We start from the raw sequence: 576,716 nt of genomic DNA, 5'->3' as shown, positions 1-576,716 counted from the left end.
TGACAGACAGACAAACAACAGGACGTGAACGAACCGAGTCAATACCAGGAAAGCTACAAAGTACAAAGGATTAAGCAAAGAATGGTCAGGAGAAGCCGGGGTCAAATACCAGGAGAGCAGAGAAGTACAAGAGGAGTCCTAAGAGAGTAGTCAGGTGGGAGCCGAGGTCACAATACCAGGACGGATGCGCAGTACAGGAGGATCAGGCAAAAGGATGGTCAAGGAACAGGATCAGGTAAGTATTCAGCAGTCCAACAAATAGCCAGGAACCTATAAATTAACAGGCAACCTGTAGCCAGCAGGCTGCCTGTATTTATAGTGGGGAGTGAGGGTCATGTGACGTGGCCAGCGTCACATGACCGACAGACCAACCAGTCGAGCACCGAGTGATCAGCTCGGCGCTCAAGGCAGACTTAGGAGCAGGGAGCCACCCAGCTAGTAAAGCCGCCCTGGGAATGAGGTCAAACACAGATCCTCATTCCCAAAGCTAAGCAACAGGTCTGCAGGCGATGGGGGACCGAGTGTACCTTCGGAACCCCGTGACAGTTACACTATTTTCAGGGGCACAGTGTATGTTGCTATTATATTCAGCGCACCGTGTTTGTCACTAAGGCCCCTTTCACACGGGCGAGAATTCTGCACGGGTGCAATGCGTGAGGTGAACGCATTGCACCCGCACTTTATCCGGACCCATTCACTTCAATGGGGCTGTGCAGATGAGCGGTGATTTTCACGCATCACTTGTGCTTTGCGTGAAAATCACAGCATGTTCTATATTCTGCATTTTGCATGCAACGCAGGCCCCATAGAAATGAATGGGGCTGCTTGTAAATCGCAAGCATCCGCAAGCAAGTGCGGATGCAATGCTATTTTAACGCATGGTTGCTAGGAGATGATTAAATTCAATTTACTGTATTATTTTCCATTATAACATGGTTATAAAGGAAAATAATAGTATTCTTAATACAGAATGCTTAGTAAAATGTTGCTTGAGGGGTTAAAAAATAAATAATGAACTCACCTCATCCACTTGATCGCGCAGCTGGCATCGTCTTCTCTTTTCTTCTTTGAGGACCTGCAAAAGGACCTTTGATGACGTAATTGTGCTCACCACGTGGTGAGCGCGGTGACATCAGCACAGGTCCTGCTGAATGTAGATAGAAGGATCTGCAGCAGTTTGTTTTTACTTATTTGACCAGCTCACTGAGAAGGCGCCACATGCTCAGTTTTATCCTTCAACTGCCTCCTGAGCTGTGATAGGGAGAACATGGACACACCTACTTAGCTGCAGCAGAAAAGACACTCCCCTTGAGCTGTCAGCTTGGTATAAATCTAGCAGAGCAATGAATGTGGAGATCTCTGGATCCATGTGAGGTACAGGGCTTTAGCTTTGTTAGAAAGGGATTGTCATGTACTATATGATGTCCGATTTTCATTTTTTATATTAGTCATGGGATAACCCCCTTAAGTCTCTTTCTTGCAATCTGCACATTCTTCCCAAATTGACCAACGGATGCAACATGTCTCTCTCCCACTCTTACTGTATGGTATCTTTGCATTATCACCATTGGAATACTGTCTCTCTTTTTTATATGATGGGGAACCTGAAGCTTATTACTCCCACCAATATGCAGAGAAGTCAGTAGCCACAATGTAGATACGTTACCTTTCTCTGACAAATGCTTGGCACTTCTCCTTATGTGACCACTATATCTTCTACTGAATTCAGCAGCTTTTTCTCTCAAGGGCTGGCACATCTGCTATCACTTTGCTGCTTGTAATACACAGGGTAAGAGGTTTCCCTGTTAAAGTCTGCTCTTTGCTGGACATGACAACAGCTCACACTAGACTCTACTACTTCGTCCTAGAGAGGAATAGGTGGTTATCTGCCCATCCTAGCAGCAGTAACTAGGAAAACTCCCACTCTCTCTATATACAGCCTATGGGACATACAATACATGAAGCACAGTGACATTAACACTTGCAGTGGGACGCTGCAGTTATGCTGAACCCCAATATTCACATGAAGGATCCTCACAGACCATATCTAATAATAATATTGATGATTATAATCACAGCCATTGCTGGTATTTTACATTATAAAGAAATGAAAAGGAAGGAAAATAAATCACAGGAAATAAATGTCTTTTTTAAACCTAACAAATTTATACTGCGGAATCCAGGAAAACTTCACATTAATCTTTAGGACAGTGACGCGATCAACCAGGAAGAAAACAACAGAGAAATTTCTGAAAATGAATGGGAAATTTGATTTATTTGCCTGGCTCCTCCATAGAGTTATACATTTCCAGACACACCACAGCCCAGCAGGCATTTCAAGTGTCAAGACAAATCCAGAAGTAGCTTTATTCACAAAGTCTTCACTTGATGCATGGACATCCATCAAGCATAATAGACGGGTAGTATGAGATCGTTAATCATCTTAACCAGTTAATTGCCAAAATACGCTTATAGCTACGGTTAAAGGGGGCACTTCAAAGTTTTTGTATAATACTACTAATGACAATATTATAATCTATATGTCAAGATGAATGCACGTCATCTATTTAGATATGTAGAAGTGCTGGGTCTGTGATTTAACTCTTTGGGGACAGCATTAAGGCAATGAATTAAAGAGAACATATCATTAGAAAATTGACTACTGTATATAAACTTTTACGTTAAATATGTTGTTTTCCATGTCAACTAATTTATCTATATTAGAAAAAATATTAAATCTTGCAGTTTTCCCTCTGACCACTAGGCTTCATAATAGTCTGATACTTCCTGTCCTGTAGAGATCACTTCTCAGCAGCAATCTCATGATCATCACAGGCAGGATTACAATGAAACACAATGATTTATTATTGCAACCTTTGGCACTCCAGCTGCTGTGAAACTGCAACTCCCAGCATGCCCACTTACTCGCCTGTTCTTGTAACTCTCATAGACGTCAAAGGAGGATTCTGGGAATTGTAGTTTCAGAACAACTGGAGTGACGGAGGTTGCTGATCCTTGATCTATTATAAAACTGGAGGTGGATAACACAAAAGATCCACCCTTGACAATAAATGATAGGAAAAAGTTCACCTCCTTCTTCTCTGCACAGTGACCTCCACATGTCAGTATTTTTCTGACAGACCTATCTCATGTCCATGTGGCTGCTATAAAGGCAAATCTTTGCAGCTGCTATTCACAGCTTAGCTAAGATGGCTGCTGCCCCAATCTTGTTCCAAAACTGTGTAGAATAAAAAAAAACTGCACCAGAATATTAAAACATTAGAAAAAATATGTTGTATAGATTTTACAGTGGTTAAAAGAAAGATAATACACTTTAACCACCTCAGCCCCCATAGCTTAAACACCCTTAATGACCAGGCCACTTTTTACACTTCGGCACTACACTACTTTCACCGTTTATTGCTCGGTCATGCAACTTACCACCCAAATGAATTTTACCTCCTTTTATTCTCACTAATAGAGCTTTCATTTGGTGGTATTTCATTGCTGCTGACATTTTTACTTTTTTTGTTATTAATCGAAATTTAACGATTTTTTTGCAAAATAATGACATTTTGCACCTTCAATTGTAAAATTTTGCAAAAAAAACGACATTGATATATAAATTTTTCTCTAAATTTATTGTTCAACATGTCTTTGATAAAAAAAATGTTTGGGTAAAAAAAAAAATGGTTTGGGTAAAAGTTATAGCGTTTACAAACTATGGTACAAAAATGTGAATGTCCGCTTTTTGAAGCAGCTCTGACTTTCTGAGCACCTGTCATGTTTCCTGAGGTTCTACAATGACCAGAAAGTACAAACACCCCACAAATGACCCCATTTCGGAAAGTAGACACCCTAAGATATTCGCTGATGGGTATAGTGAGTTCATAGAACTTTTTATTTTTAGTCACAAGTTAGCGGAAAATTATGATTTTTTTTTCTTTTTTTTCTTACAAAGTCTCATATTCCACTAACTTGTGACAAAAAATAAAAACTTCCATGAACTCACTATGCCCATAACGAAATACCTGGGGGTGTCTTCTTTCCAAAATGGGGTCACTTGTGGGGTAGTTATACTGCCCTGGCATTTTAGGGGCCCGAATGCGTGAGAAGTAGTTTGAAATCAAAATCTGTAAAAAAAATGGCCGGTGAAATCCGAAAGGTGCTCTTTGGAATGTGGGCCCCTTTGCCCACCTAGGTTGCAAAAAAGTGTCACACATCTGGTATTTCCGTACTCAGGAGAAGTTGGGCAATGTGTTTTGGGGTGTCATTTTACATATACTCATGCTGGGTGAGATAAATATATCAGTCAAATGCCAACTTTGTATAAAAAAATGGGAAAAGTTGTCTTTTGCCAAGATATTTCTCTCACCCAGCATGGGTATATGTAAAAAGACACCCCAAAACATATTGCCCAACTTCTCCTGAGTACAGTGATACCAGATGTGTGACACTTTTTTGCAGCCTAGGTGGGCAAAGGGGCCCACATTCCAAAGAGCACCTTTCGGATTTCACCGGCCATTTTTTACAGATTTTGATTTCAAACCACTTCTCACGCATTTGGGCCCCTAAAATGCCAGGACAGTATAACTATCCCACAAGTGACCCCATTTTGGAAAGAAGACACCCCAAGGTATTTCGTGATGGGCATAGTGAGTTCATGGACGTTTTTAATTTTTGTCACAAGTTAGTGGAATATGAGACTTTGTAAGAAAAAATAAATAAAAAATAAATCATCATTTTCCACTAACTTGTGACAAAAAATAAAAGATTCTAGGAACTCGCCATGCCCCTCACGGAATACCTTGGGGTGTCTTCTTTCCAAAATGGGGTCACTTGTGGTGTAGTTATATTGCCCTGGCATTCTAGGGGCCCTAATGTGTGGTAAGTAGTTTGAAATCAAAATGTGTAAAAAATGCCCTGTGAAATCCTAAAGGTGCTCTTTGGAATGTGGGCCCCTTTGCCCACCTAGGCTGCAAAAAAGTGTCACACATGTGGTATCGCCGTACTCAGGAAAAGTTGGGCAATGTGTTTTGGGGTGTCTTTTTACATATACTCATGCTGCGTGAGAGAAATATCTCGGCAAAAGACAACTTTTCCCATTTTTTATACAAAGTTGGCATTTGACCAAGATATTTATCTCACCCAGCATGGGTATATGTAAAATGACACCCCAAAACACATTGCCCAACTTCTCCTGAGTACGGCGATACCAGATGTGTGATGCTTTTTTGCAGCCTAGATGCGCAAAGGGGCCCACATTCCTTTTATGAGGGCATTTTTTGACATTTGGATCCCAGACTTCTTCTCACGCTTTAGGGCCCCTAAAATTCCAGGGCAGTATAAATACCCCACATGTGACCCCATTTTGGAAAGAAGACACCCCAAGGTATTCAATGAGGGGCATGGCGAGTTCATAGAAATTATTATTTTTTTGGCACAAGTTAGCGGAAATAGATTTATTTATTTTTTTCTCACAAAGTCTCCCTTTCCGCTAACTTGGGACAAAAATTTCAATCTTTCATGGACTCAATATGCCCCTCACGGAATACCTTGGGGTGTCTTCTTTCCGAAATGGGGTCACATGTGGGGTATTTATACTGCCCTGGCATTTTAGGGGCCCTAAAGCGTGAGAAGAAGTCTGGAATATAAATGTCTAAAAATTTTTACACATTTGGATTCCGTGAGGGGTATGGTGAGTTCATGTGAGATTTTATTTTTTGACACAAGTTAGTGGAATATGAGACTTTGCAAGAAAAAATAAATAAATTCCGCTAACTTGGGCCAAAAAAATGTCTGAATGGAGCCTTACAGGGGGGTGATCAATGACAGGGGGGTGATCAGGGAGTCTATATGGGGTGATCACCCCCCTGTCATTGATCACCCCCCTGTAAGGCTGCATTCAGACGTCCGTATGTGTTTTGTGGATCCGATCCATGTATCCGTGGATCCGTAAAAAAACATACGGACGTCTGAATGGAGCCTTACAGGGGGGTGATCAATGACAGGGGGGTGATCAATGACAGGGGGGTGATCAGGGAGTCTATATGGGGTGATCACCCCCCTGTCATTGATCACCCCCCTGTAAGGCTCCATTCAGACGTCCGTATGTTTTTTACGGATCCACGGATACATGGATCGGATCCGCAAAACACATGCGGACGTCTGAATGGAGCCTTACAGGGGGGTGATCAATGACAGGGGGGTGATCAATGACAGGGGGGTGATCAGTGAGTCTATATGGGGTGATCACCCCCCTGTCATTGATCACCCCCCTGTAAGGCTCCATTCAGACGTCCGTATGTTTTTTACAGATCCACGGATACATGGATCGGATCCGCAAAACACATACGGACATCTGAATGGAGCCTTACAGGGGGGTGATCAATGACAGGGGGGTGATCAATGACAGGGGGGTGATCAATGACAGAGGGGTGATCAGGGAGTCTATATGGGGTGATCACCCCCCTGTCATTGATCACCCCCCTGTAAGGCTGCATTCAGACGTCCGTATGTGTTTTGTGGATCCGATCCATGTATCCGTGGATCCGTAAAAAAACATACGGACGTCTGAATGGAGCCTTACAAGGGGGTGATCAATGACAGGGGGGTGATCAATGACAGGGGGGTGATCAGGGAGTCTATATGGGGTGATCACCCCCCTGTCATTGATCACCCCCCTGTAAGGCTCCATTCAGACGTCCGTATGTTTTTTACAGATCCACGGATACATGGATCGGATCCGCAAAACACATGCGGACGTCTGAATGGAGCCTTACAGGGGGGTGATCAATGACAGGGGGGTGATCAATGACAGGGGGGTGATCAGTGAGTCTATATGGGGTGATCACCCCCCTGTCATTGATCACCCCCCTGTAAGGCTCCATTCAGACGTCCGTATGTTTTTTACAGATCCACGGATACATGGATCGGATCCGCAAAACACATACGGACATCTGAATGGAGCCTTACAGGGGGGTGATCAATGACAGGGGGGTGATCAATGACAGGGGGGTGATCAATGACAGAGGGGTGATCAGGGAGTCTATATGGGGTGATCACCCCCCTGTCATTGATCACCCCCCTATAAGGCTCCATTCAGATGTCCGTATGTGTTTTGCGGATCCGATCCATGTATCCGTGGATCCGTAAAAAACATACGGACGTCTGAATGGAGCCTTACAGGGCGGTGATCAATGACAGGGGGGTGATCAGGGAGTCTATATGGGGTAATCACCCCCCTGTAAGGCTCCATTCAGACGTCTGTATGTGCTTTGCGGATCCGATCCATGTATCTGTGGATCCGTAAAAAACATACGGACGTCTGAATGGAGCCTTACAGGGGGGTGATCAATGACAGGGGGGTGATCAGGGAGTCTATATGGGGTGATCACCCCCCTGTCATTGATCACCCCCCTGTAAGGCTCCATTCAGACGTCCGTATGTTTTTTACAGATCCACGGATACATGGATCGGATCCGCAAAACACATACGGACGTCTGAATGGAGCCTTACAGGGGGGTGATCAATGACAGGGGGGTGATCAATGACAGGGGGTGATCAGGGAGTCTATATGGGGTGATCACCCCCCTGTGTGCGCGCGTTCACTGGAAATCTCGCGTCTCGCGAGATGACGCATATATGCGTGACTGTGCGCTGAGCTGCCGCCTTCGGAACGCGATCCTGCGTTAGGCGGTCCGGTGTCGGTTAAAGGGGTTATCCCATGACTAATGTAAAAAAATAAAAATATGACATCATATAGTACACGACAACCTCTTTCTAACAAAGCTAGAACCAGCCCTGTACCTCACATGGATCCAGAGATCTCCCATTCATTGCTCTGCTAGATTTATATCAAGATGACAGCTCAAGGGGAGTGTCTTTTCTGCTGCAGCTAAGGCGCGTGTCTCAGCTCTCCCTATCACAGCTCAGGAGGCAGTTGAAGGATGAAACTGAGCATGTGCGGCCATCTCACTGAGCAGGTCAAAGAAATAAGAAAAAACAAACAGCAGGTGGCGCTATACAGATACATTTTATTGAATAACTGCAATGCTAAATTTTTAATAACATGCAATTACAAAAGTATTGAGATCCAGGTGCTGGTTTGAAAACTGTAGAATATTTTTTGTGGGACAACCCCTTTAAGTTTTCTTGCAGCCCTATGTAAAATCACACACAAAGCATTTTGGCTGCTGTGGTGGATTTCATCAATTGAGTAGCTAAGCTCAACTACATCTGTACATTTATCTTCAAATAGCATTTGTCTCAGAGGAGATTACAGTGTAATTTCCCACCACACATGGACAGATAATGATTTTGGGCTGCTGGAAGGAAATCGCAGCCCCAAAGGAACAAACACTAACCAATGTCCCGATTTAGTATTCCCAGTCATTACTCAACATACGGTTAAAGCAAAATTTTTAATCAAGTAGGAACGTCTTTAGATTGATAAGCACTTCAAGAAAATCAACCTACATAGCTATTCGGGAGCTTACAATCGGTGAATATTGGTCTGATCCACATGGAAATGCCAGGTGGTTATAATGATCCATCAGGAGGACATTATAGATGCATGGATTGCATTTATAATGTCTGTAAAGTCTTACCAATAGGGTATACAGACCAAGAGTAGAAAACCATACAGAACATGAAGTGCTATAGGAAAGAAGTGAAAACAATGCTATGGCTTAGAAGAAGATCATGTCAAGAAGATGAATCATTATCATCTCTGGTCATGGGGTGGCCTAGAGAATGGCTTATGGCTCCCTACTTTGCCGTCAGTGTTGACTGTATTTGCATCTTGAAGCTGTGGATGCAGTTGAAAGTGACACTACTCCAGGGATAAAAATGATATATATATATATATATATATATATCTGCTGGGCTGTTGTTTGTTCCACCCCTTGCCCGAGCAATCCCTAACATTCCTATTGTTTTCACTCATTTGCTAGGCTCTACAAAAGAGCTATAATCCATTTGTATGTCTGTGTATAGACTTCAGCCTGATTCCTGGATCCTTACCCTCTGACACCTGACCTGACCCATGCCTGTTCACCGTTCTGACCTGAGCCCACTCTGCCCTGGCCTCCTCGTGTTTCCTGACTATGTGTATTGCCTGAATCCCTGGTGTCTCTGACCCCATTGGGAAACCAGCTAACCACACTGAGACTATTCCAAGAGGTAGCAGTCTGGTGGCTCCTCTACAGTGAAAGCTAGATCCATTTATAGGGATTAAAGGGTGGAAAGCCAGGGGACCACCAGGATAACTCCCTCAGGACTAGCCCAAAGTCAAATTGGTTGGTTGCCACCACCTAATCTTCTGCTTATCTCACAGCATAATAACCTGAATGTACAACTGCACAGCTTTCCCACAAGTACATACATAAAACTCAGTATACTGTGGACACTTTTACCCTGCGTTTCCCAGCAGGCAAACAGTGGCATCCATCACCCATGGGCTCCCATTTAAAAAAAAAAAGGAAACAGCACATTATATGTATTTTACTAGACGACTCTGTATTGAATAGCGCAGCAGACAGCACTATTCTATCCTGCACTAGACAAGTTTAACTGATGTATACCAGCCTAACAGAGGCCAAGGGGACCCTCTTTTGGACTCTTTCAGGTAAATGAAGACTTTTGGGGGGGGGGGGGTCTTATGATTACATTTTTATGTGTGCTCCATGTCTACATGCTATAGGTACAAAGATATTGGTGTCAGCACCCAAGTCTGTCTGACTGTGCAGGTGCAACCCCCATGCGTTGTGTGTTATGCAGTGTATATATAAGAGCAAAATAACAAAATAACGTGGTCATAAAAGGTAGAAAGATGCTCAAAACCCCATATGCTGTTGCACATATATAATCGGGGGAGCAAATCCTGCACATGTAATCCATTGCTAACAGCAATCCCCAGCAATAATGCATACAATGGAAGATGCCGGCAGTGGACCACATGTACCACAAAGACATCCTACACAGGATAGCCAAATGTGTGGATGTAATTGGCTATATAAAGCAAACATTTACATGTGCAGGGTTTGCTCCCCGATTATATATGCGCAACAGCATATGGGGTCTTTCTGCCTTTTATGACCACGTTATTTTGTTATTTTGTCTGTACATGCATGCCTGGAGGTGTGGCAACTCCAGGTTTGAAAGTGCCTTGATTTTGATTTAATGGTAACATTCAGGTGCACCAGTGCACCTGCGTCACATGAGTCAGTAATAGGTGGGACTCACAGACTCTTTCCTCCTCCCATTGTATGTGTTGGGTTAGCGTTAGGTCCCGTGCCACTTTGAGATACCATGACGGGGTGCGCAGGCTCCGATGTTCTTGATAAAAGAATACACTGCGTGCAGAATTATTAGGCAAATGAGTATTTTGACCACATCATCCTCTTTATGCATGTTGTCTTACTCCAAGCTGTATAGCCTCGAAAGCCTACTACCAATTAAGAATATTAGGTGATGTGCATCTCTGTAATGAGAAGGGGTGTGGTCTAATGACATCAACACCCTATATTAGGTGTGCATAATTATTAGGCAACTTCCTTTCCTTTGGCAAAATGGGTCAAAAGAAGGACTTGACAGGCTCAGAAAAGTCAAAAATAGTGAGATATCTTGCAGAGGGATGCAGCACTCTTAAAATGGCAAAGCTTCTGAAGCGTGATCATCGAACAATCAAGCGTTTCATTCAAAATAGTCAACAGGGTCCCAAGAAGCGTGTGGAAAAACCAAGGCGCAAAATAACTGCCCATGAACTGAGAAAAGTCAAGCGTGCAGCTGCCAAGATGCCACTTGCCACCAGTTTGGCCATATTTTAGAGCTGCAACATCACAGGACTGCCCAAAAGCACAAGGTGTGCAATACTCAGAGACATGGCCAAGGTAAGAAAGGCTGAAAGACGACCACCACTGAACAAGACACACAAGCTGAAACGTCAAGACTGGGCCAAGAAATATCTCAAGACTGATTTTTCTAAGGTTTTATGGACTGATGAAATGAGAGTGAGTCTTGATGGGCCAGATGGATGGGCCCGTGGCTGGATTGGTAAAGGGCAGAGAGCTCCAGTCCGACTCAGACGCCAGCAAGGTGGAGGTGGAGTACTGGTTTGGGCTGGGGCCTTTTCGGGTTGAGGATGGAGTGAAGCTCAACTCCCAGTCCTACTGCCAGTTTCTGGAAGACACCTTCTTCCAGCAGTGGTACAGGAAGAAGTCTGCATCCTTCAAGAAAAACATGATTTTCATGCAGGACAATGCTCCATCACACGCGTCCAAGTACTCCAGAGCGTGGCTGGCAAGAAAGGGTATAAAAGAAGAAAATCTAATGACATGGCCTCCTTGTTCACCTGATCTGAACCCCATTGAGAACCTGTGGTCCATCATCAAATGTGAGATTTACAAGGAGGGAAAACAGTACACCTCTCTGAACAGTGTCTGGGAGGCTGTGGTTGCTGCTGCACGCAATGTTGATGGTGAACAGATCAAAACACTGACAGAATCCATGGATGGCAGGCTTTTGAGTGTCCTTGCAAAGAAAGGTGGCTATATTGGTCACAGATTTGTTTTTGTTTTGTTTTTGAATGTCAGAAATGTATATTTGTGAATGTTGAGATGTTATATTGGTTTCACTGGTAAAAAGAAATAATTGAAATGGGTATATATTTGTTTTTTGTTAAGTTGCCTAATAATTATGCACAGTAATAGTCACCTGCACACACAGATATCCCCCTAAAATAGCTAAAACTAAAAACAAACTAAAAACTACTTCCAAAAATATTCAGCTTTGATATTAATGAGTTTTTTGGGTTCATTGAGAACATGGTTGTTGTTCAATAATAAAATTAATCCTCAAAAATACAACTTGCCTAATAATTCTGCACTCCCTGTATATTGGCGAAAGTCTCATTTTAATATCAGTGTGAGGATTTAGCCATATATTGTCAATTGCATTTTCCATTGTAGTGCACCATTTTTTTCTTAGTAAATATATATATAAGAGCACCAAAAAAGTGCAAATAACAGCGCCAGACCTGCAGTGGCAGATATACTGTACACACAGAGATAATACAGCTATAAACTGTACATTACTATCTCCATGCCAAACATATCCACAAAGCTACATTCACCTGGCGGAGGCCAAGAAGTGAGTTTTTGGCCTCCATCGAGCCTGTATACATCAGAATACCTTTTTGTTGTGGCATGAAAAAGTGTAGATTATGCTATTCCATACAAAAGTATATATAAAAGACGTAATGACCACATACCTATCCAGGGAGTATCTCACAGCCTTTGGTCAGAGGTGTATGGTATGTGGGGGATTCTCCTGATCAGAGGCGTACATAGAGAAGTAAGGGCCCCATAGCAAGGATCAAACCAGTCCCCCACATAGGACAGAAGGGTGTCTGCCTAAACCCCTTTCAATGGCCTTTGGGCCATTTTTCCACTGCTTCATTTGCTAAAAGTTGTTCCTTTAGAGGGTAGAGTCCTGACCAAGTTTTCACCTCAAGTGCCTGCCTGCCGGACCCAGCAAACCACATGCAAACAGAAATATGTTTTTTCCGGATCAATTAGACGGATCCAGAGATATACCCGACCCGTCTCATCCGGTATCATCTGGAATAACGGATCCGGTATTTAAAGATCAAAAGAAAAAATAGCTCCTCCTATGTCCAGCGATGCGGCAATTTTCTGGAACACTTGGTACCGGATCCGGCATTAATACATCTCTATGGAAATTAATGCGGGTATACCAGTGCAATATTGTTCTGGGATTCTGGCCATACAAATGCCATACAAGGGACAGAACGGAAGACATCCTGATGCATACTGAACTGATTGCTTTCCATTCAGAATGCATTAGGACAAAACTGATGTGTTTTTTTCCGGTATTGAGACCCCTTACCGGATTTCAATACCGGAAAAGAATAACGCTAGTGTGAAAGTACCCTAAGCTTGGGCCCCCTCTTGCCCTGGGCCCCATAGCAGTCGCATGATCTGCTGCTATGGTAGTTATGCTTCTGCTCCTTACTCTTATGTAAACTTCAATGCAATTAAAATGCTTTTTTAAACTTGTACAATACACACCTCAGCAGCTGCAGAACCTCATAACACACACCTCAGCTGGTAAGAACCTTAAAATACACACCTCAGCTGCTGCAGAACATCATAATACACACCTCAGCTGCTGCAGAACTTCATGATACACAACTCAGCTGCGGTCGAACCTCATGATGCACACCTCAGCTGCTGCAGAACCTCATGATACACAACTCAGCTGCTGCAGAACCTCATGATACACAACTCAGCTGCGGTCACACCTCATGATGCACACCTCAGTTTCTGCAGAACCTTTATGATACACAACTCAGTTGCTGCAGAACTTCATGATACACAACTCAGCTGCTTTCGCACCTCATGATGGACACCTCAGCTTCTGCACAACCTCATGATACAAAACTCAGCTGTTGCAGAACCTTATAATACACACCTCAGCTGCCGCAGAACCTTATAATACACAACTCAGCTGCCGCAGAACCTTATAATACACACCTCAGCTGCCGCAGAACCTTATAATACACAACTCAGCTGCTGTTGCACCTCATGATGCACACCTCAGCTTCTGCAGAACCTCATGATACACAACTCTGCTGCTGCAGAACCTCATGATACACAACTCAGCTGCTACAGAACCTCATAATACACACCTCAGCTGCTGCAGAACTTCATGATACACAACTCAGCTGCTGCAGAACCTCATAATACACACTTCAGCTGCTGCAGAACCTTTTTGGACCGCTTGTGAGAGCCCTGAACGGATCTCACAAACGGAAAGCCAAAACGCGAGTGTGAAAGTAGACTTAGGCTACATGCACACAACCGAATGTGTTTTGCAGTCCGCAAATTGCGGATCTGAAAAAAAAAAACGGATGCCATCCGTTTGTTTTTTTTGCGGATCCATTGTAACAATGCCTAAAACAGACAAGAATAGGACATGTTCTTTTTTTTTTTGCGGGGCTACGAAATGGACATACTGATGCGGACAGCACACGGTGTGCTGTCTGCATTTTTTGCTGACCCATTGAAATGAATGGCTCCGCATCCTATCCGCAAAAAAAAAAAAAACAGACACGGAAACAAACAATGTTCATGTGAATGTAGCCTTAGGCTGTGTTTACATTGGATTTTTGCCTCCGGTTTAACGTATATACACAACATATATATTAACCACCTCCGGACCGCCTAACGCAGGATCGCGTTCCGGAGGTGGCAGCCCTGCGCAGAGTCACGCATATACGCGTCATCTCGCGATGGCCGAGATTTCCTGTGAACGCGCGCACACAGGCGCGCGCGCTCACAGGAACGGACGGTAAGAGAGTTGATCTCCAGCCTGCCAGCGGCGATCGTTCGCTGGCAGGCTGGAGATGTGTTTTTTTTAACCCCTAACAGGTATATTAGACGCTGTTTTGATAACAGCGTCTAATATACCTGCTACCTGGTCCTCTGGTGGTCCCCTTTGTTTGGATCGACCACCAGAGGACACAGGTAGCTCAGTAAAGTAGCACCAAGCACCACTACACTACACTACACCCCCCCCCCCGTCACTTATTAACCCCTTATTAGCCCCTGATCACCCCTGATCACCCCATATAGACTCCCTGATCACCCCCCTGTCATTGATTACCCCCCTGTCATTGATCACCCCCCTGTAAAGCTCCATTCAGATGTCCGCATGATTTTTACGGATCCACTGATAGATAGATCGGATCCGCAAAACGCATCCGGACGTCTGAATGAAGCCTTACAGGGGCGTGATCAATGACTGTGGTGATCACCCCATATAGACTCCCTGATCACCCCCCTGTCATTGATTACCCCCCTGTCATTGATTACCCCCCTGTAAAGCTCCATTCAGACGTCCGCATGATTTTTACGGATCCACTGATAGATGGATCGGATCCGCAAAACGCATCCGGACGTCTGAATGAAGCCTTACAGGGGCATGATCAATGACTGTGGTGATCACCCCATATAGACTCCCTGATCACCCCCCTGTAAAGCTCCATTCAGATGTCCGCATGATTTTTACGGATGCACTGATAGATGGATCCGATCCGCAAAACGCATCCGGACGTCTGAATGAAGCCTTACAGGGGTATGATCAATGACTGTGGTGATCACCCCATATAGACTCCCTGATCACCCCCCTGTAAAGCTCCATTCAGATGTCCGCATGATTTTTACGGATGCACTGATAGATGGATCCGATCCGCAAAACGCATCCGGACGTCTGAATAAAGCCTTACAGGGGCATGATCAATGACTGTGGTGATCACCCCCCTGTCATTGATCAACCCCCTGTAAAGCTCCATTCAGATGTCCGCATGATTTTTACGGATGCACTGATAGATGGATCCGATCCGCAAAACGCATCCGGACGTCTGAATGAAGCCTTACAGGGGCATGATCAATGACTGTGGTGATCACCCCCCTGTCATTGATCAACCCCCTGTAAAGCTCCATTCAGATGTCCGCATGATTTTTACGGATGCACTGATAGATGGATCGGATCCGCAAAACGCATCCGGACGTCTGAATGAAGCCTTACAGGGGCGTGATCAATGACTGTGGTGACACCCCATATAGACTCCCTGATCACCCTCCTGTCATTGATTACCCCCCTGTCATTGATTACCCCCCTGTAAAGCTCCATTCAGACGTCCGCATGATTTTTACGGATCCACTGATAGATGGATCGGATCCGCAAAACGCATCCGGACGTCTGAATGAAGCCTTACAGGGGCGTGATCAATGACTGTGGTGATCACCCCATATAGACTCCCTGATCACCCCCCTGTCATTGATTACCCCCCTGTAAAGCTCCATTCAGATGTCCGCATGATTTTTACGGATGCACTGATAGATGGATCGGATCCGCAAAACGCATCCGGACGTCTGAATGAAGCCTTACAGGGGCGTAATCAATGACTGTGGTGATCACCCCATATAGACTCCCTGATCACCCCCCTGTCATTGATTACCCCCCTGTCATGGATTACCCCCCTGTAAAGCTCCATTCAGACGTCCGCATGATTTTTACGGATCCACTGATAGATGGATCGGATCCGCAAAACGCATACGGACGTCTGAATGAAGCCTTACACGGGCGTGATCAATGACTGTGGTTATCACCCCATATAGACTCCCTGATCACCCCCCTGTCATTGATCACCCCCCTGTCATTGATCACCCCCCTGTCATTGATCACCCCTCTGTAAGGCTCCATTCAGACATTTTTTTGGCCCAAGTTAGCGGAATTTATTTATTTTTTCTTACAAAGTCTCATATTCCACTAACTTGTGTCAAAAAATAAAATCTCACATGAACTCCCCATACCCCTCACGGAAACCAAATGCGTAAAATTTTTTAGACATTTATATTCCAGACTTCTTCTCACGCTTTAGGGCCCCTAGAATGCCAGGGCAGTATAAATACCCCACATGTGACCCCATTTCGGAAAGAAGACACCCCCAGGTATTCCGTGAGGGGCATATTGAGTCAATGAAAGATTGAAATTTTTGTCCCAAGTTAGCGGAACGGGAGACTTTGTGAGAAAAAAATTAAAAATATCAATTTCCGCTAACTTGTGCCAAAAAAAAAAAATTTCTATGAACTCGCCATGCCCCTCATTAAATACCTTGGGGTGTCTTCTTTCCAAAATGGGGTCACATGTGGGGTATTTATACTGCCCTGGCATTCTAGGGGCCCCAAAGCGTGAGAAGAAGTCTGGTATCCAAATGTCTAAAAATGCCCTCCTAAAAGGAATTTGGGCCCCTTTGCGCATCTAGGCTGCAAAAAAGTGTCACACATCTGGTATCGCCGTACTCAGGAGAAGGTGGGGAATGTGTTTTGGGGTGTCATTTTACATATACCCATGCTGGGTGAGAGAAATATCTTGGTCAAATGCCAACTTTGTATAAAAAAATGGGAAAAGTTGTCTTTTGCCAAGATATTTCTCTCACCCAGCAAGGGTATATGTAAAATGACACCCCAAAACACATTCCCCAACTTCTCCTGAATACGGCGATACCACATGTGTGACACTTTTTTGCAGCCTAGGTGGGCAAAGGGGCCCACATTCCAAAGAGCACCTTTAGGATTTCACAGGTCATTTACCTACTTACCACACATTAGGGCCCCTGGAAAATGCCAGGGCAGTATAACTACCCCACAAGTGACCCCATTTTGGAAAGAAGACACCCCAAGGTATTCCGTGAGGGGCATGGCGAGTTCCTAGAATTTTTTATTTTTTGTCACAAGTTAGTGGAAAATGCTGATTTTTTTTTTTTCATACAAAGTCTCATATTCCACTAACTTGTGACAAAAAATAAAAACTTCCATGAACTCACTATGCCCATCAGCGAATACCTTGGGGTCTCTTCTTTCCAAAATGGGGTCACTTGTGGGGTAGTTATACTGCCCTGGCATTCTAGGGGCCCAAATGTGTGGTAAGGAGTTTGAAATCAAATTCTGTAAAAAATGACCTGTGAAATCCGAAAGGTGCTCTTTGGAATATGGGCCCCTTTGCCCACCTAGGCTGCAAAAAAGTGTCACACATCTGGTATCTCCGTACTCAGGAGAAGGTGGGGAATGTGTTTTGTGGTGTCATTTTACATATACCCATGCTGGGTGAGAGAAATATCTTGGCAAAAGACAACTTTTCCCATTTTTTTATACAAAGTTGGCATTTGACCAAGATATTTATCTCACCCAGCATGGGTATATGTAAAATGACACCCCAAAACACATTCCCCACCTTCTCCTGAGTACGGAGATACCAGATGTGTGACACTTTTTTGCAGCCTAGGTGGGCAAAGGGGCCCATATTCCAAAGAGCACCTTTCGGATTTCACAGGTCATTTTTTACAGAATTTGATTTCAAACTCCTTACCACACATTTGGGCCCCTAGAATGCCAGGGCAGTATAACTACCCCACAAGTGACCCCATTTTGGAAAGAAGAGACCCCAAGGTATTCGCTGATGGGCATAGTGAGTTCATGGAAGTTTTTATTTTTTGTCACAAGTTAGTGGAATATGAGACTTTGTATGAAAAAAAAAATAAAAAAAAAATCATCATTTTCCACTAACTTGTGACAAAAAATAAAAAATTCTAGGAACTTGCCATGCCCCTCACGGAATACCTTGGGGTGTCTTCTTTCCAAAATGGGGTCACTTGTGGGGTAGTTATACTGCCCTGGCATTCTAGGGGCCCAAATGTGTGGTAAGGAGTTTGAAATCAAATTCTGTAAAAAATGACCTGTGAAATCCGAAAGGTGCTCTTTGGAATATGGGCCCCTTTGCCCACCTAGGCTGCAAAAAAGTGTCACACATCTGGTATCTCCATACTCAGGAGAAGGTGGGGAATGTGTTTTGGGGTGTCATTTTACATATACCCATGCTGGGTGAGATAAATATCTTGGTCAAATGCCAACTTTGTATAAAAAAATGGGAAAAGTTGTCTTTTGCCAAGATATTTCTCTCACCCAGCATGGTATATGTAAAATGACACCCCAAAACACATTCCCCACCTTCTTCTGAGTACGGAGATACCAGATGTGTGACACTTTTTTGCAGCCTAGGTGGGCAAAGGGGCCCATATTCCAAAGAGCACCTTTCGGATTTCACAGGTCATTTTTTACAGAATTTGATTTCAAACTCCTTACCACACATTTGGGCCCCTAAAATGCCAGGGCAGTATAACTACCCCACAAGTGACCCCCATTTTGGAAAGAAGAGACCCCAAGGTATTTCGTGATGGGCATAGTGAGTTCATAGAAGTTTTTATTTTTTGTCACAAGTTAGTGGAATATGAGACTTTGTAAGAAAAAAAAAAAAATCATCATTTTCCGCTAACTTGTGACAAAAAATAAAAAGTTCTATGAACTCACTATGCCCATCAGCGAATACCTTAGGGTGTGTACTTTCCGAAATGGGGTCATTTGTGGGGTGTTTGTACTGTCTGGCCATTGTAGAACCTCAGGAAACATGACAGGTGCTCAGAAAGTCAGAGCTGCTTCAAAAAGCGGAAATTCACATTTTTGTACCATAGTTTGTAAACGCTATAACTTTTACCCAAACCATTTTTTTTTTACCCAAACATTTTTTTTTATCAAAGACATGTAGAAATATAAATTTAGAGCAAAATTTCTATATGAATCTCGTTTTTTTTGCAAAATTTTACAACTGAAAGTGAAAAATGTCATTTTTTTGCAAAAAAATCGTTAAATTTCGATTAATAACAAAAAAAGTAAAAATGTCAGCAGCAATGAAATACCACCAAATGAAAGCTCTATTAGTGAGAAGAAAAGGAGGTAAAATTCATTTGGGTGGTAAGTTGCATGACCGAGCAATAAACGGTGAAAGTAGTGTAGGTCAGAAGTGTAAAAAGTGGCCTGGTCTTTCAGGGTGTTTAAGCACTGGGGGCTGAGGTGGTTAAACAGGTTCCTCAGACCGATGTCATACAGTGGCATCAGTCACCCTAAAGGGCCCAGGGGACTGAGGACATCAGATGGGGATGGTGGTCTAGAGGACTGGGTCATCAGATAGGGAGGGAACCCAGAGGACTAAGGACATCAGATGAGGATGGTGGCATAGAGGACTAGGGTATCAGATGGGGAGGGGAGCCAGAGGACTGGGACATCAGATGGGTAGGGGGCCCAGAGGACTGAGGACATCAGATGGAAGGGGGCCCAGAGAACTGTGACATTAGATGGTGGAAAAGAGCCCAGAGGACTAGAGCATCAGATTGGGAGGACAGCTCAGACAACTGGGGCAACAGATGGGGAGGGATGCCTAGAGGACAGCAGATGAATGTCAGCTGGGGAAATTAAGGACATGAGATGCGTACTGCCAATATAGGCAGACTACGCAGCTGCTATGGGGCCCGTGGCACGGGGGGGCCCGGAGCGCATGGAAGGCCCCGCCCCCTACATCTACTCTGCACACTCAGCCAGTTTATATACATAATTAACTTAACTAGATTTTATGGGGCATTGAGGCAACCCACGGCCCGCTCACTTGTTTTCCTATACTATGCTCAGTCAGAGCCCCCCCCCCCCACACACACACACTTATGTGAACAGGTAGCACGCGGCACGCCGCCAATGTCCCTGACCCCTTCCTGTTTGACCTGTCCATGATCCAGGCTCCCAGGCACTTCGTCTGTTGCACTGCACACTGGCCAATCAGCATTTAGCAGTGCAAAGATCCTGCTGCTGATTGGCCAGTGTATCACTGGCAGGAGCAGCGCAGCAGGCTCAAGCAGACACAGAACTTTGAGGGAGTGCCCGTCATAGCAGTCGTACACTGCGCTCATGCGCTGCCTGCCGCTTGCCTCATCAGCCACCACCTGGACTGAAGAACCGCTTCGGCTCCGGACACTGAACACAGAGCCGGCCCAGAATAAACACTACTTGCCTGCAGCTGCAGGCCGCCCCTGCCCTGTAGTGTGCCACAGCCAAGCTGGCCACCCGCCCACAGTAACAGCACAGTGTTAAAAATGTTCTTATATGGGTATTCTTAATGGGGGAAGGGCAGCTGCAAGCAGAGTTCCTGTGGGGTTTGGGGGGGGAAAGGGGGCACTGTAGACTTATAGAGGACTCAGGACAGTGTGCCTCCCATGAACTCTGCTCGCTGATAGAGGACAGTATACCCAGCAGCATATCCCCACTCAGTTACCTTGCAGTGGGGGAGGGCTATGCACACTAAGCATCATCAACAAGGAGTTAAAGGATAACTCCTATAATGCCCCCAAGAGATAAGCAAATTTTGAAAAAATTCGATTTGCCAGTTCGCCAAATTTTTCAGGAAAAATTTGGTTTGATCCGAATATATTTGCGGGGAATTACGTTAAAAAAATGCTATTTCCTGGCTGCTGAGAGCCTTTATAGTGGTGTAGAACACTGTGCCTTGCAGTAGCACGCATAGGGATTCTGCTTTAGTAGTGAAATAATACTGTGAGTTAATATGACATGCAGATGACAGGTGTCGCTCTTAGGCCCCTTTCACACGGGCACTGAATCTGGCCCCATTCATTTCTATGGGGCTGTGCACATGAGCAGTGATTTTCACGCATCACTTGTGCGTTGTGTGAAAATCGCAGCATGCTCTATATTGTGCGTTTTTCACGCAACGCAGGCCCCATAGAAATAAATGGGGCTGCATGAAAATCGCAAGCAAGTGATGGACCATGTGACGGATCATGTGATGAGCGCAGTGACGTCACCAAATGTCCTTTTCCTCCCAGGTCATCAAAGAAGAAGAAAGAAGAGAAGCCGGGCTGCGCGAACAAGTGGATGAGGTGAGTTTAATGTTTTATTTTTTAACCCCTCCATCCCTATTTTACTAAGCATTCTGTATTAAGAATGCTATTATTTTCCCTTATAACCATGTTATAAGGGAAAATAATAAAATCTACACAACACCGATCCCCAAACCCGAACTTCTGTGAAGAAGTCGGGTTTGGGTCTGGGTACCAAACATGCCGATTTTCTCACGCGCGTGCAAAACGCATTAAACGCTTTGCACTCACGCAGAAAAATCGCGCATTTGGCCCGCGACGCACCCGCATCCTATCGGCCCTCACACACGACGCCCGTGTGAAAGAGGCCTTAGAATCACTGCACACTTCACTTATTAGGGAACTCACGGGGCCAAAACTGACCAAATAATTCAAGTATAAACTCAGCCTTACAGGTTGATGTTAGCGCCAAGAAGAAGCGCACTCCTTTTACACCGTCGCCAGCTGATTCCACATAGATGTCTACAGAACCTGTTCTATTAACCGTGCATACAAGTAGAGCCCTCTCAGACAGAGTGGAGAGGGTGTTAGCAGTAAGTTTGTGTTGACGTCACTGATTAATTTGCCCTTCCTCTGATCCGTCAGAACAATAACTCACAAAAACGGATCCTGTCTGTGGAGCGTACGCCTTCATACGGTCAGCATTTGCTCAATAATCTATCAGTATTGCTAATGACCAAAAAAAACAGGAGTGGATCTAAAACAGAGATGACACGTGAATGGAATATTTGCATGTCTTCTGTGTTTTGTACCCACTCCTGCTTTGGCTACCAAATTCTGATAGGACCATATAGGCCTTACAGCTGCTACACAGACAGGATCCGTTGTGCTTCTCATTTTTCCTTCCTTCTGACAGGTAAGAAGAAAGGTCAAATAAATGATGATGTCAGCCAGGCCGAACGACAAAATAGTGGCCAGTCATGAAGTGGGGAGGGTGGGAACAGCATGAGAAGACCATAGACTTATGACATAGTGGCGAGATGGATGCAGCATGAGGAGACCATAGAGTGGCCTATTGGACAGAGTCTGGAGGTAGCGGCAGCATCAGGAGGCCACAGAGGGGCACGACGACAAAAGATTGTTGAGGTGGCAGCAGCATGGGGAGGCCACAGAGTAGCACGACAACAAGAGATTGTGCAGTGGCAGGAGCATGACGAGGCCACAGAGTGGCACAAAGACAAAGTGGGGAGGTGTCAGCAGCATGAGGAGGCCAGAGTAGCCATGAGACGAGAGAATATGGAGGTTGGCAGCAGCATGAGGAGGCCACAGAGTGGCACAATGACAGAGTCTAAAGGTGGACGGCAGCATCAGGAAGCCACAGAATAGCACACTGACAGAGTCTGGAGTTGGCAGCAGTATGAGGAGGACACAGAGTGGCACAATGACCGAGTCAGAAGGTGGCAGCAGTATAAGGAGGCCACCGAGTGGCACAATGACTGAGTCTGGAGGTGGCGGCAGCATCAAGAGGCCACAGAGTAGCACGACGACAAGAGATTGTGGAGGTGGCAGCAGCATGAGGAGGCCACAGAGTGGCGTGACGACGAGAGATTGTGGAGGTGTCAACAGCATGAGGAGGCCAGAGTAGCATGACGACAAGAGATTGTGGAGTGGCAGCAGCAAGAGGAGGCCCACAGAGTGGCACCATGACAAAGTTGTGGAGGTGTCAGCAGTATGAGGAGGCCACCAAGTGGTACACTTACAGAGTCTGGAGTTGGCAGAAGTATGAGGAGGCCACTGAGTGGCACAATAACTGAATCTGGAGTTGGCAGCAGTATGAGGAGACCATCGAGTGGCACAATGACAGAGTCTGGAGTTGGCGGAAGCATGAGGAAACACAGAGTGGCTCAATGACAGAGTGTGGAGGTGGCAGTAGCAGCAGCATCAGGAGGAGGCCACCGAGTGGCAAGGTAACATAATGTGGAGATGGCAGTAGCAGCAGCAGCATCAGGATATCACAGAGTTGCAAAGTTACATAGTGTGGAGATGGCAGTAGCAGCAGCATCAGGATACCACAGAGTGGCAAGGTGACATAGTGTGGGGATGGCAGTAGCAGCAGCAGCATCAGGAGGATACCACAGAGTGGCAAGGTGACATAGTGTGGAGATGGCAGCAGCATTATATGTTGACGCCGGGCTGTGGTGCCAACATTGGTCACCCTGGCCACACTTCACCATCTGCCCACATATTCTACATATGGCCATGTTAACCCTCCTCTGGCGGCTTAAAACTGCCACACAGCCGATTAGGTGATTTCCCCCCCCCCCCCCAACAGTCCGCACTGACTGACTGCTACCGCCGCTGCTTCCGTGGACCCGTGCACTAATACTTCCCGGGCAGGTAGGCTACTTGTGAAGCAGGTGGTCTACCCCGGGCACGTTTGGCTCCCGACCTCCCACCGCTGCCACCCTGCTGACTCTCAGCCATGCTTTCAACACATATAACCACCAATGTGAACTGAGAATGCATTTTTCTTTTTGTACTGAAATAAGCCACTAAACACTTTTCAACAGAAATAAACCGCCGAAGTGAACTGAGAATACATTTTTCTTTTTGTGCAGAAATACAAATAACACACATCACTGCCGCACTGAATGACTGCTACCGCCGCTGCTTCCGTGAACCCCTGCACCACCACTTCCCGGGCAGGTAGGCTGCTGCGAAGCAGATGGTCTATCCCGGGAACGTATGGCTCCCAACCTCCCACTGCTGCCACCCTGCTGATTCCCAGCCATGCTTTCAACACATATAACCGCCGACGTCAACTGAGAATATATTTTTCTTTTTGTACTGAATAGGCCACTAAAATGTTTTCAACACATATAACCGCCGACGTGAACTGTGAATATATTTTCTTTTTGTACTGAAATACAAAATAACACATATAACCGCCGACGTGAACTGAGAATATATGTTTCTTTTTGTGCTTAAATAGGCCACTAACAACTTATTGAGGCCTGCAATATACAGTACAGACCAAAAGTTTGGACACCACCTTCTCATTCAAAGAGTTTTCTTTATTTTCATGACTATGAAGGCATCAAAACTATGAATTAACACATGTGGAATTATATTCATAACAACACAAGTGTGAAACAACTGAAAATATGTCATATTCCTAGGTTCTTCAAAGTAGCCACCTTTTGCTTGGATTACTGCTTTTCACACTCTTGGCATTCTCTTGATGAGCTTCAAGAGGTAGTCCCCTGAAATGGTCTTCCAACAGTCTTGAAGGAGTTCCCAGAGATGCTTAGCACTTGTTAGCCCTTTTGCCTTCACTCTGCGGTCCAGCTCACCCCAAACCATCTCGATTGGGTTCAGGTCCGGTGACTGTGGAGGCCAGGTCATCTGCGGCAGCACCCCATCACTCTCCTTCATGGTCAAATAGCCCTTACTTTCAAAGTTTTCCCAATTTTTTTGGCTGACTGACTGACCTTCATTTCTTAAAGTAATGATGGCCACTCGTTTTTCTTTACTTAGCTGCTTTTTTCTTGCCATAATACAAATTCTAACAGTCTATTCAGTAGGACTATCAGCTGTGTATCCACCTGACTTCTCCTCAACGCAACTGATGGTCCCAACCCCATTTATAAGGGCAAGAAATCCCACTTATTAAACCTGACAGGGCACACCTGTGAAGTGAAAACATTTCAGGGGACTACCTCTTGAAGCTCATCAAGAGAATGCCAAGAGTGTGCAAAGCAGTAATCAAAGCAAAAGGTGGCTACTTTGAAGAACTAGAATATGACTTATTTTCAGTTGTTTCACACTTGTTTGTTATGTATATAATTCCACTGTTTTAATTCATAGTTTTGATGGCTTCAGTGTGAATCTAACAATTTTCATAGTCATGAAAATAAAGAAAACTCTTTGAATGAGAAGGTGTGTCCAAACTTTTGGTCTGTACTGTATCGGCTTCCACAAATAGTAAGAGGTTTTCCATATTACCTGCGGCCACAAAATTACTGCTTTAGGGTGATATACCTGCTTCAACTAATAACTGATTGAGGCCTGCCATATATCAGCTTCCAAAACTACTGCTTTTCTCTAGAGACTTTGGCACAGGGTAATTTAGAAAATGACAGGCAGAGAAAGAGGCAGGCCATTCCGCATGGGTGGTAGGGGTAGGGCAGATGCACAGGCGGAGCCTAAGTGGGAAGTTGGAGAAGGTGCGTGCGATTATGACAAAGGACGCACAGAGTTGGTTGAGTGGCTCACTCAGCCTTCTGCTTCTGCACCCTCTTCTCCTCTGTATCTGCATCCTCCTCACTCTCTGCTGTGTGCACCCTAAAGACACCACACCACTCGAGTCAGAGGAATTTTCCATCCATTCCCAGACCTACCGATGCGCAGCCATTCTTGGCATCGGATGAGGACGAGGAGTAACAACGACGCCACCCAGCGGTCTGACGACATGTACCCAGATTAGCCAAGGAGGGTGGTTCCCGCCTGTGCTGCCTACTCTGAGATCTCGAAAGTTAGTGGTGGTGAAGGTGACGGTGATGACGTGTCGATGGACGTCACATGGGTGCCCACAAGAGAGGAAAAGGAGAGGCGTTCAGAGGGAGAGACGGAGCAGCAGATAGGGAGGAGAAGGAGGAGAAGCAGGCAGAACTCGCAGTACACAGGAGGCAAAAAGCAGACTGCAAATGTATCTGGAGCGAGCCATCCACCATGGACGGTCACATCTTGCGCTCCCAGGACGCCAGCACATGGCTCTGCAGTGTGGGCTTTTTTTAACGTGTCAGCTGCTGATAATAGTGTTGCCATCTGCAGCCTGTGCTGTCAACGCATAAGTCACGGTAAGCCCAACACTCACCTAGGGACGACCGCCTTAAGAAGGCACCTGGCCTCCCATCACCGAGCCTAGTGGGAGCAACACCGTCAGTACCCACAAAGCCACACTCCCGGTTCCTACCTCTTCTCCTTCTCCCTCTCCTTTCTCCTCCCATTTGTCCTCCACTCCACCTTCCACCGTGCCGTCGTCGCGTTCATCTGGCACAAGACAGGCTTCTGTGGCCCAAATGTTCGAGAGTAAAAAAATTATGACGCCGGATAATCCTCTTTCCCAACATAATTTTTTTCCATCTGAAGTCAGGATTCCTCCCTGCTATATATTCTATATATATTCTATAGTGCTATATATTTGTTTTTTAGAATATTCGTCATTGACAACTATTAAAAAAAAGATTATATAGCACTATATTCGATTATAGTGCTATATATTTGTTTTTTAGAATATTCGTAATTTTTTTCCATCTGAAGTCATGATTCCTCCCTGCTTAAGTTGCTTGACAAGCAACTTAAAGCAGGGAGGAATTATAACTTCAGATGGAAAAAAATGACGCTATATTCTAAAAAAACAATATATAGCACTATCTTCAATATAGTGCTTATATTAGTTTTTGACCCACGCCTGTATTGATCGTGTAATATTCGCGTATTATGCGATCCTTACCTTGCGATTTTTTCGAGTAAAACAAATTTACAACAATAACAAATATATTAAAATTCGCGAATATCGACTAATATTCTACAAAATATTCGTGAAATATTGCAAATTCGAATATGACCCCTGCCGCTCATTACCTAATGATTATTGCAGTGCGAACCGGTGTATGAAAATTACCCCCGGAGAGCCGGGGTCTCCTCCCAACTGGTGAAAGGGAACGGGCCCCTCAGCGCTTGCCAGGATTCCGGAGGCTGTGGATTCACTCCTCGGACAGCAAGACAGCCACCACTCCCTGAGACCAAAATGGCCACCGCACTAAGCCCTCTGCTGCGGAAGCCGCCGTCGGCCAAGCCATCCAGGTCCCGAAGGCGCTACATCCACAGATGGCATCGACCCCCGTGACAGACATCTCAGCTAGAAGCAAGCCGCGACCCCGCAGAGTCGACTGCAGCTTCAGAGATCGACCGGGATTATGTCGCCCATTGCAGAGGTCCCCCGCGCTATGGGCAGGAGGCACGGAAACCGGCCATCCGGCCCGCAATAACAGGTAGTAAGCCATCCCACTCCCCGAGGCCCCGGTCAACCCATAGCTGCCCCTGCACCGCGCCCGTGGTACCAGATAACTATGCTAGGTCAAGGAGGCCCGCCTCCGCCACTCCCGCTGCCCAGAAAGAGCAAACCCAGGCCAAGTTACCTCAACCCTGAGGTCCCCTCGAGATTACCTGCCATGCCCAGAGTCAGTGGGAATACAAAACGGCAGTGGAAGAGTGGGTGAAGCAGGTCCTGGATGACCCCCGGCCAGGGGACCCCAAACTTGTAAGACGCTTGGGTAACTGTATTGTGGTTCTCCGTGGGGAGAGGTGTTGAATTCCTCAGGACAATCACAGTAGGGAGGAACTATTTGTGGGCTTTTCGTTCCGTTAAATGGAACTACCTGCGCAGGCCCGCTACAACCTATATGTTGGGGACCAGGTGGAATACACCCCGATGCGCTCGGTACAGGGCCAATTTGCAACAGGAATTACCCTCCTGGCCAAGCCACTATCCCCGGCTATAACCCCAGAGGCCTGGCAGAAAGAACTAGGTTCTGCTGGTAGGATCAGATGCCTGCAGGAATCCCCGGATGGCCAGACGAGATTCAGGGAACAAGCCCAACCTGAACGAGAGCCCCTTATCCCTGACCTGGCTGCACCCCCCAACACTACGGGGTGGGTCAGATTAACAACTCCGTGTTGACTTTCAATCCCAGGGTACAACCCTATGTCTACCCTGGAATTTCCACAGGAACCCCTGGATTGCCTACCAGAACCCTTCAGCCAGAGGTTTTGCCTGGTCTCTGCACCGGCAATGGATTCCGGCTTGCAGCATTGTTTTATCCCCTTTCTCAGGTTATTTGAGAGCCTCATGGAACTATGGTTCTCACTTTTGCTGCTATTTCATATGTGTTTTAAAATAACATTCTATACCGTTCCTTGGATTACAAATATACCTCCTATTGGATTACAAGTGACTTTTGTTTGTTTCCAGAGGATTCCAATTTGAAAGCACTCCAAGAAAAAGGACTCAAGTCATATTTGAGAGTATTATGATAATATTGATTGCTGCTGATATTTGCATGTTTTTGCACTAATTTTACTTCAATGTTTACAGGTTATGCAACGTTCAAGCACTTATTCCCATTGTGTGTATTCTTCTCCAGGTGCTGCAATGTGAACCTATGCACTTTTTGTGAAATTGCACTTAATTTTGCACTTAGCCAGATCAGTAGCACCTTTCTTTTGTGGCACTTTGCTTTACAGCTCTGTTCTCTTTATACGGACGCTTAATACTAATGGCCTACTCCTGGAGTCATGTATCCTAGGTACCCAAGTAGGACAAGTGGTAGGTCCCAGGCAGGTCTAGCAACTACCAGGGTAACCACGCTGCTTCAGGAATGGCTAGGGGAGTGATATACCCCTCCTTACTGTTTGTTATATGTGCCAGAATTGGTAATGGGACTACTAAACCCCCATCCTGTGATGTCTTCCAGGAGTTCCATGATTATTATCATAACCTCCTCCTGTGATATTGCCAGAAGCGTTTGGAAGAAGCAGATACCTACCCCCTTCTGTGTCTTTGCCTAAGGTATATGTGTATAGGCGTACAGTGGCTAGAAAAGCATAAAGAAAGCGCACGATAGGGTAGTATGTTCCAGTTAAGTATGACTAGTTGATAAAACTTAAACATGGAGGCTCATCTTGCAGAGTTGTGCTATCAATAGGCACAACTCTACTGTGGGTTTAGTAAATTCGTGCAAACACGTGCGTCCACTTGTTGGTTAGTGCTGCCGTGGTATCAAAGGTTCCGGACGAGGATGCCCAATCTTCTCCAAGGACAATATAGTAGGAATAAATCAGGATACACTTAAGGCGCAAATACACCGGCCAGGACACTCGCATGAAGAGTAAAAATCTTCTTCTTTATTGAGTTTTCTTCTTTATTATCACAATAAATAACAAAACAACGCGTTTCGGGGGTACTAAAGCCCCCTTCATCAGGTTAAAAAGACTAAATGCTTATGTTGCACTCATTGCACATATTTATAGACAAACACAAATGAGCATAATAGGGCTGCCCAGGGGGAGGAGCGTTTTCCATCTGTACTCCCAAATTTGCATAAACTTTAGTTTAATAACAAAATAGTGATCAGACCAGAGTCCATAGTTTAGACCCCTGTAGAGATGCTCCCTTTGTAAATTATAGTTAAAAACGAGCATCTCTAAAGTCCCTAATCTAATGCAGTTATCACCCTCTATGTAGGTGGGGGAAAAAAAAGGTGGATCATGTGACCGCTGGGCTGCGGTCACATGATTCATTGCCATAGCGACCAGACACACTGCTGGTAGATTGCGATCCAGCTGGTGTCTAGGTGCGTCTCATGAGATCGCATATACAGGGGTCACATGGTGCGCATCCCCGGGGTTGGAATCGCTGATCAGCACTCCATCTGTGGCTGGCCTCAGCTGACATATTGCTGGAGATCCATGTGACTAGCTCCTCATAGGTAACAGAGAGGTGACATGGAGGTATTAGTATAAGCTAACAAAAACAAGGATATAATATCTATGTTGGGTCTCCATGCAAATTAATATTACTATTATCCAGTACTGATGCAAATGTAAAAAATTATATATTTTCAATAGGAATATACAGGGTGGGCCATTTATATGGATACCACCTTAATTGAATGGAATGGTTGGTGATATTAACTTCCTGTTTGTGGCACATTAGTATAAGTGAGGGGGGAAACTTTTCAAGATGGGTGGTGACCATGGCGGCCATTTTGAATCCAACTTTTGTTTTTTCTATAGGAAGAGGGTCATGTGACACATCAAACTTATTGGGAATTTCACAAGAAAAACAATGATGTGCTTGGCTTTAACGTAACTTTATCTTTCATGAGTTATTTACAAGTTTCTGACCACTTATAAATGTGTTCAATGTGCTGCCCATTGTGTTGGATTGTCAAATGCACCCTCTTCTCCCACTCTTCACACACTGATAGCAACACTGCAGGAGAAAATGCTAGCACAGGCTTCCAGTATCCGTAGTTTCAGGTGCTGCACATCTCGTATCTTCACAGCATAGACCAATTGCCTTCAGATGACCCCAAAGATAAAAGTCTAAGGGGATCAGATCGGGAGACCTTGGGGGCCATTCAACTGGCCCACGACGACCAATCCACTTTCCAGGAAACTGTTCATCTAGGAATGCTCGGACCTGACACCCATAATGATGTGGTATATCATCTTGCTGGAAAAACTCAGGGAAGGTGCCAGCTTCAGTGCATAAAGAGGAAACACATCATCATGTAGCAATTTCGCATATACAGTGGCCTTGAGGTTTCATTGATGAAGAATGGCCCCCCACTATCGTTGTACCCCATATACCACACCATACCATCAATTTTTTTGTTACAACAGTCTTGGAGGGATCTATCCAATGTGGGTTAGTGTCAGACCAATAGCGGTGGTTTTGTTTGTTAACTTCACCATTCACATAAAAGTTTGCCTCATCACTGAACAAAATCTTCTGCGTAAACTGGGGTCCTGTTCCAATTTTTGTTTTGCCCATTCTGCAAATTCAGTGCGCCTATCTGTGTCATCCTCGTTGAGATGCTGCAGTAGCTGGAGTTTGTAAGGTGCCATTTGTGAGTTAGCTAATATCCGCCGATGGGATGTTCGACAAATGCCACTCTCCAGTGACATGCGGCGAGAGTGCTACGCTGTGGGCTCTTGCTGAATGAAGCTAGGACAGCCACTGATGTTTCTTCATTAGAGACAGATTTCATGCGTCCACATTTTGGCAAATCTAACACTGAACCAGTTTCACGAAACTTAGCAAGCAGTTTGCTAACTGTAGCATGGGAGATGGGTGGTCTTGTAGGGTGTCTTGCATTGAATCTGCTGCAATGACCCAGTTACTGCGTTCACCAGACATCAACACAATTTCTATCCGCTCCTCACGTGTTAACCTCAGCAACTTGTCAAAGGCTGTAAACAAAGAGAAACTTGTAAATAACTCATGAAAGAATAAAGTTACGTTAAAACCAAGCACACCATTGTTTTTCGTGTGAAATTCCCAATAAGTTTGATGTGTCACATGACCCTCTTCCTATTGAAAAAACAAAAGTTGGATTCAAAATGTCCGACTTCAATATGGCCACCATGGTCACCACCATCTTGAAAAGTTTCCCCCCTCACATATACTAATTTGCCACAAACAGGAAGTTAATATCACCAACCATTCCCATTTTATTAAGGTGTATCCATATAAATGGCCACCCCTGTATATTAAGATGGGACATTTATATATAAATATATGTATGTATAAAAATAATATATAATATAATAATATATCCAATTATGGACGGTCCAAGTACGAGAACTATCACAAACTACTTCCAACCACTAGGACGGAAACCGGTTTTTTAAAAGAATAAATACAGAAAAGGGTGTAGAAGCAGTCGAAACAAAATCAAAAACGCAAAGAAAAACAGTCAAATCAAATGAGATGGAGTCTGATAAAACTTACAGTTCAGTCATTTACAATCTGTCTTCCCATCAACTAACTAAGAATGAAATCTCTCTTCTCAAAAAAGGCCTTTCGTTCTGTCCCACAGCAAAAATCTGCGAGTTTGACCTTTTTCTGGATCAAACTCAATAGACATTTTAAGATCAAAGAACAGTCTAAAAAGATAATAATAAAAAAAAGTGCAGACGGAGGACAAGGACCAGCACCCGAAAATGAGCCTCCCTTCAGGCCTCAAACCATCTTCAAATTTTTACCCCATACATCACAAAGGGAATTTCATTGACACGTTTTATGCTGTCGTAGCTGTTGAATTCCAAAAAATTAAACTGAGCCTACCAAAAAAACATAATTTAAAATCTTATGAAAAGACAGCCCTAAAAAATCTCCAAGAAATAAAATTATAGTCATCCGGAATGCAGATAAGGGAGGCGGTATAGTTATACAAAACAGAACAGACTATATTAGAGAGGCATTGAGAATTCTATCGGACACAGACTACTAAGTCCCTCTCAAAGACGATCCCTCTAAACAAGATCTAGAGGAATTTCATCTATTGATGAAATAGCATATTCCTTTTTAGACAAAAAAGAAATGGAATATATAAAGGTCGTAGACTCCACTTTGGCCACTTTTACTATCTCCCGAAGATACACAAGGACCTGGAGAATCCGAGGGAAGGCCTATTATATCAGGAGTATGTTCTTTGACTCACAACTTATCACACTACATAGATTTGCTTTTACAGAAACATGTAGTGAATTTGAAATCATACATCAAAGATTCCATATCCCTGATAAAAGAACTAAAAAGTATAGAGTGGACGATTCATATAATTGGCTTACTCTGTAACATTTAACACGAACTGGGAGTGAAATGTGTAACAGATTACTGGACCAAGATCAGTCTATGCCCACACAACAAAAAAAGTTTATTTTTGAGAGCATTATTTTTTATTTTGACACATAAGCCTTCTACTTCCAGGATCGGGTATACAAATAGATACCGGGTACGCGCTTTGCGCCAAGCTTCGCCAATCTGTTTATGGGTGCTTTTGAAGAGACCCATATCTATCAAACGGACTATTGGTCCGATACATAATTTTTTTCAAACGATATATAGAAACATAGAAACATAGAATGTGTCGGCAGATAAGAACCATTTGGCCCATCTAGTCTGCCCAATATACTGAATACTATGGATAGCCCCCGGCCCTATCTTATATGAAGGATGGCCCTTATGCCTATCCCATGCATGCTTAAACCCCTTCACTGTATTTGCAGCTACCACTTCTGCAGGAAGGCTATTCCATGCATCCACTACTCTCTCAGTAAAGTAATACTTCCTTATATTACTTTTAAACCTTTGCCCCTCTAATTTAAAACTGTGTCCCTCTTGTGGTAGTTTTTCCTTCTTTTAAATATGCTCTCTTCCTTTACCGAGTTGATTCCCTTTATGTATTTAAAAGTTTCTATTATATCCCCTCTGTCTCTTCTTTCTTCCAGCTATACATATTAAGGTCCTTTAACCTTTCCTGGTAAGTTTTATCCTGCAATCCATGTACTAGTTTAGTAGCTCTTCTCTGAACTCTCTCTAGAGTATCTATATCCTTCTGGAGATATGGCCTCCCAGTACTGCGCACAATACTCCAAGTGAGGTCTCACCAGTGTTCTGTACAGCGGCATAAGCACTTCACTCTTTCTACTGCTTATACCTCTCCCTATACATCCAAGCATTCTGCTGGCATTTCGTGCTGCTCTATTACATTGTCTTCCCACCTTTAAGTCTTCTGAAATAATTACATCCTAAATCCCTTCCTCTGATACTGAGGTCAGGACTGTGTCAAATATTCTATATTCTGCCCTTGGGGTTTTATCGCCCCAGGTGCATTATCTTGCACTTATCCACATTAAATTTCAGTTTCCAGAGTTCTGACCATTCTTCTAGTTTTCCTAAATCCTTTTCCATTTGGCGTTTCCCTCCAGGAACATCAACCCTGTTACATATCTTTGTGTCATCAGCAAAAAGACAAACCTTACCAGCGAGGCCTTTTGCAATATCACTTATGAAGATATTAAACAAAATCGGTCCCAGTACAGATCCCTGTGGAACCCCACTGGTAACATTACCTTGTTTTGAATGTTCTCCATGACTACAACCCTCTGTTGTCTGTCACTCAGCCACTGCCTAATCCACTCAACAATATGGGAGTCCATGCTCAATGACTGCAGTTTATTGATAAGTCTTCTATGTGGGACAGTGTCAAAAGCCTTACTAAAATCTAGATATGCGATGTCTACTGCACCTCCACCGTCTATTATTTTATTCACCCAGTCAAAAAAATCTATAAGATTTGTTTGACATGATCTCCCTGAAGTAAACCCATGTTGTTTTTCATCTTGCAATCCATGGGATTTTAGATGTTGCACAATCCTATCCTTTAATAGGGTTCCATTAATTTGGCCTACTATTGATGTCAGGACTCACTGGTCTATAGTTGCTCGATTCCTCCCTACTACCTTTCTTGTGAATGGGCACGACATTTGCCAATTTCCAATCTTCCGGGACGACTCTGTTACTAATGATTGGTTAAATAAATCTGTTACGGTTTTGCCAGCTCACCCACTAAGCTCTTTTAATAATTTTTGGGTGTATCTCATCAGGCCCCTGTGACTTATCTGTCTTCACCTTAGACAGCAAACTTTAGAACATCTTCCTCTGTAAAGATTACATGCATCAAACGATTTAATAGTCTTTCTTTCTAGTGGAGGTCCCTTCTCCTTTTTCTTTTGTAAAAACTGAACAGAAGTATTCTTTAAGGCAGTCGGCTAGCCCTTTATTCTCTTCTACATACCTTCCGTCCTTTGTTTTTAATTTAGTTATTCCTTGTTTTAATTTCCCTTTTTCATTTATATATCTGAAGAATGTCTTATCCCCTTTTTTCATAGACTGAGCTAGTTTTTCTTCTGCCTGCGCTTTAGAAGTTCTTATAACTTGCTTGGCCTCTCTCTGCCTAATCTTGTAGATTTCCTTATCTTCATTGCTCTGGTTTTTTTTATAATTACAAAATGCTAGCTTTTTATTTTTAATGATTTGGGCCACTTCTGCTGAGTACACATTGGTCTCCTCCTTTTTTTGCTTTTACTGACGAGTCTAATGCACTTTTCTGTTGCCTTCAATAATGCACCTTTTAAGTAGTCCCATTTCTCCTGGACTCCATGTAATCGTTCCAGTCTGATAAGGACTCATTTATGGCTAATTTCATTTTTGAAAAGTCTGTTTTTCTAAAATCTAAAACTTTTTTTTTTGTGTGGTGGGACTCTTTCACAGTTCTTATATTAAACACACTGATGGTGATCACTAGATCCAAGGTTTCGCCAACAAAGACATCATATACCGAATCCCCGTTTGTGAATTCCAAATCCAAAAATGGCCTCCCTCCGGGTAGGCTCCTCAACCAACTTGTTGTAGAGATAACCCCAGTAGGGAATTTAGAATATCTGTACTCCTGGTAGAACTTGCTATTTTGGTTTTCCAGTTTATATCTGGAAGATTGAAATCTCCCATAGATTACCTTATTTTTCATCTTGAAAGGGGACAGTACCAGTATGGAACATTTTATTAAACATTTGAACAATAACCAATGGGGAATGAACTTCACATGGAATCACCAAAACACTAAAACTGAATATTTAGATCTGGAGATCTTTGCACAAGACAAAGAAATAATGACTCAGACTTTTTTTTTTAACCCCTAAGGACTCAGCCCTATTTCACTTAAGGACTTGGCCATTTTTTGCAAATCTGACTGTGTCACTTTAAGTGTGATAACTTCAAAACACTTTGACTTATCCAGGCCATTCTGAGATAGTTTTTTCATCACATATTGTACTCCATGACACTGGTAAAATGAAGTAAAAAAAATATTTTTTTTGCATTAAAAAAAATACCTAATTTACCAAAAATTTGAAAAAATTTACAAAATTTCAAAGTTTCAGTTTCTCTTACTTCTGTAATACATAGTAATACCTCCAAAAATTGTGATGACTTTACATTCCCCATATGTCTACTTCATGTTTGAATTATTTTGGGAATGATATCTTATTTTTTGGGGATGTTACAAGGCTTAGAAGTTTAGAAGCAAATCTTGAAATTTTTCAGAAATTTACAAAACCCAATTTTTAGGAACCACTACAGGTCTGAAGTCACTTTGCGAGGCTTACATAATAGAAACCGCCCAAAAATGACCACATTCTATAAACTACACCCCTCAAGGTATTCAAAACTGATTTTACAAACTTCGTTAACCCTTTAGGTGTTGCACAAGAGTTATTGGCAAATGGGGATGAAATTTGAGAATTTCATTTTTTTGCCTAATGTTCCATTTTAACCCATTTTTTCCACTAACAAAGCAAGGGTTAACAGGCCAAACAAGACTGTATCTTTATTGCCCTGACTCTGCCCGTTTACAGAAACACCCCATATGTGGCCGTAAACTGCTGTACGGGCACACAGTAGGGCACACCGTATGGTTTTTGGAAGCAGATTTTGCTGGACTGGTTTTTTGACACCATGTCCCATTTGAAGCCTCCCTGATGCACCCCTAGAGTAGAAACTCCATAAAGTGACCCCATCTAAGAAACTACACCCCTCAAGGTATTCAAAATGATTTTACAACTTTGTTAACCCTTTAGGTGTTGCACAAGGATTAAATGGAAAATAGAGATACAATTCAAAATTTCACTTTTTTGGCAGATTTTCCATTTTAATATATTTTTTTCCAGTTACAAAGCAAGGGTTAATTGCCAAACAAAACTCAATATTTATGGCCCTGATTCTGTAGTTTACAGAAACACCCCATATGTGGTCGTAAACTACTGTACGGGCACAGCACGGCCAGGGCGCAGAAGGAAAGGAATGCCATACAGTTTTTGGAAGGCAGAATTTTGCCTGGACTGTTTTTTTTGACACCATGTCCATTTGAAGCCCCCCTGATGCACCCCTAGAGTAGAAACTCCAAAAAAGTTACCCCATTTAGAAAATACGGAATAGGGTGGCAGTTTTGTTGGTACTAGTTTAGGGTACATATGATTTTTGGTTGCTCTATATTACACTTTTTTGTGCGGCAAGATAACAAGAAATAGCTTTTTTGACACGTTTTTTTTTTTTTTGTTATTTACAACATTCATCTGACAGGTTAGATCATGTGGTAATTTTATAGAGCAGGTTGTCACAGATGCGGCGATTCTTAATATGTATACAATTATTTTTATTTCTGTAAGTTTTACATAATGATTTCATTTTTAAAACAAAAAAAATTAAGATTATCTTAAGTAGGGTCTCATTTTTTGCAGGATGATGATGACGATTTGATTTGCCACTATTTTGGGGTGCATAAGACTTTTTGATCGCTTGCTATTACACTTTTTGTGACGTAAGATAAAAACACCGTTTTTATTTTTATTTTTTTACGGTTGGTCACCTGAGGGGTTAGGTCATGTGATATTTTATAGAGACAGTCGATACGGATTCGGCGATACCTAATATGTATACTTTTTTTTATTTATTTAAGTTTTACACAATGATTTCATTTTTGAAACAAAAAAAAAATCATGTTTTAGTGTTCCCATAGTCTAAGAGCCATAGTTTTTTCTGTTTTTGGGCGATTATCTTGGGTAGGGTATGATTTTTGCAGGATGAGATGACGGTTTGATTGGTACTATAGTATTTTGGCGTACATGCAACTTTTTTGATCACTTTTATTACCTTTTTTGGGAAGTAAGGTGGGCAAAATTTCAATTTCCTCATAGTTTTTATTTTTTTATTTTTATGGCGTTCACCGTGTGGGGAAAGTAACATGACCATTTTATAGATCAGGTCGTTATGGATGCGGCGATACCAAACATGTGTAGGGAATTTTATTTTTTTCATTTTTAATCAGTGATAAATGTGTTTTTTGATTTTTACTTTTTTTTCACTTTTTTTAACTTTTTTTTTTTACCCAGACCCCACTTGGTTTTGAAGATCCAGTGGGTCTGATGTCTGTATAATTACAGTACAGTACACTATATAGTGTTTTGTACTGTATTTCACTTACACTTTGTCTGAACAGATCTATGCCTTTAGCACAGATCTGTTCAGCACCATGGACAGCAGGATGCTTGAGAAGGTGTCCTGTTGCCATGGGAACCTTCCCCGTCTGCTCAGTTGTGGCCACAACTTCGCAGACTGGGAAGGGTAAGGAGGGGGCTGCCTGGGGGCTCTCTCCTTCTCCATCGGGGGGCTGAAAAGGCACAGCAGCCCCCCGATGAGAGAGGGAGGGAGCTTCCTCTTACTGTTAACTTTTTCCATACAACGGTCTGCACAGATGTCAGCCGTTTATACCAGAGTGTCAGCAATGTGCTGATACCCTGGTATAAGCACTGTACACCAACGAATTTTCAAGAGGAGGTGGGCGGGGGATCGCGATCCCGCCTGCCGCACCGCCCGCCTCCCGCACCGCCCCACAAACCCCCCCCCCCCCCTCCGCACCACCCGCTGGCCAAAAAATCATGCAGGGGTGCAGGGGGGGTGAAATCGATATTTTAGGCACACTAAAGTTTCAGAAACTGCAGAAAGCGCAAGCAAACCGCAGGTCTGAATTGACCTGCGGTTTGCGGTGAACGCCGATACGGGGGGGTCACATGACCCCCCTGGCGTTGTGACAAGATGCCGGCTGAATGATTTCAGCCGGCATCCTGTTCGGATTAACCCCCGCAGCTCTGCAATCTCGATTTAAACTTAGGACGTACTGGTACGCCCTGAGGCCTTAAGGATTCGGGAAATAGGGCGTACCTGTACGCCCTAAGTACTTAAGGGGTTAAAGTCGATAGTAATAGTTACCTGGACTTCAAAAGCACCCATTATAAGAAATGGAAGAGTAATATCTCATTTAACCAATTCAAAGGATCAGACGCAATTGTACCTTACAAAAAGATTTTGAACACCAGAGCGAAGTCCTTTTGGCAAGATTTAAGGATAAGGGATATCTCAATCAGATGTGACTAAGGCAAAGAAACGTGCATCAGAACTGACACAACCAGATTGCTTAGTACCCAAACCCAAGTCAGCGGATGAAAGTACCACCTATCATATGAATTTTATCACTAATTATAACCAAAATCCCAATCGAATAAAATCCATTTCTAACGAAAAACTGGTATCTTCTGAAGAAAGATCCATTTTGAACCATATCATTCCAAGTGCTCCTCGTCTAACATACAGACGAGCCCGCACTCTAAAGAATATCTTAGCCCCCAGCAAGTTAAAAAATGTCGCCACAGCAAGGGGGCATTCCATCACTACACAAAAAGTTGGAAATAGTAAATGCGGGCAAAACAGATGCCTCTGCTGCAATACCATCTGCCAGGAAACAACCTTCAAGAACAAGAGAGATGGCGAATGTTTTCAAATACAAGGTGCCCTGGAATGCAATTCTTCACATGTAATATATATTCTAGAGTGCCCTTGCGGGCTACAATATGTGGGACGCACAATACAAACTTTGAGGAATAGACTAAATAAACATAGGTCAAACGTAAAAAAAACTATTTCAGAAAACATAGTGTTTCCAGACATGTGGCTAATTTCGACGAAGGATCTTTCTCTGGTTTCAAAATTACTCCAATAGAACAGATCCTGATTTATCAATGTAAGAACCCCGCAGTGCATAAAAAGACGTGAGATGTACTTGATATATATAACTCAATATGTTAAATCCATTCGGCCTAAATGAGGCCTTTTAAATTAATCTCTGATTTCTTGAATGACAGTTTTTTATATGGAGGGGGGGAAAAAAGGGGTAGCCGTTATATGTTTGTCTTTGTGTGTATTTATATGTATCTCATGCAGCACTTTGTATTTATTTGGGTACCCCAGAGCTTATCCTGAGCACAAGCCGAGGAAGGCTTGACTCAAAGTAAGGGGGAATGTAACACCCCAGAGTTGTGTTACTACACGCCTCTACCCCGCTACTATCTCCTAGGAGCCTTTATACTGTCATCAGATATGATTTTCCTCATGTCTTCCACAAATGTCCATATAAATCTATTTTAAATGCAATTGTTCATGTAATTTGCCTGGTTACCAGTAGGTGGCAGTACCCCATTGGTAGGTACAAGCTACAGTTTAGTGTATCTGAGCTGGAATGGATTATTCCAGTTTAGCTCCCCCTCTGTGGAGAGGTGGGCTGGACCCACATCCTGCAGTTTGGGTGGAAAAAGAAGTTAGGAGTAGTGTAGCCGACCCCCTCCTAGGGGTAGGGTGTGTGTGTGTGTGTGTGGAGTTCCCCTGCATAGGGAAGGCAGCAAGGACCTAGTCTCGGCTGAGACTTGGCCATATACCGAGTCTAAGCACCTTCAGCTCTGCTGGAGGAAGAGAGCAGCTAAACTCCAGAGTTCCAGGAAGAAACCATCCCCTGAGAATCCATCTGTGAGATAAGTCCAGTACCTAGGAGAAGCCAATTCCTCCTCAGCTAGTCTGTCCCCACACAGCAGAAGGTTTCAGATAAGTGCAGAAGCTAATCCTGCCACAGTTACCGAGCTACCAAGCAGATGTTTATCCTGCCAGCTCCATATTTAAAGCAGAAGTACTCATTCCTGCCAATGATTGCTAAAACCTGCTGGGACCAAGAGACCAAAGCTGTATACTGCTTGGATGCAAGTTATTTCAAGTAAAGCAACGTTTGAACTTCATCTAAAGGTCTGGACATCATTTATTCTGCCAAGTTCCTCTATTACTCCTACTATCACTACACTCAAATTTATTGCAAGTGAGCCAGGAAGCCAGGAGTCCGGCCGTACCCAGGTAGGGGACACCGTGACACAACTAACATCAAGCTATAGAGACATTATAGGCCATTACACCACTCTGGCATTCCTAATCTGGGACATGCATTATAACATCTTGGAAGGGCCCTGGGATAGTACCCTGCGCACGCTACAATTGGCGTCACGACAAATACAGAATATTATCCACTGGATGTCCATAACTGTATCCCTTTCCCTGCCCACGCCATCCTTTTTTAGACCTGGCATGAGCGTGAAAAAAATGCAGATTGCGGTGCTAAGGACCTTTGCGCCACAATCTGTGTCAGAAATACGCCTAACATAGACGTATTTATATATAATAAATGACCACCTAATTGTATTATCATTCAGGGGTAGGGCTAATATCTTTATATTATATAGATTCTAGTGTATTATACTGTGCCCTGTATGATCCTTGGGAAACACAGTCCTCATCCCTCCCTGACCACCAGGACCAAGTAGCCCTCTGTCAGTACATGGCGGCCTTCCCCTCTCCACCACGCTGCTCCGCTGTGTACTAGTGCTTATTCTGACACTAGGGCTGGGTTCACATCCTATTTTTGCCATCCATTTAATGCATACCAAAAATGTATGCGTTAACAGATGCCTCTGACTGATGCCGTACAGTGACGTCTATTCACCATACAGTTCCATACTAGAAAAAAATGTTACGTTAACGTATGCATTTTTTTGAATAGACTCTGCAGGATACAAAAACGTGGAGTGCTGTACATTTGTATACATCAAACCGATAGGAAATACAATTTTTCTAGGCTCCAGCATGGCACATTTTTGAGAGTTTCCCTTTAAAACGCATAAAAATGGCGCCTGATTAAAATACATATTTTTTGTGGGAATTTTTGCCAGTGATCCCCCTCTGGTATGTCCCTGTCCATGTTGTGGGACTATTTGTGTACTTCTAGTAAGTGTTTGCTGGATGCAAATATGACCTGAAGGTTTTTCAGGTTCGCCTGCCATTAAAGTGAATGGGGCCCGCTGCGAACACGCGGTTCGCGAACATTTGATTGCAAACGCGCGTTCGCGAATCGTCCGAGCCGATGTTCGTTCACCACTAGTTACCACTGTTTTCAATGCTCACATCACTTAAAGGGGTCGGTACCGATTCTGCAGGAGTTTCATCACTAGCTGCAGAAGGGTTTCTATTTCCCCACAGTCTCCATGCCAAAAGGACACCGCAGCCCCACTTCACCTCATGTATGCGCACTTTAACATCACCAAGATCATTAGTCCCAGTTCCCACTGGAGTCTCCCACTCAGTGAGAGCCACCAGACAGTTGATGCTATCTCTATGAAAGTCCCGCAAATAGTTCTCAGCCACCGGGCTGGTCTGAACCAGGATCACCTGACCCTCTGAAACACACGGAATAATTGAAACGCTTTTACCCATTGTTGTCACGGGTTCGGCAATCCCGGGAGAGGAGGACGCTCCAGGATCATCCATCCCATGATCACCTGCAGACTCCTCACTGCAGTGGTTACCACGAGAAACGCCTTGACTCTGGCCTCCTTCCAGACGGGGAATCACACTCTCTGGAGACCTTTCCTTGGGATCTCCAGCCGCAGAATATGAAACACTTTCACCGCTCCATAACTGCTTCAGTGTTGAAGACTCTCTCTCCAGCGCCATTTGCAATTTCCATGGGGCATATCCCATCTCCTTGGCTAGGGTTTCTCTCTGTTTTATATGCGACCACCGTCTGGCATATTCTTCCACGAGACCCATGGCAACAGACTTTCAGCGTGCAAGTCCATTTAATCAGAGATCATACATTTTTTCCCCAGGTCAGTCTCTTTCACTTTTCCATTGCCCCTAGCAACACTTCTCTTTTTCGTTGTATTTTTGCACGGACACGGCCCTTGCTGGTGCCCGCAGGGGCCCTGGTGCCCGCATCCTCCACCAATTGTGAGGGGTAGCTTTCGTTCACGGGATCCTCCTCACAGATACGGCTTCAGGACACCAGGCTTAAGGTCCAAACAGTGGATTTATTGTGGCACACCAGCAAAAGCAGAACAACAAAACAATAAACACTCGCCCATCCAGACTCTAACTAATACATTAACGTCCCTGACTCCCCTATTAGGTACAGTTCAAACCCTGTGAACCGATGCGGCTTTCTCAGCCAATGTCCAGCAGCCTCCTGGCTGTACAGAGCACAGTACACCCACTGCCTCAAGTACAATGTCTCTTCTGGGGGATTAAGGCTCAGTAGTCCGCCTGACTATGGCCCTGCGACCCTCCCAGGCGTCGCTGCTTCCCCCAACTCCAGGCTACCACCCAGCCTCGTGGCCCTACAGCCTTGCCCAGTTGACACCACACTCCCAGAGCCTCCAGGCCTCTGTCCACGGGTAACACACTGCCACCTTAATAACACCCTGGGAGGTGCTTTATGCCAGACTGAGCACCTCCAGCTGGTCTCATCTGTGGTGTAATAGGGGTGTTGACCGCACTATCCTCCTCTTCCTTGCCTCTAACCTGTGTGAGAACTGTCACTGTCTCACAGGTGGAATTGGCAAATGGGAGTGTGGAATGGTAGGGGCCAGGGCAAAAGGGTGGGATGGGCCAGGGGTGGGTAGTGGGCGGAATTAGAGGGCCCAATTCATATTCCTGCTATAGGGCAAAATTATTTCTATGTACGCCCCTGGATGGAGGACAGCAAGTGCTGGCAGGGTGAAGTTTAGAATGTATGGGCTCCTGAGAGTGACAGACACAGGCTCTTTATCCTGCAGCACTTCTTGTGTCATTGATCGGTCTCCCCTCCTGTTTTTGCAGACTACAGAGTCTCTGTAGCAGAAAGTTGGACTGTACTAATAGTTCAGGAGAGGGAGGGGAGACATGATCTTCCTGAAGCACACAGCAGGCTGCTCTATTAATGGTCCTTGCTGGTGGGTGGGGTGTATCTCACTGCTCTGCTCCACTGGCATTCTAGAGCTATGCAGTGAGTGTCGAGGGGAGTGGGGCCTACCAGAGTATCCTCCAGTCCTCCACTGGGTCAGTACCATACTAGCCCCAAGGGTTTGGGAAAGGGCATATGGCTCAGTCTTTTTTATGTAAGCCATTACTATAACATGCTTTTCTTAGTTATACCAAGGAACCTGCAATACTATATTACAAAGTAAGTTTGTCCCTGATATAATTGCCAACATGCCAGAAACCACAGAAATTGATGGTATTGCAACAGAAAATTACAAGCAACTGAAGAATTTGTTGGCCAAAATTGGTAATAGAAACATCAACAATTCTTTCAATATGCCAATGCCAAAAATTAGTAATGCACTTTTCTCACAAGGACTCAAAGCACAGGGATAGATGTGTGGCTGAGGTGACTCCCTGGGAAGTCAGTGACTACCATATAGGAGCTCAATCCCAATCCTCAATGCACACTAGGGTCAATTTTGTATGAAGTCAATTTGCCTATTTGTATGCTTTTGGAGTGTAGGAGGAAATCAGAGTACCCGAAGGAAACCTACACAAACACGGCTTGACTATGACAAACCAATCCCTACCTGAAAATAAACCCCCTTTAAAAAAAATAAAAAAAATTAAATTTAAACTGAAGCTGAAAAGACATGACATATGAGCCATGACAACAGGAAAGACAAATGCAATAGCGTTAATGGTGAAAACATTGTAGTAGTAGAAAGCCATGGCCTGGAAAAATAGATCAAGTAGTCAACAAAGACAACAAAGACTTGAAGAATGGATGGAGAAAGAGGAAGAGGATGACCAGCAAAAAGATGGATGGTTCAATCAAATAAATAGTCAATGTGTCATTGAGAAGCCTGAAGGGCCAACAGAAGACGAGACATTGTAGAGAAACATTATTCATATGGTCACCAGGAGTGAAAACCAACGTGATGGCACTTAATGATGATGATGACTTATGGTTTATATGTAGTACAGAATTCTTTATCATCAAACTACTGGACTATTCTTCTGGAGTTTCTTGTAGAGGCAAATAGAAATATGTTTGTAGTATACACAGCATCTGAATATAAAAAGACAGCAATATAACATATGTAACACAACCAAAGGACACTTATTGTGGCAAAAAGTTTGTTGTTAGCGTTGTGTATAGCAAAACTTGACATCAGTTATAAAGAAGCTAAAATATCTTGCTTCTTGTGCTATAGAATATCCTATTTTCTACGGGATCATTATCATTCCCTTAACCCTCTCAGGCACATCCTTCATCTCTGTGCCCTCTCACCACTGCCTTAATGTATTGCGGTAGTGAGTGATATCCGTACATGTCCCATTGTACATTACTACAAGCACTGGCACTGAGCAAGCCTTGCAAGTCATCCAGTCGTGATTTAAAACCTGCATTGGCGGTGGAAGCATAAGAATATATGTCCAAAGCTTAGATTCGGCCTCCAAGGGATCAATAAGGGTCTGATATATTCTCCCGCATCCTCTAGAAGCATTGCTTTACTATTTGCATGTAACTCAAGCATCCCAGCTGGTTTCACCTTCCCCAAGGCTTAGCAAATAATGTTTCTGTTCGCATCTATAAAATTGCTTCAGCTGTACTGGGAAAGGCAAGAAATATTGGCTTAGTCATATCTTTTATCATTACAGCTATGACAAGCAGCCTTCTATGTGATGCATTAGCATCAACAAACCCAGTCAATGTCTCCTCAGCTGTGATTAACGCTTACAAAGCCAGTTGTACTGCTTAAGGCTTTGTCTGTATAATGTTTGACCATCATACTACCTTCTGCCTGTTTACCAGTCAAAGGTATTGTATTGGCTGTGCGTTGCACATAACTTATATACCTTATCTTTACCTTTAAATTGCACACAAAATTTTCCTATAAGATACCACCAAGAAAAAATACAGATCATTAAATGTAGATGTAAAGGTGGTCTAGACATTACCCAGGATATTTATGGCCAATAAGTGGTGTAATTCGGCTCCACACTCAAGTTCTAACTTGGTACAGCATTTTTGCCGAACTCACAACTTTTAAGTGTCTCACAAGACAACAGGCTTGATAGTTAAACAAAAAAAAGACTCTTTTGGGGCAACAGGCTTGATGGTTTCAACACTATTGGTGGATACCAGCTTGCTTCTCCTGTAGAGATGAGCTCTGGTTCTAGCCTTAAACTCAACCCAATGGATGACAACAACTCTGCACAGCAGGCTCCTGCTGAGTGGCAGTGATGAAGAGGGCTACTTTCTGCTTCATATAGATCATGGTTACTCTTCACTGTCAATTGCTCTCTGCATTGAGCTTCTTCACAGCCCTTCCCAACCGTTTTGAGTGACAGCTATACCACCTAACTAGGAGACCTCTACAGCTGTCACTCAGAGCAGAGGGGAGGAAGCTTTAAAGGCAGGTAAATACAGAGAGCTCTTCATGGTGAAGCTCCATCTCCTGGGTCATTTATGGGTGGTGTAATATCTGTAGAGCAGGGACAGACAAGGACAATGAGTCCCTGAACAAAACCCACCCAACTGTCCCTACCTACTTGCAGTATAAGCCTTAAATGGCAGAACTGCAACTGGATGATGGTCCCTACTCTATATAAGTGCAGAGATGAACAAAAAAACACACAGACAGGCAAAAAAAGGCCAAGTTGACAGAAAGGGGTTAGAACCAAACGAACTGCACAGTACCAAAACCGAGACACAAAGAATAGTCAAAAGAAATGCTAGGATCAGAAGCACAGAGTATAAATCAGCGAACCAGTAACAACACTAGTGAGCCAAAGGACCATCACTTGCATTGGTTCCATAACAATACAGGATTTACATAGAGAACCAGGTCCCCAGACTTGACTCTCCATAGGACAACCACAAAACCATAAGGTAATAGGACAGATGGGCTATCATTCAGCCCACTGCTTATCTCCCCCAGTGCACATGTGCTGCAAGGAAAGCAGATCATTGTGATCTGTAGCAAAGGAAGAATCTGTCAGAATAAAAGTTCATATTCATCCTACTCCACAAAGGCTACATCTGTATGGCTCTCTCCAGCCCCTACCTTGTGCTATTAGAAGTTTAGCATGTCAAAACTGGTGACAGATTCTTTTCAAGCAGAAGAATGACTATCTTCATGAATTTAAACCTATGCAACGTGTCCTGTTACTGTAAAATATTCAATATACAGTAAAATATCCTACAGGACATTTGCTCTCTTCCTTTAAGGCCTCTCTCTCTTTCTTGTCTGACATTCCTCTGCTCATCCAGTTGGCGTGAATTTAACATTGCCATTACAACTCCAGCATATATCCTTGCATTATGAAAATGAAATTCACTGTTCACACCTACTGTATTAAGACATCAGAGGTTGCTATGGTTATAGGAAACAGAAATAAAATTATGAATTGTTCAAGACTGAACAAAAGAGCAGCAAAAAAACCTAATGTAACTATATCTAGATATAATCTGGATATATGTTTCTGTACAGTGGGCATGGGAAAGAGTGGACGGCCTGCACACCTAGACAACCTCATGAAAGCTACTCCTAAGAAACACATTGGGGTTTTCAACCTGTCTTTCTATACACTGAGCTAAATGTACACAAGCTTGCTATTCAATTTGGTGAAGAAAGCACATATGCTGGTACAAATATTGGAAATCATTGTAAATTAGTCCATGTTCCAAAGAGTTTTTTTTAAATGACTACTCCACTTCGACAACCAATTTTCAGAATGAGGATGCCCCATCAATCTGTAGCATTACATGGCATTAGTTCTTTTGTCGAGGCCTACAGAAGAATGTCTTAAGCAGGAAACTCCCTCCTGATTTAGCATATGGAAAACAAATATCCAGATATACTTTTTCCAAATTCAAAAACATACATAAAGATAGAAGAGGATTCTTTACGGTAAGAGCAGTGAGACTATGGAACTCTCTGCCTGAGGAGGTGGTGATGGTGAACTCACTAAAAGAGGGGCCTGGATGTGTTTCTGGAGTGTAATAATATTACAGGCTATAGCTACTAGAGAGGGGTCGTTGATCCAGGGAGTTATTCTGATTGCCTGATTGGAGTCGGGAAGGAATTTTTTTCCCCTAAAGTGCAGAATGTTAGTTTCTACCTCACAGGGTTTTTTTGCATTTCTCTGGATCAACTGGCAGGATAACAGGCCGAACCGGATGGACAAATGTCTTTTTTTCAGCCTTATAAACGATGTTACTATGTAAAACCAAAAAATTAAAAATAATTATTTGATTGTCTCCTGGTTTATTGTGAATATTCTGTCATGGTCTAAAGCTAGGGTCTATTAGCAACCACAAGATTTCAGGACCTGGCCCTGTTAGGGTTCATTCACACATCCGCGGATCCGCAAAACACGGACAGCGGCAACGTGCGTTCCGCATTTTGCGGACCGAACATTGCCGGCACTAATAGAATATGCCTATTCTTGTCCACTATTGCGGAACAGAACATCTGGGTGCAAAGAAGTGCAATGCCATCTTTACACCAAGGGACTCATTAGCATTAGAAAAATTAGTTTTTCTTAAAATTGGGACCACTAATCAAGTAGAAAGTCCATTGGATTCAGGGAGAACGCACACGTCTACAAAGTCGGTTGGCTTCATTTACAGGTACTCTATGTGCTGACAGATTCCCTTTAAGCTTAAAGGGGTATCCCATGATTAATGTAAGAAAATAAAATCATACATAACCTAGTACATAACAGACACTTTCTAACAAAGCTAGAACCAGGCTTGCACTTCACATGGATCCAGAGATCTCAGCATACATTGCTCCAATTGTTCTGCTAGATTTATTTCAAGCCGGGCAGCTTAGGGGGCATGTCTTTTCTCAGAGGGCATGTCCTGTCTGCTGCAGCTAGTGGCAGTTGAAGGATGGAACTGGGCGTGTGCATCCATCTCAGTGAGCAGGACAGAGAAATTACAAAAAGAGTAAACAGCAGGTGGCGCTATACAGATAAATTTCATTGATTAAGGCCGAATTCACACGGCCGTGGAACACGGACGTGAGCGGTCCGTGGTATCCCGGCCTGGCATCCTGCTGTCAGCAGGATGCCAGGCCGGGATACCACGGACCGCTCACGTCCGTGATCCACGGCCGTGTGCATTCAGCCTTACTGAGTAGCTATAATGCATTTTTAATTACCTGTAATTACCAAAGTATTCAGATCCAGGTGCTGGTATGAAAACTGTAGAATATTGTTTGTGGCACAACCCCTTTAATCAGAGTAAACTTAACAAATTTAGCAAGGAATGCTTTCTGGTTGTGGAATACTTGCATATGTGCTTGCACTGTAGCAGCTCGGCTTCTGTTCCTTTGTTTTATTGACAAAAGATCTTTTTATCATATTCTGTGTTGCGAGTATTTATTTAGACATTTCTCGTAAGACGAGAACCACATAGTGAATTTTCAGTTTTATCAGGTGTACAAGAAATCAGTGGAGCTAAACCTTCAACATATTACTCATTGGGCCAGTGCTGTGAAAATCTGTCCTTGGCAGACGAGATAAGGAAGAATTCACCTTTGTGGATTAAAGTATTACTTCTACTAGACAATGGCAACGTCTTCCACGCAATATGTAGTGAGCCAAGGAGGGAAAGGCATGTGAGAGGAATTTATTATTTCTCACAGTTTTATATACCGTGGTGCTTGAAAGTTTATGAACCCTTCAGAATTTTCTACATTTGTGAATCTGACCTAAAATTACATCCCATTTTTACACCGGTCCTAAAAGAAGATAAAGATAACCAAATCAAAGACATTAGTCAAAAAGATAAGAATTGGTTATTTATTCCAATATCAGATGCCTCTGGGTGTCAAAAGCATATGGACCTTTAAGATTAGCAGATAATGTGAAGTTGAAATTAGAATCAGGCTTTTTCAATCAATGGGATAAGAGGTGAGCGATTTTTTCAAAAGTTCGATTCGCCAGTTCGCCAAATCTTTTTGAAAAAATTCAGTTCGGTCTGAATATATGCGTGGCGAATTTCGTAACAAAAAGGCTACTTCCTGGCTGCAGAGAGCCTTTATAGTGGTGTAGAACACTGGGCCTTGCAGTAACACGCATAGGGAGTAGTGATGGATGAGCATCAAATGTTCGCGTACCGCGCGTTCGCGGCTGGCCCTATTCACTTTAATAGCAGGCGAACCTGAAAAAACTTCAGGTCATATTTGCAGCCAGCAAACACTTACTGGAAGTACACAAATAGTCCCACAACATGTGCAGTGATATACCAGAGGGGGATTATCGGCAAAAATTCCCACAAAAAAAAATGTATTTTAATCAGGGGCCATTTGTATGCGTCTTAAAGGAAAACTCTCAAAAATGTGCCCTGCTGGAGCCTAGAAAATGTTATTTCCTATCGGTTTGATGTATACAAATGTGCAGCACTCCACGTTTTTGTATCCTGCAAAGTCCATTAAAAAATGCATACGTTAACGTAATTTTTTTTTCTACCATGGAACTGTATGGTGAACGGACGCCACTGTACAGCATCAGTCTGAGGCATCTGTTAACAAATACATTTTTGGTATGCATTAAATGGATGGCAAAAATGTGATGTGAACCCAGCCTTAGTGTCAGAATAAGCACCAGTACACAGCGGAGCAGCGTGGCGGAGAGGGGAGGCCGCCATGTACTGACAGAGCGCTACCTGGTCCTGGTGGTCAGGGATGAGGACTGTATTTCCCAAGGATCATACAGGGCACAGTATAATACACTAGAATCTATATAATATAAAGATATTAGCCCTACCCCCGAATAATAATGCAATTAGGTGGTCATTTATTATATAGAAATGTGTCTATGTTAGGCGTATTTCTGACACAGATTGTGGCGCAAAGGTCCTTAGCACTGCAATCTGCATATTTTTCCCGCTCATGCCAGGTCTAAAAAAGTATGGTGTGGGCAGGGAAAGGGATACAGTTATAGCCATCCAGTTATTGGATACCACCACCATACATTGACCGGATAACATCTCTGTACAGTGACCGGATAACACCGCCATAACGTGACCGGATAATAGGGTATAAGAGAGCACAGTACAGGGAATGGCTAGGGGCACTGCACAGGGTGTGGTAAGAGGGCACAATGCAGGGTATAAGGGGGCACAGTACGGGGTGAGAGGCACAGTATGGGGTGGGGGGCACAGTCACATGACCCTGTGACATTAGAAGGTCCTTATGGTGAATGCGGTTCATACGCCACCATAATGAGAGGCAGAGGAGTGAGACAGGGGTGTGATTATGTGGCTAGAGATTAAAAAAAAAAAAGTGAGGTAGTCCACACTGTCGTGAGCTAGGCAAGTACGCTTATCAGTCACGATCCCCCCTGCTGCACTGAACATCCTTTCGTACAGGACACTTGACGAGGGGCAAGCCAAGAGTTCTATGGCAAATTGTGCCAGCTCTGGCCACAGGTCAAGCCTGCACATCCAGTAGTCCAGGGGTTCCTCGCTTCTCAGAGGGTCCACATCGGCCGTTAACCCGATGTACTTGGTCACCTGTCGGTCTAGGAGTTCCCTGAGGCTGGATCCGGATGGTGGCTGTAGATAGGTTAGCTGCAAGAATGATCTCATATCCGAAGTGACCAGCACATCTTCAAACCGCCCTCTTTTTGCAGGCACGGTAGGATTGGTACCTGCAACTGTTTCGCTGTGGGTGGAAATTCCTCTGCCAGTACCCGCAACAGCAGAATGCAGCATCTCTCGCAGCAAGGCCTGGAAATGCTGCATTCTGACAGCCCTCTGTGATGCTGGTAACATGTCCGCCATTTTGTGTTTGTACCGGGGTCTAAGTAAGTTGCCACCCAGTACAGGTCCTTGACCTTTATGCTTTTTATAAGGGGCTCCTGCTCATCGCCCAGGGGAATGTCGTCCTCGATCTCCTAGCCCCAGCCACGGACAACACCAGGAATCCCCGAAAATTTTAAAGCCTGCTCTTCTTGCTCCTCCTCCCCCCAGCCACCATCCTCCTCTGACTCCTCTTCAGACTCCTGCTGACTTGTCTCAGATGGAGTAGCCCCACCTGGGAATTCATTCAGCATTGCGACTTCCTCATCTTCCAGCTCCTGCTCCTCGACGGCTTGATCAATGACACGACGCAATGCACGCTCAAGAAAGAAAGAGTAATGTACGATGTCACTGATGGCGCCTTGGCTGCGACTGACCAGTTTGGTGATCTCATCAAATGGCCGCAGAAGTCTACATGTGTTGCAACACGGTGAAAAAAAACCAAGCTCCCAGAACCTGTCCTGCCGCAGATTTCGTACAGTTAGTCGTTAACGGCACATTTCTGCTAGAGAAGTCTATCAAGCATATAAAAGGTGGAGTTCCAGCGCGTCGGGCAGTCACAAATCAGACGTCTGACGGGAAAGTGGTGTCGCCACTGAACGTCAGCAAGGCAAGCCATGGCCGTGTAAGATCTTCTAAAATGGCCAGAGATTTTCCTGGCCTGCCGCAAGACGTCCTGGACCCCGGGGTATTTGGCGACGAATCTTTGCACGACTACGGCTACTTTCACACTGGCGTTTTGAATTCCGTTTGTGAGATCCGTTTCAGGGCTCTCACAAACGGTTCAAAAACGGATCAGTTCAACCCCAATGCATTCTCTATGGATAAGGATCCGTTCAGAATGCATCAGTTTGCCTCCGTTCAGTCTCCATTCCGCTCTGGAGGCGGACACCAAAACGCTGCTTGCAGCGTTTTGATGTCCGCCTGACGATGCGGAACCAAACGGATCCGTCCTGACTTACAATGCAAGTCAATGGGGACGGATCCGTTTTCACTGACACATTATGGTGCAATTGAAAACAAATCCGCCTCCCATTGACTTTCAGTGTAAGTCAAAACGGATCCGTTTGCATTATCATGAAAAAAAATAAAAAAAAATTTATTTTTTGTTCATGGTAATGCAAACGGATCCGTTCTGAACGGATACAAGCGTTTGCATTATAAGTGCGGATCCGTCTGTGCAGATACCAGACGGATCCGCACCTAACGCAGGTGTGAAAGTAGCCTAAGTTCAGGACGTGTGCCATTTTGCTCTGTTTCAGTGGGCTCAGCAGATTGGCACCATTGTCGCACCCCACTTTACCAACTTTCAAATTGAGCGGGGTTAGCCACTGATCGGCTTGTGACCGCAGAGCTGAAAGGAGTGCAGGACCGGTGTGGCTCTTGGCTTCCAGGCACAACAACCGCAGCACAGCATGGCAACGTCTCACCTGGCATGTCGAATAGGTTCTGGGGAGCTTGGGGGTGCAGCGGAAGAGGAGGTAGCAGTGGAATAGGAGGAGTCAGCTGAGGGGGAGACGGAGGATGGAGTAGGAGGAGGAGAAGAAGAGGCAGGCCTGCATGCAATCCGTGGCGGTAACACCAAATCCACACGGGTGCCATGGGTTACATGCTTGATGGCCTTCAGAAGGTTCACCCAGTGGGCAGTAAAAGTTATGTACCTTCCCTGCCCATGTTTTCTAGACCATGTGTCTGTGGTCAGATGTATCTTGGCACCGACACTGTGTGCCAGAGATATATTAACTTGCCGCTTAACGTGGCTATATAGTTCAGGGATGCCCTTCTGGGAGAAATATTTCCTTCTGAGAACCTTCCATTGTGGTATGCCAATGGCCACAAATTTTCTAAATGCCTCCGAGTCCACCAATTTATATGTCAGTAGTTGGCAGGCTAGCAGTATCGACAAGCCAGCGGTCAGCCGTTGGGCAAGAGGATTATCCAGCGCCATAACTTTTTTACGCTCGAACATTTGGGCCACGGAAGTCTGCCTTGTGCCAGATTAAAGCGACGACGGCACGGTGGAAGGTGGAGTGGATGACAAATGGGAGGAATGAGGAGAAGAAGAAGGAGAAGACGCAGGACGTGGAGCACCGGGAGTGCGGCTTTGTAGGTTCTGACGGCGTTGCTCCCACTGGGCTCGGTGAAGGGAGGCAAAGGCTGCAGATGACACGTTAAAAAAATCCCACACTGCGGAGCCATGTGCCGGCGTCCTTGGAGCGCAAAATGTGACCGTGCATGGTGGATGGCTCGCTCCAGATACATTTGTAGTCTGCTTTTTGCCTCCTGTGCACTGCGGGTTCTTCCTGCTTCTCCTCCTTCTCCTCCCTATCTGCTGCTCCGTCTCTCCCTCTGAACTCCCCTCCTCTTCCTCTCTTGTGGGCACCCACGTGACATCCATCGACACGTCATCATCGTCACCTTCACCACCACTGACATTCGAGATCTCGGAGTAGGCAGCAACAGCGGGGACCACCCTCCTTGGGCAGATCTGGGTACTGTCATCAGACTGCTGGGGGGCGGCCATTGCTACCTCCTCTTCCTCATCTGATGCCAAGAATGTCTCTTCATCAGTAATGTCTGGGAAAATAATTCCTCTGACTTAAGTGGAGGGCTAAGGTGGTGGTGTTTGGGAGTAGAGGAGGGTGCATAAGCAGAAGGATGATTGAGCCACTCAACCAACACTGGTGCGCCCTTTGAAGTTATCGCACGCGCCTTCTCCAACTTCCCACTTAGGCTCCAGCCTGGTGCACCTGCCCGACCCCTACCATCCCTGCGGAACGCTCTGCCTCTTCCTCTGCTTGTCATTTTCTAAATGACCCTCTGCCTAAGTCCGTAGAGGAGAGCAGTATTTGTGGAAGAAGGTATATAGCAATAGCACCCCTCAATCATTATTTTGTGGAAGAAGGTATATTGTGGAAGAAGGTATATATATATTTGTCGGAAACAGGTATATAGCACCCCTCAATCAGTATTTTGTGGAAATAGGTATATGGCACCCCTCAATCAGTATTTGGTGTAAGCAGGTGTATAGCTGCCCTCAATCAGTATTTGGTGGAAGAAGGTATATAGCAATAGCACCCCTCAATCAGTATTTGGCGAAAACTGGTATATATAACCCCTCAATCAGTATTTGGCAGAAACAGGTATATAGCACCCCTCAATCAGGATTTTGTGGAAGAAGGTATATCGCAGCCTTCAAGCAGTTTTTTGAAGGGCAACAGGTATATCACACCCATTGCAATTAGTTACTCCAATAGCGTTTGCCCCTCTATCTAGCTGCGGTATCGTAGCAGAACCGTACACAACTGCTGCACAATACAAATACACTATAATATAATTTCTATGTTTGAATGTATATTATAAGTATATCACACCCCTCTATATCACACCTATCAATAGCACACCTATACCAGTCCTTAAAAGGACTTTTTTGGCCCTATTAGCTAGCGTTTGGTGTCCCTAACTGTCCCTGCTCCAAAATGCAACCTCTCCCTACACTGGCAAAACACAATGTAAAATGGCTGCCAGATCGGGTTCTGTTATAGGGTTGGGGGTGTGTCTATGCGCTGAAACGTCTCAATTGACTGGCCTGTCCAACCTGATGGATGCGTCATGGGTCAAAGTTCGGTGCTATGCAAAAAAAATATGGCACGTGCGAATATTACCATATGTTCGCATGTTCAGCGAATCGCGAACGAACAAAGTTTGCCGCAAAATGACCGACGGACGAACCGCAAGGTCATCTCTAATAGGGAGTCTGCTTTGGTAGTGAAATAATACTGTGATTTCGTATGACATGCAGATGAGAGGCGTCGATCTAGAATCACTGCACACTTCACTTATTTGGGGAGTCTTGAGTCCAAAACTGACCAAATAACTCAAGTATGAACTCAGCCTTACAGGTCGATGTTAGCGCCAAGAAGAAGCGCACTCCTTCGTCAGCTGATTCCACATAGATGTTTACAGAACCTGTTTTAATAAAAGCTTATACAAGTAGAGCCCCCCCGACAGAGTGGAGAGGGTGTCGGCAGTAAGTATGTGTTGACATCACTGATTATTTTGCCCATCAGAACAAAAACCCACAAAAAACGCATCCTGTCTGTGGAGCATCAGCATTTGGTCAGTAATCCATCAGTAATGCTAATGCCACAAAAAACAGGAGTTGTTCCAAAACAGAGATGACACATGAATGAAATATTTGCAAGTCTTCTGTGTTTTGTACCCACTCCTGCTTTTGGCTACCAAATCATAAGCCAATTCTCATGGGACCATACAGGCCTTACAGCTGCTACACAGAGAGGATTCATTGTGAGTCTAATTTTTCCTTCCTTCTGACAGATCAGAACAAGGGTCAAATAAATGATGATGTCAGCCAAGCCAAAAAGGCTAAATAGTGGCCCAGTCATGAAGTGGGGAGGGTGGGAACAGCATGAGAAGTACCCAGAGTGGCCCTATGACATAGTGGAGAGGTGTAAACAGCATGAGGAGACCACAGAGTGGCGCAATGACAGAGAATGGAGGTGGCAGAAGCATCAGAAGACCACAGAGTGGCAAGGTGACATAGTGTGGAGGTGGCAGCAGCATGAGGAGACCACATACTGGCAAGGTGACATAGTGTGGAGGTGGCAGCAGCATGAGGAGGCCACAGAGTGGAAAGGTGACATAGTGTGGATGTGGCAGCAGCATGAGGAGACCACAGAGGGGAGAGGTGACATAGTGTAGAAGTGGCAGCAGCATCAGGAGGCCACAGAGTGACAATGTGACATAGTGTGAAGGTGGCAGAAGCATCAGGAGGCCACAGAGTGACAATGTGATATAGTGTGGAGGTGGCAGAAGCATCAGAAGACCACAGAGTGACAATGTGACATAGTGTGGGGGTGGCAGCAGCATCAGGAGGCCACAGAGTGGAAAAGTGACATAGTGTGGAGGTGGGTGGCAATACCAGTACCTGCTGAAGATGGTAGGTGAAAGAAGGAGCATCAAAATAGTAGCTGAGGCAGGTAGCCAGAAGAAACCAATCTCTTTTGTCAAAATGTTGGTGTTGCACCATGGATGATCTAGTCTGATGCATCAGGAATTGGTGGATGGAAATCCTGGCTGATACATTCCTGATTCATCTTGACAAAGGTCAGTCTCTCCACAGGTGGACAGGTGAGTTCTTCTTGGGGTAACTATGGCCGCCGCCACACTAAAAACCCACTCTGATGCCACACTACAGGCCAGGCAGGACAGCTTTTTCAGGGCAAACTCGGCCTGTTGCGACCAAAAATCCAGTAGTCCAGCGGATCTTCAATGACGGCTGGCTGGGTGCACTCCAAGTATGCCACCACCTGCTGGTTCAGGTTCTGCTCTACGTCTAGCTGCTGGTGAGTAGTTTCTTCAATATGGTGGTGAAAAAAGCTGCTCATCAGAGACTCTAGACTCAGGCTGCTGCTGATGGAGATGGTACTGCTCCTGCCACCCCACTCCTCCCCTGCAGCCATGGCAGTGGAACATGAGCGCAGAGGGCCACCCCTGTCAGACCTGAGAGAGGATGCACGATGGCACAGATAGACAGCGGCCAACTGACTACATAGGATGTCTCTATAGTAGTTCAGTTTGTCCTCCCTCTCAGCGGGTGCAAAAAAAGTCCCCCATTTTGGGCCGGTAGCGAGGGTCCAACAAGGTGGAGAGCCAGAAGTCATCACTCTGCCAAATGGTGACAATTCGGCTGTCACTACGCAAGTAAGTGAGCATGCATTGGACTTTTGTGCAAGTGAGTCGGAGGGACTCCCTGCCTCCATCTACACTGCATACTGCCACTGTCTGTCTGAGTCCTCTGCCTCTTCTTCCTCATCGCCATGTAGCTCCTTTGGCTGCTCCTGCTCCTCCTCTCCTGTCACCTGTGTAGAAAAAACATCAATTTTTCTACACATTGCTTGTGCTCCAATGTCCTCCTCCTCCTCCTCCAGTTCAGCCCCCACAGGGCTCATGTGGCCATGAGATGTAGGTGCTACGTCTCCAGTCCCCTCCCCAGCCAGATTTTCCAGCATCTGTTCCAATACATGAAGCAGTGGAATGACATCGTTCATTCCGTAGTTCTCGCGACTGACAAATAGCGTGGTATCCTCGAAGGGCCTGAGCAAACGGCAGGTGTCACGCATGAGCTGCCACTGGCTGACATCGAAGTTACACAGGGGAGTACTTCTGTCCACTTGGATCATAAGGAAATCGTTTATGGCCATTCTCTGTTCGTACAGTCAGTCCAACATATGAAGGGTGGAGTTCCAATGGGTGGAAACATCGCATCTCAGCCTATGTTAGGGGATGCCGATCTGCCACTGCAGCTCAAGGAGGGTGTGCTTTGCAGTGTACGAGTGGCTGAAGTGCATGCAAAGTTTCCTGGCCATTTTTAGGATGTCTTGCAGATGAGTGGAAGACTTCAGGAAACGCTTGACAACCAGATTGAACATGTGTGCCATGCGGGGTGAATGGATCAGCCCTCCTTGACACAGCGCCGACACAATGTTCTTCCCGTTGTCAGTCACCATGGTTCCTATTGTCAGTTGTCACGGAGAAAGCCAGGATTCGATTACTTGCTCAAGGACTGGCCCACCTTCTGTTCTACATGTGTGTGCAGGGCTGGTACTGCCATTTTGGCAAAGAAATGACAGCTTTGAACTCCCCACCTCGGCTCAGAACAAGCCATCAGTTCTCTGAAAAGTGCAGAGTCCACCACTTGGAAAGGGAGGGACTTCAGCACCAGTAACTTGGACAGGAGCACGTTCAGCTTCTGCACAGTTGGATGAGTGCACGCATACTGTTGTCTCTTGGCAATCGCTTCGGGGATCGTTTACTGATGGAATGACTGACGAGGAGTAGGAGGAGCAGGAGTACCAGGACCAGCAGATGATGGGAAGGAAAGACTGCTCCCTTCAGCTGAGGTGGTGGAGCCTTGACTGCCTGAAATCAGCTGTGTGCCACTGGGTGATGTAGTAGTTACTGCGGCAGGCTGGACCACCACATCAAAGCCACGGTTCTCCCAGGCCACTTTATGGCGACGCTGCATATCTTGACGCAGGGCCGTAGTGCCAACATTTGCACCCTAGCCACGCTTCACCTTCTGCACACAGATTCTACATCTGGCCACGTTCACCTCCTCCGGCGGCTTAACAAAAAGCTTCCACACCGCCGAGTAGGTGATTTTACCCCCAACTGATTGACTGCTACCGCCGCTGCCTCCGTGAACCCCTGCACGGCTACTTCCCGGGCAAGTAGGCTTCCGCGAAGCAGGTGGTCTACCCCGGGCACGTTTGGCTATCGACCTCCCACTGCTGCCACCCTGCTGACTCCCGGCCATGCTAGCGACTTGCTGGCTCTGCTGATGCTGCCTCACAGGCCATCTGCCACCCTCTTCTTCCAATGATGATGAAGCCCCTTCGTCACCCGGCTCCCAAGTGCGATCAGCTACATCATCAACATCGACTTCTGTCTGCACGTCACTAATGTCCTCCTCAACCGTCTCTGGGTCAGGAGCCTGACCGCTCGCAACACCAGCTCCCTCTCCTCATCACTATTTGCCCGTCTAGCAGAGGAAGTGGTGGATGTCTCCTCCAGATCTTGACTGGGCAGTAGCTGCTGACTGCCCTCTAGTAGCTAGTTCTCGCTGAAAAGTGGAACCGAGCCTACGGCATATAATACTTCTCGCGGTGAGAGATCTGAAAATGACAGAGGAAGTTTCAGGAAAGGTGGGGTTACAGGGCCATGCCAACTAAGCGTCGTGTCAGAGGAACCCACCGACTTTTGGCTGGGGGTGTCTGATGTCACTTGGAACGAAGTGGATGACCGAGTCAACCATTCAGGAACCGCTGGGTTGCTGGTCAAGACACGACACAGATTACACAGGGAGCTCAGGCCTCTCGCTGCAACTCCTGCTGCCACGCCCCCTTACTCTGTTGTGACCTGCCAGAAACATTTAGGCTTCTGCCACTCCCCTCTCCAAAAAGGGCTGTAGTTTTCTCACTTTACCACACAACAGGAAATACTTTTTTGTGCCACAAATACACGGCAAAAAGGGCTTTAGAACATATAACTGCACCGCTGAACGGCAAATAGGCCCTTATTTTTTTCCACTTATACACGCTACAAAAGGCTTCAGAACAGATAACTGCACCGCTGAGCGGCAAATATATTTTTTCTTGTAATAAACCCTGTTAATGCCTGTATCAATCATCACTTGCACCCTAATAAGAACAGTTTACTGGAATTACCGAGCTGTATAATGGCAATTTGAATCCCCAGTCAGTGCAGCAAGGTGTAATAGGAATGTTTCTGTTACCCAGGCTGTAACCTCCCCTACTGAACCCTGTGCAGGGCCTGCCACTTCTCTGTCTGACATACTGTTAGACTAAATAGATAAATAAAAAGGAAATTCAAACACCTCAAAAAAACTCTGTAATTTTTTCACTTCAGCACACAACGCCTAATAAGCCCTTTTTTTTTACCACTAATACATGCCAAAAAGGGCTGTAATTTTCTCACTTCACCACACAATGGCAAATATTTTTTGTGCCACTAATACACGCCAAAAAGGGCTTTGGAACATATAACTGCACCGCTGAATGGCAAATAGGCCCTTATTTTTTTCCACTTATACACGCCACAAAAGGCTTTACAACATATAACTGCACCGCTAAGGGGCAAATATATTTTTTCTTTTTCCACTAATACATGCTACAAAAGGCTTTAAAACAGATAACTGCACCGCTGAGCGGCAAATATATTTTTGTTTTTTCCACTAATACAAGCCACAAAAGGCTTTAAAACAGATAACTGCATTGCTGAGCGGTAAATATATTCTTTAAAATACATGCCCCAAAAGGCTTTAAAACAGATAACTGCACCGCTGAGCTGCAAATATATTTAACTTTTTCCATTAATACATGACAAAAAGGGCTGTCATTTTAGCACTTCACAACACAACGGCTAATAAGCCCTTTTTTCCCACTAATAGAAGCCAAAACCACTTGCACCCTAATAAGAACGGTTTGCTGGAATTACAAAGCTGTGTAATGGATCCCCAGTCAGTGTAGCAAGGTGTAATAGGAATGTTCCTGTTACCCAGGCTGTAACCTCCCCTACTGAACCCTGTTCAACATAAAAGCTGTGGAACGATTCCTCCCTATCCTTTCCCTACACCTTGAATAATCTTTCCCTGCACTTGTAAATCGTTTTTTTAGCACAAAGAAGTTTTTTCTAACACTGTCCCTAGCGCCTGTAGACGTATCTCCCTGCACTAAGTACACTGTTAAATGGCAGAATTTAACATGGCTGCCAATATTTATAGGACTGTGACATTACAGTGCTGGCTGGCTGCATGCACGGCATTATGGGTGATCCCGCCTTCTAAGAGTTCCTTTCTCCATCTCCTCACACGTGCAGCAGCCATTTTAGGAAACAATGTGATTTGTTACCACGAAGCGCAAGGTAATTTGGCTTCGGTGCGAATCTAATTTTTCCTGGAATTCAGATCGAATTCGACTTCGTTTCGCTCATCTCTAAATAGGATGACAATCAGGTGTGAGTGGGCAACTTGTGTCTATCAAAGTCGGATCTTCACAACACATGTTTGTAGTTACAGTACATCATGACATGAACAAATTAGATTTCTGAGGATGTCAGAAGAACAGTTGTTGATGCTTATCAGGCTGGAAAGTTTGGATTCCACCAATCCACAGTCAGACAGATTGTGTGCAAATGGATGAAATTCAAGACCATAATTACCCTCCCCAGATATGGTTGCCCAACCAAGATCACAACAAGAGCAGGGTGTGTAATAGTCTGACTATGTATGTCATGATTAAGGACTAAAATTTTTAATGTCCGAAACGCGTAGACTATTGGTGTCTTGAATATGTTTTTACCGCTGAAGAAATAAAGAAATCGTTTTGTATGGGAAGCTGGATTTCTCCTCTTTTATTTCACATTGTTAAGGCCAGGTCCGGGCCCTGATCCCATTAAACGAACACAGGTGAGCGCTGCAGTTTCCTACCTTTGCATATGAATAGTCTGCAAGGTCACCAAGGAACCCAAGGTAATCTTGAAGCAACTAAAGGCCTTTATCACATTAGTTCAAGTGCAACTATCATATAATTTTTTTTTGCTAGTTTATTAGAGCTACGTATGTATACCTGAGCTAGTCTGTCAATCATTGTCAAAAGATCTCTAATTACCTTATAATAACACCTTTTATTAATGTCCCTTTCCACTGGTCCCTTAAAATACTGTTGTAATGGTTTGTCTGTCTTGCCTTTAGTGTAAACAGATTATAGATGGGCATTGTATTCCTGCATTAGGCTCCAGAGTGAGGAGGCGTGTCTCTCAGTAACCCAATCTGATTGGCTGGCAGAAAGCTGGTGGTTGCAGCAAGTGTGTATGTAATTTATTTTTTTGATGAAAACATGACAGTTACACTTTAATGTTAATAAGTCCATCATCAGGAGGATCAGGAACAACAATGGTGTGCATGGTAAGACTGCAAGGAGAATACTCTCCAAAGAGAACATTGCTGCATACACTCACCTAAAGAATTATTAGGAACACCATACTAATACGGTGTTGGACCCCCTTTTGCCTTCAGAACTGCCTTAATTCTACGTAGCATTGATTCAACAAGTTGCTGATAGCATTATTTAGAAATGTTGGCCCATATTGATAGGATAGCATCTTGCAGTTGATGGAGATTTGAGAGATGCACATCCAGGGCACGAAGCTCCCGTTCCACCACATCCCAAAAATGCTCTATTGGGTTGAGATCTGGTGACTGTGGGGGCCATTTTAGTACAGTGAACTCATTATCATGTTCAAGAAACCAATTTGAAATGATTCGAGCTTTGTGACATGGTGCATTATCCTGCTGGACGTAGCCATCAGAGGATGGGTACATGGTGGTCATGAAGGGATGGACATGGTCAGAAACAATGCTCAGGTAGCCCGTGGCATTTAAAATATGCCCAATTGGCACTAAGGGGCCTAAAGTGTGCCCAGAAAACATCCCCCACACCATTACACCACCACCACCAGCCTGCACAGTGGTAACAAGGCATGATGGATACATGTTCTCATTCTGTTTACGCCAAATTCGGACTCTACCATTTGAATGTCTCAACTGAAATCGAGACTCATCAGACCAGGCAACATTTTTCCAGTCTTCAACAGTCCAATTTTGGTGAGCTCGTGCAAATTGTAGCCTCTTTTTCCTATTTGTAGTGGAGATGAGTGGTACCCGGTGGGGTCTTCTGCTGTTGTAGCCCATCCGCCTCAAGGTTGTGCGTGTTGTGGCTTCACAAATGCTTTGCTGCATACCTCGGTTGTAACGAGTGGTTATTTCAGTCAACGTTGCTCTTCTATCAGCTTGAATCAGTCGGCCCATTTTCCTCTGACCTCTAGCATCCACAAGGCATTTTTGCCCACAGGACTGCCGCATACTGGATGTTTTTCCCTTTTCACACCATTCTTTGTAAACCCTAGAAATGGTTGTGCGTGAAAATCCCAGTAACTGAGCAGATTGTGAAATACTCAGACTGGCCCGTCTGGCACCAACAACCATGCCATGCTCAAAATTGCTTAAATAACCTTTCTTTCCCATTCTGACATTCAGTTTGGAGTTCAGGAGATTGTCTTGACCAGGACCACCCCCCTAAATGCATTGAAGCAACTGCCATGTGATTGGTTGACTAGATAATTGCATTAATGAGAAATAGAACAGGTGTTCCTAATAGTTCTTTAGGTGAGTGTATCTGAAGTTTGCTAAAGAGCACCTGGACAAGCCAGAAGGCTATTGGTACAATGTGTCGGGGGGTAATAATTCAATTAAGAATGATTAATTATGGTCATAAAAATAATTAACCATAAAAAAATAAAATTTATAAAATTTGTCATAAATTCTTAAAATCATGACCTGGTGAATTGTAGACAACCTAATTGATACAATTCACATCTGAGTCCAACTAATTCCTCAGATAAATAAGTTCTTTTTGACGTGAGATGACGTTAATGATAAAATGTAGTTCTGCATTATACAATAATACACAGGTATTATAAAAATATGCAGATTTATTGGTTACAAGGTTATAAACATATATAAGTAAATAAACACAATGATACATGCAAATGAATATATATATAGCGTTAATATAAAGCATTACAAGCTTAACAATACATGTGAGTGGAAATAACTTGTCAAATTATAACCAAGCTATTATTAGGTTAGGATATCAAAGTAGGAACATAAGTTATATACATTACTTCTGTTCAGAGAAAACCTCATGATATCAAGATGGGCATGTCTATTCCTAGACATCAATATAGAATGCTAAATACATTCCACCCCCCTCTAACCAACTACACATCACATGACTTCAAGATGGGCAAATCAATCCAAGGATATAACTTAGAAGAGATAACTGTATCCTTCCACCCCATCCTGGACTATTTTCACATATATAACTTTGGTAAGGCTATTAAGACAAATAACAGGGATCTTGCTAGACCATATCTTAAATGGGAAGGACTTGAAATAAGTCTTTCCTGTGGGAATCCATCACTTAGCTTGGCGAAGAATGTTCTATCAATATATATATATATATTGTGGGAGGTTAGCTCTTCACCGGGGGTCATTCTCACAGATACGCCTTTAGGACACCAGGTTTCAGGTCCAAACAGTGCATTTATTGTTCAACACCAGCAACAATAAAATGACAAAATAATAAACACTCGCCCGTCCAGGCTCTAACTAAACATAAAGTTTCCTGACTCACCTAGGTCTCAGTTCACACCCTGTGAACTCATGCGGCTTTGTCAGCCAATGTCCCACAGCCTCCTGGCTGTACAGAGCACAGTACGCCCACTGTCTCCAGTTCAGTATTTCTTGTGGGGGATTGGGGCTCAGTAGTCTGCCTGACTATGGCCCTGCGACCCTCCCAGGCGTCGCTGCGTCCCCCAACTCCAGGCTATCTCCCAGCCTTGTGGTCCCTCAGCCTTGCCCAGCTGATAGCACACTGACAGAGCCTCCAGGCCTCTGTCCACAGGTAACACACTTTCCCCTTCTGACACCCTGGGAGGTGCTTTATGCCAGGCTGATTACATCCAGCTTGTCTCACCTGTGGTGGAACAGGGGTGTGGACCGCACTATCCACCCCTTCCTTGCCTCTAACCTGCGTGAGACCTGTCACTGTCTCACAATATATATAAGCAATCATTTAATGCTTTGCTAGATTATGAGTGTGATGAATACCACCCCTCGTGCCCGCTGACGTCAACCACGCCGAGCTCACGAGACCTGGTATGATCACAGGGTTTACCAAAAACGTGAAGTTACACCCTCCAGGGGAGCACGTAAGGTCAGGTTGGTATAGCTTACACACACCTTCTGTCCACGCGGGCACAGAGAGGCAACAAGCTGAGAGAGCCTTTTCACTGCCGCAGTGAAACAGCGACTCCTCAGCCTGGGTATCTGCCACCAGTTCTAGTTTGATATAAGCCCGGTCCGCTAACAGGATTATATAGGGCCAGAAACCAACCCGCGGTAGCTTATAACTAGGCCAAAACACGGACGTGGGGATTCGTGATCGAGATACAAGATAGCGCAAGATTAAATTATAGATTTAATCGCCGTATGGGCACACTAGATATAACGCAATATACACTAAGAATATATACAGTGGTCTGAGGTTACAGATTACAGGTTATATGGTTACAACAGGGTTAAGCAGAGCGAAAGGCAGTTACCGAGTATGATGAAAGTTCCTTTGAGATGTTCTTTGCTGCAGTCCACATGAAGGGCCATGAACTCAGCTATTTCCTGGGTCCCTCTAAACACATGTGTAGGATGTGACCCCTCTTCAGAGAAAGACGCGCCTACTTGCTGGCACCAGACTTTTAACCTGTAGCCAGCCCCTCCCCTCCCGGCCTCAGGGAGGGGTCCACTCCCCCTCCTCTGGGCTGGCAGCAAATGACCCACAAAACCCTTTAGGGTTCATAGCTCCAGACCAGAGGGTCATAGGGAGATGGTTCTGCGACCAATGGACCTGCCTGGGTTCCGGCTACAAGTAGAGCCCAAACCTGGTACCGTTATGTGGTTTCTATGGGGAGATATGGATATCTCTCTACCCTGACCTAGTCTCATTAAACAAAGACCATGGGAACGTACCTCGTGGCCACCGGGACACAAATATGTATCCGGTTTGCGCCTGCGATGGCCAGGCGGTTCATAATTCCTTATGAAAGGTAGGTGCCAACATGTCTGGGAGGTCTCATTGATCCTGGGCAAAGGCAGATACCCCCTGCTGGGGGTTTTCCTGCAATATTCCGTTGGCTCCAAACTGGTGGAGGTGAGGTGTGACCTTCTCCTTGAAGCCTGGACCCCCCTGGGGGGGGGGGGTGGAAACTAATTTTGCATGTACACTGAGTATGCCAAGAGGCCTGGGGCTTTGAAGCAGGGAAGCAGGGCCCTCCTGTGGAGTTCACTACCTCTGCTATCTGTCAGCACATGGGGGTGTGAGGACATGGCTGACAGTAAATATTAATCCATATTCCTCACAATGAGTCTAGATTCTTCTGCAGGTAGAATGAAGCCTCACAATATCCTAAGACTACATCTCAATATGGAGATGATCAATTAATTTAATTATTTATTTATTCGCCAATCTAGATGGTATAATTTCACCCACATTATCAAATTAGTCTTAATAAAATGAAATATTATTTTCTGTATCTCTTACCAAGTCCTAGTAGGAATCTCACTTCTGCTCCTAGGAAAGCTGGGTGGTCCATCATAGCGCATCTCACCATGGCTTTCATCTTGATAGACCCCTCTAGAGAGCTTTACTTGTCTCCTTCCTCTCTTCTCCTTTTTTTTCTCCCCCTCTTCTACCTTCTGTGTATGGTTTATGATCACAAACTTATCAGTTAGACACACCTTCCTAGTTTGGAACTTTCCAATCATTGTCGGATGTGCGTGACCATTGATAAAAAGTGTGACATCATAACCTTACCCAGAATGCACTTTTGCTACTGTTGTAATGTCACTTACTCATACCTAGGTGGCACTGCTGTGTAAGCTATTTGCATCATAGTATAAAGGGTTAACTTATGTAAGTCTGAATAAAATGTATTTTATACATTTGACCTTAGAAGCTTTAATTCAAAGCTATAGGGATTAATTCTGACACTTGTAGCAATTAGAGACAGTCCTCTAGGCGTCTCTCTGAATGTTTCTCACACTGTTGATATATGGACCATGATGACATGAATGGCCCTGTTCTTTCACAGAGATATCAGTAGCCCCTGTCACACCAAAGATGTGATTAATTGTTACAAAACACACATCTTTACAGACACTCTTTTAGAGACGAATATTCTCCTAATGAGAAATATATATAATATACTGGATACATGTTGTCTTTGTAACATATAACAATATAATATAAGCAAATATACAGTACAGACCAAAAGTTTGGACACACCTTATCATTCAAAGAGTTTTCTTTATTTTCATGACTATGAAAATTGTAGATTCACACTGAAGGCATCAAAACTATGAATTAACACATGTGGAATTATATACATAACAAACAAGTGTGAAACAACTGAAAATATGTCACATTCTAGGTTCTTCAAAGTAGACACCTTTTGCTTTGATTACTGCTTTGCACACTCTTGGCATTCTCTTGATGAGCTTCAAGAGGAAGTCCCTGAAATGGTTTTCACTTCACAGGTGTGCCCTGTCAGGTTTAATAAGTGGGATTTCTTGCCTTATAAATGGGGTTGGGACCATCAGTGGCGTTGAGAAGTCAGGTGGATACACAGCTGATAGTCCTACTGAATAGACTGTTAGAATTTGTATTATGGCAAGAAAAAAGCAGCTAAGTAAAGAAAAACGAGTGGCCATCATTACTTTAAGAAATGAAGGTCAGTCAGTCAGCCGAAAAATTGGGAAAACTTTGAAAGTAAGGGCTATTTGACCATGAAGGAGAGTGATGGGGTGCTGCGCCAGATGACCTGGCCTCCACAGTCACCGGACCTGAACCCAATCGAGATGGTTTGGGGTGAGCTGGACCGCAGAGTGAAGGCAAAAGGGCCAACAAGTGCTAAGCATCTCTGGGAACTCCTTCAAGACTGTTGGAAGACCATTTCAGAGAATGCCAAAAGTGTGCAAAGCAGTAATCAAAGCAAAAGGTGGCTACTTTGAAGAACCTAGAATATGACATATTTTCAGTTGTTTCACACTTGTTTGTTATGTATATAATTCCACATGTGTTAATTCATAGTTTTGATGCCTTCATAGTCATGAAAATAAAGAAAACTCTTTGAATGAGAAGGTGTGTCCAAACTTTTGGTCTGTACTGTATATATATATATATGTCCTACTGATTGTCTTATGCTAAGGACTAACTAAGGTTCATTACATGAATACATGAATATTATATATTTTGTTTCATTAATAAATATCTAATTATCACCAGCTGCATAGAGCTTATCTTTATCTCCCATCATAAATTTATAAGTATACAAGGAAGATTCTTCTCAGACTAGTACATTCATGAGAAGAATAACACTAAAGGTTATAAATAGGGATGAGCGAACCCGAACTGTATAGTTCGGGTTCGTACCGAATTTTGGGGTGTCCGTGACACGGACCCGAACCCGAACATTTTAGTAAAAGTCCGGGTTCGGGTTCGGTGTTCGTCGTTTTCTTGGCGCTTTTTGAAAGGCTGCAAAGCGGCCAATCAACAAGCGTCATACTAATTGCCCCACGAGGCCATCACAGCCATGCCTACTATTGGCATGGCTGTGATTGGCCAGTGCAGCATGTGACCCAGCCTCTATTTAAGCTGGAGTCACGTAGCGCCGCACGTCACTCTGCTGTGCTTAGTGTAGGGAGAGGTTGCAGCTGCGATGTTAGGGCGAGATTAGGCAGTGATTAACTCCTCCAAAACACTTAAGTCAGTGATCAATATACAGCTGTGGATCATTGAACTGCTGCTATTCAATTGCTCACTGTTTTTAGGCTGCCCAGAGCGTTTTTCAGTCACTTTTTTCTGGGGTGATCGGCGGCCATTTTGTGGCTTGTGGTGCGCCAGCACAAGCTGCCACCAAGTCCATTTAACCATCAATAGTGTGGTTATTTTTTGGCTATATCCTACATCAGGGGCAAGCTGCCACCAAGTCCATTTAACCATCAATAGTGTGGTTATTTTTTTGCTATATCCTACATCAGGGGCAAGCTGCCACCAAGTCCATTTAACCATCAATAGTGTGGTTATTTTATTGCTATATCCTACATCAGGGGAAAGCTGTCACCAAGTCCATTTAACCATCAATAGTGTGGTAATTTTTTGGCTATATCCTACATCAGGGGCAAGCTGCCACCAAGTCCATTTAACCATCAATAGTGTGGTTATTTTTTTGCTATATCCTACATCAGGGGCTTGGCTGTGCTTGCTATTTTATTGAGGGGTGAAATACAATTGCCAAAATAGCAGTACCCTAAATCTGGTGTTTCAGCTGTGGCCAGCCAATTATAATACTGTCTGCTGTCTGGCAAAGGACATATTTTTGTTCTGGGTTGAAATACAATTGCCAACTTAGCAATTTCCTAAATTAGTGGTTTCTGCTGTATCAGGGCTACTTTAAATCTATTCATTAAAAGGGTATATTAGATTCAAGGTGCTGATAGGGTCATTCTCAATAACTTCACACACACGCTACTGTGCATTTCCAAGTCTAATTCTGTCTGTAAACGTATACCTGTCACCCAGCGCCTAAATAATAGGCCTCAAATTTATATTCAGCTAAATCTGTGGTTATTGCTGTAGCTGGTCAAGTTATATTGTGTCCGTCAAAGCACAGTTTTTATTCTGGGTTGAAATACAATTCCCAACCTAGCAATTTCCTAAATTAGTGGTTTCTGCTGTATCAGGCCTACTTTAAATCTATCCATAAAAGGGTATATTAGATTCAAGGTGCTGATAGGGTCATTCTCAATAACTTCACACACACGCTACTGTGCATATCCAAGTCTAATTCTGTCCGTAAACGTATACCTGTCACCCAGAGCCTAAATAATAGGCCTCAAATTTATATTCAGCTAAATCTGTGGTTATTGCTGTAGCTGGTCAAGTTATTTTGTGTCCGTCAAAGCACAGTTTTTGTTCTGGGTTGAAATACAATTCCCAACCTAGCAATTTCCTAAATTAGTCGTTTCTGCTGTATCAGGCCTACTTTAAATCTATCCCTAAAAGGGTATATTAGATTCAAGGTGCTGATAGGGTCATCCCTTGTGCAGATTAGACATTAACTACCTCCCCTTAACCATATATTATTGTACTCCAGGGCACTTCCTCATTCAATCCTATTTTTATTTTCATTTTACCATTATATTGCGGGGGGGTTGAATGAACCTCTCCTCTGTCTGGGTGCCGGGGCCTAAAAATATCTGACAGTGGCCTGTTCCAGTGGTGGGTGACATGAAGCCTGATTCTCTGCTATGACATGAAGACTGATTCTCTGCTGAGTTGCTGACATGAAGCCTGAATCTCTGTTATGGGACCTCTCTCCTCTGTCTGGGTGCCGGGGCCTAAATTATATGACAATGGACTCTTCCAATGTTGGGTGACGTGAAGCATGATTCTCTGCTATGACATGAAGACTGATTCTCTGCTGACATGAAGCCTGAATCTCTGTTATGGGACCTCTCTCCTCTGCCTGGGTGCCGGGGCCTAAATATCTGACAATGGACTGTTCCAGTGTTGGGTGACGTGAAGCCTGATTCTCTGCTATGACATGAAGACTGATTCTCTGCTGACATGAAGCCAGATTCTCTGCTATGGGACCTCTCTCCTCTGCCTGGGTGCCGGGGCCTAAATATATGACAATGGACTGTTACAGTGGTGGGTGACGTAAAGCCTGATTCTCTGCTATGACATGAAGACTGATTCTCTGCTGACATGAAGCCAGATTCTCTGCTATGGGACCTCTCTCCAATTGATATTGGTTAATTTTTATTTATTTTATTTTTATTTTTATTCATTTCCCTATCCACATTTGTTTGCAGGGGATTTAACTACATTTTTCTGCCTTTTGCAGCCCTCTAGCCCTTTCCTGGGCTGTTTTACAGCCTTTTTAGTGCCGAAAAGTTCGGGTCCCCATTGACTTCAATGGGGTTCGGGCCGAACTTCTCGAACCCGAACATCCAGGTGTTCGCTCAACTCTAGTTATAAACCTTTGTACGACCTTACTTTGGCCTACTCAAGCCATACAAAATTGTAAATATAGTCGAGCATGGCTCTTAAAGGAAATGAACATCCATCTTGACTAGAATGAATTGGATATCAATGCATTTACCTATGAAAAGGCACAACAAATCCCCCCTTTTCAGCATATTCAATTTCGTTATTAGAAGGTTGAATAGGCTGAAATGCAATAAAGGGCTAAATGCTCCAAATCATTATGGATTGGGGAAAACGGGTTTTACCTTGGAATAAATGTATCACAATTTTGTGTGTACTTTTACGACACAAATCTAACGCACAAACTTTATGATTAGTTTAACTACAAGTATGTTACGTTCCTTGTATTAGTGATAAACGCGTTGGTTCATTAGCTGCACGAATTGACTGTAGATCTCATCAATAAAAGAACTGGCGTTTATATGTCCGCCAATTAAAATTTTAATTTTTCAATTTTCATAAAAATATGAAATCATAATTTTTATGATTTCATATCTTATATGAAATAAATACTTGACAAATGGTTTGTGGACGGATGAGAACAAAATATAACTTTTTGGTTTAAATTAGAAGCGTTATGTTTGGAGAAAGGAAAACACTGCATTCCAGCAAAAAAAAACTGAGTGAAAGTGTCATGGTTTGGCCAGTTTTGCTGTATCTGGGCCAGGGCATCTTGCTATCATTGATGGAACAATGAATTCTGAATTAAAACAGCAAATTCGAAAGAAAAATATCAGGATATCTGTCCATAAGCTGAAACTCAAGAGAACGTAGGTCATTCAGCAAGACAACAAACCTAAGCACACAAGTCATTCTACCAAAGAATAGTTAGAAAAGAATAAAGTTAAAGGGTATCTAAATCTTTGGGAGGAAGCACGATTGTGCAGCAGCGCTTCTTAAGCACTTGGCACTGTAAACTTTCATCAGCTCTGTTTGGCATTTCCAGCCTATGGAGTACGGATCCCGTATACTTTATGTGGTTCTATACTCAAACGTATGGCAAACAGAAGCAATGAAAGCTGAGAGCTTTGAGAAGTGCTGCTGCATGATCATGATTTCTCCCAAAGGATTAGGCACTTTTTAAAATTTTGAAATGCCCAAGTCAAACTTCTGAAACTTAATCTAATAGAAATATTGTGGAAGGACCTGAAGCAAGTAGTTCATGGGAGGAAACCCACCAACATAACAGAGTTGAAGATGTTTTGTATGGAAGAATGGACTAAAATTTCTCCAAGTTAATATGCAGAACTAATCCAACAATTACCAGAAATGTTTAGTTGCAGTTATTGCTGCGCAAGGGGGTCACATCAGATACTGAAAGCAAAGGTTCACATACTTTTGCCACTCACAGACATGTGATATTGAATCACTTTACTCAATAAATAAATGAACAGATCTATTATTTTGACTCATTTGGTTGATTTGGTTATCTTTATCTACTTTTAAAACTTAATAATCGTAATAATCTGATGTAAATTTCCAAAAGGAAAAGAGAAAACAAGGATTGCACATCCACATGCTATGTATGAATCTGTTGCTTCTCAGAACAATTAATTGGATGTAACGCCATAATTTATAAACTGTATAGGGCCCTATTTGCATACGTTTTTATCAAAATGTATAAGCCCACTCACCACGTCAAGGTTGCCTCATTCGAATGGGTCCCTATACTGTGCAATAGATCAATTCATAACATGTGGTGTGCAATCCATGTTCTCTCCTTTTCTTTTGAAAATGTGATGTAGGGCATATCTATTCAGAAATATAGAAAATTCTGAAGTGCCCACATTTCAAGCACCACTGTATTTACACATACATTTGTGAGGAACCTAGAAGTCTAGAAAGCTATGGTCTTACTAACATTGAATAGAATAAAATCACATATTTTTTCCATAGATCAAGCTTTCACAGTGAGTGCTACTATAATGTATAAGGTATTTGCTAATGAGCTTGATCGTGTCTAGCCAGGAGTTTTGCAGAATTCTTGAATTTCTGAGGCCTAATCCAAAGGCTCCATATAAAGTTTCCATGACGTTTGCTCCAAATTCTCTGTCTTTACCAGAGATTCAGGTCCTTTCCAATGTCAACACTTCTGAGCAGAATTTCTGTTGGTTACCAGTAGAGATGGCCTTGCGGTTTGCCCGGCGGTCGTTTCACGGTGAACTTTGCTCGTTCGCTGAACAGGCGAACATATGGCTACGTACGCCGGTGCCATATTCTTTGCATTGTGCAGAACTTTGACCCATGACACATCCATCAGGTAGGACAGGAAAGCCAAATGAGACATTTCAGCACATGGACACACCCCCTACCCTATAAATAAACCCGATCTGGCCGCCATTTTATATTCAGTCTTTTGCCAGTGTAGGGAGAGGTTGCTGTGTGGCGCAGGGACAGACTGTTAGGGACACCAAACTCTAGCTAATAGGGCCACAAAAGTCCTTTTAACCCCTTACGGACACATGACGTACCGGTACGGCATGGTTCCCGAGTCCTTAAGGACACATGACGTACTGGTACGTCATGTGTTGTTCCGATCACCGCCGCCCGGCGGGCGGTGATCGGAACAAGGTGCCTCCTCAAATCATTGAGCAGGCACCTCGGCTAAATGCGCGGGGGGGTCAATTCAGACCTGCGGTTTTTCGGCTTTTACCTGGTGCGGCGGTGGTGCCATCGGGTCCCCATGGGGCTGTGGGGGGGACCCGATGGCATGGAAGGCAGCGCACTGCCTTCCGGTGAAGAGCCTGTGAGATCCAGCCCCCTGGATTTCACAGGCCCCGGAAGCTGTATGAGTAATACACACAGTATTACTCATACAGCCAATGCATTCTAATACAGAAGTATTGGAATGCATTGTAAAGGAATATACCCCCAAAAGTTCAATTCCCAAAGTGGGACAAAAAATAAAGTGAAAAAAAAGTTGAAAAAATAAAGTTTTCCCCCCAAAAAATTAAAAGTTTCAAGTAAAAATAAACAAAAACGTCATTTTCCCCAAATAAAGTTTAAAAAAATTGGCAAAAAGTAGGGTGGGGGGGGGGGAGTATACATACTAGGTATCGCCGCATCCGTATCGACCGGCTCTATAAACATATCACATGACCTAACCCCCCTCAGATGAACACCGTAAAATATAAAAAATAAGAACTGTGCTAAATAAAAAAAAAATTGTCACCTTACATCACAAAAAGTACAACAGAAAGCGATCAAAAAGGCGTTTGCCCACCAAAATAGTACCAATCTAACCGTCACCTCATCCCGCAAAAAATGAGACCCTACCTAAGATAATCGCCCAAAAACGGAAAAAACTACGGCTCTCAGAATATGGAGACACTAAAACATGATTTTTTTTTGGTTTCAAAAATTATATTATTGTGTAAAACTTACATAAATAAAAAAAAAAGTATACATATTAGGTATCTCCGCGTCCGTATCGACCGGCTCTATAAAAATATCACATGACCTAACCCCTCAGATGAACACCGTAAAAAATTTAAAATAAAAACAGTGCTAAATAAACCATTTTTTGTCACCTTACATCACAAAAAGTGTAATAGCAAGCGATCAAAAAGACACACGCACCCCAAAATAGTGCCAATGAAACCGTCATCTCATCCCGCAAAAATCTAACCCTACCCAAGGTAATCGCCAAAAACTGAAAAAATTATGGCTCTCAGACTATGGAAACACTAAAACATGATTTTCTTTGCTTCAAAAATTATATCATTGTGTAAAACTTACATAAATAAAAAAAAAAGTATACATATTAGGTATCGCCGCATCCGTGACAACCTGGTCTATAAAAATATCACATGATCTAACCCCTCAGATGAATGTTGTAAAAAACAAAAAATAAAAACAGTGTCAAAACAGCTATTTCTTGTTATCTTGCCTCACAAAAAGTGTAATATAGAGCAACCAAAAATCATATGTACTCTAAACTAGTACCAACAATACTGCCACCCTATCCAGTAGTTTCTAAAATGGGGCCACTTTTTTGGAGTTTCTACTCTAGGGGTGCATCAGGGGGGCTTCAAATGGGACATGGTGTCAAAAAAAAACAGTCCAGCAAAATCTGCCTTCCAAAAACCGTTTGGCATTCCTTTCATTCTGCGCCCTGCCGTGTGCCCGTACAGCTGTTTACGACCACATATGGGGTGTTTCTGTAAACTAAAGAATCAGGGCCATAAAAATTGAGTTTTGTTTGGCTGTTAACCCTTGCTTTGTTACTGGGAAAAATTGATTAAAATGGAAAATATGCCAAAAAAGTGAAATTTTGAAATTGTATATCTATTTTCTATTAATTCTTGTGGAACACCTAAAGGGTTAACAATGTTTGTAAAATCAGTTTTGAATACCTTGAGGGGTGTAGTTTCTTAGATGGGGTCACTTTTATGGAGTTTCTACTCTAGGGGTGCATCAGGGGTGCATCAGGGGGGCTTCAAATGGGACATGGTGTCAAAAAAACCAGTCCAGCAAAGCCTGCCTTCCAAAAACCGTATGGCATTCCTTTCCTTCTGCGCCCTGCCGTGTGCCCGTACAGCCGTTTACGGCCACATATGAGGTGTTTCTGTAAACTACAGAATCAGGGCCATAAATATTGAGTTTGGTTTGGCTGTTAACCCTTGCTTTGTAACCGGAAAAAAAAATATTAAAATGGAAAATCTGCCAAAAAAGTGAAATTTTGAAATTGTATGTCTATTTTCCATTAATTCTTGTGGAACACCTAAAGGGTAAACAGCGTTTGTAAAATCAGTTTTGAATACCTTGAGGGGTGTGGTTTCCTAAATGGGGTCACTTTTATGGAGTTTCTACTCTAGGGGTGCATCAGGGGGCTTCAAATGGGACATGGTGTAAAAAAAAACAGTCCAGCAAAACCTGCCTTCCAAAAACCGTATGGCATTCCTTTCCTTCTGCGCCCTGCCGTGTGCCCGTACAGCGGTTTATGACCACATATGGGGTGTTTCTGTAAACTACAGAATCAGGGCCATAAATATTGAGTTTGGTTTGGCTGTTAACCCTAGCTTTGTTACTGGGAAAAATGGATTAAAATGGAAAATTTGCCAAAAAATTGAAATTCTGAATTTTCATCTCCATTTGCCTATAACTCTTGTGGAACACCTAAAGGGTTAACGTCGTTTGTAAAATCTGTTTTGAATACCTTGAGGGGTGTAGTTTCTTAGATGGGGTCACTTTTATGGAGTTTCTACTCTAGGCTTGCATCAGGGGGGCTTCAAATGGGACATGGTGTAAAAAAAGAACAGTCCAGCAAAACCTGCCTTCCAAAAACGGTATGCATTCCTTACCTTCTGCGCCCTGCCGTGTGCCCGTACAGCGGTTTACGACCACATATGGTGTGTTTCTGTAAACTACGGAATCAGGGCCATAAATATTGAGTTTGGTTTGGCTGTTAACCCTTGCTTTGTAACTGGAAAAAAATTATTAAAATGGAAAATCTGCCAAAAAAGTGAAATTTTTAAATTGTATCTCTATTTTCCATTAATTCTTGTGGAACACCTAAAGCAGGGTGGCTAACCTGCGGCTCTCCAGCTGTTGTAAAACTACATTTCCCACCATGCCCTTCTGTTGGCTGATAGCTGTAGGCTGTCTGGGCATGCTGGGAGTTGTAGTTTTGCAACAGCAGGAGAGCCACAGGTTGGCCATCCTTGACCTAAAGGGTTAACAAAGTTTTGAATACCTTGAGGGGTGTAGTTTATAGAATGGGGTCATTTTGGGTGGTTTCTATTATGTAAGCCTCGCAAAGTGATTTCAGACCTGAACTGGTCCCTAAAAATTGGGTTTTTGAAAATTTCAAGATTTGCTTCTAAACTTCTAAGCCTTGTAACATCCCCAAAAAATTTAATATCATTCCCAAAATGATCCAAACATGAACTAGACATATGGGGAATGTAAAGTAATAACTATTATTGGAGGTATTACTATGTATTATAGAAGTAGAGAAATTGAAACTTGGAAATTTGCAATTTTTAAAAATAAATTGGTAAATTTGGTATTTTTTATAAATAAAAATGATTTTTTTTTTGCTTCATTTTAACAGTGTCATGAAGTACAATATGTGACGAAAAAACTATCTCAGAATGGCCTGGATAAGTCAAAGCGTTTTTAAAGTTATCAGCACTTAAAGTGACACTGGTCAGATTTGCAAAAAATGGCCTGGTCCTTAAGGTGAAATAGGACTGAGTCCTTAAGGGGTTAAGAACTAGTATAGGTGTGCTATCGATAGCTGTGACATACTGAGGGGTGTGATATACTTATTATATACTTTCTAACATAGAAAGTATATTATAGTGCATTTGTATTGTGCAGCAGTTGTGTGTGGTTCTGCTGCGATACTGCAGCTATACAGAGGGACAAAAGCAATTGGAATAACTAATTGCAACTGGTGCGATATACCAGTTGCCCCCTAAAAAAACTGATTGAGGCAGGGGTGTTTTATACCTATAATATACTTTCTATATAGTGCATTTGTATTGTGCAGCAGTTGTGTGCGGTTCGACTGCGATACCGCAGCTATACAGAAGGACAAACGCTATTGGAACTGTGGGGATTTGCTTTGGTAGATAGATTAGCGAACGCAATAGAGAGACAAGGAACCAGGATGTAAATCAAACTTCAGTGTTTTATTCACACTCAACAAAAACATAACAGTCTTGGTGCTTGTTCACACACAGCAAAATAACACAGTGTTTACCTGGAATCCTAGATGTTAGTTCACACCCGGCTGGATGCTCAGCCACAGAAAAGTTCACTGGCCTCTTCCAGGCGGCCTGCTCGCCTGTTTGCAGTCTTCAGCCTCCAGCACAGAGGCTCCACAGCTTCACTGCCAGATGGAGGTAAAATCCCCACAGCTGAGAATGCTGGCTGGGTTTTTATATCCCAGCCAAAACCCGGCCTGGTGCGTGGGGAGAAGCCACCCACCCTGCACTTTGGCTGCTCCCAGTAAGAGCCGGCCTGGAACCGCTTTACAGCCATACTAAATAACAAATAGTGTCAGTCAGCACTAACTGCCACTGACACTTAAAATGACCGGCTCTTACCTCACAGAGGCCAGGAATCTCGGTGACACATACCTTCCGTCAATGACGGACTCTTGCGCCTTCCTACATACCTCCCCCCTTTGTTCAACCCTGAGGGGGTGAACACTTGCCAGACAGTCTATGAGGGAAAGGGCATCTGCGTTTCCCTGTAACCTGCCTGCCCTATGTTCCACAGAAAACTTAAAGTTTTGTAAAGACAAGAACCACCTGGTGACCCAAGCATTCCTTTCTTTGGCTTGGCTCATCCACTTGAGAGGGGAGTGGTCGGTGACCAGACGGAACTTTCTCCCCAACAGATAATAGAGGAGATACTCGAGTGCCCACTTGATGGCCAGCCACTCTCTCTCCACTATACTGTACCTAGTCTCGGCTGGGGTAAGCTTTCGTCTCAGAGAGTACATTCCTCCCCATTGATGTCCTGAGAGAGTACAGCTCCGAGGCCTACTTCAGAGGCATCGGTCTGTACCACAAACTCCCTCTTGAAGTCGGGCGTCACCAATACCGGGGACCCACACAGGGCCGACTTCAAAGCGGAGAAAGCCTTTTTCACCTGCTCATTCCACTGGACTGCGTCCCTTCAAATGGCCTGTCAATGGTGTGGCGACTGTAGAAAAATTGGGGACAAACCTCATATAGTACCCCACTATACCCAGGAACGACTTTACTTGCCGAGTAGTGACAGGTCGGGGCCACTTCCTAATTGCTTAAACTTTGTTCACCTGAGGTTTGATCATTCTGCGCCCAATTACATACCCCAGGTACTTGATCTCTTCTAACCCTATTGCGCACTTTTTTGGGTTAGAGGTTAAGCCAGCCTTCCTAAGGAAGTCAACTACAGCCTGTACTTTAGGTAGGTGACTTTCCCAGTCGGTGCTATGGACAACGATATCGTCCAGGTACGCCGTAGCGACGATGTGGATGGAGTACAATGTCCATTAGCCTTTGAAACGTGGCTGGAGCCATAGGGTAATACCTTGTACTGATACAGCCCCTCTGGCGTGATGAAAGTCGTTTTTTCCTTGGCAGCCTCTGTCAAGGGTACCTGCCATCATCCTTTGGTGAGGTGCAACACCGAAAAATACCGGGCTTGGCCTAATTTCTCAATAAGCTCATCTACTCGGGGCATGGGATATGTCTCAAACTTGGACACCTCACTCAGTTTGCGGAAATCGTTACAGAACCGCAATGTCCCTTCCGGCTTGGGTATTAAGACTATCAGACTGGCCCATTCAGTTTTTGATTCCTCGATGATACCTAGCTGGAGCATTAGCTGCACTTCCTCCGCGATGGCTTGTCGCCGAGCCTCGGGTACCCTGTATGGTTATAACCGGACTTTTGCCTGAGGCTCAGTGACAATGTCATGCCGGATTATGGACGTGCATTCAGGGAGGTCTGAGAACATATCCGTGTTCCGACTAATGAACTCCCTGGCTTCCTGATCCTGTTTAGAGGAGAGGCTTTCATCAATTTTCACTGTGGCAGCCGCTTCCCTTGCTTCAGACAGAGGGGCCGAAACCGCTTCCCCTAGAAACCCTGGTCGTGGGCTGTCTTCCGTACAGGTTTCCCTATCTTCCAGGGTTTGAGCAGATTCACATGGTACACCTGCGCCGGCTTCCGCCTCCCTGGCTGGTGTACCTTGTAATCTACCTCTCCAATTTTTTCAAGCACCTCGTAGGGCCCCTGCCCCCTAGCTAGGGACTTACTGTCTATGGTCGGTACCAGAACCAACACCCGATCACCCAGGTTAAATTTCTGGACCCGAGCCTGCCTATTATAGACCCTAATCTGGGCTCACTGTGTGGCCTCCATATGCTCCCTAACCAGAGGCAACACTGTTTCCATCCGTCCCTGCATCTGGGTGACATACTCAACAACACTTTTGTGCAGTATGGGCTGTTGTTCCCATGCCTCTGGTGTCTGCCGTATAGCAGTTCGAAGGGTGAGAACCCAGTAGAGGCCTGGGGCACTTCTCGCACAGCGAACATGAGATAAGGCAGAAGAAGGTCCCAGTCCCTCCCATCCTTAGACACTGCTCTTTTTAACATATTTTTTAGTGTTTGATTAAACCTCTCTACCAGGCCAACCGTTTGCGGATGATACACGGATGTCCGTAGCTGTTTTTTGTGGAGCAACTTATGACCTTGGACATAAACGCGGTCCCTTGGTCAGTCAAAACCTCCTTAGGCAGACCCACTCGAGAAAACATCTCTATTAACTCCTTAGCTATGAGTTTGGCTGATGTATGACGCAGCGGCACCGCCTCCGGGTACCAAGTGACGTAGTCGAGGACAACTAAGATGTGTCGGTGCCCTCTAGCGGACTTCAGTACTGGGCCTATGAGATCCATAGCGATCTGCTCGAATGGAACCTCAATAATCGGGAGAGGGACCAGGGGACTACGGAAATGCGGCTAGGGGCTGGTTATCTGGAAAGTTGGGCAAGACTTGCAATACTCTTCAGAACACACTGGGCAAGTAGAACCGATGTAGAATCCGGTCCTGCGTTTTCTGCTAACTCCAACACGAGCTTGCGATACGCCTTGGGCACCACCAGCTGTTCAATATGCTCACCCCGAAGTTGATTTATCCGGTACAGCATCTCCTGTTGAACCACAAAACGGGGAAACATAGACTCGGCCCCCGGTTGTTGCAGCTCACCCTCAACTTCTACCACATTTTCTCAGGCTCAAGATAGAGTCGGGTCCTGGTGCTGTGCTGTACCAAAGTTATCTCCAGAGACGTTGAGGTCTGCCAACTCCATACCCGGCGGCAAGTCCTCCACGTCTCCCACCATCACCCTTAGTGGGGTTGTCTCCCCCTCTTCCACCAAAATGGCGGTCACCCCTACCACTGGCCCTTCAGGCAGGTTCCCAGGGTTCTGGTCTCCCCCCTTAACCAGGCCACTCTGCTAGGGTCACATCTGTCTCCCGGGTATCGGTAACTTTCGTATCCGGCCATAGTGCCGGGAAAGCGGGGAAGTCTCTCCCAATTATTAGTTCATAGTGCAACTTTGTGGCGACGGCCACCTCATGAGTCCACGTGCCGGCCACTGTGAATAGAGACACCAGGGCGGTGTGATAGTCCTTTAAGTCTCTATGGATGCACACTACGCCTACTTTTCGGCCAGTATACTCGGCGGCCGCACCAGGGCAGCTCTTACCAGGGACACCAGGCTCCCTGAGTCCAGCAGCGCGACTGCCAGGGTATCTCCCACTTGCACCTGGCACAGGTGACTATTGTCTATTGTCTTGAGGTTACCGGATGCACAATGCCTCCTGGCATGCATTGAGGGGTGGCAACCAAAATTAGTGTCCATGGGTTCACCCCGATGGGGACAGTCGGCCCTTATGTGTCCATGCTCGTGACACACCAGAAGACCACCAGGTCAGGGTCTGCAGGGGGTACGTCCCAGGCGGGTTTGGCTGGCACCAGTCGCCGGGCCTGGGGTGGAGATTTCCGGGGTTTAACTGGCCCCCTCCCAAAAGAACCCCCCTGCATATTTCTGGTTGCCTCTTAGCACTCCACCAGGTTGACGATCTCTAGGGCATTTCCAGAAGACACCTGGCCGATCCAGTGCTAGAGAGGGTACGGCAAAGCCCTCTAGAACACATCCGCCGACAGGTGGTCCAGCATAGCAGTGGGACTTAGTACGTCAGACTGCAGCCATTTTTGCAGCCGGTGTAGCAGATCATAATACTGCGGTCTGGCGGGTTCAGCCAGGTTAAATTCCCACTGACGCACTCGCTGGGCCTGGACCAATACATTAACCCCCAGTCTTGCCAGAATCTCACCTTTTACGGTCAGGTAGTCGCCGCTTGGTCAGCTAGTAGGTCGAAAAACACCTGCTGGGGTCCAGATGCCAGGAACAGAGCGATGACCTCAGCCCATTGGTCTCGGGGTAACTTCTCGCGCATGGCCACCTTTTCGAACACTGCCAGATACGTCTCAATGTCGTCCGATTGGGTCATCTTAGGGATCGCCGCACGAACAGCTTTCCGGGCATCGTGGATGTTCTGGGAAGCTCCTGCCGCTTGTAATGCCATCACATGCTGTAATAGCAGCTGGTTGGTTTCCTACAGCTAGTTGTTAGCCTCCACGAGGGCTTTCGCGACCGCCTCCATTTTGTCAGGGGGGACGGGTCGTAAGTTTGCTCGCTTGATAAAAGACATACACCAGTCACGTGGTTGCCCACAAGAGAGGAAGAGGAGGGGAGTTCAGAAGGAGAGGCAGAGCAGCAGATAGGGGGTAGAAGAAGGAGAAGCAGGCAGAACTTGCAGTGCACAGGAGGCAAAAAACAGACTGCAAATGTATCTGGAGCGAGCCATCCACCATGCACGGTCACATCTGGTGCTCCCAGGACGCCGGCACATGGCCCCACAGTGTGGGCTTTTTTTAACGTGTCAGCTGCTGACAATAGTGTTGCCATCTGCAGCCTGTGCTGTCAATGCATAAGTCGTGGTAAGCCCAACACTCACCTAGGGACGACCACCTTAAGAAGGCACCTGGCCTCCCATCACCGAGCCCAATGGGAGCAACACCGTCAGAACCCACAAAGCCACACTCCCGGCGCTTCACATCCTGCCTCTTCTCCTCTCTCCTCCCATTTGTCCTCCACTCCACCTTCCACCGTGCCGTCATCGCGTTCATCTGGCAAAAGGCAGGCTTCCATGGCCCAAATATTCGAACGTAAAAAGTTGATAACACCGGATAACCCTCTTGCCCAATGGCTGACCGCCGGCTTGTCGGAACTGCTAGCCCGCAAACTACTGCCATATAAACTGGTGGACTTGGAGGCCTTTAGAAAATTTGTTGCCATTGGCACACCGCAATGGAAGGAAATATTTATCCTAGAAGGGCATCCCAGAGCTATATGGCCATGTTCAGCGACAAGTGAATGTATCTCTGGCACACAGTGTCGGTACCAAGATACATCTGACCACAGACGCATGGTCTAGTAAACATGGGCAGGGAAGGTACATAACTATTACTGCCCACTGGGTGAACCTTCTGACAGCTGTCAAGCATGCAACCCGTGGCACCCGTGTGGATTTAGTGTTACCGCCATGGATTGAATGCAGGTCTTCTTCTCCTTCTCCTACTCCATCCTCTGTCTTCTCCTCAGCTGACTCCTCCTATTCCACTGCTACCTCCTCTTCCGATGCACCCCCCAAGCTCCCCAGAACCTATTTGACGTGCCAGGTGAGACGTTGCCATGCTGTACTGCGGCTGTTGTGCCTGGAAGCCAAGAGCCACACTGGTCCTGCACTCCTTTCAGCTCCGCGGTCACAGGCCGATCAGTGGCTAACCGCGCTCAATTTGACAGTTGGTAAAATGGTGCGCGACAACGGTGACAATCTCCTGAGCAAGCTGAAACAGGGCAAAATGACACACATCCTGAACTTAGTCGTACAGCCATTCGTTACTAAATACCCCAGGGTGCAGGACGTCTTGCGGCAGCAAGGAAAATCTCTGGCCATTTTAGAAGATCTTACACGGCCATGGCTCACTTTGCTGACGTTCAGCAGGGACATCACTTGCCCGTCAGATGTCTGATTTATGACTGCCTGATGCACTAGTACTCCACCGTGTATATGCTTGATAGGCTGCTCCAGCAGAAACATGCCGTTAACGACTACCTGTACAAACTTTGCAGCAGGATAGGTTCTGGAGAGCATGTTTTTTTTTCACCGCGCCAGTGGCTGCTCATGCACAACGCATGCAGACTTCTGCGGCCATTTGATGAGATCACCAAACTGGTTAGTCACAGCCAGGGCGCCATCAGTGACATCGTACCTTACGCCTTCTTTCTGGAGCATGCATTGCGTTGTGTCATTGATCAAGCCGTCGAGGAGCAGGAGCTGGAAGATGAGGAAGTCGCAATGCTGAATGAATTCCCAGGGGGTACTACTCCATCTGAGACAAGTCAGCAGGAGTCTGAAGAGGAGTCAGAGGAGGATGGTGGCTGGGGGGAGGAGGAGGTGCAAGAAGAACAGGCTTTAAACTTTTCTGGGATCCCTGGTGTTGTCCGTGGATGGGGGGAAGAGACCGAGGATGACATTCTCCTGGGTGATGAGCTGGAACCAGGTCGCTCCACTGCTTCCAATTTAGTGCAAATGGGGACCTTTATGCTCCAGTGTTTGAAGAGGGACCCCCGTATGAAAAGCATAAAGGGCAAGGACCAGTACTGGGTGGCAACGTACTTAGACCCCCGGTACAAACACAAAACGGAGGACATGTTACCAGCATCACAGAGGGCTGTCAGAATGCAATATTTCTAGGCCTTACTTCAAGAGATGCTGCATTCTGCTGTTGCGGGCGCTAGCAGAGGAATTTCCACCCACAGAGAAACAGTTGTGGGTACCAATCCTACTGCGCATGCAAGAAGAGGGCGGTTTGAAGATATGTTGGTCACTTCATATATGAGATCAGTCTTGCAGCCAACCCATCGACAGCCGCCCTCCGGATCCAGCCTCAGGGAACGCCTAGACCGACAGGTGTCCGACTACATCGGGTTAATGGACGATGTGGACGCTCTGAGAAGCGACGAACCCCTTGACTACTGGGTGTGCAGGCTTGACCTGTGGCCAGAGCTGGCACAATTTGCCATTGAACTCTTAGCTTGCCCCTCGTCAAGTGTCCTGTCCAAAAGGACATTCAGCACAGCAGGGGAATCGTGACCGATAAGCGTACTCGCCTAGCTCACAACAGTGTGGACTACCTCACATTTCTAAAAATGAATGAGGCATGGATCTCGGAGGAATTCAACACCTGTGACAACCACGATTATTTGAATTTCACCTATTACCATTGTTTTTTTTTAAATATTTTAGATTTTTAGTTCTTTTAAGCATATGTATTTGAAATATATTTGTACTGGCCTGCAGTAAAATTCATATACAATGACCGTCTAATATACCTCCAGCCACATAATCACTTGATCTTTTCTGTACAGTGAATGCATAATTTTTGGGGCCTGTAATCTAACTGGCCAACAGTAAAATTGTTATACGGTGACCGCCTAATGTACCTACAGCCACATAATGACTTGATCTTTCTGTACGTTGAATGCATAATTTTTGGGGCATGTAATGTAATTAGCCAACACTAAAATTGTTAAACGGCAACCACCTAATGTACCTCCAGCCACATAATCACTCGATCTTTTCTGTATGGTGAATGCATATTTTTGGGGGCCTGTAGTCCATTGGCCTGCAGTAAAATTGATATCCAATGACCGTCTAATATAACACCAGCCACATAATCACTTTATGTTTTCTGTCCGGTGACTTAATAATTTTTGGGGCCTGTAGTCCACTGGCCTGCATTAAAATTGATATCCATTGATATCACTTGTTCTTTTCTGTACGGTGAATGAATACTTTTTGGGGCCTGTACTCCACTGGCCTGAAGTAAAATTGTTATCCAATGACCGTCTAATATACCTCCAGCCACATAATCACTTGATGTTTTCTGTACGGTGAATGCCTAATGTTTGGGGCTTGTAATCCAATGGCCTGCAGTAAAATTGATATTCAATGACCGTCTAATATACCTCCAGCCACATAATCACTTGTTCTTTTCTGTACAGTGAATGAATAATTTTGGGGGCCTGTACTCTACTGGCCTGCATTAAAATTTATATCCAATGGCAGTCTAATATACACTGAGCAAAAATATAAACGCAACACTTTCGGTTTTGCTCCCATTTTGCATGAGCTGAACTCAAAGATCTGAAATACTTTCCACATACACAAAAGACCCATTACACTCAAATATTGTTCACAAATCTGTCAAAGGGCTCATGCACACGACCGTATGACTTTTTCAGTGTTTTACGGTCCGTTTTTTACAGATCCGTTTTTCCGTTTTTTGTTTCCGTTTCTCCGTTCCATTTTTCTGTATGCCATATACATTATACAGTAATTACATAGAAAAAATTGGGCTGGGCATAACATTTTCAATAGATGGTTCAGCAAAAACGGAACAGATACAGAAGACATACGGATGCATTTCCGTATGTGTTCCGGTTTTTTTTGGCGGACCCATTGACTTGAATTTAGCCAAGCACCGTGATTTGCGGACAAGAATAGGACTTGTTCTATCTTTTCACGGTACGGAAATACGGAAATACTGAAACAGAATGCACATGGAGACACTTCAGTTTTTTTTGCTGAACCATTGGAATGAACGGTACATATACTGAACCACATACTGAACTCAAAAAACGGCCAGTATACTGAACGCAAAATACTGTTGTGTGCATGATCCCTAAATCTGTGTTAGTGAGCACTTCTCCTTTGCCGAGATAATCCATCCCACCTCACAGGTGCGGCATATCAAGGTGCTGATTAGACAGCATGAATATTGCACAGGTGTGCCTTAGACTGCCCACAATAAAAGCCACTCTGAAATGTGCAGTTTAATCACAGAGCACAATGCCACAGATGTCGCAACATTTAAAGGAGCGTGCAATTGGCATGCTGACTGCAGGAATGTCTACAAGAGCTGTTGCCCGTGCAATGAATGTTCATTTCTCTACCATAACCCGTTTCCAAAAGCATTTCTGAGAATTTGGCAGTACATCCAACCGGCCTCACAACCGCAGACCATGTATAACCACACCAGCCCAGGCCCTCCACATCCAGCATGTTCACCTCCATGATCGTCTGAGGCCAGCCACCCGGACAGCTGCAGCAACAATCGGTTTGCATAACCAAAGAATTTCTGCACAGACTGTCAGAAACAGTCTCAGGGAAGCTCATCTGCAGCTCGTCATCCTCATTGGGGTCTGGACCTGACTGCAGTTCGTCGGCGTCTGACTCACATTCGATGGCGTCTGGCACGTTGGAAAGGCGTTCTGTTCACGGGTGAGTCCCGGTTTTCACTGTTCAGGGCAAATGGCAGACAGCATGTGTGGCATTGTGTAGGTGAGCAGTTTGCTGACGTCAGACATCCCAACCTGCAAAAACTCATTTCAGGGAGGTGCACTTCTCATTTTACTTTTTTTTTTTTTTTTTTTTTTTTTTTCACGAACTTTTTATTACATTTTCCAAACATATGCAGTATCTGCACACTTTGCTCCATGGTGTGGAGGACTGGGCTCATTACCCTGCCCCAAATTATCATATTTATGTATATGATTAAAGGGATTCTGTCACCACCTATAAGCCCTATGAGCTAAACATATGCTCATGTCCAGGGTAGCATTCTGATTTCTAAGGTGGCCTTATAAAAGCTATTTGTGGCTTTATTCTGCGGAAAAACAGGTTTTACTAACCTGTCAATCACTGAATTAAGGTGCCCAAGCAGGGGAGGTCTGTGGATGCATGGTGCCCGGCCGCACGCATCGCCGTTCGCGCCCAGCGCCGCCTTCTACTCCTCAGTGCCGCCTCTCCCTCTCTCCCCCTCCTCCCGCTTTGAGATCCCGTGCGTGCGCACAGGCTCAGCCTGATGCGCCGTTGCGGACTGCTGGCATCGGCTTCTTCTTGCACTGTGCGCACGCGCCGAGAAGGGGACACTGCTACAGGTTGCCGGAAAGGTTTACTGCGAGTAAACTAGAGATAGGAAGTTCGGATCTTTCACATGAATCAGTTCATTTGAATCAGTTCATTCAAATGATCCGATTCATGAATCGAATCTTCGGTTCATTCGCTGAGCTGACAAGAAGCAAGTGAACCGAAGCTTAGGTTGCGCAATGCGCATGCGCGGATGCTTCCATTCATTTGCTGACTCGCTGAGTCGGCTCTTGGTCTGAGTGAGGAAGTTTATTCTTTAAAACCTTGTGTGTAATTATCTACCCCACTGTAGGAAAAAAACAAGCATCCAGGCGGGGTGAATTTAACACTGGGGTAAATAATATAATTAAAATGGAGGGTTAAATGTGTAAATGTATTTTAAAAAAAATACATCTCTCTCAATAGTTATATAGCTACTGAATGAGACAGAAGAAGGGATGCCTTTAACATATATATCTCCTTGAGAAGCCAATTTGACCCTAAAGGGTTAATTCAACCTGTAATCTAAACTCTGTGTCCTGTCACTTCTCTTATCTCTCTGCTCTGCTATCAGTAAACCTTTCCGGGATATATTGTTTCACATGTGGGTGTCAGGGAGCCGCTATCTAATAGCGGGAGACTCCCTGAACCTCCGGGAGACTTGAGATCCCTGTGACGTCAACGTTGTGGATCGAGTGGCCTATGGTGGCGGTGGGGTTATGGTATGGGCAGGCGTATGTTATGGACAACGAACACAGGTGCGTTTTATTGATGGCATTTTGAATGCACAGATACTGTGACGAGATCCTGAGGCCCATTGTTGTGCCATTCATCCACAACCATCACCTCATGTTGCAGCATGATAATGCATGGCCCCATATTGAAAGGATCTGTACACAATTCCTGGAAGCTGAAAACATCCCAGTTCTTGCATGACCAGCATACTCACTAGACATGTCGCCCACTGAGCATGTTTGGGATGTTCTGGATTGGCGTATACGACAGCGTGTTCCAGTTCCTGACAATATTCTGCAACTTCGCACAGCTATTGAAGAGGAGTGGACCAACATTCCACAGGCCACAATCAACAACCTGATCAACTCTATGCGACGAAGATGTGTTGCACTGCGTGAGGCAAATGGTGGTGGTTCACACCAGATACTAAGGCACACCTGTGCAATATTCATGCTGTCTAATCAGCACCTTGATATGCCACACCTGTGAGGTGAGATGGATTATCTCGGCACAGATGCCCTGACATGGGATCGCACAGTAAAACAGAGGGCACCGCACATGCGTGAGACTTCGGAAAGCAAAGCCGAATTGCGGGCTGTCACTCAAAGGCAAGAGGGGGCGTGGTTACCTTGACTTGAAGCAAGGAGGCCGCTGCCCCCTTGACTTCAAGCGGACATGCAAATTAGTGCGGACGGAGGATAAAAGATCGTTTTCTGACCTTATGCAGCATCGGACTGCAGGATGAAAAGTATGATTAGTATCACACTGCGGGCTACCCTGAGGTACTGCTGGCGGGTTTACATGCATTTAGGAGGTGACAGGTTCCCTATAAGATCTTAATGACAATGAAAGGATCATTGTCAGGAATCAAGCAAAGTGTTAAGGAAAAGGGACCAGAAATGAAATACTAAGGAAACATGAAGCAATGTACAGGATTTTCTATTGATTTGACATAAATATGTACAATGTCACCTGGATCATAGAGGAGCTATGTTGGTTGACTGCTGTACATGAGGTTTGAAGCACAGGGACCATTTGCCCAGCTGAGGGTGAACAAGTAACCATAGGGCCCCATAGCATAACTTGTATTGGGGCTCCAAACCACCATGACCACTTTCAGCAGCCAGTTCATGAAAAGCTGTTTTTATTTGGCTTCCCTTATGCACAGGGATAATGCACAGGAATAATAAAGCACTGTGATGTCAAAGTACAGGGATACAAAACACAGTGATGTCACAGTGCATGGATAATAAAACAGTGATGTCACAGTGCATGGATAATAAAACACAGTGATGTCACAGAATAGGGATAATAAAAACTGTGATCTCACAGTACAGGAATAAAAAAAGCACTGTGATGTCACAGTACAGGAATAAAAAAAAGCACTGTGATGTCACAGTACAGGAATAAAAAAAGCACTGTGATGTCACAGTACAGGAATAAAAAAAGCACTGTGATGTCACAGTACATGGATAATAAACACAGTGATGTCACAGTACAGCGATAGTGAAAACAGTGATATCACAAAACAGAGATAATAAATACAGTGATATCACAATACAGGCATATTAAACACAGTGATGTCACAGTACAGGGATAATAAACACAGTGATGTTATAGTACAGGGATAACAAACCAAGTGATGTCACAGTGCATGGATAATAAAACACTGTGATGTCACAGTACTGGGATAATAAACACAGTGATGTCACAGTACAAGGATAATAAGCCTGAGGAAGGCGGTGGAAATGCATGGCTATTTTATCTCATATTTGTTATGGTTTTTACCAATAAATACCATTTCATAAGACACCAATGCAACGCCCGAAGTTTTACACTTACTACATTTTTTACACTTACCTCTTCTAATAAACACAGTGATGTCAAAGTACAGAGATAAAAAATAGAGAAGAGCGAATCAAAGTTGATGAAGTGGAATTCGATCCGAATTTCAGGAAAAATTCGATTTGCACCGAATCTGAATTTTCTCACGTTTCGTGGTAATTAACGAATCCCATTTTTTCCTAAAATAACTGCTGCACGTGTGAGGATCTGGAGCAAGGAACTCTGGGTAGGCGGGATCACCCATAATGCCATGCATGCAGCCAATCAGCAGCCAGCCCTGTGATGTCACAGCCCTATAAATAGCCTCAGCCATCTTGGATTCTGCCATTTTCCAGTGTACTTAGTGCAGTGAGAGACGTCAGCAGGTTTTAGGCTCAATTCACACCTGAGCGTTCTGAAAGGAGCGCTCTGTATGCGCGATTGTACGGACGTTTACAAGCGCGCATACAGAGACAAGTGTGCACACAGTGTCGCGCGTTCCCGAAAGTCTATGTACGGGAACGCACGACAAGCGCCCAAAAAAACGCTCCTGTACTTGTGTGAGCGTCGGGCGTTTTACAGCGCGATCGTACGCGCTGTAAAACGCCCAGGTGAGAACCATTCCCATAGGGAAGCATTGGTTTCTCCTTGTTGAGCGTTTTACAGCGCGTAGGAACGCGCTGTAAAACGCTCAGGTGTGAATTGAGCCTTAGGGACAGTGCTAAGGAAAACTACATTGTGCTAAAAAAAAAACGTTTACAAGTGCAGGGAAAGATCATTCGAGGCGTAGGGAAAGGATAGGGAGGAATCATTCCACAGCATTTATGTTGAACAGGGTTGAGTAAGGGAGGTGACAGTCTGGGTAATAGGAACATTCCTATTATACCTTGGTGCACTGACTGCGGATCCAAATTGCCATTATACAGCTCTGTAATTCCAGCAAACCGTTCTTGTTATTGGGGTGTTATAGCCATTAACATGGTTTATTACAAGGAAATATTTCTATGTATTATTTGCCTTTGCGCGGTGCAGTTATATGTTCTAAAGCATTTTTTTGGCTTGTATTAGTGGGAAAAAAAGGGCTTATTAGCAGTTGTGTGGTGAAGTGCTAAAATTACAGCACTTTTTGTCGTATATTAGTGGCAAAAGAAAAATATATTTGCCGTTCAGAGGTGTAGTTACATGTTTTAAAGCCTTTTGTGGCGTGTATTAGTGCAGGGCCGGTGCAACCATATAGGCGAACTAGGCATTCGCCTAGGGCGCCGGCCTGCTGGGGGCGCCCTGGTGGGCTCCCCCTGACTGGGGCTGCAGTCCTGGGCGAGCATTTCTTGAGCCGCCCCCAGCTCCTTTACAGGGGGGCCAGGAGGTGGAGGTCCTTCTTAAATATGGCAGAGCAGGCATCTGCTTACCCTGATGGCAGGTGCCTGCTGTGCCAGTAAATTACTGGAGGAGAGGAGGCGGGCGGCAAGGGAGGCTGTTCTAGCAGCTCCCCACTCCTCACTCGTGTGCCCTCTGTGATGCCGGAATATGACTTCATTTCGGCCCCGGCATACTAAACGGAGTGCTGGAGGACTGAGGAGCTGCACCACACTGGACCCCAGGGAAGTGAATGTTTAAGTGTTTGACTGAGTGAGTGTCTGCCTGTGTATTTATGTCAGTGAGTGAGTGTCTGTATGTCTGTCTTTCTAATAGTAAATGTATGTGTGTCTGTCATTGAGTGTCTGTGTGTGTATGTCAGTGAGTGAGTGTATGTCAGTGAGTGTGGATGTCTGTCGGTCAGTAAGTGTCTGTGTGTTTTTCAGTGAGTATGTGTATGTTTGTCAGTAAGTATATGTGTGTGTTTCTCTGCTAGTGAGTGAGTGTCTGTCAGTGAGTTTCTATGTGTGTGTGTGTGTGTGTTTCAGTCGGAAGGTGTATGTCTGTCAGTGAGTATGTCTGTCAGTGAGTTTCTGTGTACGTCATTCAGTGAGTGTCTGAGTGCGTGTCTGTCAGTGAGTGTATGTGTGTCTGTCAGTGAGTGTCTGAGTGCGTGTTTGTCTGTCAGTGTGTGTGTGTGTCTGTCAATGAGTGAGTGACATGAGGGGGCGGCAAAATTGATCTTTGCCTAGGGCGGCAAAAATCCTTGCACCGCCCCTGATTAGTGGCAAAAGTAAAATATATTTGCCGTTCAGTGGTGCAGTTATATGTTCTAAAGCCTTTTGTGGAGTGTATTAGTGGCAAAAGAAATATATATTTGCCGTTTAGCGGTGCAGTTATATATTCTAATCCCTTTTGTGGCGTGTACTAGTGGAAAAAGAAAAATATATTTGCCGCTCAGCGGTGCAGTTGTATCTTATAAAGCCCTTTTTGTCGTGTAATAGTGGCAAAACAAAAAAATATTTGCCGTTCAGAGGTGCAGTTATATGTTCTAAAGCCTTTTGTGGCTTGCATAAGTAGCAAAAGAAAAATATATTTGCCGTTTAGCGGTGCAGTTATATGTTCTAAAGTCCTTTTTGTTGTGTATTACTGGCAAAAGAAAAATATATTTGCTGTTCAGTGGTGCAGTAATATGTTCTAAAGCCCTTTTTGTCGTGTAATTAGTGGCAAAATAAAAATATATTTGCCGTTCAACGGTGCCGTTATATGTTCTAATGCCTTTTTTTGTGTGTATTAGTGTGAAAAAAAAGGGCTTATTAGCCGTTGTATGTTCTAAAGCCTTTTGTGGCGTGTATTAGTGGCAAAAGTAAAATAGATTTGCTGCTGAGCAGCGCAGTTATATGTTCAAAAGCCTTTTGTGGCGTGTATAAGTGTAAAAAGAAAAATATATTTGCCGTTCAGCGGTGCAGTTATATGTTCTAATGCCCTTTTTTGTGTGTATTAGTGTGAAAAAAAGGGCTTATTAGCCGTTGTGTGGTGAAGTGAGAAAATTGCTGACTTTTTTGGGGTGTTTTAATTTCCTTTGTATTTATTTATTTGATCTAACAGTATGTCAGACAGAGAAGTGCCAGGCCCTGCACAGGGGAGTGACAGAGGCCTAAATGTTTCTGGCGCAGGCAGAGGTCGCAGCAGAGTAAGGCAGCGTGGCAGCATGGGTCACTTAGAGAGGCTTGAGCTCCCAGTGTCAGCTAGCGGTTGTGTCTTGACCAGCAACTCAGCGGTTCTTGAATGGTTGACTCGATCTTCGACTTGTCGCAAGTAAAAACAGACACCCCCAGCCAAGAGTCAGTGGGTTCGTCAGACACAACCCTTAGTTGGCATGGCCCGGGAGTAGGCCCTGTGCCCTCACCTGTCCTCAACCTGCCTCTGTCCTTTTCTGTTCCCTCATCCAGAGAAGTATTATATGCTGTGGGCTCAGCCCCACTATACAGTGAGGGCGAACTACTAGAGGTCAGTCAGCAGCTACTTGCCAGCCAAGATCTGGAGGAGACATCCGCCGCTTCCTCCGCTAGACAGGCAAGTAGTGATGAGGAGAGTGGAGTGGGAGCTGGTGTTGCGAGCAGTGAGGCTCCTGACCCAGAGACCGTTGAGGAGAACATCAGTGACGTGCAGACAGTACTTGATGATGATGATGTAGCTGATCACACTTGGGAGCTGGGTGACTAAGAAGCTTCATCATCATCGGGAGAAGAGGGTGGCAGCTTGCCCGTGAGGCAGCAGCGGAGCCAGCAAGTCGCTAGCGTGGCTGGGAGTCAGGAGGGTGGCAGCAGTGGGAGGTCGGGAGCCAAACGTGCCCGGGGTAGACCACCCGCTTCCAGGAGCCTACCTGCCCGGGAAGTAGCGGTGCATGGGTTCACAGAGGCAGCGGCGGTAGCAGTCAGTCAGTGCATAGTGTTGGGGGAAAAATCACCTACTCGGCAGAGTGGCAGTTTTTTGTTAAGCCGCCGGAGGAGGTGAACATGGCCATATCTAAAATCTGTGGGCAGAAGGTGAAGCGTGGCCAGGGTGTCAATTGGAATGCAATGGTGAAGCAGGGAGCTGTTATCTGCCTGCTGCACCATCCACTGGATGTAGTCATTGTGCCTGCTGACCTGGGAAGGAAACTGCACAGGCCGGGGGTGATTCCAGCCTCTGTGCCCATCTTCTTAGTCCAGCAGGTGCAATGCAGTGGTGTCAGTGTGCCTGCTGGGCTAAGAAGATGAGGGAGAGCTAAGGAGAGCATGACATGTCCGATTCATCAAGGCAATGGCTATAGGTGAGTATTAATGCTTTTATTTTATTTATTAACACTAAAGGGGCAACTTTATTGTAAGACGGGCACTAAATGGGCAGCATTACTGAAAGGGGGTATAACTATTGTGTGGGGGCACTATGGGGGCATAACTACTGTACTGGGGGATAACTACTGTGTGGGGGCACTACAGAGGCATAACTACTGTATTGGGGGATAACTACTGAGGTGATATAACTACTGTTTTGAGGCAGTAAGGGGGCATAACTACTGTGAAGGGGGCAGTAAGGGGAAGCAGTAAGGGGAATCAACTACTGTGTGGGGGCACAAAGTGGATTGAGCATGTTTGAGGATTGAGCAAAAATGTGTTGTTGCAGTTTTTGGAGGTATGAAACAGGGATAATAAACACAGTAATGTCACAGTTGAGGGATAAGTGACAAAAGAAAGGACATCATGTATGTGCACTGTGGGATACATTTATCAATCCTTGAATGCCAGAAAACTGGCATCAAAAAGTCCCAAACCTTGGTGCATGCCATGATTGCTCACAATTTTGTGACTTTTTGGGGGTATAGAGGGCCAATCGCCAATTTTCTAAAAAGAGGGTGGGGGGGTGGAAAGTGGGTGGTGCGGGGCCAACCATATGTACATTTATGGTAATTTATGATAGAAAACTGGCAGAGATTATACTGGAAAGCTACATCAATTGCCTTGCTGGTATAAATTCTGCTTTAGCACAAAGACCTGCACAGACATGCCACAGTTATAAAAAATAAAATAAAAAGTCCACCTTCAATAATTGCAGCTCATCTGATCTCATCAAGCAGGGGATAGATTAAGACCGGCGTATAATATGACGATCTTAATAAATATCGCCCTGTGACTTTACAGTATAGGGAAATTGCACAGTGATGTCACAGACCAGGAATAATGCAAAAGTAATGCTGTAGAAAGGGCATAATGCACACAGAAGAGGTGACCAAGGGGCTCCATAGGAAAACTTAGGGTCACACTCAGTGTCCATCATCCATAGTCTTCACTAACTGCACCTTACGTCTGAATGGAAATGGGCCCTTTTTATTGTTGGGGCCCCGTAGCAACTGTTATTTATGGTAACCTGGTAAGTAACCACGCTCTCACGCTCTCCATTGCAAAGGGTAAATTCCGCTGGGGAGAACCGCATCATAAATTGGCAAGCCGCAGATTTTAATTCCACTCTGCAGGTTCATTTACCCTTTGCTGGTACTGTACAACGCTGTTAATTTGCCACACGAAAATCTGCAATGGCAAATCCGCAGTCAGGTGTGAACACGGTGCCGCCATGCCCATGTTGCAGACCACAAACCGCAGGTCCGTAAAACACTGGCCACAGGCATATGAACTCTGCATCGCTGTGCAGACCCACTGACTTCAATGGGTCCGCGATCGGCAAGATGCATTGAAAGATAGCACATGTCCTATCTTTTGGTGGCATGGAGGCACGGACCCGGGAGCCCACACATTTATGTAAATGTAGCCTACGTAAATCAAATATTTTAAGGAAATGGTAAATGTTCTTCTTCTTTCTATCACTACAGACTACATAGGGTAAATTAATTACAGCAGAAGATTAAAAACATTTTAGAAGATATTCCACACAGCAGTTAATAACAGAGGCACCTGGTTATCTTTACCTACAGTCTGCCACCAGTTGTATGGCCTTTGGCATGCAAAAGGGCAAACCCCAGGAACACCTGGTGCAGACAGACATCTCCCAAACTAATGCATAGGACTCCACACTGTCCCCATCTTTTCCCATGATCTTCAGACCTGACATCATCAGCAGTAAAAATTCTTAAATTTTTCCATTAGTCAAGACAGCAAAATACTAATGGTGATTTTAAGTTTCTATTTCATGAGAAGCAATGGGAAAATAAATGTGTCTTAGAAAATGTTTCTGCACGTCAGGCTCAGCTTCTCCCTCCTACGTGTGCCGTAGTGTTATACACATGTGTCCATTAGCCATATGCAGAGGGGGCTCCGCATTAGGCTTTTACATCACAAAGACATTAGTATAAGAGTATAATGGAGATACATTGTGCTTAATGGAAGTATAAGTTTTTAAAAAATGTCTATTATACTGTATATATCCATATATACTGTACCTTAAAGCAGGGGGGCACAACCTGCAGCACTGGGGCCTTAGGCAGCCCATGATGTTATTCTGTGTGGACCCTATGCATTTGGACACCTGTGGAAAAAATATCAATAGCCTTTTGATTTAGGGGAAAAAAGAGAGAGGCACCTATTGTTATATAGTTCAGTTTTTAGGTCTTGTAATACAAGTGAGCATCCTGTGGTGACTTGCCTTAAGTATCCTACATGTCAGATAACAGGAACAGCCCACAGTACAGGGGTAGTGGTGCTGGCAGTAATGGGGGAACAGTATGTCTGGCGCACTAAGGCTCCATTCAGACATCCGTAGAATCTGTCCGCAACCATTCCGCAATTATCGGGAACGGGTGCGGACCTATTCATTCTCTATGGGGCAGATATGGATGCGGACAGCACACAGTGTGCTGTCCACATCCGCATTTCCGGAGCGCGGCCCCGAACTTCCGGTGTTCGGCTCCGGAAAAAAATAGAACATGCCCTATTCTTGTACGCAATACCAGACAAGAATAGGCAGTTCTATGGGGGTGCCGGCCGGGTGTATTGTGGATCCGCAATTTGCAGATCCGCAATACACCACGGACGTGTGAATGGAACCTAAGGCTACATATACACGACTGTATCTGTTTTGTGTTCCGCAAGCCGCAGATCTGAAAAATGCAGATGCCAGCAAAATCACCAATTTTTGTAAACAAAACGGATAGGAATAGGACAGTTCTATAATTTGCAGCACAGCCGCAAAGATTACATCCGCATTTTTTGCGGCTCCATAGAATTAAATGGGTCCCCATGTGGACTGAAAATACGGTTGTGTGATTGAGGTCTCATATGGGGAGCTGTGTAACTGTATGTTTCTTCTCTCTGGAGCGCTGAAAGGGGAAGCAAGGATACAATCTGGCAATGGTCCTCAGACCACTAAGTTTGTGCACACTAAATATAGAATGTACAGTCGTGGCCAAAAGTTTTGAGAATTACATAAATATTGGAAATTGGAAAAGTTGCTGCTTAAGTTTTTATAATAGCAATTTGCATATACTCCAGAATGTTACGAAGAGTGATCAGATGAATTGCATAGTCCTTCTTTGCCATGAAAATTAACTTAATCCCAAAAAAAACTTTCCACTGCATTTCATTGCTGTCATTAAAGGACCTGCTGAGATCATTTCAGTAATCGTCTTGTTAACTCAGGTGAGAATGTTGACGAGCACAAGGCTGGAGATCATTATGTCAGACTGATTGGGTTAAAATGGCAGACTTGACATGTTAAAAGGAGGGTGATGCTTGAAATCATTGTTCTTCCATTGTTAACCATGGTGACCTGCAAAGAAACGCGTGCAGCCATCATTGTGTTGCATAAAAATGGCTTCACAGGCAAGGATATTGTGGCTACTAAGATTGCACCTCAATCAACAATTTATAGGATCATCAAGAACTTCAAGGAAAGAGGTTCAATTCTTGCTAAGAAGGCTTTAGGGCGTCCAAGAAAGTCCAGCAAGCGCCAGGATCGTCTCCTAAAGAGGATTCAGCTGCGGGATCGGAGTGCCACCAGTGCAGAGCTTGCTCATGAATGGCAGCAGGCAGGTGTCAGCGCATCTGCACGCACAGTGAGGCAAAGACTTTTGGAAGATGGCCTGGTGTCAAGAAGGGCAGCAAAGAAGCCACTTCTCTCCAAAAAAAACATCAGGGACAGATTGATCTTCTGCAGAAAGTATGGCGAATGGACTGCTGAGGACTGGGGCAAAGTCATATTCTCCGATGAAGCCTCTTTCCGATTGTTTGGGGAATCTGGAAAAAGGCTTGTCCGGAGAAGAAAAGGTGAGTGCTACCATCAGTCCAGTGTCATGCCAACAGTAAAGCATCCTGAGACCATTCATGTGTGGGGTTGCTTCTCATCCAAGGGAGTGGGCTCACTCACAATTTTGCCCAAAAACACAGCCATGAATAAAGAATGATACCAAAACACCCTCCAACAGCAACTTCTTCCAACAATCCAACAACAGTTTGGTGAAGAACAATGCATTATCCAGCACGATGGAGCACCGTGCCATAAGGCAAAAGTGATAACTAAGTGGCTCGGGGACCAAAACGTTGACATTTTGGGTCCATGGCCTGGAAACTCCCCAAATCTTCATCCCATTGAGAACTTGTGGTCAATCCTCAAGAGGCGGGTGGACAAACAAAAACCCACTAATTCTGACAAACTCCAAGAAGTGATTATGAAAGAATAGGTTGCTATCAGTCAGGAATTGGCCCAGAAGTTGATTGAGAGCATGCCCAGTCGAATTGCAGAGGTCCTGAAAAAGAAGGTCCAACACTGCAAATACTGACTCTTTGCATAAATGTCATGTAATTGTCGATAAAAGCCTTTGAAACGTATGAAGTGCGTGTAATTATATTTCACTACATAACAGAAACAACTGAAACAAAGATCTAAAAGCAGTTTAGCAGCAAACTTTGTGAAAACTAATATTTGTGTCATTCTCAAAACTTTTGGCCACGACTGTAGATAGATAGATAGATAGATTGGTAGAGAGTTAGATAGATAGAATGAGATGGATAGATAGAATGAGATGGATAGATAGAAAGAAAGATAGATAGATAGATAGATAGATAGATAGATAGATAGATAGATAGATAGATAGATAGATAGATAGATAGATAGATAGAAATTTATTATCATCCACGGAGACCAACTATGTGCTCCCTTCTCCTTCTTACAATTAGGCCTCATGCACACGGCCGTTGTTTTGGTCTGCAGTTTTGGCGGCACGGATGCAGACCCATTCACTTCAATGGGGCCGCAAAAGATGCGGACAGCACTCAGTGTGCTGTCCGCATCCGTTGCTCCGTTCCGTGGTCTGCAAAACCAAAATACACTGCTCAAAAAAATAAAGGGAACACAAAAATAACACATCCTAGATCTGAATTAATTAAATATTCTTCTGAAATACTTTGTTCTTTACATAGTTGAATGTGCTGACAACAAAATCACACAAAAATAAAAAAATGGAAATCAAATTTTTCAACCCATGGAGGTCTGGATTTGGAGTCACACTCAAAATTAAAGTGGAAAAACACACTACAGGCTGATCCAACTTTGATGTAATGTCCTTAAAAGAAGTCAAAATGAGGCTCAGTAGTGTGTGTGGCCTCCATGTGCCTGTATGACCTCCCTACAATGCCTGTGCATGCTCCTGATGAGGTGGCGGACGGTCTCCTGAGGGATCTCCTCCCAGACCTGGACTAAAGCATCTGCCAACTCCTGCACAGTCTGTGGTGCAACGTGACGTTGGTGGATAGAGCGAGACATGATATCCCAGATGTGCTCAATTGGATTCAGGTCTGGGGAACGGGCGGGCCAGTCCATAGCATCAATGCCTTCATCTTGCAGGAACTGCTGACACACTCCAGCCACATGAGGTCTAGCATTGTCTTGCATTAGGAGGAACCCAGGGCCAACCGCACCAGCATATGGTCTCACAAGGGGTCTGAGGATCTCATCTTGGTACCTAATGGCAGTCAGGCTACCTCTGGTGAGCACATGGAGGGCTGTGCGGCCCTCCAAAGAAATGCCACCCCACACCATTACTGACCCAATGCCAAACCGGTCATGCTGGAGGATGTTGCAGGCAGCAGAACGTTCTCCACGGCGTCTCAAGACTCTGTCATGTCTGTCACATGTGCTCAGTGTGAACCTGCTTTCATCTGTGAAGAGCACAGGGCGCCAGTGGCGAATTTGCCAATCTTGGTGTTCTCTGGCAAATGCCAAACGTCCTGCACGGTGTTGGGCTGTAAGCACAACCCCCACCTGTGGACGTCGGGCCCTCATATCACCCTCATGGAGTCTGTTTCTGACCGTTTGAGCAGACACATGCACATTTGTGGCCTGCTGGAGGTCATTTTGCAGGGCTCCTCCTGTTCCTCCTTGCACAAAGGCGGAGGTAGCGGTCCTGCTGCTGGGTTTTTGCCCTCCTACGGCCTCCTCCACGTCTCCTGATGTACTGGCCTGTCTCCTGGTAGCGCCTCCATGCTCTGGACACTACGCTGACAGACACAGCAAACCTTCTTGTCACAGCTCGCATTCATGTGCCATCCTGGATAAGCTGCACTACCTGAGCCACTTGTGTGGGTTGTAGACTCTGTCTCATGCTACCACTAGAGTGAAAGCACCGCCAGCATTCAAAAGTGACCAAAACATCAGCCAGGAAGCATAGGAACTGAGAAGTGTACTGTGGTCACCACCTGCAGAACCACTCCTTTATTGGGGGTGTCTTGCTAATTGCCTATAATTTCCACCTGTTGTCTATCCCATTTGCACAACAGCATGTGAAATTGATTGTCACTCAGTGTTGCTTCCTAAGTGGACAGTTTGATTTCACAGAAGTGTGATTGACTTGGAGTTACATTGTGTTGTTTAAGTGTTCCCTTTATTCTTTTGAGCAGTGTATAACATGTCCTATTCTTGTCCGCGCTTTTACGTCATAAAAACATTAGTATAAGAATATAATGGAGATACATTGTGCTTAATGGAAGTATATGTTTTTTTTAAAATACAGTCAGGTCCATAAATATTGGGACATCGACACAATTCTAAAATTTTTGGCTCTAATTTGAGGGTATTTACATCCAAATCAGGTGAACAGTGTAGGCATTACAACAGTTTGCATATGTTCCTCCCACTTGTTAAGGGACCAAAAGTAATGGGACATAATAATCATCATAAATCAAACTTTCACTTTTTAATACTTGGTTGCAAATCCTTTGCAGTCAATTACAGCCTGAAGTCTGGAACGCATAGACATCACCAGATGCTGGGTTTCATCCCTGGTGATGCTCTGCCAGGCCTCTACTGCAACTGTCTTCAGTTCCTGCTTGTTCTTGGGGCATTTTCCCTTCAGTTTTGTCTTCACCAAGTGAAATGCATGCTCAATCGGATTCAGGTCAGGTGATTGACTTGGCCATTGCATAACATTCCACTTCTTTCCCTTAAAAACCTCTTTGGTTGCTTTTGCAGTATGCTTTGGGTCATTGTCCATCTGCACTGTGAAGAGCGGTCCAATGAGTTCTGAAGCATTTGGCTGAATATGAGCAGATAATATTGCCAGAAACACTTCAGAATTCATCCTGCCGCTTTTGTCAGCAGTCACATCATCAATAAATACAAGATAACCAGTTCCATTGGCAGCCATACATGCCCACGCCATGACACTACCACCACCATGCTTCACTGATAAGGTGGTATGCTTAGGATCATGAGCAGTTCCTTTCCTTCTCCATACTCTTCTCTTCCTATCACTTTGGTACAAGTTGATCTTGGTCTCATCTGTCCATAGGATATTGTTCCAGAACTGTGAAGGCTTCTTTAGATGTCGTTTGGCAAACTCTAATCTGGCCTTCCTGTTTTTGAGGCTCACCAATAATTTACATCTTGTGGTGAACCCTCTGTATTCACTCTGGTGAAGTCTTCACTTGATTGTTGACTTTGACACACATACACCTACATCCTGGAGAGTGTTCTTGATCTGGCCAACTGTTGTAAAGGGTGTTTTCTTCACCAGGGAAAGAATTCTATGGTCATCCACCACAGTTGTTTTCCGTGGTCTTCCGGGTCTTTTGGTATTGCTGAGCTCACCGGTGCGTTCCTTCTTTTTAAGAATGTTCCAAACAGTTGTTTTGGCCACGCCAAATGTTTTTGCTATCTCTCTGATGGGTTTGTTTTGTTTATTCAGCCCAATGATGGCTTTCTTCACTGATAGTGACAGCTCTTTGGATCTCATCTTGAGAGTTGACAGCAACAGATTCCAAATGCAAAGAGCAGACTTGAAATTAACTCTGGACCTTTTATCTGCTCATTGTAATTGGGATAATGAGGGAATAAAACAGACCTGGCCATGGAACAGCTGAGAACCCAATTGTCCCATTACTTTTAGTCCCTTAACAAGTGGGAGGCACATATGCAAACTGTTGTAATTCCTACATCGTTCACCTGATTTGGATGTAAATAACCTCAAATTAAAGCTGACAGTCTGCAGTTAAAGAACATCTTGTTTGTTTCATTTCAAATCCATTGTGGTGGTGTATAGAGCCAAAAATATATTTATGGACCTGACTGTACCTATAGGCAGTTTTCTTTAAAGGCTGTCCGTGCTGTTCTGCAAAATCGCGGAACGCTCACGGACACCATCCGTGTTTTGCGGATCCACGGTTTGCGGTCCGCAAAACACACAACGGTCGTGTGCATGAGGCCTTATATGTCTGGCTGTAAGACAACTGGCTGCAAAAAAAGCCCCCCCTTTCTGCTATGTGTGCCAAGTAGGAAAAAAGGAATAGTGAACCCCAGCCCTAAGCTATGCACAACCCCCACAGCATTTTGCATGAGTGCTCCATTGCTAGATGCACATGCCCCTCAAACTGTTTAGCCAGGAATATTCAATCTATTGGGGTCCAAAGGAACGAAGAGGCCTATACTTGCACATGAGTCTTCACATCATATTATTGGAGGACTTATGCTTTTCTTAAACCTTTTATCTAATCATTGGGTTGAATTTTTTTTTTTATAACAACACAATATTAAAATATATTAAAAGTTTTGTCTATTTTTTCCTATATCATTATTGCTTTAGTCAAACGGGGTAGAAAAAAAGAGATTTGAAAAAAAGTATCTGTATAAGGCACAGCCCATGGTCAGGAGTAGTGATGATCGAGCATGCTCGGCACATGGCGGTACTCGGCCGAGTACCGCATGTGCTCGAGTCTCCTCCCCGTACGTACGTTTCTTTGCTGCTATGCAGCCAATAAACGTGCAGAGAGGTACTGGCACTCACTGTAATGCCGTAGCCATGTTAGCTACTGGCATTACAGTGATTGGCTGGCCAGAACGCGTAATCGGGTGCTATAAAGCACCCGATGACACGTGTTCGGCTCAGTGTTAGTCAGGGAGAGCTGAGCATAGGAAGGGAAAGACAGTATAGGGAGTGTTATTGGAAGATTTTTTATTACAAAAACTTTTCAGAGACCCAAAAGTCCTTGTAAGGACTATAGTGTTTGACAGCAGCAATATACAGTGCTGCCCATAATTATTCATACCCATGGCAAATTTTGACTTAAAGTTACTTTTATTCAACCAGCAAGTCATTTTTTGACGGGAAATGACATAGGTGTCTCCCAAAAGATAATAAGACGATGTACAAGAGGAATTATTGTGGGGGAAAAAAAACATTTCTCAGCTTTTATTTACATTTGAGCAAAAAGTTCTGCACTGTCGAAAATCTCAGAGGATGTGGTCGGAAGCCAAAAGTGACACCTGTGCTAGCCAGGAGGATAGTTAGAGAGGTGAAAAAGAATCCAAAGATCACCACCAAGGCCATCCTAGTGAATCTTGGCTCTGCTGGTGGCAATGTCTCAAGGCAGACAATCCAACGGACACTGCACATTGCTGGGTTCCACAGATGCAGACCAAGGAGGACGCCACTTCTCCAGATAAGGGACACAAAAGCTTGCTTGGCCTTTGCAAAAGCTCATCTGGACAAAGAAGACGACTTCTGGTCTTCTGTGTTATGGTCAGATGAAACAAAAATTGAATTGTTTGGTCACAATGATGTTTCCTTTTTTGGCGTAAAAAAGGAGAAGCCTTCAACCCAAAGAACACCATCCCCACTTTCAAACATGGTGGTGGGAACCTACTGTTTGGGGGGGGTTTTCAGCCAATGGAGCAGGGAACCTAATCACAGTAGGCGCCATGAAAAAAAAGCAATACATGAAGATTTTCAATGACAACATCAGGCAGTCTGCAGAGAAACTTGGCATTGGGCCCCAGTGGACATTTCAGCATGAGAATGACCCAAAACACACAGCAAAAGTGGTGAAGAAATGGTTAGCAGACAACAACATGAACGTTTTGGAGTGGCCCAGCCAGAGTCCAGACTTGAATCCAATTGAGAATCTGTGGAGGGAGCTAAAGATCAGGGTGATGGCAAGAAGACCCTCCAACCTGAAAGATTTGGAGCTCATTGCTAAAGATAAGAGGGCAAAAATACCTGTGGAGACATGCAAAAAGCTGGTCTGCAATTATAGGAAGCGTTTGATTGCTGTAATAGCCAATAAATGCTTTTCTATTCATTATTGAGAAGGGTATGAATAATTTTGGACTGGACACTTTTTGCTCAAATGTAAATAAAAGCTGAGAAATGCCTTTTCCCCACAATAATGCCTCTTGTACATCGTCTTATTATCTTTTGGAAGACACCTACTGTATGTCATTTCCCGTCAAAAAATTACTTGCTGGTTGAATAAAAGTAACTTTAAGTCAAAATTTGCCATGGGTATGAATAATTATGGGCAGCACTGTATGTTTGTAACGCTACCTGCGCTAAATTGCTCAGTCTTAAGGGGATCTGTGCATAGGAAGGGACAGAGTCTAGGGAGTGTTATTGGAAGATTTTTATTAGAAAAACCCAAAAGTCCTTCTAAGGACTATTGTGTGTGACAGCAGCAATATATATTTTTAGCGCATCCTGCGCTAAATAGGGTCTAATATACCGCTGTGGACAGTTAAATTATCCGCGCCACATCTCCCGTGTAAAGTGTGCGCATCCAAAAAATATCTGTGACATCCATTTTACTTTTTCCGTAGACGGTGTATGCTGCGGACAGTGACATTAGCTGCGCCACATCTCCAGTGTAACGTGTGCGCATCCAAAAAATATCTCTGACATACAGTGTACTTTTTCAATAGACAGTGTCCGCTTCTGACAGTGACATTACCAGAGCCACATCTGCAGTGTAAGGCTACTTTCACACTGGCATTTTGAATTCCGTTTGTGAGATCCGTTTCAGGGCTCTCACAAACGGTTGAAAACGGATCAGTTCAGCCCCAATGCATTCTGAATGGATAAGGATCTGTTAAGAATACATCAGTTTGGCTTTGTTCCGCCTCCATTCCTGGCGATGCGGAGCCAAACGGATCTGTCCTGACTTACAATGTAAGTCAATGGGGACAGATCCGTTTTCACAGACACAATATGTTGCAATTGAAAACGGATCCGTCTCCCATTGACTTTCAATGTAAGTCAGGACGGATCCGTTTTGACTTAGACTTTAAAAAAAAAAGAATAATGCAAACTGATCCGTTCTGAACGGATACAAGCATTTGCATTATAGGTGCGGATCCGTCTGTGCAGATACCAGACGGATCCGCACCTAACGCAGGTGTGAAAGTAGCCTTACATCTGCACTTCATAAATTTATCTGTGACATACAGTGTACTGTTTCCGTAGACGGTGTCCGTTTCTGACAGTGACATTACCAGGGCCACATCTGTAGTGTAACGTGTGCGCTTCAAAAATGTATCTGTGACATACAGTGTACTTTTTTGCGTAGATGCTGCGGACAGTGACATTACCGGTGGTACCTCTCCTGTATAACGTTTCCTCATCTCAAATACCTGTGACATTCCCTGTACTTTTTCATTAGCCGCTGGTGATAGCATTGACATTACCTGCGGGATATCTCCTGTTTGACGTTATACCTGTTTGCGCATACACTTTCAAAGGGCAGGGGATAAGAGACCAGACTCAACCTAGAACCAGGCATGTTTGTGTCTCATAATGGCCGTAACTTGGTGGCTTTGGAGCTCGGCAAGCTCACACACATCCCATGCCTAGACCATGTCTTAAACTTAGTGGTTTAGCGGTTTCTCAAAACCTACCCCAATTTTCCCGAGCTACTGGTGAAGGTGCGCCGAGTGTGTGAACATTTCCGCAAGTCATCAACAGCTTCAGCTGGTCTGTCAACGCTGCAGCAGCGCTTGAAATTTCCAGCTCACCGGCTGTTGTGCGACGTGAGCACGCGCTGGAACTCGACGTTCCACGTGTTGGTCAGGCTTTGTGAGCAGCAGAGAGGAGTCAGCTTCCGCTATACACAAGCGAGGAGTGGGCATGGATGTGAGGTTTTAAGAAACTTTGAGGAATCAACACAGATGGTGAGCGGCGATAACTCTATTATCAGAGTAACTATCCCACTTCTGTGTCTACTCAAACGCTCGCTGCTCACAATTAAGGACGACACCTTTGCATGTGGAGGAGGTGGAAATGGGGAAGACATTACACAGGGTGATAGCCAGACCACCCTCAGTTTAGTCTTCTCAGTGCGAATTGGACGATGATGAAGTGGAGGAGGAGGAGCAGGAGACGGTTGCCTCCGCTACAGAAGGTAGTTTATGGAAGTTTAATTCCACCTGTTCTGCGTGGGTGTGCAGAAGAGGATGAGGAGATTGAGAGTGATCCTCCTGATTACAACAGCGAAGTCTTGCCTGTTGGTACTCTGGCACACATGGCTGACTTCATGTTAGGCTGCCTTTCCTGCGACCCGCACGTTATATGCATTTTAGACAACACGGATTACTGGTTGTTCACCCTTCTCGACCCCCACTACAAAGAGAACTACTCATCTCTCATTCCTCTGGTGGAGAAGACGAGCCAAACGGTGCAATACCAGAAGATTATTGTTGAAAAATAGCTTCAAAAATTTCCATCTGGCAATGCTGGCGGCAGAGTCCGTAGTTCCTTGGCCAACCTAGGAGGGGAGACAAGGGGAACACACAGCAGTTCCAACAGAGGCAGGCAACACTCTTCAAAGTCTGGGACAGTTTCATGACACCCCGCCAGCACCCTCACCCTGAAAATTTTGGAACATGGTGAAGGAGTATGTAGCAGACCGTGTCGTATTTTTTTTTTTTGGGAGTATTGGATTGTGGTGTGTAGTATCACCTTGGTGGCCCTATTTCAACTTTTCACTGTGTATTCAATTACCCCTTAATTCCACATTTTTGTTCCCTGTACTGCCTACTTTTACCTGTGCTTAAAATAGGGTTGCTAGGCATGGTCCGTCTATCTGTTGGACGGAGCAGGCAGCGTGCAGGGTCACATTACCGACAGCCAGGGACTGTAAGTAAATGATTAAAGCCAGGTCCTCCCAGCAGCTGATAACAGTGCCTGGGCTGTGTGCACTTCTCCCTGTCCCTGCGCTTGGCAGACGCTCCCTCACTCAGCAGCCTTGGAGAATGCAGAGATGGAGCAGCGCAGACCAGGGAAGGGAGATCTGCCATCTGCTCAGTGTATAAATTAAAGCAACCTGTGGTAAGAGGACCCCTTTGTGCTGCAGGAGATTAACCCTTTAGGGGGGGAGGGCTCTGGTTACTGACACTTTTGGGGGTCTATTGTTGCTGGCTAGTGAGGGCAGGCAGGATTAGCCTCAGGGTGAGGACAGTGGCGGCCATCTTAACTGAATAGTGAAATTGCAGTTTTATGCAGACTGGTTGCTAAGGGCTGAATCTTATTAAATATGGGGCAAGTCAGTCTAATAGTAACTGATTCTGGAATATCATGTTATTAGTAACTACATATATGAAAATTTAAATTAGGGTCTAAATGTGACAGTTATCCTTTAATGATCCCTCAGTGCCTTTCAACGTGGCACGAACTGGCGCTCTACGCCTTGGAGGTGCTGGCCTGCTCTTCCACCAGCATTTTGTCTGAGTGGGTATTTAGTGCTGTTGGTGGCATTATAACAGATAAGGTTACTTTAACATTCGCGTTTGGTGCGGATCCGTCTTGTATCCGCACCAATAATGCAAACGCTTGTATCCGTTAATAACGGATCAGTTTGCATTATTCATTCAATAATGTCTTGACTTACATTGAAAGTCAATGGGGGACGGATCCGTTTTCAATTACACCATATTGTGTCAGTGAAAAACAGATCCGTCCTTATTGACTCACATTGTAAGTCAGGACAGATCCGTTTGGCTCTGCATAGTCAGACGGTCAGCAAAACACTGCAAGCTGCGTTTTAGTGACTGTCTAAAAAACACAACGGAGACCAAATGCAGCCAAACTGATGTATTCTTAACGGATCCTTATCCATTCAGAATGCATTGGGGCTGAACGGATCTGTTTTGGGCCGCTTGTGAGATCCCTGAAACGGATCTCACAAGCGGACCCAGAAACGCCAGTGTGAAAGTAGCCTAAGCGTATCCGCCTGTCAACTGAAAATGCTGACAGGTGTACTCTTATTAAAATGAACAAGGCCTGGTTTGACCATGACTTCTCGACTCCACCACAGGAAAACTAATGGACATGAAGGCACTTTAAATGTGTTGTTTATAATGTACTGAATACACTGTATTCCCATGTACCCCTTCCACCACAAACAAGGGTATATGGTTGAATCTTCCTTTTCTCATCCTCCTTCTCCTCTTCCATCATATCAACATGCTTATTCGTCGCATATAATGTTTTACAGGGTCAGCTCAGCTGCAGGCCCTCGTACTGTATATAATTTTTTAGAGGGTCAGCTCAACAGCAGGCCCTCACCTACAATGTTTTACAGGGTCAGCTCACCAGCAGGCCCTCGCATGTTTTACAGGATCAGCTCACCAGCAGGCCCGCACCTAAAATCTTTTGCAGGGTCAGCTCACCTGCAGGACCGCACCTAAAATCTTTTACAGGGTGAGCTCACCAGCAGGCCTTCACCTAATTATACCTAATAGGTAATTTGCACGCATGCTGCCTTGCTTGGATATGGTAGATGTAGCCGTTTCTCAGGCTCCCTCTTTGGAATCGAACACTGATTCACCGTTACCCATTGTCTCCATGGTTTGAGCTGCGAAAAACATCGAAAGTTGATAGGGCAGACATCCGAATGGATCGTCGAGGTCACGGGGACGTGCGATCGGCCCCATGTTATCTAGAGTCACCAAAGCAGCAGCAGGCCCTCGCCCCTAATGTTTTAGAGGGTCACCAGCAGGCCCTTGCTCCTAATGTTTTTGAGGGTCACCAGCAGGCCATCAATCATAATTTTTCAAGGCTGTGTATGATGCCCCCATTTATGTGTAACAAAGGGTGTATTGTAGTGCCGGTTCTTTGTAATTTTTGGCAGCCCTTTCACTTAGTGCATAGACTTTATGAGTGTAGGAGTCCCACTACCTGAACAATTGTACCACAATGTGAATGAGGCCCTCCTTTATGTGATATACAGGTTGTATCGGAGTGCCTCTTTTTGCAGCACTTGCACTTTATATGCAAGTAAATATACAGGAAAGAATGTTTCCTAACAATTTTTCCTCTAAAATCGATTTTATCTTCAGTTTTGTGCATATTATTGTCAGTCTGTAAAAGTGGCGTACTACTCGGACAACATAGTTCCCAGCAGCGACCTGGGAGTCCAAGATGCATCCAGACATCCTCCCCATGCTGTTCCCGAACCATTTCAGTGGTGTTTCCATCAATTTCTGACATTTTCCTATGAACCAGGCACCCTCCTCTCTTCAGAGCAGGGGTGCCTGTTTTAATGCTCGGGTTCTCCCATTGACTTCAATTATACTCGGGTGCTCTGTAGAGCACCCGAGCATCCTGAGGTGTTTGGCCCGAGCATCCGAGCACTATGGTGCTCGATCAACACTAGTCAGGAGAGATGCTGGTTTTTAAATTTAATCTAAGCAGACCCTTTTTTCAAGCCTCAGACAACACCTTCAAATGATAATAGTCTATCAGCCTGCTGCTACCTGGACCTTACTACATATGGTATATGTAACAGTGAACTCAGTAGTAAATCTAGCCGCAAAAATCCCCCAATTGTGGCTGCAGGATGACAGAACTTTATAATTCAACTCGTTGGCTATACCAGAGTAACATTGAGCTCCAGCCAGTAAAAAATATACTATATAATTAATCTGCACTGAATTTTGGATGTAAAAATTAAATGGTACATAAAACAGGTAAGCAGCATTCCTTTTTCAGCTTAAAAGGTTGTCGAGGAACAGGGGGGATACAAGTCCGGAAACAATAAAAAAAGAAGAAATGCTTACCCTCACCACCAGTCTCCTGCCACTCCATCCCAACTCTTACCAGATCCTAGCTGGTCTCTGCTTCCTGACCAGCTAATCACTAGTTGAGTCAGGTCACCTTTTTATTTTTTTTAATCCCACTTTGAGCTCCTTACAAAGAATTTTCCCTCACTAGACAAACCACCCCTTTAAAATGCAGTCCACTGTTTTGATACATTGTTGCAGTCATTTGTTCTGGGCAGCAGAACGTGTAGGAATCGGATCACAGAGGTAAAAGACTTTAAATCATACCTGAGTTTTCATAAAAAGTTTGCATAATGACTTTGCTTCTTTGTAGAATCGTAACTGAAGGAACAGTTATATTTGGGCTTTTTAAGCCATATTATTCCCTGTTTCAGCTGCACAGCTAGATGCATTTCACTCAGAAGCAGGGGGTGTCTCCCTTCTGACAGCACTGTACTGCTGTGATATTCTTTTCCTTACCTCCTACTATGTTTGTTTTTAGCTCCGGAACTCACAGAACAGATAAGGAGGGATAAATCACACTTACAGAAAGGCAGGAATCTCTGGTAATGTTCAAATGCAGTGTATAAGCAGTTATTTTTATCAGGCTCAGGATCTCAGCTAGCTCTGACACGCTCCCACTTCCTTTCAGCCATCTTCTGAGTCTCTGTTACCAGGGGCGGATCTTGCCTGACAACAGAGAGTGGACTGCAACTTAGGTGGAAGTGAGACCCTTAGTGGCCATGACTTTAGAGCATTTGTTCAGGTGGATGCAGGTATATTTTTTAAATGAAGTGATTTAGAAATTTGCTAGTTACACCATTCTCTATTAAATAAAATTGTGTGAAAGTACAGTGATTCTTTAAAGGGGTATTCCCATCTGGGATATTGATGGCATATTACTAGGATTTTCCAAAACTGACAGAAGGCAGCAGCACACATGAGTCCATGCTCCTTTCATCATTGTGGGGTTCTGAAAATAGCCGAGCACTGGCTCGGCTGTTTCCGGCAGTCCCATAGCAGTGAATGAAGAAGTGTCTGTGCATGTACTCTCCATTCACAGCTATGGCACACTTTGCTATTTTCAGACCTCCCATAGCAATGAATGGAGAGCACGCAATGCATATTTTGAGTTCTCCTTCATTTAGGCGGCCCCGTTCTCTAGATAGGAGAGGGTCCTAGAGGTGGGACCCGCACCTATCTGCCATCAATATCCCCGAAGGCCACCCCCTTTAAATCATGGGGCTGGTCCTAAATCTAGAACATTTTGAGCACAGTTTTGGAATGGGACACAAGACAACATACAATGTTTACCCCTCTGCTTTTCATAGTTCCCTGCAATTTGCTTTAGTATTAAATGATAGAAATTAGGAATAGAATATGCTGTGCCGGGGAAAATAGCTGTAAACAATCCATTGATACAAGACAATCAAGAAGATAAAAGTAATGTCACATACATACTTGGAGCTATTTGGAAATTGCACATATGAGACAAAACTATCCAAATTAAATGTATACTTTGGAGGATATGAAGAATTGCATTAGAAGTGCCGTTTTCTGAAGATAACAGAAAAGAAAGACTGTCAAAGCACAAAGAAGCCTTCACACTCGCTTCAATTATACGTGTGTAGCCTATAAAGCACATTCAGCTCTCAGACAAAACCTGAGAAATTAGGCATGAAATAATATATGACACATGAAGAGGCAAGAACAAGACATATGTCCCAGATAGGAGTTAATGTTCGCGCACAAGCACCTTTATGCTTATGGAATGAAACAGAAGGAGCCATTGCCTCCTCCAGAGCATGATCAATGAAAAACATCTTAATATATGAGCTATGCAAAGCATCATCAAGGGGAAATCAAACCTGGTGGAAAGATAATAAACAACGTGCTGAAAAGTAGACAGAGCTTATGTGTCATTATAAGGGTCAAATCAGTTGTAATCATCACACAGTTGTGGTCATCACATCTCTAGAATGTCTTGTCTTAGTAGGTGTTCATATGTCAAATCTGAAGGCCAATTTCATACAGTAGGGTAAAATTTGAGGTGTCGGCTACCTCAAATTCTCATCACAGATGGACAATGTCAGTAGTGGTAGAGGAGGTATGAGACATTGTGCTGGTCAAGCTGAGGTTGCAAGAAAAAAATATGGTCAAGCTAGGCCAATAATGGACATCAGTTAAGGTACTGTACTTGTACTTGGCAAATACAGTCCAACAAGTCAAGAATGTAATTAGTAAGGAAATAAAAAGTTTCAAAGTGATCCGAAAAGCCTGCAAAGACCAGGCACTGACTGCTTTACAAGGTGACAATTACTGTATTTCTCACAATTTTTAAGATATGATATTAATTGTAACCAAGATGGTGGCAAAGGCATAAAAAGTAATCATAGGGCAAAAAGAATGGGGCCTCATTTTACCATGATCTGCTTCAGGGGCAAACGCAGAACATAAAAAGTTTACGATTATTTTGATTTCCCTAATGTACAGTGGTAACGCAACAGTGGAATAATTTATAAAATTTATAAAGGTTAAAGGGGTTTTCCGAGACTTATATCCTGAAGACCTATCTTCTGGATAGGTCAATAGTATCTGATTGGTTCGGGTCCGACACACGTCCCACTGATCAGCTGTTTGAGAAAGCATTGGCACTCGCAGTAGCACCGAAGCCTTCTCTAAGCTTTAATTGGTTACATGGCCTAGGCGCATCTCAGCCCAATTGAAGTGAATGGGGCTGAACAGCAATACCAAGCACAGCTGCTATACAATGTAGTGGTGAGCAGGTAGAAGGTCACAGTGCTCACAGGAGCGTCAATGCCTTCTCAAACAGCTGATCAGTGGGGGTCCTGGGTTTTGGACCCCCACCAATAAGTTACTGATCTGGCTATCAGTAATATAAGGATAACTTTCACATCTGCGCTTTCCCTTTCCGGTATTGAGATCCGGCATAGGATCTCAATAGCGGTGGAAAATGCTTCCGTTTTGCCCACACTGAACGAAACAGAATGCACCAAGATGCATTCCGTTCCATTTGGTTGCACCCCCATCGCGGACAGAATAACGCTGCAAGCAGCTTTTTATTGTCCGCGATTTGATGCGGGGCAAGACTAATCTGTCATGACACACAATGTAAGTCAATGGTGGCGGATCTGTTTTCTCGGACACAAAAGAAAACAGATCCGTCCCGCATGGACTTACAATGGCTTTTAGAGACAGATCCGTTATGGCCGTTTTAGAGATAATACAACTGGATCCGTTCAGAACGGATGCAGACGGTTGTATTATTATGACGGAAGCGTTTTTGATGATCCATGACGGATACAGCAAAAACGCAGATGTGAAAGTAGCCTTAGCTTCAGAAAACCCTTATAATGCACACAGTGATGTCACAGTACAGGCAAAATGCACTAAGTGTACAACACTTCAGGTGGTTGTTTAGAGGGAGTGGATTTCAATGGCCAAATAACTGTTATTTTTTACAGTGCACTGGACAGTCCCAACTTCACAACTTGGGACTGTTATGCACTACCGTCAACCATTGCGTCGGTTAAGCCAGTGACTACTCAGGTGGGCAATATGTCCTTTTTTGCACGTCAACTGCTTACCACTACCAATGTCAGCACCTCACAGTTTGGTGGGAACCTAGAACCTGCTAGGTGAGTCCACACCATCCAATCACTGGTGAATTGGGGCAGTGATCCCCCCTCCCCTATCTCTCTCAATGGACTGTCTAAAACTCCTCCTTGTTTGTGCTCACCTTTAATCCCCCCTCCCCCAATGGCTGCAGGGTAGACAAAACTTTCATAATGAGCCTGGTGGCTGAACTGCGGTTTCATGGTGGCTTTTGGCGCTATTACCAAACTACCTTTCGGAAACTAGAGCTACTTTGTAACGCATTGTTGTATCTCTTTTAGGAGCAAATCTGTATAAAAGTGTGAAAACTTGTATAACTATGTTCACACTTCAATAAGTTGATCTTGCCCATGTGTGAGAAGATTAACTAAAAGGACATATTAATAAAAGACAAGATGGCTATTGGGTACCTGATCTGTGGATTGAGCAGAGCATGGCTTGGCTTTACATGGCAAACTACATAGACTTGGACCTACAGTTTCCGAGTCTATGAAATTGGTTAAAGATTGGTTAAAGATGGTTAATAAGGAGCGACTTGAATAAACCAGGCACAGTACTACAATAATTATATATTAAACCTTTATATTTACATTTATATGTCTGCTGAAGGTTGAAACTGAAATTCTATAAATTAGTATTTGATGTCTTTTAGTTGAATACACTTCTAAAATAACAAAAATAAAAGAAAGCCATGAATAGCCATGGTGAAAAGAAGGCAATATTGACCAGAGGTTTCTTGTAATGCTGTTCAGTAGGGTTGGGGTCTAATGGGTTCTGGCTGAACTATGTGGCCCTTATCTAGCGCCCTTATACATTACAGCTCATTAATAGTGTTGATCGAGCAACAAAGTGCTTGGGTGCTCTGGCCGAACGCATCGCCATGCTCGGGTGCTCTACTGAGCACCCGAGTATAATGGAAGTCAATGGGAGAAGCCGAGCATTAAACCTGGCACCCCCTGCTCCGAAGAGGGAAGGGTGCCTAAGTGAACTAGAGTGCAATACCCCACTACTGGAAGTAATAACCATATATACCAACATGCAGAGAACCAAGCATGTAGTATAGAGTGAGCAGTAATGTATTAAACTACTAATAAAGTACATTAACTCACATATAGGGGTTAGATCTGAACTTGATAGTCTATTGCTATGGATCCAGAATCATCATGATTCACTGTCAATCCTATTCAGGATGACAGATAAATGCAGAGGGAGGAGGAGCCTGAGGTCGGTCTAGTGTGACGGACGTCTGATCAAAGTGGAGGGGAGGAGTTACCAACTGTAGGAGGAGGAACCCGAGGTCCGTTAGAGATGACGGACGGCCGACGCGAGCTGAGGGGAGGAGACACTAGAGTCGCAGAGTCGATGACGTGTTTAGAACAAGTAAGCGCACGACATGACAGCAATGCTACGTACCAACAGCTGATGGGCTGACGCACCCCCCAGCGATAGTAGGAACGTGGTTATTGGCTTGAAGTAGGAGTGGGACGGAGACTTGTTATGCATAAATAGTGGTCATTAGGAGCGCGTGCACGCTAAGGACCCCACTTCCCCGCCATAGTGTAGCGGCGCCATAGTGTAGCGGCAACTTTTAGACAGAGTACAGAGAGTGTTTAGCAGGTAAACATTAGTTTTAGACCAGATAGCGGCAGTGCAAAGGCACCTTGTCATCATCCAGCAAGCTCAAGCAGAGCAGTACAGCAACATGAGGCTTAGTTTAGAGTTGATTGTACAGTAGGAGTGACCACCAAATTCAGCCACCGTGATACGAACCAACTGCCAGTACATAGTAACACTAACTTAGTAGAGAGATCTGCTGCCAACTGGTGGATAACATTGCCAGTTGTTACAACAAGATACAATCTGCTCCAAGACAATAAGGGGCAGATAATACTCGTGGTGTCTGAACAGTGGAGATAAACAGCCCGCTAACCAGTACCTACTAGTAGTGATCACCAAACCCAGTCACCGTGATACAAATCAACTGCCAGTACACAGTAATACCAACTCAGTAGAGAGATTTGTTGCTAACTGGTGGACAATATTGCCAGTTGTTGCAACAAGATACAATCTCCTCTAAGACAACAAGGGGTAGATAATCCTGGTTGTGACTGAACAGTTGATATAAACAGTCCGCCAAATAAGTGGCTACTGTCTAGTAACACGGTGTACTGTGTGATACAGTACAAATCACATCCAATAAACATAAATCATTTCAGAACTGGCCCATGATTGTGGGAATGACATATAGTAGAAGCCATTGCACGCCTGGTCTCACTGAATACATATGAGTATATTAAATTGATTCCCTGCATCGAGTACCTTCCCGGCCCAACTACCTAGAAGGGAATATATATGAATATATACTCCATGTAACTATCTTCTCAGCTGCTGCTAATCCAAAGCAACAGCGGGTAGTTTATTACAGGAGTAAAATATATATCCACTAGCTCTACTGCACTCTGATAGTTTTATATTAGATTATCCTTATAGAATTTATGTATCAACGTTTTAGTCAATAATTAATAAAGATATATTTTAATACCAGTTAGAGACCCCTAAAGGGATTTTTTGGTCTTTCGACCGCTTGTTACTTTGAGCATTAAACCTGACACCCCCTGCTCTGAAGAGGGAAGGGTGCCTGGTTCATAGGAAATTGATGAAACCACGTTGTAAGGCACTGAGGGATCATTAAGGACGCTGACACGGTCTGCTATGTACTCCTTCACCATCTTCCTAGATTTTTCCCTCCTTGTGACACTAGGCTACGCATCAGGTTGAGGGTGCTGGCGGGGTGTCATGAAACTGTCCCAGGCTTTGAAGAGTGTTGCCATGCCTCTGTTGGAACTGCTGTGTGTTCCCCTTTTCTCTCCTCCTCGGTTGGCCAAGGAACTATGAACTCTGCCGCCAGCGTTGTCAGATGGAAATTTTTGGAGCAATTTATCAACAAGGATGATCTGGTATTGCACCGTTTTGCTCGTCCTCTCCACCAGAGGAATAAGAGATGAGAAATTCACTTTATATTGGGGGTCGAGAAGGGTGAACAACCAGTAATCCGTGTGGTCTAAAATGCGTATAACGCGCTGGTAGCGGGATAGGCAGCCTAACATGAAGTCAGCCATGTGTGCCAGAGTACCAACAGGCAAGACTTCGCTGTCGTCATCAGGAGGATCACTCTCAATCTCCTCATCCTCTTCTGCACACCCACGCAGAACAGGTGGAATTAAACTTCCATGGGTACTACCCTCTGTAGAGGAGGCAACCGTCTCCTGCTCCTCCTCCTCTTCATCGTCCAATTCGCGCTGAGAAGACAAAGCGTCGTCCTTAATTGTCAGTCCCGGCCTCCACAACATTCACCCAATGTGCCGTCAGGGAAATATAGCGTCCCTGGCCGAATGCACTTGTCCATGTGTCCGTGGTTAAATGGACCTTCCTAGTAACTGCGTTGGTCAGGGCACGTGTGATGTTACGGGACACATGTTGGTGTAAGGCGGGCATGGCACACCTTGAAAAATAGTGGTGGCTGGGGACTGCGTAATGCGGGACAGCCGCCGACATCAGGCTGCAGAAGGCCTCAGTGTCCACAAGCCTAAATGGCAACATTTCCATTGCCAATAATTTGGAAAGCTGTGCATTTAGTGCTATGGCCTGTGGGTTGGTGGCTGGGTATTTGCGCTTGCGTTCAAATGCCTGGGGTAAGGACATTTGGACGATGCGCTGGGACACGGAAGTGGATGTGGTCGCTGATGATGCTTGCGAAGGTTCAGGTGCAGGGCGGTAGGCATCCGGTCCTGCGCCTTCAACAGGGGATTGTCCAGCACGTAACACAGGGCAAGAGGAGGCAGTGGTGTGACCCGCAGACACAGATTGTGGACCCAGGCATTCGTCCCACTTATTACGGTGCTTGGATGCCATGTAACGGATCATGCTGGTGGTGGTGAGGTTGTTAGTGTTCACTCCCCGGCTCATTTTGGTACGGCACAGGTTGCAAATTACTATTTTTTTGTCATCCGCACTTCCCTCAAAAAAAGCGCCATACTGCTGAACACCTACCCCTTGGCAATGGAGATTTCCGCAAGGGGGTGCTTCATGGAAAAGTTGCTGGCCTGTTTTGTGTGGCCCGCCTTCTACCTTTTGCCACCACACTGCCTCTTCCAGCCTGTTGCGGTGCAGCAGATCCCTGCTCCTCTGTACTGCTGTCCTCGCTCGGCTTTCCACCTTCCCAGGTTGGGTCAGTGACTTCATCGTCCACCACCTCCTCTTCAACTTCCTCACTCTGCTCATCCTCCTGACTTGTTGACCTAACCACTACCTCAGTGATTGACAACTGTGTCTCATCCTCTTCATCAACCTCATCATCATCCACCTCGTTAAACAGTAATTTCTGTTCCCCACCTTCATCTTCTTGTGAAAACAGGGTGGTGCTTAACCGACTGAAAGCCTTATCTGCTGCAATCCAACCGACCACCTGGTCGCACTGGTCTGACTGCCACGTCTCTTACTGCTCGCTTTCTTCATATTAAATGTTATATATGATTGAAAGTCTGTCACACCTACAGTAGGATTTGGAAGTGTATGCGCAAACAAATTAAAAAAGGTATTTGGGATGTGGAAACATCAAATAGGAGCTATCCCGCAGGTAATGTCAATGCTATCACCAGCGGCTAATGAAAGTGTACGGACGAGCAGGAACACTAGAGACAAACTCACACCAGCTCAGCCAAACCCAAATGAAGCTATCTACCAGATAGTCAGAAAGGTGGGGTCAGACTATAAAGGGTATAAGTGATGACCACTGAGCAACAGCTGAGAAAAGGGAAGTGGTCATTAACCCTATCAACACTGAATCAAGAGAAATCAAGGAGGCTGTTAGATTCCTCCATGCTCAGCCAATCTCCTTGATTTCCTGACATCAGTCACTGAGGGACCGTGACAGTGGCTCAGTTAATGTCACTGTCCTTAGCGGACACAGTCTACAGAAAAAGTACACTGGATGTCACAGATATTTTTTGGATGTGCACACTTTATGTACACTGGAGACGTGGCACAGCAAATGTCACTGTCTGCAGTGGTCTAACTATTGTACGCTATTTAGCGCAGGATGTGCTAAAAATAGATATTGCTGCCACACACAATAGTCCTGAGAAGGACTTTTGGGTCTGTAGTTTTAGCAATTTAGCGCAGGTTGCGCTAAAAATATAGATTGCTCCTGCCACACACAATAGTCCTTTTGGTGGTAAAAATATTCTTAAATCACTCCCTACACTGTTTGTCCCTTCCTCAGCACAGCTCTACCTGACTAAGGGTCCATTCACACGTCCGCAATTTCGTTCCGCATTTTGCGGAACAGAATTGCAGACCCGTTCATTTCTATGGGGCAGCACATCGCATCCGGGTCCACACTTCTGGGTCCGCAATTCCGTTCCCGAAAAAAATAGAACATGTCCTATTCTTGTCTGCAATTGTGGACAAGAAATAGGCATTTTCTATTAAGTGCCGGCGATGTGCGGTCTGCAAAGGCAGAACGCACATTGCCGATGTCCGTGTTTTGCGGATCGACGGATCCACAAAACCCACACGGACGTGTGAATGGATCCTAAGAATGAGCCAAATATGCGTCATCGGGTGCTATATAGCAGTCGATGACGCGTTCCGGCCAGCCAATCACTGTAATGCCAGCAGCCAACATGGCTACGGCATTACAGTGAGGGCAGTTCTTACCTGCACGTTTATTGGCTGCATAGCAGCCAAGAAAAGTGCACGGCGGAGACTCAAGCACCTAGATGCTGTAGTTGCAATTGACGGTGGCATCTAGCAGTTGAAACAGCCAGGATTAGAGTTATCTCTGATCCTGGCCTCAATTGCAGATTATTATATGGGTGTTTGAGTCGGCAGCCCCGGGCCCAGCATCGCTGGGGGGCCCAATGTCAACCCGAACGCCCACATACTGCGGCGGGGCACGGGAGAGCATAATTCCCTGCCCCGCCGCCGACCACCATCATCATAGGCTTCAGGCCTAGTACGCCTAAGGCCTATGCAGTAGTGAAATCCCGACGCTGGCAGATGTGGTGACATCATTGCGCGATTGTGCCGGGACACAGCACAGTGACGTGTGCGCGCCTGGACATAGGTGAGTATTTAGCTTTTTTTTTTTTTCTTTTTTTTACGTGCCAACTTTGGGGGACGTGGGGAGGGGGACACAGGAGGACATATTAGTGAGGGGACAGTACATCGGGGGAAATTACTTAATTAGGGCTGGCTGTGTGGGGGAAGATTACTTAAATGGGGCTGGCTGTATGGGGGCAAATTGCTTTGTGGGGGAAAATTATTATAGGTGGGATTACTATGTAGGGGTTGTGTGGGGGCAAATTATTATGGGAGGGATTACTATGTTGAGGAAAATTACTTTATGAGGGCAAATAACTATGGGGCAGTGTGGTGGAAATTACTATATGGGGCAGTGTGGTGGAAATTACTATATGGGGCAGTGTGGTGGAAATTACTATGTGGGGGCAGTGTGTGGGAAACTACAGTGTGGGGGAAATTACTCTGTGGGGCAGTGTGGAGCAAATTACTATGTGGGGGAAATTAGTGTGGGGGGAAATTACTATATGAGGGCAGTATGGTGGAAATTACTATTTGGAGGAAATTACTCTGTGGGGCCAAATTACTATGAGGGATTACTATGTGAGGGCAGTGTGGGGGGTGTTGCTATTGGGAGGCACTGTAGGGGCAATTCTATTATTTTTGGGGACACTATACAGGGATTATTACCTGGAGCACAATATAGGGGGTTATTATTACTGGGGGCCACATTATAACTGCTGTAGACACTATAGGGACATTTGGGGTAATTTATCAAAACGGTGTAAAGTAGAACTGGCTTAGTTGCCCATAGCAACCAATCAGATTCCACCTTTCATTTTTGACAGCTCCTTTGGAAATCCAGTTCTACTTTACACCAGTTTGATACAGTAAATGACCTCAATTATGTCTATTAGGGTCACTATTTTTTCAGCAGTATAGTACTTGGGGCATTGGGGAGCACAACAGGCACGGTATAGGGAGTGGCAGCAGGATGACACTGTGGAGACATCAGGATGGGGAAGTTGATGGAAAAATTGAGAAATCGAATGTGTCTGGGTCAAACGGAGGAGATCAAAAAAAGCGGAGGATATGTATATCTGCGTATATATTCCTCTAGCGGTATAAAGCGCCACGTCCCAAATGAAATAATAAATACACAAATATATAAAATTCTAGTGAAATGGCTTATTAGAACAGAGAATAAAAGTTAGTCATATTAAAAAATAGAAATAATCATATGGTGTTACAGTCCGTAACACCAATTTAAATATTCCACTCACTTCACTGGCGGGTTGTCCACAGGTTAATTAATGTGTATTTTAAATTCGGTGACCAACTTTTTTAGTTTAGGAGACAATTTGGGGTATGTTTTTTAGTCTGGAGAGGTCATATGGCCTAGGAAGAGATTGTGGTGCTCACGAAGCACTGCAGCCTCTTCATACAAAAAAATAAATACCGTATTTTCCGGCGTGTAAGACGACTGGGTGTATAAGACGACCCCCAACTTTTCCAGTTAAAATATAGGGTTTGGGCTATACTCGCCGTATAAGACTACCCCTCCAACGCTATTTACTTTGGCATCAAGATCTGCAGGTAATTGTGCAATTTTCGTCTTTTGCCTCAGTACCATATTATGCCTTTCCAAGAATCTAGTACACCAGGATACAGTGGCCTTAAATTTGTTGCTGTGATCTGGGTTAGATTTGGCCCACTGAAGTGCAAACAAACGTATTTTATTTTGTGTCACTACATAACCGTTTTGGCGATGCTTATTCACCATGTCTGCTACCGTACATGTTTTTCGTGTTCTGGCCAATGTGGGGTGCCTCTTCTTAATGCACACTTACCCCTTGGCATACTCTTTAATGCTTTTTCATTTGCTTTCCAGTCCCAAACCATCTTTTCTGTTACTCCATATTGCCTAGCAGCAGCGCAGTTATTATGTTCCATGGCAAAGTTTACAACTTTAAGTTTTAAACTGGCTTCATATTTCTTTCTTCTTGCTGGTAGAGCCATGATGGGGTCTTGACTGTTAGCCATTTGTATACTGTACTGTATGAACTGGTACAGATACTGGTGCTGTACTGTATTCACCACCACATGTATCTGCTCCCCAGATAGACTTTGTTTTTTCACCACAGATAAGATGCACACCAAACTTCATCAGAGATCCGTCGTTCCAACATTAGAATTGGCTGAAGTGCTGATGCTCCTGCTTCCCCCTGCCTTCCCTCAGAATAGCCAATCCAACCCAGTATACAACAACCAGCCAATCACCGGTACCGGTATTTTCTGTGCACACTGCATACAAAGCCTGCTTGGATTGGGTGGGTCAGCTCTCCCTGCCTGCCCAGCCCCCCCTGTCTTCAAGATGATCTGAGCGGTAGTAAGCAATGTGATACTGCCGGCATGAGAAAACCACTGAGAGCAGGGAGAGGGGGCTCCTTCAGGAGCGGCTGGCCGGGATGCAGCGCATGGTGGCTCAGCTAGAGGGCACCTGTTCCTGAAGCTGGAGAAGGACAGCTTCTCCAGTCCGGCTAGGAAGTAAGTTTAGCACGCCGTATACCGGCATATAAGACGACACCCGGCGTATAAGACGACCCCCGACTTTTGAGAAGATTTTCATGTGTTAAACAGTAGTCTTATAAGCAGGAAAATACAGTAAATAAATAAAATAAATGGAGAGGCCCAAGTTGGGTAGACAGCCCCGGGCCTATCATGCACTTAATCCTCCCCTGCCTGCCCATTACAGTGGGAGCCTGGCTACAGTTGGAGGCAGGCTCCTGTGGCGTTAGTGAAGCCCGATATTATTCCGGCTTGTAGGCAGGGATGGACCCTACAGGGAAATTTACGCCCACGGTGGCTGCCCAAGCTGGGAGCATCAGGTACTCAATTGTATCACTGTCCTCAGGATGGTGATACAGTTAAAAACTGCGGTGAAGGTGGTAGTATTTTGTGCTGCACAGTGATATTTGGTTCTGCTGGAGCAGTATTTTCTGCTGTACTATGATAATACATGTCCCGCCTACTTCTGTTGTCCATGCCTACTTGTGCTGACCCATCTTCTGTCAATTTGGACCCACCTACAATATGGGGTGACTTTTTCGTTATTTTTTTTTTCTCCAGGGCCACTTTCAGTTCTTAGTCCACCCCTGCTTGTAGGGAAAGGCTAATATCAATTTGACGATTACGGTAAGTAAAAAAAAAAGCAAAATCTATTTATCAGCTGAAATGTCGTACATTCATTTAATCATCCAGCCCTAGACATATAATTATCAAATAATATCACTATACTAGGACCAGATACTGTTATTGGACAAAACACAGTGGCTCACACTTAGTAATGTGAATGCACCATTGGGGTAGATGAATGCACTTTAAAAATAAAGACAAAAAATGACAGCAGGGATAAAATAGCAACAGCAATCAGAAGGTAAAAAGAACAGGAGGTTTCTTGCCATACAATTCCAATGGCTTGGGTCTAAATAAATAGCTGAACCATGTGGTCCCTATCCAATTAGGCATTAAAGGGGTTGTCTCACTACAGCAAATGGCATTTATCATGTAGAGAAAATTAATACAAGACACTTACTAATGTATTGTGATTGTCCATATTGCCTCCATTGCTGGCTTTATTCATTTTTTTCATCACATCATCACTGCTGGTTTTCAGGGGATATTACCACGAGGTGCCTGGGACAGAAGCTGCTGTGGCTATGCGCACTCCCATGGTCCCAGCCACCAGGGAGCTTAGCAACTTTTCCTACAGTGTGCAAGCAGGGTTATAACAACCCTGCAATCCAGGCTACTGGATAGCAGGGTTGTAATAACCCCTGGAAACAAGCAGTGTATAATATGTTATTTTACATATTATTTTACATTAGTAAGTGCCTTGTATTAACTTTCTGTACATGATAAATGCCATTTGCTGAAGTGAGACAACCCCTTTAATGCCCAATTGGATAGGGGCCACATAGTTTATCTATTCATTAAGAGCCAAGCCATTGGAATTGTATTTCGAGGAACCTCCTGTCCTTTTTACTTTCTGTTTGCTGTTGCTGTTTTATGCTTGCGGTAATTTTTATTTTTATTTTAAGAGTGCATTCATCTACCCCAACAGTGCATTCACATTAGTAAATGTAAGCTACTGTGTTTTTTTGGGGGGGTAGAATTGGAAAAAAAATGCAGCCACTATTTTATCAGTATCTTCCGCTGTAGAACTAAGTGTCCCAGTGAGCCCATTCCAGTAGCGTAGGTGACAGGAAGCCGACATCTCACCGGTTAAAAACTTCAATGCATACAGCAATAGTATGACAACATAACACTGTTCACATCAGAATACTGAAAAACAATATTGGGACAGCTACAGTGACATGCTAAAGTTTGGGCACCCCTGGTCAAAATGACTGTTATTGTGTGCCAAAAGGTATAAAGTTAAAGGCTATGGACACCTTTGTGCACTAAAAATCAATAACCCTATATCTTACTGTAATGCAGCACATAATAAAATTGCACTTGTTTGTTTTCTGGTATCGGCTTTGCTTCACACGCTCTCAGAAATGCTCTTCTATGAGATTCACTAACTGTTCGGATGTCTCCTGAGCCTGTGTGGGTGTTCCTGTGGATTTCACATGCATCAGCACAGCACAGCTCTACAGCCCCTATATCCTGTTACATAGCACAGCTAGCAGCGACTTGTATATAAATCTTTTGTTAGAGGTAGTTGTGCGTTGTGTGTACAGTATATTACGCTTCTTGTGAGGCAAGGTAACCAAAAAATGGCTGTTCTGGCACAGTTTTTATTTTTTGTCCTTTACAATGTTCACATGACAGGGCAGATCATGTGATATTTTTAAAGAGCAGGTCATTACGGAAGCGGCGATACCTAATACATCTATTTTTTTATTTTGGTTTTAGACAAAATTTTTGGAAAACAAAATTATGTTTTTGTGTTATCTGAAAGCCATATTTTTTGAATTTTTTGGGCGATTTTCTTAGGTAGGATCTCATTTTTTGTGGGATGAAATTACAGTTTGATTGGTACTATTTTGGGGCACATATGACTTTTTGATCGCTTGGTATTACACTTTTTGTAATGTAAGGTGATAAAAAAATTGCTTTTTTTTGGCACATTTTTTATTTTTTAACTGGTTCACAAGACTGGTTGGATCACATGATATTTTTATAGAGCAGGTCGTTACAGACACAGCCATACCCAATACAGGGAGTGCAGAATTATTAGGCAAGTTGTATTTTTGAGGATTAATTTTATTATTGAACAACAACCATGTTCTCAATGAACCCAAAAAACTCATTAATATCAAAGCTGAATATTTTTGGAAGTAGTTTTTAGTTTGTTTTTAGTTTTAGCTATTTTAGGGGGATATCTGTGTGTGCAGGTGACTATTACTGTGCATAATTATTAGGCAACTTAACAAAAAACAAATATATACCCATTTCAATTATTTATTTTTACCAGTGAAACCAATATAACATCTCAACATTCACAAATATACATTTCTGACATTCAAAAACAAAACAAAAACAAATCAGTGACCAATATAGCCACCTTTCTTTGCAAGGACACTCAAAAGCCTGCCATCCATGGATTCTGTCAGTGTTTTGATCTGTTCACCATCAACATTGCGTGCAGCAGCAACCACAGCCTCCCAGACACTGTTCAGAGAGGTGTACTGTTTTCCCTCCTTGTAAATCTCACATTTGATGATGGACCACAGGTTCTCAATGGGGTTCAGATCAGTTGAACAAGGAGGCCATGTCATTAGATTTTCTTCTTTTATACCCTTTCTTGCCAGCCACGCTGTGGAGTACTTGGACGCGTGTGATGGAGCATTGTCCTGCATGAAAATCATGTTTTTCTTGAAGGATGCAGACTTCTTCCTGTACCACTGCTTGAAGAAGGTGTCTTCCAGAAACTGGCAGTAGGACTGGGAGTTGAGCTTGACTCCATCCTCAACCCGAAAAGGCCCCACAAGCTCATCTTTGATGATACCAGCCCAAACCAGTACTCCACCTCCACCTTGCTGGCGTCTGAGTTGGACTGGAGCTCTCTGCCCTTTACCAATCCAGCCACGGGCCCATCTATCTGGCCCATCAAGACTCACTCTCATTTCATCAGTCCATAAAACCTTAGAAAAATCAGTCTTGAGATATTTCTTGGCCCAGTCTTGACGTTTCAGCTTGTGTGTCTTGTTCAGTGGTGGTCGTCTTTCAGCCTTTCTTACCTTGGCCATGTCTCTGAGTATTGCACACCTTGTGCTTTTGGGCACTCCAGTGATGTTGCAGCTCTGAAATATGGCCAAACTGGTGGCAAGTGGCATCTTGGCAGCTGCACGCTTGACTTTTCTCAGTTCATGGGCAGTTATTTTGCGCCTTGGTTTTTCCACACGCTTCTTGCGACCCTGTTGACTATTTTGAATGAAACTATTTTGAATGAAACGCTTGATTGTTCTATGATCACGCTTCAGAAGCTTTGCAATTTTAAGAGTGCTGCATCCCTCTGCAAGATATCTCACTATTTTTGACTTTTCTGAGCCTGTCAAGTCCTTCTTTTGACCCATTTTGCCAAAGGAAAGGAAGTTGCCTAATAATTATGCACACCTAATATAGGGTGTTGATGTCATTAGACCACACCCCTTCTCATTACAGAGATGCACATCACCTAATATGCTTAATTGGTAGTAGGCTTTCGAGCCTATACAGCTTGGAGTAAGACAACATGCATAAAGAGGATGATGTGGTCAAAATACTCATTTGCCTAATAATTCTGCACGCAGTGTATGTGCATTTATTTATTTTTTTTAAACAATAAAAGCATTTTTGAAAAAAAAATCATGTTTTTGTGTCTCCATTTTCTGAAAGGCATATTTTTTTTATTTTTTGGCCAATTTTGGGGCACATGAGACTTTTTGATTGCTTGGTATTACACTTTTTTGATGTAAGATGATGGCATTTTGGCACAGGTTTTTTTGTATTTTATTTTTACGCTGTTCACCGTGTGGGAAAAGTAACGGAATCCTTTCATTACAGATGCAGTGATACCAAAAATGTTTACTGTTTTTTATTTTTTACATTTTTAACCGATTATTTGTGTGGATATAGGAAGAAGTTAGGTTTTATTTTTTCACTTTATTTGCCCCAGACCCACTTGGTTCTTAAAGATCCAGTGGGTCTGATGGCTCTACAATACACTACAGTACACTGTATAGTGTACTGCAGTGTAGTTTAATTTACATTAGCCTGCCTTTAGGCTCAGATATACCATGGCAAGCCAGATGCCTGTGAAGGCGCCTGGTTGCCATGGTAACCACCAGGACCCTGCCACAGTAGCGCAGCGGCCTGAGGGGGAAGGGAGGGAGGGGGTGTTCTGTCCGGCAGCGTTAATAGGGGAGAGGGCAAGGGGAGAGGGTGGAGAGCAGGAGGGTGGAGAGCAGGAGGGAGTACCGCGGCGCTGGCCATCCTGAACTAGGGGTGGGGGTTAGCGCTTCAAGCGGTGGTCTGCCGTACATGGTGCAGTGAGGGGAAGATCGCTCTGGCAGACAGCCAGCTGCAGCACCACACACAACAATGTAAAGCTACGGCTCCCAGCTCCATAAAGTACCAGTGGGGGGGGAGGGGGGGGGCGGCATTTGGTTTCTGTTCTGTCCGGCAGCGTTGAGAGGGGGGGCCGGATGATTTTACCCTTTCATACAGTGGTCCCTAAGGACTACGGCATGGAAGGTGTTATATCTGCAGTTTCAAGCAGAGTGTCACTGACACTCTGCACCCTCAGCCATACTGTGAGGAAGGGAGGTGTAGGGAGAGAGACAGTGCGCGCTCCCATGTGGAGACAGGAGGAGTTACAGAAAATCCGTCAGATAAAGCACAGCAGTTTGTAGAGCAAAAAACGAAAAAAGAAAAATATATACAACCAGTTGGAGAAATGATTTGCTCTACATAATAAATTAGTGTAAAAAAAAGTTGTTGTTTTTTTTAACAAAGGTGTTCATATCCTTTAAAGATGACACATTCACTTTGTATTTTAAGCAAAAACTATTTTTTATTTTCATCTTTTACATTTTCAAAATAACAAAAAAGGAAAAGTGCCAGAAGCAAAACTTTAGGAACCCTACATGGTAAGTACCTAGTAGCTTGTAAACACTTCTTGTAGTCTTTCTTTGGGACGGGAGAGTCCAGTGAGGTGTGCACCCATTTTCATTGTGCTCATTTGGTGAGCCACTGAATCCATTTTTCCTTGCAAAAGTCTTCCAGTTCTGTGAGATTCCTGGGCCGTCTTGCAGGCACTACTGTTTTGAGGTCTATCCATAGATTTTAAATGATATTCAGATCAGGGGACTGTGAGGGCCATGGTAAAACCTTTAGCTTGCGCCTCTTCAGGTAGTCTGTAGTGGATTTTGAGGTGTTTTCCAAAAATAGCTGAGTGTTGACTTCAACAGTACCATAAAGGTGAATGGAGGGGTGACCGTGCATGCGCAGTGCGCTTTCTATTCACCAATATGGGACTTCTAAAAATATCCAGGCGCACTCACTTTCAATTTTCAGAACTTTCATAGCAGTTTGTGCGGTGTATTCTCAATCACTTCGAGAGTCCCTTTCTGGAGAAAGGAGCAGGTCCCCGAGGTAGGACCCGCACGTATTTGACATTGATAGCATATCCTAGCGATACACTATCAATGTCTAAGATGGGAAAAACCCATAAAAAAAAAAATGAAACTTTGAAAAAAGTTTCTTTGAGTCACCATATCCTATCACCCTGAGCAGGCATCATCTTTAATCACGTGACATCAGCCATACATTTACACCAGATGTCAGGAAGGGGTTAAACTCTTCCTGTAAAATGATATATCTGCTCTATAACATACAAGTTGTACTTTCTAATGCCATCATTTAACATGACATACAATGTAGTGGAAAGCGGGAAATAAATAATTCCAAATGGGGTGAAATTGCAAAAAAACTCACAATTCCGCCACAGTTTTATGGGTTTTGTCCCGACAGTGTTTCCTATGCGGCTAAACTTACCTGCGCACTTTATTCTCTGGATCAGTACAATTTGAAAAAAAAAAAAAAAACTTTTAAAAAAAAATAATATCGCCATATTCTGAACCCCATAACTTTTTTATATAGTTATGTCTACAGAGCTGTGTGGGGGTTTATTTTTTGCGAGATGATCGGTGCTTTTTATTGATACCATTTTGGAGTGTGTGACTTTTTGATCACATTTTGTAAAAAATTTTGGGTAAATGATGCAAGGAAAAAATGGTGAATCTGCCATTTAAATTTTTTTTTCCATTATGTCATTCACCGTTTGGGATGCATATTCTTAGATTTTAATAATACAGGTGTTTTTGGAAAGCGGTGATGACCATAATGTTTATTTTTTTATTATTTATTTATTTATTTTTTATTCTAGGGAAAGCGAATAAAATTTTTTTTTATATATATATATATTAAAAAAAATAAAGTTTTTCACTTTTTTTTACTTTCTTTTGCCACTTTAGGAGGCTAAAATATTCACTAGTTAGATTTATTTTACCTTATACTGTAGTTCCACATAACTACAATATAAGCTGAATTTGCAGTTATCCTCTGTTAGTCTGCCACCTGCAGGCCTATGTAGTAACTGCAGCTCTAATACAGTACAGACCAAAAGTTTGGACACACATTCTCATTCAAAGAGTTTTCTTTATTTTCATGACTATGAAGGCATCAAAACTATGAATTAACACATGTGGAATTATATACATAACAAACAAGTGTGAAACAACTGAAAATATATGTCATATTCTACGGTAGGTTCTTCAAAGTAGCCACCTTTTGCTTTGATTACTGCTTTGCACACTCTTGGCATTCTCTTGATGAGCTTCAAGTGGTAGTCCCCTGAAACGGTCTTCCAACAGTCTTGAAGGAGTTCCCAGAGATGCTTAGCACTTGTTGGCCCTTTTGCCTTCACTCTGCGGTCCAGCTCACCCCAAACTATCTCGATTGGGTTCAGGTCCGGTGACTGTGGAGGCCAGGTCATCTGGCGCAGCACCCCATCACTCTCCTTCATGGTCAAATAGCCCTTACTTTCAACGTTTTCCCAATTTTTCGGCTGACTGACTGACCTTCATTTCTTAAAGTAATGATGGCCACTCGTTTTTCTTTACTTAGAATTTGTATTATGGCAATAAAAAAGCAGCTAACAGTCTATTCAGTAGGACTATCAGCTGTGTATCCACCTGACTTCTCCTTAACGCAACTGATGGTCCCAACCCCATTTTTAAGGCAAGAAATCCCACTTATTAAACCTGACAGGGCACACCTGTGAAGTGAAAACCATTTCAGGGGACTACCTCTTGAAGCTCATCAAGAGAATGCCAAGAGTGTGCAAAGCAGTAATCAAAGCAAAAGGTGGCTACTTTGAAGAACCTAGAATATGACATATTTTCAGTTGTTTCACACTTGTTTGTTATGTATATAATTCCACATGTGTTAATTCATAGTTTTGATGCCTTTAGTGTGAATCTACAATTTTCATAGTCATGAAAATAAAGAAAACTCTTTGAATGAGAAGGTGTGTCCAAACTTTTGGTCTGTACTGTATGTTGGGTCTCTTCAGAGAGACTTAAGCTAATTTCACACTTGTGGCAGAGTGATCCGGCAAGCAGTTCCGTCGCCGGAACTGCCTGCCGAATGCGGCAAAACGTGTGCCAACTGATGGCATTAGTAAGACTGATCAGGATCCTGATCAGTCTTAAAACTGCCTGATCAATCAGAAAAATGCATTGAAATGCCGGCTCCGTCTTTTCGGTGTCATCCGGCAAAACGGAGTCGGCATTTATTTTTTTCACCTTATTTCGGTCTGCGCATGTATACTAATACATTCCTATGGGGAAAAATGCCGGATCCGGCATTCAGGCAAGTCTTCAGGTTTTTTTTGCCGGAGATAAAACCGTAGCATGCTGCGGTTTTATCTTTTGCCTGATCAGTCAAAAAGACTGAACTGAAGAAATCCTAAATGGATTATTCTCCATTCAGAATGCATGTGGATATGCCTGATCAGTTCTTTTCTGGTATAGAGCCCCTGTGACGGAACTCTATGCCGGAAAAGAAAAACGCTAGTGTGAAAGTACTATTAGCACATTAGAACGAAGGACCGGCTTTCCTGCTCGACCACGGCATCTAAAGGGTTAAATGCCTACAATCGGCATCATTGCCAGTCTCAGACATTAATTGCGGGCCTCGGCTATTTGAAACCGAAGAGAACTGCCGACTATGGCGCCCGCTGCACTCACGAAATATAAAGACCCTTCTAGCGCCATACATGTACGCTGCTGGGAGTCTAAGAATTAAAATCTCATGCACTTTGCTGTTATTATAAAAACCAGATGGAAAATCCTCAGTATAACCACTACATGTGAATATACACTTAACCCCTTAAGGAGCCCTATTTCACCTTAAGGACTTGGCCATTTTTTGCAAATCTGACCAGTGTCACTTTAAGTGTGGATAACTTTAAAACGCTTTGACTTATCCAGGCCATTCTGAGACTGCTTTTTCGTCACATATTGTACTTCATGACACTGGTAATATGAAGTCAAAAAAATTAATTTTTATTTATAAAAAAAAAATACAAAATTTAGCAAAAATTTGTAAAGAATTGCACATTTCCAAGTTTCAATTTCTCTACTTCTAAAATACATAGTAATACCTCCAAAAATAGTTATTACTTTACATTCCCCATATGTCTACTTTATGTTTGTATCATTTTGGGAATGATATTTTATTTTTTGGGGATGTTACAAGGCTTAGAAGTTTAGAAGCAAATCTTGAAATTTTTCAGAAATTTTCAAAAACCCAAGTTTTAGGGACCAGTACAGGTCTGAAGTCACTTTGCGAGGCTTACATAATAGAAACCAACCAAAAATGACTCCATTCTATAAACTACACCCCTGAAGGCATTCAAAACTGATTTTACAAACCTTGTTAACCCTTTAGGTGTTCCACAAGAATTAATGGAAAATAGAGATACAATTTCAAAATTTCACTTTTTGGGCAGATTTTCCATTTTAATAATTTTTTTCCAGTTACAAAGCAAGGGTTAACAGCCAAACCAAACTCAATATTTATGGCCCTGATTCAGTAGTTTACAGAAACACCCCATATGTGGTCGTAAACCGCTGTACGGGCACACGGCAGGGCGCAGAAGGAAAGGAATGCCATACGGTTTTTGGAAGGCAGGTTTTGCTGGACTGTTTTTTTTGACACTATGTCCCATTTGAAGCCCCCTTGATGCACCCCTAGAGTAGAAACTCCATAAAAGTGACCCCATCTAAGAAACTACACCACTCAAGGTATTCAAAACTGATTTTACAAATGTCATTAACCCTTTAGGTGTTCCACAAGAATTAATGGAAAATAGAGATACAATTTCAAAATTTCACTTTTTTGGCAGATTTTCCATTTTAATAATTTTTTTCCAGTTACAAAGCAAGGGTTAACAGCCAAACCAAACTCAATATTTATGGCCCTGATTCGGTAGTTTATAGAAACACCCCATATGTGGTCGTAAACCGCTGTAGGGGCACACGGCAGGGCGCAGAAGGAAAAAAATGCCATACGGTTTTTGGAAGGCAGGTTTTGCTGGACTGTTTTTTTTGACACCATGTCCCATTTGAAGCCCCCGGATGCACCCCTAGGAGTAGAAACTCCAAAAATATGACCCCATTTTAGAAACTACGGGATAGGGTGGCAGTATTGTTGGTACTAGTCTAGGGTACATATGATTTTTGGTTGCTCTATATTACACTTTTTGTGAGGCAAGGTAACAAGAAATAGCTGTTTTGGCACAGTTTTTATTTTTTGTTATTTACAACCTTCGTCTGACAGGTTAGATCATGTGATATTTTTATAGACCAGGTTGTCACGGACGCTGCGATACCTAATATGAATCCATTTTTTTATTTATGTAAGTTTTACACAATGATTTCATTTTTGAAGCAAAAAAAAAATCATCTTTTAGTGTTTCCATAGTCTGAGAGCCATAATTTTTTCAGTTTTTGGGCGATTACCTTGGGTAGGGTATGATTTTTGCGGGATGAGATTACGGTTTTATTGGCACTATTTTGGAGTGCGTGTGACTTTTTGATCGCTTGCTATTACACTTTTTGTGATGTAAGGTGCCAAAAAATTGCTTTTTTTACGGTATTCACCTGAGGGGTTAGGTCATGTGATATTTTTATAGACCAGGTTGTCACGGACGCGGCGATACCTAATATGTAAGTATTACACAATAACAGCTTTTTTCAAACAAAATAAATGATGTTTTAGTGTCTCCATATTCTGAGCCATAGTTTTTTTTATTTTTTGGGCGATTGTCTCAGGTAGGGGCTCATTTTTTGCGGGATCAGGTGACGGTTAGATTGGTACTATTTTGGTGGGCAAATGCCTTTTTGATCGCTTGCTGTTGTACTTTTTGTGATGTAAGGTGACAAAAAAATTGTTTATTTAGCACAGTTTTTATTTTTTACGGTGTTCATCTGAGGGATTAGGTCATGTGATATGTTTATAGAGCCAGTCGATAGGGACACGGCGATACCTAATATGTATAATTTTTTTCCCCCTCTACTTTTTACCAATTATTTTTTACTTTATTTGGGGAAAATGACGTTTTTGTTTATTTATACTTGAAACTTAAAAAAAATAAAAAAATAAAATAAAAATTTTCACTTTATTTTTTGTCCCACTTTGGGACTTGAACTTTTGGGGTTTTGGGGGTCTAATCCCCTTTACAATGCATTTCAATACTTCTGTATTGGAATGCATTGGTTTCCCCTACAGCCCCATGGGGACCCGATGGCACCACCGCCGCCGCACCAGGTAAAAGCTGCAAACCGAAGGTCTGAATTGACCTGCGGTTTGCGGCGATCGCCGATGCGGGGGGGTCACATGACCCCCCCGGCGTTGTGACAGGATGCCCGCTGAATGATTTCAGAGGACATCCTGTTCCGATTAACCCCTGCCGCGCCGCAATGTAGTTTTAAAGTTAGGACGTACTGGTACGTCCTAAGTCCTTAAGGACTCGGCAAACATGACGTACCGGCACATCCTAAGTCCTTAAGGGGTTAAAGGGGTTGTCCCATCTAATTTTTTCATGGTCGAGATGGGAAAAATCCACTGTAAGTGCTCGGCACTATGCCGTTTTTTATAAGCAGTAAATAGGAGCTACGCAAATAGCATAGAACTGCAAGATCCGGATTTGCAGAAACATCATAGCTTGCCGTGCTGCTCTGTGGGCCTAACTACCATGTAATGCTATGAGAACTACGGAAACAGGGGAGGGCCAGCCACCTGGATGTTTCCATAATTCCAGCCACTGCAGGCCGCTAATTACTGTGGGTTATTCCCATCTCGGCCATGAAAGGCCAAGATAGAACCACCTCTTTAAAGGGAACCTGCCACCTCAAAAACGCATATAAAACCGCCAGCATTACCTCATAGTAGCCCCCAGTCTGTTCATAATCATATGTTTGATTCGGTAATCTGATGCTCAGTAGCTTAAAAAAACGCTATCTTGCTGGTCAGCTTCAAGTCAAGCGGGCAGCGGCTTCCTTGCTTCAAGTCAAGGTAAGCACGCCCCCTAACCGTCCCCTCTCTTGTTTGATTGACAGCCATAAGTCTTGCGCATGCCCGTTCCGCTCCTTGGTAAGGCGCGATCACGTCTCCGGCTGCCGCTGTTAGCCAGCTTTCAGCGGCGCACTGCCCAAGCGTGAGACTTCTGCGATCCTGGCCGCACTTCAGGCAGTCAATCAAACAAGAGAGGAGACGGTTAGGGGGGCGTGCTTACCTACACTTGAAGCAAGGAGGCCGCTGCCCTCTTGACTTGAAGCTGACCAGCAAGATGGCGCTGATGGCGCTTAAAATATCATTTTTTTAAGCTATTGAGCATCAGACTACCGGATCAAACATATGATTATGAACAGACTGGGGGCTACTATAAGGTAATGCTGGCGGTTTTATATGCGTTTTTGAGGTGACAGGTTCCCTTTAAGGCACAGTTCAGCTGAAAGTCATTGATGGAACTTCTTCACCATTTATTTTACTGCAGTTAGAAGAGCTGAAACTGTAGAAGTACATGAACACAATAGATACAATATGGAATGCAGTGGCGTACTGCCAATATAGGCAGACCATGCAGCTGCTATGGGGCCCGTGGCATGGGGGGGCCTGGAGTGCATGGAAGGCCCCGCCCCCTACGTCTACTCTACATACTCAGCCAGTTTATATACATAATTAACTTGACTAGTTATTAGTTATTATAGAGCATTGAGGCAGCCCGCTCATTTGTCTTCTGTTCCTATGATCAGTCAGAGCCCCCCCCCCTTGTGTGAACAGGTAGCACGCGGCACCTCGCCAATGTCCTGACCCCACCCTGTTTGACCTGTCCATGATCCAGGCTCCCAGGCACTTCGTCTGTTGCACTGCACACTGGCCAATCAGCATTTAGCAGTGCAAAGATCCTGCTGCTGATTGGCCAGTGTATCGCTGGCAGAAGGCGCAGCTCAAGCAGACACAGAACTTTAAGGGATTGCCCGTTGCAGCAGTCGTATACTGCACTCACGCGCTGTCGCCGCTTGCCTTATCAGCCACCCCCTGGACTGGACTGAAGAACCGCTCCGGCTCTGGTCACTGAACACAGAGCCGACCCAGAATAAACACTACTTACCCGCAGCTGCAGGCCGCCCCTGTAGTGTGCCACAGCCAACAAGCCGCCCGCCCACAGTAAGAGCACAGCACAGTCTTAAAAAAGTTCATATATGGTTATTCTTCATGGGGGAAGGGCAGCTACAAGCAGAGTTCCTGTGGGGATGGGGGGGGGGGGGAGGAGACACACTGTAGGCTCATAGAGGACTCAGGACAGTGTGCCCTCCATGAACTCTGTTTGCTGAGAGAGGACAGTATACCCAGCAGCACATCCCCACTCAGTCACCTTGCAGTGGGGGAGGGCTATGCACACTAAGCATCATCAGCAAGAGTTAAAGGATAACCCCTATAATGCCAAAAAATACCTTACCTCACTCCCTGGCACCCGCATCGCTCCCGATACCCGCACGGCTGCCACTGCATCCAAACCGTCGCACGGATGAAAACATCCAGCAACGTGGGGGGCAGTCAATAGCAGGCCATGATGGTAACAAGCCTCCCTAGCATCGCGGGTGACTCTAGGGAGGCTCATTTCCGACACTACCTACTATTGGCTGCATAAGTATATCTGTATGCAGTGCCCAGGCACTCTAGGAGGCATGAAAGGGGTTAGATAACCCCTTTAACCCTTGGGATACCGGAGGGTTTTTTCCTTTTTTCATTTTTCTTCCCTATCTTCCTTGACCCATAACTTTTTTATTTTTCCGTTCACATAGCTGTATGAGTGCTTATTTTTTTGCAGGACAAGTTGTACTGATATGGCATACAATGTAGTGGGAAGTGGGCAAAAAATTCCAAATGAGGTGGAATTGGCAAATGGGGGTGTGGCAGGGAAAGAGTCAGGGCAAGAGGTAGGATGGGCCACGGGGTGGGTAGAAGGCAAAATTAGGGGGCCCAATTCAGATTCTTGCTATGGGGCCCAATGATTTCTATGTACGCCCCTGATGCAATTAGTTCAATTTCTTTATACCAGTTTTATTTTATTTGACAGTGAGAGACATTTCCAACAATAAACATATTCCAATAGTTTTATTCTTTGTATATACATATAATAACACCACTTTAATAGTAAAATCAAGATGGCAACAGATGAGCTACACAGGGAATGTTTACAGGACATTGTTGGGGTGCAAGATCGCACATTGGGACAGATTTAATGTTAAGGACAGTGTAAACCTAGACTAGACAGTCTAAGAATGCACCAGATTTATCAAAGTGTCTGATGTTGGATGAGAGATTGGAAGCATCTTAAAACTGTCTAGTCCAAAGGGGGAATTTATTAAGGCTTCTATACCAGTTTTCTGCTGTAATAAAGTTGCTAATTTTTTTGCACAAGCCCTGATTGAGCAAGAATTTTCAACTTTTCATCCATTTACACCATGCGGGCCACTTTTCTCAAACTTGAGTGGGCAGTGGATGGGAGAAAGAGGGCCCTACGTGGCCTGCAAATAAAATATTATCGGTACTTGTCCCAGAAAACTGATGTAAATTTAACCAGAAATCTACACCAGTTCCTAGTATTTAAAGCACTTAATAAATTTGGTCCAGAACTTGTACGCCAGTTGTTGGTGCAAACTGTGTGTGATTATATTTGGACTTGCATGAAACATGAGATTGATGGATACTATTACGGAAGGATACCTAACTAAAATGGGTTCTGGACATGCTAAAGTGAGGGGGATCCAAAATGTTAAGATGAGAATACCCCTTTAACTATATTCAGCAAGGTGTCACTAGGGAGCATTAAGTTCTGATGATCTATGGTCATTCGTTTTTTAAGTTTTAAGACTTCTTCACTAAAATACAATGTCCCCACATTGTTTTACAGTTATCCAAAGAAGCTCCATGAAGACCAGGTCTCCATATAAATTGACAATTTGGCATATTTCAGGCACTATCAACCTAAGCACCACAACAGTATTATCTACCATAAGCAAAAACTCTGCCCTAGCTAAATAATTTTGCCCACTGACAAGACTTTTGAGATCACATTATGGGACCTTGTGGGTAAAAAATGATTGAGAATATTTTAAATAGAATGGCTTGATCTCACATTTGAACATTTACTCCAGTTGTAGATTAATCCTGTAAAATGTTTTTAAGGGTTAACACAATTCCCAGTGTCCCCATTTCTTCCAACCTTAAAGAAATTAATCTACCTATCATCATGTTGATTTCCGGACCTAACTTCTGTACTAATTAATTTCATAATCCACAGAGCTCTAAGTCTCAGGCATAAAATTAAAAGAGAACATCCTGGCTGTTTGCAGCCAACACTAGGGGGCACTTAGGGACTTATTGCATTACTGTTACACACTGGAGATGAGCAAATCGATTTGTCTCACCAGCAGGACTTCTTTACCTGTGAGGAGCTGTTCCATCTGGTGATGAAGTACCCACCTGCCGCAAGATTGATAGGCCGGACATTTAGCCCAGCCCTGATAAGTTCCTCCTCTGCCCTTGCTCTGCTAATTGGAGAAGTGGCGCTTGCAGGAAATTATCGGTATCAGGCAAAATGTCCAGCCCTGTCAATCTAGTGATAGGTGAGGGCTTCTTCTCCTGCTGGGACAGGTCTTCACAGGTAAAGAAGTCCTGCTGATGAGACGAATCAATCTGTTACAATCAATTCGCCCATCTCTAATAAAAAGAGCTTCCATGCTCCCTCCCTTGAGGCCACCAGAATGTTACCTTTTCAATCTATATCTATGCAGGAGTTATAGGGCTCTGTATCCAAAAAATGTTCCTCCAACCGCCACGCAGACATAATCAGAAATAAATTGGCGAAGAATTTGGAACCTTTTGAGATTGAAAATAATATTTAAAGGCAGAAATTCACTTGGAAATGAATGCCTAAGCTTAAAGGGGTTATCCCACTTTGCGTTTTTATACTTACCTGCTGCCACCGCGCGTTCACTTCCTGGATTCTGGCTGGGGGCGGGCTTCATCTTGATTGAAGTCTTCTCCCGGCCGGGCCGCGCGCTGGACTGAACGCGCACGCTGCCACGCATGCGCAATGTGACTTATTTCTGGCCAGTATAGTACAGAGCCGGCGTGCGCGTTCGCAGCTCTGTACTATTCTGGCCGGGAAGAAGTCACCGTCGCGCATGCGCGGCAGCGTGCGCGTTCAGGACAGCGAGTGGCCCGGCCGGGAGAAAAGAAGAAGTCTTCTGGGCAAGCGCGACCATCGGGATTTTGCGGAAGAGCGGTGGTCGTAACCACGGGAGACCGAGTCACAACAATAAGGTAAGTGGGGATGAATTTTCTCCTAATCGGTGGGAATTTGTTAATAAAGTATATTTACAAAAATGATCACTGTCAAATCATTAACAGATTTAACAGTGATCATTATGATGGGATAACCCCTTTAAGCACACACTCCGCCATAAGTGGGAACTTAGGCACTAGCTGTATACCGTTTATACATGGCATTCAATAAGTATGTGGTAAGCTCTTAAGCCTCCCCTTCAGGTAGTCAACATTTTATTTTTTAAAATCATTTTCTGTGCAGGGGAGTTCCGTATCAGTAAAAAAAATCCAATGCTGCCTAGATATTTTAAGATATTACTGGACCCGGACCTAAAAAAAAATAGACATTTACATTGTTCAGAATATTTTTGGACTGTGATTTAGCTACGAGCAGAGTGGTAAATGAAACATGGAGTCATCTTCTAGTGTATGTGTGCTCCACAGCTTCATTAGACCTACAGAAATACTCCAGTTTTGGATGGAAGTACACACAACTATTAAGATTCAGCTGATGTCTATTTCAGTAGGGGACAGAATCCCAGTGTCTGAATACAACAATCTAAAAAGGTCAGGCCTTGCCCAAGATTTGGTCATTTATGACAAAGCTCTACAATAAACAAATATAATAACATATCTCAGATCCTCGTTTCTCGAGTCTCCAAATTACAGGAAATAAGCTGTCAGTGACACGCAATCACTTCAGCTCATACAAACGAACAAATTACAGCAGTATGTTATATTTGAGTGCTCTTGGGACTCGGTTAATAACCAGCCTTCCATCATAACTTAAGGAAGCAAAGAGCCAAGGGTCTGCAGAGGACCATTCCACAGCATACACACTGTCTTCATGCTCTTCATAGGTAGCTATTATACTGTCCTGGAGCGGCTCTTTTGTTCTAAGACAGAAACAAAAAAAATATAATGAGCTGAAAGGGAAAAATACAACGTCACATATTTATCGAAAGTGTAATTATAAGCATGGAACAAAAATGACAGAAAGTGTCAAACATTGTCTGGTCATCCAGGTCATAGACCACGCAGCTATTTTATATCGATTGTCTTGTGTTTGTGAGGAGCATTGTCATTTGGCACTGTAACTTGGTCATTAGAAGAAAGGATGATGATCGTTGTTGTTTAAACATTTTTCCAAAAATATCATCATGGACTAAAGTATCAAAGCTACTCACTCTCCTAAGAACAGCCCTCTCTCCAACCATTTTGCTATATGCATAATATGAAGAAGCCAGATTTAGATAAAAAAAGGTCTACTTATGAAGATTATGTTCTTCATGTAGATATGTCTTTACAAGACTGTGATAGAGAGACGGGTTTGGTGTGCGCATTGATCTCTGCCATCAGCTTAGTAAAAATGTGTGCTTGCAATGCAAAGGCGGCCATTCACATTAGTTAGGTGTGGTTCAAACCGGATAACTGCAGTGGAACCAGTTAAAGGGGTTTTCCGGGATAGTAATATTGATGACCTATCCACAGGTCATCAATATCAGATGGGCGGGGGTCCGACACCCGGGACCCCTTCTGATCAGCTGGTTAAAGAGAAGGCCATGCCAGCATAGACTTCCCTTCATTGTTTACCTGCTCGCAGCCTACAGCGCCGCGATGAGCAGGTGTAGTTACAAGCCGTCCCATTCACTACAATTCAAGTGTATAGGAAGGAGGAAAAAAAATTACAGAAAAAAGATAATAATGCACTCAGTAAAGTAGATGCAAGCATTATATATGGACCAAGTCCTCACTCTGATGTAATAAAATCTGAGACACTTAGCCAATATATTTTTTTTTTAATAGTGTTTATTTAACATTTTGCATAAAAATACAACACTCCCATGGGGAGAACAAGGAAGAAAACAATCTTCCATGATACAACACTCACATCAGCAAGTCCGTTATTAACGTATATCTTGACCATAAAAGACATATATATGACTTTAGAACAAAGTGTCACTGTTGTCTCTAAGAAGCTTCTAGAACTTACTCAATCCCATACACTCGCACATACATACAATGGGTGATACATTTGCCACCGTCAATGACTCAAGTCGTGCCTTCAGCTTGGACCCAAAGGCCCCAGATATCATCAAATCGATCAGGCAATCCCCTTGCCTCGTATGTCAATTTATACATTTGCAGGTCATTATTTATAAGGAGTACCCATTGGCCCACTGTAGGACACTTGGGCGGTTTCCAGTTCAAAAGTATATTTTTCCTCCCATAAAACATCAACAATCTTAACAGTGTTCTATTATATTTGGAAGGAGTGGCATCAGAAACCAACCCTAGTAGGCATATTACAGGATTACAAATCCCTGGGAGCCCTAACCTAACATTGATAAAATTACAAATTCCCTTCCAGTATGTCTTTATCACCGGGCATAGCCACACCATATGGAAGAACGAGCCCCTCGCCTCTCCACATCTATCACATCCCGGACTCGGTAATTGTCGCATCTGATAGAGACGCAGTGGGGTCAAGTACACTCTGTGCATCCATTTCACTTGGATGAGCTGATCTCTCGCACTTATAACCGACGTCCTCCATCTCAGACGCCACTCCTCCAAATGAGAATCCTCCAATTCTGGAATATCCTCAGCCCATTTAGAAAAGGAACGCCTAATAGGAGATTCTTGCATTTTAACAATTTCAACATAAAAGGAGGAGATAGGTTTGTAAGGGATTTTCCTCCTAGCTATTGATTCTAATGGGCCGCACTCTAAATTTAGGGATAGGGCTCTAAATTGTTTCTCGCAGGCATGTCTCAGTTGGAGGAAGCGGTAAAAACTCGTCTGGGGCAACTGGAACTCAGCTCGCAGGCTCTCAAAGGAACGGAAGGTCCCATCCTGAAACAATTGTGTTAGATATTTAAGACCCTTCCTAGGCCAGAATTCAAAGTCAGGAAGATGCAAGAGCTCTGGGAGAAGCTTGTTACGCCATAGTGGGATATAGGGGGACCAGGTGTCACCCTCCAGATTTTCTGTATGTATTTCCACAAACCTCACCCAAGCCTCGCTAACTGTTACCATAGAGTCTGTATAAGTCCTTAGTCCTACGGGTTTCCCCCCCCTGTATACCAGATTAGTTAGAGCTTCATATGAACCAGCCAGCGCCGCCTCTAGTACCACCGCAGGGTTATTGGCATCTGCCCTAATCCACCAAGATGCATACATTAGGCGCGTGGCTATATAATAAATATACATATCTGGTAGCTGCAAGCCCCCCTGAATGTAGGAGGCCTTCAGCGTCTTTCTCGCAAGTCTGGGGGACCGATGGAGCCACAAGAAACGGGAAAAGGATCTATCTAAAATATCAAAATGGGACTTAGGGATCCTCACTGGGGCTGCTCTATAAATATACAGGAGTTTGGGTAGTAGCACCATCTTGATAATATTAATTCTCCCCACCAAAGTCAGCGGAAGATTTTCCCAGGCTTCCAGCTTACGCGTGACATATTCCATGGTGGGCCTCAAGTTCAATTGACAAAACTGTCTGGGGTCCCTATGGATATGTATCCCTAAGTAAAGAAAATTATCTACAACTCTCAGGGGAGATATCGGGGAAATATCCACATCTTGATCTGCATCTATTATACATAAACTAGACTTGGCCCAATTAACCCGTAAACCCGAGTATTTCCCATATCCATCCACTACATCCAGCAGGGTTTCTAAGGAGGGGCCAGGGTCCGCCAAGTAGACTAACAGGTCATCCGCGTATAATGATACCTTCTCCTGAATCCCCGCTACCGACCACCCCTCTATCAAAGAGCTGTTGTTGATTAATTGTGTCAAGGGTTCCATTATCAGGGCGAACAACAATGGGGACAAAGGGCACCCTTGTCTAGTGCCTCTATACAACCTGAAGGGCCGGGACATGACTCCATTCACTCTAATCCGTGCTATAGGTGTCTGGTATAACAATTGGACCCACTTGACAAAGGAGGAAGGAAAGCCAAGACGGAACATTGTTTCCCAAATAAAATGCCACTCCACAGAGTCAAAGGCCTTCTCGTTATCCAGGGACGCCAAGACTCTTGAACCCGCATTATCGTGCCTGACCTGTAAATTGGTGAATAATCTCCTAAGATTTATATCAGTCGTCTTCCCGGGCATAAAACCAGATTGATCAGGGTCAATAACGGACAGTATCACCTCGCCAAGACGCCTAGCCAGGACTTTAGCCAAGATTTTCGCGTCCGTGTTTAGGAGGGAAATCGGCCTGTATGATGCACACTGATCCGGAGGCTTCCCGACTTTGTGAATTACAACGACAGTCGCTTCCCCAAAGGAAGAAGGCAACTTCCCGGATTCACATGCATACTCAAAAAGTCTGAGTAAACGTGCAGATTGTAAATCAACGTCTAACCTGTACCATTCAATCGGGAAGCCGTCCGGTCCAGGTGACTTCCCAGGAGCCATGTCCTCGATTGCTGCCCTCACCTCTCCAACATCAATAGGTCTCCCTAGATATCTATTATCAGCCGCAGCCAAAGGAGAAAGTGGGATGGATTGAAGGAATGAACGGATCCCATCTGGGGAGGAGGTGGATTTAGAACTGTATAGGTCAGTATAAAACTGAACGAACTGTTCACAAATGTCCTAGGGTCGATATACCTTCAAGCCATCCCCGCAGGTAATGTGCGGGACTACCGTCTGCTGCGTCTCAGTCTTAGCCAGGAAAGCCAAGGCTCTCCCATTTTTGTCGCCATCTGCAAAGACCAGGCGCCTCTGGAATAGCAACCTCTTCTGGGTGTACTCAGTGAGATGCAAGGTAAGTTTCCTCTGTGCCTCGTCCCATGAAATACGGTTCACATCATTAGGATCTGCGATGAAAGCCTGCTCCTTATCTACTACCTCGTTTTCTAGTTTAATTCTGGTGGCGTTTAGCTCTTTTCTGTAAGAAGTAATTGCCTGAATCAGTGTACCACGCAGGACAACTTTAAACGCCTCCCACTCCACCAAAGGGTTAGCAGAGCCCTCATTAAATTCCCAATAATCTTTCATCCCCTGCTGCACCGCCCAAACCACCGGCAGCACCTCAAGCCATTTGCTATTCAGTCTCCATTGCCTTTCAGCAGGTGCAAGCGGCTGTCTCAGAACCACCAACAGGGGGGCATGGTCAGAAATGCCTCTTGGCAAGTATTCCGTGGCTACTAGTGAGGGCAGCAGCTCCCTACTGAGAAATGCTAAATCAATCCGGGAGAGTGCTGCATAGGAAGCCGAATAGCAAGAGTATTGTCGAATATCAGGGTGCATATATCTCCACCCCTCTGTTAGAGCAAATACCTCTGCCCAGGAATTCAACGCATCAGTATGCGACCCCCCAGGACGAAGCCTATCCATTGTCCGGTCCAACACCGCGTTATAATCCCCAAGTACAATCAGAGGCACCGGGGGCAACGCTGCCACTCGTTTCATAATTTCATCCAACACATCCCTCTGAAAAGGGGGGGGGACATACACTCCTATCACCACATACTCGATGCCCCTGATTGCAGCATGAAGGATCACAAAACGTCCCATCATGTCAGTCTGAACAGAGCAGGAACGAAAGGGAAGGGACTTCGCCACCAGAATTGACACACCTCTCGCTCTGGAAGTGAATACCGCATGGTAAGCTGCTCCCACCCAAGGCTTTTTCAACGCTAGGAGCTTCCTCCCCTGCAAATGTGTCTCTTGCAATATCAACATATCGGGGTTATGTTTCTTTATAAAATTAAAGACCAGTGATCTTTTAATTTTATCATTTAGTCCCCTGACATTCCAGGAGACAAACCGACAGATAGCCATTACGGCGGAGTGTCAAAGTTATACCATACGAGGAAAATGCACCACCCAAGCCATACATACACACAATCACACCCATACATCAAGAATGCAGTGAGAACATCCCAACATGCCCAGAACAGCGGACAAATCCCCCCACCCTGCCCAGATAACCCCAACCTATCCAAGCTTGAATATCCCATGAACAATCTCCTCACTAATAGATCAGGACGGGGAGGCCCGTGCTGCCACCCACCACTCTAGGTAAACTCAAGAACTGAACCTAGGCAGTAGGGCAATACAATTTTAGCACAAACAGCTCCCCATATAAAGTGACCATCCGCAACATAAAATAAGACTCTCAGAACATAAGTCCCATTATACTCAGCCCCTGCGATCGAGCCAGTCAGACGCCTCCTCTGGGGAGGTGAAGAATTTCACCACATCACCATCCTGGATTCTGAGACGTGCTGGATACATCATGGCATAAACCAGGCCTTTCTCCCGCAACCGAACTCTCACTGCCGTGAATTGCCTGCGTTGTTTCTGCACCTCTGTAGAAAAGTCCGGGTAGAAGGAAATCCGGACGTTATCAAAATGAATGTCCTTCATACGACGGGCCGTAGCCAGGATAGCGTCCCTGTCTCTATAATTTAACACTTTAAAGATAAAAGGACGTGGCGGGGCTCCAGGGGGCAGAGGACGGGTAGGAATCCTGTGCGCCCTCTCCACTGCAAACGTCCCCGAGAGGGTAATTGGGTTCAGGAGTTGCTTGATGAGACGCTCCGTAAATTCCTCAGGGGAAGGGCCCTCTGCCCTCTCCGGTAAGCCCATAATCCTAATATTATTTCTCCTGTTTCGATTTTCAGCGTCTTCCACTTTTGCCGCCAGGGTTTTAACTTGGTTTTGCAAATCACGGACCACCGAATCCTCACGTTGGACCGTATCTTCCACCTCTCCCAGCCTCCTCTCCACCTCAGTTGTCCTCTCACGAATCTTATCAATATCATGCCTGAGGAGAGTTAGGTCGGCCTGTACATGGTCAATTTTGACCGTGAGTGTCGTTTGGCAGTTAGTAATGGCTGCCATGACTTTTGCAAGGTCCACCTCCGGACGTTCAGAAGAAGCCCCAGGGTTGTGGCCATCTGTCTGGCTCATGTTGTCAAGCATCAATTTAGGAGGGATAGCAGGCCCTGAGGTGCCCGTTTTTCGGCCCATAAAAACTTCAGCAACCAACGCTTGTGGCTTAATATAAGTGTCGAATCTCTCTCTGCTGAGGATAACGCAGACACAGTGTCCCCAACCAGCGTCACACCGCCCCAGGTGAATCTCTATAATGGCAGAGTAGATGAAAAAGTTCTCTACCTGGGTAACGGCCTACAGGGGGAGAGGTATAGCCGTCTGCGGTGCTGCAGCCAATATGGCGCCCGCAGCGTCCAACGCCCCGGGGTCACAGGTTCGCCGTCCGGCCAAGGAAGGAGTGAAAAGAACCCACCGGATTAAAGTTCCAGATCCCGCTTGGCCTCCGGTGTAGGTAAGTATGGCAGGGAATCCCCTCTCACCGGCTCCCCCACCGATCGATCCGGCCAGCAGGCAGGGATGGCGTCAGGTAGTGCCGTCTGGTAAGTAGGCCCAGTCCCAGGGCTTTTTATCCGGCAGTCACCGCAGGGCACCGGGACAGGTAAAACTTATGGGGGGCACTCACAGAGGCTCACTGAGGGTCTTTAGGCAGAAGTTCAAAGTTTATCAGATCGGATGGTCAGGATACAAACAGGATAGAATCGGAGCTGAAGCGACCAGCGTCCTCACTCCATGCCGGTCAGGCCACGCCCTAGCCAATATATTTTGATCAAAACACATCTATGCCCACCTACCAAGCGCCAAGGTGGTCTCAGGTCAGGCGGGTCCTATGCTAAACCTACCTAAGCCGTTGGGCTTCTATGTTCAGGAGCGCAGACGCCGCACATATGGTGTGCTGCTCCTAGTCACCTCCATGTGCATCAAGCAACCAATGGGAGGAGGAGCAAGCACACCTATATGTACCACCTAATCAAGGCGCTCTATTGGATAGGGAGGGCAAAAGTGCAGAGGAATGCTACTCCCAAGATAAAATAGGAGCGCATTTACACTTGAAGGTGTCACTCCCTCAAGCATACACTACATAGACAAAAAAATCACAGAAAAAACAAAGATAAAAACATCCTGCACGATATGATAGATAAATGTGCGGATGTCCCTGGCCGCATTCATGAAAAAAAATTACAGAAAAAAAGATAATAAATCACTTAATAATATAGATGCAAGTGATGTGGCCAGGGACAGCCGCACATTTATATATCATATCGTGCAGGATGTTTTTATCTTAGTTTTTTCTGTGATTTTTCTGTTTGTATAGGAAGGAGCCGTCCCATTGACATTAATGGGACGGCTTGTAGTTACACCTGCTCATCGCAGCGCTGTAGACGGCGAGCAGGTAAAAAAAAAAACAAGGGAAGGCAGCGCTCACACATTATATGATGATGAACACAAATGAAAAGTCTATTGTAGGCTACCACTATATGATTAGCAAACAAATATAACTAGAATGTTTAAAAAAAATTAATCACTTAAATATTCTAGAAAATATATGTTAATGCAATAAGAAAAAAATAAACTTGCATTGCCTATGACCAAATAAGCTGCAACAATCAGGTTAATCGCTCCACAAAAAGAAAAGTTATAGCTATTAAACTATGTGTACTAAAAATGGCTAAACTGTGTCTGATGCTGGATACACAAAATACCATAGACCTCAACTGGTTGAAAGGAATCTGTCAACTATAGCTTTTTATGCCAGTTAAAAACCAGATAGCCCCACATATTCTTGTTTTCATCAGATATTGTACATATGATATACGTTGTACATATTCCAGGGTAAGGAAATATTGGCGCGAGGTGCCTGCATTAATTAACTCTGTGAATCACTTATCTCTATTAGAGAGTCCTTTATTATGTGTGTTAGGGTCAGCCTCTAATATTCTTGCATCACCTTCTGTTAAGCTAGCTATCCTAAGACTTTTATATCGGCCCCTTTCAGATAAGCGAGTTCCACACTCCGGACTAACAGCGTGAGTATGCAGCAGCTCCTGTCCTGACCTCCCAGCAGGACCCCAGACGGGGGTCACATAGCATTATACGGATATATGACGCTTTGTAACCCTTAGAGTTCTGGAATGTATTGAATAACACTGACATAAGGGCTTGTTCACATCACCGTTATGGATTCCGTTATTGTTATGGTTATAACGGAAAATAACGGAATCCATAAGATGGAAGTCAAAACGCAAGTCTTTAAGAGGCATTCCATTTTGATCCTTCATAATAGAAGTCTATGGGCAGCAGAACGGATCCATCCTGGTTTCCATTATGCAGGAGTCCAGTCTTGCATAACGGAACCAGGACAGATCCATTATGCTGCCCTTAGACTTCTATTATGACGGAATGCAAAACGGAAGCCTTTAAAAGGCATTCCGTTTTGATCCGTCATAAAAGTATAATGGGGGGGGGGGGGAAACGGAATCCATAACAGTGATGTGAAACAGCCCTAATGCTGTTAGTGTTATCCAATACATTTCAGAACTGTAAGGGTTACATCGCATCATAAATCAATACAGTCCTGATCAAAAGTTTAAGACCACTTGAAAAATGGCAACAAATCATATTTTACATTGTTGGATCTTAACAAGGTTCCAAGTAGAGCTTCAACATGCAACAAGAAGAAATGAGAGTGAGACCAAACATTTTTTGAGCATTCAATTAATTGAAAATAACGAATAAACTGAAACAGGCTGTTTTTCAGCTGATCCAAATTTTAAGACCACATGCCTTTAAAAGGCCAAATCTGTGCAAAGATGTGGATTCATTGTCATTTTCTGTCAGGTAGTCACACGTTGTGATGGCAAAGGCAAAAAAACTCTCCCTTTTTGAACGTGGTCAGGTTGTTGAACTGCATAAGCAGGGTCTCTCACAGCGCGCCATCGCTGCTGAGGTGGGACGCAGTAAGACAGTCATTTGGAATTTCTTAAATGATCCTGAGGGTTATGGAACAAAAAAGTCAAGTGGAAGACCCCAAAAAATTTCATCAGCACTGAGCCGGAGGATCCAATTGGCTGTCCGTCAAGACACTGGACGATCCTCGACCCAAATTAAGGCCCTTACTGGTGCTCACTGCAGCCCCATAACCATCAGACGGCATCTGAGACTGAAGGGCTTCAAAAACAAAAAACGTCTTCAAAGACCTCGTCTCTTTAAACGCCACAGAACTGCTAGTTTGGACTTTGCAAGAGAGCACCAAACATGGGACATTCAAAGGTAGAAGAAAGTTTCATTCTCTGATGAGAAAAAAAATGTTGCAGAGAGCATTCCTCATGACTGAGGGCCCTCGTCTGTGTGGTAACGACTGGGTTTTTCAACAGGACAACGCTACAGTACACAATCCCCGCAGGACAAGGGACTTCTTCCAGGAGAATAACATCACTCTTTTGGCCCATCCTGCGTGTTTCCCTGATCTAAATCCAATTGAGAACCTTTGGGGATCGATGGCAAGGGAAGTTTACAAAAATGGACAACAGTTCCAGACAGTAGATGGCCTTCGTGCGGCCGTCTTCACCACTTGGAGAAATGTTCCCACTCACCTCATGGAAACGCTTGCATCAAGCATGCCGAAACAAATTTTTGAAGTGATAAACAATAACGGCGGAGCTACTCATTACTGAGTTCATGTTTGAAAGTTGGATTTCTGTTTTGGGGGGTTTCGTTTTTTTTTTTTGGAGGTGTGGTTCTAAACTTTTGATCAGCTGAAAAACAGCCTGTTTCAGTTTATTCGTTGTTTTCATTAAATTGAAAGCTAAAAAAATGTTTTGTCTTATTCCCATTTCTTCTTGTTGCACGTTGAAGCTCTACTTGGAACCTTGTTCAGATCCAGTCATGCTAAATATGATTTTTTGCCATTTTTCAAGTGGTCTTAAACTTTTGATCAGGACTGTATAATGCTATGCGACCCCGTCAGTGCTGGGAGGTCAGGACGGGAACAGCTGCTTACTCACACTGCGAATCTGATGTGTGGAACTTGCTCATCTGAAAGGGGCCATCAAGCGAGGAAACTTATAGCTCAATATTGGATAAATGAGAATCCACCTATCCATAAACAGGTCGTTCAAAAGGTCAATAAAATGTTGTATCTGGAAAGATCAGTGTATCTAAAAAGGGGTCAATATAAGAGTTGTGAGTCATTATGGGCTCTATGACTTAATTATCTGGGTTTATCTTCGATACAACTCTTGTGGAACCATAGCAGGGTTAACGCACATGCTTTATGAGACATGTTATCTAAACTAAATGCAACTAAATGCGTTAAGCAATTGTTTTTCAATGGCTTTTGTTTCAAGATAACGCAATGAGTTAAGAAATTTGAGTTAAGAGTGTGTGTGCTACCCCTGCTACATCTGTAAATGTTTGACCATACAAGAGTTAATCATGGCAATCGGTGATTTTTTGCACATGCTATGGACATTGGGTATCTGTGATAGGATATGAAATGTGGCGGACTCTTATAGGATATTCGAGGGGATGTGTGGTGTGCGGTATCCATCGATTGTATTAGAGGATGGGATCCACTGTGCATCAGCAAATGGAGGGGGGGGGGGGGGATTAAATGAAGATCTACAGTTTATGTTTTATATTTGTAATTTTTTTGCATAAGAGAAAAAGTAATAAAATCCACCATGCCATATACACGGCTCATGGCCTTGCCGTTTCAAAATGGCCGTCATGTTGTCACAAACAAAATAACTAGGGAAGGGCTCACCATGAGAAGCGGTGGAGGAAAGTAAGATAAATCCATTTATAACATGCTGTCATTGATTTGATTTTGGCTCTTTGCATTATAGTAAAACTCGAGTGGTTAATACAGTGTGAAATTGTTCCAAATGCTTTGTCTCCAATGCCTTCCTTCGCGAGCATTTGTAAAAACATTTTGGTTATCAGGTTTTATGGTGGCTTAGAGCTGTTCTGATATTAAACCTACATATGCCGCGTCTCATGCTTGTACCTAAATCTCAGCTTCTCTTGACATTAGCAGAGATTGAATCTTTTCAAAGAATGCATTATCAAAGCCTTTATGTGTCAGGATTTACCTCATGTCTGAGGCCACATTTATTCGGATTTATATCAAATGGTGTTGCGTTTAACCAGCACATATCAAAGTTAGGTCAAACATATTTCTTACAGTGTTACATAAAAATAATCAAAACCAGTGATGACTATCTTTTTATTTTACTTTTAATATATTGAAGCTTTCATAATCCCAAACAGAACTGGTTAAAGGGGTCGCCTACTTTGGACAGTCTCTTTTTGTTAGTAGTGCCCACTAATGATAGACTGACCACAGAGAGTCCCACTGCTGGAACCTCTAGTGATTGGCTACTAGCAACAAGTGCTCAATTTCCCTGCAGTGCCACCACAGGTGAAATGAAACACTACAAGCTATCTATTAAACTCATTGGGCTGTCTGTGTACAGATATGATGGGTCCTTCAGAGCAAAGGATGCTCTTTGAAGAGATTCTCCAATTTGGCTAATCGAGGGTGGTGACTTAGAAATGCATCTGTAAATAAGGGCTCCAAATGTTAAGCTATCTGTTGTAGTTTAGAGCTGGGGACCGACTCAAAAATTGGTGCTAGTTATGATAAGGAGGAAATACGGTGGATTCCCTCAATGCAATAGTTAATGGTGGCCCATCAGCAGATATGAGAAGAATAAGGGCTGATTAACACAACCACGATCAGCCCAGGAAACGCAGTCCATGCGTTGACCGTGGCTCCCCTGACCCAAACTCATTGTCCTAGTAATTTATCATATAGTCAGTTTGTATTGGATCAGGGGGCTGTTGCAGTGTACACATATTGTGACGTAAGCATAAGCACACTGCAATAGCTCCGCGATCAGATAGAGACTGATTCTATCATCAATTACAATGATGCACTCAGTTTGGGTCAGGGGAGCCATGGTCGGCCTGGGAGATGCAGCTAACACAAGAACCGTGTTTCCTGGGCCGAACACGGTCGTGCTTATGAGCACTAAAATAGAAAACAATGTGAGACATACACTAAGGCAACATTCACATGACAGTGGGGTGGGACTGCCACTAAAAACAGCCATGTGAATAGAACCATAGATTGCTATGGTTCTGATAACAGCCGTGTAATGGCTGTCGTGTGAAATGTATCCTTAGACATGCATAGAGGTGACCATACATATTATAGGATCATCATCCAAACCTGCCAATATCAGCAGAGCTGGATGAGTATGGGGGTGTCCTGACAATAACAGATATCGTGTTGAGCCAAGCCTAGCGCAAATGTGTTTAGGAGGGTGTCGGAGGAAGGTGTATGGCCATCTTAATATGGACACATTCCTTAAGCCTCTCTTTCAATCACAAATCCCAGCCTGATCGCTGATCAAATGACGTGAACTAACAGTAACATCAATCCAAATAATTTTGGTACTCTGGACCTGCAGTTAGGCCAGGATTTGTGGAAATAACAGAGCACCAACATGTGCCCATACCATAATACACACGTCTGAAACTGGCCTTACAAGGAGTTTTAACACTTTGTATATAGTCTAGCTTTTCATTATTTTCACTTACTAATATACTGTAATGTTAGCATGGATGACTTCATACACTGAATAATACTGTGCAAGGCAAGGGAAACCAGCACTTTTGCAGTCCTGTGAAGAGTATTATTCAATGGAGAATGCTGATGAACACGCCCGGATAGAACAGTCTCCTAACTCTCCTAACACTGCAGAGTCTCATGGAATTCCGATATGATGTAGCTTCAGCCTGTTTCCCCTGCCTCCAGCTTGTGATAGGTTTCTCCTTGTTATCTCTTACAAGCAGAAGGCAGAGGAGAGCAGTCTTAAGTTGCATAGACAGTACAGTAAAATAAGAATCCACTGACACAATACAGTCAAAGTGATTAAGACCTTAATCCAAAAGTGCCAAACCAGTTTTCCGTTTTTAGTTGTTTTTTTTTTACATTTTTGACTAATTGCTTAAAACATCCTGCTGGAAGTTCTTCTACTTTAGCATCATAACCGTCACAAAACTGCCTAACAATCAGAATTGTAATGCACAAACATTTAGTAACCCTTTTCCTTAACTTACTTCTCTTCACGTTGATTTTCTTCTTGGTCGCTTAAGTCTTCATCATCAACAAGGTGTCCAAATGGCTCAGAAGAAATGGAGACCATGTTTGACAGGATTACACGACTGTCACTGCTCCCTGTCAACACCAGCTGATCATGGGAATGGTTGTACCTGACGCTCCAAACCCTAAAAATTGCAACAAGAAGTTCATTAGAGTAAAATATTTTCCAAGTTTTGGCAGTCAAAATGTAATATTACCAATGGACCATTCACATTTATAGCGAACACAGTGATGAAGGATGTAGAAAATATGGCACCATAATGAGCCCTCCACCATACTCTCCCACCACATCTAACATGAGTCGTGAAGAGTCACAACGGCACGAATGATGGTACAGCTGCTGAGACGACAATACTTCACCCACGTCTTATTCTACTTAATAGGATCAGAGTACAATATCCACTGGGCATTGTACAGTTGCCTTGGCAATGGGATCCTAAATGTATACCGAACAAAGGCAACAATGGCATGAAGGTTGCATATTCTCCATCTCTACCTTAAAACATTTTACAAGATTTTTGAGCATAAGGATATTACATTTTGAGCCCCCCTAGGGACACGGACATTACAGTTTGTGAAACATTCACTGTACAAAAGTTGATAAGTATCATAAACAACTATAATAAAAACTACAATGATTAAAAAAATAAAATGTAATTATGTCTAATCCAGAAACATCCCTTATATGTCCCTTCATAGCAACCCTATTCTTCATATATACAAGGAAGAAATAATAATTTAAAATAATCTATAGTATGACGTGTTAAAAATATTTTTCTCACACTCAAATGTGTGAGGTTTCCATAGAAACCCCTGGCTGTACAGGGCTCCGGGGAGTTGTTCACTTTGACCTTCAAGACAGGCACATCATCTGCTAATATCTACTGAAGGAAGCGCTAAATCTTCAAGAAGTACCTAAAATGTTATAGAACAAGACAATCCTCCATTTTGGTGATTTTTTTTTAATTGTCACATACTTTTACTTTTAATGCTGACATGTGCTATTTAAGATATTTGAAGTGAAAATGGTAAGTAACAACAACCCATTGAAGAATAGATATATGTTGTCCACTCACATGTCTATTAGAAATATATTCTGCATTTGAGTACAAATTGTTATAATTGGTTTTGACTTGGAAAGTTCACTTTATCACATTTTTTTCGGTTTGAAAAAGAAAATGGCTCCTTTCACTTCTGCGTTAAGAGTTCTTCGACAGGCTCTTCCAGCAGTAAACAGCCTGCCAGAGCTCTCTGAATCTGGCATAGTCAGATGTTACCACGATGCCCGCCGGCCCCCTTGACTATAATGAGATCTGGCAGAGATCCAGCCACTAACCAGCAAATTTGCCAGGATTCAGCTGGACAAAAACAGTTGGGTGCAGCAGTTTTTGGCTGTCCGAATCCCAGCATATTTGCTGGGTAGCAAGCAGATCTCCGCCGGATTCTGTTATAGACTATCGGGCCAGCCAGAATAGCCTGCCGGAGACCAATAACACTGGTGCGAAACTAGCTCTAGTAATAGCTCTATTTCTTAGGTAACCTTTCTATAGGATCACTAGAACTCAGAGAACAGAAATGATTGGGTTGGATCATCCAAAGAGCTAGGATAAAGCATATCTCTAAATGCCATGCCCACAGTCATGTGCAGTAAATAGAATAAAAAAAATCTACAATCAGAAATAAAAACAAAGTAGAAAAAAATAAATCTGTATCACTATCCGGTTTTAGCTAGTAAAAAAATAAAAATTTGTTACACATTTCCTTTAACTGATGACATTTTTATTTTTGAGAGAAAATATTAACCTAATGGAACTAGAAAGAAAACACAGGTGTAAATACTTTTCTGCAGCTCCTGTCATGATAAAAATCTTAAAATAAAAATTCCAGTCAAAAATGGCTTGCAGACAATATGCGTCATTTCCTCCAAAGCCCTCTCTCTGCCAAATTCTCAAGGTTTTCGTAAGTGCTAAATGTGCAGGCAAGTCGTTTATGGACTACAGAAATCTCAGATCTAAAAAGACATTAAGGAAGCCACACACATTAGAAGACTGTCAGCCAAACGCTCACTAGGCCGGCAGTTATCTTTACCAACTAACCTATAAACAGGCACATCCGGCCATGTACATTTCAGTGGAGCAAGGTTTATCTTCAGTGGGAACAAAGTGTCAGGCATGTTGAAATCTAACATGCTCCATCCTCCCCTGACATCTGTTGTCGGAGACAGCTGGGTGGCCTCCATATACATTACATGATCAAAATCTGCAGGTTCGGCCAAGTATTGCCCAATGAATGTGGACATCTTTATGTGAGCAGAACCAGTATGCAACAATTTTACTGAATCTTATTTTCGGGAACAATACCAAACATTTATTTCCCAAGGTGACCTGAAATGTTATATAAACACAAATCGAGAAGTACATGGCCAGCACTACTGAAGTCCACTTGGAATCCAGGTTATGGGAGAGCAATATATTAAATAGGGGGGTGCTCAGTGTTGAAAAAAACCCAAGATCAAATGCAGTATAGAAAATCTGTCCACGGCACTCACCCAATTGCAAAAAAGTCAATTTATTCACAGAAAAGTGCACGATACAGGGAGACGGTACAGCACATACAGCCGTGCACATCGTGTACTTTTCTATGAATAAATTGACTTTTGTGCAATCGGTGAGTGCCGTGGACAGATTTTCTATACTGTATTTGATCGAAATGTTATATTAACCCTACAACAATGGGTTTTCAAATCGGTCAATTCTCTTCTCCTGCTCTAAGCATGTTCCTACATACTCAGGCAGATAGCACTTGTATCCACTGAACATCAACCCTATTATGATGAGTCCATCACAAAAACTTCATGGACAATTCTGGATTCCCCTATTTTTTGTTTCCTGTTGATCATGTTTAGAACGAAGAGAACATACCATAGATTTGGCTATAGGATGCACAGAGGTTTCATGGTCGCATCCAGACCCTGCAACATGAAGGGACCTAAGAGTTTCTTCTTGACTCATAGGAGCAGGCAACTACTATAAATGACAAGTGATAGTTGGGGACACTGTTATACAGTTTACATTGGAGCCCAGTTGGATCTTAAAGTTATACCTCTGGACATAGACCAGGCCTGTTTAGAATGATGTGAACATACCATGGGTGTAGCCATAAGGAATGCAAAGGTTTCATGGTTGCACCCATACCTTAGAGGATGAAGGGGCCAAAAAGTTCCCTCTTGACTCATAGCAGAAGGCAAGTACTATAAAGGACAAGTGATAGTTGGCGGCACTGTTATAGAGTTGGAGCCAGGGACATAGCTACCATGAAAGCAGGGGAAACAGCTGGTATGGGCCCTGAACCGAGGAAGGGGCTCGGGAGGAGGAAAAACAGATTTATTTTTAAGGCCCAGGGAGTGGGGAGTATGGTGCTCCTAGTCCCAGCACTGGAATAACTCACTGCTCCCTGGTCTTCTTCTTATCAGGGTCCCTGACAGTGGAAAGCTTAAGGCCAGGATGTAGTGTGCATAGGAGCGCACTATGACCTTATGCTGTGCAACATCAGGACATGGTGTAGTGCGTGCCACAGTTATTCACTATTCACGAGGAGCAGAAGTGCTTGCAGGAGAAGAAGAGGCAAGTACTTTTTTTGTTTTGTCTGGTCAGAGGTCTGCAATAAGGGAATCGAGGAGAGGGTGGAGGGGGCACTTGTTGAAAAATTTGTGTGGGGCCCAGTAAGTTCTAGTTATGTCACTGGTTGGAGCTTCAAGTTATACCTCTGGACAGAGAGGAGGCATGTTTAGAATGAGGAAAACATAACATGGGTGGAGCTATAAAGGGTGTAAATGTTTCATGGTTGCACCCAGACCACTGAGCATAAAGGGACCCAAAAATGACCTCCTGACGCATAGAAGCAGGCAACTACTATAAAAGACAAGTGATATTTGGGGGCACTGTTATACAGTTTACATTGGAGCCAGGTTGGAGCTTCAAGTTAAACCTCTGGACAGAGACCAGGTATGTTTAGAATGAGGAGCACATACCATGAGTGTAGATATAGGGGGTGTAGAGTTCCCTCTTGACTCACAACGGCAGACAAGTACTATAAATGACAAGTGACTAGTTGGGGGGCACTATTATAGAGTTTGCATTGGAGGCCTTCACAAGCATAATGAATAAATCCCTCCATCCTCAATACTTCTGGAAGTAATAAGAACATTCTTATTACTTCTCAGTAGCAAGTAACACGTTAGTTGAAGAGACATGTCCACACACCATGTCTCCTTCTGCTATCCGTCTCGTTGTGTGTTTAGTCTATTGTTTGCTTAAACACATACGTGTTGGGTTTGCTGTGCCGCCATCTGTTCCCATGTCTAAGCGGCGTGATGTAGATGGAACAGCTTGCTTTGCATACAACAGAAATAAACACTGTGAAACAGAAGCCCCACAAGTCGTACCAATGAGAATGTTCCTCTAGTGTTTTCACTGGCTCATTAACATTCCTGGTATCCCAGAACCTCACTTTGCAATCATCTCCACAACTGGCCAAGTAGTACTGTTTGTTGGGATTGAAGTCGAGGTCTCGAACCAGCTGTCCGTGGGCATTGTCTATGCAGTAGATCTGTCTGCAAAAAAAACAGAAAAACAAGACAAATCACTTGGTGTAACCTGTGCCATCGCTGACAATACTCAAAGAAATGTCTCCAGGAAACGGAGCTGGCACAGCCGGTGTGGAGATTCAGCCAGGGATAAACAAAGCAGAATGTCTTTTTGGAATACGAGCCATTGTTAAATTTTAATTATTGAGCTATATTGCTGTGGATGAGTAAATGCAGTAAAAGTCCCCACTGCTACCACTGCATGCCATCAGGTATCACCAAAGAGCACATGTCCCCTCTCCTGACATGTCTGTCTTAGTAATTACATGCATTCCCCATGTAATAACAATTCTGGAGCCTCTATTCTTGTGAATATGCTTTACCATTCCTCTATTATTCCTAGTTTATGAAGTAGTTTGCAATGAAGATCTATCTGGGTTCTGCCGGTCAGGGGTGTGGTCCCCCGACACAGTCTGACCCCCTTCCCCCTCCCCACTGGTAACGCCTATCTGAAACGTCATAACAAACTGCTAGTCATTCACTTTTAACTTCCAGCAGGAATAATAAAGGAATGGTACAATGTAGAGTCATAAGAATGGACTAAAATTGTTTTTACATAGGTACTAAAACAGACATATCAGGAGAGGTGACAGGTCCTCTTTAAATGTATCTGTCACCAGACACAATGCCTTGTAGGACTCAACTCAATGTAATGAAAATTTCACTTAGAGATCTGTTGTTTCATTCTGGAGAAAAAGTATGTTTAAAACATATACAAATTAGCATTTAAGTGCACCAAAGGCGGGTCCAAGACACTTAGTGCACCTTTGCTCCTCCTGCTTCCCCTTCCAGTCCCTCCATCTCCTTCATGATTGACAGGGTCAGGAGAGATGACTATGCAAGAACCTGATCCTGTCAATCAGCAAAGAGAGGGATGGGCTGGGGGAGGAAGCCGGAGGAGCAACAGAGCACGGAGTGGCTTGGACCCGCCCTAGGTGCACTTAGCTACTCTTTTGTGGACTAAAAGTACTTTTCCCCCCATCCATATTGTTACATGTTAGCCCTACAGGGCATTGTGTCTGGTTTATCAGTGAATTTCCTGCTGACAGATTCCCTTTAAAGAGGACTTGCCATTGCTCATGACATGTCTAAATTAGGAAATATTTTAATTCCCTATAAAATACCATGCAGGAGCACCTTAGAATTTTGCATTGTTCACTACTTCACTATTCCTCCTGGAAATGTATGACTACATCTACAGCTGGGCATTACCACTCAATGAGGAGTGTTTCTAAACAGACTTTCAGATAGATAGTATTGGTGTTGGGGCATGCCCTGTTGACAGGGGGAATGGAAATACCCAGTTGTCAATTGATTCAGACATTTCCAGGAAGAATAATGGAGGAACGGCACAAATAATGCTGCTGACTTGCTGCTTTATGGGGATTACAAACATTTACTAAATGAGACACATTGGAGGACATTTATCAAGACCAGAGTTTGTTTCGCAAGTCTTGAGTCCCCCTGCTTAGCCCAAGGATGCACCAAAGTTATGTAGAGATACATCCTTCCACTATGGCCCAACATAACAGAATTCAAGCTGTTTTGTGCGTAGGAATGGGCTAAACAATCAACAATTACTGCAAACGTTTAGGCTACATTCACACAAAAGTATTTTGTTTCCGTGTCTGTTCCGTATATTTTTTGCGGAAAGGATGCAAACCCATCAATTTCAATGGGTCCGCAAAAATGCGGACAGCACACCGTGTGCTATCCGCATCCATATGTCCGTTCCATAGTCCCGCAAAAAAAATAGAACTTGTCCTATTCTTGTCCGTTTTGCGGACAAGGATAGGCATTGTTATAATGGATTCGCCAAAAAAAAAAACGGATGTCATACGGAACGTGATCAGTTTTTTTTGCGGATCCGCAATTCGCGGACTGCAAAAAACATTCAGCCATGTGAATGTAAGCCTTAGTTGCACAAGAAGGTCACACCAGATACTGAAAGCAAAGGTTCGCATACTTTTACCTCTCACAGACATGTGATACTGGATATTTTTTCTCAATACATAAATGGTGAAAGTTTGATTTGCTTTTCTTTGTCTACTTTTAGGACTTGTGTGAAAATCTGTTGTAGTCTTAGGTCCACAAACTTCCAAGCACCACTATATGTACTGTATATACACATATGTATACATCTTAGGGTACTTTCACACTTGCGGCAGAGTGATCCGGCAAGCAGTTCCATCGCCGGAACTGCCTGCCGGATCAGTCAAAACGTATGCCAACTGATGGCATTTGTAAGACCGATCAGGATCCTGATCCGTCTTACAAATGCATTGAAATGCCGGATCAGTCTTTCTGGTGTCATGCGGAAAAATGGATCCAGCATTTATTTTTTTCGGTCTGCGCAAGGACGGATCCGGCATTGCGGTATTTTGACTAATACATTCCTATGGAAAAAAATGCCGACATTCAGGCAAGTGTTCAGTTTTTTGGGCCGGAGATAAAACCGTAGCATAAAAAAAAATAAAAAAAATGGAAGATGAAGACGCAGCACACTTTTCAATTGGGTGCAAAATCAGGCCAATATGAACCAGCACCAAGGTCCCATTCAATAAAACGGAAGAAGCCAGCAGCACACCATTAAGATCAAAAAACACGTGCGGTTTATTCACCCAGTGTCATGTAGCAGCGACGTTACAACCGATTGTTGCAGTCTTTCTCAAGCTATGTGCACATGTGTTACAACCACAATATATATATAGGTGTATCAATTCATAATGTAAAAAATCCAATTAACTATAAAAGTGAACAAAACTCATAATACATCACATTTAAAAAATATACAAATTCATCCACATCAATGTGAAAAATACATAATTGGAATAAAGTGACAGTGCCTTGTACATAATACATAATATACAGTGACAATGAATGATAAGGTATAATTAATGATTAAAGAATACAGGAGTACCCATTATATAATGTGTATTAAAAACTCACACAATCAGCTGATAGACTGTGCACGCCGAGCATAGCGGTCTCGGTTGCGTCCACATTCGGTTACTGCGCATGAGCGGGAGCAATGAATCTCACGATATCTCAGGCGCAAGGGAACTCAATGAAGACCTCATCAAAGATGGCCTAATCCGACGGAACCCACATGTGCGCATGCTTCCGCAATAGAGGCCACCCACTCTAGAGTCATGTGATCCTTGTCACATGATCCAAATAGAGCCAGATAAACAAAACCATGAGGATGTAAAGGATCCAAGCGGTAGACTACGAGGCAGGATCGCGCAAGCGGCCCATGGTTCCCCAATAATCGGCGGCGAAACCGCTGATAGAAACCCAAGGTCAGGCGTCCTACCAACCTTCCCTCCGCTATATAGACCCATTCATAAAAAACACAACGTGGGGAAAGGAAGTGTCTCACAGTCAGGACCAACCGGGTCAGCAGTAAAGTCATCACTGTAGTAGGGCAGCAGTGGCGTTGACACGGGTCACAGTGTCAAACCGCCCCTGCTTCCTATGAGACACTGTACAAATCCACACGTGTGTCCTACATAGATAGAACCAAAGCTGGCGTGCCTCTTTGGCAAAACAGGGGGCAACACCTTTTCAGGTATACCATGTTGCAAAACCATTCAATGTGTAAGTGGACCTAAAATTGCAATATGCAACGCGTCACATGTGTGGCACAATACAGACACGGCCATCATAAAGGTTATTAGCAGAACATATACAACAGAATGTGGATAGCTAATGGGGACCGAGATGCTCTTGTCTTCATGCAGAATATCAGCCATGATCGTGATTAGTAGCCGAATCTACAAATAATAAAAAAAAAAAGAAAATATTAAAAACAATTTATATTACAGCTTGGTTGTATTATACACATGTTCACTATATCCATACCAGGGAATACGGACAACACGGTACAAGGGGAGAGACACCACTAATCCACCCTAAAGTCAACATTTAAACCATTTGGCCTAAGGGTCTTCAAGGTAAAAATCCAAAATAGCTCTCGCTTTTTGAGGAGAGCCTTCCTGTCTCCACCACGTCTGCCCATCTGTATCTGTTCTAATATACAGAACCTCAAATCTTTTTCCGAGTGACCCGCCTCCTTAAAATGCTTGGAGACTGGCAAATCCATTTTTTCTTTTCTAATGGAGTATGCTGATTTAGGCGTGTCTTAACGTCCCACGTGGTCTCACCAACATACCACTTCTCACAAGGGCATGACAATACGTAGACCACGTAGGACAAATCACACGTCAAATACTGAGTGATTTTGATCATTTTATTTGTCGCAGGATTATGAAACGAATCCCCCCTTAAGCACAAGGCAGCAATTCACACAGTGATGACATGGGTAGTAACCAGTCCGCGTGGAGCCACATAGTGACCTCACACTGGTCCTGCTGCTACCCACATCAGACTTGACCAACCTAGGTTCCGCCCTCTACGGTAAGAAAAAAGTGGGGGTGTGCGGAACTCTTCAATCTGAGGAAAACTATTCCCTATCATCTTCCAATGTTTTGTGATGACAGTCGCAATTTGCGGGCTATCAGAAGAAAATTGTGAGATAAAAGGAATCCGCGGGACTCTTGTAGTATCATTGCATGGGGTTGGTGTATGATTACTATCAGCTTGCAAAATGCTCCCTGCAATAAGTTTCTTGGGATATCCTCGGGCAGCAAATTTCTTGCTCATTTCCCTGAATCGTACGTCCCTAGTCGATTTATCCCTCACAATCCTCTTGACTCGGAGGAATTGACTATAAGGTAACGACTGAATCGTGGAACGTGGGTGATGGCTATCAAAACGCAACTGAGTATTTTTGTCAGTACTTTTCACATAAAGATCAGTGGTTAGACCCTGACCCATGACCTGAACTTCTGTGTCCAGAAATTTTAGTTTATGAGTTGAATGAACCACAGTAAATTTTACCGTAGGATCGATTTTATTGAGAAATGCGTGGAAAGCGAGGAGGCCCAACGTGTCGCCCGTCCACACCAAGAAGATGTCGTCAATATAGCGCCACCACCCCAGAACATGTCTGAAGTGGTGGCTACCATAAACAAACGACTCCTCAAGGTGGGACATGTAGATGTTGGCATAAGTGGGCGCCACGTTGGACCCCATCGCAGTCCCACGCATCTGCACAAAGAAATCGTCCTGAAACCAAAAATTATTCTTGGTCAACACAAATCTCAAAAGGGTCAAAATAAAGACTTGGCAAGCCTCAGTATATTCCGATTGTCTCAGACAGGTTTGAACGGCCTGAAGGCCCAACTCATGGTCAATCGACGTATACAGGCTACACACGTCGAATGATACCAGAGTGGCACCCACAGGCACAACAAGATCATCAATTTTAGACAAGAAATCACCCGTATCTCTAATATAAGATTTAGAGGAGATGGCATATTGGCGTAAAAGCTTATCCAAAAAAATAGCCACATTGCAAAATAGAGAGCCCCTCCCAGACACAATAGGTCGCCGGGGGGGGGGGGGGACTCCAACCTCTTGTGGATTTTCGGTAAAGTATATAAAATAGGTGTACAGGGTTTATCACAATATAAATAAGAAAATAAGAAAAGAGCTTAACATCAATAATATCTGCCTCCAAGGCCTGATTTAAAATATCACGTAACTCCCGTAGAAGACCAAACTTGGGATCTTGTGTGACTCGCCTGTACACTTGTACATCATTAAATTGACTATAGATCTCCTGGATGTACTCCCTGGTGTCCATGACCACAACCCCACCACCTTTGTCGGCAGACTTGATGGTGAGGCTGTGGTCGGAGGCCAGGGAGCCCACCGCAGCGATCTCTTGGGATGTAATATTGCCATATTTCAGGCAATTTATATCAGAATACTGCTTTAATATGTCAATATCTCTCCTCACAGCCAGAAAAAAAGAATCAACCGCTGGGTGACCTATAATAGGATTAAAATTACTTTTTAAATATAACCCTGTGTTACATAAAGACAATTCAGATTGTCTATCCTCATTACTTCTTCCCACTTGCTGTTGTGTAGAAAACCAAATCTTTAAATTAATAGTCTGCAAAAATCTGTGCAAATCTAATTCCATGTTGAACCAGTCTGTCTTGGAGACAGGGCAAAAAGAAAGCCCCTTATCCAACACAGACCGCTGGGCATCATTTAATGAAATAGAAGAAATATTTACCACTGTGTCCTCTTTTTGTTTAATACTTTCTGGCGTTGGGGGTCTCTGGATTTTGGTTTTGTCTTCTCCATTTGTGATGACGTTTACCACCCCGCCTGGTTTTAATTGGTCGGGACTGAGTCCTAAAAAAGGCACAGTGGATGTTGCTTGTAAGCAATCATCCCGTTCCTGGTTCACATTATCTTGAGACCGATTCCGCACACCCTTTTTATCAGATGAATTCAGATATCTCTTGTCGCTCCCTCTGGGGATCTTTTTGGGGTCACGTTGCCACATGTAAATATAACCCCGTGTATAGTTCTCCATATCACGGATCCATTGCTGCGGTATTATCTCCGTCCTGAGCAGTCAAAAAGACTGAACTGAAGACATCCTTATGCATCCTGAACGGATTACTCTCCATTCAGAATGCATGGGGATACACCTGATCAGTTATTTTCCGGTATTGAGCCCCTAGGACGGAACTCTATGCCGGAAAAGAAAACTGCTAGTGTGAAAGTACCCTTAGGCTCCAAAAATGAATGCTTGGGTTGTCTCCTATATAACAATGTAAAAGAAGTGTAGATGACATAGACCAGTGTATATGTATACCACCACTTTAGTATCAAAAACAAAGATTACATTTTAGCTTTCTTTTTTGTTCACATTTGTGCTATGATTTCTCTTTATAACATAATCCATAAAGCTGTGCAGATGCCTTGACCGATGGATCGAACGGTCTTCTGATCCTCCCGATTGACTTGTAACGTGGACTGTCATGTTCCATTGTGATGTCTATTTGACGGCATGAAGAATGATGCCAAAAGTGGTGGAAACCTCAACAGAAGCCTGACAGAAGGGCCAATTGCAGGTGTGAACATTAATATGAGGTGTATTTGTGCCCTTTACGTGCAATTTCTGCACATGGGCGATCATCCAGGTACAGAAACGTTTTAGCCCCCACCGCCACGCGGGATTCGCTGACGTTATTGGGTTTCTATAAAAGATACTTGAATGAAGAAGCAACGGCTTCTATACTCTGGAATAGAGAACCCATGCATGTGGTGACGACGTGTAACAACCCGATCCAGCAGATGGGCATGTGTGCAGCCCATAAGGTTCACACATTGTGGCCAAAACGGTCATTTTGCAGTAAAAAAAAAAAAGGCATAAATTTTTAGTTCGCTTTTGTGATACAGTAAAGATGTGTGTTCAACAATTACCGCATTGCAAAACATAGGCTGCGTTTTGTTTTCTCTTAAAAACATTTTTGCCCAGCCCGAGGAGAACATAGATTACCTGGCTAACTGCATGGGGACTGGTTCACTTACCTGTTTATATACTTGGGGTGGACGGGAGGGGGTTAAGTGCATAGTCTTTCCCCGTCTCTTCTCAGAAAATAAGACAGGCGCAAGACATTTTAGAATCTGGCTATTCCCGGCTCAGTGTGAGCGCAGACAGAATTTCCCAGACAAGGTCAAACCTGTGCTTCGAATGAAATAAAGGGAACAAACTCGCATGGCGTTCACTATGAAAGGCTTATAGGAGCACTAAACCTGTGTAAAGTACTGTAAATATACGTGGGGGTCCTCAAAAGTGGAGATTTCTAACATATGGTAGTGATCATGGGGCAAACATTCATTTGTCACCTGCAAATTATGGTTCTATATGATATCAGGACATGATAATTATACAATTAAAGGGTTATTACTAATGCAGATGTGTGAGGTGTTAAAACCGTCTGGTCCCCTACTCTGGTACCTGCGTGGCCAACAGAGATATGTGTCCTGTCCCATCTAATGAGACTCTACTCCCAACAGCATCCATGTGGAGAATGAATGGAGAGGAGGAAGGTATGGAAGCAGGCAAGCACTTCCATAACACCGAAAAGAAATGAGCCATGCACATGTTTGTACTTTTCCTTATTTCTCTGTCCACATCATGGACATCACTGATGTGGACGCACATGCTCAGTTCTATCATTTAACGGCTGCCCTGTATCTAGTGTTATAAGTTGCGACAGTTACAGAGAGAGAGCTGTAACAGAAAGGGCATGCCCTCCTGAGAAAGGACATACCCCCTGAGCTTGATAGCTAGAGAGCTGCAGCAGAAGGCACGCCGATCCCCCCTCCCCCCTGTGTTGCTTATCTAAAATAAATCGATCAGAGTAATTGGAGCAATGAATGTGGAGATCTCTGGATCCATGTGAGGTACCGGACTGGTTCTAGCTTTGTTAGAGAGAGATTGCCATGTGCTATATGAGGTTTGATTTTCATTTTTTACATCAATCGTAGTATAATCCCTTTAAGTATTGGAAAAAAAGAGAAGGAAAAATTGTGTAAGAGAAGACAAACATTGATAGTTGAAGATCTTGATATTGATGACCTATCTCAGGATAGGCTATCAATACCAGATCAGTGGGCATTGGAGCTACACAACTCTGTCTATTGTGGTGGTTATTAACGGTACACACTCAGATTGGGTCACTGTCACTAGTGGGGTACCTCAGGGGTCAGTACTGGGCCCTATTCTCTTCAATATAATTATTAATGATCTTGTAGAAGGCTTGCACAGTAAAATATCAATTTTTGCAGATGACACTAAACTGTGTAAAGCAGGCATGCTCCAGCTGTTGGAAAACTACAACTCCCATAATTCCCCGACAGCCTACAGCTATCAGCCTACAGAAGGACATGGTGGGAGTTGTAGTTTTACAACAGCTGGAGGGCCATAGGTTGAGCATCTCTGGTGTAAAGTAATTGACACGGAAGAGGACAGTGTACTACTACAGAGGGATATGGATAGATTGGAGGCTTGGGCAGAGAAGTTGCAGATGAGGTTTAACACTGACAAATGTAAAGTTATGCACATGGGAAGGAATAATGCAAGTCACCAGTACATACTATATGGTAAAACACTGGGTAATACCGACATGGAAAATGGCTTAGGAATTTTAGTCAACAGCAAACTAAGCTGTAGAAACCTGTGTCAGGCAGCTGCTGCCAAGGCCAATAAGATAATGGGCTGCATCAAAAGGGGCATAGATGCCCGTGATGAGAACATAGTCCTAACACTTTACAAATCACTGGTCAGACCACACATGGAGTACTGTGTACAGTGCTAGGCTCCTGTAAACAAGGCAGACATAGCAGAGCTGGAGAGGGTCCAGAGGAGGGCAACTAAAGTATTAACTGGAATGGGGGGACTACAGGTGAAACTCGAAACATTTGAATATCATGCAAAATTCCATTTATTTCAGTAATGCAAATTAAAAGGAATTGCATTAATGCAGCTTAAAATTCGAATTTTTTGAAAAGGTTCAATATTCTAGGCTCAAAGTGTCACACTCTAGTCAGCTAATTAATTCATACCCCCTGAGCAAAGGGTACCTCAAAATTGTGACTTTGGGGTTTCATAAACTGTAAAGCCATAATCATCCAAGTTATAACAAATAAAGGCTTGAAATATCTCCTTTGCATGTAATGAGGCTATCGCATATGTTAGTTTCACCTTTTAAGTTGCATTACTGAAATAAATGAACTTTGCACGATATTCAAATTTTTCGAGTTTCACCTGTACAGTACTTAGAAATGAGTATTACACTCACCGGTAATCCGGTTTCCTGGAAGTCTCCATGACAGCACAAACTGAGATTGCCTTCCTCTGATAGGACAGGAAAAAGCACACAGAGGTTAAAAACCCCACCCCCACCCCTCATCGCCAGTGTATTATAACAGGACTAGGACAAGGTGTAGAACCTAAAACTAGCCAAATAGTCTATTGACAAAGAAAAAACAAGGGCGAGACAAAGTTGTGCTGTCATGGAGACTTCCAGGAAACCGGATTACCGGTGAGTGTAATACTCATTTCCCCAGTCGTCTCCATGACAGCACAAACTGAGAACTAACAAAGTAACTTAGGGGGGGGACTACAGCACCTAGGACTTTACGTCCAAAGGCCAAGTCCTCGTCAGCAAACACATCCACCCTATAATGCTTGGTGAAGGTGTGGGCCCTCTTCCAGGTAGCTGCCCTGCAGATCTGTTCTAACGAAGCAGAGGCCCTTTCAGCCCAAGAAGTGGAGACCGATCTAACTGAGTGGGCTCTAAGGGATGGAGGAACCTCTCTACCGGAGGCTTTATAGGCCTCGGAAATGGTGCATCTAATCCAGCGGGATATAAAGCTCTTAGCTGCCTTCTTACCCTTATTTGGACCTGAAAACTGGATAAATAAATTCTTGTCGATACGCCACTCCTCTGTGGCGTGTAAATAATGAAGAACTGAACGCCTAACATCTAAATTGTGGAATCTAGATTCCTGCTCGTCTTTAGGGTTAGGAAAAAAAGACGGGATAACTATATCTTGCGACCTATGAAAGGAGGAGACCACCTTGGGGAGAAAACAGGGGTCTAATTTGAAAATGAGCTTGTCGTCTAGCACCTTGAGGAAGGGTTCCTGTATGGACAGGGCCTGGAGCTCGCAAACCCTCCTTGCGGAGGATATGGCCACTAGGAAGATGGTTTTCAGAGTGAGCCACTTAATAGATAGGGAGAGCAGAGGCTCAAATGGAACATCTGACAGCCCTAAAAGGACAGTGTTGAGGTTCCATGGTGCGACCATATTCCTGACTCAGGGTTTTAGTCGATATGCCGCTTTCAGGAATCTTGCTACCCAGGGGACCTCATAAAGGCTGGTATTATAGAGGGCCCCCAAGGCAGACACCTGAACTCGCAATGTGTTAGGAGCAAGACCCAAATCCAGCCCATCCTGGAGGAATTCCAGGATAAGCGGGATATTAGGGGTGGACTGGTTGAACCTGACTCCGCCCCAGGAGGCGAACTTCCTCCAAACCTTGAGGTACGCTTTGGAGGTGTTGGACTTCCTACTGAGTAAGAGGGTCTTAACTACTCTTTTAGAGAGCCCTAGCCCTAGCAAGAGGGATTGCTCAGAATCCAAGAGGACAGCTTGAGGAGGTTGGTATTGGGGTGCGGTATGGGACCCTGGGTTAGAAGACCCTCCTCCGGCCTGAAACGAATGGGATCTTCCGGGCTGAGGGACCTGAGGAGCTCGAACCAGCTTCTCCTGGGCCAGAATGGGACCACCAGAATCAGTCTGCACCTTTCGGACTGAAACTTTTGGAGCACTCTCGGGATTACTGGTATCGGGGGAAAGGCGTAGACTAGGCCCGTCGTCCAGCTCTGGGTAATAGCGTCTATTGCCACACATGGGTCTCTTCGATTGAGGGAGAAGAAATTCTGAACCTTGTGATTCTTTGCTGATGCGAACAGGTCTAGGATGGGATTCCCCCAACAGTCCGGAATCTGTTGGAAAGCGGTCTGGGACAAAGACCACTCGCCTGGATCCAGACTTTGCCGACTGAGGTAATCCGCCTGGAGATTCAGGGATCCCTTTAGATGTACTGCCGCAAGGGATTGTAGATTATTTTCTGCCCAAAGGAAGATTCAGTCTGAGAGCCTCTGGAGATGACCGTGTCTTGTTCCTCCTTGGTGCTGGATAAATGCCACCGCCGTGGAATTGTCCGAATGGACCAGGACGTGGCGATTTTTGGCCTGTATTTGGATGGACCTGTGGCCTTCCCACACCGCACTGAGTTCTCTGTAGTTGGAGGACATCTTTCTCTGGTCCTCGGACCAAATCCCTTGAAAAGTCTCCGAAGCCGTGAGGGCCCCCCAGCCCCAAGAGCTGGCATCCGTCGTGAGGGAAAACACACTTTCCTGCCTCCATGGAACTCCCGATTCCAGGTTCTTGGTCTTGAGCCACCAGCCCAGTGAAGCCTTTACCTCCCGGGACACTGACAACCCCTGGTCCAGGGATGATCGATACCCGTTCCATTGCTTTAGAACCAGCTTCTGTAAAGGTCTCGTATGGAATTGGGCCCAGGCTACCGCGGGGATGCAGGAGGTGAGATGGCCCAGCATTTCCATGCCCTGCCTTATTGAGCAACGGGACTGCTTGGTAAAGTGGAGGACCCTTGACCTCAGCTTCTGTACCTTTAGCGGAGGGAGAAAAGATTTTTGAAGAACTGAATCCAAGAGAATACCCAGGAATACCTTCCAATGGTCTGGGAACATGTCGGACTTCTCGTGGTTGATCAACCAGCCCAAGTTCTGGAGGCGCGAGAGAACCACTTGGATGTGTCCGTGAAGGAGATCTGAGGTTTCTGCTACTATTAGCAGGTCGTCTAGGTAAGGGACGATTATTATCCCCTCCTTGCTTAGGGAGGCTACGACCTCCGCCATCACCTTGGTGAATATGCGGGGTGCCGATGATATACCGAACAGGAGGCACTTGAACTGATAGTGGCAAACTGTCCCGCCTTGCTCCACCGCGAACCTCAGATATCTTCTGGAACGGACCTGTATTGGGATATGGAAGTATGCGTCGGAGAGGTCTATTGTAGCCATCATAGACCCTCTTTTGATGAGCTTTACCGCTGACTTGACTGTCTCCATCCTGAACTTGTGGTAGGTGATGTGTTTGTTCAGGGGTTTTAAATTTATGATGGTCCAAAAATTGCCATTCGATTTCCGGACCAGGAATAAGGGGGGAATAGTGACCCCTCCCCAAATCTCCTTTTCTACTGCCCCCCAGGCGTAATAAGTTTCTTTCGCCCTCAGATAAGGGAGACTCGAGGCCCCTGGTGAGCTTGGTCAGGACGAACCTCTGCGGAGGAAGGGAATCCAGTTCTATAGTGTAGCCATGTTCTACGATGCCTAATATATACGGATCCGTGATGGTTTGTTCCCAAACCCCCAGAAAGGAGCTGAGCCTTCCTCCGACCGGGATGATGTCATTGTTTTGATGAAGAGGGAGAGGGATCTCCCCTGTTGGGATTAAGGAAAAAACCTTTTCCTCTCCCGCCTCTCGTAAATCCGCGACCCTCGCGGCTCCACCTATCGGCCCTGGGATCCTGCTGGGGCCTCCGAAAAAACTGTCTCCTGGACTTGGATTTGTCCTCTGGAAAGCCCTTCTTACGGTCCGTGGCATTCTCAAGGATTTAGTCCAGGTCGGACCCGAACACGTACTGACCGTGAAAGGGTAGAGATATCAGCCTGTTTTTCGATACGGTGTCGCCCGACCAGGCTTTAAGCCATAGTACCCGTCTGGTGGTATTGGACAGAACCGCCATGCGGGCAGAAAGCCTAACCGATTCTGCAGCGGCATCGGCAAGGAAGAAAGTAGCCTTCTTCAGAAGAGGAATACTATCCAGGATCTCCTCCCGAGGGGCCTTATTCGCTATATGGTGCTCTAGTTGTTCAAGCCACACTGCGAGTGTACGACCACACATGTCGCTGCGACCCCCGGTTTTAGGAGAGCTGCTGTAGCTTCCCAGGTTCTCTTGAGCAGACTCTCGGCTTTCCTATCTAGAGGGTCCTTGAGCTGCACTGCATCCTCAAAACGGAAGGACCGTTCGTTTCGCTACCTTAGCAACGGGAGCATCCACCCTGGGAATGGCCTCCCAGTCAGCACAGTCCGCTTCGTCGAAGGGGTATCGCCTTTTGAGGCCCCGTGGGATAAAGGAACCCTTCTCTGGCTTCTCCCATTCTGCCCGTATCATCTTCTGGATATTGTCCGGGACCGGGAACACCGATTTGTGCCTCTCCCCTAAACCCCCGAAAATCTCCTCCTGGACTGACTTGGACCTCTTAGGGACCTCCATCTTAATAGTAGCCCTGATGGTTTGGATCAATTCTTCTATATCCTCTGGGTTAAAGAGGAATCTCCTGTACTCACTACTTTCCTCCAATTCCTGAGATCTAGCCGAAGACCCCGCATCTGACAAAACAGAGTCGGCCGAGTCCAGATCACTCCCGGAGTAGTCCAGGCCTCTGGAAGAGGGTGGTCTGCGGCCCTGACCGGGCTGGGGTATAGGGGAGGCAGGGGGGTCCCTAGCGGCCAACGCTGATTGGACCTCCGTTCTGACCAGAGTCTTGATCTCCTCCATGAAGCTAGAGGACTCTGCCTTCACCACGGTAGAGGTGCAGTCCTTACATAGTAACTTGGACCCTGAGGAAGCAAGGCGCTTAGAACAGACGCCGCACTTCCTGGGTCTGGATTTAACGGAGTAGGAAGACTCCTTTTCTCCCTGCAACACCAAGGGAGGAAAGGGTCAACCACTGCAGGGAAAAATAAGCAATATGAAAGGGTGCCAGCAGGCTACTCACACCGCCCAGAGTGGTAGGGGGCTCAGGACCCGAGCCAATGGTGGTAGGGGCGCTCATCTTCTCAGCTCCCGTCCTCTTGCGTTGCTGTCAGCAGGTAGGGTGACCGTGGAGACCTCAGAGCGGCTGAATCGACTTTACCTTTTCGAATTTGGCGCCGGCCGCGGCCTCCGTGACGTCACGACGCTGGCCACGCCTCCCGGCGTCTGACGTCATCACCTGGCGACTGGAGGGAAGCGCATCACAGCGTCGCTCCAGCCGCCCTACCTCACTGCTTTAAGCCCGCCTGGGCCGCCGCAGAGGGAACTTCGCCGGGATCACCATGAGTGAGGGTGACCCGGGCATAGACCGCGCCTGGAGGAGGGAGAGCTGGACCCCGGAACCGACCTCCGGTCTAACAGGTGACACCCCGCCGTAGCAGGGTGAGAAGAAAAAGGGTAAAAAATCTAAATAAAAAGCTAGGAAACCCAGAAGGGCTCCCAGCACCTCTCTGGCATTCCTTCCTTGACAGGACAGGAAAAAACACTGGCAATGAGGGGAGGGGGTGGGGTTTTTAACCTCTATGTGTGCTTTTTCCTGTCCTATCAGAGGAAGGCAATCTCAGTTTGTGCTGTCATGGAGACGACTGGGGAAAGATTATCAATTTATTCACTTTAGAAAAAAGACGACTGAAGGGAGACCCAATTACTATGTATAAATATATCAGGGATCAGTACAGAGATCTATCCCATCATCTATTTATCCCCAGGACTGTGACTGACGAGGGGACATCCTCTGCTTCTGGAGGAAAGGTTTGTACAGAAACATAGAAGAGGATTCTTTACGGTAAGAGCAGTGAGACTATGGAACTCTCTGCCTGAGGAGGTGGTGATGGTGAGTTCACTAAAAGAGTTCAAGAGGGGCCTGGATGTAGGGCTGGGTGATATGGCCTAAAATCTATATCGCAATATCGTCAAATATATATTTGACGCATGTGCGATATAACGATATCGCAATATATTATTTTCTTCTGTATGTATAAAAATTACATTGCCATCCATCCATCCATGTCCCCCAGCCAGCGCCATCAGCCCCATGCCATTGCCATTTGCCGTCATTGATGTCCCCCAGGCAGCGCCATCAGCCCCATGCCATTGCCACCATCATCATGTCCCCCAGCCAGCGCCATCAGCCCCTATGCCATAGCCATCCACCCCCTGGTAGATTCGGGCCCATGTAATATACTTACTTTTCGTGCAGGGTGCGCGGCTGGCTGATGGAGTCCGCAGGAGTCGGACCCAGTCTTCTTCCCAGCATGCACTGGGAGGGACCCGACGTCACACACCGCGTCAGCCAGCACGCTGACTATGTGTGCACGGAAGGCCCTGGCCAGTGCAGCGCGGTGTAGAGTCGGGAGACCACGGAGTGTTGAGTGAGAAGCTTCTTCAATTCTCTACTGCTCCGTGGTCATCTATCGCGATATAGCGATATAGACAAAATCTATATCGTTGCCCGAATTCATGTCGATAATATCGTACATTGTTTATATCGCCCACCCCTACCTGGATGCATTTCTGGAGTGTAATAATATTACAGGCTATAGCTACTAGAGAGGGGTTTAGAGGAATTTTTTCCTCTAAAATTAGGAAAAATGGCTTCTACCTCACAGTTTTTTTTTTTGCCTTCCTCTGGATCAACTGGCAGGATAACAGGCCGAACTAGATTTTTTCAGCCTTATAAACTATGTTACTATGTATGTTACTATAGCCCTTATCTGTACTTTCCTAACCGTTCATAAACACTCATTATAGCTCAATTCATATCCGATTGATAAGAACTTAGCTTAAATGAATGTTTATAAGATATCAGGAGTTCAGAAATAAGAGCTACATATTGAGCCAACAGAAGAGTTTTCGGATGGATGAAAAATATTTCCCCCCCAAAATGAATAAAATGCCATTATAAAAAAATTCATCTGCACATGAATGAAATACAGTACCCTAAATCTACACGGGATACGTATATGATCAGCACTATATACTTATTTCTTTACTGGCTTGCAGCATCTATACAACCTAAAGCCAGGGACAGGACACAAAGAAGCAAATACATTGTAGGCGGATATATACCAGAACAAATATATCTGCGATTCAGGATTTCAGGTGAAAGCAGGACACAAGAATATAAAAATACCCCCCCCCCCCCACTGTTAAGGCAACAGCCGCTGTAGCAAAGATCTGTCTCCTCAGTTTAGTGATAAATTACTGTGTGCAAAGGGGATAATCGGTATCTTAAAAAAGCTTGCACAGACCTCTGTTGCTATAGCAACGCATGTGTATAACACCACTCCGGCTCTTATCAAAATCACAACCAGGACTGGAGAAATAAAAAAAAAATATATATATATACCGTATATAAAATCTTCCTTATTAGATGCTCTAAGAATGTTGTCTTATGATGGCCTACACACATAATAACCACATACAGAAATGAGAGCATCTGACAGATACAGCGAGACAAAAGAATCCTAGAAAATTGTACAAAAAGAGCAAAAAAAAAAAAAAACAAGACTTAAATGACACATGGTAGCATTTTTTGGTAATTGTAATAAACAAAAAATATCAGCCTCATTGCTTGTTCAACGTGAATTGTTACAAAGTTACAGAAACCCCAAGGGAACTCCCAATGGAGGCTCTGAACGCTAGTGTGAACACGGCCTTATGTGCTACTCGCATATAAAATACTAAGAAATTTGTGTGAGACTCTTCTAAATTTTTTAAGAACGTGGTCTGGACAGCAGTGCTTCTAGACCTCTTTTGAATTTTAATCTTACCTGACATAATAACCTTTGATGTTGGGAGAGTATACTAAAAGATAAAAAAAAAAGCTACTACACCACATAGCGCATTCACCCCAATATCGTTAAAGGTTAAGGACACAGAGTTGTCTCTTACCATAAGTACCACTGGCGTGCTATGCTGCAGGAAACCAAGTATTGGCTGCAGCTCACCACACAGAAAATGGTATGGACACCACCGCTCTTAAACGTATTAAAATAGTGAAGAATTAAGGCCAGAGCGCTGCCAGAATTAATACTACAAAATCAATTGTGAAAAGAAAAAACAGGTGACGCGTTTCGATACGTTCAATTATGCAATTGAGATCATGTATTAATTAAAAGGGTTGTGTCACCTCACATATTGGTGGCATATCGCTAGGATATGGCACCAATGTTAGATAGGTGCAGGTCCTCCCTCTGGGACCCCTCTAGATTGGAGCAAGAGAGTCCCACGCATTAACAGCATGCTCTCAATTCACTTCTGTGGGAATTAAGAAAATAGCTGAGGCTATTTTCTGAAGTCTCATAAAAATGAAAAGAAAGTGCATTGTGCAAGCACGGCCAAAATGCTCAAAAAATGCAGATCGGATGCGGACCAAAAATACGTTCATGTGCATGAGCCCTTAGCCTGATGAAGGCACTAGGCTAGTACCGAAACATGTTGCCTACTTTTTATTTTTTACAATAAATCTTGTATTGTTTATGTTCTAGCCTCAATTTTTCACTATTCTAAAGGATGTTGGAAGATCCTTCTCTGCTAGACCCATTTTTTTTGGGGGGGGGATCTCTCTTTTTCCACCTTTCTTCCTTTATAGGTTTATGTGTACGGTTTTCTCTAAAGGTCCTTTTACAGAGGCCAACATTCCAGGCAATTATCAGGAACAAACTTTAATGTTGATAATTGGCAGATCATCAGCGGAGATACAGGCTGCATTTTTATGCAGCAATCACCCTCGTTGTGCACTTTATTCCATTCATTGCTAAATGAAATGTTAAAGCTTAGAGGTACAAAAATCTAATGAAAGTGCAAGGGGATGATGGCAATTGTCCTTCAGCTCCTTGACTGTCAAGTTCATGTCCCGACTACTTCTTATGAGCAACAAACCAACTTATTACCTCATACTTCTTATGTCCCAGCCACGGATGGCGGTGTCATTGGCTGTGGCGACCTGGGTACAATTGTGGTGAGGGCTCCATCGCCCAGAGGTAAATCTCATCTGCCCTTTACCTTCCAATGTAGCAGAACTTGAGAGCTGTAAAAGGAAAAACAAGACCATGTACCAAGTCAGGCTCAAGACTCTGTCAAAAGGTTTCAGCAAATAAACATTATGAAGCAACTTTGCCAAAGGCTTTAATTACAATGTCTAAATATTTTGTCTACCGATTCTGTCTCCATGGTTACAGACTACAAACAAACCTTGTGTAGTCTGAACCTCCAGTCATATTCTCTTCTCTCTACTACTTATTGCTAACCTACTGAATATAGGGAATAGGGAATATTTGACCAGGATCACACTAATCAGGGTGCTTACAAACTCTATAATACTGGAGACACATTTGTTTACATAGGAGTTGTAGACACAAAACGTTGTAGGGCTTTAAACAAGATTTGGCTTAATTTCTTTATTTTATTTTCCACAAGAGCAATAAAAATAGATACTTTAAAGGGGTTGTGTCACTTCAGCAAATGGCATTTATCATGTAGATAAAGTTAATACAAGGCACTTACTAATGTATTGTGATTGTCCATATTGCCTCCTTTGCTGGGTGGATTCATTTTTTAATCACATTATGCACGGCTCGTTTCCATGGTTAAAACCACCAGCCGTGGTGTCCGTACTTAAACACTATAGAAAAAAGTGCTAGGATCTCTGGTGGCCAGGGCCCGGGAGCGCACATAGGAACGCGTGCGCAGCAGCTGCCGTCCTGGCCACCTCATATCCTTGCGGTGGTCGTAACCCCTGGAAACGAGCAGTGTATAAATGTGATGCAAGAATGAATCAAACCAGCAAAGGAGGCAATATGGACAATCACAAGACATTAACTTTGTCTACATGATAAATGTCATTTGCGGAAATGAGACAACCCCTCTAAGTTATCAAAAATTTTAAAGTTGATAATAAGCGTTCAGAAACCATAAAATTAGAATTTTCCATTGACTGGTTTGTGCTGTAGTATAAAGAGGTAGAAAACAAGTCAAAATTGGGGCAAAAAGTAATTAAAACCTAACGGAGAGCACAAAAAAGAGGCAGTCAGAGTGATTTATGAACACCAATCTCATCCAGCAGATAGCCCATGCATTCAGTGATCTTGGCAGAGTTACTCGGGTAATGTTTTCACAAGGATGAACTGTTCTTGAACAATCTACGAGGCACAAATATGCTTTCCTTCAAAACCAGGCACGCGTGTCTACATGTTCTCCCTCGGTGTGCGGCGCCAGCCAGAATCTTCTTTTCCCTCCCCATACGAAACACTGATGATTTGCAGTCTATCATTAATAATACAAAGCAGCATTGCAACCTGCCATTACGAAGAAGGATTGCCATGCCTCATCAAGTAAATTGACATAATGTGACATTAGTTTAAATGGATTTCGCTTCCAGTGCATTCATTGTGCCTTAATTAAATGCAGCTTGCTCTGACACTGCCCACCCTCTTCATTACTAGACGTCTGGGCTGTAAATGTGTCCAGGAGGAGCTGGGTTAGACACTTTCATATATGAGCCCTCCCTTACGATGTGTCTGCACAGGAGACCACGATGCCGGCTTGTCATTTTTGACAGCTGCTTGTCCGACAAAAATTCTGTTATTTTCTAAATCGTCCCATTTTTTTTATTTCTTTTTTTGTTTACTTTGTTTTTAGTGTTTTTCACGGAATAGGTAACACAAAAAAGACATTGTCGGTAACAGCAGCACCAATAAGCACATGTGCCTAACAAGAGGCCGGCTTGGAGGTAGATCATTGGGGCTCAAAGTGCGAGATTTTGTTTTTCCTCCATAAACCAGAAGCTCTGGGAGAATCAAGGAGAGCAATGCTTGCTGTAAGACCTGGGCATTACATGTGTTAAGGAAGCCTTAAGAAATGTCTATGTAATTGGTTCCAAATGAGTGGATGAGCTGGATCCTCATTACTCATACAGTCCACATAATAACAACAGATCAGTACAAAGACTCCCATCCTTAAAATGGGGTTTCCAAGATTTGTAAAAATTTGTCAAGAGAGCATGCAGCTGTGTAAAATATGTCCTGCTCCAGCACCACCACGAATCCGGTCCCCCCCTGTTCATGGTTCATGTGACTGCTGCAGCCATCCAATGGCCTCAGCGGTCGTGTGTCCCTGAATGCCATACAGTGTGACTGCTGAGGCCTGTGACTTACTCCGGCAGTCATGTGAATGATGAATGGCACAAGACCGCTGCAGGCCCAGCAGGGATCGGAGCAGCAGAGAGAGCAGCGGGACATTTAAAAGATGAATAAGGGGTTTCTTCTTTATTTTTTGCGTTATACCATTTTGAGACACATGATATTTTGATAAGCTTTTTAATTATTTTTTAAATATTGGAAAAGGTACTTTTTTTTAGATTTCGTTTTTTCGTTATATTTTTATATATTAATACTGTTATAGTGTATCCTGAGGATAGGTCATCAACAGAAAATAGGCGGAGAGCCACTTTAAAACTGCCTCACAGCGCCATAATAGTAAGTTGTCGAAACGTAAAGGGGATGCGCCACTATTAAATGTTATTATAATATAATTCAATATGAAAAACTAATCACTTTTTGCGGTTTTGCTTTCTGCTACAAAAATGTTCCAGCTATTCTCTTTACTTCCTTCTAATGGTGCCCCTTGTTTTTTTTACGTGCACGTCCACCTGCTGAGGAGGCCACACATGCTCAGTTCCATCCTTCAACTGCCACCATTCATATCTACTGTTAGAAGCTGTGAAAGTTAGGGCTCATGCACACAACCGGCTGTGTGCATTCTGCATTTTGCAGAACAGAATGTCTGGCCCCTAATAGAACAGCTCTATCCTTGTTCGTAATGCGGACAATAATAGGACATGTTCTTTTTTTTGCGGAGCGGTCATACAGATATTAAATGCTCACTGAGTCATTTCCTTTTTTTTGCTGACCCATTGATGTGAATGGTTCCGCATACGGGCCCAAAAAAAAAAAAAAAGAACGGACATGGAAAAAAAAACACATTCGTGTGCATGAGCCCAAGGGAGAGAGCTGTGGCAGAAAGTTCACACCCCATGAGAAAGGCCATGCCCCCTGAGCCAACAGCCTGAAGAGAAACTAGCAGAGAATGGGGAGATCTCTGGATCCATGTACAGGGCTGGTTCTAGCTTTGTTAGAAAGAGATTGTCATGTGCTATGTGATTTTCATTTTTACATCAATCATGGGAGAACCCCTTTAAAGGAGTTGTCTGAGTGTTTAATACTGATGACCTATCCTGAGGATAGGGCATCCGTATCTGATCTGTGGGGGCTGACACCTAGCACCCCCGCTGTTTGAAGAGACCACATTGCTCATTCAAGTGAATGGGACTGAAATGCAATATCACAGGCTCTTCAAACAGTGGGGGTGCTGAGCATTGGACTCCCACCGATCACATACTGATGACATATCCTGCGGACAGGTCATCACTATTAAACACTCGGACAACTCCTTTAACTACCTACATGCAGCCACATACTGTTATGGTGCTGTAGGTTAGGCGGCCATTGTCTTTCTAATTAAAATTCAGTTTAAAAAAAGACTGAGAAGATTGTAACAACATAAAAATACATTATCATCACCTGTTTCAATGACTCCCGAAGCCCCAAGGTCTCTAATTTCCTGGTTCCTCTCAACACACATCAGCCAATCATGTCCTGTATCTTGGGAGGGAACAGGAAGTAGATACCTGCGGGGTCCAGAAGAGTATCTGAATGGGAGTGGCAAGAGATCAATAAGGTGAGTACCCCTTAGGCGCTGTTCACATCGCCGCTATTTATTTATATTGTTCAGCACTTTTCTAGGAGCAAAAAAAAAAAAACATACAGTGCCTTGAAAAAGTATTCATATGCCTTGAACTTTTCCACATTTTTTCACGTTACACCCACACACTTGCTACTTTCACACTTGCACTTTCCCTTTCCGGTATTGAGATCCGTCATAGGATCTCAATAGTGGGGGAAAACGCTTCTGTTTTGTCCCCATTCATTGTCAATGGGGACAAAGCTGAATTAAACAGAATGCATTCCGTTCCGTTTGGTTGCGTCCCCATTCCGTTCCGTTTGGTTGCGCCGCAAGCAGCGTTTTTCTGTCCGCGACGTGGTGCGGAGCAAGACGGATCCGTCCCGACTCACAATGTAAGTCAATGGGGACGGATCCGTTTTCTCTGACAATAGAAAACGGATCCGTCCTCCATTGACTTTCAATGGAATTCATGACGGATCTGTCTTGGCTATTTTAAACATAATACAACCGGATCCGTTCATAACGGACGCAGATGGTTTCACATTAAGCACACAGCAGCTCTCACCTTCCCCTTCACCAGTCGAGCACGGATGACGCACCCGGATGCGTAATAGTGGATTAGAAAACATAGGAAAATCCAGCTCAAGAATGGTGGAAAAAATTCGTAGCTTTATTGCGGCATAAAATCTTCGACAGAAACAGGAATTGTTCGGTACACGCAATAAAGCTACACATTTTTTCCACTATTCTTGAGCTGGATTTTCCTATATTTTCGGATGCAGATGGTTGTATGATCAGAAAGGGTTTTTGACGGATCCAGAAAAAATGCTGGTGTGAAAGTAGCTTTAAATGTATTTTATGGGGATTTTATGTGATAGATCAACACAAAGTAGCAAGTAAGTGTGAAGTGAGAAGAAAATGATGCATGGTTTCCAAAATTTTTCATAAATAAAAATCTGTGTGGTGTCTTTGATTCTTACCTCAAAGAAACCTGGTGTATAATCTACATTCTGCTAGTTGAAGGCGGCTTTCTCTACCACCGTGCCAATCATTTTGACATCACCACAGAAAAATGATGACTCTTGATGCTGCTGTCTTCTCATAACTCCCTGACCACGTACTAGGCAAGCCTTCTTGAGAAAAAGAGGTTTAGGGGCTTATAAAGCAATATGTAATTCTTGCCAAGTGTAATTGAGTAGCTTCGGCAATTTTCCTTCACTATTGTAAAATAATGAGGTCTAGAAGCTGCTTTGCTCTGGGGAACAAAAGAGGTTCTATGAAAACATGGAGAGTCCAAGGGTCTCACTAGAGTGATAACCATTATGTGTAGCTGGGGCATAGACATCATAGCACATACACAGACCCCCAAAAGAGGTTCTATGGAGAGTCAAAGGGTCGTACTAGAGTAATAACCATCAAGTATGGCTGGAGCATAGACATCATAGCACATACACAGACCCCCAAAAGAGGTCCTATGGAGAGTCCAAGGGTCTTACTAGAGTAATAACCATCAAGTGTGGCTGGGGCATAGACATCATAGCACATACACAGGCCCCCAAAAGAGGTTCTATGAAACCACGGAGAGTCCAAGGGTCTCAGTAGAGTGATAACCATCAAGTGTGGCTGGAGCATAGACCTCATAGCACATACACAGACCCCCAAAAGAGGTTCTAAGGAGAGTCCAAGGGTCTTACTAGAGTAATAACCATCAAGTGTGGCTGGAGCATAAACCTCATAGCACATACACAGACCCCCAAAATAGGTTCTATGGAGAGTCCAAGGGTCTTACTAGAGTAATAACCATCAAGTGTGGCTGGAGCATATACCTCATAGCACATACACAGACCCCCAAAAGAGGTTCTATGAAACCACGGAGAGTCCAAGTGTCTCACTAGAGTAATAACTATCAAGTGTGGCGGGAGAATAGACCTCATGGCACATACACAGACAAGAATGACTTGTTCACAATATCTTTGTGCTTGATGGCACCAGTGGAAACGTTACCTTAGGAGGAGAAGCAAGCCAGCAGCAAATTTCTAGATGCACTAATCCCCTGGCCCCTGATGTATTTTTTCTACAATATAAAGGAAATATCCACATTTCCCAATGAGCAGTGGAGCATGCTGACATAAGGAATAAACCTATTATGGCCTCTGCAAGGCTCAGAGGACTTCTTCTTATAGTTCATACTGGGGTAAATAACAAGTGTGAACCTCTTTACACCTATCAGCTTTCTAGTCCAGAGAAATCTATTGCATGGTCCATCACAAGCTGGGTGGTACCAGATAGGTGTAAATATACCCTTATAATATGTTTATGGCATAACGGCCTACTACGTCATAGTTCTAAACACAACACAATGGCAGTACTGGTGGAAAATTGTAGGGAGCTGAATTCTGCCTCAAGAACTTTGGAACATATCGTTTTATACATAGACACTACCCTGTGGGGCCTGATGGCAGGTTTCGAGATGTTATCACCCCTGCAGAGAGCCAGATTCATGAACCAGCAGTTGAAATTTCTGGCTTTACACTGTTTATGGAGATCGGGAGGCAAGAGGCGAGAATGTTTTTTGTAAACGCTCTGTGGTGTTAGCTTTTCAAACACATTTATTGCAAGTTTGTTTTTGCATCATTATAATGGTGTCCCCTGGTTTCTTATGTGCAAAAATATGTACATACAATATCAACCCATTCCCGTCCACCTTACTATAGTCGCCGGATGCCTGCTGTTTTAAACAGCAGGCACCCGGGGTTCATGTCCGTGACTGGCGGTAACACAGATTGCAGACTTTTAATCCTTTAGATGCCGTGGTCAAATGTGACCAGGGCATCTGGAGTCGCAGCTCCCTTGCTGGCGTAGATTTAGACCATTTTCTACACGTAAAACAGGCATAGAAAATTATGAATGCGACGGGCCTGCCAGCCGTCACCGAGAGGGAAAAAATGCCGTGTTTTGGTGTCCGTCTGACGAAACGGAGCCGTTCTGACACACAATGTAAGTCAATGGGGATGGATCCGTTTTCACTGACACAATCTGGCACAATAGAAAACGGATCCGTCCTCCATTGACTTTCAATAGTGTTAAAGATGGATCTGTCTTGGCTATGTTAAAGATAATACAAACGGATCCGTTCTGAACGAATGCAGACATTTGTATTATCTGAACGGATCCGTCTGTGCAGATCCAGGACGGATCTGAACCAAACACGAGTGTGAATGTAGTCTAAGTTACAACTGCTGAGAACAGAGGACCACAATCTCTCTCTAGAATGAATAGTCACAGCCACAGTAATTAACTGTACCTTAGAAAGAACCACTAGTTTCAATTGGCTGAACTTAAAGCCTCATGCACACGGCCGTTGTTTTGGTCCGCATTCGAGCCGCAGTTTTGTCGGCTCGGATGCGGATCCATTCACTTCAATGGGGCCACAAAAGATGCGGACAGGACTCTGTGTGCTGGCCGCATCCGTTGCTCCGTTCCGTGGTCCACAAAAAAAATATAACCTATATATATATATATAGGCAGTTATATTAATGGCTGTCCGTGCCGTTCCGCAAATTGCGGAACACACATGGACACCATCCGTGTCTTGCGGATCCGCAATTTGCGAACCGCAAAACGGTCGTGTGCATGAGGCCTTAAGGGGTTGTCTAGGCAATATAAAATTTTAAATGATACTTCTGCCAGTACCCTTATAGCAACAACTGTGTATTGAAGCGTTGTCCCTCTCAAAAGAATAGAACAATGCTGTAATATACCGAACAGCTGCTACTATACAGTATATACAGTGTGTCCTAAGGATAGCCCATCAATACGGATATCTCAAACAACCTCTTTAAAGGCTATGTACACTCCATTGTCATGTCTTCCATAATAAACAGAATCCATGACACTCAGTGTGAACAGAGCCCTACACATTTCAATTGACTGGATGATGTCATGCTGGACCCATGTAGTAACAGACTAGCTCAGTGGTCGGCAAACCGCGGCTCGCGAGCCACAAGCGGCTCTTTAGCCCCTTGAATGCGGCTCTTACAGGGGCCCCCAGCGCCGGCCCGCAATACTAGCGCTGCTAAGTTTTCTAACTCCGCTGCGCTAAGCGCAGCTGCGCATGGAGTCCTGGGCAGCGCGCGGTCCGGACTAATATGGAAAGGAGGGGGCCCCCCCGCCGGCGGCCGCTCTAAGCCCCGCTCTGCCTGCCTCTTTAAGAGACTCGATGAGCAGCGGCTGTGAGTGAGCACGTCTTCGCGTCTGTCTGACGTTGCCACAGCTCCGCCCCCAGAGCAGAGAAGAAAAAGGAGCGAGCAGCGCCAGCGGCAGCCAGCCACAGCCCAGACTCTGCCAGGGAAGGCCTGCGGCCCGCCGCCCACACAAAGAAGAATCTTCTGAGACTGACAGGAGGCAGCCAGGTAGGTAGGTTGATTAATTATAACAACTTAGTTACTGGATCCCATTCCCACCATCTCACCCTTCCCAGTAGTGCCACCCAGTGTACTAGCCCGCCCTGGTTCAGTTTTTTGGACTGGAGAAATGTGCATTGGATTGGGGGGGGGAGTCATGAGAGAGATGTCTGTGCATGTGCTGGCACTGCTGGGGAAATGTACCATGGGGCCGCCCTGGTTCTGTTTGAACTGGAGAAATGTGCATGGGGTGGGGGGGAGGAATGACTCAGTCATGAGAGAGATGTGACAGAACCAGGGCGGCCCCATGGCACATTTCTCCAGCAGTGCCAGCACATGCACAGACATCTCTCTCATGACTCCCCCCTCCCATGCACATTTCTCCAGGCCACACAGAACCAGGGCGGCCGCGGCCCCATGGCACATTTCTCCAGCAGTGCCAGTGCCAGCACATGCACAGACATCTCTCTCATGACTCCCCCCCCCTCCCCCATGCACATTTCTCCAGTCCACACAGAACCAGGGCGGCCGCGGCCCCATGGCACATTTCTCCAGCAGTGCCAGTGCCAGCACATGCACAGACATCTCTCTCATGACTGAGTTATTCGCCCCCCCTCCCCAATGCACAATTCTCCAGTCCAAACAGAACCAGGGCGACCCCATGGCACATTTCTCCAGCAGTGCCAGCACATGCACAGACATCTCAGATTCATGAGAGAGATGTCTGTGCATGTGCTGGCACTGGCACTGCTGGAGAAATGTGCCATGGGGCCGCGGCCACCCTGGTTCTGTTTGGACTGGAGAAATGTGCATGGAGGGGGGGGGGGGGGCTTTATTGTTTTTCGCCCCAGGGCCCCATTTCACCTAGCAAAGCTGGAGAGGGCGTGTACATCTCATATCACCCATATTTCCTCCCACTATTAGGAACCTCCTCCTTCCAAACGTCGGAACGTGCTGCGTCACAACAGTGACGTGGGTAGTGAAAGTTCCCGGGTAGGAAAAAATGGCTCTTAAAAGAAATTTCAATCGCGGTTTTGTTGATATTTGGCATAGTTGACTAAAAAGTTTGCCCACCACTGGACTAGCTCAATTAACTGAAATTGTCTACAGAGGTTCCCGTTGTTTTCAAGGCAAAAATACCAATGCAGGGTGCTTCAAAAAGCGATGTAAAGCCTTACAGAAGGGAGACACTTCCAGAAGGTCAACCATCACTGCAGCACTCTACCAGTCTGGGCTTTATGGAAGAGTGGCTAGAAAGAAATCTCTCTTCAGTAAAAGTCACGTACCGTAAAAGCTCACCTGGAGTTTGCATAAAAACATCTAAAGGACTCTCAGAGTATGAGAAACAATATTCTCTAGTCTGATGAAACCAAGATTGAACATTTTGGCCTCAATTCTAAGCATCATGCCTGGAGGAAACAAGGCACTGCTCATTATCTGACCAGTACCATATCTACAGTGAAGTATGGTGGTGGCAGCATCATCCTGTGGGGTGTTTTTCAGTGGCTGGGTCAGCATTGAGGGAAAGCTGAATGGAGCAACGTACAGAGATATTCTTAATGAAAACCTGATCCAGAGTACACTGGACCTTAGACTGGGAAGAACATTCGCCTTCCAACAAGACAATGACCCTAAACACACAGCCAAGACAACACGAGTGGCTTAAACGGGTTTCTTCACGTCAGCAAATGGCATTTATCATGTAGAGAAAGTGAATACAAGGCACTTACTAATGTATTGGGATTGTCCATATTGTACACTATAGTGGGAATTCACATTGGCTGGTACTTTTTCCTATAGTGTGAAAGCACGACCACCACTGATGGATTGTAGGATGGACGTAACCATCGAAATGAGACATGTATAATGTGATGGAAAAATGAATCCAGCCAGCAAAGTAAGCAATATGGATAATAACAATACATTAGTAAGTGGCTTAACTTTCTCTACATAATAAATGCTATTTTCTGAAGTGACACAACCCCTTTAAATAAAAGGTTGAGGAAAGCCTAAGGTAACATCAAACAATGCAGAGCATTACCAGTGCCCTACTGGTTCTTGACCTCATACTCCATGCCACATTTTACAAACATTATCTAAAATCCAATTAACATGCAGAAGCCGTCAGGTTTTGATTGATAGCGCGACTTGCGGCGCTGGTAGTACAATTGTATTTAGACAGTGTGGTGACTGTCACACGGCAGACCAGCTGACTGCTCCAGCATCTCTGGGGAAATGCATTTCACTCATCTCACAGACAGACTGCTATAAAATGCTAATTTTATTTCAATCTGTTTCCACTTCTGCTATGAAAGTATTTTTTGTCGGTTTGAAAAATTAATGAGGAATTCTCACCAAAAATTATTTCAGATTCATGGGAAAAATCCTTCCTCGATTTACATATGTAAGAAAATGATTGTATTTTCTCAGGACTGCCAAGCTTCAATGATCTGCTTCACATCACAGGCCGCCTCTTCCCAACACGTGTGTAGATGAGTGCAAAGCACAAATTTATGTTGCTGAACAAATTCAAGCCATAACTTGACCTATTAATGACCGAGCATCATGTTTTATTATCCTGTGGCTGCATGAAGCAATATTTCTACTTCTTGATCTGTGTATAAATATAACTGAATGGACATTGTGTATAAAACAGAGGCAGCAACAGTGCCACTTCCAGCAAAATGTCCTGGCGATCATGTGATTGATGTCGTACGATCGAGCTGGTGTCTATAAAAGCGTTGTCTAAGGCTGGGTTCAGACCTGAGCGTACTTGATATGCGCGTTTAAGTCGCGCGTTTTTATGCACGTTTTTTGCAATAGTAAACGCGCGTTTGACGCGCGTTTGTGTGATTGACTGCAGTGTCCTATGGCCACAAACGCGCGTCAAAACGCCCCAAAGAAGCTCAAGAACTTGTTTGAGCGTAGGGCGTTTTTCAGCGCGTTCAAACGCGCTGTAAAACGCTCAAGTGAGAACCAGGGCCATAGGGAAGCATTGGTTTTCATGTGTTGAGCGTTTTACAGCGCGTTTGAACGCGCTGTAAAACGCTCAAGTGTGATCCCAGCCTAAAGGTTATTCTCTCTCGTTACGGAGAAACTCTAGTATGAGGAGTAATGTGCACAATAATGTAGGCCTTGCGATGTCTCTCTCTGTTATTGGAGACTGATGGATTCATGCCCAAACCTCTCTGTTATTGGAGACTGATGGATTCATGCTCCATTAGACCTCAGAGTAGACCCTCATCAGACCCCCAAGCTCTAACAGACCTCAGATCAGACCACCAAGCTCCATCAGCCTTTAGATCAGACCCCCCAACCTTCTCAGCCTTAGATCAGACCTCCATCAGACTCCCATCAGCCCTCCAATCAGACATTAAAATAAATAAATAAACAAGCAAACTTACCTTGCTTACTGCGGACAGTGCCACCACTCCAGGGCTCCCTGCTCCCTATTCTTGTTCCAGTCCGCTCTGCACTGTGACCTGACATTGCATAGTGTCAGGTCATAGCACGCACTTACATGCACTACTTCCTAACGTTGTTACACAGTCAGGAAACAGTGCAGAGCGGGGCCCGGAAGAAGACCATGGAGGGTGAGAAGAGCCAGAGTAGCGCTTCCTTCACCACTCCCCATGCCTCCTGCATACTAATGACCGCTTCCATAATGGAAGCGGTCATTAGCATTCAGACTATAACACGCACTACCATTTTTCCCTCACTTTTAGGGCTCGTGCACATGAACATGTGCCGTACATTGTGGACCGCAAATTGCAGCCCCCAATGCACAGGCACAGTTATTGTGGCCGCCACTGACTGATCCAGACCCGTTCAACTTGAATGTTCTAATGTTTTGTGGTTGTGAAGCATGGACCGAAATGCCACAGAAGCACTCTGTAGTGCTTCGTGGTCTTCTGCTCCATGCGTCCGCATTTAAGCAAATGGGTCCGCATCCGTGAAACAGTGCGCACAAGGCCGATGCCAGTATATTGCGGACCTACTGTTTGCAGGCAACAATACAGGCACGGGCCTGCTATGGCCATGTGCATGAGGCCTTAGGGGAAAAATGTGTGTCTTATGGTCTGAAAAATTCAGTATATCTTTCTCCTTCTCTTATTCAGGACAAAAAGATTTTTGCCAGAATTTAATAAAAAATAAATAAATAATGCGAATAGCAAATCTAAAAAGTCTATAATTCTATTACTTCAATACACTATTTATATTTATGTTTGTGTACTGCATCCTTTGCTATTGCTATCTGGACATTGGAAGCTGGAATATACCCTCTTCTTTCACATATATATATATATATATATATATATATACACACACACACACATACATACACACACACACACACACACACACTGTACCGCATAAAAGGTTAGTATATAAAATGAGAATGCTCGGACTGGGAGAAAACGTCTGTATGTGGGTAAGTAACTGGTTCAATGATAGAAAACAGAGGGTGGTTATTAATGGTACACACTCAGATTGGGTCACTGTCACTAGTGGGGTACCTCAGGGGTCAGTATTGGGCCCTATTCTCTTCAATATATTTATTAATGATCTTGTAGAAGGCTTGCATAGTAAAGTATCAATTTTTGCAGATGACACTAAACTGTGTAAAGTAATTAACACGGAAGAGGACAGTATACTACTACAGAGCGATCTGGATAGATTGGAGGCTTGGGCAGAGAAGTGGAAGATGAGGTTTAACACTGACAAATGTAAAGTTATGCACATGGGAAGGAATAATGCAAGTCACCCGTACATACTAAATGGTAAAACACTGAGTAACACTGACATGGAAAAGGACCTAGGAATTTTTGTGAACAGCAAACTAAGCTATAGAAACCAATGTCGGGCAGCATAGATGCCCGTGATGAGAACATAGTCCTACCACTTTACAAATCACTAGTCAGACCACACATGGTGTACTGTGTACAGTTCTGGGCTCCTGTGAACAAGGCAGACATAGCAGGGCTGGAGAGGGTTCAGAGGAGGGCAACTAAAGTAATAACTGGAATGGGGCAACTACAGTACCCTGAAAGATTATCAACATTAGTGTTATTCACTTTAGAAAAAAAGACGACTGAGGGGAGATCTAATAACTGCTGGGATCCTTTACGTCTGCTGGGATCCTTTACTTCATAAATATATCAGAGGACAGTACAGAGATCTCTCCCATCATCTATTTATCCCCAAGACTGTAACTGTGACAAGGGGACATCCTCTGTGCCTAGAGGAAAGAAGGTTTGTACACAAACATAGAAGAGGATTCTTTACGGTAAGAGCAGTGAGACTATGGAACTCTCTGCCTGAGGAGGTGGTGATGGTGAGTACAATAAAGGAATTCAAGAGGGGCCTGGATGTATTTCTGGAGTGTAATAATATTACAGGATATAGCTACTAGAGAGGGGTAGTTGATCCAGGGAGTTATTCTGATTGCCTGGAGTCGGGAAGGAATATTTTTCCCCTTAGGTGGGGAAAATTGGCTTCTACCTCACAGTTTTTTTTTTTGCCTTCCTTTGGATCAACTTGCAGGATAACAGGCCGAACTGGATGGACAAATGTCTTTTTTTGGCCTTATATACTACGTTACTATCTAACCTAAAATGCACTCTAACCTTTCCAGGTGAACTTAATGTAACCTTCTCTGAACTTTTAAATGCACACATCCAACTGTTCATTGTTTCACTACTTTTTGCACAACTTGCAGTTCTCTAACAAGAAACTTAATGGCAAAATTAACAACAGGTGTTTGATCCATGAATCGCCTGAATTTCTGGTTCAATTAGAATTGGTATTTAAACAGTCCTCCTCATCATGCTGTTCATTTTGACATCATGAGATCAAAATGACACCTACCAACTGATCAACAGTACCTCGCCATTGCAAGGCTTCAAGCAGGAGGTTCTCAGACGGAAGTGGCCACTGAGCTTAGAGTGTGACAGAGAGTCCTCAGCAGGTTGTATCAGAGATACAAAGAGACTGAAAGAGTCACAGAAAGGTATTGGAACTTCCCTGCAGCGTTTTTCTATTTCTCCATTCCACAGAGCCTGGAAACCATTCTACTTAGGGTACTGCAAGGAGCCCTAGTCAGATTTGAGGGACGGCTCAGAGGGGTCGTCCTTATCAGGGTGAGTGCTCCGATACCTGAGCGTAAAGCGTAGCTCAGGCCAAGTAGGGGCATTTCAGGGCAAGACACCCGGCTCGGCATTGGTAGACCCCCTGTTACCGATAATCTACAAAGCGGTAAGACCGTTCCTTCTCTTAAATTGCGCACTGGTTTACTTGCACTACTTGCTACGATTTTTGTCTAATAATTATTTTGTTGGGCTATTTTTTAATTGAACGATTAAAAGTTAAGTATTATAGATAGGGACACTTTTTAGCCCATAGTACTGGAATAACATCATTAATCCTGTCATTATGCCTCTGCATGAAGTACACAGGCCTAATTTCATCTTCATGGACAACAATGCGCCAGCTCATCGAGGTCACATCATGAGGGAATGGCTGCTTGAGACTGGGGTACCTCAAATGGAGCGGCCTGCACTTTCTCCAGACCTGAATCCCATCCCTTCAAGAAGAGTGGGAGGCCTGCCTCAGCAGACAATAAGGCGACTTGTGAACAGCATGAGACGTCGTTGTCAAGCTGTAATTGATGCTCAAGGCCACATGACAAATTATTGAGACACTGACATTTTTGTGGGGGTGTACCCACCACTGGTGTTGGCTTTTGTTTCAATAAATTGTTTAAGATGAGGAAATCACCACGGCATTATACGCAAATGCCCTCCTTTCATTATATACTATCACTGCAGCGTGAACTTTTTATGTTTTCCATAAATTTCACCCAAAAGCCAAATATCAACTGCATCAAAATATCATGATAAAAAGTAATTTTTTTTTTTAACTTCCTCCGAGTTTGCAATGGAGGAGCAGCTTACGGAGCACGGATGCTTTCAAGGCACTGCAGGAAAGGTTTTGCAACTCAGAGGTCATGATAGCTGGGATGAGCAGGCCAAATTCAGGCTAATGTAGACAGCAGCCTGTAGTCCGCTCATCTGTTGCGGATTCAGCCTGCTTACAAAGTTAATGGTGGAAGGACTTCCTTTTTATTAGGAAACTGCTACAAATACTAACAATGATTCAGGTGGAGTTAAGAATCCCCTTGGACTCCCTTCTCCTGACTCCCACTTGTATTCAAGCAAAGTGACAAGTGCAACACAAACAGAATATAGAAATCTAGCTTTATAACGCTTATTTACCACGGCTTTTGTAGAGCTTTCCTGTAAATCCCAGATCATCAAGTAGTTGTCGGCCAGAGACATCACTTTTTTTCCATCGCCCAGTGGTTCCCAAGTGACACTAGAGTAAATAAAGACAGATATGTAAGGCACCGACATGTGCTGGAGGGCTGTTCTGAGCCTTATCCCTCCATACACAAGGATATTAAAAATGTTATTATAACACAAAGATATTAAAGTGAATGTCCGATAGTATGTACTGATTATCATTGTGATATTATTTCTTTATAACAGTCTAAGTTCAGGTTTTCAGAGCTCCGAATCTTCTGCATAGACATGGCATTAAATTATAGTACCACTACTATTGGAACCTGGTGCACCTTGTTTAAGCATGCATTAACCCCTTAATACCGGAGGTATTTTCGTTTTTCATTTTCATTTTTCTTCCGTCTTCCCAGAGCCATAACTTTTTTATTTTTCTGTTCACATAGCCGTATGAGGTTTTTTTTGTTTTTTTTTAGGTATAAATTGTACTTTTTAAAGCCTCCATTTAAAATTGTAGTTAGAAGCACAATTTTTTTTCCAAATGGAGTGGAACTGGAAAAAGAAATGCAATTCCGCCACAGTTTTATGGGTTTTGTCACTACAGCGTTCCCTAGGAGGTAAAACTGACCTGTGCCCTTCATTCTTTGGGTCAGTACGATTACAACGATACAACATTTATACAGGTCAAACTCGAAAAATTAGAATATCGTTCAATGCAAATGAAAAGGAATTGCATTATTGAAGTTAAAATTAGAATTTTGTGAAAAGGTTCAATATTCTAGGCTCAAAGTGTCACACACTAGTCAGCTAATTAATCCATACCCCATGAGCAAAGGGTACCCGAGATTGTGACTTTGGGGTTTCATAAGGCTACTTTCACACTTGCGTTCGGAGCGGTTCCGTCTGGTTTCTGCACAGACGGATCCGCTCCTATAATGCAAACGATGGTATCCGTTCAGAACGGATCCGTCTGCATTATATTTCAGAAAAAAATCTAAGTGTGAAAGTTAGTCAGACGGATCCGTCCAGACTTGGCATTGAAAGTCAATGGGGGACGGATCCGTTTGAAATTGCACCATATTGTGTCAACTTCAAACGGATCCGTCCCCATTGACTTACATTGTAAGTCTGGACAAATCCGTTTGGCTCCGCACGGCCAGGCGGACACCCGAACGCTGCAAGCTGCGTTCGGGTGTCCGCCTGCTGAGCGGAACGGAGGCTGAACGCTGCCAGACTGATGCATTCTGAGCGGATCCGCGTCCACTCAGAATGCAACGGAGCTCACAAGCGGAACCCCGAACGCAAGTGTGAAAGTAGCCTAAGCCATAATCATCCAAATTATAACAAATAAAGGCTTGAAATATCTTGCTTTGCATGTAATGAGTCTCTCATTTATTAGTTTCACCTTTTAAGTTGCATTACTGAAATAAATGAACTTTGCACGATATTCTAATTTTTCAGGTTTCACCTGTATAGTTTTTCTTGTGTTTAAAAAACAAAAAAATAAAAATAACTTTGAAAAAAAGTTTTTTTCTTTTCATAGCCATATTCTGACCCCCGTCACCTTTTTTTTATAGTTATGTCTACAGAGCTGTGTAGGGGGTCATTTTCTGGAGAATGATCTGAAGAACGGTAGCTTTTATTTATACCATTTTGGAGTATGTGTGACTTTTGATCACATTTTATTCAAATTTTTTGGGTAAGTGAAGCAATGAAAAAAATGGTGAATTGGCTTTTATTTCCGTTACACCATTCACTGTATGGGATAAATATTTTTATATTTTAATAATATGGGCATTTTGGAACACGGTGATGCCTATGATCATTATGGTTTTCATTTACCGGTGCTTTTATTTTAATTCTGTGGAAGGGGGGTGATTCAAAATTTTTTATGTTTTTTTTAAACTTTTTTGTTTAGCACCCCCCCTACCCCCCAAGGACGCAATAATATGCAACACTGATTTATTTCAGCTTAGACTGTAGTTCAATAAATCTGCAGTCTAACCTTTATTTGTGTTATCCTATGGAGGCCTGCCACATGCAAGGAATGCCTCCTCTGATCGCTGCATAGGGGAGCTGGCCCTAACCTGGAAGCGCGCACTTCCCTTTTTTTGGCTTTTAGATGCCGTGGTCACTTTTAACCACAGCATCTAAAAGGGTTAAATGTCTGTGATCGGCATTATAGCCGGTCGCAGACATTTACCGGGGCCTCTGCAGCAGAGTCCCGCCAGCTATGTACGGCAGTACTCAAGGGGTTAAAGGGAATGTGTCATCAGAAAATAACATATTGTTCAAATCAAGTCTTTATGTTACAAACGATTATTTTAGCATTTTAATGAGGTTCTTTTCAATTTTCCATGTCACTCTGTATTTTAAAGGAATCATAGGTCATGCAGTTTTCACACTATTTAACCACCTCAGCCCCCAGTGCTTAAACACCCTGAAAGACCAGGCCACTTTTTACACTTCTGACCTACACTACTTTCACCGTTTATTGCTCGGTCATGCAACTTACCACCCAAATGAATTTTACCTCCTTTTCTTCTCACTAATAGAGCTTTCATTTGGTGGTATTTCATTGCTGCTGACATTTTTACTTTTTTTGTTATTAATCGAAATTTAACGATTTTTTTGCAAAAAAATGACATTTTTCACTTTCAGTTGTAAAATTTTGCAAAAAAAAACGAGATCCATATAGAAATTTTGCTCTAAATTTATAGTTCTACATGTCTTTGATAAAAAAAAATGTTTGGGTAAAAAAAAAATGGTTTGGGTAAAAGTTATAGCGTTTACAAACTATGGTACAAAAATGTGAATTTCCGCTTTTTGAAGCCGCTCTGACTTTCTGAGCACCTGTCATGTTTCCTGAGGTTCTACAATGCCCAGACAGTACAAACACCCCACAAATGACCCCATTTCTGAAAGTACACACCCTAAGGTATTCGCTGATGGGCATAGTGAGTTCATAGAACTTTTTATTTTTTGTCACAAGTTAGCGGAAAATGATGATTTTTTTTTTTTTTTTTTTTCTTACAAAGTCTCATATTCCACTAACTTGTGACAAAAAATAAAAAGTTCTATGAACTCACTATGCCCATCAGCGAATACCTTGGGGTCTCTTCTTTCCAAAATGGGGTCACTTGTGGGGTAGTTATACTGCCCTGGCATTCTAGGGGCCCAAATGTGTGGTAAGGAGTTTGAAATCAAATTCAGTAAAAAATGACCTGTGAAATCCGAAAGGTGCTCTTTGGAATATGGGCCCCTTTGCCCACCTAGGCTGCAAAAAAGTGTCACACATCTGGTATCTCCGTACTCAGGAGAAGGTGGGGAATGTGTTTTGGGGTGTCATTTTATATATACCCATGCTGGGTGAGAGAAATATCTTGGCAAAAGACAACTTTTCCCATTTTTTTATACAAAGTTGTCATTTGACCAAGATATTTATCTCACCCAGCATGGGTATATGTAAAAAGACACCCCAAAACACATTCCTCAACTTCTCCTGAGTACGGGGATACCAGATGTGTGACGCTTTTTTGCAGCCTAGGTGGGCAAAGGGGCCCATATTCCAAAGAGCACCTTTCGGATTTCACTCCTCATTTTTTCCTGAATTTGATTTCAAACTCCTTACCACACATTTGGGCCCCTAGAATACCAGGGCAGTATAACTACCCCACAAGTGACCCCATTTTGGAAAGAAGACACCCCAAGGTATTCCGTGAGGGGCATGGCGAGTTCCTAGAATTTTTTATTTTTTGTCACAAGTTAGTGGAAAATGATGATTTTTTTTTTTTTTTTTTTTTCATACAAAGTCTCATATTCCACAAACTTGTGACAAAAAATAAAAACTTCCATGAACTCACTATGCCCATCAGCGAATACCTTGGGGTCTCTTCTTTCCAAAATGGGGTCACTTGTGGGGTAGTTATACTGCCCTGGCATTCTAGGGGCCCAAATGTGTGGTAAGTAGTTAAATGACCTGTGAAATCCGAAAGGTGCTCTTTGGAATGTGGGCCCCTTTGCCCACCTAGGCTGCAAAAAAGTGTCACACATCTGGTATCGCCGTATTCAGGAGAAGTTGAGGAATGTGTTTTGGGGTGTCTTTTTACATATACCCATGCTGGGTGAGATAAATATCTTGGTCAAATGCCAACTTTGTATAAAAAAATGGGAAAAGTTGTCTTTTGCCAAGATATTTCTCTCACCCAGCATGGGTATATGTAAAATGACACCCCAAAACACATTCCCCAACTTCTCCCGATTACGGAGATACCAGATGTGTGACACTTTTTTGCAGCCTAGGTGGGCAAAGGGGCCCATATACAAAAGAGCACCTTTCGGATTTCACAGGTCATTTTTTACAGAATTTGATTTCAAACTCCTTACCACACATTTGGGCCCCTAGAATGCCAGGGCAGTATAACTACCCCACAAGTGACCCCATTTTGGAAAGAAGAGACCCCAAGGTATTCGCTGATGGGCATAGTGAGTTCATGGAAGTTTTTATTTTTTGTCACAAGTTTGTGGAATATGAGACTTTGTATGAAAAAAAAAAAAAATCATCATTTTCCACTAACTTGTGACAAAAAATAAAAAATTCTAGGAACTCGCCATGCCCCTCACGGAATACCTTGGGGTGTCTTCTTTCCAAAATGGGGTCACTTGTGGGGTAGTTATACTGCCCTGGCATTTTCCAGGGGCCCTAATGTGTGGTAAGTAGGTAAATGACCTGTGAAATCCTAAAGGTGCTCTTTGGAATATGGGCCCCTTTGCCCACCTAGGCTGCAAAAAAGTGTCACACATGTGGTATCGCCGTATTCGGGAGACGTTGGGGAATGTGTTTTGGGGTGTCATTTTACATATACCCATGCTGGGTGAGAGAAATATCTTGGCAAAAGACAACTTTTCCCATTTTTTTATACAAAGTTGGCATTTGACCAAGATATTTCTCTCACCCAGCATGGGTATATGTAAAATGACACCCCAAAACACATTCCCCAACTTCTCCTGAGTACGGCGATACCAGATGTGTGACACTTTTTTGCAGCCTAGATGCGCAAAGGTGCCCAAATTCCTTTTAGGAGGGCATTTTTAGACATTTGGATACCAGACTTCTTCTCACGCTTTGGGGCCCCTAGAATGCCAGGGCAGTATAAATACCCCACATGTGACCCCATTTTGGAAAGAAGACACCCCAAGGTATTCAATGAGGGGCATGGCGAGTTCATAGAAATTTTTTTTTTTTGGCACAAGTTAGCGGAAATTGATATTTTTTATTTTTTTCTCACAAAGTCTCCCGTTCCGCTAACTTGGGACAAAAATTTCAATCTTTCATGGACTCAATATGCCCCTCACGGAATACCTGGGGGTGTCTTCTTTCCGAAATGGGGTCACATGTGGGGTATTTATACTGCCCTGGCATTCTAGGGGCCCTAAAGCGTGAGAAGAAGTCTGGAATATAAATGTCTAAAAAATTTTACGCATTTGGATTCCATGAGGGGTATGGTGAGTTCATGTGAGATTTTATTTTTTGACACAAGTTAGTGGAATATGAGACTTTGTAAGAAAAAAAAAAAACTTGGGCCAAAAAAATATCTGAATGGAGCCTTACAGGGGGGTGATCAATGACAGGGGGGTGATCAATGACAGGGGGGTTGATCAATGACAGGGGGGTTGATCAATGACAGGGGGGTGATCAGGGAGTCTATATGGGGTGATCACCACAGTCATTGATCATGCCCCTGTAAGGCTTCATTCAGACGTCCGGATGCGTTTTGCGGATCGGATCCATCTATCAGTGCATCCGTAAAAATCATGCGGACATCTGAATGGAGCTTTACAGGGGGGTAATCAATGACAGGGGGGTAATCAGGGAGTCTATATGGGGTGATCACCACAGTCATTGATCACGCCCCTGTAAGGCTTCATTCAGACGTCCGGATGCGTTTTGCGGATCCGATCCATCTATCAGTGCATCCGTAAAAATCATGCGGACATCTGAATGGAGCTTGACAGGGGGGTAATCAATGACAGGGGGGTGATCAGGGAGTCTATATGGGGTGATCACCACAGTCATTGATCATGCCCCTGTAAGGCTTCATTCAGACGTCCGGATGCGTTTTGCGGATCCGATCCATCTATCAGTGCATCCGTAAAAATCATGCGGACATCTGAATGGAGCTTTACAGGGGGGTAATCAATGACAGGGGGGTAATCAATGACAGGGGGGTGATCAGGGAGTCTATATGGGGTGATCACCACAGTCATTGATCATGCCCCTGTAAGGCTTCATTCAGACGTCCGGATGCGTTTTGCGGATCCGATCCATCTATCAGTGCATCCGTAAAAATCATGCGGACATCTGAATGGAGCTTTACAGGGGGGTAATCAATGACAGGGGGGTGATCACCACAGTCATTGATCATGCCCCTGTAAGGCTTCATTCAGACGACCGGATGCGTTTTGCGGATCCGATCCATGTATCAGTGCATCCGTAAAAATCATGCGGACATCTGAATGGAGCTTTACAGGGGGGTAATCAATGACAGGGGGGTGATCAGGGAGTCTATATGGGGTGATCACCACAGTCATTGATCACGCCCCTGTAAGGCTTCATTCAGACGTCCGGATGCGTTTTGCGGATCCGATCCATCTATCAGTGGATCCGTAAAAATCATGCGGACGTCTGAATGGAGCTTTACAGGGGGTTGATCAATGACAGGGGGGTAATCAATGACAGGGGGGTGATCAGGGAGTCTATATGGGGTGATCAGGGGTGATCAGGGGTGATTAGGGGTGATCAGGGGCTAATAAGGGGTTAATAAGTGATGGGGGGGGGTGTAGTGTAGTGTAGTGGTGCTTGGTGCTACTTTACTGAGCTACCTGTGTCCTCTGGTGGTCGATCCAAACAAAGGGGACCACCAGAGGACCAGGTAGCAGGTATATTAGACGCTGTTATCAAAACAGCGTCTAATATACCTGTTAGGGGTTAAAAAAAACACATCTCCAGCCTGCCAGCGAACGATCGCCGCTGGCAGGCTGGAGATCAACTCTCTTACCTTCCGTTCCTGTGAGCGCGCGCGCCTGTGTGCGCGCGTTCACAGGAAGTCTCGCGTCTCGCGAGATGACGCGTATATGCGTGACTGTGCGCAGCGCTGCCACCTCCGGAACGCGATCCTGCGTTAGGCGGTCCGGAGGTGGTTAAAGGGAACCTGTCACCCGGATTTTGTGTATAGAGCTGAGGACATGGGTTGCTAGATGACCGCTAGCACATCAGCAATATCCAGTCCCCATAGCTCTGTGTGCTTTTATTGTGTAAAAAAAACGATTTGATAGATATGAAAATTACCTGAGATGAGTCCTGTCCCAGACCTTTCTCACATACAGGACTCATCTCAGGGTAATTTGCATATGTATCAAATCGTTATTTTTTTTTTACACAATAAAAGCACACAGAGCTATGGGGACTGGGTATTGCTGATGTGCTAGCGGTGATCTAGCAGCCCATGTCCTCAGCTCTATACACAAAATACCGGTGACAGGTTCCCTTTAAGCCCAAGTCATTTAAGCCTAATAAAAATCTGACAATTTCGGTTTTGTGAAGATCACTTTTCAGCAGTCATCTCATTATTACAGACAGGAATACAATGTAAGATAAAACCTATATATACAGATAACACAGGAGCCACCATTCTGAATACTGTAGGTGATGATCACAGCTTATATCACAGCTCATATCTAGAAAACTCTCCCACAGAAGTAAATGAGTCATCTACTGTTCCTTGTGCAAATGTGGCTGCTGTAAAGCATATCGCTAAATGCTGTTAAAGGGAATCTACCACCAGGAAATTCACTGTTAAGCTAGGTACAATGCCTTGTGGTGCTAGCTCAGCTGAATGTAATACCTTTCGCTTAGCGATCCGTTGCTTCTTTCTGGAGAAAAAATACTTTTAAGTCACATGCAAATGAGCAGTTAAGTGCACCGAGGGCGGGCCCAAGACACTCTGTGCACCCTGGCTCCTCCTACTTCCTTTGCCAGCCCCTCCCTCTCCTTCTGACTGTCGAGACCAGGTTCCTTCATAGTCATCTCATCTGTCCCTGACCAAAAAAACATCTTGGTTAGGATGTAACTAAATATCTCATTAGGAAGTTGGTTTAGTAGCTTCTTATATTCTAAGCCATAGCATTTGAGTCTTCTAGGCCACGGAAAAGTAAAACTCTCTTCTGGTAATAATATTCCCAGAATTTCCGTTAACCCTAGTGTTTCCATGCATCCTGAATGTTACAAGTTAAAATATGGATGAGGATTGATTCTTATAGAGTGTGAGCTATCAAGATGTTCGAGAACCACTGTAAGAGCCTCACGTATTAATCCATTGCACTGATTAGAGACCCGCTTAACGTTTGCACCCGTTCTGTATTTTTGAGCCACACCTGGTTTGGCTTAAAATTGCTCATGAAAATCACTGATTTAACACCGACTGTGTTTTCACAGCCTCTGGTCTAGTTCACACTTCAGTGATTTGGTCAGAGGTGTCCCTCAGTGAGTGTAAGTCAAAACTAGGTGCAGCTCTAAGCACAGAAGAGATACAAATCTTTCCATAATATCCCATCTCTGTGTAGCCTCTTCTCCTGGTTTTGGCTCACAATCACTGAACAAACACTGACACGTGGATTAGGCCTTAGGTATTAATTCTACCAAGTCTCTTGCAAAAACAGACCCCCAACATTGATATACTACCCGCTGTACAACCGGTACAAGATACTTCAGATGTAACATTATATAAAGTGGGAACCTACAATCTCATAACCCGTAGATCAATAATTTAAAGGGCTTGTGCGAGTTTCCGTATTGATGGCCAACCCTCAGAATAGTTTATTAATATCAGATCGGCGAGAGTCCGACTCTCGGGACCCCTGCCGATCAGCCGTAGCCTCTTCAATGGTCACATGGCCTAACCACAGCCTGAAGAAAGGCTAACAACATGCCGAAAAATGTATACCTACTAAATTATGTTTTTAGCAAGGGGTAGGGGTTCAGACTATTGTTCTTGTTCTAAAACCAGAACCCAACATTTCAACTCCACTCCGCAAGACCATTTGCCACCAAGGAGGTAATTCCCTTGCATTGATGACATCAGACGGGTAGATCCGAGCAGTAAAACATCATGAAACATACAATATGACCTGGTAGAGCAGTGGGCAGGGCTGTGGTTCCTGGGTGGTGGCCTTCTAATGCTTGTGCTCTACCTGTACACTCTGGAGACAGAACAATCCATATTTCCCCCTCTGAGCTTGCTTCCAGTCAGCGTTTCAGTTGACTATCCAGCCAACCGGGGGATTTTTATTTTATTTAATGCACTGCAACAGGAGAGCACTCTTGTGGAAAGACAAGAGCATCCTGGATGGCTAATTCTCTCTGACTGATTTATAATTTGCGAAAGATGATGTGACCTTTAAAACCCGCCAGGCTGTTCTCGCTGCCGCTGTTTTCTCCTGAAAATGCTGCTGATGCTGTTCGTAGGATTTCCACTGAGTGCTTTCTTGCTCTAATTTATCTTCCTGCAAAGGATTTTAGTGCCTGCTGTCTCTCTCGGTCTTGCTGTGCTTACACCGTGCATATAACCAGAACACGGTTTCATCTTTCTTCTGTCCTTAACAGCCTCGCTTTTTACCACATCTCACAGCGAGAAAAGCACTGCTGATGTGCTGGCTCATTTTACTAGGGTACTTACAGACAGAAAATGAAGGCTTTATCCCCCCCGCCACCCCCAACCTTATATAGGTCACCAGCACGCAATGTCTGGAAGAGGTAATGAGGGGGTTAAAGGGCTATAAAACTTATAGTATAAAGCTACTAAAAAGTGTAGTATATAAATAGATATGCTGAAACCGTTCACTTCTATGTATATATGCATTTCTGAAGGCTGTCCGAACTGGAGATATGTGACATACGGTAGTCACCATGGTGGCAGACATTTTCTTTGACTGGCTGCTAGTTACTGCTTTGAAACACAGTACAGTAAGCCTCTACACAGCTTAAAGGGCACCTGTCCTGATTTCTACCTATGAAACTGGCTGACCTATTGCATGTGCGCTTGGCAGCTGAAGGCATCTGTGTTGGTCCTATGATCATATGTGCCCGTATTGCTAAAAAAAAAAAAAATAAAGATGTTTTAAAGGGGTCAGCAAATGGCATTTATCACGTAGAGAAAGTTAATACAGGCACTTACTAATGTACTGTGATTGTCCATACCGCTTCCTTTGCTGCCTTGATTCATTTTTCCATCTCATTTCACCCTGCAATCCATCAGCGGTGGTCGTGCTTGCACACTAAAAGGAAAAAGGTCTGGCCTCTCTGGTGGCCGGGACCACGGGAGTACAAATATAAGCCAGCACTTTTTCCTGTAGTGTGCAGGCACAACCACCGCTGATGGATTGCAGGGTGGTCGTAACTATGGAAACGAGCAGTGTATAATGAGATGGAAAAATGAATCCAGCCAGCAAAGAAAGCAATGTGAACAATCACAATACATTAGTAAGTGCTCTGTATTAACTTTCTGTACATGATAAATGGCATTTGTTGAAGTGAGACATCCCTGTTAATATATGCAAATGAGCCTCTAGAAAGCAACAGGATGTGCTCTCTCTGCACTTTGATTGACAGGGCAGGCGTGATGAGGTTTACACTGCCTGGCCCTGTCAATCAAAGTGGAGAGGGTGTGGCAGAGCCTCTAGGTGTAATGGTAACGCCCCCGTTGCTCCTAGAGTCTCATTTGCATTTTTCTCAGCAATGCGGGCACATATGAACATAGGACCAACACAGATGCCTTCAGCTGCCAAGCGCACATGTAACAGGTCAACCAGTTTCATAAGTACAAATCTGCTGACAGATGCCCTTTAATGGGGTTTCCCTCATCAAAACTGATGGCTAGACCTCCACTTTAGAAAAGGTCCACTCCACGTCTAGCATTTTGCTGAATTTGTAATACAAATCTATTCAGTTAATTAGGGCTTTAATGCAAGACCTGACAATGGGTTGGAAATGAAGCGGTTTCATGAAAAATCTAAAGTTCTAGACATTGGTGTAGGTTTCGTCAGTTGGACCCCCAGTGATCAGAAACTGATGACCAATCACTGATGACAAATCTCTTTGAAGGGTTATTCCTATGTCATCCTATGCTGTTTGCACAGCTCCCATTCACGGCTGTGGGAGTTACAGTAGTACAGCCTCCTCGGTTGTTTCCATAACTCTGGCCTCCGCTTAGGAGATTTATTCTAATCGTAGCCGTGAAAGTCAGAGATAGGGATCAACACTTTTATATATCGCTTGGCATGTTGCTTTCCCTGAAACACATATGTTTAAAGGAAAACTGAATATGCTTATTTAAAGGGGTTTACCAGGAGTTGAATATTTATGGGCTATTCTCAGAAAAGGTCCTCAATATCTGATCATTGAGAGTTCTACTCCGATCAGATGTCTGAAGAGGCCGCAGGGTTCCGGTGACTGCTGTGTCCTCTCTCTAGGCCAGTGACTTCACGTTCATCAGTCACATGGTCTGTGCACAACTCAGTCCCATTCAAGAGAACGGGCCTGGGCTGCAATACCAAGCCCAGGCGCTGTCCAATGTATGGTGCTGTGCTTGGTAAACTGTGAGGAGGCCACAGCACTCACTGAAGCACCACAGCTGATCAGCGGGGGTGCAGGGACCTCCACCGATCTGATATTGATGACCTGCCAGAAAACCCAAGAGGTCATACATGTTTTTTGCATTACATATTGCTGGAGCATATTTTCTTACAAGTCTGTGTTGTCACAGTATTCTTTGATTCGTCCTGAAAATGTTTAACTAAATTGGCATCCGGTTGTTACCAATTCTGCTTGTCGTTAGACTGTGTGTCCTCAATGTCTGGCGATGTCAGCACTGATTGCACAGTGTAATGCCACATGCACATGGCAGTGTAATTTAAGTGAATTTTGTTTATTGCACTGCGTTTCCGTAACAAATCTGTTTGCGAAATCTGCATGTGCTATCTGTGCAAACAAACTGACATGCTGTAGATTTGAAAATCTCCACCACAGGTCCAATTACGCGCTGAAAGTTTCCACACCGTGTAGATGAGATTCTGAATTCCATCTACTTAGCTGGTACTGTATTACGCTGGCGATTTGCTGCACAAATACCTGTGCAGATGCCCTAAGAGTGGCTAGGGAGATGTCTGATTGACAAGGAAGACAATACTTAGCAACTTAGTAATACTTAGCTGTCAAATTGTCATATACTTTTTAGACGGAACAGCAGAGAAACTGTTATATCTGTGGCCAGTGCTCGGCACCACTCCAATATCTCTGGCGGGAATAGGCGCAGCTTTGCTCACTTGTTCCTTAAACTTCCCTGCTCTTGCGGCCTGGACCCACTGGGCCTTATTCTGCTTCTTCTAAGCAGGCCCGCCTACTGGATCTGCCTGGCTGTTCTTCTGTGCAGGCCGTGGCCTGTTTCTTGCCAGCAATCACCCTTCTCTGCCCGTAGGGCACTCTCTTGCTTCCTCCAAATCTTAAAGGGTTAGTATGTGCACAACTAAATCTTGCCCAGCCCTTGGCCGGCCACTCAGTGGTACTTAAGGCATCTTCCCCTGTGGTAGGGTGCCTGAGCAATAGGCTGTAGTCCACTAGTTTTCTTACAAAGGTGTGCTGTCACACGTTTGTCTACACATGTACCGACTTTTGCCTCTTTCCTGGCTTTGACTCTTCGCTGCCTGACCTGACCACTTCCTGATCACTGTACTGACCATGAGCTGCCTGCTCTGACCTCAGACTGTTTATTGTATTGTGCGTACTTTGCCAGCCCTGACCTCAGCCTGACCCTGACTATGGTTTTGCCTGATCCCTCCGCACCAATGTCTCTTGACCCTCATGGGTCAGCTATCAAACAAACTACTTCAGGAGGTAGTGGTGTGGTGGTTCCCCTGCAGCGGAGTCCAGATCCCTGTACAGAGGATAAAGGCTGAACACCAGGAGACTGCCAGGATATTACCCTTAAGAGAAGGCCTAAGCCAAATCTGTTCAGTTGACACAGTGAGTCCACACACAATTTCTAACAGGAACAACAGAGAAACTGCACAATGTAAAGTTCTAGGAATTGTTATTTAAAGGGAACCTGTCACCTGGATTTTGGGTATAGAGCTGAGGACATGGACTGCTAGATCGCCGCTAGCACATCCGCAATATCCAGTCCCCATAGCTCTGTGTGCTTTTATTGTGTCAAAAAAGCTATTTTATATATATATATGATAATGAGGCTACTTATGGTACATTTCCGGAGCCCAGCCATGCCCACTGTGAAGGAGCCCAGCAGCGCCCCGCATCCTCCGAATCTCCTCCTTGCTCCTCGACATCACAAAGCTAGAGCGCCATAATTTTGCAATGCGCGAGCTAGCGCATGCGCAGTGTCTACATAGTGTTCCTTCCCTGTGCTGGCCTCAGGGAACGAACTGCGCATGTGCTAGCTCGCGCATCGCGAGATTACGGCACTCTAGCTTTGTGACGTCGGGGAGAAAGGAGGCCATTCGGAGGATGCGGGGCAGTGCTGGGCTCCTTCACAGTGGTCGTGGCTGGGCTCAGAGTCAGAGAACGCTGGACTCATCTCTCAAGCATGGAGGAGACAGGACACATCTAAGGTTCATTTACATATCTATAAAAATAAAATAAAAAAATGGACACAATAAAAGCACAGAGAGCTATGGGAACTAGATATCGCGGATGTGATAGCGGCGATCTAGCAGCCCATGTCCTCAGCTCTATACCCAAAATCCAGGTGACAGGTTCCCTTTAATGGGAAATACCAATATTTTTATTTATTTTTTTTAAATCAGATGTATCAATGTAAGCTTACACATCACTGTTATGTAAAACGTTGTGGGTAACTACCTCACAAGTTCTTTTCACTGGTCCAGTAGTTCCTTTTACATTATTTTACTTTACTTTTACACAACGTCTACATATATGAAACATAAGAAAAAGTCTGGAAAGTCAAACATCCACTCTGAGGTCACCTTGTATCGGTGTATGGCCATCAGCACACATTATTTTGCAGCAGGCGCTCCACTCGCACAGTTCCTATCAGGGGACCTGCAATTTACCAGGTTCCCAGCTGTTTCTTCCTTAGACGACACTTTAATGCACCACCGTTCTGTTTGCTCCTCAGGACTGAATGAAAAGCATACTGATTGGATCCATCACACGTATTCCTCTGCCACACATATTCCTTCAGTCGTTAACCTTAGTGAAAATTACCAACAAATCTACCATGCTGGAGCACCCTGCGCTCTAAAGAAATATAGCGAGGGCGAGGATGCAATTCAGTCAGCATTTCCATTACCACCAGAGGCATCCATTATATGAACCTTTTTTCAACCAAAAATGTCATTCATATCTAACTTTTGAGCAGTCCAAGCTTAAAGGGGTTTTCTGTGAATAATTAACTACTTCCTATTATTTCCTAACCTGCATCGCCTAGACAGATTTATACTTACCTGCTCCCCACCGCTCCAGTCCTGTGTGCTGGCCTTCATTCCTCCATCTTTTGGTCCCCGGGTCGTTTTCTTCCTGTGGGAGCATTTATATGGTCACCTCCGCCGTTGTAGTCAACCACTGGCTTCAGCGGTGATGTGTTCTCAAGTTAAAAGAGGTTTCCAAGACTTTAATACTGTTGATCTATCCTCAGGATAGGTTATCAATATCTGATCGGTTGCATCGACACTCAGGACCCAGCCAATCAGCTGTGTGCGAAGGAACCAGTGCTCCTGTAGGCGCTGGAGGCATTCTTCATTTTTACCAAGCACAGCACCGTACATTATATAACGGCTTTTCTTGGCATCGTGCTCAGCCCTATTCACTTCTATGGGGCTGAGCTGCACCTAGGCCACGTGAATGTGTCACCACTGGCCTAGGAAATGCTGAGAGACCTGCTGCCTTCTCAAACAGCTGATCGGCAGAAAAATTCCTAATCTCAATATAATAAGGCTGTAGCCTGGAAGTGGTGTGGAGATCTTAGGTTTGACTCTTAGGAGCGAATTTAAAAAAAAAATTTCTTCAGATATTTTTGTTGCTCCCTAATTTAAAGGGGTTCTGCAGTTTGTTTAAACTGATGATCTATCCTCTGGATAGATCATCAGCATCTGATCGGCGGGGGTCCGACACCCGGGACCCCTGCCGATCAGCTGTTTGAGAAGGCAGCGGCGCTCCAGCAGCGCCGCGGCCTTCTCACTGTATACCGCTGGCCCAGTGACGTCACGACTAGTATCACTGGCCTGGGCGGGGCTAAGCTCTGTTCACTTGAATGGAGCTTAGCCCCGCCCAGGCCAGTTGATACAAGTCGTGACGTCACTCGGCCAGTGGTAAACAGTGAGAAGGCTGCGGCACTGCTGGAGCGCCGCTGCCTTCTCAAACAGCTGATCGGCAGGGGTCCCGGGTGTCGGACCCCCACCGATCAGATGCTGATGATCTATCTAGAGGATAGATCATCAGTTTAAACATACTGGTAGAACCCCTTTAACCAATAATAAAAGGCTGTAGCCTTATCAAATTGAGAATAGTGATTGCTATACTTAGAAAAATATTGTGCCTGTGAATAAACCGGTAGTATGTTTTAGCTTTCTAAGGATAAACACCTCTATTCTCAGAGCACAAGGGTGTCACAAAAGCAGTGCCCCAACATGCTTTTTAGCAAATGAATAAAAACAAGGCAGATGTCTCTGCAGCTGTTTAACATACAGACAAAAGAAAGGTATCATTTTAATCAGCATGATCAGTCCTACCAGGCAGAATGTCTGGTTTAATAGGGTTGATCATTCTGACAGAGGCTCTTTAAAGTGTATAATAATCCATAAGAAAGGCTATAGCTGTTGTTAGAGTAGTTTCCGCTAATAAAACTGAAGTTGCCAAGGATCAAGCAATTTATGGGGGACAGTCAGCACACACAGAGTTGGTGTACAGTACAGTCCAGGTTTCCCCTTTCTCAGTGTTTATTTATACATAAAGATACAAATCTAATCAGATGCTTATGGTATAGAGAACTGATCCAATCAGATTAGAAGAAACAATGCATGATAGACTCATGTCAGGACAGTGCAAGTTATGGTGGAATGTGTGGACAAGGTTTGCCTGGCCTTAGTCCTGGGCAATCTAAAGAAGTCTTGTAACCCACCACCCCCTTCCCACACCGTGTGTTGGAATGTTCTTAAGAGGTTTGGAAAAGTTAGTTCAAAGACAACACTTAGTGTGTTACAATAACACCGTACTATATTGAGAATTGTTTTTTAGGATTAAAAACCTAAAACAGACTACTGGTTTATTCACAGGCACAATATATAATTTTAAAGAAACCAGCAATATGTATTAGCTTTCTAAACATAAAAACCTTATTTTCAATGTGATAAAGCTATACAATTTTATTTTGTCTAAATGAGGGAGAGAGAAAAAATATCCGAAAAAAAAAAATCTGAAAGCCTCTCTCAAGATTCAATCCTTTAAGGTCTACATGCAAGGCTGACCACTTACCCCCAGACTACAGCCTTATCATATTGAAGACAGTGGTTTTTCTATACTTAGAAAGCCAACACAAATTACTAGTTTCATTATATTAATATATTGTGCTTGTGAATAAAGCCATAATATGTATATTAGCTTTCTAAATGATGGAATTCCACTCCTCATTATGGTAAGGCTATAGTAAATATTATATTTACTACATACATGCTAGGCCTCAGCTCTTCCATTAGCATGCTGATGTCTGGCTCTGTGTGGGGGATGTGCAGAGCAAAGGGGGAGCTACAAAAGCAGTGCTCCAAGGATTCAGCTCCGTCCCCTGGTGTTTTAACTTTCTTTTGCATATGAATAAAAAACACATATCTCTACAGCTGTTTAGTATACAGACAAAAGAAAGGTATCATTTTAATCATAATGATGATATCAACCAGGCAGTATGGTTGATTATGCTGACAGGTCAGGCAATTTCCTACAACAAACATTATAGACATATACAGTACAGACCAAAAGTTTGGACACACCTTCTCATTAAAAGAGTTTTCTTTATTTTCATGACTATGAAAATTGTAGATTCACACTGAAGGCATCAAAACTATGAATTAACACATGTGGAATTATATACATAACAAACAAGTTTGAAACAACTGAAAATATGTCATATTCTAGGTTCTTCAAAGTAGCCACCTTTTGCTTTGATTACTGCTTTGCACACTCTTGGCTCTTGGATGAGCTTCAAGAGGTAGTCCCCTGAAATGGTTTTCATTTCACAGGTGTGCCCTGTCAGCTTTAATAAGTGGGATTTCTTGCCTTATAAATGGGAGTGGGACCATCAGTTGCGTTGAGGAGAAGTCAGGTGGATACACAGCTGATAGTCCTACTGAATAGACTGTTAGAATTTGTATTATGGCAAGAAAAAAGCAGCTAAGTAAAGAAAAACAAGTGGCCATCATTACTTTAAGAAATGAAGGTCAGTCAGTCAGCCGAAAAATTGGGAAAACTTTGAAAGTAAGGGCTATTTGACCATGAAGGAGAGTGATAGGGTGCTGCGCCAGATGACCTGGCCTCCACAGTCACCGGACCTGAACCCAATCGAGATGGTTTGGGGTGAGCTGGACCGCAGAGTGAAGGCAAAAGGACCAACAAGTGCTAAGCATCTCTGGGAACTCCTTCAAGACTGTTGGAAGACCATTTCAGGGGACTACCTATTGAAGCTCATCAAGAGAATGCCAAGAGTGTGCAAAGCAGTAATCAAAGCAAAAGGTGGCTACTTTAAAGAACCTAGAATATGACATATTTTCAGTTGTTTCATACTTGTTTGCTATGTATATAATTCCACATGTGTTAATTCATAGTTTTGATGCCTTCATAGTCATGAAAATAAAGAAAACTCTTTGAATGAGAAGGTGTGTGCAAACTTTTGGTCTGTACTGTATAAGGGGTACTCTGGTAACACAATGTTATTCCCTATCCACTGGACAGGAGGATAACTATTCAATTGGTGGTATTGAGACTACTGGGATCCCCATATATCAATAGGGCTATGTTTCTCTCATTGACAGAAGCACTTCTGTTCCATTAAAACTCTATGGGACTGTAGGAGCTACATTATGTTTGAAGATACTCTGATACCTTATGCAGTCCCACAGACTTTGAGTAGAGCTGTGGTGTGCATGCTTGGCCACCACTCCACTCAAACGCGGGACCAGTTCTTGTGACTGGTGGGAGTCTCAGGCATCAGATTGCCACTGATCAAATAGTAATCGTCTATACAGTGGATTTGAATAAACTTCTACTGAAAGGCTATGACAACTGTTGCACCAACATTAGGGGAAAATTACAGTAGGTAATCAATAAAAGGGTTTATCTAACTCTTGGGTCTGAATTAATTATGGGTGCCAGGTCAGCACTAAAATTAAAGGTTTTATTCCCTGATTTCTACTTGGCTTTTACATTTTTTTAGCCCAAATCTATTTTATTTTCATTTACTTCCTAACTGCAAAATCAAGGAACATCAATATCTCGTACCATTTCTCCCCAGTGTTGTGTGCGTAATTCCTTTTCATATCCGGCTGTTCTCCTGCTTCAAACATAGACCTGTCGGCTCAGGGCTGACATGTTCTATTCTCTCTGTTCTTTCCCTTCCTCCTCTCAATGTAATAGATACCAGCAGGGAGGAAAGGGGAGGACCAGGGGGTGGACTGGCCATAAACCCTACAGGGAAATTTCCCAGTGGGCTGATGCTCAGGGGGCTGATCAAGCCATCCTCACGGCCGCTGGTTGGGTACTTAGCGATCTAAAGCTCTTAGCATTAATTAATGATAGGATCATCTGAGACATAGGCACCTGGCTGGCAGAAGAAAGTGCCTTCCTGCATTCAACTGTATTGCCATCCTCAGGGCAGAGATAAAGTTGAATTCTGCGGCGGGGATGGCAGCATTTTGTGCTGCACTGTATATTTAGTTTTGGCCCTGTCTATGTTGTCGGACCCGGTTCAAATCCGACCAAGGACAAAATCTGCATGGAGTCTGTATGATCTCCCCGTGTTTGTGTGGGTTTCCTCCGGGTACTCCGTTTTCCCCCATACTCCAAAGACATACTGATAGGGAACTTAGATTGTGAGCCCCACTGCAATGATACGGTCTATAAAATGCTACGGAATATGTCAGCGCTATGTAAGCGAGTCAAATAAATACAGGAAGTCATTAACAGATGCAGAGCATGCAGAAGGTGGGATCTGAGTGATATTTTATGATTAAATTCACAAAAAGAGGCTCTGTAAGCTGGTGTTAGGCTTTTACTCAGTTTATAGGTTAATTGTGTTTGTCCTTTAAAAGCAGGTGCAAAGATAACCTGCACCATTATGTTCTCCACTCTATGGAAATGGAACTTTCTAGCACTTGGTACACGGCATTAATGTGTGAACATAAAGCATAGTGTACACAGCGCCATGTTTAATTGCCAGGAGCGATATAGGAAACTTTGTAATGACTTGCACCTGGTTCAGCGATGGGGCGTTCGTAGAATGAATCCAGCAATAAAATATACTGTAAACAAGGTGATAATGCACATTCTCCATCATTGACCTCATTTTCTAGCTTGTTGATCTCCTCAGTATTGCTCCAGCTGTATGGCAGTAGACTACTTGGTAGTACGCTAGTCCTCTGCAGCACAGCTGTAAAACATAGCCTTTAACACTAGTTAAGGGGGCTCGAACCACTTAAGTAACCATGCTTTATCTGTATAGCTTATGGCCATGGACAATCCCATCTTTGATATGAAAGACATAGCATATGTTAGTAGTTACCTGGAGTTAGAAAAAGTTGCTCCGAGTTTCAGGCGGCAATCTTCCATCCTTCATTACTTTCAGACACCTGATATGCAGTTTGCAACCTACTCCTAATTTCATATATTTTATTCATGTACATAGTGCCAACATTTTCCAAAGCACTATATAGAGATTGTCATCACTCACATCGGTCCCTGTGGTTCTCACTCTAAATTTATCTAACGGTATGTCTTTTTGGAGTGAGGGAGCAAAGCCAGGTTCAAACCAAGGACCAAAGCCGTGCAAGACAACAGTGCTAACCACTGAGCCACCATGATGCATCAGTGACACGGCACAATAATACAGAACAGGGCTGTTTCTGTGTTTGTTCTCTGTGGTAAGGCCATGCTTTCCCCCAGACAGATTTTTGTCACCCGCATTGGGGAAAATCCAAGGGCTCCATGTACCTTGTGCCATTTCTTGCTGGTATATGTACTTTAATGTGATTGCTGATTCTGTCTTACAGCATATGGATGCTTTATGAAACTGGAGTTTAAAGGGGTTGTTCCTAAAGGAAAAATGGCACCCACCGAATTTCGGACTGCTCCGTTCCATCGCTAAGGGTCTACTTCCATATGGGAGGTCACGTGTGCCGTTGCAGCCAATTACTGGCCTCAGCGGTGATAGGTTTCCAAGCGGCATGTGACCCAGCAGTATCATGCCACTTGGGAATGCGTCACAGCGGAGGCCAGTAATTGGCTGCAGGAGCAAACGAGATGCTGTCCAGAAATTTACACGCCAGGGACCAGACCCATGGCACTGGAATGAGGTTCAGGGAGCAAATTCGGGAATTTGTTATTTCTTTAGGTATAGTGCTGTCCTGGTTCTACCTAAAACTGGGGTAAAGCTGGACAACCCTTTTAAGGACATGATTTATGAAACTTGGAGGAGTGTTGGTCACCAATAGTAGGTATCTGATGCTATCATCCCATCATATCATATACTATGGATGCAGTGACTGGACACACTGCGTTCTGTGTTGCATTTTTATTTTTGTACAATAGGTCACATATGAACAAACAGTTATTACAGACAATACATATGATACAATGTCACCAACAGTGATCGCCAGTTCGCATTGTTCGCCCCCGAACATATGTGGGCTGCCATCTTTTTTCACAAGTCTGGCGAGGCACAGGTAAGCCCTTATCTGTGCCTGTGCGCGGGCCGGTCTGAAAACAAGTGCGGTCAGCGGGAGCAGGCAGTTCCGAGAACAGTCACCGGGGGCCTTCATGGGGCTGTTCTGGAACTGCCTGCTCCCGGTGACCGCATTTGTTTTCAGACCGGCTCGCGACACAGATAAGGGCTTACCTGTGCCTCGCCGGACTTGTGAAAAAAGATGGCAGCCCGCATATGTTCGCGGGCGAACAATGCAAACTGGCCATCACTGTTGGTGACATTGTATCATATGTATTGTCTGTAATAACTGTTTGTTCATATGTGACCTATTGTACAAAAATAAAAATGCAACACAGAACGCAGTGTGTCCAGTCACTGCATCCATTGTATATGATATGATGGGATGATAGCATCAGATACCTACTATTGGCTGCGCTACAATATCCATGATAAAGCACACATTCAACTTTAGACATTATTTTACACTTTATCTCTATAGATCAACTTCAGCAAATGTATAAAAATTTTGCTTTACTGAAAGACTCTGGGTGTAAAAGAACATAGCTGATACAGATACTATACAGATGGTGCAGAGGAGGGCAACCAAGGTACGCAATTAAGGGATTGGGTGGACTGCAGTACCAAGACAGGTTATCAGCTTGCAAAAGAGATGGCTCAGACCTCATGTTCAAAAATATGAATTAATACAGAGATCTTTAAAATGATTGGTTTATACTAATGCCTATAATCGTTGCAAGGGGAAAGACAGTTTCATCATCGACATATATAGGGATTCTTTACTGTAAGAGCAATGAGTCTATGGTACTCCCTGCCATAAGATGTTGTAATGGTTGACCCATTGAACAAGGCCATGCAAATAAAGAGCAAATGGGATGGTGAATAAAGGAACACAATCCTCTATTCTGGGACTTGATATAATCAAGTGTAAAGGGGGCAATCTGGAAATACAAATATAACCACAGACCAACTAGAAAAAAAGGAGTGTAAGGAAAATAAAGTGAAGCAAGAAAAGAAAGCACAAGAAAGAGTATAGTTAAGAAAAGGAGAGAACAGAGAGAGTAGAAAAGGAAAAAAAAAGGATAGGGAGGGCACAGATTGTTATGATGAATATGTGCACAAGGTCGACTCTGAAAGTGTCCGCAGGAAAATAGTATCTGAAATTCTGATGAAACCCTCGCATGGCTTTGTGAACGGAAACGCAGGCATTAAAAAACAGTAATGCAAAAATGGAAAATTGCCCAGTCCTTAAAGAGTTTCTGTCACCAGAATTAACGCTATTAAACTGGCTGACATTAGCAATGTGCTATTGTCAGCAGACCCTAACTGTACCATTTTTATGCTTATGGATGCCCCGGTTACTGCACAATTTTAACTTTGATGATAAGCAAATTAGCCTCTAGGAGCGTTGCTCCTGTTCCTAGAGGCTCGGTTCTCCCACTTCAAGTCACGCCCTGTCGTCCTTGATTGACAGGGCCAGATTTAGTCTTCTCCTGCTGGCCCTGTGCGCTGGATAAATCTCGCGCCTGCGCAGTCCCAACACACAGGGCCGGCAGGAGGAGACGAACGCTGGCCCTGTCAATCAAGGACAGCAGGGCGTGACTTGAGGTGGGAGAACCGAGCCTCTAGGAGCAGGAGCAACGCCCCCCTGCTCCTAGAGGCTAATTTGCATATCATCAAAGTTAAAACTGTGCAGTAACCGGGGCATCCATAAGCATAAAAATAGTACCGTTACGGTCTGCTGACATTAGCACATTTGCTAATGTCAGCCAGTTAATTCTGGTGACAGAAACCCTTTAAGGGGTTCACATTTGACTACTGGGCCATGTTATGGTGATCAAGATGTCCATTATACCTAAATATCTTTACCTTTTCGCAACCCACTATTCAGGCAGCTTTTATTAACTTAATTTGGAACAAAAAAAGAGTCATAGGATTCCTAAATTAGTTTTGACGGTCAACACTTCTAGAAGGGGTTTGGCTCTTCCAGACATCTAGCTGTACTATTGTGCTACTCACTTAAGGCACATTACACTATAGACCACTTTGAACTCCTGCAACTGATGGACTGAAGTGGAGCTGCATTGGTTAACTCCAATTCATAATATTTTTTTTTTATCTAAGGTTGACCAGCTGAGATACTGCTTCAGGTTTTATTAGGTCCTATGGCATTCACTAGAAATATATACGGTACAGATGTAGAATCTGCTATCAATTAGTCAGCCTCCAATCTCCTCTTACCTATTTTTTTTTATTTACATCCTACCTGACTAATAGTACCACCTGTGTTATGGCCAAATCCTGGATAGCAGTTGGTATGTTTCAACTTAAAGACTTTACAGACCTACGTTCTGGTCGCTTACTTTCTTTCCAAGATCTTACCTCCAAAAATGCTATTCCCCACACCTGGGCCTTCCACTACCAACAAATGCTCCACTACTGTCAGACTCCTTATCTAGGCTCATGAAACTGAGCATTTGCACCCATCTCAGTAAGCCGGACAAAGAAATAAGAAAGAAACAAACAGCAGGTGGCGCTATACAGATACATTTTATCCGTTATGCTGGCCATACACTTCATTTATGACGGAATGCCTCTAAAGGCATTCCGTCATGGAATTGCGTTATGGTCCGTGGTAACGGAATCCATAACGCAATTCAGCCTATACCCGAACTTCAAAACTTGAAGTTCTCTTATCCCTAGTCAGAAACTTCACTATGGCACTTGAAGTTTAGATGATTTCTCTTGAACGACTAGGAGATATATTTCTACACTTTGATTGGCGTCCACCAGTGATAAATTCAGTTGATTGGACATGATTTAGAATGACACACCTCTGTCTACATAAAGTGTCACAGCTGACAATGCATATTAGAGCAAAAAACCTAGCTATGAAGAAGAAGGAACTGTTTTTAGAGCTCAGAGACAGGATTGTGTGAAGGCACAGAACTGCAGAAGGGTACAAAAAATTTCTGCTCCACTGAAAGTTCCCAAAAGCACAATGGCCTCCATAATTCTTAAATGGAAGAAGTTTGGAACAACCAGGACTCTTCTTAGAGCTGTCCGCCCCACCAAAATAAATAATCAAGGGAGAAGGGTCTTTGTAAGAGAAGTGACTAAGAACCCAATGGTCACTCTAGCTGAGCTCCAAAGATCCAGTGTGCAGATGTGAGAATCTTCCAGAAGGTCACCCATCACTGCAGCACTTCACCAATCCAGACTTTATGGCACAGTGGCCAGAAAGAAGCCTCTCCTCAGTAAAAGGCACATGAAAGCTCGCTGCACAAAAAAAGCACCTAAAGGATTCTCAGAGTGTGAGAAACAAGATTCTCTGAACTTTTTGGCCTCAATTATAACAGTCATGTCTGGAGGAAACCAGACACTGCTTATCAATTGCCCAATACCATCCCTATAGTGAAGTATGGTGGTGGTGGCCTAATGCTGTGGGGTTCTTTTTCAGTCGCTGGGGCAGGGAGACTGGCCAGGGTTGAAAGAAAGTTGAGTGGAGCAAAGTAGATATTGTTAACGAAAATCTGATCCAGAGTGCTCTGGACCTCAGAATGGGCCGAAGGTTCACCTTCCTACAAGACAATGACCAATGCACACAGCCTGGACAATACAGGAGTAGCTTAGGGACAACTCTGTGAATGCCCATGAATTGTCCAGCCAGAGCCCTGACTTGAACCCAATCAAACAGATGGTTCCCATTCAACCTGACAGAGCTTGAGGAGATCTGCAGAGAATATTGGCAGAAAATCACCAAATCCAGATGTGGAAACCTTGTGGTATCACACCCAAGAAGACTGGAGGCTGTAATCACAGCCAAAAGGTGCTTCAAGTAAGTCCTGAGTAAAGGGTCTGAATACTTATGTCAATGCAAGATTTAGTTTTCCCCTTTCAATAAAGTGGTAAAGTTTTCTTACATTCTGCATTTTGTCATTATGGGGTACTGAGTGCAGATTGATGGGTAAACACTTTATTTTTTTTATTTAGCACAAGGCCACAACATAACAAAATGTGAAAATAGTGAAAAGGTCTGAAGAATTTCAGAAAGCACTACAGAATACTTAACAGCTCTCAAACATGATACTACTGACAAAGTTTTAAAATTTTGAAGATATGGACAGCCTGGGATTTATACTGTGACAGGCTCCAACTTTAAGAGCGACTGTCATCCTTCTCTACTGCAGCAATCTACTTACCTTTTTTTTTTTTTTTTTATCTGTTGCAACTATATATCTATTTATATTTGTGTTTCCCTGGGGGGGGGGGGGGGGGGGGGGGAGGGCGTGGCTAGCCGGACATGTGAGCGGACGTGAGTTGCGGAGCTCCTGCACTGCCTCAGACATTTATCCGCTACAAACAGCCTGCATTTGGGGTATACTGTGGACTAAGTCACATCTGAAGGTCCAGGGACCTCGCCGCTACCTGCACGCACCGGTGTTCTGCTGCCATGTCCAGAAAGAGAGACGGGAGAGGTGCCGGAAAGAATCTGCAAGATGGCGCTGGGGCCGCCACGCCGAAGCGCCGGGACCGCGTGAGTGACGTACAACAAGATGCGGCCGAGAGGCTCAGTCAGTATGCGCACACCCCGGCACCCCCCAGAGTGAGACATGCCTCGGACGCCAGCTGTGAGCCCTCCCTGATGGATGGGGGAAGGGTTTCAGAAGGGGAGGAGGCCGGAGAGGTGATGGGTCTGAAAAGGCACCCTAACAGATTTGCCGCCATACAGGATCAAGAGGGGGCTGAAGACCCAGATGTCCCTGGCTCTGATATAGAGGAGCCGACTATTAAGGACGTTCTCCAGGCCATTTCTAAGTGGGGCAAGTCACTTAATGTTATGTCCATGCAAATTGGAGCCATTATGGAAGATATATCTATTGTCAGGCATGATCTTGCGAAAATTGGCAGACCGTAGTACGTCTCTAGAGGATCGTATGGGAGAAATAGAAGATGCAGTGCACCCTCTCAATAGAGACTCTACAGATCACTCCCGCAGAATTTATGTAATCTCTGCTAAACAAGACGATCTGGAAAATCGGCTGAGACTAAATGTGAGGCTAGTTGGAGTGCCTGAGAAAGTGGAAGGCTTTAACCCCACAGAATTTTTTGAAAACTGGCTCAAAGAACAATTTACAGGAGGTGTCTTGACCCCGTTATTTGCCATTGAACGTGCGCACAGAGTCCCCACCAGGCCTTTACCACCAGGGGCGCCACCACGACCGGTTCTCATGAAAGTGCTTCATTATAGGGACCGTGACTCTATTCTGCCAAAGGCCAGAGACCTGCCTGATATTTCCATCGACGACCACAAGGTGTCCTTCTTCCTCGACTTCTCTATGGAAGTCCAAAAGAGGAGGTCAAGATTCCTGGACGTAAAGCGACGTCTGCGGGAGCTTGGAGAAACGTACTCTATACTGTTTCCGGCCAGGCTTAGGATAGCGGCTCTTGAATCAACAAGCTTCTTTGAAGACCCAAAGGAGGCATCTAAATGGCTGGACCGTCATGAAAGACAACTTCGGGCGGAAAAGAACCAGGGCGACTGAGAGGTCTATGATACAGGCTGACATTGTATATTTTGGATGTTGATTGCCGGCTGTGTAGCAGTATACAGACGGTTGTTAGCGTCTATACTCAGCCCCTTCCAGCGTTAAGCTAATGGTTGGAGCTAAGATACCAACAAAATGCATAGAGTTTCTTAAATTGCTAATATTGTCGATATCAACAATAACTGAGGTTAAGTGCAGGATGTTATTCATGCTGTTCGTATCACTATTTTTCACTGTTTAACAGTTTATCTTTCAAGGTGAAAATCTCGGAAGTGTTAATTTCCGCCCTACCAGGGATTGCAGGGGGCTAAGGAATTTGCTCTGCCAATACAGGGTGGGCCATTTATATGGATACACCTTAATAAAATGGAAATGGTTGGTGATATTAACTTCCTGTTTGTGGCACATTAGTATATGTGAGGGGGGAAACTTTTCAAGATGGGTGGTGACCATGGCGGCCATTTTGAAGTCGGCCATTTTGAATCCAACTTTTGTTTTTTCAATAGGAAGAGGGTCATGTGACACATCAAACTTATTGGGAATTTCACAAGAAAAACAATGGTGTGCTTGGTTTTAACATAACTTTATTCTTTCATGAGTTATTTACAAGTTTATGACCACTTATAAAATGTGTTTAATGTGCTGCCCATTGTGTTGGATTGTCAATGCAACCCTCTTCTCCCACTCTTCACACACTGATAGCAACACTGCAGGAGAAATGCTAGCACAGGCTTCCAGTATCCGTAGTTTCAGGTGCTGCACATCTCGTATCTTCACAGCATAGACAATTGCCTTCAGATGACCCCAAAGATAAAAGTCTAAGGGGGTCAGATCGGGAGACCTTGGGGGTCATTCAACTGGCCCACGACAACCAATCCACTTTCCAAGAAACTGTTCATCTAGGAATGCACGGACCTGACACCCATAATGTGGTGGTTCACCATCTTGCTGGAAAAACTCAGGGAACGTGCCAGCTTCAGTGCATAAAGAGGGAAACATATCATCATGTAGCAATTTCGCATATCCAGTGGCCTTGAGGTTTCCATTGATGAAGAATGGCCTTGTACCCCATATACCACACCATACCATCAATGTTTTTGTTCCAACAGTCTTGGAGGGATCTATCCAATGTGGGTTAGTGTCAGACCAATAGCTGGTTTTGTTTGTTAACTTCACCATTCACATAAAAGTTTGCCTCATCACTGAACAAAATCTTCTGCGTAAACTAAGGGTCCTGTTCCAATTTTTGTTTTGCCCATTCTGCAAATTCAGTGCGCCGATCAGGGTCATCCACGTTGAGATGCTGCAGTAGCTGGAGTTTGTAAGGGTGCCATTTGTGAGTAGCTAATATCCGCCAAAGGGATGTTTGACTAATGCCACTCTCCAGTGACATGCGGCGAGTGCTACGCTGTGGGCTCTTGCTGAATGAAGCTAGGACAGCCACTAATGTTTCTTCATTAGAGACAGATTTCATGCGTCCACATTTTGGCAAATCCAACACTGAACCAGTTTCACGAAACTTAGCAAGTAGCTTGCTAACTGTAGCATGGGAGATGGGTGGTATCGTAGGGTGTCTTGCATTGAAATCTGCTGCAATGACCCGGTTACTGCGTTCACCAGACATCAACACAATTTCTATCCGCTCCTCACGTGTTAACCTCGGCGACATGTCAATGGCTGTAAACAAAGAGAAACTTGTAAATAACTCATGAAAGAATAAAGTTACGTTAAAACCAAGCACACCATTGTTTTTCGTGTGAAATTCCCAATAAGTTTGATGTGTCACATGACCCTCTTCCTATTGAAAAAACAAAAGTTGGATTCAAAATGGCCGACTTCAAAATGGCCACCATGGTCACCACCCATCTTGAAAAGTTTCCCCCCTCACATATACTAATGTGCCACAAACAGGAAGTTAATATCACCAACCATTCCCATTTTATTAAGGTGTATCCATATAAATGGCCCACCCTGTAGATAGTTTAATTACCCACAGACCTTTGTACTAAGGTATATTGGTGGGATCTGTTGGAAAGAGTAAATCCAGGTGCTAGTTAGATAAGGGGAGGGATGTTTTCTAGGTTGGGGAAGGGGGGGGGGAGTTGGGGGGGGGGAGAAATGGTCCCATGTCCGGATACTTGTCTCAATGGGTAACGGAACCTATAGAATGTATATTGCTTTATCCGTTTCAGCTATGGTACCCTATATGTAATTATGGCTAACCCAGTGAATTTTCTGAGCTGGAACGTTCGAGGGGTTAAAGGGATTCTGTTATGAGATTTGAGGCCTATAACCTAAACATATGGCTAGGTCCCTACTAATACCCTGAATCCGAAACTGACCTTATTAATTGTGCCTGTGGCTCTATTAGCATATAAAACAGGTTTTTATAATCTGTCACTCACATACCAAATGTGTCCAAGGGGACGTCTCATCATGCAGGGTGCCCGGGTGCAGCCATCCCCGTCTGGTGCCCAGCGCCGCCTTCCGACTAGAAATCGCTGCCCTCCGTTTCAATAGAGCCGCCTACCTCACCTCATCGCCGCCTCTCTCACCTCAGCGCCGCCTCCAAAATCGTCCGCTCTCCTCAGCCAGATCCCGCGCGTGCGCACTAGGCATAACCTGAGGGACCGGACGATTGCGGAGGCGGGGATGAGGTGAGGAAGGCGGCACTATAGACAGGGAGGGTGGCGATTTCTAGTCGGAAGGCGGCGCTGGGCACCAGACGGGGATGGCTGCAGCCGGGTACCCTGCATGATAAGACGTCCCCTTGGACACATTTGGTACGTGAGTGACAGGTTATAAAAACCTGTTTTATATGCTAATAGAGCCACAGGCACATTTAAGAAAAGTCAGTTTTGGATTCAGGGTATTAGTAGGGACCTGGCCATATGTTTAGGTTATAGGCCTCAAATCTCATGACAGAATCCCTTTAAGGATGCCATTAAAAGAAAGGCCATAATGGAGAGTGTTAAAGTGTACCACCCTACGGTCTGCTGCCTACAGGAGATGCACCTCCTTGCGGAGCAATCCCACTTGCTTACCCCTAGGTACCCCACTATGCTACTTACTCCTCATATGCAAGGGGAGTAAGTATACTGATCCATAGACAGCTAGTTTTTAGCTGCATAGATAAGAGGATTAATACAGAGGGACGCTATGTCTTCCTTTATGGAAAACTTTTTAATGTCCCATGCATAATATGTGGGGTATACATACCACCGCCATATTCCCCGCTTGTAATTAAAAAGCTGTTGGCTTTTCTGTCTGATTATCCTGATACTCCAGCACCGATAATGGGGGACTTTAACAACGTAATATGCCCTACATGGGATAGACTATCCACTTCTGCGTCACAATCGGAGGGGCTGCTTACCCCTTTTGGGAGACTTCTAGATGAAGCATCCCTGATGGATTTCTGGAGGCTGCGCAACCCGCGGGTACGTCAGTACTCTTGCTGCTCCAGCACGTACCAAACATTGTCCAGAATAGATTTGGCTCTTGGGAATGAGGCAATGGGTTGCCGTATCTGCGATGTCCGATATTTAACTAGGCAACTATCAGATCATTCTCCCATATTAGTGTCTGCTAACTTTCTACCCCCCAGAACCGAATGGAGGTCAGTATGGAAATTCAATCCATTTTGGCTGTCGGTTATATCCACAGTCTCAAATATTAGTGACATGTTAAAAGTGTTTTTTGCCCTTAATCTTCCTGGAGCTTCGTCGCTGTTGGTCTGGGATACCATGAAAGCCTTTTTGAGGGGAATACTTATCGCGGAGGTTAACAAAAAGCGTAATGAATCAAGAGTGACGGTCAAAACACTAGAACGACAGATGATTGAGGCGGAAACACAATATGTCTTACAGCCCACGGAAGGGTATAGAACCCAGTGGCAGTAAGCACAACGTAAACTGAATGATAAACTCCTTCTCAAAGCAAAAAACTAAAGTTTTTTCCAGAAACAATCGATTTTTGAGGAGGGGGAGAGGACAGGTAAATTACTGGCATTGCTCTCCAAAGCGCAGCAGCCCTCTGCGTATATATCGCAGCTCTTCGTAACGTCAAGGGGGTTGTGTGTACAGCTCCAGACAAATTGTTAGATATTATGCATGTATTCTATTCATCCCTATATGAATCCAAAATTACTGCAGGAGATCCAGAGATCACACATTTCTTGGGTGGGCTTCAGCTCCCTACATTGGTTTCTGATCAAGTGTCGATTTTGGATAGTCCCATAACAATTTGCATATAGGGACGAGGCAGGGGTGCCCTCTGTCACCCTTACTCTTTGCAATAGCAATTGACCCCCTGGCAACGGCACTTAGGGAAGTGCAGGCAGTTCAGGGTTTTAGGTATAATGGGCTAGTCGAAAAAGTAGCTCTTTATGCTGATGACATGCTCTTGTTCCTAGATGAATGGAGCGCATCTCTTCCGGCAGCCATGAACATCATTAATGGATTTAGCGGCCTGTCAGGGTTGAACATTAACTGGTCCAAGTCTGTGCTGATGTTGCTTTCAGAAGACAAAGGAGACAGTTGCTGCCAGACGGAGGGCCTGCAACCTGTTACTTCTTTCAAATATCAGGGCATCCAGGTTACTGTTGATGTCAGAGATTATGAAAGACTGAATCTGACTCGGCTGCTGCAGAGATTCCGACAGAAGGTACAGGTTTGGACCAAATTGCCACTCGCGGTAATAGGGAGGGTTAATCTTCAAAAAATTATACTGATGCCACAACTCCTTTACTTGTTGCATAATGCGCCTATATGGGTTCCTGCCCGATTTTTTGTCACGGTTAATGCCATATTTAGAGATTTAATCTGGAAGAGAGGGGTTCCGCGTATAAAACTGGCTACGCTCTGTCGACCAAAAACTGATGGGGGACTTGGGGTTCCAGACCCATGGATTTATTACTTAGCTGCCCAACTACAGCATTTACGCGGGTGGGGGATGGAAGAGGACATTAATAAGACGGGGCAAATCGCGCAAATTCTAGTGGGGGGGGGAGAACTTACTAACTGCGTTAGAGGATGGATCCCTTGATAAAGCAGGGAATGACATTCCGATACTTCGGGTAATCCACAAAGTCTGGTGGAAAGCGAGGAAAGTAGCAGGGATACAAGGGTACACGAAGTTTACCGCAATATGGCCCAATTACATGTATGCAGAACTCCATAAAATACCTGCTATTCAGACGTGGGGACGATACGGACTTACCCACATGCATCAACTTTATGATGGGGAGACTTTAAAGGAATATGCTCAATTACAACGTGAGTTTCAGCTTCCGCATTCCCAATTTTACATGTATTTACAGCTTAGACATGCCATGCATTTGCAAAGTAAAGTGGAAAGGATTAAACCGGCCTCTAAACATACGATCATAGATTTGGCAAGTTCTAAGGGTGCCACTATATCGTTGCATTATAGCAGTCTTATGGAAACGCAATTTAAAAAGCAACCTCTCCGATTGTATGACAAATGGCGGGATGATATAACTGATCTAACGGAAGACCAGTGGCACAAAGTGCTAGAAGGATTTAGGGATATAGTGGTGGGTGAAGCACAAAGAATGTCACAGCTGCTATTATTGCATAGGGTCTATAGGACACCTTCCCTCTTAAAGAAAATGGGGTATAGATTGGATGACTTATGTCCCAGATGTGGTGCACCCAATGCTGCGTTGATACACCTTATGTGGAACTGCCCCAGGCTGAGAAGATACTGGAGGGATGTGATGGATATTATACAAAAAGTGTTTGAGACTCAAATTGCGGTTACCGCCAGGGTGTGTGTACTTGGCTGTGTTGACAGTTATTCAATATCTTCTGAACATACATTGGCGATTATTCGTATACTGTATCAGGCAAGAAAGGTGATCGCGTATCATTGGGTGGATCATGACCCTCCTAAGGTTTAAGAGCTCGTTAACAAGGTTCATACTTTGCTGCAAATGGAGAGATTTGTATATCAAAAAAGGAATAACCTTAAAAAGTTTGAAAATATCTGGGGCAGGTGGAAACAGCACTATAACATTGAGGATTAATCTGGAGGTTGTAGTTGCATTGGAGTAGGAAATGTTTCGTCCTCTTTCCGTTGTTGAAAAAACTTTCAATAAAAATAATCTGATTTAAAAAAAATATATTGTGTTTCCCTCCCTACCCATTACCCATTTCTTATTCAGCATCCTTCTCCCCTTTTTCGTTCTTTTCTAATTTGTTGAAAACAAAAAATAAATCAATAAAATACAAAGTTAAAGAAAAAAAAATTGCAGTGTGCTATATTGTTTCCTATAAAGCACACTCAAGCCAGCGATTAGAGGTATTCAAAGCATCCTTTTTGGGGCAGGCGGCCACATAACTGGCAGCTCAGTTGCCTAGTAATCCGGTTAGCCTCTATGATATAAAAAGGGTGGAGTAACACGATCAGCAACTAAGGTCTTCTGGAAAGTTAAGGGATCCTCCAGGAATATAATAACCATATCGCCGACCACCAAGCAAACTAAACTCGATACTGGCCCTGAGTTCTCTGAATTTACAAAAGGAGTCAGAACTACTTTTGTAAATTCAGAGAACTCTGTGAGAAGCTAACAGGTTGACCATGTCACCTGACATAGTATCTGATTGGCCATAGTCCTCACTGCCGCTCCGGCCTTCAGACTTATTTAGACATAAACAAACCCTTCAGATTAATTCTCTGGTACGTGAAAGTTAGTGTGAAAGTGTCTGACATAAAGAGACATTAAATAATATGAGATCGCCTTTAACTAAATTTCCTCTGAACGTATAGTACTATGGAAAAGTTTTAGGCAGATGTAGAAGAAATAGTAATAGTACAAGGTATCAGGAGGCTGGTCACACCAAATATTGATATAATTTAGATTTCCCTTTGCATTTTGTTAATTGATAAAAATAAACTATTACCACTTCTATTGTTAATGCATTCTTACTTTGCAACATTTCTTCCATACATCTAATATCATCTATTTAGTGTGGAGGTGAATAACTTATTGGTTTATCAAATAAAATCAATAGGAAAAAAGGTGCTATAGTGCTTAGAGTTGCAGCATGCTGTCAGGCGCAATCCAGATAATAGGGGTGCTGGGTTTTGTGCCAATGTATCAGCAACGGGTTCCTAAACTGTGCGTTACGGGGTTAATGAATGTTGTCAGCTTAGAACAGAATAATCTGCAGACTCCCAAGGTATTAATGGGTTAATTGCACACCATCTGCTCCATAACATTCATCTTCGCATCTGGTATGCGTCTCTACTACAACCACTTCCTTTACTGTTAATGGTTGCAGATGTGGGGTTATCCCTAGCTGTAGTCGAAGCACCCGATCTGCAAAGAGCGACCATCAGCCTCTGGAACCTCGGGCCTAAACTAGCTTGTGCCTCACTCTATCTCTACCCTAACCCTCCAAAGGAGAGATAGTTCAGGCCTGAGGTTCCAGAGGCTGAGGGTCGCTCTTTTCAGTGCGGGTGCTCCGACTACAGCCATAGCAGTAGGGGAAGTGGTTGTAGTGGAGATTCGTAAAAAACAGTCAGACTGGCTCACAGTATTTTTGCATTTATTAAAATTTATTTACCCAATACAATATTACACATATCCTAGTTGCATGTCAACATATCAGCGTATATACATAGGTACTTAAAATGCGGAGCTCACGCATATACCTAAATGACAGGAGTACCGCATTTTAAGTACCTATGTATATACGCTGATATGTTGACATGCAACTAGGATATGTGTAATATTGTATTGGGTAAATAAATTTTATTAAATGCAAAAATACTGAGCCAGTCTGACTGTTTTTTACGAATTTACTTGGTTTTCAGTTGGTAACTGAAAGACTGGGCTCCAGTAGGTTGCTGGTGCAGCTTCTCTACATTGTTAGGTTGTAGTGGAGATGCATTCCAGGTGCAAAGATGAATGTTATGGAGTAGATAGTATGCAATTAACCCCTTGATGGGGAGTCTGCATATTATTCTGTTTGAAGATGACAACATTCATTAACCCCATAACACACAGCTTAGGAACCCGCTGCTAATACATTGGCAAAAAAAACAGCAACACTATTATCTAGATTGCGTCTGACAGCATGCTGCAACTCTAAGCACTATATGACCTTTGTTCTATTAAAGGGTTGTGCGGGTTCAGAGCTGAACCCGGACATACCCTTATTTTCACCCAGGCAGCACCCCTGATGTTGGCATCAGAGCATCTCATGCTCCGATGCACTCCCTTGCCCTGCGCTAGATAGCGCAGGGCACGGGCTCTTTTGTTTATCATCACAGACTGCCGAGCGAAAGCTTCCGCCCAGCAGTGTGTTCGGTGACGTCACCGGCTCTGATGGGCGGGCTTTAGCGCTGCCCTAGCTGTTTTACTGGCTAGGGCAGCACTAAAGCACGCCCATCAGTGCCGGTGACGTCAAGGGGCTTCCTGGCAGCCCCATGGAGAGCCCGGTTCGTCACCAGAACTCCTAAAAATGCCTTTGCCCTGTGCGATTTAGCGCAGGGCAAAAGGAGAGCATCGGAGCATGAACTGCTCTGATGCTAAAATCAGGGGGGGCTGCCTGGGTGAAAATGGGGATATGTCCGGGTTAAGCTCTGAACCTGGACAACCCCTTTAATTTTATTTGATAAACCAATAAAAGTTATATTTTAATTCGCCTCCAAACAAGGTCCTAGATAATGATATTAGAGGTGTGGAAGAAATGTTGCAAAGTAAGAATGCATGAAAAATAGAAGTTTTAATAGTTTATTTTTATCAATTAACAAAATGCAAAGTGAATGAACAAAAGAGAAATCTAAACGAAATCAATATTTAGTGTGAACACCCTTTGCCTTCTAAACAGGCTCAATTCTTTTAGGTACTTTGCACACAGTTTTTGAAGGAACTTGCAAGGGAGGCTGTTCCAAACATCTCAGAGGACTAACCACAGATCTTCAGTGGATGTAGGCTTGCTCAAATCCTTCTGTCTCTCCATGTAATCCCAGAGAGGCACATACTTATCCAACACGCAATACCATAAGGGAGGCATCTCATTGGCTCCAAATTTATACTGCAGCAGGACAACAAACCCAAACATAAAGCCAGTCGTTAAGAACTATCTTCAGCATAAAGAAGAGGAAGGAGTCCTGGAAGTGATAATATGGCTCCCACAGAGCCCTTGTCTCATGTCTGGGTTTAGAAGGAGAGACAGAAGGTTTTGAGGAAGCCTACATCCACAGATGATGTGTGGTTAGTTCTCCAAGATGTTTGGTGCAACCTCCCTGCCAAGTTCCTTCAAAAACTGTGTGCATAGTACCTAGAAGAACCAAATCAGGCAAAGGTGGCCATGCCAAATACTGATTTAATTTATATTTATCTTTTCTTCATTACTTCTATTTTTTACTTTGCAGCATTTTTCCACAACTGCTTAAAACTTTTGCACAGTATTGTATATCTTAATAGAATACTGATTACACTTCAAAAACTGGTGACAGATGCATGTTAAATTAACATCAAGTTCTTTACACCTGTGAATTCTGCCACCTACCACTTTTGACTTGTCAACACCATGTTGAGAGACACATCAGTCTACTTTTACAGAATACACTGTCAATACACTATATGGGTATAGCTTTCAAGGAATTTTCCAGGAATTCTACTGTTTTAGTTATATCTCATAATGTATATGACCTAAAGAAAGAGTCATACTTACCTGCTCCCTGCTGCTCCAGTCCCAAAGTGTGGCTCCTGTTCGGCCATCTTCTGTTCCCTGGCTTGTTTACTTCTAGCCAGGGTATGGATATTGTTGTGTGCGCCGCTCAACAGCAAGATGAGCCCATATGGCACATCACTGCTGGGTCATGTGCGGCTTGAAGACACGTTACTGCTTAAGTCATTAGCTAAAACACAGTAGAATTCCTGGGAAAATGATCGGACCTATCACAGATATAATCAGTGGCATGTGTTTTGTCAGATTGCCAGCAACCGATGTACATATCTCAGAACTCTTTTGTTCCTGAAATCAGTGGTGATCTTCTCACATGTATCTCTTTGACACATCAAGAGATCATTTTTTGATGCAATTTCCCCATTTAGACCACACTAACCAATGTCCATATATATGGGTTACAGTACAGGGATTTCAGAATACATCTTACTTACAGAACTGCATGTTTCTATTAATAATACCAAGAAACAGCAAATCTTGTGTAAGATTTCTGCTCGAGACTGTCTGGGATCGACATTTTCTACATATTCTAGTTCTAAGCCTATTAACACGTACATTTCGAAGGTGTCTGAACAACAGAACTTAACACTGTTATCTTTACACCTAATTTGTAATGCACTGTTTGTTTTTTAGGACATTTATGATAAATATGAACAGAACGAGATACCGCTAATACATGTGTATTGACAAACAGCGTTGATCAGTTCCATCCGGGGATCTTGCAGATGGGCTGCTCCATACAAAACACCCCATGGCCAAAGGAACATGTCATGACATTAACAAAGACCTGCTTCGAATATTTTTTTTTTTCTTAGTTCTATTTGCCATCTGCTGAAGTCCATACCATTTTCACCTCTCCACTTTCATTTCGTATCCAGATGCTTAAATTATCACCTTTTATTTCACAGTCTTCATTCTCAATCAAATGACTCCTCTTTATTTCTTTCATCGCTTACAGATAGCCCTAGAAATAATCTGGCCTATTTCTTTTAAAGTGTCCTGAGCAAAATCCTTGTGCGGTCGATGCATGTAACATCACGGCTGCCTATTAAGATGTAATTTATCATGGGACCAATCAGTGCAAGACCAATGTTCTTGTATTATAAAGGCTTATGTAGCCTTCAATTACCGTGACAGTAGGGAGAACATCTTTTAATAAAAGAGATACATCCAATCTAGTCATTAATTCCAAACTCAAGCAACCTACAAAGTCATATCAAATGTTGAGGTGTCAGTACGTGAATGGATTCATCTCCACATTTGTCATTCTAACAGCAATCTGCAACATTAAGACAAGAAACTTAAGACGTCCTTACCTGTACGTGTTCCGTCAGCTTTATTAAAAGGCGTTTTTGGGGAATCAGCAGGTCCTGCAAATTCACCTTAATTACATATAACATACTGTACCTGTAGGAGAAAGTTTGATATATATTCATCATTCCAAAGTTCCATATATTAGCCTCTCGGGAACCTGGCCATGTGATGCTACTTTTCTGAAAATCCAGCGTCAGTCAACGTCATGTCCTTTCTAGCCTGGGATATGGATGGGGACAGAACTGCTCTTATCCCTGATGCATGTGCAAAATTTTGAATCCACATCATCTGCGCATGCGCGAGGGATATTTCTGTCCCCGTTCACAGTGGAAGTGACATCCTGTCCATTGATTAGGCCGGAAAACTTGCAAAGAATGCTACATCAGCGGAAGTTGGATTTTCAAAAGAAGAGTATCAAATTTCGGAATTTCCAGGAGACCAATCCACACAACTTCAGAACTATATTACAAACTTTCTTCTACAGGGGTGTTACGTGTAATGAAGGTTTACGGGACACATTGGGTCCCGCAAAACCCCTTTAACTGGATCATGGTCATGGTGTTAAAGGGGTTGTCACTACTGGAGAACCCTCTCGAAGATTAAAAAGGCTGCACTACACCTGTGTCCATAGGTGTTATGTGGTATTGCAGCTCAGTTTTATTTGCGTCAATGGAACTGAGCTCCAAAACCATATTGTTCCCCGTGACAGGCATGGTTCTTTACAACTCCTTAAATGCCTCATGCACATTTTTGAGATTCCCAATAGTCCTCAATGAGGGAAAACAGTTCCACCAGTTTACACAGGGGCACAAAAATGTTCTCAAATGCTTTCACAAACAAGGCTACCTAAAACACTGGGGTTCCTTGAAATCAGCCCAGGCATTACCCAGAAGACAATAGAAGTATACTCACAAAGCCTACTAAAAATCTTAGCCGAAATATACAATTATAAAATGCTTTATTCTTCTGTACACCAGGTTTTTTGAGGAAGAAATGATAATAGATGGTCCCTAAAATTGAAAACGATTGTTAGGGCTCCTCAACATTAGTAAGGTTGGAATTATTACTCTAGGAATTTTTATTACTGCAATGCTCCTTCTATAAGTAGCATTATTATTTTACTATATAAAGTTACTGCCCTTTTCTTCTACTGGATCCTCTTAATGGAAAACTAAACCTAAAAACAAATGAAAAAAGTATACAACAAACATAGTTGCCCTTTTTATTTTGGTAGAAATCCTGCAAAGAACATAAGTGTTAATCTTCCAGTGAGCTCTTCCATCCTTGGCTGGAGACAGCCGGAAGGTTAGGTCTTAGCAAAGGGGGCAGGGCTTAAAACTCTTTGTCCTACTGCAGGAGGAGGAGGAAGCGGACATGGCTGACCTCTCGATACACACAGGAAGATTCGTTACATATTCTTCAGTATTAGTTATAATATGACATAAATGAGATCAAACAGGGAGGATAATTGATTTTTTTTTACTTTTCATACATTTTATTTGCTTAGTGTTCCTTTAATTAAGTGAATGCTGTCAAAACAATGGAATCCTCCAAATAGGAGTCCCTTCCTTTACTTAGAACAGCAGGATCATCCGCTAAGTCAGTGGACGATCCTTGCTTCTGCTGGACAGTGTAATGCTTCATTTTTGCTGACAACTTCAAGTTCAGTTTCCCTGGTGATAAGCAGCTGAAGAGGGGATATTGGCTTCCAGTAGCGGAAACCCTCCTGAGATCAGCTTGGCTTTGGGGGACCCTTTATTTTAAAAGGGGTTATATCTACAATGCAACAATACTTAGCAGAATAAAACCACAGGAGATGGGAGGAAGACACAATGGATTTATCTTGCTTGACTATTTTGGAATCAAAAGAGCAGAAATCCATTTCTTAGATTTTATTTTTTTTAACTTAAAATCAGCAGAAAGCCTATTTTTCTACTTCCTTCCACCTGATGATTTAAATGGCAGCGTCTGAACAATGCTGTTCAAGGAGGCTATTAGTAACGGTGCCATCAACTCTGATGGCAGAAATTCACTAAATTGTGACAATCTTCTGCTGAATGGCATTGATGCAGAATGGCAAATAAGGATGTGTGTGAAGTAACCTGCATTTAAGGTTAATGATTCCACCAATACCTTTTGCGAACAGCTTCACTACTACATGGAAGCTATACATAATACATATATATTTATAATATATATAATGATTTACTAAAGTAAATTTAAGAATTAAAAGTATTACTTTGAGCTAGTCTTCTGGGTGTTATCCTGGTGGTCCCCTGTTTTTCCCCTTTAACCTATATACGGGGATCTGGCTTTTACTGAAGGGGATCCACCAGCCCGTTAACTCTTGAAATAGTCCATGTGTGGTTGGCTGCTGACCTATTGGGGTCAGAGACACTGGTGCCAAGCACCGACAGATCAGGAGAAACATGCAAATTATGTGAAACAGTCCAGAGGTCAGAGCAGGTGGCTTATGGTCAGTACAGTGAACAAGCAAGGGTCAGGTCATGCGGCAGAGAGACAGGAAACAGGCAGAAGTCGGTACACAGACAAGAAAATGGATGTAGCTCTTTTGCAGGGCCTAGAAGCAAGTAAAACCATAGAGCATCTATTGCTCATGTCGGGGGGGGGGAACTGCCATGAGTCAAATAGCCGAACACCGATAAAAAAAATTAACCATTGCAGTGCTGCAGGGAAAAGTTCAATGAATAGGCACTAATACACACACAGAAAAATACCTAATAGCCAGCCTGCAGCATGGGACACAGTCTGGTGGCCAGCCTTAGGCCCTTTGCACACGGGCATCACGGTTTTTGTCCGGATGCGTTGTGGGTGCATTGCGGCAAACCCGCATGAGTAGGCACACAATTTCAGTCAGTTTTGTCTGCATTGTTCAGTTTTTTCCGCGTGAGTGCAATGCGTTTTGCACGCGCGTGATAAAAAACTGAATGTGGTACCCAGACCCGAACCTGGACTTCTTCACTAAAGTTTGGGTTAGGTGTTTTGTTGATTTTATTATTTTCCCTTCTAACATGGTTAGAAGGGAAAATAATAGCATTCTTAACACAGAATGCTAACTAAAATGTCCATTGAGGGGTTAAAAAAAATAATAATAATAAACTTACCTCATCCACTTGATTGAGCAGCCGGTATCGTCTTCTTTCTTCTTCCTGCAGGACCTGCAAAAGGACATTCGATGGCGTAATTGTGCTCACCTTCTATCTTCATTCAGCAGGACCTGCGCTGACGTCACCGCGCTCACCATGTGGTGAGCGCGATGACGTCATCGAAGGTCTTTTTGCAGGTCCTGCAGGAAGAAGAAAGAAGACGATACAGACTGCGCAATCAAATGGATGAGGGGAGTTTATTTTTTTTAATCCCTCAATGGACATTTTACTTTGCATTCTGTATTAAGAATGCTATTATTTTCCCTTATAACCATGTTAGAAGAGAAAATAATATAGTGAATTGACTTTAATGGGGTCCGTGGTTGCTCATCCCTATTTACTAACATCATCTCTTAGCAACCATGCGTGAAAATCACACCGCAGCCGCACTTGCTTGCGGATGTTATGCGATTTTCACGCAGCCCCATTCATTTCTATGGGGCCTGCGTTGCGTGAAAAACACAGAATATAGAACCTGCTGCAATTTTCACACAACGCACAAGTGCTGTGTGAAAAACAACGCTTATGTACAGAGCCCCATTGAAATGAATGGGTCAGGATTCAGTGCAGGTGCAATGCGTTCACGTCACACATTGCGGGATACTCACCTGTGTGAAAGGGGCCTTAGACAGAAGCTAGGCGAGTGATGTGGCGCCCGTACCTGCCCCAGATAGTAGGATGGTGGCGGGCATGAGTCACCATAATAATTCTTTTGATTTAAAATACAAGAATGACTTAATAGAATATATTATAAATAACATACCCTCCGCTCTCCACTGTATGGGTAACCAAATATATTAGATACCTGTCAGATGAGTGCACGTTGGGCCATGCACATCCAAAGTCTGGTAGTGACTTAACTCCTGGACTTGATGACAAATCGGGTGTTAGCACAGTTTTTTCTTCAACCATGGTGATTGAGTTTTGCCATACCCTGTGACAAGCTAGTCATATACATGTTATAGCTGCTGATCGAACAGTAAAGAATCCCTCATACACAGTGTGTTATGCACATTGCCTAGTCCAGTCAGCAGCCCGATGTTTTCCGCTCCCCTTGGTCTTTACCTGCTTGAGATCCAATTAAAGGGTTTCTACCACCACATTTTCACCTATTTAGCTGTCAGACACTAGCGATCTGCTAGTGTCTGCTCTACCTAACCATGCTATTGTAATCCCTTTCTGTGCAGCGGTTACCCTAAAAAACGTAGTTTTATTGCTATGCTAATGAGCCTCTAGGTGCTATGGGGGCGTCTTTTCAGCACCTAGAGGCTCCGTCCACTGACCATTTCTGCCGCCTAGTGCGCTCCAGCCCGCCCCTCTCCTCTAGATTGACAGCCTACTTCTGTATTCGGTGCAGGCGCAGTGACTGTCTCCCTGCGCCGGTATCTTCACTGCGCCTGCGCCGATTACAGCGCAGGAAGCAGTCCAACAGTCACTGCGCCTTCGCCGAATACAGAAGCACACGGGGCAAGTGCGAGTGGGCTGTCAATCTAGAGGAGGGGGGGCGGGCTCGAGCGCGCTGGGCGGCAGAAATGGTGAGTGGACGGAGCCTCTAGGTGCTGAAAAGATGCCCCCATAGCACCTAGAGGCTCATTAGCATAGCAATAAAACTACGTTTTTTAGTGTAACCGCTGCAGAGAAAGGAATTACAATAGCATGGTTAGGTAGAGCAGACACTAGCAGATCGCTAGTGTCTGACAGCTAAATAGGTGAAAATGTGGTGGTAGAAACCCTTTAAGAGTCAGGTTGCTAAGGCCACTGGCACTCAAAAATGCTATCGGGCCTGATGAAAGCCTATCTAAAAGGGAAATCATCCTGCCATGCCTTGCATGGCGTCTGAGGTTCACTCCTCTCCTGGCTCTCAGTCCTTGGGCTACTGTTACTGCTTTGACTCCTAGCTGATCCTGACCTGTTTTATTCCTGATCTGGCTCCGGCCATGTTCTTCGGATTGTCTGCCTGGAGCCTCTAGTTCTACTCCTGGTTCTGACCTTTAGCTACCCTTTCCAACTTGATCTACTACCACCAATCCATGGCTATTCAGGGGACTGCAACCTGCAGTCCTTAAGGGTACAGACCAGGGGATTCCCTAGACCAGTGATGGTGAACCTTTTAAAGACCGGAGTACCCAAACTGCAACCCAAAGCCCACTTACTTATCGCACAGTGCCAACATGGCAATTTAACCTGAATACTACAGTCCAATATAGTATATCTTCTATGTACTTTATCATTTAGCTATAATAGCCTGCCTACATTCAGTGCGCTGCCTGAGCTGTTCATAGTGCCCCCTGCGATGATGAATGGCAGGAAGAGTCTAAGGCATATTGGTACACCATAGACTTTTCCTGGGCTTGGGTGCCCACAGAGAGGGCTCTGAGTGCCGACTTTGGCACCCGTGCCATAGGTTCGCCACCAGTACACTAGACTTTGCAGCCCAACCTAGCCATTTCTAAGGCCAATGATTGGTATGGGCAGGACCTTCTTAGCATTTCCGGCATGTTGAGGCAGGAAAGGAAGTAGAAGGCAATGGGGATCGGACAAGCATCTGAACTGAGGCAGATCGGTAAATTCAATTTTATATAAATATATATTGACAACTTATGTCCTTTTTTTATTCTCCCTGGGAAAACCCATTTAACACCCGAAGTCTTGCTGAGAACTGATAATACAGCACATGCTAAATGTCAGGATCTGTGCATAAGTTATATGATGTATTACATATTCACTCAGCCTTGTATGGAGATTAAATATATATTATGTACACTGCTCAAAAAAATAAAGGGAACACAAAAATAACACATCCTAGATCTGAATTAATTAAATATTCTTCTGAAATACTTTGTTCTTTACATAGTTGAATGTGCTGACAACAAAATCACACAAAAATAAAAAAAATGGAAATCAAATTTTTTAACCCATGGAGGTCTGGATTTGGAGTCACACTGAAAATTAAAGTGGAAAAACACACTACAGGCTGATCCAACTTTGATGTAATGTCCTTTAAACAAGTCAAAATGAGGCTCAGTAGTGTGTGTGGCCTCCACGTGCCTGTATGGCCTCCCTACAACGCCTGTGCATGCTCCTGATGAGGTGGCGGACGGTCTCCTGAGGGATCTCCTCCCAGACCTGGACTAAAGCATCTGCCAACTCCTGAACAGTCTGTGGTGCAACGTGACGTTGGTGGATAGAGCGAGACATGATGTCCCAGATGTGCTCAATTGGATTCAGGTCTGGGGAACGGGCGGGCCAGTCCATTGCATCAATGCCTTCGTCTTGCAGGAACTGCTGACACACTCCAGCCACATGAGGTCTAGCATTGTCTTGCATTAGGAGGAACCCAGGGCCAACCGCACCAGCATATGGTCTCACAAGGGGTCTGAGGATCTCATCTCAGTACCTAATGGCAGTCAGGCTACCTCTGGCGAGCACATGGAGGGCTGTGCGGCCCTCCAAAGAAATGCCACCCCACACCATTACTGACCCAATGCCAAACCGGTCATGCTGGAGGATGTTGCAGGCAGCAGAACGTTCTCCATGGCGTCTCCAGACTCTGTCACGTCTGTCACATGTGCTCAGTGTGAACCTGCTTTCATCTGTGAAGAGCACAGGGCGCCAGTGGCGAATTTGCCAATCTTGGTGTTCTCTGGCAAATGCCAAACGTCCTGCACGGTGTTGGGCTGTAAGCACAACCCCCACCTGTGGACATCGGGCCCTCATATCACCCTCATGGAGTCTGTTTCTGACCGTTTGAGCAGACACATGCACATTTGTGGCCTGCTGGAGGTCATTTTGCAGGGCTCTGGCAGTGCTCCTCCTGTTCCTCCTTACACAAAGGCGGAGGTAGAGGTCCTGCTGCTGGGTTGTTGCCCTCCTAGGGCCTCCTCCACGTCTCCTGATGTACTGGCCTGTCTCCTGGTAGCGCCTCCATGCTCTGGACACTACGCTGACAGACACAGCAAACCTTATTGCCACAGCTCGCATTGATGTGCCATCCTGGATAAGCTGCACTACCTGAGCCACTTGTGTGGGTTGTAGACTCCGTCTCATGCTACCACTAGAGTGAAAGCACCGCCAGCATTCAAAAGTGACCAAAACATCAGCCAGGAAGCATAGGAACTGAGAAGTGGTCTGTGGTTACCACCTGCAGAACCACTCTTTTATTGGGGGTGTCTTGCTAATTGCCTATAATTTCCACCTGTTGTCTATCCCATTTGCACAACAGCATGTGAAATTGATTGTCACTCAGTGTTGCTTCCTAAGTGGACAGTTTGATTTCACAGAAGTGTGATTGACTTGGAGTTACATTGTGTTGTTTAAGTGTTCCCTTTATTTTTTTGAGCAGTGTATATTCCTCATACTGCCTGTGCACACACACGAGATTAAGAAAAATTTGAGTTTACTCAAGAACATTAGAACATTATGGTATTACTGAATTAAGTTCCTATGAGCCACCTGTGCAAATGGCTTTTACACAGATCCCTAAGGTGGCCATGGATTTTGTGCCTCGATTTTATTTTCTTGGCACTACATAATACTATAAAAAGCCAAAGCTTTGGGGGAGCAAGAAATGCCAACTAAGAACAAAGGCTCAGGCTCCCTCCTGGGAAACATCTACCTGCAAACCTTCCGCATTCAGAGCAGCTGTACTAATAGCTTAACCAAGAGAGAACCTGAGGCTGCCCCCCTGAACCCCAACAGTCACCCACAACTTGTACAGGGAACGTGGAATCTATTTAGCAGCATATTTAATTATTTCAATTATTTCAGTAGAATTTTTTAGAGATGTCACTTGCCCTGAAGTTACATGAACCTGACTGCTGAATACAAAAAACATTAATATTGCAGTGACAATCTGGCATTGAGCTGAAGATCTGAGAAGATCTGACAGACTGGTTGCTAGGGATTCATTGCCTCATATACACAAATATAGTTGTCAGGCAGCTTAACCCTAGCAACCAAATTGCCAGTTCTGCAGCAATTAAGTAATAAAGACCATCCAGTCTTTGTTCAGTTTTAGCATTTTGGTCACACTGTAATTCAGGCATCACGTGCTTGGTCTAACATGCACATATGCCCCTATCACCGATTAAAGGGTCTCATTTCAACTCTAACTTCTGACATGTCACATGAGATGTCAGAAGTGGGAATCAGAGAGTAATCTGGTGTTGAGACTGTGCCAAATGTTGGCCACTTTGACTCCTCTGGGATGGGCCGAACGTGAGGCCATAAACTGTATATGGCCCATGCGAAGCCCTCTACCTATAGGTCATATAGAAAAGAAATGCAGCATGCCCTATCTATCATGAAGTTCTTGTAGAAATGTAGTAGATTTTAGCCACTTCAATTCAACGGGGTAGCTCAAGATGGAGTCAATTTGCATTTGCATGGAAATCAATTCACAATGCAGACTGTGAAGGCAGTCTACAAGGTTCATACACCTTCTGTAGGCAAGTTTATATGTTAACAACCCAGTTGATGCCCAGATTCTTCATAATGCTTTAGGAGATGCTTTGAAGGTGGATCTGCCCTTTTCTAGTGACCCTGGTACAATTAAAGGTGTTGAGACCTTCACCCAAATTGAGAACAAAGGGGCTGGAGAGCTCTGATGTCTACTTCCCTAAAAGGGCCACAACTGAAAAGGAAAAAAATCCATACCCCATCTATTATAGATATCACACAGGATCTTTGAAGATTTCACCTATTAAAGGGTTTCTGTCACCAGATTTAACCCTATTAAGCTATCTGACATTAGTGATGTGCTAATGTCAGCTGAACCTAACCAGCCTATTTATACTTTTATCTATGCCCCCGTTACGCCAGAAATCAAACTTTTATAATATGTTAATTAGCCGCAAGGAGCGGGGGGGGGGGGGGGGGAGCGTTGTTCCTGCTACTAGAGGCTCCGTTCTCCCAACTTTGTCGCCTCCCTCCAAGTCCTGATTGACAGGGCCAGGCAGTGCTCGCATCGGTCTGCCAGCGATGTGCTCTGGTGAAATCTCACGCCGTTCAGCATTCGGCACAGGCGCGGTGAGGGAAAGACGATTGCAGGCTGCCAGATACCTCACCGTGCCTGCGCCGAATGCTGAACGGCGCAAGATTTCACCAGAGCACAGGGCTGCCTGGCCCTGTCAATCAGGACTTGGAGGGAAGCGACAAATGTGGGAGAACGAAGCCTCTAGGAGCAGGAACAACGCCCCCCGCTCCTAGAGGCTAATTAGCATATTATAAAAGTTAGATTTCTAGCGTAACGAGGGCATAGATAAAAGTAGGAATAGGCTAGTTAGGTTTAGCTGACATTAGCACATCGCTAATGTCAGCTAGCTTAATAGGGTTAAATCTGGTGACAGAAAACCTTTAAATTAAAATAAATCTACGTGTGACTTGAATTCCAATGTGGAATGGGTGGATAAGTAGGGTTTTCATTTTATACAGATGTCTGGAAAAGGTGAACACAGCCTGAAAGGCCCAAACCCCTTCTCTGACAAGCTGACAGCTGGTTGATTCCCAAAATGTATATGTAAATGGGGAGAGACCCATCAATCGAGCCAAGCAGGGTGGGGAGAAACCACACAACAAACTTCTCCCTGTCCCGGACTCATTTTTAAAACCGTAGGAAGAGATTTATGAAGCCGTCTTTGTTACCCCTAGCATTTTTCAAGAGTACCAAGAGAAATGAAAGCTGCGCTGTGATTGGTTTCTTTGGGAAACCAAGACAGTTTTCTATAAATCACCATTTTTTCTCGCCATAATGTTCCAAAGTAAAACATAACTCTTTGTAATGAGGGAGCCGGTGTTATGGCAGCATGAATCAGATGACTGGTTCCCTTTAAGGTGGATTCTCCTTTTACAGCATTCTGCTAACAGAACAATTTGTTTTGCCCATATAAGCTGACCATACACATAAAGCGTTCTTCACAGCTCCGTCAAGCAGATACGGCGGGCTGTTCTGCCAGAGAACATCCTGCTGGATCAGGCATTGTCAGATTCGCTAGTTCACCGCCAAATCCCTATTGACTGTAAGGAGGTTCGGCGGTGATCTGGCCACTTTCTGGCATAAATGCCGGTTTTCGGCCAAACAAAAACTGTTGCACGCAATGGTTTTTGGTCCAACTGACAGCCAGCACTGGTGCTGGATATGGCAGCCTGATCTGCTTGATGGAGATGCCCAACATTTAATGTGTATGGGGCCTGCCGGCTCTCCCTTGAATGCAAACGTTTGGGTAGATTAGGATCGGGCATGTTATCATGGATATCAACTGGCCTATCATTTTGTTCCCAGGGCTGCCAGAGGAGTATGGCAGCAGCTTATTCCCTTCTTCCTAGTGACAACAAATGCATGCTGAGTCAAGCATGCATGTGTATGGTGGGATCAGGCAGCACAGCTCTCAGATGAATGTGTTGCCATCTTAAAGAGGTTATCCGAGACTTTAATACTGATGGTATAGGCCATCAGTATCTGATCGGTGGGGGTCTGACACAGCTGTTTGAGAAGACACTGGCGCTTGCAGTAGCACCGCTCCTTCTCTTAGCTTAGTGAGGACACGTTCATCGATCACGTGGCCTAAGTGCAGCTCAGCCCCACAGAAGTATAGCGCACAGGCGCTATACAATGAACCGTGCTATGCTTGGTGAGCACGGAGAAGGCCGCGGCACTCACAGGAGTACCGGTGCCTTCTCAGCAGATAGTGGGGGTCCTGGGTGTCGGACCCCCACCAATCAGATACTGATGACCTATCCTGAGGATCAGTTGTAAAATCTTGGAAAACCCTTTTAACGGTCATCCGATACATGACTTCCTACAACTTTGTGAAGATGAATTCCAGCTTGTAGGTAACCTGTGAGATAATAATCAATGAGTAGAACATACACAGGAATAATGCAAAGAAATGATCCGTTAAAAGAAATTAAAATATAAATATAAATAACGGGATGAACATCAGATTTGCCGTGACAAGTGGAAAGGGTTAATGGTCCGTGCAATCCCTCCCCTGCTGGGAAGCCACACTGTAAACAGAGCGCTGCCGTTTCTAGTACCGGCCATTAACAGTGACAAGAGAATGAGATATTTTAAAAATAAAATAGGACAGCAATAAAGGGAAACCATAGGAACAGCAATGTGCTCTCGCCAATTACTTTGCTGCTGGGCATTTTCCTGTTACCCGCTGAGCAGGGTTTCTTTTATTTGTTGGGAAATTCAAACAGAACAGGTAAAAAATGTCACCGCCAGGTATGTCTCTGCGTGATCTCACTATACACCTGGGACTCCGAGAGCAAAATCCGTGTGTCATTATTCTTCCCCGCTCCAGCACTGGCGCCAAAGCCAAGAGAGATCAGAAGCATTGTCTAAGGCAGGAAATGAGGCCACACAGAGCACTAGTCTAAAGGGAGGATGCAACTCATTGTGTGGAGGGTTTTAGAAGTCACAACGGTATAGGTCACCCAACTAGAGTGATAAAGTTATTAAGAATGGTGTACCCCACATGGCGCCCCCTACTGTAGGTGTACACCAATTACAAAGCATTTAGAAGATTTCAAGTGGAAGTATTTTAACTACTTCATTACTGGGTAATTTTCCGTTTTGTTTTTTTTTTTACTCCCTGCCTGCCTTTCCTGAGCCATAACTTATAACTTTTTTTTCGCCATCGTATGAGATTAATATTTTTTCATATTTTAATAGTACATTTGTACTATTAATAGTACATTCTGGGTTTATTTACCTTTCAGATGTCAGTCACATTTGACCATGGCATCTGAGGGGCTAAGTGTCTGCAATCGGTGTCGCCGATCACAGACATTATCTCTGGGTGTCTGTTGTGTGAAACAGTGGGCATCCAGTGGCTATGGAGCCTGTGCTGTGCTGGAGTGACCGCCATCTTTAAAGACCCTACCGCCGACGTATATAGTCATACAGTAGTAGGGAAGTAGTTAATATTATATTAAGGCACTGCATTGGTGTTAATCTAAGTAACTCTTGGTGGTGTAAGAAGGTACAAGGAATCATCGTGGATGATAGGTACGTTTCACCGAGGTTCCTGGCCTCGGTGGAGTAAGAGCCGGTTTTTATGTGTCAGCAGCAGTTGCTGTTTGACACCTTAATACTTAGTATGGCTGTATAACTGATCCGGGACGGCTCTTAATGGGAGTAGTCAAAGTGCTGGGTGGGTGACTACTCCCCATGTTCCAGGCCGGGTTTTTCCAGGCCTAATAACCAGCCAGCACTGTCAGGTGAGGAGGATTACCTCAGTCTGACAGTGGAGCTCAGGGAGGTGTGTGTGCTGGAATCTGAGGCTTGTGCCGTGCTAGAGGGCTAAGACCCGTCTGTAAGGGAAATGGGCCCCCTAAAAGCCTGCTATGGACTGCTGGAGGCAGAACTGTCAACGTGATTTTTGCGATTTTTGCTATGTGGACTTTCCATTGTGTGTGAACTAACACCAAGACTGCAAAGTGACGTTTTGTTTTTGCTTTATGTGTGAAAAAACACGGAAGTTTGATTTAAGAACTGGTAATTTGCCTCTGTACTGCGTCTGCACACCCTGTCTACCAGAGCGAATCCCCACAGTGGCCATAGATGTTTCTAGGGCAGCTGGACACAGTTGCTTTCAATTGTCTTCTTTCTGCCTTCTCAGGACGTAATGTGAATGCTCGTTGATTGGAAGCTTACACTTAAAGGGGTTATCCAACCCCTATAAAGACCCCCCAATGCCCGGGCCCCTCGTATACATTTTACTTACTTGCTCCCTGGCACCTGCGTTGCTCCGGATCCCTGCATGGCCGTTGGTACATCTCCCCGTGGTGTGGATCAAAACATCCAATGATCGAGAGAGCAGCCAATAGCAGGCCCCGATGGGGACGAGTCTCCCTAGCATCGCTGGTGACGCTAGGGAAGCTTGTCCCCGTCGCGGCCTGCTACTGGCTGCTCCCCCCGTCGCCGGATGTTTTGATCCGCACAACGAGGAGATGCAGCGACGGCCGTGCAGGGATTCGCAGCGACGCCGGTGCCAGGGAGCGGGGTAAGTATAATATATACAAGGGGACCTGGAATTGTGTGGGTCATTATAAGGGTTGGATAACCCCTTTAACAGGTCTGCTTTAACAGTGCCCCAGCCAGCGAATTCCACTTAACTTTACCATACTAAGGGTTGATGGAGCTATGTAGTGTCGTCAACGACTTCTGTTGACGGAGCTACACCCAAACAGCTGATCAGCATTGGTGTGGGGTTGTCAGTATAGGCTAGTGATGGGTAACCTCCTTCACTCCAGCTGTGGTAAAACTACAACTCCCAAGATGCACACTTGGCTTGGCTGTTCTCCGAACTCCACAGAAATGAATGGCGCATGCTGGGAGTCGTAGTTTCACCACAGCTGGAGTGCCGGAGGTTACCCATCACTGGCCTATACTGACACCTCGGACCGTTGCTGATCAGCTGTTTGGGTGTAGCTCCGTCAACAGAAGTCGTTGACGACACTACATAGCTCCTTCAACCTTTAGTATGGTAAAGTTAGGTGGCATTCGCTGGCTGGGGCACTGTTAAAGCAGACCTGTCATTAAAATATGTTGCCTAAAGTAAAAGTGAAGAATAGCTGTTTTCATAACTTCCACAAGGGTCCCAACAGTTGGCATCCCACCCAATTTGACATGGGATACCCCTTAAAACTATTTGGCATAATAGCCCTGTGGACATGACATTATAATATGCTGCCCTTAAAGGGGTTTTCCACAGGAAAGGTGATAAATGTGTGATCACTATGGGTGTGATCACTGCGGCAGTGTGCATGTGTGACTACCACCTGATTCACTGTTTATGTCATTGCTGAGAACGGCACCCCACTATTTCTGGCAGTCCCACAGAAATAAATGGAGAGGTGGCAACCTTACACCGCTCCAGTCAAACATGCAACTTGGGGTGAGGGTCCTAGCGGTCAGACCCTTGGTGATCATACATCTGGATAGGTGATAAATGGTGTTTATGGGAAAATAACTTTAACTAGAGAAGAATATTTTCATGATAGACCCACTTTAGGCTAGTGTCACATTAGCAATAGGGATCCGGCAGGCCGTTCTAGCAGGAAACACCCTTCTGGATCTCAAATATGCCGAGAATTGGCCAGAAGGATACCGCCGGATTCCAAGTGTGAAGCTAGCCTTAAAGGGAGTCCATCACCAGCAAATTATAGCAGTGGGTGCTGTTGCACGGTGGGTGGCCGGGACTGCCACTGTGCAGAAAAACACTACAATATTGACTGTGTTCATGCAATTCCTTGATGGGGAGTGTATGACAAAGGGCTTCAGAGAAGCAAGAATTTCTGCGTCATGCCCCTCCCCGCAATGATAGCAGTTTTGCCTAGAGTGTCTCTAACAAAGTGCAACTCGTGAGTGACAGCCATTTTACAAGCAAAGGAACATGAAGTGTTTTCAGGAATACTGGAGAAGCAACCCATTTAGATATCCACATCTTCCACATGACTCTCAGATCATCCTTCAAGAGATATGCCGTTTGATGCATGCAGAACATTACCAGGCCATATTGCTTTGGGCGTCGCTGTCAAGGTGACACATTAGCTCCAAGGTTTGGGTGCTGTTTGATGAATCATCGGGGACTTCGTGACTACCCGCCTGCAATTCCTTTGGTATCCTCCACACTGCTCCACAAGATGTGACTTTGCTGTCTGAAGCTGAGAAAGAGAGAGAGAAAAAAAAAAAACAGATCAGTAGATGTAGCGCACACTTGGAAGGACGGCGCTTGCACAAAGCACGGATCCATGCACAGCTGTTGCTTGAAATATTTAAGGCCTTATATTTTAATAAGCAGCAGAATGCAGAGAGGAGATAGAGGGGAAAAGCCTGGAGAAGCCAATCAGTTCTGTGCAGAACTCGTAATTTGCATATGTTTAACCCAGTTTCTCCATGTTCTGAAACCAGTGCTCGTGTCTTGATGAAATTTTAATTCTTCTGGGGGGAGAACAGGAATAGAATTCCCAACCAGCGTCCTTATTTTTGTGATGCAAATGAAGACGGGTGCTAAATTGCCTCTTGTCAAGCAAATGGTTTGTATAAGAGAGTTATAACTCAATCACTACCTGTGTAGTAAAATAAATAAAAATATAAAATAAAAATGTAGTCACACATTAGTATATATTCTGCAGAACAGCTTGCCATGCATGCTCCCTCCCAAGAACGAGATGAACGAGGTCTCCCCGATCCCCTTCATGCATGTGTTGTGAGAGAGGAGAGGAGAGTAAGCCACCACCAGAGTCGTCCTGATAGATTAAAGTCCAACTGTCCCACCCTTATGTCCCATTACACCTGCGAAAGGTCCCAATATACATTAGATGGTCAACAGGTCTCAACAAAATTGTCGGGTTGCAGAGATTTATCTAATGTGTAGGAACAGATTAACGGTGACCAGATACATTTTTTCAAACTGGTTTACAGCCATTCTATCCTTGTTGTAATAGCAGAGACAGAAAAATGGATCCCACGTTGGGCTAAATTAAAAGCGCCCAGGAAAAGTAGTGATTAAAAGAACCTTCTTTTATTTGTGCCCAAAAATTTATTTTGGGCCTGTACCGTTACCTTCCTTAGTTAACCCCTTAAAAGAGGACCTGTCACCACAAAATGCAGAGCAATCTGCAGACAGCGTGTTATATAGCAGGAAGAACAGAGCAGATTGATATATAGTTTCACGGATAAAGACTCAACAAAACTTATACATTAAACCTCTGCTGTTTTTGAACTTCCGACGCCCCCATGTACAGCTATCATTGACTGAGTTCTATCTCTGTATACACTCTTACACAGAGAATACTATCAATCACTGATAACACCTCCCCCGTGTACAACTATCAGTGACTGACAGCTATCTCTGTATATACACTTGCACAGAGAATACTATCAATCACTGATAACACCTCCCCCTGTACTACTATCAGTGACTGACAGCTATCTCTGTATACACACTTACACAGGGAATACTATCAATCACTGATAACACATCACCCATGTACAACTATCAGTGACTGACAGCTATCTGTGTATATACACTTACACAGGGAATACTATCAATCACTGATAACACCTCCCCGTGTACAACTATCAGTGACTGACAGCTATCTCTGTATACACACTTACACAGGGAATACTATCAATCACTGATAACACATCCCCTTGTACTACTATCAGTGACTGACAGCTATCTCTGTATACACTTACACAGGGAATACTATCAATCACTGATAACACATCCCCTTGTACTACTATCAGTGACTGACAGCTATCTCTGTATATACACTTACACAGGGAATACTATCAATCACTGATAACACATCCCCTTGTACTACTATCAATGACTGACAGCTATCTCTGTATACACACTTACACAGGGAATACTATCAATCACTGATAACACCTCCCCTCTGCACTACTATCAGTGACTGACAGCTATCTGTGTATACACACTTACACAGGGAATACTATCAATCACTGATAACACATCCCCTTGTACTACTATCAGTGACTGACAGCTATCTCTGTATTTACACTTACACAGGGAATACTATCACTGATAACACATCCCCCGTGTACAAATATCAGTGACTGACAGCTATCTCTGTATATACACTTACACAGGGAATACTCTCAATCACTGATAACACATCCCCTTGTACTACTATCAGTGACTGACAGCTATCTCTGTATATACACTTACACAGGGAATACTATCAATCACTGATAACACCTCCCCCTGTACTACTATCAGTGACTGGCAGCTATCTGTGTATATACACTTACACAGGGAATACTATCAATCACTGATAACACATCCCCCTGTACTACTATCAGTGACTGACAGCTATCTCTGTATACACTTACACAGGGAATACTATCAATCACTGATAACACCTCCCCCTGTACTACTATCAGTGACTGGCAGCTATCTCTGTATATACACTTACACAGGGAATACTATCAATCACTGATAACACATCCCCCTGTACTACTATCAGTGACTGACAGCTATCTGTGTATATACACTTACACAGGGAATACTATCAATCACTGATAACACCTCCTCCTTGTACAGTTATCAGTGACTGACAGCTATGGCTGCAATAAACAATTATTTTAGCAATCGAGTATTCTACCGATTATTTTTTACGATTAATCGAGTAATCTAATAAGAAAAAATTAATTAGACTGTTTTCCTTTATAAAAACTCATCAGACCCCCTGCAATCAGTCCCAAACACCCTTCGTTCCCCCCTGTGTGATCAGCCCTAGTGCATCAGTTCCCCACAGTGCCATCAGCTTCACTATCCGCCAGTGCCATCAGCTGCCCCCTCAGTGCCACCAGCTGCCCCCTCAGTGCCATCAGCTTGACCCCCCAGTGCCATCAGCTTGACCCCCAGTGCCATCAGCTTGACCCCCAGTGCCATCAGCTTGACCCCCAGTGCCATCAGCTTGACCCCCAGTGCCATCAGCTTGACCCCCCAGTTCCATCAGCTTGACCCCCCAGTGCCACCAGCTTGACCCCCCAGTGCCACCAGCTTGACCCCCCAGTGCCACCAGCTTGACCCCCCAGTGTGATCAAGGCATAAGTTGTGGAGCAGCATAATGCCTGGTAGATGCCAGCTACCACAATAAGCTGCATAACCCACATACTGCTGTAAACTAGCACTGAGCCCTGATCCTACATGTATAACAGAAAGCCAGGACATAAAGTGCCACCTAGGCTGTAAGGCTCACCCCCTCCTCTGCACCAGTGTGACCTGTCATGTCATCCTCCAGTGCCAGCAAATACAGTAGTACCAGCAGTGACTGGCATCATCTGTTACACCAGCCCCACTCCCCTCCTCACCTCCTAGATCTTGTCCCGCTCTGCTTGACATCAGGATCCGCAGGCTCCTTGCCCACCACTCCGATAGGCTCTTTGAAGGGCCGGGGATTTAACAGGCCCTAGGCCGTGCCCCTGCCCTGCGCCCGCACCCGTCATTCTTCTCCTGGATCTTCCCCTTGATCTGCTTGGCCAGCCGGTTCAGCATGTCCTTGGCTTCCTGCAGCGCACTCATGTTCCTCCTGGATCTGGGCGGGCGGCGAGGCGACCCCCGTCCTCTTCATCCTGCAGCCCAGGACCAAAGGGGGTGCGCTGCAAAGGAGGCTGCTGGAAGAACACTCCACACTGAAAGGCAGCAGACTGCCGACCGGCATTGCAGCTAGATGCGCGTACAAAGTTTCCCTCAGCGGAGTTCAGAAAGGTTAGGGCTGGCGGGTGACCACAGAGTGATGAGTTAGCAAACGCTTCATTCCCGCTCCGTAGTCACATGACACAAACGAGTCCTCGATGCAAAAAATTTGCATCGAGAATTTATTTGTGTCGAATTACTCGATTTAATCAAGTAATCGTTTCAGCACTACTAACAGCTATCTCTGTATGCACACTTACACAGAGATTGATTTTAATCACTGATACCTACCTGTATACAGATATATCTTTGATTGACAGCTATCGCTGTATACACACTTACACATAAAATACTATCATATCACTGATAACACCTCTCTGTGTACAGCTATCAGTGACTGACAGCTATCTCTGTATACACACTTACAAAGGGAATATTATCAATCACTGATGACACCTCCCCTGTGGCTGACTCCATTGGTCTTGCACTCCTGACTAGCCTGCCCACCCCATAGGCTGATTTTAATTAGTGCAAGTATAAAGCTGTAGCCTGCTCTCCCTCGATTCATTCGAAGCCATCTGGTTCCAGGAGAGGTAGGGTTTAGAGTTGGCTCAGCATGCATGTTGGACCTGCATTCCATGGATTTATTGAAGGACATTTTTGGCACCAAAAGCGGCAAAAGGCAGACTGGAACCTGCATTCCCTGTATTTTGTGGCGGCCATTATGGCACCCAACAGGTAGTATTTACTGTTAGGTTCCTGTCCTAGAGATATTGCCTTGGCGCTGGCGGACAGCCACAAATAATTTTGTACAAAATGTCATGTCAAGAATCTCACATTTATAAAATGAGCATAGTATTAGCACCAAAATATTTATTTTAAATAATTATGGCATTATTGTGTATTATTTGTGTTTTGCAGAGTGCTGTTGCATAGTTTTTTTGTGCTATCTCTGTATATACACTTACACAGAGAATGCTATCAGTCACTGATAGCTATATACATGGGAGATGTTATCAGTTACTGACTTTCACACTAGCAGCAAGGGACTCCGGCAGGCTGTTCCGGCGGGTGAACTGCCTGTCAGATCCGTCCTGCCGCTAGTAAACGCGTGCCCCCGGACTACCGCTCCGGCCCTATTGACTATAATGAAGGCGGGGTGGAGTTCCGGCGGCGCGGCAGCACATGCCGAGAGGCCACCGGAATAAAAGTACGACATGTCGTACTTTAATTCCGGCGGCCTCTAGGCATGCGCTACCGTGCCGCCACCGGAACTCCGCCACGCCTCTATTATAGTCAATGGGGCCGGAGCAGTAATCCGGGGGGACGCGTTCACTAGCGGCAGGACGGATCTGACAGGCAGTTCACCCGCCGGAAGAGCCTGATAACACCTCCTTGTGTACAGCTATCAGTGACAGCTATCCCTGTATACACACACAAGGAATGCTATCAATCACTGATGACACCTTCCCTGTGTACAGTGTGACACAGTGAGGGGTTGTGTCTGGTAAGGCAGGTATTTTCCTCCCAGCATGTGCGTCTGGGCTGGTTTCCAGCCAGGTGAGGTCAAATACCGGACCGGAGTTAAAGCGCCCGTCGGGGTTTTGGCAGCACCTGGCTGTCAAATAGGCAGCTGGGCTCAGCAGAGATGTCTGTTTTTGGGATATGAGGCTTTGTGCTGTGCTGGAGGGCTGAGAGCCGCATGCTAGGAAAACAGGCCCCCTAAAGCCTGCTGTGGACTACTGGAGGCAGAACTGCCAGCAAGGTGACTTGTGTTATATGAACTTTCCATTGTGTGTGAATTAACACCAAGACTGCAAAGTGTGAATAAACACTGACGTTTGAGTTAAGAACTAGTATTTTGCCTCTGTACTGCGCCCGCTTACCCTATCTACCAGAGCGAAACCCCACAACAGCTATCAGTGACGGCTATCCCTGTATACACACATAGAGAATGCTATCAATCACTGATAACACCTCCTTGTGTACAGCTATCCCTGTATACACACTTACACAGAGAATGCTAACAACCACTGATAAAACCTTCCCTTGACAGCGATCTCTGTATACACACATACACAGGGAATATTATCAATCACTAATAAGATATCCCTGTATAGGAACGGCTCGTTCCTATTCAGGTGTATACAAAAAAATGATTGGTAGCTGAGCTCACCTGTGTAAAAAATCACAGAAGAAGGCACGGACAGTGCTAGGAATAAAGCACGTAAATATCCAATGAAGAAGAAGATGATAAGTCCAGCTTCCAAATATTTAAAATCCAGTACAGACACAACGTCTACGTGTTTCAGTAGTCATGATTAAGGGTCATCATTGCTAGACCTGAAACACGTAGACATTGTGTCTGTACTGGATTGTAAACTGCACTGAACAATAAAGGCTGTCACATCATTTGGAAGCTGGACTTACCATATCATATTCAAGTGTATAGGAACAAGCTGTCTCATTGAAGAGAATGGGAATGCTTGTAGTTACACCTGCTCGCTGCTGTGATGTCAACAGCGAGCAGGTAAACACAGGAAGGCTACACTCGCACGGAGCAAGGCCTTCCCTTCATCCAGCTGACTAGCAGGGGTGCTGGGTGTCGGACACACGCCAATCTGATATTGATGACCTATCCTGAGGATGGGTCATCAATATTAAAAATCTGCAAAACCCCTTTAAAGAAGGAGCCTATTTTGGTCCTCAGGGGCATGTGTATGTTTGTGGTATCATATTATGTGGTAATAACTTTGAAATGCTTTTATTCATGTGATTCTGAGACCAATTTTTTCATGACACATGGTACATCACGTCAGTGCTAAATTATGGTCAATATTTTTTGGGTTTATATAGGTAAGAATTCCAAGATTTACATAAAATCTGGGGAAAATTCTCAATTTTCTACATTTTCATTTTTTTTCTTCTAAGACAGGTAGCAAAATAAGATAAAAAGAACCTATAATAGTATAGTTAATGGGGCCGGACAGCAATCATGTAGTTTCTGGCAATGCCATATCTAGAGAGACCTGGCAGGAGTTCCCTGCCCAATCTCTGCCACAATTGTGGTGCCATATTTGTAATAAATGTTGAGACCACTTCCTCTTCCCCACTACACCACACCCCTTTTCCAAGTCATGTCTCCTTGTCGAGCTAGGTACAGAGGATGTCTCAAGAACTATATGTGCCAAATTGTGTAAAATTTTGGAGCAGTTTAGTGAAGTGTACTGACATTAGTAAATGTGGGCCAATATTTATTACCCCGTTTCTGAAGTTTTTAGAAACATCCAAAATGGACAAAATGGCACTTGTAAGCAAACTGACCCAACATACGCCTCAAAAATAAAGGAGCAATGGATTTCGAGACCTGAAAAAGTATGTTTTCAGGCACCATTTCAGGTTTCCAGAGACATCCATTGAGAAAATCATCTAGGAATGTATCAACCATTTTGATCCCCCAGGTGTTTCACAGACTTTATTAAAATTGGACTGTGAAAATTAAGAATTACATTTGCTTTATTCAAATTTTTTTCATCTTCCTTCAAAAGGTGTAAAAAGGAGAAAATGCACCACAATTTGTTACACAAAATTACAGAAATACTTGATATATGGTCTTAAACTGCTGTTTGGGGAAATGGCAGCACTCAAAACAGAAGGGGCACTTGACTTCGGAAGCCCAGATTTTGCTGGAATGGGACTTGGGCACCATGTCACAGTTACAGACCCCTTGAGGTACCAGTAGAGAGAAAACCTTCATAAAATGACCCCTTTTTGGTAAATACACCCCCAAGGAATTCAGATAAGGGTGTAGTGATGATTCTGACCCCCAGTACTTTCATAGACATTATTAAAATTGGACCGTTAAAATGAAGATTTCAATTTTTTGCAATAGTACATAGCTCAAGCCCCAGATTTTTTTCACTAAAGGTTAAAAGGAGAGAAAATATGCCAAGTATGGCAATACCCCATAAATAGTCATCCTGCTGTTTTGGGACACGGCAGGGCTCAGAAGTGAAGGAGTGCCATCTGGATTTTACTTGATTTTCTTTTTTTTCGTAGGATGCAAGGACAGTAGTTTTTATTGGTTCCCTTTTTGGGAAACATATGATTTTTTTTAAACAATTTTAAATTACAATTTTTGGAAGGGCAAGTGGCCAAAAAACTGTGTCATTTATTTTTTATGGGGTTCACCATGTGGTATATATAAGTGGCATGATAACTTTAACAAGACCATACCCAATTAAAAACTTTAACAAGACCATACCCAATTTATATTGCTTTTTTTATGTTTTACTACTTTTAGATCATAAAATAACTTTTTTTTTTTAATTAAAAATCTTGCCAGAGGACATTTAAATGACAGCTCTGCGAGGGGTCCCATTTTTCTCTCTCCTCTACTCCACATTGTATAACTTACTCATGCAAACCGCTATCCAGGATGACTATTGGCAGCAGTTTCAAAGACTGGTAAAATGTGGTGCAACCTATGATTCTTCCATCTGTATATCTGATCCTGCACATGAAGTGCTTCTCTTTTTGTTCCATCCTTTCCTGTAGTGGAAATCCGTACTCCCTCCAATGACCCCCTAGTAGTAGTAGCACCTTTGTAAAATTTTTACTTATCTTCTTACAACCAGTTTGTCTTTGTATTCTGCAGACCGTTTCAGATCAGGCTACTCAGCCATCATTGGTCTTCCAGCCTAGGTGACCTCAATTTGATTACATGTAGACATACAGTATGCACTGCAAGGATCAATGGAAGTTCTGTCTGCTATACAATACACTGCCGCTCTATGTTATACAAGCTTGTTGTAGTTCCCTCCTACTTAGGAATCAAAGAAATATGAGAAGACAACACAAGTTACTGATTTAGGATCAAATATACCAAGTAATTCTCTCTTTACACAGCGGGGGAGATTCACTAAGCAAAATGTGCCAGAGTTCTATCTCAAATGCAGCCAAAAAACTGGTATACAAACCATGTGCCAGACTCATTACGGGTTCAGACAATTTTTACGCCTCACTAGACTAGACTAGAGTTTTTAAAAATGTGACTAGAAAGGAGAGCATGAGAGAAGAGTCTTAAAATCTCAGTGTAAGGTAAGAAAGCCCAAAGAAAGAGCAAGGAAGCCCAAGGGTAGGATAAGGAAAAGTATCCAAATTTATCACAGAGCATGCACCATGGTGATACATTTGGTGGAGTTTCTGCCTGTCTAGTTTTATAATGGTAGGACAGTATAAATGTCTTTCATTCCCACAGAGGTATACTGTGATGCTGGTGTTCTGAAGTATTCTGTGATGCTTTCAGTCCTTGCCTTCCCTGGCTGCCAGAACACGTACCCCATTTCCCGCTGCACTGCTCCGGCACTCTATGCCCATCGGTGTCTCCCTGTTCCTGCCCGTAGGGCACGGTTGCAGGAGTACTGTTAGGCTACATGCACACGACCGTATGTGTTTTGCGGTCCGCAAAAAAAACAGATAACATTCGTATGCCATCAGTTTTTTTTGCGGATCCACTGTAACAATGCCTAAAACGGACAAGAATAGGTCTACGGAACGGACATACTGAGGCAGACAGCATTTTTTGCGGACCCATTGAAATGAATGAGTCCGCATCCTATCCGCCAAAAAAAAACGGAACGGACAGATCTGATTCTCAGCTGAATGACTTGACCGCTCCTTGACTCTCTTGTTGACCCCATGCTGCCTTGCCCGACTACCAGACAGAAAACCTGACTGAACAAACTCTGCTTGTTCTGACCTTGGCTTGTCCTTTGACTATGATTTTGTCTGTCCTCTGTGTGCTACACACCAGTGTGTCTTGACCCACCTGGGTCAGTTATCATTGAACCTAGACTAATTCAAGAGATAGCAGCCTGGTGCAGCGGAGTCCAGATCCCTGTATAGAGGTGGAAGAAGTAGCACTAAGCCAAATCTGTTCAAAGAGAAATGAGTCTATATCTGCTTTGTCACAGATACAATGGCTGTTTTCCCCAACGTATACTCATCCAATACATGGCAAAAGAACAAATCTTTTGGCATACACAGGTTCCAAGTGGTTGCATGTCTAAACATAACCAAATTACAAGGTGTAAATAGAGCTTAAAGGGATTCTGTCATCAAGATTTTCGATATGGAGCTGTTCATATCATCCTCTCAGTCTCCATTATCTAATTAAAAATATACTAGTTTTACCCCCACCTGTCCTGTCTGCGGGTGAAGGGCGCAGACAGCTGGTGCATGCGCGCTTCGGTCGCTGAGGCTGCTGCCAGGACACCGCGCAGGCGCTGACCAGTGGATTTAGGGCGCATGCGCGAGATTACGGCGCACCATCGGCAAAGAGAGGAGTGCATAATTAGCAGTGGGGCGGCGCTGGGCTACGAGATAAGGGGCGCGGCTGGGCACAAACGGCCGGAGGAACAGCCCCTTGGGCACGCTATTAGGGTAATTAGCATATTAATAAAACCGATTTTTATCCAAAATGAAAGGACAGGTGGGGGTAAAACTAGTATATTTTTAATTAGATAATGGAGACTGAGAGGATGATATGAACAGCTCCATATCGAAAATCTTGATGACAGAATCTCTTTAACCCCTTAGGACGTACCGGTACGCCACGTGTGCCGAGTCCTTAAGGACTCAGGACGTATCGGTAAGTCCTAAGTTTAAAAGTAGATTGCGGTGGGGTTAATTGTGACAGGATGCCGGCTGAAATAATTCAGCGGGCATCATGTCACAACGCCGGGGGGGGGGGGTCATGTGACCCCCCGTATCGGCGATCGCCGCAAACCGCAGGTCAATTCAGACCTGCGGTTTGCGGCTTTTACCTGGTGCAGCAGCGGTGGTCGGCGGTGCCATCGGGTCCCCATGCGGCTGTGGGAGGGACCCGATGGCATGGAAGGCAGCGTGATGTCTAAGGAAGGCATTGCGCTGCCTTCCGGTGACGAGCCTGTGAGATCCAGCCCCCTGGATCTCACAGGCCGGAAGCTGTATGAGTAATACACACAGTATTACTCATACAGCCAATGCATTCCAATACAGAAGTATTGGAATGCATTGTAAAGGATTAGACCCCCAAAAGTTCAAGTCCCAAAGTGGGACAAAAAAAAAAGTGAAAAAAAAAAAAGTGAAAAAAAAAAAAGTGAAAAAAATAAAGTTTTCCCCCCAAAAAATTAAGTCATTTTCCCCAAATAAAGTTAAAGGGATTCTGTCACCAAGTTTTGGGCTATAGATCGCTGCTAGCATGTCCGCAATATACCTGTCCTATAGGGCTGTGTGCTTTTATTTTCTTTAAAAAAGGATTTTAGAGATATGTAAATTAGTCTTGTAGGTGTCCAAGGAGCTATATGAATCTTCCTGGTGCCCAGACACGCCCGCCTGTGAAGGAGCCCAGCACCGCCTATGTCCTCCGAAGCTCCTCCTTTCATCAACGATAGATTGCCGTAATCTCGCGATGCGCGAGCTCGCGCATGCACAGTTCTTTCCCTGAGGCTGATGCCAGCACAGGGAAGGAACACTATACCGGCACTGCGCATGCGCGAGCTCACACATCGCGAGATTACGGCAATCTATCGTTGATGAAAGGATACACAGCCCTATAGGACAGGTATATTGCGGACATGCTAGTGGCGATCTAGCCGTGCATGTCCGCATCTCTATAGCCCAAAACTTGGTGACAGAATCCCTTTAAAAAAAATTGGTAAAAAATAGGGGGGGGAAAAAAGTATACATATTAGGTATCGCCTCATCCGTATCGACCGGCTCTATAAACATATCACATGACCTAACCCCTCAGATGAACACCGTAAAAAATAAAAACTGTGCTAAATAAACCATTTTTTGTCACCTTACATCACAAAAAGTGTAATAGCAAGCGATCAAAAAGTCATATGCACCCCAAAATAGTGCCAATCAAACAGTCATCTCATCCCGCAAAAAATGAGACCCTACCTTAAGATAATCGCCCAAAAACTGAAAAAACTATGGCTCTCAGAATATGGAGACACTAAAACATGATTTATTTATTTTTTTTAAATGATATTATTGTGCAAAACTTACATAAATAAAAAAAAAAGTATACATATTAGGTATCGCCCGGGTCTATAAAAATATCACATGACCTAACCCCTCAGATGAACACCGTAATTTTTTTTTTATAAAAACTGTGTTAAATGAACAATTTTTTGTCACCTTACATCACGAAAAGTGTAATAGCAAGCGATCAAAAAGTCACACGCACCCCAAAATAGTGCAAATAAAACAGTCCTCTCATCCCGCAAAAATCATACCCTACCCAAGGTAATCGCCCAACAACTGAAAAAACTATGGCTCTCAGACTATGGAAACACTAAAACATGAATTTTTTTTGCTTCAAAAATGAAATCATTGTGTAAAACTTACATAAATAAAAAAAAGCATACATATTAGGTATCACCGCATTCGTGACAACCTGGTCTATAAAAAATATCACATGATCTAATCCGTAATATAGAGCAACCAAAAATCATATGTACCCTAAACTAGTACCAACAATACTGCCACCCTATCCCGTAGTTTATAAAATGGGGTAACTTTTTTGGAGTTTCTACTCTAGGGGTGCATCAGGGGGGCTTCAAATGGGATCATGGTGTCAAAAAAAACAGTCCAGCAAAATCTGCCTTCCAAAAACCGTATGGCATTCCTTTCCTTCTGTGCCCTGCCGTGTGCCCGTACAGTAGTTTACGACCACATATGGGGTGTTTCTGTAAACTACAGAATCAGGGCCATAAATATTGAGTTTGGTTCGGCTGTTAACCCTTGCTTTGTAACTGGAAAAAAAATATTAAATTGGAAAATCTGCCAAAAAAGTGAAATTTTGAAATTGTATCTATATTTTCCATTAATTCTTGTGGAACACCTAAAGGGTTAACAAAGGGTTGTAAAATCAGTTTTGAATACCTTGAGGGGGGTAGTTTATAGAATGGGGTCATTTTTGGGTGGTTTCTATTATGTAAGCCTCGCAAAGTGACTTCAGACCTGAACTGGTCCCTAAAAATGGGGTTTTTGAAAATTTCTGAAAAATTTCAAGATTTGCTTCTAAACTTCTAAGCCTTGTAGACATATGGGGAATGTAAAGTAATAACTATTTTTGGAGGTACTACTATGTATTATAGAAGTAGAGAAATTGCAATTTTTTACAAATTTTTGGTAAATTTGGCATTTTTTTTATAAATAAAAATGATTTTTTTTTACTTAATTTTACCAGTGTCATGAAGTACAATATGTGACGAAAAAACTATCTTAGAATGGCCTGGATAAGTCAAAGCGTTTTAAAGTTTTCAGCACTTAAAGTGACACTGGTCAGATTTGCAAAAAATGGCCAAGTCCGTAAGGTGAAATAGGGCCGAGTCCTTAAGGGGTTAAGTGCTAGAACATGCAATATTTTGATGTAGGATGTAGAACCTTGGTTTACAAATAATATTGCTGATAAATTTATTTTCAGATAGGTGGATTTGTTTTCCCCCATCAACCACTAAGGCTACTTTCACACTAGCGTTGTTTGTATCTGGCGGGCAATTCCGTCGCCGGATGCGAAACAACGTGTGAATACGGATTACATTTGAATCCTGATCAGGATACTGATCACAATGAAAAAATGCATTGGAAAAAACGGATCCGCAACTTTTTTTCACATTTTTCCGGGTTTAACATGCAAAAGCCGGATCCGGTTTGACGGAACACACGGAACCGAATCCGGCATTAATGCAAGTCAATGGGAAAAATGCCATTTCCGGCGTTCAGACAAAGTGTTCCAGATTTTTGGCCGGAGGTAAAAACACAACATGCTACAGTTTTCTGAAAAGCCCGATCAGTAAAAAAGACTGAACTGGATGCTCTCCATTTAGTATGCATGGGGATAAAACTGATCAGTTCTTTTCCGGATATGAGCCCCTAGGACGGAACTCAGCGCCGCAAAATAAAAACGCTAGTGTGAAAGTACCCTAAGACTATAATATACATAGAATAACTATAATATACACACATAAACATCCATATTGGGTATAAGCCTAGAATGTTTTATACATTTCCTGACGTCTAGAAGCATTTTTATATACATAAGGAAAAGACCAATATGGAGCAGAACAGGCCACGTTCTATAATTTGCGGAACAGCCACACGGATGCACAAAAATATGGATGTGTGCATGGCCCCATGGAAATGAATGGGTCAGCGTGCTATCTGCAAAAATAGGTTGAAAAATATGATCATGTGCATTTGGCCTAATGCAGAGTTTCCTCAGTGCTGAACAATTCCTTTTCAAATAGTAGTTGACACAATATTCCTTTAACTCAAAAAGTACGATATTTTTTGCTGTATAGGACACACTCCCCCCCCCCCCCCCAAAAAGGGGTAAAAATGGCAGTGTGTCTTAGAAAGCAAATACTAATGAGCAGTTCCATAATGGAAGTCTTAGTACAGTACGACTGGTGAACGGTAAGTGTAGCACTGGTATTACTCACCTCTCTGGTCTTTTCCAGGTGCCACACAGTGCTATGTCCGGATGGTGTACAGTGCCAGGATGTAGTGCGTAAGCGTGCACTATGACCCGACACAGTACAGTGCAGCAGGAAGAGTCCTGCTGGATGTTCCAAGTGGCTGTGCTGTCTAAAGCAGGAGAGGCAAGTTGTTGATTCTTTTGCCTGATCTGAGGTCTGATGAAGATTAGTGGTCTGATCAAGATTAGGGGTCTAATCTGAGATCTGATAAAGATTACAGGTCTGATCTGAGGTCTGATAAAGATTGGGGTCTGATCTGAGGCTTGATGAAGATTAGTGGTTTGATCTGAGGTCTGATGAAGATTGGGGGTCTGACCTGAGATCTGATAAAGATTAGGGGTCTAATCTGAGATCTGATAAAGATTAGGGGTCTGATCTGAGGTCTGATGAAGATTAGGAGCCTGATCTGAGATCTGATGAAGATTAGGGATCTGATCGGAAGTCTGATGAAAATTATATTTTTCTTATTTTCCTCCTCTAAAACAGAAAAATACAGTAATTACATTCCCCAGGCCTAAACCCTGAAAAACTTTTTGAAAAAGAGAATGCATGCAAGCCTAATACGCTGTCAGCAGGCTATCATGGGAGAAAACAAGCAGATATGTATTAACTAGAGAAACTATGCAGACCTTTACCTCCAATACAAAATCTCTATGTCGCGCTCTAGTGTGGGAGGGAAGCCCCCACACCGAACATAGGAGGCAAAGGGAAAAGGAAATAAGGCCTGAAAACTAAGGAAGGAAGATGGAGACCTCCTAGTGAAAACCCTAATGAAAGCCCTGACTGACTACCAGAATGCAGACCCCAGAGGTAGGTGTGTTTATACACAGGAGTACCCAAAGTCCTGTCTAACCCTTAAAGGACCCTCGTACTAAATGACAGGAATGAGAGATCCTGTTCCACCAAAAGGAAGGATGAACGGGAGTCTCCCTAAGGCCTAACACAAAACAACAAAGAAATGCAACACACAGAAAAGCCAAAATACAAAGGGAAAGGTAACACTTAACTTCCAAGAAGCTATGGCAGCACCAGGAACTAAGCTGAGATCCAAACACCAGGTATCCACAGGTCCAACTTAAGCTATAAACCGCACAGCATTGTGGGAGAGACAACTATAAATAGGGAAAGTTAAATGACCACAATAGCAACACCTGGAGGTTTAGGGTGTGGCCAGTACCACAAAGAACACAGACGCCTATTGACCCACAAGGTAAACATGTCAAATCAAACCACGTGTTGCCAGTCTCAAAGATCTCCTGCCACTCATTGTCGCGGGTACGTCTGTATGTCTCGGTACGTCTGTGACACTCTAGTATGCGCTATAAGTTCTTGGCTTCTTTCAAACCTTCAAGTATTACAACTCCCAGCATTCCCAGACACCCTCCCCTGTAATCCCCCATTGAAAGACAACTTGCAGGGTGTCTCCGATCTAAAAAAATGCCACAACGTTTCATAAATCTGGTAAATGTCACCCGTATTGATAGACCTGCCCTACATTCAATCTGCCCCACCCCAAGTTACGAGAACTATCAGTATGTGGATTTCCATCTTCACATTCAGCCTACGTCTAGCGATACATCCATCGTGAAATCTCCTTGTGTAGCAGGCAGCGTAGCAAATGCCATCAAGAGCCGGTGTTAAGAGCTCCAGGCACGTACGTTATAATAATGCTGAAAATTATAATTATGAAAAATGCTTATTGCTGGCTCCTACAATGAATTAGGAATAGGAAGTGGAAGACTTGGACAAATATACAGTGGTAACACTGCCCCCTCCCTTTATTTCTTTCGCTCCGGCAAAAAGGATTAAAGGGTTTTGTGTTGAATATTCCACATGAAGAATATGCTGGATAACCGGCCTGGATTCTGATTATAGCTGTGCGGGGACTCGTTAGCTGGCATTACCACTCACAGCTGTTCAATCATCCGCCTTTTGTTCCTTACAGCCCCACACGCTGGGTAACCCTATGACTGCCAGACGCCACTCTGCTCCGTGCATTTGTGGTCTGGAGCTCTTGCAGAGCTGGCGGGGTGGCAGAATGCAAGAGCTAAGCAATTTTCTGTCAGTGCCGTCTAATCTTATCCACATTACAGCAGTGAGGGGTGGATGGCAGAGCAGCACTTCAGTTTATACAAAGAGCAGGTACAACATACAGTATTTTCATATTCCTTTTATACTGCAGCGTCTAGACTGGTGCTGTTAAAAAAAAAAAACTGAAAAAAAAATATCCGATAACGAGCGACAGGTAAGGACTTTCATAATGTTCCGAGACCTATTCATGAAGCCGACGTCTGCCGTTCTGCCAGATGTTGAGATGTAGATTAGTTTGGATGGCGAGGATCTCTAATCTACATGTTGTAGAGTTGACGGCATTATGAAGCAGCGGGCCCCACCAAAGGGTTAAGGGTACTTTCACACTAGCGTTAGAAGAATCCGGAAATCCGTATGCAAAAGGGATAATACTATTTGTTTCCGGATCCGGGTCCGTCTGACAAATGCATTGAAATACCGGTCTCTCCGGTGTCATCCGGAAAAATGGATCCGGTATATTTTTTTTCCACATTGTTAAAGGTCTGCGCATGTGCAGACCTGGAAACCAGTTCTGTCAATGCGCCAATTTCCTGAACACTTGGTACCGGATCTGGCATTAATACGTTTCAAAGGATCCGGCATTCCGGCAAGTGTTCCAGAATTTTGGCAGGAGAAAATACTGCAGCATGCTGCGCTATTTTCTACGACCTAATACAGTAAAAGGGACGGAAAGGAAGACATCCTGATGCATACTGAACGGAATGGTTTCTATTCAGAATGCTTTAGGACAAAACTGATGCGTTTTTTCCGGTATTGAGCCCCTAGGACGGAACTCAATACCGGAAAACTTTAACGCTAGTGTGAAAGTACCCTAAGTCAATTAGCCGATTCCCCCCCTTGCACCATGTACACATCCTGTACAGATATAGTCCATCAAGGCTGGATTCACACATAGGTATTTTGCGCCGTTTTTCGGCACTTTAGTGTTTTTAGTGGTGTTTGAAGTCGTAATTTTGGGTGTGCTTCTTTGCCCAAAATGCTAGCTCCAGATGTTAGCTGAAAGTCTATGGGAACAGCACACAAAAGCTAGCAGCATTTTTTATTATTTTTGTCTCTATGGTAATAAAAATAAAACGTAGTATACTGGAACTATGGGTATTTTTCAGGCAGTTTTTCAAGTCTTTCGCTACTGGAAAAAAAAAAAAAAATAATTGTCATGAAAAAAAGAGCACTAACGAAACAAAAATGAGGCATGGAAAAAAAAGGAAGCATTTTTAGTGGTCAAAAGCATGCAAGACCAAATTCATGTGTGTAGGGCCCCAACTGCGGAAAGGGTCATGTATACAGGAGCATGGATCTATGTAAGTACAGGGTGGGCCATTTATATGGATACACCTTAATAAAATGGGAATGGTTGGTGATATTAACTTCCTGTTTGTGGCACATTAGTATATGTGAGGGGGGAAACTTTTCAAGATGGGTGGTGACCATGGCGGCCATTTTGAAGTCGGCCATTTTGAATCCAACTTTTGTTTTTTCAATAGGAAGAGGGTCATGTGACACATCAAACTTATTGGGAATTTCACACGAAAAACAATGGTGTGCTTGGTTTTAACGTAACTTTATTCTTTCATGAGTTATTTACAAGTTTCTGACCACTTATAATGTGCTGCCAATTGTGTTGGATTGTCAATGCAACCCTCTTCTCCCACTCGTCACACACTGATAGCAACACCGCAGGAGAAATGCTAGCACAGGCTTCCAGTATCCGTAGTTTCAGGTGCTGCACATCTTGTATCTTCACAGCATAGACAATTGCCTTCAGATGACCCCAAAGATAAAAGTCTAAGGGGGTCAGATCGGGAGACCTTGGGGGCCATTCAACTGGCCCACAACGACCAATCCACTTTCCAGGAAACTGTTCATCTAGCTGGCACGTTCCCTGAGTTTTTCCAGCAAGATGGTGCACCACCACATTATGGGTGTCAGGTCCGAGCATTCCTAGATGAACAGTTTCCTGGAAAGTGGATTGGTCGTCGTGGGCCAGTTGAATGGCCCCCAAGGTCTCCCGATCTGACCCCCTTAGACTTTTATCTTTGGGGTCATCTGAAGGCAATTGTCTATGCTGTGAAGATACAAGATGTGCAGCACCTGAAACTACGGATACTGGAAGCCTGTGCTAGCATTTCTCCTGCAGTGTTGCTATTAGTGTGTGAAGAGTGGGAGAAGAGGGTTGCATTGACAATCCAACACAATGGGCAGCACATTGAACACATTTTATAAGTGGTCATAAACTTGTAAATAACTCATGAAAGAATAAAGTTACGTTAAAACACCATTGTTTTTCTTGTGAAATTCCCAATAAGTTTGATGTGTCACATGACCCTCTTCCTATTGAAAAAACAAAAGTTGGATTCAAAATGGCCGACTTCAAAATGGCCGCCATGGTCACCACCCATCTTGAAAAGTTTCCCCCCTCACATATACTAATGTTCCACAAACAGGAAGTTAATATCACCAACCATTCCCATTTTATTAAGGTGTATCCATATAAATGGCCCACCCTGTATATCGAAAGGCCTTTTTACTGGTGCCAATTCAATTTTTTTATTTTTTTTCTATGGGGTCAACTCAGCAGGCAATTATCGGGAAAGAACTATTCATTCCTGATAACTGCTTGCTTGTCAGAGGAGGTGAGAACTGCATTTACATGCTGTAATCCCCTCCTCTGTATGGGGTCATGTGATCATTGCTGCAATTGCTCATCTCCATAGAGAAATATTGTTTCTGAGCAGTAGATGGTTGCTTACAAAGGACGATCTGCTGTCCATAAACGAAGATTTAGGCGACCGAATTAAAAACTTTTCCAAGCTTTTACTTGTTCATTGGTGACCGGCGGCGCCTTTACACAGAGAAATTATGGGGAAAGGTGTTCCTAGGAATGCTCCTTCCCGATAATTGCCCCAATCATCAGCCCTTTCGGGTGAAAACAACCAGGTTATATAGTAATATGGTCACATTTTAGTGTCCTTATGAGGCCTCCTTTACATAATTTTTGGCTTGCTTTTTTCCGTGGGAAAGAAGCTATGAAAAGTGGTACAATAAAGGCAAAAAAACAATAACCTGACCACTAGCAATTCTATGGTGATCTAGCAGTTTGATAGAACTGCAATAGATTTGGGTATTGCAGCCATAACCTTGTACATAGTAGGAGGCATGCATTTATTAGCACCAGATGTATAAAAAATGGTGCAGACAGTATGATGCATCTAGCTGAAGTTGTGAGGCATGCAGGGCCGGGCCGGGCCGACACAGAGGCTGGGGAGGCTCCAGCCTCAGGGCGCAGCTTGGGGTGGGCGGAAAAATAAACCTTTTTTTTTAAACTCTTACTTGCCAGCAGCGCTGCCGGGCGCCCTCCCCAGCCAGTGTTCACTCTAAGCTGCGCTTGTGTTAAGCCACAGATAGGAGCAGGAGGCTGCTGATTGGCCAGTATCAGCTAGCTGCCCTGCCATTGGTCCATCCTTTCACACCCCCTTCTCTCTGGAGCTGAACACAGCAGGAGGAAGGCGTTCTCACAGTGGATCATGTGACCATGAAGAAGCATGTGACCAGTGACGTCACAGACCTCCTTCTAACAAATCCATTCTAGCGTCTACCCAGCATGTATGGCAGGACTCTGCTGAGCAAAGACCATGTGCCCAGGTGAGGTGACCACAGAAGTGCCCTGGCATCTGTCTGCTGCTGGAAGCTCAATGTGGAGCTTTATGAATGTAAAAACTAATACCCAAGAGGCTAAAGAAACCCTGCTTGTCTGCTTCTGACCCTAATCATAACACATAACGTTCATTTGATTGCAATCTACCCTAACACCTAAACGGATTTGTTTAAAGCCTGCTGTTTCTCTAGATGACCTTATGCTGATAGTAGTGTTAATAGAGTCTCAAAGGTCTGTAAAAATAGGGTAACTGCTTTTATAGACCCTTGAGACTCTATTAACACTACTATAAACATAAGGTCACCTAGAGAAAGAGAAAGTTTTTTAAAATTATTTTTTTCCTTTAGGTGTTAAAACATAACTTATTTGATTGCTTGAACACCTAAAGGAAAACAAATTAAAAAGCTGCTGTTTCTCAAGATGACCTTATGTTGATAGCAGTGGTAATAGAGTCTGAAAGGTCTATAGAAGCAGTTACCCTATTTTTACAGACCTTTGAGGCTCTAATAACACTACTATCAACATAAGGTCATCTAGAGACACAGCAGGTTTTTAAAATGATTTTTCCTTTAGGTGTTACAGCAATCAAATGAAAGTTATGTTTTAACACCTAAAGGAAAAACATAATTAAAAAAACCTGCTGTTTCTCAAAATGACCTGATGTTGATAGTAGTGTTAATAGAGTCTCAAAGGTTTGTAAAAATAGTGTACCTGCTTCTATAGACCTTTGAGACTCTATTACCACTACTTTTAGCATAAGATCATCTGGAGAAACATCAGTTTTTTTAAATTATTATTTTTTCTTTAGGTGTTAGAGCAATCAAATGGAGGGGGAGAAATGTGACATGGGTGAGGATGGGGTTACATGATGGGCCAGAGACAATGACTGTAGTCTGTCTGTGCCATGGACGGGGAGAAATATGACATGGAGGGCTGATGGCTGACATGGGGGTCTGATCTGAGGCATTGGGGCTGTGCCTGTGAGCTGGGGTCTGATGGCTGGTCTGACCTGAGGTGGAATGAAAAATATTGTTTCCTATTATCCTCCTCTAAAACCTAGGTGCGTCTTGGGGTGGGTTGGGGTGCGAGATCATTAATAACAAACATACATATTTAAATGGCGTGGGGGGGGGCTTGACTTGAGTCATCTACTGATCAGTGATCATCAGAGCATTAGAGCTACAGGAATAAATAACATCTAAATGTCTGGTGGGGTAGATGGGGGGGGGGGGGGCGCACTTGGGCAGCTCAGCCTCTGTTGGTGGTGGACCTTGTCCCAGCCCTGGAGGCATGTTAGAAGACTTTCATCTTCCTTAGGCCTCATGCACACAACCGTATTGTTCTTTAGTGTGCTCTCATTTTTAATAAGGATAGCATACTGACTCTTACAAGTATAAATAGGACTATTCACACATCCACTTCGTTCACAGATCCGTGTGCCCAATCAAAGAATCTCATTGCAGATCTTATTCTTGTCTGTTTTTGCTTATGAGAGTAGCCCCATCTAATAATGGGAAAAAAGGGTATGGACATGGACGGTATCTGTCTTAAGCCACCTCATGGCGGACATACACAGAATATTCGCCACAGAAAAAAGGGTGTATGTCTTAGGGCTCATGCACACGAATGTGCCCACTTGAATGGGTCCGCAATCCGCAAGATATGGAGCGGTTGTGGAGGCACGGAGTGGAAGCCCACGGAAGCACTAAGGAGCACTTCAATGGGATTTCGGTCTGTGCCTCCGCACCGCACAAAAATAGAACATGCTCTATTTTTTGCGGTGCGGACTGAAACTTGCGTATCGTAGACCCATTCAAGTGAACAGCTATTTGCGGTCCGGCTCACGGGCACAGTGCGCAACACTTTCATACAGGGGGTGAGCGTTTGTAGAAATGCTCATTCCCAACAATTGGCCTGGGTAAAAGGTGCTAGCGATCACTTGATGAACAAGCAAAGTTAGCGGGTTATCCAGTGGTTCTGTCAGCACCAAAAATGATTGTTCCTGTGTAGCAGATTGTCCTGTATAGACAGTGATCTGCTGCCCAGGAAAAATGATTTTCTGTGGTGTCAAGTGATCACTGTGTCTATTGCTTGTCCCCATACAGTGGAGGTGATTGCTGCACGCAAACATTCATACAGGGCCATATTTAGAGTTCATGCTGCCCCCCCCAGTAATGTCCATACAATCTAAATGCTGATAGATAAACATTCCCTAGGCTGTCAGCTAACCCTCACAAATCCCCCATACGCATGCACGCCTAACTAAAAAGAAAAAGGGGGTCAGTCAGGACATCCCAATGCGCAGGTGCACGTCGCCATGGCTGAAAACAGAGACAAAAAAAAACAATGCAACAGCACTTTTCAAAACACAAATAAAGTACAATAATGCCATAGTTATAAGAAATATTTTGGTGCTAATGCTAAGCTTATTTTATAAATATGAGATTCTTGGCAAATACATTTTGTACAAAAATTATTTGTGCCTGTCCGCCGCCGTCAAGGCAATCTCTATAAGACGGGAACTTAACACTAAATACTACCTGTTGGGTCCCATACTGGCCACCATAAAATTAAGGGAATGGTCCACTCTGCCTTTCACTGTATTTGGTGCCATAATGGCCTTAATTAAATCCAAGGAATGCAGGCACCAACACTAGGGTCGCTTCGATACCATAAAAAAGTATTGCGATACTCGATACCATGCGAAAAAATAAAACGCCAAAAACAAAAACGCGTGCATTCCACATTTTATGGAACGTCCAGCCCATAATTGAACAGTCCTATCCTATTTTTTTGGGGGGGGCAAGGTGAAAAAAAAAAAATTGCAAATCATGCGGTTTTTATTTTTTTTATTTTTTTCTGTTATGGCGGTGAGCATAGGAGTTTTTTTTTTATATTCTAATAGTTTGGACTTTTTAGACAAGGTGAAATGTAATATGTTTATTTACTTTTTATAAATTTCATATGTAAAATTGTCAAAGGAGACGATTTATACTTAATATTTTGGTGTTTTTTTTTTAAACTTTTTATTTTTTTATTTAATAACTATCGCCCTTAGGGGCTAGAACCTGGGATCTTTTAATCCCTTGTCCTATTCACCCTAATAGATCTCTATTAGGGTTAATAGGACTTTGCACTCTCCCTGCTGCCCTGTGTATAGTGCACACAGCAGCAGGGAGCTTACCACAGCAGCCAGGGCTTCAGTTGCATCCTGGCTGCCATGGTAACCGATTGGAGCCCCAGGATTACACTGCTGGGGCTCCGAGCAGAACTACCACTGTACCACCAATGAGGAGGGGAGGGGACCCTGTGGCCACTGCCACCAATTATTTTAATACTGGGGGGGGGGGGGGGGGCACTGCTCCACCAATGATGAGTAACCTTTAATACAGATACAGGAGGCGGGTACCGCCAGCACCCGCCTCCTGCATTTGTATTAAAGGTTAATCATTGGTGGCACAGTGGCCAGGCACCTGCTATGCTGGCTGCTTGACTCTGGGGAGGACACTCAGGAGGAGGAGGCTGCTGCCGTTCGCTGAGCTCACTAGCTCAGACGGCGCAGCAGTGTATTCCCTCCCCCGTCCCGCCTCCTGCTTTAATTAATAGCGGCACATTCATTGGTGGCAGTGGTGCAGGCAGCTTCAGAGCCCGCTCGCTTCACTGGGCTCAGCGCGGCCGCATCATAGGAGGGAGGGACTCCCTCCCTCCTTCTCCACTATCTGCGCGTGTGCCGAGCGCCATAAGAGGAGAGTCTAGTATCGAAAAAATGAACATCCTGATACAGAATCGATACTGGCATAAAAGTATCGATTGGGTATTGAAAGTTCGATACCCGAAACAACCCTAATTAGCACCAAGATTATTTATATAACTATGGCATAATTGTATATTATTTGTGTTTGCAGAGTGCTGTTGCATTGTTTTTTGTCTTCGATTAATTGAAAGCCATGCTGTCCAAAAAAATTATAATAATAAAATCTGCAAAACACCATGAGGAAGATTATACTTAGGCTACATGCACACGACCGTATGTGTTTTGCAGTCCGCAAAAAAAAAAAAAAGATGACATCCGCATGTCATTATTTATTTTTTTCCGGTTCCATTGTGACAATGCCTAAAACGGGCAAGAATAGGACATGTTCTATTTTTTTTGTGGGGCTATGGAACAGACATACGGATTTTTTGCGGACCCATTGAAATGAATGTGTCCGCATCCTATCCGCAAAAAACGGACACTGAAACAAAATAAGTTCGTGTGCATGTAGCTTAAGGCTACATGCACACGAACGTTTGTTTGTTTCCGTGTCCGTTACGTTTTCTTGGCGGATAGAATGCGGACCCATTCATTTCAACGGGTCCATAAAAAATGCGTACAGCATACTGTGTGCTGTCCACATTAGTATGTCTGTTCCGTAGCCCCGCAAAAAAAAATAGAGCATGTCCTATTCTTGTCCATTTTAGGAATTGTTACAATGGATCCGCAAAAAAAATAAAAACGTATGGCATATGGAGGTCGTGTGCATGTAGCCTTAGGCTGTAATTTTCTACGCTACTGTTACTAAGAAGCCCACTAGAGTTGGGCATACACCTCTTAATAAATTAGGTGCCTTTTTTGGCAGTCCATGCAACTATCTGCTCACTGATGACATGTCAGTGACACAGCAGCTCCTGCTTCCACCCTGGCGATGCGGTTGTCTGTCACGGAGTGTGACTGAGCCGATTGGTGGAGCAGCAATTTCCACTCACTATAGCTCCATCAATCAGCTTAACATTTAGCCCCGGAGTGCAGAGGAGAATTACTCTTCTCTCTCCTCCTCCTCTGACTTGTTGACACTGCAGAGGTGAAAATTGAAATGGCGCAAACTTCCTGCGCTTAATTCTCAAACCCCCCCCCCCCTCCCCCACACACACACAAACCATCATAATGCTAAAAACACATTTAGATGTAAATTACATAGAGTGCTACAAAACATACAGGGAAATTTTGCACTAAATACCATCCAGTGGTCTCCTTCTCTCATGAAGACATTCTTTTTCCTCATGGTCTCCATCTGGCCCAGACCACCATGACGACTTAATACTGTGCCCCCTGTGCTCCCCAATTCCCATAAACACTACACTGCAGAAATAATAGTGCCATACAGATTGTCCCCCATAGTAATTGTGCTCCTAGACTACTCTTAATAGTAATGGCATTTCCAAAGTCGCACCAATAGTAATTCCCTCCCAGAGTCCCATCACTACTAATAGTGCCCACAATCGTGATAATGCTCCACAAGTGTAATCCATTAGTAGAAGTGTCCTCAATATTATGCCCAATAATCATAATGACCCCACAGAATCCCCAGTAGCAATAATACCCCACAGAGCCCCAAGTAGAAATAAGCCCCCATAGTGCCCCCAGAGGTAATAAGGCTCCATATAGCACTCTCAGTAGTAATAACACCCCCTATAGTGGGTCCTCTCCCCTTTGGACCCCCACTAGATATAAGGCCCATCTATAAGGCAATTCTATAGAGCCCCCAGTGGTAGTAAAGCCCTCCATGGTATCCCCAATAGTTGTAAAATTCCCCCTATAGTGCCCTCAGTATTTATAATGCTCCCTATAGTAGCATGGCATTTTACCACCGCGCTCACCACTTTTTGAAGAGGGGCCATAGTGTGGGCAGGGCCATGAGCCCCAGCAGATTTATCATCATTTACGTCATCATTATGACGACTGAAATCATTATAGGCGCATGGACTGCTGGAGGAAGCGCTTCATTTATGACGAGGTCCTCACTTCGACATAAAACATGCATCATCAAGCGACACAGGGGATATCAAAACCGGTATAGAAAACGTTGGTCTTGAGAAATCTCCCATAGTACTTGCTCCTGTGTAATTATATCAGATTTTCCAATCCTCTCTAGACTTAGACATGTGTAGATAGTGGGCCCTATGCTGCAAGGAGGGCTGGAAAAAGAACCTATTTTTTGGTCTGGTTCATTCCTGATAATTGCCGACACATTAGTCCATGTAAAATGACCTTTAGCTTAAACATGTTTTTTCCGAGCGGATTTTCGTGCACAAAAAAAACGCAGTGTAGTACAGAATCAGCAAAGTAAAGGAGATTTGAGTAATCACATTTACACTTTGCTTTTCGCTTCCATGCAGAAATTCACCTACTTTTTTTTTATTTTGAAATCCACAGCACGTCAATTGTTTCTGCAATTCGGTACAGACTTCAATCGGGTTTTTGAAATGAACAGAAAATCTGCACTAAAAGGCCGAATGCGAGTGTATTACTGTAGTGCAGCGGCGGCATGAAGCGCACGGCGTCATAGCACCCAATGACGCCGTGCGCTCCTGACGTCAGCAGGAATCCAGGCCGGGATACCACGGACCGTTCACGGTCAAAACTGCATAAAAAACGCTGTTAACCCTATACTTGTTCATTTTCTTGCTCTTTCACTACAGTCCTCCAGCCTCTTTACTTTAACTTCCTGTATTTAGCAATGTGTAGTATATAATCTCATATATATATATATATACACAGTACAGACCAAAAGTTTGGACACACCTTCTCATTCAAAGAGTTTTCTTTATTTTCATGACTATGAAAATTGTACATTCACACTGAAGGCATCAAAACTGTGAATTAACACATGTGGAATTATATACATAACAAACAAGTGTGAAACAACTGAAAATATGTCATATTCTAGGTTCTTCAAAGTAGCCACCTTTTGCTTTGATTACTGCTTTGCACACTCTTGGCATTCTCTTGATGAGCTTCAAGAGGTAGTCCCCTGAAATAGTTTTCACTTCACAGGTGTGCCCTGTCAGGTTTAATAAGTGGGATTTCTTGCCTTATAAATGGGATTGGGACCATCAGTTGCGTTGAGGAGAAGTCAGGTGGATACACAGCTGTCCTACTGAATAGACTGTTAGAATTTGTATTATGGCAAGAAAAAAGCAGCCAAGTAAAGAAAAATGAGTGGCCATCATTACTTTAAGAAATGAAGGTCAGTCAGCCGAAAAATTGGGAAAACTTTGAAAGTAAGGGCTATTTGACCATGAAGGAGAGTGATGGGCTGCTGCGCCAGATGACCTGGCCTCCACAGTCACCGGACCTGAACCCAATCGAGATGGTTTGGGGTGAGCTGGACCGCAGAGTGAAGGCAAAAGGGCCAGCAAGTGCTAAGCATCTCTGGGAACTCCTTCAAGACTGTTGGAAGACCATTTCAGGTGACTACCTCTTGAAGCTCATCAAGGGAATGACAAGAGTGTGCAAAGCAGTAATCAAAGCAAAAGGTGGCTACTTGGAAGAACCTAGAATATGACATATTTTCAGTTGTTTCACACTTGTTTGTTATGTATATAATTCCATATGTGTTAATTCATAGTTTTGATGCCTTCATAGTCATGAAAATAAAGAAAACTCTTTGAATGAGAAGGTGTGTCCAAACTTTTGGTCTGTACAGTATATATATATATATATATATATATATATATATATTAGCTGAAGGAGCCGGCTTCGCTTGGGTATATTTAATCTATTTTATTTAATGTTTGTATGTGTCGTTAAAAGATATCAACACTATCCACTATAACAGTGACATCTACAGTACCCCGCCCCCAAAACAGTGACCTCCACAGCCCCCCACCCCTTAACACTGACCCCCAACAGTGCCTCGTCTCTTAAAATTTGACCTCCACAGCAGCCCACCCCCTTAACTTTGACCTTCCCCTTCAACAGTGACTTTCACAGCATCCCACCCCCTTGACAGTGACCTCCACAGGAGCCCGCCCCTTAACAGTGACCTTTACTGGATCGGGGCGTGTCCTCTTGAGCAGCTCACTCTAAGACAGCAGCACTGTGCTGTCTGAGTGTAAGCTGCAGGGAGAAAGTCACCCTCCCTCCCACCTCTGCAACTGACAGAAGTAGATTTTTACTAGGGATCGACCGATATTGATTTTTTAGGGCCGATACCGATAATTTGTGAACTTTCAGGCCAATAGCCGATAATTTATACTGATATTCCGGGAATTTTCATTCTTGAAAAAAAAAAAATTCCTACACAAATCTGCTGAAAATTAATATGTTTATTGTTAACGTGTAGGTTAGTTTTTTTTGCAAATCTTTCTTTTTCATTTATACTTAATATTTTGGTGTGTTTTTTTTTTTAAACTTTTTTTTACTAACTTTTAGCCCCCTTAGGCTGCGTTCACACGGGCGAGATTTTCGCGCGGGTGCAATGCGGTAGGTGAACGCATTGCACCCGCACTGAATCCGGACCCATTCATTTCAATGGGGCTGTTCAGATGAGCGATGATTTCCACGCATCACTTGTGCGTTGCGTGAAAATCGCAGCATGCTCTATATTCTGCGTTTTTCACGCAACGCAGGCCCCATAGAAGTGAATGGGGTTGCGTGAAAATCTCAAGCATCCGCAAGCAAGTGCGGATGCGGTGCGATTTTCACGCATGGTTGCTAGGTGACAATCTATTCACTGTATTATTTTCCCTTATAACATGGTTATAAGGAAAAATAATAGCATTCTGAATACAGAATGCATAGTAAAATAGCGCTGGAGGGGTTAAAAAAAATAAACAAATTAACTCACCTTCTCTTCTTGATCGCGTAGTTCCCAGTCTCTTCTGATGAGCTGTCGGCTAAAGGTCCTTTGGTGACGTCAGATCACATGCTCCAATCACATGGTCCATCACCGTGGTGATGGACCATGTGATTGGAGCATGTGATCTGACGTCACCACAGGTCCTAGCCTGTAGTTCATCATTAAAGAAGTAAAGAAGAGACCGGGAACTACGCGGAGGAGGCGAGTTAATTTTTATTTATTTTTTTAACCCTCAATTGATTACCTACTATGCATTCTGTATTCAGAATGCTATTATTTTCCCTTATAACCATGTTATAAGGAAAAATAATACAATCTACACTACAACTAACCCAAACCTGAACTTCTGTGAAGAAGTTCGGGTCTGGGTACCACAGTCGGTTTTTTATCACGCGCGTGCAAAACACATTGCACCCGCGCGATAAAAACGGAACATCGGAACGCAATCGCAGTCAAAACTGACTGCAATTGCATTCCTACTCGCGCGGGTTTGCCGCAACACACCGGGACGCATCCGGACCTAATCCGGACACGCTCGTATGAACCCAGCCTTAGGGACTAGAACCCTTGTCCTATTCAGATCTCTATCAGGGTGAATAGGATCTCACACTGTCCCTGCTGCTCTGTGCTTTGTGCACACAGCAGCATGGAGCTTACCATGGCAGCCAGGGCTTCAGTAGCGTCCTGGCTGCCATGGTAACCGATCGGAGCCCCAGGCATACACTGCTGGGGCTCCGATCGGAGGAGCAGGGGAGAGGGGATCCTGTGGCCACTGCCACCAATGTTTTTAATACTGGCGCACTGCGCCACCAATGAAGAGAAATCTCTCATTCATTCATATACAGGAGGCGGGAGCTGGCTGCAGAATCACATAGCCGGCTCCCGACCTCTATGAGCGGTAGCTGCGATCCGCGGCACCTGAGGGGTTAACTACTGAAGATCCCAGCTACCGCTCATAGAGGTCGGGAGCCGGCTATGTGATTCTGCAGCCAGCTCCCGCCTCCTGTATATGAATGAATGAGAGATTTTTCTTCATTGGTGGCGCAGCGGCCACAGCCCTCCCCTTCTCTTGTACTTCTTCCTCTCATTGGCAGCAGCAGCACAGGGGGAGGGAGACACTGCTTCCTTCTCCCCTGTGCTGCTGAGGGAACACGGAGAGCGCTGACAGCAGCGCAATCTGTGTTCCCAATACGTTATCGGAATATCGGCAAAATAGTTGACGATACCGATAACGGTCAAAATACTGAATATCGGCCGATAATATCGGTAAAACCAAAAATCGGTCGATCCCTAATTTTTACCTTCATTTTTTCAATCCCTATCGGCTGGAGGGGCGTGGCCTAACCAGATCTCGGCGTGGCTTAGTGCGACCTAGAAGTTCATTTGTAACTTCATTTTTTCAATCTCAGTCGGCTGAGGAGTGGGAGGGGGCATGGCCTAACTGGATCGGGGGCGTGTCCTTTTGAACAGCTCACTCTAAGACAGCAACACTGGGCTATCTGAGTGTAAGCTGCAGGGAGAAAGTAACCCTCCCTTCCACCCCTGCAGCTGACAGAAGTTGATTTTTACCTTCATTTTTTCAATCCCCATTGGCTCAGGAGTGGGAGGGGCGTGGCCTAACCAGATCAGGAGCGTGGTTTTAAGTCTTTTGAGGGTGGGCACATTGTGGCAGGGGGCGTGTCTGGGCTCCTTCCTGCAAGAGTGACACCCCTCTGGGCACCTTACTGGCTCATTTGCATACCAAATAAACTGGATTTTCAGAGGATAAAAATATATATTGCTGTAACAAAGGCACATCTTGAAATAAGGTACTAAGTGCTATTAGGCCATGGCTTTACTTCAATAGCGATTTTCCTTGTGACAGATTTCCTTTCAAGCTCTCCTACAGCAGTGAAGATAAATGGCTGGGTTGTTATGGAAACCTGGAGTAAAACTGTATGTGGAGACTGGAGGACCTGCGAGCTTCTATTGACTGATAAAGGTCATGTGACCAAACTTCTATTGGCTAATGCATTTTTGGGAATATCTCAGGAACGGTACGTCCTAGAGAGCAGAGACCCCTGGACACCTGATGTACCTGTGTGCCAAATTTTGTGATTGTAAATGCGATGGTGCGGATTCCATTAGCGGACATACATACACACACAAACATAAACTCAGCTTTATATATTAAATATATATATATACACACACACAAATGAATTTTTGACGGTTGCCTTTCTGTTCTTTATTTACGGCCAGACAACTGGACCAGTCTGCACCAAATTTGCCACACAGGTAAATCTTCCAAAGGTTTTAGCTGTCTAGGACCTAACGGTCTTGACATATTCACAAAAAGTCATAATACAAAAGCAAATATGCCACCATCACATGACCCATATTAGCCAATAGACGCTATCAGATGACTTCATTCTTAGCCTTACTGACATACACACATGACACCTATTGACCAACAGAAGCTTGCAGGTCCTTCATTCATAGCCTCACTGACACAAACAGTTTTACGTCAGATTTCCATAATAACCCAGCCATTTTCTCACTGTTATGGGGGCACTGTGCGTGTCACTCTTATGGGGGCACTGTGCGTGTCACTCTTATGGGGGCACTGTGCGTGTCACCGTTGTGGGGGCACTGTGGATGTCACCGTTGTGGGGGCACTGTGGATGTCACCGTTGTGGGGGCACTGTGGATGTCACCGTTGTGGGGGCACTGTGGATGTCATTGTCATAGGGGCACTGATGTTTTTTTAACCAACAAATGACAATAGTCCCATCAGAAGGGGGGTAATTCTGCTAGTGCTATATAATGTGTGCGCTCCCAACAACATCTCTTCAGAGACGTCCTGTATGAACCCTTTTAATTCCGCGCAGCTAAAGAGCAGACTCGTTGCAGGATGCGCGGCACGTGCGGAGAGTGGACATTTTCTCCATAGGATGGCTGGTTATAAAGGACGGTTGTCTTACAGCCGGAGACAAGGTCAGGAGCTATAGCCGGTAATTTATGGGTATCTCGAATGCTGATCCAGAGCGTGAGCAGCTTAAGTACAGGTACAGATAATGGTGGCTCCAGCCGTACACCGTGACCGGGCATTGGCTTCTCCACTGATGAAAGGACTAATATGCTGGAAAACACATAGAAGACTCGCACTAAAATGAACACCAAGTGACTATTTTAGGCCATGACCTCCCCCCACCATCACCCACCCACCGGTCTGTAACCTTGAAATTCAACTTGCAATGCTTCCTACATCCCAATGCCTGCAGACATCCAGGCTGGAGCCATAAGGAGCAGCGCGCAGTCTTTGATCTGCGATGGCGGTGCGTGGCCAGCTGGCTGCGGTTAATCTGTTGCCCAGGGAACGACAAGTGAAGTGTATACTTCCTGATACGGCGCAGGAGGCACTCCTGCACCATCGCCACACGGCATCTCGCTGTGAGGAGCTCAAGTGCTGGAACTGCTATAGCTGCAGCACAGCTGGTGCCCATTAATGCTCCCTGTGTGACTGGAACAGGCAGCCAGCTTTAAAAAGCTCATTCTTTTCCATTGACAAACCAAGGGGCTTATTATTCCAACCCCCCCCCCCCTTTCCTTGTAATGAGCAGCAAACCCCACGCTTGACGGATTGAAATAGCAAAATGCAAAGGGTTTCATGATTGCCTGCTTTTTTTTTCTTTTTCGTTCTCATCAGCAAAACACAACAATCACTAAAATGAGATGTGGAAGAATTTATAGCGGAGGAAATTTGGTAACCAGGATTTAATGTGGATTATGTTTAGTGCAGTGGGGACCATTATTTACGCGCTGCTGCTAATTTACATCATCAGGCCTCCTCCGAGCGTCAGATTCATACCTCCGGTCTGCATAGGAATTAAACGCCTCATCGCAGAACGAAAAGATGGCACTAGGGCTGTAGCTATCGACTATTTTTGTAATAGAGTATTCTACCAATTAATCCAACGATTAATCGAGTACTCTAATAACAAAAAAAACTTAATTAAAAGAACATTTTTCTTTATAAAAACTCATCAGCCCCCCCAGTGCCATCAGCTGTCCCCCGTGTCATCAGCTGCCCGCCCCAGTGCCATCAGGCTCCTCCCCAGTTCCATTAGCTGCACCCCCAGAGCCATCAGGCTCCTCCCCAGTGCCATCAGCTGCACCCCCAGAGCCATCAGGCTCCTCCCCAGTTCCATTAGCTGCACCCCCAGAGCCATCAGGCTCCTCCCCAGTGCCATCAGCTGCACCCCCAGAGCCATCAGGCTCCTCCCCAGTGCCATCATCTCACGCTCCAAGGTCACATGACTCAAGCGAATCCTCAATGCAAAAAATTTGCTTTGTGGATTTTATTGTGTCCAGTCAATCGAATAATCGTTTCAGCCCTAGATGGCAGCCTAGCCCGGTAAAAATTATTATTGCACTGCCTGCTCCGTTCCTGCTTCTGCCCCGCAGTGCCTCATAGTAGCTATCAAGGGAAATCGATACCAACCAATCATATTCCATTTTTCAGAGCTCCTTTGGAAGATGAAAGGTGGAATCTGATTGGTTATTATGGACAATTAAGCTAGTTCTACTTCACACCGCCGAGGCCGCGCATGCGCCCTGGTGACTTCTTCCTGGAATTATACTATACTGGCCAGGAAGAAATCACCATAGCGCATGCGCGGCCTCGGCGTGCGCTTTCGGGACTGCGCGCGGGCGGCTGGGAGAAGAGAAGTCGTCTACGCAAGCGCGGCCACCGCGATTCCTGAGAAGAGCGGTGGACGTAACCAGGGGAGACGGAAGACAACAGTCAGGTAAGTATATGTTTATTTTCTTCTAAGGGGTGGGAATTAGTTAATTAAATATATTTAGAAAAATGATCACTGTTAAATCATTAACAGATTTAACAGTGATCATGAAGATGAGAATACCCCTTTAAGGCTAAAATAGGCTTCTTCCATAAGGGGTTAAATAACACGTCATCAACATTTTCAGAGGAAACTAATATCCATGAAACTGGCAGCAGCAAAATATCCTATTTTATAAGACATTTGTCCTCGTACGGTAGATTATATGCTGAGATATGGGCCCATTAAGAACCTCTTTTACTGTTGAAGGTTTTTAGAGGTCTAAAAAAATAAAAACCAGGACTTGTAAATTGTATTTGGAGTTTAATGGATTATACAGTGCATTCGGAAAATCTTCAGACCCTTTCACATTTTATGTTGCGGCCCTGTGCTAAACAAAAAAAATTAAATAAATACATAATACCCCATAATGACAGAGTGAAAACAGAATGTCTGAAATCTCTGCTAAGTTTTTGAAAAGGAAAAATTAAAATCTTACAATGACATAAGTTTTTCGACCCTTGACTGGAGGCTTAATTACAGCCTCCAGTAATTACAGCCTCCAGTCTTCTTGGTTGTGATGCCACAAGGTTGGCACATCTAGATTGGGGGACTTTCTGTGGTATTCTTCACTGCAAATTCTCTCAAGCTCTGTCAGGTTAGATGAGGACCATCAGTGGACAGCCATTTTAAGGTCTCTCCAGAGATATTCGATTGGGTCCAACTCAGGGCTCTGGCTGGGTGTTATGCAAGCGGGTGTGGACCCACTGCGCCACTGACTGGCTATACTCTGGAGGGGCGTGACTAAGCAACTACCTGGTCTTCACTAGAGCCTCTGATGGTGAGGATAGGCTTGGGCCAATAGGGTAGTTGGCAGGTGCCACTCCAAAGCAGTCCCCGAGTCAATGGCAGCTGATCAGGGGCTCAGAGATACTGGTGCAAGCACCGAGGGGAAGTACGTGGTCAGGGCAGGCAAAGATCAAGCAAGGTCCGAAAATGAAGTCTGAGGTCAGAGGCAGGCGGCAAACAGGCAACATCCGATAATTCCAAAAGCAGGGTCGGGTACACAGCAAAACATTACTTGAAAAACAGCTTCACACTTGGAACTAGGCAAGCTAGTGACCATGACTTTCTCAGGCATCTTCCTGTGGTAGGAGGCGCCTTTAAATACTTCCTGCAGACCAGCCAGAGGCTGGTGAGACAGAGGGCGTGTACGTGCTGCCTCACAAGTGGGGAGAGAAACACCCATGCAAGCCTTAACTACAGTACAGGTCTCCAGCAGGAAGTAAACTCTGTCATGGAGCACAGATGTAACAGTTAAGCTACCTGCTTCCCGCGCTTGTCAGCACGGCAAATGGCAGCAGGAGGGAAAGAGGGAGCCTGACGCCCGTGCATGCGGTTAGGGGCAACAGCACCGGAACGGACCGCTGGGCTAACACTGGGCCACTGAAGGATATTCACAGAGTAGTCCCTTAGCCACTCCTGTGTTGTCGTAGCTGTGTGCTTAGGGTTCTTGTCTTGGTTGACGGTAAACCCAGTGTGAGGTCTGGAGCAATCTGAATAGAGACTTCATTACAAATATCCATAAAACCCAGATTGGTAGAGTGCTGCAGTGATGGTTGACTTTCTGGAAGTTTCTCACATCTGCACACAGGATTTTTGTGACCACTGGATTCTTGGTCACCTCTCCAAGTCCATCAAGTTCAACCAAGGGATAGGTGGGGGATGTGAATCCCAGAAGAGAGTGAGACTCAGATTTCTTCACATTTTCGCAAGCATTAAAGTAATTTACTTTTAAGAATTCATCTAAGCCCTTTTTAAAACTGTCCGCTGTTCCTGCTGTGACCACGTCCTGAAGTAGTCTATTCCACAAATTCACAGATCTTACAATAAAAAAGTTAGACTTTTCTGGAGACTGAACTTTTTCTTCTCCAGTCAGAGGTGTGCCCCCTTGTCTTTTAAGGGCATTTTACATGGAACAGTTGTTCACCGTATTTTTTGTATGGCCCATTTATATATTTGTATAGGTCAATCATGATCCCCCTTAGACGTCTCTTCTCAAGACTAAATAAATGTAATTATTTTAATCTTTCTTCGTAACTAAGACCCTCCATGCCCCTTATTAGTTTAGGCGCTTTCCTCTGTACTTTTTCCAGCTGCAGAGCATCCTTTCTACGGACTGGTACCCAGAATTGAACTGCATATTCCAAATGAGGCCGCACCAACGCTTTGTAAAGTGGTAGTATTACATTCCTGTCCCGCAAGTCCATGCCTCGTTTAATGCATGGTGGTCAGCTCTAAGAGTCCTGGTTGTTCCAACCTTCTTCCTGTGTTCTTGGGAACTTTCAGTGGGGCCTCCACACAATCCTGTCTCTGAGCTCTACAGGCAGTTCCTTCCTCCTCATGGCATGTGTAACGGATCTCCTGGCACCCCGACTGGGTACCTCCGTTGATGGATGCTCCAAGTGCTTCCCGAGTACTCCAAGCACTCCGCTCAACACTGTAACCACTACAGGAACCAAGAACAGGAACAGCTCTTACAAGAGCTAGGAGTTATAGCCAGGAGAGTATAAAGCATATAGCAATCCCCCTCACACATGAGACGACGCTCTATGTTGAATGTAAAACAGGAACTCTTTATTGACCACCCAAACATTGTCTTTTATACTCATTTTCCACCAAGGTTACCACCCCAGTGGACCTGGTTGGGAACTGAGGACATAACATAGCAGCCAATCATTTACAGTTTTACAGTTTAAACACAAAACTTCCTTCCCTCTGTCTGTAACGCAATCAACAAAATACAATGGGCATTGTCTTTGATGCAATCAACAAAATACAATTACCAAAACACAATAGGCTCTGCCTGTGATACAATTACCAAACATAATGGGCTAACTTAATCACTCACAGGCAGAAAACACACATTTTTCCCAAAACACAGAAAACACCTCAAAACCCCACATATCCCCATAATTTATACATCCATGGATAGCTCTGATCTGGGTTAACAACAAATCCAAAAATCACCCAGATCCGAGCAGGGGTTCCCGAATTCCATGGAAGTCACCTTTGGCCGACTGCAAGCATGGCTTTCCTGCCCAAAACAGTTCCACAGATTTAGGCTGTGCGGCCGGTCTGTCTTCTCCTTCAAAGTTAGTATATGGGCCATAATCTTAAAGCAAGAGGCTGGCAAACAGGCCCCTCCAAAACCCAGTGGCGAGGTTATTTTCGCCACACATCTCCCCCTCCCAGGGAAGACTAAACAGATACCTGACCTCACGCCGGTCGGTACCCGAGTTAGTCTGGCAGTCCACCCACAACCAAATACTGGACCTGTTAACCTTGGTGGACTGACTGGACAGAGACAGGCTACCAAATTCATGTTGGTAACTGGTACTCCCGGTCTCTGTGTTGCTCCCTGGCTTGGAGTGAAGGTTGCTTTGTGGGCAGGGATCAGCAGTACTCTGCCCTGGTGCCAGCGCATCAGTTAGGCTAGTCTGTGGGGAGTCAGGCTCTGGACAAGAGGATAGGGGAGGGCAGAGGCTGACTGCACTCTGCCCAGATGCCAGCTCTTCCGCTGGGATGTGGTCAGGGAATCCTACCCCCAGGGCCTTGTTGCAGATCGGCTGTGGAGAGGAGGAATCGCTTACATCCTCCTCCTGGCATTCCTGCAGGGTTGGTGGGGGATCTGTACCAGCCGTCCAGCATCCCGGTAGGCCTGGTGCAGAGACTACAAGCCCATCTGTACCATTGGAGTTAAGGGTGCTGTCCCCCTGTGGTTGGGGAGAGAGACCGGTTGTCTCCTCTCCCTGCAAGGTACACTGCCGCTGGGGAATGGAGACGCTGCTCTCTTCTCCCTGCAAAACATTCTGCCACTGGGGAGCAGGGCCGACTGTCCCTACTCCCTGAAACGCCGGCTGCCGTTGGGGAGTCAGAGCAACTGTTTGGACTCCGGGTAACGCTGGCTGTAGTTGGGGATCTGGGCCGGCTGCCCAGCATCCCTGTAGGGCCGGTGGAGAGACTTCGATCCCATCTCTACCTGCCGTCGGGAGGTCTTCCCAGAACCAGTAAATTAAGTTCCCTACTTTGGGAGCTGGTAGGGAAGCAGGGGGTATCGCCGCCAAGTCTTCCCAGTTGTAGGAGGGCAGATTTGGCTCTGCTTGTTGGGTAGGTTGGGGATGAATGGAGCTGAGCAGGTGTTAGTAGGTCTGCTCCAGCTCCCACTCCCTTGTTACCAGGAGGGTCATGTCTTTGCTCACCTCCCATCCGTCAGCATAAACATGCATGCCCATCCGGTAGTCGTAGATGTCCCAAAACCTAGACTCCTCCGTGCTGCCGAGATCGATGTCCTCCTCCAAGGCCTCCCATAGTAACCCAGGTCCATCATAATCCTTCCCTTCAGGTAAGTCGTGCTCGGCCGTCCAGGGGGAATGTTGAATGCCACCTTAGGGCCTGGTAAGCGTCCTCTAGCCAAAGCTCCTTACATACCAGGCTCAGGAGCTCTGTTACCCACTCGTCCAGGGGCTGCTCTCCCAAGAGACCCATCCGCATCGCCACACGCTTCTGTAGCCGCTGCTCATCACTGGGAAGACTCTAACCTCGCCGCCACTGGGCATTTTCCAGGGCATCATACCAGGCTTCCTTTCTGTCTAGATCGCTGTAGTCCGTGGCTGCCTCCTCTTCCTCGTCATGGAACACTGTCCGAAGACTAGCCGATTCCATCCTGCTGTATCCAGGGTCGCTGTACTGATACTAGTGTTGCCCTCAATTTTGTAAATCCACGAACGGTGTCTCCGAGCTGCTTCTCCTCTCACTAGGACGACATCCCACTGATTGCCACCAATGTAACGGATCTCCTGGCACCACGACTGGGTACCCCCGTTGATGGAGCTCCTAGTGCTTCCTGAGGGCTCCAAGCACTCCACTTGACACCGTAATCACTGCCGACCCCACGAACCGCCGCAGCTTGGTTGAGGTCTTGCCGTCTTCCACCCACCCTGGGCCCAAGACCAGGATCCAACTTCCAGTGGGTAGAACCGTGTTGTAATCCCAGGGGAGTATTATACCGATAGCAATCCACAGAGTAAATATAGCTGTTCCCCCCACACATCAGATGACACTATATGTTGAAGGTAAAACAGGAACTCTTTATTGACCACCCAAACATTGTCTTTTATACACATTTTCCACCAAGGTTACCACCCCAGTGGACCTGGTTGGGAACTGAGGACATAACATAGCAGCCAATCATTTACAGTTTTACAGTTTAAACACAAAACTTCCTTCCCTCTGTCTGTAACGCAATCAACAAAATACAATGGGCATTGTCTTTGACGCAATCAACAAAATACAATTACCAAAACACAATAGGCTCTGCCTGTGATACAATTACCAAACATAATGGGCTAACTTAATCACTCGCAGGCAGAAAACACACATTTTTCCCAAAACACAGAAAACACCTCAAAACCCCACATATCCCCATAATTTATACATCCATGGATAGCTCTGATCTGGGTTAACAACAAATCCAAAAATCACCCAGATCCGAGCAGGGGTTCCCGAATTCCATGGAAGTCACATTTGGCCGACCGCAAGCATGGCTTTCCTGCCCAAAACAGTTCCACAAATTTAGGTTGTGCGGCCGGTCTGTCTTCTCCTTCAAAGTTAGTATATGAACCATAATCCTGAGGCAAGAGGCTGGCAAACAGGCCCCTCTAAACCCAGTGGTGAGGTTATTTTCGCCACAGCATGGTTTTTGCTGTGATGTGTATGGTCAGCTGTGAGATCAAGAGGTGAGATATAGAAAGGGGTGTGTCCTTTCAAAGCAGGTGAACTCCAAATCAATCAAGGTATAGTAACGTCTCAAAGATGATCACGAGAAAGAAGGGGGCCCCCAGATCTAAATTTCAAATGTTTTAACTAAGGGTCTGAATACTTAAGTCCATGGAAAATGTAAGTTTTTTTCTTTTTAGTAAATTTTTAAGAAATGTGCTAAAATTTCTAAAAATCTTTCAGTGATTTCCATCAGTGATTGGGAGCCAAAACCAGGATTGGAGCCTCCACAGACATGAGGTATAATAGAAAGATATGCTCCTGTTCTGTGTTTAAAGCCGCATCCGGTTTGGGCTCAAAATCACTGATGGAAAGCAATGACGAACACCGACGTGTGAATGAGGCATTATTAAGGGGTATTGAGTGCGGAACGATGGAAGAAATTTTTTTTTTTAACACAAGGCCGCAACATAACAAAATATGAAAGAAAGTGAGAGGGTCTGAAGACTTTCCAAAAGCAGTATAGGCACCAGCTTTAGCTACGCTTCTATGTAGAAGTGGATCTGCACTCTTTTTGATGCTAATAAACCTTCATTTTATTGCCATCAACAGTCAATGAACACAGTATGCAGGGCTCCAGATGGCGACCATTTAGAATTTACAAATGGCAACAAGACTTTTTAGTCTTGTCGCCATTTGCGACTAGACCCACCGCCGCAGCTCTGCTCAATACAGCGGCGGGCACAGGAGATGATCGGTCTCAGCAGCGCAGGAGGAGTCTCTCCCTCCCCCCTGTGCTGCTGCTGCTGCCGCAGCCTCCGCCAATAAGAAGAGACGGGAGGAGGAGGGGAGGGGCTGTGGCCACTGCGCCACCAGTGCAGAAAACTGACCTGTAATACAAATACAGGAGGCGGGTGCTGGAATCAAATAGCAGACACCCGACCTCTGTGACAGGGAGCTGCGATCAGCTGCAGTTGAGTTAACCCTTCAGGTGCGGTACAAAGGTCGGGTGTCGGCTATTTGATTCCAGCACCTGCCTCCTGTATTTGTATAAGAAACATTGGTGGCACAGTGCACCCCCCCCCCCCCCCCCCCAGTATAATAAACATTGGTGGCACAGTGGGAAGTGCCAATGAGGGTTAAAAAAAATTAAAAAAATTAACTCACCTCCTCCAGTTGATCGCGTAGCTGCCGGTCTCCTGTCCTTTCTTCAGGACCTGTGGTGACGTCACTGAGCTCACCACATGGTCCATTACCATGGTGATGGATCATGTGATGTATCATGTGATGAGCACAGTGATGTCACCACAGGTCCTTTGACAGGTCCTGAAGAAAGAACAGGAGACGATCAATTGGAGGAGGGGAGTTAATTATTTTTTTATTTTTTAACCCTCATTGGCACTGCCCACTGCGCCACCAATGTTTATTATACTGGAGTGTTGGGGGGGCGCACTGCGCCACCAATGTTTATTATATTGGGGGGGCGCACTGCGCCACCAATGTTTATCATACTGGGTTGTTGGGGGGGCGCACTGCGCCACCAATGTTTATTATACTGGGGTGTTGGGGGGGCACACTGCGCCACCAATGTTTATTATATTGACCTTCTACTATGCATTCTGTATTCAGAATGCTATTATTTTCCCTTATAACCATGATATAAGGGAAAATAATACAGTGAATAGACTTTCATCCTAGCAACCATGCGTGAAAATCGCACCGCATCCGCACTTGCTTGCGATTTTCACGCAGCCCCATTAACTTCTATGGGGCCTGCGTTGCGTGAAAAACGCACAACATAGAGCATGCTACGATTTTCACGCAACGCACAAGTGATGTGTGAAAATCACCGCTCATGTGCACAGCCCAATAGAAATGAATGGGTCAGGATTCAGTGCGGGTGCATTCCGGTATTTTGAATGCCAGATCTGGCACTAATACATTCCTATGGGGAAAAATGCTGGATCCGGCATTCAGGCAAATCTTCAGGTTTTTTCGCCGGAGATAAAACCGTAGCATGCTGCGGTTTTCTCTTTTGCCTGATCAGTCAAAATGACTGAACTGAAGACATCCTGATGCATCCAGAACGGATTACTCTCCATTCAGAATGCATGGGGATATGCCTGATCAGTTCTTCTCTGGTATAGAGCCCCTGTGACGGAACTCAGTGCCGGAAAAGAAAAACGCTAGTGTGAAAGTACTCTAAAATATTAAGTTTAAATCCCCCCTTTCCCAATTTTACATATAAAATATATAAACAATAAATAAATAAACATATTACATAGCGCTGTCCAAACTATTAAATTATTAAAAAATATCTCCCATGCGGTGAGCATTCGCCATTTTTTAGTCACCTTGTCACCCCAAAAAATAGCATAGGACTGTTCTATTATGGGCCGAATGTTTCATAAAATGCGAAATGCACGCGGCTTTGTTTGGTGTTTTTTTTTTTGCGCGGTATTGAGTATCGCAATACTTTTTTATGGTGGCGAAAGCGAATCAAAATTTTGATCTGATCGGCGTAGCGTTGTCACGATACCAAAATTTGGATTCGGTTTCGATTTGGCGACTAAAAATTTGATTTGGCTCCTAAATTTTTCAGTTCAGGAGCCAATGGCTACTAGGTATTTTTTTTAGTCTGGAGCACTGGTATGGCCCTGTACACCTACACAGTGGCATACATCATAGGTTTATGTTGGAGGTGTATGCCAAAGAATACCTCTACATATACAGTACATCTGACGTGGCCAAAAACGAGATGTAAACAGAGCAGACAGGAGTTTCCAAAAATAATCAGCAAAACTGTGACTGTGAATTCAGCTCTAAACTATAATACAGGCTGCATGATTTAATCTGGCATCTGAATTTTTGCAAAAATTTTAATGTTCCACATTTTTCGCTCCATAAGACACGCTTTTCCCCAAAAAGTGGGAAGAAAATGCAGTGCTCCAGACTAAAAAAAATACCTAGTAGCCATTGGCTCCTGAACTGAAAAATTTAGGAGCAAAATCAAATTTTTAGTCGCCAAATCGAAACCGAATCTAAATTTTGGTATCGTGACAACGCTACGCCGATCAGATCGGCGTAGGGTTGTTTTGAAACCAAAATTTCGATTCGCTTTCGTCACCATAAAAAAGTATTAGGATACTCAATACCGCGCGAAAAAAAAAAAAACACCAAAAAAAAGGCGCGTGCATTTCGCATTTTATGAAACATTCGGCCCATAATAGAACAGTCCTATGCTATTTTTTGGGGTGACAAGGTGACTAAAAAATGGCAAATGCTCACCGCATAGGAGATATTTTTTAATAATTTAATAGTTTGGACAGCGCTATGTAATATGTTTATTTATTTATTGTTTATATATTTTATATGTAAAATTGGGAAAGGGGGGATTTAAACTTAATATTTTAGAGTACTTTCACACTAGCGTTTTTCTTTTCCGGCACTGAGTTCCGTCACAGGGGCTCTATACCAGAGAAGAACTGATCAGGCATATCCCCATGCATTCTGAATGGAGAGTAATCCGTTCTGGATGCATCAGGATGTCTTCAGTTCAGTCATTTTGACTGATCAGGCAAAAGAGAAAACCGCAGCATGCTACGGTTTTATCTCCGGCGAAAAAACCTGAAGATTTGCCTGAATGCCGGATCCAGCATTTTTCCCCATAGGAATGTATTAGTGCCAGATCTGGCATTCAAAATACCGGAATGCACCCGCACTGAATCCTGACCCATTCATTTCTATGGGGCTGTGCACATGAGCGGTGATTTTCACACATCACTTGTGCGTTGCGTGAAAATCGCAGCATGCTCTATGTTGTGCGTTTTTCACGCAACGCAGGCCCTATAGAAGTTAATGGGGCTGCGTGAAAATCGCAAGCAAGTGCGGATGCGGTGCGATTTTCACGCATGGTTGCTAGGATGAAAGTCTATTCACTGTATTATTTTCCCTTATATCATGGTTATAAGGGAAAATAATAGCATTCTGAATACAGAATGCATAGTAGAAGGTCAATATAATAAACATTGGTGGCGCAGTGCGCCCCCCCAACACCCCAGTATAATAAACATTGGTGGCGCAGTGCGCCCCCCCAACAACCCAGTATGATAAACATTGGTGGCGCAGTGCGCCCCCCCAATATAATAAACATTGGTGGCGCAGTGGGCAGTGCCAATGAGGGTTAAAAAATAGAAAAATAATTAACTCACCTCCTCCAATTGATCATCTCCTGTTCTTTCTTCAGGACCTGTCAAAGGACCTGTGGTGACATCACTGTGCTCATCACATGATACATCACATGATCCATCACCATGGTAATGGACCATGTGGTGAGCTCAGTGACGTCACCACAGGTCCTGAAGAAAGGACAGGAGACCGGCAGCTACGCGATCAACTGGAGGAGGTGAGTTAATTTTTTATATTTTTAACCCTCATTGGCACTTCCCACTGTGCCACCAATGTTTATTATACTGGGGGGGGTGCACTGTGCCACCAATGTTTCTTATACAAATACAGGAGGCGGGTGCTGGAATCAAATAGCCGACACCCGATCTTTGTGACAGGGAGCTGTGATCAGCGGCAGTTAACCCCTCAGGTACCGCACCTGAAAGGTTAACTCAACTGCAGCTGATCGCAGCTCCCTGTCATAGAGGTCGGGTGTCGGCTATTTGATTCCAGCACCCGCCTCCTGTATTTGTATTACAGGTCAGTTTTCTTCACTGGTGGCGCAGTGGCCACAGCCCCTCCCCTCCTCCTCCCGTCTCTTCTTATTGGCAGCGGCGGGGGCAGCAGCAGCATAGGGGGGAGGGAGAGACTCCTCCTGCGCTGCTGAGAACGATCATCTCCTGTGCCCGCCGCTGTATTGAGGAGAGCTGCGGCGGCGGGTCTAGTCGCAAATGGCGACAAGACTAAAAAGTCTTGTTGCCATTTGTAAATTCTAAGTCGCATTGGCGACCATTTTGGTCGCCATCTGGAGCCCTGAAATGGCAGTGAGTCTTAAATTATGGAAGCACTCATTAGTACACAGTAGGACCATGGAGAGTGAGTGGCGGCGTTGTTCGGAGGAGAGGTAAGTTACATTATTTATTTTATGTCTGATCTGAGGTCTGATAACGACTGGGGGTCTGATCTGAGGTCTGATGAAGAGATGAAGATTGAGGGTCTGATGAAGATGGTGAGATCTGGTCTGAGGTCTGATGAGGATTGGAGGTTCTGATAAAGATTCGGGGTCTTTTTTTTTTTTAAAGGGCTAGATTTAGTTGAAATAAAAAAACATTACTCACCTAAGTGATCCCCAGCTGCTGTTATAAAAGATACTGTTCAGGTCATTTCTCAACCACTCTCTACTGCAGTGGTGACCTTCCCCAGTGTCTGGCTAAGCAGGCACTTCAACTCTTTTCTGTGTGTCAAGCCAAGACCAGGAAATAGATTAATATTATTATTACGTATTATTAATTATTAAAGCGCCATTTATGCCATGGCAAGATGAGTTACAAACTGCTACAGAGAGAACCCTGCCCGCAAGGGCTTACAATATCAGTGGGGACCGGAGCAGCATCGTTCTAGCAGCAGTGCAGGATCAGCGAGTTTTTACATATACATACAAATATACTTGTAGGAAAAAGCAAAAAAGGCTGTGGCGCTCACCAGGCTTGTTGCACACGAGAAGCATGGATGGCGCTGGGAACCAAGCGCCTGAATCCAATTTTGGATACAGACCTCCAGCTTCTATTCATCGACAGCCTTTATTCTTAGTGTTGCTGTAAAAACGACAGTGTATTCACATCTACGCGTTTCAGATTGATTACTTCTGATATATACTTGGAACAACCCATCAATAATCTAATATATAAAGATAAAGAAGGAAATTAACAAACTAATGTTCGGTACCAGCGCTGGGGATGTAATAGATTGTATTAGTTTAGTAATTACCTTGTTCCGGCAGGACCTGGGGTATGGTCAAATGAGGTATGCACCGACTGTCCGGTCTGGCAGTAGGATGAAATAATTCTGCAGTGCTTCTTACTTGCTTGTTGCTTCTTGCTCAACCTCAGAGCGCGTATGCCGCCCCGGCCGGTGGCTGGCGTGCGCACGAGGGAGCTGTGTTGGTACAGGGTTCCGGAGCGTGCGGCGTGACGTCACGACTGACCTACGGAGTAATCCAGAGACCAAAAAGCGATCCATGCGTTTCGAAGCCATAATAATAATAATAATAATATATAAAGATGACTGTATGTATGTATGTGTGTGTATGTATGTGTGTGTGGGTGTCCGTTAAAGGAATCCGCACCGTCGCATTTACAATCATGAAATTTTGCCCACAGGTACTGTACATCAGGTGTCCGGGAAGGTTTTAGACTGGGTCTCAGCTCTCTAGCACGTACCGTTCCTAAGATATTCCCAAAAAATGCAAATATGGCACATCACATGACCTACATTAGCCAATAGAAGCCTGCAGGTCTTTCTCTTCATATACCAACTGCCATACACACGGTCACATGTCCCTTATCAGCCAATAGAAGCTCGCAGGTCCTTAGTCTCCACATACACAGAGTTTTACACCAGGTTTCCATAACAACCCAGCCATTTTTCACTGCTGCAGGTCAGCTTTAAAGGGGCAGGGCACTGTGGATGACACTGTTAAGGGAGCGGAGTGTTGTGGAGGTCACAATTCAAGAGGCGGTAGGGTTGCCATTCAGGCCACCCTGAAAAGACTGACTTAAAACCCAGCCCCTAGGTCCCGCTAAGTCACGCCCATGATCAGATTAGGCCACACCCCCTCCCACTCTGCAGCCGACAGGGATTGAAAAAAATGAAGGTAAAAATCAACTTCTGTCAGCTGTAGGGGGAGGGAGGGTGACTTTCTCCCTGCAGCTCAGGCTCAGACAACACAGTGCTGCTGTCTGAGAGTGATCTGTTCAAAAGGACATCCCTGTGTCCGTCCAGGCCCTGCACCCAGCGAAGGACAAGTGAGTCTGAAACCTGGACTGTCTGGCCTAAAACCGGACCTCTGGCCACACTAGGGGCAGGCTGCTGTGGATATCACAGTTAAGAGGATGGTCCACTATGGAGGTCAGTGTTAAGGGGCAGATTGCTGTAGAGGCCACTGTTAAGGGGACGGGGTGTTGTTGAAATCACTGTTAAGGAGATGAGGTACACTGGAGGTCACTAATAAAGGGGTGGCTGCTGTGGAGGTCAATGTTAAAGGGGCGGGGTGTTGTATAGGTCACTGTTAAGGGGGCGGGGTGTTGCGGAGGTCACATTTTAAGGGAACACAGCTCTGTAGAGGTCACTGTTAAGGGGGCGGGTTATTGTGGAAATCATGGTTAACAAAACGGGTTACTGTGGAGGTCACTAATAAAGAGGCGGCCACTGTGGAGGTCACTGGTAAAGGAGCAGGGTACTGTAGAGGTCACTGCTATACTGGATATTGTCGATATCTTTTAACGACACAAACATTGAATCCTTCTGCTAGTTCTAATAATAAAAAAGTATTCCCAGAAAATGTCTCTTACCTACTGTTACGCTGAGCGCTCCGGGTCCCCTGCTGGCCTCGGAGCGCTCACAGCGTATGCCCCCAGGCAGCACTCCAGCGTCTCGGCGTGTGCGTCCTCGCTCTCTAGGGCGCGCGCGCGCCGGGACTCTTAGATTCAAAGGACCAGTGCACCAGTGATTGGTGCCTGGTCCAAAGGGGTTATTAAGGGTTAAGGTTGTGAGAGGCAGTGCTGACTTAATTAGGCTGCACCTGTGCACTGCCCATTTATACCTTTCTCCTCCCACAGCTTTCTGCCGGATCTTTGTGCCTTGTGCCTCAGAGAAAGCGTTCCCTACGATGTTAGTTTGCCTTACCTGTTGCCGTACCCGTTGCTACCGTCCACTCACCTTTGAACCTTTGCCGCCTGCCCTGACCGCTGCTACGTCCGACTACGCTCTTACCTTCTCCCTGTGTACCACGCCTTATCAGCTGCCAGAGAGGTCGAGTTGTTACTAGGGGACACGACCTGGTAGTTACCGCCGCGGCAAGTCCATCCCGCCTTGCGGCGGGCTCTGGTGAAGACCAGTAACTGCTTAGAACCGGTCCTCTAGTACTACCCGCGCCATCGCCTCTCTGGTCCAGAGGATTCACTACCTGTCCTGCCGGTTCGTGACACCTACACTTGTTTAATTCTGTAAGTCTAGTGGACATAAGGATAACCTCACTTTTGACAACATCTTAATATCATCAGACATGTGTCAGAAACTGTAGCTAACCATTATGATACTGTAAAAATCTTTATAACTAACTACATATCACTGGGCAGAAAATGAAAGTTTAGCCACCCAAAAAATCCTCTATCAACGACCAGAAAAGCCATTAAACGTAACTTTTTTTACTTTTATCCATATAGAACTCAACAAAACTCCTAACAATGTCCAAGTCAGGAAACATAAGCTCCATGTTGGTAAAATTGTGTATGTGTGGGGTTCACCAACATAAACGTCAAGGGAGGGCTAAGATAACAATCCACCAATAGGCAATAATGGTAGAATTGCACCATCCGTATGTCCGCTCCATGGCACCCGCAACAAAATAGAGCATGTCCTATTCTTGTATGTTTACGGACAAGGATAAGACTGTTCTATAGAGGCCAGGATGCTCTGTTCCGCAAAATGCAGAACACGCGTCTAACAGCCGTGTTTTGCAGACAGCAATACAGGCTATGGGCGTGTACATGAGCCATAACCGTTATTTTCCGATTATGAAATCAAAGGCTCAGCAAAAATTTGTAACAGATTCCAAGTGTCAGCCAGCAGAATTCTGAATGCAGATCATTTTGTACATGGCAACTGAACAGTCTACAGCTATCAGCCTACAGCAGGGCATTGTGGGAGTTGTAGTTTTACAACAGCTGAAGGGCCGCAGTTTGAGGATGCCTGAAGTATATAATGGTGCTTTAAAGTTGGTGATCCCTTCAGAATTTTCGACATTTCTGAATAACTATCAGCTAACAATACATCAGATTTAAATGGGCACTAACTTTTCAAATAACTTATTCTTAATGGTCAGTTTAGTTGAACCTGAACAAATATGCAAATTACTTTGATTAAACATTTTCATGTTTAAGGGTCTCCCTTCTAGCAGTTTTGCTGTCCGCTCACAGGTACTACAGTAAGTGAATCCCATCCTTAGGGGGAGACAGAGAGAGAGGTAGACGGACTGAAATGGGTGTGTCTTTCTTCACTGGCTTGTTTCTGACCTCAGTGAGGGTCTGCATATTTACAGGGACCCGTTCTTGATCCAGAGCTGCCAACTACTGATCATCTAGGACACTGGTATGGTATTGTGTGTCCAGCCTCACACACATGCAAACACACCAAAAAAGAGGGATGAATACTTGGGCTCATCATAAATTTGAAATACACTGGAGGGAATAAATGTACTTTATTTATGAACCATGCGCACATGGGAGTCTCTCCCTCTGCTCTCCATAGGCTGGATACAAGTTTGTAAAAGGAAGTCTAGACCAGTATAGTACTGGCAGACTACCTGAATATAGACACACCAACCAGCTCTGAAAGGACAGCAGAAAGCTGCTTTACAACAGCAGAGCTAGCAGTTAGGCCTGTTTCACACTGGCGTTAATGATTCCGGCAGGAGAGCAGCCTGCCAGATCTATAACTACCGTGAGCAGCCGTGCGATGCCGGAAGTCTGTCTGGCCCCTTTCACTATAATGGGGACCGATGGAGATCCTGCCGCAGCACGCAGAGTATGATCCTCCTTTAGCTCCCCTGACACAGTGCGGCGCCTCCTTACTGCCTCCCCATACAGTATGATGCTGTTAGGTGCCCCTTCACAGTGGGATGATCCCTGAAGTGCCCCCACAAAAAATGAGGTGCTAATAAATGCCCTAACACAAACAGAGGCCCTCTAAGTGCTCCTTAACAAGTATGATGTGACCTTAAATGGCGTCCACACAGTATGCTGTCCCTTAAAGGGAACCTGATTTTGGGTGTAGGGCTGAGGACATGGGTTGCTAGATGGCCACTAGCACATCAGCAATATCCAGTCCCCATAGCTCTGTGTGCTTTAATTGTGTAAAAAAAACTATTTGATACATATGCAAATTAACATAAAAGAGTCATATCTTACTTGTGTGACCAGAGAAGAGTCATATTTTCAAGCTCTGACTCATCTCAGGTTAATTTGCATATGTATCAAATCGGTTTTTTTACACAATAAAAGCACAAAGAGCTATGAGGACGATATTGCGGATGTGCTAGCGGCCATCTAGAAGCCCATGTCCTCAGCTCTATACCCAAAATCCCAGTGACAGGTTCCCTTTAAGTGCCCCACTCCCCGCAGAGTATGATTCCCCCTTGAGTGCACCCACATAGTATAATGTCTCGTAAGTGCTCCTCCTCACATATACCGATGCCCTCTAAGTGCCAGCTCACACAGTATGATGCCATCTTAAATGGATCCTATACAGTATGATGCCTTTTAAGTGACCCCTACACAGTGCTGCCTCCTTAGATGGCCCCCCACACACAGTGCTTTCAGTTTACATACTCACCTACCTAATACTCCCCAGATGAACAGAGTGGAGCACTTCTGCTCCGCCCTGTGCTGTGCTAATCATAGTTTGGCGCAGCAGGCGCGATTACGTCACTACATCACACCTGCTTGCACTGTGCTACAGGCAACAGGAAAATGGTGAAGCAGGGAGCTGACAGCTCTCTGCTTCACCACTGTGTTCAACTGTAGCTGCATCCCGAGGACGCAGATACAGTTTAAAGTGGGACATGCAGGGGTTCATAGAGCTGGCAATCACAGTCCACCAGCTGAGTACCCCTGGTCTATATATCCATGTCTACTAAACCCAATCATGATCTGCCTCAATAACCGAGGCACAATAATAAAATTACTGCCATACTAATAAGTGCAGAGACAAGAACAATTATAGGAATCCTAAGACAACCCACAGAGTTTAGGTATGTGCTTGAAAAGATTAGTGAGACGTATTACGAGACTTCAGAGTGTGAACAGCTATTCTTTGATTAAATCTCATAAAGTGTGGGCGTGGCTTGTGAGTGCATGGAGTAAGACGCACGTTTCACTGCTCCTGCCAAGATCCTGCTCATTTACAGTGAAAGCGCACTCAAAACTGCCTGAAATTACTTACCTAAGGAGAGGAAGGTGTCCGGCGACTGCAGTGACAAAATCGGAGCCTGAAAATGCCGAGGAAATCGTCCAAACTGGCGCAACAAAACCGCATGGAGAAAATCCAAGATGGCGCCGGAAATGGAGAGGGGTCGGCGCGGCAGGAGTTGGTGAGCCAGAGTGCGGCTGCTAAACTTAGTAGATATGCCAGATTGGATGGTGGAGTGGGCAATTCGGCCAGTGATAAAGGGACTGATATTCCTACCTCCTCTGACCAGGAGGACGGATCCATGGACGGCGATGACCCGGTTTTCTCCGGTCAGCCGGTGCCCAATTCTGCGGTCCCTGAAACAGTTCCAGTAGGCCTGCGGGCCGATTCTACAAGGGAGCCCACACTGAAAGATATAATGGTGGCGGTGGCAAGCTGCAACAGTACCCTTAAAGTGCTTGCAGTACAAGTAGGCAGCCTGAGATCAGATGTGTCCATAATCAGGCATGACCTGCATAAGATTTCTGAGCGTACTTCAGATCTGGAAAAGAGGGTGTCCTCACTGGAAGATGTTATTCAGCCCCTGCAAATGGCGTCAAAAATGAATGGGAAAGATATAGCTGCCTTATACGCCAAAGCGGATGATTTAGAGAACAGATCGCGGAGGAATAATTTGAGAATTGTTGGAATGCCAGAAAAAACAGAAGGGGCCAATGCTACAGAGTTTGTGGAGAAATGGCTGCACCAGTTATTCCATGAGAAGGGCCTATCCTCCCTGTACGCGGTTGAGCGGGCGCACAGAGTCCCGTCGCGGCCGCTCCCGCCAGGCAGGCCTCCTCGCCCCATACTGGCGAAGATTTTACACTTTAAAGATCGGGACACTATCCTACGCCAGTCAAGGGATAATGATGAGATGGTCATGAATGGGGTCAGAGTGTCCATTTATCCGGATTATTCCAATGAGGTACAGCGGAGGAGGAGCAGATTTATAGATATAAAGAAAAGGCTCAGAGTGCTACAAGTTCCATACGCCATGTTGTTTCCGGCCAGATTGCGAGTGGTGGCATTGGGATCCACCAGATTTTTTGAGGACCCTGATGAAGCGACACAGTGGCTGGACGTCCACGAGAGGCAATTGAGAAGTGGGGCCCTGGACACTTGAAGGAAACAGTTTGCAGTTTGTGTTCACTTTATATGCATAGGATTGCACCTTAATGTCACTTGAACGTTATACCTGTTATAAAGTGTATTGAGTGTTGCTACCACACGGTAGATCCTGATGCAGGAGTAGGAAGTTGGGATGAGAAATGTATTTCCCAGTTGTGGAGAGGATTCTCTACCTGAGGGAGAGTGTTGGAATCAGAAATGATTTTTGTTCAGCATTGGGCATGGTGCTTACAGATTGCCCTGCGTTAGAGTTGGATGTTTGGGAGGGGGGGGGTTGGGGTTATTGTTCAAAGTAGTCTGATCACTGGGGAGGGGGAGGGTCAGGGGGGGAGGGGGACGGGTCAGAGATGGGTGAGGGGCGTGAACTATGCGAGAGTGACTTTAGTATGGAGTGTGAGATTCAAACATGATGTAATCTTCCATTATGACACAGGTGATTAAAGTGTTGAGCTGGAATGTGAGGGGAATGGCTGATGCACGAAAACGACAATGTATATTTCAATATTTGAGTCGGTTTCAGCCAGCTATCTGCTGCTTACAGGAAACGCATTTGTCAAATGATAATGTGCAGTGGCTGAACAAAAATTGGGTAGGACATGTGGTACATGCAATCCATTCCTCTCACTCCAGGGGCGTAAGTTTGATTGTGCATAAAAGTATAAGGTATGAACGTCTGAAACAATGTGTGGATGCTGAGGGCAGGTATGTGTGTGTAGTGTGCAAGATTGATGGGATCCAGGTGGTGTTGGTGTCAGTGTATGTGCCTCCACCTTTTGCTTCCCCTTTAATAAGGGATATTATGACCTTTGTGGCGGACTTCCCTGGACTGCCGTGGCTGCTAGTGGGGGACTACAATTGTACATTGAATGACTCCATAGATAGATGTCGGGTAGAAGGTGCCAGTGGATCACCGGGGAGTGTGGCTCTAAAGAATATTATGAGGGAAACTGGCTTACTTGATGTTTGGAGGCTGCGTAACCCGGATAAGCGGGCGTTTTCATGTAGATCTGCTACGCATCATTCACTATCACGCATAGATCTGGCTTTGGTTAATGATGTTATGCTGCCATTGATAAGAGATGTTATTTATCATCCTCGGTCGTTGTCTGACCATTCCTTGGTGCAGGTTGATTTGTGCCTGGGCGTGCTTAGGCAGGGACCGAGGTTGTGGAAATGTAACCCGCATTGGCTAAATGTACTTGGTGATCTGTCTGAGATTACTAGGGAGATCAGGGAGTACTTTTCTATTAATGGAGGGACGGCTTCAATTCACGGAGTATGGGATGCCATGAAAGCGTTTCTGAGAGGGGTATTGATCAAAGAAATAAGTAAGCATAAATCTAAATCCAGAGAGGCGGATGTTAAAGCGCATGTACAAGTGACTGAGGCTGAAAGGGAGTTTGGTAGAACCCCCACCATGGATAATAGTGAGGCGCTGGAGGTAGCTCAGGAACAACTGAGGTGTCACCTACTACAGGCTGCGGATAGGAAGCGTAGTTTCTACCGCCAAAGATCCTTTGAGGAGGGAGAGAAAGTTGGGCATTTGCTCTCAGTGGTTTCTCAGGCACAGAGGGGTTCTTCTTGTATACAAGAGCTAATGGATGGTAACGGAAATAGTAGCCAGGATACAAAAGGGATATTAGATATTCTAAAAGGGTTTTATGTCTCTCTCTATGCTTCTAAGGCGTCTAGCTCGGAGGAGGCCTTGTCCGCCTTTCTGGCTGAGGCTCAGCTATCAGTGTTATCAGAGGAGGATAGAGAGAGACTGGAAGAGCCGATCACGCTGGAGGAGTTGGAGGCAGCTCTTGGGGGGATGGCGAATGGTAAGGCGCCGGGGGCAGACGGTATACCAGTGGAGGTATATAAAAAATTGCAAGGGATACTTCTCCCGGAATTACTAAAGGTTCTTGAATATTCTCTGGAGACGGGTTCGCTACCACATTCTATGCAGGAGGCTATCATAGTAGTTATTCCTAAGCCTGGGAAGGATTCCAAAGTTCCTGATTCTTATAGACCAATTTCGCTATTAAAAGCAGATGTGAAGCTCCTGGCAAAGGTGTTGGCAAACAGGTTGTCCAGAGTAATACTTACTATAGTGCACCCGGATCAAACGGGCTTTATGCCTGGGAAATCGACTGCTATAAATATCCGTAGAGTATATACTAGTATGAATATTCCAGCAGATAACGGAGGAGATAGGGCCTTACTTGCGTTAGACGCCGCTAAGGCATTTGACAGTGTTGAATGGAACTACCTATGGGAAACATTGAGAGTCATGGGCTTTGGTACTCGATTTATTCAGTGGGTGAAAGTGTTGTATTCAAGCCCAAAAGCACGGATCAGAGCTAATGGGGGGCTGTCAGATAGCTTTTCTTTGTCCAGGGGCACCAGACAGGGGTGCACATTGTCACCCTTGTTGTTTGCGTTAGCAATTGAACCACTTGCAGCCCTTATTCGCCTGTCACCTCATATTGTGGGGTTTAGATATGGTGAGACGCAAAACAAAGTGGCGATGTATGCTGATGACACTATGTTATTTTTGGGTGACATTGGGGGCTCTCTGGATGCGGCCATGGCTTTAATAGATAGATTTGGTGGCTTCTCTGGGCTCCGGATAAATTGGCAGAAGTCCGCCTTGATGCCGGTTGATGGACAGGCACTCTCTGGAGTGCAGGCAGATAGTTTGATTCCTTGGGTGGGCAAGTTTAAATATTTGGGGCTATATATAACACCTAGACTGCTAGATTTTGAAGAGCTTAATTTAACCCCTTTGCTAAATACCTTCAGGCTCAAGGCAAGGACATGGAGTAGACTCTTTTTGTCAGTAGTGGGTAGAGTGAATCTCCTAAAAATGGTAATGATGCCTCAGTTACTATACATATTGAATAATGCACCTGTATGGATCCCAGTGGAGAGATTTAGGAAAATACATTGGATATTTAGAGATCTCATCTGGAAATATGGTCAAGCTAGGATTAAGCTGGAGACGCTGCAATATCCCAAGTCTGAAGGTGGCTTGGCTGTCCCTAACGCCTGGATTTATTTCTTAGCCTCTCAGTGTCAACACTTTAAGGGTTGGATGGAATTTCAGCAACCAGATGTGACGGGGAAGATACTGAAACACTGGTTGGGTAGTAGGGATCTTATGGGTATTCTGGAGGGCGCAGGGATGCATGGGGGAAGAGAGAAAGTGACGCTTATTGAGCTTATGAAAAAAGTGTGGGCAAAGGTGAAATTGATCAGGGGAGTTGGTGGGGTAGGAGAGCTTTCCCCATTGTGGAACAATAACCTGTTGCCAGAATTAATTTCTCTATCAGGTGTCCGAAATTGGGAATCCCATGGAGTAATAAGGATAGGTCAATTGATTGAGACTAGTATATTTAAATCATTTCAAGGTCTACAGCAGGAATTCAACATTCCCAAAGTGTGGTTCTATCAATATCTGCAACTGAGACACGCATATGAGGTCACGATAAGGAAGGGATGCACTATTGTAAAAATGGATGTGGTCCATAAACTGGTTCTCCCAGCTGGAGGAAAGAGAGGTTTGATATCACAGGTGTATACTCTGCTTTTAGACAAATTTCTGGTAGAATTCCCCCTTACTAGGATGAGAAAATGGGAAAAGGATTTGGGGGACATCCCAAAGGAACAGTGGGAAGATATATTGGAGGCAGTTCCGAGAGTGTCTGTAAGTGAACAGGGCAAGTTGTCACAACTATTTATCATCCACAGAGTTTACAAAACTCCAGTATTTTTGCGGAAAATTGGGATTAGAAATGATGACAATTGTCCAAAATGTATGGCGGAAGGTGCAGATCTATTTCATATGCTTTGGTCTTGTCCAGTGCTAAGTAGATATTGGGATGAGGTGTTGTCTTTGATTAATCGTAACCTGGAGTTGAGGGTGCAGAAGGACCCTAAGATATGTTTGCTGGGATATGTGAAGGAGATTGGTGGGGGAGAGGCGGTTAAGGTGGCAGTTGGGAGACTACTGTATGTGGCCAGGAAATTGATTGCCTTTAGGTGGATCCAGGGGAGTCCGCCAACGGTGGATGAATTTGTGAGAAAGGTGAATGATATGTTAACATTAGAGAAGGGAGTGTTTGTTAGGAGGGGATGTCCCTCGAAGTTTGAAAAGTTGTGGAATGAATGGTTGTCTCACACTCATGTTGTAATATAAAAGATCTTGGAAATTCATGCTCTGATCTGGGGGGGGGGGGGGTTTAGTTGGTGGGGGAGGGGGGTGGGTGCTGTTGGGGTTATAACAGTCAAATGACTTTGTAAATGATTTGTCTATATCTTGGTATATTCATTATGTACAATGATTGTAGAAGATGTAACAAATATATGGACAGATGATAATGTTTTTATAATTGTGTATATTTGTGATTCGGAGGGGAGAAAACTCCAAGAAAATTGTGATACAAAATGTATTGTGATATACCAATTTTATTTGAACAATAAAAAACAATTTGATTGAAAAAAAAAAAATCTCATAAAGTGTGTGAACCTTTAAAGAATGATGTTCAATCCACCCAATGTACTTTATGAACCATGCGCACATGGGAGTTACGCTCTCTGCTCTCCTCAGGCTGGATACAAGTTTATGAAAGGAAGTCTAGACCAGTATAGTACTGGCAGACTACCTGAATATAGACACACCCACCAGCTCTGAAAGGACAGCAGAAAGCTGCTTTACAACAGCAGAGCTAGCAGTTAGGCCTGTTTCACACTGGCGTTAATGGTTTCGGAAGGGGAGCAGCCTGCCGGATCCTTAACTACCGTGAGCAGCCGTGCGGGGACCAGCGGAGATCCGGCCGCAGCACAGCAAATATGCTGAGAGGTGGCCGGCCAAATACTACTGCACGCAGAGTAGGATTTCCCCTAGGTGATCCCTTGGTGCTCTCACACAGTATGATGTTCCTTTAGGCCCCCTGACATAGTGCAATGCCTCCTAACTGCCTCCCCATACAGAATGATGCTGTTAGGTGCCCCTTCACAGTAGGATGATCCCTGAAGTGCCCCCACACAGAATGAGGTGCTATTAAATGCCCCAACACAAACCGGAGGCCCTCTTAAGTGCCCCTCCACACACAGACTGATGCCCTCTAAGTGCTACCTCACACAGTACGATGCCCCCTTAAATGGACACTATACAGTATGATGCCCTGTTAAGTGACCCTCACAGTGCTGCCCCCTCAAGCGCCCCCCTCACACAGTTATGCCTCCTTAGATGACCCCCCACACACAGTGCTTCCAGTTAAAATACTCATCTACCCAATATTCCCTAGATGAACAGAGTGGAGCACTTCTGTGCTGTGCTAATTGTAGTTTGGCGCAGCAGGCGCGATGACGTCACTACATCACACCTGCTTGCACTGTACTACGGACAGCGGGAAAATGGTGAAGCAGGGAGCTGACAGCTCTCTGCTTCTCCACTGCATTCGAATCCTGAGGACGCAGATACAGTTGAAAGCGAGACATGCAGGGGTTCATAGAGCTGGCAATCACAGTCCACCAGCTGAGTACCCCTGGTCTATATATCCATGTCTACTAAGCACAATCACGATCTGCCTCAATAACCGAGGCACAATAATAAAACTACTGCCATACTAATAAGTGCAGAGACAAGAACAATGAAAGGAATCCTAAGACAACCCACAGAGTTTAGGTATGTGCTTGAAAAGATTGCTGAGAGGTATTACGAGACTTCAGAGTGCGAACAGCCATTCTTTGATTAAATCTTAAAAAGTGTGAGAACCTTTAATAAATGATGTTCAATCAACCCGAAACAAGGGAAAAACATAGGACAGATACATATAGCCCCCAATGACAGCCCTTGAAATCCAAGTCTTACTAAAATATTCTACTCTCCTACTATAATTAATTTCTGCTTCTCAACAGGAGATGCCATCTGTATGATCTAGGCAATCTAGATTCCCATTAATTGGGGAACAGGTCTGAATGAATTTCTGACATTGTTTTTCTGGAGAGCAAATTCTATCACTGTAATATAATTATATACTCCAAGATTTGAAGAAGAAATTACACCTGCGTTGCACAGAATAGTCAGATGTGCGTATTACAAGGCTTCAAACCCCAAAGTATCGGTCATATTTGCTAAATTTAGTCACCAAGAACATCCATAATGCTAAGAGCAGTGCCCGCGCCTTGTTACCTCTACATACATTGGCACAGTAGGTAGGCATCTTAAAAGTGAAAATAACACAAAAAAAAACGGCACAAAACCCTTTACTTAGCATTAGCACCCCTCTTCGGTTTCAAAAATTCTTTGTTCTCGAGCCATTCCAACCATTGACTTTGTAGATGAGCCCTTTGTGCAGCTCATTATATCAAATGCTTTTCAGAAATCCACTTAAATTATATCCATGGGTTCTCCTTTGTCTATCGCCTTGACAATATGTTCAAAGATCTCCAGTGGCTATGTCAGTCGTGATCTTCTTCTCAGAAATTCTAACTTGTACATTTCTGAGTGTTTCAAAATTTTGATCCCTGTCAAGGTCTGTCCCGTCTTCCCCCTTACCTGACAATGCTATCCAGCCCATCGCTGGCAGATTTCCCTAGACATTTTTCCGGCCTAGGAGAATAAGAGATACTAAAACAAGACTGTAAGAGGTAAGATTGTATTCTAAGGATTTCCCAAAATGGAAAAAAGGCAAAATGTATAAATCTCAGGAGGAGTCAGAAGATCAATATGCCTAGAACTCTGCTGCTGGACTTTCGGGTTATTTTCCATTGAGGTCTGATGATTATAACATTTCTGGTTCATGAATACAATGTCAGATGTATAGTGAATACTGCTTTTAAAAGGGTATGGATACCTTTGGGGGCATTTTTTTTTTACTATTGCATTGTTTTTATTTTGAGCTAAAAATCATTATTTCAATTGGTCTTTATTAAAAATATATATATATTTCAGCCCTTTCCTCCGTTCAGCCTTGAAAGTCAGAAGTGCCAGGCTCTGCGTTTACACGACTTCCCAGATCAGCTGACAACTCCTTATCTCTGATTTCCTGACCTCATAAACACTCATTATAGCTCAATTCATATGTAACTGAAAAGTGTTTATGAGCTGTTAGTAGTTCTGAGACATGGGATTTACATAACTGGTAGATTACGAGTGAAAGATGCTCACAGCTAGGCAAAGAGTTAAGGGGGTTATCCAACCCCAATAATGACCTCCCCCCCCTAATGCCCGGGCCCCTCATATAGATTATACTTACCTGCTCCCCAGAACCCACATCGTCCTGATCCCCACACGGCTGCTGCTGCATCTCCCCGTAACGTGGATAAAACATCCGAAGCAGCCAATAGAAGGCTGCAAAGGGGACGAACCTCCCTAGCATCGCAGCTGATACTAGAAAGGCTCATCCACGTCGCGGCCTGCTATTTGCTGCTCCACTTCCCCCCTTTCGCCACATGTTTTGATCCACACGAAGGGGAGATGCAGAGGCGGCCGTGCAGGGATCCGGAGCGGCGCGGGTGCCGAGGAGCAGGTACATATAATCTAGATGAGGGGCCTAAGCATTAGGGTGGGGGTCATTATAGGGGCTGGATAACCCCTTTAACCGTTTATTATAACTCTTCAACAGTTTTTGTCATAAAGACCAATTGAAAAAAATTATTTTAGTCCAAAAATGAGTAAAATACAATTATAAAAAATGCCCCTGAAAGTGTTCATTCCTATGATCCTTTGCTGGGTGACCGCATCTTTGATGCAGCATCCAAAATAGTTCTATGTTGGCAGCACATCGTTCTTTGTGAACTGGTCATGTGCTGCCAACAATATGAAAAGTGAATGGTGGATGAACAATCGTAATAAGGGATGGAATATCATAAATTTGCTCCCTAGTTCTACGTTTTTTGGTAGGTGTTCTCCTCTTTCAGTTTGTAGATCTAATTGTCAGCAGCACCAACATTTACAAAGCATTTGTAAGTGCCCAGATGACACCAGGTCAGGCTGGTGCCTCGTTTCTCTATACTTTCACATGTATACGTTGGGAGGATTCTCCAACATGTCCATAGGCATATATATATACAAGCCTATACCACGTGTATGACAAAAGGTGTGTCCTTTTGCCATACGCTGAGTGGTATCCTTCAGCATCCCAAGTTTAGCTCCGGCCAGTTAGCTCTTATCTTGTAGCTCTGGACTACACAGCTCCATCCACCGTGTAGTGGATGGGACTGCGCAATCCAGAAATCATCTCCAGCGGTCGGTTACAAGGTAGTAGGTGATCCATAGGGCTCCAGGGGTGTTAGACACCTGATTATCTAATATTGGTGGTCTATCCTGAGGATAGGCCAGCGATATCAAAATCCTGGACAACCCCTTTAAAAAGGTTTATGCCATGACTGATGTAAAAAATAAAAATCAGGATATTTTTTTCTTCTACGTAATTTGCCGACAGATGTTAAGTATTTCTGTGTTGTCATCTACAAGACAATACTTATTTCCCTCTTCCACCTTTTGCCTCAGTTTCGTGCATGTTTGCTGATTTCAGAAAGTACCTACCTGTAATAGAATCAGTCAATGAAGAGAATCGAAGTACATCGGGTATAGGTTACTGCTGCTCTATAGGAATGTCCTTTAGAAGTTAAACATTTTGTGTTGTGCGAGGCGAGCTTCGGATGAAGCATCTGAAGTCGCTTCGTTCAAAACTTCGGAATAATACTGTACGGAGATACGTCTCCATACAGTATTAGAATGTATGGGCTCCGATGAGCCTAATTAAGTTATTTGCGAAGTTGAGCGTGACTTTGTTGAATAACTCCGGTATTAGTCGGAACCGAAGCAGAGTTCGGTTTCAAGTTTTAAAGTGGTTTTCCGCTTCAAAAATCAATTACCGAAGTTATTCAACTAAGTAACGCGCGACTTCGTGAATAACTTACTTCGGCTCATCGGAGCCCATACATTCTAATACTGTACGGAGACCAATCTCCGTACAGTATTATTCTGAAGTTTTGAATGAAGCAACTTTGGATGCTTCATCAGAAGCTTGCATCGCTCAACACTATTAAAGGGGTAATCCGGGACTAAAAAATGTACGGCATATGCCCGGGCCCGTCACACTGAATATACTTACCTGACTCCCCACTGCCACTTCTCCCCGTGCGCGGATGAAAACATCCGGTGTCAGGGGGGAGCAGCCCATGGCAGACGGGTATGGGTACGATCCTGCGTAGCATTGAAAATAGATAGAAAGGTAGGTTATACTTAGGAAATAAGAAGATTTACATTTGGAGAACGTATCCTTATATTAGAGAACGGTGTATGTATAAATTAGCTCTCTTCCAGAAGACAGAAAACTATCTCATACCAGCCAAACTAGAGACTCCCCAAAAAGGAAGAGGACGCCAGAGCTAATTACTACATTCCTATGGAGCATCGTCTGTACGTAAGTCTGCATACAACACTGGATCTTTTTAATCAGAATCAGTACTGCACTTGAATTGCATAGATAATTATCCCCTACTATACTGGTTCAGTAGTAGGTATGCAACACTGCAGGGTATTTCAAATACCATGCCAAGGCTCTGTTGGGGGGGGGGGGGGGGGGGGGTGGAGCATTTAAAGTGGTCATCTGGAGTCACCAGTGTGCGAGTTCTGAGGTGAATGTGATTTAACCTGCAATCGAGGCCCTCTCCTTTACTGAGTATTGTAGGAAACCCTGCTTTCCTCCCAAGCCTTCAAGGTAATAACCTTAATTGGTGGTCATCCAATCAACTATGCACCCTTCACAAACTTCTAGTTAGAGGTAAGTTAATATCCATATCAGATTTTAAAGAGAAATACTCACCTCCCGTAGGAGAATATCTCCTCATGAATCAGGTCTTCTCTTACTTTAGGTCTAATCTGATACCAAATCGTATTGTGGAATTTTCCCCCTTTGAGCGTTCTATCAATTTTTCACTATATAGACAGGGTCTACTCTCAAGAATGTATGAAGCCCTGAACTCTATTCCCGAAGGTCACAAACTAGCTTATATGAGAGCCTGGGAGAGTGACTTGCAACAGGAATTCTCTACTACTAAATGGACGCGACGCTCACTAACTCTCACGAAAGGTTCATGGCAGGTTACCCTGGCAGAAACTTCCATAAAAGTTCTACATAGAACTTATATGGTCCCAACGAGACTTCATGCTATATACCCTGAGGTTTCCCCCTTATGTTTTAGAGGATGTAATGAGGAAGGATCCATGCTTCATACATGGTGGTCCTGTCCTGTGGTTAAAAGCTTCTGGGTCAAAATAACAAGTTTGATATCTTCCGTACTAGATTGTAACTATCCACTAGCATTGCCTCTATGTATCCTGGGAGATAGACCTCATTGGCTGACCTATGCAAGATTTAAACTCTCTCAATATATTTTACTGGCGGCGAGAATCCATATAGCTTTCAAATGGCGAACTGATTCACTCTCCTACCAGTGTGTTGTTGAAAGGATCAATAGAATAATGGTTTTTGAGAAACTCTCAGCTATCCGAGCTGACACATTTACTACATTCGAGAAGGTTTGGGAACCATGGCTAGCTTCCTCCCATGCTCCAGACTTACAGTATAGTATTTCTCTTTGATAGTATTGTCTATGCTTGCCAGAGTTACGCCACTGAATTTTGATACATTCTCCTTATGTCAAGACTCCAATTGTATTCCATAGTATGATAAAATAACGTACAATGTGATTTACATTACTCCAAGAATTGTTAATGTTTATATTTTGTTTTTATTCTATTATTTACTTATGTACATGCATACCTACCTATGCTTAAATTCAATAAACATCTTTTGAAACATAAAGTGGTCATCTGGCATAATTTAAAAACAAATGCCCGCCAGGAATGTGTTAAAATTATATAAAAAAAACTCATCTTTTAAAAGATCCTCCACTCCAGTGGTGGGGCTCCCAGTAGTCCCCACTCCCAGTGGACACGTTCACGGTCATGAGATCGCTGCAGCCACTCACTGGCCTCAGAAGTTATGAATGCAAGTTGTATGGTTCTCACAATTCCTAAAACACCTGGTATCATGGGAACCACTTATCATTGTAGGAAGCCTTTAAAACTGCTCACTGAAGTCAGACATTTTCCCTACCATGGGATGGGAATGGCTGATGCCCATCATTGGAGATAGGACCATTCGGCACTGAGACTATAGGAAAAATAGATGGTTGAAGGTCTACCTCACAAGAAGTCCATCGTTAGATCATTGCCACCACCCTACAAACTTTGCAAAACAAAAACCTTTGAGTTTACTAAAGATTTTGCCGTCAGGGAGAGCACGTACTAATTCACAGAACTGAAATATATATATATAAAAAAAAAATTAAATTGGAACCTGATGTAGCTAGTATACCATTTGAATTGCTCATACATTCAGTTCATTTAATTTACAGTTTTGGGAATAAAAAAAAAAGTGAGATAATATATTTTGGAACTGCTACTTGATGGGCGGGGAGTAACCATCTCCAATCAGCCGTTCCACGCAGCCGCTAATGCTGGAACTAGAACATGGAATAAAGCAGGAATCACAGCTCCATTCAAAGTGTAGTGGCCGTGCTGGGTTACTGCGGCTCAGCTCCCATTCACTTGAATACAGCAGTAACCAGGCTTGGCCACTACGCTTTAAAAGGGGTTATCAGAGACTAAAAAATGTCCCCCATATGCCCGGGCCCCTCACACTGAATCTACCTACCTTGCTCCCCGCGCCGCAGCTTCTCCCTGTTCGCGGATGAAAACATCCGGTGTCAGGGACGAGGGGCAGCCAATGGCAGGCGGTGACCGGGACGAGCTTCCCCAACATCGCAGGTGACGCTAGGGAGGCTTGTCCCCGTTCCCGCCTGTCATTAGCTGCTCACCCTCCCCACTACATCAGATGTTTTCATCCATGCACCTGGAGAAGCACTAGCGGTGGTGCGGGGACCAGGTGCAGCGCTGGGAGCGTGGTAAGTACGGTATATTCATTGTGAGGGGCCCGGGCATATGAGGGACATTTTTTTGTCTCAGATAACCCCTTTAAATGGAGCGGAGCTGCTGGTTCCTTTCAGTGTGCTTGTTTCGGCGCCTGCAACATCTGACCAGTAAGGGTGCTGACCAGTGAGGGTAATATTTTACCTAAGAAACATAAAAATAAATGAAGATATGAATTTTCCCTGTGAAGGAATGCTTTATGGTGTGTTGTGAAGAATGTGTACCTGGTAAACCCCATTTTAAATGTACAATTTCACAGCCATGACAAAAAAAGCACATTTTTTTTTGTTTCTCCTGGTTTGAGGCGTCGCCTGATTCTCATTGTTTAATTTCCTAAATACTCCTTTCTGGAATGATCTACAGTCCTTTTGGCATTTCACCTTCCTCAACTGAATAATTTATCCTAGTCAGTGGGATATTAAATCCAGCCTGCCTCATGAATACTGAGGTGAAATATTCTTTCAGGCTGTTGGCAAAATTGACCTCATCTGTCACAAAACTTCTTCAGCACTCACTAGGGCCATCTCGCTTCTTGTCTACACCACAAGTTTCCTCGTCATTATGCAGTGGGTATTCGAGGCGCTCATGTAAACTTACTGCGAAGGAATGGATGCAAACCCCCTAAAAGCTTAATGACAATTTTATCTATAGCAAATTGTACATGGAATAAAGAGATTACGGTTTTGGGGGGATTTGATACAAAAGAATTTTAGACATGTTTTCGACATGAGCTGAATTTATCAAAATAATTAGAATAAAAAGAAGCCGTGAACCTTGACCTCATTACAGACCAGACACTTCAGTATCATACGTTTAAGGCCCCTTTCAGACGAGAGTTCCACGCTCCGGACTCGCAGCATGAGAATGCGGCAGCTCCCGTCCTGACCTCCCAGCACTGACATAACATTATTTATAGAAACATAGAATGTGTCGGCAGATAAGAACCATTTGGCCCATCCAGTCTGCCCAATATACTAAATACTATGGATAGCCCCTGGCCCTATCTTATATGAAGGATGGCCTTATGCCTATCCCATGCATGCTTAAACTCCTCCACTGTATTTGCAGCTACCACTTCTGCAGGAAGGCTATTCCATGCATCCACTACTCTCTCAGTAAAGTAATACTTCCTGATATTACTTTTAAACCTTTGCCCCTCTAATTTAAAACTATGTCCTCTTGTAGCAGTTTTTCTTCTTTTAAATATTCTCTCCTCTTTTACCTTGTTGATTCCCTTTATGTATTTAAAAGTTTCTATCATATCCCCTCTGTCTCGTCTTTCTTCCAAGCTATACATGTTAAGGTCCTTTAATCTTTCCTGGTAAGTTTTATCCTGCAATCCATGTACCAGTTTAGTAGCTCTTCTCTGAACTCTCTCCAAAGTATCAATATCCTTCTGGAGATATGGTCTCCAGTACTGAGCACAATACTCCAAATGATTTATGATGCTATGTAACCCTTACAGTTCTGGGAGGTATTGGATAACACTTACATAATGCTGTCAGTGTGATCCAATACATTCCAGAACTCTAAGGGTTACATAGCATTATAAATCTATACAACCTCGTCAGTGCTGGGAGGTCAGGATGGGAGCTGCCGCATACTAAGGGCTCATGCACACGACCGTATGCCCTCCGAGACATACGGTCCGTGAGCGGGCGATGTGTCTCGGAGCGGCATACATCGTGCACACACAGCATCATAGGTTACTGTGATGCTGTGCACATTGGGCCGCCCACGGGACTATTGTCCCGCACTCATATGATATTACGAGTGCGGGACAATAGCACTATCATAACCTATGATGCTGTGCGCACGATGTATGCCGCTCCGTGACATATGGCCCGCTCACGGACCGTATGTCTCGGAGGGCATACGGTCGTGTGCATGAGCCCTAACGCTGCAAGTCCGGAGCGTGGAACCCACTCGTCAGAAAGGGGCCTAAGGCTTTTCTCACACGACAGCAAAAAACGGCTGTGTGACGGCCATATTTGTATCGGCCGTCACACGGTAGTTTTTAGAACAAAATGAAGTCAGTTGGGCTTTTCACATTTTTTGTAGCGGCCAGTAAATTCACTGGTGGTAAAAAAGCGGACAGGTCTTACCTTTGACTGAATTCACTAGTGATAAGTGAATCGAAGTGCTTCGTGGTAACGAATGAATTTTCCCTAAAATAACGGTGAATAAAAAATTAAAGGGGAAAATGACGTGGAGGCGTCACCATCGCCGTTCCCCGTCATTGCGCCCACTAATTACAAAGAAATGCTCTTTGTGACAAAGTTTTTCATTACAAAGCAAATTTCTTTGTGAGATTCGGTGAAGCAGCCAAATCGAAGTTCTGAGAACCACGCCCATCTCTAGTGTTCACAACCAGACGGACTCCATTGAAATCAATGACGTTAGACAGGCCTTTTATGCACATTATTAATGCTGGGGGACATTATGGGGAACAATATTAATGCTGGGGGACATTATTACTTCTACGAGGGCACTATTGGGGACATTCTGTATAGTGCTGGTGTTGGGATTTAAATAAAAGAGCCAAAGAAAATCATCCTTTTTTTAATGTCCGTTTTTAGCAGTTGCTAAAAACAGATGCAAAATGGCCAATAAAAAAGGGCCAGATGGTCAGAAAATAGATGCAAAAATAGTTGAAAAATGGCCATGAAAAACTGACAAGTGTGCCCGTTTTTCATGGCCACGGGTTGTGTCTCCTACTGCAGGTCAGCAACAGTGAAGTGAATGAGGCTGAGCTGCAATTCTAGACACAGCCAGTGGATGGGTGCGTCACTGTTTTTTTTAATCAAGCAGCCAAGTTTTTCTAACCCTTGAACCCCATTTAAAGCGGTTGTCCCAGGTGGACATTTGTATCATATCGGACATGCCATAAACATCCGATAGGAGCAGGTCTCACCAATCTCAATAATGGGGCTCCATTGTGAATGTAGAATATGCCACGCATGTGCTACATCCTCTTGGTCCACTATTAGGACTTTTGAAAACAGCTCGGTAATTTTCAAATGTCCAACGAAAGTGAATGGAGAGGACCTCATGCATGTGTGGCCACCCCTCCAATCATCTCTATGGGACGTCAGAAAATAGCCTATTTTCAGAAATCCCATACTAGAAAATGGAGAAATATGTGCCTGCGCAGCTTCCCCTCCATTCCTGTCGAGGCCCCATTCTTCAGACATTTATAGCAAATGTCTAGATGGAAATACCACTTTTAGAGTCAGTGGGCTTCGAGGACATATATATATTTAGGCAGTCTTCCACAGCTCCAGGATTCGCTCATTTATACAGTTTAGGAATAATCCAAATTAATACTATTCATCATCTGCAGTTTCATTACAATGCAAATTAGATCGACTTACTCTTGTTGTAGCAGGTTGCGAGCACATTCTTGTCTGCTGGGCTAGCGCAGATTTGCCAGATTTCCCCCGCATGGTGCAGTAGCACATTCTTATTGATGATATTATTCTCATCGTCAAAGTCTATAACGTGAATCTAGACATATGGAAGCATAAATTTATGAGACTCCCCCATCAGAAAATAAAAACAACACAAAAGAAAAGCAGATGAACACAGAAACTGAATTCATTAATTTGTCCCAACTGGGGAAGTGATGAAAATGCATAAGAGCAATAAGTTTTCTGATGACTTTTTAACATATCGGTGACCACTCGGTCTATACATGTACTGGAAAAGCCTGTGGTCACCCAGCTTACTCAAAACTGAAGGTGGCCATACACATTAAAGGGGTTTTCCGAGTGTGTAATACTGATGACCTACCCTCAGGATAGGTCATCAGTATCTGATCAGTTGAGGTCTGAACCTCGACACCCCTGCCAATCAGCTGTCTCAAGAGGCTGCAGATCTCCGGGGAGCACCAGGCCTACCTGCAGCTCACAGAGCTGGATAGCGGCTGCACTCGATATTGCAGCTCAGCCCCATTCACTTATGTGTAGACCATGTGACCGATGAATGCTGATGTCAAGAGCCTAGGAAGAGGTCGTGGCACTCACTGGAGTGCCTCGTCTCTGCAAATAGCTGATTGATAGGGGTGTCGGGAGGTGGACAACCACAATCAGATACTGATGACCAATCTTCAGGATAGGTCATCAGTTTCAAACACTGATACAACCCCCTTAATGTCAGGCGAACGCAACGGTTTTGATAGGACCGGCCGACCAACTGATGTGTATGCTAATGTCCCAACATGACAGATGCTCGGTCCCTTTTTGCCTGAAGGGAGATAAACCACTGCCAGATGCCTCTGCTTACTCTTTCTCCCAAGCATATTGGGCCGAGTCAAGCGTCCATGTGTATGGGGAGGACATAAAAGTCTGCAAACTATGAAAATTGTGCCTCGAACAACTGCAGATCTGCAGAATATACAGCCCATTATAATTAGAGAGGAGCATATTTCTCCATAATTTGATTCAGTCGGTTCGCCGAATTTTCCGAAAAGATTCGATCCGAATTTATTTGTGGCAAATTGCGTTAAAAAACAGCTATTTCCTGGCTGCAGAGAACCTGTATAGTGGTGTAAAACACTGTGCCTTGCAGTAACACGCATAGAGAGTCTACTGTGGTAGTGAAATAATACCCCCCAGGCAGACCTGAGTGAGGATGGGCGATGGCGCACATAGGCAGTGGCCAACCGACTACATAGGATGTCTTGATAGTAGTTTAGTTTGTCCTCCCTCTCAGCGGGTGTAAAAAAGGCCCCCATTTTGGACCATAGCGAGGGCCTAACATGGTGGAGAGCCAGTAGTCATCCCTCTGGCGAATGGTGACAAATCGGCTGTCACTACGCAAGCAAGTGAGCATGCATTGGACTCCCTGCCTCCATCTCTACTGCAGACTGCCACGGTGTGTCTGGGTCCTCTGCCTCCTCTTCCTAATCGCCCTGTAGCTCCTCTGGCTGCTCCTGGTCCTCCTCTCCTGTGTAGAAAAAACACCCATTTCTCTACACATTGCATGTGCTCGAATGTCCTCCGGCTTCTCTAGTTCAGTGCCCACAGGGCTCATGTGGCCGTGAGATGTAGTAGCCACGTCTCCTGTCCCCTGGCCAGCCAGATTTAGCATCAATTTAAATAATAATAAAAACAGCCTCAGAAAGTACGTTGCCTAATTGCGTCGCAGGTCCCAATAGTGAAGTGGGTACAGTTTCAAAAAGAAAAGAAAGATTTAGCATCAGCTGCTCCAGGACATAAATCAGTTGAATTACGTTGTTCATCCCGTAGTCCTGGCGACTGACAAAGTGGCCTCCTCAAAGGGCCCAAGCAAACGGCAGGTGTCACGCATGAGCTGCCACTGGCTAACATCGAAGTTACACAGGGGACTACCACTGTCTGCCTGTATCATCAAGAAATCATTTATGGCCTGTCTCTGTTCACATAATCGGTCCAACATATGGAGGGTGGAATTCCAACGGGTGGAAACGTCTTATATCAGCCTATGTTGGGGGATGCCGTTCTGCCGCTGCAGCTCAAGGAGGGTGTGCTTTGCTGTGTACAAGTGGCTGAAGTGCATGCATAGTTTCCTGGCCATTTTCAGGATGTCTTGCAGATGGGCGGACGACTTCAGGAACCGCTTTATAACCAGAACAAACAAGTGCGCCATGTAGGGCGCATGGCTCAGTGTCAGGACTGGAATAGTGGATCAGGTATGGAATCCTTTGGCAGGGACGAAATAATCCCAAAAATTAGCGTAGTACAAAAAAGGTCAATCCAATCAGGTAGTCGGTTCCAGTTCCAGGTCGTGGCGGGCAGCAGAATTCATAATCGAGGAAACAGGCAAGGAGTCGGTAGCTGGGAAGTCAGATTAAACAACAGGTTCACAGGAGGGAGCTGGGTGTTCACCATAAGGTTGAATAACTCAGCAATGAGTCAAGGCTCTGACTGGCTTTAAGTACACAGTGAACCCAGGACCGCCCCCCTGGTTGCCGGGCAACCAGGAGGCTTCCTTAGTCAGAAGCCAATCATAAGGCTGAGGGCGGTGACGGAGGCTGAAGCCCTCCCCCAGCCTGAGTAGCACCTGTGGTCTGGAGTGGAGCATGTGCACTACGCTTGTATCCCTGCGCACGTGGCTTGTGTACCGCGTACGCGCACCCGGCGTCCGACTCGCGCAGGCGCACTGGCCACATTGACGTCAGGTGTCCTGTCAGGAGAAAGAGGAGGAGCTATCTGCGCCCGTCGCCCGCGCCTGCGAACCCGATGCGAAACGGCCCCCCTGGTTCCCTGACACTCAGCCCTCCTTGACGCAGCGCCGACACCATGTTCTTCCCGTTGTCGGTCACCATGGTTCTGATTTTGAGTTGTAGAGGAAAATGCCAGGATTCCATTTCTTGATGAAGGACGCGGACCAGTTCCTCCCCTGTGTGACTCCGTTAGCCCAGGCAAAATAGGTGCAGAACAGCGTGACACCGCCGTGCCCTGCACATGTGGTATTCTGGTGGGGCACGGTGAATTGTCCCTGCAGTGAAGGCTGAGGACACAGTGGAGGATGAGGAGGCAGAGGCAGACATTGTCGCAGGACCAACGGTGTGAGAACGTGGAGGCGGAAGCGGCATCACCTGCCCAAGTTGCTGGTGTGGCTGGGCAGGAACCACATTTACCCTGTGGGACGTAAAGGACATATATTGTCCTTGACCGTAGTTACAGCTCCACACGTCGGCGCTGCCGTGCACTTTAGCTGACACAGACAGGCTCAAGGACTGGCCCACCTTTTGTTCTATATATTTGTGCAAATGGCCATGTTCACCTCCTCCGGAGTCCTAACAATAAATAGCCAAACTGCCGAGCATGGCATTTTCCCCGTACTGACTGCCTGCTACCGCTGCCTCCATGAACCACTGCACCGCTAATTCCAGGGCAGGTAATCTACTGCAAAGTGGGAGTTCTACCCCGGGCACTTTTGGGCCCGACCTCCCACTGCTGACTTCCAGCCACATTACCACCTTGCTGGCTCAGCCACTGCCTCACACGCAAGCTGCGACCCTCTTCTGATGATGATGAAGCCCCTTCTTCACCCGGCTCCCAAGTGCGATCGGATTCATCATCATCCGCTACAGTCTGCACGTCACTGATGTCCCCCTCAATGGTCTCAGGGGCAGGAGCCTGACCGTTCGCAACATCAGCTCCCACACGACTCTTATCATCACTCTCCTCCAGATCCTGGCAGGGCAGTAGCTGCTGACTGTCCTCTAGTAGCTTGTCCTCGCTGAAAAGTGGAGCAGAGCCTACGGCATATAATACTTTTCTAGCAGAGAGAACAGAAAAGGACAAAGGCAGGTTCAGGACAGGTGAGGGCACAGGGCCTGCTCCCGAACATGCCAACTAAGCCTTGTGTCTGAAGAACCCACTGACTCTTGGCCGGGAGTGTCAGATGTCACTTGCAACAAAGTAGAAGACCGAATCAACCATTCAAGCACCGATGGGTTGCTGGTCAAGACACGACCGCTAGAGGACACTGGTAGCTCAGGCCTCTCGCTCTACTTTCACCCCAATAACTAACAAGGTTTGCTGGAATTACAGAGGTATCATCTAGTGCAAACCTAAAAGTAGCTGTATAACTGCAATTTTGATCCCCAGCAAGGTGTAATAGAATCGCTCCTATTACCCAGGCTGTACACTCTCCTATTGGACCCTATTCTCCTTTTATAGTGTAGATGATGCCTCTCTATCCTTTCCCTACACCTTAAATAACCTTTCCCTGAACTTGTAAATTGTTTTTTCAGCACAATAAAGTCTTTCCTAACACTGTCCCTAGCACCTGCTGACGTCTCTCCCTGCACTAAGTACACTGGAAAATGGCAGAATCCAAAATGGCTGAGGCTATTTATAGGGCTGTGACATCACAGAGCTGGCTGGCTGCTGATTGGCTGCATGCATGGCATTGTGGGTGATCCCTCGTTCCCAGAGTTCTTTGCTTCATGTCCTAACACGTGCAGCAGCCATTTTAGGAAAAAATGTGATTCGTTACCGCGAAGCGTGAAGAAATTCGGCTTCGGTGCGAATCAATTTTTTTTTACCTGAAATTCAAAACGAATTCCACTTCGTCAACTTCGATTCGCTCATCTCTAATTATAATATTACCTTCAACCCCTTGAGAACACAGCATATTTTGGCCTTCAAGTTTATTTTTTTATAGACATAGCCCCAAGTGGGTCTATTACTTTTAAAGGGCCAAAGGTATTATTTCATGACTTCTTTCTGGAGTATATACTGTATAATGCACTGGGAGAAAAAAAAAATTTGGAGATGCAGGGGAGAAGGTAAAAAAAAAAAATGCACAAACAAAAACAAAAAAAATTATTTACTGATGTGTCTGCAGTCTGCACCAAAAATCTGCTTATAAAGTGGCACAATTTGGGTGCAACTAGGGTTCCTACACTTTTTGTTCCCTTTCCAGACATGGTCGATAAGGAGGTGGTGCTTAGTGGAAAGGGTAGGCGCACTGCAGGAAAGGGAACCCCATGATGTGCAGTCTGTCTAAGCCTACGCCATCTACAGGTAAATCTGGGACACTATTTTTGTACTGCCACTTTCTGAGAGCCATAATTTTTTTGTTTTTCTGTTGAGTTTGCTGTGTGAGGGCTTGCTTTTATGGGATGAGTTGACATTTTCATTGGTGTAATTTTGCTGAGCAGAAAACAGCAACGTTGGCATTTTTTATGCAGTTCACCGTGCAAATTAAATACTTTGATAATGTTATAGTTCAGGGTATAACAGATGAAGCAAAGCCAATTATACAAACGTTTTAAATTTTTTTGCATTATAATGAGGAAAAGGGAGTGTTTTTGGTATTTTATTTTATAAAACATATTCAAAGGGGATATCCCATGACTAATGTAAAAAATAGTACATGTACATATAGTTTAGCTGTAAGGCTGGCCCACCGGGGAACAGGTGATTACCTTGGTGGGCCCTTAGTCCCCTACCCCCTGCACAAGTGGCACATGGCTCTGGCTGCACTACATATAGATAAGCAGTATACAGCAACTCACTCAGCCCAGGTTCATATTAAAAAAACAGGTAGATTATTTAACAAAGTACCTAGTCCATTCATATAGACGCCTCAGGTGGCTGAGATGACTTGTAGGTACAGAGGCCGCCAGCCAATACCCTTTTTCCCCAGGGACCTGCCCACTACAAGTCGCTGCAGGGCCCCCATAATCATCTTGTAGCATCTTCCGGCTGCCGCTATGTGGGCCGGTAAAATTGGTATGTAGCGTTACAGTCCATCCCCAAAATGAAATTTACTGGTAGGACCTAAGCACCGTTTATGGGGACAATATGACTGTCCCCAAGGATTCAATGATCAGACAGACTAGATTTTAAACTGTCATTGAAATAACCTAAAAATACAAGTAAATCTTGGAAGGTTCTACTGATAGCTGTGTTATGGTTATAATAAATATTCTATTTTGTAATGTTATTATATCTTAATATTACTTCAAAGCCATGAACTGAGAGACTAAAAATTTGAGATTTTGACACTCCTAAGAATCCTGACAGAAGCTTTAGGCAAGGGCTACACGACGACACCTGTTGCAGCCAGGATCACTGAGTAGCGGTGATCTCATAAAAATAAATGGGATTGCTGTGGCAGTCGCAAGAAATCCAGCCGTGTTGGATTTCTTGCAACTGCTGCGGCGATCCCATTCATTTCTATAGGATCACCGCTACTCAGCGATCCTGGCCACGACCAGTGTCGCCGTGTAGCCCTTGCCTTACAGATCACATAGATAGCCACACATTTGGGCTGGCCACAGACTAGAGACTTAGGCCCCTTTCACACGGGCGAGTTTTCCGCGCGGATGCGATGCGGGAGGTGAACGCATTGCACCCGCACTGAATACCGACCCATTCATTTCTATGGGGCTGTTCACATGAGCGGTGATTTTCACGCATCACTTGTGCGTTGCGTGAAAATCGCAGCATGCTCCTCTTTGTGCGTTTTTCACGTAACGCAGGCCCCATAGAAATGAATGGGGTTGCGTGAAAATCGCAAGCATCCGCAAGCAAGTGCGGATGCAGTGCGATTTTCACGCACGGTTGCTAAGAGACGATCGGGATGGAGACCCGATCATTATTATTTTCCCTTATAACATGGTTATAAGGGAAAATAATAGCATTCTGAATACAGAATGCATAGTAAAACAGCACTGGAGGGGTTAAAAAAAAAAAAAAAAAATTTAACTCACCTTAGTCCACTTTATGGCGTAGCCCGGCATCTCCTTCTGTCTTCATCTGATCTCTGTGCAGCAACAGGACCTTTGGTGACGTCATTCCGGTCATCACATGATCCATCACATGATCTTTTACCATGGTGATGGATCATGTGATGACTGGAATAATACAATCTACAGAACACCGATCCCAAGCCCGAACTTCTGTGAAGAAGTTTGGGTTTGGGTACCAAACACGCGCGATTTTTCTCACGCAAATGCAAAACGCATTACAATGTTTTGCACTTGTGCGGAAAAATCGCGGGTGTTCCCGTAACGCACCTGCACATTTTCCCGCAACACCCGTGTGAAAGAGGCCTTAAGGGTGTATTGGACGGGCAGATTTTCTGTCCAATGATGGCTAACAAGCGTTCCTAGGAGGAACGCTCGTTAGCAATCATCTTGCAGTGTAATACTGCCGCCAATTGCTTGTTCATCGGGCAATCCAGATCTTTCAGCATGCTGGCGGCAGGTCATCCTATGTAATCACAGCAAACCACTAGACAGCATGAAAACAAGCAGTGGCATAGCGATTGATCCCCCCCATGTTGCTGAGGAGATAGCTGCATGAAAAAGCAGTGGTCTTCTCAGCAAGCGTGCAGGCGATTGCCAGGAGGGATCTGTGCGATCGGGGTGTCTAATACATCCTTTAAACTGGGCGTCAGATATTTGGCAGAATATTTACAACCATGCAGTAGGAAAAAGAAAAAAATATATATTTAGAAAGTTGTATCTGCCAACTGCACTATGATCTGCACCTCATGGGTGACTTCCCACGACAAAAAGAATCCAACACGGCGGATCATTATGGTGGATTGTCTATGGCATATTTGGTGTGTCTGCAAAATAATATGACCAATTAATAGCTGCCAACCAATTATAAGATCAAAAATCAGGGACTATGGCCAACATTTATCTAGTGTCTATAGTACTATGGACAACACTACTGAATCCTACAGGTTGAAAAAAAATCTAATGTAATAAATGCCAGACATATGAAATATTTCATTTCGGTAACTGACCTGGTTATCATAGCGGAGAGATTGTGTTCCAACTAGAAATCGGATAGCATCTGTTTCTGCAGTCTGGGCACTGAGAGCTCGAGCCTACAAAGAAAATACCAATAGTTACTAAAACAAAAGCTAAGCAAAGTAGAGGTAATACAGTAACACAAATCTGGTGAAAAAGAAAGCCTCCCATATACAGACCAAGCCAATGAGAGGCAAAGACCGTTTTCTTACATTGGGTGATTTATTTCACTAGATCCAGCCTTAAAGGGGTTAACTAACTGCTTCCCTGGGCTGACTCCCCGCTCCAAATTCCCTTGCATCATGTAACTATTTGTCATGACGTAAGGGAAGCCGGTCACCGCTGCAGCAAATGGTGATTGGATCCCCTTGCATCATGTGACCATTTGTCATGACGTATGGGAAGCCGGTCACTGCCATGGTCAGTGATTGCAGAGCGGATCCACTTGCATCATGTGACCATTTGTCATGACGTATGGGTAGCCGGTCACTGCCATGGTCAAAGATTGCAGAGCGGATCCACTTGCATCATGTGACCATTTGTCATGACGTATGGGAAGCCGGTCACTGCCATGGTCAGTGATTGCAGAGCGGATCCACTTGCATCATGTGACCATTTGTCATGACGTATGGGTAGCCGGTCACTGCCATGGTCAAAGATTGCAGAGCGGATCCACTTGCATCATGTGACCATTTGTCATGACGTATGGGAAGCCGGTCACTGCCATGGTCAGTGATTGCAGAGCGGATCCACTTGCATCATGTGACCATTTGTCATGACGTATGGGTAGCCGGTCACTGCCACGGTCAGTGATTGCAGAGCGGATCCACTTGCATCATGTGACCATTTGTCATGACGTATGGGTAGCCGGTCACTGCCACGGTCAGTGATTGGTGACTGGATCCCCTTGCATCATGTGACAATTTGTCATGACGTATGGGAAGTTGGTCACCGCTGCAGTCAGTGATTGGCTGTAGGCGATGTCCAACCGGATGTTGTCAGAGCAGGAACCCAGTGGAGCATCGCAAGCCTGAAGGAGAAGGAGCCAGTGTCGGGAAGCAGGCAAGTAAGCTTCCTTTTACAGGTCTAGCCTGATTGGGGGGGGGGGGGGGTTGCCAAAAACCACACTCCCCATAACTCCTTTAAAGGGAATCTGTCACTATATCCCTCTCGATAAAGCCATCTGAAATGGGAGATGTGCTCTGGTCAGCTGAATCTAATGCTGTTGGTTCCATCTCGTTCCATGGCTGATTGTATTTTAATAATATGCAAATTTGCCTATGGGCGCAGTAAGGGCATTGCCGTTGCACCCAGAGGCTCCACTCACGCTCCTACAGGCCATACCCCCAACATTTTGACTGACATAGCCAGGCAGTGGAGAATTAAACACTGAAGTGAAGGTGCAGGCTCGAGACTTCGGGGCCAGGCATGATCACCTAGTTTTTATGTATTTTTTATCTTACTCAGTAGGATATAACATGATGTTCAAAGAGGAGGCCATGTTTCATGATCTTAGGTTTAAAAAAAATTCAATATGCCAACAGTGGGTCATTCGTAGTTCCATCATATCTGCTCAGTATATTCCCCATACATCTGCCTCACCCTTTCCAATCTCAACATTCTTGGGTTTTGCTAAGAAAACTTCTCTGCCTCCAGCAAGAAACGTTCTATTAAAAACTGATTAACCCCATTTTAATTGCTACTTCATGTAGATATATGCATCTTGGCACCAATATAAAAAGAAACATATTCCACATTACTGATGTTATTCCTACAATTAAAGATTTCAGCATAGAAAAACATAATCACAGGATGCAGGATTTTCTCAACTCTCTGGAGAGTTGCATCCAATTTCATATTTTCCTTTGTAGTGTTTTTTTTTTTGGGCTTAATTAACCAACATTTCTGCAAAACATCCCCAGTCTGTCACCCCTCCCCCTACACACGCCTCCTTGTTATACAATATTAAGTAAGTGCTGTATGTAAAATGCACCGCCACCGAGGTTACAGTGCAAAGGAAGGAGCGGGGCCATGAAAAAAAGATTCATGGCTGCCCGAGAAGAGTCATGCTTTCAATACCTATCTGCTGAATTTTCTCCATGGTTAGGCCAATCATTAATAGCCAGGCTGTTGTGCCTTTTCATAGGTATATGCATTGATATCCAATTATTCTAGTCAAGATGGATGTTCATTGCCTTTGCTCGACTATAGTTACAATTTTGTATGTCTTGAGTAGGCCGAAGTAAGGTCGCACAAAAGGTTTCTACTCTTTAGTGTTATTCTTCTCATGAATGTACCAGTCTGAGAAGAGGCCTCTTTGTCTACTTATAAATTTATGACGGGAGATAAAGATGACAGGAGGTACTGATATCTCTGTGAGAAAACAAGGCCCATTCATACCATTACATAAATTCATAAATCAACAGTGTGAGAAACATTCAGAGAGATGCCTAGAGGTCTGTCTCTAATTGCTACAAGTGTCAGAATAAATCCCTATAGCTTTGAATTAAAGCTTCTAAGGTCAAATGTATAGAATACGTTTTAAATCAGACTTACATAAGTTAACTCTTTATACTATGATGCAAATAGCTTACACAGCAGTGCCACCTAGGTATGAGTAGGTGACATTACAACAGTAGCAAAAGTGCATTCTGGGTAAGGTTATGATGTCATATTTCTTATCAATAGTCACGCCCATCTGACAATGATTGGAAGAAAAGGAGAGGAGAGAAGTAGAGGGGTCTATCAAGATGAAAGCCATGATGAGATGCGCTATGATGGACCACCCAGCTTTCCTAGGAGCAGAAGTGAGATTCCTACTAGGACTTGGTAAGAGACACAGAGAATGATATTTTATTTTATTATTAAGACTAATTAAATAGTGTGGGTGAAATTATACCATCTAGATTGGCGAATAAATAAATAAATAAATGAATCGATCATCTCCATATTGAGATGTAGTCTTAGGATATTGTGAGACTTCATTCTACCTGCAGAAGAATCAAGACTCATAATCTAGCAAAGCATTAAGTGATTGCATATATATATATTTGTGGTCAGGGCGACGGCCCCTGGACGTAGGAACTAGAGCTAACCTCAGGCTGGGAAATGCCGGGAGCCCGTAGCGAGGATAGGCCTAAAAGGGGGCCTATCCTTAAGGAAGAGCTAAGAAAAGGGGAAGGGAGGGAGGGGTACCTGGCCGCACGTCCCGTCCCCTGACCTGCGTGGGGGTTAATATAGCCAAGGGGCGTGGCCTCTGCCCCTCCCACAAATACAGGCTGCACGGCAGCCTTAACTACTTGTGGTCAGGGCGACGGCCCCTGGACGTAGGAACTAGAGCTAACCTCAGGCTGGGAAATGCCGGGAGCCCGTAGCGAGGATAGGCCTAAAAGGGGCCAAAAAGGAGACCCAACCATACCATCAAACACTCATGCACCGCACAGGGCAATTGAACAGAAAGCATCACGGATCTCGGATCGTAGGATTTGGACCATATCTGGAGAACACGACTACCTCCAACGTCCCATGCACCTGATAACCTGAGGAGGCATCTGGTGCTTAGACACCGCCCCAAAATGAAAGGAGTGGAGCAGACCCTGTTTAGAGTAAATATACACCTACCGTTACGACACCCGTTTTGAACGAAAAGACCCTTCACGATGGAGGTGCGGGATATACCGTCTTATATCACAGTGACTTCCATCTACCTTACCTCCTTGTCATGTGTACCGCCACACCGTTCTTGGAGCTGGTTAAATGCTGATGCAATTGACAGAGTGTCCGGAACCAGGAACGATTTACTCCTATGTTGACTAACAGATGACCATATACGAGAAGGTCTGAATCCTGAGAGCTGCAGACTGAAACAAACAATGGTGAAACGGTTGGACGTGCCTAGATCAGGCATCCCAAACCGCGGCCCCTCAGCTGCCGCAACCACAACCCCCACAACGCCCTGCCACAGGCAGATACCTGCAGGCTGTCCGGGCACCGCGGGAGCCACAACCCCGCAACAGCCAGAGGGCCGCAGCCCACGACCCCCGGCCCAGATGAACCCCAACCATCCACCAAGGGCCCCGATTGGGCACCAACTGTTCCTGGTGGCAATACTTACCTCTACTTATTCCCCAGGCCACCCTTCCTAATAAGGGCCAAAAAGTCAGAACGTGGTGCCTGTTGTCCTACCGAAGTAGCAAACCCAGTGAAGTGTAAACCCGCCAGGCCTGGGGAACCATCCACAGACATATATGGCTATTACGATTAATGAGCTAATGTGCCTGTACTAAGGACAGGACGTACCCCAATACCTGCAGTTGTGACAGGAAATGCTTAAGGTCGTGATAAACTATGTATGCTGTGCCTGTAGTCGTGATAGGACTTGTCGTGTCAGGCGACACGACAGACTTCGTAAACTTGTGCCTTATTACTGTACCTCCTACTGGAAGATGGACCGACACCCAGGACTTAGGCCGGACACCAACACCCTCAGCCCGAGTTTGTAGATGAAGTAAGCATGCCTGGGAGAAGATGATGTCCGCAAAGGCAGGCTTGGAATGACTGTTTACAAAGAAAACAATGAAACCCAACAACCTAGAAAATAAAAGAGTCAGAGAAAACAATAACGAGAGTGGGACTCTAATGGCAAAAAGCCACACGTGCGAGCCACCCCAAGAAAATTGTATTGCGAGCCACAGATGACCGAGCCATGCGAGCGGGACTGAGGACAGAAAAGACATGGAACTTACTTGTTATGGGACCACGCAGCCGGCCTCGACTGGCGTTGTGTGTGCAATTTATTTTAATTTCATTTTTTTTTTTTTTTTTTTTTTTTTTTTTTTTTTGAAACCATACTTGAGAGACTCAAGTGGCGGAGCCATGCGTGAGACTCTAATGGCAAAACACATGTGTAACCCTAAAAGGGTGAAGTCAAGCGTGAGAGACTAATAGCGGAGTCATATGTGTAAAAACTAACACGGAGAAGCCATGCGTGGGACACTAATGGCGGAGACATATGTGTAACACTAAAACGAAGCCACGCGTGGGAGACTAACGGCGGAGTCATATGTGTAAGACTAAATGGAGAAGCCATGCGTGAAAGACTCTAATGGCAGAGACATGTGCAACCCTAAACGGAGAAGCCATGCGTGAGAGACTAATGGCGGAGACATATGTGTAAAACTAAAACAAAGAAGCCATGCGTGGAAAACTAATGGCGGAGTCATACGTGTAAGACTAAATGGAGAAGCCATGCGTGAGAGACTCTAATGGCAGAGACATGTGTAACCCTAAAAGGGAGAAGCCCTGCGTGAGACTAATGGTGAATTCATATGTGTAACACCAACCGGGAAGAAGCCGTGCGTGAGAGACTAATGGCAGAGTCATATGTGCCACACTAGAATGGAGAAGCCATGCATGAGAGACTAATGGCAGAGTCATACGTGAAGACTAAAACGGAGAAGGCATGCGTGAGACTCCAATGGCGGAGTCCTATGTGACACTGAAGGGGGTAACCATACGTGAGAGACTCAAATGGCAAAGCCATGCGTGAGAGACTCTAATGGCGGAGTCATGTGGAACACTCAAAAGGAAAAGCCACACGTGAGGGACTCTAATGGCGGAGGCATATGTACCCTTAAAGGGAGAAGCCATACGTGAGAGACTCTAATGGCGGAGTCATATGTGACACTAACAAGGGAGAAGCCATGCGTGAGAGACTCTAATGGCACAGCCATACGTGAGAGACTCTAATGGCACAGCCATACGTGAGAGACTCTAATGGCGGAGTTATATGTAACACTAACAAGGGGGGAAGCCATACGTGAGAGGCTCTAATGGCAAAGCCATGCGTGAGAGACTCTAATGGCGGAGTCATATGTAACACTAAAGGGAGAAGCCATACGTGAGATTCAAATGGCGGAGTCATGCGTGACACTAAAAGGGGGAAGCCATGCGTGAGAGACTCTAATGGCAAAGCCATGCGTGAGAGACTCTAATGGCGGAGTTATATGTAACACTAAAAAGGGGGAAGCCATACGTGAGAGACTCTAATGGCAAAGCCATGCGTGAGAGACTCTAATGGCGGAGTCATATGCAACACTAAAGGGAGAAGCCATACGTGAGATTCAAATGGCGGAGTCATGCGTGACACTAAAAGGGGGAAGCCATGCGTGAGAGACTCAAATGGCTAAGCCATGCGTGAGAGACCCTAATGTCGGAGTCATATGGCGGCTTAATTCCCTCTTAATTAATTAACAACCACTATGACGCACCAGTATGACTTGGGGACTCGCATAACCATGACCCTCTCCGACAATGACCTAGGACGCTAACCAGCCTACAACCATATTGCCCCCCACCGAACAACACGAAGAACGAACACCGGGCCCCCGAAGCCCTGAGGCCCCCGAAGCCAAGGGATCGACCCGGAAGACCTTACCGTTGATGATAAGTAATTAAACGTGAGCCCGACCTAAAGGCAAATGCATAGACATTAGTGATCCGAACCACTTGCATGAATGAAACATTAACCAACCGTGAAATTGAAACAGATGGGAGAAAAACCAGAACCAGAGGCATTTGCAGTTAGCTAAGAAAAGCCCCTAGTCGTGACAAACACCTGAACACCTGTGAAACATAGTAGGAACTTACTCCTATCGGCCCACTGTCCGCTAGGGAGCTATTTGGTTAACTGGGGCGGGAGATCCAACTGCGTGAATGCGAACCAGAAGTAAAGGAGATCAGTCTGCGTAACCCACCACCGAGGAAAGAAACTCCAGCCTGAAGAAGCAGCTATGTTTAACGGAAGAGCAGAATTAGAGCGGTGCGCTGATAGCCCTAGCAAGAATACAGAGTAACCATGATGTAGAAAAGAAAGAAATGCAGCTTAATGTGGAAGCAGAGTAGAACACATGATGCAAGAACAAGTGGGTAAATGCAGCTCTGGGTGTGAGAGGTGCCTAAAACATGGTATGGGCACAGCTCTGAGTATGAGCATGAGGAGCATGGTCAACGCAGCTGTATGAATGCAAGCTGAAAGGGAACAGAGTATTAATGTAATGCAACCGCTGCTCTAGAAGTGAATGGCGTATAGGACAAAAATGTAAAAGCAGACACACGGCTGTAGCTTGAAGGTAACAATCCTAACCATGACCATGGAGCCCAACTCCCTTCGCCCAGAGCGCTACAAGTCACGGACCGTGGAACCAAGTCTGATCCTACCGTGAATGTAAGCACATGAACCGAGTGAGAACTGTGCCACCATGAATTCATGTCTAGGTTCCCCGACGTGTGTCATTACTCCGACCCGCCAATTCAACTGAATGTGGTGTTTAGGAAGTATACTGAATATTAACTGTGTCTTGACTGCACAACATTACCCTATGGGAACTAATGGCAGATCTATGTGGTATGTAGGTAGACAGTGGCATACATTTGAGCGAATATGCACGTGAATAAGCTAAAATCCCCGACACGATATCATGCCCCATTAGATTTGAAAAAGGTTGTGTTCAGTAATGTAGAGCACCTATAACAATAATACACATCTGTGGAACACTGGGAACCGGGTAGATGGGTGACAGCTCCCATGAAACCAGCCCCGAGCCTAGGAATGTGCCCGTGCTGGTGTACCTGCGCCTCTGTACGTGCGACTGCAGACCCCCCGGCCGGCGGCGGGGTTACCAATACCGTGCGAGCCCCAGGACTGCCAAGTAGGCATGCAAACGTCACATATTTGGCCACAATAGAAGCGAGACTGGAACAGTGAGTGGGGAACAACAGAATGTTCCCCAATGATGATCAGCAACGTGCCTGATGGAAACAGTGGAAACATAAACAAAGGTAAGGTTTTTTTTTTTTTTTGGTTTTTTTTGTTTTTTTTTTTAACATACGGAAGCGATTTATCTATGTCACTGTCTGGTACACGACCATGGACTATAGGTCGTATTTAAAACAATACATATTGGACTTGGGGATAGGTGTGACCTCACTGTAGGAGTAATGTATTAATTCCCCTAAACTGCCGTGTAAGGATCCCATGATTGTACTACCCGCGCCCAATAATATTCTGATAGAGCATACCTGTATCTTTTTAGCCTATACCATCCCAAATAAATGTGGTATCATAGGATGTACATGTGGCTTGAGGGATGCTTGCATGAATGACACCTGGTTTGATATGCTAAGAATCGAATCGTGGGCGGCTGTCCTCGACGCCGGATATATGTACAACTATACTTGTGGTCCGGGCGATGAGATAGATGTTAATCGATAAATAGATAATAGATAAACAAATCCAGTTGCGGCTAATATGTTGCGTGGCTGCCATCAGGAGGATGCTGGGAGATGTCACATCCAGTGAGTCCGGTGTCTCCAGCCCTTTTGGAACCGCGTATCAAAATGAAATAGTAACACATGATCTGAATTATGACCAGGCGTAAGTCATGGACAGCGCGAGAACTGACGCTGCCTGAGTCACCCCGGCTAATCGTGTCAGCCAAGGTCACATTACATGATGGGGGGAGTAGTACTGTGCGTTCCTGTGATACTGTATCACACAGGATGGGCTTTGATACACTGACTCAGTGGGCAGTAACACACATAACAGACTTAAATAGTGGTCAATATATTTGCAGCTGTGCCTGTATTGTACACGCTCTGCACAGGGGAGTAGAAGTGACCTTGACAATGAATCCAAGAGGGAAAAGAGCAGAGACGTCATTAATTATCTGCTATAACTACAGGTCACCCCAAATACTGAGAAGAGGACCGTCCTCAGGAGAGACGTATATAAATGTATGCAAGGACAGTACCGGACAAGCAATGCACGCACAGAGTGACTGCACCAGCAGAACAGCGAGTGCAGCTCCGGAGCCCAACACAGGACGCAACCCAGGGAAACAACATATGTGGGCGGGGTTCTCAACACGGAGCGAGCTTACCAGGGGCGAAGCCGCAGCGTGCCTAGCAACCGGCACACGCGGCTGCTCCCGGAACGCCCACCCGCATAACAAGCCTGCGCCGCCCGGCCAGCCGGCCACGGCATCCCCGCAACGTGCCTGCCCGCGGTCAAATCATGGCCAGCCGAGCGCTGCCCCCCCCCCCCGGGATGCGGACCCGACCCGCCGTGCAGTAACCACGCTGCCGCACCGGCATTGGATACCCCCTGCTTACCTGACCGAAGCACGAGCCGAGCCGACGCCGACCAATACTCACCCCAACCGAGACGAAAAAGAGCGGGACGTGCAGGAACCAGACGTGAACCGGAAGTACCAGGTACCTGGCCGCACGTCCCGTCCCCTGACCTGCGTGGGGGTTAATATAGCCAAGGGGCGTGGCCTCTGCCCCTCCCACAAATACAGGCTGCACGGCAGCCTTAACTACATATATATATATATATATATATATATATATTCAAAGAATTTGTGGTATTATATATATATATATATATATATATATATATTGATAATAATATTCTTCGCCAAGCTAAGTGATGGATTCCCACAGGAAAGACTTGTTTCAAGTGCTTCCCATTTAAGATATGGTCTAGCAAAGATCCTAGATCCCTGTTATTTGTCTTAATAGTCTTACCTAAGTTATATATGTGAAAATAGTCCAGGATGGGGCGGAAGGATACAGATATCTCTCCTAAGTTATATCCTTGAATGGATTTGCCCATTCTGGAAGTCATGTGATGTGTAGAAGGGGGCAGAATGTATTCAGCATTCCATACTGATGTCTAGGATTAGACATGCCCATCTTGATATCATGAGGTTTTCTCTGAACAGAAGTAATATATATAATTTATGTTCCTACTTTGATATCCTAACCTAATAATAGCTTGGTTATAATGTGACAAGTTATTTCCACTCACATGTATTGTTAAGCTTGTAATGCTTTATATTAACACTATATATATTCATTTGCATGTATCATTGTGTTTATTTACTTATATATGTTTATAAACTTGTAACCAATAAATCTGCATATTTTTATAATACCTGTGTATTATTGTATAATGTAGGAATACATTTTTATCATTAACGTCATCTCAAGTCAAAAGAACTTATTTATCTGAGGAAATAGTCGGACTCAGATGTGAATTGGATCGATTAGTTTGTCTACAATTCACCAGGTCATGATTTTAAGAATTTATGACAAATTAATTTATTTTTATTTTTTATGATTAATTATTTTTATGACCATAATTAATAATTCTTAATTGAATTATTACCGCCCGACAAGGCGGGGACAGAAGAAGCTCTTGAATAACTATGACTCTTCTCAGGCAGCCAAGACTCTTTTCCAGGGAAGGAATGTGATGATTACAATGCTGGTTCTTGACTACTACTTACTTTTAGCTCATGAGCGACCACTGAAATTAGCATGTCTGCCACTACTTTATGCCGCCATCATTGAGGGCATCATAAAGCAGATAACAGGCTGGTTCACTTTCAATATTTGAAGTGTATATATGAAATGTCTAAACAGCTACATAACTAGAGGGATGACTGGTTTAGAAAAAACTACTTTTGAATAGTCAAACTCTTTTTTTTTAAATAGCCAGCCAAAATTGCAAAAAATGGGGGTGGTCCTCTAAAAACAATATATTTATCGAAGCTTTAGAGATGTGACAGCTAGAAAGCCAGGTTGAAAAACACAGTGCTGTACTGTATCCGTCTGAGTCCCCAACCTGGATGCCCTTTCCTAAGCTCCCCCCGGTCATGGCTGCCTTCGCCTCAGCCCCCCGTGCATGGCTGGCCTGGTCTCAGGCCCCACGGCATGGCTGCCATTGCCTCAACAGCCCCCCACTATGGCAGACTTCACCTCAGCCCCCCAAAACACCCCCCGCCCTCCCCAGCATGACAGCCCTAGCCTCAGCGCCCTGGTACAGTTTACCTCGCATAAGCCTTGCCCCATCCCAGTATGACAGCATTCACCTTAGCCCCCCAATCCCCTATCCCCAGCATGGCAAACCTCCGAACCCCCCCCCCAAATTCTGGCATGGCAACCCTCGACCCAGCCCCTCCAGTACAATTGCACTCGCATCAGCCCCCCTCCCTGGTCTCAGCCCCCTTTTCTACAATTGACTCTTCTCATAATCATTCTAAGGGCTCATGCACACGATCGTATGTATTTTACGCTCCGTAAAAAATACAGATGACGTCCGTGTGCATTCCGTATTTTGCGGGATGGAACAGCTAGCCCCTAACAGAACAGTACCATCCTTGTCTGTAATGCAGACAATAATAGGACATATTCTATTTTTTTGCGGAACGGACACAATGAAACGGAATGCACACCGAGTAACTTCCGTTTTTTGGGGGGGACCCACTGAAATGAATGATTCTGCATACGGTCCGCAAAAAAAACTGAACCAACACAGAAAGAAAATACGTTAGTGTGCATGAGCCCTAACCAGCATGGCTGATTTAGTTTTCCTTCAAGCTCAAGGTTGATATCTGTTCACATGCAGCATGATATTTGCTGTGAACAGAGCTAGACAACACCCCCACAAAAGATGCATGTTACTCTGCTGCACTGCGTTCAATCACAGGATGCTCTTCTAGGAAGGGTTCATCCTATCAAGGAATTCTGAGATAATGGTGTTGGGGAAGGGGGGCTCTAGTCGTCCAGTCAATGCAGAAAGTGGCTTCATAAAGTGTGTCTCCCTCTTGCAGACCGAGAATGTCCATGCATTGCCCAGGCAGTCCATTTCTCCTGTGGTGGCACTGCAAGGAAATTAAACCCCCTGAGAAGTTCATCCAGAATCTTTAACTGGAATGACGGAGAACGCTGTACTTGGTTATCTCAGTTAGTACTATGGACTATGAATTGAGCACTCAACTACAGCTCCATTCAAACAGGGATAAAGTCCCCTCAGTGGGGGTCTCAGCGGGCAGAGCTTCATCAACCACCAATCTATGGTACCGGCTTATTAGGTCTTTATTTAATAGTTGCTCTTTTTTATTATAAAATCCAATTACTTGCAAAAATCAGTAGAGCAAGTAGAATAAAAGTAGAGCAATATCTCATGCATCTTCCACAGTGGTCACCTTGTGGTCAGATGAGATGTTATAATGCAGGTACGGTACACACGTAGGAATACATTAAAGGTTAGCCACCTTACTGAAATTTCTCCAAGAAGCTGTAAACAGAATCTGCCCGCTGTCATTATATTGGAAGTCCTGCCCCTTTACGGCACGCTCATCCAAAACCCGACAGCTGGTGGGGGGAGGACACTTCCTTATGAGGACATGGGGGCAGATTCTATAAATAACGTTACAGGATTAAGTCACTTGTAATGCCATTTCCAGCACTTCTGAAAACATTTCGAAATGGTGGCCAAGCTCTTTAAACTACAGAAGATTTTTTTTGCCATAGTTTTCCTCCAAATGTACACCCAGAAGCAGACTGATTGAAGAAGCACTTGTTTGTGGGTCCCTCTGCCAGGAGCTGATCTCAAGGATTCATGTCTTGCTGTAGGGAGTCCTCATGTTCAGCTGTTCTTGCCAGGGGGCACTCAATGTAAGTGTGGCTTCAAAAAACATTATAGATCAGACTTTACACTGACATCCATGGACATCCAATTTTTTTGCATTGTATCGCTGTCCTTACAATGTCCAAAGTCTGTTTACACATTGTAAGTTTATATACCATGATGAAGGACGACATGCTTTCGTCTGAAATGCATAGCATGTGAATTTGCACTTTAGGGATCTTTTTTAAGACGGAACCAATAAAGAATCATTTTATCGAGACGCAGTGCTGGATTGCTCTTATCAGTATTGAACCATTACTGGGGCGGCTTTTCTGTGCACCGTCACATCTTCTTGGGATTTGGACCTTGCAAAATGGTGAAGTGGTGAGCTGTATGACCTTCCCTCATCTTTGTTCACTATTCCTGTAGTGCTATACTGACAATCACCAACAGACTGCGTTAGAGAGACGCGACCTGCTGCTGCGACATGCTGGAGGAAGACCCGGGGCCTTCACTAGGCCCTGGCCTACCTGCACTGACATCGGCACCCCACAATCTCATTTGTACAGTGCTAAAGGGAGACATATGGAGTCCACTCCCTCTGTAACCGTATACATGCCACGGGCACCATTTCCTGTGGAATGTAAGAGGTTAAACGGCCCAAATCGGAGCTCCTGCTGGTCCGGGCCATTAGACAAGGAGTGTGGGTCTAATATTAGACTGGGTCGCAGTAAAGAGGACCACCATAAAAAGGCATATTGTTGGTCATTAAGGGGATTTCTGGTTACACACAAAATATAGATAACACCAGCAGTCAATCTTACTGCATTATATAAGTCAGATGAATTTCTGAGTGCATTTTGGCTCCAGTGTAATTGCGATCTGTGACCCGCTCCCTGTGTTTACATCCCAACACAAGACTCACAGGGAGTATCTGTTGCGTTAAGGGGTTATCCAAGATGCGTCGCGATTCTTCTGGGATGACGCGCTATACATTGGTCACGTGATCTCAGCCTGGCATTACAACCTGCAGTGCAAGCGGGACTCTAATTTTCTCGCCAAAGCGCTTGCGAGAGATTTAGACTTCGGCCTCTTTCACACGGGTGTTGCAAGAAAATGTGCGGGTGCGTTGCGGGAACACCCGCGATTTTTCCGCGCGAGTGCAAAACATTGTAATGCGTTTTGCACTCGCGTGAGAAAAATCGCGCATGTTTGGTACCCAAACCCGAACTTCTTCACAGAAGTTCGGGCTTGGGATTGGTGTTCTGTAGATTGTATTATTTTCCCTTATAACATGGTTATAAGGGGAAATAATAGCATTCTGAATACAGAATGCATAGTAAAACAGCACTGGAGGGGTTAAAAATAAATACATAATAATTTAACTCACCTTAGTCCACTTGATCGCGTAGCCCGCCATCTCCTTCTGTCTCCTTTGTTGAATAGGACCTGTGGTGAGCATTAAATACAGGAACAGGACCTTTGATGACGTCACTCCGGTCATCACATGATTCATCACCATGGTAAAAGATCATGTGACGTACCATGTGATGACCGGAGTGACGTCATCAAAGGTCCTGTTCCTGTATTTAATGCTCACCACAGGTCCTATTCAACAAAGGAGACAGGAGATGCCAGGCTACGCGATCAAGTGGAATAAGGAGAGTTAAATTATTATTATTATTTTTTTAACCCCTCCAGCGCTGTTTTACTATGCATTCTGTATTCAGAATGCTATTATTTTCCCTTATAACCATGTTATAAGGGAAAATAATAATGATCGGGTCTCCATCCCGATCGTCTCCTAGCAACCGTGCGTGAAAATCGCACCGCATCCGCACTTGCTTGCGGATGCTTGCGATTTTCACGCAACCCCATTCACTTCTATGGGGCCTGCGTTGCGTGAAAAACGCTGAATATAGAGCATGCTGCGATTTTCACGCAACGCATAAGTGATGCGTGAAAATCACCGCTCATGTGAACTGTCCCATAGAAATGAATGGGTCGGTATTCAGTGCGGGTGCAATGCGTTCACCTCACGCATCGCATCCCCGCGGAATATTCGCCCGTGTGAAAGGGGCCTTACACATGCACTACAGGTTCTAATCCCAGGCTAGGATCACGTTCCCAATGTATAGCACGTGATCCTGGAAGTGTCACCACATGGGATCACGGAGCATCTATGATAACCCTTTTAAGGTCTCTGCCTAGCCTTCCCCTCCCAGATTGAACGTCAGAGATCCAAGCCTGCTTGAAGCCCTGCTGGAAAATTCCCACCCTAAGACACAGCATCATATCTGACATCGTATCTACAGGACGGGGTTCGGGAGATTGAGCAGAACAACGCCCTCAGAAGCAAGGTCAACAGGGAAGAGCTTTACAAGCCTCGTCATGCCTCAGACGTCGACATGATGTCATCGGGATAGAGAACCAACACAGTGGAAAATGTCACGTGACCGCAATGGAGTGCAGGAAAACGGGGCATTACAGATTTAAAAAAATAAAAAATAAAATAAAAATCACTAATAGTATGTGATAACTTGTTGTTTCCTGTCAACTGATGATGAAAATTGAAAAGCCGAAATACTCCTTTAAAAGGTAATATGTCAGCATGAAAATCAAACCATGCGCAATGTCTGGCAGGACTACCAAGCATTATGCCTGGTTTAACACCTCATGCAGACAAATTCCCTTTTATGCAGTGATCACCAACCTGTGGCTCTCCAGCTGTTAAAAAACGACAACTTCTATAATGCCCTAAGGCTGTCAGAACATGATGAGATTTGTAGTTTCACAACAGCTGGAGAGCATTGCTTTAAAGGGATTCTGTCAGCTAGGTTTAGCCTATAGAGTTGAGGACATGCGCTGCTAGATCGCCGCTAGCATGTCCACAATATACATTTCCCATAGCTCTGTGTGCTTTTATTTAGTAAAAAAAAAACGATTTTATATTCATGCAAATGAGGCTATTAAGGTGCCCAAGGGGCTGTTACCAACATTTCAGGAGCCCAGCCACGGCCACTGTGAAGGAGCCCAGCACCGCCCGCATCCTCAGAATCTCCTCCTTGCTCCCCCGACGTCACACAGTTAGAGTGCCGTAGTCTTGCGCATGCCAGCTAATGCATGCGCAGTTCGTTCCCTGAGGCTGATGCCAGCACAGGGAAGGAACACTATGCTGGCACTAACATGCGGCGTGCTTGCGCATGCGCGAAATTACAGCGTTCTGGGTGACGTCGGGGGAGCAAGGAGGAGATTCAGAGGATGCGGGCGGTGCTGGGCTCCTGAAACATTAGTAACAGCCCCTTGGGCTCCTTCCTAGCCTCATTTGCATATATATCATCATTTTTTGTACACAATAAAAGCACTGAGAGCTATAGGAAATGTATATTGTGGACGTGCTAGCGGCGATCTAGCAGCGCGAAACCTAACTGACAGAATCACTTTAAAGCCTTTGGGTCCTGGTGTGACAGAAACCTCTGCACAGTCCATAGCATCTGACTCGCCATATCGCTATAGCATAAGCATGGCGTGCAGTCTGTTTCCTGCAATACAGTTTTCGGACCACTTTACAGTCACTATTCCACATTGATTTATATTAACCCGAGATAAACGTTTAGCCAGAATAAGGCCCTATACACACACGACTGTAGGTTTGGTTTACGTCCGATCCGCATTTTAATGACCCCGGAAAAAATGCAGACAAGCACACCGTGTGCTGTCCGCATCTGTATATCCGTTCCGCAGTCCAGCAAAAAAGATAGATCATGTCCTATTCTTGCGGACAAGAATAGGCATTGTTACAATGAATCCGCAAAAAAAACAAAAAACGGATGCAACAAGGATATCACACGGATGTCATCCACATTTTTTGCGAATCCACGTTTTGCGGACTGCAAAATACCAAAATACATATGATCGTGGGAATTCGCTCTTAGCGCCCATTCACACGACCGTATTTATGGGTCTGCATCGTTACACAATTTTGCAGAACGGATGCGGACCCATTCATTTCAATGCGGCTGCAAAGGATGCGGACAGCCCCCCGTGTGCTGTCCACATCCGTACTTCCATACCGCCGCCGCGCAAAGAAGATAGAACATGTCCAATTGCGGACAAGAATAGGCATTTCTACCGCAGGACTGGTCGTGTGCGTTCCACGGAATCTGCGTTTTGTGAACCGCAAAACACATACGGCCGTCTGAATGGGCACTTAATGTTATAATCTTGCTGCAAAGGTCATAAAAAAAGCTAAATAAGTCAGGGATCAGGAAGGAGCCTTTCCATCCGGTAGTGAATAGAATCTGTGGGTAAGGAAGAAATGGGGGGAAAGGGAGGCAGCGCAGGCGGTCTCTCAACACGGCTTGTCAAAGCCTCACACTTTTTCACCCTCCCACTCCTTGTACATCAGCCTCTGATCAGAAAAACAGAAGCTGTCTGAACCCTACTGAGACACGTGAGAGGTATTAGACCGCAATCCTACTGCACAGCCTAAGACCGCACGTCAAAAACATGACACGCCAAGAGAAAACACTGGCAGAATATTAACGCCACATGCTGATGAACACGCAGATGCAGCGAGTGGGTTACAACGTGCATGAGCGGGGAAGAATGATGCTGCAATCGGAAATAGTTGTCATTAATAAATCATCCCAAAAATTAAAGAGCATATTGTATAAAACAGAAAGTCCCTAATGTACTTTAATATAGGAATCACTGCCTTCTCAAGCAGGAGAGCCCCAATCAAAAAAAAAAACTGCAGGTTTTTCGATAAAACAACAGCCTGTCACCTGCAAGCAAAGAGAATCAGAAATCTCCAGCACATCATATGCAAACACCTCTATTTGAGGGCTCATTGAGATGGCCGTATGAACAGGTCCGCAGCCGTTCTGTAATTTTGCGGAACGGGTGCGGACCCGTTCATTTCAATGGGGTCACAAAAGATGCGGACAGCACACCATGTGCTGTCCACATCTGTGGTTCTGTTACGCAGCTCAGCAGAAAGGATAGAGTATGATGTCCTATAGGCAAATTGTGGAACGCACACGGCCGGTATCCGTGTTTTGCGGATCTGCAAAACACTACGGCCATCTGAAGAGAGTTTTGCAAATCAAGAAAAATGCTAGTCATATAGTACTCTAATGTAATTAAAGTCCGAGCTCCTCTGTGTAGCGTGCCTGGGGTTATACATTTTTCTTTTCCTTTTTTGCATGAATATTATATGATTATATAATTAAAGGAACATCTTCCTCACATTTCAGCAGCCTTTCCCTGTCACTAGGCTCGGTGTAAGTGTGCGGAAATCTCCTGAGACACACAAAAAACACAAGCATCTAGATGTCATAGTCCCTCATGTGACTGATGTCAGGAAATCAAGGAGATTGGCTGAGCATGGAGGAATCTAACAGCCTCCTTGATTTCTCTTGATTCAGTGTTGATAGGGTTAATGACCACTTCCCTTTTCTCAGCTGTTGCTCAGTGGTCACTTCGGGAGAGATCGGGAGCCGGCTATATGATTCTGCAGCCAGCTCCCGCCTCCTATATATGAATTAATGAGAGTTATCTTCATTGGTGGCGCAGTGGCCACAGCCCCTCCCCTCCTCTTCTCCTCTCATTGGTGGCAGCGGCACATGGGGGAGGAAGACACTGCTTCCTTCTACCCTATGCTGCTGAGGGAACACGGATCGCGCTGAGAGCAGCGCAATCCTTGTTCCCGATTCGTTATCGGCAAAATAGATGCAGATACCGATAACTTTCAAAATCCTGAATATCGGCCGATAATAATGGTAAAACCGAAAATCGGTTGATCCCTAGTCTCTAGTCCTATACTTATTCCAGGGCCTTATAGGGAAATCAGGGCCTAGGTATCCTGCTTATGAATATTCCTAACTTCAAGGTCTAGTCATATTGATATGTAGTCAGGGCCCGGATTAGGGTTGTCTAGGAGGTGACCTGTTTCTTCCCTAGTTTCCAGGCCCAGTTACTGTTCCCCTTTCCTCCTGTGTTCAGTGTGGAGTCGTCCCCCCCCCCCCCCAACACACACTGATCGTGACACTAGAGTAATACAGTAAACTGAAGAGAGGGGGGAGGGATGTGGAGCTGCAGTAAGTATCTCAAAAGCAGTGGCATACTGCCAATATAGGAAGACCATGCCGTTGCTATGGGGCCTGCGGTACAGGGGGGCCCGGAGCGCATGGAAGGCCCCGCCCCCTACATAATCTCTGCACAAGACTACAGACAGTTTATTCGGGCATTGAGGCGGCCCGTGGCCCGCCCACTTGTGTTCTCCCTCCGGCAACAACCACCTGCCCCCCACCTAGGTTGACGCACATGCGACCGCTCCCTCCCTGTCTGAGTGACCTCCATGATCCAGGCTGTGGGCTCCCTCCCTCCCAGGCACGGCGTCTGCTGCATTTCACACTGGCCAATCAGCTTTTAGCAGCGCAAAAGATCCTGCTGTTGATTGGCCAGTGTATCGCTGGCAGGCAGCAGGAGCATGCGCCGCTCAAGCACACACAGAAGTGCACACCCAGCGTGGCAGTTATCCTCTGCACTGCGCTCACATGCTGCCCGTCATCTGCCTCAACTTCAAGTCATTAACCAGTGAGTGCAGCCGCCCCCCTCCCCAGACTGAAGGACCCCTCCGGACTTAATAAAAAGTTAATATATGGTTGGATATGGGTATTCTTGATAGGGGGAGGGCAGCAGCAAGCAGTGGGGTTTGGGGGGTGCCCTGTAGGCTCATAGAGGACTCAGGACAGTGTGCTTTCCTCCTACTCCTCCCCACCCACAGGCTCCCCACCCCCAGCACATAGTCACCTTGCAGGGGGGGAGGGGGGGTTATGATTGGTGGCTATGTGCACACTCAGCATCAGCAGCAAGAAGGTGAAGAGGTTATCGCGGGTGAGGTTAGCGACAATGGGCGTTCGCTTGCACAGGAGCCGCGTATGTGAGACGCCCGTAGAATCGCGCATACAGAGCGCTACATCCAGTACGCTCAGGTCTGAACCCAGCGTTAGGATACCAGAGGTTTTTAAGTTTTTGCATTTTCTTTCCCATCTTCCTTGAGCCATAACGTTTATATTTTTCCGTTCACATAGATGTATGAGGGCTTATTTTTTGCGGGAGATGTTGTACTTTAATATGGCAAACTATGTAGTGGGAAGCGGGCAAAAAAAAATGCAAATGGGGTGGAATAAAAAAAAAACACAATTTCTCCACCGATTTACAGGTTTTGTTCCTACGGCATTCCCTTTGCGGCAAAACTGACCTGTGCCCTTCATTCTCTGGGTCAGTACGCTTACAATGATACCACATATGCAGAACGGACATATAGATGCGGACAGCACACATATAGCATTCGTATTTTGTAGAACTACAATTTGCTGTGTGCAAAACATATATGGTTGTGTGAATGGTCACGAATGGAATAGATATCCTGTTTAAAATTTGTTTCAGTAGGTCATGTGAACATTTCTTTAACCACTTCACATCCGGCCCATTTGTCCTGACCAGACCTAATTTAGCAAATCTGACATATGTCACTTTATGTGGTAATAGCTTTGGAACGCTTTTACTTATCCAAGCCATTCAGAGACTATTTTCTCGTGACACATTGTACTTCATGATGGTCATAAATTTAAGTCAATATATTTCACCTTTATTTATGAAAAAATCCCAAATTTACCCAAAATTTAGAAAAATGCACAATTTTCAAAATTTCTATTTCTCTGCTTTTAAAACAGAAAGCGATACCTCATAAAATATTTATTACTTAACATTCCCCATATGTCTACTTTATGTTGGCATCATTTTGGAAATGTCATTTTATTTTTTTAGGACGTTAGAAGGCTTAGAATTTTAGAAGCAATTCTTAAAATTTTAAAGAAAATTGCCAAAACCCACTTTTTAAGGACCAGTTCAGGTCTGAAGTCACTTTGTGGGGCTTACATGGTGGATACTGAAAGGAATCCATGTTCTTTATTATGTCAAAATGAATTCTGCTTTTTGCTGAAGTTTTGTTTCTATGTTAGGTACTAACTCTGATTGCTGTAAAACTAATATACTGTAAGGTTTCTATTCTCTGTAACCCTGAATCTTATCTCTTTGGCACTACTCCCGGACAATATTCCTAATATGGAAGTTCCGTTTTTGTTTCTATTTCTCTGAGCGTAGAATGAAACGTGTTAATATGATAGGTTAAATACATAACATACGATGATATGCTAATAAAGAGGGTAAAGCCCCCTCTATATAACCTGTGTGCATTAAAAATAAACCTCAGAGTGTTCATTCAGTACATCACTGTTGTGTCTTTTGTTACCTACTGAGTGAAGCGCTCTCCTGACGTCAGAAAGGGACTCAAACCAAGCCGATACTAGAAGTTTGGTGCCAGGGGTACCAAGTGGGACTCAGAGATTCCTATCAGATACCCCCATAAATTACCCCATTGTAGAAACTACACCCCTCAAGTTACTTTAAACAATTTTTACAAACTTTGTTAACCCTTTAGGTGTTCCACAAGAATTAAAGGAAAATATAGATCAATTTTTTAAATTTTACCTTTTTGGCAGATTTTCCATTTTAATCCATTTTTGTCTTTAACACATCGAGGGTTAACAGCCAAACAAAACTCAATATTTATTACCCTGAGTCTACGGTTTACAGAAACACCCCACATGTGGTTGTAAACTGATGTAAGGGCACACGGCAGGGCGCAGAAGAAAAGGAGCGCCACATGGATTTTGGAAGGCAGATTTTGCTGAACTGGTTTTTAGATGCCATGTCCCATTTGAAGCCCCCCGATGCACCCTTACAGTAGAAACTCCCAAAAAGTGACCCCATTTTGGAAACTAGGGGATAAGGTGCCAGTTTTATTAGTACTATTTTTGGTTACATATGACTTTTTGATCATTCATTATAACACTTTATGGGGCAAGGTGACCAAAAAAATTGGTTGTTTTAGCACAGTTTTTATTTATTTATTTTGACAGCGTTCACCTAAGGGGTTAGTTCATACATAATTACCGTACTATACTTTTTCTAATTTATTTAAGTTTAACACAATATTAGCATTTTTGAAACAAAAAAATGATGTTTTAATGTGTCCATGTTCTGAGAGCTATAGTTTTTTTTGAGCCATTTTCTTATGTAGGGACTCATTTTTTGCGGGGTGAGGTGACTTTTATTGGTACCATTTTCTGGGACATACGCCTTTTTGATCACTTGGTGTTGCACTTTTTGTGATGCAAGGTGACAAAAATTGCTTTTTTTGACAGGTTTTTTTTTTCTAGCGCTTCCTGATCTGTATACACAGCGCTCGGTGAGCGCTGTGTATACTGCGATCTAGAAGGCAGGGGCACCTGGGAACTATCCCTGCCTTCTCTCTGGGTTTCCCTGCTGTCACTGACAGCGGGCAACCCGCTCTGCAGCTACACGATTAGCATGGACGTCCATTCAGATATAGAGATCCACCTCCCGGACGTTTATAGTCAACGTGCGGACGGGAGGTGGTTAATGGCAAATTGGGGTGTGGCGGGGAAGAGCCATCACAGGAGGTGGGATGGGCCAGGGGTGAGAAGTGGGCAGGGTTAGGGGGCCCAATTCATATTCTTGCTATGGGGCCCAGTGATTTCTATGTATGCCCTTGTCTCAAAGTATGTATGTGACTGCATGCTAAGGAAGGGGAAGGGAGCAGCAGGGCTGAGACATCTCGCACCACAGGAAGAGTGCACCTAATCACCATGTATGGAAATAAATGCTGTGGGTATACAGAAACCAGTTGAGATACTGGAAAAGACTCAAGAATCTGCAGCTTACACACATTTACTAAATCTACAGCTGCCTAAGGCTACTTTCACACTAGCGTTAACATTTTCCGGCATTGAGATCCATCCATTCATTGTCAATGGGGACAAAAGGCAACTGAACAGAATGCTCCAAAATGCATTGTTCCGTTCTCATACCAGAGGGAAAACCGCTTTCCGTCTTGGGATTGTGACACAATCTGACACAACAGAAAACGGATCCGTACCCCATTGACTTTCAATGGAGTTCATGACGGACCCGTCTTGGCTATGTTAAAGATAATACAACTGGATCTATTCATAACTGATGCAGATGGTTGTATTATCAGTAACGGAAGCATTTTTGCTGAACCCTGCCGGATCCAGTAAAAACACTAGTGTGAAAGTAGCCTAAGACTGCAGCTCTATATGGAAGAATTCTTTAAGGGGTTCTTCAGGCTACTGATACTGATGGCCAATCCTCAGGATAGTAACAGATAATTCAGAGCAGCACCATGCACCTTATATGACTCCCTCGGAATGCAACAGCTTGTCCAGACCACCGATCCTCAATGGTCATCAGATCAGCGGGGAAAAAAACAGTCGATGACAGCAGCATATCCAAATGAGGGTCCTTCATTCACCGAACTTACATGTACAAAAAAAGGGCAACGTTTCGGCTACACAGTAGCCTTTATCAAACCTTTTTTGTTTTAGAAGCATGCTATATGTTTAAAGGGGTTGTCCCCTTCTTCCCTCATTCTTCATGAATCAGGATCAATGCTAGGTGGAAGCCTCCGCCTAGGAGTGTGAGAATGTAATCAAAACAGCCCCTGCAATGCAAGATACAGGGCAGGGCAAGGAGAGCATCGGAGCGTGAAATGCTCCGATGCTCCACTCATATGGGCTGAATGGGAAGATAAGGTTATGTCCGGGTTTAGAGCTGAACCCCTTTATTGTTCCTTTAATTATACAAAATTTTCTGTATTACCAAATTCATAAAGTATGCCAAGATGTATAGCTCAAATCTCAGCATGGCCATGCAATGCTGCCAGCCGAATGCACGTTTGGTTGTCCGCTATCATTCCAGGACCCTCCATGCACTCTCAGGTCGGTGAGCATTCGTGTGCCCTGTAAATGCCGCCAAATAAAGGCTGCCATACACATTAGTGTATTGTCGGCCAAACCCGCCAAGAATGGTGTATTGGGAGCTCACGATTCCTTTTGTTCTCCTGGGGGATAGGCTCCCGGCAGAAGTAACTGGAGGCGGATTTCTCGCCCCTCCCCATTAAATACACATACATCTTCAGCTCAGCCAAACGTCTATGTGTATGGGGGAGTCGGGAGAGATAGCGGTCCACAGATGCTAAATGTGTATAGCTGCCCTAAGATTCCTCTAGAAGCGGCTTATCCCCCCACTGGACCCCTATATATATATATATATTTATCTAATGTATATGGCCTGCTTAATCCACAAAAGAGCAATAATACAGCGTTATCTGTACAAGTTCAAGTCAAAAAGTTATTATCTCTAGTCAGACAAATTTCCATCTCTAGACTGTACGCACCAGATAGTAGATCGGTTACTTCCAGCATAATGCAACAGATTTGCTGATAACGGCAGAATCCATGGGAGGGAATGCCTGCACGAAGGAAAGTCAAACCTACTATTTTACTGCACGTTAAAGGTTCTCTGCAGAATTCTACAGCCCTCAAAGGCACGGTGCTAAAAACACACCTTCCCACAGACAGATGTAGGCTCTGCACATGGATGCTTACCTTTCATTTTGTGATTAAGCCCTCCACATGTTGCGTGTTAATCCACTGGGCCCAGAACTATTTGGTTTTTTACTACTTTTTTACGTACTTTTATAATTTACTAAAACATGCCTGCATCCATGTTCATGCCTCCCAATGCCCTGTCGTGTCACTATAAACTGGAAAAATAGGAAACGGTAAGAAAACCCTCTTCACTTCTAATAACGATCGCGCCAATTACAATTCTGAGGGTGCATGTGCGGACATGTCATCAATGATTGACATAATAGGAGTGATTGTTCTGCTCGCTAGAGCCTGTAGGTGTGTCCCCGATTGTCATGTTTGGAGGTTCTCGTTGTGATTACATACCAGTGGTTTATAAACCCCTTTTTCCACTGCATGGAACCGACTCGACTTTACTTGACTCAACTCAGTTTTTTAAAAATTTTCCTCTAGGTCAAAGTTGAAAATAGCACTGGATGGTAGTTTTCTTGGGTACTTGATCTGAGTCAGTGTTATGAAGTAACATGACCATACTGCTGACTAGTGTTTGTTCCAAGGGAACCTTTGCGTCCTTTGCTGGCTGGATTTATTATTCCATCATTATACACTGCTTGTTTCTATGGTTACGACCACCCTGCAATCCATCAGTGGTGGCCGTGCTTTCACACTATATGGAAAAGCAATTGCCTATCTGCTCTCCCACAGGCCACCAGAAGGACAGCACTTTCTTGACTGACTTTCCAGGTCTAAAAAAGTGGGTGTGGTGTGGGCGGGGAAGAGCCCATCTAATTTACCATTTTCTACGCCTATGCAACATGGTTAGGAAGCTGTCTTACATTTTGAAGCGGCACTGGATCTGCCAAAGTGAAGTAGAAGCCGGCGCCATCTAATGCGGACCCATTAATTTTCATTGGTGCCGGAATGTGCTGTCCGCATCCGCATTTGCGGTTCCGGATCTAGACTTCCGTTCCGCAAAAAAATTGCGGACAAGAAAAGGCATTTTCTATGAGATCACGGTGATGGACCATGTGATTGGAGCATGTGATCTGACGTCACCACAGGTCCTTTAGCCCACAGCACATCATTAAAGTAAAGAAGAGACCGGTAACTACGCGAACAAGAGGAGAAGGTGAGTTAATTATTTTATTTTTTTTAACCCTCAATTGATCACCTACTTAGCATTCTGTTTTCAGAATGCTATTATTTTCCCTTATAACCATGTTATAAGGGAAAATACTACAGTGAATAGACTGTCACCTAGCAACCATGTGTGAAAATCGCACTTGCTTGCGATTTTCACGCAACCCCATTCACTTCTATGGGGCCTGCGTTGCGTGAAAAACGCAGAATGTAGAGCATGCTGCGATTTTCACGCAAACGCACAAGTGATGCGTGAAAATCACCGCTCATCTGAACAGCCCCATCGAAATGAATGGGTCGGGATTCAGTGCGGGTGCAATACGTTCACCTACCACATTGCACCCGCGCGGAAATCTCGCCCGTGTGAGCGCAGCCTTAGGGCTGAGATTTTCCAGCAGGGTTTCATGCAGGCTTGGACCAAGGGCTGCCATTAGGAATTTCAGGGCTCCATACTGGCAAACTGTGTGCCATTATTTACGCTGTTTAGGTATCACCATCAATAAAATGTTCACTATATTGTACAGGTTATTATGATTACAGGGATACCAAATACTGTGTTGATATTTAATAAAATAATACTATAAGGCAGGGCTGGCCAACCTGCGGCTCTCCAGCTGTTGCAAAACTACAACTCCCAGAATGCCCAGACAGCCTACAACTATCAGCCTACAGCAGGGCATTGTGGGAATTGTAGTTTTACAACAGCTGGAGAGCTGCAGGTTGGCCAGCCCTGGTATAAGGCATAAAATAAAATAAAAAATCTCATCTTTACAGCACAGCTTTTCTATAAAGGAGTGGGTAAGAAAACGTTTACTGTACAGAAGGTCTGGGGTTCAAATCTCCCTGAGACCTGTAAAATAATATTTATAGTAAAAGTTATAGCAGAAAAACTGAAATTTTACTTTTCAAGTTATTGTTAATAAATTTAAAAAAATAACGCAAAAACCATGAAAGTTTTGGGAACATTTAGCATGAAATATCACAAAACAGTATTTGATATCCCCATAATCATAATAAGCTGTACAATATTGTAAATGGTTTATTTATGGTAATATGTATATGGTGCCTTCATTTCAGTAATATACTATTTATTTAGTGTTATGCCTGTCTAACATACCAGGTCTGTAGTGTAATGGTAGCTCGTCTGCCTGCCATACAGAAGGTCTGGGGCTCAAAGCCTGGTAAAGTTATACCGAATCTTTTCCTCACAAAACTTTATATCAATCTGCTCAGCTCCTCCTTTTCTACAACACGCTGCCTGCAGATTACACTGCATTTCCATGGTGACAGTTAGGCCCCTTTCACACGGGCGAGTTTTCCGCGCAGGTGCAATGTGCGAGTTGAACGCATTGCACCCGCACTGAATCCGGACCCATTCATTTCTATGGGGTTGAGCACATGAGCGGTGATTTTCACGCATCACTCGTGCGTTGCGTGAAAATCGCAGCAAGGTCTATTTTGTGCGTTTTTCACGCAACGCAGGCCCCATAGAAGTAATTGGGGCTGCGTGAAAATCGCAAGCATCCAGAATACAGAATGCTAATTAAAATAGGGCTGGAGAGGTTAAAAAAATAAATAATTTAACTCACCTTAATCCACTTGTTCGCGCAGCCGGCATCTCTTCTGTCTTCATCTGTGAGGAATAGGATCTTTGATGACGTCACTGCGCTCATCACATGGTCCATCACATGATATTTTACCATGGTGATGGATCATGTGATGGACCATGTTATGAACGCAGTGACATCACATGATCCATCACCATGGTAAAAAATATCATGTGATGGACCATGTGATGAGCGCAGTGACGTCATCAAAGGTCCTATTCCTCACAGATGAAGACAGAAGAGATGCCGGCTGCGCGAACAAGTGGATTAAGGTGAGTTAAATAATTTTTAATTTTTTTTTAACCCCTCCAGCCCGATTTTAAATAGCATTCTGTATTCAGAATGCTATTATTTTCCCTTATAACCATGTTATAAGAGAAAATAATACAATCTACACAACCTTGAACCCAAACCTAAACTTCTGTGAAGAAGTTCGGGTCTGGGTACCACATTCATTTTTTTATTACGCGCGTGCAAAACTCATTGCACCCGCGCGATAAAAACTGAACAACGGAACGCAATCGCAGTCAAAACTGACTGCAATTGCGTACCTACTCGCGCGGGTTTGCCGCAATGCATCCGGACACGCTCGTGTGAAAGAGGCCTTTCTCTTTAAAGAGAATTCTCTGTGTAAGGGCTCATGCAAACTAACGTATTTTCTTTCAGTGTCTGTTCCATTTTTTTTGCGGTCTGTGTGCGGACCTATTCACTTCAATGGGTCCGCAAAAAAACCTCTAAAATACGGAAGTTACTCTGTGTGCATTCCTTTTCCGTATGTCCGTATTTCCGTTCCGCATTACGGACAAGGATAGTACTGTTCTATGAAGGGCCAGTTGTTACGTTCCGCAAAATACAGAATGCAGATGGATGTCATCCATATTTAGCAAAATACATACGGTCGTGTTACCTTCCTGGAGCCACAACGTTTTTTATTTTTTCATTCACGTATCCATATGAGGGCTTTGTTTTTTGTGGGACAAGTTCTACTTTCTAAAGCCACCATTTAATATAGCATACAATGTAGTAGGAAGCGGGAAAAATTCCAAATGGAGTGGAATGGGAAAAAAAAAAAAAAAAAAAACACAATTCCTCCACCGTTTTACGGTTTTACCATTCCTTTGCTGCAAAACTGACCTATGCCCTTCATTCTCTGGGTCAGTTAAATAACAACAATACCACATATTTATGGCTTTTTTAAGTCTAAATAGTGTAAAAATAAATTAAAACTTTGAAAAAAAATATTTTTTTACATCACCATATTCTGTCCCCCATTACTTTTTTATGACTATGTCTACTGAGATGTGTGGGGGATCATTTTTTGCAGGATGATTTGTAGTATTTATTGATACCATTTCGGAGTGTGTGTGACACATTTTATTACATTTTTTGGGGTAAGAGAAATGATGAAAAAATTGCGAATCCGCGATTTTTATACTTTTTTCCGTTATGCCATTCACCATATTAGAAAAATATTTTTAGATTTTAATAGTACAGGCTTTTTCGGATGTGGCGATGCCCATTATGTTTATATTTTTTTGTTATTTATGTATTTTTTTATTTAACGGAAAGGGGTAGATTTTTATATTCTTTCAATTTTTTATATATATTTTTTAAATAATTTTTAAAAAACTTTTTTTTATTGTTTTTGTAGCCAGTGTTTGAGGCTACAAGACTCACAACTTTTTTTTTTTTATTCAATATTACCATGTTTCATAGAGAAGCATGGTAATTGCTGAATTGCTCATTTCTTATGTTGGCCTGCCACCTGCTGGCCACCAAAAGAATTGCAGCTTCAATACCCAGTGTCTTTTCAGAGTATTGAAGTCAATTACTGTCATTCCCATTGGCCACAGGGGATGCAGTTAAAAGGCCCGGAAGCCTGCGCATCTGGGTTTTTGAGCATTTAGATTCCGTGATCACACTTGATTACGGCATTTAAAAAGGTTTTAATGACTGCGATCAGCATTACTACCAGTCGTGGTCATTAGCCGTGGGTCTCTGCTTTTTGAAACAACAAAGACCCGCTGGCCATGGCGCCCGCAGCTTGTGTGAGAGGGCGCCATGTTTACCTATCACCCCAAAGTGTCACCAAAACTTTTATCTGCCAGTTAACAAGAGAGCAATACACATCCTTTTTGTTTTCCGATTGTAGATTTATTTATTCTATTCCGTGAACATGATTATGGAGGCGGCCATCTTGGGGTCCATTCACACGTCCGTGGTGTATTGCGGATCTGCAAATTGGGGATCCAAAATACACCGGGCCGGCACCCCCATAGAACTGCCTATTCTTGTCCGCAATTGCGGACAAGAATAGGACATGGTCTATTTTTTTCCGGAGCTGTGGACCGGAAGATCGGGGCCGTGCTCCGGAAATGCGGAGAGCACATAGTGTGCTCTCTGCATCCACTCCTACCCCATTGAGAATGAATGGGTCCGACCCGTTTCAGATATTGCGGGACGGATGCGGACCCATTCAACAGACGCGTGAATAGACCATTACCAGAGCTGTTCTGAACAGCATTTAGAGAGCATTACAAAATTGCTTTACGGCAGCGCCGTTGGCCATAGACACAAGGGTCTGGAGGGGACCTCACTGACTTCTATGGGGGAGTCTTCTAGGCATGCTCTGTGACCTGAGCAGAGGTCAGGAGGGAGGAGATAAGCTGCGATATCACCTACTGTGAATGGTGGATCCCGTGTTGTCTGTACACGGAGGTGATATAATGAGGCTGTAACGTTAACCAGGTAACTGCAGTAAAGTGATCTGTACAGCCCCAGAAGTGGCGCCCAGTATTACGATTAGTGGCCAGTGAGAAAACTGCAAGATTTTATTATTTTTGTTTAAATATAGAGATTGGCATGGAAAATTAAATATAAAAATCACCAAAAATTCTTTAAAAACGTATTTAACATAAAAACGTGATTTAAAGAATAGGTCATGTTCTGATGACACATTCCCTTTCAGTGCACTCTCTCTGTTAAGTTAATGATTAGAACAACACACTGCAGTCTTCAATAATTTTGGCACAATGGGGGTCATTTGTCAAAGACCATAGTTTTACGGCAATCTTTAATAGCCCCTGTGCTGCTTAAGGATGCATCTAATTTTTATAAGATGTGCACCTCTTTTTAAATTACCGTATTTTTCACTTTACAAGACGCAAAAGTGGGGGAAAAATGGCCCTGCGTCTTATAAAGCGAATACTAGTGAGCGATTCCATTATGGAAACGCTCATTAGTACCGGAGGAACGGGAAGCGGTGAAGGCTCTGTACTCACCGCTTCCTGGTCCTCGGCCGTCGGCTGTGCTGTGGCTGCGCACAGCGTGAGGGCGCTCTGTGACCTCACATTGTGCGCGTCAGGTAACAGCACAGCCACAGCAGGAGGAAGACAGAGCGCGCTGGAGGTGAGGAGCGGCGGAGTCCAGAGCAGGAGAGGTAAGTGTTTTTTTTATTTTATTTGATCTGTGGCATGGGGGCTCATAAATGGCACTGAGGCTTATAGATGCATGGGGGCTCATAATGGGCTGATAAATGGCACTGGGGCTAATAGATGGCATGGGGCTCATAATGGAGGCTCATAAATGGCATTGGGGCTCATAGATGGCATGGGGGCTGATAAATGGTATGGGGGGCTGATCTGAGGTCTGATCGAGGGTCTTATTAACATTGTGGCTCTGATTGGGGCTGTCAGATGAGGTCTGATTAGCATTGGGTGTCTGATTGCTGGCCTGATCTGAGGTCTAATGAAAACAATTTTTTTCTTATTATCCCCCTCTAAAACCTAGGTGCGTCTTATAAAGCTAAAAAATACGGTAGGTGCATCCTCTGGCAGTCTGTGCGCCTAGTTTGAAATATCCTTCATACAACCATAGAAGTGTAAATAGACTATACAAATGATGTCATATGTGGTAAGGAGACTTGCTACATATGACATGGGAAGATTTTTCATGGCCCGGAAGCGTACGCCGTGCTATGATAACCAGCCGCACTGCTGGATGCAGCGCCTAATTAGGTGCAGCATCCGTCAGTCAGAGGCTGGGGTAGATTTCACTGTTCTTCTACACCAGAAAACTGGTATAGGAGATGATAAATGTGATCCCACCCCATTTTGGGAAAGTGGCAAGGCTGGTGGAGAAACGGCACTTGAGCAAAAGTCTTTGCGCAAGTGGGGTTTAAAACCTCTTAAAGGTGCAGTTTGTGACTTTTTCATGCCACAAAAGTGGCATATTTTAATGATAAATGTGGCCTAATGATTATTTTCCAAGGCAAGTTTATTCAGGTCAACGATAAGAACCAGCAATAATTCGACAAAATCACTGACACATAGTAGACATGTTCAACACAAGGTCACAGGCAAAGAACTAGTACGGAGCTTCATTGTTAGAAACCCTATTTTTATTTTTTTTTTAAAAGACAAATACAAAGCAGAACAGCAGACAATTCAATGGTAGTCTATGCTTTAGCACTCAAGGAAGAAAGAAAAAAAAAGAAACATGAACTGAAAAACACTAAATCCAGAAATAAAATGGAATGCGAAAATAAAGAAAGCACTTGCCTATTTCATGGTCTGCATATAACTTATGAATGTTGTTAAAAAAAAAAAAAAAGTCTTGTAGAAACAAGGAACTTTTCTACCTTGGCTTTTTCCATGTTTCAGCTGATGTATAAAATGATGGCTTGGTTAAATTAAAGGGCTAGGTATGGTATAGTTCTGCTTGATATCAGTCGGAGTGTGAACACCAGGAGGAGATTTCTTCCACTTCTCAGCCAGAAACTAAGAATCCTAAAGAATTTAGAAATTTCTGCCCCGACTGAGCACCGATTAATGATATACCAGTTGATTCCTGCTCGATTTACAAAGCCTGATGCAAACTAAATGCGGGTGCACAATTGTTCACGTTCCTTTCAGTTTGCATACTGTTGACGGCACATCTGCTATTTACATGGGACAATGTGCTGAGGACAAATGATTATGGTGCCGTTTGAAAGATGAGATCAACCAACTAACGAGCTTTATCGGGTGATTGGTGGCATGTTTACATGAGGCAATCATTACTGATGGGTTGTCCCGTTAGGGCAATTTATCCCCTATACTGTGTCTGACTGGAGGGGGTCCGACCGCTAGGGTCCCTGCTGATCACGAGAATGGAGATCAGTGCTCCCCATTTGTGCAGTCAACACACCTTTACGTCACAAAAAGTGAAGGTGAAGAAAAGAAAGCAGATAGTGACACTAATAAATGCAACTCCAACTCTGAAGGAACCAAAAAGGGTCCACTAGAAGGGTTTTACATTTTTTTTTTTTTCATTTTATTAGGCAATAGAAAAACATATGTGCAAATGAATAACTTAAAAATATATCTCCACATAATATGCACAAACTCAGACTCCTGGCAATCACATGAGACTTCACATACTGGCTCACAGAACGGTTTACCAAGTCAAGTGTGACATCTAAAGACTAAGCAGATGTGATTGAGTTCTTTCATTTGCATGTTAATCGCAGCAGTCGTCACAGAAATTCGGATCTGGTAGCAGGTACACAGGCTTTAAAAGCAAAAAGAAAAAAAGCTAACTAGTAGGCTGTGTTCACATTAGCATCATGGATTCTATTACAGTATTAATAGAGCCAAGACAACTTCGGATGGATCCCATAGTAGTCAATGGGGCCCGGAGCTGCTGCGCCAGTTTCCGGCTATGCCGGATGCGATGAACTCCGTACCGTAACAGCTTGCCGTTTAGCAATAGCGTGGAACGATCCATAGGAATGTGAGATAAGAGCGCTCCAAGAGCATACATTGAGTGTGAAGGAAATGTGAACAGCGCTTAATAACTATGAACACCTTATGGGGCAATTCTTTTTTATCATTGCATTTTACTCATTTTGGGCTAAAATATATATTTTTTCTTTTAAATTATTTTTAATAGTTAAATATATTTTTTTCAATGGATCTTTATTAAAAAATTCCAACAGTTTTTGGTCCACAGAGTTACGTTTCAGTCTGTCCACACTGCACCAATCAGGCTGCTGCTGTGACTGCTCCACATAACCCTTATCTCTGAATTCCTGACAGCTCATAACTAATCATTATAGCTAAACTCTTATCAAACTGATAAAAGAGTCACAACAGCAACCTGTTGGGTTCAGTGTGAAACCCTGTAAAACAAAAACTTTTGGAAATTTTTAATAAAGACCAATTAAAAAAATATTTTATCCCAAAATGAGTAAAAGAAAATGATAAAAATGTCCCAAAAGCTGGTCATGCATATGCAATAGCTGTCGGACCAACAATCGTTCGTCCGACAGCTTTCTCTCCCGACTCCCCCGTACAGAAAGACGTTCAGTTTGGCTAGAACGTATGCGCTGTCAATGGGGAGAGAACAGACAGTCCTAGCAGCAGTTTATCTCTTAGGAAAAGGATCGGCTGAAAAAATATCAGAAGAAGAAGCATGTAACCCAAGGCCTTGTGGTAAATATGTGACAAAGTAGTGATCAATGGGGGCAACATTTACTAATGTGATGGACCAATTCTCCAAAAAGAAGCATCCACTGTGTCTCTCTCAGTGAAGGGTGTGTGACTTCACATAAATGCGGTGTGTCTTACTTTGATTGGGGGGTGGCCTAAGATGCAGCATTTCCATGGGTGGGCCCTGGCTGCCGTTGCTTCACTCAGGTCCCCCGCTGTCAACACTTGCTTTGATGCAGCTGCTGCCAAAGACTGGCTGAAGTAGTTACCTGTTGTCTTTCATCATGTGACCAATTGACATGACGCAAGGGGAGCAGGTCACCATTACGCCCAGGCATTGGCTGCAGTGGCATCAAAGCAAGTGTTGACAGAGGGGAACCTGGGTGAGGCAGCGGCAGAGCGAAGGTGTCGCAACCCAGTAGTGTGGAGCAGATGGCGGATATCACACCTCCATCACAATGGAACAGGGACTGCTGCAGTATTTTCTGCAGTTGCGGTTCTGGAAGACATCTTCAAGCGAACAGGTCATCTGGATTTTGCACGCCAAACCAACAGCACCATATTATTCCTTCATATAAATTCACCCACAGCATTATTAGATAAGAAGTCATTAATATTTAATTTCTAGAAAAGACCTTCAACCCCTTCCCGACACATGACGTACTACTACGTCATGGGAACCACTGCCTTCCCGCAATTTGATGTAATAGTACATCATGGTGATCGCGTGAGCACCGCAGCGGTGCGGGTGCGATCACTGCAGGGGCCCGGCAGTCCCTGGTAGCCGGGCCCCAGCTGTATCCGCCAGCATCGCTGTAAAAGCCGATGCCGGCGGGTTAACCCCTTCTATGCCGCGGTCCATGCTGACCGCGATATAGAAGGGGTTTGTGTCAGGTGAGCAAGCGCATAGAGTCCCCGCGCTGCTGTGGCAGGGACCCGATGCGTGACAAGGCAGTCCGATGCCGTGCCGAGGCTGCCCAATGCCTTGCACGGCATCAGGACCTGCCTTCTACGGGTCCCGAGGAGACTAACAGGCAATGCATTACAATGCAGATGCATTGTAATGCATTGCAGAGGGGATCAGACCCCCAAAATGAACTTCGGAAAAAAAGTAAAGAAAAAAAAGTAAAAAATAAAAATAAAAATAAGGGTTTTTAATAAAATAAAAGTAATAAAATTAGTAAAGTAAAAAAAAAAAGAAAAAAAATAAGCCCCTTTCCCCTTATTTTATAATAAAAAACTGAAAAAAAAACAAAACAAAAAAACCACACATATTAGGTATCGCTGCATCCGTAATGACCGGCTCTATAAATATATTACATAATCCACCCTGTTCGATAAACACCATAAAAAATATAAAAATAAAAACATTTTAAAAAAGCCATTTTTGTCACCTTACATCACAAAAAGTGCAACAGCAAGTGATCAAATAGGCGTATGCCCTCCAAAATAGTACCAATCGGACCGTCACCTCATCCTGCAAAAAATTAGACCCTACTTAAGAGAATCGGTCAAAAAATAAAAAAGCTATGGCTCTCAGACTATGGATACACTAAAATATTATTATTTCGTCTTCAAAAATGCAATTATTGTGTAAAACTTAAATAAATAAGAAAAAGACATATTAGGTAATGCCACAACCGTAACGATACGCTCTATTAAAAAAAAGTCACATGACCTAATCCCTCAGGTAAACACTGTAAAAAATAAAAATAAAAACTGTGCCAAAACAACAAAATTTTTTGGTCACGTTGCCCCATAAAGTGTAGTAATGAATGATCAAAAAAATCATATGTACCCAAAAACGTCAACTCTTCCTGCAAAAAACAAGCCCCTGCACAAGATGATCGGCAGAAAAATAAAAAAAATAGGGCGTTCAGAAAATGGAGATATAAAAACCCAATTTTTGTTTTCAAAAATGCTTTATTATGTAAAACTGAAACAAACATCATAGAAAGTAGACATATTTGATATCATTGCGTCCGTAACAACCCGCTCTATAAAAATATAAAAAAAATGATCTAACCTGTCAGATATATGTTGTTAAAAATAAAAACAGTGCCAAAACATCCATTTTCTTGGTTACCTTGCCTCACAAAAAATGTAATATAGAGCAATTAAAAATCATATGTACCCAAAATAGTACCAATAAAACTGACACCTTATCCCCTAGTTTCCAAAATGTGGTCACTTTTTTGAGTTTCTACTGTAGGGGTGCATCAGGGGGGCTTCAAATGGGACATGGCATCTAAAAACCAATTCAGCTAAATCTGCCTTCCAAAAACCATATGGCGTTTCCTACTGCGCCTTAACGTGTGCCCATACAGCAGTTTACGATCACATATGGGGTGTTTCTGTAAACCGCAGAATCAGGGTAATAAATATTGAGTTTTAGTTGGCTGTTAACCATTGCTTTGCTACTGGAAAAAATTGATTAAAATGTAAAATTTGCCAAAAAAGTGAGTCTGAAATTTCATCTCCATTTTCCATTAATTCTTGTGGAACACCTAAAGGGTTAACAAAGTTTGTAAAAATCAGTTTTGTATACCTTGAGGGGTTTAGTTTCTAAAATGGGGTCATTTTTGGTGGGTTTCTATTATGTAAGCCTCACAAAGTGACTTCAGACCTGAACTGGTCCTTACAAAGTGGGTTTTGGAAATTTTCCAACAAATTTCAAGATTTGATTCCAAACTTCTAACGTCCCCAAAAAAAAATATTTCATTTTCAAAATGATCCAAACATGAAGTAGACATATGGGAAATGTAAAGTAATAACTATTATATGAGGTATCACTATTTATTAAAAAAGTTGAGAAATGTAAATTTGAAAATTTGGGAATTTTTCAAAATTTTTTGTAAATTTGGTATTTTTTCACAAATAAAAGGAACACTTGCCGCAAGGCCGGATCCGGAATTAATGCCCATTGGAAGGCATTGATCCGGATCCGGCCTTAAGCTAAACGTCGTTTCGGCGCATTGCCGGAGCGGACATTTAGCTTTTTCAGAGTGGTTACCATGGCTGCCGGGACGCTAAAGTCCTGACAGCCATGGTAAGTGTAGTGGGTAGCGGGGGAGCAGTGTACTTACCGTCCGTGCGGCTCCCCGGGCGCTCCAGAGTGACGTCAGGGCGCCCCAAGCGCATGGATCACGTGATCCATGTGATCACGTCATCCATGCGCATGGGGCGCTCTGACGTCATTCTGGAGCGCCCCGGGAGCCGCACGGACTGTAAGTATACCTCTCCCCCGCTCCCCACTACTACTATGGCAGCCAGGACTTTAATAGCGTCCTGGGTGCCATAGTAACACTGAACGCATTTGGAAGACGGTTCCGTCTTCAAATGCTTTCAGTACACTTGCGTTTTTCCGGATCCGGCAGGCACCTCCGGCAACGGAAGTGCATGCCGGATCCCAACAACGCAAGTGTGAAAGAGGCCTAAAAGTGTTCCAAAGCTATTACCACATAAAGTGACACGTCAGATTTGCAAAAAATGGCCTGGGCAGGAAGGTGAAAACAGGCCTGGGGTTAAAGGGGTTGTCTCACTTCAGAAATGGCAATTATCATGTAGAGCAGCCATGCTCAACCTGCAGCCCTCCAGCTGTTGTAAAACTACAACTCCCACAATGCCCTGCTGTAGACAGATAGCTGTAGGCTGTTCTGGCATGCTGGGAGTTGTAGTTTTGCCACAGCTGGAGGGCCGCAGGTTGAGCATGCCTGATGTAGAGAAAGTTAATACAAGGCATTTACTAATGTACTGTGATTGTTCATATGGCTTCCTTTTAATTTTTCCATCACGTTATACACTGCTCGTTTCCAGGGGTTAAGACCACCCCACAATCCAGCAACGGTGGTCGTGCTTGCACACTATAGGAAATACCGCTCACCTATGCACACTCCCATGGTACTGGCCACCAGAGAGGTCGGCGCTTTTTCCTATTATGTGCAAGCATGACCACAGCTGTTTAATTACAGGGTGGTTGTAACCTCTGGAAACAAGCAGTGTATAATGTGATGGAAAAATGAATCCTGACAGCAAAGGAGGCGGTATGGACAATCACAACCCCTTTAAAAGGCTATGTACACTTTCAGGGGCAATTTTTTATGAATGCATTTTATCTATTTTGGGCTGAATTTTTTTTTTATTATTAAATTAATTTCTTTATTAAAAATATTGAGCTTTGTACTTTCACTTTGTGCCGGTCATCTAATAACCCTTATTTATAATTTACCAGAAGGTCATAAACACTTATTTAAGCCACATTGTTATCAGTAAGGTAAGAATTGAGCTGTAGTAAGTGTTTAGAAGACCAGAGATAAGGAGCCGTCAGCTGAGCTGCCTGATGGAACAGAGTAAATATTCAGATCCTGCTACTAGAGAATCTTAGCCCTGTACAGAGAAGAAGACGCCAAATGTTTAATAATGCCCAATTGAAAAAATTATTTTAGCTCAATGAGTGCAATGCAATAATATAAAAAATGCCCCCAAAAGGTGTGCATAGCCTGTTTTTTAAAATAGCGCTCCTGCGCCCCGTTATGGTCCCCTGCAAATTTTGCGCTCAGTATGCCAATACTGAGCATCGAAAAAGGGAGGAGGAGACACCAGGGTTTCTCAATGGGCGTCTCCTTCTCCCCTGGCTGTAGCACTGTCCAATTGCAGCACAGAGCGTCACAGCAAGGTAGAAAAAAGGGGAGGAGACGCCCATTGAGAAACCCTGGTGTCTCCTCCTCCCTGTTCCGATGCTCAGTATTAGCATACTGAGCGCAATATTTGTGGCGGGCCATAACGGGGCGCAGGAGCGTTATTTTAAAAAAAACAAGCAGGGTGGCAGCACAGCGGGGGGTACCCCGCAGGTACAGATATTTATATCACACACTACAAACCAATGAAAGGTCCTCTTTAAGTTTTACTGGTATTCTATAATGAAGGTCATCAGTTAAAAATTTTACTCTAGCACAGAGACCAAGAATTTGAGTCCATTTTGAACATTCTTAACGATACTCTCAAGCTACTCTTTTAGCTAAAGCTCTTCACCTAACACCACAAACAACACTACTCTGTAAAAAAAAAAAATATATATATAAAAACATAAGAAAAATTAAAAGAAAAGAGATTACAAAGACAGCCAAGGAGGCAAGCATGAGAGTAAGCCTAGAAAACATGATTGAAGAATAGCAATGGAAAACCATCAACATGAAACTTTATTTGGGATGGCAATAACCCTGCAAGCATCTCAAATATTAGTCTGTTATGCAATTTAATCAAGGAAAGAAGCCATTCAATCAATTCTCCGGCACATCCCTGACCTCTCCACAAGCAGCACAATCACGACCGTATCAAATCTACTTAATCAACAAGTGTTTTCACCATAGACAAATAGATAGATGGTTCTTTGACAAATAACACGAGCAAGCTCTCTTTAATGGGTCACTGGGTTTATGCTGAAGGCAGAGGGCAGGAGTGCGAGAAATCTTGATTTCAATGTTATTATTCAGTCCGCATCTCCAGCAGACGCTACACAGAGAACAGAGACACAGTGAGGGGTCTCACACTGAAAGCTGCTTCAATATTGATCACAAGCGTTTTTATAGGAGTCATCATGTTTTTTTTATGGTGTAATTACCTATTTTAAAGTTATAGACAGTATAGAATAACTGCTACTACATCTTGGGCTCTGTTCACACCATCATGGCCTCCATTTATAATGGAGCTGCGATAGATCCGATGGGTTCTTTTTCAAAAGGCTAAAGACAAATTTTGATGGGCCGCCACCGATTCATGGTATAGTATTTTTCATTGCAAGTATAATTCTGCATACTGTCAAGAATGCCAGAAACCCTGAAAGAAAGTGCCACCTACAGGTACAGTACAGACCAAAAGTTTGGACACACTTCTCATTCAAAGAGTTTTCTTTATTTTCATGACTATGAAGGCATCAAAACTATGAATTAACACGTGGAATTATATACATAACAAACAAGTGTGAAACAACTGAAAATATGTCATATTGTAGGTTCTTCAAAGTAGCCACCTTTTGCTTTGATTACTGCTTTGCACACTCTAGGCATTCTCTTGATGAGCTTCAAGAGGTAGTCCCTGAAATAGTCTTCCAACAGTCTTGAAGGAGTTCCCAGAGATGCTTAGCACTTGTTGGCCCTTTTGCCTTCACTCTGCGGTCCAGCTCACCCCAAACCATCTCGATTGGGTTCAGGTCCGGTGACTGTGGAGGCCAGGTCATCTGGCGCAGCACCCCATCACTCTCCTTCATGGTCAAATAGCCCTTACTTTCAAAGTTTTCCCAATTTTTCGGCTGACTGACTGACCTTCATTTCTTAAAGTAATGATGGCCACTCGTTTTTCTTTACTTAGAATTTGTATTATGGCAAGAAAAAAGCAGCTAACAGTCTATTCAGTAGGACTATCAGCTGTGTATCCACCTGACTTCTCCTCAACGCAACTGATGGTCCCAACCCCATTTATAAGGCAAGAAATCCCACTTATTAAACCTGACAGGGCACACCTGTGAAGTGAAAACCATTTCAGGGGACTACCTCTTGAAGCTCATCAGGAGAATGCCAAGAGTGTGCAAAGCAGTAATCAAAGCAAAAGGTGGCTACTTTGAAGAACCTAGAATATGACATATTTTCAGTTGTTTCACACTTGTTTGTTATGTATATAATTCCACATGTGTTAATTCATAGTTTTGATGCCTTCAGTGTGAATCTACAATTTTCATAGTCATGAAAATAAAGAAAACTCTTTGAATGAGAAGGTGTGTCCAAACTTTTGGTCTGTACTGTATGTACCCTGTAAGCCAATATTCAACCTATTAAAAAGCCTTGAAACACAACTAATGATGTCAACCAAAGTGGAAAAGCTTATCTGTAGACAGCAGTGTTGTGGAGTTTGTGCTCCTCATCAGAACAGAGTGGGACCCTGGTTGGCCTGGCGAGAGGCCTATGAAGCAGCTTCTGGAAGGAAATGATTCTTCTTGTGGGGATCTGGTGGAAACAGGACCAGCTATATAAGGGTATCTCTGGTAGGACTGATATCCTCCCAAGTCCTGTTTCTAGGGTAGATCTCTATAGGTAGACAGACAGTTTTCTTCCTTTTAGGCCAGAGTTCCTCAACTCCAGTCCTCAGGACCCACCTGCCGGTCATGATTTGAGTGTTTCCCACAGAATGAATACCTGTGTTAAGTCCCAATGCATGGACACTAATCATATTCACCCTCTCAATACTAAAGAAATTCTGAAAACATAACCAGCAGGTGGACTCTTAGGACTGGAGCTGAGGATCAGGAAAGCTAATTTTGCCCAGGAAGCCTTGCCTGTAAGATCACCATCACCAGCTGGATCTCCACAAAGAGCAAGAGCTGATTTACAAGCCATCTACAGTTGGTTGGGTTTTTCCTCAGAAGGTACAGTGTGGGTGGCTATATATTAGCATGCACAGCTGATCCGGTTGGTACCTAGTCATATCTCTCCATCATGTTTTATGTATAACAAAAAAAAAAAAAAAACTCTGCAGACATGAGTAGCTTGTAATGTATGGTGAAGGGCTGTAGGAGTTACGATGGGGTTCGAGAGAGACCAAAGGGTAAGAGAAAGGTGGAATGTGAATTACAGAGTCCAACAGAGAATGCAGGGAACCGGCTCAGCGTACAGAAGTTTTTGTCCGGCAGATTCTCGCCATATTTGCCAGATACCGGCCATAGATCTCTGCCGGGCCTCATTATAGTCACTGGGGTCCGGCAGACAGGCAGTATTATGCGACAATGCCAATCCGGATAACTCCGGCAGGCTGCTCTCTACCGGAACAGACTGCCGAAGCCTCTGCCGCAACTAGAACTGAAACTAGCCTTACAAAGGAATTAGTAGTGCTACATATGGAGTGTACACAAACTATATATGAATTATTATCCCTTCCAAAATACAGGGTGGGCCATTTATATGGATACACCTTAATAAAATGGGAATGGTTGGTGATATTAACTTCCTGTTTGTGGCACATTAGTATATGTGAGGGGGGAAACTTTTCAAGATGGGTGGTGACCATAGCGGCCATTTTGAAGTCGGCCATTTTGAATCCAACTTTTGTTTTTTCAATAGGAAGAGGGTCATGTGACACATCAAACTTATTGGGAATTTCACACGAAAAACAATGGTGTGCTTGGTTTTAACGTAACTTTATTCTTTCATGAGTTATTTACAAGTTTCTCTTTGTTTACAGCCATTGACATGTCGCCGAGGTTAACACGTGAGGAGCGGATAGAAATTGTGTTGATGTCTGGTGAACGCAGTAACCGGGTCATTGCAGCAGATTTCAATGCAAGACACCCTACGAGACCACCCATCTCCCATGCTACAGTTAGCAAACTGCTTGCTAAGTTTCGTGAAACTGGTTCAGTGTTGGATTTGCCAAAATGTGGACGCATGAAATCTGTCTCTAATGAAGAAACATCAGTGGCTGTCCTAGCTTCATTCAGCAAGAGCCCACAGCGTAGCACTCGCCGCATGTCACTGGAGAGTGGCATTAGTCGAACATCCCTTCGGCGGATATTAGCTACTCACAAATGGCACCCTTACAAACTCCTGCTACTGCAGCATCTCAACGAGGATGACCCAGATCGGCGCACTGAATTTGCAGAATGGGCAAAACAAAAATTGGAACAGGACCCTCAGTTTACGCAGAAGATTTTGTTCAGTGATGAGGCAAACTTTTATGTGAATGGTGAAGTTAACAAACAAAACCACCGCTATTGGTCTGACACTAACCCACATTGGATAGATCCCTCCAAGACTGTTGGAACAAAAACATTGATGGTATGGTGTGGTATATGGGGTACAAAGATAGTGGGGCCATTCTTCATCAATGGAAACCTCAAGGCCACTGGATATGCGAAATTGCTACATGATGATGTGTTTCCCTCTTTATGCACTGAAGCTGGCACGTTCCCTGAGTTTTTCCAGCAAGATGGTATACCACATCATTATGGGTGTCAGGTCCGGGCATTCCAAGATGAACAGTTTCCTGGAAAGTGGATTGGTCGTCGTGGGCCAGTTGAATGGCCCCCAAGGTCTCCCGATCTGACCCCCTTAGACTTTTATCTTTGGGGTCATCTGAAGGCAATTGTCTATGCTGTGAAGATACGAGATGTGCAGCACCTGAAACTACGGATACTGGAAGCCTGTGCTAGCATTTCTCCTGCGGTGTTGCCATCAGTGTGTGAAGAGTGGGAGAAGAGGGTTGCATTGACAATCCAACACAATGGGCAGCACATTGAACACATTTTTTAAGTGGTCAGAAACTTGTAAATAACTCATGAAAGAATAAAGTTACGTTAAAACCAAGCACACCATTGTTTTTCGTGTGAAATTCCCAATAAGTTTGATGTGTCACATGCCCCCCTTCCTATTGAAAAAACAAAAGTTGGATTCAAAATGGCCAACTTCAAAATAGCCGCCATGGTTACCACCCATCTTGAAAAGTTTCCCCCCTTACATATACTAATGTGCCACAAACAGGAAGTTAATATCACCAACCATTCCCATTTTATTAAGGTGTATCCATATAAATGGCCCACCCTGTATATCACTGCACATCAGTAATGCTGAAGAATTCAATTAAAAGGGAGTCTGTCAGCAGTTTTGACCATGCTGAGTGTGGACAGCACTGGGAAGGGGCTTGGGAGAGCAGTACAAACATAGCTTTTGTGGTGTACAGCTGTAGAGGTCTCTGTGTTGAGTGCTACAGTCGTCACTCAGGGCAGAGGGGAGGGGCTATGAAGCACTCAGTGCAGAGAGCACTTACACAGTGAAGCTCCGCCTCCAGTGCATTTGCAACAGCAGAATAAACCTTCATATCCATACTACTCCTTATAATAAAAGATCCACATATGGTATTTTGTACTGCTTCTCCTTACCTAGTGCTGTCAGCAGTTAGCATGGTCAAAACTGCTGAAAAACTCCCTTCAAGTCTCCATAAGGGCTCATGCACACGAAACTAAGGGCTCCATGCCCGTGCTGCGGACTGCAAATACCTAAATGGGTCCGCAAGATATGGCAAAAGATAGGACATGTCTTATCATTGGCGGTGCAGAGGCACAGACCTGAAAGCGCATGGAAGTGCTTTATAGTGTCCCTCCGCTCCACAAATGATAGGACATGTCCTATCTTTGGCCGTATCTTGCAGATTGTCGACCCATTAAAGTCACATTTGTGTACATGAGCACTAATTGTAATGCTTTCCCCTACACACATGGAAGGAGACAATTTTAGGCTGATTATTAGTAGCATCAATCTGATCTGATCTATAAAATCCCCAAATAACTGTAATATCCTAGTCCCCTTAGGCTACTTTCACACTTGCGTTGTTCTTTTCTGGCGTAGAGTTCCGTCACAGGGGCTCTATACCGGAAAAGAACTGATCAGTTTTATCCCCATGCATTCTGAATGGAGAGTAAGGCTACTTTCACAATTGCGGCAGTGTGATCCGGCGGGCAGTTCCGTCGTCGGAACTGCCTGCCGGATCCGCCGATCTGCCGCTGACTGAAAGCATTTGTGAGACGGATCCGGGTGCGGATCCGTCTCACAAATGCATTGCAAGGACGGATCCATCTCTCCGCTTGTCATGCGGACCGACGGATCCGTCTTGTACATTTTTTCACATTTTTACCGATCTGCGCATGCCGAAACAACGGATCCGGCATTCCTGTATTCTGAATGCCGGATCCGGCGCTAATTCATTCCTATGGGAAAAAATGCCGGATCCGGCGTTCAGGCAAGTCTTCAGTTTTTTTCGCCGGAGAGAAAACCGTAGCATGCTGCGGTTTTCTCTTTTGCCTGATCAGTCAAAACGACTGAACTGAAGACATCCTGATGCAAACTGAACGGATTAGGCTACTTTCACACTTGCGTTGTTCTTTTCCGGCTAAGGCCTCTTTCACACTTGCGTTGTCCGGATCCGGCGTGTACTCCACTTGCCGGAATTACACGCCGGATCCGGAACCGTCTTCCAAATGCGTTCAGTGTTACTATGGCACCCAGGACGCTATTAAAGTCCTGGTTGCCATAGTAGTAGTGGGGAGCGGGGGAGCGGTATACTTACAGTCCGTGCGGCTCCCGGGGCACTCCAGAATGACGTCAGAGCGCCCCATGCGCATGGATGACGAGATCCATGCGATCACATGATCCATGCGCTTGGGGCGCCCTGACGTCACTCTGGAGCGCCCGGGGAGCCGCACGGACGGTAAGTACACTGCTCCCCCGCTCCCCGCTACACTTTACCATGGCTGCCAGGACTTTAGCGTCCCGGCAGCCATGGTAACCACTCTGAAAAAGCTAAATGTCGGCTCCGGCAATGCGCCGAAACGACGTTTAGCTTAAGGCCGGATCCGGATCAATGCCTTTCAATGGGCATTAATTCCGGATCCGGCCTTGCGGCAAGTGTTCCGGATTTTTGGCCGGAGCAAAAAGCGCAGCATGCTGCGGTATTTTCTCCGGCCAAAAAACGTTCCGTTCCGGAACTGAAGACATCCTGATGCATCCTGAACGGATTTCTCTCCATTCAGAATGCATTAGGATAATCCTGATCAGGATTCTTCCGGCATAGAGCCCCGACGACGGAACTCTATGCCGGAAGACAAGAACGCAAGTGTGAAAGAGCCCATAGAGTTCCGTCACAGGGGCTCTATACCGGAAAATAACTGATCAGGTATGTCCCCATGCATTCTGAATGGAGAGTAATCCGTTCAGTTTGCATCAGGATGTCTTCAGTTCAGTCGTTTTGACTGATCAGGCAAAAGAGAAAACCGTAGCATGCTACGGTTTTATCTCCGGCTAAAAAAACTGAAGACTTGCCTGAATGCCTGATCAGGCATTTTTTCCCATAGGAATGTATTAGTGCCGGATCCGGCATTCAGAATACCGGAATGCCGGATCCGTCCTTCCGGTATGCGCATGCGCAGACTGAAAAAAAGGTGAAAAAATAAATGCCGGATCCGTTTTTGCCGGATGCCACCGGAAAGACGGATCCGGCATTTCAATGCATTTTTTCGACTGATCAGGCATTTTTAAGACTGATCAGGATCCTGATCAGTCTTACTAATGCCATCAGTTAGCATACATTTTGCCTGATCCGGCAGGCAGTTCCGGCGACGGAACTGCTTGCCGGATCTCTCTGCCGCAAGTGTGAAAGTAGCCTAACTCTCCATTCAGAATGCATGGGGATAAAACTGATCAGTTCTTTTCCGGTATAGAGCCCCTGTGACGGAACTCTATGCCGGAAAAGAAAAACGCAAGTGTGAAAGTAGCCTTATCCGTTCAGTTTGCATCAGGATGTCTTCAGTTCAGTCGTTTTGACTGATCAGGCAAAAGAGAAAACCGCAGCATGCTACGGTTTTCTCTCCGGCGAAAAAAACTGAAGACTTGCCTGAACGCCGGATCCGTCGCTCCGGCATGCGCATGCGCAGATCGGTAAAAATGTGAAAAAATGTTCAAGACGGATCCGTCGGTCCGCATGACAAGCGGAGAGACGGATCCGTCCTTGCAATGCATTTGTGAGACGGATCCGCACCCGAATCCGTCTCACAAATGCTTTCAGTCAGCGGCAAATCGGCGGATGTGAAAGTAGCCTTACTAGGTCAATACAAAACTTACAAGTCTACAATGTTTATATCCCTATATCTGTATACATGAATGATTATCACACATAGATACTTCGAGCTAAGTCCTCTAACTAGAATTGTCGATATCGCATATAACACATGTGAGTTTGCGATTCAATCACAAACAATGGGAGAGATTTACTAAGCTGAATGTGCCAGAAATTGGCTTATTTTGCATCTAAAACGGATGTACATGACTTGCAGTAGAATTATGTACTTTAGGCACTTGGCGCCTTGTTCAGCAACTGGTGCAGCTTCGGCTACTTTCACATTAGCGTTTTTTGCGGATCCGTCATGAATCTGCAAAAACGCTTCCGTTACCATAATACAACCGCATGCATCCGTCATGAACGGATGCGGATGTATTATGTCTTCTATAGCCATGACGGATCCGCATGAACTCCATTGAAAGTCTATGGGGGATAGATCCGTTTTCTATTGTGTCAAGGAAAACAGATCCATCCTCATTGACTTAGGGTACTTTCACACTAGCGTTTTTCTAGGAGTTCCGTCCTAGGGGCTAAATACCGGAAAAAAACTGATCAGTTTTATCCTAATGCATTGTGAATGGAGAGCTATCCGTTCAGTATGAATCAGTTCAGTCCCTCTTAAGTTTTTCTCTTTGGCCAAAAATCCTGAACACTTGCCTGAATGCTGGATACGACATTAATTTCCATTGAAATGTATTAGTGCCGCATTGACGGATCCGTTCTTCCAGTCCGCACATGCGCAGACCTTTAAAAATGTGAAAAAATTAAATACCGGATCCGTTTTTCCGGATGACTACCAGAAAGACGGATCCGGCATTGCAAAGCATTTGTGAGACGGATCCGCATCCGTCTCACAAATGCATCAGTTTGCGTCCAGATTGCCGGATCCGGCAGGCAACTGCCTGCCGGAATCCTCTGCCGCAAGTGTTAAAGTAGCCTTACAGTGTGTTAGGACGGATCCATTTTGCTCCGCACCACATAGCGGACAGAAATCCAGCGGCGTTCACAAGATTCGCCGCGCCTGCGCACGTCACTCCCCATTATGGGCAGAGGCACAAGGCCGGCTAGATGTACGGGCCCGGCACATGCGCATTAAACACTCTTGTGCCTCTGCCCATAATGGGGAATGAAATGCGCAGGCGCAGCAAATCTTGTGAACGGCGCTGGATTTCTGAAGAACATAGGGCGGGCCAGAGGGGTTTCATATGAAAAGCGACGAGGGGTCTGGGCACCGGGCCGCTTGAACGTCGCCCCTGGGCACCTTCAGAACATAATTAACATATTGAATAAAAATGTTTTTTAGTGAAAATAAGCAATGGACAGCTATACGGTAAGTAGCATTCCAATATGGGGACTATAATGCAGAACATGGTGTTAGTGTTCTATAATGGTCAGTTTAGGTGAAAGACTCCCTTTAAGATGAGCCAATGGTGCCCCAACATTGTACCAACATTTTGGGGCAAAATAAATCAATAAGCGCCTAACATCTGAAACAGAATGCACAAACTGCAGAAGTCCAGGTACAGATGTATCCAAAATGGACTATCGGACTACACGCTACAATGTCATCTATATTTTTAAAAAAGAATTATATAAGCGGCAAGACACAGATGTCCTCCTACCTTCCTACCGTTTTCAGCTGCAACGCCATTAGTCTTAGCCACAGTCAATAAAGTAACTGGTTAAGAAACACCAGGTTTGTAGCTCGAAACACGCAAGTTTGGACATCTGGGTCGGGCCAGTTTTAGGAGCCTTTATCCCAAATAAATGGGGTTTGACCTGATGCTGAATTTTCTTTCCTTAGAACTTGTGACATGCTTACCATGGGAACAGATCACACAACTGCTTCAGGCGAGAAAAAAAAACTAAATTTTTGTATAACTTACCAGTAAAATCTCTTTCTCGCTCTTTCCTTGGGGGACACAGAAGACCTTGGGTATAGCTCATCTCCATAGGAGGCGTGACACTAAGTGAAAGCTGTTAAGCCCCTCCTCCACAGCTATACCCTCAGCCTGGAGAGAGAGACTGCCAGTTGCGTGTCCAAGTAGTGAGAAAAGGCAAAGTCCAACAAGGAACCAACAAGCCAACTACCCAACGGGTAACAAAAAACTCGGAAACCGTACAAAGAAAAACAACGAATGGGTGGGTGCTGTGTCCCCCAAGGAAAGAGCGAGAAAGAGATTTTACTGGTAAGTTATACAAAAATCTCATTTTCTCACCCAGTTTCCTTGGGGGACACAGAAGACCTTGGGACGTTCAAAAGCAGTCCAAAAGTGGGAGGGACCACAGCACCAAGGCGAAGCACCCGAAGGCATCAAGGAACCGCCGCCTGCAGACCCAGGCGGGCCGAGGCAGCATCCTCCGAAGCCAGAGTATGCACCCTGTAGAACACGGTAAGGCGTGCAAGGAGACCAGTGGCCGCCTTGCCCAGATGCATAGCCGAAGCCCAATGCCTCCGGCCCAGGAGGCACCGACCGCTCTGGTGAAATAAACGGTGACACCAAAGCAGAAACCTGCCCCTGGTGCGGTAACCTCAGCAATAGCCAATCTGATAAAGCGGAGGAAAACCCCCCTGGAGTCCGTCAACCGTATGCGTGGACCTCCTGGAAACCCAAGAGACCGAACGTCGACAAGAGTCGGAGATCTCCAAGTAAAAACGGCAAGGCCCAAACAACGTCCAAAACGGTGAAGTGTTGAAGCGAAAGGCAAACACCACCTTCAGAAGGAAGAAAACGGGATGTAGAACAGCCCTGTCCCGGGGAAAGACAGAAGGCTTGGAACAAGAAGGGCAGCCATTCAGGCACCCATCAGAGACACGACGGCTACGGAAACACAACCGTACAGGACAGAAGGGGTAGATGTAACTGCTCCAAGGAAAAGATTGGAGCGCCGAGAGCTCAGCATGTAGTTCCCAGGGCGGTACCGGAGGACAGTACAGAGAAACCAAAGAGCCACTCCGAGGAAGAAGGTCTTGACAGGCCCAGAGGGCCGGGGAACGCTGGAAGAGGAAAAACAGCGCCGACACTTGACACCTCAAGTAAAGGAGTCCCAGGCCCAGGCCGGACTGGAAAAAGACAGAACCATGGGGAGAGAAAGTCAGAGTGGGGAATGCACAGCTTCCCACAGAACCGCAGACAAAAAACCCCAAGTCCTACGACAGATCCTGGACGAAACACAGCCAGGAGCGAACAGTAGTGAGCCCGCTGGAGTCGCCTGGCAAGCGGGCGAAAACCCAATGTGATCAGGCGCAGACCAGTAACACGGGCAGAAGGGTCGACAAAACTGGTCCTGTCGGCACCCGAGCAACGTTGTCCAGTATCCACCCGAGTGGGGGAGCAGAAGGACAGACGGAAAGGAACCAAAGGGTCCGCCCAGCATCCGCCAGATGCCAGGACAAGACAGGCTAAAGTCCATGCTGATGTAGCCACGTTCTACAGTCCCGAACCGAAAGGTAGTCCCCCTTAGTTACCGAGAAGGAAAGTCTACAGCAGGACCATTGTTTAGAATGGAAAAACGCAATCTGCACCCAGCGGGAGGACAGAATGCGGTAGACTCGGTAAATAGGCACACAGCTAATACGGCCAGTGTGAACAAGGGAGACAGTACGAGGCCAAAAGGAACACCGGAACCATCCACATGAACAACCATACTCTCCCCAGAGGAGAGGACAGTGAAGGAACAGCCTCTGAAGTCTGGCGGGGCAGAAGCCACATCGGAGTGATCTGTACCGAGCGGGAGCCAAACGGAGCCGGCGAGATAAGGTAGTCGAGACAGAGGCCAGCATAACACCCTCCAACCGAAAGGAAGAGGGGGCAACAGGGAAGCCATAGGACAGCTCAAAAGCAGAACCCCGCTACACAGAGACGCCCGGTTCACCGCCTCGCAGAAGGCGAATACCCTGAAGAACCCAAGGTGGAGGTCCTCCGGACCTGGGTAATCGAGCACCCAAGAGAAGTTGGGTGACCTTCCCGAGAAGAGCGGCCGAACCTGGTAGCAGATCAGACTGAAGCGTAGAGGCGCCAAGAGGAATGACTCATACCACACTGCATCCGAAGAGGAGGAAATTGCAGTAGGCAAGGGAACCGCAGTCCTGCCAGAGCCAACAAAGAATTCGAGGGGCGCTGCAGACAACAGCACTCTCGATCATGTGACCCCTAGCGCAGAGAAGCAATGTCGCGGAAGGACGCACACATCTAGGAACCACGAACATTCCCTGGGATGAAGAGCCAACTAAATGAATGAGTACCACCCAGCTCGTGCAGCAGAGAGCAAGTAGAGCCCGTCCGGGTCAGGTGGGCAGAATAAACTCCTTAGAGACGAGTGCAAGACTTGTGGCAAGCATCGTATCCCAAGAAAAAAGTATGTCGCAGGAAGGAGGTAAGGCATACGTACGAGCAGCCCCGTAAGCAGTGAGAAGGCCAACCCACCTACAGGAGGAGAAGGCATATACGGCCCAAACGACGCACAAGAACGTCCGCTCACTGCAAAAAGGTTAATCAGCGAAAAGGGCCAGCCACAGAATGCCACAGCATGTATGGAATTGCAAAGTGCAACCTGAAAAGGAGTTATGCACAAGCCTAGTATGGCATGCGATAGAACGCAAGCAGTCCGCCCCAAAAGGGGGGAATGTACCTGGCAAACTGCAGTCGGCAAGAGTGCAAAGGCCATCCCAAAAGGGAGTGATGCCTAAGGCCGTACCTACTTCAGAGAAGCAGGACATACCATATAATCCAGCAGGAAACCAGGAGGTCCACCTAGAGAAAGGGGGACATGCACAGGGTTATCTTAGCATTAAGTGAATGTGCAATAATACACCCAACACTGAACTTGCGAGAGTGCAACTACTCTGCCAATGAAGGGGGACATGTACAAGTCCAGTACAGCACATATAAGGACAGCCATGAATCTCATGAGCGTGCCAAATTCTGCCCATGGAATGAGGGGTGGTCACGCACAAGGCCAGCATCGTATCCAATGGGAGTGCAAGCGTTCCCCCCATGTTAGAGGGCCATGCTCATGGCCAGCAACGTATCCGATGAGAGTGTAGCATGCTGCCCAGAAAAAAAGGGGGGGGGGGTGTAATGCACATGGCCAGCATCTCATCCAGGGATAGTGCGAGCACCCCGCCATGTATGGGAGTCATACACATGGCCAGCAACGTACTGGCGGAGACAAACACAGTCAGTGAGAATGTGCGTATGTCGCCTGAGGAAAGGAGGCATGCCCATGGCTGGCAGTGAATCCAGCGAGAGTGCGTACACCGCCCACGGAAGAGGGGTCATGCATATGGCCGACAGCGGATCCAGCGAGAGTGCAAGCACCCTGCCATGTATGGGGTTCATGCACATGGCCTGCAACGTACCTGCGAGAAAACATGCATGTATGCCGCCTGAGGGAAGGAGGCATACCCAAGGACGGCAGTGAATCCAATGAGAGTGCAGCATACCGCCTAAGAAAGGGGGTCATGCCTATGGCCGGCAGCAAAACCAGTGAGAGTGTAGCATAGTAACATAGTACATAACATAGTACATAAGTACATCATAGTACAACATAGTACATCCGTGAGAGTGCAGCAATCCGCCTAAGGAAGGGGGTCGTGCACATGGCCAGTACCGTATCCGGTGAGAGTGCAGTATTCCGCCTAAAAAGGGGGTCATGCACATGATCGCAACAGATCCAGTGAGAGTGTAGCGTTCTGCCTAGAGAAGGGGGTCACGCACATGGCAGACAGCGAATCCAGTGAGAGTGCTGCGTTCCGCCCATTGAAGGGGGTCACGCACGTGGCCGGCAGTGAATCCAGTGAGAGTGCAGTGTTCCGCCTATGGAAGGGGGTCGTGCACATGGCCAGCACCGTATCCGGTGAAGGTGCAGTATTCCGCCTAAGAAGGGGGTTATGCACATGGCCAGCCGGCAGCCAGGGAGAGTGCAGTATCCCGCCTAGGAGGGGGGGGATGCACATGGCAGGCACCTAACTGGAGAGGGTGATGAATGCTGCCTACGGAAGGGCCGCATGCACTTGGCCAGCGCCGTATCCTGGAAGACAGCAAGAAAGCAAGAAAACCGCCTAAAAGGGGAAAAAGCCAAAGCAGCGACGCAAGCTGGGAGCGCAACACCATGCCGCCTGTGGAAAGAGGGCATGCACTACTGATATGAGGCTGCAGTGTCCTGCGCAGCCCAGAAGAATTTTTATTTTATTTTTTATTTAAAAACACAGCCTCTCTGAGGCTAAAGGGGAGCCACCATATAGAGCACAGATTCTCTGACAGGAAAAAAAAAAAGGGGGGGGGGGGGGCCAACCATACAGGCCCATTAGCAGCCGGCCTGTACCTAAAGAGTTAACAGGGATCCCGGCTGGAGGGCGGCGCTGCGATCCCCTGGGGGCGGAGGAACCCCCCGGCGGGAAGAATTCGCGCCTGGAGAAGTTCCCGCCCCCTCCAACAGAGGCCGGAATTTTGCGGCCTAGTAGGCCGTGAAGCCGGGGCCTAAATTTTTTGCGGCATCCGGCTGACCGGGGCCACCAGGAATCGCGTACCGGAGTGGACTGCTTGTACATACCGGCCGCGGGAGCCCACCCCGCGGACCGGAGAGTCAGGGGCCCAGGTGGAGCGCCGGAATGCGGCCCAGTAGGCCCGAAGCCTGGGCCAAAATTTACGGCGCCCGGCCGACCGGAATTCGCCGACGGCCGGCCGGGATCGCCAAATGCCGGCCGCGGGAGTCCACCCCACAGGCCAGAACAGTCGGGGGCCGGGAAGGAGCGCCGGAGGTGTGGCCCAGCAGGCCGGGAAGGAGCGCCGGAGGTGCGCCCAGCAGGCCGGGAAGCCTGCAAAATTTACGCCATTGCCTTCAGGAACGGGCCCCCAGCCCAGAGCAGCGCATCGGTAAGGGGATGGGGGGACACAGAGACCGGGTGCCCGCTGATGCGAGTGCAGCGTTCCCAGGAGGGGGCTGAACCTATTCGCAGCATTCTGCAGCTAGTGTGGGAGCTGCGATGTCCTATGAAGGCCAGGAAGGGAGGAGAGGGAGCAGGGAGTAGATTGTCGCCCTGCAGCACCCCATAGGCCAGCCTAGGTCCAGCAGTGACAGAAGGGTCCAGAGGCCCAGTATGGGGGTCAGTCACGCAGGAGACCGGGGTGGGGGGAGGGGTGGGGGGACGTAGGGCTGGAGAAGCCTCTCTCTTACCACAGCCGTCTTCACCCTCGGTCCGTTCCAGCAGGGTCGCCCCTTCAGCTACTGGCACTGTAGTGGCAGGACGCTGGAAGAGGGACTTGGCGTGCGGGCTTGACTTGGGCTTGCCTAGGGTCCACAACCACTGACCTAATGGGTGCATACAATTAATGGGGGGGGGGGGGGTCATAAGGCTCTACAAATCCTTTACAAAACTTGTTCCTTGTGCTTCGTCTCAGATGTTTACCATAAAAAGCGCAATTTTGTTACGTCCTCCTCCCCCAAATGGGAGCAATTGACTAAGTGCAGCGGCTACCACTAACTTAAATATTACTCTTCCCGTTCAGTTTCAGGTCTTACAGCCCCAAAGAGTTCAATGCGGTAGTATAAAATATCCAGTCCCTCTACTACCATCTAAGTCAAATCAATGACAAAATATAGAGCCCTGGGTATTTCGCCCTATCCCCCACAGTCACCGACGAGACACTGAAATTAAAAATATAGCAACACAAACCACACAAGTGCAGCATAAAAGGACAGAAAATTTCATATTTCATCCTTTTAAAGGCAGCAATGAGGGAACCCGAGGCAGACATTTAATCGCCCCAAACTTTGAGAAGTTCTACTTTAGTAAACAAGAAAGCCGTCCAAATGTTAGTCCCAAAGATACAGGTCAAGTGGGAATCGTCGGTAAACAAGACATTGAAAACAATGATATCGGGTGTCTAAAAAAAGCCGCCATCCAAGGCTCTAATGCATGGAAGTGTCTGGCGTCTTTACAGCTCCTCTCCAACGCCACGCACAAACAACAGTGCGGAGAAGGGGATTTTATTACAGGCTTAGTTATGGGACTGATAAAATTACACCCTAGGTGTTCCGGAATTAATCTCCCAGGTAAAAATGAAGATGCTAATAAACCACCTGAAATCATTTCGCCTTCCCTACATGAATCCAGGGAAAATAATTGCTTAGAAAGCAGCTGATCCGCATTGAGCTGTGTATTTTGATATACTGAGACGCCTAACAAGCAGGTCCCATAATCTGGAGTTAATTAGTACTGTTAAAGCGTCGGGAGAGCGATGTGGCATGGAGAGGAGGAGAACAGCGTCTGCTGGAAAGACAAAGCAAATGCGGACGGCGCACAGGTAAGGCCGTGTTCACATCACCCTGTCAGAAGAACAAAATCATGGATCCTGTATTTTAAGCATCTGTTATGCACATTTTACATCTGTTTTCTCCATGTCTGTCTGAGAGAGAAAAAAAAAAGTCCTACACGCAGAATCTCAGACAGAAATGACGAAAACGGATGCATAACGAGAACGGAGCGGGGAAAGCTGTGGCTAGAGGACCCCAGATTCTCCAGGGTCCGTCCACCACCAAGCGCTGCTCCCATAGAAGTGAATGGGAGCGTACCGCGCATGCGCAGCCCATTCATTTCTATGGGGCCGACGGAAATAGCCGATCCAATGCTCGGCTATTTTCGGCGGCCCCATAGAAATGAATGGAGGGCGGCTGCGCATGCGCAGTGCGACCTCCTTCACTTGCGGGGCCCTGTTCTCGATATAGGTGCGGGTCTCAGAGGTGGGACCCACACCTATCAGACAATGGGGGCATATCCTAGCGATATGCCCCTTTTGTCTGAGATGGGACAACCCCTTTAAAATACAGGATCCGGTTTTTTTCTGACAGAACAGAAGAACGGAAAAAATAAATGGTGCTGGGAACTTGGCCATAAGGCTGGGGCTATACGGTGACCGTTGTCACGCAACCATTTTCATAATGATAGTCTATGGTGTCGCACTGCGACTGCAACACAACAATCGCAAAAAGTCCATCCAAGATGGATTTTTCTGCGACTGTCGTGTCGCAGTATGTCACAGTGCGACACCATAGACCATCATAGCAACATCAATGCCGTGCGACACATGTTGCAGTGTAGTTGGGCCCTATGTGTCGTGCCACTTATTGTCACTCGACACATGTCGTCATGCAGCCCTAGCCTAAGGGCCCTTTACACAGGCCGAGAATCGCCAAGGAGTGTTCGCAAGAGAGCTCGTTAGCGATTATCTGGTGGTGTAAATGTGCCGCCAATTAGATCATTTGTGAGGACACATAGCGCAGATTGTGCTGTGCAATTAGCTTTCTGGTGCTGCCAAACAACGAGTCTGTATAGGGACGAGCGATGACATTAGTGATCACTCCTGCCCATACTGTGGAGGCGATCGCTCCATGCAAATGCAATGGTCTCCTCCACTGATGAGCAGGCAATTGCCTGCTGCATCGTCCAGTGTAAAGAGACCTTTACATATAACACTTATACATACGTGATGGTATCCAACATGAGGTTTAGAAAGTGAAGCTTTACCTTAGGCCAGGGCTTCACTGCAACAATGAGGACGACGATCCACAATCACGGTCACGCAGTGCGTCTGATGTAAGTCTATGGGGGTGCACGATATGATGATTTGTGTGATAACTGACTCGTGCTCAGAAATACTCCTCACCCTCTGCCTCGAACATATCCACATGTGTTTGAAATAGTGGGGCGGGGGCTTCATAAATATAGCATTGGGGTATACATATAGCGATAAATCTGCCCCTGTGTCTCACTGGTGGCAAACTCAGTGCGCCGTCTAACCCTGCAGTCACGTCTTACTCTCTTCCATCTGCCAGTTCTTCTATTCTCTGTAGGTTAACAAGAAGAGGGGAGCATGAATGCTGGATCAGACTACCCACAGGGTTGGTTTGTAGTCTGTAACCATGGAGACAAAAAGGCTGTAAATGCAGACTGGCAGAAGAATATTTAACCCATTCAGCCACCGAGATGTACCTGTATGTCATAGTCGCTGAGGGAACGTATGGAGCGGGCTGCTGCACTGATAATACAGCTGGCACCCAGACGCGATAACGCAGAATCCGGTTATTTAACTCCTCAGATGCCGGGGTCAATATCGATTGCAGCTTCTGTGGAGTTAGACAGAGGGAGGCAGCTCCCCTCTTGCCTTCCGATCGGAGCCCCCGCAGTGAAATGGTGGCGATCCAACCAGTTACCATGACAGCCTGGGGCCTGCTGAAGGTTCCCAGGCCTGTCATGGTGATCTGCCTGTAAAGTAGTGCACAAGGCACAGCTCAGCAGGCAGAGCAGCAGAATCTCATTCACCCCAGTAGTTCTCTATTATGGTGTATGGGACAAGGGTTACCATACAACCGTAACAGAAAAAAATTAAAACGCACAATGAAAATAAATAAAATCACAGAAATAAGATAATAATGCACTTAGTAAAGTAGATGCAAGCATTATATATGGACAAAGTCCTCACTCTTGTGTAATAAAATCTGAGACACTTAGCCAATATATTTTGATCAAAACACATCTGTGCCCGCCTACCAAGCGCCAAGGTGGTCTCAGGTCAGGCGGGTCCAACGCTAAACCTACCTAAGCCGTTGGGCTTCTATGTTCAGGAGAGCAGACCCCGCACATATGGTGTGCTGCTCCTAGTCACCTCCATGTGCATCAAGCAACCAATGGGAGGAGGAGCAAGCACACCTATATGTACCACCTAATCAAGGCGGTCTATGAGATGGGAGTAGCATTCCTTGCACTTTTGCTCTTCCTATCTCATAGAGCGCCTTGATTAGGTGGTACATATAGGTGTGCTTGCTCCTCCTCCCATTGGTTGCTTGATGCACATGGAGGTGACTAGGAGCAGAACACCATATGTGAGGCGTCTGCGCTCCTGAACATAGAAGCCCAATGGCTTAGGTAGGTTTAGCGTAGTACCCGCCTGACCTGAGACCACCATGGCGCTTGGTAGGCGGGCACAGATGTCTTTTGATCAAAATATATTGGCTAAGTGTCTCAGATTTTATTACATCAGAGTGAGGACTTTGTCCATATATAATGCTTGCATCTACTTTACTGAGTGCATTATTATCTTAGGGCTCTTTCACACTTTGTCCGGATCCGTCGTGTACTCCATTTGCCGGAAGTGCCCGCCGGATCCGTAACACCGCAAGTGAACTGAAAGCATTTGAAGACTGATCCGTCTTCAAAATGCGTTCAGTGTTACTATGGCAGCCAGGACGCTATTAAAGTCCTGGTCGCCATAGTAGTAGTGGGGAGCAGGGGAGCAGTATACTTACCGTCCGTGCGGCTCCCGGGGCGCTCCAGAATGATGTCAGAGCGCCCCATGCGCATGGATGACGTGATCCATGCGATCACGTCATCCATGCGCGTGGGGCGCCCTGACGTCACTCTGAAGCGCCCCGGGATCCACACGGACGGTAAGTATACTGCTCCCCCGCTCCCCACTACACTTTACCATGGCAAACAGGACTTTAGCGTCCTGGCAGCCATGGTAACCATTCAGAAAAAGCTAAACGTCGGATCCGGTAATGCGCCGAAACGACGTTTAGCTTAAGGCCGGATCCGGATTAATGCCTTTAAATGGGCATTAATTCCGGATCCGGCCTTGCGGCAAGTGTTCAGGATTTTTGGCAGAATGCATTGGGATAATCCTGATCAGGATTTTTCCGGCATAGAGCCCCGACGACGGAACTCTATGCCGGAAAAGAACAAACCAAGTGTGAAAGAGCCCTTATTTCTGCGATTTATTTTTCATGAATGTGGCCAGGGACATCCGCACATTTATTTATCATAGCAGGATGTTTTTATCTTAGTTTTTTCAGTGATTTTTTTGTTTATATGGTACAGGCTCAACAGTGTTGCCCATGCTATCCACAGGTTAGCAGTAACATGCAGGAACATACAGATTACAGAGCTAACATCGGTTATGTCTGTTTAACCACACAGATGTCAAGACAATGCAGACTGCAGCACCTAAGTGGTTTTACCAAGTGAGAAGGCTTCCTCTGTAACCCCATCAGTGCTCTTCCAATGTGACCGCAGCGCTGATGGGCTATCATGGCAGTTGTTAGCCTAACAATAGTCCTCATGTCAGTCCACCTGCACAATACACTGCAGTGCAGATATATCACAGTTTAGTATGTAAGTGATAAAGGGGTTGCATGTTTCCGTCGGACCGTCCCATAGTGAACAAAATGAATGAAAAAAGTAGGAGGTGGGACGATGAATCCGTCGAATGCACCGAATCTTGCTGGATACAAAGGATTTGTGGACTCGAATCCCAACCTCATTTACAAAATTCAAATCAGACAAATCCCGGGACAGCGATACAGATGCTTTGCCTGTGCTGCAGCAGGAGAGGGAGATGAGTGTCTGCTGGGACTCGAACCCATGACCTTCTGTATCAGAGGCAAGGCACTTACCCAAACAGCTATAAGAGCTGCATAGCTACTGACTGAAAAAATATGAGACTTCTACTGTATTTGTTATAGCCAGTGTACATCTATACACATGACAGCTGCCCCAGCACACTCAGCTCTGCTATATCTCTATACATGATAGCTGCCCCAGCACACCCAGCTCTGCTACATCTATACACATGACAGATGCCCCTGCACACTCAGCTCTGCTATATCTATATATCTGTAAGTATTACTATACAGTAGACAGATATATAGAGATATAGCAGGGCTGAGTGTGCTGGGGCAGCTGTCATGTGTATAGATGTAGCAGAGCTGGGTGTGCTGGGGCAGCTGTTATGTGTATAGATGTAGGCTGCATCGCATCGCTGACATGGAGGTAAGTATAAGTGGGGTTTTTTTTGTTTGTTTTTTAAATACCGGACTGTTACTGCCACATGGGGGGGGGGGCAGGAAGCACTTGATACTGGCACATTGGGGGGGGGAGATGGCACTATGATACTGGCACATTGGGGGGGGAGATGGCACTATGATACTGGCACATTGGGGGGGGGGGAGATGGCACTATGATACTGGCACATTGGGGGGGGGAGATGGCACTATGATACTGGCACATTGGGGGGGGGGAGATGGCATTATGATACTGGCACATTGGGGGGGAGATGGCACTATTATACTGGCACATGGGGTGGGGGGGTGGGAAGGAGAGAGGCACTTGATACTGGCACATTGGGAGGGAGGGGAGATGGCACTATGATACTGGTACATTGGGGGGGAGAGAGGCACTTGATACTGACACATTGGGGGGGAGATGGCACTATGATACTGGCACATGGGGAGGTGCGTGGGAAGGAGAGAGGAACTTGATACTGGCACATTGGGGGGGGGGGAGATGGCACTATGATACTGGGACATGGGGGGGGGAGGCACTTGATACTGGCACATGGGGGGGCATCTATGGGGACACTTACTGGCACATTATTGGGGGGCATTATGGGGGTCCCTTTTTACTGGCACATTATTGGGGGACACTATGGGGGCATCTACTGAGGCCACAAAGAAGGGGTATTTTATATGGGGGGGCTCTGTGTGGTACTAGTATTATCAGGGGGTTTATCTGTTTCTGCAGTATTGTATTGGGGAGCACAGCGGCACAGTATTGGGGGTGGTAGGATGATTTGTCCAAAAAAATGTGAGAATTATGGAAAAGTAGTAAACTACGATTTTTTTTTTGTCAAACTGCAGAGACGAAAAATGGCTGAAAACTGTAGGTCTGAAAGGAGAAGATGAGGAAAGAGAACATCTACATCAAAGAGACATCACTGGATGTAAGTGGTATGGGGCGCTGTATTACCCTGGATGTAAGAGGTATGTGGCGCTGTATTACCCTGGATGTAAGAGGTATGTGGCGCTGTATTACCCTGGATATAAGAGGTATGGGGCGCTGTATTACCCTGGATGTAAGAGGTATGGGGCGCTGTATTACCCTGGATGTAAGAGGTATGGGGCGCTGTATTACCCTGGATGTAAGAGGTATGGGGCGCTGTATTACCCTGGATATAAGAGGTATGGGGCGCTGTATTACCCTGGATGTAAGAGGTATGTGGCGCTGTATTACCCTGGATGTAAGAGGTATGTGGCGCTGTATTACCCTGGATATAAGAGGTATGGGGCGCTGTATTACCCTGGATGTAAGAGGTATGTGGCGCTGTATTACCCTGGATATAAGAGGTATGGGGCGCTGTATTACCCTGGATGTAAGAGGTATGGGGCGCTGTATTACCCTGGATGTAAGAGGTATGGGGCGCTGTATTACCCTGGATGTAAGAGGTATGGGGCGCTGTATTACCCTGGATGTAAGAGGTATGGGGCGCTGTATTACCCTGGATGTAAGAGGTATGTGGCGCTGTATTACCCTGGATGTAAGAGGTATGTGGCGCTGTATTACCCTGGATATAAGAGGTATGGGGCGCTGTATTACCCTGGATGTAAGAGGTATGGGGCGTTGTATTACCCTGGATATAAGAGGTATGGGGCGCTGTATTACCCTGGATGTAAGAGGTATGGGGCGCTGTATTACCCTGGATGTAAGAGGTATGGGGCGCCATATTACCCTGGATGTAAGAGGTATGGGGCGCTGTATTACCCTGGATGTAAGAGGTATGGGGCGCCATATTACCCTGGATGTAAGTGGTATGGGGCGCTGTATTACCCTGGATGTAAGTGGTACGGGGCGCTGTATTACCCTAGATGTAAGAGGTATGGGGCGCTGTATTACCCTGGATGTAAGTGGTATGGGGCGCCATATTACCCTGGATGTAAGTGGTATGGGGCGCTGTATTACCCTGGATGTAAGTGGTACGGGGCGCTGTATTACCCTAGATGTAAGAGGTATGGGGCGCTGTATTACCCTGGATGTAAGAGGTATGGGGCGCCATATTACCCTGGATGTAAGTGGTATGGGGCGCTGTATTACCCTGGATGTAAGTGGTACGGGGCGCTGTATTACCCTAGATGTAAGAGGTATGGGGCGCTGTATTACCCTGGATGTAAGAGGTATGGGGCGCCATATTACCCTGGATGTAAGTGGTATGGGGCGCTGTATTACCCTGGATGTAAGTGGTACGGGGCGCTGTATTACCCTAGATGTAAGAGGTATGGGGCGCTGTATTGCCCTGGATGTAAGTGGTATGGGGCGCTGTATTACCCTGGATGTAAGAGGTATGGGGCGCCATATTACCCTGGATGTAAGAGGTATGGGGCGCTGTATTACCCTGGATGTAAGAGGTATGGGGCGCCATATTACCCTGGATGTAAGTGGTATGGGGCGCTGTATTACCCTGGATGTAAGTGGTACGGGGCGCTGTATTACCCTAGATGTAAGAGGTATGGGGCGCTGTATTACCCTGGATGTAAGAGGTATGGGGCGCTGTATTACCCTGGATGTAAGAGGTATGGGGCGCCATATTACCGTGGATGTAAGTGGTATGGGGCGCTGTATTACCCTGGATGTAAGTGGTACGGGGCGCTGTATTACCTTGGATGTAAGAGGTATGTGCGCTGTATTACCCTGGATGTAAGAGGTATGGGGCGCTGTATTACCCTGGATGTAAGAGGTATGGGGCGCTGTATTACCCTGTATTTCCATTTTTTTTCGAATCCAAATCCGAATACTTTGTTAAAAAAGTAAGGACTCTTTATTTTTTCATATTAAAAGAATATTGAGTTTGGATCACTTTGTTTCTTCCCCGTTCACACAATTCTTATGTACAGGATTCGTAGGATTCGAGATTTGAAAGATTCGAGAACCTTTTCAGATTCGGATTCTAAAAAAATTGGATTTGTCGAAAACGTATTTACTATAATGCAAAAAAATAAAAAAGCCTCAATGCCAGAATACCTGTTCAAAAGTATGCAGACTGGTGAGGATGCTCCAAGTCAGACCCTTAACAATTTGACATTGATGGCCTAGAGAGACCATCAATCTGGTACAGCTGGAGAACCCCTTTAACGTATACATTTAAAGTTGTATGATGTATAATACAAGTACGTTAGCAATCAGATCACCTCTTTGATTTTTAGATCTACTCTGTAAAAATGTAAGCTGTATTCTGGGCAACAAAGCAAAATTACGATTAGTGATGAGCGAAGAGAGCTTCAGATACTACATCCGAAGTCGCTTTGTTCAAAACTTCGGAATAATACTGTACGGAGATGGATAAAAATGTATGGGCTCCGATGAGCTGAGTTAGGTTTTAAAGTGGTTTTCCACTTTAAAAATCAACTACCAAAGTTATAACTAACTTCGGCTCATCAGAGCCCACACATTCTAAGGGTCAATTCACATCAATTTACACATCTACAGTGTTTTGCGGATCCGCAATTGGGCCGGTACCCCAATAGAAATGCCTATTCTTGTCCGCAGCTGCGGACAAGAATAGGACATGTTCTATTTTTTTGCGGAGCCGCGGACCGGAAGTTTGGGGCCGTGGACCAGAAATGCGGATGCGGACAGCACACTGTGCGCATCTTTTCCGTCCCCTTTAAAAATGAATATGCTGAACGGGTGCGGACCCAATTGTGGAACGGATCCGGACCCAAAGTGCAGATGTGTGAATGGACCCTAATACTGTACAGAGAAGGATCTGCGCAGTATTATTCTGAAGTTTTGAACAAAGCGACTTCGGATGAAGCATCTGAAGCTTGAGTTTTTTGTTTTTTTTTAACATACCCATAATTTACGATATAAAAAAAAATCTGCCATGTTCCGTTGTGTAAGGCCTCATGCACCCCGTGCCGTTTTTTGCGGTCCGCAAAACCGCAAAAAACGGAAGGCGCCCCATGTTGCCTTCCGCAATTTGCGGAACGGAACGGGCGCCGGCAATATAAATGCCTATTCTTGTCCGCAAAGCGCAGACAAGAATAGGACATGTTATATTTTTTTAGCGGGGCTGCGGAACAGAGCCACGGATGCGGACAGCACACGGAGTGCTGTCCGCATCTTTTGCGGCCCCATTGAAATGAATGGATCCGCATCCGAGCCGCCAAAACGGAAGCTCGGATGCGGACCCAAACAACGGTCGTGTGCATGAGGCCTAAGGCCCTGTTCACACATCAGTTATTTGGTCAGTTATTTCCAGTGGAGGCTAAAGATATAATGAACAGATCTGCACCTGTTCTGTTTTTTTGACCCACACCTCGTTTTGGCTCACAATAACTGATGGAAATAACTGACCAAATAGCTGAAGTGTGAACCAGGCCTAAGAGCTGATTGTACTTATCTATATGGTCCACGAACTGCAGCGATCTGAGTCCAGCACCACTTGGCCACAGCCTGAAGACCGTAATATAATGACACGGACTCTCTGATAGAGAGCGATAACCATGTAAAAGGCGGCAGCTATTAGGCGCGGTAGTGACATGAGCAGTCATAAAACAGATGGGGCAGGGGTGTGACTGTAGAATAATGGAAGATTCATATGCTTTTCAGGGTCTGTGGAAAGCTGAGTGAAGACCCATATGGGCCACTGCTGTCATTAGCATATTAGGTTGTGACACAAAAAATGATATAGTCTCCTCTGACCACAGCGCCACATCTCATATGGTAGAGGAGGGGTCACCAGATGCTTTTTGGTGGCTCAAACATGATTTGATGTGTTTTGCCGTGTAGATAAGCTGTTACCCAGAGGACACAAGCGGGGTCCTTAGTGCTCCTGTAAGTCCATGTCTGATCCATTAAACAGGCCTGGAAACAATGACTTAGGCCTCATGCACACGGCCGTGCCGTTTTTTGCGGTCCAAAACCGCGGATCCACAAAAAACGGAAGCCGCCCATGTTGCCTTCCGCAATTTGCGGAACGGAACGGGCACCGACAATATAAATGCCTATTCTTGTCCGCAAAACGCGAACAAGAATAGGACATGTTATATTTTTTTTTTTTCGGGGCCGTGGAACGGAGCCACGGATGCGGACGGATGGGTCTGCATCCGAGCCGCCAAAACGGCAGCTCGGATGCGGACCCAAACAACGGTCGTGTGCATGAGGCCCTAGGCTATAAGCCAAAATCAGAGTCTTTCCCGCAACATAAGACGGCGGCTTCAGCCATTCATCAGGGCAGGGCACAGGACTGGTTTGGCCAGTGACAGGCTTCTGACATGGGTCTGGAGTGGAGAAATTAAAGGGGTTTTCCGGTATTTTTATACTGATGACCTATCCTCTGGATAGGGTGATCAGTATCTGATCAGTGGGGGTCCAACAGCCGGGATCCGCTGTGTGAGAAGGCAGTGGCGCTCCTGTGAGCACTGCGGCCTTCTCACAGCTTTTCCTAGGCCAGTGACGACACGTTCATCGGTCATACCGCTATACCAGGGAACAGCAACCATCGGCACTACAGCTGTTGTGAAACTACAACTCCCAGCATGCTCGTTTCACTTCTGTGGGAGTTCGAGTGCCGAAGGTTGCTGATCCCTGCGCTATACAATGTACTGTAGCACTGTGCTTGGTGAGCTGTGAGAATACCGCCGCGCTCACAGGGGTGTCGGTGTCTTCTCAAAAGGGATTGGAATTGCAGTCACAGACGCGTGTCTCTTGGGTTATAGATACTAGGGTTATTGCTCATTCTTCCAGGCAAAACGGATCCAACTCCTTTGCGTTAGATGTCGGAAGTGGTGTAATTATACTCATATCATGCGACTGTCAATGGGGACAAAACCTAACTGAACAGAACATTCCGTTCTCATACCGGAGAGCAGCATGCTGCGGTTTGCTTTCCATCATGGGATGCGGAGCAAGATGGATCCGATTTCTCTGACACAATAGAAAACGGATCCGTCCCCCATTGACTTTCAATTAAGTTCACGACGGATCTGTCCTGGGTATGTTTAAGATAATACAACCGGATCCGTTCATAACGCTTTCGTTAATCAGTAACGGAAGCGTTTTTGCTGAACCCTGCCGGATCCAGCAAAAACGATAGTGTGAAAGTAGCCTTATCATACTGCCATGTAAGGTAAGTGCCCTGAAACATAACCATACCTTTCATGTTAAAATCTTGTCCTCTGGTCATAAAAAATGCATTTTTTTGTTTTCTGCAAATAAGGTTTTCAATGCACCGTGGACGGGGTGGCTCCGTTTGGGGCACCCGGCTTCCCCTTTGTCATTGCTGCCGCCCCTGAAATCTCAGGAAATGTCACTCATATAAGAGCGGGAGGCACTGGGCAGTATTACTAGGGGGACAGACGGTGCACCAAACGGTGCGGCCCGCGCCATACTGTGTGCCAAATGGTGCGGCCCCCGCCATACTGTGTGCCAAATGGTGCGGCCCCCGCCATACTGTGTGCCAAATGGTGCGGCCCCCGCCATACTGTGTGCCAAATGGTGCGGCCCCCGCCATACTGTGTGCCAAATGGTGCGGCCCGCGCCATACTGTGTGCCAAATGGTGCGGCCCGCGCCATACTGTGTGCCAAATGGTGCGGCCCGTGCCATACTGTGTGCCAAATGGTGCGGCCCCCGCCATACTGTGTGCCAAATGGTGCGGCCCCACGGTGCACTAAAACCCTTATTTGCATAAATATTTAAAGAAGCATTTCTCCGGATTACAGGACTGGATTTTCACTGGAAAGGTTTGGCATGTTTCGAGGCAGCTATGTGGAAGCATGCTTACTTTGATACCAATTTTGGATGTGTTTGAAATATCTCTCTAATTTGTCATCTGACAGAGATATTTATCTCACCCAGCATGGGTATATGTAAAATGACACCCCAAAACACATAGCCCTACTTCCCCTGAGTACGGCGATACCACATGTGTGACACTTTTTTGCAGCCTAGGTGGGCAAAGGGGCCCAAATTCTAAAGAGCACCTTTCGGATTTCACAGGTCATTTTTAACACATTTGGATTTCAAACTACTTACCACACATTTGGGTCCCTAAAATGCCAGGGCAGTATAACTACCCCACAAGTTACCCCATTTTGGAAAGAAGACACCCCAAGGTATTCCGTGAGGGGCATGGCGAGTTCCTCTAATTTTTTTTTTTTTGGCACAAGTTAGCGGAAAATTATGATGTTTTTATTTTAATTTTTTTCTTACAAAGTCTCATATTCCACTAACTTGTGACAAAAAATAAAAACTTCCATGAACTCACTATGCCCATCACGAAATACCTTGGGGTGTCTTCTTTCCAAAATGGGGTCACTTGTGGGGTAGTTATACTGCCCTGGCATTTTAGGGGCCCTAATGCGTGAGAAGTAGTTTGAAATTCAAATGTGTAAAAAATGTCCTGTGAAATCCTAAAGGTGCTCTTTAGAATTTGGGCCCCTTTGCCCACCTAGGCTGCAAAAAAGTGTCACACATGTGGTATCGCCGTACTCAGAAGAAGTAGAGCAATGTGTTTTGGGGTGTATTTTTACATATACCCATGCTGGGTGAGAGAAATATCTCTCTAAAGTCAAATTTTCCAATTTTTTTATACAAAGTTGTCATTTGACAGAGATATTTCTCTCACCCAGCATGGGTATATGTAAAAAGACACCCCAAAACACATTGCCCAACTTCTCCTGAGTACGGCGATACCACATGTGTGACACTTTTTTGCAGCCTAGGTGCGCAAAGGGGCCCAAATTCCGTTTAGGAGGGCATTTTTAGACATTTGGATTCCAGACTTCTTCTCACGCTTTAGGGCCCCCAAAATGCCAGGGCAGTATAAATACCCCACATGTGACCCCATTTTGGAAAGAAGACACCCCAAGGTATTCTGTGAGGGGCATGGCGAGTTCATAGAAGATTTTTTTTTTTTGGCACAAGTTAGCGGAAATTGTTTTTTTTTTTTTTTTTTTTTTCACAAAGTCTCCCTTTCCGCTAACTTGTGACAAAAAGTTCAATCTTTCATGGACTCAATATGCCCCTCAACGAATACCTTGGGGTGTCTACTTTCCAAAATGGGGTTACATGTGGGGTATTTATACCGCCCTGGCATTTTAGAGGCCCTAAAGCGTGAGAAGTCTGGAATATAAATGTCAAAAACAAATTACGCATTTGGATTCCGTGAGGGGTATGGTGAGTTCATGTGAGATTTTATTTTTTGTCACAAGTTAGTGGAATATGAGACTTTGTAAGAAAAAAATAAAAATAAAATCAATTTCCACTAACTTGTGACAAAAAAATAAATAATATTCTATGAACTCGCCATGCCCCTCAAAAGTGATCATTTTACTGTGTTTTTGCAGTGATCAGAAAAAAATAATTTCTGTCACTGCGGTGGGGCTGACTGAACGAAAGTGTGCGCACAAGATCAGGCCTGATCGGGCGAACACTGAGTTTTTTGTAGAGCCTATAGAACATGTCCTATTCTTGTCCGCAATTGCGGACAAGAAAAGGCATTTTCTATATAGTTCTGGCAATGTGCGGATCCGCAAAATGCGGAAAGTACATTGCCGGTGTCCGCGTTTTGCGGATCCGTGGTGTCTGTGTTTTGCGGATCCGCGGTGTCCGTGTTTTGCGGATCCGCAAAACACATACGGACGTCTGAATGGAGCCTTACAGGGGGGTGATCAATGACAGGGGGGTGATCAGGGAGTCTATATGGGGTGATCACCCCCCTGGAAGGCTCCATTCAGACGTCCGTATGCGTTTTGCGGATCCGCAAAACACATACGGATGTCTGAATGGAGCCTTACAGGGGGGTGATCAATGACAGGGGGTGATCACGGAGTCTATATGGGGTGATCAAGGGTTAATAAGTGACCGGGAATGGGGGGTGTAGTGTAGTGGTGTTTGGTGCTACTTACAGAGCTGCCTGTGTCCTCTGGTGGTCGATCCAAGCAAAAGGGACCACCAGAGGTGCAGGTATATTAGACGCTGTTATCAAAACAGCGTCTAATATACCCTTCAGGGGGTTAAAAAAAAAATCGCATCTACAGCCTGCCAGCGAACGATCGCCGCTGGCAGGCTGCAGATCCACTCGTTTACCTTTGGCTCCTGTGAACGGGCGCGCCTGTGTGCGCGCGTTCACAGGAAATCTCGCCTCTCGCGAGAGGACACGCGGGCGCGTCCAGGAGGAATAACAGGGCCGCCGCCAGGACGCAATCCTGCGTACGGCGGTCCTGTAGTGGTTAAAGAACCCTTTTAAAGGGTTTCTGTCATCAGAAAAATCGTTATGTAGCTGGCTGACATTAGCGATGTGCTAATGTCAGCAGAACATAACTGTGTGACTTATATCTCCCTGCCGCCGTTCTCGCTAAATAATGACTTTTATAATATGCAAATGAGCCTCTAGGTGCTAGTGGGGCGTTGCTGCAGCACCTAGAGGCTCCGTCCTCTCACAGTTTGTCACGCCCTTGTAAAGGTGATTGACATCGTCGGTCTACTCCGTGGCCCGCAAATCCCGCGCTGTCCATTTTAGTATTAGGCGCAGGCGCAGTGAGTGAAGGACGCTCGCCTGCTGCATACAACACGCAAAAAAATGCTTATCGGATGTGGACAAAAATATATTAGTGTGCATGAGCTCTAAGGCTACTTTACACTTGCGTCAGAGGATTCCGGCAGGCAGTTCCGTCGCTTGAACTGCCTGCCGGATCCGCCAAAACGCATGCAAACTGATGGCATTTGTCAGAAGGATCAGGATCCTGATCCGTCTGACAAATGCATTGAATTGCCGGATCCGTCTCTCCGGTGTCATCCGGCATTTTATTTTTTTTTCAAATTTCTTGTGGTCTGAGCATGCGCAGACTACAATACCGGATCCGTTTTGCCAGAACACTCGGGAAAATGCCGGATCCGGCGACGGAACTGCCTGACGGAATCCTCTGCCACAAGTGTGAAAGTACCAGAGCTGAAATCCCCCTGCATTCCTTGATGGTAGTTCTGTGCACGTTTCCAACTGCAACCTGCAGAATTGTGAATGCAGCTCTTGACTACAAGGCTGTAAATTAACTAAAGATTAAATATCTATATGCAAACTGTATAGGCTTACTAATAGCATATATGAAGCATCGGTGCAGCTGGACAATATGCAAACACATCAAACTGACGCCATGCCACTGTAAGCAAAAAGGGAGAACTACACACCTGGAACTCCAGGCCGTAGATAACAGGTGCATCGTCCTCCATCCTGCTCCTAATTGTCAAAACTGTGTCAACCAGACCCCTCTGCGTTGCATTCAATGATCTATTTTGACTCACTGCGGCTCCCGTATTAACTCATCTTCCTGTTTCCTAACCTGCTGATTTGTGTAAATAAAGCTGAGTGAAATCGACTTTTGCTAGCACTGCGCTTGCGCTTGGAACTCACGCCTGCGCACAGGGGGCTCGGTTGAAAGTTGACGCATGCGCGTTCCTCTTTGTAGGGGTTGTCAGGTGTTTACGCCTGCGTAATTGATTGCCGGTATCAGAGGTGGCCGAGGTCGGTGCAGGGTGTCAGGTTCGTCTGTTGTCTCCAAGGATTCTGTGTTCTGTGTGTTTTCTTCAGGTGACACGTATGTAGAATGTGTGGAGTATCTATCTATCAGATGCTTGACTATGGGTTCTGCTTAATGTTTTCACCATTTTTAAAGATGTCTGCTTGCTGTCAGTGAATGGAAGGGTTTCCATTCACAGGCTGAAAACTTGCTTTCCTATACAGTTAAAGGGGTTTTCCATCCTGTGGATACTAATGACTTAGGGCTCGTTCACAGGAACCATTCATTTCAATGGAATGTCCTCCATATGCATTCTGTTTCCAGTGTTCCGTTCAAAGATAGAACATGTCCTATTACTGCCTGCAAATCACCTTCTGTGGCTCCATAGCCGCAAAAAAACAGAACACATACGGAAACACTACTAAAACAAAAAAACTGAAAAACGGATCCGTTAAAATACTGAAAAAGCCATACGGTTGTGTGAACAAGCCCTTATCCTGAGGATATCTACAGGATGGAGACCCCCTTTTAGAGGGCACTGTCAGCAGATCTGTGCCTATGACACTGGCCGACCTGTTACATGTGCGCTTGGCAGTTGAAGGCATCTGTGTTGGTCCCATGGTCATATGTGTCCGCATTGCTGAGAAAAGTGATGTTTTAATATATGCAAATCAGCCTCCAAGAGCATCGGGGGCGTTACCATTACACCTAGAGGCTCTGCTCTCTTTGCAACTGCTGCGCCCCCTGCACTTTGACAGGGCGAAGCAGTGAAATTGTAATCACACCTATCAAAGTGCAGAGGGCGCGGCAGTAGCAGAGAGAGCGGAGCCTCTAGGTGTAATGGTAACGCCCCTGTTGCTCCTAGAGGCTCATTTGCACATAATAAAACATCATTTTTCTCTGCAATGCAGACACATTAACACAGGACTAGGGTTGTTGCGGGTATTAAAATTAAGATACCCAATCGATACTTTTGTCCCGATATCGATACGATACCGGGATTTCCATTTTTTCGATACTGGGCTGCGCTTCTGCGCAATCTAGTATCTCTGAACATGAGCGCGCTGACACAGTGCGCTCATGTTCCCTCAGCAGCACAGGGGAGAAGGAAGCAGTCCTCCCTCCCCCCTGTGCTGCCACCAATGAGAAGAGAGGAGCGGAGGAGGGGCGGGCACACTGCGCCACTGATGATACGACTCTTCCTACACAGAGTGGCACCCAGAGATTTCCCAGCACTTACTATTATTCCTGGGTGCCGCTCCGTTCGCCCGCAGTGCCCCATTACTGTCTCCTGCTCCTGATCCATATGCTGATTACTATCTGAGTGATGGGGAGGAGACAGCAGCTTCTCTAGTGGGCGTTCCTTCTCCCTGCGCTGCGATTGGACAGCGCTACAGCCAGGGAAAAGGAACGCCCACTAGTGAAGCTGATGTCTCCTCCCCATCGCTCCGATAGTAATCAGCATGTGGAGCAGGAGAGGAGACAGTAATGGGGCACAGCAGGTGAACAGAGCGGCGCCCAGGAATAATGGTGAGTGCTGGGACATCGCTGGGCGCCGCTCTGTGTAGCCTAATACTTAGTCTGTACCCAGGAAAAGTAGACTTTAACACATAATACAGGAGGCGGGTGCCGGCAGCAGAATCGCATTGCCGGCACTTTGCCCCTGACAGGGGGCTGCGATCAGCAGCAGTTAACCCCTCAGGTGCGGCACCTGAGGGGTTAACTGCCACTGATCTGCCAGTACCCGCCTCCTGTATTAAGGGGTAATTATCATTGGTGGCGCAGTGTGCCCCCCTAACCCTCCCATCCCATTAAAATCATTGGTGGAACAGTGCGCCGGCCCCTCTCAATCCCCCAGCATTAAAATCATTGGTGGCAGTGGCCACAGGGTCCTCTCCCCTCCCCCTCATTGGTGGCAGTGGCAGCTTCTGATTGGAGCCCCAGCTGTGTAATCCTGGGGCTCCGATCGGTTACCATGGCAGCCAGGACGCTATTGAAGCCCTGGCTGCCATGGTAACATCCCTGATGCTGTGTGCACAAAGCACAGAGCAGCAGGGACAGTGTGAGGTCTTATTCACCCTGATAGAGCTCTACCAGGGTGAATAGGACATGGGGAGGAAAGATCCCAGGTTCTGGCCCCTAAGGGGGGAAATAATTAATAAATAAAAAGTGTAAAAAAAAAAACACCAAAATATTAAGTATGAATCACCCCCTTTTCCCAATTCCACATATAAAATGTATAAAAAAATAAACATATTACATATCACCACGGCAGAAAAGTCCAAACTATTAAAATATAAAAAAAATCTATGCGGTGAACGCCGGAACAGAAACAAAATTATAAAAACTGTGCGATTCGCCATTTTTTAAAATGCGGAATGCACGTGTCTTTTTTGGTTAATTTTTTCACATGGTATCGAGTATCGCAATACTTTTTCATGGTATCGAAACCGAATCAAAAATTTGGTATCGCAACAACTCTACATGGGACCAACACAGATGCCTTCAGCTGCCAAGCGCACATGTAACAGGTCAGCCAGTGTCATAGTCACAGATCTGCTGACAGATGGCAGTAAGACCCCTTGCACATTGGACTGACTTCATCCCATAATCTCCCCCTGTATTCTTCTGACTTATTTTTTCTCCCCTCACGTCATAGAGAAAAGAAGTTGTGACACGCTCCAATGTAAGCCAGGTTACCGCACATGGAGCACCTACAGTTCATCGCGATCTGTAGGTACTCCATGTGCCGCCATAGAGGGCCCACACTGGTGGCTATTTCCCGTACCTGGACCCTGAGGATATAGAACCTCTGAATTCTGAGGAGCCGTGTGCTGGTTGGGAGTTTATGGTTGTAAGTGTTCTGACGTTTGCTGGCTGAAAGCAGAGATCATAAAAATGATTGATCAGTTACATAATTAAGGTTTTATTTATGGACAGGGAGAGATGCAGCAGAAAGGACATGCGCCCTGACCTGTGACAGGGAGAGATGCAGCAGAAAGGACATGCGCCCTGACCTGTGACAGGGAGAGATGCAGCAGAAAGGACGTTTCGACGTGTACTCTTTATCAAGCAGTCAGATAAGACTACACGTCGAAACGTCGCCATGTTTGTTGCCTTCTAAATAAACCACAAGATATTCTAAGTTGACGAGTGCTGTGAATCCCTTCTAATCGCTTTATATTGACTGGGAGCCCCCAAGCTCGGGTCCCCATCCGCATGCACCATTTGTTCTGTGGACCTTTATCAGGGATCCTGAGGATTATAATGAATTTTTTCCCATGGTTGGGATAGGTCATCAGTAACTCTCGGAAAACCCAGGTGATTTTACAACAGCCAGTCGGGCATTATACCTGTAGCGGCCTCCGCAGGGGTAATGGAGCATAATGTGGCAGACGTGCAAATGAACGGCCGTCTATGTAATACCAGTCCACCAGAGCAGGAGCTGAACACTTCTGGGCCGTGCCATCTCATGACTGTATCACTGCAGGCGGGCACTGGTGCTGTAATACGCCAGCCTCTAGGTGACCATTGCCCAGTGCTGTTGGGTCATTCATCTATCTTAGTTTAATTTGATGTGAATTTTAGGTGTGATTTTTCCCGTTGATCACTATTGGACTCCTGCTCAATGATAACAGGTGCTGGGAACGTTCTAGAGGACTGCAGCTCCTAAGACGTCATATGCAAACGGACATGTCTGAGTTTTGTGTCTGTGGGCATTCCAAAGTACGGACAAGAATTGAACATATTCTGCCCAAAATACAGTGGGGGAAATAATTATTTGACCCCTCACTGATTTTGTAAGTTTGTCCAATGACAAAGAAATGAAAAGTCTCAGAACAGTATCATTTCAATGGTAGGTTTATTGTAACAGTGGCAGATAGCACATCAAAAGGAAAATCGAAAAAATAACTTTAAATAAAAGATAGCAACTGATTTGCATTTCATTGAGTGAAATAAGTATTTGAACCCTCTAACAAAAAAAGACTTAATACTTGGTGGAAAAACCCTTGTTTGCAAGCACAGAGGTCAAACGTTTCTTGTAATTGATGACCAAGTTTGCGCACATTTTAGGAGGAATGTTGGTCCACTCCTCTTTGCAGATCATCTCTAAATCCCTAAGGTTTCGAGGCTGTCTCTGTGCAACTCTGAGCTTGAGCTCCCTCCATAGGTTTTCGATTGGATTAAGGTCCGGAGACTGACTAGGCCACTCCATGACCTTAATGTGCTTCTTCTTGAGCCACTCCTTTGTTGCCTTTGCTGTATGTTTTGGGTCATTGTCGTGCTGGAACACCCATCCACGACCCATTTTCAGTTTCCTGGCAGAGGGAAGGAGGTTGTCGCTCAGGATTTCACGATACATGGCTCCGTCCATTTTCCCGTTTATGCGAATAAGTTGTCCTGTGCCCTTAGCAGAAAAACACCCCCAAAGCAAAATGTTTCCACCCCCATGCTTGACGGTGGGGACGGTGTTTTGGGGGTCATAGGCAGCATTTTTCTTCCTCCAAACACAGCGAGTTGAGTTAATGCCAAAGAGCTCTATTTTGGTCTCATCAGACCACAGCACCTTCTCCCAGTCACTCTCTGAATCATTCAGGTGTTCATTGGCAAACTTCAGACGGGCCTGCACATGTGCCTTCCTGAGCAGGGGGACCTTGCGAGCCCTGCAGGATTTTAATCCATTGCGGTGTAATGTGTTTCCAATGGTTTTCTTGGTGACTGTGGTCCCTGCTAATTTGAGGTCATTAACTAACTCCTCCCGTGTAGTTCTAGGATGCTTTTTCACCTTTCTCAGAACCATTGACACCCCACGAGGTGAGATCTTGCGTGGAGCCCCAGAGCGAGGTCGATTGATGGTCATTTTGTGCTCCTTCCATTTTCGAACAATCGCACCAACAGTTGTCACCTTCTCTCCCAGCTTCTTGCTAATGGTTTTGTAGCCCATTCCAGCCTTGTGCAGGTCTACAATTTTGTCTCTGACATCCTTGGACAGCTCTTTGGTCTTTCCCATGTTGGAGAGTTTGGAGTCTGCTTGATTGATTGATTCTGTGGACAGGTGTCTTTTATACAGGTGACTAGTTAAGACAGGTGTCCTTAATGAGGGTGACTAATTGAGTAGAAGTGTCTAACCACTCTGTGGGAGCCAGAACTCTTAATGGTTGGTAGGGGTTCAAATACTTATTTCACTCAATGAAATGCAAATCAGTTGCTATCTTTTATTTAAAGTTATTTTTTCGATTTTCCTTTTGATGTGCTATCTGCCACTGTTACAATAAACCTACCATTGAAATGATACTGTTCTGAGACTTTTCATTTCTTTGTCATTGGACAAACTTACAAAATCAGTGAGGGGTCAAATAATTATTTCCCCCACTGTACATATATGCGCATGGGCCCTATTGAAATGAATGGGCCATTGTGGTGTGGGATCGCAAGATGTGTGTAAGCTGAGCCGCCATGAATGTGAGGGCAGCTGACGCTTTAAATGGGTTGGAAGACAAAATATGGCAGCACACTATTATACATGCAAACAATAGAACTAGGGATTAGAGATTATTTTGGATTAAAGTGGTACTATACCGACTATACATGAAAAATGGAAGCTCTTTGCGCACATTTTTGACCAAGCGTGTGTTGGAGCCCATCTACTAACGTCAAGGTGGCTTCTGCAGATGGGTACCTAACACTAACAGAACTGCCTAACCCAAGCCTACAACGTTCTGACCGATCTGACGCTGGAGGTGGAATGACCCCACAGGACCGGACATGACATATTTTTCTTGATCCTGCACTGATTTTGAACTAAACATCATTTTCTTTCCTCAAAATTGAAATAAAATTTCTGCTCTTCAGCTATGCGGAATTTGTATGCGGATTCGTACTCCACAGCTGAACTCTTACAATGCGCTGTGGGAATTCTCCACAATTCTGAATTTAGCATTCTGGTTAAGCAGAGAATGAGATGTGTAATTTAAAATGAGTAGAAGACTCGTCACTAGGATATGCTATTACATTATGATTATTGAGAATGAAGGGACAGAGGAACATAACACAATTCTCCTGTACACACACGTACAACTGGGAATGAGCAGCAACGCTTAAAGGGGTTGTCTCATCGGAGACACTGGTGGCGTATCACAAGGATAGGCCGTCGATGTCAGATAGGTGCTGGTCCCACCTCTGGGACGCGCGGAGAGTAGCCGTGCACGTGCCGCTTGCTCTCCTTTCATTTTTATGGGACTTCTGAAAATAGCCGAGCAAGCGAGCTTTTCAGCAGTGCAATAGAAACGAACTGTGGCTCGCCTCGTATGCAAGGCTGTTGGCACTGGCTTTGGGGGCCATGTCCTGGCAATAGGTGCTGGTCTCACCTCTGGGACCGGCTCCTATCTGACATGGACGGCATATCCTAGTGATATGCCACCAGGGTCTCAGATGAGACAACCCCTTTAGAGCCAGTTCAGACCTGAGCGTTTTACAGCACGTTCCTACGCGCTGTAAAACGCTCAACAAGGAGAAACCAATGCTTCCCTATGGGAATGGTTCTCACCTGGGCGTTTTACAGCGCGTACGATCGCGCTGTAAAACGCCAGACGCTCAAACAAGTACATGAGCGTTTTTTTCGGGCGTTTGTCGCGCGTTCCCGTACATAGACTTTCGGGAACGCGCGACAATGTGTGTTTGCTTGTCTCTGTATGCGCGATTGTAAACGCCCGTACAATCGCGCATACAGAGCGATCCTTTCAGAACGCTCCGGTGTGAACCCAGCCTTAAAGAGGATCTGTAGCCTCTCCTGAAATGTCTGCTTTAGTAACTACCTGTGTTCCCATGCAGTAACAATTCTGTGACATTCATCTGTTATTCCTGTTTGAAGGTTATCAGTAAGGGTACAACTGGGTGTTAAAAGGGTGGAGAGTGACTCTACGCTGTCTCACGCTGGCAGTACTGATTGAACAATGTCAGACTGTGCAGGACACACCACAAATGTTAACACTCAGTTGTTGTTGTTGTTGTTGTTTTTTTGTTTTCTTTTATATAAACTTCTAGCAGGATTAATAGAGGATTGGCACAACATGGAGACTGCATGCTCCAGAATTGTCACTTCTTGTGGAATACAATTATTTGCTAAGATAGACTTGTCGAGAGGTGACAGGTCCTCTTTCAGTCTGAGGACTTGCCAGCAGTTTCTTTGGTGAGAACTCCGGAAGGTAGTAAATGTATTTTCAGATTAAGGCCTCATGCCCACGGCCATACCGCGTTTTACGGTCCGCAAAATGCGGATCCACAAAATATTGATACCGGCCGTGGGCATTCTACAATTTGCAGAACAGAAGGTCTGGCCCTCAACAGACCAGTTCTATCCTTGTCCATGATATAGTAGTTGTGGCAAGAGACAAAAAGGGGAGAGGCGCTCATAGGGTGGTGGGTATCGATAATACGGTTTGGAGAAATGGATGGAGTATGCTCACCTTTTGGTGTTGTGCGTGTGTGCGCACAACGTCCGTAGGGGCAGGACCACAGAGAGAGGGAGGGGGGGGGGGGGGGGGGGGGGGTCGGTGCCGCCAGTACCCGTTCGGTCCCTTTGGAAGGTTTTGCCAAAAACTCCTAGGGACTGTGGAGGAAGTTGTGGGTGGTGTGTGTGCTGGCACACGGTAGGGTACTTGTTTGGCGCACAAAAGACGACCTCAATTGGGGAACGTTTGGTTTAATAGCTGTTTATTGTGCAGTAGACAACTACTGCACAATAAACAGCTATTAAACCAAACGTTCCCCAATTGAGGTCGTCTTTTGTGCGCCAAACAAGTACCCTACCGTGTGCCAGCACACACACCACCCACAACTTTGTCCATGATATGGACAAGAAAAGGACATGTTGTGTTTGTTAGACACACCTTGCTTTAGTGCCATTTTCATCATTGTGTGTTTTGCCCTAAACAGGAGAAATGGAAACCCCTGATACAAGCCCCGAAAAAGAGAAGACTTCCTCCAGTAATGCAGCCGAATCACACTCTACCACGGTCGTAGGGCTCCCACCAACCGACCCCTGCGATGAGCAAGAAGAGATTCTCTTCCAGGATGAAACCATTGATCTTGATGAAGACCCCTATGAATCTGAGGAAAATGTCACCCTCTCCGAAGACGTGGGCAACTTGCTAGACAAAATAAATGAGCAAATGATGGAAAGTGTCCTCATCTCCGACTCTCCCAACATCAGTGAAGATGACGCCGGAGATGTCGGCTGCTTACAAGACAGTGTGGACGAAATAGAGAGCAGCGATACTTTAGGACTCAAACAAGTCACCGATAAAGAGTACGAAGAACAAGCAGACAGTAGGAACAGTACGGAGCGTGACATCAGTCCTGAAGCCTCCAGCGAAGAGACATTGACTATGACCAATGACTTTTTCCAGCAACAGGATTTACCGGTGGTAGAAAAAGAAAAGGTGCAGGTAAAGACGCAATCCCAAGGAGAACACAAGGAAGAACTGGTTACTCCAGTGAGCATGTCCTCTCCAGCAGAAGAGACCATTCCAGTCTGCACCATCTTCAGCCAGTCCAATTCCCAGCAGTCGTTTGTAGTCCACGATGGCTTTGAACCTCAGCTGGTCAAATCGCCCAGTTTTGGAGCGGAGATTAGAAGTGCTGTTAAAACTCGGACACAAGTCGTCCAGCCCAGCCCGAGCCTGAGCAACTTCTTCTCAGATAACGGCCATACCAATTCTTCAGCGACAGACTTTTTCGATTCCTTCACCACTTCATCCACCTTTATCTCTGTCAGTAACCCAAATGCAGCCCCAGGTGCCCCTGAACGGAGCCCAGCGCCAATAACTCCGGACACCAGCCCCTGCCAGGACCCTGTCGCTGTCGGCTTCTTTGTGGGGAACAATTCCCTTGATTCAAGTGGGTCGTCTGCTTTAGTGGAAGTGCCCCAGTCCCCTAAGCCGTTCTCGCAGATCCATAGTGTGTTTGCCGGAAGTGATGATCCCTTTGCCACGGCTCTTAACATGAGTGAGATGGACAGGAGAAACGATGCTTGGCTGCCCTCAGAGGAGACGAGGAACATACTTATTTCTGTAGCTACTCAGCAGTACAACCCTGTGTTCATCGATAAGGAGAAACTGACTATGCCAGGCTTGAAATTTGATAACATTCAGGTAAGCTGACTGCTGGTGTCAACGCACTCCACCAGTTGAAGGGTTGTCTGAACCTCACCTCTCCAGTCCCTTGAAGCAGATCCAGCAATCATGATTTATACTACTGGCATCACTGGGCAGCCATGTCAGTAGACTGGCACGTGACCTCTGAGGCCACTGATGAGCAGCAGTCCTCACATCTGGATCAGCAAGTGACTGGAGGAGTGTATTTTATTTTTTATTTTATATTTTTGTTCATTTTATAAAAAAAATTCTGAAGGTCAGAAAGCACTCAAACTTTATATACAGCCGTCTGTTTTCAGCACCAGTGGCCCCGAGCAAAATGTATAATAACAGTCCATTAAAGGGGGTTTCCATTCTGTTTATATGGGTGGCCTACCCTCAGGATAGGCTGTCAGTATCTCATCGATAAGGGCCCAGTATTTTGTTTCTTCACCATGTTTTCCTATTTCCCAAACTTTTCAGCCATGTGAGTTATGTAGCGTTTTTACGTGGAGCAAGTTGTATTCTTATATTGGCACCATTTTGGACTATATATCATTTAAAAGGGTTTTCCAAGACTTCAATACTGATGACCTATACTCGGGATAGGTCATCCGTATCTGATCGGTGGGGGTTTGACATCCGGGACCCCCACAATCAGCTGTTTCAAGAAGGCAGTGGCACTCCTGTGAGCTTACCAAGCACCGTACATTGTATAGTGTATATATTTACTATGGTGCTGAGCTGCGCCTAGGTCATGTGACAATTGAGCGCGCCGTCACTGGTCTAGGGGGAGCTGAGAGAAGGCCGCGGCACTATTGCAAGCACTGGGAGAGACTGCAAGGTTTTTTTCTTGAGATTTTTTTTCTTCCACATTTAACCCGTAATAAAAGTCTATATCCTTTATCATATTGAGAATAATGTTTTTAGGTTTAAAAAGCTAATGTATATTACAGGTTTCTTTTATAATCATACCGTATATTATTTGGATATGAATACAAAAGCAGATATCTCTGCAGCTGTTTATTGTACAGACAAAAGAAAGGTATGGTTTTAATCAGCATGATGAGCACTACCAGGCAGTATGTCTGGTTTAATAGGGTTGATCCTCTTTAAAGCCTCTTTAACGCTGGGTTCAGACCTGAGCGTACCGAAGGAGCGCTCTGTATGCGCGATTGTATCGCGCGTTTACAGTCCGCGGCTCCGGCAACAAGCAACGCCCATAGACGCGCGATCCCGGAAATCTATGTACGGGAACGCGCGACACTACGCCCCAAAGAAGCTCCTGAACTTCTTGGGGCGTCGGGCGCTTTTACAGCGCGATCGTACGCGCTGTAAAACGCCCAGGTGAGAACCACGCCGATAGGGAAGCATTGGTTTCTCCTTGTTGAGCGTTTTACAGCGCGTAGGAACGCGCTGTAAGACGCTCAGGTCTGAACCGGCTGTAAAGGTCTTGTGCTCTGGGAATAATCCATTTTTTTTAGAAGGGTCCCTTGACCTGCTGCTTTTTTAGAAGGGTCCCTTGACCTGCTGCTTTCAAGTCCCCCAGACACCTTCTACTCAGTGGTCTCGCTCGACTTGTAGGAAATAACCGTTCACCCCCTCACTAGCTGTGACTGGCTGAGTGCTCATTAGAGTGTCACAGTGGGAGAGACAGGAGATAAATAACGTGGTAAGTTAATTTATTTTAAAACTTTACAATGAAAAGGAATGAGCCAGACAACCCCTTTAAAATGGTTTTCTGGGAGTTTAATGATGGCCTGTGATAAATATCTCATATGTGGCGGTCCGACACCCAGCCCGACTGTTTGAAGAGGCTGCATTGCTGCCGTCAGTGCTGTAGCCACCCCACAGATTACCAAGCACAGCGCCGTACATTGTATAGTGGCTGTACTTAGTACTGCAGCACAGGCCCATTCTCTTGAATGGGACTGAGCTGCGCACAGGCCATTTGACTGATGAAAGAGACATTGCTTGCCCAGGAACAGGGGATAGGAAATAAATATTAAACCCCAGGAAACTCCTTTAAAGGATAACTCATATTTTTTTATTTTATTTGCTAGTTTATTAGACCTAGGCATGTATACCTGAGTTATTCTGTAAATGATTGTCAAAAGATCTGTAATTACCTTTATAATAACAGCTATAATGTCTCCTGTCCCTTTCCACTGGTCCCTTTTAAAGACCGTTGCTAGGGCTTGTCAGTCTTCCTTTTAGTATAAACAGAAGACGGAGGGGCGGTCCTTAACACTGCATGACTGCATTAGGCTTCAGAGTGAAGAGGCGTGTCTCAGTAATCCAATCTGATTGGCTGGCAGGAAGCTGCTGGCTACAGCAAGTGTGTATGGGAAGTGAGGGAAAGCAGTTTTGGCCTCAGAGAACTGGCAAAGGAGCCATCTTGAGAAGATCCTCATATTGTAAATGTTTAAACAGCCGTAACTAAGGCAAAAACCCAAGGAAAACAGTGCTATGTGAAAAAACTAATGATTTCTTTATGCATAATGCTGCTGCAGCAGTAGCATATCCTAAAATAGATTTTTTGATGAAAACATGACAGTTATCCTTTAAATATATGCTGAGGATTTAGATAAAAAAAAATCAGTGTTGAAGGGTGGAGAATAAAGCGGTGAACCTAAAATAACTATTTTGATTAGGTTTTGAGCTATATGTGACCAGGAGAAGATGCTTTGCAGTCTGTTATAAGACAGCCAACACTGACACAACTTAGTCCCCAGTTATATCTTATGTCCATACGGAAAAATCTGTCCTGGAGAAGCTCAGACTTCTGACATGTTTCAGACCTGTACGCATCCTCTTTATGTGGTTGGCTTCCTTGTCTATAAGCTTACTGTCTAAGGAACCGTAAATTCAGTTACGGAGGGCGCATACATTTCCCTCCTCTATTAGGACTGTGTCAGTAAAGCGTCAGCAGGACGATACCGTATATCACTGAGTGTAGACGACGGGATATGAAGCAGTATCAGTGGCTCAGTCTCTGTTCACACCTGCCTGGAGGCTCCACCGACACTGTTTAATCCAGCAGGATGACCGACACCGTAGTGGAACCCAACAGACCCCATTATAAGGTTGTGTGGTCAGGGGTTGGGATGCTAAAAAAAAACAAAGAAAATACAGTTTTTAATGGCCATGAAAAATGGACAAACAGCCAGGAAATGGATGCAGAATGGCCATGAAAAACAGACACTGAATCAGATTTTTAAGAGCGTTTTCTGAGATTTTTTTAACTGATGGACTGTCCTTCCCCCCCCCCCCCCCCCCCCCCCCCCCCATATGTGTCAAGGTAGCCTTACTCTTAATCCCATACACAAGATCATTAATAAAGAGATTACAGGTTTGTTCCATTAAAGCCTCATTCACACGTCAGTGATTTCCATCAGTGATTGGGAACCTCCTGCACACGACCGTTTTTTCCCCCCGTTTACTAGCCGTTTTTTGCATTCCGTTTTTCCGTTCCGTTTAAAGATGGAACATGTCCTATTATTGCCCGCAAATCACGTTCCGTGGATCCATTCAAGTCAATGGGTCTGCAAAAAAACGGAACACATACGGAAATGCATCCGTATGTCTTCCGTTTCCGTTCCGTTTTTTGCGGAACCATCTATTGAAAATGTTATGCCCAGCCCAATTTTATCGATGTAATTACTGTATACTGTATATGCCATACGGAAAAACGGAACAGAAACGGAAACAAAAAACGGAACAACGGATCCGTGAAAAACGGACCGCAAAACACTGAAAAAGCCATACGGTCGTGTGCAGGAGGCCTTAAGGGAAGGATCTGCTCCTGTTCTGTGTTTAGCGCTGCACCTGGTTTTGGCTCAAAATCACTGACGGAAATCACTGACCGAACAGTAAAGGGGATCATTGATTGTTGGAGGTCTGACCACTGGGGCCCCTGCTTATCATGAGAACAGGGGCCCATGCTCCTCTGTTTGAATGGAGTGGTGGTCACACATGTGCACTGCCGCTTCATTCCGCTCTATGATGATGCCGGAGATAGCCGAGCACTTGTACTGGTGGTCGTATCTGCTGCTCCATTCAAACGAGGAGGGGGGGACCCCACCGGTTGGACCTCTACCGATCAGACACTTAGGAAGAGATTTATCAAACTGGTGTAAAATAGAACTGGCTTAGTTGCCCATAGCAACCAATCAGATTCCAGATTTCATTTTCCAAGGGAGCTGTGTAAAATGAAAGGAGGAATCTGATTGGTTGCTATGGGCGACTTAGCCAGTTCTACTTTACACCAGTTTGGTAAATCTCCCCCTTATTCTCCATCCTGTGGATAGGATATAAGTTTTCTAAATGGGACAAACCATTTAAAGAGAATTGGGGTTACGCAGATCCTCGTGGTACCCGCTGCTGACTTTACCCCATATTGAATATGTACCATTTTATTATCCACCCCACCACATCTGATCTGATGCTGCCCCGATCCCCACTGCTCTCCACTTCTTGGTGCCGGGCTCGACTCACAGGAAATGGATTGGACTTCCCTCCCAGCCAATCACGGCATGGAGCTGTGTGGGTGGAGCCCAGCGGCAGGGGATAGGAGAGGTAGGTAATTATTTGTAAGCACTTCTGCGGGTTTTTGGTTTATATACAGAATTATTCTGCGGCTTTTCGGACTTGGAACTTCATCCAATTGGCAGCAGTCAGGCCCGATCAGTCCTCACCTCAGTGGGGGTCCACCATAATCCGATTTTTGTAAAATTCACATTCACAGTCTCTTTTAGAGCGATAATTTGACTGCAGACGTTCCCTGTGTAAGTAAGTGTAATATTCTGAGTGACGGCGATAAACGGATGGGGGCAGGGGCTGTCTCACACTTCCCAAGCTGTTCCTCCCGAAATCCTGCAGCCCTGTCATATGCTGTCACCGGAAAGCTCTGAACTCTTTATATAGCGAGAGGAAAGTGCCTGTCAGCAGAACTTCTATACAACCTGTCACTGAAAAAGCACAAATTCTACGCTCGCAGGAAAACTTGTACTTCGCTGGAAATTCTGCCTAATTTAGGGGAAGAAGTTCCATATATATCTGTGCGTTTTTGGTGAAGACTCAGATTTTCTTATTATTGCTCTGCCTTTATGTCTATAGATTAGGGAACCATTCAAAGGGTCTTCAGAAGTAAAGGAGTTTTCTGGGACTTACATACTGATGAGCTATCTCCATTCAATGTCTGATAAGAGGGAGTCCAAGTCCGGGCGCCATGCTGATCAGTTGTCTGAAGGGGTTGGCCTGAGACATTGCGTTCATCGGTCACGTGGACTTTGTGCAGCTCAGTCTCATTCAATTGAATGGATTTGAGCTGCGTTACCAGGCACAGCTACTATATAATGTATGGCACTGTCTTTGGCATACTATGAAGAAGCTGCAGCACTCGGGCGCCCCTTTGAGCGGCTGATTTAGTAGGGATCCTAGGAGTGGGATACCCTGATCTGATGTTTATGATCGGTCCACAGCTTGTATGTGGTATTGCTGCTCAGCCCCATTCACTTCAATAGGACTCAAGTGCAATACCAGACACGTCCTATGGACAGGAGTGGCACTGTTTCTGGAAGAAGCAGCCATGGCTGGCTACCAAAACGGTCGCCAATGCACCTTAAAATTTGCAGATGGTGACGAGACTTTTTAGCCTTGTTGCCATTTGCGACAGGGCTGCCGCGCTGTAGCTGAATATTGCAGCGGGGCACGGGAGCCAATAATTCCTTACCCCGCCGCTGATCACCTATGCTGTCATAGGCTACAGGCCTGAGGCTTATTTGGTAGTGAAATCCCAGCACAGGTGGGCGTGACGACGTCATCACGCCCGCCTGTGCCGGGACGCACAGCAGTGTGGTGTGCGCATCTGCGTCGCACCATCCCAGGCCATACCAGCAGCTAGTGAGCGCCAGTGAAAGGACACAGGTGAGTATAAGATTTAACTTTTTTTTTTTTTTTTTTTTATTGCCAACATTACATAAGGGGGTGCACTGGGGTGATATTACTGGCCATAAGGGGGGCACTGGGGGGGGGGGGGGGACATTACTGGCCATAAGGGGGGCACTGGGGGGGGGACATTACTGGCCACAAGGGGGCATTGGAGGACGGTGTGGGGGGAATTACTACTGTGGAGCATATTAATACTGTGGGGGTAGTGTGGGGAAATTACTATAGGGGGCAGTGTGGGAGAAAATTACTACATAAAGGCAGTGAGGGGGGATGTTACTACTGTGCGGGCAGTGTGGGGGGGGGGGAATTACTATGTGAGGGCATTGTGGGGGGGAATTAATATACGGTATGGTTTTATTATTATTACTGGGGGCACTCTAGGTGGCATTTATAATTGCTGTAGACACTATATGGACATTATTTCTACTGGGATCACAATTCTTTCTGAAGTATAGTACCTGGGGCATTGGGGAGCACCACTGGCACAGTATTGGGAGTGGCAGCAGGATGACATTCCTGGGGCACCAGGATGGTGGGGGGTGTTGATGGAAAAATTGAGAAATCTAACGTGTCTGTAACAAACTCTGTAGAGACAAGATGCGGCTGAAAGAATTTGTCATGGAGGTCTGGGTCAAATGTAGGAGAAAAGGAAAGAGAAGGTCTACATGAGTGGAGATGTCACTGGATGTAACAGGTATGTGGTGCTGTATTCTCCTATATGTAGTGCTGGCTCATTACTGTGACCTGCGTCTCTACTGCGTCTTTTCTTTTATATGTATTTTTCATATTTTTCCGTTTAGGAGCCAATGGCTTTTTTTTTTTTTTTTTTTTTTTTTTTTTTTTAGGAGCCAATGGCTTTTTTTTTTTTTTTTTTTATAATAATCCTGAACTCAAACCAGCCTCTAAATAAAAAATTTAAAAAAAATCCCTGAAAGGATAACGGGTAACATCTGATGTGTGACAGCTACCCGTGACCACTGCAGCGATGACCCCAGGAGGGTCCACACATTGCAGCGATAGGACGCAAGCAACTGGGCAGCTTTCTCAGCTTTTCCTAGGCCATGTGACACATTGATCGTTCGCATGGTCTAGGCGCAGTGCAGTCCCATTGAAGTGAATGAGGCTGAGTGCAATACCAATCACAGCCACTACCAAATGGACGGCGCTGTGCTTGGTGGGCAGGCTGGATAGAAGGCCTATCCAGAGGATTGCTCATCAATAGTAAAGTCTCAGAAAACCCTTTTAACTGGGGAATGAGCAGAACACATACATGGTGCCCTCCTTTTTATCCTTTCCTGGACTCCTCTTCTGCCATCCAAGATGGCCGCACTTCTTCTCAGGCTACCTGATGCTTACTGTGCATCGGCAGTCCAATACACTTCCTGCCCATCAGGCCCTGCTTTCGGATTGGTCAGCACTTCTCACATGAGCAGTGCTGGCCAATCCAAGGGCAGCAGGAAGTGTCATAGGCTACCAAATTTATAGTGTTCATCAGGCAGTCTGAGAATCAGTGCGGCCATCTTGGATGGTAGAAGAGGAGCCCTGGAATTGGCAGGTCTGCAGCTGAAAAGATGAAAAAGAGGGCCACTTTGTACATGTTCTGTTCGACCTCAGTTAATATGAATTAGTTTCTTGATCTGAAGGAACGCTTTAACCTGCAGACAAATATGGGGCTTTCACAGAACGGGTCAGTCCTCTTTTCAGAGGTTCGGCAGCTTTTCTTCCACATCTCCTTTCTCAGAATACAATTAATAGGATATCAGTTTATCTCTGGGCTCTTTCCCCTCTCCTTCTCCCATCTTCTTCTCCAGTTGGGTGCCCTTTATTCTTGCACCCTTTCTGCTGCCTTTTGGTTAGTGACATACGTGTAGCATGTATACTGGCCTCATGGTTTCTTGAGCTTGGTCTTATTGTTTTTTTATGTTATGTGAACACTAAATATGCTTTACCTACCCACGTGGTTATATAGACATGTGATGGTCAAGACCAATGTTAGGGTTGGGGGGTTAGGGTAGGGTAAGGGGGGGAGGGAGTTTGGAAAGGTCAAGTTTTTGGTATTTTTTGCCCATAATATGTTTTAGCAAAGGTATATGTATTGTATGGATTCATGATAATACTGAGTGGTGATATACATATGAGTAATGTTGTTCACTGAATCCGCATTGTGGATAATGTAAAGAAAGAAAAAGTCAACGTATTGTATTATGTTATAATATGTATTTATTGTTTAATAAAAACGATTTGATTCAAAATATGCTTTACCTGTTTCAGGGGGATGCGGTGAGGGAACTTATGCTGCGCTTCCTGGGTGAACAAGCCGCCATGAAAAGACAGGTCTTCACCTCCAACTCAGTAGAACAGACCTTCCTGGGACTGAAACAGCTTCTTGTAAGTATACTGTACGTCTCTGACAGAAAGGCAGGGCTTGTATCGGGGTTGTCTTGTACGACTTGCTCAGCTGAATGTAATGGTAGCTTTCACTTAGAGACCCATTAAGCAGGGGTGGACCCAAGCCATTCTGTGCACCCTTACTCCTCCTACTTCCTCTGCCAGCCCCTCCCGGGCCAGGTGAGAGGACTATGCAGGGACCTGACCCTGTCAGTCAAGAAGAGTGAGGAGCAAGTTGCAAAGAGTGGCTTGGGCCCACCCTCAGTGGAGTTTGCATATGTATTAGGCTAGTTTCACACTAGCGGCAGGGGACTGGCAGGCTGTTCTGTCCGTCCTGCCGCTAGTTCACGTGTGCCCCCGGACTGCCGCTCCGTCCCTATTGACTATAATGGAGACAGGGGCGGGTTCCGCCGGCAGCGCGCACCGAGAGGTGGCCGGACTAAAAGTACTGCATGCAGGAGTCCCCTGCCGCTAGTGTGAAAGTACCCTTAAAAGTACTTTTGTCCCAGGTTGAAGCAATGGTATCATTACATTCAGCAGAGCTAGCCCTACAAGGCATTGTGCCTGGTTTAAAGGAGTTTTCCAGGTGTTTAATATTGATGACCTATCCACAGGATAGGTCATCAGTATTAGATTGGTGGGGGTTGAACACCCGGCACCCCCTCCGATCAGCTGTTTGAGGAGGCCATGCTGCTGTAGTGAGCACTGCAGCTTACCAAGCACAGCGTTATCCTTTTGCGGATAGTGGCTGTGCTTGGTATTGCAGCTCAGCCCCATTCACTTGAATGGGACTGAACTGCGCACAGGCCATGCAACCGATTAACGTGTGACATTGATGGCATAAGAAGAGGCCACAGCGCTCACTGGAGCACCATGGTCTCTTCAAACAGCTGATGGGCGAAGGTGCTGGGAATCAGACTACTGATCTGATATTGATAGCCTATAATGAGCACAGGCCATCATTATCAAAATCTTGGGAAAACCCTTTAACACTGAATTGCCTGGTGTCCGATTTCCTTTAACATGAGGTATGTGTACTGTATTTAGATGGGATACTAATACTGCAAGGTTTGTTTTGTGTTGTAAGGTTTCATTTTAGTTGTTCGTCCCTTTAATAATTTCTTGTTAGTGTGGTGAGCAGATTCAGGACCCTATTGTTCTACAGTTACCAGGACTGATAACTGGGCCACAATCCTAAAGCCTGTATTACACAGGCCAATTGAGCAAGCGATTTTCGGGAGGGAAACATTATCAATATCTGCTAGCTAGCGGAGGAGACCACCAATCTCTGCAGCATGGGGAGCAACGATCGTTATGCCATCGCTTGTCCTCATGCTGTCTGGTGGATTGCCGGCGGCAGATCGGAATTAAACAGCACGATTTGCTGTCAGCCAACTATGATTTTTAAGCATGCTTAAAAATCCAAATTTCCTGATGAACGAGCGTTTGCTCGTTAGCGATCATCTGCCGAAAAATCGTCTGGTGTAATACAGCCTTAAAGGGAACCTGTCACCGGGATTTTGTGTATAGAGCTGAGGACATGGGTTGCTAGATGGCCGCTAGCACATCCGCAATACCCAGTCCCCATAGCTCTGTGTGCTTTTATTGTGTAAAAAAAACCTATTTTATTCATATGCAAATTATCCTGAGACGAGTCCTGTCCCTGAGATGAGTCAGGGACAGGACTCATCTCAGGTAATTTGCATATGCATCAAATCGGTTTTTTTACACAATAAAAGCACACAGAGCTATGGGGACTGGATATTGCTGATGTGCTAGCGGCCATCTAGCAACCCATGTCCTCAGCTCTATACACAAAATCCCAGTGACAGGTTCCCTTTAAGGCCGGAGGTCATTGTACATGCATTCTCACCCTGGAGACTTATTAGGTGGGCACTGGTCTAGGTTTAAAAGATCTGTACAGGTAACAGAAATGAAGTTCCAAAACGTCTGTGTAAGAACTACTCATCTCTTGCACATTAATTGCAGGTTAGGCTGAGTTCACACTTGGTCATTTTTTTCCATCAGTTATTGTGAGCTAAAACCAGGCGTAGGTCAAAAACACAGAACAGGTGCAAATCTTTCCATTAAACCTCATCTGTGAGTAGGCTTCACTCCTGGTTTTGGCTGACAATAACTGATGTAAATAACTGTCCAAATAACTGATGTGTGAACTGGGCCTTAAGTGATTATTTATGTGCCTAAGGCCTCATGCACACAACTGTATGTATTTTGTGGTCCGCAAAAAACGGATCTGCAAAAAATACGGATGACTTCCGTGTGCATTCCGTATTTTGCGGAACGGAGCAGCTGGCCCCTGATAGAACAGTACTATCCTTGTTCTATCCATGTTCTGTTTTTTTGCGGAACGGAAATACGGACATACGGAAACAGAATGCACATGGAGTAACTTCCATTTTTTTGCGAACCCATTGAAATGAATGGTTCCATTTACGGTCCGCAAAAAAAAGGAATGGATACGGAAAGAATATACGTTCTGGTGCATGAGCCCTTATGTTGTATGTGATCTGTATCTTTATATGTCTTCTACCATTGTTTGGTAAACTTTTTATTCACTTAGCCATTGTTTTAGCCCATTTATTCCCGTACCATAGAATCCACCATAAAGCAGTTTTTATCATTCACAAAAATAATGTATCCTTGAAGATTATTCAGTTAATCTACCCCGCCTCTATGTTCTTGGAAACATCAGGTCAGACCTATTTCTCATTGTAAGGCAACTGGCTCTGGCATGTGCTAGCTCTGTTTGATATACAAGACTAAGCATGCTGATTAGGAGAGAATAAATACCTGTGTTTTGTTTGTTTTTCGAAAAATTACATTTGGGATAATGTATATGGTGCCATTGTATTTTAAGGACGCAGACTAAAATAAAATTACATCGTTCACATTCATTTTATTTTACTTTGTTCATTAATTTTTTTTTCAAAATACATGTAAAATACTTGTTATGACAGTATCATATACTTTGGGATTGTATTGCAGTAGAATAGGATTGTCACATGATTTACTCACACTTTCTTGGCTTTTCCTGCTGCATCCTGTAAGCCGAGAAAGCGGTCATGCGACTAAATCACGTGACCGCCACCATATTGCTTCCTATGGATAGGTAGGCCACAGTTTTGAAATATTTACATACACGGGCAGCCATGTGTCTGATTGGTAGGGGTCCAATTAATGGGACCCCCGAGATCATGAGAATGGAGGTCCTGTGTCCTCCCTGTATGACTGGAGCATACAAGGATGCCTGACCAGTGCTCCACATATATGGGGAGACTTAGGACATCCATTCTTGTGATCCCAGCAGATTCCATTCAGTTGGATCCTTATGCCCAGTCCTGTAGATGGGGGGTGGACACCTTTGTAAAAAGAAGCCCCGCCCTTCGAGAAGCCCCACCCCTCACAGACATCTCGCTCACCGGGAGCAGCTCCAGACTACATTGTGGTTACAGGACCTGTGGTGATGTGTGTGTGTGTGTGTGGGAGGAGTTAGGGGAACACGGGCTCCTGTAGGACTGTGCTGGTGGAGAATGCAGAGGTACTTTATGTATGGAAGGTGTGTATAAAGCAGGGCTATGTCAGTGTAACCAGTCTATTGTACAGTTTTCTGTGTGTAATGTGCACATTGTAGTTCTATCTGTGTAATGGACGCGTAGCAGAGCTGTGTGTGCAATGTGTATATAGTAAACTATCTGTGTAATGGGCATGTGGTAGAACTGTGTATGTAATATGTATGTAGTAGTGTCAGGTGGCCCCTGTGTATGGCAGCGTCGGGTGGCCCCTGTGTATGGCAGCGTCGGGTGGGCGCAGTGTATTAGGGATCGACCAATATTGATTTTTTTTTAGAGCCAATACCGATAACCTGTGAAATTTCAGGCCGATAGCTGATAACTTATACTGATATTCTGTGCATTTTCATTTTTGAAAAAAAATTAAAATTCTGTTACGGCATTCACAACATAGGAGATTTAAAAAAAATATTTTTTAATAGTTTGGACTTTTCGGATGTAGCAATATGTAATATGTTTTTCCACCAATGAGGAGGAGAGGACCCTGTGGCCACTGCCACCAATGATTTTCAATGATTTTAACACTGGGGGGTTGGGGGGGACGCACTGTGCCACCAATGATTTTGATACTGGGGGGTGGGGGGGAGGGCGCACTGTGCCACCAATGTTTTTAATACTGGGGGGTGGGGGGGGTGGCGCATAGCGCCACCAATGTTTTTGATACTAGAGAGGGCGCACTGCGCCACCAATGATAATTAACGTTTTATACAGTGTCGGCGTAGAATCGCATAGCTGGCACCTGCCTCTGACAGGAAGCTGCGATCAGCGGCACCTGAGGGGTTAACTGCCGCTGATCGCAGCTTCCTGTCATATAGGCTGGGCACCGCCTCCTGTATTTGTATTAGACGTTAACTTTCATTGGTGGCGCAGTGCGTCCGCCCCTATCTCTCCTCATTGGCAGCATTTCACAGGGGGAGGGAGAGCGTGACTCCTTCTTCTCCCCTGTGCTGCTTAGGGAACATGGCGCGCTGACAGCAGCGCGCTTATGTTCTGTGATAACTTTGAAAATCATGAATATCTGCCGATAATTGGTCAATACCCACTGTGTATGGCAGTGTCGGGTGGGCCCCGTGTATGGCAGCGTCGGGTGGGCCCCGTGTATGGCAGCGTCGGGTGGGCCCCGTGTATGGCAGCGTCGGGTGGGCCCCGTGTATGGCAGGGTCGGGTGGGCCCCGTGTATGGCAGGGTCGGGTGGGCCCCGTGTATGGCAGGGTCGGGTGGGCCCCGTGTATGGCAGCATTAGGCGGGCGCAGTGTATGGCAGCATTAGGTGGGCCCCGTGTATGGCAGCATTAGGCGGGCGCAGTGTATGGCAGCGTCGGGTGGGCCCCGTGTATGGCAGCATTAGGCGGGCGCAGTGTATGGCAGCAGTGGTATTATGTTTAGTGTATGATGTTGGATAAATGTAAAATTGTCTACATTTATTTCTGCATGGGAGACTAGCAATGGTTTCTCTGCAGAGATATCGGCCTCATAACGTTATGTGGGCCTGTGCATTATATATGTGAATTACCGCAAAATTTGTACTTCTCCTCGGCTAAAAATACTCCTCAAAATTGTTAAGAGGAGTATTTTTACTCTTCTGGAAAAAATGTAGTGCGACCTCTGGTCAGGGAGCCCTGTGATGAAACACTGTGGCTGGCATAGTCAGGGGGCATTATGGATGCTAACGTGATGAGGCACTGTGTCTGTCATAATCAGTTGGCACTGTGGTTGGCAATATGATAATGCACTGTGGATGGCATAGTCAGGAGGCACTTTAACTGGCATAGTTAGCGGACATTATGCCTGCTACTGTGATTGGGCAATGTGTCTGGCATAGTCTGGGAAGACTGGCTGCCAGTGTTATGAGGCACTGCCTTTTTTGTGCTGTCTGGACTGTCTCACCCATAGGAAAGAGACAGTAAAAATTGTATTTTCTACTTTTATGTTTCTAATTGTGCGTCTTATTGTCTGAAATACGGTGGATGTGCACCATTAGCTAACCCAACCCTACGATGTGTCTTGTACCTGGTTAAGATTTAACCTGGCGAGTCTCATGGTGGTCACCATCTGTAGGGAGAAGGATAGACCCCTGAAATTAGGGTTAATGAGCAGAGGTTATTAGACTGCAGCTATACATCTACTGCAGGGAAGCTAGACTTTCATTGTTTTTTTTGTTTTATGATTTTTAGATGGAATTGACTGTTTGTTTATTTCTTTATTCCCTTAGTCCTTTGTTGCACACAAGGCAGTCTGGAGTTCAGCTGCTATGCGGAGGGCTAGAAACATACAGGATGCAATAAGGAGAGTTATGAAATATTAAAAAATGAGCTTTGAGTCATGAGGGCGGCTGGGTATACGGTGACCTGGATTTGATGCTTGCTGTATTAGTGTGAGGATCACCGCTGTGCATAAACATCATCCATTTATTTGTTCTCTGCCCTATTTTTCCGCCTCTTGTCTGGTGTGCACCGAGTCCCGCTGCGTTTTATGCTCTCATCCATAATCCCCAGGCAGCTGCCGCGTTTTCTCTACCATGTATTGAAATACAGCCGTCATTACTACTTGTGTGCTACTTTGACTTTTCTGTTTTCTTGTTCCCCTTTCCATTGTAATGTCTGAGGATAAGCAGCTTTAGATTGTTCTTAAAGGGGTTATCCCATGACTAATGTAAAAAATAAAAATCAGACATCATTTAGTACATGACTATCTCTTTCTAACAAAGCTAGAACCAGCCCTGTATCTGTACGATCTCCCCATTCATTGCTCTGCTAGATTTATATCAAGCTGAAAGCTCGGGGGGAGTGTCTTTCCTGCTGCAGCTCAGGGGGCGTGTCTCAGCTCTCCCAATCACAGCTCAGGAGGCAGTTGAAGGATGAAACTGAGCATGTGCGGCCTCCTCAGTGAGCAGGACAAAGAAATAAGAAAAAAACTAACCTTATGTGGCGCTAAACAGATACATTTTATAGAGTAACTCAGTGGCTGTGCAAAATTTGTAATTACATGCTATTACAAAAGTATTCAGATCCAGGTGCTGGTTTAAAAACTGTAGAATATTTTTCGCGGGACAACCCCTTTAACAGAAGAAGCAGATTTTGTTTAATACATTTCCCAAACAAATATTTATATCTAAATAATCAAAACTACCTGGACCTATTTTTATTTAACCTCTTCCCACCTAAGCCATTTTGGATCAAACGCTGAGCCCCATTTTTAAAATCTAACACGGGTCATTTTTATGTGGTAAAAACTTTGGAAAGCTTTTATTTATTCAAGTGATTCTGAGATTTTTTTTTTTTTTTTTTTTTTTTTTTGTGAAACGTTGGGGGGGATTTAATAGATAATGGCAGTTTTAATTTGCCCTGGCGTGAGATTTGCCGCAATTATTAAGAGACACACACACCTCTTTAATAATTGTGGTGCTTGTCACTAAACTGAAATCTAGTCCAGCTTGAGACGAGAGTAGATTTCTGGGGTGATGTGCACAAGTTATCTGGCTCACATGTTTTTAAAGGGAACCTGTCACCATGCAGATGTAATGAAATCTGCCAGCAGGAGGCGCTGAGCAGATTGATTTAGAATTCAGTAGGAAAAGATTCAGCATGACTTATATTTTATTCCTGTAAATTCCTGCTCATTCTGGCCTTTGAAGTCCAAGAGGTGGTCCGATCAGTGAGTGTTACCTATACACTTCTGTATAGGGTCCACCGTTCACAGTAGGTGATATCACAGCTTATCTCCTCCCTCCTGACCTCTGCACAGGTCACAGAGCATGCCTAGAAGACTCCCCCATAGAAGTCAATGAGGTCCCCTCCTGACCATTGTGTCTATGGCCCATGGGGCTGCTGTTAAGCATATCTCTAAATGCTGTTAGAAACACCTCAGGCAAGATGGCCGCCTCCTTAAACATGTTCAGGAAATGCTGTAAATCCTCTGGGTCATTGTATGGCTTCTGGCCACTATAGCAACTATCGGCACCCCACAATCACATCACAGGGACCCCCCTTCCTTTGTCAATTCACTTAGATGCCACATTTGCTATTAACTTGAGCATCCAGCAGGTTAAACTGCTGGGATTGCAGCTGTCTCCAATAAGTTGCAGCAACTGAACCCTGAATCCATAGGTATGTTAATATCAAGATGGCTCCCCTGTCTACTGATGTAGAACTGGTGCACCAATCAATTGGGACTCGCCCGATCACTAATGGGTTAAATAGAATTATACAGTAAACTAGAAAAGCTACAATTTCTGGGGAAATTGTGTGAAGTGTTCTTGCCTCCACCAGTAGCTTACAACTGGAGTGGGCGGAGTAACTGGGTAACCTAATCGTTGGGCTGGTTGCACCTAAGGGTCGGAGTGGCTGCACCTAAAAGTCGGGGTGGGTGCACCTAATCGTCGGGGTGGGTGCACCTAATCGTCGGGGTGGTTGCACCAAAAAGTCGGGGTGGTTGCACCAAAAAGTCGGGGTGGGTGCACCTAATCGTTGTGGTGGTTGCACCTAAGGGTCGGGGTGGTTGCACCTAAGGGTCGGGGTGGGTGCACCTAATCGTTGGGGTGGTTGCACCTAAGGGTCGGAGTGGGTGCACCTAAGGGCTAGGGCGGGGGCACCCATGAGTCACCTAGTAGTCCGGGGGGGGGTCACCTGGTGGTCTAAGTTAAATGGCTGAAATTTGATTGGCTATTTTAGGCTCCGCCCACTTTTTAAAATTTGCATCCCAGTCACCCATTGACCAACTGTTCCAAGTTTAGTGACTTTGCCATTGACCCTCTAAGAGCAGCGGCAGTTTTAAATTTTCCCATTAAAACATATGGCTGAAATTTGATTGGCCGTTGTAGACTCCGCCCACTTTTAAACATTTGAATTCTAGTCACCTATTAACCGAATATATTAAGTTTAACAACCCTGCCATTAACAATGTTGAAATGGCAGCAATTAAAAATTTTCTCATTGAAGTCAATAGGGAAAATCTGATTGGTTGTTTGTAGCTCCGCCCACTTTTTAATGTCCCCAAAATGTGACAGAAATTTTGAGGTTGACCCCATGACTAAGTGACCCAAGTTTGGTCAGTTTAACTCCGAAGCTGTATGAGTGACAAACGTTTGCATTTTTCCAATAAAACTCTATGGGAGAAAAAAAGAGGTTTTCGGCGCCCGCCCCAGGGGCCCGGAGGGTGGGATCGGTTAACAAAGCACAAGCAAGATACTCGGGTATGTGCCGACCAAGAGTGCAAAGTTCGGTATTTATTCTCCTAAATCTGTGGGAGGAGTAGCAATTTGAACGTCTCATTATAGTCAATAGGGGGAATTTGATTGGTTCTGTGTGGCCCCGCCCACATTTTAGGGTCTCCGAAATGTTCTAACAAATTGCGCGTTGACCCCATGACTAAGTGACCCAAGTTTGGTGACTTTAGTTTCAAATCTGTGCGACTGGGAGAGATTTAAAAATTTTCTCTGTCAAAGTCAATGGGAAAAAATGTGGATTTTGGGGGCCCGTTCCAGGGGCCCGGAGGGTGGGATCGGTTAACAAAGCACAAGCAAGGTACTCGGGTGGGTGCCGACCAAGTCTGCAAAGTTTGGAATTTGTACTCCTAAAAATGTGTGAGGAGTAGCAAATTGAACGTCTCATTACAGTCAATGGGGAGATTTTGATTGGTTCTGTGTGGCCCCGCCCACATTTTGGGGTCCCCGAAATGTGCCAAAAATTTTCGGGTTGACCCCATGACTAAGTGACCCAAGTTTGGTGACTTTAGCGTCAAACCCTGGCGAGTGGGAGCGATTTGAAAATGCACCCTGTCAAAGTCTATGGGAAAAAAGGGGGCTTCCGGGGCCCGCCACGGGGGCCCCGGGGTCGGGATCGCTCCACAAAGTAATAGCAATCCGATCGGGAACAATCTGCACGTTTTGGTAAATTTTTGTCTATGTAGTGTAAAAACTGTGGGAGGAGTTAGGGTGGCAAATTTGGCTATAATAAGAATAATAAGAATAATATATATGTGAGATAACATTAAGTGGTCTTGCTATGCAAGAACACTTAATAACTAGAAAAGCTACAATTTCTGGGGAAATTGTGTGAAGTGTTCTTGCCTCCACCAGTAGCTTACAACTGGAGTGGGCGGAGTAACTGAGTGGAGTGGCTTGAGTAACTGTTGTGTGGTTGGAGTGGCTGGAGTAACTGTGGAAAGGTTGGACTGGGCAGAGTAACTTTATGGAGTGGTCACCTGGTAGTCCGGTGGGGGGGGTCACCTGGTGGTCTAAGTTAAATGGCTGAAATTTGATTGGCTATTTTAGGCTCCGCCCACTTTTTCAAATTTGAATCCCAGTCACCCATTGACCAACTGTTCCAAGTTTAGTGACTTTGCCATTGACCCTTTAAGAGCAGCGGCAGTTTTAAATTTTCCCATTAAAACATATGGCTGAAATTTGATTGGCCGTTGTAGACTCCGCCCACTTTTAAACATTTGAATTCTAGTCACCTATTAACCGAATATATTAAGTTTAACAACCCTGCCATTAACATTGTTGAAATGGCAGCAATTAAAAATTTTCTCATTGAAGTCAATAGGGAAAATCTGATTGGTTGTTTGTAGCTCCGCCCACTTTTTATTGTCCCCAAAATGTGACAGAAAGTTTGAGGTTGACCCCATGACTAAGTGACCCAAGTTTGGTCAGTTTAACTCTGAAGCTGTATGAGTGACAAACGTTTGCATTTTTCCAATAAAACTATGGGAGAAAAAGAGGTTTTCGGGGGCCCGCCCCAGGGGCCCGGAGGGTGGGATCGGTTAACAAAGCACAAGCAAGATACTCGGGTATGTGCCGACCAAGATTGCAAAGTTCGGTATTTATACTCCTAAATCTGTGGGAGGAGTAGCAATTTGAACATCTCATCATAGTCAATGGGGAGAATTTGATTGGTTCTGTGTGGCCCCGCCCACATTTTAGGGTCTCCGAAATGTTCTAACAAATTGCGCGTTGACCCCATGACTAAGTGACCCAAGTTTGGTGACTTTAGTTTCAAATCTGTGCGACTGGGAGCGATTTGAAAATTTTCCCTGTCAAAGTCAATGGGAAAAACGTGGATTTTGGGGGCCCGTCCCAGGGGCCTGGAGGGTGGGATCGGTTAACAAAGCACAAGTAAGGTACTCGGGTGGGTGCCGACCAAGTCTGCAAAGTTTGGAATTTGTACTCCTAAAAATGTGGGAGGAGTAGCAATTTGAACGTCTCATTACAGTCAATGGGGAGATTTTGATTGGTTCTGTGTGGCCCCGCCCACTTTTCGGGGTCCCCGAAATGTGCCAAAAAATTTCGGGTTGACCCCTTGACTAAGTGACCCAAGTTTGGTGAGTTTAGCGTCAAAGCCTGGCGAGTGGGAGCGATTTGAAAATGTACCCTGTCAAAGTCTATGGGAAAAAAGAGGGCTTCCGGGGCCCGCCACGGGGCCCCGGGGGTGGGATCGCTCCACAAAGTAATAGCAATCCGATCGGGAACAATCTGCACGTTTTGGTAAATTTTGGTCTATGTAGTGTAAAAACTGTGGGAGGAGTTAGGGTGGCAAAATTTGGCTATAATAATAATAATATATATGTGAGATAACATTAAGTGGTCTTGCTATGCAAGAACACTTAATGATGGGCACCCGCTATCTGGAATCACCTCAAGCTGGCAGTATTTATAGAAAAAACCACATGTATGATAAAAGGCCGTCACAAATACAAAAAATAAAATGAAAATAGTAAGCGATCTCCAAATACATCAGGCGGTGCTTATATAGTTCTCTGATGGAGAATTACCACCATACATTGTACAGTGTCCTAGCGCATATATTAAGGCGTTGGACTGGCTTATAATGGTTCATTAGGTGCAGTCTGTTTTGTGCAATTGATTGTAATATTCAAATGGACGACTGCTTACTGTCCATACTGCTGTAAATGATGTACAGAGTATTGAGAATGAATCACAATCTTAAAGGGAACCTGTCACCTGGATTTTGTGCATAGAGCTGAGGACATGGGTTTCTAGATCACCGCTAGGACATCCGCAATACCCAGTCCCCATAGCTCTGTGTGCTTTCATTGTGTAAAAAACCTGATTTGATACATATGCAAATTACCTGAGATGAGTCTGAGACAGGACACCTCTCAGGGTAATTTGCATATGTATCAAATCGGTTTTTTTGCACAATAAAAGCACACAGAGCTATGGGGACCGGGTATTGCGGATGTGCTAGCGGCCATCTAGAAACCCATGTCCTCAGCTCTATGCACAAAATCCCGGTGACAGGTTCCCTTTAAGGCAGGGTAATTGGGTATATACCAAGCAGTGTCAAAGCAAAGGTTGGTTATTGAGACTGTTCCGTTAGCTTTGTATGATAATTTCAGACCCCACTGTTCTTGAATATACAGTTAGATGTCCTTGATGGACCCCACTGTTTTATGCAGGAGTCGAGTGCCGTCCGTGGAGTCCCACGTGGTGTTCAGCACAAACTGACCTCAGTGTCTTCTGCTAGCAACAAATGTCACAACCTCCCTGCTTCCCTGTATGAACCAGGGGATCGATCGGCGTCTCACGTGCTCAATGGGTCCGGAGATGAACAGCCGGCTGCATGTGTATGTTCTTAGTAGGCGATCCTTCAAATCCTGAACATGTAGATTTTGGAGCGCTCCATTTATTTACACATCATATATGTCCTTATGAGGGTACTTGCATTGGGGGTATTTGCGACCAGACGCGTTTCTGAGCTTTGAACTTGCTTCTTCTGGTTATTTCCCCTATGCTCCACGTACCCTTAAATACCCTCTCATACGTATGTCATGAAGGTTACATCACAAAATTGGAGTGGATCTCCCCCATCCACATGGTTCTTCATTTGTTCTATAGCAATCCCATTATCCATTTCTCATTAATGATTGATGTGGTATTATTTGTAACAACACTATTAAAACAGATTTGTGGGCCAAGGTGGGCACGTAAACGCATATTAATCGCATGTGTTGTGTGTGTGCGATTTCTACTAGAGACCTTTATTCAATAGTTAGATCTGTCAGTTATTATGATGTTTCACAGCTTATATCCATCAGACGTATTTACCACTGATTGACGCACCATAGACACCACTACTAAAAAAAATAATAAAAACAATGAAAAAATCCAAAAAACATGAATGATAGAACATATTATACTCATTGACGTCAATTTTATCCACATATATCATGTATTATATTTGCGATTTACATGCAGTATTTGGACGTCTTCTGTTTTTCGAAGGGAGATATTCTTTCATTACTGCCAATTTTCTTTTTCTTGTATATAAAGGAGATTGTTTCGTTCACCTACGCCATTTCAAATGATTTATTTATATTTGTATTTATAGAGAGATCAGTATCCAGGACGCTAATGAGTGGGGGCCACCCACCAAGGAGAGATCAGTACACCAACTGGATAACCCGACATCTCGTCGGTGGAGGGCACCCACCCTTAATCTACAGGAATCCGAAGACTTCAGGTTTGGCATTGAGGCCTGCAGGTAAGAGGGTGTTGAATTCAAATATCCTTCTAGATTCTAATCTAGACATTCTGCTTATATGGTCCGTCCATCCCCCCGCCCCCCCTCCAGTGTCTGTCTACTTTTTTCAAGCGCTACAAAAATGAGACCTGTCGGATCTTGATTATGTGCTTATTTGAAATGGTTCGATAAAGTATGTTTGTCCTATCCGTGTGTTCCGCAATCCTTTTCTGTCCTCTTGGTCCTGCCTACATACTGCTTGTGCAAGGACACTGAATGATGTAGATAACGTTCGTGGAGTTACACGTTAGGAACTCATTAATGTTTTGTGTGTATGAATTAGTGGTTGATGTTATCTTCATAATTTTTCTTGGAAATGAAGTAGTTTTACAATTTTCTACATACGCCGCACCTATGGAGGCCAGTTAGTCCCACCCACTTTTGAATGGATTTATCTCCCTTCTGATTTATCTTAATAGAAGGTGCTACTTTAAGACCTAAATGAGGAGCCTTTGTGAAGGCTATTTGAGGTGTGGTAGGGACCAACGGGCCTATAGTTTTATCTTTTAAGATGTAGTGCCAGTGTTTTCTGATGATTTGTTGAATTTTTCTATATTGTGGATTGAACGGTAAAATTATTCGCATTGTATCATTTTTAGATTCATTCATTACTACAGTATCCTCATTACAAAATGTTTGTCGGTCCATGCTGCGAACTTTCATTAGGGATCTTTCTACCAAGATTACTGGATATTTTTTCTTAAAAAATTGGTCCTTCCTAATAATAATAATAATAATAATAATAATAATAATAATCTTATTAAACAAGAAATAGAAGCTATTAAACAACTCCAAACACAGAAACGGTCATCCGTCCCGCCGATGAGGGTGGAGCAATTGTCATTTTGGAAGCAGACGAAATAACAAGAAATTAAAAAATGATCCTACTAAAGAATACTATTTAAAATTGGTTAAATATTGTAACAAAGGTCTACAAGGTATTTTTTTCAGAACAGGAGTACAAGTTTATACTCTATACACAACAAAGGCTACCCGTTTTTTATTGTGTACTGAAATTCCATAAAAATCAACAAGGTCCGCCTGGCCACCCAATTATTTTGGGAGTTGGCTCTCTCACCTCAAATTTGTCACAATGCATAGACAAATTAGTGCAACCTACAGTGAATAGAACACCAACATACATCAAAGACACTACACGAATCATTCGACCAATGGAAGATTTAGATTTTAAACCTCATTGGATGATAGGTACGCTAGATGTACATTCTTTATACACCATGATCAATCATCAACAGGGAATAGAAGCAATGGAAGCACAATTACAAATGGGTAATCAATTACCTTTGGAACAGATAGATTATTTGGCAGAGGTTGTTCAGTTTATCTTAACCCACAATTATTTTTTTCTTTGAATCAGAGCTTTACTTGCAGACGCAGGGTACTGCCATGGGCACCAGGTTTGCCCCCAGCTATGCCAATTTATTCATGGCACAATGGAAATAGCAATTCATTCTTCCCAAGCTGGGGGCAGACCTGGTGCTCTGGCAACGTTACATAGATGATGTCATTTTCATCTGGCAAAATGATGAGAAGGAACTTCAACAATTCTTGGAAGATATAAATAAGAACACATGTAATCTACAATCCACATCTAATAATTACAACTCATCAATAGAATTCCTAGATCTTCAGATTACTATAGAAAAAGATCATTTAGTCTGTAACACCCATCATAAACCTAGTCAAAATAATATCTACAACCCCCGATAAGTTGCCTGGACTCCAAAAGCTGCAGGTTCCAAAAAGTGACGTGGGTCAAGTTCACACAGTCAAATAATGCATTTTGGGTAGGACCGCTCTATTACAAGATTACCGGAAAAGGTCATTTCATAACCCGACCCAGGATCGCCCCTGACGAAGCGTGAAAGCGATCCCGGGTTGGGCTATGAAATGACCTTTTCTACTATGTCTGATATGCTGTACACAAGTTTGTGTTTGCGAGTATAATAAATGTTTTTATGTGAAGCGGAGAAGTCAGTACTTCACTATCAGTGCGACCTGTTTGGTTTCCCATAGGCTGTGTTGGAGGAGGGAAGCCTATTGGTGGAGATCGATTATCCTCTGTTTTACATCTGCTGCACAAGTTTGGTGGAGATTGAGTGTCTTCTATGTCCATATCTGCTGATGAATAAGTCCTGTGATATAATGAAGGTGTCCGGTAATCTTGTAATAGAGCGGTCCTACCCAAAACGCATTACCTATCATAGAACAATTATGTCGAATTAAACGCAACTGTACCAACGAAGACAAGTTTGAAGAGGCTCAAAAAATGAAGGACCAGTTTTTAAAGAAAAAATATCCAGTAATCTTGGTAGAAAGATCCCTAATGAAAGTTTGCAGCATGGACAGACAAACATTTTGTAATGAGGATACTGTAGTAACGAATGAATCTAAAAATGATACAATGCGAATAAGTTTACTGTTCAAATCACAATATAGAAAAATTCAACAAATCATCAGAAAACACTGGCACTACATCTTAAAAGATAAAACTATAGGCCCGTTGGTCCCTACCACACCTCAAATAGCCTTCACAAAGGCTCCTCATTTAGGTCTTAAAGTAGCACCTTCTATTAAGATAAATCAGAAGGGAGATAAATCCATTCAAAAGTGGGTGGGACTAACTGGCCTCCATAGGTGCGGCGTATATAAAAATTGTAAAACGACTTCATTTCCAAGAAAAATTACGAAGATAACATCAACCACTAATTCATATACACAAAACATTAATGAGTTCCTAACGTGTAACTCCACAAACGTTATCTACATCATTCAGTGTCCTTGCACAAGCAGTATGTAGGCAGGACCAAGAGGACAGAAAAGGATTGCGGAACACATGGATAGGACAAACATACTTTATCAAACCATTTCCAATTCGCACATAATCAAGATCCGACAGGTCTCATTTTTGTAGCACTTGAAAAAAGTAGACAGACACTGGAGGGGGGGCGGGGGGGGGGGGACCATATAAGCAGAATGTCTAGATTAGAATCTAGAAGGATTTTTGAATTCAACACCCTCTTACCTGCAGGCCTCAATGCCAAACCTGAAGTCTTCGGATTCCTGTAGATTAAGGGTGGGTGCCCTCCACCGACGAGATGTCGGGTTATCCAGTTGGTGTACTGATCTCTCCTTGGTGGGTGGCCCCCACTCATTAGCGTCCTGGATACTGATCTCCCTATAAATACAAATATAAATAAATCATGTGAAATGGCGTAGGTGAACGAAACAATCTCCTTTATATACAAGAAAAAGAAAATTGGCAGTAATGAAAGAATATCTCCCTTCGAAAAACAGAAGACGTCCAAATACCGCATGTAAATCGCAAATATAATACATGATATATGTGGATAAAATTGACGTCAATGAGTATGATATGTTCTATCATTCATGTTTTTTTTATTAATCTTTTTCATCATTCATTTTTCTCATTTTTTATTTTTTAGTAGTGGTGTCTATGGTGCGTCAATCAGTGGTAAATACGTCTGATGGATATAAGCTGTGAAACATCATAATAACTGACAGATCTAACTATTGAATAAAGGTCTCTAGTAGAAATCGCACACAAAACACATGCGATTAATATGCGTTTACGTGCCCACCTTGGCCCACAAATCTGTTTTAATAGTGTTGTTACAAATAATACCACATCAATCATTAATGAGAAATAGATAATGGGATTGCTATAGAACAAATGAAGAACCATGTGGATGGGGGAGATCCACCCCAATTTTGTGATGTAACCTTCATGACATACGTATGAGAGGGTATTTAAGGGTACGTGGAGCATAGGGGAAATAACCACTGAAGAAGAAGCAAGTTCAAAGCTCCGAAACGCGTCTGGTCGCAAATACCCCCAATGCAAGTACCCTCATAAGGACATATATGATGTGTAAATAAATGGAGCGCTCCAAAATCTACATGTTCAGGATTTGAAGGATCGCCTACTAAGAACATACACATGCAGCCGGCTGTTCATCTCCGGACCCATTGAGCACGTGAGACGCCGATCGATCCCCTGGTTCACACAGGGAAGCAGCGAGGTTGTGACATTTGTTGCTAGCAGAAGACACTGAGGTAAGATCAGTTTGTGCTGAACACCACGTGGGACTCCACGGACGGCACTCGACTCCTGCATAAAACAGTGGGGTCCATCAAGGACATCTAACTGTATATTCAAGAACAGTAGGGTCTGAAATTATCATACAAAGCTAACGGAACAGTCTCAATAACCAGCCTTTGCTTTGACACTGCTTGATATATATCCAATTACCCCTGCCTTAAAGGGAACCTGTCACCGGGATTTTGTGTATAGAGCTGAGGACATGGGCTGCTAGATGGCCACTAGCACATCCGCAATACCCAGTCCCCATAGCTCTGTGTGCTTTTATTGTGTAAAAAAAACAATTTGATACATATGCAAATTACCCTGAGATGTGTTCTGTCTCAGACTCATCTCAGGTTAATTTGCATATGTATCAAATCGGTTTTTTTACACAATAAAAGCACACAGAGCTATGGGGACTGGGTATTGCAGATGTGCTAGCGGCCATCTAGCAGCCCATGACCTCAGCTCTATGCACAAAATCCAGGTGACAGGTTCCCTTTAAGATTGTGATTCATTTTCAATACTCTGTACATCATTTACAGCATTATGGACAGTAAGCAGTCGTCCATTTGAATATTACAATCAATTGCACAAAATAGACTGCACCTAATGAACCATTATAAGCCAGTCCAACGCCTTCATATATGCGCTAGGACACTGTACAATGTATGGTGACAATTCTCCATCAGAGAACTATATAAGCACCGCCTGATGTATTTGGAGATCACTTACTATTTTAATTTTATCTTTTGTATTTGTGACGGCCTTTTATCATACATGTGGTTTTTTCTATAAATACTGCCAGCTTGAGGTGATTCCAGATAGCGGGTGCCCATCATTTACTGTATAATTCTATTGAGCCCTGAATCCGTGCCATCCATATGACGTTACCATGCGGCAAGTTGGTAGCGATCTGGATGTAGCATTATCTCCTTTTACAGGAAAGGGTTAAAAAACAAACAAAAAAAACTGTCACCTGGGAACCGCTGTGAGGTTTGTGCACAGTGCACCGTAGAGCTGAGTGATGTAGTGATACAGATTTGTGGGAAAATGTTTATTAGAACTTTTTGTTCCTTTAAATCTCTGCTCACTTTGGGCTTAGGAGTCCAGTTGGTGGTCCTATCAGTGACTGGCAGTCTCTCCCTTACAAGTGTACATAGCCGTCACTGGTGGGACCTCCCTCTGGACTGCTAAGCCAAGAACGGGCAGAGATTTAAAGGAATAAATTACAAGTCCTAATAAATATTTCCCCACAAAACTATATATCGCTCCGCTCAGCTTTAGCATGCACTGTGCACCTCCTGCTCTGTAACCTGCTGCAGATTTCAATACACGTTCACAGTGACGGGTTTTCTTTTTAAAGGGAACATGTCACCCTGAAAATGCAAAGTAATCCGCATGCAGCATGTTATAGAGTAGGAGGAGCTCAGTAATTAGATTTCCAGTTTTTTGGGATAAAACTTGTAATTTATACATGTAAATTCCTGCTCGTTCCGGGCTGTGAAGTCCAGGAGGCGGTCCTATCAGTGACTGACCGCCTCCCCTCTATGACTGTGTACAGCTGTCAGTCACTGATAGAACCGCCTCCTGGACTTCACAGCCCGGAACAAGCAGGAATTTACATGTATAAATTACAAGTTTTACTGAATCTTTTCCCTTAAAACTACATATCAATCTGCTCAGCTCCTCCTCCCGCTCTATAACATACTGCCTGGAGCCCAGACACCATGTTCACCATCGTGGTCACATGCCTATTGACAAAGCCACATGGGAGTTGAAGGCAGATTGTTGACCTGATGGGTATCTTATGTCTAGGGAAGTCTGTTTCCTGAACAGCCCCACTAAGATCAACTGGATGAAAGCCTACTAGCTAGCTGGTTTGCCTTGAAAGAAGTCACGTGACGCGTCACTGCTGCAGCCAGTTATTGGCTGCAGTGGTCATGTGACCCATGTCAAACCAGATGTTGGCGCAGGTACTCCTGGGACTAGCGGCGCACAAAGGGGAAGTGTTGGAGCCGGGAACCAGTGAGGTAAGTATGCTCACCACCGCAATTCTGGCCATGGGGGGGGGGCTGAAAAAATACACTGCAAAGGTGGAATACCCCTTTAAAGTGCCTCTACCTTGTGATGACACTTTTGTTGGAGGGAAGCGAGTCGGATAACAATGACACCCCCTTCTCGAGCGGCGCAGAAATAACATTGGTGGTCATTTGGCTACTAAGTATATGTAAATAGCTGTAAATGCCATTCCTTAAGATATGAGTGAAGGTGTAAGGCAGGAGAGCCTTCAGATTACGTCCTGAGATTACCTGTGCTTGAGTCTCATACAGAGGCGCCTGACTATAAAGCTTTTAGATGTAGCACACGTCTTCATATCACGTGTTAATCACCCGTAGACATATCTGTCGAGCTTAGAAGGATCAATTACCGGGTTGGAGCTGAGCAGGGAATAGACGGCGGCAGCAGACTGCTAAAAAGCTTTTAATGGTATAATGGAGCATCTCTGCACTCTCATTACTGTAGAAGAGGGACAGCTCGGCAAGGGTTAATAAATGCACTTTCCAGAGCTGTGCCAACGTGCTGTAGAAGCGTAATTTATGATGGAGAAGAATGTCATGGCTGCTGGAGGAGGACATTTTAATCACCTTAATGGTGTCACATGTAGAGTTAATGGCCCCCTTTGAGTCTTTGTTTCTGGGGAGGGAGAGCTCACAGGTACTATTAGCAGCGTCTGTGGAAAATGCGCCATTCCCATGCCGGAAGAAATGAACGCCGTTGTAATTCTGCCTTTCAATCCTTACCGAGAAATGCTGTTCGTCTTGTTGGGGCGTTTAGGGGACATAAAGAACGTTACATAAACCAATGCAACATGTGAATTTCTCCTAATTTAAAATTAAAAATGCCGTACATGTTCTGTAACCGGTAATATAGTGACAGCGTATAATCATGAAATAAAGTAAAAATAAACTAACCTTAACCTCCAAAAAGATACATTATAAATATTTTAATATATCCAAATGAGCCTCTAGGAGCAACGGGGGTGTTGTCTTTACACCTAGAGGCTCTGCTCTCTCTGCTACTGCCCTGCCCTCTGCACTTTGATTGACAAGGCTAGACAGTAGATGTCATCACATCGGGCCCTGACTTCTTCTAAAGTCAATCAAAGTGCAGAGGGCGCGGCAGTTGCAGAGAGAGCAGAGCCTCTAGGAGTAATGGTAACGCCCCCGTTGCTCCTAGGGGCTCATTTGCATGTAATAAAACATCATTTTTCTCAGCAATGCGGACACATATGAACACGGGACCAACACAGATGCCTTCAGCTGCCAAGCGCACATGTAACAGGTCAGCCAGTTTTATAGGTACAAATCTGCTGACAGATGCCGTTTAGGGTCCATTCACACAAGCACAAAATGGGTCCGCATCCGTTCCACAATTTTGCGGAGCTGGTGCGGACCCATTCATTTTCAATGGGCCGCAAAAGATTCGGACCGCACACCGTGTACTGTCCGCATCCGCACTTCCGTTCCGTGGCCCCGCAAAGAAATAGAACATGTCCTATTCTTGTCCGCAGCCACGAACAAGAAAAGGCATTTCTATCATAGTGCCGGCCATGTGCGGTTTTCTGGAAGTACAATATTGATGATGGGTCCTCAGTATCAGATTGGGGGGCGTCAGACTACCGGCACCTCCTTTTCCCCCAAACAATCGATGCGGCATCCTCACAGTGTGCCAAGCACAGCGCCATACATTGTATAGTGGTTATATTTGTTATTGCAGGTCAGGCCCATGAGCTTGAATGAGACTAAGCTGCAGAAAAGTCATGTGACTGATGGATGTGACATCATGGGTCAGCTGATCGACAGGGGTGTCGGGATTCTGACCCCCACCAATCAGATATTGATGACATACCACGTGGATACTTAAAAGGGTTTTCTGAGACTTTACTACCGATGACCTATCCACATCAGTGTCTGATCGGTGGGGGTCCGACGTGCGGGACCTCTGCTGATCAGTTTGTTTGGGAAGGCACTGTGTTCTTCTCTCAACTCGCCAAGCACAGCACCGTACATTGTATAGCGGCTGTGCTTGGCATCACAGCTCAGCCCCTTTCACTTCCATTGGGCGGAGTAGCACCTAGGTCATGTGACCGATGAACGTGACGTCACATGGGCTAGGGAAAGCTGATAGAAGGCAGCAACTCTACTATGAGTACCTACCGGTGCCTTTTCAAACAGCTGATCAGTGGGGTCCCAGGTGTCGGACCCCCACTGATCAGATACTGATAAGCTATCCAGAAGTCTTGGGGAAAAAAACTTTTAAGTCCTGGAATCCCCTTTTAAAGAGGACAATGTCAGTCCTCCTGACTTGCCATTTTTATGAAATCCCCTGTAACAACATTAGATCTCTTGTTTGTGTTGCCCCTTTGTTTATTCCTACTAGAAATGTATGAATTAAGAATCACCACTGGGGTTGACTAGTTTGGGGTGTGTCCCTACCAATCAGAGCTGACGGTGTCAGGCTGTGTATAGGCGCACGCCGTTGAAAAGTGGAAAGGTAACACCCAGTTGACAGTTTATTCATACATTTCTAGGATGAACAACAAAGGAACGGCACAAACAATAATATCTCTCGGCAGGGGCACCCATTTATATTGGTCTAATATCTCCTAATGGGGCAAATAAAAAGCAGACAAACTAAGTGCTAAAATAAAACCCACCAAACTAAAAAAAAAACAGTCTATTACACCTGAGCCACATAAACACTTCCTGATGTATGATGTACACAGTGGGTTTTGGACCTCTTGAAAGAAACATGTCTTTTGCCTATGGCAACCAATCGGATTTCACCTTTCATTTATACAGAGCAGGCCTGAAAATGAGCGGAGCAATCTGATTGGTTACTATGAGCAGAACAGACCATTTTTGCTAGAGCAGTTTCTATGCTTGATGCTCCTTGTGGTGATGGTGAGATTTTAGGATTTCTCTCCATTTATTCCACATCCCTTAGCAGAGCGCTTGTAGCACTGGTACGTGCGCTCATGTTCTAAAATGACTGCGCAACAGCTGCTCGCACGTAGCTCTGTTACAGCCAGTTTCAGCGACCTAAATCATCTTTCCCCTGCTGCAGCCATGTAAAGAACACATCCTTCAGATTTCATTTTTTTCTTACTTTCACAAATTTTTTGTAACAACATTTCTATCACTTCTCGCTCTTTCATGATTGCCCTCTTTTCCTCTGTCTGGTCTTTTTCTCACTCGCTCTCTCTTTCTCGCATGCTCTCTCTCATTCTTTCTCGCATGGTCTCTTTTGCTCTCTTTCTCACTTGCTCTCTCTTTCTTTCTCTCTCCTTTGCTATTTTTTCTGGCTCGCTCTCCTTCGCTCTTTTTCTCGCTCTCTCTTGTTATTTTTCTCGATCGCTGTCTTTTGCTATTTTTCACGCTTGCTCTCTTTTGCTCTTTTTTTTTTTTTTTTTTTTTTTTTTTCTCTCTCTCTCTCTCTCTCTCTCTCTCTCTCTCTCTCTCTCTCTCTCTCTCTCTCTCTCTCTCTCTCTCTCTCTCTCTCTCTTTTCTATCTTGCTCTCTTTCTCGTTTGCTTTTCTTCGTTCTATGTACAGTAGCATGCAAAAGTTTGGGCATCCCTGGTCATCATTACTGTTGATGTGAACAGTTAAGCAAGCATAAAATTTGAAGATGAAACACACTTTAACATTTTAAGCAATATCAGTTTATTATTTTAGAGTGAAAAAAGAGAAGGGAGAAGGATATTTGAGCGCTCAGATAACTTTGACCGAGGTCTCGCACAACTTATATCGCCTGTTAGGGTTAAGCCTTCTTCACAATCATCATTATGAAAGGCCCGGTGGTGCAAATTCAAAGCTTTATAAATACCCAGACTCCTCTAACCTTGTACCAAAAAACAGCAGCTGCCTAACACTCTGAAAATAAAAATGGTTGAGGCCCACAAATCAAGAGAAGGCTATAAGAGGATAACAAAGCATTTTCAGGTTGCCATTTACTCAGTTCGAAATGTAATTAAGATATGGCAGTTAACAAGAAGAATGGAGGTCAAGAGAAGGTCTGGAAGACCAAGAAACATTTCAAACAGCTGCTCGTAGAATTGCCCCGATTGACTGCAAAAGACCTTTAAGTAGATTTAGAAGACTCTGGAGTTATGGTACGTTGTTCTACTGTTCAGCAACACCTGCACATATATGGCCTTCATGCGGTGGCGTACATAGAGAAGTAAGGGCCCCATAGCAAGGTTCAAACCAGTCCCCCCACACAGGACAGAAGGGTTTCTGCCTAAACCCTTTTGAATGACCCTTGGGCCATTTTTCCACTGCCTCATTTGCTAACAGTTGTTCCTTTTAAATGGTAGAGTCCTGACCAAGTTTTCACCTCCAGTAGAAGAGTAAATATTCCCAACTAAGACTGAGCCCCCACTTGCCCTGGGCCCCATAGCAGTCGCATGGTCTGCCTCTATGGTAGTTACTCCCCTGCCTTTTTAATGGAAGAGTCATCAGAAGAAAACTTCTCCTGCCTTCTCTTTGGCCGCAATGAGAAAAGGTATGTTTCATGAAAAGAACACCCCTATAACCATTAAGCATGGGGGTGGATCAATCATGCTTTGGGGCTGTGTTGCAGCCAATAGCACGGGGAACATTTCACTGGTAGACGGAAGAATGGATTCAAAGAGAATCCAGCAAATTCTGGAAGCAAACATAACACCAGCTGTAAAAAATAAAAATAAAATAGCTTAAGTTGAAAAGAGCATGGCTTCTACAAATGGATAATCATCCAAAACACACCCCAAAATCCACAATAGACTACCCTAAAAGGCACAAGCTGAAGGTTTTACCCTGGCCCTCACAGTCCCCTGATCTGAACATCATTAATAATCTGTGGATAGACCTCAAAAGAGCAATGCATGCAAGACGGCCCAGGAATCTCACAGAACTGGAAGACTTTTGCAAGGAAGAATGGATGAAAATCCCTCAAACAAGATTTGAAGCCTTGGCTGGCTACAAAAAGTGTTTACAATATGTGATAGTTGCCAAACTGTGTGCTACTAGGTACTAACCATGCAGGGTGCCCAAAGTTTTGCTTTAGCCTCTTTTTTTCATTTTTGTTATTTTGAAAATGTAAAAGATGAAAATAAAAAATAGTGTTTATTTAAAATACAAAGGGAAAGTGTCATCTCTAACTTTATACCTTTTTGGAGAGCATTTAATCTTCAACTTAACTGCTCACAATAACAGTGATTTTGACCAGAGGTGCCGATTCTTTTCTTACCAAAGTTCCAGCAGAAGGGAAGTCTTTCTACATTGTATTCCTGCTTCCCCATGCTGTGATCCACCTATACTGGAAACTCATCACCCTCTTCTGTAAAGTCTGTTAAAGCCATTTCTTAATTCTGTACCGGTGTGTTAAAGGGGTTTTCCAAGTCCGATACACAGAATCCCTGCCGATAAGCTGTTTGAGAAGGCAGCAACGCCTGCAGTAGTGCCGCGGTCTTCTTGCTGCTTTCGTTAGGCTGAGTGATGTCATGTTCATCGGTCACATGGCCTAGGCACCACTCCTCCGGCCCATTCAGGACCCCCACCGATCAGACACGAATGACCTATCTCGAGGATAGGTCATTAGTATTTTAAATCTTGGAATACCTTTTTTTAAGTCTGTCCTTTTGTGTTTCAAAATTAGCAGCCACTTAGTGATAGTGTGCCACACAGCAGGGCTACAAGTGTTTTTGGCCACATGGTATGTACAGTGGGACAGACTTCCTAATACTGTTCCTGGAGCGCCGCTGCCTTCTCAAACAGCTAATCAGCGGGGGTCCCGGGTGTCTGATCTCCACCGAACAGATGCTGATGCTCTATCCAGAGGATAGATCATCAGTTTAAACAAAGTGCAGAACCCCTTTAAGCACAGTATTAAATGAGAAAAGGGACAAGAAACAAGTCTCAGGAAGTAAGTCAGTCTTGGCATAATAAGTAAAAGAAACAATGTCCAAAGCAAGAGTCTTGTAATGATGAAAATCGTAGTAGAGACCTCCTAGAGAGGTCGGTGCAGCCAACTAGAAGAATAGGTGTTAAGGGGAATGGTAAGGAGGGGGATGGGGGGATGGCCACCTTTCACCAGTAGACGGTGGATAAAGCAGGAAGACTGGAATGACAGATAACCTGAACGGCCTATACAGAAGATAAACTAGGGAGAAAAGGTGGGGGGGTAGTTCTCGCAGGATGGCAGATGTGCTTGGGCATTTTATGGCATAAGTGTACAACCCACAGAAAGTAGAGAACCACTTTGTTGGCCTGCAATAGATAAGTTGAACCAAGAACTAAACAGACCATAGCAGCTGTCTAGAAGAAAGTTAAGATGATTAGACTTCTATATGATTAACGCAAAACTAACCTGTGTACTGACCTCCAAGATCGTATCCTGTCAATTAGCCAGCCAGTATACAGGTTGCTTTTTCGTTAATCATATAGAAGTCTAATCATCTTAACTTCAGAAAAATGTTGTGTTTCTTCTAGGCAGCTGCTAGGGTCTGTTTAGTAGCCAGGAAGAAAAAGCCGATCAGTCTCAGGAGCCTCCTACTTAAGTAGTGTTTCCCAATGATCTTTCCAGAGGTTATAACCAGTTACTAAATTGATGAGAAGGTAGCCCCAATCCAAAGGTACAAACTAAAGTAGAACTAGCTTAGTTGTCTATTGCAACCAATCAGATTCCACCTTTTAATTTTTCAGAGCTCCTTTAAAAAATGTAAGGTAGAATCTGATTGGTTGCTATGAGCAACTCAGTCTGTTTTCCTTTGCACCAGATTTGATAAATCTCCCCAATGTCTTATTACCCTGCGACAGGCCCACCATATATGTTCCCTAACACCTAATAATTGACAGCCTCTAAAACAGTTGGAGGAGTAGCCCAGTACTGCATTAGGCTATCCTGGATGGGTCTAAATACCAGCGGAATAGCACTTTAAAAGATACTCCAAGCATTAGTGTTTTGGGCACTCCTACTGGTGGATTCCCAAATTTGTTTCCATTGCTCATCCAATTGAGTTAAGCCTAGATCTGATTCCCAGTTGGAAACCTAGGAAAATTGGGTTCTATAAGAGGTGTGGACTAGGTTTGAGTACATTTGTGTAATAGGGACCCTAGCATCTGGGTGGCAGTCGGTACAATTCAGAAGAGGAAAGTTCTAAGAGAGTTTTTTAAGGGTACTTTTTACTGAGTTCCGTCAAAAGGGCTCAATGCCAGAAAAGAACTGATCAGGTATATCCCCATGCATTCTGAATGGAGAGCAATCCGTTCAGGATGTCTTCAGTTCAGTCATTTTGACTGATCAGGCAAAAGATAAAACCGCAGCATGCTACAGTTTTATCTCTGGCCAAAAAACAGAAGACTTGCCTAAATGCCGGATCCGGCGTTTTTTTCTCCATAGGAATGTATTAGTGTCGGATCCGGCATTCAAAATACCAGATTCAATGCATTTTTATTTTTTTTACTGATCAGGCATTTTTATGACTGATCAGGATCCTGATCAGTCTTACAAATGCCATCAGTTGGCATACGTTTTGCCGAATCCGGATCACTCTGCTGCAAGTGTGAAAGTAGCCTTAGACGGGAGCTCAAATAATCTCTGTAGGAAGGTTATAAGTGGAAAGGAGGTGGTAGACCTTAGTGAGTCCATTATTTGTCCTGAACCTTAACGATACTGGTGAGTCATATCCTGGGGGAAGTAGAGGGTTTTTCAATAGTGGCAATAAGGTAAGATGTGGGGAAACCAATTGGGCCAAATATTTAGCGGCTGAGTGACTTCCATGGCTCCAAGTGAGAGCCAGGCTGGGGCATTTTGATATGTGTTCTATTGTGAATAAAATATGGGTTCATGAGATTTAAAAATCATTTTTTTTTTTTTTTACATTTTACATGGCATCCAAACCTTTTTGGAATTGAGCTATCATGTCCCCGTTTCACCAGTTATCATGTCCCCGTTTCACCAGTTGTCCTCCCTTGGGCTTCTTTTGGTAGGTACTAACCTTTGCATACCGAGAACACCCCACAAAACCTGCTGTGACCCAGTCATCTAAGCATTAATATTTGGAACTCAGCCCTGTAATCCATATGCTTGCTCGTTTTGCCCAGAACATCAACTTCAAGAATTGACTGTCCACTTGCTGTTGAAATCTGCCCATAGACGATAAGATCTGCTTGCGGATCACCGCTAATTGCTGTGCCGTCCCTGTACATGCTACCCGTAGGTGTAGACAATGCGCTGCTGGACTACATTATGTACGGGTAGCCTTCCCACTTCAGATGCCATTGTCACAAGTTTGTCTGTTTTTCACTTCAGTGGTTTTAGATATTGATAGCCTATCTTCAGAATGGGTCATCAATATTAGATCGGTGGGGGTCCACCTCCCTCACCGATCAGCTCTTTCGGGCAGGTGCTGGAAAGTATATAGTGGACAGAAGGCTCCATCACTCTGTAATTTCCTGCAGCTATGCTCTCGTTCACTTGAAGCACCTTCTGCTTCTGGTTCCATCCACTCTGCAGTTTTCGGATGCCCAAAACACCTTGATCGGTGGGGGTACCAGGTGCCTAACTCCCGCCAATCTGATGGTGATCATTTGTCCTATGGTAGGCAATCAATATCTAAGTTCTGGAGATCCCTTTAAGGTTACGGCTGGCCAGTGTATGTGAGGAATGTCTTTCAAAGTCATGTTATGTCCCTCAGTGATTTATAATGCTATTTATTAAGTAAAAATGCCTTAAAGGATAACTGTCATTTTTTTTTTTATTTGCTAGTTTATTAGAGCTAGGCATGTATACCTGAGTTAGCCTGTCAATGATTGCCAAAAGATCTATAACTACCTTATAATAACAGCTATAATGTCTCCTGTCCCTTTCCACTGCTCCCTTAAAAGACCGTTGCTATGGCTCATCTGTCTCCCACTAGGAAGATAGAGGGGTGGTCCTTCGCACTGCATGCCTGCATTAGGCTTCAGAGTGAGGAGGCGTGTCTCTCAGTAATCCAATCTTATTGGCAGTTTGTATGTAACCTGAGGGAATGCAGTTTTGGCCTCAGAGAACTGGCAGAGGAGCCATCTTGGTAAGATCTTCATATTGTAGGATTCAAAACAGCCGTAACTAAGGGGAAAACTCAAGGAAAACAGTGGTAAGTGAAGAAACTAAAGATTGCTTTATGCATAATGCTGCTGCAGCAGTAACATTTGCTAAAATTGATTTTTTTTTTTTATGAAAATATGACAGTTATCCTTTAAGTTCGCTCAGTTCCTTTTATTAAATTCATTCCTAGGCATATGAAAAAATGCTGCGCTCCCCCCCCCCCCATAATATATGCAGCCTGCACCTTATTTCACCCTCTGTAAAATGTAGGCCATTAACAGCTCTGAAAATGAAGGGGGGGTGTACTGTTTGTAATGTTGTTGGTGTCTTCTGCTCGCTCTAAACAGCGCCTCATGCTTGGCTTCACTTACTGCCTAATTATACGTACAGCTTTGACAAATGACATCGCGGCTTTCCTGGCCATCTTTACTGACCTTGTCATCATTACTGATGACTAGATCGAGCCGCTTCAAGCAAATGAAGCAGCTGAGCATTTTATTCGCATCATTTATTAGTTGCTATCTTTCGTTCTCTTCCCACAGAATAGTAAGAATTGGCGGGCGGCAGTTGACCTGAGTGGGAGGCTTCTGAATGCCCACGGGCAAGGGTATGGCAAGAGCGGTCAGCCGACCAACCACACCACCGACTCGCTGCAGGTGAGAACGCTATTTATTGCTTGAAGGAAAGCGCTAATTGTGTAAAGAATAATGGAGGTGTTGTCTACAGCAGCACCCGGTTAGGCTTTAGCTGTCATATTTTTGTGGTGGGCTCTGATCTAACTGGCCGGCAGAGGTGGCACCTCCGTTTATTTTTTTTTCAGCATTGGTTTTCATAAATGAGGTCCATTTTGATGGTGCTGACATGTTCTTGGTAAGTGTTTTTATCTTTCTAAATAACTGAATGGGGCTCTCCGCTTTGGTCCTACCTGTTAGAAGAGTCCTTTTAACAATATGTTGATCACAAGGTGTCCTCATGTTGGGACCACAGCGATCAGGTGAAAACAGTAAGTGCTCCATTTCCCTGAAGTGCCACCAAGGCGGAAATAAAGTATTACACAATGCCCATTCAAATCGATGGTAACACAGGACAGGACCTGCAGAGCAAGAAACACTGTTGGTAACCAGCCGCTTCCCACTCTGATGCAGATATGGGATCCTGAACAGACTAGGAGTAACGTCAACGCCCCTGTTGCTCCTAGAGACTCATTTGCATATATTAGAAGATCATTTTTCTCAGCAATGCGAGCACATATGAACATGGGACCAACACAGATGTCTTCAGCTGCCAAGTGACTGTGACCAAAGTACTGTGACTGATATTACAGCTCACCATTACTCCCTTGATTGGGACTGAGTTGCAATACCAGACGCAGCCCAAGGGCAATAGTGGAGCTGTTTCAGTGGGCTGAGTGCCAACTACTAGCGATATAAAGCAGTAGTCAACCCTTAAAGGGAACCTACATTTCTAGCTTAGTACATTTCTTGTGGTAAGATGAACTTTATTCAGCCAGCACAGACAGTTTTATAACATGCAGAATACAGGCTGCTGTAACCTTCCCTTATAGTACAGCTAGCACAGCAGAAGGAGATGTTTGATTGTAGAATTACAGGGAGTTGCTGTCTTGGTATTAGGTTCGATTCAGACTGGCGCCTGAGTCTGGTGTTCTATTCCAGCATTGAAACATAATACCAGAATTGCCGGATCGGGCATATGCCAGACACCGTTGGCGTCTGCCAGATCCTATTTACTATGATGGGGTCTATCTGGTTTCCTGAGTGAGGACCAGCATTTTGCAGAATGAAATACCGCTGCACGCAGCACGGTTTTAACATACCCTTAAGTGACTCTACACTTGTCAAACCTCATCAAGACCCCTTTGTATTTTCTAGCGGTATAAATACATTGTACCAGTGCCACTGATCTCATTAGACACTCTGAGTATGGCCACACAGGGTGAAAATCCACTACAAATTCGTGGCCAGATCTGCGTTAGTTACATGTGGATTTTTCTGTGGATTTGTCTTGAATTTCACAGTATGCATTGCGAAGGGTGAAATCTGCAGCATGAATCATATACTGTGGATGTAAAATGTGTAGTTTGAATTACAATGTAGTTAATTGTATTGAGGGCGAATTATTATATATTTTTTTATTAGAGGCAGGCACGGGCAGAAGTGTCAACTGGGCGTTCCCCGCTTGCTTTTCCTTACCTGGCACTGCTTGATTAACAGGTCTCCTCCCTCATTCAGTAGGAATCTGTGGATAAAAATCACTTGACCAAGACAGATGATTATCCACAGAGAAATAAACAATGATAGTTGCTGTTGATTACAGCAAACAGAGATCTTGAAAGCCCCGAGGAATTGATACAGCACGTTACCACAAGCTGGATGCTGCAAGAAATCCAACCCTGCTGGGTTACAGCAACTTTCTTGTCCCAACTCTACCCCAATCAGGTTAATTACTTGCAGGGGTTATTCTAGACTATGAAATTTGTCCCCTATATGCCGGGCCCCTCCCATTGAATCTACTTGCCTCGCTCCCTGCGCCGCTCCTGGTCCCCGCATCCCCGTGCGCGGATGAAAACATCCGGTGTCGGGTGGAGCAGCCAATGGCAGGAGGGAACGGGGACAAGTCTCCCTAGCATCGCGGGTGATGCTAGTTAGGCTCATCCCCGTCCCTGCCTGCCATTGGCTGCTCCCCCCGACACCGGATGTTTTCATCCGCACACAAGGAGAAGCACCAACAGCGGTGAGGGGAGCCAGGTAATTATATTCATTGTGAGGGGCCCGGCACATGGGGGACATTTTTATAGTCTTGGATAACCCCTTCAAGTATCCCAGCCAAAGTTGCTGTGTAGCCTCAGCCTAAAATCCCCTTCAATTTTCCTTCAAAAATGAAAAAAAGCTGTAAATATAATATTTTTCAAACCTATGTTAGTAAATCTCTCATCCTCTCATCATTTTGTTGTCTTCCATTCTGGGCTGTCCATGCAGCTCTTTCTTAGGCTACTTTCACACTAGCGTTTTTCTTTTCCGGCGCTGAGTTCCGTCCTAGGGGCTCAAATCCGGAAAAGAACTGATCAGGCATATCCCCATGCATTCTGAATGGAGAGCAATCCGTTCAGGATGCATCAGGATGTCTTCAGTTCAGTCTTTTTGACTGATCAGGCTTTTCAGAAAACCGTAGCATGTTGTATTTTTACCTCCGGCCAAAAATCCGGAACACTTTGAACGCCGGATCCGGCCTTTTTCCCATTGACTTGCATTAACGCCGGAGTCGGCGCCGTGTGTTCCGTCAAACCAGAACTGGCTTTTGCATGTTAAACCCGAAAAAGTCCATAAATGGCGGATCCGTTTTTTCCAATGCATTTTTTCATTGTGATCAAAATCCTGATCAGGATTCAAATGTAATCCGTTTTCACACGTTTTTACGGATCCGGCGGGCAGTTCCGGTGTCAGAATTGAACGCCAGATTCAAACAACGCTAGTGTGAAAGTAGCCTTAGGCTACTTTCACACTAGCGTTTTTCTTTTCCGGCGCTGAGTTCCGTCCTAAGGGCTCAAATCCAGAAAAGAACTGATCAGTTTTATCCTAATGCATTCTGAATGGAGAGTTAGGGTACTTTCACACTTGCGGCAGGACGGATCCGACATGCTGTTCACCATGTCGGATCCGTCCTGTGGCTGTTTCGCCGTGCCCCCGGGCCGCTGCTCCGTCCCCATTGACTATAATGGGGACGGGGGCGGAGCTCCGGCGCAGCACGGTGGTGCACGGCTTAAGGCCGCCGGACTAAAATTACTGCATGTCAGGTTTTTTAGTCCGGCGGCTTTCTCCGTGCACCGCCGTGCTGCGCCGGAGCTCTACCCCCGTCCCCATTATAGTCAATGGGGACGGAGCGGCGGCCCGGGATCACGGCGAAACAGCCGCAGGACGGATCCAACATGGTGAACAGTATGTCGGATCTGTCCTGCCGAAAGTGTGAAACTAGCCTAATCCGTTCAGGATGCATCAGGATGTCTTCAGTTCAGTCTTTTTGACTGATCAGGCTTTTCAGAAAACCGTAGCATGCAGTATTTTTACCTCCGGCCAAAAATCCGGAACACTTTGACTGAACGCCGGATCCGGCCTTTTTCCCATTGACTTGCATTAACCCCGGATCCGGCGCCGTGTGTTCCGTCAAACCGAATCCGGCTTTTGCATGTTAAACCCGAAAGTCCATAAATGGCGGATCCGTTTTTTTCCAATGCATTTTTTCATTGTGATCAAAATCCTGATCAGGATTCAAATGTAATCCGTTTTTTCCGGATCCGGCGGGCAGTTCCGGTGTCAAAATTGAACGCTGGATTCAAACAACGCTAGTGTGAAAGTAGCCTTATTTCCTGTGATATCATGTCCATTGGCAGTTAGAGCAGCAACAGGGGCAGTGATAGGGAAGTGTCTATGTAACTAGCTGGTGGGAGGAGCTATAAACTAGCTGGGTGTTAGGGGAAGTGATGGAGGAGTGTCAATGTAACTAGCTGGTGGGAGGAGCTATAAACTAGCTGGGTGTTAGGGGCAGTGATGGGGGAGTGTCTATGCAACTAGCTGGTGGGAGGAGCTATAAACTAGCTGGGTGTTAGGGGCAGTGATAGGGTAGTGTCTATGTAACTAGATGGATGGGAGGAGCTATAAACTAGCTGGGCGTTAAAGGCGGGGCTGGAGCTGTGGCAGAGGAAGGAGAAGTGCATCATGGGTTTGGTTGGATACAGCAACACGAAGTGGTACATACATTATGGAAACTAAAGGGATTTGTCTACATGGTGGAAACGGGTCAGGAGAGTCCAAATTAAAAAAGAAATAGCATGGAGAAGATGTACATGAGCATATATGTTAAAATTCAGAGTAATTCCAGAAATACTCCATTAATGTAGATCCAGCTTGGTATGGGGTATGGTCCATGTAACAAAATGTAATTTTTAATAGAAGGTGACTGAGGAGGAACACCCATCATTGTACAGAGGAAAAGAGGAAAGCTAAAAACAAGCAGGCAAATGCCCTACCTTCAGGCTTGGGGCAGACATGACACCCAGCAGCCATGTAAAGCCATAGTATCAGTAACTAGTGACTGACCTGATATTGATGTGTCTTCCAGCTTTGGTTTCTCCGGTTGTCCTTATTGGTGAAGCTTGGACTTTTTCAAAACGCAGAGATGGAGTTTGAACCATTTAAAAACCTCGACCAGCCAGATCTTTACTATGAATATTACCCTCACATTTATCCGGGCCGCAGAGGTAAGACGCTTCGTTATTTCTCAGTTGTCCAGTCTGATTGCTGGTTTGGAGCCCAGTATGGAGTCCACTTAGGCCTCGTTCACATTTACGTATCCGTTATGACATCCTTGGAAAATCCATCCGTGTTTCATCTGTGAAGATGTCGATGAATAATCTGTGTTTGATCCGTGTGTCTGTTTTTTCCCATCCGTGTGTCACCTATATTCCACAGACACTGCTAGGCTGAAAGTGAATTCCTAGGGCATCTCCTACCTATGGTTCGTGAAAAGGGTCTGCATCACGGACCAAAGTAGTGCATGTCTCCATGTTTTTCCACTGACCCACAATCGGAGGTACTACTAATGTGTGAACAAACACCTACAAATCAGTGGGTAGGTGTGCTGTCTGCGGAGTACATGAACAGCACAGGTCTGTGACTTACTGAAGTGTGAACGAGACCTTAGAGTTAGTTATGGAAGCTGTGAGGGAATGTCATGTACAGGAAGTCGGAGGGCGCGCTACCTCTGGAGGAGAGCTGCCCAGCACTTCTAGTAGCTGAGAAGAGTTTCTAATCCAATCCAATGTACCATTAATCCTTGTCCTCATACTACATTAAAGGGGTTATCCAGGAAAAGATATTGAATACCTATCCTCAGTACACCCAGGACCCCTGCCGACCAACTGTTTGAAGATGCTTGGTGCTCCACGAGTGCTGCAGCCACTTTTTAGGCCATGTGACATCACCGTGCATCGGTCACCTGGCCTAGTTGCCGCTCCTCTCCATTCATGTCAATGGGGCGGAGCTGCAATACCAAGCACAGCCGCTATACCATGTACGGCTTTGTGCTTGGTAAGCTGCTGGGAGGCCACAGAGCTTCGGTAAGAGCCGCAGCTTCCCGAAACCAGCTAATTTGCGGGGGTTCTAGGAGTCAGAGCCCCGCTGATGTGATATTGATGACCTATCCTGAGGATACGTCATCAATAGCTTATCCAACATAATCCCTTTAACACTCAAAACAGGACGTTAAAATACAAAAGAAGACATACCTAGCATATGTTTTGTCCAGATCTTAAAAAAGCTACAATTAAAAGGGTATTCCCACAGTGTTATCGTATCGTTAGTATATGCCAGTGTTAAAGGGGTATTCCCATCACAGATAATGGGAATACCCCTTTAATGACCCCCTAAGTGCTCAAATCGGTGGTAACTCAGCACAGGACAGGACCTGCATGGCAAGATACAGAATACAGGCTGCTGTAAGCTTTCCTTTATGGTATAGCTTGTTTGATTATAGAATTATTTCAGGCAGTTGCTGTCTTTGTAGTCTGATAATTTCTTAGGCTAGGTGCAGACTTGGACCTGTATTCTGTTCCAGCTACCAGAATCACTGGCTGTGGCCCCAGAAGCGTGTGGGTCCTAGGAGTTTGGCACCACTGATCTGACAATGATGGTATATGCTTTCAAAACCCTGCAGTTTTCTCACTGGCCACTAATCGTAATACTGGGCGCCACTTCTGGGTCTGTACCGATCACTTTGCTGCAGTTACCTGGTTAACGTTACAGCCTCATTATTTCACCTCCGTGTACAGACAACACAGGGTCCACCATTCACAGTAGGTGATATCGCAGCTTATCTCCTCCCTCAGGTCACAGAGCATGCCTAGAAGACTCCCCCATAGAAGTCAGTGAGGTCCCCTCCAGACCATTGTGTCTATGGCCAACGGGGCTGCCGTAAAGCAATTTTGAAATGCTCTCTAAATGCTGTTCAGAACAGCTCTGGTAAGATGGCCGCCCCCTTAATCATGTTCCGGAAATAGAGGAAATAAATCTGTAATCAGAAAATAAAAAAAAGGTTACAAAAAAGGAGCTGTTTTACTATCTAGTTTTAACTGGCAGATCACATTTTTTGTTAACCCTTCAGTGTGCCTACAATGGTAAATGCCATAGTATCCATCTCTCTGTACAGATGGATATGAGAGATAAATAATGTGCATTCCGCACACTAGCCCATTCCTCTCGCTGATAGGTGAGAGTCTCGATAATAGCGGGAGACCTCTTTCTGTCACTTTGATACTGCAGGGGAAAATCTCCTTCACCTAAAGTGCCCGTCTGGGAGCCATTGCCTTTTCATTTGTTCAATTTGCATCTTCCTTCCCTTATAATTACTGGTTTTCCCTGTCTGCTTTTTCCGACTTCTGCACAAGAATCATTTGATTTTCTGCTCTTTCTCATTCATGTGCAACCTTCAGCTGTTCCTCTTCCTGACAGTTGAAAGGCTCTGCATTCCTGCCGGTGGTAAAACAGCAGGTCATTTCTGCCTCACGTTCTTGCCGTGTTTTTTTATTTTTTGTTTTTTTTATTGTTTAAGACATAGACATTTTTCAGAGCGAATTATCTGTTACCAAGGCTACCAGCAAATGTTTGTGTTATATAGTTTTAAAATTTCTTATAAAATTTCATCCCCCTGTATCCAGAGCTTTTGCGTATAGTGGGCGACTGTTCTGGTAGTCGCCCACCGACTGAGGGCTTTGTTGCTAGATGATGGTTCACATGTCAATACCTATATAACAGATGCCCCTCCTATTCAGAGAGAGACTCTTAATATAATCGACACCTATATATTCTCACAAATAACCAATCCCTCTAATATCTAAAAAGTGGTTATCAATATCAAATATATTATTGTATTGTTACAATAAAAATACTATAACAAAAACAAAGACAAGTGCACTCTGCGGTCTTACTAACCCTCGTACTGGTGTAAAATTGAGAGATTAGCCAACATATCCTGCTTGGAGGACATGTCTGAGCCCGAGCACCGCGCCAAAGGTTTCTCAAGTAGCTCGGGACCTAACACTCGCCTATCTGTGCCGTACGGGCAATACCACGGGCCAGTGGGCGAATTACAGAGCGTAAGGTCCGACTCAGACAACTCACCAGTTACTTCCAGCATGTAGCCATGCTAGCAATGGGAGGAGTCTGCGAGTCCTATTGAAGACTGGCTGATATAGCCCGGGCCTCACATGTGCACCAGAATGCTGCCTGTAGATGGAAATAAAGGCACATTCAGACTAGGAGTTTCTACACCTCCAAAAAATTCAATATACAAACTACAAATTGGCGTGGTATTAAAAAGCAGGAAGTGCTCAACCCCCATATGCAGTGGTATATCTATACGGGGGGGCAGATCCTGCACTTGTGGTCCGCTGCTAATGGCAATCCCCAGCAAAAATGCATACAATGGAGGATGCCTGCAGCGGACTAAAAGTACCACAATGGACATCCTACGCAGGATAGCAAATGTGTGGATGTGATAAACAGTACATATATAATATAACAAAAACAAAGATGGGTGCACACTGTGGTCTTACTAACCCTCGTATTGGTGTAAAATTGTTACAATAACACAAAAATCCATTAATTCCATTATGTTTTTAATGGGTTTTAATAGATTTTTGTGTTAGTGTAAAAATAAAGTATTACCGTATATTTGATTTTAATGATATTTTTTTTTTAATTATATATATATATATATATATATTTATTTATTTATTTATTTATTTATTTATTAGAGGGAGTTGTTAAACGGGAGAATATATAGATGTTGATGGTTCACAGGTATTTATCCACTTACACATTAAATCACTTGTTAATGAAAAAAGAAAAACATTCAGCAAGGAGAATACATGGTGCAGGAGGTGGACTTCTCTCCATGTAAAGTTGTCTATCTCTATGGCAAGGGATGTCCAGTGTCTAATTCTCTTAAAAGGGTTGTCTCTCTTCAGCAAATAGCATTTATCATGTTGAGAAAGGTAATACAAGGCATTTACTAATGTATTATTGTTGTTCATTTTGCTACCTTTGCTGGCTTGGTTCATTTTTCCTTCACACTATACACTGCTCGTTTCCATGTTTATGACTAGGGATCGACCGATATTGATTTTTTTAGGGCCGATACCGATAATTTGTCAACTTTCAGGCCGATAGCCGATAATTTATACCGATATTCTGGGTATTTTTATTTTTGAGGGAAAAAAAAAATTTCCTACACAAATCTGCTGAAAATTAATGTTTATTGTTAACGTGTATTATTTTATTTTTTTTGTAAATCTTTTTCATTTATACTTAATTTTTTTTTTTTACTAACTTTTAGCCCCCTTAGGGACTAGAACCCTTGTCCCATTCACCCTGATAGATCTCTATCAGAGTGAATAGGATCTCGCACTCTCCCTGCTGCCCTGTGCTCTGTGCACACAGCAGCATGGAGCTGACTATGGCAGCCAGGGCTTCAATAGCGTCCTGGCTGCCATGGTAACCGATCGGAGCCCCAGGCTTACACTGCTGGGGCTCCGATCGGAGGAGCAGGGGAGAGGGGATCCTGTGGCCACTGCCACCAATGATTAGAACTGGGGGAGGGGGGGGCGCACTGCGCCACCAATGTTTTTACTATTGGGATGGGGGTGGGGGGCGCACTGCGCCACCAATGACTAATACTAGGGGGCTTGAGGGGGGGGGGCGCACTGCTTGAGGGGGGGGGGGCGCACTGCGCCACCAATGAAGATACCTCTCTTTCACATACAGGAGGCGGGAGCTGGCTGCAGAATCACATAGCCGGCTCCCGACCTCTATGAACGGTAGCTGCGATCCGCGGCACCTAAGAGGTTAACTACCGCGGACCGCAGCTGCCGTTCATAGAGGTCGGGAGCCGGCTATGTGATTCTGCAGCCAGCTCCCGCCTCCTGTATTTGAATTAATGAAAGACTCCTCCATTGGTGGCGCAGCGGCCACAGCCCCTCCCCTCCTCTTGTCTTCCGTCCTGTCATTGGAGGCAGCGGCAGCAGCATCACAGGGGGAGGAGACACTGCTTCCTTCTCCCCTGTGCTGCGGAGGGAACACAGAACGCGCTGAGAGCAGCGCGTTCTGTGTTCCCAATACGTTATCGGTATATCGGCAAAATAGATGCCGATACCGATAACGTTCAAAATCCATAATATCGGCCAAACCGATAATCGGTCGATCCCTATTTATGACCACCCTGCAATCCAGCAACGGTGGTGTCACTGTCCCTCCTATGACAGAGGTGAGAAGATCAGAAAGACTGGCGGCACGTGAGGGTATCTGACGGTCTCTCTGTTTTCACCTTGCAGTGTTGTTGTTTGGTTATGATCCTTTGGATCTCCTGCTCCTCCATTCTTCTCTAAGCTAAGTGCATCTTGTTTTGCATTTTGTTGTTCGCTTGTGTTTGTTGTTTACTAGGCATCAGGGAGATGCTGGTTCCTTCATCTGGGAAGGAACCAGTAGTCTCATTCCCTGCCTCCACTCCTAGGAATTTCCAGGGTCTCTAGGGCTAAGGTTCCGGTGTATGAGTATTTCCACCTTCAGGGTCTACTCATATTGGCAGGAGTCGGGGAGAGGTCTAGGGATTCCTAGGAGGTCACAATCCCTCTCCCTTCGCTTTGAGGCCTAGACTCCGGTCTATTTCCTTCTGTGTGTTATCTGGTGTTTTTCCCCTCCCCATTGCCCGTGACAGGTGGCCATGCTTGCACACTATAGGAAAAATTGCCGGCCTCTCTGGTGGCCGGACCCACTATAGTGAGCATAGGCCAGCGTTTTTTTTCCTACAGTGTAACTCCACGACCACCACTGCTGGATTACATAGTGGTCGTAATCATGGAAACAAGAAGTGTATAATGCGATGGAAAAATAAATCCAGCCAGCAAAGAAAGCAAAATGGGCAATAACTATACATTAGTTAAGTGCCTTGTCTTAACTTTCTCTTCATCATAAATGCCATTTGCTGAAGTCAGACAACCCCTTTAAAGAGAACATTTTAGTAAAAACTTGTAGGGTTGTTTCGGGTATCGAACTTTCAATACCCAGTCGATACTTTTTGTCCCGGTATCGATACGATACCGTGATTTGCCTTTTATTGATAGCCCAGTGTCAGAGAACATGAAAGCGCTGCTCTCAGCGTGCGCCATGTTCCCTTAGCAGCACAGGGAAGAAGGAAGCAGTCTCCCCTCCCCCTGTGCCGCTGCTGCTGCCACCAATGAGAGCATTTAATACATTACAAATACAAGCGGCAGAAACACATTGCCGGCACCCTGCCTCTGACAGGGTGCTGCGATCCGCGACAATTAACCCCTCAGGTGCCGCACGGCCGCCGGCTGTATTTGTATATTAAACGTTAATTATCATTGGTGGTGCAGTGCGCCCTTTTTTTTTTATTCACCTTGTCCCCCCAAAAAATAGGATAGCACGTGGCTTTTTTGGCGTTTTTTATATTTTTCGCGTGGTATCGAATGGTATCGAGTATCGCAATACTTTTTTATGGTATCGAAACCGAATCAAAATTTTGGTATCGAAACAACCCTAAATACTTGTATTCCTCATGAAACAACTATTCTGCAGCATCTATTTTTACTTTTGTCCTACATTTTCAGGAGAAACAGGGAATAGCACAACACAGTTCCTCAGGCAGGTTTACATGGCCCAATGTTCCAGGTAATCGTGTAAATGAGCCGCAGATCAGCCGATGGATGAGCGAAACACTGAAATGATTGTTGGTGCAGAAACCTCTGTCATGGTTTCTGGGCAGCAGATGGTGATGTGTGAACAGTGATCTGCTGCCCAGAAACAACAACATTTGTATGCGGACGAGAGATGACAGTAGACATAGCTTGTCCTCCTACAGAAGAGCGGATGTAAGGGAGAGTCACATCACCATTTCATTTTCCATTCTTCTGATCTGTCAGAAGAACAGGGGAAAAACACAGGATCCTGTAAAAAAAAAAAAATGGATCCTGTGCATCAGTTATGCACATTTGGCATCCATCTGAGATCTGTTTTTTAAGACACCAGAAAATGTATTGCATGCAGAAGTTTTTTCGATCTAAAAAACGGATCTCAGATGGAGATGGCTCAAATGGATGCCAAATGTGCATAACTGATGCGCAGGATCTGTTTTTTGTTTGTTTTTTACAGGATCTTGTTTTTTTTAAATAACGGTCATGTGAATTCCCTCTAATGCAGCTCTTCACCTCCACTGATGAGCAGGCAATTTTCGGGAAGGAACGCTGCCTGCCCGCCCAACAATTGTCTGCTCATCTACACAGTGTAAATGTGCCTTAAGAAAGCAATGCCCCGGCATTAGTTTATGTGGAGTGCAAGTACTCGCTAAAACATGTCAGAATTAATGGCAGGTCTTTTTAAAGTCTGCATTTACATGGGGGGCGACAAGAAGACTATATTGTCGGAAGGAAGCGTTCCTTCCCAGAAATCTCCTGCTCTTTAGTGGATGTGAGGCGCTGCATTTACATGCATCCATCAACTCCACAATATGAAGACAAGTGATGGCTAATGCTATCGGTCATCCTCAAACAGCCACATTGTTTCTGGAAAGCAGAGTGCAACACGATCTGCTGCCCAGAACGATAATTTAGCTGTCTGCATGAACGATTGTATCAACCAATGAACAAGCTCAGCAGAAGAGCCCGCAGCCATTCGGGCGATCATATGATCAGAGCCGAGATCGCGGCTCAATGAAAGGTTAACCTTCACAGGTTAGTTGAACTTGAAGATTTAGTTAAAGCCCTGGAGAACCCTTTTAAGTATATAAATTACAAGTGGGGATGAGTGAACTTCTGTCTTCAAGTTCGACATACAAGATTCGGGTTATCTAAGAATTCTGTTATGGATTCTGCTACCACGGACCATAACTTATGGTCCGTGGTAGCGGAGTTCATAACGGAATTCTTAGATAACCCGAACCTTGTACTCCAAACTTGAAAACAGAAGTTCGCTCAACACTAATTACAAGTTGTACTGGCTCTCTTCCCGCAGAACTATAAATCAAACTGCTCAGCTCCACCTGTCTGCAGCTTGCACTGCATTTCATGGTGTCAGGTTCTCTTAAACCGCTGCAGGACATACATGGCAGGTGTCTGCAGGGTTAATGTCACTTTACCACTCAGATACCGTGGCTAGTTGTGATCACGGCATCTGAGGCGGCTTTGAATCTCTCCAGGGGGAGCTGTTGGTTCCTTGTAATAGCCTAGAGCCATAGGAAGGATCCAGACTACTACAGCAGTACATTCCTATGAAGACCTGCCTGTGAAAAGGCTCAGTAGGAATGTTTTGAATCTTCCATAGACTGTAGTGGTGATTCATTGCATTCTTTTGGAGAAGCGATATGAAGAACGCATGTTCAAGTCCCCTAGGGGGACTTCACAAAAAAGTTTAAAAATGTTATAAAAATTAAAAACACCATCAATGTATGTATACCATACTGTGAACACCATAATGGAAAAAAAATCTAAATGGCCCATTCGCCACTTTTTTTTTAAGTATTAAAACACAAGAAAAACTGTACAAATAATCATACTGACCTAGAGAATGAAGCGGAACGCCGTAAAAAGTAAACCCATCAAACTATGGCGGAATTGCATTCTTTTCCAATTTCACCCCATTTGGAATTTTTTATAACTTCCCACTACATTACATGCAATACAAATTGCCCCTCAAGAAACAAACCTTCATACTGCTATGTGAATGGAAAAATTAAAAAGTTAAAGCTCCTGGAAGGCAGGGAGTAAAAAAAAAAAAAAATGCAACAATGGAAAATCCTCCTGTCCTGAATAGTGTTGATCACGAATATTCGAATTACGAATTTTTATCGCAAATATGGGTAATTCGAAAATTCGCTAATATTTAGAATATAGTTATATATATTCGTAATTTCGAATATTCAAGATTTTTTTATTGCGAATTTTTGTAATGCGAATTTTCGCAATGCGAATTTTTGCAATGCGAATTTTTCAATTGCAGAGTAAAAACATGATTCCTCCCTGATTCTTGCTTGTGGGCCAATGACTCATTGGCCCACAAGCAAGAAGCAGGGAGGAAAAATGATGAATATTCTAAAAACTAATATATAGCACTATATCGAATATATTTGTTTTTTCGAATATTCGTAATATTCTAAAACAAGAATATATAGCAATATAGCGAATATTCGAAAAAAAGGACTATAGAGCAATTTAGCTAATATAGTACTATAATCTTCTTTGTCTAATTGTATTTTTTTTTTTCATCTGCAGTTCAGATTGGAAAAAAAATTCAACTATTAAATAACAAGATTATAGCACTATATTAGCTAAATTGCTGTACATTCGTTTTTTTTGAATATTCAATGTATTGCTATATATTCTTGTTTTTAGAATATTATGAATATTTGAAAAAACAAATATATTCGATATAGTGCTATGACTCATTGGCCCACAAGCAGGAAGCAGGGAGGAATCATGTTTTTGCTCGCAATTGAAAAATTCGCATTATGAAAATTCGCATATTACGCGATCGTTATCTTGTTGATTTTTCGAGTAAAAAAAATCGTAGAATATAACGAATATTCGAAATATCGCAAATTCGAATATGACCCCTGCCGCTCATCACTAGTCCTGAAGAGGTTGATGGAAATCCTTCAAAAATCCCATAGACTACAATAAATTTACATGTTCAAGTCTAAGGAAACTAAAAATTACAGAAAAAAAGTTAGCGTTTTTTTTTTTATGTATAAAAAACAACACAAATATAGAAATATATTTTTTTTAAAAACAACACAAATATTTTAAAAATTTTAATAATTTCCCTTTCCCAACTTTACACATTAAAATAAATTGTAAAAAAAATAAACTCTGTAGATAAATATGTGAAAAAAGTTATGGGTGTCAGAGTATGGCCATGCAAAAAAGTATTACACAATGAATGCCGTAAAAATAAAACCCAAACTTGGTGGGATATTTCATTTTTTTCTTTTTTCTTTTTTTAGCGTACCCTAAAAATTAAATCAATTACTTTCCCGTTTACCATAACAAGATATGGTAAATTAAAGTGTGCCAGAACAATAAGCCCTCATATGTCTACATGAACAGAACATTTTAAAAGTTATGGCTCTCAAAACGGGGGAAGGAAAAAACAAAAACGCTAAAATAGCCCCAGTCCGCAATTATCCTAGTCCTTAAGGGGTTAATGAATGAGGGGGTTTATTGTGACCTTATAATAGCAGGAATGGAGGTTGCACCTCTGTGTAACTAGGTGCAGATGACACTCCAGACTCTAAGACGGCTTTAATGGCTGCCATAGTGGCTGGTGGTCGGCTAGTCCCAGACCCAAATATAAGTAAATGGCAGGTGTATAACTCCAGGCTAATCCTTAGATCATGTCTTCTCTGCTCAGGCGTAACTTGAATCTCCTTGGCCACGATGTGAAATCTGTAACTGCGCTGCCACCTATCATGTGCCATCTGGTGTCCTCTTATATGGCACATTTTGTTTGGGACCCTCATGGACCAGGGCCGGGGTGCAATCTGCATCCTAAAAGTAAGATGTTATTGTAAGAAAGTGCTGCCTGGTTATATGTCGATTTTCTCCAGTTCGGATCACGATGTCAAAAGTAGAGCTTAGCATCGAGTTCTGTAGGAGATAGGAAGTCAATATATAGACTGGCAGAGAACAGCAGCCATGGGGAACAAGATGGATGACTGACAACCACATTCATTATGGATAAGAGTTTAGGATAGACCAATGACTATTGGCAGCTCCTTTGACGTTACATCAATTAGTGCCTAAATTAGTATTTTTCCTGTGTCTTGGAGGTGAAAGCAGCATATTTCTCAACACTCCAGCTGAAATAGAACCTAATACAAAAAAATGTCTCTTTGATTTTATGTTATTTAGAATCACACTGAGCACGCACAGGATGCCGAAAGCATTCTACTCTTTTCTTTGAGCCGTGTCTGGAGTTGCAGCTCTGTTGTGTTCTCTGCAGTGAGAATGTGCTACAGTATCAGACACTGTCCATAGACGAGAAAAATATATTGTAAGCTACAGATTTGTTGGAGGAAGGTGGTTTCCCATGTGAAGGGAGAAGCTTTTAAATTAGAGGGACTGATCATAATTTGGTTGTCATGCACAGCATCAACAATCGATGTGCATATAGGGACTCTCTGACACTGTCATGCCTGGTCTAAGGGAGAAATAAATTGGGCTTGTTAAATTGCCCATTTATTACTACACAGGCGAGTAGTATTATTATTATTATTATTATTATTATTATGACCACTTCCTACTTTCGAGGTCGGTAGCCTGTAGCTCATGAAGGAAGTCACATGTTGGTGACCTGGCTTGGTGGGTAAATGACGTGTGCGATAGGCTGTCTCCACACATATTCCTTGTTGCTGTCATGGGTAAAAGGGACGATTTATCTGAGTTGTAAAAAGTGATGATTATTGGCTTTCAGGTCAATGGCAGTATTTCAGAAACTGGGCAGTCTGTGAACTGTTCGTGTTGTGCTTTGCCTTCTCCATTGAGTCATGTTTTCTCCATCATTGAATGGATGGACGCTGGCATGTTAGGCAAGAAATATCCGAGAACGAACACTCTGCAACCATTGCTGGAAGAACACAAGTTGGTGGCAGTGTTATGGTCTAAGGAATGGTTTTTGTGTCATTCTCTGGGCCCACTCATCCATGTGGAAGGCACTTTCAACTGAATTAGGTATAAATCCATCCTTGCAGATCACGTACACCCATATACAGTATCTCACAAAAGTGAGTACACCCCTCAAATTTTTGTAAATATTTTTATACAGAAGAAGATATGACACTTTTATACACAGAAGATATGACACTTTGATACAATGTAAAGTAGTCAGTGTACAGCTTGCATAACTCAACACACAGCCATTAATGTCTAAACCACTGGCAACAAAAGTGAGTGCACCCCTGAGTAAAAATGGCCACATTGTGCCCAATTAGCCATTTTCCCTCCCCAGTGTCATGTGATTCTTTAGTGTTACAAGGTCTCAGGTGTGAACGGGGGTCATATGTGTTAAATTTGGGGTTATCGTTCTCACACTCTCTCATATTGGTCCCCGGAAGTTCAACATGGCATCTCATGGCAAAGAACTCTCTGAGGATCTGAAAAAAGAAATTGTTCCTCTACATAAAGATGGCGTAGGTTATAAGAAGATTGCCAACACCCTGAAACTGAGCTGCAGCAGGGTGGCCAAGACCATGCAGCAGGGTGGCCAAGACCATGCAGCAGGGTGGCCAAGACCATCCAGCAGGTTAACAAGACAGGTTCCACTCAGAACAGGCCTTGCCATGGTCGACCAAAGAATTTTAATGCACAAGCTCCGCGTCATATCCAGAGGGTGTCTTTTCAAAATGGACCTATGCGTGCTGCCAGCATTGCTGAAAAGGTTAAAGAGGTGGGAGGTCACCCTTTCAATGCTCAAACCATACACCGCGCACTGCATCAAATAGGTCTGGATGGCTGTCGTCCCAGAAGGAAGCCTCTTCTAAACAGGATGCACAAGAAAGCCTGCAACAGTTTGCTGAAGACAAGCAGACTAAGTACATGGATTACTGGAACCACGCCCTGTGGTCTGATGAGACCAAAATAAACTTTTTTGGTTCAGATAGTGTCAAGCGGGTGTGGTGGCAACCAGGTGAGGAGTACTAAGACCAGTGTGTCTTGGCCACAGTCAAGCATGGTGGTGGGAGTGTCATGGTTTGGGTCTCCATGAGTGCTGCTGGCTGTTGGGAGCTACAGTTCAATGAAGGAACCATGAATGCCAACATATACTAAGCAGAGCATGATCCCCTCCCTTCGAAAATTGTGCTGCAGGGCAATATTTCAACATGATTAGGGATGAGCGAATTTACATTTGGGCACAATTTGGCCATTTTCAGTTAGAGGTGTACTCACTTTTGTTGTCAGCGAGTTATTTTGAGGGTGCACCAAATTTACACTTATACAAGCTGTACACTGACTACTTTACTTTATATCAATGTCAGATTTTCAGTGTTGTCCCATGAAAAGATAGAATAAAATATTGACAAAAATGTGAGGGGTGTACTGACTTTTGTGAGATATGCTCATTTTCTTCCCTGGGACGGATGGGATCTTCCAACAAGTTAATGCGACACGTCACAAGGCTAGAAATGTCCAATATTGGTTGGAAGAGCATGACCAAGACTTACTACTCTGGCCCCCTAATTCCCCAGAAGCGAACCCAACTGAGCATCTGTGGGACCACCTCTATCATCTTCTTCTCTGGATCCTCCCCCACGCACCCACCAGTAGTTGTGGGATGCACTGCAGTCAGCATGGCTGCAGATACCTATGACAACCTACCAGGACCTTATTGAGCCACCCCCAGCCCATCTAGCTGCTGTCTGTGCTACACATGGCGATTTACGCTGGATATTAGCTGGTGGTCATAATAATGTGTATTAATTGGCATGGCTAGATACTGCAATGACCGCTTATCTCTAATGTACTCCTGCTGTAACAGAAAGAAGTAGCGTTCAACCTCTTGAGCTGATTTCAGCTGGATCATGTTTATAGGAGCTGCCACCTGGAAAAAGCTTTAGGCTTCAGCACTAGGTAGGCCCCTTCTAGAGGCAATGCCAGTGGATTACACCTCTCCACCCATTGAAATAAACTTGCATGCTCAGGGGTTTATAGCTGGCTGATGTGTTCAAGGAAGCAGTCTCCTTTCTGGAAACATGGAATTTTATTTTCATGGTGTCTGAAAATTCTAAACAATTGCAGGATTTTCTGACTTCAGATTAGAAGACCACCGCTACATCTGCTTCTTTCCCTCTGGTATCTTTGTTCTCGCTTCTTGTTGAGTTCAGGGTCCCTGCGTTGACATGTAAAACTGACCTTTGTCCCACACAAGCTCTTATGATAAAGCTGTCGTGGCACATCTCTCCTTGTTCTGCATGGCAGGCTCCTTTCTGCGGGCACTAATTAGGATGTGCTATGCCTAGGTTGTGGCAGGACTGCTAGCCGCCTTGGGTTAGGTCTGCTTCTGTACTCCTATAAGAAAGGCCATTGTGCTTCATTTTATCAGGATGGCATTTGTAGCCTGTTCACATGCCCTAAACACACGCTGCATTGTCCTGACCGCCTCTAAAAATATATCTTCTGAGTACTGGGGAACGATCCCGGCTGATCCGTCTCCACTGTTGCCCTTTTATGTGTATTCGTAAGAAAAGGAAACCTGATGGTACATGGTAGCAACACTGCCTCTATGAAAAGGAGTAAGACAATAACCCAAGAGAAATTCAGCTTTTTATTTATAATTCATATTTTTTTTTTTCTGAATTGTAAGTGAACTGCTATTATCATGCCTGCTGGATTTCTGCTGCTCCCAATTAACCGCTGTCCGACTACGATAAGATCTCCAGCCTTCTTCAAGGAGATTGTGATATCCTCTGTGTCTGCAGCAAATGGTGGTGCTGTTATTTGTCTGGGCATCTATATTAAGAAATGCCCCCTTCCCCCCGTTAAATGTTTACACTATGAACAAATACTGACCCTGACTACTAATACATTGTTGGTGGCCGGCTGACATAAAAAACCCTACTTGCCTTTGTCCTTTAACCAAGAAGTAAAACATAAAGGAGTTAATACTGATGACATATGCTCGTCTGATTGGTGGGGGTCTGACACCCGGGACCCCTACCGACCAGCACTTCAAGAAGGCAGCAGTACTCGCAGTAGCGCCGCGGCCTTCTCTCTGCTTTCCCTAACACGAGTGACGACTTGTCACACGACACGGCTCAGCCCCATAGTAGTGAATGGGGTTGATCTGCAATACCAAGCACAGCCGCTATACAATGTACAGCGCTGCGCTTGGGGAGCACTGAGAAGGCTGCAGCGCTCACAGGAGTGCTGGTGCCTTCTCAAACAGCTGATCGGGATAGAATAGGTCATCAGTATTAAAATAGTGGTAAACGCTTTTACTTATTTACTATAAACAAGTATGTGCTCATTTAAAAACCCAGCCAAATCGCTGTATTCTGTCTGAATATGAACGGAGAGATCTAGGCATCACTGGGTGTGTGTTCCCGCAATCACCCCCTTCTCCAGTTTGTCACTGGTTAGTGTTAATCTACATGCAGCGATGTTGTTCCCTCAACGTGTTTCTGCCCGACGCCAATCTGACCCTCAATATGTTGGGGGCATTGAGTAATCTTATTTTAATACCCGACATTGCTGCATGCCGCTTAATACTAACCAGTGACAATAAACTGGTAGGGAACCAGTAAATAGGAGTAGGGGGTGTTCTTGGGGGTGCACCGCCGGTGTCACCCGGTTTTTATATGAGCACAATAATTGCTTACAGTAAGTAAATAAAAGTAGTTTTACTCCTTAGTTAAACGACAAAGTGAAGTAGGGAGTTTTATGCCTACTGGCAACCAACTCCGCTAAATGTGGGGGATTGAGTCAGCGCAACCTGTATGTAGGTGCACATCACTCCGCTAAATGTCACCTTTAAAAACAAAAACTACATCTAGATATTACCAGCGTAACGTTTGTCAGTACGAGACAGTATTGTATTTCCGTTATTACCACTAGGGGCTCTACATGACTTTTATTGACCTGAATAGGCAACCCATATAGATCAGCCCCTAGTGGCTGAAAGCCATCACCTGAGGTTTGTAGAGCAAGGAACACTACTCTGGGCTAAAGACATGGAGCAGCTTGACCTTTTAAAGGGATATTTCAGATTTTCCCTATGCACAGGGTGGAGGATAACCACCGCTCGGACCCCCACCGATCATGAGATCGGGGTCCCTGTACCCTGCAGGGCCCCTCAAACTGATTGGAGCAGGTTGGGCATACACACTGCTGCTCCTTTCACCTCTATGGGACCTGCTGGAAATAGCCAAGTTCTGTACTGTTATGAAAACCTATATGTCTCCATGGTTACAGACCACAAACGTTCCAGCTGATCCTGCATTCATGTCAATTTCTTGCATCTGTCTCCTACTCCCTTCTAACATACATTTATTGGAAGATAAAATGAAAATGAAATGAAATTATTTTTGAACTTCATTTTTTTTATTGTACATGTACGGAAGTAAAAGATTGGTTGTAAAGGAGAATGTAGCTTTTAAAGTGGCACTCCAGTCATTTTATTTATTTACTTTTACATTCACTGCTAGTTCTCCAGCACTGTTTGAGTAGTATAATTGGTTTTATTCCAGCTTAGGCTACTTTCACATCTGCGTTTTCAATTCCGCTATTGAGATCCATCATAGGATCTCAATAGCAGAAAAAAACGCTTCAGTTTTGTCCCTATTCATTGTCAATGGGGAGAAAACTAAACTGAATGCACCAAAATGCATTCCGTTCCGTTTGGTTGCACTCCCATCGCGGACAAAATAACGCTGCTAGCAGCATTTTTCTGTCCGCGATGTGGTGCGGACATTTGACGCAATAGGAACAGGATCCGTCCCACATTGACTTTCAATGGTGTTCATGACGGATCCGTCATTGCTATAAAAGACATAATACAACTGGATCCATTCATGACGGATACATGCGGTTGTATTATTGTGACGGAAGCGTTTTTGCAGATTCGTGACGGATCCGCAAAAAAAACGCTAATGTGAAAGTAGCCTTAGTTGACTCCCTACGTTTCAAGCCCTTTCGTTATGGGCAGTTGAATAATGTGAATCCAGTCTGACCACCAGTCCAGAGCTTGCTCTCCTGTTGTGATAGGATGCCACTTTCTCCTGTGTAGCTGACTTTCTGTGAACTGCAGAATTGCATCATCATTTATCAAGCCCCTCCTGGCAGGTCTGTCACCTCATTATTCCGTTGTGATAAATATTGAGTATATACAGTGATTAGCTGCAGGGTTCTAAGGGTGACTTCACACGTGGCAGATTTTCTTGCAGAAAAATTTCTGAAACTGAAAGTCTGTTTCATTCACTTGAATGGGGCTTGCAGAAATCTATGTGCTTGATGTCAAAGAAACCCCATTCAGATGAATGGAACTGATTTCCAATCGCATACATTTTCTGCAACAAAATCTGCCAAGTTTAAAGCCACCCTAAAACTCCCTTGACTCACACCGCCTCTGTAAACTATCTGGGCATGCTGTGTGCAGAATAATCAGTGTATCCTATGAAATTCAGCTTCAACTGCTTTCCCCTGCCTGTTGCTTCTAAGGCTGCGTTCACACGGGCGAGATTTCCGCGCGGGTGCAATGCGGTAGGTGAACGCATTGCACCCGCACTGAATCTGGACCCATTCATTTCTATGGGGCTGTTCAGATGAGCGATGATTTTCACGCATCACTTATGCGTTGCGTGAAAATCGCAGCATGCTCTATATTCTGCGTTTTTCACGCAACGCAGGCCCCATAGAAGTGAATGGGGTTCCGTGAAAATCGCAAGCATCCGCAAGCAAGTGCGGATGCGGTGCGATTTTCACGCATGGTTGCTAGGTGACAGTCTATAAACTGTATTACTTTCCCTTATAACATGGTTATAAGGGAAAATAATAGCATTCTGAATACAGAATGCATAGTACAATAGGGCTGGAGGGGTTTAAAAAAATAAACTCATTAACTCACCTTCTCCTCTTGATCTCGAAGTTCCCGGTCTCTTCTTTACTTGAGTTGTGGGCTAAAGGACCTTTGAGTTGAGTTTACTGATGAGTTGTGGGCTAAAGGACCTTTGGTGACGTCAGATCTCATGCTCCAATCACATGGTCCATCACCGTGGTGATGTACCATGTGATTGGAGCATGAGATCTGACGTCACCAAAGGTCCTTTAGCCCACAACTCCTCAGTAAACTCAACTCAAAGGTCCTTTAGCCCACAACTCAAGTAAAGAAGAGACCGGGAACTTCGAGATCAAGAGGAGAAGGTGAGTTAATGAGTTTATTTTTTTAAACCCCTCCAGCCCTATTGTACTATGCATTCTGTATTCAGAATGCTATTATTTTCCCTTATAACCATGTTATAAGGGAAAGTAATACAATCTACACTACAACTAACCCAAACCTGAACTTCTGTGAAGAAGTTCGGGTCTGGGTACCAGTGTCGGTTTTTTATCACGCGCGTGCAAAAAACATTGCACCCGCGCGATAAAAACTGAACATCGGAACGCAATTGCAGTCAAAACTGACTGCAATTGCATTCCTACTCGCGCGGTTTTGCCGCAACACACCGGGACGCATCCGGACCTAATCCGGACACGCTCGTGTGAACCCAGCCTAAGAGTTGACATTGAGAAACCTATCACAGGCAGGAAGACAGAGTGAAGCTGCATCACATGCCAGAGGTTCCTTAGCTTAATGCCACAGGTGAGATGGGGAGTCAGTGTAAACTATTTATCTCACCCCCGCATGGCTCACTTCCAAATCTGATTGTCTTATTGGCCCAAAAGTTATTTTGTGTTTTTGCCAGTTTTAGTTCTTAGTTGTTTTTACTCCTCTGTATGACTTGGCCCTGTGCCATGAGGTCAGTCTCCATATATATTATACATACATTGTACATTGAAGGGTAATGACTAGAAGGTTTACACTAACAAATCAGGATTGTAAACTGATTATATTTTCGTTCCATTGAGAAAAAAAACATTCATTCATTTTTCTGTCTCTAGGCTCCATGGTTCCTTTCTCAATGAGGATTTTACATGCAGAGCTGCGCCAGTACCTTGGGTGTGCTCAGGAGACTCTTGACCGACTGCACAGTATGAAGACTATTTGTTTAAAGGTAAGTTACATAATGTGTCTTCTAGAGGTATACGTGTTTAGGTGAGCAACAAATGGGGGACTGAAAAGACCCCCAGGCGCTTATGATAACGCATTAGCCTGATGATAATGCTTTAGCTTTGCTTAATTCCAAATCAAACTCATCATCTGGGATTGAAAACGTAGGATATCTTTTTGTAGCCAGGAGGATGGAGAGGCACCCAAATAAATAAAGGGTCCTGTGGAGTGTTGCATTACTTTTCCCTATCCATGACAGCATAGAGCAGGGGTAGGTAACCCCCGGCACACCAGCTGTTGTGAAACTACAACTACCAGCATGCATACTGCCTCTGCTCTTCTCAGATATCTCACAGAAATCAATGAAGCATGCTGGGAATTGTAGTTTCACAACAGCTGGAGTGCCGAAGGTTTCTGATCCCTGGCATAGAGGCATTCAACTCAAAAAATATTCTAATATATCCATTTAGAGCATTCTGGGGCACTGGTCACTTCTGACCTGTTTTAGTACATAACTGTGTTCCATATATTGTGACTGGAGTATCTTTTCTTAGAACTCCGTGTTGTACAGTTGCTCCGTTAGGCCTCTTTCACATGTTACATGTCAGTGAATCGCGAACGTGTTTTGGCCACGGGCCATTGGTAAGGGATGCTCTGGAAACCAGTTTTCAGCCAAGCAGTGAAAGCTGACTCATGGACCAATCTCGGATCCTTCACGGACATCTTCAGGGACCACTGACCATCTTGCCACCGATGTCATCATGGACACAAACGTGTGAATGAAGCCTTATTCTTCTTAAATATCAATGACTAAATGACAAATGGATGTTACAGTTTAGAGTTCTAAGAAAAGGATTTGCAGAATTGTTAGTTCATAGGGAATACAAGTAATTTAACGGTTTTCCGAGGCCCCAAAAATCTTAGATTTAAGCATGGATTGTTCTAAAATAACAAAAGACTTGCTCACCTGTCCACTCCACCACCGCTCCTGCACTGCTGCTTAAGTGGGGTAGCCAGGGACTGCTTACAAGTGATTGGCTGTAGCGATCACATGGGGTTGAGTCGTGGATATTATCACTACAAAGACCAGCGAGAAGCCCTGGAGCAGCAGCATTGGAGTAGAGGGGAGAAGACAGGTGAGCAAGTCTTCTTTTATTATTTTATAACAGTCACTGCTTGATCTAAATTTTTTTGGAGTCCTTGAAAACTCCTTTTTGTCAGGATAGTCACAGCTCCTATCTAATAGCATATCCAGCATACGTACAGCCTACCTCTGGGTCCCATGGCCTTACTTCAAAGAATCCATTAGTGGCTGCTTTTACCATTGAAATCAATGGAGATGTGGCCTCCCCTTCTCTCTCCATACAAGTTTGTGGGATTTATGGAAAGAGCCAAGCACTGCTCTACTGTAGAAAAAGGAGTTAAAAGTTGATGGTCTGTCATTCTGTAGTCGGCAGTTAAGATATCCGTGTTAAACCGCTGTGCACAATTGTACCATAACAGAGGACCCTATTAAATATAAAAGTGCCACACAATAAGTTTCCCCACTCCTCAAAGGGATGGTCCTTCACTGGACCCTAGCAGAATGGCAATGCTGTACACGATTTTCCCCTATTTCTACTTTTAGCAGTGCCATTTAGTTTTTGAAAAGTATTGACTGTTGCTGATTTTTATTTTATTTTTATTTTTTGGTGTCTGGCTTGTGTGTTCCCAGGAGCCATGACATTATGCTGTCTTATAGCCGATACTGTTTAGGAAACCACAGGCGAGTCTAGAGCCCCCCTCGGTCAGGAGGGGAACATGGAGACAAAAGAAGGGGTATGGGGGGCGCACAATAGGGTAGTATGTTTGATACAAACTTAATTGTAAAACAAGTTAAAAGGTGCTCACCTTTTTAGGTTGTGCAAGAATAGACACAACTCTATTGTAGGTATATAAAATAAAACAAGAGAGATTTTTCGGATCCGTGGATGCAGCCGCAGAAGAGGTATCTTTGGGATCGGAGGCCCAATCCCCCAAAGGATGCTTGTAGAGAAGGAGGTTTTCTGGTAAGGCGCAAAACACATGGGATCCAATCCGTCTCTTATAGGTGAATCTTTTTTAATGCATAAATAAAATATAACAACGCGTTTCGGGGCTCAAAATGTCCCCTTCCTCAGGTTAACAGTAGTCACAATGAATAATATCAGTACAGGTATATAAAGATACAAAAAAAACGCCAAAAAACGGATTGCCTGAGAGCTGCCCACAGATGGGAGGGGCTAGCTGCGTCACAGATATAAATATAACTCTTCAAATTATACATGTGGTCACAGTATGTAATTTCAGTTGGTAAATAGAGATAATATAGTAGGGTATATCACAAATATTCGGCGATTCTCTCAGGAGTTTATTATGAAAAAGAGCGGAGGAAATGAGTCACATGACCGCACTGATGCGGTCACGTGATCGGGGCAGAGTAACTCCTGTGCAAGGTACCCGGCGCCTGCGCTCTGTAAGGCTATCCTCCTTACACGGGCACCTGGTCATGTGATCGCAAGCTTCATAATAAACTCCTGAGAGAATCGCCGAATATTTGTGATATACCCTACTATATTATCTCTATTTACCAACTGAAATTACATACTGTGACCACATGTATAATTTGAAGAGTTATATTTATATCTGTGACACATTACCTGCAGCTAGCCCCTCCCATCTGTGGGCAGCTCTCAGGCAATCAGTTTTTTGGCGTTTTTTTTGTATCTTTATATACCTGTACTGATATTATTCATTGTGACTACTGTTAACCTGAGGAAGGGGACATTTTGAGCCCCGAAACGCGTTGTTATATTTTATTTATGCATTAAAAAAGATTCACCTATAAGAGACGGATTGGATCCCATGTGTTTTGCGCCTGACCAGAAAACCTCCTTCTTATAGCCGATACTGGCAGACCCTATTGACTTATTGTGGGCCCATCATGTTTATTGGTATCTTGTTTTACTGGATAGAATGGCACAACATGCTATGCTGCGCTATACTAGCTATCGGTTGTGTGAACAGAGCCTTAATGTGTCCAAAAAGCGATTTATTCAGCATGTTAAAGGGGATATTCTAGGATTATTATTACTATGCAAAGAATAGGGCATTTCAAATGAAGTATTATTGCAATATATATGCCATAAAAATAGTGTTTTTTTTTTATTTTTATGTACATTACATTTTCCTCTTTGGTAGCGCCCCATGCTATTTTTTCTTTTGGTCCACCTTTGCCTGTTAATATGCTCAGTGGCTTCCCTGCTCTCTTGCCTCCCCTTCTCATGATGAAGCCAAAAAGACACCTATCCTATATTTCATCCCTACTTCTAAATTCCTAAAAATATGAGAGAGGTTTTCCAGGATTTTAATATTGATGGGGATTTAACCCTTTCAAGACCAAGCCATTTTTCACCTTCGTGACCAGGCTTAATTTTGCAAATCTGACATGTGTCACTTTGTGTTAACAATTTAGGAATGCTTTTATTTATCCGAGCCATTCTGAGATTGTTTTCTCGTGACATCTTGTATTTGATGTTAGGGGTAAATTGGGGTCGATAAGTTTTGCCTTTATTTTATAAAAAATCCAAAATTTACTGAAAATTTGTAAAACAAATTTCATTTTCTAAATTTGAATTTCTACGCCTTAAAGGCAGACAATTATACCTCATTAAATAGTTTTTACTTAAGATTCCCTATAAGTCTATTTTATGTTGGCATCATGTTGAAAATTTTATTTTATTTTTTTAGGACGTTAGAAGGCTTAGAATTTGAGAAGCAATTTTTCAAATTTTCTATAAAATTTTCAAAGCCGACTTTTTCAAGGACCAATTCAGTTCTGAAGTCACTTTGAGGTCCTTACATAATAGAAACCATCCATAAATGACCCCATTTTAAAAACTACACCCCTCAAATTACTCAAAACTGGTTATATAAACTGTGATAACCCTTTCCGTGTTCCACAAGAATTAAAGGAAAATGGAGGGGAAATTTACAATTTTCAGTTTTGTATAGATTTTTTATTTTAATGAAATTTTTCCTATAACATAGCAAGGGTTAGCTGCAAAATAAACCTCAATATTTATTATCCTGATTCTGCAGTTTACAGAAACACCCCATTTATGTTCGTAAACAGCTGTATGGGCACACGGCAGGGTTCAGAAGAAAAGGAGCAACATATGTTTTTTGGGGGGCAGATTTTGCTGGAATGGCTTAGGTGTCGGGTCATATTTAAAGGCTCCCCTACAGTAGAAACCCCAAAAAGTGACTCCATTTTGGAAACTACACCCCTCAAAGAATTTAGTGAGGTGTGTAATGACCACTTTTACCTCAGAGGCGTTTCATAATATTTAGAAACACTTGGCTGTGAAAATGAAAAATGATAAAATATTTAAGAAAAAGTCGCTTAAGCCCATATTTTTCACTTCAACAAGGGATAACGGGAGAAAATCCACCTCATAACATGTTACCCATTTTCTCCTGAATACTGCAACACCCCATATGTGGTAGTAAACGGCTATATGAGCAGACTGCAGAATTCAAAAGGAAAGGAGCGGCATCTGCATTTTCTAACATGGAATTTGCTGCAATAGATTTTAAGGCCCATAACGTTTTTATTTTATTGTTGACAGAGCTGTGTGGGGGCTCATTTTTTGCGGGTTGGGCTGTAATTTTTAATGGTATCATTTTTGGGTACATATGACTTTTTGATCGCTTTTTATAAAAAATAATTATGAGGTGAAATTAGCTAATATTGCAATTCTGCTAGTGTTGTTTTTTTTGTTTTTTTTTGAGGTTCTCCATGTGGTAAATTTGATAATTTTATTCTGTGGGTTTATACGGTTATAGTGATACCAAATCTATAGTTTTATTCATGTTCTACCACTTTTATATCATAAAATGACTTTATTTTTTATAAAACTTCTTTTTTTTTTTTTTTTTTGCATAACCAAATTGAAGACCCATAACTTTTAGATTTTTCCGTCAATGCAGGGGGCACAGATGGGGCCCACAGATCGGGGGCACGCAGCACATCCTACCTGATTTCAGGCTCTCATCTGCAGAGTGCAGATCAGAGTCTGAAACAGGCACTTTTACACTGCCGCAATCCGATTGGTATTGGTCAGTCTGCACAGACTAACCAATTGGATCGATCGTCGGCAAGGGACCACTCTGCCAGCATTACTGGACTGTACACTGTCCGTGACAGTAGCAGTGCAGGGACAGAAGCTCTGCAGCGCTTAGATTAAAGAGCTGCCATACTTTTATATACGTGCTATCTGCATGGGGCATGTATATAGCCGTATGGCAGTCGGGAAGGGGTTAATATCCTCAGAATAGGGCATAAGTATCTGATCGGTGGGGGTCCGACACCCGGCGCCCCGCCCATCAGCTGGCTTTCCCTGCGAGGGCAGCCTTCCCTTCATTGTTTGCTGCCGTCAACAGCACAACGGTGAGCAGGTGTAATTGCTTCTATGGGACGGCTCTGTAGTGTACACTTGAATAGGAAGGAGCCGTCCCGTTGAAATGAATGGGATGGCTTCTTGTAATTACACCTGCTCACCGATGAGATGTCGACGGCAAGCAGATAAACAATGAAGGGAAGGTTGCGTTCGCACAGAGCGCGGCCTTCTCTTCAACCCTGGCTGATCGACAGGGGTGCCGGGTGTTGGACCCCTGCTTATCTGTTATTGATGACCTATCCTGAGGATAGGTCATCTATATTAAAATCCCGGAAAACCCCTTGAAGCTATATCGGTGGAGAAGGAAATTGTGGGGCATTACATATCCTATGTATCTCTGCTGCATGTGATGGACTATTTTCTGAGAAGGAGAGGAAGGGTTTAACAAGAATTAAGTGCAGTGCATCCTGGGAGATGCAGGTGTCTGATGAGCTGCTGCCCACCCACAGAAAGGGAAGAAAAGTGAGTAAAAAAAATAATTTGTGGGATAACCCTTTAAAGTAGACCTACCAGAAAAATTTTTAGAAACCAAGACCTATCTAGTAATCATATTCAATCTTTTTATTCTTAGAATACATGGTAATAGGCCTTTTACCCTGGTAGGCCTCCTTTAATGTGCCATTTGTTAGTACAACTTGTAGCTGGTGAACTTGGCTGAGACTGAATATTTAAAGGAAATTACTTGAAGGAGTATTCTCACTGCAGACATTTATGACAGGACATGGTCTGACAGGCGAGGGTCTTACCTGTAAGCCCTGTCCAGAAGGTAGCCGCAATCGCGGAAGTAGCTGTGCACTTCTGTTTCCATATCACCCACTCACTTCACAACAGCATAGTTCGGTGTGCTTTAGCTGTAGCCATAACTCCAGCCACCTCTGCCTTCAAGTACAGGCTGGATGCTGCAGCCGCTGTCTGTATGGGTTTGGGGGACCATAAATGGCTGCGGTGAGAATACCCCTTTTCATATAACAAAAATCCCTTCTACTTGTTGATTTTCTTCTGTATAATGACTCTTTCAGATTTTAGACAATTTAGAAAAAGGTTTTGCAGAAGATGGAAGCATGATCACATTGACAAGCAGTAACCGTCAGGGTAAGTGTATTGTGTAGGATTTCCCCTTTATATGTCTAATATGTATACTGTAACGTGACATTCCCCAAAGGCTATGGTAGCGGGGATTTTGAAGACCCAAGCACCTACAGAATTCTCAGTTTACTAAACCCTTCCCCAGTCATAATCAAAGGGATCCTGGAAGCTGAGATCTCAGGTGCTGTTTGTTAGGATCTTCACTCTGTAGACCTGCTTACTAGGGCCCTTTTGTCTGTGAAAGGTCGGGGTAAATTTATTTCCTTGACTCACAAAATATTAACATTGTTAAATGGGATTGTATGGACCAATTGTCGGAACCTGTGCCCAATTTAAAATAAAACCACTGACCAGTCTGCAGTTTACCCATTCCCACACTACTGTCCCATTTCGGATACTTCCGCTCCCCATTGGACCAGAGGTGGCTTGATCCCGTGACCGCTGAGGCTAGAATGGCAGATCGTAGAGAATGGATTTGTTAAATACATTTCTACAGACTGTCCCCATCGGAGCAAAACAAAAAAAATGGATGTATTTAGCTCTGATTGAACTTGTTTAAATCAGTGCTGTATATAAGGATATATTCACATAGAATGGGAGAGAAGCTGTATGTGTATTTTTCGCTTTTCCTGCTGCAGTAATCCATTGCTTATGGAGTTTTGAATGGGGGGGGGGGGGGGCGCGTCTGCAGTGTCAGACTTGGCTGCTTGTACAGCCCCTTCATTGTGTCCCTGAGGTCTGCCCCCCAACGATCTAAACATTGATGGCTTATCATGAAGTACTGGAGAACCCCTTTAAAGGGAATTTGTCACCATGATTCTGGACTGTTATCTGAGGTAATACATAGATAGCAGTGCACGTAAGGAGTCCAGATCACCCCCTGGACCAGTGCTGAGAAATCTCAAAGCTGCGCTGAAAAACTTAGTCCAGACTGCTGTGCCATCATAATGGAGAGGACTCCTGTGCGCCTGCACAGCAGTCCTGACTATGTGCTTTAAATGGTGATCTGCAATACTACTGCAGATACTAGTCCAATATTGTGGTGACAGATTCCCTTTATACAAACAATGCAGGCAACAACAAAAAATGCAAAAATATCTTTATATGCCGATTATTTTTTTTGTCAGTCTGCAAGACATTTTGTAAACTTTTTTTTTATTTTATTTATTTTTTATATCTGAGGGCAAAATCAAGGGTCAGTCTCCTCCATCTAGGGTGTAGCCAGAAGGGTGGACCTAAATTAGTCTAGTCTGTCTCCCATTTGTGATAGGGGCACATCTCTGCTGTAACAACCTGCTTCCCATATGGAAATTGGTTTGCTAAAAAGGAGGGGAGAGAAAATGGGCTTCTCAATGGCACCTGTACAGTCTATTTGGGGACCAGTGAGACTTCTTTACCCATGAGCCATATTAGGCAGAAAGGGAACAGTTCTTGAAGTTGATGTATTAGAAGCAGGAAATATGGGCAAGCATAAGGATCTTAGTGATTGTGACTGGCAGATGACTGGGTCAATGGAAGGCCTTATAGGGTACTCCTGGTATGCTGTGGCTAGTGTTTAACAAAAGGGCCCTGTTATCACGTTGTTCTATTTGGACCACAAGGGTCATTGATGCTTATGGGGAGTGAAAGCTAGCACATCTGGTCTGATCTAATTACTCTAAAGTTTAAAGGGATTTTTCCATTAACCACACATCCTCTATCTACAGGGTACTGAAAATGCATCTGATCAATGGGGGTCCAACCACTGGGGCCCTCAGTGATCAGAAAATAAAATGGAGTTCCAGGAGTCCCTATGAGAATGGACCACCAGTTTTCGTTATCACTGGGGGCCCAAGCAGGCAACCATCCTCAATCAGACACATTCCCTACACAGTATGTTGTAGACCAGTCGGGGTCCCCATGCTGACCCCCCACTGCCGACAGTTCCTATCTAGGACACATGAGCATCAGAACTGGACCATGGGGCAGTTTTTTTTCTTGTTTCTGTTTTTTGTACTTTAGTGCCTGTCTAAATAGTTTCAGAAACAGATTTTCTATCTTGGGTTTAGATAACTAACGAATCATTGCCTTAAACCCTATTTTTGAGGCTAACAAAGACATATGTAACCTATTTTAAAGTTTGTGTTTCTCAAATTTGCTTTATTACTAACCCCTTGGACAGAATGAGTCCCCGGCTACGCAGTTTGTTGTAGACTTATTTTTCTAGCGAGCTGTTCTGACCATTTAAGTTATTTCAGCGCAAGGACCTTAATGTTCCTTTTTGTGATTAACTTTTCTCTCTGTTTCTCCAAAAACCCCAAAATCCCATCAGAGCTCTTAATGCATTTACTCTTAGGTAGTTTCGCAGATTACAAGATGGTAAAAATTAACCATTTATAATACAGTGCCGTGCCCCCCGTGCGAGCGTGTAATACAGATGGACTGCTGGGACGAGAGAGGGCACACAGAATGATAGATCGGAGAGCCAACTACAATAACAGTCTCACCCACTGAGAGTCACAAAATAGATTGGAAGTCATTTTGGAAGACTTGTGGATTCGGAAAATGAGTTCTGGGTCAGCCAAGTATGGAAGGTCAATAAATTCTCTAGGCAAGTATTCCCCTTGTAAAGCAGAGGCTTAGCGTAGCTTCCAAATTGAAATCTGCGGTGCATATATATCTCCGATGTTTGGTTATAAATTCTGAAGCATCCTTCTATCCGAGGTCCAGTTTGGCCACCCGTCACTTAAATCATTCCTCACAACTCATCCCTGAGGAACATAGTAAAGTTTAATGGCAGGATGGGGGGGAGAGGGAGTTGGGGTTTTCCACTTCCAAATATCTCTTCTGTCTAATTGGGAAAATTGTCTCCTGCATTTTAGGAAACATTTGATGGTTGGAAGGCTGCCTAAAAGATATTTTAATTTAGAGGTGATTTATTGAAGGAAACATGAGCATTAGCGACTGGGATGGGTTCTAAATCATACGCAGTATGAGACGCCATCTGCATACTGATGTCAGGCGCAGAGAGATGCATCAGAAGCTGCAGGCCTGTACGACTTAAGCTGTTCCTGCAAACCTCCTTAGATTGCTGCTTCATACCGATGCAGCATTGCTTGCGGGGAAAAAAATCTTCTGATATAAATGAAAGGCGTTGTCAAAGAATTTTAAGCAATAAAGCAACTGTGGGAAATGCTATAAGATAAAAACTCTCGGCTATTAGATCTCCACTGAACGGATGCTCCGGTGGTTTACTTTCTGCGATGATGCCATGCTGTACATCCACGCCATCGCTGCAGCTAATCAGTGGCTTCAGCAGTCATGTGCCGTGCATGCGAGAGGCAGGAGGAGTGTCTTTAGCTGTAGGCAGGGGCGGACTGGGAATTTAAAGTGGCCCAGAAAAAAACCTAAAGGTGGCGCCGTGATTAGGCTGGTCCAAATTGCCAAAAGGTGGGACAACAGATGTAGGCAGGGCCAGCAATACCACAATGCAGCACAAAATACTGCCCCAGCAGAACCAGATATCACAGTGCAGCACAAAATACTTCCACCTGCGGCACAGTCTGAAACGGTATCATTGTCCAGAGGATACCAATACAGTTGAATTCGGGAGGGCACCTGCAGCCGCTGGCCAGGTGCATAAGTGCGTGATGTTCCTGCAAGAATCAATGCTGAGAGCATCAGATCTTTATGGTTAGGGGCCTAAAGGAGGCATCGGCCCACCAGGGAATTTCCCTGTAGGATCTAAGGCCAAGTCCGCCCATGGCTGAAGGGACACCCCCCTCAAAGGTGTAGAACTGTGGTTGATGAGACAAACCGTTTTGCTCATCTCTAGTTTGAACCTACCTTCATGGCAGCATTGTCCTCTTTCAGCAGGATGAGGACCCCTGCACACAACCGTATCTGTTTTGCAGTCCACAAATCGCAGATCTGCAAAACACAAACCACAGCCGTGTGCATGCCACTATTTATATATATTTTTTTGTTCAAATTCCTGTAGAAATGTCCTATCCTTGTCTTCAAAACTGACAAGTATAGGACATGTTCTGTCTGTGTTGCATGGCCATGGAATGAACATACGGTGTGCTGTTCGCATCTTTTGCAGCCACATTGAAACAAATGGGTCCGCATTCACAAAAAATGCGGATCAGATGCGGACCGAAAATACTGTTGTGTGCATGAGTCCTAATGCATCCTGCCACACGGCAAACATTGCTCAAGAAACACAACAAAAAGTCCAAGGTGTAGACTTGGCCACAAATTCAATAAGATGTTAATCTGACCGAGCGTCTGTGGTACGTGCAGAACGAAAAGTCAGATCTTAAAGGGGTTTTCTAGTAAAAAAAAAAAAAAGAATAACACCTACACCCTTACTGCATTGTACAAGTCAGATTGATGAAGTTCTGAGTGCATTTTGACTCCTCCATCCTAATGGCAGTCTGTGACCCGCACCCTGTTTTTATCCCAGCGTAAGATTCACGGGGGGAGTCTCTGTATCATCGGGTCCCTCCTTCCCCTCCCAGCTCAAACGTCACAGGCCCAAGCCTGCTTGAAGCCCTGTTGGAAAGATCCCACACAGCGTCATTACTGACATCACGTCTACAGGGCCGGGTCCAGGAGAATGAGGAGGAGTATGGAAATATAAATTAGAGATCTGGAGTCAGCGGGGGCAGTACTGTTCTTGTAGTGATACACTTAGCAGGACTTTTAGATAACATTCCCGTTTTGGGAATATTTTGGCCTATTTTTTATTTTTTTTTCATCCCTGCCTTCTGAGAGCTTTGTTTTTTTTTGCTGGATGACTTGATGTTTTTAGTGATACCATGTTGGGGTAACTTAGACTTTTTCATCACTTTTTTGTTTTAGCAGACATGGTGAACAAAAAACAGTAATTCTGCTCACTGTGCAGGTTAAATAATGTGATAAACTTATAGTTTGGGTCTTTCTGGAAACTGCGAAACAATTATGCATACGTTTTTCTTTTTATATATTTTTGATATAAATAGTTTTATTGGAGTTTTTTTTTTTGCATTTTCCTCTTTTTAAACTTTTTTTTTTTAAACGTTAGCATTTTGTTTTAGTCCCATATGGGGCACTTATGCAAGTTTGGATGCTCACATAATGCATCTTAGGGGGTAGAAGGGTACACAATCTAATTTCCTTTTCTCTAACACCATGGGGGAAATTTATTGTGCTCTGCACTCCAGAATTCTAGCTTCAAAAAGTCGCAAAATAGGGGCTTTGTGACTCTTAGTGTTCACGTGCGCAGACTCCAACAAAATTACCCTCATGATAAGTGGCCCCCATTCGCTCTAGGGCGGTTTGATAGGAAGCCAGTTAACCTATCAACATGTTTTTGCATTGTGAGTGGAAAACTGGAATACCTGCAGCAAACTGATACAGACTAGAGATGAGCAAATCAATTCTAACGTATCAAATTCATTCAAAATCAGCCTTTGGGAGCACCGAGGGGCGGGCACCGCTACTCGGGAGACTCCCCTCTCCTTGGTTGACAGTGCCAGACATCTTGTCTGGCCCTGTCAGTCTCGATGCTCTCACTATCCACATAAATTCAGATAATCTACTGCTGCTACTTGAACAGAGCAGATACCGACTGTGTATGTGCCACTGACATCTGGGTACACCTGGAAGTTGGGGGCGGCGCGCCTCCATCCGAAGCTGCCACATCCGCTTCAGGGTGTAACCAGACGTCAGTGGTCTATGTGCAGTCAGTATCTGCTCTGTCAGGTAGCAGCAGATCCTCTGGGCTTTTAACGATACTCAGAGAAACTGCGGCAGCACGAGGTTGACCGGGCCAGGCGAAATGTATGGCCCTGTCAATCAAGGGGGAGGGTTGTAGTCTTTTGAGAAGCGAGACCAGCCCCTCGGTGCTCCAGGAGCCTGAACTCAGTTCATTAGGATCGATTCACTGACCTCTAGGGGCCCATGCACACAACCGTATTTTCGGTCCGCCTCTGATCTGCATCCATTCATTTCGGGGGGGGGGTCACAAAAGATGCGGAAAGCGCGCACCGTGTGCTTTCCGCATCTATTTATCTGTTCTGGCAGTCCACAAAAAAAATCTCACCTGTTTTGTAGACAAGGATAGAAAATTTCTACAGGAGTTTACAAAAAAAAAATGACGGGATCCGTGTTTTGTGGACTACAAAACGCGTACGGTCATGTGCATGAGGCCTGATACAGACACAGCTAGAAAATATAACCTACATGGAGATGTTGTTTCTAGTCATATCCCACATTCTTCGACATCATCCTCAAAAACAGATAATAATAGGACCTGCGATAAGTTTTGCAGATCGGACACAAGGAGCTGTGAAAAAAACTGATGTAGGCATGGGCCCATTGTGATTTATGGGTCACAGACGGTTGTGTGCATGAGCCCTTACGAGTGAGGGTACTTTCACACTAGAGTTTTTGTTTTCCGGTATTGAGTTCCGTCACAGGAGCTCGATACCGGAAAAAACTGATCAGCATTCTGAATGGAGAGCAATCCGTTCAGGATACATCAGTTCAGTCCCTCTTACGTTTTTTGGATGGAGAAAATACCGCAGCATGCTGCAGTTTTCTCTCCGGCCAAAAATACTTAATTCACATTGAAGTGTATTAGTGCCGGATCCAGCATTAAGTGTATGCGCAGACCTTTTAAAAATGCAAAAAAAAAAATTATACCGGATCCGTTTTTCCGGGTTGACACTAGAGAGACGGATCCGGTATTTCAATGCATTTGTCAGACTGATCCGGATCCGCCTGACAAATGCCATCAGTTTGCGTCCGGATTGCCGGATCCAGCAGGCAGTTCCGTCGCTGGAACTGCCTGCCGGAATCCTCTGCCGCAAGTGTGTGAGTACCCTGAGGCTGTGTGAATAAATAGTGCCGCTGCAGTGCTCAATCAGTTCTTGGGCTCTGGACTGTACTAGGAATGTGTTATATTAGATAAAATCCCGGAGATGCCCTTTAATTCGGTCCGTGTTTGCCATATTACAGAACAATAGAATGAGTGCGCTTGTGTGGAGCGGGTAAAAATACCTCCACAGTTGATGCGTGGCTGGCATGCACAGTGCCCCAGATCTGCTCTGCTATTCCTCTTCTATAGACCTAATTAGAAGGCTGCTTGAAGTGGTGGAGTGTCTTCTGGTGAGACGGGGACATTTTGCAGGGAGACGCTGTGATGGGAAGGTCATGCTGAAGGAGGGGGCAGCTGAGGGCAGAACCTCTCAGACACATCACGGCACAGTTGGCTGCCTCTGAGCTGATGGCTGGGAAACGGCTTTCTCTGCATAATGCTTGGACGTTTCCAGACCTCTCTCTTTTCTCTCTCCGCAGATTTAAAATCAATGCTGTTAGAGTTCTTCCTCCTCGCTGTCGGGCGCACACTTGAGATTTCAATTGATTTTAGCGAGCTGCCATTAATGATGTCATTTTTTTCATTTTGCGTTATGGAATAATCCGCCACTTTGTCTCTGTCATTTCAATTTCCAGTCTTTCTATCATGAGCTTTTAGCAGCGTAGCTGAAACGTGTGGTATTGTAAGGCCATGTCTGCACAGTGTAGTTTTGGTGCAGGAGCGGACACTAGACAGAGATACAGTGGTGTATAGGAAAGAGTTTGGGCTGTTTCACACGAGCGGATGCCGTGCGTGACATCCGCTGCGTGAATGACAGCCAAGACCCGCTGCGGACAGCAGAAAGACACGGAGTATTAACATGATTGATAATGCTCCGTGCCTCTGTCATCTTTTTACTACAAAATCACAGTGAGATAAAGTTGTCACTATGATTTTGTAGTAAAAAGGTCACAGAGAGGCACAGAGCATTATCAATCATGTTAATACTCCGTGCTTCTGCTGTCCGCAGCGGGTCTTGGCTGTCATTCACGCAGCGGATGTCACGCACGGCATCCGCTCGTGCAAAACAGCCCTTCTCCTTTATAGGGTCAGATTCTTTTTTCGTCCCGAGTCCTGTGTCCATAACACAAATGAATCTGAAATCCTAAAGGGAGCGGTCGAGAATTTGGATATTGATGGCCTATGCTCTGGATAGGACATCAATATCAGATCGTCTGGGGCCCAGCACCCCGCTCCTGTGCCGGAACTACACACCATTGGGTAATGGAGGGAGCTGGTAGCTGCAGCACTGCTGCCATTGTATTGATAACTGTATGGCCGCTGTGCCCATGTTGCTAGCCGCAAACAGCGGTTCCACAATACACGGGCACTGGCCCATTGACATTAATTGGATCCGCCATCTGCAACATACGGCAAAACATAGGACATGTCCTATGTTTTGAGGTGCGTAGGTACGAATTGGAAGTCCACGGAAACACTCAGAAGCCCTTCCATGGGCTTCCGGGTCCGTGCCTACGCACTGCAAAAGATAGAACATGTGCTATCCTTTGCCGTATGTTGCAGATCTTGGACCCATTCAAGTCATTGGGACTACGCCGCAGCATGGAGTTTACACTGCTGGTCCCCGTGTAATGCGGTCCTGCTGTTTGCAGTCCACAACACGGGCACGGCAGCCATATGGTCGTCTGAATGGGGCTTTAAATTGCCAGGGTCCGACACCCACGCCATACACTGTATAGTGGTCGTACCTAGTTACTGCAACGCTGATCCCCTATATCTCACTGATCTCCATTTCTGAAGCTGACACAGACTTGGCTTTATCATGGGGAAGCCGGTAAACCTGTCCAACTCATATGGTGAAGGTTTTCCGGCTTAACCATTATCGGAACTGACTATGGAGCAGCGGTACAGGAGGGTAAATAAATCCTATTTCTACCATGGTCCAGCATAGCATCTGCTTCTCCTGTTCTTCTCTGTGTTTTGTCAGGCAGTGCAGGAGTTAAAGCCGCTGCCTGGATCCTTACGGGAAGGTAGAAATAGAGGAAAAAGCAAAGTGACAGCGTTGCCTGGAACATTTGATAAGAGTCACACTCGCAATTACTTGCAGACACCTGCACCTGGAATCTGCACGCGGCCCTGACTCCAGATTTAAGCTACTGTCTAGACATAGCCGGTGGCGGGGCGCCTTCTGACCGCAACATGCCTCATTCACTGCGAGCCCGAGAAAGGAGGTGAATACATAGGGGGATATTTTAGCGGGCAAAAGTGCAGATGCGCTGCAAGTAATTAACCGTGATTGACATGAAGCTGCTTAGACAGTGAATGGGAATATTTGGTTGCTATGGTTTATATAGATCCGGGCTTTGATAGTAAACAGTCCCTTATTTGTACTGGGTCTCCGGTGGACGGGTGCACTCATTGCATGTATGTCAGACCAGATGATGAAATATTATACAGATTTTACAGTTCTGACCTGCAATTAATTAATTTTCTTGGACAATCATTTGTCCTTGTGTTAGTTTCACGTTAAATACTTTGCAGTTGGGTGTACGCCTGTAGGCACAGTGGTATGCCAAGCTGACAGAATTGCATTGCGAAACCGCTCGCAGTTTTAACATAGAATTATTGTTTTTTTTCTGCGTAGGTGACCACCAGAAACCCTGCTGTTCAGCACACCTGCGGGGCTCATTTGAATAGGACTGACCTGCCAGGCAGTGGCTGACTGCACGGCTGGACTGCTGTGCCAGTCAGGGGCGTAGCAGAAGGCTCATGGGCCCTGGTGCAAGAGTTCAGCTTGGACCCCCATATAGCACATAGCCTTCGTGCTGCCTCAGGCAAAAATTAAAACTGCACCCCCCCCCCCCCCGACTAATTCTTGTCCTGACCCTTTCCTCCAGCCAGAGGGGTAACTTGACCTGCATGCACTTTCTATAATACCTGTGTCGTCTTATGCACCACAAGGGTTTTTGGGCCCCCTCAGGCTTCTGGGCGCGGTGTTGACAATGAAGGGGGCACAGCATACATACCGTAGGCGTGCTGAGGTTCCTTCATTGTTTTCACAGCAACTAAAAGGTCCTGAGGAATCCCCTTAAAGGGAGTCTGTCATCAAAGTTTCACCTTTTTAACCCTTCCCATAGCTTTCTAGCACCCTTACAGTTAATAAAAACTTTACCTTTATGAGCAATCCTGGACTTATAAAACCGGCAAAAAACATCTTAGTAGCATATGCAAATGAGGGCCCGCAAGTGCCCTTTCCCTCTGCCCGCCCATCCTTTCCCTCTGACCGCCGAGATCCAGTGCCTGCGCACTCAGTCCGTCGACCGGTGCATGCGCACTGCGATGCCCATTCCTTGTACGGCATCACAGTAATTAATGCGCATGCTAACGGCGCGAAAACACCACAAAGGAGGCGGTCCATCGGCGCATGCACATTAATTACTGTGATGCCGTACAAGGAATGGGCATCGCAGTGCGCATGCGCCGGCCGACGGACTGAGTGCGCAGGCGCGGGATCTTGGCGAAGCAAGAAGTAAGTAGAAGGGCGGTCAGAGGGAAAGGATGGGCGGGCAGAGGGAAAGAATGGGTGGGGGGAAGTGACGATAAGGCTGAGCTAGCTGGGCACCTACGAGGGTAACGCCGCCCCTAGGCACTTGCGAGCCCTCATTTGCATATGCAACTAAGATGTTTTTTGCCGGTTTTAGAAGTCCCAGGATTGCTCATAAAGGTAACGTTTTTAATAACACTAAGGCTGCTAGAAAGCCATGGGAAGGGTTAAAAAGGTGAAACTTTGACAGACTCCCTTTAATATTATTAAAGGGCTTATCCAGGAATTTGATATTGATGGCCCTTCCATAATATAGGTCATCAGTATCAGATCGGCAGAGGTCCAATTGCCAGCACCCCCACCGATCAGCTTTTTGAAGAGGCCACTGCGTTTACCAGAGCTCCAGTGAGCTCTGCAGTCTATTTACATCTTACCAAGCACAGTGCCGTACATTGTATAGCGGCTGTGCTTGGTATTGCAGCTCAGTCCCATTGACTTGAAAGGGACTGAGCTGCGCCTAGGCCACGTGACTGAAGTACAGGGATATCACTGGCACTAGGAAGAGGTCTAAGCGCCCAAGGAGTGCCGCAGCATCTTTGAACAGCTGATCAGTGGAGGTCCCGGGAGATGAATCCCCGCCAATCTGATATTGATGACCTGTCCTTAGGATAGACAATCAGAATCAAATTCCCAGATAACCCCTTCAACTCAGTAAGACTTTATACACTCCGACGACAGACAGTAGGAGGCCATGATACCAGTGTGAATAGAACTTATGGGGGTTGTCTGGCTTAATGGTGGTAACTTGTGGTCAATAAAAAAAAAAAAAAACTCACCTGCCCACCCTTCCGTATATAGCACATGTGACAGCTGAAGCCAGTGATTGGCTGCAGATGTCATAGGACCTAGCCACTTCCAGTCTAGAGGGGACCACGGAAAGGTGAGGTTTTGTAAATGGATGTAGTGTGAAACTACCCTAACCTCGGCTGACAGACAGCTTGCTGCAGCAGAAACCCTAATCCAAGGACCAACCCATTAGCTGAACCGCACCCATTCACACTTTCCAGCCAGACATGGATAGGGCAGACAGGAGACTGCAGAACTGATAATTGTTTTTTTTTTGTTGTTTTTTTTTACAGACTATACACTATGACCAGGTTGCAGACCACAGGAGGACATAGAACATCCCGCAGTCTGTTGCTTTGATAGAGTGAAAGATTCAGATTTTTTGAAAATTGTCTAAGGGCAGAAATTAGTATAAAATAAAAAAAAAGTAACCAGTACCTGTTAAATGCCCTAATATTCCAGCACTTGTCACTCTTGTGGTCCCTGTCATTCCATCATCTCTCATGTGACTGCAGCAGCCAATCGGTGACCTCAGTGGTGATGCATGCAAGTACAGCGTGTGATTACGAAGGCCAGTCATGTGAGTGATGTACGTGACTACATTGCTGCAAGAAAGGCAGGCACCATAGGAGTGGCAAGAGCTGGAGCATCAGGGGATTTAAAGGGTAAGTACTGATTATTTTTCTATTTTATACCATTTCATGCCCTTTGCTGATGGAATTGTTCATGCTTTCAAAGCAACAGAATGTAGAATTTTTTTTTTTGCAGTCTGTTCTCTGCAATCATGTCCATATCCTATAGCCTGCTACACAAAAAAAAAGCTAAAATCCAGAACAAAACGGAAAAGCACAATTGTCAATTTGTAATCCTTTCTATAAGGTCCCATGCACATAAGCATACGTATTTTGTGATTTGCAAACCGCAGATATTCAAAATAGGGATATCGCACGGATGCGGACCCATGGAAATGAATGGATCCGCGTGCGATCCACAAAATATCCATCATTGGATGCAGACCCTAAATACGGTCGTATGCATGAGCCATATTGTTTTGTCTGTCACATTCCTCTCTGGCTAGAAAGTGAACAGGTGCAGTTGGACCTTGGAAGAAGGAAGCTGCCACACATTGAGGAGGAAAGGATTACAAAATAGAGAATAATATCTGTTCTTAATCGTTTCTATCCTTTTATGATACACTCCAGATTTTGGCTTCAAAAACAGCATAAAAAAACCTGAACGTGTGGCAGCAAGGTTACGTCTACATGTGACTGAGATGCTGCAGATTTTCTGCAGGAAATCCGCAGCAGAAAAAAGCGTACCATACGTTGCTGATCACCCTATAAAAACCCTATAAAAACCTGCTGCATATATTGACATGCTGCACAGTTCAATTTAACGCCGTGTTTGGGGTGGCCCCAACACTACGCTGGGTCCCCCGGACACCATTGAGGTGTCACCATGTGTTGCTGCTCTCCGGAAGGGATGGTAAGGCATGGTGCACCCCAATGGGAAATAAGTCCAGGAAATCAGGGTCTGCAGTAATACCAGGGTGCTTCTTTAATGGAGGGGTTCAGGTGCAAAACAATACAAGCGAGGCATTGGGCGGGCTTCTCCAGTCTCCTCCCTGGCAGAAGAAAGATTTAATGCTAAGGAAAGGCCTGAGCTAGCTGTCCCTCTCTTTTCAGAAGGCTGGTACCCTGGTCCAAGGCTGGTGATCCAGGGTCTGTGGCAGCGTATCCCCGTCTCAGCGTCTTCTTCTGGTAGTCTGGCGGAGTCTCCTCTGCCAAGCACGGTTTCCTAACTGCAGAACACTAGGGGCTCTGACTGCTCTCCTTATATACAGTTTTTGCTAGACTAAGGCTACTTTCACACTTGCGGCAGAGAGATCCGGCAAGCAGTTCCGTCGCCGGAACTGCCTGCCGGATCAGGCAAAATGTATGCTAACTGATGGCATTAGTAAGACTGATCAGGATCCTGATCAGTCTTAAAAATGCCTGATCAGTCGAAAAAATGCATTGAAATGCCGGATCCGTCTTTCCGGTGTCATCCGGCAAAAACGGATCCGTCATTTATTTTTTCACCTTTTTTTCAGTCTGCGCATTCGCATACCGGAAGGACGGATCCGGCATTCCGGTATTCTGAATGCCGGATCCGTCACTAATACATTCCTATGGGAAAAAATGCCGGATCCGGCATTCAGGCAAGTCTTCAGTTTTTTTAGCCGGAGATAAAACCGTAGCATGCTACGGTTTTCTCTTTTGCCTGATCAGTCAAAACGACTGAACTGAAGACATCCTGATGCAAACTGAACGGATTACTCTCCATTCAGAATGCATGGGGATAAAACTGATCAGTTCTTTTCCGGTATAGAGCCCCTGTGACGGAACTCAGTGCCGGAAAAGAACAACGCAAGTGTGAAAGTAGCCTTAAACCTTCTAGTGGGAGGGGTGGAGTGGAGAAACTCAGCACAAACAGATACATTGTTTCAGTTCCCTTCTGGTATAGACTTACATTAGAGCTTCAATGATACTCAATGGCAATGACAGCAGGTTTTCCAGACAAAAACAAGTTTCCAGACATAACAACAGAGCTAAACCAGACATTTAAAAGGTCAGGCTGTCTGCTTTTTGGTGGTAAACAACGTCTGAGTTTTTTCCCTCCAAAACATGGTTTTCTTTAAACCCCATGGCAGCTGTGGAAAATTACCAGCTTCTCAATCAAAGCCCTAACAGTCTCTCAGTATTCATTAATCCTTTCCACAGAGTCATGTAAATACAGCTATAATGAACAGGATACAGATCACAACATATAAAATGCAGGTACACAGTATTAAACAGTATAAGTTAACCCTTTCAAGAGAAATAAAGTAAGAAGTTTTTTACTTTGCTTAGGGGATATAGGCAAATGTCAAGGTACTTCCTGCTCTAGGGCACTACATGTGGATGAGAACGTCTTTACTTTGATAGTACTGGAAAACTAGGTGGATTTTCTGCACGCAGTTCTGTGACTGATAATCTGCAACTTATCTGCCATGTTTGAACATACCGAGAGATAGGGTGTCTTCTGCAGCACGTTGTCTCCACTCAAGTCAAAACAGAGTTCATATCCTTTTTCCAAACCTATTGGACAGCACTTTATTGCTATCCTTAAAGACTATGTATACCTTTGGGGGCATTTTTTAAATGATTCCATTGTACTTATTTTGAGCTAAAAATCGTATTTTCAATTAGCAGCTGCCTGTGGATTTTCTGTCTTTTCCGTCAGTTGGGGAGCTGACGGGCTCCTTATCTCTGCTCTCTGACATTATAAACACTCATTATGGCTCAATCCTTATCTTACTGATAAGAAGTAAATAAGTGTTTAGACCTCTTAGTAATTTAGAGATAAGGGTTATTAGATAACCGGCACAAAGTGAAAGTCAAAGTAGCAGTCTCAGTTAGAAAAACAGTTAACCCTTTGTGACAGAATGGCTCAATATTTTTAATAAAGGCCAATTGAAAATATGATTTTTAGACAAAAATGAGTAAAATGCAGTCATGAACAAAAACTACCTCCAAAGGTGTACATAGCCTTTAAAATGCAATTTTACCATTTGGATGCAGTTTGGTTGTGTGTTTTTTTGCTAATTGAGTTTTCAGTACTCTTACTCTTCTAAGCAGAAAGAAACTACAGCAGCAAAAAATGGACCAAAACAACATCCAAATGGTAAAAAGTGAACCCCCGTTTTCTGCTGTGGTTTTTACTGTCCCGTGTGAATATACCATTCTTGTATTTGCTGTAAATTTATGGGGACAGTGGTGTTAACTCCATGAAATGTACGGCAATCATTGTCTTTGGTTTTTATTCTCATAAAGTGATGTACATGTAAATATTACAGATGTATATTGCAGATGTTACCTACTCCATTGCTGATCAAAAAATATACCACCTGGCCAGAAGTATGTGGATCGTCCTCCTCTTTTAGTGGGTTGGGACATTGCTACCTAGTACACAAAAGGAAGCATCACAACTATTCTCCATTGGCTAACATAAGCCAGAGCTCTGGGATGTTGTGCCTGGCATTGTCAGAGACTTTCACCTTTCCAAAAAGTTGGGAATATCTAGCAAAAACTGATTAGCTGCAAATCAGAAGGCCTTACAGGCTCTTGAAGCACATATTGCGGGTTGTCCAATAATGACCCCTTTTCAAGCTAGATGGCTGGGTCAGACCGCTGGGAGCCCTACCATTGCCAATAACTCAGGGGTTTCAGTTTTTGCTCTCAGCCACTTTCTCTCTCTACATATAGGTGAATGGGAGTATCAGTCAGATAGTTCCCCCCCTATATTGTGTGTCTTCAGACGAACATGTTAATATTCCAACACACAGGCATTCTTGTAAGACGTTCTTTTCCTGTAGCGTTTTGTCCAGCAGTGAGATCAGTCCTTGATCTCGGCTACTTTCACACTTGCGTTTTTGCCTGATCCGTCATGGATCAACAAAAACGCTTCTGTTACTGATAATATAACCATCTGCATTCGTTATGAATGGATCCGGTTGTATTAGGTCTTATATAGCCATGACGGATCCGTCATGAACTCCATTGAAAGTCAATGGGGGACGGAACTGTTTTCTATTGTGTCAGAGTAAACGGATCCGTCCCTATTGACTTGCATTGTGGGTGATGCCGGATCCGTTTTGCTCTGCATCCCATGACCAAAAGAAAACTGTGGTTTGCTCTCCGGTCTGGGAATGCAACCAAACGGAACGGAATGTATCTTGGAGCATTCCGTTCTGTTCAGTTAAGTTTGACAATAAATGGGGACAAAACGAAAGCGTTTTTCTCCGGTATTGAGATCCTCTGACGGATCTCAATACCGGAAAATGTAAACGCAAGTGTGAAAGTAGCCTAACTGAACGGATGTGAATCCTGGCAGCCATATTCTAAAATCTAGGAAAGCCTTTAAACCTTTCTACATCTCTTGCTACCATTTTAAATGTGTTATCCAGGACTAGGAAAAAAGGATTTTATTTTTCTCCCCACATGTCTGTCCACGGTCTGTGTTTGATATTGTAGCTCAGCCGTAGGAACAGGCACAACCGGTACACCGCCATGGCTCCGCTTCTATGAATAAAGCAAACATTTTTTGGTTTTGGGGAACTTTGTCATTTATTTAAAATCCTGTTACAGGTTGTTTAATTGTATACCGGGAAATTTCTTAAAGCCCCTTTGTAATGAGATGTTGATACTTGGTTTTGCCGGAATGGGGCTGAGCTGCTGTATCGGGCGACCTGCACCCCTCCTCACTTCTGATTGTAGGTGCTGGGCTTTTTACAGCAGTCTGTAGTCTGGATTTTAATTTTCAGATAATTAATATTTTTGACTTGCAGGCAGAGGTTGGAAATTGATATTGTAATACAATCCCCGTCAGTTTTCATTTTAATTTTCTATAGGTTGCATCACATTTCTTAACTAAAATATACATTAAAAACCTGTGAAAATCGAAGTAATGCATATTCCCGAGCCGTGTTTTGACAGAGTAACGGTGTACGTAAAAATATACCGTAAAAACAATGCTGCGTAGGGATCCAAATAAGATGACACATTGGAAGCTGTCTTGCCCCAAGAGCTTCCAGTCTAATGAGAGATCCTGCAGCGAGGGGTGAAGGTATGTGCTCGTGACTGGTCTGATGGATGCGCTGTAATCCCGCGCAGCAGTTCGTTGCCTGTCCCATCAGCACCAGGAAGATTAGTGAGCCTCTTTGATCTCGTACCATTGGCAGATGCTTAGCTCTATGTAGGCTGCCAGCTACAGAACAATAGGGGGATGTAGTTGAGCTCAGCGGTTTCTCTTGGGTTTCACGCTGCCAATAGCTGACAACTATATGGCTCAGACGCCCCCATCTCTGTCTGCGCTGGCATTACAATCCTTCAGAAATGCCACCAGCATCCACATATCCTGTTCTGCTCGGAAGATCATCTGGTGCACACTTCCTTATATGCATGATAATGGTTAATGTCATTATAATTAGCATTTCTGCCGGGAAGGTTGCTGATTGTTTTGCATGGCTGCGTCATTTATGCAGAATTCCTAATCCGTGAACTGTTCGAGCCAGTCCCTTAGTGAAAAACGTGGTGAAAAAAAAATGTGTTTTTTTTTATTCCCCCCCCCTTCCTTCTCCTTTTGTCTTGACTTGCAGTCTACAGAGTATTAAAAATTCTAGCCTGAAACCCAGCAGTGTTAACAAGGGGGATCTTTTAAATCAGAATTCATAGGACCAATGATTGATGGCTAGAAAGAACCTGTAATTTATTTGTGCACATTCACGAGCTGATCTTATTTTGCAGCCTCTGTTCAGCTGTGGAGGTCACGTCTGGGCCGGGTGATGTACTCCATGGCAAACTGTCTGCTAATGATGAAGGTACGTGGGCGGCAGCAATCTGCAGAGTTACCGTATATACCCGAGAAGAATGCCAAGCGGGTGCCGTCTGGCAGCACAGAACCCGAGTCCTTTACACGGAATATTCTCTCTGATTTCCTCTTTTCATTTATGGCTGTTGCATTATATCTTTTACCTAGTATACTGACTGTCTCCCTTTTTTTTTTTTATATAATATTCTAGTCTAGGCTTATGCTAGTACACCGCTAAATTAGTATTCTTCATTTATCTGACGCTCTTTCTATTCAGTTTCCTTTAAGTCAAAGTAATAATCTGATCTCCACAAGAACAGATCGACCAAAGTTTAGCGCAAAAACAGTGGGCACTGCCTGCAGAGTCAAGGGCATGGGCACTGACAAAAGGGCACCATGCCCCCGTTATGGGACAGGAGCCTTTCAAAGAGACAAATGAATATTTATATTGAAAGCCTATTGTATTTTCATTTAAAGGGGTTGTCTCACTTCAGCCAATGGCATTTATCATGTAGAGGAAGTTAATACAAGGCACTTACTAATGTACTGTGATTGTCCATATTGCCTCCTTTGCTGGCTGGATTCATTTTTCCATCACATTATACACTGCTCGTATCCAGGGGTGATGACCACCCTGCAATGCATCAGCGGTGGCCGCGCTTGCACACTATGGGAAAAAGCTCTGGCCTCTCTTGTGGTTGGGATCGTGAAGCGCACATAGGCAGCAGCCCCCTTGTATCGGGGTCGTAACCCCTGGATAAGAGCAGTGTATAATGCTATGGAAAAATGAATCCAGCCAACAAAGGAGGCACTATGGACAATCACAATACATTAGTAAGGGCCTTGTATTAACTTTCTCTACATGATAAATGCCTTTTGCTGAAGTAAGACATCCCCTTTGATTTCGGTAGCAGCAAGGACACTGATTTTTTTCATATCTGCCGCTTTTTAAAATTATACTTATCTGGTCACTTAGCAACCAGGTGTGTTCCCTTCCAGGTGACCACCACAGCACTGCATAACAGCTTGGTACAATTCTCATGTCATTTTGTATATCTGTTATGTATACCTGCACTGTACAGCACCTACCCCATTCTCCGGTTTTAGGCAGGAGTTGAGGGAATGGGATATCATGTTCTGTGTATCCAAATACACATTCTCCACATGTATTCTTCCTCCAGACAGTCATATGCATCTTCCTCATCCTGTCCTGACCTCTACTGGTCATCTGTGGTAGTACTAATATGTATTCCAAAAGTGGGAATTATGCTTGGCTCTCATTGGGCAGTTGCTATATTAGGAACTGTAAGGCTCGCTGCTGTTTTTGGGACAAACGTTTCAAGATGATGAATATATTCTGCACAGTGAAAGTTATGTTCTTCACGTCCAGTGCAGGGTGGTCCCTCAAGTTACAATATTAATTGGTTCCTGGACGACCATGGTTTCCAGCTGCAAAACATGGACGTATCTGGGCTTCCAGGTGTCTCCATTTTTTTTTTCCAGACATTCATCTGATTGAATGAGTCTTGGATGGAAAACGGAGAAGAATAGTGAATGCTTCAGATTGTGTGCACTGAAAAACCGAAGTGTGAGTTGTACCATTTACCTGGTTAGTAGGTCTTTGCCCTATGTGGTGCAGCACACGGATGGAAAGGACTGCCACGTGTGCTGGTAGCGTGGGGTGCGGCAGAACTGCAGAGGTTTACTGGGATTTGCCGTGGTTTTGGGGCAAGTACAGGTGAAGTACATAAAAACCATATTCTCTCCTGTGCTTGACACAAAGCCGCTACAATTCACTCTAAACCGCTGTGGTTGGAAACCCATTCTAAGGGTGCATTCACACGACCGTATGTATTTAGCTGTCTGCAAAATGCGGATTCGCAAAATATACGGGTGACGTCCGAATTGCATCCATTATTTTTTTTTGGGTGGACCCAATGTAACAATGCCTATTCTTGTCCGCAAAACGGACAAGAATAGGACATGTTCTGTCTTTTTTGCGGGACTGGGGAACGGACATAGGGATGCGGAAAGCAAACGGACTGTTATCTATTTTTTTTGCAGACCTATAGAAATGAATGGGTTCGTGTGTGAATTGGATGCGGACCAAAAATGCGGCCGTGTAAATGGGGCATAAGGGTGATGTCATTGCAGCTATAACACTGCAGTCGCCTTACAGTCAAAACCCACGGATTAAGAAAGTGCTAACTCGTTGCTGTTTGTTAATGAGCATAAAACTTGGCTAGATCTGCGTTGCCATTAACAAATCGCAACGAGTTAGCACTTCTTTTGTTTGCAGATCACCTGGACTAACGGCTTTGTTTTGGCCGCCGCTCAGCAGTGTTGCAGCCGCCATGTTGGACACCACCCAAATTCAAAATATAGGTTTGTCTCCATTCATGGCTACCAGTCATTCAGTTGAAGAAGGTAATGGTTTATAGTCCCCTCATACAGGCACCAGCATAGAGAATAGAGCTGGACCTTCACATCTGTATTCCCTTCCCCATATGTTACCTGAAGCCTTATCTGTTAGGCCCCTTTCACACGGGCGAGTATTCCGCGCAGATGTGATGCGTGAGGTGAAGTCATTGCACCCGCACTGAATACCCACCCATTCACTTGTGCGTTGCGTGAAAATCGCAGCATGCTCTATATTCTGCGTTTTTCACGCAACGCAGGCCCCATAGAAGTGAATGGGGTTGCGTGAAAATCGCAAGCAAGTGCGGATGCGGTGCGATTTTTCACGCACGGTTGCTAGGAGACGATCAGGATGGAGACCCGATCATTATTATTTTCCCTTATAACATGGTTATAAGGGAAAATAATAGCATTCTGAATACAGAATGCATAGTAAAACAGCGCTGGAGGGGTTAAAAAAAAATTAAAAATTTATTTAACTCACCTTAGTCCACTTGATCGCGTAGCCCGGCATCTCCTTCTGTCTCCTTTGTTGAATAGGACCTGTGGTGAGCATTAATTACAGGAACAGGAGCTTTGATGACGTCACTCCGGTCATCACATGGTACGTCACATGATCTTTTACCATGGTGATGGATCATGTGATGACCGGAGTGACGTCCTGTTCCTGTAATTAATGCTCACCACAGGTCCTATTCAACAAAGGAGATAGAAGGAGATGCCGGCTACGCGATCAAGTGGACTAAGGTGAGTTAAATAATTTTTTTTTTTTTAACCCCTCCAGCGCTGTTTTACTATGCATTCTGTATTCAGAATGTATTATTTTCCCTTATAACATGGTTATAAGGGAAAATAATACAATCTACAGAACACCGATCCCAAGCCCGAACTTCTGTGAAGAAGTTCGGGTTTGGGTACCAAACATGCACGATTTTTCTCACGCGAGTGCAAAACGCATTACAATGTTTTGCACTCGCGCGGAAAAATCGCGGGTGTTCCCGTAACGCACCCGCACATTTTCCCGCAATGCCCGTGTGAAAGAGGCCTTAGGGTTCCTGAACACCGCATATGATATCATGTGCAGGCATTGTAAGCGTACAGCCATGACAGATTTCCAATTGCAGGAGGAAAACCTGCAGCGTTTTATAGTGCGTGAGATTGAAACAGATCTCATCCATATGCTGTGTGAAGAATCCGCAGTGGACATCCGTAAATCAGCATGTCACACGAGCTTGTAATAAGTGTATATCAGACGGTTGCTATCCCCTGATATGAGGTCCATCTTCAGTTCACTTTTAAGGAAATTACATCCCACCACTGATTTACAGGAAACATCTTTTTACTTTGTGGTTCTAAAAGCGAAGCAAATGTCTGATGTGTTGGTGGTTAATAAAGGACTAGAATGGTTTTCCCTCCCCTGTCTGTGGTAGCGTAGAGTCAGGTGGCCAGGGACTCGGGGTGGGGTGTAGAGGAAACCCACTGGAAACAGTGATTTAGTATTTTCAGTGTGTTATATGTTTTGCAGCATTGGGTAATTTATGCTCCTGAGTATGAGGATGAAGGCTTATCGTGTCATCTCCATTGTGATCAGGATTATGCTGCCAATAGGAAAAGAGATGGTGTTGGTCCATATTTTTGTTTAATAAGTCAACTTTGTGTTTGTAAGTACAGCTAGAGCAAGATGATCTCCTCTACGGAAGAGCCTGCATTAGGGCTCGTTCACACGAACGTTGCCCCTCTGTGCTGTGGACCGAAAAATGCATGGGCACCGTCCGTGGGCCAGCCGCATGCGGATCGCGGACCCGTTCACTTGAATGGGTCCGCGATCCGTCGCTTCCACAAAAAGATAGAGCAAGTTCTATCTTTTTGCGGTGCGGAGGCACGGAACGGAGCCGTCCGCATCCATGATGCACAATGCACCCATGTATTGCAGACCTGCCGTATGCGGGCCGCAATACGGCGACTGTCGTGTGAATGAGCCCTTAAAGAGATGTCTCATTTCAGCAAGTGGCATTTATCAAGTACAGAAAGTTAATACAAGGCTCTTTCTAATGTAATGTGATTGGCCATATTGCCTCCTTTGCTGGCTGGGTTCATTTTTCCATCATTATACACTGCACATATCCAGGGGTTACGACCACCGTGCAATCCAGCTGACCTCTCTGGTGGCCGAGATCATGGGAGCAAGCATAGGCTGGCACTTTTTCCTATAGTGTGCAAGCGCGGCCACGGCTGATGGATTGCAGGGTGGTCATAACCCCTGGATACAAGCAGTGTATAGTGTGATGGAAAAATGAATCCATCCAGCAAAGGAGGCAATATGGACACTCACAGCACATTAGTATGTGCCCTGTATTAACTTTCTGTACTTGATAAATGCCATTTGCTGAAGTCAGACAACCCCTTTAATGTGCCCCTCACTCTGGTAAATAAGGTGGCATTTTAGCATCTGTATTAAGCCTCCTGTACACAACCGTATCGATTTTGCGGTCCGCAAATTACAGATGTGGTCCTTGTGCATCCCACTGTAAAAAAGCCTATTCTTAATGGACCCATAGAAATGACTGGGTCTGTGCGCAAGCCGCGAAAAATGCAGATTGGACACGGACCAAAAATGCAATCGCGTACATGAGGCCTCACACGTGGCAGATTTTGTCGCAGAAAATTTCATTCATCTGAACGAGGCTTGCAGAAATCCATGTGTTTGCTGCCACAACAACCCCATTCACATGAATGGGACTGAATTCAGTCGAGGGAATTTTCTGCAACTAAGGCTACTTTCACACAGGCGTTTCTGGGTCCGCTTGTGAGATCCGTTTGAGGGCTCTCACAGGCGGCCCATTATTGGTACGGATCAGTTCAGCCCCAATGCATTCTGAATGGATAAGGATCCGTTCAGAATGCATCAATTTGGCTGCATTTGGTCTCCGTTGCATTTTTTTAGACGGACACTAAAACGCAGCTTGCAGCGTTTTGGTGACCGTCTGACGATGCGGAGCAAAACTGATCCGTCCTGACTTACAATGTAAGTCAATGGAGACGGATTCGTTTTCACTGACACAATATGGTGCAATTGAAAACGGATGCGTCTCCCATTGACTTTCAATGTAAGTCAGGACGGATCCGTTTTGACTTAGACTTTTTTTAAATGAATAATGCAAACGGATCCTTTATTAAAGGATACAAGCGTTTGCATTATTGGTGCGGATCCGTCTGTGCAGATACCAGACCGATCCGCACCAAACGCGAGTGTGAAAGTAGCCTAAATCTGTGCGGGGCAACCTTATGGCTGTAACACCTGTTTGATTCAGTAAACCCACAGGGGGGCAGTATTACAACCGTGTGAAACTATTCAATGCTTTACCGAGATTATCCTATATGATAAGTGTAATATAGGTACTAGTCCTCTACCCCGCCACTGGTCTGTAGTGACGATGTGTCATGTCGGTACCATCGAAAGTTCCCTATGGCACCTTTTAGACTGCTTGAAATTGATGGTAAGCAAAGCTAGCCGTAGACATGAAGATTTTCCCCTAATATGACCATACACCGGTACATGTTTCCTACGTTTTCACTGGCCATAATTCTTGCTTTCATCATGGAGTAAGAGCTTCCAAAGAAATCCCTTTCTCTTTTTTCCGCTTTGCTCCATATATGTGTTGCCCTGCATGCAAAGCAAGTAGCATAGACCTTCTGACATGGGCCCCTTAATATAACATGGGCAGTGGGTGCATTTTCAGTAGAAAGGGTCAGATCGCCATCTTCACTGATAAGGATTCATGCTTTTTGTATGGTGAATTCCAGTCATTTAGAATTGGGAAGTGCTGGGTCCAGTTCATCTCGGCTCCGACCTGCTCTAATGTGATAGTCAAGGTGAGTTTAGTTGAAAGTCTCTTCTGACAGTTGCAGGGAGGAGGCTTTTGTTGTCTGGGCCGCTATGGCATTGCTGCTGCTGCTGCTGAACTTCTGCCGTTTGTTGCCATCTAGAGGCCATTAGTTGTATTGCAGCTGTTCACTTCATGTGGTCTGCAACGGTTATGTATTGGCTCTGAATGTGTTAATTAACACTTTATGGAGCAGTGGAACATTTCTCAGTCTCGTGTAGCTGAGGACGCCTTCAACCCATGCGTAGTAAGGATATACAGCAGCTCGACAGCACGTAGCGTGAATAGCTGCGTGGTATATAACTGGTATTGGGTTTAGAACACTGAACCAAAATTGTTTTGGGGGTCGCAGCTGTCAGGGTTTACAAGGAACTGCATGCGGTTGGTGAAGATGGAGATGATCCACTTCTGTATATGCTTTTTTTCCATAGAAACTAATATTTGCTTTCTTTTTATGTGACTGGAGCCATAAAAAGGGTTGTACCATCAGGACAACTGCTATCCATCCTTATAGAATGGGTCCCCAGGTCAGGATTCCCCTTTATGAGCTAGAATTGTGAGCCACCAACAAGCAGAAGCTCTGGCGGACTCTGGCCATTCATTTGAATGTATGCTTGTAATACTACACCTCCCCTGTAGTGGGCACTGCAGGGGAAATAAGCAACCAGTGGCAATTTCCGAGAGGCTTATGATCCAGGCCGGTGGTGATCAGCCAATCACTGCGGCGGCTTTGGCGCATATACTTACTTGAAACTTTTGCATCCTCTTCAAGCCTTGGAACGTGTCCTTTATAGTTTTTGCAGGCCGCCTGATACAGGAGAAAAGGCCAGCTCATTGTACAATGAGAATACTGTCTGTACAAGATTCCTCACCATTTAGAGATCTGTGATTTTCATTTACATCCAGGTACTGCCAAATCATGTAGACCTAGTACTCACAGGTGAAGGTTTGTTACAATGTATTCAGTCTTCTAAATCCTCACTGATTGCTTTTAAAGGGGTTGTCTAAGATTAGAAAAACATGACAGTGGTCTTCCAAAAACAGTTCCCAGCAGTCAGACCCCACCCACGGGTGGACACAGATCTCATTGCAAAACTTTGTATGTGCCCCCTGGACCTAGTTTCCCAGTGTACATGCGTCCATAAGGGCTCATTCAGATGGCCGTATGCTGTACGCAAAAATGCGGATCCATTTTTTTTGCGGACCGTTCAGCATGTCCGCAAAAAAAGGATTGCATTCCGTTTTTTTGCTGATCCATAGACTTCAATAGGGCCATGTCCTGATTTTCACTGACAAGTATAGGACATGTTTAATTTTTTTGCTGAGCCATGCAATGGAAGAAAAGGGCTCCATAGAAGTGAATGGGACAGCATCTAATCCGCCAAAAAACTGATCCGCATTTTTGCAGACAACATACGGACGTCTGAATGAGCCCCACCTCCTAGGTAATGCAGAACATGCGCCACACCCCAGATTTAGGTTTGCGGGTTTTTTTTTGTGTGTATATATATATATATATATATATATATATATATATATATATATATATATATATATATATATGTATATATGTATGTATGTATGTGGGAAATTTTAATTAAATACACATAATAATGGAATTTTTTAAAAGTTGCCTTTGGCGTCACCCACTTTATCTGACTCTTGTGTCAGAAAATATGGAACAGGTTCTTCAAATATATAGTGCTCATTCTGAACGCCATATTTTGTCTTGTATTACAAAGCTCGCTGCCTGCAGCCACCACTAGAGGGAGCTGAGTGACTAGGAATTATTACTACCATAGAAGTTGTAATTATCTTTTTGCATTGAGCTCCACCTAGTGGCGGCTGTGTGTAAATTCAGTGTTTTTACTCAGCGAAGAGAAAAGTTCTGTATAGGCCTCCCGGGCCCCAAAGCGTGGTCTACCTCTACTGCAGGTACATCCCTGACCCCACCAATAAATTAGTTATCTCTTTTTAAAATTTGGCATCGCCTCTTTAGCAATCACCTGAGCCTGAAAAATACTCTCTTAGGGCTCATGCACAAAGCCTTTGTCAGCCGGTGGGTGCACCATATTACAGTTGCGGACCCATTCTAGCAATCCGGATGATACCATGCGGTGGCACGGAGCAGAAAGCCACTAAAGCTCTACGGAGTGCTTCCGTGGCATTTAGGTCCATGCCTCCACACCGCAATGGGTCTGCATCTGTCTGCGCCAGCCACGCGGACTGTGCCTGTGGATTGCGGTCCACAATGCACGGAACAGGTGGCACATGCACGAGTCCTTGGGGCGAGTTCACACGTACAGATGCAGTGCTGGCTCCAGAGCCTCCTCCATTGATTCTGGCCATAGATTGCCCAGCACATGTCCTCTGGGAGGTAGGTAATGTGCTAACGCCTTGTTTCCTCTTCCAGGACTACGTTCTCGCTGTCGATGCCTATCACACCGTCATCCAGTATTATCCCGAGCAGGAGCCGCAGTTGCTGAGCGGCATCGGGAGGATTTTTCTTCAGGTAATTGCAGACAAGCCGACCAATGTATTTTCTTCCTTTTGGTTATGAGATCATTAAATGAAATATTGGGAAAGTGAAGCCTCAGGGGACCTCATTTGTTTTAGTGTTCCTCCTGTTAACTGGACACGAGAATTATTAGGTAATGATCAGCGGTGTCTGAAAATGATGTGAGGATGCAGGTAGGGAGCGAGAAGCCTCCCGCTGGAGAGTGGGGGAGGGGGAGGGATTGTGCTACCGTCTTACAGGAAAGTGTGAGCCCAAGGCTTAGAAAACTGCGCTATAATCCCCTTGTCAGAGCTATTCTAGTTTCTTACACTGGTTGGCATATCAGTCATGACAGGTGTCCAGAATATCACGTATTCCTGTGTGAGAGCAATAGGCCTTCAGCTGACTGTGACCTTCTTGGCTGCACTGGGCCATGCGAGGCCACCGTCTTCAGCCCAGGAGTCCAGGTTCTGCATCTTGGCCAGGATTATCACTTGCTTTGGTTCTTCTATGCCCATTTCTTTACATATTTTGTTTTATTACTTTAGCACCGGCTTAGTAATAGAATCACTGATCAGTGATGTTTTTGAAGCGTGGAAGAAAATTCAGCCCCAAAATATCCAGAAAAGCACAGGCCATACGTGTGTATGTTAGACCATAGCAAATATGCATTCCTTTAAGGCCTCATGCACACGACCGTAGTTTTGGTCCGCATCCGATCCACATTTTTTAAGGATTGGATGCGGATCCATTCATTTCAAGGGGGACATAAAAAAAAATGCAGACAGCACACCGTGCGCTGTCCGCATCCGTATGTCCATCCTGCAAAAAAGAGAGAACATGTCCTAGTCTATTTGTAACATAGGGCTGGACGTGGGGAAGTGGAACATGTAGAACGCACACTGCTGGTGTCCGTGTTTTGCAGACCACAAAACTGACACGGTGGTGTGCATGGGGCCTTAAAATGATTCAATGCTTACACATTCCTGTTATTGCGCCCCCTGGTGTTCTTTTGATGCTCTCTCTGAACTTCCACCTAATGTGTCCAGTGTCCCCGTTACTTGAATTAAAAAATGGTTACTCAAAGGGGGACATTTATAAAGAGTATTATTTTAGCCTCTGTCCAGCTGGCGTCAGATGTGCCACGTTATATAATTGTGGGGTATCTTGGGCCTTCCGGGCACCAGAAATGAAATCTGTGCCAGCCATTCAAGTACTGTATATTTCAAGTAGATTTTTACCAGTATCCTGAACGTAGGTTATAACAGATATGTGAGCCTACCCAAGCTGGGCCCCATGCCACCCACTGTTTTGAAAGTGGCATGCTTGGCACAAAACCACCAATAAGTCACCGATTTTTCTGCGGGCGGGCTTTGCACCAAAACTAGTGACTTTTTGACACCAGAAAACTGTCATAGGGGTGTAATAAATACCCTCAATATATAGTAGAAACTTGCATCAATTTTCATGATCTATGTCCTGTTAGGATATGAGAACACCTCTTCTGTTAGTGATTGCAGGTTATAGGGCTGCCACGTCAGGCTGGGGTCCTAGTACATCCTGGAGCTCTTTACCTAACTTCAGAAGGCTAGTGTAGACCCCCTGGACTCACCAACCGCTTATTCACAACGTACTTCACTGTGAGGCATCATGTGTCCATATCTCTTATCACCAGTGTATAGCCCTAAAGGACTGCAAATACCTTGCAGAAGCATAAAGGGGTATTCTGGTTACAAAACCTTACCCCCTATCCACAGGATACTAGATCGGTGGGGCTCCTACTGCTGGGACCCCCACCAATCATGAGAACGGGGGCCCCAAACCCTGTGGAGCTCCTCCTGAAATGGATGGAGCAGCTGGTTGGTGCACCTTCGCTCTGTTCATTTCTGTGGGAGCAACGGAGATAGCAGAGCGCTGTACTCGGCTATCTCCGGTGCTCCCCGTCCATTTCAGAGTGAGCTCCACAGGATTTGGGGCCCCCGTTCTTGTGACTGGTGTGGGTCCCAGTGGTAATAGTTATTCCCTATCCTGCTGGGTTAAGCCTGTAGCTATCTATCTAATCGGTCTAATCTATCTATCTAAAATACAGACTACTTACTGTACGTGACATTGTGAAATTAAAGGGACTCTCTGGGATTTACATTCTGATGAGGTATTTTCAGGATAAGTCATCAATATGAGATCCGCAGAGGTCCGACTCCTGGCACCCCCGCTGATCAGCTGTACAAACAGGCTGCGGCACTCCATGAGCGCTTAGGACTCTTCAGTGGCGCATCTAGAAATGACTGGGCCCCACAGAAATTTTTGGGATGGGGCCCTTCTCCCTCAATAATTCTTTCGCAACCCCTTTCTTTCATGCCCCCCCATTCCTGTGGCTAGTAAAGATCGCTCTCTCAGACCAGGCCCGGCAGCCGTTCCATCCGTTTCCTACACTGTCTATACTGTCACTGTTATATCATTTCATTGTGTAATACTGTTGAGGGGGCCCTGACCAAATCCTTTAGTCCTCCTCCTCCTGGATGGACCCCTTTTGGCTCAGGGCCTGGGACTCTTCCTAGGCCATACAACTCCACGTTTATCAGTCACAAGGAGTAAGTGCAGCTCCATTCTTTTGAGCTGCAATACCAAGTACAGCCACTATCCGATGTGCAGTGCTGTGCTTGGTAAGCTGCGAGGGGGGCGCAGCACTCGAAGGAGCCTCCTCAAACTGCTGATCGGTGGGGGGTGCCTAGAGTCTGACCACCATCAATATGAAAATCTTAGAGAACCCCTTTAAGTAACTTATGGGGTAGTATACTTTAAGATGTTTGGAACTGTGAATTGAAAGCATCAATGAGTTTAATATTGTGAAAAAATACATCAGGGTTGTATAAAAGATACAGAATGTGTTTGTGGGATCTTGGATGAAGGATGTTATATGCTATCTGTGCATGTGGTCAGGTTCAGCCTGACAAGATTGTGAGATTTCAGCGCTGACAACTCCTGCAATGAAATAGGCACATCTCTCATTCTGGCAGGGAAGAACTGCAATATGTCACAGGTCTGTCAGCTAGTCAGCGCTATCGGTCCAAACCTGATGAGATGGATACGGCTTAGAATTGTTTTATTTTCGTACAGTAGATATCATCACTTTTGCATTTTTTTTTATTTTTTTTCATTTTGGCTCTGTAAATTATATATTCCACTGTTGTTGCAGAATGGTGCTCTATGAGCCCGTTTTAACAAGGTAAATGAGGAAAGGGTGTGTAAAAAAAAAATAAAAACTGCTGCTCCTTCCCAAAAAGTATATGCAAAAAAATTACCATATCAGCCCCATACAAATTTTTTTTTTTTTTTTTTTTTTTACTTTTTAGTTTACCAGAATGTGAGGCAGCTCTTTATTCCCTTCTCCCAGCAGGAATTCTTAGCACACTGTCAAGCAGTGGAATTATATGCATCCAATCAGCTGCATAGGAGTACATCCCTCCCTCCTTTTAAAAGATGCAGCTTTTCTCTCTTCATACCTTTTTGAATTGCAGGGCTTTTTGCTGGTGTGGTATAACACACCGGAGCTGCATATCCCTCTGTCCTGGCCGTGTGTAGAATAGATAGATAGAAAAAAAAAACACTACTACGTGAAAACATAGCATTAAAGGGGCTGTCTCATTCCAGCAAATGACATTTATTATCATGTAGAGAAAGTTAATACAAGGCACTTCCTAATGTAATGTGATTGTCCATATTGCCTCCTTTGCTGGCTGGATTCATTTTTCCATCATTCCATTATACACTGCTCGTTTCCAGAGCAGATACGAGGTGGCCAGGATGGGACCTGCCATGCATGCATGTCTATGTGTGCTCCCAGGGTCCTGGCCACCAAGAGGCCCGCGCTTTTTCTTATACTGTGCAAGCAGGACCACTGCTACTGGATAGCAGGGTGGTCGTAACCATTGAAATGAGCCGTGCATAATGTCATGGAAAAAGGAATCCAGCCAGCAAAGGAGGCAATATGGACAATCACAGTACATTAGTAAGTGCCTTGTATTCACTTTCTCTACATAATAAATGCCGTTTGATATAGTGAGACAACTTCTTTAAGACTGTTTGTGTTAAAAGTTGTGCACAATTTTTGGGTTTCACAGTTTAGCTACACAGTGTTAGAGGTTGTATCCAAACCTCTGCAGCTGTAAACCTGTTCTTCACAAAGGATCATAAAGCGGATTTCAGCACAGAATTATTGATCTCGAGCAGATGATGCATCAGACTACCTTACAATGTGCACCTGGGGTCGAGGAACATATCAGACCTAATCATTTGGGCACTCTGTGCGCTCCGCCATCTGCTAGCATTGCAGTGTCTTTTATTATTAGCCATGTTTTCTTGTCCTGAGCTTGCGGCTTTTACGAAATCTGAAGAAACAAGAACTTTGTGCACTACTTATTGGCTCATTAATCCTGGATGTTCTGCGGTAACCCTCCTGCTGCTCTCTAATTCAGACTAAAATGATTGAAAGTGAAAACAGGATTGCTGATTTCTTATCTCATTTGGCTTGCTAGAAAGAAAAAAGACGTCTAAAAAAAAAAATCCATTCTTCTCCCTCCCGTGGCCTCTGGTCATCCAAAGCAAAGCGGAGCCGACGTCTAATCATACAGTCTGTGTGGCGGTATATTACAAAGACCCTGAACGGAAGCCCCCATGTGAGCTCCTGCCATAGTCTTGTGGCCTGCGTGCAGTACACTCACTATGTCATTGCTTGCTGCCATTACATTATAGAGGGTCAAACACTGAGTAGCACAGACATCTTTATTTCTTTTAGGAGATGAGCACGGTCAGCACCCATAGTGCACATCACCCAGCTTTCCAACCAATGAATGGCATTTAAACAAAAACACTCACCGGCAAATTGAGCGTTAAACCAGGCACAATGCATTGTAGGGCTAGCTCAGCTGAATGTAATGATACCTTTTATTTTGTTATAGTATTACATTTAATCCATATGCAAATGAGCAGTTAAGTGCACCTAGGGCTGGCCCAAACCTTTTTGGGCACCCTTGCTCCTCCTGCTTCCTCTGCCAGCCCCTCTCTTTCTTTCTTGATTGACAGGGCCAGGCGGGATGACTATGCAGGAACCTAGCCCTGTCAGTCAAGGAGAAGGAGGGGTTGGCAGGAGGAGCAAAGGTGCAAATAGAGGCTTGGGCCCACCCTAAGTGCACTTAACTGTCCATTTGCATATGGATTAAAACAATTATTCTTCAGAATGAAGCAACAGACCGCTAAGTGGAAGGTATCATTACATTCAGCTGAGCTAGACTGAAGAATAGGATGTAGCTGAGCAACAAGGCGTTGTACCTTGTTTAGCAGTGAATTTAATGGAGACAGGCGTGCCATACAGTAGGTAGTTATATTCCACTCTGCATTGTGCTGTTCCTCTGTTATTCCTCCTGGAGATATATGATAGTATGATAACCTACCTGGTGTTGATACTCTCCTTATCGGTCCGCCTGATAGTGTCAAATCATTGCTCACGGTGTCAGACTTTGTAAGAACATGTCCCAATCACAAGGGTAACACTAATGCCCAGTTTTCGATTTATTAATTTCCAGGAGGCATAACCGAGGGCTACAGCAGCATAGATTTCTGAGGAAAGCTGCTCTAGCATTATTTCATGGTGAATAGGGTTGTTGCGGGTATCGAAATTTTGATACCCAATCGATACTTTTGTCCCGGTATCGATATGATACCGGGATTTCTATTTTTTCGATCACAGAACATGAGCGCGCTGCTGTCAGCGCGCTCATGTTCCCTCAGCAGTACAGAGGAGAACGAAGCAGTCTCTCCCTCCCCCTGTGCCGCTGCTGCTGCCACCAATGAGAAGAGAGGTGCGGGCGCACTGCGCCACCAATGATAGCACTTTTCCTACACAGAGTGGCGCCCAGAGATGTCCCAGCACTTACTATTATTCCTGGGCGCCGCTCCGTTCACCCGCTGTGGCCTTTACTGTCTCCTCTCCTGCTCCATATGCTAATTATTATCGGAGCAATGGGGAGGAGACATCAGCTTCTCTAGTGGGCGTTCATTCTCGCTGCGCTGCGATTGGACAGCGCTACAGCCAGGGAGAAGGAACGCCCACTAGAGAAGCTGATGTCTCCTCCCCATAGTAATTAGCATATGGAGCAGGAGAGGAGACAGTAATGGGGCACTGCGGGCGAACGGAGCTGCGCCCAGGACTAATAGTAAGTGCTGGGACATCGCTGGGCGCCGCTCTGTGTAGCCTAATACTGAAAGTCTGGACCCAGGAAAAGTAGTCTTTAACACATAATACAGGAGGCGGGTGCCGGCAGAAGAATCGCATTGCCAGCACCCTGCCCCTGACAGGGAGCTGCGATCAGCGGCAGTTAACCCCTCAGGTGCGGCACCTGAGGGGTGAACTGCCGCTGATCTACCAGTACCCGCCTCCTGTATTAAGGGGTAATTATCATTGGTGGCGCAGTGCAAGTGCCCAGTGGTGGAGTTACGGCCACAAGTGCCCAGGCCACTCAGCTATGTGCTCAGATAACCGCTCCCCTTGCAGTCATTGGCCCGCCCTCCTCTCCTACTTCATCCTCCTCTGGCTTGGAGACCTCGTGCGAGCGTCGGTCACCGCCAGACCTGTGCATGCGCACTGTTAAGATCAGTGCCTCCGCCCATAGTGGGCAGAGCAGTGCGCATGCGAGATCTCTGAGCCAGAGGAATAGGATGAAGTAGGAGAGGAGGGCGGGCCAGAGGACTGCAAGGGGAGTGGTTATCTGGGAACATAGCTGAGGGGCCTGGGCACTTGCATCCGTAACTCCACCCCTGGGCACTTGTGACAGCAAATTTGCATAACTTTTTATAATTTACTTTTTTTTTCAAGATCTTTACGTGGGACAGACACAACGGATGTACTAATTTAATGGGGGGAAAACGTTCTATAACGCAATCTGAGCATTCTGAAACGCTCAGAGTAGGTGACAGACTCCCTTTAAAATAAAATAAATGAGGTTGGATTTTCCTGCTCCTCCATCCTCCATAGAGAGATTGAAGCTGCTCATAGGTATAAAATATGGACTTCACAAATTTCTATGGGATCCACTGACAGTGGGGCTTCGACCAAACCTTAACCCAAACCAGTCTAAAGACTGCTTTCAGAGGAAACCGTAATCCTGCTGGATGGGTTTTTGAGACCTCCCGCAATCAGCTGTAATCTTTGAGGAGAGCCTGTAGATCTAGGCTGGGTCATCTCTTGGCCGAGCTCTTTGCAGCCAAATCAGAATGCCCTAATAAGGCCTTCTAAATTAGGGAGCCTCTTATATGTTGAAATGACCTTTATTTTTCAGGTTGGAGACATAAAAACTGCTGAGAAGTATTTTCAAGATGTAGAGAACGTGATACAGAATCTCGTAAATAAAGATGAAACGCACAATAAGATTATTAATCTGATGAACAGGTAGGTGCGGGTTGTGTACAGGGTTCACCAGGGTATAAATGGTTTGACTCCAGGTGTGTCACTTTCTACATGTTGTTATCTAAACCAAGGGGTCTTCTCACTAGTTTAGATTTTCTACCACTTGATAGTCAGGACTCTCGCCTTGTTCTCCGTTTGATGTTGGGACTCTGTAGGACCAGTAGTAGCAGATGATGTTAAAAGCGATCCCCCAGTTCAAGAAAAAAAAAATCGTATTAACTAGGGAAAAAACAAACTTACATGGTGACCTCATAGATCTGCCTATTCTTGGGCTGCTCTTAAGCCATCCAAGATGGCCGCACTGGTTCTCAGACTGCCTGATGCATCCTGTGCATTTCATAATCCAGGCAATTTTATGCTTGTCCAGCCCTGCTCATATGAGCAGTGCTAGTTAATCCGAGCATAGCAGGAAAAGTCTTGGACTGCCGATGCATAGTGTTTAGGGATGAGCGAATCGACTTCGGATGAAACACCTGAAGTCGATTTGCATAAAACTTCAGTCCAATACTGTACGGAGAGCTCACTCTGTACAGTATTAGAATGTATTGGCTCAGATGAGTCAAAATTATTGCGGGGCTTCGCGCAATAACTTCATAAATTAATTTTTACTGTCCAAAACCATTTCCCGAACTCGGGTTTGGTTCCAAGCGAGCTCTCCGTACAGTATTGGACCGAAGTTTTATGTCAGTCGACTTCAGATGTTTCATCCGAAGTCGATTCGCTCATCCCTAATAGTGTTCATCAGGTAGTCTGACAAGCAGTGCAGCCATCTATTGATGACTGGTGCAATGCATGTATAACATGCATTTTTTTGCTGCGGACATCACCCTCTCCATTGGAAAGGGTGAAATCTGTTGGGGAGATTTACAGCCTAAATTAACATGCTGCAGATTTCTGATCCACCGCTGGTCAATTCACACTGTGCTTTTTGTTAAAATCTCATCCACTTTGCTGGTACTGTTCAACACTACGGATTTGCCCCATAAAGATCCATGGTGGTAAATCCGCAGCTAATTTGTCGCATGTGGACATAGCCTTGATATGTCCTAGTCCTATTTCACATGAGCGATACAAATATTGTCAGGATCTGTTCAGCTGAAAAGATGGAAAGGAGGTCACATGTAAGTGTTCTGTTCGTTCCTCGAGATTTTTTTTTTCTTGAACTGGAGGGTCACTTTAGGGTGTTATCCAGAGAAGAAAAAATTGCCGACAGTGGGGTTAGAGTGGTTTAGAAACTCACCCATCCCCTGCCACTTCCTTTCTAGTGCTGCGCAGGTCCCCGCTGGTCTCTACTTCCGGGTCCTGTGTCGGCACACAGGAAATTCCCCAGTCACTGGCTGAGGCCAGTCTCCAATCTGGCTAGTAATTGGCTGAGTGAGCATTACCAAGCATTTCCTGTGTGTCGAAATGAGGCCAGGAAGTAGAGACCAGTGGGGACCTGGGCAGCTAGGTACAGAATGGTGGGGGGAGCAGTTGAGGCATTGCTTCCTTTTTAACCCACTCTTCACCTAATGCCATAATTTATTTTGAATATTGCATGGAAGGCGGTGAGAAGGGATGATGGGGCTGGGGGGTTTTAAAAATTTATTAAAAAAATTAAATCTTAAAAAACATTGTATTTAAAAAGAAATACGAGTATAAGATAGCTGCACATCCATTTGCACGGTGTCCCAGCTTGTTCACAATATGTTTCCCTTTCCAGAGCTTTTCTACATCTGGGTCAGAATAACTTTTCAGAAGCTCATACATTTTTCACAGAGGTTCTGAAGTTGGACCCCACGAATACCGTGGTAAGTGACTTCTAGGCAATACTGTATATGAACATGGGTCATTAAAAGGGTTGTGTCATTTCATACGTTGGGGGGCATATCGCTAGAACGGTGCCCACAACGCGTCTAAAACCCTGGTCTTAATAAATTGCCCCAAAATGTTCTAAATCTTTGCTAATTTATTGAAAAGGTAAAACTAAAATCTTGCATTGACATAAGTATTCCGACTGAAGCACTTTTAGCAGTGATTACAGCCTCCAGTCTTCTTGGGGATGAGGCTTGCACACCTGGAGCTTTTCTGCCATTTTTCTGTGCAGATCCTCTCAAGCTCTGTCAGATTGGATGGAGACTGTGGGTCTCCAGAGATGTTAGACTGGGTTCAAGTCAGGGCTATGGACAGTGCAGTTTCTAGGTAGAATTTCTCTCAGGGCGAGTGTCAAAAAAACTCAATGTCCCCCACAGTGACAGTGGCCCCCATTTTCATGTCTCCCACAGTGGCCCCCGCCCCCCATTATAATTAATACCCCCACAGACCATCCACAGTGTCCCCATTGTAAAAAAAATTGTCAGGCTCGCCTCACAGTAGGCTTCTTTTCAGCATCAGCACTGCTCAGGGGCTCAGGGCGGGCGGTAACAGGCAGGCAGTGCGGCACTCACTGTACGTCACGCGCCTGCGCCGCCTAGTGGGAGGAGCAGGCGCGTGACGTCAGTAAGTGCCGCCCGCACGTACCGGAGCTGTGGACACTGTCTGTAGATAAGAGTGAGAGGACTCGGCACTCGGTCGCAGGGCAGGCGAGATCTCAGAGGGAGGGAGCCAGGGCGCACGGCACGACAGTAATAACAGGCAGAGAAACGACAAGAGGGCGCCCCCCTTCTGACAGCGCCCCGGGCGGCCGCCCGGCCCGCGCGCCCCTAGAAACGGCCCTGGCTATGGACCTTCACAGAGTTGTCCCTAAGCCACTCCTGTGTTGCGTTGTCTGTGTGCTTAGGGTCATTGTCTTGTTGGAAGATGAAACGTCAGTCCAGTCTGAGGTCCAGAGCTCTCTGGATCAGGTTTTCATTAAGAATATATTTGTACCTTACTCAATTCAGCTTTCCCTCAACCCAGACCAGTTTACCTGTCCCAGCCGCTACAAAAAAAAACTCCACAACATGATGCTGCCACCACCATACTTGAGTATAGGGATATTATTGGGCAGGTAATAAACAGTGCCTGGTTTCCTCCAGACATGATGCTTATAATTGAGGCAAAAAAGTATAATCTTGGTGTCATCAGACCAGAAAATATTGTTTCTTATAGTCTGAGAGTCCTTTAGCGGGCTTTCATGTGTCTTTTATTAAGACAGGTTTTGTTTCTCCCATCTAAATACAGGATCCTTTGGAGCTCACGCAAAGTGACCACTGGATTCTTAGTCACCTCTCTTAGCAAGGTCCTTTTTCCTAATTACTTAGTTTGCTGTGGCGGCCAGCACTATTAAGGGTCCTTGTTGTTCCAAACTTCTTTCATTTAAAGGGTTTCTGTCATCAGAATTAACCCTATTAAGCTAGCTGACATTAGTGATGTGCTAATGTCAGCTGAACCTAACTACCGTGTTTCCCCGAAAATAAGACATCCCCCGAAAATAAGACCTACTTCCAGTTTTGCCTCTTGCTGAAATATAAGGCATCCCCCCGAAAATAAGGCCTCCCCGATAATAAGCCAGAGCTGTTCAGGCGGTGTGAGGTCAGAGAGCCCGCGCCACCGCCAGGACAAGCTGCCGCCTGCTGCTCGCTCTGCCCTGACCGAGTCTGGCTGACTCACATTTAGACAGTGAGTGAGTTGCGCAGGGCAGGAGTCGGGCACATTGTGTGGAATCTGGCCGGCACGGACACAGGGGTGACTGAGGTAGGGGGGGGGAGAATGTCTGATAAAGTGGTTGTGGGATGTCTGGTGAAGGTGGGAGGGGGGAGAGACTAAATAATCCACTGTCCGCTGGCACAGGGGAGGGGGGGTCACGTAAAATGACACAGGGGGATCAGAGGGGGTATCAAAATGACACAGGAGGATAAGAAAGGGTACTAAAATGGTAATCCCTCCCTCTGATGCTCCTGTGTCATTTTGATTCCCCCCTCTGATCCCCCTGTGTCATGAGAAAATTAGACATCCCTGAAAATAAGACCTAGCGCATCTTTTGGAGCAAAAATTAATATAAGACACTGTCTTATTTTCGGGGAAACACGGTAGCCTATTCCTACTTGTATCTATGTCCCCCGTTACTCCAGAAATCTAACTTTTAACTCCTAGAAGCTCTGTTCTCCCACCTCTGGACGCGCCCTGCTGCACTTGATTGACAGGGCCAGGCAGCATTGGTTTCCTCCTGCCGGCAGTGTCTGCCTTGTATCTCCCGCCTGCACCGTCCCGTTTAGTATTCGGCGCAGTGAGTGAAGGACGCTTGTCCTTCTCTCACTTTCCTTGCGCCGAACACTGAACGGCACGGCGCAGGCGCGAGATACAAGGCAGACACTGCCGGCAGGAGGAAACCAATGCTGCCTGGCCCTGTCAATCAAGTGCAGTGGGGCGCGTCCAGAGGTGGGAGAACGGAGCTTCTAGGAGTAGGGGCAACACACCCCCCTGCTCCTAGCGGCTAATTAGCATATTATAAAAGTTAGATTTCTGGAGTAACGGGGACTTAGATACAAGTAGGAATAGGCTAGTTAGGTTCAGCTGACATCACTAATGTCAGCTAGTTTAATAGGGTTAATTCTGATGACAGAAACCCTTTAAGAATTATGGAGACCAGTGTGCTCTTGGGAACTTTCAGTGGAGCAGAAATTTTTTGTACCCTTCTCCAGACCTGCTTCCACGCAATCCTGTCTTTGAGCTCTACAGGCAGCTCTTCCCACCCTCATGGCTTGGTTTTAGCTCTGATATGCATTGTCAGCTGTGAGATCTTATATAGATAAGGATGTGTCTTTACAAATCATGTCCAATCAACTGAATTTACCACAGATTGACTGCAATCAGGCCTCATGCACACGACTAGGGTGAATCGACTTTGGATGAAACATCCAAAGTCAATTGGCATAAAACTTTGTTTCAATACTGTACGGAGCTGAGCAGCAGCGCTATAATTTTTACTGCCTATTTTAGGAAGATGGTGGTATTGCAGCCCACAAATATCCCATCTTTTATTGTTCTGGTTTCATATTTTATTACCTGGAGAACAGTGCAAATTTATTTTGGCACCTTCTTATTGTTGATTTGTTCTTTTTTTTTCTATCGCCTTATTAATTTTCTTGCTTTTTATAAATGATGGAGGGAAAAAAAGTATCATTTTGTGGGAAGAAAAAGCCAGCAAGGACATCTAGCCTTGTGCTGCAGTCAGCATCATTGATGAGGGTATCGATCTTTGCTTTATTGTTGCATCTCATTCCCAAACTGTTGTTTTCCAGGCAAATAACAATGCAGCCGTCTGTCTGCTTTATTTGGGCAAATTAAAGGATTCCCTCAGGCATCTGGAAGGATTGGTTCAGCAGGACCCCAAACACTATCTCCACGAGAGTGTTCTCTTCAATTTGACAACTATGTATGAGCTGGAGTCCTCCCGCAGTATGCAGAAGAAGCAAGCTCTGCTGGAGGCGGTAGCTGTCAAGGAAGGTGACAGCTTTAACACTCAGTGTCTGAAGCTGCTATAATTCCTTTACTGCTACATCTCCTCACAGTGAGAAGAGACTGCAAAATAATTCCGTGTACATATTTCAGCTTGAAAATGTAAATGTTATTCTGAGGTTAAATACTAGAATGTAAATGAACGTTCGGATTTTCTTCTATACTCTGAATCTTCTCAATAAACATTGCACCATGTCGTCTTTGTGTGTTTACATGCTAAGCGGGTTTGTCTTGTAGCCCTTCTGGTTAAGGGTTAAACAGAGCGGGTCATGTTTTAAACCATTAGTGCAGCAAATAATTATTCATCAGCGTGAGTTATATTTAGAATACCATTCTTAGAACGAAGAGGCTGCCAAGCTTGGTACAGTACCAGCCATCAAAATCTCCAACACGGGCACTTCTTTAGATGTACCTTGTAGTGCCAACTTGACAGTTGGGACACTTATACATCATGTTTAGAAGATGTGCTCCCCTTTTTTTTTTTTTTTTTGGGTGTACCAGTAAGAGGATTCAATCTCGTAACAAAGGATCAAAGGATGGAAGAAATTTTGTGTAAGGGAATGTGCCCCACGTGCAAAGATCAAAAAAGACCCAAGGCTGGAATCACACAAGCAATTTTTATGGCAGTTTTTTGAGGATCCAGCAAATGGAAAAGTATCCACTCCTGTATTTGGGTGAACAAACTTTATCAAAAATTGCATTTATGATTCCATTTTTACTTCTGTCTGAGACATATTTGTTCCTGAAATTGGTAGAGTCTCAGCATGCCCCCAAGATCCCCCCACCAACACAAGTAATGTCATTCAAACATCCAGAAAATATGTTCTAACAAAAGTTGGGGAATGTTCTCCTTCTCCCCCCAATTGTAGAATCTGCACGGTCTCCTAAATGGCCATTTGAGTGCAGACTTAAACTTTTAGACTTTGTTCACACCTGCTGAAAAATACAGCAGAAAAGTATGCAGTGTTTTTTGCCACAGTTCTGCAGCAAAAAAAAAATGCATGTATAACATGCATTTTTTTGCTGCGGACATCACCCTCTCGATTGCAAAGGGTGAAATCTGTTGGAGATTTACAGCGTAAAGTAACATGCTGCAGATTTCTGATCCACCGCTGGTCAACTCACACTGTGCTTTTTGTTAAAATCTCATCCACTTTGCTGGTTCTGTTTAACACTACAGATTTGCCCCATAAAGATCCATCCATGATGGTAAATCCGCAGCTAATTTGTCACATGTGGACATAGCCTTGATATGTACTAGTCCTCTTGCACATGAGCGATTACAAATATTGTCAGGATCTGTTCAGGATAAAACTGATTGTTTTGCACACAAGTTGAATAATTTTTTGTCTGGGAATTGCGTTCAGTGTTTCCTTTGTAGCAAGAGAACCAAAAAGTGCATTCCCAAATAGACCCACACCAAAAATCACAGATTAATATATATACATTTTTATTGGAAACCAACAAGTTAAAAAAGCTGGAGAACTTCAGCCAATAATTACGCTAGAAGAATCTCCGCTAGGGGGACGGGTCTGCCTTTATGTTAAGTCCTGTCTAAATCCCACACTTCGGGAAGATATACCGTATTTTTTGCCCTATAAGACGCACAAAAATGGCAGTGCGTCTTATAGGGCGAATGCTGCCGTTTACACTGATACACCGCCGACCGCATGCTGCACAGTGCGTCTGGCGTGTGTATCAGCGAGGAGGGGCTGGGGGCCGGCATCTAGTTTTGTAATGGCAGTGGGGCCCTGTGCAGTCACTGTATTCTATTGCACCAGGCCCTGCTCACTGTACTAATCGTATCTACGGTGACTGCAGGCAATGTTTAACTATAGAATATGTTTGATCCAGCAGCCTGGACTTACGACCGCAGGAGGCTGGGCGGGCACTGGCAGCGTAACTTCCTACGTCACGTGCCTGCTCCGCCCACTTTATTAATGAAGCAGGCGGCATGGGCACGTGATGTAGTGAGTTACTCTGCCAGTGCCCGCCCAGCCTCCTGCCTGCTATGGTCGTAAGTACAGGCTGCTTGATCGAACATATTCTATAGTTAAACATTGCCTGCAGTTACCGTAGATACGATTAGTACAGTGAGCGGGGCTCGGTGCAATAGAATACAATGACTGCACTGGGCCCCCACTGCCATTACAAAACTAGTGTAGATGCCAGCCCCCACCCCCTGTATTGGGGGTCATTCACAGTGGCTGACACTGTTATGGGGGGGATCTGTGGATGACAAATGGCATAAGATGCTATTTATCTGTCATCCACAGATCCCCCCCCCCCCCCATAGCAGTGTCATGCCATCCACAGACCCCCATAACAGTGCCATCCACAGACCCCCATAACAGTGCCATCCACAGACCCCCATAACAGTGCCATCCACAGACCCCCATAACAGTGCCATCCACAGACCCCCATAACAGTGCCATCCACAGACCCCCATAACAGTGTCATCCACAGATCCCCCATAACAGTGCGTCATCCACAGATCCCCCATAATAGGGTCAATAACAGGCTACCATTAGTTCAAAGCCCACCAAAAGCACACCTTTTGGTTCAAAATATTTTTTTCTTATTTTCCTCCTCAAAAACCTGGGTGCGTCTTATAGGGCGAAAAATACGGTAAGTGAGGTAGACAAGGCAGCAAATCATAATGAGGTGGGTATTATGGGGGACTTAAACTACCCAGATATGGACTGGGAAACTGAAAGCTGTACATCCCATAAAGGAAACTGGTTCTTGGCAATAACCAAAGACAATTACCTCTCCCAACTGGTTCAGGACCCGACTAGAGGGACGGCCATACTGGACTTAGTATTAACCAATAGGCCTGACAGAACAACAGACGTGCAGGTTGGGGGACACCTGGACAATAGTGACCATAAAGTAATAACCTTCCAATTCTCATTCAAAAGAGCGTTTCTACAGGGAGGAACAAAAATACCAAACTTCAAAAAAGCTAAATTTAGCCAACGAAGAGAGGCCATAAGCCTAACTAACTGGGACAAAGTCCTCAAAAATAAAGCCACAAAATGGGATCTCTCTAAAAGCCTACTAAAATCTCATTGTGAGAGGTACATACCATATGGGAATAAAAGGTTAAGGAACAAAAAGAAACCAATGTGGATAAATAGAACTGTAAAGATAGCAATAAATGACAAAAAGAAAGCATATAAATCACTAAAACAGGAGGGTAGCGTGGAAGCACTGAAAAACTATAAGGAAAAAAAATAGAACATGTAAAAAACAAATAAAAGCAGCCAAACTAGAGACCGAGAGATTAATTGCCAAAGAGAGTAAAACTAACCCTAAAATCTTCAATTATAGGTATATAAATGTTAAAAAGTATAAATCTGAAGGTGTCGGCCCTTTAACCCCTTAGGGACTCAGCACGTACCGGTTCGTCCCAAGATTGCGGCGGGGGTTAATAGGAACAGGATGCCCGCTGAAACCATTCTAATAGCAAAGTCTAATAGCAAGCGATCAAAAAGTCACACGCACCCCAAAATAGTGCCAATAAAACCGTCATCTCATCCCGCAAAAATCATACCCTACCCAAGGTAATCGCCCAAAAACTGAAAAAATGATGGCTCTGACTATGGAAACACTAAAACATGATTTTTTTTGCTTCAAAAAAGAAATAATTGTGTAAAACTTACATAAATAAAAAAAAGTATACATAATAGGTATTGCCGCATCCATGACAACCTGGTCTATAAAAATATCACATGATCTAGCCTGTCAGATGAATGTTGTAAATAGCAAAAAATAAAAACGGTGCCAAAACAGCTATTTCTTGTTATCTTGCCTCACAAAAAGTGTAATATAGAGCAACCAAAAATCATATGTACCCTAAACTAGTACCAACAATACTGCCACCTATCTGTAGTTTCTAAAATAGGGCCACTTTTTTGGAGTTTCTACTCTGGGGGTGCATCAGGGGGGCTTCAAATGGGACATGGTGTCAAAAAAAAACAGTCCAGCAAAATCTGCCTTCCAAAAACCGTATGGCATTCCTTTCCTTCTGCGCCCTGCCATGTGCCGGTACAGCTGTTTACGACCACATATGGGGTGTTTCTGTAAACTACAGAATCAGGGCCATAAATATTGAGTTTGGTTTGGCTGTTAACCCTTGCTTTGTAACTGGAAAAAAAATATTAAAATGGAAAATCTGCCCAAAAAGTTAAATTTTTAAATTGTATCTCTATTTTCCATTAATTCTTGTGGAACACCTAAAGGGTTAACAAAGTTTGTAAAATCAGTTTTGAATACCTTGAGAATGGGGTCATTTTTGGGTGGTTTCTATTATGTAAGCCTCGCAAAGTGACTTCAGACCTGAACTGGTCCCTAAAAATTGGGTTTTTGAAAATTTCTGAAAAATTTCAAGATTTGCTTCTAAACTTCTAAGCCTTGTAACATCCCCAAAAAATAAAATATCATTCCCAAAATGATCCAAACATGAAGTAGACATATGGGGGATGTAAAGTAATAACTATTTTTGGAGGTATTACTATGTATTATAGAAGTAGAGTAATTGAAACTTAGAAATTTTTTACAAATTTTGGGTAAATTTGGTATTTTTTCATAAATAAAAATGATTTTTTTTTTTACTTTATTTTACCAGTGTCATGAAGTACAATATGTGACGAAAAAACAATCTCAGAATGGCCTGGATAAGTCAAAGCGTTTTAAAGTTATCAGCACTTAAAGTGACACTGGTCAGATTTGCAAAAAATGGCTAAGTCCGTAAGGTGAAATAGGGCCGAGTCCTTAAGGGGTTAAAGAGTAATGAGGGGGGAGTTTCAGAGAGCGACAAGGAGAAAGCAAAGCTGTTAAATATTTTTTTCTCCAATGTATTCACTGAGGAAAATAAACTGTCAGATGAAATGCTGAATGTAAAAATAAATTCCCCATTAAAAGTGCCCTGTCTGACCCAGGAAGAAGTACAACAGCGACTTAAACAGATTAAAATAGACAAATCGCCAGAACCGGATGGCATACACCCCCGTATCCTAAGAGAATTAAGTAATGTCTCATAGCCAGAGCCTTATTTCTGATATTTGCGGACTCTATACTGACAGGGAATGTCCCACAGGATTGACGCATAGCAAATGTGGTGCCAATATTCAAAAAGGGTCTAAAAACAGAGCCTGGAAACTATAGGCCGGTAAGTTTAACATCTGTTGTGGGTAAACTGTTTGAAGGTTTTCTGAGAGATGCTATCTTAGAGGATCTCAACGGAAATAAGCAAATAACGCCATATCAGCATGGCTTCATGAGGGATCGGTCATGCCAAACTAATTTAATCAGTTTCTATGAGGAGGTAAGTTCTAGACTTGACAGTGGTGAATCAATGGATGTCGTATATCTGGACTTCTCCAAAGCATTTGACACTGTACCACATAAAAGGTTAGTATATAAAATGAGAATGCTCAGACTGGGAGAAAACGTCTGTATGTGGGTAAGTAACTGGCTGAGTGATAGAAAACAGGGTGGTTATTAACGGTACACACTCAGATTGGGTCACTGTCACTAGTGGGGTACCTCAGGGGTCAGTATTGGGCCCTATTCTCTTCAATATAATTATTAATGATCTTGTAGAAGGCTTGCATAGTAAAATATCAGTTTTTGCAGATGACACTAAACTGTGTAAAGTAATTAACACTGAAGAGGACAGGATACTACTACAGAGGGATCTGGATAGATTGAAGGCTTGGGCAGATAAGTGGCAGATGAGGTTTAACACTGACAAATGTAAGGTTATGCACATGGGAAGGAATAATGCAAGTCACCCGTACATACTAAATGGTAAAACACTCGGTAACACTGACATGGAAAAGGATCTAAGATTTTTAATAAACAGCAAACTAAGCTGCAAAAACCAGTGTCAGGCAGCTGCTGCCAAGGCCAATAACATAATGGGTTGCATCAAAAGGGGGATAGATGCCCGTGATTGGAACATAGTCCTAACACTTTACAAATCGCTAGTCAGACCACACATGGAGTACTGTGTACAGTTCTGGGCGCCTGTGAACAAGGCAGACATAGCAGAGCTGGAGAGGGTTCAGAGGAGGGCAACTAAAGTAATAACTGGAATGGGGCAACTACAGTACCCTGAAAGATTATCAACATTAGGGTTATTCTCTTTAGAAAAAAGACGACTGAGGGGAGATCTAATTACTATGTATAAATATATCAGAGGTCAGTACAGAGATCCATCCCATCATCTACAGTCATGTGAAAAAATTAGGACACCCTTTGAAAGCATGTGGTTTTTTGTAACATTTTTAATAAATGGTTATTTCATCTCCGTTTCAACAATACAGAGAGATTAAAGTAATCCAACTAAACAAAGAAAACTGAAGAAAAGTCTTTTCAAGATCTTCTGTAAATGTCATTCTACAAAAATGCCTATTCTAACTGAGGAAAAAGATAGGACACCCTCACATGTATTCCCTCTTAAATTGGCTCAGATCTCACACAGGTATATCACACCAGGTGCACATAATTAGTAGATCGTTACTCTGCATGTTGAATGAGGCTTGCCCTATTTAAACCTCAGACATTTAGTTTGGTGTGCTCCTGACTGTTGAAGTGAGAGTGAGCACCATGGTGAGAGCAAAAGAGCTGTCAGAGGACTTCAGAAAAAAGATTGTAGCAGCCTATGAGTCTGGGAAGGGATTTAAAAAGATCTCAAAAGATTTTGAAATCAGCCATTCCACTGTCCGGAAGATAGTCTACAAGTGGAGGGCTTTCAAAACAACTGCCAACATGCCCAGGACTGGTCGCCCCAGCAAGTTCACCCCAAGAGCAGACCGCAAGATGCTAAAAGAGGTATCCAAAAACCCTAAAGTGTCATCTCGAGAACTACAGCAGGCTCTGGCTACTGTTGATGTAGAAGTACATGCCTCTACAATCAGAAAGAGACTGTACAAGTTTAACTTGCATGGGAGGTGTGCAAGGAGGAAACCTTTGCTTTCCAAGAGAAACATCGAGGCCAGACTGACATTTGCCAGCGATAAAGTTGACAAAGACCAGGACTTCTGGAATAATGTTCTTTGGACAGATGAGTCCAAAATTGAATTATTTGGACACAACAGCAGAGGACATGTTTGGCGTAAACCAAACACAGCATTCCAAGAAAAGAACCTCATACCAACTGTGAAGCATGGAGGTGGAAGTGTCATGGTTTGGGGCTGCTTTGCTGCAGCAGGACCTGGTCAGCTCACCATCATAGAATCCACGATGAATTCTACTGTGTATCAGAAGGTGCTTGAAGAACATGTGAGACCATCAGTTAGAAAATTAAAGCTGAAGCGGAACTGGACCATGCAACATGACAATGACCCAAAACATACTAGTAAATCAACCAAAGATTGGCTGAAAAAGAAGAAATGGAGAGTCCTGGAATGGCCAAGTCAAAGTCCAGATTTGAATCCCATTGAGATGCTGTGGGGTGACTTGAAAAGGGCTGTACGTGCAAGAAACCCCTCAAACATCTCACAGCTGAAAAAGTTCTGCATTGAGGAGTGGGGTAAAATTTCCTCAGACCGATGTCGAAGACTGGTAGATGGCTACAAGAACCGTCTCACTGCAGTTATTTCAGCCAAAGGAGGTAACACTCGCTATTAGGGGCAAGGGTGTCCTATCTTTTTCCTCAGTTAGAATAGGCATTTTTGTAGAATGACATTTACAGAAGATCTTGAAAAGACTTTTCTTCAGTTTTCTTTGTTTAGTCGGATTACTTTAATCTCTCTGTATTGTTGAAACGGAGATGAAATAACCATTTATTAAAAATGTTACAAAAAACCACATGCTTTCAAAGGGTGTCCTAATTTTTTCACATGACTGTATTTATCCCCAGGACTGTGACTGCGACGAGGGGACATCCTCTGCGTCTGGAGGAAAGAAGGTTTGTACACAAACATAGAAGAGGATTCTTTACGGTAAGAGAAGTGAGACTATGGAACTCTCTGCCTGAGGAGGTGGTGATGGTGAGTTCACTAAAAGAGTTCAAGAGGGGCCTGGATGTATTTCTGGAGCGTAATAATATTACAGGATATAGCTACTAGAGAGGGGTCGTTGATCCAGGGAGTTATTCTGATTGGAGTCGGGAAGGAATTTTTTTATTCCCCTAAAGTGGGGAAAATTGGCTTCTACCTCACAGGTTGTTTTTTTTTTTTGCCTTCCTCTGGATCAACTTGCAGGATGACAGGCCGAACTGGATGGACAAATGTCTTTTTTCGGCCTTATGTACTATGTTACTATGTATAAGACAGTCACCAAGAATCCATAATGTGGATAATGATTAGGTGCAAACATATAAGATGCAACAGGTTATGCGTTCAGTGTTGCTGTTTTTGCTGTCAGTATTGCATGTGTTTTTCATGTGTGTGAAGACAAACTGAAGGAAAACAATCTACATCAGTGGAAAACCCATTGCATCTGGAACCCTTCAGTTTTTCATGCAAGCCCCATTCATTTCCAGAGCTGTTTGAAAAGCCACAGTATAGAACATGCTGCGATTTTATTATATATTTTTTTTCTTCTTCTGAATGCAAGGATGATGCATGAAAAATTACCCAAACTCATAAAATGAATGGGCAGGATTTAGTCTGGATGCTATGCGTTCATTACATGTATCGCATCTGGACAGAAAGATCGTGTGAAAGAGGCCTTAGGATACAGCCACACGGTCAGGTTTCCTGGTGCAGTTGTAGAAGCCAAAATCAGTAGTGGATCGTAAAAGGAGAGAAAGTATAAAGGATACGACTTCACTTATTTGATTTCACTCCTGATTTTTGGCTTCCAAAACTGCATGCAGAATCCTGACCATGTGGCCGTTACCCTTATTCTAGCGGATGTTAGGAGAGCACCACTTATGGCTGACACTACATTTTAGAGGCTTGTCACTGAGCGGCATAGAAATTTTAATTGATTATGCAGGAGCTGTACCTCCCTGCTTCCTCTCTTCCACTGCTTCTTGTGTCAGGCATCTCTGTAGTTTTGGTATTCTGTTCCAGAAAGAACCCAAGAGAAAGTCAACAGTACAGCCGTCCCTCAGGTATTAATTGGTTCCAGGACAACCATTGTATGTTGAAACCATTGTAAGTTGAGTAATCGGTTCCAAAGCCCCAAAATGACATCCAAGATAAGAGAAAATTAAGATTTAATAAAAAATAAGCAGATAACTAGGACCTTACATATAACAGTCAGGAATAGCTGCTAAATAGCAACTAATCCAGCTATTATATCGGAGAAGTGGCCTTGATTGGTTGGATCTGAGTCTGAGACATTGTATGTTATGTCTAGTTTCAACTTGTGATGGGTCAGAAAAGACCATTGTATGTTGAAAATATTGTATCCTGAGGCTTTTGTATCTTTGAAGGATCACTGTAAATGAATGTAGACATGCCTGGGATAAACATATGTCTATCCTAACAGAAAAATAAAAGGGAAATATTAGGACGGCAGACTGGATGGACAATGTGTTTTTTTTTCTCCTGTCCTAATGTTTTTAAGTGCTGAAATACATGGTATTGAGAGGACATGGTAAGGGAAGATGAACATGTTCTTGTAAAGTTTGCTATCTGCTTGTGATCTACAGGACCTTGCAGAATAGCTCCTTAGCTGCACACTTATTGCATCTTTTTTTTGTCCCCGGTTATCACTTCCTTAAAGGTGGATTACATGAGAGTAGTGAAGATCATATCTGAATGAGCTCATGAACAGGTTTATTTTTATCTGGCAAAGGAACGTCTAAATCTTCCACCTCTACCGACGTCCTCTGTGCACTGAACATGAAGCATCTTACATCACATTAATATATCAGACTAGTAAGCTATACTTCAGAGATCCTCGCACCTTGTGCGCTGGTGGAATACAGATTATGTTCCCACTGCAGCTTCCATATTGAAGACTTTTTCATGTTGTGCTTCTGGGGCCCAGTGCGTTTTCTATAATTCATGGATTATTCCCTCTCTAGTTCAGCGGCCTGCTTGCTTCCAGGTGTGCACACGATCCCTGGATGTATTGCACCATTGTTTCCTGCCGAGAAAGCCAGTAATCACAGCAGAAGGTTCTGATAAATGTGTCTGTACCTCTGCAAATATATATGTGTGCTGCACCACAGAGGAGATAGCAGATGCCTCCTCTAAGATTCAGCCTTACCCAGATCATTGCAATGTGAAGAATAATTACCAGTTTCATCCCAGAATTATTCCATCATTAGTGAAAACCTGTCCCCAAATATTTAGTTTTTATTTGTAATGCGTATTGGTTAGAAGCTGTTCACACTGGTGTTAGACTGCCAATACATGAAGTACTAGTGTGCCACATGGCACTGTACCACCGTGTGTGTGATTGGGCAACTAAGCAAGTTCTACTTTACACCAGTTTGATAAATGACCCCAATAGTTTGTAAGGCTGAAAAAGACAATCTACCCATCCAGTTCAGCCTGTTATCCTGCAAGTTGATCCAGAGGAAGGCAAAAAAAAAAAAACATGTGAGCCTTCTCCAGAAATCTAGTAACTATAAACTGTAATATTATTACCCAGGCCACTCTTGAACTCCTCTTAATCACTAGCTCTGAGAGATCCACAGAGAGAAAACCATCTCTGCATTACTAAACAAAGAGAAAGAACTAAAAGGTCCAGAATCTGGGCGGCCGAGCACTGGAGTCAGTCATTAGGGTATTTGCTGTTTGATCCTTTCAAGACTTTGTGATTTTTAGTTTTCGTTTAATACTCCCAGCCTTTTTGGAGCCATAACCTTTTTATTTTTGCGTTTTCATGGCCATCTGAGGCTTACTTTTTGTGGGACAAGTTGCATTTTCTAATTTACTATTACATATGATGTCGTGAGAAAACAGAAAAAAATTCCAAATGGCATGAAATTGGAACAAAAAAAAACGCAATTCTGCCAAATGCATGGGTTTTGTTTTAACATCGTTCCATATGCAGTAAAACTGGCACTTGCCCCTCATTCTCTGTGTCAGGAATATTACAACGATACCACATTTATATAGTTTTCCTTGTGTTTTAATACTGAAAAAATAATAACATTGGAAAAAATGTTTTCTTTTAATTTCAATATTCTGACCCCCATAACTTTTATATAGTTATGTCTACAGAGCTGTGTAGGGGCTTATTTTTTGCAGAATTATCTGTAGTTTTTATTGATACCAATTTGGGGTGTGTATGACTTTTTGATCACATTTTATTCAATTTGTCACTTATTTTCAATTTTATTTGAGATGAAGTGACAAAAAAATTACATCAGCCATTTAAAAAAAAATTTCCATTACCAAATTCGCCATATGGAATAAATATTTTTAGATTTTAATAGTACAGGCGGTTTCAGATGCTGCAATGCCTATGATGTTTATTTTTTTTATTATTGTCATTTTGGTGAAGGGGTGATTTCAATTTATATATTTTTTTATATTTTTATAAACTTTTTACATTTATAATTTTTTTTTTAGGCCTAACTGCATGCAGTCGTCAGATTTCCAATTCTATTTATCATTTGAATTAAATCCATAACGAACAGCTTCCCTAATTGCGATGTGGGGGAGCCATTCCAGGCTCGGAAGTACAGCACTTCCAGGTTTTTCACACATTTGACCCCTGCATCTGAGGGGTTACATGCCTGCAATTGACATTATTACCGATCACAAACATTAATCTCGGGTGTCTGCTGTATGAAACGGCAAAAAACCTGCCGGCTATGGTGTCCAATACGCTTGCGAGCTGGCACCATTTTTTAAAACCAGACTTCCGTCATACATGTACAGGGAAGGTTGAGAAGAGGTGAAGGCTGATACTTTACTACAGGGAGTGGGACTTTTATACACCCTTCCACACTTTGACACTGTCCTGGCCAGTCATATCTTCACCCTGTACAGACAAATTTGCAAGTACCTTATTGCCAGCCTTAGATTTTGCAGAAATAAAGACTTGGGAAAGATAGAGGAAAGGAGTACTACAAACCCAACCTTGCATATATCCATACATCGCTATCTGCGAAGATTTGCACTGTATGATACCTTTGGATGCCAAAACCGGCTCGGATGCGGACCAAAAGAACGGCCGTGTGCATGAGACCTTACTGTGATAGTAACCAAGATGAGAAAGGACATTCATTTGCACTAATATAATGCAAAACCTAATTGCCAATTAAAGCTAGATGTACAGTATTGTGCAAAAGTTGTAGGCAGGCGCAGAAAGAATGCTTTCAAAAATAGAAGTGTTAGTTTAAACTTTATCAATTAACGAAATACAAAGTGAAAGAACAAAAGAGAAATATAAATCCAATCGATATTTGGTGTGACCACCGTTTGCCTTCAAAACAGCATCAATTCTTCAAGGTACACGTGCACACAGTTTCGGAGGAGCTGGTAGGGAGGTTGTTCCAGACATGTTGGAGAACTAACCACAGATCTTGGATGTAGGCTTGCTGGTGATGTTGAGATCAGGTATCTGTGGGGGCCCTATCATCACTTCAAGGACTCTTTATAGTGAAGTTAGTTCTTAATGGCTTCCCTGCTGGTATTGCTTGATGGATAAGTATCTGACTGTATTAAGCTCTTTTGAATAGGCACAAAGAAACGGGCAACCTTGAGGACCATAGGTACAGTGCTTGGCCAAGAAAACAGCAGATAGAAGATGCATCATGCTTCCTTCCCTTTTAAAATTGAAAGATATACAGCAGGGCCATCAGCTCAGAATTGGCAGAAACCAGTGGAACCCAGGTACATCCAGCTACTGTTCAGAGAAGTCTGGCCAGAAGTGGTCTTTATGGAAGAATTGCAGCCGAAAAGCCATACTTTCAACATGTAAACAAGTCCAAGCGACTCAACTATTCATGAAGACATGAAATGTGAAATATGTGGCTGTAACAGAAAGTTTGTGGGCTGGAGAGCGATACAATAATGAGTGTCTGTAGCGAAGCATGGAGATACCTTGCAAGTTTGGGGCTACATTTAAGCAAATAGAGTTGGGGATTTGGTCAGGAGGATTAATAGTGTCCTCGATGCTGTGAAATACAGGCAGATACTTATCCATCAGGGAGGAGTCTGATTGGTTCCAACTGTATTCTGCAGCAGGACAACATACAGCCAATGTCATTAACCCTTTCATGACCGGGCCCAAAAAAAGGAGTGAATGTCCAAGCAACGTTTTGTGATTTTGTGCACGTGGTGGTTTAGTGACCATAGCTTTTTTATTTGTTTGACTACCAAAATAATTATTGTGATTTTTTTTTTTTTTTTTTACTTGACACTTAGGATTTTTTATTAGAATGTTTTTTAAAGATTTATTTTTTCCCTTTTTTAGGTTTAATTTGGAGGAAAACCGCTAATTATTATTAAAAAGTATTTTTTTAATTATAGCTTTTTATTTCTTAAATATAAAAAATGACAAAATTAATTATTGCAATGGGTTCCTTATTTTGCGAAGATCATTTTCAGATGTAACATGTATAGGTTTGAGCGAACAGGGCGACTATGGTGACGGTTTCTGTTAGTGACTGCATTTTTAATTTTTTTGTTATTTTTTTAACTTATATTTGAATTAATTTTTGGCACATAATATGTCCCCCAGGAAGTCATTAAAAGACCTCTGGAGGATACTGATTTTTTTTTTTTTTTCACTGTTTCCACTGTAACTGGGGATTCCACAGGAGCTAGTTACAGGGGAAAACAGTCCCCTGTGGGGGCATGACAAACAGGCAGAGCTGATCAGGGTCTCCTTCGACCCTGCAGCTCTGCTCCTGCCCAGACACCCCCGGCGGTCAAGTGACCACCGGGACTAACAGAGGAAGCGTCTATGCCGCTTCCTGCTCTCCGGCCGGCACAGAAGAAGGCGGAAGCGGTAATAAACCGCTCCTGTCTTCTCCTCAGGGTCCCCGCTGTGTCTGTCAGCCGGAACCTGACCTGCTCCTGCTAGATTGCAGGAGCTTTAATCCCAGCGCTGGGATTAAAGCGCTGCCTGCATGTGTATATATGTGCTATCTGCACGGGGCATTACACTGCTGAACAGGAAGAAAGAGCAGCACATCCGGCCATGACGTCATGAGGAAAGGCCCGCAGGCGGATGGCCATGTGATCCCAGCCAGGATTGAGGAATTGGCAGAGCAACTGAAGGGTAAGTACTGCTCAAAATGTCTTTGCTCCACAGGTTTGCTGAAAGAGGCTATTTAGGTAAAAGGTCAGAGAACCCTTTTAAATTCATGTAGGGTAGAGAAGATTTAGTATATCCGATCACAACATCAGTGGAAGACCCTGCAGCCAGCCAGGTGCTAATGGGATCACAGAGTGACAGAAGGGTAAGTGCTGCTCAAAGTGTTTCATCTTCACAGGTTAGCTGAAAACGGCTTTTTAGTTACAGGCCCTGAGAACCCCTTCAAGATCTGTTTAGCAGAACCGCAGGAGGTCCATTATTACGGCCATCTGCAAGTGGCCCGTTCCTATAAGGCTGCATACACAAATGTATAATACAGGTTAGAGAGACCCCTATATACAGTATCTAGTGCCAAAATGGGACCGAACCTCTCCTGGTGAATACAATATAAAACCTTGTACTTCATTAGGCCTCTTGCACACGAACGTGTGCGCCCTGTGGCTGTGCTGCGGCCCGCAATGCACGAACACCCACCGTTGGGCAGCGGATCGCGCACCCATTCACTTTAATGGGTCCGCAATCCAGCCATTCCGCAAAAAGATAGTTGCCCAATTCCTCCCTATTACCTTTCTTGTGAATGGGCACAACATTTGTTAATTTCCAATCTTCTGGGACGACTCCTGTTGCCAGTGATTGGTTAAATAAATCTGTTAATAGTTTTGCTAGTTCGCCGCTGAGCTCTTTTAATAGCATTGGGTGTATCCCATCGGGCCCCTGTGACTTATTTGTATTAATTTTAGACAGCTGACTTAGAACCTCTTCCTCTGTAAAGACACATGCATCAAAAGATTCATTAGTCTTCTTTCCTAACTGAGGTCCTTTTCCTTCATTTTCCTTTGTAAAAACTGAACAGAAGTATTCATTGAGGCAGTCAGCTAGTTCTTTATCTTCTTTCATATACCTTCCTTCTTTTGTTTTTAATTAGGTAATTCCTTGTTTTAGTTCCCTTTTTTCATTTATGTATCTGAAGAATGTCTTATCGCCTTTTTTCACCGACTGAGCTAATTTCTCTTCTGCCTGTGCTTTAGAAGCTCTTATAACTTGTTTGGCCTCTCTCAGACTAATCTTATAAATTTTCCTGTCATCCTTGTTTTTTTTATAATTACTTAATGCTATTTTTTTGTTTTTAATGATTTTGGCCACTTCTAAGACCACAGTGGTCTCTTCCTTTTTTTGCTTTTGCTGACGAGCCTAATGCAATTTTCTGTTGCCTTCAATAGTGCCACTTTTAAGTAGTCCCATTTCTCCTGGACTCCATTGAAACTGCTCCAATCTGATAGGGACTCGTACACCACTAATATAATTTTAGAAAAGTCAGTTTTTCTAAAATCTAAAACTTTTGTTTTTGTGTGGTGTGACTTAGGCTACTTTCACACCTGCGTTTAGGTCGGATCCGTCTGGTATGTGCCCAGACGGATCCGCACCTATAATGCAAACGCTTTCCGTTTGCATTACCATGAACAAAAAAAAAAAAAAAAAAAAAAATTAATTTTTTTTTTTTTTTTTGTTCATGATAATGCAAACGGATCCGTTTTGACTTTACATTGAAAGTCAATGGGAGACGGATCCGTTTGAAAATTGAGCCATACTGTGTCAACTTCAAACGGATCCGTCCCTATTGACTTACATTGTAAGTCTGGACGGATCCGTTTGCCTCCGCACGGCCAGGCGGACACCTGGACGCTGCAAGCTGCGTTCAGGTGTCCGCCTGCTGAGCGGAGTGGAGGACAAACGGAGCCAGACTGATGCATTCTGAGCGGATCCGCATCCTTTCAGAATGCATTAGGGCTGGACGGATCCGTTCGGGGCCGCTTGTGAGAGCCTTCAAACAGAACTCACAAGCGGAGCCCCGAACGCTAGTGTGAAAGTAGCCTTAGTCGCTGTACTTTTAGTAAACCACACTGACTGGTGATCACTAGATCCCAAGCTTTCCCCTACAGTAATATCAGATACCAAATTCCCATTTGTGAATACTAAATCTAAAATGGCCTCCTTCCGGGTTGGCTCCTCAACTACTTGCTGTACAGATAATCCCAGTAGGGAATTTAGAATATCTGTACTCCTGGCAGAACTAGCCAGTTTACATCAGGAAGATTAAAGTCTCCCATAATGATAGCTAAAATGACATTGAAGGGGGAAGTTATTTCCTCAACTAGTAGATCATCTAATTCTTTGACTTTGCTAGGTGGTCTATATTTCACACCTATACGAGTTACCTTATGATTATCAAGCTGTAAGGTAACCCAAACTGACTCTAAATTGGTTATGCTCATTTTATATCTGTTTTAACCATTTCCGCCTGAGATCTATTATTTAGGACAAAAAAAAATAATAATACTTTGGCGAGTACTTTTTTTCCATCTAAAATAACGGATCTCAGATGGAAATGGCTAAGGCTAATTTCACACTTGCGGCAGAGTGATCCGGCAAGCAGTTCCATCGCCGAAACTGCCTGCCGGATCCGGCAAAACGTATGCCAACTGATTGCATTTGTAAGACTGATCAGGATCCTGATAAGTCTTAAAAATGCCTTATCAGTCAGAAAAATGCATTGAAATGCCGGATCAGTCTTTCCGGTGTCATCCGGCTAAACGGATGCGGCGTTTTATCTTTTGCCTGATCAGTCAAAAAGACTGAACTGAAGACATCCTGAACGGATTGCTCTCCATTCAGAATGCATAGGGATAAAACTGATCAGTTCTTTTCCAGCATTGAGCACTTTTGACGGAACTCAGTGCCGGAAAAGAAAAACGCAAGTGTGAAAGTACCCTAACAGATGAAAAATTAGCAGAACTGATGCTCTTTCACACGACCGTATGGCTTTTTCAGTATTTTGCAGTCCATCTTTCACAGATCCGTTGTTCCATTTTTGGTTTCTGTTGGGTTTCCGTTTTTCCGTATGGCATATACAGTAATTACATAGAAAAAAATTGGGCTGGGCATAAAATTTTAAATGAATGGTTCCGCAAAAACGGAACGGATACAGAAGACATACGGAGTACATTCCGTTTGTGTTCCGTTTTTTTTGCGGACCCATTGACTTGAATGGAGCCACGGAACGTGATTTGCGGGCAATAATAGGACATGTTCTATCTTTCAACGAAACAGAAAAACGGAAATACGGAAACGAAATGCATACGGAGTACATTCATTTTTTTTTTTTTTTGCGGAACCATTGAAATGAATGGTTCCGTATAGGGAACGCAAGAAATGGCCCGCAAACTATAAAAAAAAAAAAAAAACAGTCGTGTGAAAGAGGCCTTAAGGAAATATCAAACACTTGTCTGAACAAGAGCTACACATTTGGCCCATCGACATGCTGCTATACGCACACACAATCCCATCTTGTGTTTTATGGCAATAGCCAACAGGATCCTGGCTCTTCCAAGAAGAGATCACAGGTGTCCTGGAAAAAGGTATGTCCAAGATCAGGAATGGGATCTGCTTTTAACCGCCTCACGTCCGCCCATAGGATATAAACGTCCTATGGGTGGACGTCTATTTCTGACAGCACGTTTTAAAACGTCCTGTCAGAAATAGCAGCTGCACGCTAATCGTGCAGCTGCTGATCGGGTTGCCCGCTGTCAGTGACAGCAGGGCAACCCTAAGACAAGGCAGGGACAGTGCCCAGGTGTCCCTGCCTTCACGATCGCTGCAGACACAGCGCTCACCGAGCGCTGTGTCTGCAGAGCGGGAAGCGCTGTGCGCTTCCTGTTCCGGCCCGGCGGTCGTGTGACCGCCGTGACCGGAGAGTGCAGGGGCTGTGTGAGGTCTCTCAGAGACCTCGATCAGCCCTGCTGTGAGGCTGTACAGCGCAGGATTGCTGCTGTACAGCCTCTATAGGGGTGCATTTGTCCTGTAACTGGGGCTACTATGTCAGCCCCAGTTACAGGAGAAATCAACAGTGTAAAAAAAAAAAAAAAAGTGAAGTAAATTTCCCCCAGAGGTCTTGTATGACCTTATGGGGGACGAAAAGTGTAAAATAAAATAAAATAAAATAAAATAAAGGGTTGAAAAAATAAAATAAAAAAAAGTTTCACATGTAAAAAAAAAAAAAAAATCCCAAGTGAGGAATAAAAAAAAAAATTAAAAATAGAAAAAATAAAATAGACATATTTAGTATTGCCGCGTCCGTAAAAACCAGCTCTATAAAAATATCACATGACCTAACCCCTCGGGTGAACACCGTAAAAAAAAAAAAAAAAAAAAAACTGTGTCAAAACAAGCAATTTTTGTCACCTTGCATCACAAAAGGTGCAACACCAAGTGATCAAAAACGCGTATGTCCCACAAAATAGTACCAATAAAACCGTCACCTCATCCCGCAAAAAATGAGCCCCTACATAAGAAAATCTCTCAAAAAATAAAAAAACTATAGCTCTTAGAACATGGAGACACTAAAACATCATTTTTTTGGTTTCAAAAATGCTATTATTGTGTTAAAGTGAAACAAATAAAAAAAAGTATACATATTAGGTATTGCCGCGTCCGTAAAAACCAGCTCTATAAAAATATCACATGACCTAACCCCTCGGGTGAACACCGTAAAAAAAAAAAAAAAAAAAAAAAACTGTCAAAACAAGCAATTTTTGTCACCTTGCATCACAAAAGGTGCAACACCAAGTGATCAAAAACGCGTATGTCCCACAAAATAGTACCAATAAAACCGTCACCTCATCCCGCAAAAAATGAGCCCCTACATAAGAAAATCTCTCAAAAAATAAAAAAACTATAGCTCTCAGAACATGGACACATTAAAACATAATTTTTTGGTTTCAAAAATGCTATTATTGTGTAAAACTTTAATAAATGAGAAAAAGTATACATATTAGGTATCGCCACGTCCGTAACAATCTGCTCTATAAAAATGTCACTTGACTGAACCCCTCAGGTGAACGCTGTAAAAATAAATAAATAGAAACTGTGCTAAAACAACCAATTTTTTGGTCACCTTGCCCCATAAAGTGTTATAATGAATGATCAAAAAATCATATGTACCCAAAAATAGTACTAATAAAACTGGCACCTTATCCCCTAGTTTCCAAAATGGGGTCACTTCTTGGGAGTTTCTACTGTAAGGGTGCATCAGGGGGCTTCAAATGGGACATGGCATCTAAAAACCATGTGGAGTTCCTTTTCTTCTGCGCCCGGCCGTGTGCCCATACAGCAGTTTACGACCACATGTGGGGTGTTTCTGTAAACCGCAGAATCTGGGTAATAAATATTGAGTTTTGTTTGGCTGTTAACCATCGATGTGTTAAAGAAAAAAATTTATTAAAATGGAAAATCTGCCAAAAAAGTGAAATTTAAAAATTTGATCTCCATTTTCCTTTAATTCTTGTGGAACGCCTAAAGGGTTAACAAAGTTTGTAAAATCGGTTTTGAATACCTTGAGGGGTGTAGTTTCTACAATGGGGTCATTTATGGGGGTATCCACTATGTAGGCCCCACAAAGTGACTTCAGACCTGAACTGGTCCTTATAAAGTGGGTTTTGGCAATTTTCTTAAAAATTTGAAGAATTGCTTCTAAACTTCTAAGCCTTCTAACGTCCTAAAAAAATAAAATGACATTTCCAAAATGATGCCAACATAAAGTAGACATATGGGGAATGTTAAATAATAAATATTTTATGAGGTATCACTTTCTGTTTTAAAAGCAGAGAAATTGAAATTTAGAAAATTGCGTATTTTTTAAATTTTTGGGTAAATTTGGGATTTTTTCATAAATAAAAGGTGAAATATTTTGACTCAAATTTATGACTATCATGAAGTACAATGTGTCACGAGAAAACAATCTCTGAATGACTTGGATAAATAAAGGCGTTCCAAAGTTATTACCACATAAAGCGAGATATGTCAGTTTTGCAAAATTTGGCCTGGTCAGGAAGGGGGCAAAGGGCCCAGATGGGAAGTGGTTAACCAGGAACAGCACCATGTCAGCCTCCTTCACTTTAAAGCGACGTTCCGGTTCAAGAAATAAAATTCAAATTAACCGAAGAAAGAAAAGAACACTTACCTGGTGACCTCCTTTTCATCTTTGTATTCTCAGATCCACTAATTTTTAGGCTCCTCTTCCAAGCACTGGCTCGGCTATTTCCGTCAGCCACATAGAAGTGAATGGAGCGACGGCCACACTTGCGTGGTGCACTTCTCATTTCTATGGGACTTGCGAAAATAGCTAAGCAGTCCCATAGAAATGAATGGAGAGTGGCTGCGCATGTGCGTTCTGTTCTCCTTCAATTTGCGGGCTCCGTTTTAAAGATAGAACCTGCACCTATGAGATATTGGGAGCGTTTGCTAGCAATATGCCCTCAATGTATGAGATGGGCCATCCCCTTTAAAGGGGATATCCCACAAAAAATATTCTACATTTTTCAAAGTAGCACATGGATCTGAATACTTTTGTTACTGCAAGTAATGAAAAACTTACTGAGTTATTCAATAAAATGGGTCTGTATAGCAACAAATGCTGTTTGCTGTTTTTCTAATTTCTCTGTCCTGCCCACTGAGATGGACGCACACGCTCAGTTTCATCCTTCACCTGCAACTAGCTGCAGCAGACAGGACATGCCCTCTGAGAAAAGACACGGCCCCTAAGCTGCCATCTTGAAATAAATCTAGCAGAGCAATGAATGGAGATCTCTCTGGATCTTTGGGAGGTATATATGACTGGTTCTAAGTTGGTTAAAAAGTCATGCACATGCACTTTTTACATTAATTATGGGATAAACTCTTAAATCAATGGGTATGCTTAACAGCAGGAATGCTCAACCTGTGGCTCTCCAGCTGTTGTAAAACTACAACTCCCATCATGCCCTGCTGTAGGCTGTCCAGGCATGCTGGGAGTTGTAGTTTTACAGCAGCTGGAGGGTCGCATGTTGGGCATCCCTGCTTTACAAATCACTAAAGATACTGGTGGGGGTTATCAAAAACCAAATCACTGAGCCAAAAATTTCCCCTTAAAACATAACATTTATTTATTCTTATTACTAAAATCCTTTATAACTAGAAAATATTCAAATCCGATCAAAATATCGGTACATCACCACCATGTGAAGACAAGTTGATCTGGCCTGGTTATATAAAGATCCAGTGTGACTCGTCAGGAGAAACAAAGGAGAGACTGTCATATACTCTGGGACCTGTATTCCGGTTGATGCAGACATTACTTGGTCAACAGTACCGTGAGTAACCACATGGTGGTGATATACCTATATTTTGATCTGATTTGAATATATTATAGAAATAAATGTAGTATAACCGGCACTCTTCACTTGATTAACCACACAGAGCGATATAGGTATATATAGTATATGTATTTGTTTGTTTAGACGATGGTTATAGAGGTATGTTGTAAAAATGCATGAATTTGCAAAGATAATAAAAAATATATAAAGGTATATAAAAAAAATATATATATTCCAGGTAAAAAAAAAATCGTAAAAGAGGGGTAAATTAGTTAGTTTAAAAAAAAAAAAGTTAATTAATTAAGAGTTAGAAAAGATATACATGCATGGGGTGCATGAGATGCGTATCTTGTTTTCACCCTTTTAGGGGAAGGGGAGATTCCTTGTGTTTGCAGTCCTGCGTCAGGAATCTGTATCAGGAATCTAGATATCTTCACTGTTCGTCTGTCAGACGTATAGTTAATATGGGTGATTGCAGGTGTGGGGATATATAGATGTATAGGTGGCAGATTGATCAGCCGGTGATCACTTTTACCATATAATTCTATACACTAATCACCCAATGGCGAAATATCGTTCTGGGATCTCTAGTTCAAGAATCTCTAAATATATCCATGTAGTGTTCAGTCCATATAATATACAGTAGGAGGATGACAGTTAGTGATATATTTAGCTTCTCTCCTTGTTCGTATGCCAATCACTATGGACCATGGGATGTATAGAGGTGCAAAAAAATTAATGAAAAAATGGATGTATCAGTCAGTTTGTTATGCCTAGTGCTGCGTCCCGCATGTTGTTAGGCTCACACCCTGACTGAAGGTACTTTTCTCCGTTGATGCCGCTCGTTACAGCCGCCGATGCGCCTTCCAGGATTGTCTCCTTCGGCGTCCCACGTGTCTGTGATGTCACTGGCGTCCCACGTGTCTCGGGTCTGTTCGGCGTTCGCTGAGTTCACGGTCTTTTGGGGAAGGTCTTAGAATGGAAGCGCTTTCCAGGGTCTCCACGGAGTGTGTCCGGTTAGAACTTTTGTTGCGGGTCTGTCTGTTTCTCTACCATACGCGTTTCGGGGGTCTTAACTACCACCTTCATCATCCATTTTTTCATTCATTTTTTTGCACCTCTATACATCCCATGGTCCATAGTGATTGGCATACGAACAAGGAGAGAAGCTAAATATATCACTAACTGTCATCCTCCTACTGTATATTATATGGACTGAACACTACATGGATATATTTAGAGATTCTTGAACTAGAGATCCCAGAACGATATTTCGCCATTGGGGGATTAGTGTATAGAATTATATGGTAAAAGTGATCACCGGCTGATCAATCTGCCACCTATACATCTATATATCCCCACACCTGCAATCACCCATATTAACTATACGTCTGACAGACGAACAGTGAAGATATCTAGATTCTTGATACAGATTCCTGACGCTGGACTGCAAACACAAGGAATCTCCCCTTCCCCTAAAAGGGTGAAAACAAGATACGCACCCCATGCATGTATATCTTTTCTAACTCTTAATTGATTAACTTTTTTTTCTTAAACTAACTAATTTACCCCTCTTAAGATTTTTTTTTTTTACCTGGAATATATATATATTTATTTTATTATCTTTGCAAATTCATGCATTTTTACAACATACCTCTATAACCATAGTCTAAACAAACAAATACATATACTATATATACCTATATCGCTCTGTGTAGTTAATCAAGTGAAGAGTGCCGGTTTTACTACATTTATTTCTATATTCCACTTTTTCTGATTGGGTGAATCAGCTAAACCTGAGCACCTATACATGGTATTGGTTGGGTGAGCCACCCGTTATCCACAATTGTTTGCATATATTATAGTTAGTGGGATTTTAGTAATAAGAATAAATAAATGTTATGTTTTAAGGGGAATTTTTTTGCATCCCTACTTTACAGCATTGAATGGGATTATAAAAATTAAAGGGGTTGTCTCATCTCAGACAATAGGGACATATCGCTAGGATATGCCCCCATTGTCTTATAGGTGCAGGTCCCACCACTGGGACTCGCCTATATTGGGAACGGAGCCACGCAAAGCGGTGGCTGGAGGACTCCGGTCCGCAAAACCACCAAGTGCTCTCCCCATAGAAATGAATGGGAGCGCACCGCGGATGACCGGCCACCGCTCCCATTCACTTCTATTGGTCAGACGGAATTAGCTGAGCTATTTTTTGTGGCCTCATAGAAAATTTATGGAGTTCGGCTGCGCATCCACAGTGCGCCCTCCACCGCTTACGGGGCTCCGTTCTCGATATCCTAGCGATATGCCTCCATTGTCTGTGATGAGACAACTCCTTTAACAGTTTTTTCCACTGAATGGGTCTGAGCTGCAATACTGCACATGACTCATACTATCCCTTATCGGTACAGGAGAAACTTGAAAAATTTGAATATTGTGCAAAAGTCCATTTATTTCAGTAATGCAAATTAAAAGGAATTGCATTAATGCAGATTAAAATTAGAATTTTGTGAAAAGGTTCAATATTCTAGGCTCAAAGTGTCACACTCTAGTCAGCTAATTAATCCATACCCCCTGAGCAAAGTGTACCTCAAAATTGTGACTTTGGGGTTTCATAAGATGTAATCCATAATCATCCAAATTCTAACAAATAAAGGCTTGAAATATCTCGCTTTGCATGTAATGAGTCTATCTCATATGTTAGTTTCACCTTTTAAGTTGCATTACTGAAATAAATGAACTTTGCACGATATTCAAATTTTTTGAGTTTCACCTGTACATATAGAGAACTGATGCCAAAAACACTTTCCAGGCTTTATTTCTCACTACTAATAACGCAGCAGAGCCAATTTGTTTTTGAACCACTTTTGTGTATTGTGACTAGTGAATGAGTTAACACAATAGGTTTAAGGTTATATAAAATCACATAAATCACAAAAGGGGGTCATGTATACATGTCTTTTGGTGGGCACTGTACTTTTCTGAGAAAATGGCTTGCCTGCCTTGCTGACCATTAAAAGCTGCAGACTTTCTCTGCAGCCACCATTTCTAATGAATGAATTTCATGTCCATACACTTACACTATTATATATCAGCCAAACTGCAAATTCAGCTCTGTTACACTATTCCATTTCAATGGTGAATCTATGCAGTCAAAGTCTGTTGAACCATTGTCCGTTAATGCGGACTGGATTCTGATAGGTCGAAGCAACACTTATCCTGTCACGTCATGGGTTTCCAACTGCTTGCTTACAATATGGATTCGGTCCAGCCAATGGCTGCCTCCGTTGATATCGCAGTCACCTTGATTCTACATGATTCCTAACACCATATCCTGATGACATGATACATGGAAATATTATAGGGTATAGTGGACCTAGTATAACCCTTAAGGCAAGGCACTGGAAAGGGAGCGCATTTACATTTATGATTTTCAGATTAAAAAGAAGATTCTTACAATCGCAGTCATATAAAACGTATTATACAAAGATGTTATGCTGTCTGAGCCAAAAATGCAACATATTTGGTGCGAGCCTCAAAGTCATCCGCAGGCCGGTTATACGGGGTCCACACAGGTTCTCCGACGAATAGTCTCATGGCTTTGACGTAGTTCTAGAGAGAAGAGAAGAAATGTCAGAGTACCATCGTTGCCAACTGTTCCGAATTTGCAGGGACTTTCCCTGATTTTCAGAGACAGTCCCGGCAAATTTGGGCTGTCTCGGGCTCAAAATGAGAGTGGTGAGTGGGGGTTGTTGATGCCCTGATTTTACCAACCTAAAGGTTAGTAAGTATGGAGTAGTAGTGACCAGATTCATCAGGTAGGTAGAACCATCCAAGGACCTTTGTGTTAGGCCTCGTCCACATTTCCGTGTCAGTGACACCTCCATAACAAAAAAGCGTACGTGTTTTTCGGTGGCCCCATAGAAAATGAATGGAGGGTGGCTGCGCATGCGCAGTGCGCCCTCAACCACTTTCGGGGGTCCGTTCTCAATATCCTAGCGACATGCCTCCATTGTCTGTGATGAGACAACCCCTTTAACAGTTTATTTCCACTGAATGGGTCTGAGCTGCAATACTGCACATGATTAATACTATCCCTTATCTGTGTGTGTGTGTGTGTGTATGTGTGTGTATGTGTGTGTATATATGTATATATATATATATATATATATATATATATATACACATACACACACATATATATACACACACATACACACAGTACAGACCAAAAGTTTGGGCACACCTTCTCATTCAAAGAGTTTTCTTTATTTTCACGACTATGAAGGCATCAAACCTATGAATTAACACATGTGGAATTATATACATAACAAACAAGTGTGAAACAACTGAAAATATGTCATATTCTAGGTTCTTCAAAGTAGCCACCTTTTGCTTTGATTACTGCTTTGCACACTCTTGGCATTCTCTTGAGGAGCTTCAAGTGGTAGTCCCCTGAAATGGTCTTCCAACAGTCTTGAAGGAGTTCCCAGAGATGCTTAGCACTTGTTGGCCCTTTTGCCTTCACTCTGCGGTCCAGCTCACCCCAAACCATCTCGATTGGGTTCAGGTTCGGTGACTGTGGAGGCCAGGTCATCTGGCGCAGCACCCCATCACTCTCCTTCATGGTCAAATAGCCCTTACTTTCAAAGTTTTCCCAATTTTTTCGACTGACTGACTGGCCTTCATTTCTTAAAGTAATGATGGCCACTCGTTTTTCTTTACTTAGCTGCTTTTTTCTTGCCATAATACAAATTCTAACAGTCTATTCAGTAGGACTATCAGCTGTGTATCCACCTGACTTCTCCTCAACGCCACTGATGGTCCCAACCCCATTTATAAGGCAAGAAATCCCACTTATTAAACCTGATAGGGCACACCTGTGAAGTGAAAACCATTTCAGGGGACTACCTCTTGAAGCTCATCAAGAGAATGCCAAGAGTGTGCAAAGCAGTAATCAAAGTAAAAGGTGGCTACTTTGAAGAACCTAGAATATGACATATTTTCAGTTGTTTCACACTTGTTTGTTATCTATATAATTCCACATGTGTTAATTCATAGTTTTGATGCCTTCAGTGTGAATCTACAATTTTCATAGTGAAAATAAAGAAAACTATTTAAATGAGAAGGTGTGTCCAAACTTTTGTGTATATATATATATATATATATATATATATATATATATATATATATATACACACACATACACACACACACACACACACACACACACACATATACACAGTCAGGTCCATAAATATTGGGACATCGACACAATTCTAACATATTTGGCTCTATACACCACCACAATGGATTTGAAATGAAACGAACAAGATGTGCTTTAACTGCAGACTGTCAGCTTTAATTTGAGGGTATTTACATCCAAATCAGATGAACGGTGTAGGAATTAAAACAGTTTTCATATGTGCCTCCCACTTGTTAAGGGACCAAAAGTAATGGGACAATTGGCTTCTCAGCTGTTCCATGGCCAGGTGTGTGTTATTCCCTCATTATCCCAATTACAATGAGCAGATAAAAGGGCCAGAGTTTATTTCAAGTGTGCTATTTGCATTTGGAATCTGTTGCTGTCAACTCTCAAGATGAGATCCAAAGAGCTGTCACCATCAGTGAAGCAAGCCATCATCAGGCTGAAAAAACAAAACAAACCCATCAGAGAGATAGCAAAAACATTAGGCATGGCCAAAACAACTGTTTGGAACATTCTTAAAAATAAGAAACGCATCGGTAAGCTCAGCAACACCAAAAGACCCGGAAGACTACGGAAAACAACTGTGGTGGATGAACAAAGAATTCTTTCCCTGGTGAAGAAAACACCCTTCACAACAGTTGGCCAGATCAAGAACACTCTCCAGGAGGTAGGTGTAAGTGTGTCAAAGTCAACAATCAAGAGAAGACTTCACCAGAGTGAATACAGAGGGTTCACCACAAGATGTAAACCATTGGTGAGCCTCAAAAACAGGAAGGCCAGATTAGAGTTTGCCAAACGACATCTAAAAAAAAGCCTTCACAGTTCTGGAACAACATCCTATGGACAGATGAGACCAAGATAAACTTGTACCAGAGTGATAGGAAGAGAAGAGTATGGAGAAGGAAAGGAACTGCTCATGATCCTAAGCATACCACCTCATCAGTGAAGCATGGTGGTGGTAGTGTCATGGCATGGGCATGTATGGCTGCCAATGGAACTGGTTCTCTTGTATTTATTGATGATGTGACTGCTGACAAAAGCAGCAGGATGAATTCTGAAGTGTTTCGGGCAATATTATCTGCTCATATTCAGCCAAATGCTTCAGAACTCATTGGACGACGCTTTACATTGCAGATGGACAATGACCCAAAGCATACTGCAAAAGCAACCAAAGAGTTTTTTAAGGGAAAGAAGTGGAATGTTATGCAATGGCCAAGTCAATCACCTGACCTGAATCCGATTGAACATGCATTTCACTTGCTGAAGACAAAACTGAAGGGAAAATGCCCCAAGAACAAGCAGGAACTGAAGACAGTTGCAGTAGAGGCCTGGCAGAGCATCACCAGGGATGAAACCCAGCGTCTGGTGATGTCTATGCGTTCCAGACTTCAGGCTGTAATTGATTGCAAAGTTTTGGATGTAAATAATTGACAGTCTGCAGTTAAAGTTCTAAAATTTTTAGAATTGTGTCGATGTCCCAATATTTATGGACCTGACTGTATATAGAGAACTGATGCCAAAAAGACTTTCCACATTTCCGTGTCAGTGACACCGCCATAAAAAAAAAAAAAAGCGTACGTGTTTCATCCGTGAAGATGTTCGTGAAGGATCCGTGGTTGGTCCTTGTGTCCATTTTTACCATCCGTGTGTCATTCGTAATTCACTGACATTGCTCAGCTGAAAATTAATTTCGAAAGAACCTCCTATCAGTCTTCAGTGAAAAACAGACGCAACACCGCAGCATCTGTGTTGTGTCCATGATATTCAAATTTTTTTTACTGACCCACGGTGAATAAAAAAAAATACTAAAATGTGAACAGACACATTTAAAATCAATGGGTACGTGTGCTGTCCGCGTTTTCGTTTTGTCAGTGAAAAACGGAAATGTGGATAAGGCCTTACTATAAGGATCTGCTAATACCATGCACCACTTCATTCACTACCAGTAATGGACCTTTAAGTGAGGCAGACAAGCAGGACTCAAAAGACAGCATCATGACCTTCACACTAAGCAATAACCTGGTGATCGGGCGCTATCCTGTTCCAACCAACCATGAAGTAGCACCTGCCTCCAGGTCAGGGGTAGGCAACCTCGGGTACTCCAGCAGTTGTGAAACTACAACTCCCAGAATGTGTACTTCCTATGCTCTTCTCGGAACTCTCATGGAAATAAATGGAGAGCCGAAGGTTGCACCCCTGCTTCAGGTACTACACATCAAAATAAAGCAGTACTCCGCACCTTCTCATCCAACGTAAAGCGGTGGTAGATGCCGGCAGGAAGTGTGATCATGTCTCCCTTCTCCATGGAGATCCTGATCCATTGCTCCTGCTCGTCTCGCACATCAAAGTAACCACTTCCCTCCAGGATGTAGCGGATCTCATCATCCAAGTGCAAGTGTTCTTCATAAAATATCTTCAGCTGGAAGATAAAGCAAAGTTATACATCCTTAGGCCTCTTGCACACAAACGTGTGCGCCCCGTGGTCATGCTGCGGCCCGCAAAATGCGGGCCGCAATGCACGAGCACAGTCCGTGGGGCAGCCGCAGCGGATCGCAGACCCATTCACTTTAATAGGTCCGCGATCCGGCCGTTCCGCAAAAATATAGGACATGTTCTATCATTTTGCGGAACGGAAGTACGGGACGAAACGCCACGGAAGCACTCCGTAGTGCTTCCGTTCCGCATCTCCGGATTTGCAGACCCATTGAAGTGAACGGGTCCACATCCGTGATGCGGAATGCCCACGGAGCGGCACCCGTGTATTGCGGATCCGCAAATGTGGTCCACAATACAGCAATGGGGCGCACACGTTCGTGTGCAAGAGGCCTTAAAGAGAACGTGTCATCAGAAAATGACCTATTGTTTAAATTTTTATTTTTCCATGTCACTATCTATTATTTTAAAAAATGTAGATAATCCTGCAATTTTCGCACTAGCCACTAGGTCTAATAATACGTCATGGTTTTCTGTTCTGTATAAAGTGCTGCCCATAATTATTTATACCCCTGACAAATTTTGACTTAAAGTTACTTTTATTCAACCAGCAAGTAATTTTTTGATGGGAAATGACATAGGTGTCTCCCAAAAGATAATAAGACGATTTACAAGAGGCATTATTGTGGAAAAAAAACATTTCTCAGCTTTTATTTACATTTGAGCAAAGTGCCCAGTCCAAAATTATTCATACCCTTCTCAATAATCAATAGAAAAGCCTTTATTGGCTATTACAGGAATCAAACGCTTCCTATAATTGCAGACCAGCTTTTTGCATGTCTCCACAGGTATTTTTGCCCATTCATCTTTAGCAATGAGCTCCAAATCTTTCAGGTTGGAGGGTCTTCTTGCCATCACCCTGATCTTTAGCTCCCTCCACAGATTCTCAATTGGATTCAAGTCTGGACTCTGGCTGGGCCACTCCTAAACGTTCATGTTGTTGTCTGCTAACCATTTCTTCACCACTTTTGCTGTGTGTTTTGGGTCATTGTCATGCTGAAATGTCCACTGGTGCCCAAGGCCAAGTTTCTCTGCAGACTGCCTGATGTTGTCGTTGAGAATCCTCATGTATTGCTCTTTTTTCATGGTGCCGTTTACTGTGATTAGGTTCCCTGCTCCATTGGCTGAAAAACACCCCCAAAGCATTAGGTTCCCACCACCATGTTTGACAGTGGGGATGGTGTTCTTTGGGTTGAAGGCTTCTCCTTTTTTACGCCAAATGAAGGAAACATCATTGTGACCAAACAATTCAACTTTTGTTTCATCTGACCATAACACAGAAGACCAGAAGTCTTTTTTTGTCCAGATGAGCTTTTGCAAAGGCCAAGCAAGCTTTTGTGTACCTCATCTGGAGAAGTGGCGTCCTCCTTGGTCTGCATCTGTGGAACCCAGCAGTGTGCAGTGTCCGTTGGATTGTCTGCCTTGAGACATTGCCACCAGCAGAGCCCAGATTCACCAGGATGGCCTTGGTGGTGATCCTTGGATTCTTTTTCACCTCTCTAACTATCCTCCAGGCCAGCACAAGTGTCACTTTTGGCTTCCGACCACGTCCTCTGAGATTTTCCACAGTGCGGAACATCTCTGTATTTTTAAATAATACTTTGCACTGTAGCCACTGGAACTTGAAAACATTTAGAAATGGCCTTGTAGCCCTTTCCTGACTTGTGAGCAGCCACAATGCGCAGCCGCAGGTCCTCACTTAGCTCCTTTGTCTTAGCCATGACTGTCCACAAACCAACTGCAGAGAGCTGCTGTTTTTCACCTGTTGAGTTGATTAAAACAGCTGTTCCCAATTAATCAGGGTAATTAGAACAGCTTGGACTATTTGGAATGGTATAGAACTTTTGATTTTCCCACAGACTGTGACAGTTTGTGAAGGGTAGGAATAATTTTGGACACCTATGTCATTTCCCGTAAAAAAATTACTTGCTTGTTGAAAAAAGTAACTTTAAAGGGGTTTTCCCACTTTGCTAAATCAGCTTCACCTGCAGCCAGCTCTGCTGGTACTTCCTGGTTTTCTGCAGCTAAGGCTGGGCGGGCTTAGGCAGCTAGAGTGAAGGCCGGCCACACCTCCTTATGACATCACACTGAGCACTGAGTTCTTACGTGCTCGTTCATGTGAAGAGTATGACTCATCAGTCTGCAGTGTCTGTGAGGGGAATGGTCACTCAGAGCCATGTGAAGTGAGCTCAGTGTACAGTTTTACACATAAAATCTCTGTCTGATCTTTTACAAACCCATTCTGTGCATCAAAAACTATAATTCCATATTATACATTAGCCCAAAAGCTTGACCGACCCCCACCCCCCAGCACTGATGCAGATTTGTTTCCATTATAGCTGTACTCCAGTTGTGTATAAACCTCACACTATGTATCTTTATAGATGCATATACAGCTCTGCTACATCTGACTGTTTCTCTCTTCAAACAGCACTGTGTCAGAACACCCGCATATTCAGCTCTGCTACATCTGTCCTTTTATCTCTTCAACCAGCACTGTGTCAGAACAGCAGCATATTCAGCTCTACTACATCTGTTTCTCTCTTCAAACAGCACTGTGTCAGAACACCCGCATATTCAGCTCTGCTACATCTGTCCTTTTATCTCTTCAACCAGCACTGTGTCAGAACAGCAGCATATTCAGCTCTACTACATCTGTTTCTCTCTTCAAACAGCACTGTGTCAGAACACCCGCATATTCAGCTCCACTACATCTGTTTCTCTCTTCAAACAGCACTGTGTCAGAACACCCGCATATTCAGCTCTACTACATCTGTTTCTCTCTTCAAACAGCACTGTGTCAGAACAGCCGCATATTCAGCTCTACTACATCTGTTTCTCTCTTCAAACAGCACTGTATCAGAACAGCCGCATATTCAGCTCTACTACATCTGTTTCTCTCTTCAAACAGCACTGTATCAGAACAGCCGCATATTCAGCTCTACTACATCTGTTTCTCTTTTGCCAGCATTGATGCTGACCTGCCACATATACAGAGCTGCTACATCTGTTTTTCTATTCAACCAGCACTGTGTCAGAACAGCCGCATATTCAGCTCTGCTTCATCTGTTTCTCTTTCACCAGCATTGATTCTAAACCGCCACATACACATCTCTGCTAAATCCGTCTATTTCCTTCACCATTAGTACTGTGACTGAACAGCGCTTATTCAGCTCTGCTACATCTGATTCTATATTTCACCCGCATTGATTCTAAACCGCCACATACACATCTCTGCATATCTGCCCCCATAAGTACCTCCTCCATCCGCCCCCATAAGTGCCTCCTCCATCCGCCCCCATAAGTGCCTCCTCCATCCGCCCCCATAATATAGTTGCCCCCAGTGTACATACATATAATATAGTTGCCCCCAGTGTCCATACATATAATATAGTTGCCCCCATTGTGCATAAAATTCATATAGTTGCCCCCAGTGTGCATACATATAATATAGTTGCCCCCAGTGTCCATAGATATAATAAAGTTGCCCCCATTGTGCATAAAATTCATATAGTTGCCCCCATTGTGCATAAAACTCATAGTTTGCCCCAGTGCCCATAGATATAATATAGTTGCCCCCAGTTTACATAGATATAATATAGTTGCCCCCAGTTTACATAGATATAATATAGTTGCCCCCAGTTTACATAGATATAATATAGTTGCCCCCATTGTACATAAAATAAATATAGTTGCCCCCAGTGTCCATAGTTATAATATAGTTGCCCCCAGTGACCATAGCTATAATATAGTTGCCCCCAGTGCCCATCGATATAATATAGTTGCCCCCAGTTTACATAGATATAATATAGTTGCCCCCAGTGCCCATAGATATAATATAGTTGCCCCCAGTGCCCATAGATATAATATAGTTGCCCCCAGTGCCCATAGATATAATATAGTTGCCCCCAGTGCCCATAGATATAATATAGTTGCCCCCAGTGCCCATAGATATAATATAGTTGCCCCCATTGTACATAAAATAAATATAGTTGCCCCCAGTGTCCATAGTTATAATATAGTTGCCCCCAGTGACCATAGCTATAATAGTTGCCCCCAGTGCCCATCGATATAATATAGTTGCCCCCAGTTTACATAGATATAATATAGTTGCCCCCATTGTACATAAAATAAATATAGTTGCCCCCAGTGTCCATAGATATAATATAGTTGCCCCCAGTGACCATAGCTATAATATAGTTGCCCCCAGTGACCATAGCTATAATATAGTTGCCCCCAGTGACCATAGCTATAATATAGTTGCCCCCAGTGACCATAGCTATAATATAGTTGCCCCCAGTGCCCATCGATATAATATAGTTGCCCCCAGTTTACATAGATATAATATAGTTGCCCCCAGTGTCCATAGTTATAATATAGTTGCCCCCAGTGACCATAGCTATAATATAGTTGCCCCCAGTGCCCATCGATATAATATAGTTGCCCCCAGTTTACATAGATATAATATAGTTGCCCCCATTGTACATAAAATAAATATAGTTGCCCCCAGTGTCCATAGTTATAATATAGTTGCCCCCAGTGACCATAGCTATAATATAGTTGCCCCCAGTGTCCATAGTTATAATATAGTTGCCCCCAGTGACCATAGCTATAATATAGTTGCCCCCAGTGCCCATCGATATAATATAGTTGCCCCCAGTTTACATAGATATAATATAGTTGCCCCCAGTGCCCATAGATATAATATAGTTGCCCCCAGTTTACATAGATATAATATAGTTGCCCCCAGTGCCCATAGATATAATATAGTTGCCCCCAGTTTACATAGATATAATATAGTTGCCCCCAGTGCCCATAAATATAATATAGTTGCCCCCAGTTTACATAGATATAATATAGTTGCCCCCATTGTACATAAAATAAATATAGTTGCCCCCAGTGTCCATAGTTATAATATAGTTGCCCCCAGTGACCATAGCTATAATATAGTTGCCCCCAGTGACCATAGCTATAATATAGTTGCCCCCAGTGCCCATCGATATAATATAGTTGCCCCCAGTGCCCATCGATATAATATAGTTGCCCCCAGTTTACATAGATATAATATAGTTGCCCCCATTGTACATAAAATAAATATAGTTGCCCCCAGTGTCCATAGTTATAATATAGTTGCCCCCATTGTGCATAAAATTGATATAGTTGCCCCCAGTGTCCATAGTTATAATATAGTTGCCCAAAGTTCTATATATAAATATGCCCCCATTGAATTCACTATGAACCCCCTCTATTGCAGAGTTCAATAATCGTTGGTCTATTAGTGGGCCATTAGATATTATACTTACAGTATCCTCCGACGTCCGTCCGCTCACTCCGCTGACTCGCCCGAACTGTGCGGATGGCCGCGCATGCGCAGCTCTATCTAAGACGCGGTGGATATACTGCGCATGCGCGGTCGTGCGCGTTCATGTAATGGAGAGGCCGGCCGAGTATTTCTTTGCCTGTAGTGCGCAGGCGCGGCGAAACGATGCGGCCGGCGAAAAGCCGGCCGTATCCATGGGACACCAGGGTAAACAACAGCTTCTAATAGAAGCTGTTTGCAGAAGATTGAAACATTTTTTTTAATGACATAGATAGGAATAAATGTTCATTGGGGAAAGTAAATTGGGTTAAACAGATTTAATGAAGTGGGACAACCCCTTTAAGTCAAAATTTGCCAGGGATATGAATAATTATGGGCAGCACTGTAGGTAACTTCTCAGTAGCTATTATCATCACCAGAAGCATTATTACAATGACAAGTAAGGCTACTTTCACACCAGTGTTTTTGCTGGATGCGTCATGGATCAGCAAAAACGCTTCCGTCATAATACAACTATCTGTATCAGTTATGAACAGATCCATTTGTATTATCTTTAGGCTACTTTCACACTCGCGTTTGGTGCGGATCCGTTCAGATAATTCAACCGTCTGCATCCGTTCAGAACGAATCCGTTTGTATTATCTTTAACATAGCCATGACGGATCCGTCTTGAACACCATTGAAAGTCAATTGAGGACGGATCTGTTTTCTATTGTGTCAGTGAAAACAGATCCGTCCCTATTGACTTACATTGTGTGCCAGGACGGATCTGTTTGGCTCAGTTTCGTCAGATGGACACCAAAGCGGAATGGAGGCGGAACAGAGGCAAATGGAGGCAAACTGATGCATTCTGAGTGGATCCTTATCCATTCAGAATGCATTAGGGCAAAACTGATCCGTTTTGGACCGCTTGTGAAAGCCCTGAACAGATCTCACAAACGGAAAGCCAAGACGCCAGTGTGAAAGTAGCCTTAAAATAGCCAAGACGGATCAGACTCTAAAACCATTGTAATTCAATGGGGACGGATCACGGATCTGTCCCCATTGACTTACGGACAGAAATATGCTGCTTGGAGCGTTATTCTGTCCGCGATGGGGACGCAACCAAACGGAACGGAATGCATTCTGGTGCATTCCGTTTCGTTCAGTTTTGTCCCCATTGACAATGAATGGGGACAAAACTAAAGCGTTTTCTCCCGCTACTGAGATCCTATGACACATCTCAATAGCGGAAAAGGAAAGCGCAGATGTGAAAATAGCCTTACTCTTCTGTATAGATAACACAGGATATGCCATTCACAATAGTCGATATCACAGCTCGTCTCCTCCCTCCTGACCTCTGCACAGGTCACAAAACATGCTTCGAAAACTCTCCCATAGAAGTCAATGGGGTCGCCTCCAGTCCATTGTGTCTATGGACAATCTGGCTGCCACAAAACTATTTTCTTAATGCTTTCTAAATGCTATTAAGAACAGCTCAGGTAAGATGACCGCGCCCAAAACACCAAAAATTCTAAAAATAAAAGGCACAGGAGGAAAATTAAATAAATAAAAAAAATAAGTGGAGCTGCTTTTGAAGATAATCACTCACCACTAGGGCCTGTTACTATTAGACATTACTAATGATATAGGGATTGGGGCCACAAATTTTCCTCTGGTGGGGCCCAAGGAACCCCAGTGCGGCCCTGTACTACACTGACCTGCAATAAGAACCGTGTAATGCCTCCTGTCCCCTCAGGCAGCGCATGCAGACAGGTTCCCTCACAGATTATACTCATTACTGGTGGTCCCAGTTACAGAACACTGTGATAGCAGCTGGAAACATTACTAACAAAAAGAGGTTGCTCAAAGCAGATAGCCCCTTGAAGTTCAAGTTTTTGGGTTGTTTATACAGTTTGCGAATGCAGAAATACTGCCACCCTTGGCACGAAAGCCAATAATTATCCCTTTTTGCAACTCTGATAAGTTGCCCCTTCCCCAGTAGCGGAAGGCCATCAGTTATAACCGCTCAATCACAACACCACAGGAGGAAGAGAAAATGTTTCTCACACTCGACTCCTACACAAGCTGCATCAAAACAGAAAACTACTGTTTTGATAGTGAGGTTTTATTTTTAATCGCAATATTCATTTTTTTTTTTATTTTTTATTAAAGGGGTTGTCCCATGAAAAATATTCTACAGTTTTAAAACCAACACCTGGATCTGAATACTTTTGTAATTGAATTTAATTAAAAATGTAGTACAGGCAGTGAGTTATTCTATAAAATGTATCTGTATAGCGCTTTTTTCTGATTTCTATGTTCGGTTCACTGAGAAGGCCGCACATGCTCAGTTTCATCCTTCAGCTGCCTCCTGAGCTGTGATAGGGAGAGCTGAGACACGCCCCCTGAGCTGCAGCAGGAAAGACACTCCCCTGAGCTGTCAGCTTGATATAAATCTAGCAGAACAATGAATGTGGAGATCTCTGGATCCATGTGAGGCACAGGACTGGTTCTAGCTTTGTTATAAAGAGATTGTCATGTACTGTATGATCTCTGATTTTGATTTTTTTTACATTAATCATGGGATAACCCCTTTAAAGGCTTTTATGATTGCATGCTAGTCATTTTGGGCTAAAAATTCTATTTTTTAACAGTTTTTCCTCTACATATTTCACTTTCAGTGTGTATTTGCAGGCTGTTGATCTCTGCCTCACACAATCTGGCAGACAGCTGTTCTGACCAAACAATTTTCAGGCCAATTATCGGGAACAAGTGTTCATAGGAATGCTCGTTTCCATTAACCGGCCGGTATAATCGTGCCACCAATCAATTGATAAATGAGTAAATGCTTGTTTGTCATCTGATTGGCATCTGTCATCAGGATGAAAGATCCATGATTATCGCAAGCAAGCACATCTCCAAATGAAGGATGAGCTGTCAATAATCATTAGAACTGCAGTAGCGATCATTTCACCCATATTCGCTTTACATCGGACTGTGTAATAGGCTGATACAAACATCCGCAAATGGACAAGTTTCTAGTCCACTCGTGCTCTTGGTAATAGGGTCCTAACAGCTCAAACATTCTTTACAGCTAATGCTTGATACAAATTTGGCTTAAAGGGGTTGTCCGGGTTCAGAGCTTTAGCGCAGGGCAAGGGAGCGCATCGGAGCATGAGATGCTCCGATGCTAGCCTCAGGGGGCTGCCTGGGTGAAAATAAGGGTATGTCCGGGTTCAGCTCTAAACTGGACCCAGTCATACCCATAATTTCACCCAGGCAGCCCCCTGACAAAAGCATTTACAATAACACAATGCCGGGCAGAGGCTTCCGCCCAGCAGTGTGTTCAGTGACATCAAAGGCCCTGATGGGCGGGCTTTAGCGCTGCTGTAGCCGTTTTACAGGCTAGGGCAGTGTTAAAGCCCGCCCATCAGTGCCGGTGACGTCACTGGGCTCACTGCTGGGCAGAAGCCTCCGCCTGGCAGCCCTAAGGAGAGCCTGGTTCGTCACCGGAACTCCAGGAAATCCCTTTGCCCTGAGCGAATCAGCGCGCGGGGGGGCTGCCTGGGTGAAAATGGGGATATGTCCTGGGTTCAGCTCTGAACCTGGACAACCCCTTTAAATAAGTGTTTATGATCTGTCAGGAGTTCGGAGATCAGGGCTGCATATTGAGTCATCAGAGCAGCTATAGGGAAAATTTTGAATAAACACCAACTGAAAAATTGATTTGCAGCCCAAAATGCATAGAATGCGATACTAAAATAAAAATGCCCCCAAAGGGCTCTTCTCTGTTAATTTTGTGGGACTCCAGTCCCATCATGGCTGCTGATGGAGGGGCATGTGACTAGACCTGTCCATCAGCACCCACCAGAATAACATTACTTGCGGCACTGCTCGTACGTTAATTTCTTATACCACGCACATTGTTTCTGTGTATGAGCCAGAAAAGCATCCAGCACATACACCAACTGTATGAACAGGCTCACATTCACCCAGCGTAAAGTGGCCTTTTTGACTTAGGTTGGGGCAGTATGTATATATATCTATCGCAATACTATGTTTTTCCAAGCAGAAGCATACAGTAAAGAACATACATCATGCAGTATACGTTTTAGGGAGGGGGGGGGTTTGTTTTTTCCGTCTTACTCTATGGGATCCTATAGGCAATGAATTCCAAGGTATGCCAATACAGTAGCAAAGGTGACAGTCTTTTGTCAGAGGCATACTTGGTTATATCCTCCTGACGTAACCTCTGGCAGAAGACAATGGACTGAAATTTCAGGAAACTGGGTAACATTATGGCCCCCATTCATTTTGTCAAAAGGCTTATACAGTGGTACCGGGGTGCCACCACGTAAAGCTGGTTTACCCTGCAGGAGCCATGAAAAAGATGGATGACAACATTTGCTGCAGCTGTAATGGTGACCTTACTAGTTGTCACACAGCTTTTCCAGGTACTGATATAACACTATGATAAATGTGCAACAACTCAATAGAAGAAAACATCTCAGGGTCATATTTACTGTGGATTCTTCAATTTTAAAGGGATGTGCGCTCAAATACTCAATCAGCTTTCCAAGATGTTGCTGCAGATAATAATGCGGTTCTACCCCCAGCTTCACAGTCATCTATCAATCATTATTCTCATGGAGGACATAGAAAAACATCAGAGAAACAGCCAACGATTCAGAAGAACTGAGGCTCGTCCTTAATGTCTGCTGCACGGGAAGCGTCACGTTGTCACTGCACCTGCAAGCTGCATCCTCTCCACTGAAGCCAAGGACAACAATTTACCTTCTGCTCATAATTGGGCAGCGTGTCTTTATGTATGGTGATTATATCCATCCAAGAGTAATTATTTTCTTTGCGAATCTTGGCCAGCTCTGGATCCGTCTCATAATTATCAGCATCCAACTGGTGTGGAAAAAGAGAAGAGGGAAAAAAAAGAAAATGAAAAAAGAAGTGCAAACATATGTACTGCTGTGAGCATAACCGAGCGCCGCGTCCAAAAACCGGCTCCGTGACAGGTGTTACAGGGAAGGGGGCAAATAAGCAAAGAAAGAACATGATAAAGGAATCTCCATTCTAGAAGTGACACAAAAACCCCACAAACATTGATTGAATTGTCACATTTCTTTAAATCTGGATTTGGATTTTATGTACAGTTCCAGATTTTCTACATTTTCTTATGGTACGTAATATAATGTTCTGGTAAGCATGATATAAGGTATGTTCACACGCAGCCTTTTTAGCTGTGGATTTTGACAGGTTTAGGCCTCATGCACACGACCGTTGTTCTGGTCCGCATCCGAGCAGCAAAATGGTCCGCATCCGAGCCGCAGTTTTTGCGGCTCGGATGCGGACCCATTCACTTCAATCGGGCCGCAAAAGATGCGGACAGCACTCCGGGTGCTGTCCACATCCGTTGCTCTGTTCCGTGGCCCCGCAAAAAAAAAAATATAACATGTCCTATTCTTGTCCGTTTGGCAGACAAGAATAGGCATTTCTACAATGGGCCGCCTGTTCCGTTCTGCAAATTGCGAAAGGCACACGGGCGGCTTCAGTGTTTTGCAGATCCGCAATTTGCGGACCGCAAAAAACGGAACGGTCGTGTGCATGAGGCCTTTCCATGCTGAAATTCACAGCAAAAAACACTTATTATCTGCCCATTGAGTATAATGGGAATTCATACAGTGGAGATTTTTCCATATGTAGATTTGGAATCCATATTGTGGGGGGGGAAATAAGAATGATCAAGATCAACAGTGATAGGGGTGACTTGCAGATCAGCTCCGTGGAATGTGGCTAAATCCGTGGATGGATGAGCAGCACGCAAACAAATTGAAATACGGGGGTATTCCCCACCGTGTGAACATACTCTAATACATCTGCGTATCTTGATGCCAAATAGGTCAGCTCCATCTAAAATATGATGAAGCTATAATGTGTGATGGTCTCCATCTTAATGCACTTTCTTCCACCTTAGCTAGCATGTAATATTTGCACTTGGCTACAATCCACAGAATAGTTGTTTTTTTAGGGCAATTGTGAAGGCCGACAAGATCACCAGGAAATACAATCTGTGTCTTTCCTGCATTTGCCTAAATATAAGGTTATCTATATCAGGGATTTATTATATATATATATATATATATACAGTGGCGGAAATAATTATTTGACCCCTCACTGATTTTGTAAGTTTGTCCAATGACAAAGAAATGAAAAGTCTCAGAACAGTATCATTTCAATGGTAGGTTTATTGTAACAGTGGCAGATAGCACATCAAAAGGAAAATCGAAAAAATAACTTTAAATAAAAGATAGCAACTGATTTGCATTTCATTGAGTGAAATAAGTATTTGAACCCCTACCAACCATTAAGAGTTCTGGCTCCCACAGAGTGGTTAGACACTTCTACTCAATTAGTCACCCTCATTAAGGACACCTGTCTTAACTAGTCACCTGTATAAAAGACACCTGTCCACAGAATCAATCAATCAAGCAGACTCCAAACTCTCCAACATGGGAAAGACCAAAGAGCTGTCCAAGGATGTCAGAGACAAAATTGTAGACCTGCACAAGGCTGGAATGGGCTACAAAACCATTAGCAAGAAGCTGGGAGAGAAGGTGACAACTGTTGGTGCGATTGTTCGAAAATGGAAGGAGCACAAAATGACCATCAATCGACCTCGCTCTGGGGCTCCACGCAAGATCTCACCTCGTGGGGTGTCAATGGTTCTGAGAAAGGTGAAAAAGCATCCTAGAACTACACGGGAGGAGTTAGTTAATGACCTCAAATTAGCAGGGACCACAGTCACCAAGAAAACCATTGGAAACACATTACACCGCAATGGATTAAAATCCTGCAGGGCTCGCAAGGTCCCCCTGCTCAGGAAGGCACATGTGCAGGCCCGTCTGAAGTTTGCCAATGAACACCTGAATGATTCAGAGAGTGACTGGGAGAAGGTGCTGTGGTCTGATGAGACCAAAATAGAGCTCTTTGGCATTAACTCAACTCGCTGTGTTTGGAGGAAGAAAAATGCTGCCTATGACCCCCAAAACACCGTCCCCACCGTCAAGCATGGGGGTGGAAACATTTTGCTTTGGGGGTGTTTTTCTGCTAAGGGCACAGGACAACTTATTCGCATAAACGGGAAAATGGACGGAGCCATGTATCGTGAAATCCTGAGCGACAACCTCCTTCCCTCTGCCAGGAAACTGAAAATGGGTCGTGGATGGGTGTTCCAGCACGACAATGACCCAAAACATACAGCAAAGGCAACAAAGGAGTGGCTCAAGAAGAAGCACATTAAGGTCATGGAGTGGGCTAGTCAGTCTCCGGACCTTAATCCAATCGAAAACCTATGGAGGGAGCTCAAGCTCAGAGTTGCACAGAGACAGCCTCGAAACCTTAGGGATTTAGAGATGATCTGCAAAGAGGAGTGGACCAACATTCCTCCTAAAATGTGCGCAAACTTGGTCATCAATTACAAGAAACGTTTGACCTCTGTGCTTGCAAACAAGGGTTTTTCCACCAAGTATTAAGTCTTTTTTTGTTAGAGGGTTCAAATACTTATTTCACTCAATGAAATGCAAATCAGTTGCTATCTTTTATTTAAAGTTATTTTTTCGATTTTCCTTTTGATGTGCTATCTGCCACTGTTACAATAAACCTACCATTGAAATGATACTGTTCTGAGACTTTTCATTTCTTTGTCATTGGACAAACTTACAAAATCAGTGAGGGGTCAAATAATTATTTCCGCCACTGTATATATATATATATATATATATATATATATATTCAAGGAAGACACAGATACCTCCTTGGCCTTTCCCCCATAATGTCAACATGATCACAAGGTTTTGCTAGCATTGATCAGCCAGCTGATTACATCTTCTCCATAGTGGCATCAGGCTGGCACTGTAACTGCTCAAAGGTTTATTGGTACAATAAGAATTTCTAATTTTTGTGGAAAGAATCAAAGTGCAACACCCCCACACACTGTTAGGCCTCATGCACACGGCCGTTGTTTTGGTCCGCATTCGAGCCGCAGTTTTGGCGGCTCGGATGCGGACCCATTCACTTCAATGGGGCCGCAAAAGATGTGGACAGCACTCCGTGTGCTGTCCACATCCATTGCTCCGTTCTGTGGGCCGCCCAAAAAAATATAACCTGTCCTATTCTTGTCCGAATTTTGCAGACAAAAATAGGAAGTTATATCAATGGCTGTCCGTGTTTTGCGGACCGCAAAACACACAACGGTCGTGTGCATGAGGCCTTAGTACATTGTTGGCTGACAATGTCCGGGGACAGAAGGATCGAGCACACAATCTTTTAGCCCGATCCTTTTGTTTTCCAGAAGATAAGCCACCAGGGTGGACAGGCCATAGACCCTACAGGGAAATTTTCTGATGCCCAGGGGGTCACCCGAGCCCTCCTCACGGTCGCCAGCCAGGTACATAATGGTCCGATGCTCTAAGCATTAATGTAAGGAGCATCAGGTATTTATGCATTTGTGTTGGCAATAGGGAGAGGGCGGTAAGCGGCTGCCAGACAACTCTGGCGGTGCCTCATCTCCCTTGAGAACAAATGGATTGGGAATATTGAAATTCAACTGCCGAGTCCATTATTCCCCCTATATCTGCCGTCTGTAGAGTTGGGAAGCCCCCTCACATTAGATCAGCAGGTTCAGGCGGCATTTATCTAATGTGTGTGGCCACTTTAATTTTTAAGCAGATGTGCCTGATACATTTTTGGAAGAGATTTACAATAGCCCAAAATAATTTGTATCAAGGCCATACCCGTAAGATTATTTCTACCACCAAATCACTTTGGCAATCTCCAAGTCTATATAGATTCCAAAAGCAGCAAGGAGGCCGGCACCATACTTCAAGTCTTTACTGTTCTTCCAAACTTAACATAATACTGGCATTAAAAAAGAAAACACACCGGTAGATGAAAAAGACACAGACTGGCTGACACATTTCAGATCTCACTTTGGCCTTAGCTTGAGCCAAAGGGCTATGAGTAATCTGGAAGACTTTTAAACACGCACCAGCAATCAAACAGCCCCTACTACACCTGTGCTTAGAAGAAGCGTAAAACAAGTGCACAACCGCAAATTCTTGCATGAACAAAAGCATAGTACACTACATACAAATTCTTTTCAATTTCTGGAACTGAGATGTTGATGATCAATTCTCAGGATATGTCATCATTATCAGATCAGTGGGGAGTGACACCCAGAACCTCCACGGACGAGCTGTTCAAGACGTCCTCCGGCACCAGAAACAGGAGGACCCGTCAACTGTGTAAGGGCTCATGCATCCAACCCAGATTTTATGTTGGTCGGATGCAGACCAATTCATTTCAATGGGGCCGCAAAAGAGGTGGACAGCACACTGTGTGCTGTCCGCAGCCGTATGTCCGTTCCAACGGCACCCACAAAAAAATAGAACATGTCCTATTCTTGTCTGTTTTACGGACAAGGATAGGACAGTTCTATTATGGGACAGACAAAATGTGGAAGGTACACAGCCGGCATTCGTGTTTTGGGGATCTGCATGAGCCCGAAATGTGGCGTCATGGTCCTGCAGCACAGCTCAACATATTCAAGTAAATGGCAGCTGAGCTGCAATACACTGGCGCCACTGGATGGAGCTTTCTGCTTCGGGCTCTGTCCTCTGTATAGTGTCCGGTGCTGGTGGCTGCCTAATACAGCTGGTTGTTGGACCCCCACCGATCTGATACCGATAACGTGTCTGGAGGTTAGGTCATCAATATCTAAAGGTCCTTTTACACTGGTCAAGAATTGGGCAGATAATTGCTAACAAGCATTCGTCAGAATGCTCCTTATCGATTATATGTAAAGGAGCCACCGATTACCCGCTGAAGGAGCGAAACACTCGTTCATCCGGTAAGAGATCTTTAGGGCGGTCACCAAAATCATTGTTTGCCGCCTGCAGACCAGGCAGTCTAAACAGCCTTGCTGCCGGCAAATAATGATTCTGTATGGGGACAAGTGATGGCATTAGTGATCTATCCTCCACATACTGTGGAGGAGATCACTGCTTGTAAATGCAGACGTCTCCTTCACTGACGAGCAGGCAATTGTTGGGAAGGAACACTTCCCTCCCGACAATCGTCTGCTAAAGGGGCTTTAAGAAACAATCCCAGAAAACTATTTTTAAATCGGCACAGAAATAAAGACCATGTGAATACATATACCGTTTAAAGGGAGTCTGTCCCCAGCGACCTCCATATCAAATTTTTGGCATAGAAACCTAGCTGTATTTCTTAATATGCAAATTAGACGTCTGGTGCAATGAGGGCCTCACCTTTGCTCTTGTAGCCCCCAATCTCCACTCTTTTCTACTACCAGCACATCCATCGCGGCTATCACTGTCTACCCTTCGCAATGAAAGTAGCAAAGGAGGGCCTAGCCACAGAAATGAGCAGAGCTCGGGGGCTAAATATGCATATTAGGAAAAGGTATCATAACTCGTGAACATGTCCAGGGTCCGCCAACCATGGATCTGCAGAATACGGACACCTTCTGTGTGCAATCTGTATTTTCCAACTCCCATTACTAGAAATTGCTATTCTTTTGTAGATGTTGTGGACCTATGGAAATGGAATGGGGCCATGTGCAGTCCACAAAAAAATGCGGATCGGATACAAAATATGGTCATGAGGCCTAAAAACAGCAGAGGTCGTGCCGTGTGTCTAGGTCTCCTCTGAGGAGCCTGGGTCCTAATGCCGTACAGGTTTATAGCACCTACTTTATAAGAATTTCATTTTTCTCGGTACATAAGTCAGGGGAAAAGAAGCGCCCACTCTGCATGGTGTAAATCCCCTGGCAGTTCAGAAAAAAGGGCCTTAAAAAAACCAAAAAGTTGCCTTCAATAAGTCCTTGGCAATTTACTACTACAGCAAATTTCTCGTACCACAGTTGCACCAGACCCGCAGGGGAAGGGGTCTAAACTATTGTTTCCAAAAAGTCTGGCGTCTCAATGAAGGGCAGCAACCAGTCGGAGGTTGGTGCATAAAATGCTGAGAAAACTTGGGCAGTAAATGACGACAGTACCACAATGCCAGGTATCTCCAGCTAATGAGGCATCAAAGGCAAATTCATTTATTAAATGTGGTCGTTCACAGTCAATTACTCTGCATCCTGAAGCTGAAATAAGAAGGTCGTTATAAATCACCGAGACGCTCCACGAAGGATTCTCTCTCCGACCTGGAAGCAGATTCTCTTGTTTCCATACTAAGCCTTTATCACTTATGTGGGACTTTTTTTTAATTATTATTATTTGTATTAGGCCTCATTGACACAAACATATTTTCGGTCCAAATTTTTTTTGTTGATCATGTGTGGGCCTATTCTTTTCCATGGGGCCTCAAGAATCGCGGACAGCACACGGATGTATCCGTATTTTGCGGATCCACAATTAGCGGACAGCAAAACAGATATACGGTTGTGTGTTTGTAGCCTTACTCAGGTTTTCTACATCAATTTGGCCTCCAATGAAACTGAGTGACACTTGTAGCACAGGGATATATGGCCGTAGCCAGTAACGTCGGCTCCATGAATGAACAATGGGTCAAAGACACGCGTGGTCACCGAGTTAAAAACATACCAGATGGCTATTAGTCACTGAAGACCATCAACGAATAAGGCTACTTTCACACTCGCTTTTTGTGCAGATCCGTCATGGACGGATCCGTTCAGATAATACAACCGTCTGCATCCGTTCTGAACTGATCCGTTTGTATTATTTTTAACATAGCCAAGACGTATCCGTCTTGAACAACATTGAAAGTCAATGGAGGACGGATCTGTTTTCTATTGTGCCAGATTGTGTCAGTGAAAACGGATCCGCCCCCATTGACTTACATTGTGTGTCAGGACAGATCCGTTTGGCTCAGTTTCATCAGCAAGCAGCGTTTTGGTGTCCGCCTCCAAAGCGGGATGGAGACGGAACGGAGGCAAACTGATGCATTCTGAGCGGATCCTTTTCCATTAACCACTTCCCATCTGGGCCCTTTGCCCCCTTCCTGACCAGGCCAAATTTTGCAAAACTGACATATCTCACTTTATGTGGTAATAACTTTGGAACGCCTTTATTTATCCAAGTCATTCAGAGATTGTTTTCTCATGACACATTGTACTTCATGATAGTCATAAATTTGAGTCAAAATATTTCACCTTTATTTATGAAAAAATCCCAAATTTACCCAAAAATTTGAAAAATTCGCAATTTTCTAAATTTCAATTTCTCTGCTTTTAAAACAGAAAGTGATACCTCATAAAATATTTATTATTTAACATTCCCCATATGTCTACTTTATGTTGGCATCATTTTGGAAATGTCATTTTATTTTTTTAGGACGTTAGAAGGCTTAGAAGTTTAGAAGCAATTCTTCAAATTTTTAAGAAAATTGCCAAAACCCACTTTATAAGGACCAGTTCAGGTCTGAAGTCACTTTGTGGGGCCTACATAGTGGATACCCCCATAAATGACCCCATTGTAGAAACTACACCCCTCAAGGTATTCAAAACCGATTTTACAAACTTTGTTAACCCTTTAGGCGTTCCACAAGAATTAAAGGAAAATGGAGATCAAATTTTTAAATTTCACTTTTTTGGCAGATTTTCCATTTTAATCAATTTTTTTCTTTAACACATCGATGGTTAACAGCCAAACAAAACTCAATATTTATTACCCAGATTCTGCGGTTTACAGAAACACCCCACATGTGGTCGTAAACTGCTGTATGGGCACACGGCAGGGCGCAGAAGGAAAGGAACTCCACATGGTTTTTAGATGCCATGTCCCATTTGAAGCCCCCTGATGCACCCTTACAGTAGAAACTCCCAAGAAGTGACCCCATTTTGGAAACTAGGGGATAAGGTGCCAGTTTTATTAGTACTATTTTTGGGTACATATGATTTTTTGATCATTCATTATAACACTTTATGGGGCAAGGTGACCAAAAAATTGGTTGTTTTAGCACAGTTTCTATTTATTTATTTTTACAGCGTTCACCTGAGGGGTTCAGTCAAGTGACATTTTTATAGAGCAGATTGTTACGGACGTGGCGATACCTAATATGTATACTTTTTCTCATTTATTAAAGTTTTACACAATAATAGCATTTTTGAAACCAAAAAATTATGTTTTAATGTGTCCATGTTCTGAGAGCTATAGTTTTTTTATTTTTTGAGAGATTTTCTTATGTAGGGGCTCATTTTTTGCGGGATGAGGTGACGGTTTTATTGGTACCATTTTGTGGGACATATGCGTTTTTGATCACTTGGTGTTGCACCTTTTGTGATGCAAGGTGACAAAAATTGCTTGTTTTGACAGTTTTTTTTTTTTTTTTACGGTGTTCACCCGAGGGGTTAGGTCATGTGATATTTTTATAGAGCTGGTTTTTACGGACGCGGCAATACCTGATATGTATACTTTTTTTTATTTGTTTCACTTTAACACAATAATAGCATTTTTGAAACCAAATAAATGATGTTTTAGTGTCTCCATGTTCTAAGAGCTATAGTTTTTTTATTTTTTGAAAGATTTTCTTATGTAGGGGCTCATTTTTTGCGGGATGAGGTGACTGTTTTATTGGTACCATTTTGTGGGACATACGCGTTTTTGATCACTTGGTGTTGCACCTTTTGTGATGCAAGGTGACAAAAATTGCTTGTTTTGACACAGTTTTTTTTACGGTGTTCACCCGAGGGGTTGGGTCATGTGATATTTTTATAGAGCTGGTTTTTACGGACGCGGCAATACTAAATATGTCTATTTTATTTTTTCTATTTTTAATTTTTTTTTTATTCCTTACTTGGGATTTTTTTTTTTTTTACATGTGAAACTTTTTTTTATTTTATTTTTTCAACCCTTTATTTTATTTTTATTTTATTTTACACTTTTCGTCCCCCATAAGGTCATACAAGACCTCTGGGGGACATTTACTTCACTTTTTATTTTTTTTTACACTGTTGATTTCTCCTGTAACTGGGGCTGACATAGTAGCCCCAGTTACAGGACAAATGCACCCCTATAGAGGCTGTACAGCAGCAATCCTGCGCTGTACAGCCTCACAGCAGGGCTGATCGAGGTCTCTGAGAGACCTCACACAGCTCCTGCACTCTCCGGTCACGGCGGTCACATGACCGCCGGGCCGGAACAGGAAGCGCACAGCGCTTCCTGCTCTGCAGACGCAGTGCTCGATGAGCGCTGTGTCTGCAGCGATCGTGAAGGCAGGGACACCTGGGCACTGTCCCTGCCTTGTCTTAGGGTTGCCCTGCTGTCACTGACAGCGGGCAACCCGATCAGCAGCTGCACGATTAGCGTGCAGCTGCTATTTCTGACAGGACGTTTTAAAACGTGCTGTCAGAAATAGACGTCCACCCATAGGACGTTTATATCCTATGGGCGGACGTGAGGCGGTTAAGAATGCAAACTGATCCGTTTTGGACCCTGAACGGATCTCACGAACGGAAAGCCAAAACGCCAGTGTGAAAGTAGCCTAATATTGGCTAATACGAACACATTATTTAAAAAAAAAAAAAAAAAAAAAAATAGTGTATATTCTCTTTCTCCCCACACAGGAATGAAGGGAAAAGAAACAGTCCAATCCATTTTCGCCATATATTGTTTAGGTATTTGAGTAAAAGTTTGACTTTTGCCGAAAGTTCAATGTAGGAGGCTACATGTGACAGCTGGGAATGTATCTGCTGACCACCAGAGGGCGGGAGAGTGCGAGTGGTAAATGTATGCAGGGGACTGATGTGGTTGTATCATATAAATCACAGTGTCACAAATGGGCACTGCGGGGGGGGGGGGGGGCACATTGGGGGAGAAGTGGGGGATCATGCTGTTACTTCTACTACAACTACTGGGAGAAAAGGGGGACCACAATGTCTTGAGCAAAATGGGAGGGGGCTGCTATTATTATTAGAGAGAAGGGGGGGTCTGCTGCTGCTAGTTCATGTGTAATGGGGGAGAGACTGTACATTTACTACTGCTATATAAAGGAATGGAGGACTCCGCTGTGACTACTGGGGGAGGGGGACAGCAGGGTTACATCAGATCTGTATGCAGGCTTCTGGATCCTGTAGTATACATTTTTAACATAGGAGACTATGGGTGAACATGCCACTGTATGCCAAAACGTGGCAGACATCCGCAAAGGTATACATTGGGATTCCCTCTGTACACATACCCTGTCTAAGTAAAGCCTCAGTCACACATCAGTGTTTTGGTCAGTGATCTCCATCAATCATTGTGAGCAAAAACCAGGATTGGCGCCTCCACAGGCATGAGGTATAAGGAATAGATCTGCACCAGTTCTAAATTTAGAGCCGCACCTGGTTTTGGTTAAAAATCATTGATGGAAATCACTGACCAGATAACTGACTGTATAGCCTCATGCACATGACCGTTGTGTGTTTTGCTATCCCGCTAATTGCGGATCCGCAAAACACAGATGGCGTCCGTGTACATTCCACAATTTGCGTAAGGGCACGGACAGCCGTTGATATTACTGACTATTTTTCTCCGCAAAACGGACAAGAATAGGACAGGTTATATTTTTTTTGCGGACCACAGAACGGAGCAACGGATGCGGACAGCACACGGAGTGCTGTCCGCATCTTTTACGGCCCCATTGAAATGAATGGGTCCGAATCCAAGCCGCAAAAACTGCGGCTCGGATGCACCAAAACAACGGTTGTGTGCATGAGGCCTATGAATGAGGCTTAAACCTCCAACATACACTGCAACCTTCTTAAGGTCTCATGCACACGACTGCGTGTCCCCCGAGGCCGTATCGCGGCCCACATATGGCGGGTCCACAATACACGGGACACCGGCCATGTGCATTTCGCATCACAGATGCGGACCCATTCACTTGAATGGGTCTGCAAATCCGGAGATGCGGTGTGGAACGGAACCACGGAACTTGTCCTTTTTGCGGAACGGACGGATCGCTGACCCCATTCAAGTGAATGGGGTTGCGATCCGCATGCGGCTGGCCCACGGTCGGTGCCCGTGCATTGTGGACCGCAATTTGCGGTCCTCAGCACGGGCACAGGCAGCACACGTTCGTGTGCAAGAGGCCTAAGGCTACTTTCATTGTAAGTCAATAGGCGATGGATCCCGTTTTATTTTTTCCATGTTCAAGAAAACGGATCCGGCACTTTTGACTTACATTGTGTTTCATGCCAGATCCGTCATGATCAGTAACCCATGACGCACACAAAAATGCTGCTTGCAGCTTTTTTCTGTCCACCATGGGAACGCAACCAAACGGAACGGAAAGCATTCTGGTGGACTTCGTTCCATTCCGTCCCCATTGACAATGAATCAGGACAAAACTGAAGCATTTTCCTCAGGTTTTGAGAGGGTCGCAAAACACGGACACCAGCAGTGTGCGTTCCGCAATTTGCGGACTGCACATGGCCGCAACCATAATAGAAAATGCCTATTCTTGTCCGCATAGGACATGTTCTATCTTTTCCACTGAGCCGCGAAACAGAACCACGGATGCGGACACGGTGTGCTGTCCGCATCTTTTGCGGCCCCATTGAAATTAATGGGTCTGCACCCGTTCCACAAAATTGCGGAAACGGATGCGGACTCGTTCGTACGGCCGTCTGAATAAGCCCTAAGACTGATCTCAATAACAGAAAGGAAAACGCAGATGTTAAAGTAGCCTAAGGCTGGGTTCAGACCTGAGCGTCTTTGATATGCGCGTTTAACGCGCGTTTTTGACGAGCGTTTTTTGCAATAGTAAACGCGCGTTTGACGCGCGTTTGTGTGATTGACTGCAATGTCCTATGGCCACAAACGCGCGTCAAAACGCCCCAAAGAAGCTCAAGTACTTGTTTGAGCGTAGGGCGTTTTACAGCGCGTTTTTCAGCGCTGTAAAACGCTCAAGTGAGAACCAGGGCCATAGGGAAGCATTGGTTTTCATGTGTTGAGCGTTTTACAGCGCGTTTGAACGCGCTGTAAAACGCTCAAGTGTGAACCCAGCCTAAGGCTCAATTCACACCTGAGCGTTTTACAGCGCGTTCCTACGCGCTGTAAAACGCTCAACAAGGAGAAACCAATGCTTCCCTATGGGAATGGTTCTCACCTGGGCGTTTTACAGCGCGTACGATCGCGCTGTAAAACGCCCGACGCTCACACAAGTTCTGTAGCGTTTTTTTGGGCGCTTGTCGCGCGTTCCCGTACTATAGACTTTCGGGAACGCGCGACACTGTGTGCACGCTTGTCTCTGTATGCGCGCTTGTAAACGTCCGTACAATCGCGCATACAGAGCGCTCCTTTCAGAACGCTCAGGTGTGAATTGAGCCTAAGGGAATCCTGGTAAAGCTCCATACATCCCAAAGCTATAACACAGTCATGTGCATGAGGCCTGACAGGGTCTGCAGTCATTGCTGGTTCCTAGCGGAAAAAGGTGAGATCACGAGGCTCTAGTGCCGGCTTCTCGGGACCAAAGTGGTTGTTTAGTCCTATTGATCCAAAGTTCCTGCGGGCCCCTGACTCTGCCCTGTGGGGACAGAAGGATAGGGCATGTTGGATATACAGATTTGCCTTGCTGCAGTCTCAGCAGTTGTGTAACGTTTAGTATTTTTTTTTTCCCATTGCAGGTTTCTAGGTCAGTGCTCTTTTAGCATTATTATTTTTTTTTTTCATTTTTACAAAAATGTTGCTTGGAGCCAAAGCACATGACAAGGGTCAAGGCCGTCTCTTCAGACAGGGAGACCATGAAATCTCTATGGGGTGTGTTGTAATCACATATTACAAGCCAAAAATCGCACTTTTAGGCCTCTTTCACACGACAGTATGGCTTTTTCAGTGTTTTGCGGTCAGTTTTAAACGGATCCGTTGTTCCGTTTTTTTGTTTCCGTTCCGTTTTTCCGTATGGCATATACAGTATACAGTAATTTCATAGAAAAAATTGGGCTGGGCATAACATTTTCAATAGATGGTTCCGCAAAAAACGGAACGGATACGGAAGACATACGGATGCATTTCCGTATGCATTCCATTTTTTTGCGGACCCATAGACTTTAACGGAGCCACGGAATTTGATTTGCGGCCAAATATAGGACATGTTCTATCTTTCTACGGAACGGAAAACGGAAATACGGAAACGGAATGCATACGGAGTACATTCCGTTTTTTTTGCGGAACCATTGAAATGAATGGTTCCGTATACAGACCGTATACGGAACGCAAAAAACGGCCTGCAAAACGGAAAAAAAAAACGGTCGTGTGAAAGAGGCCTTATGCCCCTTTTTTCTCTATAGAGCTCTCGCTGCTCTCATCCACAAGGCATCCTATGTAACACAATGCAATCTTATGGAAATTGACAGTTAGGGCTCAGGCACACGACCGTGTGCTGCACGGGCACCGACCACGGGGCGGCCGCATGCGGAACCATTTACTTGAATGGGGTCCGCGATCCGCACAGCAAAAAAGTAGTGCATGCACTACTTTTTTGTGGTGCAGAGGCACAGACAGAAAACCCATGGAAGCGCGGCTTCCGATCCGTGCCTCTGTTCCGCACTGCATCTCCCAGATCACTTGAATGGGTCCGCATCCGTGGTGCGGGGTGCACACAGCCGGTACCTGTGTGTTTTGCAAACCCGCTGTATGTGCCCTACATTCTAGTGGAAAATCATATATGGCTATCAAGCTGGTGAGTACTATGGCTGAAACGCCACTGCAGCGGCGGGGAAATGAAGAATTTCAAATCACGTTTTTCCTGTCGGTTTAACATATACAAAAAACGCATAAGTTAAACGGACGCCTCAGACCGATACCATACAATGGCACTCGTTCCCCAAAGAATTTCATTGTAAATTTTTTTTTTTTTTTTAAACCATTGTAACTTTTTTTTTACTGGATTGTACAAGATACCAGAACGTGGTGTGCTGCGTTTTTGTATCTTTCCCCCCCCCTAACGTGTACGTCAAACGGAGGCATAAAACGTGACGTGAACCCACCCTAACTTTCAGCACTTTATTTTTGCATCTTACAAGATTATGATTTTAGGGATAAATCGACAAACCTCTGATTAACCCTCTTAGAGTGGACAGTCCAGTAACAATGTTCTCCCCTATGTAATGGGAATAACGTACACTGCCATAATGATTCTAATGTCTCTCCCCAAAATACCCCGATATGAATGGAGCCCGCAGTCGAGCATGGCCAATCACTTCTATCGGCTAGCGCTTGCTTATCCCGGCATGCCCATCCATCGCTCCATTCAAATAGAATGTTATTGTAATTAGTGGCGGTCACAGCCATCAGACCCCTCCCCACTCGTCTAACTGGTAGATAATGGATATCTGCTGCAGGTGTCTACAAAATATTTAAAGGGGTTACCCGAGATGCAGGGCCGTACGCTGGGGACATGAACCCAGCCTGGGGTTAGAGCCCCACAGGGCAAGCGCTTTGGCGACAGATTCAGACTCCAGCTTGTGCTGCAGGCTGTAATCCCAGGCTAGGATCATGTGCCCAATGTACGGCACATAACCCCGGAAGTGTCGGCCACCTGAGATTGCGGCCCATGTCAGATAACGCCTTTCAGGGTGCTGCCACACATTTAAGTTTTGGAAGTCAAAATAAGGAGCGAAGTTGTATCTGTCTTCTCCTTTTATGATCCACTTCTGATTTTGGCTTTAAAAACTACATCCGGGAACCTGACCATGTGGCAGCACCCTAAGAGTTCAGCACCCCCAGTACTGCCCCCAGGGGTGCTATAAGCCACCTGCTTCGTCCATTGTTGAGGAGGGTGCTATCACTCAGTGAATCCCCATACTGCATAGGACGCAAGTTGACCGCCACATGCATTAGTTTGGGGCTCATATAAGACTGGCCAAATCTAAGACAAAAAACATAGGCATTACCCATAGCAACCAATAAAGGCATTGCTTTCATTTTCCAAATGGACTTGGAATGAATGAGAGCCGGAATCTGATTGGTTCCTAGGGGTAACGCCTCTTTTTCTTTGCTAAATCTTACCCAATGAAGTAAAACCTTTCCAGAGGATGGCAGCCAATCAGAGGTCAGCTTTAGTGTACGAATCATGCGCTGATTGGTTGCCGCGGACCAGCTGCTTCTCATACAGGGGTCCCTAGGGGCTACAATATGTAATCACTCACGTGCTCGCAGCTCTCACCTTGTAGGCGTGCACCCCCAGCCGCTGCAGCTCCTGCTCTGACACGGGCCGCTTAGGCTGCAGCTGGTGCGGCTTCCTCTGGTCCTCCGCAGAGTCATCCATGTACCAGGCCTGCACCATTTTGCCCCAGATCCAGTCGCACCCAGACTATCCCGGGAGGGAGTCAGAACAAGCAGCTCAGAGACCCGCTCCGCCCCTTCACTGTAATAGCGGAAGTGTCGCCGCTCATGATCGGAGGCGCCATTTTGTTGGCTACCAGTTTGCTGTGCATGAAGTGTCGCCCTTCTGGAGCTACACGGCCATTATATGGGTTATCTTGGTTCATTTCATACAACAGGGATGGTTTCCATCGTGTGCACCAATTACTATCATGTTAGTAGGCTGCCTGCAGTACAGCACTGTTATATCCCTAATGGCTCTCCTTCTGGGAAGACTGTAACAAGAAAACTAAGGGGCACAGTCTTAACCCCTTCATGGCCAGGCACATTTTTGTGATTTTGTGCACCTGGTGGTTAGGTGACCCTAACTTTTTTATTTGACTACCAAAATAATGTTTGCAATGTTTTTTACTTGACACTTAGGACTTTTTATGAGCATGTTTTTTTTTTTTTTAGGTTTAATTTGGGGGGAAACCGCTAATTCTTATTTTAAAAAATCATTATTTCAATTATAGCTTATTTCAGGGATGGCCAACCTGAGGCTCTCCAGCTGTTGCAAAACTACAACTCCCATCATGCCCGGACAGTCTAGAGCTATCAGCCTACAGCAGGGCATGGTGGGAGTTGTAGTTTTACAAGCCATGCCTGGCTTATTTCTTAAAGAGAACCTGTCATCACCTTTATGCTGTCCATACTAACTGCAGAATAAAGTAGTGACAGGTCAGTTGATTTCAGGGGTCTGTCATTTAAAAGTTAAAAGTAAGGGCTGTTTCACAGGACCGAGTCCATTGCGGGAATCGCGCTCTGTGTGTGAGTGTGATCCTCTGCTCTGGACTTGCTGGAGCGCACAGCATTATCATGATTTATAATGCTGTGTGTCTCTGCTTGACCTTATTTCTACAGAATCATACTGACAGCTTTATGTCACTATGATTCTGTGAAAAAAAGGCCATGCAGAGACACACAGCATTATAAATCATGATAATGCCGTGCGCTCCTGCAAGTCCAGAGCGGAGGTTCACACTCACACACGGAGCGCGATTCCCGCAATGGACTCGCTCGTGTGAAACAGCCCTAAGTGGTTGCTGAGAACCAACATCACAATCATTGCAGACTGGGCCTGGAAATGGGCCCCGGACACCTGAGAAGAGTCCTGGTTATTCATAAATTCCTGCTCTCCTGCCCACCTGCTGATGACTGACAGTCTTCTACCTAGTTTTCTCCCTTTCTCTCTAGCAGAGAACTGCCAATCATCAGCAGATGGACGGGGAGAGCAGGAGATTTTGAATAACCAGGACTCTTCTAAGGCTACTTTCACACTTGCGGCAGTGTGATCCGGCGGGCAGTTCCATCGCCGGAACTGCCCGCCCGATCTGCCGCTGACTGAAAGCATTTGTGAGACGGATCCGGGTGCGGATCCGTCTCACAAATGCATTGCAAGGACGGATCCGTCTCTCCGCTTGTCATGCGGACCGACGGATCCGTCTTGTACATTTTTTTCACATTTTTACCGATCTGCGCATGCGCATGCCGGAACGACGGATCCGGCATTCTGAATGCCGGATCCGGCGCTAATTCATTCCTATGGGAAAAAATTCCGGATCCGGCGTTCAGGCAAGTCTTCAGTTTTTTTCGCCGGAGAGAAAACTGTAGCATGCTGCGGTTTTCTCTTTTGCCTGATCAGTCAAAACGACTGAACTGAAGACATCCTGATGCAAACTGAACGGATTAGGCTACTTTCACACTTGCGGCAGAGAGATCCGGCAAGCAGTTCCGTCGCCGGAACTGCCTGCCGGATCAGGCAAAATGTATGCTAACTGATGGCATTAGTAAGACTGATCAGGATCCTGATCAGTCTTAAAAATGCCTGATCAGTCGAAAAAATGCATTGAAATGCCGGATCCGTCTTTCCGGTGTCATCCGGCAAAAACTGATCCGGCATTTCTTTTTTCACCTTTTTTTCAGTCTGCGCATGCGCATACCGGAAGGACGGATCCGGCATTCCGGTATTCTGAATGCCGGATCCGGCACTAATACATTCCTATGGGAAAAAATGCCGGATCCGGCATTCAGGCAAGTCTTCAGTTTTTTTTGCCGGAGATAAAACCGTAGCATGCTACGGTTTTCTCTTTTGCCTGATCAGTCAAAACGACTGAACTGAAGACATCCTGATGCAAACTGAACGGATTACTCTCCATTCAGAATGCATGGGGATATGCCTGATCAGTTCTTTTCCGGTATAGAGCCCCTGTGACGGAACTCTATGCCGGAAAAGAATAACGCAAGTGTGAAAGTAGCCTTACTCTCCATTCAGAATGCACGGGGATAAAACTGATCAGTTTTTTTCCGGTATAGAGCCCCTGTGACGGAACTCAGCGCCGGAAAAGAACAACGCAAGTGTGAAAGTAGCCTTAGGTAGATGTGACTCTTTTCAAGGCCTGGGCTGCAATGATGCTGATGCTGGTTCTCAGCAACCACTTACTTTTAGCTCATGAGTGACACACCGCTGACATCAGCATTTCTGTCACTACTTTATACTGACACAAAAATTTATTATTGCAATGGGTTTGGACTATGGTGACGGTTAACTGCATTTTAAACTATTTTAATTTTAAATTCTTTTGTATTTATTTTTTTACTTAGATTTTAATTTATTTTTGGCAAATAATATGCCCCACAGGAGGTCATTAAAAGACCTCTGTAGAACACTTTTTTCCCCCACTGTTTCCACTGTAACTGGGGCATCCACTGGAGCTCGTTACAGGGGAAAACAGCCCCCTATTGGGGGCATTACACACAGGCAGAGCTGATCAGGGTCTCCTTAGACCCTACCGCTCTGCTGCTGCCCTGAGACTCGGACGCTTCCTGCTCTCCCTCCCTACGCTCAGGTACTGCTCTGCTGCTGGGACTGGAGAAGGTAAAAGCAGTAATAAGTCTCTCCTGTCTTCTCCTCAGGGTCCCCGCTGTGTCTGCCCCTGTTAGATTGCAGGAGCAGGAACTTTATTCCCAGCGCTAGGATTAAAAGAGCTGCCAGAACATTTCTATACATGCTGTCTGCACGGGGTATGTGCAGATAGGACGTATATAGCCAGTGGGCAGTTGGGAAGGGGTTAATAAGCCCTATAGCTAATGGTGGATCACCGAAGATGTAGAGGCGCCAGCCCCGTCATAACTTCGGAGCATCCAGCGCTGATTCTAAATGTAAGACAACTTCCTTGCTGAAGGCGTAGAAAATGGTAAATGAGACGGTCCTGCTGGCCCACCCCCTTTTTTAGACCTGACATGAGCAGGAAAGAAGTCGCAGATTCTGCCGCACCATTGCGTGAGACAGAATCTGTGCCAGATATATGACCCGCTAAAAGTTGCAAATTTTCTAGCACAAGAAAATGGAACTTTCACAAAAATCTGGCTTTTTAACACTAGATAAGAAGCACAGGGGCTTAATGTTTCCTCCGATGTTCTGGAGCTCCTTAGGAAGTATTGTACCCCCAGTATTGATACTCTGCATACAGGTTGTATATTGTGCTGGCACTTTTAGGATACGTAGGAGGTATGTAGGAGCTTGGCTGTAAGTCGGTCCTTAGCACCTATCAGACTGTGTTCACACACGAAAAGTAGTTTAGCGGTAGGACCCACGCCACACTGAGATACCTTGACGGGGTGCGCAGGGCTCCGATATGTTCCTGACTGGAAGATATTGGCTAAAGTCTCAGCTTTTAACATCAGCGTGAGAGTATGGTCAGTAGCATATTAGTGTGGTGCACCTTTTTTCAGTGATTTATGTATTTTTATATTTTCATCCACACATTATCCCATTTTGTGTAGGATGTTTTTGTGGTGCATGTGGTCCGCTGCCGACATCCTCCATTGTATGCATTTTTGCTGGGGATTGCCGTTAGCAACGGATCACATGCGGAGGAATTTCTCCCCCGATTATAAACACGCCACATTGTTTGGGGTTGAGCATTTCCTCCCATTTAGCACACTTTATTCAGTGATTTTTCTTTACATGTATTGAATGTGCTAATGCTTGTCATTGGTAACATTCTGTGCACCTGGTAGCCTGTGTCACATGGCCTGTTATAGGTGGGGCTCGCAGCCTCCTCCTCCCTCCCATTGTATTAGGGATCTTACTATGGAGGTAAGTAGGAGCTTGGGTGTAAGTCGGTCATTAGCACCTATCAGACTGTGTTCACACACGATAGGTAGTTTAGCGGTAGGACCCATGCCACACTGAGATACCTTGACGGGGTGCGCAGGGCTCCGATATGTTCTGGACTGGAAAATATTGGCTAAAGTGTCAGCTTTTAACATCAGTGTGAGGGTCTGGCCAGTATGGTCAGTCGCATATTATTGTGGTGCACCTTTTTTCAGTGATTTATGCACTTTTAGGATACAGCTACATGGCGATTATGGGAGCGACACGTTGCACATTCAAGTGTCGTAGAGTAGCAGGACTGCCATAGAAATTAATGGAGTCGCAGAGCTTCCTGCGACCCCAGAATCGGAAAAAAATCCAACACTGTTAATTCCAACACTGGTAATTCCGAGGTTGCGGCAAACATGCAAGTCACACTGCAACCTCACTCATTTCTATGGCTGCCCTGCTACACTGTGATACTGTGGAGCTCCCAGAATCGCTGTGTACCGTTATAGGTACATGTTCCTGTAGTAATGACCTATTATCAATACCATGTTGAAGGTTTTGTTGATCTAACTAGAGGTTGGGACACGTTAAAGTACTTTGTGTGCTCCTTTCAGTGATTGTAACCATTTGTCTATATATACAGTTGTACAAGTGTATTGTTTGTATAATAGTTGCGCTTCTATGTACAATCATGACTGTGAAAGAGTAGGTCTATTTTGGGCTTTTTTTTTTTTTTATGCCTAATTATCCCCCTCTTCAGCTGCACAACTTGATGCATTTCTCTCACAAGCAGGGGATTGTGTCCTTTATGTGAAATCTGCCAGCACTGTAATTCTGTGACATCCTTTCCATTGCTTCCCAGTTCCCATTAGGTTTGTTTTCAGCTCCGGAGCGCACAGAACATATAAGGAGGGGCAAATCACATTTACAGAAAGGCAGCAGGTCCTGTGATCTTCAGAAGCAGTGTAGAAGCAGTTTGTTTATCAGGATCTCAGCTAACTCTGACATGCCCCCACTTCCTCTCTGCCATCTTCTGTGTCTGTTACTAGGGACAGATTTTGCCTGAAACGGGCAGTCGACTGCAAATTAGGCTGAGTTTACATCACCGTTCAGCCTTTCTGTTCTCCTGCTCCGTTATAGGAGCAGGAGAACGGAAAAGATGGATTCGGCACATAACTGAGCCGAACGGAGCCTACAGACCCCATAGACTATAATGGGGTCCGTTAGTTTTACGCTCAGAAGATGATTTTAGAGCAGAGACAAAAGTCCTGCGCGCACAACTTTTGTCTCCGCTTAAAAATCATCTTCTGAGTGTAAACCTAACGGACCCCATTATAGTCTATGGGGTCTGTAGGCTCCGTTCGGCTCAGTTATGTGCCGAATCCGTCCTTTACGTTCTCCTGCTCTATAACGGAATAGGAGAACGGAAAGGCTGAACGGTGATGTGAACTCAGCCTGGATGGAGGTGAGACCCTTAGTGGACAGGACTTCACAGCTTTTTTCAGGTGGATGCAGGCAGATTTTATTTTTTTTTTTAAATCTGCTAGTTACACCATAGTTACTGCTCGACACACAGGGGACCCCTATTCTAGTCGGGGTTTTTTGCACTATTTTGGGTTATATACCATTTTCATTGATGGCCTATCCATACAATAAGCCATCAGTCTGTGGGGGCCATGACCATGCTGATCATTAGTACACAGGTGTATTCTTCTTATGATATGACCATTTCTATTTAGTTCACAGCGGAACAATATTACAAAGGAGGGATCACATCATGTGCTTTTAACATTTATTAACACAAACGTTATTAAAAAAAAAAATCCGAAATCCAACACAAAACACATAGTTTTTTTCCCCTCAGATGCTTTGGTTGTACATCGAAATGCTTCTAGCATGTGAGCCCAGGACATGAGCCTTCAGCATAGCATTGCTAGTATTATATCATCAACCAGAGAGATAAAGATGAACTCTAGTAACACAAGATAAAACCCTGCACCTTATTTTCTTGCTCCACTCCTTGCCAGGTGGTCCACCATTTCATTTCTAGGACCGGTGTCCTGGCACATGCGTCTGCGGAAAAGAAGAAACGGTCACTGCCTCCATTATATGGTGTCGGATACTAGGCATGTTAGGGCACATTTATAAAAAAAATCTTAAAGTCTGTGGGCAGAGTGGTGCAGCAAAAAATATGGCACAAATATGTAAGTGCCAGGTACTAATTTTGTAAAGTCAAAATCTGTGAAAGGTCTTTAATAAATGACCCCCAGGGTCTTCACAAAATAACTCAAGGTCGTCCTCTGAGAACATCTAGGTTGGCATAAAATGGGTCCGCATCCATTCTGCAATTCTCAATGGAGACGGAAATGATGCGGACAGCACACATTGTGATTTCGGCTCCCGAAGAAAATAGAACGTGTCCTATTCTTGTCCTCAATAGTGGACAAGAATAGGCATTTCTATAGGGGTGCCGGCCCGGTGTATTGCGGATCCGCAATACACTACGGACGTGTCAATGGACCCTAACTCACAAATGCAACATCAATGCCTTCACAGAGCCGGTCAAGCTTCTGAAATTCTGCCTTATTGATCACATTTCCACCACTGTAGGTTTTCCAGCCATTTTCTTTCCACCTTGGCATCCATTTTGTCACACCTAAATTATCCAGATACATTGGCCAGTTAAAGGGGTTATGTTTTCCACATTAAATTTTTGGTTTACATTCTATGTTTGGGCAGGGCCTGGAGAATACAGCGAATATATACACAGAACCCATATTCACCTGACAGAGGTGGCAAGAGCAGGGATCTCAAGTCTCCCGGAGGTTCAGGGAGTCTCCCTCTATTAGATAGCGGCTCCCTGACGCCCACATGTGAAACAATATATCCCGGAAAGGTTTACTGATAGCAGAGCAGAGAGATAAGAGAAGTGACAGGACAGAATTTAGATTACAGGTTGAATTAACCCTTTAGGGTCAAATTGGCTTCTCAAGGAGATATATATGTTAAAGGCATCCCTTCTTCTGTCTCATTCAGTAGCTATAGAACTATTGAGAGAGATGTATTTTTTTAAAAAACATTTACACATTTAACCCTCCATTTTAATTATATTATTTACCCCAGTGTTAAATACCCCCCCGGATGCTTGTTTTTTTCCTACAGTGGGCTAGATAATTACACACAGGGTTCACTTGCTTCTTGTCTGCTCAGCGAATGAACCGAAGATTCGATTCATGAATCGGTTCATTTGAATGAACTGATTCAAATGAACCGATTCATGTGAAAGATCCGAACTTCCCATCTCTAGTTTACTCGCAGTAAACCTTTCCGGCAACCTGTAGCAGTGTCCCCTTCTCGGCGCGTGCGCACAGTGCAAGAAGAAGCCGATGCCAGCAGTCCGCAACGGCGCATCAGGCTGAGCCTGTGCGCACGCGCGGGATCTCAAAGCGGGAGGAGGGGGAGGGAGGGAGAGGCGGCGATGGGCACGAACGGCGATGCGTGCGGCCGGGCACCATGCATCCACAGACCTCCCCTGCTTGGGCACCTTAATTCAATGATTGACAGGTTAGTAAAACCTGTTTTTTCGCAGAATAAAGCCACAAATGGCTTTTATAAGGCCACCTTAGAAATCTGAATGCCACCCTGGACATGAGCATATGTTTAGCTCACAGGGCTTATAGGTGGTGACAGAATCCCTTTAATCATATACATAAATATGATAATTTGGGGCAGGGTAATGAGCCCAGTCCTCCACACCATAGAGCAAAGTGTGCAGATACTGCATAGGTTTGGAAAATGTAATAAAAAGTTCGTGAAAGAAAAAAAAAAAAGAAAACCTCCCTGAAATGAGTTTTTGCAGGTTGGGATGTCTGCAAGAGTGTCCTTTTGGCCTCCAACGGGCTAGTATACCTTTTTTTTTAAAGGGAGTTTGTCAGTGGTTTTCAGTGTAAAAAGTGCTGACAACACCAGGTAGCGGCCAAGGAAAGCTTGATGGCCATACCTTTTGTGGAGCTTTTATGATTAGGATTAGGCTTCATGCAGCTAGCCATGTCTGATTTTCAGTCCACAAAAAAAAGGATCCTTAAAAATCATATAGCTTCCGTGCGCATTCTGTTCCTCACTCTCATCAACAGAAAGTACTATTCTCATCCGCAAAAAGGGACAAGAATACGACCTGCAGTGAGATTCTCAGATCAGACACGCAACCATGAAATATGAATGTGAACAGTCTCAATGACTTGTATCGGTCTGTGTGCTGTTTTAAAGGGAACCTGTCACCGCCAAAACACATTTTAAACCGGCATCATTACCTTACTGTAGCCCCCAGTGTGTTCCTAATCATGTTTTTCATTCCTCCCACTGGTTGTTGTATACTTTATAAAAACGCTGTTTTAATCTGTGTTTTCTCTATCCTCCGAGTCAGCTTGAAGTCAACGGGGCAGCGGCCTCCTTGCTTCAAGTCAAGCTAAGCCCGCCCATTACCTATCCTCCCTTCACTGTGATTGACATCCTGCTGTGAGGTGCGCTCCTTGTCACTGCATGATCCCGGCTTTCCTCCCTCTGCGCATGCGCCGGGCGCGCATGCATGATGAGAAAGCCTGGCGCATGCGCAGAGAGAGGAAAGTGGCCGACTGAGTGCAGGACCCGGAGACGGGATTGCACAGTGACAAGGAGCGCACGACTTGCACGATCCCAGCCAAACAGCAGGATGTCAATCACAGTGAAGGAAGGGCGAGTAAGGGGCGGGCTTAGCTTGACTTGAAGCAAGCAGGCCGCTGCCCCCTTGACTTAACCTCTTCAGGACACAGGGCGTACAGGTACGCCCTTATGTCCTGGTAATTAAGGACACAGGGCGTACCTGTACGCCCTGTGTATTTCTGATCACCGCCGCCTGCTCAAATCATTGAGCAGGCACTTTGGCTAAATGCCCAGGGGGGTCCCGTGACCCCCCATGTCGGCGATCGCCGCAAACCGCAGGTCAATTTAGACCTGCGGTTTGCGGCTTTTACCTGCGGCAGCGGGCGGTGCCATCGGGTCCCCATACGGCTGTGGGGGGGGACCCGATGGCATGGAAGGCAGCGCGATGTCTAAGTAAGGCATCGCGCTGCCTTCCTGTGACATGCCTGTGAGATCCAGCCCCTTGAATCTCACAGGCCGGAAGCTGTATAAGTAATACACAATATATTACTCATACAGCCAATGCATTCCAATACAGAAGTATTGGAATGCATTGTAAAGGATTAGACCCCCAAAATTTCAAGTCCCAAAGTGGGACAAAAAATTAAGTGAAAAAAAAGTTGAAAAAATAAAGTTTTCCCCCCCAAAAATTAACATTTTCAAGTAAAAATAAACAAAAAGGTCATTTCCCCAAATAAAGTTAAAAAAAAGGTAAAAAATAGGGGGGGGGGGGGGGAAGTATACATCCACGTCCGTATACAGCCACGTCCGTATCAACCGGCTCTATAAACATATCACATGACCTAACCTCTCAGATGAACACCGTAAAAAATAAAAATTGTGCTAAATAAACAATTTTTTTGTCACCTTACATCATAAAAAGTACAACAGCAAGCGATCAAAAAGGCGTTTGCCCACCAAAATAGTACCAATCTAACCGTCACCTCATCCCGCAAAAAATGAGCCCCTACCTGAGACAATCACCCAAAAAATAAAAAAACTATGGCTCAGAATATGGAGACACTAAAACATCATTTTTTTTGTTTTAAAAAAGCTGTTATTGTGTAAAACTTACATAAATAAATAAAAAGTGTACATATTAGGTATCGCCGCGTCCGTATCGACCGGCTCTATAAAAATATCACATGACCTAACTCCTCAGATGAACACCATAAAAAATAAAAACTGTGCTAAATAAACCATTTTTTGTCACCTTACATCACAAAAAGTGCAATAGCAAGTGATCAAAAAGTCACACACACACCAAAATAGTGCCAATAAAACCATCATCTCATCCTGCAAAAATGATACCCTACCGAAGGTAATCGCCCAAAAACTGAAAAAATTATGGCTCTCAAACTATGGAAACACTAAAACACGATTTTTTTTTTTGCTTCAAAAATGAAATCATTGTGTAAAACTTACATAAATAAAAAAAAAGTATAGATATTAGGTATTGCCGCGTCCGTGACAACCTGGTCTATAAAAATACCACAAGGCTACTTTCACATTTGCACTTTCCCTTTTCCGCTATTGAGATCCATCATAGGATTTCAATAGTGGGGGAAAACGCTTCCATTTTGTCCCCCTTCATTGTCAATGGGGACAAAACTGAACTGAACAAAACGGAATGGGCGAAGATGCATTCCGTTCCATTTGGTTGCATCCCCATCGTGGACAGAATAACACTGCAAGCTGCAGTTTTCTTTCCATCATGGGATGCGGAGCAAGAAGGATCCATCATACCTCACAATGTAAGTCAATGGGGACGGATCTGTTTTCTCGGACACAATAGAAAACGGATCCGTCCCCCATTGACTTTCAGTGGAGTTCATGACGGATCTGTCATGGCTATGTAAGACATAATACAACCGTATCCATTCATAACGGATGCAGACGGTTGTATTATCATGACGGAAGCGTTTTTGCTGATCCGTGATGCATCCAGCAAAAACACTGGTGTAAAAGTAGACTCACCCGGCAATTCCAGTATTCTGTTTCTTTGCTGGAACCGAATACTGGAATTTAAAGGGGTTTTCCCATGTGGGATACTGATGGCGGATGGCATATCAATTCTATTATGTTTTAATACTTTATTTATTTTTGCATCAGCGTATTCTGACAGTCATAACTGTATGGGAGAAGCAGTCAGACAATCACATGTTTAACCCCTTAACGCAAAATGCCGTACATGTACGGCGGGGGAAGCTGTGCCAGAACGCATCCCGCCGTACATGTACAGCAGGCTGATCGGGCAGGTACAGGAGCTGCTCCCGCCCGATCTCTGCAGGGGTCCGGCAGTCCCTGGTAGCCGGGCCCCTGCTGTATCCGCCGACATAGCTGTTTAAAGCAATGCCAGCGATTTAAGCCCTTCTATGTTGCGGTCAGCGCTGACCACGACATAGAAATGGTTTGCGGCGGGTGAAGGAGCGCATCGTGTCCCCATGCTGCTGTGGCGTGGGACCCGATGTGTGACAAGGCAGCCCGATGCCATGCAGAGGTTGACCAATGCCTTGCAGGGCATTGGGACCTGCCTTCTACGGGTGCCCAGGAGATCCAGCCTCAGGCTTGGTCTCCTAGGCAACCTGTTAGTGTATTACTCAGTGTAATCCACTAACAGGCAATGCATTACAATACAAATGTATTGTAATGCATTGCAGAGGGGATCAGACCCCCAAATGTTGAAGTCCCAGAGTGGGACAGAAATAAAGTTGAAAAAAAAAAGTGTTTTCAATAAAAAAAATTAAGTTTCAAGTTAAAAAAAGAAAAGAAAAAAAACGCCCCTTTCCCCTTTTTTTTATAATAAAAAATAGAAAATAAAAATAAAAAACACACATATTAGGTATCGCCGCTTCCGTAACTACCGGCTCTATAAATATATCACATGATCCACCACGTCTGATAGACACCATAAAAAAAATAATAAATAAAAACTGTCAAAAAAAAAGCAATTTTTGTCACCTTACATCACTAAAAGTGCAACACCAAGCGATCAAAAAGGCGTATGCCCCCCAAAATAGTACCAATCTAACCGTCACCTCATCACGCGAAAAAAGAGCCCCTACATAGGACAATCGCCCAAAAAATAAAAAAAACTATGGCTCTCAGATTATAGATACACTAAAACATGATTTCTTTTTGTTTCAAAAATGCTTTTATTGTGTTAAATAAAAAAAAACATATGTTGTCTGTAACAACCTGCTCTAAAAAACATTTTTTCGTCACCTTACATCATAAAAAGTGTAATAGCAAACGATCAAAAAGTCATATGCACCCGAAAATAGTGCCAATCAAACCGTCATCTCATCTCGCAAAAATGTTACCCTACCTAAGACAATCGCCCAAAAGTTTCTACTGGAGTTTCTACTTTAGGGGTGCATCAGGGGGTCTTCAAATGTGACATGGCAACTTTACAGCAGCAGTTTACGACCACATATGGGGTGTTTCTGTAAACTACAGAATCAGGGCAATAAATATTGAGTTTTGTTTGGCTGTTAATCCTTGCTTTGTTAGCACTTTTTTGGAGTTTCTATTTTAGGGGTGCATCAGGGGGCTTTAAATTGGACATGGCGTCAAAAAAACAGTCCATCAAAAGTGGCCCGCGTGCAGCACCGCACCATGTGAACAGTTGTCAAAGCTCACCTTACCTGAAGCCCTCAGGAACTCCAACTGAGAGCATGGTAGGTTCATTTAAACCCTCATGCAAAATACCTTGCTGATTAAAATCAAAATGTACACTAATGCCTCATTTAGCATGCAGCATAGGAGGCGGTACACATGCGCTATTTAGTGCTGTTTTCTGCTAAAGTAGCAGGGCACGGCATACATATCAGAATATCCTCAGACATCATCCACAACTCCCTCCTACCTCAGACGTCAGGCAAAACTCCCTCCTCCGTCAGGCAAAACTCCATCAGTCCTTCTCCCTCAGACCAAACTCCCTCCTCCGTCAGGCAAAACTCCCTCCTACCTCAGACATCATCCCTTCATCCCCAATGCATCCTGAATGGATAAGGATCCGTTCAGAATGCATCAGTTTGGCTCCGTTCCGCCTCCATTCCGCTCTGGAGGCGGACACCAAAACGCAGCTTGCAGCGTTTTGGTGTCCGCCTGGCCGTGCAGAGGCAAACGGATCCGTCCCCCATTGACTTTCAATGTAAAGTCAGGAGTCCCTATTAATATACCATCGGATCGGAGTTTTCTCCAATCCGATGGTATATTTTAACTTGAAGCGTCCCCATCACCATGGGAATGCCTCTATGTTTGAATATACCATCGGATTTGAGTTAGATCGTGAAAACTCAGATCCGACAGTATATTCTAACACAGAGGCGTTCCCATAGTGATGGGGACGCTTCAAGTCAGAATATACTAAGAACTGTGTACATAACTGCCCCCTGCTGCCTGGCAGCACCCGATCTCTTACAGGGGGCTGTGATCAGCACAATTAACCCCTCAGGTGCCGCACCCTCCCTCCCCAGGGGACCCCCCTCCCCAGTTTTAAATTCATTGGTGACCAGTGCGGCCCCCCTCCCTCCCCAGTTTTAAATTCATTGGTGACCAGTGCGGCCCCCCTCCCTCCCCAGTATTAAATTCATTGGTAGCCAGTGCGGCCCCTCTCCCTCCCCTGTATTAAATTCATTGGTGGCCAGTGCAGCCCCCCCTCCCTCCCCAGTATTAAATTCATTGGTGGCCAGTGCGGCCCCCCCTCCCTCCCCTGTATTAAATTCATTGGTGGCCAGTGCGGCCCCCCTCCCCCCCCCAATTAAAATCACCCCTTCCCCATCATTGGTGGCAGCGGAGAGTTCCGATCGGAGTCCCAGTTTAATCGCTGGGGCTCCGATCGGTTACCATGGCAAACAGGACGCTACTGCAGTCCTGGCTGCCATGGTTACTTAGCAATTTTAGAAGCATTATACTTACCTGCGCTGTCTGTGGCCGGCCGGTCGCTCCTCCTACTGGTAAGTGAAAGGTCTGGTCGGCGCATTGCTTATAGCCCAGACCTTTCACTTACCAGTAGGAGGAGCGACCGGCCGGCCACAGACAGCGCAGGTAAGTATAATGCTTCTAAAATTGCTAAGTAACCATGGCAGCCAAAACTGCAGTAGCGTCCTGGTTGCCATGGTAACCGATCGGAGCCCCAGCGATTAAACTGGGACTCCGATCTGAACTCTCCGCTGCCACCAATGATGGGGAAGGGGTGATTTTAATTAGGAGGGGGGGGAGAGGGGGGGCCGCACTGGTCACCAATGAATTTAATACAGGGGAGGGAGGAAGGGGGGGCCGCACTGGCCACCAATGAATTTAATACTGGAGAGGGAGGGGGGGCCGCACTGGCCACTAATGAATTTAAAACTGGGGAGGGAGGGGGGTCTGGCCCCTGCTGCCTGGCAGCACCTGATCTCTTACAGGGGGCTATGATACACACAATTAACCCCTTAGGTGCGGCACCTGAGGGGTTAATTGTGCGGATCACAGCCACCTGTAAGAGATCGGGTGCTGCCAAGCAGCAGGGGGCAGTTATGTACACAGTTCTTAGTATATTCTAACTTGAAGCGTCCCCATCACCATGGGAACGCCTCTGTGTTAGAATATACTGTCGGATCTGAGTTTTCACGATGTGAAAACTCAGATCTGAAAAAGCTGTTTATGCAGACGGATCCGTTCTGAACGGATGCAAGCGTTTGCATTATAGGTGCTGATCCGTATGTGCAGATACCAGACGGATCCGCACCGAACGGAAGTGTGAAAGTAGCCTAAAAAGCTGAGAAATTGAAATTTGGAAAGTTGAGAATTTTTCCAAATTTTGGGTAAATTTGGTATTTTTTTATATATAAAAATTAAATATTTTTATTAAAATTTACCACTATCATGAAGTACAATATATGACGAGAAAACAATCTCAGAATGGCCTGGATAAGTAAAAGCGTTTTAAAGTTATCGCTACATAAATTGACACTGGTCAGATTTGCAAAAATCAGTCTGGTCCTTAGGCCTCTTGCACACGAACGTGTGCGCCCCGTGGCCGTGCTGCTAGCCGCAATGCCCGAACACCAAACGTGGGGCAGCCACAGCGGATCGCGGACCCATTCACTTTAATGGGTCCGCGATCCGCCCGTTCCGCAAAAAGATAGGACATGTTCTATCTTTTTGCGGAACGGAAGTACGGGACGAAACCCCACGGAAGCACTCCATAGTGCTTCCGTAGGGTTCCTTTACGCATCTCCGGATGTGCGGACCCATTCAAGTGAATGGGTCAGCATCCATGATGCGGAATGCCCACTGAACGGCGCACACGTTCATGTGAAAGAGGCCTTAAGGTGAAAAATGGCCCAGTCCTTAAGGGGTTAAGTCCCCTCGAGGGGGACATAAGTGAATTTTTTTTATATATAAATATATATATATATATATATATATATATACAGTACAGACCAAAAGTTTGGACACATTTTCTCATTCAAAGAATTTTCTTTATTTTCATGACTATGAAGGCATCAAAACTATGAATTAACACATGTGGAATTATATACATAACAAACAAGTGTGAAACAACTGAAAATATGTCATATTCTAGGTTCTTCAAAGTAGCCACCTTTTGCTTTGATTACTGCTTTGCACACTCTTGACATTCTCTTGATGAGCTTCAAGAGGTAGTCCCCTGAAATGGTCTTCCAACAGTCTTGAAGGAGTTCCCAGAGATGCTTAGCACTTGTTGGCCCTTTTGCCTTCACTCTGCGGTCCAGCTCACCCCAAACCATCTCGATTGGGTTCAGGTCCGGTGACTGTGGAGGCCAGGTCATCTGGCGCAGCACCCCATCACTCTCCTTCATGGTCAAATAGCCCTTACTTTCAAAGTTTTCCCAATTTTTCGGCTGACTGACTGACCTTCATTTCTTAAAGTAATGATGGCCACTCGTTTTTCTTTACTTAGCTGCTTTTTTCTTGCCATAATACAAATTCTAACAGTCTATTCAGTAGGACTATCAGCTGTGTATCCACCTGACTTCTCCTCAACGCAACTGATGGTCCCAACCCCATTTATAAGGCAAGAAATCCCACTTATTAAACCTGACAGGGCACACCTGTGAAGTGAAAACCATTTCAGGGGTCTACCTCTTGAAGCTCATCAAGAGAATGCCAAGAGTGTGCAAAGCAGTAATCAAAGCAAAAGGTGGCTACTTTGAAGAACCTAGAATATAACATATTTTCAGTTGTTTCACACTTGTTTGTTATGTATATAATTCCACATGTGTTAATTCATAGTTTTGATGCCTTCATAGTCATGAAAATAAAGTAAACTTTTTGAATGAGAAGGTGTGTCCAAACTTTTGGTCTGTACTGTATATAAATATTCAGCCCCCTTTCACCATATAAAAAAATAATAATAATTAGCTCGCCACATCCCAAAATGGCCGAACTTTTAAAATGTAAACATATTTATTAAGTGAATGTCTTAGGGCTCTTTCACACTTGCGTTGTTGTGTTCCGGCATAGAGTTCCGTCGTCGGCGCTCTATGCCGGAAGAATCCTGATCAGGATTATCCCCATGCATTCTGAATAGAGAGAAATCCGTTCAGGATGCATCAGGATGTCTTCAGTTCCGGAACGGAACGTTTTTTGGCCGGAGAAAATACCACAGCATGCTGCGCTTTTTGCTCCGGTCAAAAATCCTGAACACTTGCCGCAAGGCCGGATCCGGAATTAATGCCCTTTGAAAGGCATTAATCCGGATCCGGCCTTAAAGAGGACCTTTCACCAGAGGAAAGCCTCTAAACTAACTATACAAAGGTGTAGAGCGGCGCCCAGGGATACCCCTGCACTTACTGTTATCTCCGGGCGCCGCTCCGTTCGCCCGGTATAGCCTCCGGTATGTAAGTAGTTAGGCTCCACCCACTTGATCCTGCCGGCGTCTTCTTCTCGTATGCTGTAGCGCTGGCCAGTGGCAGCGCTCAGCTCCCGGGGCGCTTCAGAGTGACGTCAGGGTGCCCCACGCGCATGGGTGACGTAATCACATGGATCACGTCATCCATGCGCATGGGGCGCTCTTATGTCATTCTGGAGCGCCCCGGGAGCCGCACGGACGGTAAGTATACTGCTCCCCCGCTCCCCACTACTACTATGGCAGCCAGGACTTTAATAGCGTCCTGGGTGCCATAGTAACACTGAACGCATTTTAAAGACGGATCCATCTTCAAATGCTTTTAGTTCACTTGCGTTGTTACGGATCCGGCGGGCACCTCCGGCAAATGGAGTGCACGACGGATCCGGACAACGCAAGTGTGAAAGAGCCCTTAACGGAAAAAGAAATCATAATGACTGATTCATAATTTTTCGTCGCTCCACCTAAAAAAATTTAATAAAAAGTGTTAAAAAAGTCATACGCACTCCAAAATAGTATCAATAAAAAAAATACCGTATTTTTCGCCCCATAAGACGCACTTTCCACCCCCCCCACCAAAAAAATGGGGGAAAAATGCCCCTGCGTGTTATGGGGCGAATGCTGACAGTTTTACATCACAGGCTGCGATGTATGCGAGAGCGGGGAGGGACTGGGAGGAGGAGCTGGGGGCCGGCAATTGCGGCGGGGCGGTGCAGTCACTGTAGTCCGTCCTCGCCGCTCCAGTGCTGCACTATAGAAATATAAAATGTCTTATTTAATTAAAAGTGATTAAACATGCCCCCCCACTCCTAATATTACCGTACATCCTAACAGCTTCTGTAGAATGCAGGCCGGGCGGGCGGCAGCGTAACTCCCTGATGTCACATGCCTGCGCCGCCTACTTTATGAATGAAGCAGGCGGCCGCCTGGCCTGCCTGCGTTGTACAGAAGCTGTTAGGATGTACGGTAATATTAGGAGTGAGGGGGCATGTGTAATCACTTTTAATTGAATGAGACATTTTATATTTGTATAGTGCAGCACTGGGGAAATCTGTGGATGACAGTTTTATGGGGAACATCTATGGATGGCACAGTTAAGGGTTGGGGGGGGGTCTGTGGATGGCACTGTTATGGGGTGGGGGGGTCTGTGGATGGCACTGTTATGAGGTGGGGGTCTGTGGATGGCACATATATAACAGTGCCACCCAGTTTCCCCATAACAGTGCCATCCACAGATCCCCCGTGTAACAGTGCCACCCACAGATCCCCCGTGTAACAGTGCCACCCACAGATCCCCCGTGTAACAGTGCCATCCACAGATCCCCCGTGTAACAGTGCCAGCCACAGATCCCCCCATAACAGTGCATCATCCACAGATCCCCCCATAACAGAGCGTCATCCACAGATCCCCCCCATAACAGTGCGTCATCCACAGATCCCCCCATAACAGTGCCATCCACAGATACCCAGTAATAGTGCCATCCACAGATCCCCCGTGTAACAGTGCCAGCCACAGATCCCCCCATAACAGTGCATCATCCACAGATCCCCCCATAACAGAGCGTCATCCACAGATCCCCCCCATAACAGTGCGTCATCCACAGATCCCCCCATAACAGTGCCATCCACAGATACCCAGTAATAGTGCCATCCACAGACCACCATTAGTTCCAAAACCACCAAAAGCACACCTTTTGGTTAAAAAAAATTTTTTTCTTATTTTCCTCCCCAAAAACCTAGGTGCGTCTTATGGGCCGGTGCGTCTTATATGGCGAAGAATACGGTAGTGATTGCCCCCTATAAAAATAGGGTTCCCACACAGTTCTGTGGACCTACATATAAAAAAAAAAGTTAAGGCGGTCAGAATATGGCAATACAAAAAAAAAAGAAAAATCTGTTGAACATTAACTTCAGGAGCATCTCCTAGCAACGATCCAAGGAACACGCATGTCATCCGTGTTGTTCCATGTTTTTTCACAGACCCATAGTCCATAACAGGTGTGTTTGGTCGGCATCATGGACCACAGTAGTGCAGGTCTCTGTGACTTTTCCACGGTCGGTAAAAAACTACAGATGTGCGGACACATTGAAATCAGTGGGCACATGTACTGTCCACAGAAAATGTGGACAGCACGTCAGTGAAAAACTGAAAAAACCCACTATCCTTGGTTCCTCCAGCTGAGCATTAAGGCCTTTTTCACTCGACCGTTTTATATTTCCGTTTATGCACCATTTTTTTGCGTTCCGTATACGGTTTGTATACGGAACCATTCATTTCAATGGTTCCACAAAAAAACGGAA

At 44.4% G+C, this 576,716-nt stretch overlaps 3 protein-coding genes across 5 annotated transcripts; 1 reads left to right on the top strand and 2 right to left on the bottom strand.

Moving 5' to 3' along the window:
• Positions 1 to 139,048: 139,048 nt before the first annotated feature.
• Positions 139,049 to 387,216, bottom strand: EIPR1 (EARP complex and GARP complex interacting protein 1). Of its 2 annotated transcripts, none has more exons than XM_040427558.1 (9): positions 387,065 to 387,216; positions 318,148 to 318,231; positions 310,263 to 310,395; positions 243,428 to 243,584; positions 191,125 to 191,224; positions 175,598 to 175,734; positions 157,151 to 157,318; positions 152,664 to 152,831; positions 139,049 to 139,573 (listed from the first exon to the last, which is right to left on the bottom strand). In XM_040427558.1, exons 1-9 carry the CDS (start codon positions 387,104 to 387,106, stop codon positions 139,399 to 139,401), a joined length of 1,164 nt encoding a protein of 387 aa, XP_040283492.1. In that variant the 5' UTR covers positions 387,107 to 387,216; the 3' UTR covers positions 139,049 to 139,398. The 2 variants fall into 2 exon arrangements, with proteins under 2 accessions (XP_040283492.1, XP_040283493.1); XM_040427559.1 differs by having other exon boundaries at positions 139,479 to 139,573; positions 152,660 to 152,831.
• Positions 387,217 to 387,324: 108 nt separating this feature from the next.
• Positions 387,325 to 503,169, top strand: TRAPPC12 (trafficking protein particle complex subunit 12). 2 transcript variants are annotated; one of them, XM_040427555.1, is made up of 12 exons: positions 387,325 to 387,416; positions 395,329 to 396,545; positions 404,751 to 404,867; positions 433,802 to 433,915; positions 438,393 to 438,531; positions 456,988 to 457,100; positions 463,596 to 463,668; positions 481,223 to 481,296; positions 490,002 to 490,100; positions 497,420 to 497,529; positions 499,250 to 499,337; positions 502,749 to 503,169. In XM_040427555.1, the coding sequence occupies exons 2-12, from the start codon at positions 395,334 to 395,336 to the stop codon at positions 502,989 to 502,991; spliced, it is 2,382 nt and encodes a 793-aa protein (XP_040283489.1). In that variant the 5' UTR covers positions 387,325 to 387,416; positions 395,329 to 395,333; the 3' UTR covers positions 502,992 to 503,169. The 2 variants fall into 2 exon arrangements, with proteins under 2 accessions (XP_040283489.1, XP_040283490.1); XM_040427556.1 differs by having other exon boundaries at positions 387,386 to 387,471; positions 502,749 to 502,991.
• A 24,572-nt stretch (positions 503,170 to 527,741) lies between these two features.
• Positions 527,742 to 557,743, bottom strand: ADI1 (acireductone dioxygenase 1). Its single transcript, XM_040427554.1, has 4 exons — positions 557,555 to 557,743; positions 542,141 to 542,260; positions 531,791 to 531,970; positions 527,742 to 527,954 (listed from the first exon to the last, which is right to left on the bottom strand). The coding sequence occupies exons 1-4, from the start codon at positions 557,672 to 557,674 to the stop codon at positions 527,835 to 527,837; spliced, it is 540 nt and encodes a 179-aa protein (XP_040283488.1). The 5' UTR covers positions 557,675 to 557,743; the 3' UTR covers positions 527,742 to 527,834.
• Between the last annotated feature and the right edge of the window lie 18,973 nt (positions 557,744 to 576,716).

Source organism: Bufo bufo, chromosome 4 (assembly GCF_905171765.1).
Source record: "Bufo bufo chromosome 4, aBufBuf1.1, whole genome shotgun sequence".
NCBI classification, from domain to species: Eukaryota; Metazoa; Chordata; class Amphibia; order Anura; family Bufonidae; genus Bufo; species Bufo bufo.
The sequence above is the reverse complement of the archived record's forward strand: the minus strand, read 5'-3'. Positions and strand labels throughout refer to the sequence as shown.

Excerpts from the sequence above, each read along its gene's own strand:
- EIPR1 (XM_040427558.1), bottom strand. The coding sequence starts at position 387,106 with ATGGAGGACGATGCACCTGTTATCTACGGCCTGGAGTTCCAG. Across the intron at positions 175,735-191,124 it reads AAAGCTCTACAAAAGCCGTG|CTCTCAAGTTCTGCTACATT; the intron begins GTAAATAAGCGT and ends TTCCTTTTACAG. Across the intron at positions 139,574-152,663 it reads GAAAATCAACGTGAAGAGAA|AACAAAAGAGCCGCTCCAGG; the intron begins GTAAGTTAAGGA and ends TTTCTGTCTTAG.
- TRAPPC12 (XM_040427555.1), top strand. The coding sequence starts at position 395,334 with ATGGAAACCCCTGATACAAGCCCCGAAAAAGAGAAGACTTCCTCCAGT. Across the intron at positions 438,532-456,987 it reads CATTTATCCGGGCCGCAGAG|GCTCCATGGTTCCTTTCTCA; the intron begins GTAAGACGCTTC and ends TTCTGTCTCTAG. Across the intron at positions 490,101-497,419 it reads TCGGGAGGATTTTTCTTCAG|GTTGGAGACATAAAAACTGC; the intron begins GTAATTGCAGAC and ends TTTATTTTTCAG.
- ADI1 (XM_040427554.1), bottom strand. The coding sequence starts at position 557,674 with ATGGTGCAGGCCTGGTACATGGATGACTCTGCGGAGGACCAGAGGAAG. Across the intron at positions 542,261-557,554 it reads TGGGGGTGCACGCCTACAAG|TTGGATGCTGATAATTATGA; the intron begins GTGAGAGCTGCG and ends TTTCCACACCAG. Across the intron at positions 531,971-542,140 it reads TGCCCAATTATGAGCAGAAG|CTGAAGATATTTTATGAAGA; the intron begins GTAAATTGTTGT and ends TTTATCTTCCAG.